This window comes from Brassica rapa, chromosome A08 (assembly GCF_000309985.2).
Source record: "Brassica rapa cultivar Chiifu-401-42 chromosome A08, CAAS_Brap_v3.01, whole genome shotgun sequence".
NCBI lineage: Eukaryota > Viridiplantae > Streptophyta > Magnoliopsida > Brassicales > Brassicaceae > Brassica > Brassica rapa.
In genome coordinates this window covers 11,705,778-12,248,547 of record NC_024802.2, presented here as the reverse complement: position 1 = coordinate 12,248,547, position 542,770 = coordinate 11,705,778, and the positions used below count along the sequence as shown (strand labels likewise).

General features: G+C 34.6%; 70 protein-coding genes, 8 long non-coding RNA genes, 4 other non-coding genes and 6 pseudogenes across 116 annotated transcripts; 49 read left to right on the top strand and 39 right to left on the bottom strand.

The window, feature by feature from the left end:
• The first annotated feature begins 4,570 nt into the window (after positions 1-4,570).
• On the top strand, positions 4,571-10,822 carry LOC103834229 (protein DETOXIFICATION 39-like). The gene is made up of 8 exons (XM_009110288.3): positions 4,571-7,543; positions 8,632-9,263; positions 9,421-9,477; positions 9,566-9,804; positions 9,889-10,007; positions 10,095-10,181; positions 10,307-10,368; positions 10,455-10,822. Coding segments are annotated over exons 1-8 (1,524 nt in total). The 5' UTR covers positions 4,571-7,216; the 3' UTR covers positions 10,456-10,822.
• Positions 10,823-11,060: 238 nt separating this feature from the next.
• LOC103834228 lies at positions 11,061-14,904 on the top strand. The gene is made up of 2 exons (XM_009110287.3): positions 11,061-13,358; positions 13,915-14,904. The coding sequence occupies exon 2, from the start codon at positions 13,916-13,918 to the stop codon at positions 14,735-14,737; it is 822 nt and encodes a 273-aa protein (XP_009108535.1). The 5' UTR covers positions 11,061-13,358; position 13,915; the 3' UTR covers positions 14,738-14,904.
• Positions 14,905-15,156: 252 nt separating this feature from the next.
• LOC103834227 (15.4 kDa class V heat shock protein) lies at positions 15,157-16,671 on the top strand. The gene is made up of 2 exons (XM_009110286.3): positions 15,157-16,128; positions 16,216-16,671. The coding sequence occupies exons 1-2, from the start codon at positions 15,987-15,989 to the stop codon at positions 16,479-16,481; spliced, it is 408 nt and encodes a 135-aa protein (XP_009108534.1). The 5' UTR covers positions 15,157-15,986; the 3' UTR covers positions 16,482-16,671.
• Positions 16,672-17,761: 1,090 nt separating this feature from the next.
• On the bottom strand, positions 17,762-20,433 carry LOC103834225. The gene is made up of 4 exons (XM_009110285.3): positions 20,289-20,433; positions 20,006-20,098; positions 19,618-19,806; positions 17,762-18,209 (listed from the first exon to the last, which is right to left on the bottom strand). Coding segments are annotated over exons 1-4 (465 nt in total). The 5' UTR covers positions 20,290-20,433; the 3' UTR covers positions 17,762-18,027.
• Positions 20,434-22,058: 1,625 nt separating this feature from the next.
• Positions 22,059-23,230, top strand: LOC103834224. Its single transcript, XR_626446.3, has 3 exons — positions 22,059-22,324; positions 22,408-22,447; positions 22,788-23,230. It is a non-coding gene; the product is annotated as an uncharacterized LOC103834224 (long non-coding RNA).
• A 6,706-nt stretch (positions 23,231-29,936) lies between these two features.
• On the top strand, positions 29,937-32,806 carry LOC117127386. Its single transcript, XM_033277539.1, has 4 exons — positions 29,937-31,114; positions 31,185-31,728; positions 31,805-31,904; positions 31,971-32,806. Exons 1-4 carry the CDS (start codon positions 30,070-30,072, stop codon positions 32,649-32,651), a joined length of 2,370 nt encoding a protein of 789 aa, XP_033133430.1. The 5' UTR covers positions 29,937-30,069; the 3' UTR covers positions 32,652-32,806.
• Positions 32,807-35,512: 2,706 nt separating this feature from the next.
• Positions 35,513-38,683, top strand: LOC103834221 (peptide methionine sulfoxide reductase B9). The gene is made up of 3 exons (XM_009110283.2): positions 35,513-37,587; positions 37,835-37,991; positions 38,107-38,683. Exons 1-3 carry the CDS (start codon positions 37,469-37,471, stop codon positions 38,263-38,265), a joined length of 435 nt encoding a protein of 144 aa, XP_009108531.1. The 5' UTR covers positions 35,513-37,468; the 3' UTR covers positions 38,266-38,683.
• Positions 38,684-43,982: 5,299 nt separating this feature from the next.
• On the bottom strand, positions 43,983-44,089 carry LOC117127634. The gene has a single exon (XR_004450654.1). It is a non-coding gene; the product is annotated as a small nucleolar RNA R71 (small nucleolar RNA).
• A 5,582-nt stretch (positions 44,090-49,671) lies between these two features.
• Positions 49,672-51,774, top strand: LOC103834220 (derlin-2.1). The gene is made up of 6 exons (XM_009110282.3): positions 49,672-49,894; positions 49,999-50,098; positions 50,775-50,989; positions 51,069-51,152; positions 51,242-51,295; positions 51,381-51,774. Exons 1-6 carry the CDS (start codon positions 49,796-49,798, stop codon positions 51,561-51,563), a joined length of 735 nt encoding a protein of 244 aa, XP_009108530.1. The 5' UTR covers positions 49,672-49,795; the 3' UTR covers positions 51,564-51,774.
• On the bottom strand, positions 51,530-53,701 carry LOC103834346 (annotated as a pseudogene).
• Positions 53,702-53,980: 279 nt separating this feature from the next.
• Positions 53,981-61,764, bottom strand: LOC103834218 (homeobox-leucine zipper protein MERISTEM L1). Of its 4 annotated transcripts, none has more exons than XM_009110281.3 (11): positions 61,508-61,764; positions 59,788-60,087; positions 59,584-59,701; positions 57,132-57,788; positions 56,938-57,039; positions 56,567-56,767; positions 56,304-56,478; positions 55,895-56,166; positions 54,983-55,078; positions 54,501-54,903; positions 53,981-54,402 (listed from the first exon to the last, which is right to left on the bottom strand). In XM_009110281.3, exons 2-10 carry the CDS (start codon positions 60,018-60,020, stop codon positions 54,511-54,513), a joined length of 2,247 nt encoding a protein of 748 aa, XP_009108529.2. In that variant the 5' UTR covers positions 60,021-60,087; positions 61,508-61,764; the 3' UTR covers positions 53,981-54,402; positions 54,501-54,510. The 4 variants fall into 4 exon arrangements, with proteins under 4 accessions (XP_009108529.2, XP_018509149.2, XP_033133883.1 ...); XM_018653633.2 differs by having other exon boundaries at positions 59,788-60,156; positions 61,508-61,761; XM_033277992.1 differs by having other exon boundaries at positions 59,788-60,079; positions 61,508-61,761.
• A 1,259-nt stretch (positions 61,765-63,023) lies between these two features.
• On the top strand, positions 63,024-74,717 carry LOC103834217 (DNA-directed RNA polymerase II subunit 2). 2 transcript variants are annotated; one of them, XM_033277988.1, is made up of 27 exons: positions 63,024-66,475; positions 66,831-67,052; positions 67,149-67,433; positions 67,512-67,709; positions 67,821-67,885; positions 67,980-68,066; positions 68,144-68,264; positions 68,369-68,398; positions 70,593-70,607; positions 70,699-70,836; positions 70,956-71,028; positions 71,201-71,277; positions 71,358-71,465; positions 71,551-71,667; positions 71,759-71,914; positions 71,992-72,096; positions 72,185-72,310; positions 72,414-72,491; positions 72,592-72,687; positions 72,767-72,882; positions 72,953-73,022; positions 73,102-73,155; positions 73,266-73,409; positions 73,512-73,811; positions 73,891-74,313; positions 74,400-74,509; positions 74,549-74,717. In XM_033277988.1, the coding sequence occupies exons 1-26, from the start codon at positions 66,242-66,244 to the stop codon at positions 74,493-74,495; spliced, it is 3,534 nt and encodes a 1,177-aa protein (XP_033133879.1). In that variant the 5' UTR covers positions 63,024-66,241; the 3' UTR covers positions 74,496-74,509; positions 74,549-74,717. The 2 variants fall into 2 exon arrangements, with proteins under 2 accessions (XP_033133879.1, XP_009108527.2); XM_009110279.3 differs by having other exon boundaries at positions 74,400-74,701.
• LOC103834216 (B3 domain-containing protein REM9) lies at positions 68,507-70,193 on the top strand. 2 transcript variants are annotated; one of them, XM_033277993.1, is made up of 3 exons: positions 68,507-68,734; positions 69,114-69,539; positions 69,610-70,180. In XM_033277993.1, exons 2-3 carry the CDS (start codon positions 69,114-69,116, stop codon positions 69,940-69,942), a joined length of 759 nt encoding a protein of 252 aa, XP_033133884.1. In that variant the 5' UTR covers positions 68,507-68,734; the 3' UTR covers positions 69,943-70,180. The 2 variants fall into 2 exon arrangements, with proteins under 2 accessions (XP_033133884.1, XP_033133885.1); XM_033277994.1 differs by lacking the exon at positions 68,507-68,734 and having other exon boundaries at positions 69,055-69,539; positions 69,610-69,904; positions 69,996-70,193.
• On the bottom strand, positions 68,650-69,384 carry LOC117127478. The gene is made up of 2 exons (XR_004450539.1): positions 69,299-69,384; positions 68,650-69,193 (listed from the first exon to the last, which is right to left on the bottom strand). It is a non-coding gene; the product is annotated as an uncharacterized LOC117127478 (long non-coding RNA).
• A 608-nt stretch (positions 74,718-75,325) lies between the features above and the next one.
• On the bottom strand, positions 75,326-77,902 carry LOC103834215 (probable 3-hydroxyisobutyrate dehydrogenase, mitochondrial). 2 transcript variants are annotated; one of them, XM_009110277.3, is made up of 10 exons: positions 77,548-77,673; positions 77,339-77,427; positions 77,129-77,243; positions 76,769-76,919; positions 76,530-76,612; positions 76,316-76,411; positions 76,094-76,236; positions 75,925-76,009; positions 75,734-75,813; positions 75,326-75,652 (listed from the first exon to the last, which is right to left on the bottom strand). In XM_009110277.3, the coding sequence occupies exons 1-10, from the start codon at positions 77,671-77,673 to the stop codon at positions 75,565-75,567; spliced, it is 1,056 nt and encodes a 351-aa protein (XP_009108525.1). In that variant the 3' UTR covers positions 75,326-75,564. The 2 variants fall into 2 exon arrangements, with proteins under 2 accessions (XP_009108525.1, XP_018509161.1); XM_018653645.2 differs by having other exon boundaries at positions 75,406-75,652; positions 76,530-76,627; positions 77,548-77,902.
• A 612-nt stretch (positions 77,903-78,514) lies between these two features.
• On the top strand, positions 78,515-83,197 carry LOC103834213 (LRR receptor-like serine/threonine-protein kinase GHR1). 3 transcript variants are annotated; one of them, XM_033277990.1, is made up of 5 exons: positions 78,515-78,801; positions 78,932-78,988; positions 79,124-80,226; positions 80,314-81,828; positions 82,387-83,197. In XM_033277990.1, exons 3-5 carry the CDS (start codon positions 79,176-79,178, stop codon positions 82,971-82,973), a joined length of 3,153 nt encoding a protein of 1,050 aa, XP_033133881.1. In that variant the 5' UTR covers positions 78,515-78,801; positions 78,932-78,988; positions 79,124-79,175; the 3' UTR covers positions 82,974-83,197. The 3 variants fall into 3 exon arrangements, with proteins under 3 accessions (XP_033133881.1, XP_033133880.1, XP_009108522.1); XM_033277989.1 differs by having other exon boundaries at positions 78,517-78,801; positions 78,913-78,988; XM_009110274.3 differs by having other exon boundaries at positions 78,518-78,801; positions 78,913-78,988; positions 79,097-80,226.
• A 722-nt stretch (positions 83,198-83,919) lies between these two features.
• Positions 83,920-86,545, top strand: LOC103834212 (riboflavin biosynthesis protein PYRD, chloroplastic). Its single transcript, XM_009110273.2, has 2 exons — positions 83,920-85,037; positions 85,533-86,545. The coding sequence occupies exons 1-2, from the start codon at positions 84,666-84,668 to the stop codon at positions 86,433-86,435; spliced, it is 1,275 nt and encodes a 424-aa protein (XP_009108521.1). The 5' UTR covers positions 83,920-84,665; the 3' UTR covers positions 86,436-86,545.
• Positions 86,546-89,068: 2,523 nt separating this feature from the next.
• Positions 89,069-93,635, top strand: LOC117127477. Its single transcript, XM_033277986.1, has 2 exons — positions 89,069-89,367; positions 89,461-93,635. The coding sequence occupies exon 2, from the start codon at positions 91,779-91,781 to the stop codon at positions 93,582-93,584; it is 1,806 nt and encodes a 601-aa protein (XP_033133877.1). The 5' UTR covers positions 89,069-89,367; positions 89,461-91,778; the 3' UTR covers positions 93,585-93,635.
• LOC103834211 (transcription factor bHLH162) lies at positions 89,317-90,259 on the top strand. The gene is made up of 3 exons (XM_009110272.3): positions 89,317-89,367; positions 89,461-89,823; positions 90,185-90,259. Exons 1-3 carry the CDS (start codon positions 89,317-89,319, stop codon positions 90,257-90,259), a joined length of 489 nt encoding a protein of 162 aa, XP_009108520.1.
• A 3,818-nt stretch (positions 93,636-97,453) lies between the features above and the next one.
• Positions 97,454-98,088, top strand: LOC117127514 (alpha carbonic anhydrase 4-like). The gene is made up of 4 exons (XM_033278071.1): positions 97,454-97,549; positions 97,636-97,794; positions 97,877-97,930; positions 98,014-98,088. Exons 1-4 carry the CDS (start codon positions 97,454-97,456, stop codon positions 98,086-98,088), a joined length of 384 nt encoding a protein of 127 aa, XP_033133962.1.
• A 5,034-nt stretch (positions 98,089-103,122) lies between these two features.
• Positions 103,123-103,757, bottom strand: LOC117127438. The gene is made up of 2 exons (XR_004450450.1): positions 103,668-103,757; positions 103,123-103,509 (listed from the first exon to the last, which is right to left on the bottom strand). It is a non-coding gene; the product is annotated as an uncharacterized LOC117127438 (long non-coding RNA).
• Positions 103,758-108,273: 4,516 nt separating this feature from the next.
• LOC103848743 (late embryogenesis abundant protein 2) lies at positions 108,274-109,681 on the top strand. Its single transcript, XM_009125578.3, has 2 exons — positions 108,274-108,510; positions 108,918-109,681. The coding sequence occupies exons 1-2, from the start codon at positions 108,361-108,363 to the stop codon at positions 109,497-109,499; spliced, it is 732 nt and encodes a 243-aa protein (XP_009123826.2). The 5' UTR covers positions 108,274-108,360; the 3' UTR covers positions 109,500-109,681.
• A 1,759-nt stretch (positions 109,682-111,440) lies between these two features.
• Positions 111,441-112,941, bottom strand: LOC103848744. Its single transcript, XM_009125580.2, has 2 exons — positions 112,221-112,941; positions 111,441-112,126 (listed from the first exon to the last, which is right to left on the bottom strand). The coding sequence occupies exons 1-2, from the start codon at positions 112,939-112,941 to the stop codon at positions 111,441-111,443; spliced, it is 1,407 nt and encodes a 468-aa protein (XP_009123828.2).
• A 1,762-nt stretch (positions 112,942-114,703) lies between these two features.
• Positions 114,704-118,688, top strand: LOC103848745 (dof zinc finger protein DOF4.4). The gene is made up of 2 exons (XM_033277681.1): positions 114,704-114,736; positions 115,035-118,688. Exon 2 carries the CDS (start codon positions 116,018-116,020, stop codon positions 116,807-116,809), a length of 792 nt encoding a protein of 263 aa, XP_033133572.1. The 5' UTR covers positions 114,704-114,736; positions 115,035-116,017; the 3' UTR covers positions 116,810-118,688.
• Positions 118,689-129,366: 10,678 nt separating this feature from the next.
• Positions 129,367-134,121, top strand: LOC103834345 (annotated as a pseudogene).
• A 236-nt stretch (positions 134,122-134,357) lies between these two features.
• LOC103834210 lies at positions 134,358-137,434 on the top strand (annotated as a pseudogene).
• A 4,806-nt stretch (positions 137,435-142,240) lies between these two features.
• Positions 142,241-149,404, top strand: LOC117127396 (dof zinc finger protein DOF4.3-like). Its single transcript, XM_033277592.1, has one exon. It carries the CDS (start codon positions 146,767-146,769, stop codon positions 147,556-147,558), a length of 792 nt encoding a protein of 263 aa, XP_033133483.1. The 5' UTR covers positions 142,241-146,766; the 3' UTR covers positions 147,559-149,404.
• Positions 149,405-162,166: 12,762 nt separating this feature from the next.
• Positions 162,167-163,596, bottom strand: LOC117127094. The gene is made up of 2 exons (XR_004449840.1): positions 163,147-163,596; positions 162,167-162,524 (listed from the first exon to the last, which is right to left on the bottom strand). It is a non-coding gene; the product is annotated as an uncharacterized LOC117127094 (long non-coding RNA).
• A 5,216-nt stretch (positions 163,597-168,812) lies between these two features.
• On the top strand, positions 168,813-169,577 carry LOC103834342 (dof zinc finger protein DOF4.4-like). The gene has a single exon (XM_018653647.2). The coding sequence runs from the start codon at positions 168,813-168,815 to the stop codon at positions 169,575-169,577; it is 765 nt and encodes a 254-aa protein (XP_018509163.1).
• A 1,906-nt stretch (positions 169,578-171,483) lies between these two features.
• LOC103834209 (protein BREAST CANCER SUSCEPTIBILITY 1 homolog) lies at positions 171,484-176,085 on the top strand. The gene is made up of 14 exons (XM_009110270.3): positions 171,484-171,780; positions 171,916-171,969; positions 172,073-172,143; positions 172,222-172,332; positions 172,588-173,039; positions 173,333-173,443; positions 173,546-174,277; positions 174,359-174,459; positions 174,543-174,729; positions 174,809-174,906; positions 175,000-175,126; positions 175,225-175,390; positions 175,468-175,586; positions 175,672-176,085. The coding sequence occupies exons 1-14, from the start codon at positions 171,719-171,721 to the stop codon at positions 175,975-175,977; spliced, it is 2,697 nt and encodes an 898-aa protein (XP_009108518.1). The 5' UTR covers positions 171,484-171,718; the 3' UTR covers positions 175,978-176,085.
• A 3,816-nt stretch (positions 176,086-179,901) lies between these two features.
• LOC103834208 (adrenodoxin-like protein 2, mitochondrial) lies at positions 179,902-181,945 on the bottom strand. Of its 2 annotated transcripts, none has more exons than XM_009110269.3 (8): positions 181,773-181,945; positions 181,560-181,637; positions 181,355-181,422; positions 180,822-180,922; positions 180,634-180,740; positions 180,481-180,530; positions 180,314-180,396; positions 179,902-180,214 (listed from the first exon to the last, which is right to left on the bottom strand). In XM_009110269.3, the coding sequence occupies exons 2-8, from the start codon at positions 181,603-181,605 to the stop codon at positions 180,100-180,102; spliced, it is 570 nt and encodes a 189-aa protein (XP_009108517.1). In that variant the 5' UTR covers positions 181,606-181,637; positions 181,773-181,945; the 3' UTR covers positions 179,902-180,099. The 2 variants fall into 2 exon arrangements, with proteins under 2 accessions (XP_009108517.1, XP_009108515.1); XM_009110267.2 differs by having other exon boundaries at positions 180,822-180,934; positions 181,773-181,944.
• A 1,144-nt stretch (positions 181,946-183,089) lies between these two features.
• Positions 183,090-189,658, bottom strand: LOC103834207 (DNA damage-binding protein 1b). Its single transcript, XM_009110266.3, has 19 exons — positions 189,407-189,658; positions 189,055-189,103; positions 188,845-188,904; positions 188,670-188,761; positions 188,298-188,349; positions 188,114-188,176; positions 187,925-187,974; positions 187,655-187,730; positions 187,235-187,444; positions 187,029-187,135; positions 186,816-186,924; positions 186,411-186,611; positions 186,107-186,322; positions 185,654-185,764; positions 185,194-185,469; positions 184,836-185,110; positions 184,393-184,741; positions 184,014-184,298; positions 183,090-183,916 (listed from the first exon to the last, which is right to left on the bottom strand). The coding sequence occupies exons 1-19, from the start codon at positions 189,508-189,510 to the stop codon at positions 183,335-183,337; spliced, it is 3,267 nt and encodes a 1,088-aa protein (XP_009108514.1). The 5' UTR covers positions 189,511-189,658; the 3' UTR covers positions 183,090-183,334.
• Positions 189,659-189,727: 69 nt separating this feature from the next.
• Positions 189,728-190,968, top strand: LOC103834206. The gene is made up of 3 exons (XM_009110265.3): positions 189,728-189,931; positions 190,262-190,423; positions 190,687-190,968. Exons 2-3 carry the CDS (start codon positions 190,265-190,267, stop codon positions 190,732-190,734), a joined length of 207 nt encoding a protein of 68 aa, XP_009108513.1. The 5' UTR covers positions 189,728-189,931; positions 190,262-190,264; the 3' UTR covers positions 190,735-190,968.
• A 185-nt stretch (positions 190,969-191,153) lies between these two features.
• Positions 191,154-192,758, top strand: LOC103834203 (protein BUD31 homolog 1). Of its 2 annotated transcripts, none has more exons than XM_009110262.3 (4): positions 191,154-191,315; positions 191,523-191,620; positions 191,693-191,880; positions 192,410-192,758. In XM_009110262.3, exons 2-4 carry the CDS (start codon positions 191,527-191,529, stop codon positions 192,563-192,565), a joined length of 438 nt encoding a protein of 145 aa, XP_009108510.1. In that variant the 5' UTR covers positions 191,154-191,315; positions 191,523-191,526; the 3' UTR covers positions 192,566-192,758. The 2 variants fall into 2 exon arrangements, with proteins under 2 accessions (XP_009108510.1, XP_009108511.1); XM_009110263.3 differs by having other exon boundaries at positions 191,174-191,315; positions 191,518-191,620.
• Positions 192,759-193,906: 1,148 nt separating this feature from the next.
• On the top strand, positions 193,907-200,283 carry LOC103834202 (cationic amino acid transporter 1-like). The gene is made up of 3 exons (XM_009110261.3): positions 193,907-196,413; positions 197,841-198,503; positions 198,906-200,283. The coding sequence occupies exons 1-3, from the start codon at positions 196,005-196,007 to the stop codon at positions 199,625-199,627; spliced, it is 1,794 nt and encodes a 597-aa protein (XP_009108509.1). The 5' UTR covers positions 193,907-196,004; the 3' UTR covers positions 199,628-200,283.
• On the top strand, positions 200,283-204,912 carry LOC103834201 (annotated as a pseudogene).
• A 111-nt stretch (positions 204,913-205,023) lies between these two features.
• Positions 205,024-207,655, top strand: LOC103834200 (ADP-ribosylation factor GTPase-activating protein AGD12). Of its 2 annotated transcripts, none has more exons than XM_009110260.3 (9): positions 205,024-205,163; positions 205,611-205,672; positions 205,855-205,936; positions 206,038-206,113; positions 206,310-206,473; positions 206,558-206,699; positions 206,781-206,903; positions 206,987-207,082; positions 207,160-207,655. In XM_009110260.3, the coding sequence occupies exons 2-9, from the start codon at positions 205,648-205,650 to the stop codon at positions 207,439-207,441; spliced, it is 990 nt and encodes a 329-aa protein (XP_009108508.1). In that variant the 5' UTR covers positions 205,024-205,163; positions 205,611-205,647; the 3' UTR covers positions 207,442-207,655. The 2 variants fall into 2 exon arrangements, with proteins under 2 accessions (XP_009108508.1, XP_009108507.1); XM_009110259.3 differs by lacking the exon at positions 205,024-205,163 and adding an exon at positions 205,189-205,339.
• A 168-nt stretch (positions 207,656-207,823) lies between these two features.
• LOC103834199 (COX assembly mitochondrial protein 2 homolog) lies at positions 207,824-209,112 on the top strand. The gene is made up of 4 exons (XM_009110257.2): positions 207,824-207,929; positions 208,107-208,182; positions 208,532-208,636; positions 208,736-209,112. The coding sequence occupies exons 2-4, from the start codon at positions 208,138-208,140 to the stop codon at positions 208,826-208,828; spliced, it is 243 nt and encodes an 80-aa protein (XP_009108505.1). The 5' UTR covers positions 207,824-207,929; positions 208,107-208,137; the 3' UTR covers positions 208,829-209,112.
• A 15,389-nt stretch (positions 209,113-224,501) lies between these two features.
• On the top strand, positions 224,502-231,571 carry LOC103834198 (gibberellin 2-beta-dioxygenase 8-like). The gene is made up of 3 exons (XM_009110255.3): positions 224,502-227,238; positions 230,622-230,943; positions 231,145-231,571. Exons 1-3 carry the CDS (start codon positions 226,784-226,786, stop codon positions 231,382-231,384), a joined length of 1,017 nt encoding a protein of 338 aa, XP_009108503.2. The 5' UTR covers positions 224,502-226,783; the 3' UTR covers positions 231,385-231,571.
• A 1,474-nt stretch (positions 231,572-233,045) lies between these two features.
• On the bottom strand, positions 233,046-243,307 carry LOC103834197. The gene is made up of 4 exons (XM_033277409.1): positions 243,127-243,307; positions 241,093-241,207; positions 239,670-239,925; positions 233,046-239,242 (listed from the first exon to the last, which is right to left on the bottom strand). The coding sequence occupies exons 1-4, from the start codon at positions 243,262-243,264 to the stop codon at positions 239,161-239,163; spliced, it is 591 nt and encodes a 196-aa protein (XP_033133300.1). The 5' UTR covers positions 243,265-243,307; the 3' UTR covers positions 233,046-239,160.
• Positions 243,308-259,194: 15,887 nt separating this feature from the next.
• On the bottom strand, positions 259,195-268,916 carry LOC103834195 (transcription factor MYB102-like). The gene is made up of 3 exons (XM_009110252.3): positions 263,701-268,916; positions 263,469-263,598; positions 259,195-263,385 (listed from the first exon to the last, which is right to left on the bottom strand). Exons 1-3 carry the CDS (start codon positions 263,831-263,833, stop codon positions 262,617-262,619), a joined length of 1,032 nt encoding a protein of 343 aa, XP_009108500.1. The 5' UTR covers positions 263,834-268,916; the 3' UTR covers positions 259,195-262,616.
• A 769-nt stretch (positions 268,917-269,685) lies between these two features.
• Positions 269,686-276,472, bottom strand: LOC103834194. Of its 5 annotated transcripts, none has more exons than XR_004450355.1 (4): positions 270,811-276,472; positions 270,531-270,729; positions 270,180-270,310; positions 269,686-270,093 (listed from the first exon to the last, which is right to left on the bottom strand). It is a non-coding gene; the product is annotated as an uncharacterized LOC103834194 (long non-coding RNA). The 5 variants fall into 5 exon arrangements; XR_004450353.1 differs by having other exon boundaries at positions 270,176-270,310; positions 270,968-276,471; XR_004450354.1 differs by having other exon boundaries at positions 270,176-270,310; positions 270,531-270,723; positions 270,968-276,471.
• A 9,725-nt stretch (positions 276,473-286,197) lies between these two features.
• On the top strand, positions 286,198-288,725 carry LOC103834193 (vesicle-associated protein 4-2). 2 transcript variants are annotated; one of them, XM_033278151.1, is made up of 7 exons: positions 286,198-286,783; positions 287,307-287,377; positions 287,457-287,538; positions 287,638-287,756; positions 288,014-288,091; positions 288,188-288,307; positions 288,385-288,725. In XM_033278151.1, the coding sequence occupies exons 1-7, from the start codon at positions 286,480-286,482 to the stop codon at positions 288,481-288,483; spliced, it is 873 nt and encodes a 290-aa protein (XP_033134042.1). In that variant the 5' UTR covers positions 286,198-286,479; the 3' UTR covers positions 288,484-288,725. The 2 variants fall into 2 exon arrangements, with proteins under 2 accessions (XP_033134042.1, XP_009108498.1); XM_009110250.3 differs by having other exon boundaries at positions 286,210-286,783; positions 288,424-288,725.
• Positions 288,726-290,069: 1,344 nt separating this feature from the next.
• On the bottom strand, positions 290,070-290,732 carry LOC103834192. The gene is made up of 2 exons (XR_004450567.1): positions 290,652-290,732; positions 290,070-290,524 (listed from the first exon to the last, which is right to left on the bottom strand). It is a non-coding gene; the product is annotated as an uncharacterized LOC103834192 (long non-coding RNA).
• Positions 290,733-290,873: 141 nt separating this feature from the next.
• LOC103834191 (sphingosine kinase 2) lies at positions 290,874-293,813 on the top strand. Its single transcript, XM_009110249.3, has 10 exons — positions 290,874-291,426; positions 291,552-291,674; positions 291,750-291,850; positions 292,002-292,074; positions 292,275-292,361; positions 292,448-292,525; positions 292,622-292,692; positions 292,874-293,131; positions 293,215-293,337; positions 293,434-293,813. Exons 1-10 carry the CDS (start codon positions 291,105-291,107, stop codon positions 293,626-293,628), a joined length of 1,431 nt encoding a protein of 476 aa, XP_009108497.1. The 5' UTR covers positions 290,874-291,104; the 3' UTR covers positions 293,629-293,813.
• A 157-nt stretch (positions 293,814-293,970) lies between these two features.
• Positions 293,971-295,476, bottom strand: LOC103834189 (vacuolar protein sorting-associated protein 28 homolog 1). 6 transcript variants are annotated; one of them, XM_033278152.1, is made up of 3 exons: positions 295,322-295,476; positions 295,097-295,227; positions 293,971-294,838 (listed from the first exon to the last, which is right to left on the bottom strand). In XM_033278152.1, the coding sequence occupies exon 3, from the start codon at positions 294,774-294,776 to the stop codon at positions 294,147-294,149; it is 630 nt and encodes a 209-aa protein (XP_033134043.1). In that variant the 5' UTR covers positions 294,777-294,838; positions 295,097-295,227; positions 295,322-295,476; the 3' UTR covers positions 293,971-294,146. The 6 variants fall into 6 exon arrangements, with proteins under 6 accessions (XP_033134043.1, XP_033134044.1, XP_009108495.1 ...); XM_033278153.1 differs by having other exon boundaries at positions 295,097-295,183; positions 295,322-295,453; XM_009110247.3 differs by having other exon boundaries at positions 295,097-295,175; positions 295,322-295,439.
• A 5,651-nt stretch (positions 295,477-301,127) lies between these two features.
• Positions 301,128-303,064, bottom strand: LOC103834188 (transmembrane protein 184 homolog DDB_G0279555). The gene is made up of 5 exons (XM_009110245.3): positions 302,828-303,064; positions 302,195-302,469; positions 301,987-302,109; positions 301,606-301,896; positions 301,128-301,524 (listed from the first exon to the last, which is right to left on the bottom strand). The coding sequence occupies exons 2-5, from the start codon at positions 302,459-302,461 to the stop codon at positions 301,321-301,323; spliced, it is 885 nt and encodes a 294-aa protein (XP_009108493.1). The 5' UTR covers positions 302,462-302,469; positions 302,828-303,064; the 3' UTR covers positions 301,128-301,320.
• Positions 303,065-303,282: 218 nt separating this feature from the next.
• Positions 303,283-306,377, top strand: LOC103834186 (endonuclease 3-like). The gene is given in 12 exon segments (XM_009110243.3): positions 303,283-303,804; positions 303,908-304,032; positions 304,218-304,282; positions 304,373-304,553; positions 304,643-304,738; positions 304,835-304,890; positions 305,000-305,083; positions 305,260-305,352; positions 305,443-305,510; positions 305,589-305,662; positions 306,024-306,076; positions 306,078-306,377. Coding segments are annotated over 11 exon segments (963 nt in total). The 5' UTR covers positions 303,283-303,804; position 303,908; the 3' UTR covers positions 306,147-306,377.
• Positions 306,378-309,392: 3,015 nt separating this feature from the next.
• On the bottom strand, positions 309,393-309,499 carry LOC117127627. The gene has a single exon (XR_004450647.1). It is a non-coding gene; the product is annotated as a small nucleolar RNA R71 (small nucleolar RNA).
• Positions 309,500-314,274: 4,775 nt separating this feature from the next.
• Positions 314,275-319,791, top strand: LOC103834187 (endonuclease 3-like). The gene is made up of 7 exons (XM_033278156.1): positions 314,275-317,502; positions 317,803-318,026; positions 318,058-318,146; positions 318,236-318,291; positions 318,483-318,566; positions 318,644-318,736; positions 318,895-319,791. The coding sequence occupies exons 1-7, from the start codon at positions 317,389-317,391 to the stop codon at positions 318,964-318,966; spliced, it is 732 nt and encodes a 243-aa protein (XP_033134047.1). The 5' UTR covers positions 314,275-317,388; the 3' UTR covers positions 318,967-319,791.
• Positions 319,792-324,244: 4,453 nt separating this feature from the next.
• LOC103834185 (protein LOL2) lies at positions 324,245-327,382 on the top strand. 2 transcript variants are annotated; one of them, XM_009110242.2, is made up of 4 exons: positions 325,994-326,241; positions 326,321-326,428; positions 326,808-326,917; positions 327,179-327,382. In XM_009110242.2, exons 1-4 carry the CDS (start codon positions 326,076-326,078, stop codon positions 327,245-327,247), a joined length of 453 nt encoding a protein of 150 aa, XP_009108490.1. In that variant the 5' UTR covers positions 325,994-326,075; the 3' UTR covers positions 327,248-327,382. The 2 variants fall into 2 exon arrangements, 1 of the variants encoding a protein (XP_009108490.1); XR_004450564.1 differs by lacking the exon at positions 327,179-327,382 and having other exon boundaries at positions 324,245-326,241.
• Positions 327,383-331,697: 4,315 nt separating this feature from the next.
• Positions 331,698-332,510, top strand: LOC103834184 (ATP-dependent RNA helicase A). The gene has a single exon (XM_009110241.3). The coding sequence runs from the start codon at positions 331,812-331,814 to the stop codon at positions 332,271-332,273; it is 462 nt and encodes a 153-aa protein (XP_009108489.1). The 5' UTR covers positions 331,698-331,811; the 3' UTR covers positions 332,274-332,510.
• Positions 332,511-332,833: 323 nt separating this feature from the next.
• LOC103834183 (splicing factor 3B subunit 2) lies at positions 332,834-337,586 on the bottom strand. Its single transcript, XM_009110240.3, has 17 exons — positions 337,315-337,586; positions 337,107-337,214; positions 336,905-337,033; positions 336,743-336,805; positions 336,167-336,274; positions 335,589-335,666; positions 335,128-335,220; positions 334,952-335,038; positions 334,742-334,843; positions 334,540-334,659; positions 334,377-334,439; positions 334,072-334,217; positions 333,894-333,975; positions 333,646-333,750; positions 333,352-333,443; positions 333,193-333,262; positions 332,834-333,106 (listed from the first exon to the last, which is right to left on the bottom strand). Exons 1-17 carry the CDS (start codon positions 337,537-337,539, stop codon positions 333,047-333,049), a joined length of 1,731 nt encoding a protein of 576 aa, XP_009108488.1. The 5' UTR covers positions 337,540-337,586; the 3' UTR covers positions 332,834-333,046.
• Positions 337,587-341,243: 3,657 nt separating this feature from the next.
• On the top strand, positions 341,244-348,609 carry LOC103834180 (RNA polymerase II C-terminal domain phosphatase-like 1). Its single transcript, XM_009110239.3, has 13 exons — positions 341,244-344,661; positions 344,794-345,270; positions 345,352-345,562; positions 345,646-345,803; positions 345,973-346,040; positions 346,152-346,257; positions 346,364-346,441; positions 346,572-347,105; positions 347,186-347,228; positions 347,296-347,414; positions 347,511-347,564; positions 347,673-347,769; positions 347,878-348,609. Exons 1-13 carry the CDS (start codon positions 344,353-344,355, stop codon positions 348,165-348,167), a joined length of 2,544 nt encoding a protein of 847 aa, XP_009108487.1. The 5' UTR covers positions 341,244-344,352; the 3' UTR covers positions 348,168-348,609.
• A 36-nt stretch (positions 348,610-348,645) lies between these two features.
• LOC103834179 lies at positions 348,646-355,685 on the bottom strand (annotated as a pseudogene). The gene is made up of 2 exons (XR_626430.3): positions 352,115-355,685; positions 348,646-351,978 (listed from the first exon to the last, which is right to left on the bottom strand). The product of XR_626430.3 is annotated as a protein NRT1/ PTR FAMILY 7.2-like (transcript).
• A 1,925-nt stretch (positions 355,686-357,610) lies between these two features.
• LOC117127313 lies at positions 357,611-361,941 on the bottom strand. Its single transcript, XR_004450246.1, has 2 exons — positions 360,315-361,941; positions 357,611-359,011 (listed from the first exon to the last, which is right to left on the bottom strand). It is a non-coding gene; the product is annotated as an uncharacterized LOC117127313 (long non-coding RNA).
• LOC103834178 (gibberellin 3-beta-dioxygenase 3) lies at positions 361,896-369,668 on the top strand. Its single transcript, XM_009110238.3, has 3 exons — positions 361,896-362,417; positions 362,775-363,034; positions 363,630-369,668. The coding sequence occupies exons 1-3, from the start codon at positions 361,951-361,953 to the stop codon at positions 363,953-363,955; spliced, it is 1,053 nt and encodes a 350-aa protein (XP_009108486.1). The 5' UTR covers positions 361,896-361,950; the 3' UTR covers positions 363,956-369,668.
• LOC103834338 lies at positions 366,953-369,761 on the top strand (annotated as a pseudogene).
• TRNAV-CAC lies at positions 368,484-368,557 on the bottom strand. Its single transcript has one exon. It is a non-coding gene; the product is annotated as a tRNA-Val (tRNA).
• On the bottom strand, positions 369,462-377,270 carry LOC103834177 (DNA-directed RNA polymerase II subunit 2-like). 4 transcript variants are annotated; one of them, XM_033277315.1, is made up of 25 exons: positions 375,391-377,267; positions 374,898-375,119; positions 374,506-374,790; positions 374,230-374,427; positions 374,055-374,119; positions 373,873-373,956; positions 373,677-373,797; positions 373,528-373,572; positions 373,298-373,435; positions 373,100-373,172; positions 372,914-372,990; positions 372,723-372,830; positions 372,530-372,646; positions 372,278-372,433; positions 372,095-372,199; positions 371,889-372,014; positions 371,708-371,785; positions 371,512-371,607; positions 371,315-371,430; positions 371,166-371,235; positions 371,033-371,086; positions 370,779-370,922; positions 370,380-370,679; positions 369,879-370,301; positions 369,684-369,791 (listed from the first exon to the last, which is right to left on the bottom strand). In XM_033277315.1, exons 1-25 carry the CDS (start codon positions 375,652-375,654, stop codon positions 369,684-369,686), a joined length of 3,573 nt encoding a protein of 1,190 aa, XP_033133206.1. In that variant the 5' UTR covers positions 375,655-377,267. The 4 variants fall into 4 exon arrangements, with proteins under 4 accessions (XP_033133204.1, XP_033133202.1, XP_033133206.1 ...); XM_033277313.1 differs by having other exon boundaries at positions 369,462-369,791; positions 372,095-372,433; positions 375,391-377,266; XM_033277314.1 differs by having other exon boundaries at positions 373,677-373,956; positions 375,391-377,270.
• A 9,010-nt stretch (positions 377,271-386,280) lies between these two features.
• Positions 386,281-388,726, bottom strand: LOC103834176 (tubulin beta-9 chain). Its single transcript, XM_009110237.3, has 3 exons — positions 388,237-388,726; positions 387,298-387,567; positions 386,281-387,218 (listed from the first exon to the last, which is right to left on the bottom strand). Exons 1-3 carry the CDS (start codon positions 388,628-388,630, stop codon positions 386,542-386,544), a joined length of 1,341 nt encoding a protein of 446 aa, XP_009108485.1. The 5' UTR covers positions 388,631-388,726; the 3' UTR covers positions 386,281-386,541.
• A 2,401-nt stretch (positions 388,727-391,127) lies between these two features.
• LOC103834175 (auxilin-related protein 2) lies at positions 391,128-395,098 on the bottom strand. Of its 2 annotated transcripts, none has more exons than XM_009110236.3 (8): positions 394,421-395,098; positions 392,845-394,267; positions 392,617-392,761; positions 392,430-392,524; positions 392,279-392,344; positions 391,977-392,066; positions 391,705-391,881; positions 391,128-391,581 (listed from the first exon to the last, which is right to left on the bottom strand). In XM_009110236.3, exons 1-8 carry the CDS (start codon positions 394,888-394,890, stop codon positions 391,543-391,545), a joined length of 2,505 nt encoding a protein of 834 aa, XP_009108484.1. In that variant the 5' UTR covers positions 394,891-395,098; the 3' UTR covers positions 391,128-391,542. The 2 variants fall into 2 exon arrangements, with proteins under 2 accessions (XP_009108484.1, XP_009108483.1); XM_009110235.3 differs by having other exon boundaries at positions 392,430-392,530; positions 394,421-395,095.
• Positions 395,099-397,510: 2,412 nt separating this feature from the next.
• Positions 397,511-401,774, top strand: LOC103834174. Its single transcript, XM_009110234.3, has one exon. It carries the CDS (start codon positions 398,247-398,249, stop codon positions 399,339-399,341), a length of 1,095 nt encoding a protein of 364 aa, XP_009108482.1. The 5' UTR covers positions 397,511-398,246; the 3' UTR covers positions 399,342-401,774.
• Positions 401,775-408,113: 6,339 nt separating this feature from the next.
• Positions 408,114-410,114, bottom strand: LOC103834173 (berberine bridge enzyme-like 19). Its single transcript, XM_009110232.3, has one exon. The coding sequence runs from the start codon at positions 409,874-409,876 to the stop codon at positions 408,281-408,283; it is 1,596 nt and encodes a 531-aa protein (XP_009108480.1). The 5' UTR covers positions 409,877-410,114; the 3' UTR covers positions 408,114-408,280.
• An 11,680-nt stretch (positions 410,115-421,794) lies between these two features.
• Positions 421,795-422,564, top strand: LOC103834172 (calcium-binding protein CML42). Its single transcript, XM_009110231.3, has one exon. The coding sequence runs from the start codon at positions 421,849-421,851 to the stop codon at positions 422,401-422,403; it is 555 nt and encodes a 184-aa protein (XP_009108479.1). The 5' UTR covers positions 421,795-421,848; the 3' UTR covers positions 422,404-422,564.
• Positions 422,565-422,799: 235 nt separating this feature from the next.
• On the top strand, positions 422,800-429,155 carry LOC103834170 (probable UDP-arabinose 4-epimerase 3). 3 transcript variants are annotated; one of them, XM_009110229.3, is made up of 9 exons: positions 422,800-424,394; positions 424,939-425,014; positions 425,116-425,240; positions 425,335-425,448; positions 425,533-425,640; positions 425,718-425,809; positions 425,906-426,047; positions 426,125-426,219; positions 426,292-429,155. In XM_009110229.3, exons 2-9 carry the CDS (start codon positions 424,957-424,959, stop codon positions 426,791-426,793), a joined length of 1,236 nt encoding a protein of 411 aa, XP_009108477.1. In that variant the 5' UTR covers positions 422,800-424,394; positions 424,939-424,956; the 3' UTR covers positions 426,794-429,155. The 3 variants fall into 3 exon arrangements, with proteins under 3 accessions (XP_009108477.1, XP_009108478.1, XP_033132461.1); XM_009110230.3 differs by having other exon boundaries at positions 424,933-425,014; XM_033276570.1 differs by having other exon boundaries at positions 422,800-425,014.
• A 4,062-nt stretch (positions 429,156-433,217) lies between these two features.
• On the top strand, positions 433,218-436,425 carry LOC103834169 (probable LRR receptor-like serine/threonine-protein kinase At4g20450). The gene is made up of 6 exons (XM_033276571.1): positions 433,218-433,687; positions 433,771-433,915; positions 434,021-434,092; positions 435,844-435,915; positions 435,993-436,070; positions 436,148-436,425. Exons 1-6 carry the CDS (start codon positions 433,270-433,272, stop codon positions 436,371-436,373), a joined length of 1,011 nt encoding a protein of 336 aa, XP_033132462.1. The 5' UTR covers positions 433,218-433,269; the 3' UTR covers positions 436,374-436,425.
• A 48-nt stretch (positions 436,426-436,473) lies between these two features.
• Positions 436,474-439,541, top strand: LOC117127163 (probable LRR receptor-like serine/threonine-protein kinase At4g20450). The gene is made up of 5 exons (XM_033276574.1): positions 436,474-436,566; positions 437,088-437,214; positions 437,316-437,381; positions 438,611-438,800; positions 438,890-439,541. The coding sequence occupies exons 1-5, from the start codon at positions 436,474-436,476 to the stop codon at positions 439,296-439,298; spliced, it is 885 nt and encodes a 294-aa protein (XP_033132465.1). The 3' UTR covers positions 439,299-439,541.
• Positions 439,542-439,875: 334 nt separating this feature from the next.
• LOC103834168 (small nuclear ribonucleoprotein-associated protein B') lies at positions 439,876-441,400 on the top strand. 2 transcript variants are annotated; one of them, XM_033276573.1, is made up of 2 exons: positions 439,876-440,775; positions 441,101-441,400. In XM_033276573.1, the coding sequence occupies exon 1, from the start codon at positions 440,020-440,022 to the stop codon at positions 440,773-440,775; it is 756 nt and encodes a 251-aa protein (XP_033132464.1). In that variant the 5' UTR covers positions 439,876-440,019; the 3' UTR covers positions 441,101-441,400. The 2 variants fall into 2 exon arrangements, with proteins under 2 accessions (XP_033132464.1, XP_033132463.1); XM_033276572.1 differs by having other exon boundaries at positions 439,876-440,779.
• Positions 441,401-441,545: 145 nt separating this feature from the next.
• Positions 441,546-442,569, bottom strand: LOC103834167. The gene has a single exon (XM_009110227.3). It carries the CDS (start codon positions 442,140-442,142, stop codon positions 441,741-441,743), a length of 402 nt encoding a protein of 133 aa, XP_009108475.1. The 5' UTR covers positions 442,143-442,569; the 3' UTR covers positions 441,546-441,740.
• A 4,006-nt stretch (positions 442,570-446,575) lies between these two features.
• LOC103834166 (putative terpenoid synthase 7) lies at positions 446,576-448,777 on the bottom strand. Its single transcript, XM_009110226.3, has 5 exons — positions 448,426-448,777; positions 448,103-448,324; positions 447,893-448,037; positions 447,160-447,405; positions 446,576-447,069 (listed from the first exon to the last, which is right to left on the bottom strand). Exons 1-5 carry the CDS (start codon positions 448,734-448,736, stop codon positions 446,776-446,778), a joined length of 1,218 nt encoding a protein of 405 aa, XP_009108474.1. The 5' UTR covers positions 448,737-448,777; the 3' UTR covers positions 446,576-446,775.
• An 18,374-nt stretch (positions 448,778-467,151) lies between these two features.
• LOC117127513 lies at positions 467,152-468,873 on the bottom strand. The gene is made up of 4 exons (XM_033278070.1): positions 467,650-468,873; positions 467,515-467,530; positions 467,341-467,468; positions 467,152-467,274 (listed from the first exon to the last, which is right to left on the bottom strand). The coding sequence occupies exons 1-4, from the start codon at positions 468,871-468,873 to the stop codon at positions 467,152-467,154; spliced, it is 1,491 nt and encodes a 496-aa protein (XP_033133961.1).
• On the bottom strand, positions 468,818-471,847 carry LOC103834162 (agamous-like MADS-box protein AGL53). The gene has a single exon (XM_033278148.1). The coding sequence runs from the start codon at positions 469,964-469,966 to the stop codon at positions 469,337-469,339; it is 630 nt and encodes a 209-aa protein (XP_033134039.1). The 5' UTR covers positions 469,967-471,847; the 3' UTR covers positions 468,818-469,336.
• A 241-nt stretch (positions 471,848-472,088) lies between these two features.
• LOC103834160 (CASP-like protein 1B2) lies at positions 472,089-473,390 on the bottom strand. The gene is made up of 4 exons (XM_009110221.3): positions 473,225-473,390; positions 472,886-473,142; positions 472,673-472,796; positions 472,089-472,584 (listed from the first exon to the last, which is right to left on the bottom strand). Exons 2-4 carry the CDS (start codon positions 473,098-473,100, stop codon positions 472,324-472,326), a joined length of 600 nt encoding a protein of 199 aa, XP_009108469.1. The 5' UTR covers positions 473,101-473,142; positions 473,225-473,390; the 3' UTR covers positions 472,089-472,323.
• Positions 473,370-475,428, bottom strand: LOC103834161 (protein LSD1). Of its 4 annotated transcripts, none has more exons than XM_018653463.2 (5): positions 474,487-475,428; positions 474,120-474,322; positions 473,955-474,020; positions 473,788-473,862; positions 473,370-473,711 (listed from the first exon to the last, which is right to left on the bottom strand). In XM_018653463.2, the coding sequence occupies exons 1-5, from the start codon at positions 474,695-474,697 to the stop codon at positions 473,670-473,672; spliced, it is 597 nt and encodes a 198-aa protein (XP_018508979.2). In that variant the 5' UTR covers positions 474,698-475,428; the 3' UTR covers positions 473,370-473,669. The 4 variants fall into 4 exon arrangements, with proteins under 4 accessions (XP_018508979.2, XP_033134040.1, XP_009108471.1 ...); XM_033278149.1 differs by having other exon boundaries at positions 473,955-474,017; XM_009110223.3 differs by having other exon boundaries at positions 473,955-474,017; positions 474,120-474,326; positions 474,487-474,627.
• Positions 475,429-475,665: 237 nt separating this feature from the next.
• LOC103834159 (vacuolar protein sorting-associated protein 2 homolog 2) lies at positions 475,666-478,159 on the top strand. The gene is made up of 11 exons (XM_009110219.3): positions 475,666-475,922; positions 476,188-476,232; positions 476,553-476,587; positions 476,692-476,742; positions 476,919-477,023; positions 477,123-477,194; positions 477,279-477,350; positions 477,447-477,527; positions 477,631-477,666; positions 477,753-477,832; positions 477,917-478,159. Exons 1-11 carry the CDS (start codon positions 475,889-475,891, stop codon positions 477,975-477,977), a joined length of 672 nt encoding a protein of 223 aa, XP_009108467.1. The 5' UTR covers positions 475,666-475,888; the 3' UTR covers positions 477,978-478,159.
• Positions 478,160-478,885: 726 nt separating this feature from the next.
• Positions 478,886-480,575, bottom strand: LOC103834158 (elongation factor Tu, chloroplastic-like). The gene has a single exon (XM_033278146.1). The coding sequence runs from the start codon at positions 480,474-480,476 to the stop codon at positions 479,058-479,060; it is 1,419 nt and encodes a 472-aa protein (XP_033134037.1). The 5' UTR covers positions 480,477-480,575; the 3' UTR covers positions 478,886-479,057.
• A 674-nt stretch (positions 480,576-481,249) lies between these two features.
• LOC103834157 lies at positions 481,250-484,822 on the bottom strand. Of its 2 annotated transcripts, none has more exons than XM_009110218.3 (5): positions 484,503-484,822; positions 483,588-484,055; positions 482,348-482,762; positions 482,173-482,250; positions 481,250-481,623 (listed from the first exon to the last, which is right to left on the bottom strand). In XM_009110218.3, exons 1-5 carry the CDS (start codon positions 484,508-484,510, stop codon positions 481,570-481,572), a joined length of 1,023 nt encoding a protein of 340 aa, XP_009108466.1. In that variant the 5' UTR covers positions 484,511-484,822; the 3' UTR covers positions 481,250-481,569. The 2 variants fall into 2 exon arrangements, with proteins under 2 accessions (XP_009108466.1, XP_009108465.1); XM_009110217.3 differs by having other exon boundaries at positions 481,250-481,626; positions 484,503-484,820.
• On the top strand, positions 483,893-484,486 carry LOC103834156. The gene is made up of 2 exons (XR_626426.3): positions 483,893-484,104; positions 484,222-484,486. It is a non-coding gene; the product is annotated as an uncharacterized LOC103834156 (long non-coding RNA).
• Positions 484,823-491,996: 7,174 nt separating the features above from the next.
• LOC103834155 (leucine-rich repeat receptor-like serine/threonine-protein kinase BAM3) lies at positions 491,997-496,075 on the bottom strand. Its single transcript, XM_009110216.2, has 2 exons — positions 492,910-496,075; positions 491,997-492,468 (listed from the first exon to the last, which is right to left on the bottom strand). The coding sequence occupies exons 1-2, from the start codon at positions 495,566-495,568 to the stop codon at positions 492,140-492,142; spliced, it is 2,988 nt and encodes a 995-aa protein (XP_009108464.1). The 5' UTR covers positions 495,569-496,075; the 3' UTR covers positions 491,997-492,139.
• Positions 496,076-499,959: 3,884 nt separating this feature from the next.
• Positions 499,960-503,671, top strand: LOC117127512. The gene is made up of 10 exons (XM_033278069.1): positions 499,960-500,555; positions 500,650-500,728; positions 500,775-500,876; positions 501,000-501,734; positions 501,829-501,933; positions 502,127-502,231; positions 502,520-502,821; positions 502,907-502,988; positions 503,056-503,251; positions 503,319-503,671. The coding sequence occupies exons 1-10, from the start codon at positions 499,960-499,962 to the stop codon at positions 503,669-503,671; spliced, it is 2,655 nt and encodes an 884-aa protein (XP_033133960.1).
• Positions 503,672-513,151: 9,480 nt separating this feature from the next.
• On the bottom strand, positions 513,152-515,269 carry LOC103834333. Its single transcript, XM_009110405.1, has 6 exons — positions 515,087-515,269; positions 514,884-514,946; positions 514,412-514,537; positions 514,040-514,350; positions 513,849-513,930; positions 513,152-513,769 (listed from the first exon to the last, which is right to left on the bottom strand). Exons 1-6 carry the CDS (start codon positions 515,267-515,269, stop codon positions 513,152-513,154), a joined length of 1,383 nt encoding a protein of 460 aa, XP_009108653.1.
• Positions 515,270-515,317: 48 nt separating this feature from the next.
• On the bottom strand, positions 515,318-516,662 carry LOC103834332. Its single transcript, XM_009110404.2, has 2 exons — positions 515,748-516,662; positions 515,318-515,656 (listed from the first exon to the last, which is right to left on the bottom strand). The coding sequence occupies exons 1-2, from the start codon at positions 516,660-516,662 to the stop codon at positions 515,318-515,320; spliced, it is 1,254 nt and encodes a 417-aa protein (XP_009108652.2).
• Positions 516,663-519,431: 2,769 nt separating this feature from the next.
• On the top strand, positions 519,432-521,076 carry LOC103834154. The gene has a single exon (XM_009110215.3). It carries the CDS (start codon positions 519,492-519,494, stop codon positions 520,653-520,655), a length of 1,164 nt encoding a protein of 387 aa, XP_009108463.1. The 5' UTR covers positions 519,432-519,491; the 3' UTR covers positions 520,656-521,076.
• A 3,581-nt stretch (positions 521,077-524,657) lies between these two features.
• LOC103834153 (galactan beta-1,4-galactosyltransferase GALS3) lies at positions 524,658-526,991 on the bottom strand. Its single transcript, XM_009110214.3, has 2 exons — positions 525,532-526,991; positions 524,658-525,187 (listed from the first exon to the last, which is right to left on the bottom strand). Exons 1-2 carry the CDS (start codon positions 526,671-526,673, stop codon positions 524,842-524,844), a joined length of 1,488 nt encoding a protein of 495 aa, XP_009108462.2. The 5' UTR covers positions 526,674-526,991; the 3' UTR covers positions 524,658-524,841.
• A 3,245-nt stretch (positions 526,992-530,236) lies between these two features.
• Positions 530,237-531,493, top strand: LOC103834152. Its single transcript, XM_009110213.3, has 3 exons — positions 530,237-530,487; positions 530,571-530,708; positions 531,272-531,493. The coding sequence occupies exons 1-3, from the start codon at positions 530,397-530,399 to the stop codon at positions 531,286-531,288; spliced, it is 246 nt and encodes an 81-aa protein (XP_009108461.1). The 5' UTR covers positions 530,237-530,396; the 3' UTR covers positions 531,289-531,493.
• A 228-nt stretch (positions 531,494-531,721) lies between these two features.
• LOC103834151 (protein PLASTID TRANSCRIPTIONALLY ACTIVE 14) lies at positions 531,722-534,374 on the bottom strand. The gene is made up of 12 exons (XM_009110212.3): positions 534,208-534,374; positions 533,960-534,118; positions 533,744-533,881; positions 533,540-533,665; positions 533,326-533,454; positions 533,161-533,250; positions 532,944-533,094; positions 532,761-532,870; positions 532,622-532,693; positions 532,430-532,535; positions 532,153-532,347; positions 531,722-532,047 (listed from the first exon to the last, which is right to left on the bottom strand). The coding sequence occupies exons 1-12, from the start codon at positions 534,262-534,264 to the stop codon at positions 531,926-531,928; spliced, it is 1,455 nt and encodes a 484-aa protein (XP_009108460.2). The 5' UTR covers positions 534,265-534,374; the 3' UTR covers positions 531,722-531,925.
• Positions 534,375-534,392: 18 nt separating this feature from the next.
• Positions 534,393-534,466, top strand: TRNAT-AGU. Its single transcript has one exon. It is a non-coding gene; the product is annotated as a tRNA-Thr (tRNA).
• The last annotated feature ends 8,304 nt before the right edge of the window (positions 534,467-542,770 follow it).

The following is a 542,770-nucleotide window of genomic DNA, read 5'->3' as shown; positions in this document are numbered from 1 at the left end:
TACTTGTAAGGATATTGACATCAATGTCGTTTTTCCACAGGAGAGCCAGACCTCCAGAACCCGGGGAGGTGGGCGTAACTAGAAAAAGCCCTTCATAGTTCAGGGGTTGGAGCTTAGTCAATACCATATCGTCTTGATTCTTTGTCTCCGAGAGAAAAAAGATGTCGGGGGAACATTTTTTAGTAAGTTCCTTGAGCCTTTGGACTGTTGTGGGGTTCCCTAAAACCTTAAACCTAGTTGAGTCACAGCTCGATAACAAAAGACGAAAACTGCACGAAAATGTTTTGATTTGATTTCGGACTGAACCTTATGAAAGGCTGCTACGTACCCCTTTCGAAGATCAAGTCGAACATAGTTCGATTGAAAAAGTAGAACAAGAGATCGAACTGCGTAAGCGAGTTCGTCTAGTAATCAAGTGCCAGTCATAGAAATAGAACATGTCGAGAATAATGCCTAAAAGTTTCTAAGTGTAGAGAGTTCTAAGAGTAAAAAGAATTATCACTCTATATCTTCGACCTCGACATCTTTATATATTCCTCTAGAGGCGGTCTGCTCTTTCCCTTTCTGCCCTCGGTCGAGTTTATCACTTCGTGGAAATATTCCATTTTTCTTCGATCTTTGTATTTATCTTCGGAAACTTCACATTTATCCTCCGAACTTGACATTTATCTTCTCTTGCATAACAAAAGATAAACCGTCCTAACGATTGGGCTTTATTTCGTATAAAATCATTAGTGGGCTCTTAGCCGCATTTTGGCTCTTTCGGGCCGTTTTCCGACTTAGGCGTTTTTACGATTTTATAAAAAGAGTGCTTTCAAAATGATGTCGATTCCGAAGAATATTCAAATTCCTCTTATAGCGTAGGCAATTCGAGGTGTTAAGCTAACATTTGTCGTTTTATACGATCAATCCGAGTGTTATTCGAAAGAACGAGTTCTTACAGTTTTTAAATCGTAAAGTTCCAACGGTGACTCCGATCGAGATGAAACAAGAGCATGTTCGATCTAATCCCGAAGGGGGAGCTACGATGATGGAACGAAGGCAGGTTGATTGATCCAACTCGCCCGACGGCTTGCTCGATCCAACTCGCCCGTTCGGCGAGTTGGACTGATCCAACTCGCCGAACGGGCGAGTTGGTCGATGTTATCCGGTCCAACTCGCCCCTTCGGCGTGCTGGACGATGGGTGTTTCGCTGTCCGGGATCCGTTGTCCGAAGCTTTGAGTAACCTTTCTCGAAGACTTATTATGTGAATCATTTTCGGAATAGTTACAAAACTCGATTTAGGTGTTCCCGCTTCTCTTTTCTTTTTGAAATTTATCTCTCTTTTTCAAAGAGGACATTTCCGGAGAAATTTCCGATGTTGATTCCGCTGAACCGATTTTGACCCCAACAATATTATTGCTCAGAAGAAAGAAAATTACTTAAGAAATCACAACTTAAATAATATTGTAGATTGATATTAAAATAGATAGGAATATAATTGTTTTAAAGGCAACTTACCAAAAGTAGAATAAAATCCTTTAAAAGGAAATATTCATACTATCACTTGCTTAACCTTAGATATATGGTCTTTTCGTATATTATGATTGTATTGGACTTTTGTTTGATACCGCAAACTTGGGGAGGATCGAACAGATATCATAATGAGATCAATCATACTAAAACAGTGGATTTCGTAACTAAATGAGAACTTTTGCTTTATACTTTGAGATCTAGAGTACTAGAGTGTCTACGCATTTTGAAGAGATTAGTATAATCATTCAAAGGTATTTAACCTTTATTACTCACAAAATTATTGTTTCTTATACGCCATCACTTAGCAAACAAGTATGTATATACCTAGTATTGAAATCTTGAGCTATGTACTTTCCATTCTAACAATAGTATGTATTTTCACAATCTTTCTTTTGTTTGGCATTTAACCAAACACCTTCTGCGCATTCAATAAAACCTTAAAGGATAAAAACTTATTTTTCTAATTATGCATCCCTATCAACCCGATCACAATTTATTTCATTTAACTTTCAGTAACATACCTACGAATCTAGACCAGCTAATATCTTTTCAAAACATGTTTGATAAAAAAGTTCATCTGTATCAGATAGATCGAGTATGCATTTTCTTCACAAAATGGCTGAATCTGATCCAGAATAGATTTTATAATGCAACTGGGTAGAAGTGTGCTAAAAGTTGATGGGCTTTTGATAATACGTAGATCAAACATCTAATCTCTGAACTTTGATACCACGTTAAAGATCTCAAAATAAGAGTAAATTATTACTCTGACCTCCATTCAAATGCAGAAAAGAAACAAATTACTTATTAAAAATCATCAAAATGAAAATAATTTTAGATTGGTACTACTCAGAGAATATTTAGGAGGTGTTATTGGTTTATATATTTTGATTGATTTAGAAATCCATATAATATTTATAAATCCAAGTAAAATATGCAAATCTCGAGGTTTTTCTTCAGATTTGAGTCTTTGTATTTTTAACTAAAAAATCCAAACAAATCCATTCAAATTCATTATAAAATCAAATATATTAGTAAATCCGTACGATTGAATAACACTTGTTTTGATACAGAATTTATGAATCATTAAACCAATAACACATGATTTTAATACAGATTTGAAAATCACAGAACCAATAACACTAGATTTAGTTCGGATTTTCAAATCCATTAAAATACAACAACCAATCTTATATATTAAAACAGAAGTCACGACTTTGATTTATGTGTGTTTTTTTCAAAACTAGACCTAATGGACTTATTCCTATAAAGTCATGTTACATTTCATCTATAATCTTATCATTTAAATTTTAGACTTATCAGAAATTTTTGTTGGGCTATCAATAATTCGATTTAAACAATAGATGATCCATTGAATTTATAGATAGTGTAAATTAAATAGATATAATTTAATGTAGTAATACAATACATCCATATGTTAATTATTTAAATATTTGTCGATGTTAACTTTTAAAATTATAAAGATTTTTTTTTAAATAACAAAAATCATATTATCTAACAATGATTAATCTTTAGTACCTTAAACCAATAAAAAAAATTTAAAACTATATAGTTTATTTTAAAAATTAAACAAAAAATAAATGTTTAATTATTTACTCGATAATATAAATCTATGAATCGAAAAATTTAATTTTTTAAAAAACTTTCTAAATTTGTGAAATGTTACAATATCTTTGAATATAACAATAAAACAATATTTTACTAATATTTATATATATAGTTACAATATTAATAATGAAATAATAATTCAAAAATATATATATAGAAGAAGATACAAATACATGTGAAAGTTTGAAACAATATATTCAATAAAATAAATATACCGTAAACTTATTATATTTTAAAAATTGATAGACACATATATATTATAATATATATACCAATTTAGAATTAAAAATAAAATGTTTATATAAAAATAAATGAAAACAAAAATCTGCGCGGTTGCGCAGATCGAAATCTAGTAACTCTTACTTAATATAACCTTTGATACCACGTTAAAGATACCATGACAACTCCCTAAAGTTATAATAACTCGCAAAAATTATAATAAAAATCTCTAAAAGAGACATTTATACCATTATCAATTGCTTCTAAGTTCTAAGTTCTAACCTTAGGACACATGGACTTTCTTCATATACATTGAACTTGTATTGGACTTAACTATCTAATAGTACTATAGTTTTTGGTAAAACTAATAATACTATATATAGTTGCCCACCCGTAGTAAATTAAATTGAACAACAGACCGAAACAATTTCTTATTCTTAAAAACTAGGATTACTTTAGTTCGGTTTTAAGCAGCGCTATACCACACTATACAGTAAACCAATTCCCAAATTCCAAATCGAAAGCCTGAGATATGGATTCTTAGGATCCTTTCGTAATTATATTAACCAGAAATAGCTTATTAATTTATGGAAATAAGGACTAAGGATAATTTCGTCCATTGAAAAAATATTTCTTGGAAGGTTATCTCACACAACGTGAAAATTATCATTTATATATTAAAGGAGAAGCATTGTAATAAATGCATTCACACTATAATAGACACGTGGCAATCTCACAATGATTTGATAATAAATATGCTAACGCGTTCACACTATAATCATAAATATATTCACACTATATATTTTGTATTTTTAAATATAAAACCCGCATGCATGGCTCCAATAAAACTTTGGATTTTTCGGTTCGAATCAAAACAAATAAAGAATCAAAAGCTAAACTGTATATATATATATATATATATATATATATATAGTGCTTTTATTGTTTACGGATAAAGTTGGGCAAAATAGTTAAGGGATTTTGATTCGATTCGTTATCCTTTTTGATTGAACCAAAAATATGGATATCCGTAACTATACGAAGCAAATCAGATACTAAAATACAATATCAAACCAAAAAAAAAACAAATCACAAATACCAATTTTTTTAGAAACATATATCTAATTCGATCTTTTATATGCATATATATACATATATGTACAGTATTATATATATATATGTTATATATATATATATATATTATAATTTATATAAGTTTTACAATATTTTTATGAATTAAATTAATTATTATTAGGTATTAAAATTTTTAAAAGTTAAATAATATTTTATTTTTGTAATAAAATGTTATTATTAAATTTTTCAGTTTTATTTACGAATCAAATCGGATATTCTTTAAAATTTTAAATCATTTCGGATATCACAGTCACTGATCCAGTGGCAAAAGATTGAATCAATATGAATGCCTCCAAATATTCGGATATTCGATTTGTGCCCACGTCTATTTATGAATATAATTTATTTTCTTTATATGAAAAAAATTCACTAATGTCAAGGCCGTTTTAATTTTTAATTTTTAATTAATTTTAATTTTATCTTTCATGTATTATTTTAAATAAAAATATCATTTAATATTAATTAACAATATCTTTATATATTTGTCAACTATTTTTATATACTTTTACATACACATAAATGTGCACCTTGACGTGAACACCTTGCAACTAAGTATTTACCACAACTGAAGTATCTATTTTATTTTTTGGAAGTTGGAATATATATTGTTTTTCTTAATGCTTCTTTCACTACCGACCAAATTGTAGTGAAATAATTTGTCTTAATAATTTTTTTTTTCTTGAACTATTATCCGTTTACAAACTATGATATGAAGCCTTGGTTCGACATGACGACTATCTAAAATTGATAACATGAAAAAAATAATAGTAATGTTTGGTTTTAACCGAAAAAACTAAAAAATCAAAATTCTAACCGAATAAACCAAAATATGTATTAATTTAAAATAATAGTTATATTTTAGCAGATTAAAAACCAAAAACTAACTTAAAACTGAACCGATATCCAGATTAAACATATTTAATATGTTTTTATTAAAAAATAACGAAACTAATAATCACATTCCGCGTAAGGCGCGGGTTATTACCTAGTTTTGTATTATTTGACAAGTTGATCAACAGCTCAACCACAGTCTTTCTTTTAACTTGTTAATTTTGGTCCGTCGTCAGTGTGCCACCTACGACTTTGTCGAACATGACACATATACACATTATATGCTATATTTGCTATATTTTTGTAAGACTTTTTTAAAATGTTAAGTTTCATATTATTGTTGAGATTTCTGACCAAAAACGAAGAAGCACAGAGAGACCAAGATCTACAAAGATAAACAAACAACAAAAAGGCCATAAAACCGATCAATAAAACCAAGAGAAAGAACACTTATTGGTGGGGAAAATACAAAATTATAAAGAGTCACTTAGCTCGATTACCAAATGTAACTTCCAAACTCGCAATAATTTTGGTCAAAAAAAAAAACTCGCAGTTACCAACAGCAATCCAAAACTAACGCTCAAGACCTTATTAGATCAAGCAGCACATACCACATTTTTTTAATACACAACTGTGATTAAAAATTATACAAAAATAAAATAATCAAGGATGAAATTCTCTTTAAAAAATCAGTTGTAAACTACAGACGGCTTTGCGAGATGATACAAAGAGCAAAAGATGAGATCAGATCGGAGCTACTGGAGAAGCCGTTTCTGACCCTCAATTCCAAGCTCGGTTGTAGTTATATGCTGAAAATAATGTATATTAAGCCATACAATTTTGAAGATCTAATACACATATTTTGTTTAGCTATGCATGAAACTGGTCGTGGCTGTCATATCAAGCGATTTGGTGTGTAACCTTCAAGCGAATCTTGAAATTATAATTTATGCGACTATGCTATTTTGAAATTGTTAAACTATATCAAAAATATTTGTGTGATGGTTTCAAAATTACTATTATAGTTTCTAAATATGTAGTGATCAGATCTAACTTTTTATATAAGAAAATATATACTTCTTATAAATACGTATGTATACTACTGATCACTATTGAGAGCACACATGACAAAGAAACAACAATTATCAAAGTGACACTGAAAATATATACTCCCTAAGTTTCATAAAAAATGTCAAATGTCACTTTAACATTTTTCACATAGATTAAAAAATGATTAAAATGCATTTAAGTTTTATTAATTACACATATTAAACCAATAATATTCAAGATAAATGAAATTATTTATAAAATTAATGTATTTGTAATTAATATTGAACAGAAAGTTGCAAATGACAATTTTGTAACAAACAAATGTTAAATTAACACTTAACATGAAACAAAACAGAAAGAGTATAGTTTTAAAACTCGTTTTCCGTGTAACTTTGTTTTTAGCGCCAACTTAATTAATTATCAAGATCTGATCTCTGCTTTTAATTAGATCAATATATATATATATATATATATTAAACATTTTTTTGTTAAATTAATAATCATGTTTTTCCCGTTTTGTGTTACATTCTATAGGTTAATTTAAAATAATTTCATCATGATTTTGTTTTATATGAAAAAATTGGCAACATCTTTTGTACTGTCCCGTGAACCCACCGGGCAGTTTCATATCGCTATCTTCACTTTTGCTCTCTAAAACTTCATTATTTGTTTTTATAGGCACAAATAGATTTGTTTTCTTATTTTCATTTTGATTATTTTAAAACCCCACATCTGCGACCAAGTCCCTCCTCAGTCTTTATATAAACATCTCTTCTCTCGACAACTTGGTATCAAATTACAAGTTAAAAAAATAAAATTAAAACCTAAAAATAACATATGGGTGTGTCAAGTGATACGGTGGAGAAATCCGATCTTCAGCGACCGTTAGTGGATCCGACAAACTCGGATCCAAAACCACCCAAAGATGTCGGACTCGAGAGCGTTTTAACGGATAGTAGCCTTTCGTGTCGGAGGCGCGTGTACTTAGGCGCGTGCATAGAGTTGAAGGTACTCTTCAGGTTGGCACTTCCGGCGATACTTGTCTATCTAGTCAACAGCGGAATGAGTATCTCCGCTCGTATATTCTCCGGACATCTCGGCGGTCAAGAACTCGCCGCCGCATCCCTCGGAAACAGCTGCTTTTTTCTCGTCTACGGCCTCATGGTACGTTTTTACGCTTCACTAAACGGTGAACGATATAATTAAATGAGTAAAACTTTTTGGTAAAAGGTTATTCCATTTACACTGCACTGCACTACATGACTATGACTAGAACTTTTTTTATTGTCAAGAGTTGTTAAGAAAGTGATCTAGAGCGAGTTGTAGAAGCAAACACTTTCGCAGCTAGGTATTTTAATACGAGTATAATTATGTTTTTCTTCCATAATACGGTCAACGGACACAAGTCGCTTAGCTGACAAGTTAAGATAAAAAATTATCCTCGTTTAGCGCGTTTACAATAAATTAATAATATACACTAAACATTAAATTCTATAGAGCTGACTACAATAATTGATATTTAATTTCTTCGATACCCCGAAATTTAGAGATAAATTGATATAATGCTAATCATACCTAACATTAAACACACACACACACACACATATATATATATATATGAAAACTAGTATTCATATCATTTTTAAAGTAAAATTAGTATTCTTCTAATTCCTCAGTGTTCATAGGGATCAAAACTTATATATGCAGCTACTTTAATAAGTATACGTTTTCCAACAATCTAACCAAATTTAAAAAGTGTCCTAAGCTGATTTTGTTCATATCAGTGTTCTAAATATAGAACTTGACATGTAATTAATACAGTACTATTTAAAAACTAATAATCAAAGACTCCCTTAGTTTGATGTTTTGAGAAGGTTTTGTTGTTTCATAAATATTGTCTTTTTATTATTTCTATTTATAATTAAACAAATTATTTTTAAATTATATTATAGCAGTACTTATATGTGCATTGAGGTAAAACATCATGTAATATAAAATAGATGGAGTACTTCAAAACACTTGCAAGTAACTCAGAAGTCAAATAATTTATACTGAGAAAGTATTCAAATAATAACTACTCTTTTGTAACATGTCCAAGTTTAAATTTTTATTACTTTTACAAAGATAAATCAAGTATCAATTATATCTAAAATATCAAGTACATAGCCTGTGTCTTTCCTTACATTCTATCATTTTTATTTATAAAAAAAAATTATATATTCAATTAATTTTATTTTTTGGCTTCATTTCAGTTAGGCATGGGCAGTGCAGTCGAGACACTATGTGGACAAGCATATGGAGCCCAACGGTACGATATGCTTGGGATCTATCTCCAACGAGCAACAATTGTCCTCGCTTTAGTGGGTTTGCCCATGACAGTGCTATACACCTTCTCATACCCGATCCTACTCATATTAGGCGAACCCAAATCAGTGTCTTACAAGGCTTCTTTGTACATCGCTGGACTCCTCCCTCAAATCTTCGCCTACGCCGTCAACTTTACGGCCCAAAAATTCCTCCAGGCCCAAAGTGTGGTGATTCCCAGCGCGTACATCTCAGGCGCCGCCCTTCTCCTCCAAATCTTGCTGACGTGGTTTGCCGTTAACGTAATGGGCATGGGCCTTATTGGAATCGCTTGTGTTCTTACAGTCTCATGGTGGGTGATGGTTGTGGCCCAGACTTTGTATATAACGTGTAATGAAAGGTTTAAACACACGTGGACTGGACTTAACTCGAGATCGTTCCAAGGTCTTTGGAGTTTCTTTAAACTCTCTGTTGGGTCTGCTGTTATGATCTGTCTGGAAATGTGGTACTCACAGATTCTTGTTCTTCTCGCTGGTTTGCTTGAGGAGCCTGCTCTCTCTCTAGATTGTCTCTCCATCTGGTAAGTCCATGATCTTGGTGTGCATGATTGTGGCAGACCTCACATATCTAATAATATGACTTATAACTTCTAAGAGATGCATGTATATGTGGGGTCTTTTAAATTATAAGATAAATAACCTATAACTTAAATCTAAAACTCTCGTTCCTTTTTGTAGTATGGCAGTTTCAGCATTGTCCTTCATGGTTTCTGTCGGCTTCAATGCGGCTGCAAGGTTACTATTTATTCCTTTTATTATTTTCAAATTATTAGAAAACATTGTTGAATCACAAACTGAAGAAAATTTATATGTGACATTACAGTATACGAACAAGTAATGAGCTCGGAGCAGGGAATCCAAAATCAGCTTTGTTCTCTACATGGACGGCGACTTTTGTTTCCTTCGTGATCTCCGTTGGGGAGGCGCTCATCCTAATGGCGTCACGTGATTACATCAGCTACATCTTCACGTCGGACGCTGACGTGGCTAAGGCCGTCTCTGACCTCTGCCCTTATCTTGCTGTCACAGTCATTCTCAACGGAATCCAACCCGTCTTGTCCGGTATACTGACTTAAAACCGGAGAAACCCCCTATTTAACTTAACCGAACCGGGCTAATAAATATCGATTTGGTATTTGTTTGCAGGAGTGGCAGTAGGATGTGGATGGCAGACCTTCGTAGCATATGTAAATGTTGGTTGTTACTATGTTGTTGGTATTCCCATTGGTTGTGTTCTCGGTTTCACTTTCAATTTGCAAGCCAAGGTTCGTTTTTAATTTTGTTTCCCTGTATAATATATGCTCTTATGATCTGTCTCTCTATATATAAATGAAATGCGAATTTGATGATAGGGAATATGGACCGGGATGATTGGAGGTACCCTCATGCAAACTCTCATCTTACTTTACGTCACGTATAGAACAGATTGGGATAAAGAAGTAAGTATTACATGAAAGCAAGTCATGTCATATTGATTTAAATTGTATATTATAAGCTAAATTTGGTTTAAAGGTGTGTACAACGGTACATGTTATTAAGATTTTTATTATTATACAACTTTTAGGTAGAAAAGGCGAAGAAACGATTGGATATGTGGGACGACAAGAAGGATGCTGTCCAAAACTAGTAAGGGATTTAGACAAATAATATATCTTTTTCAGGAATAGCTAAGATTTAATTTTGATAATGTAATAAATATACTAAAAATGCAGGTTATATAGTAAGTCCGAAGGAGTGGAAGGCAAAAAAAAAAAAAGAAAAAGAATAGCAAGTGTGTGGTCTGTGGAGGTGGTTTGATGAAAAGAAGATCCTTCTTTTTAAAAGATTTTAGAAGTTGTAGAATAGAATAAAACTATTCACAAGTCTTTGGGAAAACATTGTTGGCTAATTTGATGGATGGTTTCCTCAATCTGTTAAAGTTTGTTTTCAAATTGTCTGTTAGTACTTCATGATCGTTCGGAAGTATTTATTCAGGAATTCATACACAATACTAGATCATCTATAATGGAGATGTTTGATAAGAGATTTAACATCTGAATGACTACAATTAACATGTTGCATAATAAAATTTGATAATATAGATTATTGGTGTTCTAAATATTTAACATATTGATAAGGATGAAATAGGAACCACCAACACCACATGTCATATTTTGAAGATTTTTGACATTTTTATTTTATCCTAATTATTTAAATTCAATTATCTAATTATAGATTAAATAATTTTATTTTTATATGAAAATTTATTATCTTCCTAATATCTGTAAATAAATATAAGATTTGTTCATTTTGAACATGAAAAATAATTATTAATTAGTAATTATGGTGTCAAATTTACTAAACAAAACTTTTTTTTGGTTATTTCCTAAATAAGCCCAAACTTAATGTATTTTGAATTATTAGGTGGAAGAAATAAAAATGATTGGAAGTATTAAAAGATAGAAAAAGATGTTTAAATTTAAAAATGTTGTAGATAGTCATAGTAGTGATATGGCCCGTCATATTTGATAACTTAAATAATTTGTTAAGAGCATTTACGTCGGTAAGTCTCTTAACATTGGTTTCTTGAAATTATTATATTTATAGTTTGATTCTGTAATTTAATTAATTATTTAATAACAGGTGTACCAATTAAAAAGAAGTAAATGCTCAAGTAGTCTCTCAAATTGTTTTGATGATTCTTTTAGGAAGAATCATTTATCAACTTTTCTACATTTTCCCTCTTCTTAAATATTACTTAATTATTTAATTTTGTTGAGAAACTCTAATATCAATGCTGATGCCCTAAGTTCATATAAACAATAGTGTATTTATAAAATGCTTACAAACTCCACATCTTATCATTAAAGGTAGAGTTAACCACTATACCATAACCAGTTTTATGTAACAAATAATAGTTTTTGGTGCCTGAAAGTCTGAAACATCAATTTTATGATCTTCAGCCTAAAATCGATTCTGATGCACACATAGGTAAACTAACTAGAGATCAGTAGGGTCACGGTTGTACAGTTTCTTTTTACTAAAAAGTAGGACTATTTTAGTTTTTTTTTTTTTTTTACCTTCAATTCATATTAGGTTCACTAAATTTGTTTAACAATCACAAAACTTAAGAATTAGTAGTATTAGAAGGGTGTATTTTTTTTTTTGAAAGACTTAGAAGGGTGTATATGATCATGCATTAATGAAGTTTTAAAACGTATAACAAATATATATACCTCTATTTGATATAACACTAATTATGTTGCGAACGAAATTCAGATAGCAATAACACACTATATTTTGAGTTGAAAGTTCTATACCACAGCAGCCCTTTGATAAAGCGTCGTGAAGAATCTTCATTTATTTCTTATTCTTAAAAATAGTTTTTGTTTTTGTGTGTGTTGGGTTTGAATCGTTGCAACCCGTAACTGATGTCAGTTTCTAATGTTTCTAATGTAGGATTTTGATATTATCATTTTCGCTTTTTTGTTTCTAATAGGATTTTAGAAACTTAATAAGAAAAAAGTTCATTTATATAATAATGTTAACACCATATATAACTTATATGAATTCTTAGATAAAAAATAAATGAATAAGTATATAGAAAAATGAAATGGAATATATCAAATTATAAAGAACTTTAATTAAATTATGTAGTATTTTTATTTTATTTTATTTTTGAAAAAAAGTTGAACAACATTTATAATGAGACGGTTGAAGTGCTATTAAACCTACTAAAATGCTGCTTAGATAATGTGACATCCAATTTAAATGATATCTAGAATCTAATCATTTTTTGAGAAAACGATAATTAGTTATTCTTTTTAAAAAATATGTTTTTGCTAAGATCTATCATTATTTTTTAATTGGACGACAATTTACTGATATTTCAAGAATAAATAAAAATGCGTTTTTAGTATAAACTAATGATTAATAGTGCTATATTAATTAGAAAATTTAATTTTATATCTAGTCAATAATATGCCTAAAGTATAAACTTTGGATATTTATTTAATTTTTGTCAACGATTACAGTCTCTAACCTGTAATATATATAAGATAGTGAAAATTACTTTTTTTTGTGGTAAACTATAAAATCAAAACTAAGAAAAACATAAATGGTCCTTTATTGATGAGAAAAACCGAATTAATTGATTTGTAGTCGATTTTCCAACCAAATTATAAAATTGTAATTTTTTGAAAGTAATAAAATATTAAAATATCATTTTCTTTAGTACAATCATAAAAGTAGTGAGATGATTTTTGGCATCAAAAGAAAAGATATTATGAACTCGGAAAAAAGAAAAGATATTAGGAACCAATCAAATTAAATAGAGATTTTTTGTCTGAAAAAAATAAACAAAATATAAAAGTACAAAAAGCCCAATAAAAGCCCACATTAAGTTGCTTATATATCGGAAGGAGAAGGTACGAAACCAAACGCCACAGAAACCGCAAGAGAGCAAAACTTAAAAGAGAAGAAGAAGAAGAAGCAACGTGAGGAGGTAGCCGAAGAAGAATAATCAAAATACACTCAAATGCTTGCATTTGTCATCTTATTTTGAGAAAACATATAATTCTCCAACCTTCCGGCTTTCGAACCACTATTTCGTTTGGTTCACGTCGCTTGGTCAAGAGGTAACATAAAACACTAATAGTTTCTCTCCTGTAATTCCAAAATACGTATTTTCGTGTAGGATATTTTTTTACCTTTGATTTATACTTTCTCCATTATCTGAATCAAAGTTCTGATTTTTAGATTCAGATTTATCATTTAATAAAATTATTTTGATTAGTTTTCACTATTTATTTGGAAATAATAATCTAATATTTTTTTGTTTGGTAAAATAATCTGATATATTACCTAGTCTAATTTATTCAGAGTTTATACAGAGGTTGATATTCTGAGTTGAAAGAGTTCATTGTTCTTCTTCTCTTGATCCTAAGGGTTTCTACTAAGTTCTCATTTGGTATAGTACATGTTCCATAATTCCGTAGAAGTTACATGTAAAAATAGATTGAATTAAAGTTAAAAAAAGGAAATTAGATTGAAACTGTATGAAGCCCTAGAATGTTATGTATATTTATTTATTTTTGCTCAAATTTATACAGATTTATTTTTTGATAAAACATGTAATTGTGATTTGCTATATATTTATTAATCTCATGTTCTTGTATTTGTTGTGCTCTGTAGAATGAATCCGTTTAACCTAGCCTCCACAATCTCACCTCCTCCTGTTGCTAATCATCTCTCGGCGAAGCGAAAGAGAGGCCGTCCACGTAAAGATGCAACCATGACTCGACAAAAAAGATCTCCAGGGAGTCCAAAGGAGGATGTTAATCTGGTTGGTAAGACGGTGTCTGGTGTGGTCGAAAGATCTTGCGAGGCGGGGTTCATCATCAATGTTAAGGTGAAAGACAGTGACACGAGACTGCGAGGTTTTGTGTTCTCACGGGGGAAAGTCGTTCCTGTGACTCCAGAAAACGACGTGGCTCCTCATGTCAAAATGATCGTAAGAGAAGAGATCAAGAATCAGACTGAATATCGTGATCAATCTTGTCCTCCTAACGATCAGACAATGAAAGATGCTGTCACTGACTTGGAGACTGAATGTGCTAGAGCTTTGATTCTACTGCCACATGGAATAAATGGAGAGGACCCCAAGGAAGTTATGGAAGAAAGAGAAGCTGCTGCTACTCGTTTGGTGGAGTTTTCTCAAACTCCAGAAACGACCATAGTGAATCCTCAACAGAACCTTGTCTTGGCACGGAAAGAGACCAACGAGCATCAGAATTCTCCTGGTGAGGCTCGTGGGTTTGATCTAATGGCGGAGGAACCGGTTCATCCGGTAAAGGAAGTACCGCAGGAGCTTCAGCTAGAACTTGGGAACAAGACAATATGGAGGGGAGACAACAACAAAAATGGCACCGCAATGGAGATAGATCCTGAAAGCTCTGTGCCTAGGAATGGCTTTATAGAGAAGTTGTTAAAAGGAAAGGAAAAGGTCGACTGTTAGTGCAGTAGTTTAAAACCTCTTTCTATTCGGTTGTTTTATATTTCAGACTCTCCAATATATTTCTTCTCTCTTTTGTTTTCAGTACTTTGTATTTTCAGACTTCAGTGTTTGTACTTTGTTGTAAAACCATTTCTTCTTCTGGTTATAAAAACACTTGTTTCTTTTAAGTTTAAGGTTAGTCCCACAAACCATTTTTTTTAAAACACTCTAATCTTTTTTCAAAGGAAAAAAAAAACACTCTACTCTTAACCGTTTTGACCGTCAAATTATACCCTGCCTTCTTCTAGAATTCAATTTTATCTGAATAGAGAGCTACACAAAAAATAACGTTGGATGAAGCATAAGATAACTAAACACGATGATGTTGAAGAAATCGAAGGTATGATGTTCTAGACCTAGAACTTTATCCTTTTAAAAGAAGGTTTAGATGACAAAGAAGAAGATCACAGATATAAAAACAGCTTCTGTGCTAACGGCGAATTTGTATAGTGTTTAAAACCCATGTATCATCACTAGTTTAAACCTCGTTTTCAAAAGATGCAGATGTGGTAGAGTGGCTAAAACCCACCAGCACATGCTTACTGATCTATAACTTCCTACTGATTTAAAAAAAAACATTTGATAAACCACTAAACTCCACAGAAATTGCGTGTAAATTAATCAGTTAAATTGAGGTACTTGAGTAAGATTAACACTGAGATGGGTCCTGCAGTTTCTTTCTTCTGTACCCTCCCGTCTTTGAAAATTTTGAGTTTAATAAATATATAAAATATCTAGTCTATCTGCAACTTGCGAGGTTGAACCAAATGAGTGGCTAAAAAATATTTGAATGCAAAACAAAATTTTAATTATTATTGACAAGTTGTAATACTAACCACTAAAATAATACTAGAAAGATACTAAAATAATTACTTTTAAGAAACCATGTTTTAGTGGTCAAATGGTCAGTGACTCTAATACTTTTATTATCCAATCAAATGCGCCCTATCAAAACTTCATAGTACAAGCATTTTAGCAAGTATTTATTTTCCAAAAATATATATAAAAAAATCACACTTCACTTCAGTCGACAAACTATTGCTTTTCTCTCTTTCTAATAATATCGTTTTTTCAGTGTTTTTATTTAATTTTCCTTTATGGTCGACTTTTCAAGGCAGACAACAAGTTGCTCAACTAGTTCAAGTGGTGGCATCTATTTAGTATAAATAGGAACTAAAATTCAAAACTAACCAATTCACAAGAAAAGTAAATGGACTCTCAGACAATTCAACCGACACTATGGGAATGTGTTCAATCTTCTCAGTCTCTAAGTGACAACCAAACTCCTCAACAGAATCGTATCCGTTGGTCTCAGTCTCCAGATTCTCACACTTTCTCTGTTGATCTTCCTGGTAATAACAACCTACAGTATATTCATTACAAACTTTGCATATTTATTATTTTTGCACATGTGTTGTGTTTTTCTTTTTCTTAATTAGGTTTGAGGAAAGAAGATATAAAAGTGGAGATCGAAGATTCAATATACTTAATCATACGAACGAAAACGACAGAGATATCGCCGGTTAGAAGTTTAAAGAGGAAATTCCGGTTACCGGAATCGATAGATATGATCGGAATAACAGCTAATTATGAAGACGGTGTGTTGACTGTGATTGTACCAAAGAGGGTTTTGCGAAGGAGAAGTTTCTTCATTGATCCTTCTGATGTTCCCCAAAGTCTTCACGTTCTTGCCAGAGCTGCTTAAAACAAGCTTTGTTTTTCCTTTTAATCTTTGCTTTTCAAAGTCTGTTTTTTACTAGTATACTCTTTTTATTGCTACTTAACCGTTATGTGCAGTTTTATATATCAATAAAAATCCTAAGTTTGTTACATGTAATACATAGAATACATATATTGGTTTAATGTTATTAGACTCGGTCTATCTTTCATTTTGATTTACTATTTCAGTACTTGTATTCACACTCTCATTTACATTTAATGAAGCTTTTCGAATTAGATCTAAACGAGTTTGCTAGATCTGAAAACATGATAATTAATGTTCTGATCCCCTATTGGTCATGTAAACACAAACACATAATTGCTTTTGAAACGTTTGAGGCCTAATATCATGTTGGTGAACACTCAAACAGCATAACAATGGCAAAGTTTGTTTTATGAAGTTAGTTAGGGAAAAGAATGGGACCAAATCCAACCTCCATTTCATTCATTCTTTAACCTAGTTGTGAGGCTTACTTACCAGTGAATACAAAGTGACTGTCTGCTTAACGCATATTTTGAGCTATATCAAAAGCCGTGCCTTAGCCGGTTATTGAGACAGACGGATGAAATACTAGTCTTAAACATCCAATTTTTAAGAGAGTAGTATACATAAACTATATTGCTTACAAGTTACTGAGAACAAAATTCATTAATTTAATACTAAATTATTTATAACCTCCAAAGTTTTAGGACTGACCATGGATAATGCCCATCTACAACACAGAGAATGATCATGATCAGCTTGGAGACTGGTGGGTTTCCAGAATAAACAAAAGAGAGTGTAAATACCGCATTTGAGTCATAACAATAGGTGAAGTTTCTCATAGGATGTAGATGGTGTGATATCTAGTTCTTGGTGCAGCTTGTTGAACTTCAAATTAAACTAGTTGCAGCAAGTTTTTGGATTGGAGACTGATACCAGTACCAGTATATACTTGTTCAGGAACCAATACTATAATTGAAAATCATATAGCAAACGATCAGATAGAGAAAATTATGAATATTTTGCAGTTAAAACTTCACCTTTTTATCACATAAATAAGCTTGGAATTAAAATCTGGTCAACACACCCATAAATAGATCTAAGAAGCAGTTGGCTCTAAGAAGCAGCTAATCCCTATTAATGTTTTAAGTGTTAGAACCAAATGCACAGTCTAGAAACAGAGAAGATGAATAAGAGGATGATCGATAAACCCTCCGAAATTTTGTGTTCGAGAATGACGCGAGTAGTGTAAGATAGAATTGAGCACTAGATTTGGAGGCAAATAACGGAAATAATGAAATTTATATTGAACAATCAGCCAATGTTTTGTCATTATACATTCCGGAATAAAATGTCAAAAATGTGAAATGAAAATGTCGTGAAATGATGAAGATCAAAACTAGCGTGAATAAGTGGTATACCATTCATTTTTCCAAATATATAGTTTCATCTCTTTTTTTCTGATAAAAGGTTTATATAGTTTCATCTCATGAGGCCATTATTTATGGAATCATGAACGAAACTATAAGATCATCAATAAACAAGTTAATCATTTGTGATCCTTCAAACTGGTTCCCGATTTCGTAGCTACTGGGCGATGCGAAAACTTCACATTGGTAACAATATTCTTACGCTGCGAAGCTCTTTTTGAGACATGACCGTTACTCTTTAAACCCGTCTTAGCTTTATTCTCTTCGCTTTTGTTAATGCTTCCGATCAATGCATCATTATCTGAAGAAGAAAATTTCAAAGCAAAAGTCATTTTTTCCCATATTGAGTCCATGAGTATAATAAATATCCATGTACACAAAGAATTATTAGGAGATCCCTTGAGTATATTTTCTTGTAATTATCTATGAAAGTTAGCATTTATCTACATGGTAAGACTCTTATAATCCTTTAGACTTTATACTGATTTTGAAAAAAATGATGACATAACTTAAACCTAATTATGATATGGACATTAATATTTAATGATGATTTATATTTTCGGTAAGTGTTTAAAATATGGTAATAACTCATAGATCATCACTAATATAACAATAAATAATATAATAGTAAAAATAGAAATATGTTTATAATTTTGGAAATATTATTTAATTCTATTTTTTATAATTATATATTTTTTCTTGGTAAAACAAATCTTCGAAATATTATGGAAAATTGCCACAAATACCACATTCATAGTACCAGTTTTTATGTCTACACTAATCACTTTTATCCTCATTTTAATAAAATGTAAAAAACACGTATACTCCTATGATTAACTAATCTAGACACAAGATTTAGAGTTGAGAGGTAGGGTAGGGTTTTAGGATTCTAATAAGTATATAAATAAATACTTAAAAACTATAAAAAATAGTTCCAAATATAATTTCGATTTTCAAAATGAAAATTTGAAAAAATATAAAAAAAAATTTGGAAAACAAATTTAAAAAAAAAATTTATAAAAAAAGTTCGAATTTGAAAAAGTATACTTCAAAAACGTAAATGATTTTTTATTTTTATTTAATTAAATAATTATTTATTATATATATAGAGAACAAGGGTATAAAAGTCTTTTGTCACTTAATGAAGAATATATTTTTGAAAATATCTCTTTAGTAGCGGTAAAGATGAAAAATTGTAACATAAAAGTGGTAAACATGAAATTTCTCCATATATTATGCAGTTTTTTAAAAAATTGTACTTTTCTAGTTCCAACAATATTAGTTTCTTTTTAATATCTACAAATTTTAGAAATATTATTCAGTTTTACGTTTTGATAATTATACCTAAGAATTTTTAATATTATTGAATTTGATTTAATATACTTTTACCAAAAGAAATATATAAATTTTGTTCCCAATATTATAATTTTAAATTTATACATATATATTATTAAATTTAAATACCAAAATATTTATTTTATATTAATTTTTAAATATAATTAAGCGAAAATTTAAAATTAAATTTTGTAAACAGATAAGAAAATTTTATTTTTAAATATACTTTAAATTTTAAAACTTTTATTTCTGCATTTGGTGCAGAAAAACATATAGTATATATGCAATAACTTGTTGATCAAGTTTAATTATTGTTTATTTTTGTAAATAAGCCTACTGCATGCCTAATGATATGCTTTTCTACAATTACATACCAGGACTTGATACAACAGCGCGTGGGCGTAAAACCGGGCTGGTTTTGGGTTTTTGTATCGGTTCGATTTCAGCTCCTCTGATATGCTTTTTCATGTCCTTGGATTGACATTCAGACATGAGGACACTTGGAATGTAAATCTTAGGAATCTTCGCCACAATTATATGCAAATCTTCTTCTTGCTTATTCTCTGTCCAGATGGAAAAGAATAGTTTGGATTTGGTAATTTCTAGGGATGAAACTACCGAATCAATAAATCTATCGAATAGAACTAACCAAGTCAATGTTTCTAAACATTAAAGTAGATAACCTAGTCAATCCTAATCATCTAGCTCAAAAACTTATAGAAAGTCAAACTTAGAGGAGAAAAAAAGGCAGACAGAAATTACCAGAGGCACGAGATTGGAGATAGTTAGAGTTCAGACAAGAACCACTTTGGTTGCAGTTAAAAGTTTTGTCTTTTGCTTTAACTCTCGGATACACTATGAAATTCCAAGAAAAAAGGGGGGAAATTAAGTAAAATAATCTGAATTTAATTGGCTTAGCGGATTTGAATTCATCAATAAATATTGAAAAAAAAAACTGAATCGAAATCGATGGGCGAAAAGAAACGATGAAACATAGAAAAGGTTTTTATCAAAAAAACATAGAAAAAGTTTCGAGCAAACCCACTTGCTAGTTTTTGTTCTGATTGATCGTTCTGCGCAATGGCTTAAGGTTGGAGAAAGAGGAATACCAATTAAATTGATACTGTATTATCCTTTTTTTGGTGTGGTTATGAAGTTCAAACTCTTCATGCTTCTGTTTTAAATACGACTCGTTGTCGTCAACTTTTGAAATACGACTCTTTTCTCACCAGCCGTTGCTTTTTTCTTCCATGTTCTTTTTCCTTTTGTCAGGTTCCATGTGAATTTAAGTTGGAATCTTTAATATTACGCAATGTTTTCCAGTTTCGTTATATCTTTTTCATAATCCACAATATTTTATACAGAAGAACAGAAAACATTTGTAAAATAAAATGATATATGTTTTTTTAAAGGGATTTCCCCTAAACATGCAAAATAAACAATATAAAGAAATGCCCTCCGGGGTCATATAGTGTAGAAAGTAATTTGAAGGGCTTCAGCATCGATAGAGTTTCTCATACATTTTATATTAATATATAAAATAAAAAGTAGACTAATTAAAAGCTAGCAGATAAGAAAAAGTTTCTCGGACAAAAAAAACATATGAAAAAGAAAGAGAAATGGCGGTTTGATGATACTGCATGTGTTCATCGGATTGATCATCTGGATTGATCATCAGATTGACAGAGTTATGTTATCTGTGTAGTTTCATTGAATTGAGAGTGTCTCATAATGCTAAATATGTTTCTATGTTGTTAATGGATACGATGATGCACACTTTTTTGTTGATCAATTTATTGAACAATATGTTCTTTTGATGCAAACAAGTATATATATTGAACTCACAGTGAGTCATTGAGCATGTATTTGCTTCAATATTTCTCATGAAAATTGATGGCATTTTAGTTTAGCAAGCGTTTGTGGAATAAAACCTGTTACCTGATTAATCGTTAGTACAATTGGGAGATACATTTTTTAGAAAGATAAGAGGTACACCAGAATTTTCCAACTTTTCACTTCTCCATTAAAACTATGTTTATGTTGTATCTTGTCGTCTTAGTTACTATTACCTACTTAGGAGATGTCTTAGTTCAGATTTCTCTGCGAGACATGAAAATGCTTCTTATTCTTGTCTATCACTTATAATGAGCAGCTCTAATGATCTACGCTTGAGTACTCTTTGCAATCTGAAGATTTAATCTAAGCATTTTTACATTAATTTGCATATTTTTTTCTTTTTTGATATTCAAAACTTAAACTTCTTAGCATTACATCATTAATGAACCTTTAGTCAAACTATTAAATTTAAAAAAGTTTCTTAGACATCTTAGTATTTAATACTATTTATGCGTAAATTTGTGCTCATGGCTCTCTCCTAGACATATAATAGACACATTTACACTAACGTCTTTCTTTTATAACAAAAAAGTCATTCAATAACTCACATGTCACATTAAAGTCAAAATGCAGTTTGGGTACGTAATTCGATTTGGTCCATATATATGATTAAATATCGTTAACATTGTACATCTACAAATATATGAAAGTATGTTAATATACAAAATCTTCTATTTTATATTTAGTAATTACATATATTTTATTACATTTACATTTTATGCTTTTTGGTAGATGAAAAAACTTTAAAATAGATCATTTCAAGACCTACGCGCAAGGGCAGACTATTCAACAATATGAATTGATAAAAAATATTAGTTTAAAGGGAAATTTGGACTCATGTCCATTATATATGAAAAATTAAGTATCTATACATATCAACTCAGATGCTATGATATAATATATAATGTTATGAAATGTGACGAAATTAGCTTCACCTGCGCGTAGGAAGGCAAAAAATGTGTCTTTTTTTTTCGCAGCCAAACAAAAAATCAGTTTCACTTACAACCCTCTCGCATGCGAAGAGCAAGATCGTCTCCACTATTGCGAATCACAGTTGAAAAAGGAAAACGTCGGCGAGTTAACATGGGTGACAGCGGCCGAAGTTGGATAATCAAAAGTAAGATTACGGTGGACTATTCACGGTAACGGCGGCGCGATCTCATATCCAAAAAGGAATGAATCAAGGTAAATAATGTTTGATTTATAAGGTATTTAGTGCAATTCAAACCTGTTTTACAACAATTAATCGGAACCAGTTTCGTTTGCAGATCTTATTGGAAGGGGTAACTGCCAAAGTTACAAAAGAAGGTATTGTTACTCAATTATTTTTGTTTTAAATTTTATTTAAGATTTTAATCTTTGGTTCATGTAAAACGAGCCTCGTCGAAGTAAGTTTATGACCATACATCTTCTTTGTGAACATAAGTTTCTGGGTTCGTGGATTGGGGGAGAACTTGATGGATGATGGGAAACATGAGACTATACTGTGTGATGCATGTAAATAGTATAGATTACCATTGGTATTTGTAATAGTTCAACTGGTTTAGTGTCCTTGGATCTATATACCTTTGGACTTGCATGCTTGTTATGAATTATGTGAATGCTAATGTCTATGTCTGTGTTTTGGGTGTTTGTTTCACAACACAAGTTTCTGGGCCCGTGCGGGAGGAGGGGGAGATAAACTGATGTATGATGCAACCGAGGTGTCTATACTATATAATAAATGTAAATAGTATAGGAAAAGAGGAGAAACTGGTTAACATACATGAGGGTTACCTCTTGTGGCAATGCTTATGCAACAGAGAGCCTAAATCAGTACGCCTCACTCACAAATGAGTCACTTGCAGTTGCAGCCATATCGACGTTCACCCCGGCCAACTCCCATAGTGACATGTAGGATGAAACCCTGATGTTGTTCTTTATCTACTCATATACTACTTATATTGACTTGTTGGATGGAACCCCTATGTTTTCTGTGTACTTTTACAATATTTACTTGCACGCCGTATCTAATTTCAGGTTTCTTATGTATTCTATGCAACACATATGTACTATTGTAGTGTCATCTATATAGCAATTATTACAACACACTTTGATGGAATTCAACATCATCCTTAAAATGACAGTTATGTTTGTTAACCTTCTGCACTTGTACCCAACTTGTTGGAAGAGCTAAACTGCAAAGAAGTATGCATGGAATTAGAACGACATGGGTTAATTTAGACTATACTTTATAATGTATGTTATAGTATAGTCTGTCACATGGCAGCATACCCTAACTAAAGCTTATGTACAGTTTGTTTATACTAGCTTCCAATAATTGACATCCCCTTAAGTGCATCAATTTTATCCGATGTTTCTTCTGGCATAGAACAACACATTCTCGCAACATATACAACCTATCCGTGATATATGCTTCTACAAAACATATGGAGATATGTTGGGTTGTTTATACAACCTATCCATGATATATACTATATAATATATACTATAGTATAGTTTGTCATACGTTGGAATAAGCATAGTTAAGTGTGTGTATACGTTTTGTCTAAAGTAGCTTCCAACAATTTCGTAGTCCTTAATTTCACCACTTTTATCATGTCCTTCTCTCTTTTGACAACACATTCTCGCAACTATTACAGCTCGTGTGTAATACCTTGTAGGGTAAAACATTTTCAATATGGGAAGCGCTAAGTATGGTTATCGTTTCAAACTATACTACATATGTTGTATAGTATAGAACAATTTGACACAAATTCTCATATCCTTGGTTAAGTGTATACATGTTTCATATAGAGTAGAATCGAGAGCATTTTAAGTTCACAAGTTGTAGCGTGTTTTTCTTTTGCAATAAGTGTAGAACTTGTGCCAGACTGTACTATACTATACTATACTACGCAATGTATAGTAGTCTGAAACGGTAACCATGCTTAATGATGAAACATCTAATGTTCGTTGGAAGGTTGTGATTTTACTACGCTTATTTCTTCTTCTTCATACATTGTTATTCATTGTGTTGTCTATTTTGCCATAAAGCAGAAAAAAACCAACTATTAATACTCAATATAATGAATAAGAGCCAAACAAATGTGCACATGTATTTTAACTTCCATAATCATCTCACGTGCACGCGCTAGAAAGGAGAAAACGGGAAAAGTTGGGCTCTAATTGTCCCATCCGTTTGGTGTTACTGTAGCATGGAATATTCTTCTTTTTTTGTCTCTTATGAATATTCAGCTAATTCACCCTAGTTTAAATGATCACAAATACTTCTTTTTGGAACGCAAAATGATCACAAGAACAAAATACAAAATTTGAGATATATCCCCAATTGTGCTGATTCATTCACATGCCGATAATATTTTACGCATGGTCTATTTACAGAAGACCGTTTGCCCTGAATTAGTTTAAAAAAGGGAACCGAACATGCTATGAAATTGATTCTACCACTGATAAAATAACGAGTAAAATGGTAAAATAAGACACATTCAATTTTCAATTTTCCCAATAAGATTTTTTTTTTTTTTTTGTCTTTTTGTCTATATTGGACACGTTTTGCCGCTTATAAACAAAAATAGTTTTGATGTATATTAGAAACATAAGTAATAATATATTTTTTGTCAGCACATAAGTAATAATATTTGTATGGTCTTTTTCTCATAAGTAATAATATTTGTATGGTCATTCAATGTGTTTTACTATGATATATATATGTAGGCCTGGGCGTTCAGTGGTCCGTTCAGTTTCGGTCCGGATGATTAGGATTTTTGGATTTTTGGTATTATGATCATAAGTACTATTCGGCTTTTACCAATTATCAGATCAAGTTCGGTTCGGTTCTTTCCGGGTTCGGTTCGGATCGGATTTAACTAATGTTTAAAATCGTACAAAAATATATTTTTAAAAATCTCGAAAATTGACCATAAATCCGGGTTCAATCCCTCCTAAACCCCATTTTACAGTTCAGTTTTTTTTCTTAAGCTATATATTGAACCCCCTTAAAACTAATGCTGGGTCCGCCACTGTTACGAACCATGGTCTCCTGACGACGCTCTGAGCACGGAGATTCTCAGCACGAACCCAAAAGAGACTGATAACATTAATCCTTAGCAAGAACTCAGCATAAACCAACAAAGCATCATGAAGCAAACCCAATGAATTCCTAGAGCAGTGCATACCTTTATCCGTGCAATAGCTCGCCCGACACAAAACTAAAAGACACTAGAAAGCAGGCTGAAGAATCAACAGCAACACATCACTAATGCAGCTCTGTCAAGCACAAGGTCGATCAAAACACAGCCACTGGAGGAGTCAAGTGACACAATCTAGAGATGGAATACTGGGTTTCACACAGGGATCCACCAAGACACAAACAAACCATAGAAAAAAATGGAAAGTCGAAGCCTCGCTGTGTGCCCATTATGAGAACCAGAATCAAGACTGACCCAACAATATTCTAGTCAAGACGAAGACAAACCGCAAGCTAAGGCAAAGATAGATTAAACCCAAACTAAACCAATCACGATATCAATTCATAGGGAGAGCAGAGGAAGTGCAGTGTGACCGGAGAAGGTAAAGACGAAGCAGATGGAACGCAGAAGCAGCCACAGCCATATATGACTTTATGACACCGCCAAGCACCAGAGATGCACACGACATTTCCAAGACAAGAAGACCGACACCCGTCGACCATTCAGACCTTGAGGCGCGCTGACGCGGCAAGACCAATGCCAAAACTCTTTGAGAGATGACATAATGAAACTCCTCCGACGATGCACCAAGCAGAGGAGTATCTCAAACGCCACCGCTCGACCTCGCCGGAGCCACAACTAACGGGATAAATCAAAATTAGGATCTAAGATTGAAAACTGAGGTATAAACGACCTCAAACCCTAATAATCGGCTGGCTGATTTACATTATTCGAGGAAGCCATGCCGGAATTGTAACGGCCCGGTTCCTAGCCCATAAATTTCTTTAGGAATATGGGCTTCTCTACGGCCCATTTGGCAAAGACCTAGGGTTTTCCCTTCCTCTTTCCTATAAAAAGGAGATGCAGTCTCCCTTTTTGCCTCACCCAGAAATTGAAGCGAAGCTCTGCAGAGAATTCCCGGAGACCAGAAACCCTAGCCGTCGAGCTCTCTCCCCTTCTCTCCTGCGCCACCTCTTTCTCCTCTCTCTCTCTCTCCCGCGCGTCGCTCTCTCTCTCTCTCTCCTCGCCGTCACCCTCTCTCTCTCCTCGCCGTCGCACGCTCTCTCTCTCTCACTCTCGCCGGTGCCGTGTAGTGGTGGTGGTGACCAGATCTCAATCTCCTCTCCCTTGCCTCTTGTTCCAGATCCAGATCTAGGCTAAGGTGGAGTGTCTCGAACCCAACCTTCTCTCATGATTCTGTATACTCCTTTATGTTGGAGTTAGGTTGTTTAGACCCTGTTTGAGAGTTAGGTTGATAGAACATGATAATTGCTAGGATGATAGATGAATGGATCATGATGCATAAGAACCCTCATAATGATAAATGGGACTTGATGAACTGAATTGAGTTGTGGTAGTGATGATTGATTGGTGAATGATGCTTGTATGTTTGGATGTGTAGTCCCATGTGTTGTTGTGATTAAAGCTAGGGTGCTAGAGAGAAATGAATGCAAAGTTATATAGATGAGCATTGATTGTTAATGTTATTGTAAGTAGAATTTGAGTGCGATGTGTATTGTGTGTGACACCGATAACGGGTGGCGTCTAGTGGATGAGTCCAAGTACAAGTCTAAATGAAAAGGGAAAGTAAATGAAAATGAGAAGGGATAAGTGAAAGTGATAAGTATGTGAAAGGATAAGTGAAAGTATACAAGAATAATGATAAGGTTAAGCATGGGTGGGAAAGCATATAGAGTCTAAGGAAAGTATGTGTGGCAGTAGTTCACGCTAGGTATCCATAGGAGATGTGGCCAATCCACAAGAATATGGAAGCACCCATAGGAGATGTGGCCAATCCACAAGAATATGGGGTAGAAGCCTAGTTGGGCTACCCACTGATGATAAGGACGTATTGAAGGACGTGCATTGTAGGGTCTTTAGCTCATGGTCGGGTAACGGGGAGTTAAAGGTGTCATAAGATGAGTCGGTCAAGTCTAGGATTTGACGTGTGTGGCAATGAGTGAGATCATTGTATTGATTGATCACTAGGTTGTTAGAAATGTATGGAATTAAATGTGGAAATTACAGATGACGATATGAACTGATAAACATGCATTAACTGATTGTAGTGGCTAGTCAGTCATAGTTCCCGCATAGAGTAGTATAGAGTGTCATGCGGGCAGGCTGGTCTAGAGCCACTTGACTGAGTAATTTGTTGCTCACTCCTCCATTTCCATTTTCCTGTGCGCAGGACTGTAAGTAGAAGTATATGGATGTGGGTGTGACGGTATTTCAAAGAAGGTTATGCGCCCGTTGACTCTCGAAACCAGTAACGGGACACGTAGGGTTGTCTAAATGAGTAGACACGTGTCCATAACGCCCCTTCGATAACCCCGGTCGGACGCCGGGGGATCGGGCTGTTACAGGAATGCCAAAAGCAAGAGTCCCTTGTTAGCAGTGGGCCCCATGAGCATGACACCGGGGAAGTAAGGTCGTGAGAGATCCAGAGCATAAGGCAGAGTGGACAAGTGGAGGAAGAGAGAAATAGAGAGCAAAAGCCAAAAGAGGAAATGGAGAAGAGAGACGTTTTTAATGTCAGTGCACCGAACACTGGAGCAAAAGAAAACATGTATAAACATGTATGCAACTTTTGTTTATGAGAGAAAACAAAATTAAACACTACAAGAAAACGTAGCAGTAACAACGGCATTTTACGAGGAAATTATTTCCTCGTAAATTTACATTAGCTTTACAACGCAATTACGACGCGACATGACTTCGTCGTAAACTCGATGGTAATTTACGACGAAATGTATTCGTCGTAAAGTTAATGTAAGTTTACGACGAAAGTACGTGGAATGCAAAATAGTTGTAAACGTTACATCGACATTACAACGAATCATGTTACCGTTACATAAAGGTGAAAACGTGTATTGAAAGTGCTTTAACTTACCTAAGTTCGTTGTAAACGCGTTGTAAATTTTCCATGTAAAATCCATGTAAAACTTACCATATTTCTCTATATATATGTCATTTCCCACAACTCTCTTCCTCACAACACACAACTCTCTTCCTCACAACACACAACTCTCTTCTTCTCGAACCACCAATTACTATTTCGAAGATAACGATAACGAACATGAGTCATTCGTCTGTCTGCCAATTCAGTAGAGCGATAAGGAGAAAATGGAGGGAAGTGAAGTTGGTTTATACTTGAGTGAAACCTCCGACCATCGTCAAAGGTTCCTCTCAAGTACAAACCAGCTGCACTTCCGTCCACTTTCTCCTTGTCGTTCCACTGAATTGGCAGACAGACGAACGACACAGGTTCCTTATCGTTGTTTTAGAAATAGTAATTGGTGGGGTAACAACGCAATTACGACGAAACCAAATTTCGTCGTAAACGCCATGTAATATTACGACGTAAGTACGTCGAAAATGAAATTTTACATCGATATTACAACGAATCATGTTACCGTTATATTTAGGTGAAAAACTTATCGAGTTTCGTTGTAAAGTCGTTGTAAAAAAACTATGTAAAATCCATGTAAACTTTCCCTTGTAAAATCGTTGTTATATTTCAACTACCCAACTCGAAAATTTCTCTATATATATGTCATTTCCCACAACTCTCTTCCTCACAACACACAACTCTCTTCCTCACAAGACACAAACGGAAAAAAAAAAAATTTAAAAAAAAATAGTAGAAAAAATGGTCGGTGGCGGTAGTATTTACGAGTTACGAAGTTGGATGTATTTGCACAAAGATTCCGACGGGAGAGTGACGAATGCATTTCTGAACGGGCTAGAGACATTCATGCACCAGGCGGGCTGTACACCGATCACGCAGGAAAGCGGTAAGATGTTCTGCCCCTGTTCAAAATGCAAAAATTCGAAATTTGCACGTAGTGAAACTGTATGGAATCATTTAGTAAACAGAGGATTTACACCACATATTACATTTGGTATCAACATGGAGAGGGTTATGGGGGAAATGAAGCTAGTAGTAGTAATGCTAATTTTGAGGATGCTCATCATAATGAAGAACCGAATCATGTGCATAATGAATATAATTATCATCAAGAGGAGCAGATGGTAGATCATGATAGGGTTCAAGATATGATTAGTGATGCATTTTTAGAAACAACTACAACAATAGCAGATGGAACTGGAAATGTAGAAGAACCTAATTTGGATGCAAAAAGATTTTATGAAATGCTAGATGCTGCAAATCAACCAATCTACACTGGTTGTAGAGAAGGTCTCTCTAAATTGTCTCTAGCAGCTAGGATGATGAATATTAAAACGGATCATAATTTACCTGAGAATTGCATGGATGCATGGGCGGAGTTGTTTAAAGAGTATTTGCCAGAAGACAACGTGTCTGCTGAATCTTATTATGAGATTCAGAAATTGGTTTATAGTCTTGGGTTACCCTCGGAGATGATTGATGTTTGCATCGACAACTGCATGATCTACTGGAAGGAAGATGACAAGTTAGAAGAGTGTCGATTCTGCAAAAAACCACGATTCAAACCGCAAGGCCGTGGGAGGAATAGGGTACCGTACCAAAGGATGTGGTACCTACCAATTACAGACAGATTGAAAAGATTATATCAATCTGAGAGGACTGCTGCGTCGATGAGGTGGCATGCCGAACATGTCCAGAGAGATGGTGAGGTTGCACATCCATCAGACGCAAGAGCGTGGAAACATTTCAACAAGGTACACGGAGATTTTGCTACAAATATTCGGAATGTCTATCTTGGGTTATGCACCGATGGATTTAGTCCATTTGGAATGTCTGGTAGACAATATTCTTTGTGGCCAGTCATTCTTACGCCGTATAATTTACCGCCGGATATGTGCATGGAACAAGAATTTCTATTTTTGACCATATTAATCCCAGGGCCGAAGCATCCAAAACGGTCTCTTGATGTTTTTCTTCAACCGTTGATAGAAGAGCTAAAGCAATTGTGGTCAGAAGGGGTGAGGACGTACGATTGTTCCTTGAAAACCAATTTTACGATGCGAGCAGTTCTGATGTGGACGATAAGTGATTTCCCTGCTTATGGGATGTTGTCTGGCTGGACAACACATGGAAGATTATCTTGTCCGTATTGTCTTGGATCCACGGATGCTTTTCAACTGAAGAATGGTAGGAAGAGTTGTTGGTTTGATTGTCATCGTCGGTTTCTTCCACTTGCCCATCCGTACAGAAGAAACAAGACATTGTTTCGACACAAAAAAATTGTCAGAGACAGTCCTCCTCCATATCTCACCGGCCAGCAGATCGAAGCGGACATTGATTATTACGGAGCTCAGGAAACAGTTAAGGTTGGAGGAAATTGGCATGTTCCTGGAAATATGCCTGATGGGTATGGTGTATCTCACAATTGGCATAAGAAGAGTATATTTTGGGAGCTACCGTATTGGAAGGATCTTCTCTTACGCCACAATCTGGATGTCATGCATATCGAGAAGAACTTTTTTGAGAACATCATGAATACATTACTTAACGTCCCTGGGAAGACAAAAGATAACAAAAAGTCAAGGATGGACTTACCTGATATTTGCTCAAGAAGTGAGTTACATATCAAGAGCAATGGAAACGTTCCTGTTCCCATCTTCCGGTTGTCATCAGCAGCGAAAACAACCTTGTTTGACTGGGTTGCATCGGAAGTTAAGTTTCCTGATGGTTATGTTTCAAATATGTCAAGATGTATTGAACGAGGTCAAAAGTTCTCCGGAATGAAAAGTCATGATTGTCATGTGTTTATGCAACGACTGCTTCCATTTGCTTTTGCCGAGCTCCTTCCAGCAAATGTCCACGAAGCACTTGCAGGTAATTATAAATTTATATATATACCTATGTTACGAAATGTTATTAATTTGATTCCTTTTAAAATATACAGCCATCGGAGCATTTTTCAGAGATCTTAGCACACGTACGTTCAAAGAAGAAGTCATCGAACAACTTCATCAGAACATTCCGATCATATTGTGCAACCTGGAGAAGATATTTCCTCCTTCATTTTTTGACGTCATGGAGCATCTAGTTGTCCACCTACCGTATGAAGCATTGCTTCGTGGACCTGTTCACAACGGATGGATGTATCCGTATGAGCGACAGATGAAACATTTGAAGGGGAAAGCAAGAAATCTTGCAAAGGTAGAAGGTTCAATAGTTGCAGGGAGTTTGACAGCCGAAACATCTAACTTCACATCATACTACTTTGCTCCAACTGTTCGTACGAGAAAAAGAGTTCCTAGAAGATATGATGATGGTGGAGTACCGACATCATATCCAATTGATGGTGTTCCTGACATTTTCTGCGAAATTGGACGGTTTGGTGGTAAAACGAAAGAAGTATGGTGGTCATGTGAAGAAGATAAACATAGTGCCCACACTTATATTCTGCTCAACTGCGAGGATGCAATGACCCGTTACTTTGAAAGGTAAATTTTTTTGTGAATGTTAATTATATGAATTGAAGTTAATTATGTATGATTTGATTATTTGTTCAATTTGCAGGATGTTTGTATCTCAAGTTGAAGAAGCAATACCAGGAATATCTGCAACTGATGTGGATACACGTAAAGATAAGCACTTTGTCAAGTGGTTAAAATCACAGGTAATATATCTCATACTATTATATTAATTAAGTAAGTGTTTAAGAATATATATATGTTTTTTGCAGGTTGATTATGACGATCCTTATTATCCCGTATGGTTTCATGAATTGGTTCAAGGTCCAGTTGCAAAGGTCACCACATCACCTATGTATTTCACACGAGGATTTACCTTTCACACATACGAGTATGGGAGACATCGGGCAACGAGTAACTACGGAATATGTGTGAAAGGTGAAACAGACTTTTACGGGATATTGCAGGAGATTATTGAAGTGGAATTTCCGGGGTTATTGAAGCTAAAATGCGTCCTCTTCAAATGTGAATGGTTCGATCCTGTTGTGAACCGAGGGATTCGGTATAACAAATTTGGTGTTGTGGATGTCAATTTTGGGAGAAGATACAACAAATTTGAGCCTTTCATTTTAGCTTCACAAGCCGAGCAAGTTAGCTTCCTTCCTTATCCTCGGCTTCGAACTTCCGGGATAAACTGGGTAACTGCTATCAAAGTTACACCTCGTGGACGCATTGTCGTTGGAGAAGAACCGCCCTTGCAAGAAGAAGACGCTATCACTGAAGTTGAGGTACCAGAACAACCAACTGATGAAATCCTTTTGATCGACCCGCAAAACTTTCAATATGAAGATATTCCCGAAGATGCGACAGATGAAGCACGTGAAGACGAGTTCGAGAGAAGCGACGATGATGATTGTAATGATAGTGATGAGAACGAAAACGATTTAGAGTGATGTAATATATGTATCAAATGTTGGATTTCTCTATTGTAACATTTTCTAAAAGAAAGAGTAAGAAGTAGTATGATATAAGATATGATGTTAGATGATATGTCACTTTGGGGTTTAGGGATTTCATTCTCGGTGTTTAGGGTTAAGCGTCGTAATTTCGTCGTAAATGGAAAAACGCGGGCCTGGTAATTTCGTCGTAACTCGAAAAACACGGGCCTGGTAATTTCGTCGTAAATTAAAAAACACGGGCCTGGTAAATTCGTCGTAAATGGAAAAACGCGGGCCTGGTAATTTCGTCGTAAATTTACGTCGATTTTACGACGAATCCTAATCTATATAAGGGGACGCCGAGAGCGAGGCTGCCTCGCTCATTCCTCCCAAATTCCTTTGCTCTCTCTAAGGTAAACTCTCTCTCTCTCTCTCTTTTTTTTTTTTTAAATTAGTTTAGGTGATTAGTTAGGTAACGGAATTAGTTTAGGTGATTAGTTAGGTAATTAGTTTAGGTGATTAGTTAGGTAACGGAATAATATTTTTATTATGTCGTAACTGATAAAATTTATTTTAATTTTTTTTAGATGGCTCCTAGAAGAAAATCCAGAGCACCTAGTTATAGAGATTTGTTTGGCGACGATGGTTCCGGTACATCTTCTTCCGGTCCATCGTCTTCTGGTCCATCATCCTCCACCGCAGTTCCAGACTCTCAGCCTTCTCAGAGAGTTGCTTGGAGTCCTCCTCCACCGCAGATGCCTCCACCGCAAATGCCTCCACCGCATATGCCTCCACCTCCTCCTCCAGCGGCTGCACCTGAGCCTGTCCCAGAAGGTGCAGTTCATCCGGATTTGCGTGTGCCTTCATATGCCCCATTCGCGAGATATACGGTAGAGGATTTGCTTGCCCAGCCCGGACGAGAGGGTTTGGATGTTCTAGACCCCGATAGACCCCGAGGAACTTATTGGTAAGTTATTAATTTTTATTACATAAAAATTTAAAATATTTTTATTTTCTAACGGTTAAATTGTTTTCCTTTCAGGTTTGGGGCTAATAACCGTGTTGGCCGGAGCGTTTCGAAAACGATTAAGGGTTACTACGACGGGGCATATCCGAACTGGAGCAAGACTCCAAATCACGTTAAGATCACGTGGTTTAAAATGTTTGCGGTAAGATTTTTAAATTTAATTAAATTTTAACTTTTAAATATGTATATATTTTTTAAATATTATTATTAATTGTAATTTTTTCAAATTTTTTGTGTTTCAGCAAAAGTGGCATTGGTCTTTGGGAATCACCGAGATGGTGAAGGCGGAATTCGTTGCAAAAGCAAAGATCCGCCTCTGCAACACAGTCTCCGATTGGAAGGACAAGTGGGAGCTCGACGGGTATGAGGGAAAGCCCACTGAGCTCACGACGGATGTGTGGGATGGCCTCATCGCCTATTGGAAGCACCCGTCTTCGATCAAAAAGGCCAATTCGTGCTCGGCTTCTCGAAGAACGAAGGATAAAGATGGTAATTTGCCCATGCTTCACAGAACCGGCCAAAAACCACATGCAGGCATCCGTCTAGACGTTGTAAGTTTTGTTTTTAAATATTTATTTTAAAATATTCAATTAATATAACTTTTAATATTTTTTTTTTGTAGTTGGAGAAGACGGGAGTCTTACCATCTCTGTCTGACCTATTCAAGATGACTCACGCCACATCCGACGGAGTTTTTGTGGATCCTGCATCAGAGAAACTCGCTCAAGCAGTGGCTACTCGGATTGAAGAACGGGAGACGCAACTAACTCAGGAGTCTCCCGATGGATTACCCGTCACATTGTCCACCGAAGAAGCCGACCGAATCTTCGAAGAGGTAGTACAACTAAAATTTTTTTTTTCATTATTTTTAATAACTATATTAATATATGTTTTAATTTTATAGCTGGCTCCTAGAAAGAAGGGCCGAATAGTCGGTATAGGCTCCGTTAACCAAGTTGCAAGGGCAACTTCGTCATACACTTCGAGACGGGATGAAGAGACTTCTCAGATGAAAGCTCGAATGGATAGCCAGCAGGTTCGTTTAGACTCTCTTGAGGATTTGCTAGACGTGATGGCCGTGGGAAACCCGGTTATGCAGAGAATGTTGAGTCAGAGACGAGCCGCTCTTGGGTTGCCAGTACGAGATCCCCAAGAGTCCGATCCAACCCGTCAACAGCCGAGCAACCCCACCGACTACTTCGATGATATGTAGTTTTTTTAATATTTTCGGTTTGTATTATGAATTTAAATATTATGACTTTTAAATGCTTTTTTATAAATGTTTTTTATTTTCATATTTCGTTTTAAAATTAAAATTATTTAAAATTCAGAATTTTAAATAAATTCAAATTTATATATATATATATTTGAGGTTAAAAATAATATTCAAAATATATTATAAAACGAAACGTCGATGTAGGCTCGACGTAAACATTTACAACTGATTACCGTCGAAAATAATTACGAGTCTTTTACATCGAAGATTTTACGTGGTCTTTACATCGAAATGTTACGTGGAGTTTACATCGAAATATTTACGAGGGTGTTACAACGAAAATGTTTACGTGTGCTTTACATCGAATCCATTACGTGGAGTTTACCACGAAATTTTACGTGTCGTTTACGACGAATCTCTGCCCTGCGCTTTACGAGGAATATATTTCGTCGTAAACTTAACAAGTCATTTACGACGAAACGTCGGTTACGACGGGCGTTTTACGACGAAACGTGTTTCGCGGTTCATTCGTCGTAACACCCCGTTTACGACGAAGTTACAACGTATATTGCCCTCGTAAAAAATATGTTTTCTTGTAATGAAAGAGAGAAAAATCTGTTCCGAATTCTTTTTATAAGCTCGAAAATATGTTAGACGTTATAAGTAATTAAATGGAATTATATACAATAAAAGTTCATGCATACTGAAAACAGAGCTAAATATTAAAAAGTTCAAAAATAATAAGAACACTATGTGATAATCCGCGTAAGGCGCAGAGTGAAATATCTAAAATAGTTACTTGTTTGCATTTTAAAATTAAATATGTATTTGCAATTTTTTATTTTTTCTCTCTCTATGTATAAGAATATTTTTAAAATTTAGTAAAACATAGCAAGGACACGAATTTTGTAGTTTACTCGTGTATATAATAGAATTTGTTTGTTTGTAGTGAATGCAATTTTAGTATTGAACATATATATAATAATTAAAATATTAGGTTAGATTTCTATAACTATGGGGTGATTGGTTGGGTTGTAACAAGTGACTTTAGCTTTAATTTTTATCTACAGTTTTAAAAACCATCAATCATGCTTTATATTAGTTTTTAAAACTACAACAAAAAAATTAAAGTTACAGCCAAAAAACAGAAAAACTAGTTATAAAAATCTTATTTTCTAAAGTCCCATATTTTATACTATAGAAAATTTTAAAGTTATATCTCTTAAAGCTAAATCAAAAAATTCTACACACTAATTTTAAAGTAAATTTTCTACAGTTACAGCTCAACTAATTTTAGAGTTAGATATAAAGTATAGAAGAATTTTATTTTATATTATTATGGTTTGTGGCTAATTTGGGTCATTTTTATCTAGACAATTATATCTAAATAAAATATTCATAAATAAGTAGAATTTATAATGTATTTCCTATATTTATAAGTTACAATTCACAACATTACTTTTTGTCATCGGTTCGCGTCAATTAGTTACTAAAATTTAGTCTCTCTATCGTATCAAATTGAAACTCTGTCTTCCAGTCACCAATTTGTTACAGTTGCAACCGTAAACTTAGTCACAATTATGTCACGGTCGTTACTTAATATAGTTTTGTCACAGTTATGTCACTAATTGTGACAAAAAATTGTTACGCCACAATTCGTCACAATATTGTGACAAACTAGCTACTAATATGTGACATAAAACTTTAGAAACAAAATCGTTTGTAATATGTCACAAATTTGTTACGGTTAACTCTAGTCATAAAATTTCGTCAAAATTACGGGTAACTTCGAATTCAGCTATTCTGTACTATTTCCACGTCACTAATTAATCAGAGTTCAGTATAATCAGAAGAAATAATGGTGTATCTAGCGTTGTAAAAAACAAAATTAATGATCTATCTAGTTATAAAAGGGAAAATAATGTATTATATTATGATTGGAGCGTTCACGTGATTCATGCAACAAGGACTGCGATCAACTGTATATTACTGATTAAAGTCTACAAATGTTTAATGTTTTGCATGAATAAAATATATGAATTAACTAAACTAGCTACGAGAATCCAAACACAATTTTTAAACTACTCAAAGAAACGAATTAACTATCTAGTCCATCAAGTAGTTAACAAAATTAATGACTATGAATTTGAATAAATTTGTAATAGTATATCATGCAAAATTACTATTCATCTTCTTACTGTTCATTTGCTAAATGTGGTTTGTTTACCAGAAAATCAAAAAGTGGTAAGACTTCGATCAAGCATTTTATGCCTGCGTGCACCTAGCATTTTGAACAGTAGTTTTGATTTTAACTAGTTTACTTAATATTCTAGTTCCTTTCTGTCAGTTAGATCTATCTACCTATACGTATGAGTTGTGACCTAGTTGTTTTATGTTATCTTTTCTTAGCTGTTTATTTTTAGGAATATTCTAGTCTCTTTTGGACCCAGAATAAGAAAATATTTTCTGTATATATACCCCCAACCCCGTTGTTGTTCTTCTACTCACTCACAAATCAATTCTTCATTTTCTCAGAAGACATCAGAACACAAGACCATCTCTCTGTCGCCTTAAAAGCCTCTTCTTACCATGGCAACGACAGCAACATCGGCGGCTCCATCACCTGGATCTGTTCAGAAACACGATGAGGAGTGGCGTGCGGTTCTGTCTCCTGAACAATTTAGAGTTCTCAGGGAAAAGGGAACAGAGTAAGCAAGCTCTACAAATTTTTAGCTGAAGTTATATTTTCATTGCATGTTTTTTAAAAACTACTATGATTACCATAATGTTCTAGTGGTCTCGGTACTAGTCTGAGTTTTGATCCAAGACTTATCAGACGAACAAATAGTCACTAGCTATACCATGTTATTAATTAGGTGTCCGGCTCAATAATACTACCAAGTATTATTTTTTTCTGAGACGGTCCCTCCTGTTAATGTAATGATTTTGATTTAGAGCCCGATTCAAAGGAGAATATACAAAACTGTTCGAGGAAGGAACCTATGCGTGTGCTGGCTGTGCGACTCCTCTTTATAAGTCCACCACCAAGTTCGACTCTGGTTGTGGTTGGCCTGCCTTCTTCGACGCTATTCCCGGTGCCATTATACAAACTGTATGTAACTTATTAATTAATATGGTCTTATGATTCTGCATCTATGTTGCATATATGTATAAAGAAGCTAGATCTGTTGATAACAAAAAAAAATATTTGCTTATATATCTATCAGCTGGAGCCAGATGGGAAAAGAGTTGAGATCACATGCGCAAAATGCGATGGACATTTAGGTCATGTTTTCAAAGGAGAAGGATTCCCCACGGCTACCGATGAGCGTCACTGCGTCAACAGTGTTTCTCTTAAGTTTAATTCTTCCGAAACTTCCTCCTAATAAATCGATATATATCCATTTATTGTTTGGACCAATTCTTCTCCTAGAAGAGAATAAAAAAATCGAGTCAAGTCGTTTAACGAACAACTTATGCAAGATGGAACAAAAAATGTGGGATTAGAAAGTCATAGCTTCAGGTATAAATATTGATGAATTCAGATGATCCGAGCAAGAAGAAAGAGCAACTAAGGGAACCCAAGAGAGCAGCGTAGAGAAGTTAATTAGTGTAATTTATCGTGTGTTGAGATTCAAGTCTTGTTCTTAGTTTTTTTACTCTAGTTTCTGTATTGTACCTAAACACAAGAGTGACCAAGTTAAAGTTTGTGTAATCCTTTGGTAATAAATTTTTGTGTCGTTAGTTTCTATCTTGTCTCAAATCTCATAAATTCTAAACATTAGTTTTGATTAGTTTTTACTTTTAATTGGCGCTTATGGTCCAACAGTGATTAACTTGGCAGCGAAACTCAATACGGTAAAGTGAAACTATTTGAGTTTGAATCTCAGCCATTGAAAAATTAAAATTTTGGTATTATGAGAGACAGCAGACCGACACATGAACCGAAAATGTAGACTGCTAACATGTGGCTAATCGGGATCCATTTCGGTGAAGATGAAGATACTTCTGTATAATTAAAAAAAAAGAAATTTGTAGTCACTAAAATTTAAATTAAATTAAATTTAAAACTTACTATATTAAATACATTTTTAGGTTTAACTTTCCCTTGCCGACACTAATGATGAATCTTTTTGGTTAAAACCAAATGGTAATACAATATTAATATAAACCACTAAGATAACTGTCATGGTCACAGCTACAACAAAGTTGGAATTTATGCTTTCAAATATCATCGATTTTTCTCTTATAGAACGAAGGTGCTTAATAATAACCTCAAACTCAAAATTACTATATTTTGCATACCGATACTAAAATTGCTTAAATAACAAGTTTTGCAACTTTAGACGGGTTTTTTGCAGTGTTAAATTGATTTTAGACGATCAGTTGAAATTATGTCCAATATATATTTCATCTAAACATTTATTTGAGTCATTTCACGCATATAGCTCTTATTATATACTAGATCCTTCTTCTTCTTACTGGTAATAATACGAGTATGTATACGTCTTGGTTTTATTCTTTTTGACTTGGTAAACTATAGTTATTTTTTTTAGAATTATAGTTAGAATTAATAAAACACTATTCTCTCTCTTACAGAAAATTATTCTATCATCATTTGCCTTTCCAACATCGATTTTCACAGAAAAAATCGTGAAAAGATTTATTTCTTCTTTTTTCTTCTATTTTCTGTTTTCCAGTCAATCATATCTTTAAGACGGTCTTTTTCTCTTCCCGATAGCTATTGGAATACCTAGAATAGTGGCAATATGAGTATCTAGCCAAATACACACAGTTTCCTCAAAATACGTTTTATTAGGAATCACTTAAACAAACTTCAGAGTCTTGTTTAATTAGATTTTTGTGACTACACACACCCGTGTATAACAATTGATCAATCCCTAACTACCCAAACGTAAGAAGGATAACTCTAATTGCTGCCCTTACAGTTAGTAAAAACCAAAACCTTAATACCCTAGTCTCCTGACTCTATCTCTCGCCGTCACCACTTTTTCTTTAGATTAGTGCACATTTTATATCAATCATTTCCAGAATCTTTTTTTTTATCTTCCTTCCATATCTTCCGCTAACCATAATAACTGCGAAGATTGCGATCTTTGGTACTTTGAGTTACCAAACCGGATCCAGGTCCTTGATGGTTCACCCGAAACTAATAAACTTATCTTCAACCATCCAAACCGGTCTTTACTTTGGTCAAATCCTTGAGTCTACAATTTTTTCCTTTTTGTCTGCACGAGTCACCTCATTTTTGAACCTACACAGAAATCAAACTTAGTCCAAACTAACTACAACTACATGCACATTAGCACTAATCAACATCATCAGTAAACGAAATACTTCAGCCATGCATTGGTCAAACTACATAAAACTGAAACCCAAAAAAATTCATGACATATAAACCAAACTCAGGATGCAAGACATAAGCAGGAGAAAAACACAACGCACGAATTGATAAAGAATAACCAAAATTTAAACACACTTCTCCCCCATAGTATGTCCCCCAGAATGAGTGATCCATCAGACAAAAATCACCCATAAGCATTCCCTAAATGAACGACTTCGCTTGGAAACTTCCAGAGAGATTTCGGACCTCCCACAAACTAATCATCATCTATCAAATTACGAATGTCCTGCTGATACGCCAAGACCTGATGAATAAGATTGGAAGAATCAATATATGAGGTGTCATTGAAATCAATGTCATTTTAAAAAATAGACCTAATGAACATATTTCTAGAAAGTCATGTTACATTTAATTTCTAATCTTATCATTTAAATTTTGGGCCTACCAGAAACTTTTATTGGACTATCAATAATTGAATTTAAACAATAGATGATCCATTGAATTTATAGATAGTATAAATTAAATAGATATAATTTAATGTTGTAATACTATACCTCCATATGTTAAATATCTAAATATTTATCGATGTTAACCTTTAAAATTATATATAAAGATTTTTTTTTAAATAACAAAAATCATATTATGTAACAATGATTAATATTTACTACCTTAAACCAATGAAAACAAATTTTAAACTATATAGTTTACTTTAAAAATTAAACAAAAACTAAAATTTTAATTATTTACTTGATAATATAAATCTATGAAGCGAAAAGTTTAATTTTCTAAAAAACTTTCTAAATTTATTAAATGTTACAATATCTTTGAATATGACAATAAAAAAATATTTTACTAATCTTTATATATATATAGTTACGATTTTAATAATGAAATAATAATCTAAAAATATATATATGGAAGAAGATATAAGTACATGTGAAAGTTTGAAACAATCTATTCAATGAAAAAAATATACCGTAAACTTATTATGTTTTAAAAATTGATAGACGCATATATATTCTTATATATACCAATTTATAATTGAAAACAAAATATTTATATAAAAACAAATGAAAACAAAAATCTGTGCGGTTGCGCGGATTGAGATCTGCTCCCTTTGTTCCTAAATATATGATGTTTAGAATAGTTTTCATGTTCCAATATGTGGGATGTTCTCATATTTATAGGTAACTTTAAGTTTATCAAAAACTGTGTAACCAATCAAATTTAATAGTTCTATTTTGTAATTGGTTGAATAGTTTTTAATTCAAAAATTTAGTGATATTTTTTAGATAAAAAGTAACTTTGTTAATAAGTGTGTTTTACCTAAAAAATCTTATATTTAGGAACTAATCTGAACCTGACATAAATACTAATGGATATTCTTTTATGATATTTCGGGTTATGGGTTTCTCGCCTTCCAAAACCTCAACAGACGGACCTCGGCGGTGTTGCCGTGTTGGAGCATCGCCCGACTCTCAGATCAGCAAGGAGCATGTAAGAAGTGGTCATATCCTTGCTATGAAAATATTTGCTTTTCGAAATAGTTTGAATTGAACTCAACATCGAGAGACATTTATAAGTGAAACTTCAACCAGTTACTGGAAAAACGAAAAGGTATATTGATATCTTGCATATTTACATTGTCCTATCCATTTATTCATGTGCATTTTCATCATATAGATTAGGATTTAGCCATGTCTAGGTTGCATTTTGCATACATATGTCTCTATCAGGTATTTGAGTACCACATGGAGTTTCTGGAGACATTTGGGTGCATTTGGAGCTCAAAGGAGGTGGTTAGAGTGGTCTTTGGACGAGCACTGCCTGGAGCGACTTCTCGGAGCGACTACATGAGGTCGCTGTGCACCACATCCCGGAGCGACTCATCCAGAGCGACTGCACGAAGTCGCTCGCGTTTTCACATCCGGAGACACACATATTTGACCCTGGAGCGACCTTCCAGAGCGACGTGCTGAAGTCGCTCCCGATGTTCAGAGCGACCTGCTGGAGTGACACACCAAGGTCACTCGCGTTTGTGCCGTCGGAGACACTAAAAGTGGCTCTGGAGCGACTTGCTGGAGCGACACCTGCAAGTCGCTCCGCGTTATTTTGCTGCCGAAAATTACAATTTCTCGGGGACCTTTTTGCAATTTGAAGGCACGTTTTGCACTTCTAAAAACCTATGTTTTAATACTTTGTAAGCCACCAGAGACAGATTATCTTTTGATCTATTGAGAAATACATAAAAACTCTCTTGAGAAGTTCATCTCTTGGATTTTGATTGTTATGTTCTTGTGTTATTGTTGATTTCTTATCTATTTCTCTACATGATTAATCTGAAATCCAATATGGGTTTAAGAGGAATCATGGAGATTAGTGAGTAATCACCTTTTGAATTCATGGGTTAGGGAGATTAAGGGTGATTAGGTTAGAGCTAGGATGTTTTAGTATAGATCATTCGTATTTCCTTGCTAGTAGAGTAATCATAATGCATCTTCTGAGTTGGCCACTCAGTTGTTGATCCTTAGGCATTTCTCACCCGAAAGGTGTTCGATGAAATGCCCGAGACAACTCTCCTAGGCTTTTAGTATACTTTGCCAAAGACATTTGTTGTTAAAGGTGCTAAGATAGCTAATAGACTTGTTAGTAATGATTGCTTTCATATTATTCAACCAAAGACATTTGATGTTTGAGATATGTTAGCAAATGAGCATTCATCTAGACATAGAGCTTGCTTAGAATTGTGTCTAGGCTTAAGGTCGATAGTTTGATCGATCATTTGCCATCCTTAGTTCGATACTTGATCACCCAAGGTCTAATCCCTATGCCCATGAGTTCTCTTTTCCCTTAGTCAAGAAAGTATCATTCTGTTATTGCTTTTTAGTTTTAGTCATAGTTTAAAACCCATCTAAATCATTGGTTGCACTTAGATTAAGTGAGTACTTGCATTCTCGGTGCTTTGATATCCCTCAGAACTGGTTCGACAATCTTTTATACTACAACATTTGTCTTAGGAGCCTTGAAAACTCCTAACATCAAATTGGCCATTGCCAAATTCTGAGTAGATTTCAACATTGAGATTTAGTCACTTGCTTGAGACTAAGTCATTTTTATTTTCTTTTGTTACTGATTCTTCTTCACCTCCCTTTAATCTACAGGTGTATGCACTTGAGGAGCAGGGGTCCATCAAACCTAGTTCCAAGAGCTGCAGATATCAGAGCTTTAGAGAGAGAGTGTGCTAGAAAGAGAAGAGAAGAAGAGCAACAGGCTCAATTGCAGAGATTGCACACTGATATGGGAGACATACATCAGCATGATGCATGCGTAAATGGCGCTAATAACAATGCTCCAGCTAACCAACAGCGAGCAGCTCGACCCATTGGCACTAATGACCGTCCCAACATTCATAGTCATAGATTGGGAATCCGAGCACCAGCTGTAGCAGCCAACAACTTTGAGATCAAATCAGGACTCCTCAATGTGATTGAGAACAACAAGTATCATGGCTTGGCTCTAGAGGATCCATTTGATCACTTGGACAGGTTCGACAGCTACTGTGGGTTGTCAAAAACCATTGGTGTGTCCGAAGATGCCTTTAAACTCAAGCTATTCCCTTTCTCTTTGGGGGATAAGACACGTCAGTGGGAGAAGTCTCTACCCAGTGACTCCATCACCATTTGGGATGACTGCAAGAAAGCATTCTTGGAGAAGTTCTTCTCTACTTCAAGAACTGCTAAGCTGAGAAACGAGATTTCCAGCTTTCAACAGAAGAACTTGGAAGGCTTCAGTGAAGCCTGGGAGAGATTCAAGGGCTACCAAGCTCAATGCCCACACCATGGCTATTCTAAGGAGAGCTTGCTGAGCACATTCTACCGTGGTGCTCTTCCTAAGTACAGAGCCAGACTGGATACAGCTACCAATGGGTTCTTCTTGGGGAGAACTGAGGAGGATGCAGAAGAGCTGGTTGACAACATGGTAAAGAGTGATGCAGTCTACAGTGGAGACCACGACAGAGGCAGTAGAACAGATGATAAGCAGACGAGGAAAGAGATCAAAGCTTTGGAAGACAAGATCGACCTACTCATTGCTGAAAAAGCAACCGAAGAGCAGCTGAAGTTTGTTGGTAACTCCAAGCAGGAAGATCCACTTGCTGTCAATGAGGTTGAGGGTTTGGAAGGTCAAGAGGAGTTGTGTTTTATCAACAACAATGGTAGCTGGTACAAAAGGAGCCCAATTTTCAGTACAACAACTACCAACAGAAATTCTATCCCAACAACCAACAGAGTGGTTATCCGCCTAGAAACAACCAGCAAGGCAGCTATCAGCCTCAGCAAAACCCCTTGTCTGGTTCCTCTGCTCCTCAAGAGAGCAGCACTGATACCTTACTGAAACAAATCTTGGAGTCTCAGACTAGAAGTGAGAAGCATGTTGGTTATGAGTTGAAGAACCTTCATTCCAAGATTGATGGGAGCTACAATGAGCTCAACAACAAATTCTCACACCTTGCTTCTACAGTCAAGAATTTAGAGAATCAGTTTGCTTCCATGAACACTCACCAGAATCGCCAGCAAGGATCTCTACCTGGAAAATCTGACCCAAATCCCAAGGAAGCCAAAGCTATCACCCTTCGGAGTGGTAAGCAGTTACCTCCTAGAACCCTCACCAAGGATGCTGAGAAACTAGGTGAGGGGGTTGCCATCAACATAGATGATGAAGTGGTGATTGTTGATGAGAAGATCAATGACGAGATCTTGGAGAAGATAGTGGAAGCCAAAGGTAAAGGAAAGGTTGGGGAAGAGAAGAAGACAGTAAAGGATGGTGAGGCTGTTACTCCAGCAAGTGAAAGTTCTTTTGTTCCTCTTCCTTATGAACCCAAACTTCCATTCCCTAGTAGATTCAAGAAGCAGCTGCTAGAGAAGTACAAGGCTCTGTTTGAGAAGCAAATGAGTGAAGCTCAGGTTGCAATGCCCATCATCGATGCTTTCATGTTGATTCCTCAATACAGCAAGTTCCTGAAAGATGTTGTAGCTGCAAAGAAGAAGGAGATGGAAGGCATGATGATTCTTACCCATGAGTGCAGTGCCATCATCCAGAGGCTTGATGTTCCAGAGAAGTTAGAGGATCCAGGAAGCTTCACACTACCTTGTGCTCTTGGACCTATGGTATTTGAGAAATGTCTCTGCGATTTGGGAGCTAGTGTCAGCTTGATGCCTTTGTCTGTTGCAAAGAAGCTTGGATTCACTCAGTACAAGAAGTGTAGACTCTCTCTGGTGTTAGCTGATCGTTCAGTGAAGTATCCTGTGGGCATCTTAGAGGACCTCCCTGTGAAGATTGGAAGGTATGCGATACCTACAGATTTTGTGGTGCTTGAGATGGGTGAGGAGGCTCAAGACCCATTGATTCTAGGAAGGCCATTCTTAGCTACAGCAGGAGCTATTGTTAATGTGAAGGAAGGCACGATTGATCTCCATTTGGGTAAAGAGAACATCCTCCACTTTGACATCAAGGAGAAAATGAGGAAACCAACTGTGTTCGGGCAAGCCTTCTACATTGAAGAGATGGCCACTCCTGCTGATGAGCACCTTGAAGAGTTACCACCTGAGGACGACGAGGAGGGAGCATCTCCCTCTACTCATTCCCCATAGAAGGTAACCCACCACACTCCCTTGTATATACCATTTTATTTTTGCATATTAGTCTTCTTTTCGGTATCTCTCTCTCTACTTGACAACACAGAGACTGTGTAACTCAAGTTTGGGGGAGGTACCAAGCAGAGGCGGACCCACGTTGGATAAAGGGGTTGCACCTGCCACAGGTTAAAATTATATATCAGCAAGTCTATACCACGTAACTGAAAAATACATAGCTCAATTGGTGTGTTTATTTCCTTTCTGACCCCCCTTTAACTGAGTCACCTGGGTTCAAACTCCCTCAATTAATTGTTTTCCCTTTTATTTTAGTTTTAATCTGGGCCAAGCCCAATTATGACACTCCTTAAAACTTATCTTGGGTCCGCCACTGGTACCAAGTATTTGATCATGTTTGCTTTAATGTTGTTTCATTGAGTCATGCATTGCATACCTATTTGCATAGATAAAAAAAAAAAATCAATCATTTAGTTTGCATCATTTGCATTTTTAGGAGAGTCTAGAGCATATAGGTTGCATTCACTTGCATTGGGAGCAATGATTTTGAATGTCTTGTAAAGAACACTACGTTGCACCTGAGTAGCTTTTGCACCTCTCAAAAAGACTTGTATGTTTCGAGCCTTGAAAACTCTTCCTGAAACTTGTTGATTACTGAAACTCAGTCTTTGAAGCCAACTACGACCTTATTTGAACTGAACGAACTTAATGCTTCTTGCTCATGGTCCCTTGTGTACTGAGTCATGGCTATACACACTTGAGTTGTCATATCTTTTATACCAATCTTTTTTGACAAACTCTAGTGGTAGACCACTCCCAAAACCTTTTCCTCCTTTTAAGCTTTCATTGTTTGATGAGTGAGGCCTTTTTCGGAAAGTTTTACATGTGCATAATGTTGAGAGTATCGGGAACGACAATGCTTGATCTTCATTCTTGCTAGATTGGGCACTCTATTGTCTAGCTATAGGTGGGGGGTGAGTGTTGTGATTATGATTTGGGAGAAATGAAAAAGGAATAGAATAGACTCTTTGTGCTTAAGTGAATTGTTTTATTGGGATCAGTAGAGAAGCCTCTAGCTCAAGTTTTGAAAAATCTTGGCCCCCAGCCTAAAAAAAAATAAAATAAAATAAAATAAAGAAAAAAGAAAAACGAAAAAAAAAAAAGGGGGCTAGCAAAGTTGTTAAGAACTAAGATGTTTTGAGGTTGTGAAAAATCCCTTGTAGATTTCAAAGAGAAAGAGTTGATGTTCTTAGGATCTTTTGGTGAGAGATGTGAGTTGGGTTTGACATTGGGAAATGATTGTGTGATTTGTATGTTTGGGAAAAGGGTAGAACAATGGAGATTGAGCATTGTATGCATGAGTTGGTCCCTTTCTTAGATATATTATGTGCAATGTCAAGGCTACTTGTTTTGAGAGTAAACCACTTTAAAAGATCATGGATTTTAAACCTCTTGACTCACTAGAATAAAAGCCTTCTCTTTACTCAACCAAATGATTCGGACCAATTGACCATTTGCAAGAATTCACCTGATGTTTTATGCTTAATGAATATGATAGTTGGTTGATTTGAATGTGTGGATGCTTGATGATGAGTGTAAGGGCAAAAAGAGTTGAGATAGGCCTAGAGAAGCTAGAGTGTAATAAGAGAGTGTTCTAGTTGTGTTTGCTAGTTGTATTTCTTTTGGCTATGAGCTCCCACCTTCAAACCTCTCTCCCTATGAGTTCTAGAAAGTTCACTTGAGGACAAGTAAAAGAACAAGTTTGGGGGAGTTGATATCTTTCATATTTACATTGTCTTATCCATTTATTCATGTGCATTTTCATCATATAGATTAGGATTTAGCCATGTCTAGGTTGCATTTTGCATACATATGTCTCTATCAGGTATTTGAGTACCAGATGGAGTTTCTGGAGACATTTGGGTGCATTTGGAGCTCAAAGGAGGTGATTAGAGTGGTCTTTGAACGAGCACTGCTTGGAGCGACTTCTCGGAGCGACTACATGAGGTCGCTGTGCACCACATCCCGGAGCGACTCATCCAGAGCGACTGCACGAAGTCGCTCGCGTTTTCACATCCGGAGACACACATATTTGACCCTGGAGCGACCTTCCAGAGCGACGTGCTGAAGTCGCTCCCGATGTTCAGAGCGACCTGCTGGAGTGACACACCAAGGTCGCTCGCGTTTGTGCCGTCGGAGACACTAAAAGTGGCTCTGGAGCGACTTGCTGGAGCGACACCTGCAAGTCGCTCCGCGTTATTTTGCTGCCGAAAATTACAATTTCTCGGGGACCTTTTTGCAATTTGAAGGCACGTTTTGCACTTCTAAAAACCTATGTTTTAATACTTTGTAAGCCACCAGAGACAGATTATCTTTTGATCTATTGAGAAATACATAAAAACTCTCTTGAGAAGTTCATCTCTTGGATTTTGATTGTTATGTTCTTGTGTTATTGTTGATTTCTTATCTATTTCTCTACATGATTAATCTGAAATCCAATATGGGTTTAAGAGGAATCATGGAGATTAGTGAGTAATCACCTTTTGAATTCATGGGTTAGGGAGATTAAGGGTGATTAGGTTAGAGCTAGGATGTTTTAGTATAGATCATTCGTATTTCCTTGCTAGTAGAGTAATCATAATGCATCTTCTGAGTTGGCCACTCAGTTGTTGATCCTTAGGCATTTCTCACCCGAAAGGTGTTCGATGAAATGCCCGAGACAACTCTCCTAGGCTTTTAGTATACTTTGCCAAAGACATTTGTTGTTAAAGGTGCTAAGATAGCTAATATACTTGTTAGTAATGATTGCTTTCATATTATTCAACCAAAGACATTTGATGTTTGAGATATGTTAGCAAATGAGCATTCATCTAGACATAGAGCTTGCTTAGAATTGTGTCTAGGCTTAAGGTCGATAGTTTGATCGATCATTTGCCATCCTTAGTTCGATACTTGATCACCCAAGGTCTAATCCCTATGCCCATGAGTTCTCTTTTCCCTTAGTCAAGAAAGTATCATTCTGTTATTGCTTTTTAGTTTTAGTCATAGTTTAAAACCCATCTAAATCATTGGTTGCACTTAGATTAAGTGAGTACTTGCATTCTCGGTGCTTTGATATCCCTCAGAACTGGTTCGACAATCTTTTATACTACAACATTTGTCTTACGAGCCTTGAAAACTCCTAACATCAAATTGGCGCTGTTGCCAAATTCTGAGTAGATTTCAACATTGAGATTTAGTCACTTGCTTGAGACTAAGTCATTTTTATTTTCTTTTGTTACTGATTCTTCTTCACCTCCCTTTAATCTACAGGTGTATGCACTTGAGAAGCAGGGGTCCATCAAACCTAGTTCCAAGAGCTGCAAATTTTGGGCCTTACCTATTAATTTAAATAAAAACCTGTCCAGCCCACAAACAATCATTTCCGGAACAAACAGAAGGAAAATCGCAGAGAGTGTAAAACGATAACATGTGTCGGAAATTACCACACCCTTCTTGAGGACGTGGCATAATGAGGAGAGAGCATATCCTGTTTTATTGTATAAGATAGAGGGAGTAGTATTTTATTGCAACTGTTCCAGAAAGTTGGTAATCTCGCTGCTTTATGTTATTCAGTGCCAACATCATGCCGTTTAACGAAGATAAAAAAACACCGAGACGTTTTACTATTTGTCTTTTGCCTCGTAGAACGTAGCGTCAGCAAAGTACTCATGATTGGTCCGTGTAAACCACGCGCTCTCTTATTCGTGGAACTATTGTCACTTCAGACGGATAAATACCAAGTTTTTTTATTTGTTCTTCTCCACATTCATCATCCGTGCGGGAAAAAGAAAAAAAACTTTAATCGCGCTGGTTTTTGAATCCAATCTCAATTAGGTATTTTGATTATCTGTTTCTCAAATTATGGCTCAGGCGGTGGAAGAATGGTATAAGCAGATGCCGATTATAACAAGGTCGTATCTCACGGCGGCTGTTGTCACCACCGTCGGATGTTCCCTCGAGGTATCTGATTAAGTTTTTATTCTCTTGAATCGAATTGATCCCACCTTTCTTAATGAAAATGTAGTTGATTGGGATTGAAATATAGGTTTAAATTGTTTTGGCAGATAATATCACCGTATAATCTGTACCTGAATCCAACCCTTGTGGTGAAGCAGTATCAGTTATGGCGCCTCGTTACAAATTTTCTTTATTTCCGTAATATGGGTAATTTATTTATCTCTTGTGTTGGATCTTACATTGTTTTATTTGTATGCTTTAGACTAGTTTTTTTATTTGCTTTTCAAATGAAATTGGTACCTGAAGTCTATTATTTTTTTGAAAGTTTTAATCTTTCGCAATTTAATAATGTATATGATCACACTTGTCTTAATAATGTGATCAAGTTTTAGCCTATGAGTCGAACTGAATTTGTATTTACAGAGTAAATGATGTTGTGTTGAATAATGTTTTGTTAATCAAGTTAATAACAATCAGAATTGTTAGGGTCAAAATAGGCAATTTCCCCGCTTATTTCTAAGCTATGACTTGTATGGATTCATTTCGTTGTAGGGGATGATTGATAAGTGCCGTAGCTTTATATTTTTTGATGTAGAATTTAATCTGTAGATTTATTTGATGTACCTTTCTTTGCTGTAGATTTCTAAAGCACTAATTTTTTGCTCTAGAAATAAAGCTCTCTACAGTCATATTTTGATTCTCCAGAGATTTTTTTGCTGTGAGTTTTTTAAGGAAAGCAAAGCTCGATTGGTTGACATATATATAGCTGTAGACTAAATTTTAGCTGTATAGAGCATCTACAGCCCCAACCAATCATCCCCGTAATTTATCTTTATAAATAAACTTTTGACTTATTTTCTGAACTATCAATCTTCTTTGGCAGATTTGGACTTCTTGTTCCATATGTTTTTTCTAGCTAGATACTGCAAGCTCCTTGAAGAAAACTCCTTTAGGGGAAAGACTGCTGATTTTCTTTACATGCTCTTGTTCGGTGCAACTGTTTTAACCGGGATTGTTCTCATTGGTGGAACCATACCTTATTTGTCAGTCTCACTCTCCCAAATCATTTTCCTCAGCAACTCTTTGACTTTCATGATGGTAACTTCTGTCTCTTCTTTAATGGTTTAAAAATCCATCTCGGGATCTTCCGTTTTGACGTGTTTCATCTATACTGCAGGTTTATGTATGGAGCAAACAGAACCCTTACGTCCACATGAGTTTCCTTGGCCTTTTCACTTTTACAGCTGCGTATTTACCATGGGTGAGTTGAACTTTTTCACTTTCTTCTTGTACTGCTCTAACCAGAGAGATAGTTTGAATCATATCTTACGCTAAGTTCTGAAAATGCAGGTACTTCTTGGATTCTCCGTCCTTGTTGGTGCAAGTCCCTGGGGTGATTTACTGGTAAGCACTTTCTTGCCTCGATTCCATCCATTTCTTCTTCCCTCCTTACCCTCATCCTTACTCTTAAGCTTTGTCCTATATGCAGGGAATGATAGCAGGTCATGCGTATTACTTCTTGGCCTTTGTGTATCCACGAATGACGGATAGACGTCCCTTGAAAACCCCATCTTTCCTCAAAGCCCTATTCGCCGATGAGCCTGTGGTGATTGCACGGCCTGAAGATGTGAGGTTTGCTCCTGCCCCTTTTGATGAAATCCACCAAGACTGAGTCTTCATCCTCCACACAGCACAGTTTAAGTTAAGGGCACCATAGTGTACACATTCATTTACTCTTGATTGTGGATAATGTGGAATTTTTTGTTAGTTTTTTCCCTTGTCCGACTTACATTTATGTGTTTACCCCTTTGTGCATATATGAACGCATATTTTGTACAAAATCTCCAAAAATTCAAGTTTATAATAGTCAGTTCATTAAATCATTAGACAATGTCGCACTCTTTGGTTTACCTACACAACAGGAAAACAAGGCAGTGCTCAAACAAAACCAGGTAAAGCAAACTTGATAATGTCTGAAAGAATCTGGTTCCTTTTGAATTTTTAATTTATACGTAGAAACGATTCCTCTCTTCGTCATTCTCATCTGTGGCACCATCACTGTCTTCTTCTATTTTAAAGTCTTCATCATCATCTTCTCGGCTCCATCTCTATCTTTCAAACCAGTGTTTAGAACCACAGTCCCTCCCTGAGAACTCTCATTATCCTTTCTTAGTTTCTCCATTTCCTTTCCCCTTCTCTCTTCTTCCAACTGCTCCTTCTCCGCCTTTCTCTTGTCAAGATCAGCTCTGAAGAACAAAAACACACAAATCATAAGCATGAAACTTGCTGACAGATGGTAGTCAAAGAGAAGAGTGTATGATTACTTGTAAGTTTCCATGTATTCCTCAGCACTTGCTTCAATGGCTTTAAAGAAATCATCCATTCCAGCACCAGTGATTGCAGAAACACCAACAGATCTTATATTCCGGTAGAACTCGTACAGCGAAAGAGAGAGGCTGTTAGCTAAGGTCGACGTGTACGAGTTATCAGACTATATCTCCGCTTGAAAGACCTCGAAATCTTCCATCCACTGCATAAAACCAGTTTCAGTACCATCAAATAGGTTCAATATTTATAAAACAGTTGAAGAAGGATAACCTCTAACGCAAACTTGTGGTCTGCCACATCGGTTTTGTTGAAAGCCAAGACAAGAGGCAACCGGGTCTTGTAGAGAATACTACAAGCGTAGAGCATGTTGCTCATAAAAGTGATTGGGGTTGTAGAACGTGGAGTATCAACCACGTAAGTGACAACAGTTGGGAAAGTTGAAGCAAAAGCTTCGGTGATTATAGCACCAGAAGCAGACCATGTAAAGATTTCAATCTGACCAGGAGTATCCACTAGGACATAATCAAGCTGGTCTGCACGTTTCTCAATCACAGAGACAACCTAGAACAAAAGACAGAACAATATAAAAGACCGAGAGAACACAAACATGAGTCATTTTTACCTCATCGAATCTAGTAGCAAACAAGTTGAGTGACGTCATAATGCCACCATTAGGCCCCAAGTTATACTGCTTCATAACTTCCTTGTACTTGACGGTGTCTCTTACATCGATGTTGGCACCAAAGGGTAGAGACGTAACAGCAGGGTCAAGGTTCAACACATACCCACGCTTGTTTGAATCAAATGTATGGCAGACCAAACGTTGGAGGAAGCTAGTTTTCCCGCTGCCTACACATAACAAATTATCTCACATCAGCACTAAACCCACAACATAGTGAGTTTTTTTCAAGAACATTTATTATAGTCAAAACAGTGTGTACCAGCCATTCCAACAACAATGATAATGACAGGCTTCTTCTTGAAGTTGGAAGAGCTTCCAGTACTTACACGAAGGTTGTCCAATGAGTCGACCAGCTTGTGACTCTCTTCCACACAGTTCTTTACAAGACAAACAATAACAAAACTTCATTTCACTCTTTGTTTCTGCAGTAACTTAAAGTCTCTTATATCAGAATCCTCTTTAAATCATCTAACATGTTTTCCACTGAATGTATTATTATGTATAAGAATCTGAGAATGAATCGCCAGTAGAGTGACAGACGTGAACCCCATTACCTCTTCACCAGAAGATTCCATGGGATCATCCATCAGTTATGAAACGAGAGAGGAATAGACCTGCGCCAAAACAGAGTTAGGGCTTTGATTTGAGTTAAAGTCGAACAACATAATAGAGATATACCCAATACATAAAACAGCTTCTTACTTGTAACAAAGCACGTATATCACAAATGATTGCAACATCGTTGCATTGTTGTCCTCCGTAAATGGACACTTCGTACATCATGGTAGCCAAAGTTGCCACTGTTATCTTCAATAAGTGGACAAGCCAAAATGATCTCTTTTTGTTATAATTTTTTTAGCATTTATATACTTCTAAGGTTTTCGATGCTTGTTGTGTTAAGTTAATAATAACAGATTTTTTTTATTATAATTATATTTTTGAATTGCTATTGGCTGAAACTAAGTCATAGAAAATTATTTAGCTTAAGAAGATTATACATTTATATAGTTGAAAATTGCTTATTTTAAAAATATATGTAAAAATTATTATCTCTGATAAATATGGAAGTAATAAAGATAAGTTTCAAAAAAAAAAAGTGATAAACACAGTTTCATCGTCAATATTATAGTACCAAAGTGGCTTGATAACAAAGAGTACAAGGATACACTTAAAAAGTAGACTAGACGCAATACGCAAAATGCGAAGATGTCCACTAGTGGAAGATAAAATAGTCACATAGTAAATGCAAACGCAAACGCAAAATCGCCTGAAGCACAACAAACCTTTTTTTGTTCCCAGCAGAAGTCAATACCCGAACCTCAATTTACCCTTTCTCAGGCCTCTTTTTGCCCCACCCGCAAACAAACGCGCAATGAGATTTAAACGCGAGAAGGTGCGTTCTTGACTTCCTTTGGAGACTCTCAAAAGATTATTGAAACAAGAAACAAATATCACCACGAAAAAACTCCTACACCTTCCTTTGCTTTCTCCTCTCTTACTTCTGCAGAAATATAAACCAAAACATTTGTTAAAGATCTCGCTTTAATGGATCAAGAAGATGTGACTATCTGAATAATAACCATATAGAGCATTGCCTACCTGAAAAACTTCAAGCTCCGTCACATGCCAAGGCATCTTTGATCCGCTGTACAGTGCATTTGATGAGACTGTTGACTGTAGCCACTGAGCCTAGAGATAGTTTAGCCGTTGGAACAGAGTCAACAAGTATCTGAAACGCTACAGTGAGTAGTGAGCCGCAGTTACTTGCTGTGGAAGTAACCACTTCTCCTTCAGCTACGACACTAGCATTCCCTCCTCTTGTAGAGCCATCAGGCAGTATAGCGAACCCGGATGGTAACAAAGCGACGTAATCTGGATCACCTCCGCTCAGGACAACGTTCATAGCCATCATGTCGACTGGTGCGTATATCACGTAGGATCCTGATGCGTCCGTACAGCTTTCTTGTAAGATCAACATGTTGCTCTCTCCTGAGTTCGAGCTCTGAACAAAACCAAACAAAAAGCTTGTTTAAAACAAACATAGCGTAAAACATCAAAGCCTTCGTAAGAAAGATTCGTACATTGACTCGGAGCAAGGAGACAGAGTTCCCAGGGTCCCGACCATTTGCGATATGAGCCATTTCTTCAACCAAGCCTCCGTTTGAAAGTATATCCCACTGCAAAATCAAACCCACATTTAGGCCTGAGGTTCAGATATTCAGGTCTGTAAAACCAAACCGATTGGTTCCAAACCTTTTGGGTGGGTAAGAGTTTCAAACCCGTAAATACTATAGAATTGGTTCTTTTCAGTTTCAAATCAGTTTGGTTTTTAATTTTAAAACCAGAAAAACATCCAAAAGAATTTTTAATATGGTTTGGTTCGGGTATTTTCTACTCAAAAATCCAAAATAGTACTATCCGAAATGCTGAAAACAAAAAGAATACCCAAAAGACTTTTTAAAAATTAAAAAAAATCATGAAAAAAACAAAAAACGATATCAAAATACAATAGTATAGCCGAAAACTAATAATACATTGTACCCAAAATAACATACAATACCCAAATTTTCAAATCATTCGGCCGAACCAATACCCACGGAGAATATCATAATAGTGCTTTGGAACCATCTGATATTATGATTATACTGAAAACCGAACCAAACTGGGTTATTTCGGGTCAGTTCCGGCCTAGTTTTCGGTTCTGGTTATTTGTGTTCTAAGGGCATAATTAACCCCGGTCTCTTAATCGAGATTTTTAACTTATGATTTAACATTTTTTTGTCTTTTATTTTTTACACTTTTCCATTAAAAGACAGCTCTTATATCTATTTAAGAGATTCTTATCTTTTCTTAATTAAAATCTAAAAAAAAATGAAAAACCATCTCTTAGCCGAAGTCAAAAACCTCAGTTAAGAAACTGGAATTAATCATGGTTTAAGCCTGCCCAAATTATTTCTCGGTAAAGAAAGTTAAAAAAAAAGTATCTTCTTTACCTGGCTTCTAGAGTTTTCGTCTCTGAGAAAATCGAACACTCGTTTAAGTCCCATTGGTATCCAAAACGAAGTAGCGGCGCTCAAGACGATACCCGGAGGCCTTCCCGGATCATCCATGCTCTTTCTGGTCATGACCCTAACGTCGTCGGATCCTGTGGCAGCAAGTGTCGACCATGCGTGCGCAGTCGACGCGCCCACTCCGCTACAGAAGCTCATCACCATCCTCTCCGCTAGTTTCAGCATGCTCTTCCTCCCCTCAGGACTCGTTATCACTTATTCATAATTACCACAAAAATAAAAGGACCGTATACGTAAATACTCCTTTCTCAATTTAATCCAAAAATTTATGAATTTATCAATATAGCCCTTAAATGATCTTATTTGATGTGTGTAATACATTATTACGTACCGGAAAGATCACCGGTTGGAATGTTGCTGGCCATGGAGCTGGCGAGCCGCTCACATTGGCGGTCAAGTGTAGCCACCCAACGTTTCGCACCAAAAGCTAAACCGGTATTAACCAACGGTTTATACATGGTATGAACCGATATATCATCGACCTCCGTATGTTCTACCCAAGTCACCTTCAACAATCACAAAAACCCATCACCCCATCAACTCATTTCTTTTCAAATTCTCGACCACACATTGATATATATACTTTAAAGTTACCTTGGAATAGCCATTCTGCAATTCTTGAATCACACAACCAGAGGGTCTTCTTCTGCTTCTAGTGATCGGACTCGGTCGTAGGCTGTCCAAAGACACATCAACAACCGCCCAAGTAGTGTCACTATGCTGCTTGCAGTACCTAACAAAGTAGTTCTCACGTGTTGGGACAAGCGGTGATGGGACTTGAAACTCTGCTGTCAGCTTTGCGTACAAGAAAATAAAGACCAAACACACAAGGGATATTGATTAATACATGATTTAGAATAATAGACTAATAGCTTGTAGAGTAAGTAATCTTTTAGGTCTTATACCACTTTCAGAATAATAGAATAATAACTTGTGAAGCAAGAAATCTTTTAAAAGTCTCATACCACTTGTAGCGCCCCGTTGTAGTTTCCAGCAACGCCCGTAGAGAGAACGTCTAACGTCAATGCTCTCGATACAATCCCGCAGAACACACTAGACCATTGATTCTATACAGAGAGAGGAGAGAGAGAGAGATTATGTCAGCTAAATGTTACAAACTTTCTTAAACTTTGAGAAGATAAGGAAACAGATTTGATACCACATCCATAAGAATCTCAACGAGGTTGATTTGATTCATGATAACAACCGTTGACTCTCTAGAAGCTTCTGATCTCAAACCGATAGGTTTAGGTCCAATTCCTCTAGGGAACGTTCGAAAATACTCATCTTCATTGAGAATCTCACCCGAACTATCGCTTGAAACCCACAAGGGATCACCGGTTTGAGCCATTCTCACAAGCTCTTCCATGGCTGCAACCGCTAACTCAACAATCATAGGCTTATCTGACTCACATGGGATCGAAACCGACCTCATTATGTCGTTTGTTCCATATATGTCTCCTACAAACCCTGTCTGGCTACTGTTATTGTTCCCAAAGCTCCCAACTTCAAGATCAAGCGAGCGCGTGGGAATGTGTGTTGACGTTGTGAGCTGAGAGAAAGGCGAGGAATGAGGCAACATTGGCTTCCCTACGTACTTAGCAGCTATAAAAGAGATTCTATCGATTTCTTCATGTAGACGTGCGTTTTCAATCCTTAAATGCTGTTCGTCGAACGACATTTCTCCTATAGCAGCAGGACCACCACAGTTTGGGCATGTTGCGTTGCTTAGAGCATCCTTGTACCTATTGTTCTCTGCTCTGAGCTTGTCGTTGTCTGACTTCAGAATCGAGTTCTCGTGCCTCTCATGTTGTGCCTATAAATATCACAACTTTCTCTTCTTTAGGTTTGGTCTCATGAAGAGTATAGAGCAAGTAAAATGGATAATTATACCTATAATAACCAAATAAATTCCTTAATAGATAACCTACACTATGCAATTAGCAAACTACAATATGTGTTTAAAGAAGGCTTCATATGCTGTTGGAATGAAAACATCAAGTTCATTGATTAACATTAGTGAAGATTCGAGAACAGTTCTGTAAGTGTTTAAGAAACTAGAAAGATTGAGCTCAAAGAGCTTTATTTAAACAGAAATGAAGATAGCTTATTAAAGCTTTATTGAACAAGAAAGTAAAGAAGAGAAGAAGCTTTAGCTTTGTCACCAAGAACACAAAAACTTAAATTGATATTTCATTAAGGAGAAGTGAGGCTGCCTTTCACGGCAGCAAAGTTGCTTTGTCACAACACATTACAATCCTATTTATACTACTAACTCACTTGCAAAGGAACCCTAACACACATGGGTTTATAACATAGAAATGGGCTTGTTGGTATTGTCTTGGGCTTGTCTTGTGTACTCTAATACTCCCCCGCAAACTTAGCGTCGGATGAAAGCAAGATGCTGAGTTTGAACCTCAAATGCAGATGGCTTGGTGGAATAAGTAGTGGAAGCATGATCACATGAAGCTATAGGTGTAATCTTCAATTCATCACATAGAAGAGATTGTTGGTCTATACTTGGAGAGTATCGCATGGCTTCACTCAGAGGTTTCTCTTGAACTTGGAGAGCTTAGTCGATCTCACTCAGAGGTACAATGTGACCTTTCTTTCTCACAAAGAGTCCGGGTTCTTTTCTGACCCGTGTAACTCATCAAACTTGTCTGATAACAAAAATGGACCTTCCCACAACAACTTTGATCTTTCCCACTATCTATCTTCCATCCATAACTAACTAGACTCTGCATATGACCTTCTGCTTTTCGTTTGGCATTCTATCGAACAACTTGTGTGCACTCATCATACTCTTGAAAATCAGCAGAAACTTGATCTAAAACTAACCCAAACGACAACATAATTCATCACAGCTTCTGAATTCCAGACCACTAAACCAAACCAGCATTATCCTATCAAACTATAACTTAACGACAGTTCTCTAAGTTCTGTTCTGTCTTAGAGCAAGGAAATTACCTTGATTTTTTTTTTTTCACGTGAGAAGCATGATGGCTTCATGAATAAAGGCTGAAATCTGGAGGTTTAGACTTGGCTCCAAATCCAACGGTTGTGGTGAGAAGCAGAACCAGTTGAGAAGATGCTTTGTATGCCGTGATTGATGGTCTGTGAAGAGAGAGAAACGGTAGCTTCACGTGAGGAGAAAGCTGTGGTGAGCTCAAGAGATTAAAAACCCAGAAGTTCCATGAACCGACTGAAGCTCTGATACCATGTAAGTGTTTAAGAAACTAGAAAGATTGAGCTCAAAGAGCTTTATTTAAACAGAAATGAAGATAGCTTATTAAAGCTTTATTGAACAAGAAAGTAAAGAAGAGAAGAAGCTTTAGCTTTGTCACCAAGAACACAAAAACTTAAATTGATATTTCATTAAGGAGAAGTGAGGCTGCCTTTCACGGCAGCAAAGTTGCTTTGTCACAACACATTACAATCCTATTTATACTACTAACTCACTTGCAAAGGAACCCTAACACACATGGGTTTATAACATAGAAATGGGCTTGTTGGTATTGTCTTGGGCTTGTCTTGTGTACTCTAATAAGTTCATGTTTAATAAATGAACATAATGAGTCAATAATCAAAGTTATAGCCTAAGTATGTACCTTCATTTGAGTGCGTTTGTTTTGGAACCAAAACTTGATTTGAAGAGGTTCTAAATTTAGCTCTCGGCTCAGCTCTTTTCTTTGCTTATCATCAGGATGAGGACATTCCTTAAAGAAACTAAAATTTCGAAACCAAACAACAAACATTAACCTTAAATCCCAAAACAGTAAAAAAATTTAACACTTATGGGAGGTGTTACTTACGACTCAAGCTCTTGAATCTGACGTTGCGTGTGACGATGGTAACGTTTCTTTTTGTTGGGACGCTGATCAGGATCTTGAAGCTCTTCTTCTAAAGGATTATCCAGGGTGACTTCTGCACCAGACTTAGTCTCAAAGTCGTCTTCTCGGCTCCCGGTAAGACCCAAATCATTGTCAGAGCTTTTTGTCATATCGAACATATGATGATGAGACTCGAACATGTTTGGATGATACATGATGATGATGATGATTGATCCCTATATCGGTTCTGTAGTTCTTATAGCTTTTGATTTCCCTTCAAATCTACAAGATGATTATCCAAATCATTTTCGTTGATATAAAAATCGATTTTCTACTCTGAAGTATCTCCCACTGTCCAAATCAAAGGTCAAATGATCATGTTTATATATACGAGTCAAAGTAGAAACGGAAGATGAATCTTGGTATTATGTAAAGTAATCCTCTAGATATTATGAAACTATACATACCTTATATATACTTATATGGTCTTTTTCACATCCCACAAGTAACCGAAAAGTTAAAATATTAGTCTATTATCTATTTTCATGGTTATTTATATATCTTAGTGAGCATATCCATTCATCTTATCGAAAAGGGTATGAATATAAATGCACTCACTACGTGACATTACCTCGTTGCATATAAAAAAAAATCTCGGGAATTCAAGTTAAACAAATGGGATACGAATACTCGGTGAATATTTAAATATAATGTTGAACACTATAAGAATATAGAGAAATTGTTCTAAAAAAATATATAGAGAAATAAAGTAAACACTACTTAGGATAATATTCTAAGAAATATTGTTTTCAAGAAAATTCTAGCACATCATATCCATTAGAATATACATACACATACACAAAGTAGACGATCCATAAATATATATAAACAACTGTGGCATAATTAATCTTGAAAGTCACAAACAACATTTGATCTACATGGAAAACGAATGAAGACACGATCTAGGAAACCCTAACTTTCAATTATCTTACACAAATAAAAAACGATAACTTATGTGCGTTTACTTACTTCTTTTTACGTTTTTGAGCAAATTCAAAATCGATATGGTTGAGCCAAACTTGAATTGATGTAAAACAAAATGAAACCCTACATACAGATCTACTTTTTTGAAAGTGTTGTGTTGGTTTGGATTGAAGTTAATGATCTTTTGTCTCACTCTCTTTAATTTCTCTCTCTTTTCTCTACTAAAAGCTAGCGAGATAGAGAAATCCACAGGCTACTGAAACAAGAAAATGACGTCTTTGTGTAAGAAAAAGAAGACATTTTTCGTTTAATTGACCTTATCTTAATGTAACAAAGTAAAAAAAAATGAACCACTTACAGTAAAAACGAAAAGTAATTATAAAAGGTAAATTTAGAAAACAATAATAATTAAAAGAAAAATGTGTACATAACTACATATGTATATGAGTTGACACTAAGTCAATGGCCTTTTTAGCACAACTAGACTATAGTACTCAGTAAAATTCGTCTAACTCAAACCCCTTTACATGTTTATAACTACGCACAAAGAGATAAGTCAAATAAAACAAGTCTACAAAGAGGTTAATACAGAGCTTGAAAAGACTAAAAACAAAAGGGATCTGGTTAGCATGAACAAACATGCTATACAGTAATACAGATCTCATTCCGCAGAGAAACAAAGAACAATCGCATATATATATATAGAGAGATATCTAACCTTTGGACACACAATGAAACCCTAGCTCGGGGCCTTTTCTAGTCTCTTGGTTCTCTTATTTTTATCTGACCAAAGTCTTTTGGTTCTCTTCTTGTGGCGAAAGAGCGATATATGTGGAGGTCTGACAAATCAAAAGGGCACCGATTTATAGCCCAGTCAAGACATATATGTTGTTAGAGGATCCTCTCTTTAAACCAGCAAAAGGAGAATTTTGTTGTTAAAGAAAAAATAGGAGGAACTAAGGAGAGGAGGAAGAAGAAAAAGATGTGGCAGCAGGAAAAGGAGTTATTGCGAAGTGCATAGAGATGGTGCCTTGCATTTATGATTATTGAAAGATCCATTAATGCTTTTAGTGAGAGAAATTCATACCACTACTTATATAAATTTCTAGAGAGAGACTTTCAGGTCATCAATTTCTTAAATAAGTTTTTTTTTTTAAATTCACTCTTTCTCGTTGACCTCACGGATTCTTGTAAGGTAAGAAAAACAATACAGGAGTAACGAAACTTAAAAAAAAAAATTGCCATTTCAAGGTTATTATATGTGTACTTTATAGTTTAATTTTCCTATGTGTACTCTATATCAGATTAACAAGCATTTGTATTTATGTGTTAAGCTTTTTCTGATGATTGTGTTATGCATATTGCACATGAATAACATATATGTCCAAGAACCTATATGTACATATATGCAAGCCTTTAGTCAAAAAAAAACTAAATGGACATATAGCTTTGTATGGTTTACACACACTATAATTTATGTCAGCCAATAATGCATTTCGAGATTCTGATTCCTTGAATATACTTTTATATGCGATTCTCTATAAATTAGGATAATTTTTGAGTTGATTAAATTTATGCGAAAACCTATAGGTGTAGTGACGAGATTACGTGGTAAAGAAATAATATTGTACGATTACATTCGCAGGTCTTACTTACATTGTCACTATATTATATACCAAATAGTTTTACTATAATTCCATCATTTGGCAGTTTGGCTGATGTAAAATTGAATGTCTCATGTTAACAGATAAATTGCTGTAACTAAAAATAATAATATGCATATAATGTGTATTTTGTACCAAATTACAAGAGATGAGATAACTTTGTGCTTTTGGAGCTATTTTCAATGAACATTTACGAAAATTCCAAGAATAATAGTAACTAAAATGAATTAAAAAGGTGTATTTAATGGTAGTTTGGATAAATTGTTTTAATAAGAATTGGCCAGTCGATTGACTCATGTAGTTGGGGAGATATATCCTTGTGGACCATGGTCCAAGAAACAGCTCATGCATTAAGATTTACATCACATACATATACATAAACTGACAAAGTAGCTATGCAAAACATACATATTTGTTAGACCAAAAAAATAAAAAAAATACATATTTGTACAGTTATATGCATGTGTTAAACTAATTTCGTGTACGCATATGCAAAATACATATCAACATACGCGTGTAGTAATTTATGCAAAATACTTATTTATGACCACTTTAATGTGATCTACCTCATTCATCCAATGGAGTACATATTTCAATATCTATCATGTTATAAAATAACTTACAATTTTATAGTATCGAAAAATTTAAATAAAAGCGAACTTTTATACCTGCAGAAAGAAAATAACACTGATAAATGATAAATATACGAAAGAAAGAGTTTATTATAAAGAGGGAGAAGAGAGATGAGGTGCGAGTTACAAATGATCGAAATCGATCGTTTATATAAAAGTAAAAAGTAGAAGTTACTATGCGTGCACAGTGACAGTGGACTCCACATGATTTACATTCACGTAACTTTCGTCAAATTTGGTGCGTATAATATTGACGTTATATTTTCTCACGTTTGTAACACTCCTCCTTGAAGACCAGTGTCATTGTGGCCTCGTTAAAAACATTTCTAGGAAAACCCAATGGAAAAAACCGTAGTTAGGTAAAAAGAGTACAACCACGTAAGCTCCCTCTCGAATTAGGAGTTATAAATCATTTTGATGACGCATTCCAATGTTATGGACATGTTTTCTAAATACAGAGGTAGGAAGTGATTTTGTGAAGAGGTTGGCTGCATTATCGCATGATCGGACATATGTTACTTTAATCTCTTTCTTCTTCTCGAGCTCTTGAGTGTATGAAAAGAACTTCAGATGTATATGTTTCGTTCTATCAATTTTGATATATCCTTCTTTCGTTTAAGCAACACATGTTGCATTATCTTCATATATAATAGTTGGCTTTGTATTTCCGTCAATCCCACTGCTTGAACAGATGTGTCGGCTTATTGATCTTAGCCAAACACACTCTCTACTTGCTTCATGGAGTGCGATGATTTCAACATGATTTGAAGAGGTGGCTACGAGCGTTTGTTTCTGAGAACGCCAAGATATAGCAGTGCCTCCAATCGTGAAAATGTATCCTGTTTGCGATCGGGCTTTGTGTGAATCTGAAAGATATCCTGCATCTGCGAAACCAACCATTTGACCTTTTGAACTTTTAGGATAAAACAAGCCTAAATCAATGGTCCCTTGGAGGTAACGAAAACTATGTTTAATCCCATTCCAATGTCTTCGAGTTGGAAATGAGTTGAATCTTGCCAAAAGATTTACAACAATTGATATCATGTCGTGTACAATTTGCAAGGTACATTAGCGCTCCAATTGCACTTAGATATGGTACTTCCGGACTAAGTATCTCTTCTTTCTCCTCAGGTGGTCGAAATGGATCACTTTCAATATTAAGTGACCCAACGACCATCGGGGTGCTAAGAGGAGTTGATTTATCCATGTTAAATCGTTTCAACACTCTTTTAATGTATGTAGACTGATGCACAAATATACTATTTTATGAATGTTCTATTTGTAGGCCAAGACAATATTGTGTCTGTCCAAGATCTTTCATCTCAAATTCTCCTTTGAGATAGTCTGTTGCCTTTTGTATTTCCTTTTGAGTTTCGATAATGTTAAGATCATCAACATATATTGCGATTATTACAAATCCGGATATTGTTTTCTTGATGAAAACACATGGGCATATAGGATCATTCATATATCCTTCTTTGGTTAAATGATCACTGAGACGATTATACCATGTACGTCCAGATTGCTTTAACTCATATAATGATCTTTGCAATTTTATTGCACATAGTTCTTTAGGTTTGGAACTTAATGCTTATGGCATTTTAAATCCATCAGGAACTTTCATGTATCAGTATCTAATTATCCATATAGATAAGCTGTAACAACATCTATGAGACGCATCTCTAGATTTTTGTCAGCTGCTAGACTCATCGGGAATCTAAACGTGATTGCATCCATAATTGGAGAACACGTTTCTTCATAATCGATTCTAGGTCTTTGAGAAAAATCTTGAGCCACTAGACGAGCTTTGTATCTGGTAATCTCATTTTTTCTCATTTTGCTTTATAATGCATAGATACATTAATCTCTTTTCTAAATTTAAATAAGAGGATGGTTATAGAATCCTCTTATTTAGAAAATTAAACAACCATTTGATCAAGTGCAAAGACACATTTCCTTTTTGAGAACCTGTAGTTTCTAACATGTTCCATGATTTGGGTGCTGGAGCACTAATCGTCGTGTCTCCAAAGATGATATCGAAGAAGCTTCCAAAGCCCTTAATGATGTATGTTGGTATGTGCCCAATCTAAGTAATTAAATCGCACTGAGGAGAGTACTTATATTGCGTTGCCAAGATTGTTTATTTCATTTGGCTATGGTTGTAGTTTTTATTTCATTGATCGTTTTTAATAACGAAGTTCTTCTATTGATTCTCTAGAGTTGTATAATTGTCAAGTTACCACTATGCATCCGACGATGCAAAAAACAATATATCAATATTTAGTTCATTAACATGAGTTATGAACTAATAAGTTCACAAGGTCCATTCCATGGGACGAGACCCACTAATATACTCTCACATTACATGAATTATTAGAAGACAGAAACATGGGACAATGACTTGTGAGTTTGCTACTCTGAACATTAATACACCTTGTAACCACAGACTGCGATACATGCGTGAAAGCATTCATGAAATTTTTGAAACAGAGGATATGCTAAACGAGTTAGATACGGTACAATTCAGTCTATAGAAAGAATGGATACCTCAGAGTAGCTCTATTGTCGGTCTTCTACGACATAATCTTTGTCGCATATCTCATTACAATCTGATACACCTATAAAGATGCACACTATGACACTATCACACCAATTCATTAAGTTGGAAATTAAACCTGAAAAAGAGAATTAAAATCTTGATACATAATGCTCTTTAAAATTAAGAAAAATATAGAAATATAAATTACTACGTGTAAAGAAAACAAACAAAAATCATTATTTTAATATGTCCAAAATGTAATTTTATAGTTAAACTAAGTTAGTAATTAAAAAGACAAAATAAAAATTATTAACAGTTAAAAGATCATATTATATGCTAAGAAAAATATAATTTTAAGTTATGACGATTAAATTATTGGATGTTCTTTTTAAAAATTATTAACAGTTAAATTATTGGGTGTTCTTTTTATATTTCAGTCATTTAACATATAGCTTATAATCGAACCGGTCGGCTACTGAATCGAACCGGTTATTACAATAAACAAGCAAACCGACTCTACCTCCGAGGTCCTTTATAAGCCACTTAAACTCACAAGTCCCTCTCATTCTACGCGTCTCATCCATTCGTCGCGCTCTCTCTCTCTGCTTTGTTTAAAGATGGAGAACACACAGGACCAGCCTTACATTGATCACGACGAGGAGATTACACCGGAGGACGCATGGACCGTCATCTCAGCCTACTTCGAAGAGAAAGGTCTCGTTCGTCAGCAGCTCGATTCGTTCGATCAGTTTATTCAGAACACTATGCAAGAAATCGTCGATGAGTCGTCTGATATCGAGATCCGATCTGCATCCCAGCACAATCCTGGCCACCAATCCGATTTCGCCGAGGTTCTCTAGCTGCTACGGTTTTGAATTTTTGTTGTAACTAGTGTTTGCCTTATAGAGTAACTGATCATCATTGATGCTCAAATCAGGTTTAACAATAAGTAACTGTGTGTGTTGGTATCTTATTTGCTGCACCTCTGCGTGTGACTATTTTTCCTGCAAGCTATGTAATAAGTCTTTGCCATTCTCGAGTATCTGATCACTTTTGTATTCTATGCTTGAGCTCTTCGTGTTCTCAAGGTGTATTTTTTTAAAAAAGGATCTTAGAGTGTCTTTCAGTATTTTTTTGAAGCGCAGATCATTTTTGGCACTAGGAGAATGTGTTTTAGAAATTGATGAAAATTTAATTTTCTTGCAGACAATCTACAATATTAGTTTTGGACAGATTTATCTGAGTAAACCCATGATGACGGAGTCTGATGGAGAGATGGCCACCTTGTTCCCTAAGGCTGCAAGGTTGAGAAACCTCACCTACTCGGCTCCTTTGTGTGTCGATGTTAGCAAGAGAGTTACTAAGAAAGGGCATGATGGTGTGGAAGTTACGGAGACTCAGGATTTTACCCAAGTTTTCATTGGAAAGGTCCGTCAACTTTGTTTTTGTGCAAGATTATTTAAGCGGCTTCTGCTATACGGTTCTGATAGTAGCAATGTTTTCTTCTCGTTTGGTTTTTACTAGGTTCCCATCATGCTCCGGTCTACTTACTGTACCTTAAACGGGAATTCGGAGAAAGATTTGACAGAGCTTGGAGAATGTCCGTTTGATCAGGGCGGATACTTCATTATTAATGGCAGTGAAAAGGTTCTGATTGCTCAAGAGAAGATGAGTTCGAACCATGTTTATGTCTTCAAGAAGAGACAGCCGAATAAGTATTTGTATGTCGCTGAAGTCCGTTCCATGGCGGAAGACCAAAATAAACCTCCGAGCACAATGTTTGTGCGTATGCTCTCTGGCTCGAAAGGGGTAAGAGAAAGCTAAATACTATTTAGCTCTATTTTAGTTTGTTTAAATTCTAAAATAATGTTAAATGGATGCATGCAGGGTTCATCTGGACAGTTTATTCGATGTACTCTTCCATATATCAAGAAAGAAATTCCTATTATCATAGTATTTCGTGCGTTGGGATTTGTTGCCGATAAGGACATATTGGAACGTATATGCTATGAGTTTGGAGATACTCAGATGATGGAGTTGCTCAGGCCTTCCTTGGAAGAAGCTTTTGTGATTCAAAGTCAGCAGGTAAACCATTGATCCTACGTACATTTGGTTAATGATATTGTTTATTCTGGCGCTTCTGTTGTTGGGAGAATTTGAACCTGCAGTCAGCTGATGATTTTCTTATTGCTTCAGGTTGCCCTTGACTATATTGGAAAACGTGGTGCGCCTGTTGGTACACCCAAGGAAAAGAGGATAAAGTATTATATATATATTCTAAAACCAATTAAGTTGCGCATTATGATCTAACATATCAACTATTGAGATGCTCACAATGGAGATTTGCGAACGCAGGTATGCGAAAGATATCCTTCGGAAAGAAATGCTTCCTCATGAAGGAGTTGGGGAATCTTGTGAGTCGCATAAAGCTTACGTTTTTGGGTACGTATTCAACTCACTCGTGCTCTTTGAGATTTCATAGGCGTCTGTGTTTATCATATTATGCAATAACGCTTAAGGTATATCATAAACCGACTGCTGCGTTGTGCACTTGGCCGAAAGCCAGAGGATGATAGGGATCACTATGGTAACAAAAGGCTGGATCTTGCTGGTCCTTTACTTGGAGGGCTGTTTAGAATGGTTTGTTACCAGTCCCACAATCATGCATTATTAAAAAAAAGTTAAAGAAGTTAAGTATCATTTTAGTTTATCTCTTACTGACTAAGCATCTTCTTTAAATGCAGCTTTTCAGAAAGCTGACGAGGGACGTGAGATCTTAGACCATGCGCATTGAGGTATCATGCGGGGTTCACGGGCTCGAGTTCATAGGCCCAATTGATTAAAAACACATAAAAAAAGGGTTTGTTTCGCCGAACCGGGCCTTACGGGTGAACTCGTAAGGGGCGGGTTCACGCCACGTGTCCTCCTCTCAGTGGCTTCTCCTTTCCGCGTTGGCGAGAGAGAAAGAAGGGTCTCGGCGTCTTGATTCATTTCTCTCATCTCCGTAAAAGCTAGGGTTTTTTTCTCTCTGAGGCGATTCTCTGTGCGACCTCCATCTCCGGCGGTATTCTCCAGCAAATCCACTCTGGTTTCTCTTCTCCACCTCTTAGGTGAGTATTGAGTTGAACGGTAGAATTCTCCACCTCCTCTCCATCTTTTTGTGTTTCGGTTTTAAATCGATTTGGGGATTTTTTGTTTGAGGGTTTCAAAATCGATAGAGGGTTTTCGATTAATTGATGTAAATCGGCATGCTCGTTTCATTAGGGTTAGTTTCTGTGAAATTTCAAATCGATAGAGGGGTTTAGAGGTTATATTCACTTCAGTTAGTAACTAAGTAGTGGCTCGTAGTAATGACCAAAGCGTAAACTCGTTGGTTCTTGGTTAGATTTCTAGTCGGAATAGAGTCGTTGTTACCTTGGCCATACGATTGGAACATGTCTTTCTCATCTTCTTTGTTTCTTACATGTAATTGGAACTCGATTGTTGCAGATGGAAACTCCCCGAGAACCTCATTTCTTCAAGCCTCTTCTTCCTGGTTTTCACAGTGGCGTGGCAATACCACTTGACTTCTACTCAAAACACATACAAGGGGCTGAGATCAATAAACCATGGAAGCTAAGATCGGACGCTTCGGATCAAATTTGGGAGGTGATCCGAGAAGGCAGGACACTCACCAAAGGTTGGAAAGAGTTCACCGAAGCACATGATCTTCGAATCGGTGACATTGTCATCTTCAAACACGAAGGAGACATGGTCTTTCATGTGACACCTTTTGGTCCTAGCTGTTGTGACATTCAGTATACACATCCTCACATCGTTAAGGAAGAAGCCGACGCGGATGATGCTCCTACTTTCTCATACGACTACTGCTTCTTGGCTGAGGTTACTGCTACAAATCAAAAGGACGACAAAATGGTGAGTAAAATTTAGTTATTTATTTGTTTCTAGTACTGCTTCTTGGCTGATGTTATGTATGTGTTTGTAGTTTCTTCCTGTGGAAGCTATGAGGTGTGGTGCTTTGAACCAACAATGCAAAGAGGTCAAACTTGTCAACAAGGAGGGAAAGTCATGGACTGCGCGCTTCGGATTTAGCGAATCAGACGGCGCATATTACATCAACAGAGGGTGGAGAAAGTTCTGTCGTGATAACAGATGCACCATCGGAGATTTGTTTGTGTTCAACGTGGTTGGAGACGGGACGACAACTCCATTACTGTGTGTATGTCCGGAAAGGAAGGAGTGTACTGAACTACTGATCAAGCACTTCAGCAGAATCGATGGTAAGTCTTCTCATTTGACTTGTTTGTGTTGTCTATAACTTCAATGTTACTACTTTGCTTCTGCGTTAACTTGTGTTCTCTTCTTCTACAGGTAGCATTGCTTCTACCTCACGAAATTAGATGGCTCTTTTGCGGTCTTTCCTCTCTATCATCTGAACTTGTTTCTTTTTGTTTCATTAGCAACTTATCAACTTATGTATTTCGGTTTGTAAAACTTGAATGGTTTTTCTATGTGAACTTTTATCCTAAGTTAAACATTCTCGAACTTAATTGCTTTGTTGAATGCGTAGACTGATCATCGAACAAAATGTTTCTATGAATTGAATTTAAGTTAAGAAACAACATAAACTCCAAAACTCTAACATACCTTTTCTACATCTGAAAACACATACCAAAATATTAAAACATATCTCAAAACCAAAACTTAAACTCCAAAACTAAAACATAGGTTGAATAAAATGTTTTCATAAATTTTATAATATATTTTAATATTGTATTCATGTATTCTGAATAATCTTAAATTTTTTTTAAAAATTAAAAAATATTATTATTTTATTCCTATGAACTCCTTCTTCAGGTTCACTAATGCAGAAAACAACAAATTCGGGTTCATAACTGTTCATGGACCCACAAAAAAATATTAAAAAATTTTGGTGAACCCCTAAGTGGGGTTCACCAATGCTCATGCTCTTATGTTCAGAAGGTCTCTTAATAGTTGCTCGTTCTTAAACACAGGACTTCAATTCTAGTTTGTTAGTCTGTGTATGGAACTCTGATTCATGTCGCTTTAACAGTGCGTTGACAATGGCAAAGAAGTCAATCTTCTGTTTGCCATTAACGCTAAAACAATTACCTCTGGCCTGAAATACGCTCTTGCTACTGGGAACTGGGGCCAGGCAAACGCTACTGGCACAAGAGCTGGAGTCTCTCAGGTTAGGATTTGTTTCTTCTCTTTTCCAGCTCAAATAATTTCTTGTTACCTTTGCAAGTTTCGGTCTATTTATGGTTCATTGCATGATTTACATGGTTCTCAAGTCTTTACTTTTACCAGGTTCTAAATCGGTTAACATATGCCTCCACTTTGTCACATCTGAGGCGTCTCAATTCTCCTATTGGGCGTGAAGGTAAAGCCTTGTTTTTTTTCAGGCATTTCTACTTTGTCTCAGCTTATCTGCTAGTGCAGTTGGTGTAGTGTATTTTAGTCAGGGTTCATTTTATTATCCACATCCTTGCAACTTAGGTTCACCTGTAGTTCTGGTTTTTATACTTGAATGTTAATGAATTTTTATATGCCAGGAAAATTGTCAAAACCAAGACAACTGCACAACTCACAGTGGGGCATGATGTGCCCTGCTGAAACACCTGAAGGACAGGTATAGTTGTTGCATTTACATAAATAAAAATGTTTTGGGTCTCATTTAGTTCATTGCTTACTGTGGATTTGCTTTGCCAGGCTTGTGGTCTAGTGAAAAACTTGGCGCTCATGGTCTACGTTACAGTTGGGTCAGCTGCTTCTCCCATCTTGGCAATTTTGTCAGATTTGGGAACTGAGAATCTTGAGGTCTGTAGAACTAAACAGTCAGTTTCTTACTCAATCTCTGCCACTTCGTTTCATGTGTTTACTCAAGATCTTGACTTGATTGTAGGAAAGCTCTCCATCAGTTATACCCAAAGCTACAAAAATATTTGTTAATGGAGAGTGGGTTGGAATTCATCGAGATCCTGACATGTTGGTGAAAACGTTGAGACTTTTGAGGAGAAGCGTAAGCGTGCACTTTCTTTCACGTTTCCAAATATTTTAGTCAATAAATTGCTACTTTTGTACAAGTGATATACTTAAGTTTCCTCTTGCAGAATGGCATTAACACTGAAGTTAGCGTTGTTAGAGATATTCGTCTGAAAGAGCTCCGGATATACACTGACTATGGTCGCTGTAGTCGTCCCTTGTTTATTGTGGATAATCAGAGACTCTTAATAAAGAAGAATGATATATACGCTCTGCAACAAAGGGTAAAGTTATATTCTTCTGTTCTCAAAGTACGTTTTGTTATAACTTCAGTGTACCAATACTCGTTTTCATAAGCCAGGTAAGTGCAGAAGAAGATGGTTGGCATCAACTACTTGCAAATGGGTATATAGAATACATAGACACAGAGGAAGAGGAGACTACTATGATATCTATGACTATCAATGTGAGTATTTGAATATTTGAAGATGTGAATAAATGCACTTTTGGGGGCACTCATTAGCACTGGAAACTCACTCTTAATTTCGTTTCAGGATTTGGTTCATTCTAGGCTCTGTCCCGACGAGGCATATTCTGACACTTACACACACTGTGAGATTCACCCTTCTTTGATATTGGGCGTGTGTGCTTCAATCATACCATTTCCTGACCATAATCAGGTTTCGCTCTCTTTAATTTACCTATCTATGAGAAGCAATTTAGGTATGTTAAAAGTCAAATTTATGCTAACTACCAAGCAATTAATGCATTTTGATGAATTAGTCACCCCGTAATACATACCAATCTGCTATGGGAAAGCAAGCAATGGGAATATATGTCACCAACTACCAATTCCGCATGGTATGTGATCTAGGCTCTTAATTTGTGGTCTCTTTCTGCCATCTCTTGTTATAACACTACAATGCTTTAATGATACTAATGTAATTGTTCTGTCAATCAGGATACCTTAGCTTATGTTCTATATTACCCCCAAAAGCCTCTGGTCACCACAAGAGCTATGGAGCATCTTCACTTTAGGCAACTTCCCGCAGGAATTGTGAGTTATTTTGCTTTAAGTCTTTCAGAATCCAACTTTTACTCTTCTCTCAAATGTGTTTTTTTTTCTTCTTGTGTAGAATGCTATTGTTGCCATTTCTTGCTATTCTGGATATAATCAAGAAGATTCTGTCATTATGAACCAGTCTTCAATAGATCGTGGTTTCTTTCGATCCTTGTTCTTTCGGTCTTACAGGTGAGTATACTTGTGCACATTTGCTTTAGGTCTTTCCACTTTATTTATACTGCAATGTTTCTCCTGGCAGAGACGAGGAGAAAAAAATGGGAACCCTTATCAAAGAAGACTTTGGGCGCCCAGACAGAGGAAATACACTGGTAAGACACTTGCGGTTCATATATTCTGTGGTGCTCTTTTGTTAGTGGAGTTTATTAACACTTAGAAATTCTGCTGCAGGGTATGCGACATGGTTCGTATGAGAAACTGGATGATGATGGTCTTGCACCTCCTGTAAGTCAATGATTTATTGTTCCTTTAATGGTTATATATCTGATATGATTAGGAGATTAGTGCTAGAAAGCGTATCATATAATTTTTTTAAAATATCTTTTGTGGTATAGGGTACTAGAGTTTCAGGTGAAGATGTAATCATTGGGAAAACCACTCCAATATCTCAAGACGAGGCTCAAGGACAAACATCACGATACACCAGACGTGATCACAGTTTAAGCTTGCGTCATAGTGAATCTGGCATGGTGGATCAGGTAACTTCAGAAACGATGAATCTGATGATAATATTGTATTTAAACGTAGAGCTGGGGTTCTGGAAGTTCTCTAATTTTTTTTTACTTGTGAACTTCTTGTAGGTGTTATTGACCACAAATGCAGATGGTTTGAAGTTCGTGAAAGTGAGGGTTAGGTCCGTTCGTATTCCTCAAATTGGAGACAAATTCAGCAGTAGACATGGTCAGAAGGGAACTGTTGGCATGACATACACACAAGACGACATGCCTTGGACGATTGAAGGTGTTACTCCTGATATAATCGTGAATCCACATGCTATCCCGTCTCGGATGACAATTGGACAGCTCATTGAGTGTATCATGGGAAAAGTGGCAGCTCAGATGGGTAAAGAAGGAGACGCCACTCCCTTTACAGATGTCACGGTAACTTTCATTTTATTCCTTGGCTCCTTGTTTAGTTGTGACTTGGGTATAAATCTGACACATTGTGATGTGTCTCTAGGTGGACAACATAAGCAAAGCTCTCCATGATTGTGGGTACCAAATGCGTGGATTTGAGAGAATGTACAATGGTCACACAGGCAGACCACTCCCAGCGATGATATTCATTGGACCAACCTATTACCAAAGGTTGAAGCATATGGTTGATGACAAGATCCACTCTCGTGGACGAGGTCCTGTGCAAATCTTAACAAGACAACCGGCTGAAGGACGATCCCGTGACGGTGGACTGCGTTTTGGAGAAATGGAGCGAGACTGCATGATTGCTCATGGTGCTGCTAGCTTTTTGAAAGAGAGGCTGTTTGATCAGAGCGATGCGTATAGGGTACATGTGTGTGAAACCTGTGGGCTCATCGCCATTGCAAACCTGAAGAATAATACTTTTGAATGCAGAGGTTGCAAGAACACAACAGATATTGTTCAGGTAAGGTTTCAAAATTGTGTGTTTTTTTTAAATCTCGTTAATGCTCATTTGTGTGATGGCATGTTATGTACTAATCTCTTTGACAGGTTCACATACCATATGCTTGCAAATTACTGTTTCAAGAGCTTATGTCAATGGCGATTGCGCCACGGATGCTTACTAAAGACGTGAAGTCAGCTTAAGGCAGGAAGTGACGAGCTTCCTTTTTCTCTTTGGCTCTCGTATCTCTGTGACAAAACTATAACTCAAACTTGTGTATCGTTCATTTGGTTTCTGAAACTAGAAACTAGAGAGGTATATGTTTACCAAAAAAAAAAAAACTAGAGAGGTATATGATACTGTAGAAATTATTATATTCAATTGTCAATGAATCCATGACTTCACCTAACCGCTTTTTGTCATCATCATTTACTCCTAAGCACGCTAAGGTATAAGCTCAGCAATATTCTTATTGAGCCTCAAGTCTCTGTTCCGGCAATGCTAAGCTCTTCTTTCTTAAAGTCCAAGAAAGGCTTTACAAACAAGCAAAGCTATAGTAATGCTTCACAACCTTCGAATTGCATTAAAACACAATACCAAAAGAAAAGCCTAATGAACATTCATCATTAGTGATTAGCTGAAACAAAGTACCAATAGAGTCTAACGAACATTCGTGGCTGCAAAGTGAAGCTTAATCCTGCTCCAAGGACTAGATAGCATTATTCAGTATTATGAAATATGACAGTCAACTAAAAGCTCAAAACAGTGAATTCAAGTCCCCACCACTGAAACAATCTTCTCTATATTCTTTGATTGTATCTAGCTTCTGCTTGGCTCCTCTATGTCTCCTCATCACCGTCACGAATGGAGGTGGAGCAACCTCTGACACAAACCTTGCTAGACGTGCAAGGGTGTCTGAAAAAGTCCCTTCTATCATGATACTCCGTTGATATCATCAACTTAATACTCTGTTCCAAATTTATATTTATTTATTTAATGATTTTTAATTATGAAGATTGTGGAAATATTGTAATTCAGGAAACTATTGATTGAGTAGTGTGTTGTTCAAGGCTTTGACTTTGAGCCCAATGGTCATGTTCAGAGTCCAGCGTCTAAGACAAGTCCCCAAACTAATTACATTTCAAATCGTTTTAGTAACATCACAATCCTTCCAAGATTTAATTCCCTCTCAGCAATGAAAATAAACAATGTAAATGCACAAAGAAACCTTTGGATCCTTATTATTTTGCAGGGTCATTTGTAAAGATTGTCTCAGACTTCATCTTTGCCATTGTAGAAGTATCTAAAAACACATGAAAAGTCCTTTGTCTCATGCCCATCCTCACACATCTTCTTGTAACTGCAAAAACAATACCAAACGCTGAAGAGATATGCACATAATCTTCATTAAAAAAGAGTACTGCTCTTGAAAAGTACTCACATTTCTTGTGCTTTGGATATCAATGCGCTTTTGTGTCCAACTTCTTCAGCTGAGGCTGCTGCTAAGTTTAAGTCTTTAGCCTGCATTTTGAAATACCCAAATAGACATGAAAGACTTGTGTGACAAAAAGAAATGTGCTTTAGCGAGATTTTGGGACCAACAACACACTAAGGACTTGGTAAGAAACTGACCATAAGTTTGGAGGCAAAACCGCCGTTGTAATCTCTTGAAGAGGGCACACCTTCCATTACTCCTGGAACTGGATTATATTTGTCGCTGCGGTTTTAAGCATATAGGAATGGAGTCAAGAGTTTGAAGGGCAGGTATTAAAAATTTGAAGACGCTATTTCATTTACTGACCTACTCCAACATCGGCCACTAGATGTGTTCAATACTTCAGTTAAAGTGGTGGCAGATAGTCCAAGTGACTGACCAAGAGCTAAAGCTTCTGAAGTACCCAGCATACTCACAGCCATTGCCAAATTGTTACATATCTTTGCAGCCTAAGTTTGAGAACAAAAACAGGTTATGTAATGATGAATGCAGAAGAGCTTCTCAGTCTATATCTAAGAGTGAGCTTACAGATCCATTTCCTGAACCGCCACAGTAGATGGAAGTTCTGCCCATTGACTCAAGTATTGGTCTTGCGGCTAAGTAAGCATCTTTCGGACCTCCAACCTACAAAACATTTGACATTGTCGCTCATATAGGTACTAAGATGGATTTTATGTTATATATATAGTTAAGAGCATCTAGGAAGGATGTGATTGAGATGATAAGAGAGTAGACAACATACCATGAAAGTAAGTGTAGCAGCTTCTGCAGCAAGAACACCTCCTGAGACAGGAGCATCCAACATGACAGGCTTTTCCCAGTTATCTGCATCAAAGCATGCTTGAAAGCTGAAACTATGTAAAATGAAACACTCTCTAAAAAATGGTTCAAAAATGATGTCATGAACTATTAGAAAAGTTTTTTAATGGTCAAACACATTATAAGAATAAAACTTTTGTTCAAATCATATCCATGTTTTACCTCTCTTGTCTTTTAAATTACAATTAGAAACAGCAAGAGAGATTTTCCGGGTGGTTTGAGGATCAATAGTGGATGAGTCTATCAACAAAGCAGGTCTTATAGCGTTGTCTCCATGAAGCAACCCATTTGTTCCTGTGTACACATCCATCACCTACATAAATTACAAATATTCTTCATCAAATCAAGAGGACAACATCTCTAAAGATATGTTCTTCCAAGTTTCAACCATCTAATAACCATCCCCAGCATCAGGTGGTAAACCAAACACAAAAAAAAACTGTAATCTCATAGACTAATTATTACCCAGCAATGCCATCTGATCACACAAGAGTGTACTTTTCCTAAAAAGTAACAACTTACGTGAGATGAAGAAGGCAACATGGTAATCACAACTTGGCTATCCTGAGCAACTTGGTAAGGAGTTTCTCTAGCGGAGACTCCCATGTCAGTGAACATCTTCATAACATCACGGTTTCTTTGAAACCAAACACAAGTGTATATGAGCAACAAAAAAAAGAAGTTAATCAACGTTTAATCCCAAATAAGAAAATGGATAAAGGATGTTGTTACATGTCATGAACGGTAACGTTAAATCCAGCTTTAACTAGATTATTCACCATTCTTGATCCCATGTTTCCAAGTCCTATGAAACCAACATTCTGTAAAAAAAAAACAGAGCACAATTGGCACCAACAATTATAAAAGTTAAGAAAATCTGGAAAGTAGCAAACTTTTTCAAAACCTCTGAGGCAGAGAGAAAAACTATAAACAAGAATAACCTGGAATTGAGTTGAATGCTGTGATGATGACGAAGAGAACCGGTGACACCTTGAAAACGACCCGAGGACGAAACTGGTTTTGAGTTTGGATATAGAGAGTAAGGCTTGCGCTCTACGAATCGCCATCCGTGAAATTGAATCACTTCAGACCAAAAAGAGCAGTTAGCGAAATCGACATGTGAGTGAGTCTCTGACGGAACTATCTGTCTGTATCCGTAGTCTTATGATCTGATCAATGAGTCATCAAATTTGGTTTTTTGAATTCTTACCCCCTTAATTCTTAGTTTCTTGTGAAAATCGACATCTACTTTCAATTTTATCAGTAAAACCCACAACAATTGTCTTTTCCTGTTTGTTGACTAGGCGTCAACCATGTAGGGCCCACATCCCTTCTACATTTTATCGCTAATAAATGTACGACTGATCGAAATATTAATACCTCTTTTTCTGAATTGTCGCAATAAATTCGTAAATAATGTATTTCAAATTCTTCTATTCACTTAAATTTATTTCAAACTCTCTCGGTAAGTTTTGATACTGCCCTGCGCACAATTCGTAGCTTATTTTCCCAATGTGGTCTCACACTCTGCGCAAGTAAATGACATTTTAACCCTCACTAAAAGCAGAATAGAACAAAAAATCATATATGGGATAAAACCCTTTCGCGTCCACTCACTCAGTTAAAAGCTTTGTAGATTCCTTTGGCGGGTAAATCCCTAATTTTTACATTATTTATTAGAAAAAAAACGAATATTTCTCCCGCGGCTCTTTCGTCTTTTACATCTGAAAAGCCTATGGAAAAAGTAAATTTAAAACTTTATTATTGTTTCTTTTCTCGTCAATCAATGAATTATTATAATCTTTTTCTATTTCCTTTTGAGTTTTTTTCTTCTGCTATTTTTCCCCTTCACACGCCTCAAGAGTACCCATTTACACTCTTTACCGAGTCCTTGTCGTTCGTCACTGTCGTACATGAAAACTTGCAGTTTTTCTATCATCACTTTTTTTTTGTTTTCGCCTTCTCTGTTTGGTTCTTAATACTCTTACAGTGTGACATTCAAAGGGTAACCCACAAAGATTCTCACTGGCTCTCAGTCAACTATGCTCAAAACCATATCCAGCACTCCTTAGTAGCAGTGCATGAGCTTAGGAAACTAATTGACTCTGCTTCCATTCCAAGTCTTTGTCTTCCTTCTTCTTCATCTCTCTCGTCATTGTTTTGCAGTGAAAGGTTTCTAATTTATTTTCATTCGGGTAAGATAAAAATCATTCCTTTATCTCTTTATCTCTTTGCTTTTGGGGTTAGATCTTGAAATGGGACCCAATATTGAATAGCCCATTTGTTCATTTATTGTTTCCTTTCAGCTGATTCCCTTCACTACACGGTTGTCTCTTCTCACTCAATAGCATTTGCATTTTGAATGATTGGTGCTTGAAGCAGGTGAGGTTCCTTCGTATTGATGTTTTTTTTTTTTTCAAAATTTTGAACTTTTGCTAGCTACTTTGATGGGTATTTAAACTAACTTTGGCTCATTAATTTTCCTGTCAGATTTACTAAAGTTCCATGACTGTTCAGTGAGCTGGAAAAGTTGTTGGCTTTCTACAAAAAAGGTTGTAGCTTTGTGAGGATGATGAATCTCTCGAGGCTTCTGTTACTATCCATGTTTGTCCTGTCCGCAATGGGGCAGCTTCCTTCACAGGACATCATGGCACTGCTTGAATTCAAGAAAGGCATCAAGCATGACCCAACCGGCTTTGTCCTCAACTCCTGGAACGGTGAGTCCATCGACTTCAACGGCTGTCCTTCTTCTTGGAACGGTATTGCCTGCAACGGTGCCAACGTGGCTGCTGTTGTTTTGGATAATTTGAGCTTGTCTGCAGATGCTGATCTCAGTGTGTTCTCCAACTTGACAATGCTTGTCAAACTCTCCATGGCTAACAACTCAATCTCCGGTGTCTTACCGAGTAATCTAGGCAGTTTCAAAAGCCTCCAGTTCCTGGATTTGTCTGATAACCTCTTGTCTTCCTCGCTGCCTAAAGAGTTTGGTAGATCAGTGAGCTTGAAGAATCTCTCTTTAGCTGGTAACAACTTCTCTGGTGAGGTTCCTGAGTCTCTGGGAGGTTTGGTATCGCTTCAGTCTTTGGATATGAGTCGCAACTCCTTCTCTGGACCTTTGCCAAAGTCCTTGACAACGCTGAACGATCTGCTCTACTTGAACCTCTCTTCTAATGGATTCACAGGGAAAATCCCAAGGGGCTTTGATCTAGTTCCGAGTCTTCAGGTTCTTGATTTGCATGGTAACTCATTTGATGGTAATCTTGACGGCGAGTTCTTCCTTTCAACGAATGCGAGCTATGTTGATCTCAGTGGAAACAGACTGGTGACAGCGTCTGGGAAGCTGTTACCTGGTGTTTCTGAGAGCATCAAGCACTTGAACCTCAGTCACAATCTTCTTGAAGGTTCGCTGACTAGTGGGTTTCAGTTGTTTCAGAACTTAAAAGTCTTGGATCTTAGCTACAACCAGTTGTCAGGAGAGTTACCAGGTTTTAATTATGTCTATGATCTTCAAGTACTCAAGCTTAGCAACAACAGATTCTCAGGCTCCCTTCCTAATAATTTGTTGAAAGGAGACTCCTTGGATTTAACAACACTGGATTTAAGTGGGAACAATCTCTCAGGTATGCTCTTAGCTTAGTTGTTATATGATAATGGTGGCACCAAAAACACTAGAGGTTATGTTTATCTGTTTTGTGTTTGTGTTGCAGGGCCAATAAGTGCTATCATGTCAACAACTCTTCACACCCTTGACCTTTCGTCAAACTCACTGACCGGGGAGCTTCCTCTCTTGACCGGGAGATGCGTCTTACTCGATCTCTCAAACAACCAGTTTGAAGGAAACCTGACAAGATGGTCAAAATGGGAGAACGTTGAGTACCTTGACCTCAGCCAGAACCGTTTCACTGGTTCCTTCCCAGACGTAGCTCCTCAGCTTCTTCGAGCAAATCATCTTAACCTTTCCCACAACAAGCTCACAGGCTCACTACCAGAACGGATTCCTAACCATTATCCCAAACTCGGTGTTCTAGATATAAGTTCCAACAGCTTGGATGGGCCACTCCCGAGTACGTTACTGTCCATGCCCACTTTGGAGGAGGTCCATCTTCAGAACAATGGCATGAGTGGTAACATCGGACCTTTGCCTTCTTCTTCTGGTTCCAGAATCCGTCTCCTTGATCTTTCTCACAACCGGTTTGATGGTGATCTACCTTCTGCATTCGGATCTTTGAACAAACTTCAAGTGCTGAATCTCGCAGCGAATAACTTGTCTGGATCTTTGCCTAGCTCCATGAATGAAATGGTCTCTCTAAGCTCATTAGACCTATCACAGAATCATTTCACTGGACCACTCCCAAGCAACTTATCCAGCAGCCTTGTGGCTTTGAATGTGTCTTACAATGATCTGTCAGGGACAGTGCCGGAGAATCTGAAGAACTTCCCTCCGCCTTCCTTTTATCCTGGGAACAGCAAGCTAATCTTGCCTGCTGGATCAACAAGTGCATCAGAAGTTTCCAAGGGGAAACCAATGAACTTACTAATCAAGATTGTCATAATAGTTTCCTGCGCCATTGCTCTTATTATTCTCATCCTTGTGGCTATCCTTCTGTTTTGCATCTGCAAATCAAGAAGACGCGAAGAGCATAGCATCACTGGTAAAGATATTAACAGGCGGGATCAAACAATCCCTTCGGGCAGTGGAGTTGTCTCTGCTGAGGAACTAGTTGCTTCGAGAAAAGGCTCTTCATCAGGAATCCTCAGTCCAGATGAGAAGCTAGCTGTTGCGACTGGCTTCTCTCCTTCAAAGACAAGTAACTTATCTTGGTCACCTGGCTCAGGAGACTCACTCCCAGCTGATCAGCAACTAGCACGGCTTGATGTTAGGTCACCAGATAGACTCGTGGGAGAGCTGCAGTTTCTGGATGAGTCGATCAAACTGACTCCAGAGGAATTGTCGAGAGCACCGGCTGAAGTTCTTGGAAGAAGTAGCCACGGGACTTCTTACAGGGCAACGCTTGATAATGGAGTGTTTTTAACCGTGAAATGGCTAAGAGAAGGCGTGGCAAAGCAGAGAAAAGAGTTTGCTAAAGAAGTGAAGAAGTTTGCTAACATTAGGCATCCTAATGTGGTTACTCTAAGAGGATACTACTGGGGACCCACGCAACATGAGAAGCTTATTCTTTCAGATTATATATCACCTGGAAGCGTCGCTAGCTTCCTTTACGGTAAGGCTCCTTTCATTAGACTTTTCTATCACTATATTTAGGCATGAGCATTTGGGGTATAGGTTCGGTTTTATTTGTTCTAGAATATATAGTCTCTCCGGGTATTTAGGAAATTCGTGGTTCGGTTATTTTGGTATTTGGTTTGGTTTGTGTAAGTTTGTAACAAAATTAAGAACCAACTAATATTTAAGATAATTTTGAGTCCAATTCGGTTCTGGTTTGGTTCCGAATTTTTTGGTTAATTCGGGTTGGAGTTTTTGGATAAAAATTCAGATAATTTGGGTAATGTTAAATAATATTTTCTAAAATACCTGATTATTTTAAAACTAAAAGTAGTTAATATTTATAAGTATATAAACTATGTTATAGAAATTCGGGTACCTATTCGGTTTGGTTCGGTTTGATTTCGTTTTTTATGCTGGAGATATAGGTTCTGGTCTGACAATTGATAGGATCCAAACCCAAACCAAATCTTGTTTTTGGTCCGGTCGGTTCTGGATAAATGTCTCATGCCTAACTATATTCATCAAGCTTACGGTTCTTGTTTTGATTTTTCAGATCGACCAGGCAGGAAAGGCCCTCCTTTAGCATGGATCCAACGTTTGAAAATTGCGGTTGATGTAGCACGTGGTCTAAACTATCTCCATTTCGACAGAGCTGTTCCACACGGTAACCTCAAGGCAACAAACATTCTCTTAGAAGGAGAAGAGCTAAACGCACGCGTTTCAGATTACTGCCTCCACCGTCTCATGACACAAGCAGGCACAGTTGAACAGATCCTAGACGCAGGCATCCTCGGTTACCGAGCTCCTGAGCTGGCAGCTTCAAGGAAACCGCTGCCTTCTTTCAAAGCAGATGTATATGCATTTGGTGTGATACTTCTTGAGATCCTAACGGGAAGATGTGCAGGAGATGTGATCACAGGTGAACAAGAAGGTGTTGATTTAACTGATTGGGTTAGGTTACGTGTTGCTGAAGGGCGTGGTGCGGAATGCTTTGACTCGGTGTTGGCACAGGAGATGGGAAGTGATCCTGTTACGGAGAAAGGGACTAAAGAAGTTCTTGGGGTTGCTTTGAGGTGTATAAGACCTGTTTCTGAGAGACCTGGTATTAAGACCATTTATGAAGACCTGTCTTCAATTTAGGAACAATGTTCTTCTCTCTCTTGTTCTGTTTTTGTTTTTTTAGGTTCAGGTCTCATTGGAGTTGCATGCTTTTGTTTCTGGAGAAGCATGTTCTTGATTTAAGGTTGTATTGTGTTGTGTCTTCTTCTGTTGTTTTCTTTTGTAACATTTTTCTCTGTAAAAAGACGAAATACGCTCATGTCTCATGAGTGAATGAAAGTTTATGGAAGTTGTTAAATCATGTCCTTGATCGAAACCGGTTCATTTACAGATGAAATAGCCTATTAAACCGGGTAGCTAGTAAACCAATTGGAACAATCCGGTTCGGTTTCAGATATAGCCAATGGTTACTCGCATGACACAAAAAAAATTGAGTAATGAGTATCTTTGTCTTTTTTGGATTCTTTGATATTTAGAAAATATTTTCACTACTTTTGATTTTTTTTTTTTTACAGATTTTGAAATAAATTTTTGCGATTTTGATTATATTTGATTTGTAGATATGTTTTCGGAGTTTTTGAGAGAAAAATTCTGATAGGTCTGGGCATTTTAAGCTCGATCCGAAAACCCGAACTGAAACAGATAAAAAAAAAACGATTTGAAGTCCAACCGAAAATTTACAAGTATTTTTTTAGGTCTATATTTTTTTTACCCGAAAAAACCGGAACCAAAAAGAACTGGAACCGAAAGGAACCAATCCGAATAGACTAGACCCGAAAAAAACCGACCCAGATAGACCCAAACCCAAAAAAACCGACCCGAATAGACCCAACCCATAAAAACCGATTTGTATCCGACTTAAAAACATGTATATCCAAAACAATGATTTTTTGTTTTATATATATTATTTTATGTTTTAGTTGAATTATCTTTTGTTAACAATATTTGTTATTATTTTGTAACATTTTTAAGTAATATGAAGTTTTAAAATATAAAATTCAGAGTTTTGAAATGTTTTATTTTAATTATTAATAGTTTTATTTAAGTTATTTTTTGTAAAAAATAGATATATACATATATGATAAATATCGATTAAATTTGATGGAGTTGGGTATGTCATGTCTTTTTGTGATCCTAAATATCCGAATCTGATCCGGATCCGAAAAATTACGGATATTTTATGGATATTTTAATTATAGACCTGAACAAACCCAGACTCAAGAAGAACCGACTCGTACCCGAACCGAAAATTTTTAAGTACCTATTAAATCTAAATGTTTAGAATCCGAAAGACCCGGATCCGAAAGCCGGCCCGAACCTGATCCGAAGACTTGAACGCTGATGCCTAATTTCTGAAATGAATCAAATTAAAATATTTGACAAAAAAAAAGAAACAAATTAAAATATTTAAATTCTTAATATTAAGAACCGAAGTGACCCGAAAAAAAATCAAATCCAAAACTTTCAAAAGTGTCTAACCAACAAATGACCCGAAATCGATCGGGTTTTTACCAAACCAACCAAATCAAATAGCATACTAAACCAGTGGACATTGCCGGTTTTCCGGTTAGACATAACCGGTTCATTGAATTAAAAGCCCCAATCTTCTCATCGTCGTCCTCGACGTCTCCTCTCTCCCGCCGCTGCTGTACTGCTGTACATTTCCAGGCTCGAATCTTAAATCCACTCGTCGTCGAGGTTCCACTTGACTTGAGATTGTTGTTAACTTGGGTGAAGAAGAAAAGCCAATCAAATTTTGAAACGGTGCTTCCGATGCAGATCGCATGCCTCCCAATTCCGATTTCATCAATCACTCCCCGAACCTCAATTCCAGCTTCACCAGTATCCTCAAACCATCGCTACATTTTCAACCCCGCTTCGTTTCAGAACCCAAAACACTCTTTCTTCACCCTCTCTCTCAAAAGATCACATAGATCACGAACTGGTTTCAAAGCTCCTGTCTTGGCTGCCATGAGAAGCGAAGAAGCTATTGATGATGCGTTTTATATGAGGAGATGCGTGGAACTGGCGAAGAGAGCAACTGGGTGCACTAGTCCTAATCCTCTGGTTGGTTGTGTCATTGTCAAAGACGGCAAGATTGTTGGGGAAGGGTTTCATCCCAAAGCTGGTCAGCCTCATGCCGAGGTAACAACAAAAGTTGCAGTCTTTCCTTGATGGGTTTCTTCTGGAAATGAGAAGACTTTATGTATTGTTTCTTGAGCTTCTGTTGCATTGTGGAATGAGTTTGATTCTTGGTGAAATTTGTTATGTGTTTGCTGTCTAGATGTGGGAGACTTAGGTGAGAATGTCACTGTTTATGTTAGCTTAGATTAGAACCATGTAAATGGAGATTAGTCGAAACTAATGAGTTTGATTCTCGGTGAAAGTTGTTCTTAGCATTGTTTGGTGTTCGCTGTGAAACTGCTTTTGTTTGCTAAGAACCATGTAAAATGGAAATTAGTAGATATTAATGAGTTTGGTTAATGGTAAAAATTGTTCTTGGCATTGTTAAGGGTTTGCTCTCTTTGAGATGCGGGACACTTTGTTGAGAATGACACTGCTTATGTTAGCTCTATGATCCTGTAATTGGAGATTAGTAGATGTTAATGATTTTGATTTTTTTGTGAAAGTTGTTCTTAGGTGTTTGCTCTTCGAGATGCTGGAGACTTAGCTGAGAATGCCACTGCTTACGTTAGCTTAGAACCCTGTAATCACTATGGGAGAACGCCGCCTTGCACAGAAGCATTGATCAAAGCCAAGGTGAAAAGAGTTGTAGTTGGGATGGTTGATCCGAATCCAATCGTTTCTTCTTCGGGTATCACTCGTTTGACAGATGCTGGGATTGATGTCACTGTTGGTGTTGAAGAAGACTTGTGCAAGAAGATGAATGAAGGATTCATCCATCGAATGTTAACAGGAAAGCCGTTTCTCGCTCTCAGGTATTCTATGTCTGTCAATGGTTGTTTTCTGGACAAGATCGGTGAAGGAGCTTCCGATACTGGTGGATACTACTCAAAGCTATTGCAAGAATACGACGCAGTAATACTTTCTTCCTCGTTATCTGATAAACTCTCGAGCATTTCCTCACAAGAAGAAGCTAATGTTTCGATCCAGCCTATTCAAATCATAGTAGCTAGCAACGCACAACAGTCTCCTATACTTGCTTCTTCCAACATGGTGGAAGATTCGGCTCTAAAAGTTGTAGTCTTCACCAAAGAGGACATGGTTGCAGAGTCCGGGGTCGAAACAGTTGTATTAGAAAGTATAAACTTGGCTTCCATCTTGGATTACTGTTATCGCCGTGGACTTTGCAGTGTCTTGTTGGATTTGAGGGGAGACATCAAAGACCTTGAAGTGCTTCTTAGAGATGGATTTGAGCAGAAGCTGTTGCAGAAGATAGTGGTTGAGGTTTTGCCTGAATGGTGCGTGAAAGATGATGAGAGACAGGTAACGTTGTCGATGGACTGGTTAGAGTCAAAAGCTGTGGAAGATCTGCAGCCTAAGCAACTAGGTGGAAGCGTTTTGCTGGAGTGTTATCTTTGAAGTTTTGATGCTTGAATGTGTAAGTTGTTGAGCTTCATTTTTTTGAAACCTTTTGTGTTATTAACTGGATTAATAAAATATTTTAAAATATTACTGTCATTTTTGCTTAATGTTTTTTATTCCTAAGAGCATCATCATCAATTGAGTACCTAAAAATATCTTATAACTTTATAATATTAATAATAAAAAGTTACCAGTAATATTTCAGAGTTTGCGAAATTATTTATGAATCATCTTACATAATTTTTTATAATCTCTCAAATGAGAGAAGTTCCTAGTTCTTACTCTTCTTCATCTCTCCTACTTTTTAAATTTCTATTTATTATTTTTTTGTCAAGGTATTTTCTATAATTTTTTTATTGTTCTATAATTATTTTAGAACTTTACTGAGAAACAAGATCAAACTAGAAGTCATCCATAAAAATGCTCTCACTCACTCACACATACCAAATAAATTCAATAGTGTAAATCCTGAATAAATTCAAGAAAATTTTAGTCATATTTGGTATTGCAACTAGTTTCATAAAAGGGTTTATTTGCTAAATAGCCAAAAAAAAAAGGGAAATTAGATTTTTAGAAAGAGAGTAGAGAGATAGGAAGAGAAAGTAGGAGAGAGGGGGTGTTTTTAGTTAGTTAATGAATTTTGTTTTTTTTTGTGTCTACTGGGTACAATTACCCTTCATAAAAGGTGTGAAAACTCCAAAACGTGGTTTGTTTTTCAAGAAACGGATTAACGGAGTTTGTTACGTTATAACATTTTTCACATCAAGAAGAAGTGTGATTCGACCACCATGTATGGCCGACAGGTAATAGGTATCCTAATGTAATTGGCTGCTAAAAGTAAAAAAACATGTGCTCATTTTAAGGATGTACAACTACATTATACTGGGAAGTACCATCAATAAAAAACGATTGTTGATGATGTCGATTGCATTTGCTTAATGAATTCGAAGCGAACATTGGAAAAGTATTCTACATTTTGGACGAAGTCAAAAACTAATTGACAAGAAACATTTTGTCAAGCATTAGATTTTTGCGTTGAAACCGACATATCTACATATGCTCAAAGAAAAGAAAATACTAAACCAGTTTTGATTTGACAACCCTAAATTTCAATTTAAGAGTTATATAACTGCATAAATTTGAAGATTTGTAAAATCTTCATAATAAAAAAGGTCAACAACCACATTATCTTTCTTTTGTGTCCTCATTATTAGTATTTTTAATTTTTAAATCAAACATATGGTATTTTTAAGAATTTTTCGCTGAGTACCTCAAGTCTTGAAAAATATTTAAAAATAAAAAAGGAAGAAAGAGAAACAAAAAATGAAGAGAGAAGAAGAAGAACGTACCTGCGCGAAGAAACGTTTCTTTTTGTTTGAAGGGATTGATATCCACTTGTCATTATCTAATTGGATTATTTTGATACAATTTTTCTTAAAGCATTAAAATTTAATTATAAAACCAAATATGCTAAAATATTGTTACAATAACATGTAGAGACTATGGTTGAGAGACTTAACCACTAATGTTGCTCTAAGCATCCGACATAAAATAGCAGCCTAGTAGGCTGTATGTACATAACAAAACAAAAAGAAGAGAAACACTCGACAAAGATTAACTTACAAATTGGTGATGGGAACAAAAGATTATGAGCATGTCTCTATGTCGATTATGTTCTAGTGGTTCAATAACATCCACCTAGTTGCCTGAGCGAAATAATTGACCATACTATTCCCACCAATCTCCATTTCATAAACAATTTTCTTGTATCCTTCTTCTTTTTTACATATTGAAACAATTTAAAATGTTTTTCCAATGATGGTATTCAGATAAAAAATGAAAATTAGTTATAGCGTCTGACTTCATAGGTTGTCAAACATGAACTACGTATTTAGATACGAAGTTATGCATGAGTTTTGTCAACTTTTGGTTTCTACAAATAAATATATAATAATAATGAAGAATTTTTTTTATATAAGTAAGCAAGTAAATGTAAGTACGATTAATTCAACTGACTAGAGGAACCTGGGATTAGGAACTTCTATAGGCTAAGATTTCAAAGTAAACTCAGGACTTGAGCACATCCCCTTGTAACATCTCAATGGGACTCTGTTTTTCAGAGCTTCACTATTTAAAAAACGGTTATATATGGTGTATAATGTATATATTACATATATAATTTATATTGATATATTAAAACTATTAATAAAAAAAATATAATTATTCATATGTAATTTTTGTTTTAGTTATATATGTGTATAATACACTTTAATTAATTAAATTTATGTTTTTATTATCATCTTATTTAGATGTATTTTTAATATAAAATATGATTATGTTAATTTTAAATGAACTAAAAATTAACTAATGTTTTTTTTTTGAAACTCAAAGTAGATTTTGTCCAAAGTGGAAAAATTAACTAATGTTGTTAGTTACGTCGGTGTAGATTGGCATATAACTTTTCTGAAAAAAAAAACACATTATTGGCATATGTATATGAATAACTAAAAATATTTACTATAACAAATCCGTTATCAAAAAAAGAGAGTCAAGAATCATATTTACTTTTTTTTTTCTTGTCTTGTTTCATTATCTTTTTATATTTTGTCGGTATATACCATACCCTTCGTCCTTTACAAACCTTTTTTTCACTAAACCGTTACAATTAGCACAAACTAATTATCCTTATGTAGAGCTAATAATGTGACTTAAACCAACTCACTCCTTTTTTTATATTAATGTGGTTGTTATTGAGTTCCATGGTTTATGACACTTCAAGAAGAAGAAGAAAAACAGGAGTGTGGATAAGAGGCATTCAAACACAAGCCAATCAAGACCTTCAGATCTCAAAATAACTGAGAAAAATAGAAGGATTCAGATGGAAGATCTTTACTTAGAACTGAACTCTCTTCTTCCTCAAACTTCTAGGGTTTCTTCTTCTTCTTCTTTTTCCTCTGATATGCATATATAATATGTGGTTTCATGTCTAATATATAAAACCTTTTTGCTGCTTATTGTTTAGGAGCTACCTCTACCTGATCAGCTAGATGAAGCTGCAAACTACATCAAGGAGCTACAAGTGAGCGTGGAGAAAAATAGAGAAAGGAAGAGGAAGCTTGTTACGACTGCAGCTTTGGAAAAATTGAATTCCACAGGATCTTCATCCATGTCCTCGAGTGTTGATGTCTCCGTGCCTAAACGGTTGCCAAGGATCGAGATTCAAGAAACCGGTCCGATTTTTCACATCTCCCTTGTGACAAGCTTGGAACATAAGTTTATGTTCCATGAGATCATTCGTGTTCTCACTGAGGAATTAGGAGCTGGGCTCACTCATGCTGGATACTCAATTGTTGATGATGCCGTCTTCCACATTTTTGATTGCAAGGTATATAAATCAAATAAAAAATTTATCGATCTTGAGATAAAACTTTGTTACTATTACAGTATTACCATGTTAAAGTTAGGTTTAATCCATACAGTATTCAGGCAATGTGAATAAGATTAAAGTTAGGTCACTGAACTAATATATACAACTTGGTAAAAACACACGTTTTATTCATTAGAAACCGATTGACAAGTGGTTGCATATTATATTTTATTTTGAGTGATAAGTAGATGCACTCAAAATGCAAGAATTGGTCCCCAACTAATTGTAAGTTGTTTTACTAGATGATTCTTGGTGATACGTATAGAGATATCTTTGATCTTTTTGGGTGCTAATTAATTTAGTTATAATATACGTGTAGGTGGAAGATTGTGATTTTGGAGCTACGAGTAGAATTTCTGAGAATCTCAAGAAACTTGTGAACAGTGTCAACTAATAGTCTCCCTAATGTGTACCCTTTTACAGCTTTTTCTGTTTTTGTTCTAATTTATTGTTCCTTTTGTTGAATTTATCTTGTAATGTGAAAATGATGTTTCATATGATGATATGAGCATACTATATATATTTTATATGATATGTGTACAATTTACATTTAGTCTGGCAGTTATAAAGATTGGTTAAAACGACTTAGCATATGAGATCTGTAACTTTTTTTTTTGAATATATGTTAAATTTATTCAAAAGAAAATAGTTTTTTTACAACAAGTGCATCATTTTTTTTAAAGTTGGCACACTTTCAACATTGTTTATAAAGAACTCAAAGGAAAATCATCTAGTGGCAAACCACCGGGATAAGCTTCCAGCATAGTTTTGATTTTATATTTAGTTTGGCAGTTAAAAGTTCTGTATTTCCGGCATTGAGCAATGAGCATATTCTCTTATGCACGAGTTTAAATTATATTTTTGTCTTCTCTGTCAAAAATATTTACATCGATTTACTATTGAAACCGATATTAGAAAACTCTAACCAAATGGATCCAGTGTACTGTCTTTTATTTATTTTTACAAATCACAGCAGATTATTAACTAATAATCCGAACAACTGTAAAAACCATAAAACAGAAGAAAAAAAAACAGCAAAACGAGCCATGCAGGCCTCTTTATAAACAGCTTCTCTCTAAACCCTTGAAACATACTCAAGAACATAATAAGCACTAAGCAAGATCAAATCACATAAGAAAGAACACAAATGGATCCGAACGCAAAAACAATTATCTCTTTCGCATTGTTTTTCCTCTATTTATCTTTCTCTAATATTTCCCTCGCTCGTGGCGCTGAAGTCGGTACGTTTATTTACTTTTGCAAAATCATGTTTACATTTGTATCAAAACTCAATACTTATATATATATGATATTACTTTGGAAACAGACGATGAAACTCCATTTACGTACGAGCGGAATCCAGAGAAAGGACCAGAGGGATGGGGAAAAATAAACCCTCATTGGAAAACTTGCAACACCGGAAAATTCCAATCTCCGATCGATCTCACTAACGCAAGAGTTAGTATTATTCGTGATGAAGCATGGAGAAGACAATACAAACCAGCCCCGGCTGTAATTGTGAACAGAGGACATGACGTTATGGTACATTTTGTTTAGCTGTAAATTATCATTACATTACGCATATGCATGGTGATATAATTCTAACAGTAATCAAAAATGATGATATAATAAAAGGTATCGTGGAAAGGAGATGCTGGGAAAATAACAATACGTCGAACTGAGTATAAATTGGTGCAATGTCATTGGCATTCACCGTCAGAGCATACCGTCAACGGAACTCGGTTTGTGTTTTCTTGTCTTAAGAAATAATATAAGAATTAATTAATAAAAGAGTTACGTTGAGAAAGAAGCCTTTGACTTTTTCTCTCGACCGTACAAAGCGATTCAAAACGCGATCTTCTTCCTTTGCCCTTCTCCGGCGCCGTTCTCGGCGTCGGAACCCTCCAGCCCTCATGGCTAAAAATAAAAACTCAAAAAAGCCTCCTACCAAGCCATATCCCACTGGATCTGGCTCTTCTCACTCTGTTCTTAAACAACCCACGCCTGAGATTCCCTTGGCCGTGTACAGTGAAATCCGAACAAAGCAAGCAGATCTAAGCCTCTCCTCTGCTCCTCCTGGTCCGATTTCCCCATCTGAGCCTTCGATGCCTGCCTCGGTAGCCATTGCAGCCTCAACACCGAAACTCAATGAAACCCTAACCTCAGCTACAGTCGCAAGTGCTCCACAAGCCTCCGTACCTGAGCAAACAAACAACCCTTCTCCATCGATCCAAATGGGCCTCATCGAGAAGGTTCAGCCACCTACAGCGACTCTCAACGGTCCGTCTAGAAAGTCACTCCCCGCAACAAGCTCCTCAACAGACCTTGACCCGGCGAGTAAATGGAGACATTTCGTTAGCAAGACCTCCTCTAAAATGGAGCCTGAGCAGACACCTTTCACCCTTGAATCAGGAGAAGCATGCGTCAAAATTCCCAACTCAGTCATTGAACGGAATAAGAAAGCTTGGGACTCCTTCATTCTCGGACAATTCTACGAGGAACCTCCTGCTAAAGGAGCCGTCCACGCAATTGTAAACGGAATTTGGAGCAGACAAAAGCGCGACATCTCTGTTTCGAAAATGGATGGACACGCTTTTCTATTTAGAGTCCCCTGTCCAAATGCTAGAAGGAAAATTCTCAGTCAATGCCTTTGGCAAGTAGAAGGACAAACGATGCTTGTGGCGAAGTGGGCTCCAGGTCCTCTCCAAGAGAAACCCGAGCTATCAATGGTCCCGGTTTGGCTGGATTTCACTGGAGTACCACTGCAATTCTTCAACCGAGACGCCTTGAAGGAAATAGCTGGACTGGTCGGACATCCTATTTGTCTCCACTCCGCAACTGAAAACCTCACTAACCTTGAGGTCGCCCGAGTGTATACTGTTATAGATCCCCGAAAGCCACTGCCGGAAGGGGTCAATGCTCAGTTCGAATCAGGTGAGATTCATAGGATCACAGTTTCCTCGCCTTGGCTCCCATCCTTATGTTCCTTCTGTAAAAAGGTGGGCCACACTATATCCCGCTGCAAATCTGCTCCCACTACTTGTACAATTTGCAACTCTGTCAAGCACGACACTGCTCTTTGTCCTCGCAACAGACCAAAGCAGCGCGAAGGAAAGGCACCGGTAAAAAGCCTGCTCTCAATCTCTTCCCAGCGCCAATCTCAGAAACAAATCTACAGGCGCAAGGAGGTTGAAGCACCTGCAATATCACCGCATCTTGCGGTCCCTATTGACTCTCCCCAGGATGCAGTAGTGGAAAATCCCTCGCTCTTAATTTCAGAAAATCGATTACCTGCTTCACAGACTATTAAGGAAGGGCAACCTCAACTCAAACCAACCTTCGCTGAGATCTCGGCCACCCCAGCAAGGAAAAGTGATCTCAACAGTCAAATCTCGCTGCCTATTCGTTCACCAATGCCGATAATCTCTACCTCCAAAGCAGTCACGGATACTCCATCCAGTTCAACTGTTGCCTTTGACTATGATGTTTCTAAAGGAGGTCTCATCGTTGATCTAAGTCCTCACTTTGTCCCTTCATCGGCGGCTCCTTCTGAGGACGAGTCTTATTCGAGTCAGCAGGGTTTTTCAACTCCAGAATCTTTATCTGAAGGGGAAGATAACCCGGATGATGAAAATGATCAGTTCATCCAGGTTATGACCAAACGCATGCGCCGTCAGTTGCTTGCGAGAGCTCGGGGTAGAGGCCCCTTATCCCTCTAATTTTCATCTTTTTATGGATATTTTTTGTTGGAACATAAGAGGTTTCAATGATCCTGTAAAGCGGAGAGGTTTTCGGAAATGGTATAAAGAAAATAAGCCGGTTTTTGGTGGTCTCGTTGAGACGCACGTCTGTCCTGAAAGAGCTGCTTCTTTGGTTGCTCGGTCTTTTCCGGGATGGTCTTCTGTAAATAACTATGAATTCTCGGATTTAGGAAAAATTTGGGTCGTGTGGCACCCCTCCGTTCAAGTCACACTAATCTCCAAGTCTCTTCAGGTCATCACCTGTGCGGTCAAACTTCCATTTCAGCCTTCTGAGATGGTTATCTCAATTGTCTATGGTTCGAACTTCAGGGAAGATAGAAGGAGCCTCTGGTCTGAGCTGATTAGTACATCGTCGACGGTCTCCTCTCATCCTTGGACATGCCTGGGTGATTTCAATGAAATCTTATGGCCAGACGAACACTCAGCTGGTAATGATTATCTCTCTACCTCAGGTATGCGAGAGTTCAATGACTGTGTCAACGCATGCCTTCTCTCTGATCTGCCGTACTTTGGGAACACTCATACTTGGTCTAATAGCCAAGGAAGCACTCTGGTAGCCAAAAAGCTTGATCGTATTCTTGTAAATGATAGATGGCTCCTCCAATTTCAGGATTCAGTGGGGGTGTTTGGAGATCCTGGTATCTCAGATCATAGTCCATGCTGCATCTACATGGACTCATTTTCTCCAAAGCAGAAGAAACCTTTCAAGTTCTTCTCAATGCTCAACAGCCACCCAGAGTTTGCAGAGGTCTTACATCAGTGTTGGAACTCTCTCCCGTTTTCTGGCTCTAGAATGTTCCTGGTGTCCAAGAAACTAAAGGAAATTAAGAGTATCATCAGGGCTTTTAGTAAGGAGAACTTCTCTGAAATTGAAAAGCGTGTGGCTGAGTCCTTTTCAGAACTCCAATCTTGCCAACACGCCCTCCTTGCTTCTCCATCTCCATCTCTAGCAGCCCTGGAAAGAACAGCTCACAGAAAATGGATAATGCTAGCAAAGGCTGAAGAGTCTTTCCTTAGACAGAGAGCCCGTATTCAGTGGCTAGCTGAGGGAGACTGTAACTCGGCATTCTTCTACCGTGCTATTAAATCTCGCTCTGCTCAAAACTTTATTCACATGTTACTGGATTCAAGCGATAGGGTTATTGATGATCTTCAGGGTATCAAAGATCACATCTTGGGTTTCTATCAAAACCTTCTAGGAGGACAAATCCAACCCACTTCCTCGTCTCCAGACTTGATAGGAGACCTGGTCCCGTACAGATGTTCGTCGGAAGCATCGGCTACTCTATTGGCTCGGGTCACACCAGCTGATATTAAAGATGCCTTCTTCTCTCTGCCTAAAAACAAGTCACCTGGCCCTGACGGCTACCCTGCTGAGTTCTTTACTGCAAATTGGAACGCTGTGGGTGCTGACATGGTGGCTGCTGTGCAAGAGTTCTTTGAATCTGGAAAAATTCTAAGGCAGTGGAACTCTACAGCTGTAACCTTGATTCGTAAAAAGCCGAATGCTTCAAAAATAACAGAATTCAGGCCCATTTCTTGCTGCAACACTGTGTACAAGGTTATTTCTAAACTGTTAGCAAATCGCCTCAAGCAGATTCTGCCTTCTATCATCTCAAACTCGCAGTCGGCTTTCATCCCCGGAAGATCTCTTGCTGAAAATGTCCTGCTAGCCACCGAGTTAGTTGCCGGCTACAATTGGAAAACAATATCAAAAAGGGCAATGCTTAAGGTTGATCTTCAAAAGGCATTCGATACAGTAAACTGGGAATTTGTGCTTAACACTTTACAGGCCCTCAACTTTCCGAGGAGCTTTACAAACCTTATCAAGCAGTGCTTAACCACTACCAGTTTCTCAATAGCCATTAATGGGGAGCTATGTGGCTACTTCAAAGGAACACGAGGCTTGAGGCAAGGAGACCCTCTCTCTCCTTACCTCTTTGTTCTAGTAATGGAGGTCTTCTGCTGTATGCTGAATGGAAGTTACTCGGCAGGTCTTATCGGTTACCATCCCAAGGCAGAGCACCCACAGGTAACTCACTTAGCCTTTGCCGATGATATCATGGTCTTCTTTGATGGCACAAAGGATTCCCTCGAAAACATTGCCAAAACTCTTCAGGAATTCACCAGGTGGTCTGGCCTTTCTATGAATCGCTCCAAAACTGATCTCTTCACGGGTGGCTTGAACCTGGATGAAACTAATGACTTAGCTAGCCTCGGTTTCAATCTTGGTTCATTCCCTATCCGCTATTTGGGCCTTCCCTTGATGCATAGAAAGCTCAGAATAGTTGATTACAGGCCTCTCTTAGACAGACTCCGCTCCTACTTCACCTCATGGACTTCTAGAGCTTTGTCTTATGCAGGCCGCCTGCAGATGCTGAAATCAGTCATTTACGGTCTCCTGAACTTTTGGTTTACAGCATTCATATTGCCTAAGGGATGCATCGCGCAGATCCAGTCTCTCTGCTCTCGCTTCCTCTGGTCAGGAGATGTAACGAAGAGATGTGTTCCTAAAGTATCTTGGGAAGTCACATGCTTGCCTAAGAAAGAAGGAGGACTTGGGTTAAGGAACCTCACTGTTTGGAACCGAACTCTGTGTCTTCGCCTAATCTGGGCTTTATTCTGCAGCTCTGAATCTTTATGGGCATCTTGGACTAAAGAGAACAGAATCCAGGATAAAGTTTTTTGGGAAATTGAGCCCGCTGATCACTTCTCTTGGACCTGGAAAACAATCCTGGCACTTCGACATGAAGCCTCTTCGTTACTAAAGTGCAGACTGGGTAATGGTAAGCAAGCAAGCTTTTGGCACGACTCTTGGACCCCTTTTGGGCCTCTGGTTAAATACATTGGCCAGCAAGGTCCACGAGAGTTAGGGATCCCCTCAGACGCTTCTATTGCATCGGTTCTAACTCATGAGGGCTGGAATATGCGACATGCTCGCTCTGATAGAGCAATGGTCCTGCAAATCCACCTCTCCTCGGTTAGGATCCCTCAGCTATCTGATCCCGACGATGAATATTATTGGTGTGTAAATGATGTGGAACTGGATAAATTCTCCACGAAGCACACTTGGGAGTTTCTCCGGCCTCGAGGACCTGTTCAGGACTGGACTGCTACTGTCTGGTTCAAGGGATCGGTGCCGCGTCACGCCTTTCACTTCTGGGTTACTCAACTTGACAGGCTGCCTACCAGAACCCGCTTAGCTTCTTGGGGACTACCAATAGACCAATCTTGCTGTCTGTGTGGTAATGCGCTGGAAAACAGAGATCATCTATTCCTAAGATGTGAGGTCAGTCAATATCTCTGGTCTATGATAACTAGGAGACTAGGATACAGGACTTTCACTTTCCACACATGGACAGCCTTCATAGCTTGGCTGGGGTCTAACCACTCCTCCCATTCAACCACCTTGCGTCGCATTGCGGCCCAAGCAACAATTTACATCCTCTGGTATGAGCGCAATAACCGGCTCCACAACAGCATTTCATCATCACCAGCGGTCCTGTTCAAACTGCTTGACAGACTCATCAAAGACACCATTCTCGCTCGTCGAAACATGAAGTCTTTTAACGGGCTTCTAAGGCGCTGGCTTGCCTTCTCCTAAGAACTCTGTGTCCTTCCCATGTCGTTTATGTTTATTTCAGATCAGGTCTTCATCATGTTTTTCTCTTTTTTGCCATGATGCTCTCCTGTAAGCTTTAACCCTTTGTAACGCACAATCTGCTCATTCTTGCAATGAAATTCAAATTCTTAGCAAAAAAAAAAAATATAAGAATTAATCTCATAATTTACACCAACTTTAATTTTAAATGTGTTACAGTTATGACATGGAGCTTCACATGGTTCACACGAGTGCTGGAGGCAAAACCGCAGTGATTGGAGTTCTTTATAAATTAGGCAAACCTAATGAATTCCTCACAAGGGTACGTATAATATCAATGTTTATTTATATGAAAGATTGTGTATTTATGACATTTTTTATTTTTTTTTATTTTTAATTTAAATTCAGCTACTAGATGGAATAAAAACAGTGGGAAAAGAAGAGAGGGATCTAGGGATCGTGGATCCAAGAACTATTAGATTTCAAACCAAAAAATTCTATAGATACATTGGCTCTCTTACTGTTCCTCCATGCACTGAAGGTGTTATTTGGACCGTTGTCAAAAGGGTATTTATCTTTTGTTTTATTGATTACTATCTTTATTCTTAACAAAATGCAATGTTGCTAATTAAACAAATTGTATATATAGGTGAACACGATATCAATGGAACAAATTGCAGCTCTGAGGAGTGCCGTTGACGATGTAAGTACTCTAAATTGCTGATGTTATTTCATTAGCTGATATTGATAATACCTATTACTAATCATGTTATAACCTGAATATAGGGTTATGAGACGAATTCAAGACCGGTTCAAGAAAGAAATGGAAGATCGGTCTGGTTCTACGATCCAAATGTTTGAATTATTGAGTTGAATTGTTTTGTAATGTCGAGAATCGAGATTGATTGAGTTTAAATAAAAGATAACAATGATTTGGATCACTTCATTTATTTTATCTTATCTTTTAAAATTTTTGGTGGAACTGATAATATTTTAAAAAGGAAAACAAACAGCAAATAAAAAATACAAATGATTAAATTAACCAGATTTCAATCATCTTTCATATATTATCAAGTGTTTGAGGCTTTGAGCCAATCTCGTCCAAAGGGGTCTATTAGGAACAATATTTGTATGATTGGGATATTTGTATAAAACAATACAAAACAATATCTAATCTATTAAAACGGAAGTATATTTTGTACTTAGCTCTCAGTTTTCTTCAAAAATTACATTTTTATGCCACTCTAATTAAAACTCTTATCATTTTAAATGCATTCAATAATCTCCATTTAATTAAGTTGACAATCTGGTCCGTTACGAAGCCCATATTATCGGCTGTTTGGGATATTTGTACAAAACAATACAAAATAATATCTAATCTATTAAAACGGAAGTATATTATGTACTTAGCTCTGAGTTTTCTTCAAAAATTACATTTTTATGTCACTCTAATTAAAACTCTTATCATTTTAAATGCATTCAATAATCTCCATTTAATTAAGTTGACAATCTGGTCCGTTACGAAGCCCATAATATTGACTGTTTGGTTACAAAATAAAAGTTCAGATTTGTTTGGGCTTTTAATAACTGTATGTCCTAGATGATAAATAATATTTATATTATTCAAAACCAAACCAATAAATAATATAATCACTGGTTTAATTCAAAACCAAACCGAAGAAACGATAGATCTTTAGTTTGTGAAAAAATGAAATTGGTAACTAAGATAAGTTAATGTAATTTTATTAACCAATATAGTGGTAGATTATTTCTTTAACATTTGGTATATCTTATATATTAAAACAGAAGTCACAACCTTGATTCATGTGTGATTTTTTTAAAAATGAACCTAATGGACCTATTCATAGAAATTCATACTATATTTTAAGGGACATTTGCTAAAACCAACCCAAATATTCAAGTCAAATGTAAAAGTATACCCCACTTTCAGTCAAATGCAAAATCAACCTAAATGAGTAGTGAAAGTACTATTTAACCCTTATGACCAAACAAAAAACAGAAATGTATTTTACGTTTCTATCCTTTGGAAGTCTACACGTAATAAAAGAAGTCTACATATATATAGACTTCCTACGAAGTCTACTTTATATACTTGTTTTGTAGTCTACACTCTAATTTGATCTAATAATTTAATTTTAAAAATGTATAAAAATAATTATTGTGATATTTTTAACTAATCATCAATATAATGGATAATATGAAGTAAATAAATTAAAATTTCATATAATCGAACAATTTTGAAGAATATATACTAATTTGGTTATCATGTGTTAGACTATGTTCATAGTTTACAAACAAAAGGTTCTAACATGTTATGTCTTTTAGTAGTTGATTTCAAAGGGTTAGATTTTAGATTTTGTTTTTTTTTTGTTTTATTAACTTAAATCTGCATATTAATGTTTATTAGTTTATATTTTGTATAAATGAGACTTTTTGATTATCAAGCAAAACATTTAGGGTTTGAGATTTGTGGTTTAGGGTTTCGTAGACCTACAATAAAGTCTATTTATCTGAAGACATCTTTTTCAGTCTATATTTTTCAATTTGTTCTACAAAAAATCATTATATTTAAACTAAGTTAAGTTTCTTACGAATAAAAAAGTGAAATCATATACTATAACTATTAAAAAATAAAAAAATAAATTTAATAAATCATATATTAAAATTATTAAAATAATAAAGAATAAACAACAATAATTAAATTATTATAGTAGACTTCCAAAAAGGTCTACTATGTTAAGGTAAGATCTACTCCAAAATTTTAATTTTAGTAGACTTCAAACGAAGTCTACAGTATCGTAAATTTTAACCTAGTTACATTTTTGTCTCCCTATATAAACAAAATTTATACAATCTCTCTCTAAAGTGGCTGCACAAGTTTTTAAAACTCTCTCCCTTCTCTCTAAAACTTTCTCTCTTCTCTCTAAAATTCTCTCAATTGTTTCTAAATCTCTCTCATTATCTTCTTTCTCTCTAAAATTTTCTCAAGTCTTTCTCACAATATTATCTTGTCATTTTAGATATTATGATTCATGGTTTTCATCTTCTCCTTTAAAAAATGTAAGTTTTAGATCTATAGATTTTAAATGTGTATTTTTATGTTTATTTCTCACAATATTATCTTTTTTTGGTAGGTATTATCACTCATGGATTTCATCATCTCCTCTAAAAATGTAAGTTTTAGATTAATAGATTTAAAATATGTATTTACATGTTTATATTCAAATAAATTTATAGATCAAGCTCTCTACATTAATTTGCTACTAGTTTACCTTATAAATTCTATTATGTAAAGTATTTTCAGATTTAAAATTATTTTCACATTTCAAAATATATAAATTTTTTCAGATCTGAAAATTATTAGGCAGTGTAGACTTCTAAAGAAGTTTATTAAAGCTTGCAGACTTCATATGAAGTTTACTAAACCACAAAGTTTAAGGAGACTTCATTGGAAGTCTACAAAAATATGACTTTAATTTTTTTTTCTATGTTTTTTAATAATTTTATCTTATTTTGCAGGTATTTTCTTCCATAGTTGTTTTCTTCTCCTCCTAGAAATGTAAGGTTTACATCTATAGATTTAAAATATGTGTTCTAGTATTTATATTCAAATAAAGTTACATATTAAAATTCATATTAATATGTCTTTAATTTATAACTATTTTGTCTATTAAATCATATTTTTAAAAGTTTTTTAGATTTAAACTTATTTCATATTTTTAATGTATTTATTTTCCAGATCTATTTTTTTTTATAGAGTAGACTTCATTTGAAATCTACTTAAAACTTACGGCTGGTAGACTTCAAATGAAGTCTACTACCCTTGACTTTTAAGCATATTTCATTAGAAGTTTACTCAAATATGATTTTAGTTTTTATCTTATTTTTCATAATTTTATTTTATTTTGCATGTATTCTCTTCCAATGTTTTCAAATCATCTTCCCAAAAATGTAAGCTTTCCATATATTCATTATAAGATATTTTGTGTTAATAATGAACTAAATTTATAGATTCATACATTATCTTTTTGCTTTGTTACAAGGATGACAAAAAACCATTTTTGAAATACTTTCTAGAACAAAGTATTTTCAAATTTTCTAAATGCACACTTTTAGATATGAAAATTTTCCATTATTGTAGACTTCAACTAAAGTCTACTAAACAATAACTTTACGTAGACTTAAGAAAAAGTCTACTAAAATATGATTTTATTTTTTATCTTATGTTTTTCTCATAACTCTATCTTATTTTGCAGGTACTTTTTCCAAGACTTTATTTGAAGCATCAAGATTATGAAAAATCAAACATACTCAAGAATACTTTTTAATATATTGTTCTGTAATAACTTTCATAATAAAATATTAATTTTTAAATAATTTTTTAATGCATAATCTATAAACATTGTATTCATTTTTAGTTGTTTTCACTTGTATGATATTATTAATTTTTTGTTAGATATCAATTTTTTCACAAGATCTAACCAACCAAACAAGTAAAACCACCATAAGCTAAAATAATAACTAACACACATGTGAGAAGAAGAAAATCTATACAAAATTTTCCCAAAAATTTTTAAGAATAACACTAATCAAAACAATTTGCAATAAGTATCAAGTGTATAATTATAACACATTAAATTGTGAAATTCATCCAAGACCATTAAAATTTTACTAACAAACACTGTAAAATAACTAAATCATGAAAAAATATGATGAATAATACACAAATACACTTTTAATAGAATTTACGACGTAGACTTCAACTGCAGTCTACATTTGTAGATTTACAAAAACGTCTACACTTATTATCTAACATATAGTCAATCCAAAAAAATTTAGTGTATTTGGCGCAGACTTGATACACAAAGGCGTACAAAGTGTGTCTTAGATAACTCGATCAAGTTCCGTACTTGTCGATTATTCGTGACAGGCATAAGAGGAGTATTTTCCTATTCGGAGTCATTTGTTTTAAATGATGTTTGGTAAGAAATAGGTTAGCACCATCTTCTCAATTTTGTTGTCCAGATCATAATTTTCTTGTGTCATTTCAAGAAGTTTACTATGTGTACAGCCATCATGCATAATGAACATTCTTCAACCTTTCCGATTCTTCATCCTTTTCGAATATTTTGTCATCTAAAATGTCTTTGGCCCATGCTTCACACTCGCTCTAAGTTTCCAACCACATCCTTGAACACGACACTTAGCCACATACAGAGTTTTCGTTGTCTTATATGCTGAGAATGTAAATTTATATTCCACAGTCACCGACTTCAGCTTTGAAACAAGCTCAGCCTTACTAGCAAAACTATAAACGAAGACTTACAAATACGTCTACAATTATTAGCTAACAACATTGTCAAATCAAATGAATTATACCTTCATAATTATAAAAAAAATTCTTTTCAAAATCACTCAAACCCATTATGATTAACTAACACACACTGTCAAACAAAAAATCTAGAAAAAATTTAATAAATAATACACAAATTCACATTTTTATAGATTTTTCTATGCAAACTTAATATTCAGTCTCTGAAGATGTAGACGTTCTTTTCAGTTTACAGACGTAGACTGTCAAATAGGTCTACTCTTTGGGTTGGTTTTTGCAATTGACCATTTTACGGGTTGCTTTCTATAGTTGAATAAAAGTTGTGATTTTGTACATGTAGACTTTCTTTTCGGTATACAATTTAAAAATGTTACTTTTTGTAATTGACCAGAATTCATCCAAGATTTGACTTTCAGAACTAGACTTCATATGCAGTCTACATGTTTGAATTTTTTTGAAAGAGGTTAGTTTTGCAATTGACCAAGTTTGACTTCAAATCAGTAGATTGAAATGAACGTCTACGGGTGTGTAGACTTCTTGTGAAGTCTACTCTCAAATCCGACGGGTTGGTTTTGTATTTGACCAAAATAAAAAAGTAGACTTTATACGCAGTCTACATTTTTTTTTTAAGATAAGAAGACTGCATATGAAGTCTACAATTTAATAAATTTTTGATTGCTTTTTAAACTTTTTGGTCAAACACAAAACTAACCTATTCCACGAAGTCAAAGTTTTGGTCAAATGCAAAACTGACCTTTTATAGACTTCGGTGGCAGTCTACATTCTGTAGAGTTCCGTTGAAGTCTATTTTGAAAAGTCAAAAGTTCGGTCAAATGAAAAACTAACCTCTTTTAGGTAAACGTCTTATTAAGTCTACCGAAAGTTTTATTTTTGTTGTCAAAGGTAAAGACGGAGACTACTGGGGAAGTCTGCGTTAGAAAAAAAATTTGTCTGGTCAATTGCAAAACTAACCCGTGCGTTGACAAATAGACTGCATCGTAAGTCTCCACGGAGGCGTAGACATACAAAACAGTCTACCATCGCGACACAGATCTGAAAAAAGAACGAAAACCATGTAAATAGTTACCTTTTCATGTGTAAAGCTCGTTTCCAACCTTTTCAACCGTCCAAACTCCAAATATGAGCAAAAAGAAGCATCTTTAACGATTCACTAATGAAAAAACTCGAAAATATGAAGTTTGTGATTATGAAAATGATAGTTATGAGAGTTTTTTAGATGGAAATGTAGAGGAAATGAGAGGAAATGAAGTTTTTTGGGTTAGAATGAGAAAAAAAGTGGTTGAAAATTGAATTCTAGAGCTTTAGAGCTCAAAAATGGTGGTTCATGGTGGTTGGAAAAATTGATGATGATGGCATTTTTGTAAATAAGAAGAAATGGTTAGGGTGTATTTGGTTTTTTGTTAATTTCGAAATTAATAAAAAAACAAATAAAAATGGTAATTTTGTGAATAATTCAAAAACATAAGGATAGTATGGAAATTTTATTGATGAATAGTATGAACAAAAAAAAAGGGGTTGGTTTTGGATTTGACTTGAAAATATGGGTTGTTTTTGAAAAACACCCATATTTTAATTCAGACTAATAATAAATATAATTTTTAAAATATTTTAATCATAGTATCTTTTGATATCTTTTCATTTTAAATATAAATATATATATTTTAAAATTCTAACAAATCTGTTTAAAAAGATTTTTACAAGATCTTCAATTTTTAAATTATATTTAAATATTTTCACTAATTTCGAAATTAGTTTAAAATATTATTATACATTAATATATTCAGTTATATAAAATGAAAAAATAAAAAAAATCTATAATATTTTAGTTATTATATAATCATAATCAATCATATTAAATTAAAATTATTATATTGAGGTAAATATAATAAAATTGTATTAAATTTATATATTTATATATTTTATTTTTGTAATTATAAAATATTTATATTCAAAAATAAAATCTAATATGTTGGTAAGATGGGTTAACATTATCAAACTATATAATACATGTATAAAAATTAACATGTATTTCTTTAAAGTTAATAATATAAAATCTTTGTAACTACTTTAATCATAATATATTTTCATTTTAAATATAATATATATTTATATATTATATTTTAAAAATTCTAATAAATCTGTGTAATATTTAAACAGTAACTTAATGTACTTTAAGTTATCCTTTAGAAATGAAAATAAATAAATTATATCCTATTTTATCTACTTTTATAGTCATGATCATGTTAAAATATAATTATTATACTAAAATAAATATGGTAAAATTATATTCAATTGATAAATTTATAAATTTTATTTTCATAAATATAAACTATTTATTTAAAATATAATATGATGATAGAATGAATTAAAATTAACAAACTATATAATACATGCCTAAAAATTAACATATCTTACACTTTTATATATACAATAATAAATTATCTAAAATGAATAAGCACAAAAATATTGGTAAAAAAAAATCCAGTTTTGAAATACGGATCAGAATTTAGCATAAATTAAATACAAAATATTTTTTAAATATATTTTTTCATGAATATATTAATTTGCTTAATAACTAAATGCAAATACAATAAGATAAATATATAATAAGAAGTGGCAAATACATAAGGTTTAAACAATTAATTAATTATAACATGTAAATTATAAAATTATTGTATTTGAAATAGTTATATAAATATTTAAGTATATGATTAACATTAAAAATATATACCACTTATGTTCTAAAACAATAATTTATGTATAAAAAAGTGAAAACAAACACCCGTGCGATTGCACGGGTCAAAATCTAGTTGTTTTTAATTTTGAAGAGCAACATTCAGTCGCACAAATAAATTAGTGATATCAATTAACTAAAAAAATCTTCATATTCTGTATTTCCTACTTGCAAAACACATTTTCCTTATTTAATAATGTATATTCTGTTTTAATAATGTAAAATAAAAAAGGAATAGATAATTCATCATTTAAAAACAGTATTTGGTTAGATTTTGCTAGTATATCACAACTAACCAAATCATTTCTTAGTTTTTCCAATCGACAATAAATATGAAATTAATAGATAAGATGTAGATTCAGGTGGCCAATGTTATTAAATATCAAATTACATTTCAGATACAAATATTTATGTAAACTTCACTTTTTGTAAAATTTATATTTGATTTTTCAATTTATGTGGTATAAAAATAACTGCATATATATCATATAAAATACATATTCCCTCCATTTTAATGTAGATGATGTTTTAGAAGGATTATTTTGTTTCAATTTACACGATCTTTTGAAATTTTAAGGTTAACTTTAATTTATTGGAAACTGTTCGACCAATTAAATTTTATAGTTTTTATAATTTGTTAACTGATTTTAAAATTATATCTTTAATTTTTTTAATGTAATTTTCTTTAAATAAATACAGTCTTTTTAAAAACAAATTATGTTCACACTGTATATTAATACATAGTTAGATGTTGTAAAAGAAAAATATATACCACAATGCAATTAAAAAATGGTCTGAATAATAAACTAAATTAACACAAATGAAACCGTTTAATTGTTGTGTTTTGAAATATATTTATAATTATCGGGGAAATAATATATCAGAAACAAAAAACGTGTGCGGACATGTAATATTAAACAAATATTAGATTTTGATTTCTATTTTTCAGATAGGAAATTTCTTTACATAGTAGATGGTTGATATGTTAATAACATTCTTTTTGATAGATTAATAAATTTGAAATATCATCAAAAATATCTCGTGTCATTTGAGTATGTGTATTACATCCTTGACTCCATAATAGATGCTGTAGTGGGAATAGGCTGCGAGTCTACTAATGTGGATAAAGTGTTGAAAGAGTTAGGTGTAGCAGTGGGGTTCTCCTGATGCACAAGAGAAGAAGAGTATAAAGTCGCATACAATGGGTTTTCAGTATCATCTCTGTCAACAAAGATGGTGTCGTTTTGGACTTCAAAGTTGTTAGGTTAGCTTCACTGAAAACAAAAGATAATATCTTGTGTCGTTTGAGTATGTGTATTTATTCCTCTGAGACAAGGGTTTGGACTTCAAAGATCGTTCACTGCTCTACTCTAGTCTCCAGCATCCGTGTTAAGACTCTGAACGGTACGGTCTACTTTAACCGTCGACTTGAACCTAACGTACTTGTCTCTCATGATTTCTATTCTGAATCGGATCATTCCCGGGTTGTACCTTTCCCAGAACCTTTGAATCACAACAACTCCAACGACGTCTTGACAACATCATCAAGAGGTTTTTTCATGTATATCAGTAGATTATTAGCTCAAAAGGGTGAAAATATTTTCAAGATTTGGAGATTGAACAATGATGAATCTTGGCAGCTTTTGTGGGAGATGCCTATCACTGGTTACTATTTCTTACCCGTGACAATGCATCCATTTGATAGTGATATTGTTTATCTATGGTGTTATTCTAGCTGTCGTCTGGTACCATTTAACTTGCGGACGCAAAAGGAGAGAATACTCAGAGATGATGAGAATCAGTATTATTTTATGAATCGGTCTATTATTAATGAGAATAGGGGTGATACATGGAGACCAAGATGGTTAATGCAGTCCGTGCTTCCACGGTGGATGGAATCGGTGCCTTGTCTTCCCCAAGTTGAGATGATAGATACAACTTCACTACCTTCTTCATTTCCGACAAGAAAGAGGAACAGAGATAACAACGATGTCTTTTAGATTCAAAATGTATTCGGTATGTTTTTTGAGGTTTCCTTCTTCTGTATACAACTCAGGAGAGAGCTTACAAATAAAGGGTACTAAAGAAACTATTCTTAATCTTCGATGATGTACAGTCTTTTGTGCTAATTAACTGATAAAATGCTAACTATAAGAGTAGACATTATCTCTGGGTTAAGATTGAAGTAATCACATTGCAATGTACAATAAAGGCATGAACAGATGAGACAACACGGGAAACATCTTTCTCATGTACCTCTGTCTCTCTCAACATATCGCATAAAATCTGTTAGTGAATGCTTTCTCTATTCTCTGCTTCCTGTAATTTGACCAAATACATAATGTGAGTATATATTGTTGAAATGGTCACAATATTCCCAAGCATGTCTAATATACCCACTAGACTAAAAGTATATATATTTCTTTTGATATGTCTTATCCGCTTATTTGGTTGACCTAGAAAAACACACTTAGCGTTACTGAGTGGACTAACCCAAAAAATTTCTATACTACACCATTTGAAAAACCCAAATCTAAAATAATCAAGTAGCGATAATTTAGTTTCTACCGATAACTGAACTCATGACTAGCGTCTGTTAAGCGCTAAAAAGAATTGCTAGTAAGCTACCGTTACTTGGTTATAAAAAGAACAGGCCACCTTATTACATCAAACATTACTAATCAGTCTGAAACACAACCATATTTCTACACGTGTGGACATATTTCATACCATCCAATTTACACCGTTAATTTTGTTGTTTTCCTAGTGGTTATCAATAGCATCCTCAAAGATGATACGTTTCATTGCAGTGATCAACTATCCGGCCAAACAAGCTAAAACTCGTTATATCTAAACACGTGTCGTCACTTACTCACGTGTCACATACTTAACCTGCCAGGTTCTGCTGTCGGCTCCATAAGCTGCAACGTATTACAGAACCGACCATTTAAAGACCCCTTGCAAAAAGGAGAAGAAAAGAGACCTCGATCGAATTGATATTATCACATCTTTCTTTGTTGATTTGATGAAAATGGCATCCATGCAACTCGCTAGAGCTACTCTTTTTAGCCTCTCAAAAGCTTTCCCTATAGTTCGATCTCCCTTAACTCTGGCTGCTTCTTCGACCCGGAAAGTCTCTCGCGTGTGCTTTGCCTCCTCCGTTAGCCATTCCGAGGTTATTTGTACAACTTTGCTTACAATTTTCTTAGATATTTATATGATTGCTACGTCAAAGTACTTTATCATACGAGATCAGGTGAAAAGCTTCGATTCGATTAGGGCTGGTTTTTAGGTGATAGGTCCAACAATCCCTAACCAAATAACAAAGCCTAATTTAAAACCCCAAGTATATATTTCTACATACAATAGAAAGTTACATCGATATATATTACATACAAATATGTTTGAACATGCCTAGCTATAGTAACATGTCATACTGTTGTACTCGTAGATCTTAGTTAGGATGCGATTTAAAGAAACTTAAGTACGTGGTTCTGAGAGTTACGTGTTGGAAAAGTCTACCCCTACGTGAAACTAGATCTTGTTAAAAATGGAGTTCTTATGTGTGTGTTTTGTTTTAAGGGTAGAGATCCGGTAGAGAATGCTAGAGACTCAAGGGCAGATGTACCTTACGGTTCAAAGAAATGGAGGGAGAATACCGAAGAAAACTATGCTCAAGGAGCTAAAGACAAAGCTAATGAAGGAGCGAGCAAAGCAGCTGATAAAGCTTACGAGACCAAAGAGCAGGCGAAAGGCACAGCCTACGAAGCAAAGGAGAAGGCTAAAGACTACGCGGAACTGACAAAAGACAAAGTAAACGAAGGGGCGTATAAGGCAGCGGAGAAAGCAGAAGATACAAAAGAAAGAGCCAAGGAGAAAGCAGAGGATACAATGGACAGTGCAAAAGCAAAGGCTCGAGATGCTAAAGAAAAGGTTAAAAAGTATGGAGAAGAGACTAAGGAGAAAGCAGAAGGGTTTAAGGAGACCGTGAAGGGCAAGGCGGAAGAGCTTGGAGAGAAGACGAAGGAGACGGTGAAAGGAGCTTTGGAGAATACAAAAGACACTGCACGGACTGTGACTGAAGCTGTGGTTGGGCCTGAAGAGGACGCGGATAAGGCACGAGCTGATATCGATAAAGGTGTTGAAGATTTAACTAAAAACTAGCCTTCGCGCGGATGTCATATTTTGATAAAAATAAATAATTTATATACACTCTAATACTATATATATAATATTTACTATATTACATATATGTTTTATATGACATGTCTACACATAAAATTCTTATTGTTTATACGTTGTAATTTTAAGTGTCCCTATAATAAATTATTTTAGTTTTTTGTTTATATGAATTAGTGCTTTTAAAATCGTACCGATCCGGTGGTCGGTCCAAGTTCGACCATGAACCGGTTATGTAGCTTGGTTGGATCTAATCATTGGTTTGATCATGAGTCATATTGGATTTCAAAGTTATTGAATTTAATAAAAAATATTAAAAAACTTTCAAAGTTCTATAAACCAACCATATGAACAAAAAATAGTTTAAGTTTATAGTGTTTTATATTTTATATTTATATATAATTTAATTATGTATCATATTTACTATTTTATTTTTTGAACCGTGGTCCAAATAAATATTCGGTTCGGCTTCCGGTCCGGTTTTAAAAACATTGATATGTATGTATTTGTACATTGTAAAAATTTGGAATATAAATTACAATAATATATAGGAACATATATATATATATAACACATTATATATTATATCTTATAATGGTGAAGCTCTTATTTTTTTCATATAATTTCACTATTATAAATCCATTTTGGTATATATATATATTAGTTTAATTCACTGAGGTTCAATTAACATATTAATATATCATATTAATAAAATCATTTATAAATAAATAAATTGGCCAGTGTATACATTAGAATAAGCATATTAACATAAGCTTACAGATTAAATGGCTAAGGTAATTTTAAAAAAGTAAATAAATGGGCCACGATTTTGTATTTTTTATAACTAAACTCATCTGCAAATCTAACTAATTTTTTTCTGGACCATTCATCTTCCCATCGACCTTGAATTAATTATAACAACTGAATATATGTTTTGAAAGATTTCACAATATTCTCTTACTGTTAAAGGAATATATAATAGTATATTTGTGAATTAGGTAAGTAAAACGTGATTTGCAAGGATAAATATTGGTCATTTAATAGGAGTAAAATCTGTGGTAACATTATTTGTTTTGTTAGCTAAATTGGACGTGATGTGCAAGGTGGTTTGTTAGAGAATATACGGATGATGCTGATTGTTATCTGTTTAATCATGCTAATTGGTTAAAAATAGAAAAGGTTTATAAAATATTATTGATTTAATTGTGCAACGGATTTATTAGTTTAGATTTGGTGGACCAAAATTATCTTTGAATATTATCCATTTTGACTCATTTAAATAAATTTTCAAAATTATATATCAAAAAGTTTTTAATCACAAAGGGTTGTAAATATAAGAACAACCGATCGAAAAACTAATATAACAATAATTATGAACGAAAACATGCAATCATACTTAGACAACAAAAATATATTACGAAACGGTTTTTGATGTGGTAGATTATATAAAATTGTTACAAAGAAGTATGAAATTGAAATCTTGATTACTTGTATGTGATTCTGTAGAATATACCAAACCGATAAATTAATGGCATTGAAACACGCATACAATTGAGATATAAATTATATAATTGAATTTTAGATAGATATGGTATGATTCTGTAGACAAAACAATACCGATAATTAATTGGTAATATAAAACGGTATAGCTGGTTTGCAAAGAGAACTAAAATCTCGCTAGAAAATTATAATACACAAAACGTTTGTCCCGGTTTAGAAAATAAATCAAAACTTTGTGTTTTAAAAGCAGTGGCATAAGGATGTAATATTTGTGGAAAACTCAGGGTTATTTCTAAAACGTACTCCTGTTTTAATAGATTAGAAGCGGAGAAAAAAAGATGATGTGTCTTTTTTTTTTGTAACACCAATACTTTCATTAAATTAAAAGGCCTCAGGCCCAAACGATGTCTGAACAGAAAATAAAACTTAAGAAGCTGAAAGACATAATTTAGCTAAGCGGTCGGCATCTTCGTTGAAAGAACGCGAGATGTGTGTGAACGAAATCTCGACAAACGCAGAAGAGATTTGTTGAATATCATTGATGATACCAAAGATCTCCTTCGCCTGCGCGTCGTTGTTGATTGCTCTAACGAGCGTTGAGTTGTCAGAGAGCATCCGGAGCTTTGGGAGCTCGAGCTTTACTGCGTCGATTAATCCAGCACGGAGCGCCAGCGCTTCCGCTACTAGAGGTGAGGGCACGAAGTTTTGGGTCCTCGATTCTTGGTGGATCATTCTTCCTGAAGGCTTATTGATGATCCATGCGAGGCCAGCTCTCCTTGATTGAGCATCGTAGGCTGCGTCCGATTTGCACGTCGGAGTATCACCGGTGGCGCTTCTGAACTGATGCTTCCTCTTTGGATGGGGTAAGACGTTCGTTGATTGTGTCTGATGAGCTTGTGCATTAATCCATTCCCTTGCCAGTCTTATCGCCTTGGTTGCTACTTCTGTCGGAGTAAAGGTTCGCTTTTCAAACAAGAGCGTGTTACGAGCTGTCCACAAGGCCCAACACACCCATGGTAGAATGGTTGAGGAGACTCCCGAGAGTGGGAGGCATATTTGTCTCCTGAACGCAATCACAGCCTTCTTGAAGTCGACCTCTGTAGCTAGGTGAACTACTTGTCGTAAAGGGATTAGTTTCCAGACTTCCTTAGCAAAAGGGCAATTGAAGAAGGTATGCATTGTAGATTCTACTCCTTTGCATCTTACACAGAGCGCCTCTGATTGAATTCCTCTTCGTTGCAGTAGTTCTGGCTTCTTGTATGATGGACCACATAAAGAGCTTCATCTTTGGCGAGCACTTGGCGTTCCATATATCTTTCACCCACTCAAACGCATCAGGTATAGGTTCTTGTATACATTGTCCTTTCATAGCTGCTGTATAGTAACCTGACTTTGCTGTGTACTTGCCTGTTTGTAGTGGTTGCCACACATAGATGTCTTCCGTGGCTTGGCTCCCTGGGTGGATCATTTGGATTTCCTCTGCCACAAGGGGTAACAGCTCTTCTATTCTCTTCTTGTTCCATTTCATGTCTGAGGTTAGAAGGTCTGAAACCGTAAGATCCATAGCCGCTTCAGGGATAGGTCCAAATGGTTTGAGGTTCTGTTCCAGTGATATCCATGAATCTTTCCACACCTTGGTAGTTAAGCCGTTCCCTATTGCTTTACCCACATTCTCTCTTAGTAGTTCTCTGCCATGTAGTATGCTTCGCCATCCATGAGAGCAAACCGTAGGGACTGTGACCTCCATGAAATTTTTGTTGTGGCAGTACTTGCCTAGTAACACTCTCGCTAGTAGACAGGTTGGGTTGGTTAAGATCCTCCATGCTTGTTTAGCCAGTAGAGCTTGATTAAATAATTGGATATCCCTCAATCCCAAACCCCCACCTGCTTTTGGTTTTGTGAGTTTGTCCCAAGCCACCCAGCACATCTTTTTGGTTCCATCAGCTGTGTCCCACCAGAAACGAGTTAGAACTGACTAAAAGATGATGTGTCTTGTTTGTGAAAATAAATAAATAAGAGCTGACATCGATAAAGAGGACGCGGATAAGGCACGATGCTTCATGTCTTGTGTGAAAATAAATAAATAAGATAAATTTATGGTTATGGCCACAACTTTAAAAAGCAGTTGTGGCTAGAATATTATTCCAGTTTTATCTCTGTTTTACTCATTAATTATCAAAATCAAAAATATAGTAAATAAATTGATAAATTCTTTCTAATATGTGTAAAACAGAGAGTATTTTTTATTTATTTTTAAATTAAGGCTATGACTTATTTAATATATTTATTTATGAAGTATTAAATTAAGCTATAAAATGTAATTTTATTGACACAATAAAATTAAAATAAATAAAATAATAATTAAATATATAGATAATCTTATAAAAATATGTAAGAAATCATCAAATATATTATGGAATCGTAATTCACGTTTATTACTGTTAATGATGGTTGTTGACTGTTTTTACATTTTGACTTCTCGTATCTGCAAACCATTTAATTTTATAAAATTACATGAGTAAATTATGGCGCGAACCCCTTCAAATATAAACACTTTTGAGTTTCTGTTCTCCCCTCTTAATTTAAACACTTGGAGATCTATCATTTTCCATTACTATAGAGGGAAAAACTGTTAAATCCCTAGAAAATGATATGGAGGAGGTGCTTTGTGGTTGTGAAAATTGGTTACTTGTTGATGTGTTTGGTTACTTGGTCTTGAAGATAAACTACTCGATATAGAATCCCTTTGCTATGAGTTTCTTGCTCTTTTTTATTTTACAAGTCTTATCGTTTGATTTGTTATCTCTGGTAAAAATGCACTTAATGTCACATAACTAAATTTTTAAAAGGTTACCACGCTAACACACTGGCTAATCTAAATTTAGAATGTTGTTTGACTAATTATGAAAGTAACCAAATCATCTGTTACCAAAAAAATATGTAAATTGATTGGACCGAAACTCAAATTCAAACTTCCCACGTAATAATAAAGAGTTTTTTGCAAATATGACTCAAAACTTGAAGTCAAGAACAAACTAATCCATGTTTTTTTGGAACTTTAACTTGCTTTTTTCACTCCCAAAGTTCAAATTATTTACGAAAATGCCATCATTTTTTTTTAAATGCATATTTTACTCTATCATCCTCATCTTCCTCAAGTATTCACAATATTGTCATTGCCATCAATATACCAACCACCATGAACAACCAATTTGAAGCTCTTACCTAAAAATCGATTTACACTCTTTCTTTCTCAATCCTTATGAACCAAAAACAACATCTCTTTACTTTCTCTCCATATTCATCAAAAGAAAAAACCAAAGATTTTGATTCTAAAATTTTTATGGTTCATAGAGCCATTGAAGCTTACGATTCTTGGTGGGTAACTTTTCTTTAAGATTCTGGGTGCTTGGAGAAGATTTTTGTGTGCTAAACAAGTTATCTCACTGGTTGAAACTATGAAATCAGTTTTTTTTTCAGATATGTTCGTCCAGTCGACTTTCGGGTAAGTCGTCTGGCTGTAGACGACTTACATAGAAGTCTTCTTGTCAATGCAGAGGTTAATTTTGCAATTGACTTTTAAATGTGTTTTTTTAGACGACTTACATGGAAGTCGTCTGTCTTTGTTTGTTTGTTAGAAGTCGTCTAGGGAAAATGGGTGAGGCTCAACTCTGTTTTGGGTAAACTCTCTTGGCTCCAACACGGTAATGTTGAAGCGGAAAGTTCATGCCTGAGCTCAGTTATTGCCTTCATGGAATCCATCGTTAAGCTCAATCCTCTTTCAGTCAGTGTGAAGCCACAAATGGTAGGATCACAAGGATATACTTTCCTCCTTGGTGCAATCTTTGGAGGTTTTCCAAAATGTTCAAGCATAGCTCACCATCAAAGTTCAACTCCAACAAGAGCAAATACCAAGGGTTTCTATTATTCAGTTGGAGTCTATCAAAGCTTGAAGATTGTAGTCCCTTAGCACTTTTCTTAATAAAGGCTAGCCAAAACTCCTCATGCCGGGCCAATGAGAGACCTCTTTCCACCATCATCTGCTTTGTTGGAGTGATAACTTCCATTAAAATCCCTCTTCGTGAGAAGGACTCTGTGTTTGGCTATGTAGTCAATGAACTTTGTCGATATCCTGACCGTTTGATGCCTTATGTTATGGTTCGTTTGGGACAGGAAGGCACAACGATACTCATTCCCATGAGAATCGAGGTTGCGGAGCACTCAACGTCACGATATACGGTGACTATTTCCGTTGAAGAGCTTGAAGGACGACGTAATCTGTTTAGGAGCTTACTAGTTTGTGGCACCTTTGAACTTTCTTTCGACTTGTTGTCAGGCTTGTCAAAGCTTGTGTCGCTATCTTTCTATTGTCTTGTATTAAATGTATTCAGTAGGATCGCACATTTACTGTTGGATGTTGCTTTTATCTTTGTAATCGGCTAAGGTTTATGAATGAAATATGTTGTGTTAAAAAAATAAAAGATATTGTTGTTTACTAATGCTCACCATTTGAAACAATCTGGGCTATACATTTTCTTTAAATAAATGTATATATATATATATATAATTATTTTATTTACACGCGTCCTCCTCTGATACTATGTTTCATAATGAACACCTATAACTTATGATTTTTTTCTTAAATTAGCATCACACTCTCAATATCTCTATCTAGATTTGTTTATATGTATTATTTGACTCATTTAATCATTATCTTCTTAAATCTCCATTTTTCATATACATCCAATAATTAAAACTTAAGAGTAAAAGAACCTTGGTTTTTTACTAAGCTTAGCCTAATGTTCTGATGTGAGGATAGATCTTCAGATTTTACTAATACATCATTTTTAACACGTTGCCGATAATCTCACTTTCTTAGACCCAAACTTATCTTTCCTTTTCTTCAGTTTCCAGTTCTCAAGAGCCTATATAAAAAGACACCCTCACAACACCAAAATAATCATACCAACAACAAGAAAACTAATTAGTAGCTCTTATGAAAAATGGATTACTCTAGTGTTCTTGCTGAACGAGGCAATGAAGTGAACCAAGAGAAGCCTCCACCGCGAGTGTGTCCAAGGTGCAACTCAACCAACACCAAGTTTTGTTACTACAACAACCATAGTATGTCTCAACCACGCTACAAGTGCAAGGAATGTCGCCGAAACTGGACTCATGGTGGAGTGCTAAGGAACATACCGATTGGTGGAAGTGGCCGTAAAAAGAAGAGTACAACGATAGATCAACCTTTTGTTTCTCAGGCAGTTTCAGCTGAGATCCAACAAGTTAGTCGTCGTCGCCAACCTTTCTTACATGCTCAAGAAACCAACCAGTTTGTTGAATCTTTTGGTGGTTCTTCTTATGGCTTTGATGTTGATAACCATGTCGGTTCTTTTCCTGAAATTCGCGGCGATGGGGTGCTTCCATTTCAAAGTTTTCCACCAATGGATCGCTCTTATTTCCATGATGGATTGTTTCAACAAGATTACTACAGCGTTGAGTCCAATGATTTGATTGGTAATCATTTGAATAACCAATCAATTGGTAATCATTTGATTAACACATCAATTGGTAGTTATAATGTTGTGAGCTCTAATCATAACAGTTACGTTAAACAAAAGCATCAAGACAAGTGGAACCAGAGTTTAAACAATACTATGAACATGAATCATAATGCCAGTACCAGTGGAAGCAGAGAATGGTGGGACACTGATCACATGAACAAGTACAAAGGCAACATCAAAAACAACTGTGTGTATGAGTCCTCTTACCATTTGGAGAAGCATGGTCCTTGAATCTTAGCCTTATTATCCATTTTCCTTTTCTGTTTTTATTTTTAAGTGATGAAAGCTTCTACCGTTGTTTCCCAAAATTCAGACATAAGTTGCTTATCGGATTTTTTCCCCTATCTTTAATTATATGAATATCTCTGTGGATCAGTCCGTTAATTATTTTTCCTACTGCCAATGCACTTTTCTGGTTATAAGTAGGATCTTGAGCCAAATTATATACTAGTTCTTTATATTTTTAGCTAACATGTACAACAAATTACGTCCAAGATAAACCCCACAAATGCAATAATCTCGATACAACATAAGTTTTTTCGTTGATAAATGATTTGTACACCGCAAGTTAAGCTCATGAACATGAATCATAACGCCAGCACCAGTGGAAGTAGAGTATCTTTGGAGACTGATCACATGAACAAGAACAATGGCAACATCAAAAACAACTGTATCTGCGTCTTTTTACCATTTGGAGAAGCATGGTCCTTAAATCTTAGCCGTATTACCCATGTTCCTTTTATGTTTTTGTGCGTTTTGAAGTGATGAAAGATTCCGTCGTTGTTTCCCAAAAATTTAGACATAAGTTGCTTGTCTGTTTTTTTCCCCATATGTATAAGAATATGAATATGATAAGTCCGTTAATTATGCTGGAATATTCATTTTTTTTCTGGTTATAACTTCTAAGTAGGATCTTGAGCCAAACCATAAATCTAGTTCTTTAGATTTTTATCTAACATGGAAAATAGATTACGTCCAAGATAAACCAACAAGTGCAATAATCTCGATACAACATTTTTTTTTTTATAAATGATTAGTACAACAACACAAGTTACAACTCATGCATGCAACTTGATATTTTTTTTTGAAAATTTGGATACTCGTAGAACTTGTAGTTTTTGTGTTTTGACGACTTAATGCATTCACTGAGATTATACTTAAAAACTAGAGAGTATCAAACATCCCGACCATAACACACCAGCGACAAAACTATTAACGCATGGATGCAGCCTGTGAGTACACACACTCTGAAATTTAGCCTATGGGAGACAGAACTATTACACTGCACATTACCAATCTCCTAATCAGATGATATGCCTGTGGAGTAATTTGGTGAAAGGATGAGCAAAACAATTGGCACTAGTCCGGAGATTACAGACTTGACAATCCTGAAACCTCCTTTTATAGTTATGCTCTGCTTTGGTGCTAATTGTTTGTACACACTTGCACAATCAGGATCGGGATAATACTCTATAGTTGTACCTTGGTGTCGATTGATAATATTAGGAAGTTAATCTCAGAAAGAGTCAAAGAGATCTAATCATCTAAGAAACTTTTTTTTTTGAAACACAACTTTCATTTAACTCAAACTTGAAGACTACAATGACAAGAGGGAATTAAACATTCTCTTAAAAACAAACCATAAACTACAACAGCAAAAGCAATTAAACATAATAAGTCTTCATATGAAGTTGACAGCAAATTCGAGACATGGCTTGAATGCGTCGATAAAGCATTTCCAGAAAAGTCGGATCGCTGAGATTTAGTCACAAGTGACGTTGAGAGACAACCCTCACCAACAAGAAAAACCGAAGTAATCTTGATTGCACCTTCTGGCCCCGTACAGACCGCTACGCAAGGAAACAAACCGGTGAGTAAGCTGAAACAATAACTCGGAAAAGGATCAGAAAGAACATATCTGTTCATAGAATGGAGGCATGATTGTAAGATTCTGTCCTCGGCCAAGGAGGATGATGAAAACGATAACAGATCCGGTGAGTCCACCGAAAACTGCTTCCTAACTGAGTGATATTGCAATAAGCTCAGAATAAAGACTTCAATGAATCCATCGAAGCTCTTTAAATTAACCAGAGAAACCAAAACCGAAATTGATTGGCTCACAATGTGTTGCAGGTTTCTAGATTTTAATAGATTGATAACTGGGCTGGCAGCTTCAGCCAAAGTATTGGGCCAGGCCCATGAAGATTTGAATTATTGGTAAGGGACGTTGTGGATCTGGAGTACGAGTCGGAAGCGGTGAGGAGATCCCCGGCTGAAAGACAAAGAGCAGTGGTTGGTTGGTATTTGCAGAGCTCACCGGAACAAGCTAGATGGCCATCGAGACAAGTCAGAGGAGGAGACTGTTCTTCACCATAACAGGTTTTGTCGGACTTTCAAGCAAGACTGGAGAGAATATAACTTAACCACGTGGAGAAGGTGAGAGTATTAAGCAGACAACACAACCTTATCAAGCTTTGAAGAAATAGATCTGGTCGCCGGAATAGAATCCCATCTACACCGGTCGCCGGATTAACGCAAGATGTTAGGAGAAGGTGTGGCTGCGGTCGTTTACGGTGTGGGTCTTCAGCCAGGCGCTTCATCGCTGAAGTTGAGTTAAATAGGTTTATAGATATGAAGAGCTGATGAGAGCAGACATGGAGGATGAAAAAATGGAGAGAGGTATGTCTGAAACAATTATCCAGGAGTCCCCGGAGAAGAGGTCCACTCTGATGAACTCCGACCAACAGTACGAGACCACATAGATCTCTACCGGTAGCGTTGACAGTAGATCCAGAGCAGTAAAGTTGAAAGAAACTATAAGAGATACATGACATAAGTGAATTAAAGATAGAGTCGTGGCTAAGAAAGACTGGCAGAGGCGACGCCGGTGGTGCAGGAGGAGAACTCGATAACTGTGCCCGAGAGAAAAGCCAAATGATAATAACGAAGAGTCCATCTAAGAAACTTTTATTAAAAGTATTTGAACATTTAACAAGGAAGGCATTGACAAGCCTACTTAGGTCAATGTAATACTAATATGCCGGTCCATATGTTTAGCTTGCTCATGTGTTGATTCTCTAAACAGTTCCTAGCTTCTACTCGGAAGAGATCTTTACTTAATGCTGAATTGTCTTCTTTCTTGATACATGTCCATAGAGATAAGAGTTTGGTTGTTATTATACAAATTACAGAGTCATGACTTGCTCATAATCCTGAGCAGCATTGAATAAACTAAAAACTAAAAATTGCTTAGTGAACTTATTTGGATCAGAAATCCTCTAGGAGATTTGGGCATAGAAACAACAACACCAATCATAATGCATTGTTATAATCAGACGGCTATTCATATAGCATCAAACTCAGTGTTTCATGAGAGGACAAAACACATTGAGGTGTATTATTACAAGGTGAGACAAGATGTGGAACAACTGATCATATTGCCTTGCTATACAAGGAGTGAAGATCAACTTGCTGATATCTTCACCAAAGGAGCAAGCACCAAAGTTTATGAGTCCATCCATCCAAGATTGGGACTCATGGACATGCTGAGATCATAATCCTCTCAGCCATGAAAGCATCTATTAGAGTATAGAACCGTTAATCAAATTGTTGGTTTAGTGATTGGTTTAGTCTGGTTTAGTATTCGATGTTAACCAGTACATAAGCTCACTATATAAACCTCATTGTAACGACTTTTATCATTTTATCCAAAATAGAAAGTTTGTTATGACTTCATCTTCTTCCTCGATTCATGAACTCTAACATGGTATCAGAGCGTTGAGGATCAAACCTCAACCGATCTGTTTCCTTTCTTGCTTTCGTTGACCTCGATTGATCGTTGATTCTCACGATCGATCTTTCTTCAGCTCGTGATCGAATCTCTGGTTATTCCGCCAAGTTTCGAGTCAAATCACGACGTTAAGCTTCGACAATGGTGATCGCGCGAAGATCTACTCGTCGCGGGGCTAGACAGGCTTCATCGGCGACTCGTCGAGCTCCTATTCCGGAATCATCAGCTCGGTCGTCTCCTGAACCTCCGATCGTCGCAGCGATTTCACCAGACAGCATTCACTCACCGTATTATCTTACCAATAGCGATAATCCATGTCTTTCTATCATTTCTGAGGAGTTAGATGGATCGAACTTTGATAACTGGAGTATTTCTATGAAAATTGCTTTAGATGCTAAGAATAAATTGTCATTCATTGATGGATCCATTGCGAGACCACCTGAAACGCATCAGCAATACCGTATCTGGTCACGATGTAGTTCTATGGTCAAGTCTTGGATTCTTAATACAGTTTCTAAGCAGATCTACAAGAGCATCCTTCGTTTCAATGATGCTCAGGAGATATGGAAAGATCTGACAACTCGTTTCCATATCACAAACCTTCCGAGATCATATCAACTCTCTCAACAGATATGGTCTTTACAGCAAGGTTCAATGGATCTTGCTACATACTACACGACTCTGAAGACTCTTTGGGATGAGCTTGATGGGGCTAATTGTGTAACTACTTGTAGAAACTGTGATTGTTGCAAAGCTACGGACGCTAAGGCAGAGCATGCTAAGATCATTAAGTTCTTGGCTGGATTGAATGAGTCTTATTCTGTGATCCGCAGTCAGATCACTATGAAGAAGAACATTCCGGAGCTTTCAGAGATCTATAATCTCCTTGATCAGGACTTTAATCAGCGGAACATTAGTCCTCTTCAGAATGCGACTGCGTTTCAGGTATCAGCTCCTGCCCCACCAATGATTAATGCTGCTCAGTCTGTAGTCCCTGTGAAACATAACAGGCCAGTTTGTGCACACTGTGGCTACAATGGTCATACTGTGGATACTTGCTACAAGATCCATGGTTATCCTACTGGTTTTAAACACAAAGTGAAACAACAGGCAGACAAGAATATCTCCAACAACAAACCAAATGGTTATGTGAAACCAATGGTTGCTCAAGTGGGATTTGTTGATTCTGTGTCTAATGTTGTTAATAATCTCACCAAAGACCAGATAGAAGGAGTCATTGCCTACTTCAACTCTCAATTGAAGACTCAGCCGGGTCAAGTTAACTGCTACAACTTCAGGAGGAACGATCACAGCTTTGCCTGGTATGGCTTTTTCCTCCTCTACATTGTGTTTTGTGGGTATGTTGAGAGCAACAAGAAACGCTCTGAACTCTGGCTCATGGATTATCGACAGTGGGGCTACACATCATGTTGCTCATGACAAAGAGCTCTTTGTTAGTCTCACTGACAATATTGATACATCTGTGACCTTACCAACCGGTTTAGGAGTTAAGATTGCAGGCATTGGGACAATCCGTCTTACTGACTCTATGTTATTACAGAATGTTCTGAATCTTCCCGACTTTAGACTTAATCTGTTGAGTGTAAGCCAGCTCACAAAAGATTTGGGATATAGAGTTAGCTTTGATCCTGATTCTTGTCTGATACAGGATCCTATCAAGGGATTGATGATTGGGAAGGGTGAGCAGATTTCAAACTTGTACGTGATGGACACAGTGGATATGGAGGGATCAGCTACTCTACAACAACCGTTTGCTTTATGTGCTAATGTTGTTATTGATGCTCATTTGTGGCACAATCGTTTAGGCCATCCATCTATGTTAAAAACAAACTCTATCATTAATGTTCTTGGTCTGAAACAATGAAATAAAGAAGCATTTCACTGTCCTATTTGTCCACTTGCTAAACAGAAACGTCTTCCTTACCAGCCTAAAAACCATCTCAGTAACAATGCGTTTGATCTACTACACATTGATACATGGGGGCCTTTCTCTGTTTCAACTGTCGAAGGATATCGTTACTTCCTCACAATTGTTGATGATCACACGAGAGTGACATGGGTTTATCTTCTCAGAACAAAAGATGAGGTTTTGACAGTGTTTCCGGAGTTTATTCAGATGGTTGAGACTCAGTACAAGGCAGTGGTGAAAGCAGTAAGGTCAGATAACGCTCCAGAATTAAAATTTGTGGAGTTCTATAAGAAGAAAGGCATTGTTTCTTATCATTCATGCCCTGAGACACCAGAGCAAAACTCTGTAATGGAGAGGAAACATCAACACATTATGAATGTTGCGCGTGCTTTGATGTTTCAGTCTCAGGTAGAAATGGAGTTTTGGGGAGACTGTGTGCTTACTGCCGTGTTCATTATCAATAGGCTACCTTCACCACTTCTTAAAGACAAGTGTCCTTATGAGCTTCTTACTTCTAAAAAGGTTGATTATGATGGACTGAAGGTATTTGGATGTCTGGCTTATTGTTCTACTTCGTCAAAGAGTCGGAACAAGTTTCAGCCTCGTTCAAAGCCATGTCTTTTTCTTGGTTATCCTGCAGGCTACAAGGCCGGTTATAAGCTTCTGGATTTGGATTCTCATCAAATTCATATTTCTCGAAATGTGACATTCCATGAAGATATATTCCCCCATGCCAAGGATACTCCAGCTTCTTATGAAGACATGTTCTCTTTTACACAAAATGATTCTTCGAGTACTGCTGATTCATCAACTCATGATGATGGTTTACCTGTGACTGAAGCATCTACTTCTTCACCTGAGAAGGTACCATCTGTAACTGATGATCACGTTACTCGTGAAAACAGAGCTCAAGGTAAAAGAATTTCTAAACTTCATGCTCATCTTCAGGACTATTATTGTAATGTTGCAGAGAGTGATACTAAAATCCCTTATCCTCTCTCGGCTTACATGTCTTATGATAGTCTATCAGATGATTACAAAGCTTACATTTGCGCTATAGCTTTGATTCCCGAGCCAACTAGTTTCACCCAAGCCAAAAGATTTGATGAATGGCTACAGGCAATGAATGAAGAACTTATTGCTCTGGAAAGTACTGGTACATGGACTGTCTGTTCATTACCATCAGGAAAACATGCCATCGGATGTAAATGGGTCTATAAGATAAAGATCAATCCGGATGGTACTATTGAGAGATATAAAGCTCGTTTGGTGGCAAAAGGTTATACACAAGAAGAAGGTATTGACTTTGAAGAAACCTTCTCACCAGTGGCCAAGATGACAACTGTTAAGATTCTCCTAGCAGTGGCTGCGGCAAAACAGTGGAGTCTTACTCAGTTAGACATCTCTAACGCCTTCTTAAAAGGTGATTTGGATGAGGAGATCTATATGACCGTACCTCCAGGATATACACCAAAGGAGGGGGAAATTTTACCACCAAATGCGGTTTGTAAACTTCAGAAATCTAGACAATGGTTCTTGAAGTTTAGTGGGACACTTCTTCAACTTGGTTTTCAGAAATCAAATTCTGATCATACTCTTTTCATTCGCCGCAAAGGAGGAGTCTACACTGCTGTCTTGGTTTACGTTGATGACATTATTATTGCAAGCAATGATGATAATGATGTTACTCAACTGAAAGGAGCGCTCAGTGACGCTTTCAAACTTTGTGATCTTGGTCAGCTCAAGTATTTTCTTGGTCTGGAGATTGCACGATCCAGTAGAGGTATTTCTATTTGTCAAAGGAAATATACTCTGAATCTCTTGGAAGATACAGGTCTTTTGGCATGTAAACCTTTCCTTATACCGATGGACCCTGCTGCTAAGCTCTGTATGCATTCAAAGGAACCTCTTATGGATGATCCAGCAGCTTACAGGAGACTTGTTGGTCGACTAATGTATCTGACTATCACACGGCCGGATATTACCTTTGCTGTGAACAAGCTTTGTCAGTTTATATCAGCTCCTAAGCAGTCACACTATCAAGCTGCTCTCAAAGTTCTACTTTACTTAAAGGGAACCGTTGGTCTTGGACTCTTCTATTCCATTGAATCAGACTTGGTACTCAAAACATTCACTGATGCTGATTGGACTTCTTGTCTTGATTCACGAAGATCAACTTCTGGCTATTGTATGTTTCTTGGTAATGCTATGATCTCTTGGAAATCAAAGAAGCAGCAAACTGTTTCTCATTCGTCTGCGGAATCAGAATACAGAGCCATGGAGTATGGTTCGTGAGAAGTTATCTGGTTACGTAATGTCTTGACTGAGCTTGATTCTCCTCAGCGTGGTCCGGTTGCGTTCTATTGTGATTCAACGGCTGCTATCCATATTGCTAGTAACCCGGTTTTTCATGAACGCACCAAACACATTGAGCTGGATTATCATCAAGTCAAAGAACGTGTGGTTACAGGTTTCATCAAACTTCTACATGTGAGAACCAATAATCAAATTGCGGATATCTTCACCAAAGCTCTGTTTTCTCCTCAGTTATATTCCTTGGTGGGCAAGATGGCTTTAAAGTCCATATATTTGCCATCTTGAGGGGGAATATTAGAGTATAGAACCGTTAATCAAATTGTTGGTTTAGTGATTGGTTTAGTCTGGTTTAGTATTCGATGTTAACCAGTACATAAGCTCACTATATAAACCTCATTGTAACGACTTTTATCATTTTATCCAAAATAGAAAGTTTGTTATGACTTCATCTTCTTCCTCGATTCATGAACTCTAACAGCATCTACTCTTTTTCCTTAGTGTGTTTTTGTTCCACTGGATTTTGCACACTAAGTTTTTAATGAGGGATGTCTTCATGGTTTCCAAGCTTGACCAAACCTTATGGTTAAACTTGAGGAGGAATATTGACATGAAAACTTGAATGAAGAAGAAAGATGAAGAATAGAGAAGTTGGGCAACACTACAAGAAAACACAAGTTTTACGAGGGCAGTTTTCCTCGTGATTTCGTCGTAAAAGCAGTGTTACGAGGAATTAGCGAGGAAACCCGTTTCGTCGTTATACGTTTGTCGTAACGCATATATCCTCGCTAATTCGTCGTAGCGTAGCGAGGAAATAATTTCGTCGTAAAAGCGAAGAAGAATATTTCGTCGTAAAGACCACGTAAAGCTTCCACGTAAGGACGTCGCTAAATTTCCTCGTAAATACCTCGAAAGCCATTCCTCGTTAAAGCCACGTAAATAACTCGAAAGTAAATACTCGTAAAGTAAACGTAAATATCTTGATAGCTTTCCTCGTAAAGACCACGTGAATTTTCCACGTCATTTCCTTGTAAACATTTCCTCGTAAAAACCTCGTTAAGCTTCCACGTAAAGAAGTCGCAAAATAGCTACGAAATTACTTCGTTTCGTTATTTTACAGAAATAAAAAAAATTATAATTAAAAAAATTATTTAAATTATTAATAAAATTAAAATTCTAAAAAAATCAAAACCAAAATATTTTATATATAAATAAGTTTTGAATTCATAATACAAGAACCGAAATTAAAAAGAACTAAGGGTCGTTAATCGCCCGGTAGAATTCATCACTCCTCGCCGTTACATCCGCCTCGGCATGTGAGTCGTCGGTTGGTGACTACCTGGCTCACCGAACATCTCTCTGTAATGGGCAGTAAGTCTACCTTTTCGAACCTGAGAAAAAAATTTAATTTTTTAAATTTCCGTCAACAGTATATTTTCCAACATTATCCACCTAATCAACACTAAATAACATAAGATCCGTAAACTTATCTAAATTCCCTATACTAACCGCCTAATCTACCTAAACTAACCAAATTAGAGAGGAATTAGAGAGGCTTACCATTGCAACGAAACAGGGAGGAAGTGGAGAGGAAGTAGAGAGGAAAGAAAGAGTGAGCGCTCGGGGTGTATATATAAGATTACATTCCGTCGCAAATTCCTCGTAATTTTACGACGAATTACAGAGGCCCGTGTTTTTTTTTACGACGAAACAGCGAGAGATTACAAAGGCCCGCGTTTTATTATACGAGGAAGTTACGAGGAATTACAAAGGCCCGTGTTTTTTAGGTACGAGGACGTTACGACGATTTTGCTTACGTGGAATTACCGAGGAAAGCTTCCCTATAAATATACCCGTAACTCTCCTTCTCAACCCACACCCAAACTCCCAAATCACACCCTATCTCACTTCATACTCTCAAATCCAATCCTATTCAAATTATAAAAATTTGAAAAAAAAGGAAGAGAAGAAGATATTGGAATTTATGTTGGTGAGACTTAAGTAATATAATTGCTGGAAGTCTTGCCACATGTAAATCCAGTATATTTCTTCTTCTTTTTTTTTTTCTAGTTTTTACGGTACGAGGTGTTTACGACGATTTTGGTTACGAGGTGTTTACGACGATTCCGTCCTACGTGGAATTAAAGTGGGCCGCGTTCATCATTTACTTTACGTGGTATTTACGACGAATCTCTCCTACGTGGTATTTACGACGAATCTGTCCTACGTGGTATTTACGACGAATCTGTCCTACGTGGTATTTACGACGAATCTGTCCTACGTGGTATTTACGACGAATCTGTCCTACGTGGTATTTACGAGGAATTCGTCGTAAGTTCGACGTTAACATACGAGGAATTAACGAGTATTCCATTTAAATCCCTAAAACCCGAAACCCCAAACCCCAAACCCCATATTCCTTATCTTCTACTTCATATATTCCAAACCCTATCTTTATTTTCATTCCAAACCACAATTACTTATTTTCATTCACTCAGAGAGTCTTACGTGGAATTAGCGTGCCCCGCTTTCTTTATTTTTTTTTTAATTTCGTCGTAAACTCCTCGTGGCCTTACGACAACCTTACGACGATTTTGGCTTGCGTGGAATTAGCGTGCCCCGCTTTCTTTATTTTTTTTTAATTTCGTCGTAAACTCCTCGTGGCCTTACGACAACCTTACGACGATTTTGGCTTACGAGGAATTAACGAGTATTACGTATAAATCCCTAAAATCCGAAACCCCAAACCCCATCTTCCTTATCTTCTACTTCATATATTCCAAACCCCAAACCCATCTACCCTTGAACCTCAATCTATTCTTTCACCTCAAACCCTATTTATAAAATATTCCAAACCCCAAACCACAAGTCCATATTCATAATTAAAATAAACTTTCACATTACCTTATTCATAAATCAAACTCCCACATTATCTTATTCATAAAACAAACTACATAAAATCAAATACATCAATCGGATACATCAACATTCTCGTCATCACTAGAAACATCATTATTTTCATTAAACTCGTCTTTAACAGCTTCGTCTTTGGCATCGTCGGTAAGATCTTCGTACTCGTGATTATGCGGATCAATGAGAAGGATGTCATCAATTTCTTGTTCAGGTTCCTCGACTTCATTTATCTGTTCTTCTTGCAATGGTGGTTCTTCTCCACTGATAATTCGTCCTCGAGGTGTAACTTTGATCACAGCTAACCAATTTATACCCGAATCTCTCATTCGAGGGTATGGAAGGAAGCTAACTTGGTCTGCTTGTGAAGCTAAGATGAAAGGCTCGAATTTGTTGTACCTTCGTCCACCGTTGACATCAACTACACCGAATTTGTTAGACCGAACACCTCTGTGACGACGGAATCGAACCATTCACATTGGAAGAGGACGCATTTCAGCTTCAATATCCCTGGAAATTCGACTTCAATAATCTCCGTCAAGATCCCGTAGAAATCTATTTCCCCTTTCACACATATTCCATAGTTACTGGTCGTCCGCTGTCTACCATACTCATATGTGTGAAAAGTATAGCCTCGTGTGAAATTACGACGAAAATTAATTGGATGGCCAAAAAAAACGTGAGCTACCTACCAAGTTGGTGGATTCAAAATTTCCTCGTTAAGTACACGTAAAGTATTTCGTCGTAAAGAACTCGCGAAGTTTACGTGGTATTTACAAGGAAATAGTGTTTCCTCGTAAAAGCCACGTCAATTTACATCGTCTTTACGACGAAATTGTTTTGTCGTTACCTTACGACGAAATAACGATGCTTCTCTTTTTCCACGTACTTTCCTCGTAAAATCAACGTACTTTTACGAGGATTATTTTTCCTCGTTAATTATCCTCGTTAAACTTACGTTTTCTTGTAGTGCAAGTAAAAGAGATTACAGGACATTGATACCATTCAGTGGATGTTATGCGATGGATGCCATTTGGTGGATACAATTCGGTGGATGCTATGCGATGGATGACATTTGGTGGATAAAAAGCTGGGAAAGCTAAGCTTCTTGATAAGTGTGACCCATTCGAATTTGAATTCTTACACCTGCAAATATAGCTGTTAGAACAGAATGCACTCTATATATGTACCAGTGTGTGTTTATGTGTTTTTCTCTTTCTTGTTTATTTTTAAAGAGAATGCACTCTATATAGTTCTCCTTCTGTTCTCTTTCACTATGTTCTTCACTCAGTTCTTCACTATGTTCTTGATTTTCTTACATTTTTGTCTTCTATGTCAAAAATATTTACATCGATTTACTATTGAAACCGATATTAGAAAACTCTAACCAAATGGATCCAGTGAACTGTCTTTTATTTATTTTTACAAATCACAGCAGATTATTAACTAATAATCCGAACAACTGTAAAAACCATAAAACAGAAGAAAAAAAAAAACAGCAAAACGAGCCATGCAGGCCTCTTTATAAACAGCTTCTCTCTAAACCCTTGAAACATACTCAAGAACATAATAAGCACTAAGCAAGATCAAATCACATAAGAAAGAACATAAATGGATCCGAACGCAAAAACAATTATCTCTTTCGCATTGTTTTTCCTCTATTTATCTTTCTCTAATATTTCCCTCGCTCGTGGCGCTGAAGTGGGTACGTTTATTTACTTTTGCAAAATCATGTTTACACTTGTATCAAAACTCAATACTTATATATATATATGATGTTACTTTGGAAACAGACGATGAAACTCCATTTACGTACGAGCGGAATCCAGAGAAAGGACCAGAGGGATGGGGAAAAATAAACCCTCATTGGAAAACTTGCAACACCGGAAAATTCCATCTCCGATCGATCTCACTAACGCAAGAGTTAGTATTATTCGTGATGAAGCATGGAGAAGACAATACAAACCAGCCCCGGCTGTAATTGTGAACAGAGGACATGACGTTATGGTACATTTGTTTAGCTGTAAATTATCATTACATTACGCATATGCATGGTGATATAATTCTAACAGTAATCAATAATGATGATATAATAAAAGGTATCGTGGAAAGGAGATGCTGGGAAAATAACAATACGTCGAACTGAGTATAAATTGGTGCAATGTCATTGGCATTCACCGTCAGAGCATACCGTCAACGGAACTCGGTTTGTGTTTTCTTGTCTTAAGAAATAATATAAGAATTAATCTCATAATTTACACCAATTTTAATTTTAAATGTGTTACAGTTATGACATGGAGCTTCACATGGTTCACACGAGTGCTGGAGGCAAAACCGCAGTGATTGGAGTTCTTTATAAATTAGGCAAACCTAATGAATTCCTCACAAGGGTACGTATAATATCAATGTTTATTTATATGAAAGATTGTGTATTTATGACATTTTTTAATTTGAAAATTTTTTAATTTAAATTCAGCTACTAGATGGAATCAAAACAGTGGGAAAAGAAGAGAGGGATCTAGGGATCGTGGAACCAAGAACTATTAGATTTCAAACCAAAAAATTCTACAGATACATTGGCTCTCTTACTGTTCCTCCATGCACTGAAGGTGTTATTTGGACCGTTGTCAAAAGGGTATATATCTTTTGTTTTATTGATTACTATCTTTATTCTTAACAAAATGCAATGTTGGTAATTAAACAAATTGTATATATAGGTGAACACAATATCAATGGAACAAATTGCAGCGCTGAGGAGTGCCGTTGACGATGTAAGTACTCTAACTTGCTAATGTTATTTCATTAGCTGATATTGATATTACCTATTACTAATCATGTTATAACCTGAATATAGGGTTATGAGACGAATTCAAGACCGGTTCAAGAAAGAAATGGAAGATCGGTCTGGTTCTACGATCCAAATGTTTGAATTATTGAGTTGAATTGTTTTGTAATGTCGAGAATCGACAGATTGATTGAGTTTAAATACAAGATAACAATGATTTGGATCACTTCATTTATTTTATCTTATCTTTTTAAAATTTTGGTGGAACTGATAATAATTTTAAAAGAAAAACAAACAGCAAACATAAAAAATACAAATGATTAAATTAACCAGATTTCAATCATTTTTCATATATTATCAAGTGTTTGAGGCTTTGAGCCAATCTCGTCCAAAGGGGTCTATTAGGAACAATATTTGTATCATTGGGGTATTTGTACAAAACAATACAAAACAATATTTTTCTTTATTTCTCATATATGATTTAGTAAATAGAAAAATCATTTAATCCCAAAACCATAAAACCTAATCGTAGATGTTCAATGGAAACCTTAACAAGCACCATACAACTCCCAGAGGATACTAGCAGAGATTCTAGTAAGGTTACCCGTGAGAAGCATCTCTCGATTCAAATCCGTTAGCAAAACATGGAAATCAACACCGAGTCCGTGTATTTTCGACGTCTATTCGTGTCTCTCCCGCTTGGTCGCTAATATCATGCGAAGGAAAAGAACTTATAGGGTTCCATGGATGCAAGACATGGGATCTTCCCAAGTCTCTAGCTTCTTACATCCCACTGTCTCTTCAATACTATACGGCTTCTTCCAACAGTTTGGTTTTGCTTGAAAGACATTGTTCTGATTATTATAGCTGCTACGTGGGCAATCCAGTTTTACAACAATCAAAATCCCTCCGACAGATGTTAACTCTCATTGGTTGGTTTAGTGACTCGTGTAGACAAGGATGGTGTCGTTTTGGACTTCAAAGTTGTTAGGTAAGCTTCACTGAAAACAAAAGATAATATCTCGTGTCGTTTGAGTATGTGTATTTATTCCTCTGAGACAGCGGTTTGGACTTCAAAGATCGTTCACTGCTCTACTCTAGTCTCCAGCATCCGTGTTAAGACTCTGAACGGTACGGTCTACTTTAACCGTCGTCTTGAACCTAACATACTTGTCTCTCATGATTTCTATTCTGAATCGGATCATTCCCGGGTTGTACCTTTCCCAGAACATTTGAATCACAACAACTGCAACGACGTCTTGACAACATCAAGAGTTTTTTTCATGTATATCAGTAGATTATTAGCTCAAAAGGGTGAAAATATTTTCAAGATTTGGAGATTGAACAATTATGAATCTTGGCAGCTTTCGTGGGAGATGCCATGGTTACTATTTTTACCCGTGTCAATGCATCCGTTTGATAGTGATATTGTTTATCTATGGTGTTATTCTAGCTGTCGTCTGGTACAATTTAACTTGCGGACGCAAAAGGAGAGAATACTCAGAGATGATGAGAATCAGGATTATTTTATGAATCGGTCTATTATTAATAAGAATAGGGGTGATACATGGAGACCAAGATGGTTAATGCAGTCCGTGCTTCCACGGTGGATGGAATCGGTGCCTTGTCTTCCCAAGTTGAGATGATAGATACAAATTCACTACCTTCATTTCCAAAAAGAAAGAGGAACCGAGATAACAACGATGTCTTTTAGATTCACAATTCAGTATGGTTTTTGAGGGTTCCTTCTTCTGTATACAACTCAGGAGAGAGCTTGCAAATAAAGGCTACTAAACAAACAATTATTAATCTTCGATGATGTACAATATTTTGTGCTAATTAACTGGTAAAATGCTAACTGTAAGAGTAGACATTATCTCTGGGTTAAGATTGAAGTAATCACATTGCAATGTACAATAAAGGCATGAACAGATGAGACAACACAGGAAACATCTTTCTCATGTGCCTCTCTCTCTCTCTCTCTCTCTCTCTCTCTCTCTCTCTCTCTCTCTCTCTCAATATATCTCATAAAGTCTGTTACTGAATGCTTTCTCTACTCTCTTCTTCCTGTAATTTGACCAGATACATAATGTGAGTATATATCACTGAAATGGTCACAATATTCCCAAGCATGTCTAATATACTCACTTGACTAAAAGTATATATTTTCTTTTGATATGTCTTATCGGTTGATTCACCCGCGAAAAACGTATTGAGTGGACTAACCGAAAAAGTTCTACACTACATCATTTGAAAAGCCCAAACCTAAAATAATCAAGTAGGGTAATTTAGTTTCTACCGGTAAGTATGTACTCATGACTGAGCTCCAAAAAACAATTACCAGTAAGCTACCACGACTTAGTTATAAAAAGAACAGGCCACCTTGTTACATCAAACATTACTAATCAGTCTGAAACACAACCATATTTCCACACTCTGGACATACAATCTACACTGTTAATTCTGTTGTTTTCCTAGTGGTTATCACTATCATCCTCAACAGTGTCGTGCGAAGCATTTTAAAAGCTTAAGGCGAACAATTTTTTTCTTAAAAAGGTTAATATTAATAGTTTAAATTTAGTTCAAAAATATATTTAATCATAAGTAAGATTTAAATGATAAGATTATCTACTAATAATAGCAATCCCAATTAATTCCAAAGATTGTGAATTTCACTTATGTTGAAAGGTTATGTATTTTCTAAAAAATGTCAAAAATGTTGTGTCTTTTCTAAAAATTCAATATTGGAAGGTTGTGTCTTTTCTAAATATTATTTAAATAGTTGTATATTTTTTTAACTGAATTGTGAAAAGATGCATCTGTTAGTTTTCAATTTTAGAATTTTGTATTTATTTTTATTATTTTCATCATGAAAAGGTGCATCTAATAGTTTACAAACATTGATATGAAAGGTTCTATCAATTACTTGTGTCTTTTCAATATCTATATATATAGTGTATTGTAGACATTTTCCTATAACTCAGTTATTTTTTCTATTTCTTGAACCAGTACATATTGTATTTTCCATTTATCAAATGAGTAAACGTTCGGTAAATGTAAATCAAAACTTCAATAATTTATATTTAATTTTTAGTAGAATATATTTTCCTTCAAAAGTGCCAAAAGTGTCTATAAGAGGGGCTTATTATATTGATAATTTGAGAGTTTTGAAGGGATTTAAGAATCCCCTAATTTAAAAGAGATTTGAGATTCGAACAAAGTTTTAGGAAGAGAATTAGAAGAGATTTTAGGAAATCTCAAGGTTTTTGAAAAAAGTTAACACGTCACTTTTAGTTTTAGTTTGAAAGTATCTATAAGAAAAAACTACTCTGGAAACTGTTGTATGAGATGATTAACCAACATATGTGCACTACCATTCACGATCAGAATCTCAATAGAATTATTAATGATACAAGTTATGTTACAAGTGATGGATTTTTGTCTTCACGATCTTCTTTCGATCCACCACTTTTTTATCTGATTTTATTTGCAATCAGATTCCAGTTTTTTGAAACTGTTTTTTTTTTGTCAAATAAGTGAGTTCATATAAAAAGAGAAAGATTTGTAAGTTACACAATGTTGTAGCTATTAAGGATTTCCTTGGCAAAAAAAAGATAATAAAAGGAAAGCCCATAGTTGAATGAAAAATAGTTAGAGAAGTCATTCATGTCGTAACCAAATTTGATGAGATACATGAATGGTATCCTCTTTCTTTTGCCTAGGATGATGTCACCTACAGTCATGTCAATAATTTTGAAGACCATTGTTGTTAGCGCTTGTTTCTTTTGGTCTAAATATTACAAATTCTAGCATGTGTAGCAATGCGCGTAAGGGTTTGGGAGCATGAGTCCCTCAATGAAAGCTAATCAGAGAAAGCATTCCAGATTTCTCAGAGACCTATGATGAGAATCCCAACGTTTGTAACCTATCCTTTGAAGAACCAAATCCCATATTTCCCAGAGACGTAAATTGGAGACGATAATTAGCGATTTAAGTGAACCATTGCAAGTGTATGGAGAACAGTTACAACTTCTTAAATGAAAAATTGCAATTGTTGGTGAATGTAATTATAGTGATGAACCATTGCATTTGTTGGTAGTTGTAGTCTTTTGGTGATAAATCATTGCAATTTTGGTGTGAACCAACCATTGCAACCCTTAATCCTCTATATAAAGAGTTATGGACACTGACAAATCATATCAATCACAAATAGACTAGAAAAATGGGAGATTCATAGTAAAAAGATCATCAAAAGTAATGATATGCTATTATGTGTCTTTTTCATTTAAAATATCTTTTTAGTGATATGTTTTTGGTTATTTTCTCACTTTCAATTATATTATACATTTTTAAAATCTATGGAAAGTTTATGGATATGTTTTTCTCTCTTTTGTGACACATAAACTTCTTTGAAAAAAATAAGATACTTTATATAAAATCATAAATTATACAAAGTGGCAAATATTTTTTAAAATAAAAGTAGTTAACAATAATAACTTAAAACATGCATACAAATTTCAATATGTGTGCATTTACAAATTGATTATATTCTTTTAGTTGCGGTCTATTTTTCATGTAACAATTGGAATATTTTATTAGTATAATTCTCAATTTTATCTCTATTTGATCAAATTTTATGTTATTTTACATGCAAAAGATGAATTTATTCAAGGATTTTTCTGTTGAATAGATGCATCCTTTAAAAATACTTAAAATGTTGTAAAAATGTATCCTTTCAGAAAATTAATATTTTTATATTTAAATTATATTTCAGATAAAAGTTGATCTGTTTATATGGGTGTATCTTTGCCTTTTGATTAAATGAATTGAAATATGTTTTAGACTCATTGATAAAGACATATTTAAAATAAATAGATTTGCATATATTAACATATTATAAAAACATAAAATTTGAAAGATGATGGAATTATGTTTTAAAAATCATATTTTTTTGTTCACACCTTTTGAAAACGATACAAATGGAAATAAATAAATATATATTAATTATGAAATATTTGATACAAAACAACTTGGACATAAATAATGTAAATACTTTAAAGACTCAACATGATTGAATATATATTTTAGGACCAAAATAAGTTGAATAATTTTTTATAGATTTCTAATATTTTCTATTACAATATGTAAATATTTATTTTTATAAAATGAGTTCCCGTGTGACATCACACGGGTTCCTTACCTAGTTTTACATAAATGTTATTTCATTAATTTTAAAAGCTAATTATGAAATGAAAACTATGGTGTAAAAAGCAAAGATTAAAGCATACCTTAAAACTAATTATTAATTTAGTTATAACATAATAAAATTAGTTAAGAGTACATATATACTATAACTAAAATGAAGACTGAACTTATGTTGAAACCTTATTATTGAGATTTATAGTGGTTGATTATAAAAATTTACTACAATTAGAGGCCGCTAAAATTTTAGATTATGTTGGGGTGTATGGCCAATGCTTTTTTAATCATGCTATAGGCACGGCTCTGATCCTCACAGATGATACGTTTCATCGCAGTGATCAACTATCTGGCCAAACAAGCTAAAACTCGTTATATCTAAACACGTGTCGTCACTCCCTCACGTGTCACATACTTAACCTGCCAGGTTCTGCTGTCGGCTCCATAAGCTGCAACGTATTACAGAACCGACCATTTAAAGACCCCTTGCAAAAAGGAGAAGAAAAGAGACCTCGATCGAATTGATATTATCACATCTTTCTTTGTTGATTTGATGAAAATGGCATCCATGCAACTCGCTAGAGCTACTCTTTTTAGCCTCTCAAAAGCTTTCCCTATAGTTCGATCTCCCTTAACTCTGGCTGCATGCTTCTTCGACCCGGAAAGTCTCTCGCGTGTGCTTTGCCTCCTCCGTTAGCCATTCCGAGGTTATTTGTACAACTTTGCTTACAATTTTCTTAGATATTTATATGATTGCTACGTCAAAGTACCTTATCATGCGAGATCATGTGAAAAGCTTCGATTCGATTAGGGCTGGTTTTTAGGTGATAGGTCCAACAATCCCTAACCAAATAACAAAGCCTAATTTAAAACCCCAAGTATATATTTCTACGTACAATAGAAAGTTACATACATTGATATATATTACATACAAATATGTTTGAACATGCCTAGCTATAGTAACATGTCATACTGTTGTACTCATAGATCCTAGTTAGGATGCGATTTAAAGAAACTTAAGTACGTGGTTCTGAGAGTTACGTGTTGGAAAAGTCTACCCCTACGTGAAACTAGATCTTGTTAAAAATGGAGTTCTTATGTGTGTGTTTTGTTTTAAGGGTAGAGATCCGGTAGAGAATGCTAGAGACTCAAGGGCAGATGTACCTTACGGTTCAAAGAAATGGAGGGAGAATACCGAAGAAAACTATGCTCAAGGAGCTAAAGACAAAGCTAATGAAGGAGCGAGCAAAGCAGCTGATAAAGCTTACGAGACCAAAGAGCAGGCTAAAGGCACAGCCTACGAAGCAAAGGAGAAGGCTAAAGACTACGCGGAACTGACAAAAGACAAAGTAAACGAAGGGGCGTATAAGGCAGCGGATAAAGCAGAAGATACAAAAGAAAGAGCCAAGGAGAAAGCAGAGGATACAATGGACAGTGCAAAAGCAAAGGCTCGAGATGCTAAAGAAAAGGTTAAAGAGTATGGAGAAGAGACTAAGGAGAAAGCAGAGGGGTTTAAAGAGACCGTGAAGGGCAAGGCGGAAGAGCTTGGAGAGAAGACGAAGGAGACGGTGAAAGGAGCTTGGGAGAATACAAAAGACAGTGCACGGACTGTGACTGAAGCTGTGGTTGGGCCTGAAGAGGACGCGGATGAGGCACGAGCTGATATCGATAAAGGTGTTGAAGATTTAACTAAAAAAGCGGAGAAAAAAGATGAGAAGGATCGAAAAGAGGATGAGTTCATAACGTTTAACTAATGAGAGAGATAGGATCTGTCCTATATGTGTTTGCTTTCATGCATTGCTCTATTTCAGCTTTATTCTCTGTTGCTAAGCTATGCTTCATGTCTTGTTTGTGAAAATAAATAAATAAGATAAATTTATGGTTATGGCCACAACTTTAAAAAGCAGTTGTGTCTAGAATATTATTCCAGTTTTATCTCTGTTTTACTCATTAATGATCAAAATCAAAAATATAGTACATAAATTGATAAATTCTTTCTAATATGTGTAAAACAGAGAGTATTTTTTATTTATTTTTAAATTAAGGCTATGACTTATTTAATATATTTATTTTTGAAGTATAAATTAAGCTATAAAATATAATTTTATTGACACAATAAAATTAAAATAAATAAAATAATAATTAAATATATAGATAATCTTTTAAAAATATGTAAGAAATCATCAAATGTATTATGGAATCGTAATTCACGTTTATTACTGTTAATGATGGTTGTTGACCGTTTTTACATTTTGACTTCTCGTATCTGCAAACCATTTAATTTGATAAAATTTCATGAGTAAATTATGGCGCGACCCCTTCAAATATAAACACTTTTGAGTTTCTGTTCTCCCCTCTTAATTTAAACACTTGGAGATCTATCATTTTCCATTACTATAGAGGGAAAAACTGTTAAATCCCTAGAAAATGATATGGAGGAGGTGCTTTGTGGTTGTGAAAATTGGTTACTTGTTGATGTGTTTGGTTACTTGGTCTTGAAGATAAACTACTCGATATAGAATCCCTTTGCTATGAGTCTCTTGCTCTTTTTTATTTTACAAGTCTTATCGTTTGATTTGTTATCTCTGGTAAAAATGCACTTAATGTTACATAACTAATTTTTTAAAAGTTTACCACGCTCACACACTGGCTAATCTAAATTTAGAATGTTGTTTGACTAAGTATGAAAGTAACCAAATCATCTGTTACCAAGAAAACATGTAAATTGATCGGACCGAAAATCAAATTCAAACTTCCCACGTAATAAAGGGTTTTTTGTAAATATGACTCAAATTTTGAAGTCAAGCACAAAACTAACCCATATTTTTTTGAAACTTTAATTTTCCTTTTTCACCCTCAAAATTCAGATTATTCACGAAAATACCATTATTTTTTTTTTTTTGAAAATGCATATTTTACTCTATCATTTTCATCTTCCTCAAGTATTCACAATATTGTCATTGCCATCAACACACCAACCACCATGAACAACCAATTTGAAGCTCTTAATGTACCTACAAATCGATTTACACTCTTTCTTTCTCAATCCTTATGAACCAAAAACATATCTTTACTTTCTCTCCATATTCATCAAAAAGAAAAACCAAAGATTTTGATTCTAAAATTTTTATGGTTCATAGAGCCATTGAAGCTTACGATTCTTGGTGGGTAACTTTTGTTTGAGATTCTGGGTACTTGGAGAAGATTTTTGTGTGCTAAACAAGTTATCTCACTGGTTGAAATTTTGAAATCAGTTTTTTTTTTTCATATATGTTCGTCCAGACGACTTCCGGGTAAGTTGTCTGGCTGTAGACGACTTACATGGAAGTCTTATGGTCAATGCAGATGTTAATTTTGTAATTGACTTTTAAATGTGTTTTTCTAGACGACTTACATGGAAGTCGTCTGTCTTTGTTTGTTTGTTAGAAGTCGTCTAGGGAAAATGGGTGAGGCTCAACTCTGTTTTGGGTAAACTCTCTTGGCTCCAACACGGTAATGTGGAAGCGGAAAGTTCATGCCTGAGCTCAGTTATTGCCTTCATGGAATCCATCGTTAAGCTCAATCCTCTTTCAGTCAGTGTGAAGCCACAAATGGTAGGATCACAAGGATATGCTTTCCTCCTTGGTGCAATCTTTGGAGGTTTTCCAAAATGTTCAAGCATAGCTCACCATCAAAGTTCAACTCTAACAAGAGCAAATACCAAGGGATTTCTATTATTCAGTTGGAGTCTATCAAAGCTTGAAGATTGTAGTCCCTTAGCACTTCTCTTAATAAAGGCTAGCCAAAATTCCTCATGCCGGGCCAATGAGAGACCTCTTTCCACCATCATCCGCTTTGTTGGAGTGACAACTTCCATTAAAATCCCTCTTCGTGAGGACTCTGTGTTTGGCTATGTAGTCAATGAACTTTGTCGATATCTTGACCGTTTGATGCCTTATGTGATGGTTCGTTTGGGACCGGAAGGCACGACGATACTCATTCCCATGAGAATCGAGGTTACGGAGCACTCAACCTCACGATATACGGTGACTATTTCCGTTGAAGAACTTGAAGGACGATGTAATCTCTTTAGGAGCTTACTAGTTTGTGGCACCTTTGAACTTTCTTTCGACTTGTTATCCGGCTTGTCAAAGCTTGTGTCGCTATCTTTCTATTATCTTGTATTAAATGTATTCAGTACGATCGCAAATCTACTGTTGGATGTTGCTTTTATCTTTGTAATCGGCTAAGGTTTATGAATGAAATATGTTGTGTTAAAAAAAATAAAAGATATTGTTATTTACTAATGCTCACCATTTGAAACAATCTGGGCTATACATTTTCTTTAAATATATGTATATATATAATTATTTTATTTACACGCGTCCTCCTCTGATACTATGTTTCATAATGAACACCTATAATTTATGATTTTTTTTTCTTAAATTACCATCACACTCTCAATATCTCTATCTAGATTTGTTTATATGTACTAGATCATTTCTCCGCGCTACGCGCGGATAATATATTTAAATTTGTTATATTTATCATTTTTATTTCTATGTAAATTTTTGTATATTAAATTATATATAACTAATTTTTAAATTTGATTTTTTTTATATTATTAGTTTGAAGTAAGTATTTCTACAATATGTAACACAATTAACTAATAAAATATGAAGAATCAAGTCCGACATTTTAAAGTTATGTAAAAAAAAATATAATTATGTATAGAACATAAATTATCTTAGTTTAAAACATCGGAATCTCATCTCAAATAAATTCACGAAAAGAAAAAGTACTCCAATAACCTACTTAAAATATAAAACCCCCTTTTCAAAAAGAAAGTGTACTTAATAATATTTTTTTTATGTGTAATAGTTGAAAACTGACAATTGAATATCGATCTAGAATATTATTTTAATATATCTAATGGTAAAATACTAATTGTAATAAACAAATTTTGATTTTTTTAATACTACATGAATTAGAAGTCTTTAAAATATATAATCTATTTTATTAACATAATCTATTTTTTATTCATTTATTATTTTTACGTTACAAAATATTGCTTTAGTTTTATTTGTATATTTTTTTTTTAATAATTTAGTTTCTTTTTAAGTATTTTAAAATTATCAAGAATATAATATATTTAAAATTATTTATTTAAATATATCCAAATATGATGTCTCATTTTTATGTGTGTTTGCGTTGAGCATATTAAATTTGTAGTTTGTATATTTAATAACACTTTGTGGCGTGTTGTTCTATGGTTTTAATAAATGTGTTGTCATTTCATTTTTATTACTACTAACATGATGTTTTAGTGATCAGTGATAATGTATTTTTAATGTTATGTTTTATATTTTATCGTATATTTTCTAACTCTTTATGTTGGCACTTTTTTGGAATCATTTTAATTAGATAATATGTTTAAAGATGTAAATAAAACTGTGTATGTTGTGAATTTAGACTTTTTAGTGTAGCTAAGCACTATCAATTATGGAAATTATATTATGATTTTATTTTACTAAATTTTTCTTTTATTGTATATTTTTTGTTTTATTTTTTTATTTTTAAAATTTTATTACCTTATTCTTTAATTGTAGATAATTGCTATTTCTAATTTTTGTTTCATATACCTTAAAAGTCTTCGGTTGATTTTTGATTGTTTTCTTTCTTCAATTACAATGTACAGTTCAACCGTTTTTTTTTTGAGATCAAACTACTAATATCATTAGATAGAAAAGCTTAATCTCCAAGAATGGAGTGAATATTTGTGCTAGAGAAAACTGATTTAGCCACTAATATAGTGAGATATTATAATATTAGAAGGTATTAAAACTCTTCTATGTTGGATATAATTAAGTTGTTGTCAATTGATTATATATTTGTGATAATTGGAAATACATCTTTATGTATTCTTTACATCATCTTTCATTGATTTACGGTTCGACCATTTTTAATATACTGAAAGTAACATAATATTAAATGTTGATTATCTCCTTCCAATTAGGAATGCACAGAATCAGAGAAATTTAAGGTGATACCACTTTACAAATTTGTCCTCATATCTATATAAAGTTAGTCTATATGTTTCAAAATGTAATCAGTTTTAATTAAAATCTATAATATTTAAAAGTTATTACTTTAGAAAACTGTCATTTAATATATAAATTTAATCAATTACACAATAATTTACATAATTTAATTGGCCACACAATATCAATAAATATAAAGTTACATTGAAATATAAAAACAATCTATATAGTGAAACAAAAAAATACTTTTAAACCATTATATTATAAAACAAAAGAAATATTCAAATTATATTGAAACATTAGAATAGTAAGAATTAGAAAAGCTGAAATTTCAACGTCGATCATTTACGTCGGTCATGCCTTAGACCATCTCCAATGTATTCCTCTATTTTTTTCTCTAAAATAGAGAAATTTCATAATAGAGATGGATTTGTCTCCGATGTATTTTTCTATTTTCTATCCTAAAAAGAAATATTCTTGATATATTCTTTTCTAAGTTTACAAATAATATATTTTATTTGTGAAAGTTGAAACCAGCCCAATTTCTTTTAGTATTTTATAAAATTATGATATTATTTACACTAAATATTTCTTTACAAACTATTATGTAAATAAAAAATATAATTATATTTATATAAATAATATATTTCACTAAAAATATATTTTCGGTTATAATTGCTTAAGTAAAAAGTTAAAGGATCATTTTGTAAAAAAAAATAGAGGAGGTGACATGTCAAAAAATATAGTTTCTCATTGGACGATTATTTTCGCCTACGTGGACACTCTATCTGAGACTTATTTCCTCCAGTTTTAATTAAAATCTGTAATATTTAAGAGTTATTACTTTAGAAAACTGTGATTTAATATATAAATTTAATCAATTACACAGTAATTTACTTAATTTAATTGTCCAAACAATATCCAATTAATAAAGTTACATTGAAATATAAAAAAAATTATATAGTGAAACAAAAAATAAATTTCCATATCTACGAAAATTCTACATCAGAAAAGGAAGGTAGTATAATTCCTTGAATCGAGATTTTTAAACACAAACATCCAAAATATAATCAAGGTATGACAATGTTTTACTTAAGAATTGAGTTATTGGTATATCAAAAAATTTGAGAAATAATGAATTATTAAACAAAATAATTCAAACTTTTAACATTTGAAAGATAATGAAATATATGAAGTCATAACTCAACTATTTTAATAGTAAAATTTGGGCTACGCAAAATATCCAAACCCAAAGATCCGACTTAAATCAACCCGAAAATCAGGCTTTCGAACTCGATCAGATATGTGATAAATAACCGAATGGGTCTTAAATTGATGTATCTGAAGATCTGGAACCCAATCTGGTCTAAACCAAGAATCAAATGAGTAACCGAAGATATCCAAAATTTATATATATATCTAAAAATATTTGTTACAATTGTACATATAAGTATTTTAATAATTTAATTTAAAATCATAAGTTAATTATATTATTTAATTTCAATATTTTGTGTGTTTTCGGTTAAAATAGGATAGCGTGAATAAAAATGCTCAAAAAGTGTATATAATGAATTTTTTTGGTTATTATTGGTACATTTGGATAGTTTGGATACAAAATACTTGAACTAAATTGGGTAATATGGTTACTTTTAGTACAAATATCTGAACATGTTTAAAATACATTGCTAATTTGGTTATTTTCAGGGTAAAAAACATTTTGTAATTTTGTATAACATTTAATATATTTTAATTTTGTTAAATTATTTATTTTTTACTTCTATGTCAATTTTTATCGTTTTACATTGTATTCAAATTAATTCTAAATTTTAAATAAATAAATTTTATAATATAATAGCTGAATTTATTTGATTGGAAATTGTTTTTTTTAGTTAAACTGAAATGAATATTTTTCTTTTCTTTTCTTTTTAGAAAGTCTCGATCTCACCGTGGAGCTTCGAGTTACGATTTCAGAACCTTGTAGCCAGAGATTACTCAGAAGAAGCATATGACAATGGTTCCATCAAGGTTTTGCCGATGAGTATCTCAACTCGATCTCACCGGAGAATCTTGTTCTTTTAATGTAAAGAACACATACAAAGAAGAAAAGTTGGATTGTATTAGCTTTACTAAGTTTAACACTGATACGTTTGGTATTTGGCACAATAGCAGCACAGAAAGTCATCTGACACTGTAGGAGAACTGACCAATTCCCAATTGTTGATATCTTCAGAGGTCCATGAGCTTTCATAAATGACTGCAGGACGTCATCGAGAAGCCAACTTGATTTGTCATGTGCGATTCCAATTATGTGGAAGATACATTCAACTCCGACCAACAACTCCCATCTGAGCAACTGGCAGAAGCTTAGTAGACGGCTGAACAACTTCACAACCTTAGCCAGAAGGCTTTTCAGCGCTAGTGGCGGGTTACGGGTATATCACGTCTAACAAAGGAAAACCCATCCCTATCATCTTCTTCAAGGTTACTGCCCCTTTAATCTAAATAAGATGAAGAAAATGAACATCTAAGAATGTACATATCCTGCAGGAGTACGTATCAGTGTACCAGTTACATGCCCCAAACTTATGGAGAGTTTTCCCATGTACGATTTTAGAGACAATGATGGTTCTTGAAGTACTCCTTCTCGAGTGTGGTTGGATATCAGGTGGAAGGTCGAGGACGTCAAGTCCTTTTCTACACGCCAGATCACACACAGTTTGTGTTCTATTGTGCCTGCACACAGTTACACCAATTCGTTACAAACAGTGAAAGTCACTGACACATGGCTTTTAGAAATGGTCACTGAAACATCAAAAAATACAGGGTATTGATGCCGTTTCTGGATATGATTTGGGATGATGCTTATACCAGTCTTATAAAAAAAATCGCTTTAAACATGAGTCCTGCTTTAGTTTCCATTTGCTAATCAACTGCAATTGTTCATTATATGGTTAACTGAACAGTTTATATGGTGCAGAGATACAAAGTAAGAGAAATAAAAAAAATTTGATGAATGCTGACCTTACAGATTTTTAAGCTGAGACCAGTTGCCAATACACTCTGAGATGGTTCCCTAGAAGTGATTGTCACTTACCCTTCTGCAGTTGAAAACACAAAAACAGTTTAGGACTATTAAATTTACCTTCTTGGACTACTTATAGGTTTTCTTGACGACCTCGTTGTTAACTGAGGTGAGAATTCATAAGTTTCAAAGAATTTCATACTACAGAAAAAAAAGTATACATAAAAGTCAGGAAGAATTCAACATGAAAACTTAAAAGTTAAAACCCAGAAAAGGTTTAGCTCAAACTTATATTACAACTCTAAAAATTACTCCACTGCATCCAATCAAGAAAAATATTCAAATTTACACACACAGAATTAATATTCTTATGAGGGCTAATATTGATCTCACGGTAGACGGAACTGTACTTGATTCTGACTATGGTCATCCGTGTTGTTTTGGGAGCTCTGACATGATCGGAACACGGGTTATGCTTCAAAACCAACAATCGTTCTGATCTTATATCCATGCCTAACTCCCTGCTTAAATAGAAAGGTGATTATGTGAATGAAAAACAATGCTATGATTTTGCTGTTTTTTAAGAATTAAGCTAACATCAATGAAAGGGTTCAAAAAAAAAAAAGCTAACATCAATGGATCACGCAAAAAGAATCGAAGGAACTATTTTGAGCAGAGTAAAATAATGAATATGAAGAGAGTAGACACAAACCTTGATTGTTATAATACAGGACGATGGGAGACCTTCCCGTGGAGACAAAAGACTTTCGTGGATTAAGCAGTAGGTACTTGTAAATGGTTATTCTCAAAAGTGTGTTACAGGATCCGACTAAACTATCATATGAAGTAGAACAATCTGGTCGTTGTGCCATCAATACGCCTCAAGCCTCAACTTAATCACTATCAAAGTCTACATAAATCAAGTATATAGTTTTTTTTTTGATCAATTAAGTATTTAGTTTCTACATTAAAACCAGAGAGGAAGGTAAAACCTGGTTACAACTTACATTAGGACGGCACTGGCTTCTTTGGATACCGATGGTGATGAAGGTGGAACCAATAGGATTTTGAGTTTCCAGACTGTGTTTCACCTCAGTTCCATTTTGGTGAAGCCATCTCGCTGTTAGAAAATCTTGAAGGATTTAACGGTGATGAATCTGATGTAATGGAAGATCAAGAACCCAAAGAATGAGAACTTAACGATTAGGATAAACACGTAGTTTGGAGCTCATGGAGACCAGTTGCAGAAGTCTGGAAAGTTGGATGATGACTTTCTGTTATCCTTGGCTTTTGAAGATGGGAGTTTGCTGATTTCTTCATGATCAGTGTTTGGTTGATGACAGAGATTTAGCGCTGGAAATACAAACCCAAAAATCAACTCGACAGGTTCAATCATCAGTCGATTCAAAATAAATAGAATCACTCAAAAAAAAAATATCAGATCCAATCAATCTTTAAACTACAGCTTAATTTGGTTTTGACCTAAAAACCCAATATCCAAATACACAGAGAGCTTGCATATATATTATAAAACAAATTTAGAGGGGGAGAGATGAGAGCCACCTTGATCCAGAGTTGATGACATTGGCATGACCGGGGAAATATAGATTCTACGTTGTAGTTCTTCTTCTCCTCAGCAAAATTGGATGTGAAGAGGTAGATTATATAGTGATTGCACTAAATGATAAAGCTTTATGAGTCACAATTTTAATGTTACAGAGGAGAAGAGGTGAAACGGTTGGGATTTCTTCGAGGAAAAGGAGGAAGACGAAGTCGTCGAACTAATTTTTGATGTGTGAGGAACATATGACATGGCACAATACAACTCTATGATTGGTCTGAATTATTAATCTGACGTGGATCCCTTCTCCATTGAGAATATCTGGCTTTTAGTATAGTATAGATTATTTGACTCATTTAATCATTATCTTCTTAAATCTCCATTTTTCATATACATCCAATAATTAAAACTTAAGAGTAAAAGAACCTTGGTTTTTTTACTAAGCTTAGCCTAATGTTCTGATGTGAGGATAGATCTTCAGATTTTACTAATACATCATTTTTAACATGTTGCCCATAATCTCACTTTCTTAAACCCAAACTTATCTTTTTTTTTCTTCAGTTTCCAGTTCTCAAGAGTCTATATAAGAAGACACCCTCACAACACCAAAATAATCATACCAACAACAAAAAAAACTAATTAGTAGCTCTTGAGAAAAATGGATTACTCTAGTGTTCTTGCTGAAGGAGGCAATGAAGTGAACCAAGAGAAGCCTCCACCGCGAGTGTGTCCAAGGTGCAACTCAACCAACACCAAGTTTTGTTACTACAACAACCATAGTGTGTCTCAACCACGCTACAAGTGCAAGGAATGTCGCCGAAACTGGACTCATGGTGGAGCGCTAAGGAACATACCGATTGGTGGAAGTGGCCGTAAAAAGAAGAGTACAATGATAGATCAACCTTTTGTTTCTCAGGCAGTTTCTGCTGAGATCCAACAAGTTAGTCGTCGTCGCCAACCTTTCTTACATGCTCAAAAAACCAACCAGTTTGTTGAATATTTTGGTGGTTCTTCTTATGGCTTTGATGTTGATAACCATGTCGGTTCTTTTCCTAAAATTTGCGGCGATGGGGTGCTTCCATTTCAAAGTTTTCCACCAATGGATCGCTCTTATTTCCATGATGGATTGTTTCAACAAGATTACTACAACGTTGAGTCCAATGATTTGATTGGTAATCATTTGAATAACCAATCAATTGGTAATCATTTGATTAACACATCAATTGGTAGTTATAATGTTGTGAGCTCTAATCATAACAGTTACATTAATCAAGAGCATCGAGACAAGTGGAACCAGAGCTTAAACAATACTATGAACATGAATCATAATGCCAGCACCAGTGGAAGCAGAGAATGGTGGGACACTGATCACATGAACAATTACAACGGCAACATAAAGAAAAACTGTGTGTATGAGTCCTCTTACCATTTGGAGAAGCATGGTCCTTGAATCTTAGCCTTATTATCCATTTTCCCTTTCTGTTTTTATTTTTAAGTGATGAAAGCTTCTACCGTTGTTTCCCAAAATTCAGACATAAGTTGCTTGTCGGATTTTCCCCCCTATCTATAATTATATGAATATCTCTATGGATCAGTCCGTTAATTATATTGCCTACTGCCAATGCACTTTTCTGGTTATAAGTAGGATCTTGAGCCAAAAATATATACTAGTTCTTTATATTTTTAGCTAACATGTACAACAAATTACGTCCAAGATAAACCCCACAAATGCAATAATCTCGATACAACATAAGTTTTTTCGTTGATAAATGATTTGTACAACACAAGTTAAGCTCATGAACATGAATCATAACGCCAGCACCAGTGGAAGTAGAGTATCTTTGGAGACTGATCACATGAACAAGAACAATGGCAACATCAAAAACAACTGTGTATGCGTCCTTTTGGAGAAGCATGGTCCATAAATATTAGCCGTATTACCCATGTTCCTTTTATGTTTTTGTGCGTTTTGAAGTGATGAAAGATTCTGTTGTTGTTTCCCAAAAATTCAGACATAAGTTGCTTGTCTGTTTTTTTTCCCGTATAATTATGCTGGAATATTCATTTTTTTCTGGTTATAACTTATAAGTAGGATCTTGAGCCAAACCATAAATCTAATTCTTTAGATTTTTATCTAACATGGAAAATAGATCACGTCCAAGATAAACCAACAAGTGCAATAATCTCGATACAATATCATTTTTTTTTATAAATGATTAGTACAACACAAGTTACAACTCATGCATGCAATTTAATATTTTTTTGAAAATTTGGATACTCGTAGAACTTGTAGTTTTTGTGTTTTGACGACTTAATGCATTCACTGAGAGTCTGAGATTATACTTCAAAACTAGAGAGTATCAAACATCCCGACCATAACACACCAACGACAAAACTATTAACGCATGGATGCAGCCTGTGAGTACACACACTCTGAAATTTAGCCTATGGGAGACAGAACTATTACACTGCACATTACCAATCTCCTAATCAGATGATATGCCTGTGGAGTAATTTGGTGAAAGGATGAGCAAAACAATTGGCACTAGTCCGGAGATTACAGACTTGACAATCCTGAAACCTCCTTTTATAGTTATGCTCTGCTTTGGTGCTAATTGTTTGTACACACTTGCACAATCAGGATCGGGATAATACTCTATAGTTGTACCTTGGTGTCGATTGATAATATTAGGAAGTTAATCTCAGAAAGAGTCAAAGAGATCTAATCATCTAAGAAACTTTTTTTTTTGAAACACAACTTTCATTTAACTCAAACTTGAAGACTACAATGACAAGAGGGAATTAAACATTCTCTTAAAAACAAACCATAAACTACAACAGCAAAAGCAATTAAACATAATAAGTCTTCATATGAAGTTGACAGCAAATTCGAGACATGGCTTGAATGCGTCGATAAAGCATTTCCAGAAAAGTCGGATCGCTGAGATTTAGTCACAAGTGACGTTGAGAGACAACCCTCACCAACAAGAAAAACCGAAGTAATCTTGATTGCACCTTCTGGCCCCGTACAGACCGCTACGCAAGGAAACAAACCGGTGAGTAAGCTGAAACAATAACTCGGAAAAGGATCAGAAAGAACATATCTGTTCATAGAATGGAGGCATGATTGTAAGATTCTGTCCTCGGCCAAGGAGGATGATGAAAACGATAACAGATCCGGTGAGTCCACCGAAAACTGCTTCCTAACTGAGTGATATTGCAATAAGCTCAGAATAAAGACTTCAATGAATCCATCGAAGCTCTTTAAATTAACCAGAGAAACCAAAACCGAAATTGATTGGCTCACAATGTGTTGCAGGTTTCTAGATTTTAATAGATTGATAACTGGGCTGGCAGCTTCAGCCAAAGTATTGGGCCAGGCCCATGAAGATTTGAATTATTGGTAAGGGACGTTGTGGATCTGGAGTACGAGTCGGAAGCGGTGAGGAGATCCCCGGCTGAAAGACAAAGAGCAGTGGTTGGTTGGTATTTGCAGAGCTCACCGGAACAAGCTAGATGGCCATCGAGACAAGTCAGAGGAGGAGACTGTTCTTCACCATAACAGGTTTTGTCGGACTTTCAAGCAAGACTGGAGAGAATATAACTTAACCACGTGGAGAAGGTGAGAGTATTAAGCAGACAACACAACCTTATCAAGCTTTGAAGAAATAGATCTGGTCGCCGGAATAGAATCCCATCTACACCGGTCGCCGGATTAACGCAAGATGTTAGGAGAAGGTGTGGCTGCGGTCGTTTACGGTGTGGGTCTTCAGCCAGGCGCTTCATCGCTGAAGTTGAGTTAAATAGGTTTATAGATATGAAGAGCTGATGAGAGCAGACATGGAGGATGAAAAAATGGAGAGAGGTATGTCTGAAACAATTATCCAGGAGTCCCCGGAGAAGAGGTCCACTCTGATGAACTCCGACCAACAGTACGAGACCACATAGATCTCTACCGGTAGCGTTGACAGTAGATCCAGAGCAGTAAAGTTGAAAGAAACTATAAGAGATACATGACATAAGTGAATTAAAGATAGAGTCGTGGCTAAGAAAGACTGGCAGAGGCGACGCCGGTGGTGCAGGAGGAGAACTCGATAACTGTGCCCGAGAGAAAAGCCAAATGATAATAACGAAGAGTCCATCTAAGAAACTTTTATTAAAAGTATTTGAACATTTAACAAGGAAGGCATTGACAAGCCTACTTAGGTCAATGTAATACTAATATGCCGGTCCATATGTTTAGCTTGCTCATGTGTTGATTCTCTAAACAGTTCCTAGCTTCTACTCGGAAGAGATCTTTACTTAATGCTGAATTGTCTTCTTTCTTGATACATGTCCATAGAGATAAGAGTTTGGTTGTTATTATACAAATTACAGAGTCATGACTTGCTCATAATCCTGAGCAGCATTGAATAAACTAAAAACTAAAAATTGCTTAGTGAACTTATTTGGATCAGAAATCCTCTAGGAGATTTGGGCATAGAAACAACAACACCAATCATAATGCATTGTTATAATCAGACGGCTATTCATATAGCATCAAACTCAGTGTTTCATGAGAGGACAAAACACATTGAGGTGTATTATTACAAGGTGAGACAAGATGTGGAACAACTGATCATATTGCCTTGCTATACAAGGAGTGAAGATCAACTTGCTGATATCTTCACCAAAGGAGCAAGCACCAAAGTTTATGAGTCCATCCATCCAAGATTGGGACTCATGGACATGCTGAGATCATAATCCTCTCAGCCATGAAAGCATCTATTAGAGTATAGAACCGTTAATCAAATTGTTGGTTTAGTGATTGGTTTAGTCTGGTTTAGTATTCGATGTTAACCAGTACATAAGCTCACTATATAAACCTCATTGTAACGACTTTTATCATTTTATCCAAAATAGAAAGTTTGTTATGACTTCATCTTCTTCCTCGATTCATGAACTCTAACATGGTATCAGAGCGTTGAGGATCAAACCTCAACCGATCCGTTTCCTTTCTTGCTTTCGTTGACCTCGATTGATCGTTGATTCTCACGATCGATCTTTCTTCAGCTCGTGATCGAATCTCTGGTTATTCCGCCAAGTTTCGAGTCAAATCACGACGTTAAGCTTCGACAATGGTGATCGCGCGAAGATCTACTCGTCGCGGGGCTAGACAGGCTTCATCGGCGACTCGTCGAGCTCCTATTCCGGAATCATCAGCTCGGTCGTCTCCTGAACCTCCGATCGTCGCAGCGATTTCACCAGACAGCATTCACTCACCGTATTATCTTACCAATAGCGATAATCCATGTCTTTCTATCATTTCTGAGGAGTTAGATGGATCGAACTTTGATAACTGGAGTATTTCTATGAAAATTGCTTTAGATGCTAAGAATAAATTGTCATTCATTGATGGATCCATTGCGAGACCACCTGAAACGCATCCGCAATACCGTATCTGGTCACGATGTAATTCTATGGCCAAGTCTTGGATTCTTAATACAGTTTCTAAGCAGATCTACAAGAGCATCCTTCGTTTCAATGATGCTGAGGAGATATGGAAAGATCTGACAACTCGTTTCCATATCACAAACCTTCCGAGATCATATCAACTCTCTCAACAGATATGGTCTTTACAGCAAGGTTCAATGGATCTTGCTACATACTACACGACTCTGAAGACTCTTTGGGATGAGCTTGATGGGGCTAATTGTGTAACTACTTGTAGAAACTGTGATTGTTGCAAAGCTACGGACGCTAAGGCAGAGCATGCTAAGATCATTAAGTTCTTGGCTGGATTGAATGAGTCTTATTCTGTGATCCGCAGTCAGATCACTATGAAGAAGAACATTCCGGAGCTTTCAGAGATCTATAATCTCCTTGATCAGGACTTTAATCAGCGGAACATTAGTCCTCTTCAGAATGCGACTGCGTTTCAGGTATCAGCTCCTGCCCCACCAATGATTAATGCTGCTCAGTCTGTAGTCCCTGTGAAACATAACAGGCCAGTTTGTGCACACTGTGGCTACAATGGTCATACTGTGGATACTTGCTACAAGATCCATGGTTATCCTACTGGTTTTAAACACAAAGTGAAACAACAGGCAGACAAGAATATCTCCAACAACAAACCAAATGGTTATGTGAAACCAATGGTTGCTCAAGTGGGATTTGTTGATTCTGTGTCTAATGTTGTTAATAATCTCACCAAAGACCAGATAGAAGGAGTCATTGCCTACTTCAACTCTCAATTGAAGACTCAGCCGGGTCAAGTTAACTGCTACAACTTCAGGAGGAACGATCACAGCTTTGCCTGGTATGGCTTTTTCCTCCTCTACATTGTGTTTTGTGGGTATGTTGAGAGCAACAAGAAACGCTCTGAACTCTGGCTCATGGATTATCGACAGTGGGGCTACACATCATGTTGCTCATGACAAAGAGCTCTTTGTTAGTCTCACTGACAATATTGATACATCTGTGACCTTACCAACCGGTTTAGGAGTTAAGATTGCAGGCATTGGGACAATCCGTCTTACTGACTCTATGTTATTACAGAATGTTCTGAATCTTCCCGACTTTAGACTTAATCTGTTGAGTGTAAGCCAGCTCACAAAAGATTTGGGATATAGAGTTAGCTTTGATCCTGATTCTTGTCTGATACAGGATCCTATCAAGGGATTGATGATTGGGAAGGGTGAGCAGATTTCAAACTTGTACGTGATGGACACAGTGGATATGGAGGGATCAGCTACTCTACAACAACCGTTTGCTTTATGTGCTAATGTTGTTATTGATGCTCATTTGTGGCACAATCGTTTAGGCCATCCATCTATGTTAAAAACAAACTCTATCATTAATGTTCTTGGTCTGAAACAAAGAAATAAAGAAGCATTTCACTGTCCTATTTGTCCACTTGCTAAACAGAAACGTCTTCCTTACCAGCCTAAAAACCATCTCAGTAACAATGCGTTTGATCTACTACACATTGATACATGGGGGCCTTTCTCTGTTTCAACTGTCGAAGGATATCGTTACTTCCTCAGAATTGTTGATGATCACACGAGAGTGACATGGGTTTATCTTCTCAGAACAAAAGATGAGGTTTTGACAGTGTTTCCGGAGTTTATTCAGATGGTTGAGACTCAGTACAAGGCAGTGGTGAAAGCAGTAAGGTCAGATAACGCTCCAGAATTAAAATTTGTGGAGTTCTATAAGAAGAAAGGCATTGTTTCTTATCATTCATGCCCTGAGACACCAGAGCAAAACTCTGTAATGGAGAGGAAACATCAACACATTATGAATGTTGCGCGTGCTTTGATGTTTCAGTCTCAGGTAGAAATGGAGTTTTGGGGAGACTGTGTGCTTACTGCCGTGTTCATTATCAATAGGCTACCTTCACCACTTCTTAAAGACAAGTGTCCTTATGAGCTTCTTACTTCTAAAAAGGTTGATTATGATGGACTGAAGGTATTTGGATGTCTGGCTTATTGTTCTACTTCGTCAAAGAGTCGGAACAAGTTTCAGCCTCGTTCAAAGCCATGTCTTTTTCTTGGTTATCCTGCAGGCTACAAGGCCGGTTATAAGCTTCTGGATTTGGATTCTCATCAAATTCATATTTCTCGAAATGTGACATTCCATGAAGATATATTCCCCCATGCCAAGGATACTCCAGCTTCTTATGAAGACATGTTCTCTTTTACACAAAATGATTCTTCGAGTACTGCTGATTCATCAACTCATGATGATGGTTTACCTGTGACTGAAGCATCTACTTCTTCACCTGAGAAGGTACCATCTGTAACTGATGATCACGTTACTCGTGAAAACAGAGCTCAAGGTAAAAGAATTTCTAAACTTCATGCTCATCTTCAGGACTATTATTGTAATGTTGCAGAGAGTGATACTAAAATCCCTTATCCTCTCTCGGCTTACATGTCTTATGATAGTCTATCAGATGATTACAAAGCTTACATTTGCGCTATAGCTTTGATTCCCGAGCCAACTAGTTTCACCCAAGCCAAAAGATTTGATGAATGGCTACAGGCAATGAATGAAGAACTTATTGCTCTGGAAAGTACTGGTACATGGACTGTCTGTTCATTACCATCAGGAAAACATGCCATCGGATGTAAATGGGTCTATAAGATAAAGATCAATCCGGATGGTACTATTGAGAGATATAAAGCTCGTTTGGTGGCAAAAGGTTATACACAAGAAGAAGGTATTGACTTTGAAGAAACCTTCTCACCAGTGGCCAAGATGACAACTGTTAAGACTCTCCTAGCAGTGGCTGCGGCAAAACAGTGGAGTCTTACTCAGTTAGACATCTCTAACGCCTTCTTAAAAGGTGATTTGGATGAGGAGATCTATATGACCGTACCTCCAGGATATACACCAAAGGAGGGGGAAATTTTACCACCAAATGCGGTTTGTAAACTTCAGAAATCTAGACAATGGTTCTTGAAGTTTAGTGGGACACTTCTTCAACTTGGTTTTTAGAAATCAAATTCTGATCATACTCTTTTCATTCGCCGCAAAGGAGGAGTCTACACTGCTGTCTTGGTTTACGTTGATGACATTATTATTGCAAGCAATGATGATAATGATGTTACTCAACTGAAAGGAGCGCTCAGTGACGCTTTCAAACTTCGTGATCTTGGTCAGCTCAAGTATTTTCTTGGTCTGGAGATTGCACGATCCAGTAGAGGTATTTCTATTTGTCAAAGGAAACATACTCTGAATCTCTTGGAAGATACAGGTCTTTTGGCATGTAAACCTTTCCTTATACCGATGGACCCTGCTGCTAAGCTCTGTATGCATTCAAAGGAACCTCTTATGGATGATCCAGCAGCTTACAGGAGACTTGTTGGTCGACTAATGTATCTGACTATCACACGGCCGGATATTACCTTCGCTGTGAACAAGCTTTGTCAGTTTATATCAGCTCCTAAGCAGTCACACTATCAAGCTGCTCTCAAAGTTCTACTTTACTTAAAGGGAACCGTTGGTCTTGGACTCTTCTATTCCATTGAATCAGACTTGGTACTCAAAACATTCACTGATGCTGATTGGACTTCTTGTCTTGATTCACGAAGATCAACTTCTGGCTATTGTATGTTTCTTGGTAATGCTATGATCTCTTGGAAATCAAAGAAGCAGCAAACTGTTTCTCATTCGTCTGCGGAATCAGAATACAGAGCCATGGAGTATGGTTCGTGAGAAGTTATCTGGTTACGTAATGTCTTGACTGAGCTTGATTCTCCTCAGCGTGGTCCGGTTGCGTTCTATTGTGATTCAACGGCTGCTATCCATATTGCTAGTAACCCGGTTTTTCATGAACGCACCAAACACATTGAGCTGGATTATCATCAAGTCAGAGAACGTGTGGTTAAAGGTTTCATCAAACTTCTACATGTGAGAACCAATAATCAAATTGCGGATATCTTCACCAAAGCTCTGTTTTCTCCTCAGTTATATTCCTTGGTGGGCAAGATGGCTTTAAAGTCCATATATTTGCCATCTTGAGGGAGAATATTAGAGTATAGAACCGTTAATCAAATTGTTGGTTTAGTGATTGGTTTAGTCTGGTTTAGTATTCGATGTTAACCAGTACATAAGCTCACTATATAAACCTCATTGTAACGACTTTTATCATTTTATCCAAAATAGAAAGTTTGTTATGACTTCATCTTCTTCCTCGATTCATGAACTCTAACAGCATCTACTCTTTTTCCTTAGTGTGTTTTTGTTCCACTGGATTTTGCACACTAAGTTTTTAATGAGGGATGTCTTCATGGTTTCCAAACTTGACCAAACCTTATGGTTAAACTTGAGGGGGAATATTGACATGAAAACTTGAATGAAGAAGAAAGATGAAGAATAGAGAAGTTGGGCAAGTAAAAGAGATTACAGGACATTGATACCATTCAGTGGATGTTATGCGATGGATGCCATTTGGTGGATACAATTCGGTGGATGCTATGCGATGGATGACATTTGGTGGATAAAAAGCTGGGAAAGCTAAGCTTCTTGATAAGTGTGACCCATTCGAATTTGAATTCTTACACCTGCAAATATAGCTGTTAGAACAGAATGCACTCTATATATGTACCAGTGTGTGTTTATGTGTTTTTCTCTTTCTTGTTTATTTTTAAAGAGAATGCACTCTATATAGTTCTCCTTCTGTTCTCTTTCACTATGTTCTTCACTCAGTTCTTCACTATGTTCTTGATTTTCTTACATTTTTGTCTTCTATGTCAAAAATATTTACATCGATTTACTATTGAAACCGATATTAGAAAACTCTAACCAAATGGATCCAGTGAACTGTCTTTTATTTATTTTTACAAATCACAGCAGATTATTAACTAATAATCCGAACAACTGTAAAAACCATAAAACAGAAGAAAAAAAAAACAGCAAAACGAGCCATGCAGGCCTCTTTATAAACAGCTTCTCTCTAAACCCTTGAAACATACTCAAGAACATAATAAGCACTAAGCAAGATCAAATCACATAAGAAAGAACACAAATGGATCCGAACGCAAAAACAATTATCTCTTTCGCATTGTTTTTCCTCTATTTATCTTTCTCTAATATTTCCCTCGCTCGTGGCGCTGAAGTGGGTACGTTTATTTACTTTTGCAAAATCATGTTTACACTTGTATCAAAACTCAATACTTATATATATATATGATGTTACTTTGGAAACAGACGATGAAACTCCATTTACGTACGAGCGGAATCCAGAGAAAGGACCAGAGGGATGGGGAAAAATAAACCCTCATTGGAAAACTTGCAACACCGGAAAATTCCATCTCCGATCGATCTCACTAACGCAAGAGTTAGTATTATTCGTGATGAAGCATGGAGAAGACAATACAAACCAGCCCCGGCTGTAATTGTGAACAGAGGACATGACGTTATGGTACATTTGTTTAGCTGTAAATTATCATTACATTACGCATATGCATGGTGATATAATTCTAACAGTAATCAATAATGATGATATAATAAAAGGTATCGTGGAAAGGAGATGCTGGGAAAATAACAATACGTCGAACTGAGTATAAATTGGTGCAATGTCATTGGCATTCACCGTCAGAGCATACCGTCAACGGAACTCGGTTTGTATTTTCTTGTCTTAAGAAATAATATAAGAATTAATCTCATAATTTACACCAACTTTAATTTTAAATGTGTTACAGTTATGACATGGAGCTTCACATGGTTCACACGAGTGCTGGAGGCAAAACCGCAGTGATTGGAGTTCTTTATAAATTAGGCAAACCTAATGAATTCCTCACAAGGGTACGTATAATATCAATGTTTATTTATATGAAAGATTGTGTATTTATGACATTTTTAATTTTTTTTATTTTTAATTTAAATTCAGCTACTAGATGGAATAAAAACAGTGGGAAAAGAAGAGAGGGATCTAGGGATCGTGGATCCAAGAACTATTAGATTTCAAACAAAAAAATTCTATAGATACATTGGCTCTCTTACTGTTCCTCCATGCACTGAAGGTGTTATTTGGACCGTTGTCAAAAGGGTTTTATCTTTTGTTTTATTGATTACTATCTTTATTCTTAACAAAATGCAATGTTGCTAATTAAACAAATTGTATATATAGGTGAACACGATATCAATGGAACAAATTGCAGCTCTGAGGAGTGCCGTTGACGATGTAAGTACTCTAAATTGCTGATGTTATTTCATTAGCTGATATTGATAATACCTATTACTAATCATGTTAGACCATCTCCAATGTATTTCTCTATTTTTACCTCTAAAATAGAGGAACTCTATAATAGAGATGGGTTTTACTCCAATGTATTTCTCTAAAATAGAGATCTCTACATATAGAGCAAAATATAGAGGAATGCTATTTCTTCCTCTATAAATAGAGGAAAAAATAGCAATCTTTATTTTAGAGGCAAAAATAGAGATGGGTTGGAGTGATTTTGCCTCTAAATGCTATTATAGAGGTAGAAATAGAGGTGGGTTGGAGATGCTCTAACCTGAATATAGGGGTATGAGACGAATTCAAGACCGGTTCAAGAAAGAAATGGAAGATCGGTCTGGTTCTACGATCCAAATGTTTGAATTATTGAGTTGAATTGTTTTGTAATGTCGAGAATCGAGATTGATTGAGTTTAAATAAAAGATAACAATGATTTGGATCACTTCATTTATTTTATCTTATCGTTTTAAAATTGGGAAAATTGTTTTCTTAGAGCAAAAAAAATGATAACTATGTCCTTTTAGACTAATATCTATTTTGTGTCAGTTTTCTCTATAATACCCTTTAATATTTTTGAAAATAAATTTAATAAATAGTTTTACAAACAATTTTTTTTGAAAAAATGGTAACTATTGATAAAATACCTATATGAACTTAGTGATATTTTTTTTAGTTCTAAAAATGTTTAAATCATAAATTTCAGATTATATTCTACATAAAGTAGAAATGGCATTATACGAAGTAGAAAATGAAATCCACTTTTTTCATTGAATCTACAATGTTTAGAATATGTGATCTACGTAAATAAGAGTATTCTAAAAATATTTAGAATACACATTCCGCGCTTAACCTATCGATCTAAAATCTTTAGAAATTAAAATCTACACATTAGTATAAATCTAAAATACGTAAAAACCGACTTCTACAGGTTTACTGTAAATCTAAAACATGGAGAAATCAAAATCTACACATTACTATAATTCTAAAAACCTGTAGAAACTGATTTCTACAGACTAGTTGTATTTTACGGATAAGAAATCAGTTTCTAAAAATATGGAAACAAAATATTTGGGAATATTTTGAAAAAAAAAATCAATTTTAAAAAAAAACAAAAAAAACAAATTCATTATTTATTATATTTAAAAATTACAATTTTAAGGGCATTATTGCCATTTTGAAAATAATTAGTCTAATGGGACATAAAGTATATGAGATTAGTCTAAATGGACATAGTTATCATTTTTTTGCTCTAAAAAACAATTTTTCCCTTAAAAGTTTGGTGGACCCGAGAATATTTTTTTTTAAACTAGATTTTAACCCGATCCGCACATCCGTGCGGATATTTTTTCATTTTATAAATATATTTGATATTATTACAAATGTTTTAAATATATAATTTCTATTTTTGTATTATGTATTGTGTAGCTCTATAATATTATTGTGTATATTTTTTATTCGGCATTATTAATATATAGTGATGTGTTTAATACATTTTATTTTGTTATTATTTTTATTTCTTATTAATATATTTACATGTTTGGTACAGTAAAATAACAATATGAAATAATCAAATAGATAACCTCCTTCAAAATATGTTTTTTTTAATTTATACATTTTCCTGTAATACATTTTTAAAATTTATTTATATTATAGAAATGAAATATGTTTAAGATAATTTTTATTTACATGTGTTTCTAAAATATACTTTAATATATATTATTTTTGTATTTTCAGGATATATATGTAAGAACACTGTATCGTTTAAATAATATAGCACTATTATTTTACATAGTAGCATATATCAAATTATTTTAGTAAATTTTATTTATATATGATATTTTTGGATGTTATGATATTAAGTTTTCTTTTCATTTTTAATTAAGATTTCAAAATATTAGATTGCCTTAATTTTTACAACACATATAGTTTATTTATTCGTGGTCATTTCAAAAAAGTTATTCTTTATTATCTATGGTTTTATCTTTTGTAAAATTTGAAATATTATCATTTCGAGTTTGAATATTTATTTTCAAAACCTTATATTTTGTCAAGAAAACTTTAAAAAATTGCACTACTATTTTTAAGTTTGGAAGATTGCATGAATTTTGAATATGTTTTTGTTACTACTTTAATATATTACTAGGTTAAGATCCGCGCCTTGCGCGGAATGAACATTATATATATAAATTATTTTATATATTATATGTTTATAGCATATTATGAAATAATAAATATATATTGAATAATTAAAAAGTCATTATCTACTACTTATATAATTAAATTAGTGCGAACATATAAATAAATTTAATAAATCGAAAAATATTTTTTCTATTTGATATGATATATAATTAAATTTAAATGATAGTAACATATATATGGTATATGTTAATATTAATATTTATTAAATGATGCTTTTTGCTCATATTATTTTTTATCATTTGTATCTGTTATAGCAAAAAGTCTAAATTAGTGATAACAAAATTTTTACTGTGGGAATAATGGTTTAAGTAATTTATAATATTTTAAAAAATTAAGTTGTCAATATTTTTTCAAATTTTTTATCAAAAAAATGTTCAAAGTAAATTTTAAAATTACGATATTTATGTATTTTTATATGGCATATAGTTTAATTTAAAATGATACATATATTTATATATCTTTTATTTTTGATATTTATTAAATGAGACTTTCAACTTATATTATTTTTCAATTATTTGTATCATGTCATAACAAAAATTTTAAATCATAGATCACAAAATTTGAATGTGAAACTTTTGACAGTATTAGTACTTTATACTCGTTTTTAAAAATTCAAAATATAATATATAAATTATTTTTTTAATTTTTATTATATGGTTACTATGATTGTTTAATTATTTTAATAGCTTAAAATTAAACAAATATAATTATAATACACACTTATTTTTATCAAATCTTTATTATTCAAAATCATTAATTGTCATATATACTTTAGTCACATTAGGCAATTCCGTAATCTTATTTAAGAAAATAATGAATCACATTAATAATGTATTTATTGTGGTATAATAAAAAGTTTATTATATATTTAAATGGACCAACTTATTTCTCTAAGGATTCTAAGAATCATTCTAGTGATGACACGTAGCTACAAAAAAATGTTGCAATGCTTCTCAAATAATATGTAGGGTATTTTATAAAAACAAATTGAATTCTTGGTAATATTGCCTAAATTTTTCTCAGCAGATTTTGTTATAATTAAAAAAATTATAATTATAATTTGATTTGTCATTTATATTTTAAATGAATTACTAAAATTTCATAGTTTTCTAATTACATATTTTTTAAATAGTATATGAACTAAAGGTTATTATATAATATTATACTTTTTATATAAAATTTTTAAGCAATATCATTTTGAGAATTTCAAAAATAAATAAAAAGATAATATATAGTTGTAGATATAAAATTTTAACCTATGTTGATAAAATTATTTTTGTATAAATATATTATATAATTTATGAACCCATTTTAATGATGAGTGAGAAATTTTTTTAATGAAAAAAAATTAAATTATTAAATTTGTTAATTTACACATTTAATATATTTTTTTCATATTTAATTCACATATCACTTCTATTTTTATATAATACCTAATAGAATTATAGAATTTATAAAAAGTATATAATTTTTATTTTCTTTTTTCATAATAAAATTTTAGTTAACATTGATTTATTACATTATTATATTAATAATTACAAATTAATTAATATGTTATTTTATTTAAAAAATTAAATTTTTAAGTAAGATTTTGTTAGATTTTTTCTCAACAGATTTTGTTATAATTAAAAAACAATTTAAATTTATAGTTGGTTTATTATTAATGTAAATAATCAAATATGTCATATTAACTAATTCTTTAAGTAGTCCTACTATGACTCGTTAATAGTAGATAAAAGTAGGACCCTAAATTAATAGATGAGATAAACATCAAACAAAAAAAAATACAAATGATTAAGGTTGTGATTGGGAAACAACGTAGCATAACCTAGAGGAAAATATACGGAGTAAATCACAGGTACTCTAAGTTACTCCGGCTAGAAGAAGTGAGAAAATGTACCCACTAACTCAGAAAAGACAAAACAACAATGATTATTCCAAGCGAGAAAGAGAGTAAATATTTTTTCTTTCTTTTTCACCTGATTGGTTAAAACTTAAAAGTAAAGGGAACTAGAGTAATTTTTTTTATCCCACCATTTTACTCCATGAGTGCTAAACAGTCAGACCCTAAATTAACCAGATTCCAATCATTTTTCATATATTATCAAGTGTTTGAGGCTTTGAGCCAATCTCGTCCAAAAGGGTCTATTATAAGAACAATATTTGTATGATTGGGGTATGTGACTATGTGTACAAAACAATATTTTTCTTTATTTCTAATATATATACGCTTTAATAAATAGAAAAATCATTTAATCCCAAAACCGTAAAACCTAATCGTAGATGTTCAATGGAAACCTTAACAAGCACCATACAACTCCCAGAGGCGATACTAGCAGAGATTCTAGGTATGTAATTCAAATTTTTATTTAGTTTAGGATTGTTTTGGCACGTTAATATAGTTTGGGTATGTATTTTTTATGGCTTCGTAGTGCGGACATGAATAAGCCGTTTTCCCGCTCATCAACTCATGCAAACAAAGTGACAACCTGCACACAGAAACAAGACAAAAATGGTCAAGAGCAGCAAAACAGAAATAGGGAGCTGGCCTCCGTAAAAGCAAAAGACACCTCAACACCAGCTCAGCAAATCACAACGGGAAACAGATTTGCATCTTAGAGGATGAGGATGCTGAGTTCTAAATTATTCGAAATAAGTATTTGAAACCCAAATAAGTACATAAAATACTCAATTACATGTTTAGTTTGATATGATATTTTAAAATAAGTATTTAAAATTTACAAAAAGTATGTATTTGATTTACAAAAAGTATATCAAATACTTAATTTGATGCTTATTGAGATATTATATCTAAACTACTCGAACTGAAATAACCCAAATTTAAAATAAGCATGACTAACGAATGTGTTTTAACATGTGTTACAAATTAAGTTCAAACCCAAAATATTATTAACCTAATCCAATCTGTCATAAAAATAATACATGAATGAGATCTATGAGACTAAATTCGAAACTTGAAAATTCAAACCAAACATGAATGAGTATCTGAATGTCTATGCCTACGTAAGACTTTTCAATTGACACAATTTGTATCCATTTCGAATATGATCAATTCTAGACATATGTTTTATGATGTAGTTAATTTCTCACACATACACACCCTTTCATCCTTTCTCAAAACAAAACTACTGATGAAATTTTTATTTAGATGTTTTGTAAGTTTCATTGATAGGTTATTCATTTGATACTAAATATTTTTTGTTGAGTCTCTTGTCATCTTGGTGTTTAGCATTGCTATCTATGTATATATATGAAACATTTCCTTGAGCATATCTTTTAAAAATAAATTCTTATAAACACTTACAAACGCACTCACTCACACAAATTGTATTTTCCCTCTTAATAAAGCACTAACACTTACGAAAGCACGTACTCACACAGATTGTATTTTCCCTCTAAATAAGCTCATTACTACTAGAGATTTAGCTTTAAGGGTTTTGTCGAGTTCAGAGATTTAGTTTTAAGGGTTTTGTCGAGTTCAAAAGATATTTCGAAAAATAGGCTTTCGATATTATTTTTGACTACTTATTTTTTTGTAGTATGTATTACTAATATTATCAACCAAAATTTTCTTAACATTTGTATCTAGTTAAAGATGAAATTTTTGTGAAGATTTTATATGGAAAAAAATTTAACTTTTGTCCCAATGGAAGGGCGCGTGAGCATACACACTCACGCATGCTCTTTTTCATAATAAACACTTAAATGTATAGTTCATTTGCCTTAAATTGGCATTATACTTTCAATTTCCCGGGATTTTGTTTATGTTTACCACTTTGACCCATTTAATTGTATCTTCTTGATTCTCTTATTTTCATATACATCCAAGATTAAGAGTATGCTAGCCATGCTTTTTGGCTAAGCTTAACCTAAGGTTTATTGAGTGAATATAGATCTTTAGATTATTAATACACAATTTCTGACACGTTTGCACATGATCTCAGTCTCTTTTTTGGTATGATATCTCAGTCTCTTAAAAACAAAATGTATATCTTCTTCAATTTCCACGCCCCCAAAAACCTATATAAGACCCCCCACCCTCTCTAGCAACACTAACAACAACAAAACCAAGTATAGCTCTTGAGAGAAATGAATACCTCGCATGTTTTCGTGAGTGCAAATCATCAAGTGAATGGAGAGAAGCCTCCACCGCGAATATGTCCAAGGTGTAACTCAGACAATACCAAGTTCTGTTATTACACCAACTCTAGTTTGTCTCAGCCGCGCTACATCTGCAAGAATTGCCTTCGATTGTGGACTCATGGTAAGGCTTTAAGGAACATACCAATTGGTAGTGGTGGCCGTAAAACCAAGCGAATCTGAAGTTCTAAGAGTGTGCATTGTTGTTTCCCTAAAGTTTCAGACATAAATTGCGTATCTTGTCTTTTTGTAATATAAATAAATAATCATCACCAATTAGTAGTGTCTTATGTCTTTCATAACTGATAAATAAGATAATCTATGTGTTATCAAATGTTCATGAATTGCTCTGTTTTAGTCTATTCTCTGTTTTTAAATTATGCCCAATCACATAATGTGTCTTATAGTCTTGTGTCTTTCATAACTGATGAGTAAGATATTTATGTGTTTTCAAATGTTCATGTATTGCTCTGCTTTAGTCTATTCTCTGTTTTCAAAGTACGCCTAATCACATAATGTGAGATGCATTAGTGCACAACTATGGTAAATCTATGGTAAATCACCGTTATGTTGTGGCGCCCACCCTTCAAATTCTTATAAGTAATGTAGTATTTTGTTTTCTCTTGTTCGTTTACAATAGAGTTTTGAGTTTCTGTTCTTCCCTATTAGGTTTGTCATGACAATGGAGGAAATTTTAATACATCCCTTAAGTGACAATGGATGTGTCTTTCTTAACAATCTAATTTCTAAAAGGTGTTTTAAAATAGGTTGCTCAATATCGAGACTTTCTTCTCCTACCTACATAGTAGTCCACATGAGTATATAGTTGAATTTTAGAAGCGCTATAGTCTACTGATTAAGGTTTAAAAGTTTCTATACACAGATCTGAAGTTCAAATTCCAAATAGTTGATCATAATATGTAATAGAGTTAGAAATTATATAATGATGTAATGTGTTCCCCATTTCAAAAAAAAAAAAAGAATATTGTTGAACTAAAAATATAATCAAGTTATTGGCAAAAAAAAAGGCCACTTTATAGTAGGAATGAGGAAAATTCTGTAAATTTTGATTTGAAAGTCAGCCGTTTCGATTCGAAATATTTTGATATTTCTAACTCTACGAAATAAAGCAAATTATAATAGAAAATATCCTTAAAAATAAAATAAATCACAAATACTTACCGTTATGTGAATATATATACATGCATTTAATAAATTATATATATTATTCAATTATTTTATCTATATAATTTGTTCACCATTTTTATTTATTAAATTTATTATTTAATTATCAGAGTTTTAAAATAAATAACATTTTTAAATTAATATTTTTATTTATATTAATTTTTTATTTTCTTAGTTTTATTTTATAGATAAAATTTTTGATTAAAATTCCGAAAGAATTTAGCCTTTTTGGTAGGCTGAGCAATAAATCCGAATCCGAAGAACCGAATTGAACCTGATTCGAAAAACTAGTATTGAACCCGGACCCAAACTAAAATTTATTAAATATCTGAATGGGTTCAAAATTTTGGTTTTTAGACAACCGAATCCGACCCGAACCGAAGTATTTTGGGTACTCAAATGTATCCGAATTTATATACCTAAATATATTAATTATTTTTAGATTTATTGTATATTAATATCATCTAAAATATATAAGATACTTTTAAGTTGTCCAAAATACTTGAAATATATACAAATAGTCAAAAGTATAATGTATAAAGTAGGTAAAGTATACTCAAAACACCAAAAATTCTTAAAATATCTATTGATTCTCTATCCAAATATTCAAACCAAACAAATTTATATATTAAGTTTAGGTATTTTGACATATATCATTCAAATTTATACTTCCTCTGTTTCTGAAAAATGGCATAGTTTAGGTATTTCTGAATAAGTGTCACTATGACATTTTTCACACAGATTAAGAAAATGCTGAAATATATGTAAGTTTTTATTAATTATACCTCTATGACCAATAGTATTTGAGATAAATAAAATTATTTATAAAATTAATGCAGTTTACAATTAATTTTCAGCTGAAAGTAAGTATAATTTGCATTGGAATTGTAAAGGGTCACCTATTATGAAACAGAGGAAGTATGTAATATATATATTTTTTATATTTTGAGAAATGTAAAGTAGATAATGAATTTTTAAATTTTAAAAATAATTTAAATGGGTTACCGGAACTCGAACTGAATCCGCAAAGATCGAAACCGAACCCAAACCAAAATTTAGAAATATCCAAATGGGGCTAAAATCTTTAACCCAAAAAACTGAAACCCGAATAAATCCGAACCGAACCCGAATGGGTACCCGAACGCCCACCCCTACTTTTTGGACCGTCATTTAATGAGATGATCGAGCCACTTTTCGGACATATTAATAGGTCAGGGAATAAGCCTATTCTGATACTATGTTAAATTTGAGTTTATCATAGATTTCCAACTTAAAACATTTAAGCAGTAAATAGATTAACTCAAATCCGTTATATACTAGATTTCTAGTTAAGTTTTTTTCATATTTCCGAATGTAGGATCTTTATCTCCAAAGGCTGTGGGACCGATATAAATCGAAAGTTAATGATCTAAACGAAACACATTGTATCACATATGCTTCTAAAAACTGTGCCACCCTAGTATATATGAAAAAAATTCCATGAAATCTAAAACTATTTCTTTTATTGGTGACCGATTTCTAAAAGGTCTGATATATTTTAAGTGCTGTATGATTTTTATCTTTCAGTGATCAGTTGTATTATTATGGCTATACATATGTGAATTTGCGAAATCCTGTTTTATATACGATGTTGTTTTGCAGTTACGTTTACACACATTACATACAAAACAATAGATATCGAGCACAGAACCCAAATTCCAAAGTACTCAAATTTCTGATCCAGATTATAATTATTGATTTCCGACGTATCTACCCTTTTGTTCTTCTAAACCAGACACAAATAATGAGATCAAACACTTCCAACCCTGATCATATACCAGCTAATATACATACACACAGAGTCGACCCTAACTTAAAAAAATGTATTTCAAATTTACTGATCTTTTTTAGATTTTTTTTCTTGCATTGACATTTCTAAAGAAGTTACTCAACTAGATTTGATTTTTGCGCCAGAATATGTACTAACATTGTGGTGGTAAGGCAAAAGTAGCGATGTCGGAAAATAGTCAAATGCAGTATTGGTTGGAGTTACTGGTTTTGCCTTATCAGATTGTGCACCCAGTACCGGCCCTGGGTACAAGCCAAAGAAGCATTGGCTTCCGGCCCTGTTCAGAATATGTAAATTTTCGGCCATCAATTTTTCAAAGTCTCCGGTAGAGCAGTTGGTTTAAAGTTATAATTTGTATGTCTGGAGTTACTGGTTCAAAGTCAGCCAACTACTTTCATCAATTTTTATTATGTAATAGGTCCTAAATTGTTTTGGGCTTCCAGTCCACAATTATTCCAGACCGGGCCTGTGTGCACCTTGTGAGTGTGAAACAGTGCACCTTGTGAGAGTGAAACACTTGTGATTGCAATAGGAGCAGCGACATTAGAAGCAAAATATCTGTTAACTGGAGTATCAATGACTAAACCAGCGGCAGTGTGGCAAGCACTAGGCGCAGATATTTATGAAACCTCCGCAGTTTTCACTTGATCATTTATAAACAAAGTCACTTTGATATAATATTGTCTCCTTGGTCTTGAATTTGTTATCAAACACAAGAACTCACACACATTATTTTCCTCTCTTAGAGCATCATTAACCCCACCTTTTAAGTGGGTTCTTAGGAGGTGGGTCCCACAACTTTATTAAAAACCACATCTTCCTTCTCTTCTGCAAGAGGCAAGTTTGGTGAGTTCTTATGGTATTTGCGGACCCCACTAACACGTGATGGCCCGCGATTGGTTAATAAAAGAAAAAAAATGTTAAAAACCCCAAATGAGGGTTTTAGGGTTAATGGTGCTCTTAATATAAATCTATTAAATTATTACTAATTTTAACTGTTTATGTGTTTTGTCTATTCAAATTTATTTTTTTATCATTAATATATATTTCTATGGTCATATTTATATTTTTTTGTTAGATATTGTTATTTACTAAACCCTATTAATGTTCACCATTTGTAATAATTTAGGCTATGCATTTTCATTAAATATATGTATATATATAATTATTTTATGCACACGCGTCCTCCTCTGACACTTTGTTTGATAATAAACACCTATAATTTATGATTCTTTTTTTCTTAAATTAGCATCACACTCTCAATATCTCTATCTAGATTTTGTTTTTGTATTATTTGACTAATTTAATCATTATCTTCTTAGATCTCCATTTTTCATATACATCCAATAATTAAAACTTAAGAGTAAAAGAGCCTTGGTTTTTGACTAAGCTTAGCCTAATGTTATGGTGTGGGGTTAGATCTTCAGATTTTACTAATACATCATTTTTTAACACGTTGCTCATAATCTCACTTTCTTAAACCCAAACATATCTTTATTTTTCTTCAGTTTCTAGTTCTCAAGAGTCTATATAAGAAGACACCCTCACAACACCAAAATAATCATACCAACAACAAGAAAACTAATTAGTAGCTCTTGAGAAAATGGATTACTCTAGTGTTTTTGCTGAAAGAGGCAATGAAGTGAACCAAGAGAAGCCTCCACCGCGAGTGTGTCCAAGGTGCAACTCAACCAACACCAAGTTTTGTTACTACAACAACCATAGTGTGTCTCAACCACGCTACAAGTGCAAGGAATGTCGCCGAAACTGGACTCATGGTGGAGCGCTAAGGAACATACCGATTGGTGGAAGTGGCCATAAAAAGAAGAGTACAACGATAGATCAACCTTTTGTTTCTCAGGCAGTTTCTGCTGAGATCCAACAAGTTAGTCGTCATCGCCAACCTTTCTTACATGCTCAAGAAACCAACCAGTTTGTTGAATCTTTTGGTGGTTCTTCTTCTGGTTTTGATGTTGATAACCATATCGGTTCTTTTCCTGAAATTAGTGGCGATGGGGTGCTTCCATTTCAAAGTTTTCCACCAATGGATCGCTCTTATTTCCATGATGGATTGTTTCAACAAGATTACTACAACGCTGAGTCCAATGATTTGATTGGTAATCATTTGATTAACCAATCAATTGGTAGTTATAATGTTGTGAGCTCTAATCATAACAGTTACATTAATCAAGAGGATCGAGACAAGTGGAACCAGAGTTTAAACAATACTATGAACATGAATCATAATGCCAGTACCAGTGGAAGCAGAGAATGGTGGGACACTGATCACAAGAACAAGTACAAAGGCAAAATCAAAAACAACTGTGTGTATGAGTCCTCTTACCATTTGGAGAAGCATGGTCCTTGAATCTTAGCCTTATTATCCATTTTTCTTTTCTGTTTTTGTTTTTAAGTGATGAAAGCTTCTATCGTTGTTTCGCTAAGATTCAGACATAAGTTGCTTGTATGATTCTTTTCCTATCTATATTTATATAAATAAATATCTATATTGATAAGTCCGTTAATTATTTTGCAAACTGCCAATGCACTTTTCTGGTTTTATAAATAGGACCTTGAGCCAACCATACACTAGTTCTTTATATTTTTAACTAACATGTACAACAAATTACGTCCAAGATAAACCCCACAAATGCAATAATCTTGATACAACATAAGTTCTTTTTCTTGATAAATGATTTGTACAACACAAGTTAAAAACTCATGCATGCAACTTGATATTTTATTTTTTTGAAAATTTGGATACTCATAGAACTTGTAGTTTTTGTGTTTTGACGACTTAATGCATTCACTGAGATTATAAAAACTAGAGAGTATGAAACATCCCGACGATAAGACTCAAACGAAACAAACAAAATTAAAAGGATCGTGAGAGTCAACAACCATGACGATAAATATATTGTTTCTCAGGATTCAAAACAAAAGCTTAGGGTCGTCTGACCCTATCTCATAAACTTTCATCCCCATTTCTTACTGCCATGAACAAAAAAGTATCTTTACTGAAATTTTGGTATGACCTTGAGGTAATTATTATTTTTTGATACTGTCGTGACAGCCGTTGAAGATGGAAGATGTGAGCATGGGATTATACTCTATAGTTGCACATTGAGGTCCATTGATAATATTAGGATGTTAATCTCAGAAAGAGTCAAAGAGATCTAAGAAACTTTTATTAAAAGTCTCTAATCATTTAACAAGGAAGGCATTGACAAGCCAAGGTCAGTGATCTGCTAGTCTTTATGTTTAGCTTGAGCTGTGATTTGCTTGATCATGTGTGGATTCTCTGAACAGTTCCTAGCTTCTACTCGGAAGAGATCTTCAGGTAATGCTGAATTGTCTTCTTTCTTGCCACATGTCCATAGAGATAAAAGTATGGTTATTAATATACAGATTACACCTGCTCAGAATCCTGAGCAGCATTCATGAGTGGCTGAATAAACTATAAAACATAACAATCTTAAGAAGCGCGTGGCAAATAAATTGGAATGCAGAAAACTGAAAAACCCATATTGCTTATAGAAACAAAACAATAATGTAGCTGTAGCGGACTGATCTTTTCATGATCAAAATGGGTTTAGAGCTATGTGCTTGTTTTTGGTTTTTATGTACCACCGTGTTTAATACTCAGGCCAAAATCTCATGGCCGTGAAGTTCTGATACACTGTGAGAATCTATCCAAAGATGAGCAAAGAGACAGACACAGATAAAATTGCATGCATAGCAAATACAATAAAGATGTCACCTTTTTGAGTGTGGGAAGTAGAAACAGAGCTTAACATGAAACAAAAACCATTCACACTTAGAGAAGAATCTTACTGTCAACAAGACAGTCTTGATTTAAAGGTTGCATCTTTCTTCGAACAGAGAGTAGCGGCGGCTGTAGAAGTTGTCTTCCGGAGATAATTGAATTACGAGTGTAATTGACGACAATGCCCTCACGAAACAGAATCTCTTGAAGAAACTTTAGCTTTTGTTTTTCAATCCGCCATGGCTTCTCAACCTCCGACGCCGAACTTGGCAAACACCTCATTTTTCTTCTGCCTCGTTGATGTTTGATCATAACTCTCTCTGCTTCATTTTTTTTAATGCTAATTGTGGAGATGGTATCTAGTGTGCCTCAATAGCAATCGGTTCTCTTGTTGTGACTGAACCAACAACCTTTGTGGGAGTAATTTGTTATTCTAGCAAGTACATGTGGGGGTCAACATACAGCTGCACAAAAAAAAATAATGGGTTCAAATCTCAAAAACTAATAAAATTGAAGGTTGGAAAAGAAAAAAACATATCAGAGTTATTATTGGCGGGGAGTGAAAACATTTGAAGTAAATAAAAATTGGCGGCTTTGGCTTTCTCACGGAACGTTCTAAATTAGCTTACAAGGGAAGCTCTTTGAAGGATACGCTTCTTCACCATCTCTCTCTCTCTATAATATATACCCAGAAAGAGAGAGAGAGAGAGAGACTCGCTTCAGTGCTTAATCTATAAGAGAAGATGGGAGACGACGGCGCAACTCACCTGGAGAAGATGGGAAGAGAACTCAAGTGCCCTATCTGGTTATCTCCTTCCCTCTCTCTCTATCTGCTTATCATTTTGTTTTCCTCTTTTTCAATTGGATTAGTTTGTTTTGGATTCATATTGATTTACCATCGAATTTGAATTACCCTTTTGTTTTCTTTTTGTGGTGGCAGCTTGAGTCTATTTAATTCCGCAGTTTCGCTTACCTGCAACCATGTCTTTTGCAAGTAACAACACTCCTCCTCCTTTTTGTTTTTTTTTTCTTTCTTTCTTTTGATATATAGCATGTATTAATCAAACTTGTTTTCTTCTTTTTTTTTTTGATTTCAGTGCATGTATAGTGAAATCCATGAAAGTCGATGCTACTTGTCCTGTTTGTAAAGTCCCTTTCCATCGTAGAGGTACTTTCACTTGCTTTTTAATTGATCTTAGACTCAGCTTGTCATACCTAACTTTTGATAATTATGCAATTTTGTAAGAGATTCGAGGAGCTCCTCATATGGATAGCTTGGTGAGCATTTACAAGAACATGGAAGTTGCTTCTGGTGTCCCCATGTTTGTTAGCCAGACTAAACCATCATCACCATCAGGTACTTTATTAGAATCGATGCTTTACCATTTTGATTATCTTGAATGAAAACAAGGGTCATTTACTTACCTATATTTAGTAACTGGACGTAATCATTTCAGTGGGTTTTTATTTATTTTCCCTAAGTTGGGTTATAAGAAAGTTTTTAAAAATGAGTTAAGTTCCTCGTGAGTGCTTGTTTTATCTCTCGGATCTTATATGAATGGAGAGGTGAATACATCTTTTTTAATGTGTGTTCTGTGATTTGTGTTTACAGAAAAACAAAAGCATGTGGGAGATGGTTCCATTGAGAAGGGAAATGGCAAGAAACGTCAGGGATCTAGTAAGGGCCGAACATCCAAGAAGAGAGGGTCTAGAAAAACCAAGGAGACAGATGTTGATTCCTCTGGGCCTATTGTTATGAAACCTTCATCCCAAACCAATAAACGGGTGCAGCTGTCGCAGAATCACTCTTCCCAAAGTTTAACAAAATCTACAGAATCAGCTGAGAAACTCAAGGACTACACTGATAGAACTGTGATTCGTTTGAATGAGCACCCAAGTCATGATAAAGAAGAGAATCTAGCACCTTTGTTTTGGTTGAGAGATGAAGTTGATGGGGAGAGCTCAAGCCAGCGAACAGAAAGTGACCAGCTTTTAGATGTGACACCTGTTGATGTTCCTTCTTTCAGTGATTTGAAGGACTCAGATCATGACACCCCATCCAAAGTAAGTACTTGAAACCCCAATATCTTATTCCAGTGATATCGTCCAGTATTTATATTGTGAAATATTGTTAAGTGATATTTAGACATGCTACAACACTTGCCCTGAGTTGTTAGAGTAATTGTTTGACTCATCTTAGTTATGCAGTAGAGGTTTTCTTTTACTCATAATGATTACTGCAACCTCAAGCTATTTGATGCATATCTACTACTCGTAAAAACCCTGATACATCCAATATTCAAAAAATCATCATGGAATCCTTTGATCTAACTTCTTTCTTATGGTGAGTGTTTCAGGCAGTCGAGCAAGAAAAGCCCAATCCAGGAGACATGTTTGACAGTGAAATGTTTGAATGGACTCAAAGGCCTTGTTCTCCAGAGATTCTACCTAGTCCTGTGAAGGCCAAGGTAACGGAACTTCTTTACTCTGATACAGACAGATGTTCTCCTTCTTTGTTAGCTTCTTCATGTTGGTTGAAATTAACTGAAAATATCCAAATTATTTTGCAGCCACTAGGTAAAGGTGAGATTGATCTTCCCCAAAGGAAACTATCTAAAGATGCATCATCAAATCAAAAACGCAAAGCAGGAAGTGCAAGAAAGAAAGTTGCTAAAGTACGTATTGGGGTTTCCAAGGAGGACCACATTGCATCGTCTGCGGGAGAAAATATTGGTGAGAAACAAGAGACTAGTGGAACTTCTGGCAAATCTACCAGGAAAGATGAAAATGTGAAAGCTAAACGGGCTACAAGAAACAAGGGACAGACTTCAGAAGTTCAGTCTGGTGTTAAAAAATCTGTGGAAGCAGAGGGAAAGCAAGGGAGAAAGAAGAAAAGATCTAGCGTTAAAGTGTCTGCAGAGCACCCGGTTGCTGTATCTAATGAGCTCTCAGTTGGAACAGAGAACGTTGGTAAGGGGGATCAGGAACCTGAAAAACAAAGTCCTGCAGAGAAACCCTCTCTGAAAAAGAGAAGAAAATCTCAAACGGGTGATCTCTCTGGGAGAAGTGAAAAGAAGACTTCAGAAAAGAGATCAAAACTTGATTCCTGTGCAACCCCAAGCAGAGTTACACAATCCCGTGGCAAGAAAATCCTTAGTGATGAGTTGAATCAAGCGGGTGATAGACAAGATTCAACTAACAAAAAGCCCTCACTTGGAGGTAGTGTACATTTGCGACGATGTTCTGGACCACCAACAAATAAATTCACTTGTGCATTCTGTCAGTCCTCAGACGAAACAGAGGTAAGCAAGCTTCACTATCTTACATTGGAGTCCTAAATGTACCCCGTTAGTTGATTCTGAATTGGAATGTGTAACTGACAGGCTTCAGGAAAAATGTCTCACTACCACAAAGGTGAACCTGTCTCTGCAGATTTTAGTGGAGGGTCTAACGTCATACATGTTCACAAAAATTGTGCTGAATGGTAAGATATCTGGTTATAGTTTTAACTCATGCCTTTTGAATAATTTAAACTACATGAGCATGAAACTATATTGCATTTTCCAGGGCTCCAAATGTATACTTCAACAGACGTACAGCAGTCAACCTTGATGTGGAGCTGACAAGAAGCCAGAGAATAACTTGCAGTTGCTGTGGGCTTAAAGGGGCAGCACTTGGTTGTTACAATGAGAGTTGCAAGAATAGTTTTCACGTTACGTGTGCAAAACTGATACCAGAATGCAGATGGGACGATGTAAGTGTTGCATAGGTTATGTAAAAACTCGGTATCATAGTCCTTTATTCCGTTTTTAACATTTTTTATTTTCAAACAGAAAAACTTTGTAATGCTATGCCCTTTGGATGCATCCTCTAAGTTGCCTTGTGAAGAGGCTAGTCCAAAAGGAAGAAAACGCAAGCGTGCTCCTGAAGGGTAAGGTTATTTTTATTTTATTAATGAGGATTATAAGGTGATTCTAATTTGTGAAATTATAATGTTGACAATAACTTTATCTATCTTCTCTAGACCATTGCAAGCTCAGACTAATCAAGTATCTGAAAAATCTGACATCAGTGAGCTCCAAAGAAAGCCTTTTCACGGATTACCCAAGAAAATGGTTCTATGCTGTTCAGGACTTACAGATGAAGAGAATGTATGGAACAAATATATATATATATACATACATACCCTTTTGCTTTATCAAGCCTCTCCACGTTAGAACTTAAACCGCATTGATGGCTTTGCTTGCAGAGTGTGATTTCGGAATTTGCTGAACTGTCTGGAGTTACAGTCTCGAGAAAATGGGAGCGAAGAGTTACACACGTCATTGCATCGATCAATGAAAATGGAGCCTGCAAAAGGACACTCAAATTCATGATGGGGATCTTGGAGGGGAAATGGATTCTGAGCATTGATTGTAAGTATTATCAGCAAAGAAACATGTATGTTTGTGATACACAAATCAACAAGATGTCTGTATATATTTTCTTGCAGGGATCAAGGCCTGTATGAAAAACGGAGAATGTGTAAGCGAGGAGCCATATGAGATTTCCATTGATGTTCATGGAACACGACAAGGACCTTATATTGGAAGACAAAGAGCTTTAAACAAGGTTTGCTTCTTCCCTCTGTGATTCTCTGTATGTTACAACATACTTGTAAAAGTATCATCTAATGGTTTGATTCTACATTGTGCAGGAACCAAAACTTTTTAACGGACTAAAGTTTTACATGATGGGAGACTTCGAGCTTGCTTACAAAGGGTATCTTCAAGATATGATTGTGGCAGCAGGAGGAACAATCCTGTGCAGGCGGCCCGTTTGTAATGACGATAATGAAGCTTCCACGATCGTTGTATTTAATACTGAGCCAAGCAAGAAGAAAACTCTGACGGAAAGAAGATCCGATGCTGAGGCCTTGGCTAGATCTGTTAATGCAAGAGCTGCAAGTAGTTCATGGGTCTTGGATTCTATTGCAGGTTGCCAAGCTCTAGACTTGATGTAAATTTGTGAAACCATCTCTGGATGTTTTACTTGTTTTTGGTTTTGTCAGTATGACTTATGGAGACTTGTGTTAATAATTTTCTTTAACGTTTTTTTTTTTTAACGCTGATTTATTATGATCTTACAATTATGATATAGGAAAGATTACATAGACGATTCGACAACCGACAATACTACCTGTCTTATGAAGACCTACGTCTAACTGCATCATCTGAGCCGTCCTATGAAGATCCACGCCTGACGAGATTTTACTTGCACCATGTTGAAGATCTCTTGCAAGCCTTTCCTCTGTAGTCTGCATAATTGTTTAATAAACCGTTCTCTCCGGGACTTGAAACCTGGATTTCCTGTAATCTGCAATAAATTGCATAGTCTGGGATTCGAACCCCAGATCTGGGTGTAGAAGCCTTTAAACCTTAACCAGTAGGCTACGGTGCTTCCACATTTCTTTAACGTTTTAATTATGAAGAGTGAATATATCAATCCTACTATATAAAAGGAGCTATTTTTGGAGATTCTAAGGGATGCCACATGGGCATAAATATTCCTCACTAATCAATTTGCCACGTCATCTTAATATTGGGACCGGAGCTTTTATCGTTTCCCACCAACTCAGGCTTAATGCCTTATAATTTAGAGTTAAGTGATCTAATTATTTGGGCCCATTTAAACAAAAACCCTTTCTTCTCTTTGCACCTCAATCATCCGAGCTCTGCAACCAAAGACGTAACGATCCCCTTTCCCTTCACTGGAAAATAATGATTCCGTAGCTACGACATTCAATAACCTAAACTCACTAATTACACTACCTGATCTTCATTGCAGCTTTCATTGATCAAGAGAATTGATATTTCCTTTGTTAGATATAGTAGAGGTTCGTGTATTTATGATATATATGTCATTTGTAGGTATTGCTAAACACAGTCGTGGACATGCTTCTCTCCCTCTAGCTGTAAAGACATTAAAGTTTCCATCAGCAAGTGGCCACGTAACCAAGTAATCTCCTTCTTTTTCAAGCATTGAGTATAGTAAGTGCAACAAAGTGTTTAGAGTGTGTGTGTGTTACTGATGCTATCAAACACAAGATAACTCAGACTCTATTTCCGTTGAATTACACAGTTATATCAAAATCTGGTGATGCACAATTAGATCTACTTATCTTGGATATAATATATAAGGTAATACGAATTATCCTTGTGCATTAAGTATGATTTGTTTACGTTTACTTTATTCTGATGCTTTCACATTCTCTCTTTTATCCTTCCTGCAGACAGGATCTCACAACAATCACTTTATATTTCTCGCAGGTTAGCTTACTTTGAAGGTGTGTTTAATATTATTTCTTTTAAATGTAAGTGTGACAATAAAAAGAGAAGTGATTATAATTGTCTTAGAATTTTGATATATTATAGATTACATTGAATAGTTTTATTCGATACAACATAATATGTATTTTATTAAGGGATTTTTAAACATATATAGATGACACATAATTAAAAATACATAATCAATCTAGCCAACCAAAAAAAATATGTATGGCTGATAAAATGACTTACACTTTGGTTCAGTTTATTCTTAGAAAATATAAATTAATATTTGTGTTGATATATAACTAGAGAAGATGTTACACGCCATATTAAAATTTATTGTATTGTTATCTGCACTTTTTAAATATGTTACAATAACAACCATGTAAAAAAACTTCCAAACGGGAAACAAAGAAATATAATAATATATATCTACTCAAACTTAGAAAATAAACATCAATAACAAAAATACACTAAAATACTAATAATGTAAATTTATAATAGGAAAATAGATTTATTTTTTATTTTTTTAGATTGTCACCAGTTGCCAAAAAAAAAAAAAAGATTGTCACCCCATATGAAACTTTTAAAATCAGATACATCATCATAACTTTTAAAGATTTATTAACTTTCCTACATTTTTATTTACAAAAATAGGATTATAAACACATTAGCCCCGTTTCTATAACCGCATAGGAAAATGGTCATATGCATATGAGAAAGAAACTGTGTCAACAATAAAAACATAACAAAAATAGATAATAATAATAATCAAAATGAAAAATTCACAAATATATTACACCATAAATGAAAACCAAAGCACTTTAAAATATTAAAAAATATCAAAAATTAAATTAAAATTTTTTTACTCACCATCGCGAAGCAACTTATGTATGATTTTTTTCCTCTTACCATCTCGAAAAACCAATGGATTTTGGAATCAGATTTTTTAGAGACTTTTTAAACATCATATATTAGAACTACATTTTAATTTTAATTTTACGAAGAGTCTAAATTCTTATGTAAATAATTTCACACTTCACACAAATTAAAGCATATAACAATTTCATGCTAAAAATTTAAGAAAATATAAAGACTTCATGCAACTTTCATAACATAAATACTTTTACGTACAAATGAAAATACTATTACGTAGAAATTAAAAAAATATTTAACATTTTATTCAAAAAAATTAAGAAGATATAACACTTCATGCAAGTGCATTGTTAAATATGAACACTTTCATAACATAAATATTTTTACGTATAAATGAAACAAATGCATGCACGTATTTAATAATTAATATTGCCATTTTCCTTTCTTTTTCTGTTATATGACATATTCTTTTTTTTTTTAAAGAAAATGCTTGGTTAAATAAAATTGAACAACTAGAAAAATAAATATTTACAATAAATAAGTATCATCTCATATTGGTAACCGTTATTGTTAATATGGTTACGAAAAATTGCAAAACCCTTCAAAACGTATTTATATGAAAATTTTGCTCAAACAAAATGATCAATTATACACATACTACCTTAGTTGGGATTTTAAATATATAAAATATGTATCAAAATAACTTATATAAATGGTTTCCCAATATTAAAATAGGAAAACAAAAGATTCTAATTAGCCGAAACAAAGGAGTATTGGATACATATGAAAACCTAAGGGATTGATTGGTAGGGACCGTAGATTTAGATTTCTTGCTTTAAAAATTAAGTTGTAAATTTTACAGCTTTAGTTTTAGATTTTATTGATATAAAATTATTTCAAAGATCCAAAAGCACTAAATATAAAACTTTGTGTTTAATTTCATTATTTTAAGTTCACTAACAAAAATATGTTAGTGGTCTTTTCAACTCAAAATCAGAAAATTTAATAAATTTACAATTTGATTTTAGAATAAAACATAATATATATTTATTAATACAATTTAAAGTAAACTTCCAAAAAATATAAGTATTTTTTGATTAATAAAATTAAAATATTTCTTCGATCAATAAAAAAATATTTTATTATAAAATAGTTTTAATGTAAACTATCCGCCCGTAGGGCGGACCAACCACTAGTAAGTTTATAATATTAACTCAATCTTAAGCGTCTGATCTCTTCACTACCTGATGAAACACTATATTATCAATGTCTTCTACAACATCTCCATTAAATCAACACCATAGCTTTATGCAGAGGAGATGTCAAACCAAATCAAGATGATATCAGTTGCATAACAACCGCCGCAAAGCACAATATAGAGCGTGACGGACAAGAAAGGTTTCAGTAAGGGTTTAGGTGTACTATTGGATTCATCAAGGGGAAAAACATTGAGGCTTATGAGAGCGATGTTAAGTTAGCAGCAGGAGTGAAAAGAACGATCTCTACGCTTTGGCTCTGTTTATATCAGATAGTAGAATCAGATCTTTGCTAGGTCTCTTACTTGTTGTGATGGATAGGAAGGTGGATTATTCCAAGTTGCTATTCTAGGTTTTAAAATTATCTATTTGTAGGCTATTTAAGAACAGAAACAACCTCTTTCTGCTCATATTAATGGCCTCGGAAGAAGTGATCAAGGTATAACAAGTTACCTAATTAAAAGAGAAGATGGAAGAAGACAACTCTGAAAGTAAGTTTATGAAGCTTATTGTAGTTTTATAATGCTTGATAACTGTGAAATCTCACCTTCTGAATTACAAACTCCTTAAGGTTTTATCATGTATTATGGTATTTTCGGATAATAAACAAAAGTGTAACTAACTCTCAGCTCAACTCACTGAAAACAAAAGAATAGTCTGGTGTGAGAGACTTTGAAATTGGCTTTAGTGAGGTTTTGGAACAAACCCATCAACTGCGAAATTCCTGGTGGCTGAAGGAATGGCTAAGCGTATTCCATCTATCTCTGGCTTTGCTATCACTTGACATCCCAACCTCGACCTATACACAATTTTCATATGAAACATATCAACAACATTACTCCAAAGAAACCAAGTGAGACCTTTTCAAGCGTAACAGAGAAAGAGAGGGGAAACTCACGTTTCTGTTAAGGCGAAAGCAAGATCCAGCATATCGTTCTCTTCATCTGTTGGTTCTTCCAGTTTGTTGTAGTACTCCGTGTCCTAATTTTAAATTCAGTTTTTAACTATTTGGTGAAAACACACTTGATGATCAATCTATTGCAAGAAAGAGAGAGTTAGTTTTACCATAACAATCACATGGCACGTCGAACACGCCAGAGAACATTCACACGCCCCTGAATAATTAGATAAAAACAACCTTATTACTATCTTGGTTTAAGCAAAAAAAAAGTATATCATCAGACCCAAAAGAAAGAATGAAATGGAAGAAAGGGGTGCCTTCGAGTTCTATATCGTTTTCATGGGCAGCTTCAAGGATGTTCATTCCAACTGGGACCTTGATATGATTCTCCTCTCCATCTTTATCAACAAAGATAACGTTTATCCTGTATACAATTCTCAGTGTCAACAATCTGTTGTTCTTGTCAAGAGTTTGAATGTTTTATAAGATAAATCTGAAAACTTACTTTTCTGTTTCTTCACCGCTTTTCTCAGAGGAAGTGCTGAAGGACGTACACAGATTATGATTATTTGAGAAAAAGGCTTGCTGAAAAGTCCTAGTTTGCGTCTGTGTTACAGCCTTGTCAAAAAAAAAAGGAAGAAAGAGCAGAGATATCAAATCAAGATAAAAAGAGAAAATATGAATCAAAAATCTCTAAGCTAGTTCACTTACAGGCAAAAGAGACATATCAAAAGCACTTTGGTTAGCTCTTTGAGCCAAAACCATTACCTTTTAATTCTTCTCTAATGATTTTAATTAGCTATAATCAATTTCATAGGATCCACCCTTTTCAGATTTAGCTAGAGTACAAAACTAAAATCAGTTTCAACAAAGCTTTTAGATAGGCTAATTAATAATGAATCCAGATTTTAATCAGAGCAGACTGGCCACATTTCTATCTTAAAGATATCGAGTTTGGGAAAGAGATTGTCTAATCAATGAACCATGTAAAGAGTGTAATAAGCATTCATAAACTGAGAACAAAGGTCAGAGACTAACCGAAGAATGCAGATATTGGCCATAAGATCTCTGTAGAATCCTACTCCCACATACTGAGAAATGCCTCTCTGCCCCCACAAAACATAAACGATGGAGTTAAATTACAGAAGACAACATATGAGCTTTTGCTTACACCACCAAATGCAAAAAAGAACAAATCCAAATCAACAATTGCAAATAAAGAACCAAAGATAAATGAAATAACCTTTGGTAATGCGAAAACCCAATCTTGAGAGCCTATGGAAGAGCATGATGATCTTGGCGCCGCCAAATGTTTCTCTACCTAAAAACTCGAAAGCAATTCAAAATGAGTGCAAGAAGAGGAAGAAGAAGCCAAGACACTATACATCTCGTAAGGGCTCGACGGAACAGAACATAATAACACACAGAGAAAGCTAAGGGTAAAAAAGGTTATTACTTTTTTTTTAAAATCAGATTCGACGATGGAGGAAGGCTAAGAAGAGGATTTAGGGTTCGTTGACACAAAAGGACAACCTCCTCCTCTGTCTCAACTTCCACCTTCCCTTCTGGTTTTACTCCTTTTTCCGACTTATGTTTCTCTAAACCGGCTCAGACCAGTCAAAACCGAACCACTTCTACATTTCAAAAAGGTTAATAATACTTGTAGAGATTTTTTTTTTTTTTTTTTTGTCAACTTTCTATTTCATTTATAAGCCCAATAGGCTATAGTACAAGTGATACAGGCTTTTAGTACATAAGGTCCAACAAGATACATATTAAATTAGAAATTTAAAGCTCATATAACCTAATCGAATCCAACTCGCCACGTTTAACACTTCAGAGGTTTTATTTCGACACGTGTACCATTGCGTGTCTATCATGCACGAGAGAGTTCCGCCGCCGAGTGCTTCACCAGGAAGCTTCGATCATGGCTTTGCTGGAATCGATCGTCAGACCCTCTCATCCATTCATCATCTTTTGCCCGAATCAACTTGTGAATCCTTTCTTTTTTCGCCGTTGATTCCAAGACGCCTTCACTCAATCACCGGATCTGAAGCACAACAACCAAGCTTCATAGGACCAAGAAAACAGATTCTTTGTCGAAACACTATCCGACGATAGCTTCAACTCTGCTGATTCTGTACTCAGCCAACAACGCTTAGTCAAGACAACCTAATTTTCTATTCTTCAAGGATACTTTGCCTAACTCATATCTAGAAGCAAAGATTGATTCCAATTGAAATAGAAAATTAAGGATATCCAGTAAAGGAGGATAACTCCATGAAATCAACCGGAATTTCAATCTGGAGCATAAGAAAGGAGACATGGATTTTATTTAGATTCAACCCAAGCCAGAGAAAGATAAGAGTGATAGACAGCTCTGAAACTGGTTGAATTATACACTTCAAAATCGCCTAACGATAAAGGAATTCGCCAAAGCGAAACTTAAGATCGATCATAGATCGAAGGTATATACAAACAAAAACAAAAAAAGGAATGGTAACCGGCGGCAAGGGCCACCGGCCACCGGATTCAACTTTGTTTATTAACTCTGTCTCTAGAGAGAAGTTAGAGAAAACTTAGAGAGAGAAGAGAGTTTTTCGACTATTTGTTTCCCTTTCTTTACTTGTCGAGATTTAAAGGGGGAATTTCTCATATTTAAGCATAAAACAGAATAAAATCAAATAATTAAATTATTTACTTGGTTTTTAAATATTATTTTCAAATACTAATTTATATATTCGAATTTCTTTTCTCGAATTTTTTGTCCAAGTGATCAAACTTTTTGGTGTAGATCGGTTAAATACGAATATAAATTTTCCCGGTTGAATTCAATTCGGATAGACCAAGTTGTAAGTCTTCTATAACCAAAACAAAAACGGCACTCTCGCCTTTCTTCTGTGAAACTACTCTCACGTTTTCACAGAGAATAACTCTTTAGACCCCCCCCCCCAAAAAAAAAAAAAGTTGAAAAACAAACCAAGGAGGACAGAGTACAGAGAAAAGCTATGGATCTGCTCAGTGAAGCCTAGTGAGTTCCTCAACTCTCTTACACAACTCTTCCACTTGAACATCCATTTCTTTAGATATCTCCTCCATCTTCCTCCTGCTCATATCCATGAACGATTCTATCAAATCCCCATCCAAGAAACTCCTCGCATCTGCACTTCTTTTCTCGTTCTTGAACGATCTCCACTGCTCATGGCTCAACCCGCCAACTCCTTTAATCACTTTCCTCATACTCGTCTGCAGTTTCTCCAGAAACGCATACTGTTCTTGCGGTAGCGAAGCCATCACTCCGATCACACCGTTGACAGTGCCAAAGATCATAGTCGGTATCTGACTAGTTTCTGAATCAGGCAGCCTCATGACCAGAGATCCATGGCGGAATCTGTTCACAAATTCCCCAATGTGATACTCACCGACCACTTCCATACGGCATCGTTCTTCATCTGTAGCAGCTTCACTGTGCCTCTTTACTGTGAATAGGTTGTAGCAATTGTCAGCACCAAGGTAGGTGTCATCATCCAGTATCCCAACTGCCGTCATCCAGCTTGCATTGTAGTCTCGAGCTATCTCCTCTATCGCACCTTCCTCGTGCTTTAAAACAGACACACGCAGTCCACGTAAGTTCTACGATTTGACATTTATTAACAAGAAGATGCAGACAACAGTTTTGTATCAAAATCTGTTTTACCTTGTAGATCAATAGGGAGATTGATTTCATGAGGTCACCAACGACGATGAAGTCTCCACGGGTCTGAACGTAAAGAGCTAGTATGTGACCGTGGTGTCCACATTCAGACTGGAGCTCCCGAGTTCCATCATCCCGCAACGTCCATTTATACAACTGAATTTTCTGATTAATAGCAGCTAGAAGTTTTCCATTGAAGGCATTAAGAGAATAAACAGATCCTTTAGTTTCCTTCTCTGCTACCAGCTGCAGCTTTCCTTCTTCAACTACAAACACAAGTATCCTTCCCTACAATCACAGAACAAAAGAAAACAAAAACTGAAAAAAGAATTGGAAAAAATAAAGTCTTAACACAAACAAATACAGAGAGTCATGTATATACCTTGGTTGGTTCATTTTCCTCAGGCAAAACATATGAAGTACCGACACAATAGTAAACGTTTTTGTCGTCGGTAAAAGAGCAGCTCAGTATGGAGCAACCGTATTCAAAGGCATCCAAAGGGTAAGTTGCCAAGAATTCGAAATCTCGGTCATCCAACAGACGGACAAAATGCATCTCAGATTCTTCTCCACTCGGTTGGTTTCTCAAACTGCAGATAGCAAATGTTCGCGTTTGTTCCTGATGGCAGATACGGCGAGCGTGCTCTCCAATGGGAATAGTGCGTATGTGAAGCTTCTGAATCTCATCGATGGTACCAATAGTAAGTTCCCCTTCTCTAGCAATCGCTAAGCTGTGCCCATGGAAGAGAAGAAGAACCAAATTTCAACACAACATACTTTAGCCCCAAAGGAAAAAAAAGAAGAGAGATTTAGAAATTAGTTTACCTGTCTGGAAAAGCACCAGAGTTGAAGGGGCACATGTGACTAACTTCTTTCAGATTCACGTTGCTGTATATCAGCTTCTTGTTGTTGCTATATATAACAGACGGTCTATCTGATGCAGCAAATACATGCGTTGCACTTTTAGATGAAAAAGTACGCAGAGTTATAGGCTGAGTTCCAAGCGATACTTTTTTCCGATCTCTCAACTCCCCAGTACGTGTATCCAACTGGAAGTTTAATAGATGACCATCTCCAAGAGCACACAGCAAGTAAGATATCTGCCACAAAATGAAATACCATTTGTTATCTAGTATGGCAACAAAAGGCTGCATTAATAATAAGATGGTGAAGAAAACCATACCCCTTCGAATGCACAAAGAAGAACAGATCGGGGAATTATCTCTCCTCCTAGTTGCTCCTTAGTGATAAGAGTCAAGTCCGGCAGCACAAAAATCCTTACACTTATATCTGTCCACATCCCCACCGCAGCTAGCTGACTGTAATTAGGATTGTCCCCAGTGGGGTTTATATCAAGACAAGACACCTCGTACTCCAACTGGGCATGTTTGACTTCCGTCAATGTCCCATCTCCAATTTCTATATAGACCAAATGCCCACCTCCAGTCGCCAAAAGAACCTAACATGTATATCAATCCAAATCACTTTGCATGTCTAGAAACGAGAAAGATACTGAAGCTACAAAGAAACAAAATCCATGAATAGTACAAAAATACTCCTAGAATTCTTCTCTCTCGGGAACAAGTTTTAAACAGAGCAGCTACAATTAAATCCCACTATAAATATTCTTAAGAAAGACGGACCTGGCTAGCGTTTGCGGTTGCAACATTAACAGTGAATCCAGCTGGGGCATCCCATTTATTCCGCAATTGTCTAGTTGTAGAACTGACTAGCCTCACAGAATTTGAAGTTATCTGATTAAGAAAAGACAGTAGTTAGTGCTTCCTCGGGTAAAAGATAGGAGATAAAACTGTAGCAAACAAAAAAAACATGTTCAAAGAAAAATAACATCGATAAGAAACTATGTCAGAAGGACATCTAAATTTGATTCGATTTGAAAGACCCAAAAGACCTAAAAATTGACAACAGATTTAACTACACGTAGATAACACATTGAAATGCAGTGAAACGCAAAGAAAACAAACCATATGTCAATAAACCTACATATTGAACTTCGGCAAATAATTTCCTGCTTTGTGAGATAAAACTACAGGCAGAGGGATAGAAACTAACGAATGAGCACTGGAAAAACATACCTGTACAAGTTGGTTGTAGACAGCATCATGACAAAATAAAGTCTGGACTTGAGACAAGAAACCCTCAATCTCTGTGTCTTCCAGTTCATCCTCTATGTTCATGGCTAAGATACGAGTTTCACTGATAAAACTAACTACAAGGAACGTATCAAAGGCTTCATCAATTGAAGATTTCAGCGACCACATTCCTTTGATACCTGGAAGTTCCACGGACGCCTGTAATACAACAAAGTCTTATTATAAAATGAAAGAATTACTCATACATGACTCGGAGTCAAAAAGACATTGCTGATAAACATCTAACCTGTTCATTTATTCCTATCCCATTACGAACTATGCGAAGAGAACCATCCTTGTATGCTCCAGAGCAAGTTACAACCTGACCTTGCCCCTGTCTCTCAAGGTCAACTACACAAAAGTCGACAATAGGCCCCAAGTTGACATACTGTTCTATAATTTCTACATATGAACCGTTTGCATCCGGCTGCATGTTTAACTTTATAAGCTGCAATTTAAACATGAAAACATTCAGATGCTTCATACTTTATATTTATACTAGAAATCATAGAAGATTAGAGTCTAACACAAATAACTAGGAAAGTGGTAACCAAATTTTTTTTTACCAATTTTTTTATCCTATAATATACATTATCCAAGAAAAATAAATATAAAAGATTTTGTAATGGGAACCGTATTCAATCCTAGGTACCTGTGAATCTCCATAGCTTGAACCGATAAAGACGACAGCATTGTCAAGATAGGAGATGGTAGATGCAATCGATGTTTCACCCAAAAGCTCAATTTTGAGGCCAGTGACCCTAGAGAAAAATAAAGTCAGAACATCCACAATTTTGATTTTACTGCGAAAGACAGAAACCCACATTATCCTTCATTTCGACAGAGCTTTGTAATATCAACTCACTTTTCTTTCTCGTGGGTTATAACAAGGAGGTGGATCAGTCCGGCGTGATCACCAAGAAGATACCTAGAGCCATCAACATCAACTCTTCCATATGCCTTTGTGATGGACTGGACAGTTAAATTGAAGTTTTGAAAATCAAGGGATGCTCACTGAAAAGTTATGCAAATGTTTATAGGAGCATATGGCATGATGTCAGGAAAACTTACAGATCTTATTGGTATAGCTTTGAGTGCATTGGCACTACAATACACAATTGTTTCTTCTCCAATAATAAGGACCCCGCACAGAGGTGAAGGGACAGGGATCAATAGGTCAGCGCCATTGTCAAGATTGTTCTGTGACCATGGTCCTTCGACAAAGTCTTTCTCCTTCTGAGAAACTTCATATGTTTTTACATGACGAGCATCTTTGTTGTCCTGTAATCGCAAGAATTAATTAGTTCACCCAGATAAGCCCTAGACTACATTATACTGCATTGGAAAATTAAACCAAGTTGAGAGAAAAGATAATATTCATTTCTAAAAAACTACAATACACATATAGGAAAATAGCAGCGGTAATTTGCTTGCAGAAGAACAACTATATAGAATTCACAAAAATAAATAACCATAGCAAATTCATTTAACCTGATAAAGTACTGCGATTGTTGGCTTTGCGCATCCGTACAGAAACTTGATATCCAGGACCTGCAACTCCTCCAACCTGAAATTTAGGCAATATTAGGTTCAGTGTTGTGGTTCTCGAAATAACCACATCTGCAAGAAACGAAGAGTATCGATCGAGTGTATTAATAAAACAGAATCCGATGCATGGAAACCAGAGTTCACTAGAACAAACACGACGTAGACGACTAACCAACATAAGAAAAAGAGCTGTCCTTTATTGAAAAGGCGTACCTTATGTTATACGCTTCCTTGAGCTGTCCTTTATTGTCAAATGGAACCACCTAACCAAGTAACCAAATAAAACAGAACAAACCTTTATATAGTGTCCAAGTCAATTGATTAATGAAAGTTCAGTAACATGACATCGACAGCTAACGAGTACAACATGCGTCAAATTTCTTCTAGAGGTCAATAACATACCTTAAACAAGCCGTCATACAGATGGAGACCAATGAATCTGCAATCGGGATCAATTATACCAATCTGCAAAATCAGTGTAAAGTGAGAGAACTCAGGAATGCCACATAAGTCAGCACTGACACGACTAAAGAATGAAAATCAAACAACTATGATAGATACAGTGCAAAACTACTGAAATCAATACTTGGCCATTGTCGGTCTGTCTGCCTATACGATCAGAGACATCCCCCATTGCCCTACATAATGTTGAAAACAATATTTAGAATCAGCAGTGCAGGAATCTAGTCAAGTAACATCTATCTTAGCACCAGACCGGAGAAGTTTTTTTCAAGGCTTTGTATATACAACAAAGTATGAGTAAGTTAATGACCAACAGTAGCTGAGATCCTATAGCTTATTCAGAATAAGTAGGAACCTCATAAGCTTTTAAGTTGTTTCCAAAAAATACAACATGAACCATGATGTGGTCTGTACCTTTCCAACACCAAATTTGGAGAAATAAGAATACAGAAAGCACATAAACAAGAAGAGCTATAAAACTTGATCTCCTTTTTACCTTGTAATAAGCTCGGAGGAATCAGAATCCCATTGAAGAACACAGAATTTATATCCCTCAGTTGCAATGAACAAAAAATCTTGTGTTTCACCCTGCAAAAGATGAAGTAGTTATCATTTAAAACTGTCACTTACTCGTGATTATCCCAGACTGATATCAAGAAAACTATACTTACATGGGGACGGAACAATTCCAAAGTAGCAATTCTCCCATATAGAGGAACATCCAGTATAGCCTGCAAAAGTAACATATGGAGATTTTCTGGAATAAGACTTAGAGTAACAATAACGTTTCATATTTCCACTCTAAGTTCCAAGTAACAGAACATTTATAAAGCTGATCAATCGGAAAACAAAACCATTGGAACAAAAGATGTGTGAAGTACCTGAAGTCCCTGTGGAGTAAGCAGATGGATCTCGATTCGAGTGCATTTCCTGAGAAATGTTAAACACTGCTATCATACTACAGACCCATAAGAAGATAGCTTATAAAACAATTAACAGAACTCTATGCAAACAAAACTTGAAATAAGAAATCAATAGCATCAAGGTGCCTTCTTTAACATGAAAACAAGCCTAGATCAGTCACTGATAGATCAACAAATGAATCGATTGTGTACATCTCTCACATAAACAACAATCCACCACATTAAAACCCTAATAATCAGACTCTACAGAAATCGACGAGCTTCCTTATAAACCCTAAAAGCACAATTGCGCAGAGAAGGAGTTACGTACGCGACGATGAGATTCAGCTCCTGGGGACTGGTGAAGTTTCCGACGCAAGAGTGAGTGACAGAGGTGGGTTTCTGAGCCGTGACGACGTAGTTCCATACGCTCATCTTCTTCTTCGTTCGTTCGTTTCGGAAACTAGGGTTTCGCTTTCTACGCGACGCACGCGGAAATAAACACTTCCCGCCTCTGTTATTATTATTATAGAGGAGCGTCGAGGAAGAAAGCGAGAGAGAGAAGAGACGATGCAATGCAAGAGAGGAGGCGGCGCCTTAAGAAGAATGGCCGGTTCGGAGCAGAGACTTGAAAATTAGAAGGACGGTTCGGTTTAGTTTTCGATAACCGTAATTGATATTTTGATTTCGGATCGATTTGGGCCTTGACAGGCCCAAATGCTAACACTTACTAAACCCAACCCTAAGAAGACGATTTGTTCTCTTCTTCCTTCGTCGTCGTCGTCGTTCTCCTCCATCTGCGCTGCGATCTCTCTCTCCCTCAGATTCCCTTATCTTGTCGATTACTTTCTCTGAGGTAATCCTCTAATCTTCTCTTATATCAATCGTGATTTCGAATCGTAAAGGGTTTGAATCGATCTCAATATCGAAAATTGAAACCTAGATTAATCTGGATGATTCCATTGAAGCTTTATCGTAGCCTTTTGATTAGAAACATTATGGATCGAGTTGATGTCACAGTAAATATTGGATATATGCTCGTTATCAGTTTAGCCTTTTTGATGAAAAGCTTAAAGCTGTTTTTGATTTGAGTACTACTTTTATCAAATGGTTTTGTTTTAATAAATGCGTTATTAATTCATAAGTTGTTCATAATGGTTATTTTTTGGTGTGGAATTAATTGCAGATAATGTTGACGGAAACACCATTTAGGCCAAGAGAGAAGCTTCTGGAGAAGCAGAGGTTGTTCCAGAGCATCCAGAGGCACACTTACCTTAAAGGACCAATGGACAAGGTCACCTCCGTTGCCATCCCTCTTGCCTTGGCTGCATCTGCTCTCTACATGATTGTAAGTTTACTCTCTTATCATTTCCTTGTTAATTTTTTTGAATTATGTATTCATTCTTGCCCATGTTTTCGCTGAATCTGTTCTTCCTTAGTGTTTTTTTCTTATGGCTGAAAGTTGAATACATATCACACTTTAAAGCTTGCTACTTTTAGTCGCTTGTTTTTGCTTTAATCCGAATGCCCTAAATGGTTATTGTCTCAGCTTTCTTAAGTCTGAAGCATGTTCACGATCTAACTATGGAAGATTTGTGTGGATGAATACAGGGAACTGGAATCTACAACATGTCCAACGGAATCGGGAAGAAGGAATAAGCAAACACAGCTTCTTCTTTTCTTTTTTCTCTTTACCTTTTTTAAAAAAATATTGTGGAGGGTTCTCTATGGATCCAGTAGCTGCTGCCATATCTCAGACTAATGGTTGTTGCAGCTGTGTTATATTCCCGTTTTGCCAAATAATAATTTGCAGACAATGTCGAAAGCTGAAACATGTTTTGATGATTAAAAGTTCTAATGTTATTTGTTAATGACAAGTTTGATTCTTTTCTTCTTTGTTCTCTCACTTGTTGCGTCGTACTTGCAACACACAAAAAAGAGTTCCGCCGGCATACTTTCTGGCGCAGTCGCTTCAGGTGGTTAACCACTTTAGGTTCAATTTTAGTCGAAGACCAACCTGTCTTTTTCCAATTGAATTTAAAGATATGTCACTAAAGAAAACACACGTGTATTAAATTCCTAAGACCGGCCCAGATGGGTTAAACACTCTTTACTCCGGATCCAACCCAAACCTAAAAGAGGCCTTCTCTACTGGGAGAAGATCTTCTTTCATCATCGTCCTCCTGAGCCGCCATCTCTCCTCCTCCAAACTCCTCTCTCTCGATTACTTTCTCCAAAAGGTAAAGCTTCTTCGATTTACCTCTTGCTTAGCATCCTTGCACTCTTATTACTTCGTTTCTAAACCCTAAAGTTTCCAACTTTTAGAATATCCGTGTGGATCTCAAATCACAGAGATTGATAAACCCTAATTGCTCCCTTTCTTTGCTACTGAATCTTGATTGACAAGTTTCTAGCTTTGATGTATGTTTCCTCTGTCCAAAGTGTAGGACAATGCCGAAGATTAAGACTAACAGAGTCAAGTACCCAGAAGGTTGGGAGTTGATCGAGCCTACTCTCCGTGAGCTTGACGCCAAGATGAGAGAAGGTTTGTTGACATCTAGCTTTTTGCTTACCTTTTTGGTTCTTCTCTTAACTAGTTACTTCTTCTTTGGTGCAGCTGAGATGGATGAACATGATGGCAAGAGAAAGTGTGAAGCTTTGTGGCCAATCTTCAAACTTTCTCATCAGAGGAGTCGCTATGTTTATGACCTTTATTACCGCAGAGAGGAGATATCTAAAGAGCTCTATGAGTTCTGCTTGGACCAGGGCTACGCAGACCGCAGCCTCATTGCCAAGTGGAAAAAGGTGCCTCTTCTTTATTTAAACTTCTGTTTTGTCTGCTCCCCTTGTAGTTAGTTTAATTACTTGTGTGGTTTGGAGTTTCCTATACTAGTTTTTTTCTGCATAGGACATTGAATTGAAAATAAATGTTTGATTAGTTTATAGAGGGCCTAGTATCGTTGTACTGCACAATGGCATCTAGTGTCTTGGTAAATGCATTTGTTTGGAACAATCTTTCAGAAAGAGTTCTAGAATTGAGATTGTTGTTTTGTTTGGTAGGGTACAAAGCTTCTGGCAATTATGCTTTGACTTGAGTAGATGTTATCTCTGTTTGTTGAAACTACCACTTTGCTAAAATTTATCTCTGTTTCTCCTGAATGCCTCTGACACTTCCCCAGTTTTTATGATGGTTTCTCTTGAGTCTTTGCTTTTAGTTCTGATTCGTGTTCTGTTTGTATGTTGTATGTACAATCCGTACATTGATCTAGATTTTACACTTGTTTTCGTTACTGACAAGGATTTGTTACTAAACTATCTGCTTTGTGAATTGCAGTCAGGATACGAGCGTCTATGCTGCTTGCGCTGCATACAGCCGAGAGACCACAACTATGGAACAACATGTGTATGCCGTGTTCCCAAACACTTGCGTGAAGAGAAAGTTGTTGAATGCGTTCACTGCGGTTGTCAAGGATGCGCCAGTGGCGATTGATCTCCACATATGTTTTCTTCACGATTCCTCACTGTTGCTGTATTCTATATCTTGTCAAATCTGAATTGTGTACCCTTAAAAACCCTTAAGAAACTCCCTTTCAGAACCTCTACGTGTTAACTCTACGTTGTTGAAACTAGAAAGGCGTTCCCGGTTTGGTATATAAATGAATTGAGAGAATGATTTTCGGTTAGATTTGTGTTTAAGTGTTTATCAGTGTTCTAAAAACCGGTGTAGGCCGTTTAGTTGGCAAATCGTCTAGTCGGCAAATTGGGTATGAACGAAATAGTTGTTTTCAAACCGATTTATCAGTGTAGTGAATGGGCTAAATGGAAGAGTTAAGACTTTTCTACTGAGATAGTGCTTTCAAGCTGTTGCTTATGCTATTTGGCAGGAGAGAAACAAAAGAAGAGTTGGAGAACCTTATCAACTATCTTCTTGCCTGATCGTAAAGCTGGATAAATTGGTAAGGAACAGAATCACCTCACTTAGAAGAAGAGATGGGGGAAAGCATGAGAAGACTATGAAGATTTGGTTTAGTAGAAGATAATGGAGCTAAAGTAGTTTTTTTTGCTTATCTTTTTCATTAAAAGGTTTGTAGAAATGATGCAGTGAAACCCTCTAAAAAGGTTTTTTTTTATTTGAATAAAATTTAACATTCTTTCAAAAAAAAAAAACACACTATTTTAGTGCAATACTATAATTTCACACCAAATTTGGTATGACACTATTCAGCACACTAAAACAATATTCACCCACATTAAAACGCTATTCACTTAATTTATTAAAAAAATGGATAATTAAATAAATGACAAATAAAACTATAAATACATATAATATTATGAAATAGCTTTTAGTGTGAAATTTGATGTTATGGTTGGAGAAGAACTTTTTTTTAGTGCTGAAATTACACTAAAATAGTGTGATTTTGACACTATAATAGTATTATGGGTTAGAAATGCTCTGGACATAGTTATATTTGGGATTGGACCATACACGTCCAGAAAACGAAAATGTCCGGTGACTAGCACGACATGGACGACTAATTTGACACCCCTACTAAGCTCTTGTTTCTACATATCAGATAGTTTAAAACTTACGTTATTCTTTTTTTTTTTGATTAACTGTACTTTTATAAACAAGGAACCAGAGTTTAACAAGAAGTATCAAAAGATCAACCCAAAAGCCTCAAACAGATGAGGAGACTAATATGGGTAACGCAGTACCCCAATATTAACCAGTTACGAGAAAGCAATATCATGTCAAAAAGTTTCTTTGAGCCAAAAAGGATAACTTCTGGCCACATAAGAATGCAACCTAGCTCCAAAAGAAGCACTTTGAGCAATGAGCTTTGCACTTTGATTAGTATCAGATACCTCAGAATACAACTTACGTTATTCTATTTATTCACATAACACACATAACGCATGATCATTTATTGTTAATTTTATTAATATTTTATTGAATGAACGAAACAAAACTAAACAAGTGATCACAATTCTTGGACTTCGTATAATATGAAGCGGAGGTTGAAGCAGATATGAAAAAAATGAAATACGAATCTCGTGACGTATGTCGTAGTCGAATCCTAGTAGAAAATCTGTCCATAATTTTTAAAATTATTTACGAATGTCGTTACTTTATTTGGATTTTTTAAAATTAATTCGCCTTCTATATTTATAACCTACTCCCCATCTGTATCATTTTAAGTGGTTTTTGAAGTTTTTGCACATGTATTAAAAAAATACAAATTTCTATATAATTTATCTTGGTTACATAAAAATATCAATAAATGAAATTAATTCAACCAATAAAAAAAAGTTCAGTATTTTGTAGTTGGTCATAAAGTTCAAATGATATTAAATTCTACATATAATAATAAAAACATCAGTTATTTTGAAACAATTTTTTTTCCTAAACAACATTTAGAGTGATATGGAGTATCATTTTAAAATAGTTTTTGACCCGTAATTAATTCGCTTACCATATTTATAACTAATCATATTTATAACCAATTTCACACCATATTTATAACCGACCATATTTATTATATAAGATCGTTATTTAAAAAGAAACAAATCTAGTCATCTTTTATTATACATGATTCCTGAGAAATTGCCACTTATACCATTTTCATGGTGCCACTTTCATGTTTACACTAATCATTTTTACCATCACTTTTAATAAAGGGTAAAAAACATTTATACCCCTTTAACTAACATTGACCAAAAAAATCAATGATTAACTACTAAACTTAAAACCTAAACTCTAAACCCTAAACTATCAACTATAGACCATGAAATATCAATTCTAAACCCTAAATCCTAAAACATCAAATCTAAACCTTAAACTCAAAAACATCAATTCTATACCCTAAACCATAAACCTTCAATTCTAAACACTGAAACATCAACTCTACACCCTAAATTCTAAACCTTCAATTCTAAACCCTAAAACATCAACTTTAGACCCTAAAACTAAATCCTAAACCCTAAAACATCAAATCTTTACCCTAAACCCTAAACCCTATATTATTCCGAAATTCAAACTCTAAACCCTAAAACATCAAATCTAAACCCTAAAACCATAATTTTTTTTGAAATTCAAACTCAACCGTAAAACCCTAAATTTTAGGGTTTAGGGTTTAGAATTGATGTTTTAGGGTGTAGGGTTGATTTTTAGGGTTTAGGGTTTACTTTTTAGGGTTTAGGGTTTAGAGTTGAGGTTTTAGGGTTTAGGGTTTAGAATTGATGTTTTAGGGTTTATGTTTAATTTTGAGGGTTTAGGGTTTCGATTTGAGGTTTAGGGCATAGATTTGATGTATAGGGTTTATGGTTTAGATTTGAAGTTTAGAGGTTTAGATTTGATTTTAGGGTTTAGAATTTAGGGTTTAGGGTTTAATGTTGATGGTTTATAGTTTAGAGTTGATTTTAGTATTTTATTATAAATATAAAAAACAAGGGTATAAAAATCTTTTACCTTTTAATGAAAAGTGTATTTTTAAAAATATACATTTGTTTGTGGTAAAGATGAAAAGTGATACTACCAAAGTGGTATAATTGAAATTCCCCCCCATGATTCCTTTTCGTTTTTTTTTTTCTAAATGGCCAAAGAATGCGGCTACAAACCAACAACTTATGATCATATGACAAAAACTCATGGGTAATTTTGTAAGGTTTCCATATTAAATATCAGTCACGTATTTCTAGCTATTTACGTAAAAACTGTTAACAATAAATTACACAAAATTGGTCAAATAAGAACAATGACTATAAGTATGGCGGACTTTAAGATCCACTGTGTATCCATTTCAGTTTCAGCTCTCTTTCTGTATTTTTTCTTTCCTCATTCACTCCAGATTCAAAAAGAAAAAACAGTTTAAGAGTCTGAATCTTACATAAAATATTTTTTCTTTCTTTCTTTCCACCGAAATAAGAAAATGGGATCAGAAAACGGTGACGATGGGCTTCGCCGGAGAGGTTGTTCATGCACGAAAGATGATTTTCTCCCGGAGGAATCGTTCAAAAGCATGGGGAATTACTTTAAAGCTCTTAAAGAGACACCGAGTCGGTTCGTAGACCGTTTACTGACTCGGTCACAAGACTCGGTGGAGATTCATGATATGAAGGCACGTAGTGGTCACGAAATGAAGAAAACGTTAACGTGGTGGGATCTGATGTGGTTCGGGGTCGGTGCAGTCATCGGCTCGGGAATATTCGTTCTTACCGGACAAGAAGCACGTGACAGTGCTGGTCCCGCTGTTGTGGTGTCCTTTGTAGTCTCAGGTGTCTCGGCTATGCTCTCCGTGTTTTGTTACACCGAGTTCGCCGTGGAGATTCCTGTCGCAGGTAACAAAATATTATGTTTCTTAGTATAATATTATTATTCTACATATAGTGTCATAACTAGAGAATAATATTAGGATTACGTATAATACGCAGTAATTACTTATTTCCTTGATAAATTATTTTCTTGGTTTTGACAATTTTTTGTCCTTTTTGGCAAGTTGTTTCCTTCTTTGGTGTAAATTAGGTTTGTCCCACTCTATTGGAAGTCCAATCACCATACTTAACTCTAAGACCGATCAAATATGGTGTAAACTTTTCTTGATAACCTGGTTTATCCCAGCCGAGGTCCAGACCGGAGAAGCCACTTTTAACACAACGAGTGATAATATTTATGTTTCACTTTTTGTGAACCAAATCATCAAAAATTTAGAAGATTAGATGGTAAAACTTAGGTTGTGCACCCATACTGACTCTGGTTTGAGGCTTTCTTTTGTCTTTCTTTCTTTTTTATTAATTGTGCACCCACTAGATAAAATTTCTATTCGCCCATGGACTCCGGACTAATCTGCCAGCCCACCGATGACGGACAAATCATGGTTGCTTTATGTGGGAATTAGAGATACATACCGTCTAGCAACAGGATGGGTAATTTGGGGTAGATTTTGAGTCCGGGCGCTTAGACCATCCGCATTGAAGAATCAACATTAGAGTTCACACGATTTTTGAGGCAAAAAAATATTAAAATAATCAAATTTTAATGAACCCGGCTCGTGCAGATTCGCTGGAGTGATACCGTTTCGTTACTGTTCCGCGGGCTCCACGACACGTGGCGGCCCGCGATAGATTCTTTTATATTTTTTTTTTTCAAAGTCAAACAAAAAAAAAATTAAAATAATAAAAAAAAAACATTGGAAATCGGGAATTGCAAGGTTCGCTGCTGCTCATGCTCTTAGTACCTTTCCAAACTAGCTGTACCACCCGACATACCCGCATGATTTATGTACATGTCGATAGAGTCCCAACTCCCAAATGTATACAATATGCTTCTTATAATACTTGAAATGCATAATAATTAATAGTTACTTGTCATATAACTGTTTAGATTTAAGCTTTTAGATGATAAACACTAGCTAATAGGGACTTCCAACAAAATGGGGCAAACCTAAATTTGCTAGAGTTGATAGATATTTGTTGTCTGGCAAAGGTCGTGTGCCGTTTGACCATAAAAAAAGAAGAATTGTTTGGCTGAAAAAGAAACGAATTGTTCATATAGATTTCTGTAAATAATAGTATAATTTTTGGTATCTACCGTATTTAAAGACGACTTAATTTACATGCAAAACAAATTGTTCACTTAGAAGACTTAATTTACATGCAAACAAATAATTCTGTATTTGTTAAATGATTTGAAAAGGAAAGCCAAGAACGTAACAATATAAGACGTGACGTCATATTTTCACAACTTCACGTCTTCACATTGTGTTTAGGTGGTTCTTTTGCCTACTTGAGAGTGGAGCTAGGCGACTTCATGGCTTTCATCGCCGCTGGAAATATAATCCTCCAGTACATAGTCGGTGGAGCTGCCGTGGCTCGGTCATGGACCTCTTACTTCGCCACTCTCTTAAACCATAAACCTGACGACTTCCGAATAGTAGCTAACAGTCTCCACGAAGACTATAACCACTTAGATCCAATCTCCGTTGGCGTTTGCGCGATCATTTGCGTTTTAGCCGCTATTGGCACAAAAGGCTCATCAGTCTTTAACTACATCGCTTCCATCATCCATATGCTTGTGATTCTCTTTATAGTCATAGCAGGATTTATTAGAGCTGATTTCAAAAACTACTCCGACTTCGCTCCCTTTGGAGCTAGAGGAGTGTTTAAGTCTGCTTCGGTTCTTTTCTTTGCTTATATTGGATTCGATGCGGTTTCAACCATGGCTGAGGAGACTAAGAATCCTGGGAGAGACATTCCCATTGGTCTTGTTGGATCGATGGTTCTTACTACGGTTTGTTATTGTCTCATGGCGGCTGCGTTGTGTCTTATGCAACCGTATGGGATGATTGATCCTGATGCGCCGTTTTCTGTCGCGTTCTCTGCGGTTGGATGGGATTGGGCTAAGTACCTGGTTGCCTTTGGTGCTCTTAAAGGTATGACAACATTTTTGGTGTCCAATATTTTATATTTGGTTGTGCTTGTCTTATAGTGTTTACAGTAGCATGCGACAGTTGGAGTTGGTAATTCATCAAATTTTGGTTTCGGTTAGATTTAATTTAATTTAGTTTAAATTTTAGATAACTTTTTTTAAATTTAATTTGGTTTAAGTTTAAAACTTTGGATAATTTTAGTTATTTCCGTTAATTCGATTAATTTAGTTCAAAATTTTGATTAGCTCAGTTCGGATCAAAATACCAATCCTAGTTTATAATTTCATTTTTAAAACTCATAGACTTGAAGGCTAAAGAAAAATACAATGAATTTTAAAAATGAAATTAAAAAGTTTATATTATCCAACTAAACACCCTTATATTCATAATCTTTGAATTTTGCAGGTATGACGACCGTATTATTAGTTGGAGCCATCGGTCAAGCAAGGTACATGACGCACATAGCCCGAGCACACATGATGCCACCATGGCTAGCTCATGTCAACGCAAAGACCGGAACACCCATTAACGCGACAGTGATTATGCTGACCGCGACAGCTCTCATCGCATTCTTCACAAAATTAGGAATCCTAGCCGATCTCTTATCCGTGTCCACACTTTTCATCTTCATGCTCGTCGCGGTGGCTCTCCTCGTTAGGAGATATTACGTCACCGGAGAAACATCTTCCAGTGACCGGACCAAGTTCTTAGTGTTCTTAGGTTTGATTCTTGCATCCTCTGCTGCGACTGCTGTCTATTGGGCCTTGGAAAAGGACAGTTGGATTGGTTATTGCGTTACGGTTCCTATATGGTTCTTGTCTACCGCTGGGATGAAGTTTCTTGTGGCACAAGCTAGGGCTCCAAAACTTTGGGGTGTTCCTTTGGTTCCGTGGTTGCCTTCTGCTTCCATAGCTATTAATATCTTTCTTCTTGGTTCGATCGATGCGAAATCGTACATCAGGTTTGCGATCTGGACTGGTGTTCTTCTTGTTTACTACTTTTTGTTTGGGTTGCACGCAACTTACGATACTGCGAAGGAGACACTAAAGGAGAAGATGGCGTTGCAGAATGCTGAAGAAGGTAGTGTTGCTGCGGAGAGTTCTGGTGCTGTAACTTCAGATCACTAGCTAGCTTGTTTTAATAATTGTGACAAAAATTTGATAGAATTTTTAGTAATTGGATTTGAATAGGAGAAGAATTTTTTCTTTAGAATTAATGGATTGGCCCAACATCTTCCAGGGACCGGACCATATTCATAAACCACCTTTGAGTTAGTGGTAATAAAAAGATTCTGTAGAAATAGATATTTTGTGATCCAAGAACACAAGCTCGATTACATGACCAAAGAATCAGATTCAATAGGTCGACGACAAATATAGTAACTTGATTAAGGAAAAAAAAATTAGAAGCCAAGAGGTCAATAGAAAGATTCTAGCCACAAGTCAGTCTTGGATTCTCTCAAGACTAGACTTCATGAGTTCTCAAACTATGATGTTCCTTGGAGAACGTGGTCTGCTTTGTTGCTTTAGGACTCTTGCCATTACATTCTACAGTAGGCCTGTAGATAACCGATAACCAAAAACCAAACTGAAACCAAACCGAATAAACTGAAGTAGATCTAGACAAGTTCATGTGCATTGCATTATTACGCAGAAGGCTGATATGAAGTAAATAACATAAGAAAGTAGTTTAACCTTATCCTGAACTTGACTGTAGTTAACTGAAAGGTGGGGTATATCGGTCTTTACAAACATATAAACAGATGAAAAGCAAACTTAACCACAATATAAGTGGAGGGTAGTTAAGTTTAAACGCGAGGGTAAATCGGTCTTATCAGTTACTGTCGTCAAGCTCCACACTTTCTTCCTCTCGCTAGATCGAAAGTCTGATTTAAAGTCAGCGACTTGTGAGAATGTTGTTGAAGTTCTTGCGTCGCCTTCTTCTACTTTGAAAGATGCGTTCTTTGCTTTGAGCGTTAATGGGATTCTGAGATGCAAATCTGGAGAAGATGTTCCTAAGGTAAACAATTGTCTTTTACCCTTTAAGCGGTTAGAGTAACTTCATCTGTTCTCTCTCTTTTCCTCTTTTGAAGGACATTGTCTCCAAACTTCAAGCTGGAGTTAAAGATGCTAAGTTGTTGCTTGACTTCTACTATTCTATCAGAGACTTGGTGCTTGTTAAGGTAATACTAATTAATTAGACTTGTGGTGGATATCTTGACTTCTCTTTTTTTCTATAATCTTCTAAGAGATTTTGTTAGTTTGGAAGTATGTAATTTTGTTCTATTCAAGTCTATTTGCTTTCTCTTCCTGTTTTCCTCTTTGGTTGGCTTCAGGCTTGACCTCGCCTTTCCATAAATGCAGGAGCAATTTTCTGGAACTGATCTCAGTCTTGGTGATGCCGAAGCCATTTTCCGTTCCATTAAGGTTTGTACTTGTTTAGCTTACCCAATTTGTTGTTTGCGCTGACATGTTGGCGTTATTCAGATACTATATTACATACTACTAAGATTATTTTTCGAGTAATATTTGTCTAAAGTAGTAAATTTGTATCAGGCTCTTAGCCAGAGTGATGGAAGATGGCGATACAGCTCCAACAATCCGGAATCAAGCTCCTTTGCTGCTGCTGGTAAGGATTTCATATCGGATTAACGATGATGAGCCTTGTAGATTATTTTCCCTTCCTTTCTTGCGTTCAACTTGTTCACTTCTTTTGCTCTGTTATTTTACATTCTTAACCTAAGGTTTTCTTTTCTCTCCAGGCTTAGCCTACGAAACTCTTGATGGAGTGATTTCGTTAGCACCGTCAGAGATTGATCAATCATTGGTAAGCGAGATCTTTTGGTGCACTATATTACTGATTTTCTGAGGATATATTTTGGCATCACTGGGATAATTTGGTTTAGTGTTGATTTACTTTTGCTTCTGGAACCACTTAGTAACTAATATACTAAATTCTGTTTTGATAATTTTGATTCCAAGTCTTTTAGCTATAGGAAAGATTATGTATGTGTACCTGACTTTTTTTAATCTTGCTATGCCTTTTTGCCATTTTATCTGGTTGTCTGGTAGATATTACTTGGTCATGTTATGATATGATCATTCTTGTTTGTCATCTTGTAGATTCAGACATTGAAGACGAGTATCCTGAAGCGTTTTGACAGTATCCAAAAATATGGTATGTAGTACACTACTTGCTATACTATGTATATGTTCTCCAGTCACTTCATATTTTTTCAGTTTAGATTTGCATTTCTAGGATTGATGATTTTTTTTTGGCCTTTTAGATGATGGAACATTTTACTTCGATGGAAGTGAAGGCCCGATTTCAACAACTGCATCAGTAATTAGAGGGCTCACGTCATTTGCAGCTTCAGAATCCACAGGATTGAACGTATGCAATATGCATATTTCTCTGTATCCTGTATTCTGTCAGATGTGTTGATAATTCACCTTCGCATTCGCATTCTCTCATGCAGCTTGCAGGTGATAACATAGTTGGTTTGGCCAAGTTCTTTCTTGGTGTTGGAATTCCTGGTGATGCCAAAGATTTCTTCAACCAAATAGATGCACTAGCTTGTTTGGAAGACAACAGGCAATGCTACTTTCATGCCCCATCTATGCAATTCTCTTTGGTTTATTTTAGTACACATCTTAGTATCTTAGACGAAAATTCAGTAATCTTGAGTTGAGTGATACTAGGACAGTAAGACTTACTGTTACTTCCGTCTTTCATGTAAAATACTCTGAAGGGCTTGCGGCCATCCTAGAATTTTGAACAAAATGATAGCCGCAGAAATGATATCTGTAGAGAAGAGTAGAAGCTTAAAAGCATAAACACTAACGAAATTTCAAGCAGTTGCTCATTGATTATGCTCTCGCCAAAAATTTGTCATTCTATGGGAGAAATAATATGTTTTATGGTCGTTCTCTATGATTTCAGGTTCGCTGTTCCACTCATCTTGTCTCTTCCATCTACTGTCATTTCAGTGACAAAGAAAGAGCCTCTGAAGGTATCCCATCAAAACTTTCATCAAGATGTGACTGATTGAGATGTTATATTCTTTTTAGCACCTGTTTTTCCTTCTTATGGGTTCATACAACTCTCTTCAGAGTTCTGGGTGTGGTACTTGTAGCAAGGAAAATCTTCTTACCTTTGCATTTCCTGGCTATTATGACGTGTCCTGTTGAATAGTGGTTTTCTTAAGTCTAGATTTTTGGGCTATACCGGTTGGATTATAGTTGGAAGAGATTGCTCTCTTATAGAATTGCATGCTATTTGTAGAGATCTCGTATATTCGATAATGATTCAATGTAGTGGACCCTTCGTTATATATTTTTAATTTGATTCTCTTTATCTGGAACCAGGTTAAAGTTAGCACTGTACTCGGTTCTAAGGCACCAGCTCTTATTGTGAAGCTCGCAGCACAAGCTCTAAGTTCTGGATCAAAGGGATCTTCTGTAATTAACAACCAGGTAAATAATGTAGCCTCTCTGACGGTTCGAACTCGCATTAGTAAATGTTCCTTATTCCGTGCTTTAAGGCGGTATACATGCTTCCATTGCATTTTTGGGGGTACAGGAGATAAAGTTTGACGCTGATAGTGCAACGTACTTTCTGGACTCCTTTCCCAAGAACTTTGATGTTGGAAAGTATACATTTGTATTTGAGGTATTGCTCTTGTTGGTATCTATTACACAGACTTCATAATGTATACAATGTATTTTAAGAATATAATAAGCTTCGTTTTCTGTAGATTTTGCTAGATGAGTCGGCACATGAAAAAGTATACATAACCGAAGCTCAAACAAAAGTGCCTATAGCCGCCACAGGAGCTACTTGACAGTGACGTTGGGAGCGTTGAATCTCAGAAAAAGTATGTCAGCTGTGTCTTTGTACCATTTGTTGCTTACAAAACATATATCTGTTTTTCAACTTTCTTTTTGTGTTTATCATCATTTTGTTTCTTGATTCTCTTTTGCAACTATTGTAGGCTAGATTTAAGTAAAGATGGAGCAGTATCGTTATCAGCTAACCATCTCCAAAAGCTACGCCTGTCATACCAGTTAAATACTCCACTTGGCCATGTGTTTAAGCCACACCAGGTTTTGTTCATTCCCGATTCTGCTTTATTACAAAAGGTTTTGCTCTGTGTTCATTTTCTTGACTTGCTTACTTCCGTGTAGGCATTTCTCAAGCTGAAACATGAGTCACAGGTCGAGCATATCTTTCTCGTGAAAACTTCTGGAAAGAAGTCTGAATTAGTTCTAGTTAAGTTCCTTAAACTACACTTCGAATTTCTTTTCAGAATAAAATCTTTGACCAATATTCATATTGCTAGCGTCAAGTGTGGTGAAAGAAATGAAGTTCTAAAAACAATATTAATGATTGATGTTTATTGTTCCCTTCAGGATTTTCTTGGATTGGTTGAGAAGCTCTACTACCTGTCTGGTAAGTATGAGATCCAGCTAACTATTGGAGATGCTTCAATGGTAAGTACTGTTACTCCAATGCAGTTGTTTTACGCTCAGAAATATGAACAGTTTTATTTTTCCAGGAGAACTCTTTGTTGAGTAATATTGGCCACATCGAACTAGATCTACCAGAACGTCCAGAGAAGGCGGCTCAGCCTCCTGTACAGCCTACTGATCCTTACTCAAGATATGGGCCAAAGGCTGAGATATCACACATCTTCCGAGTTCCAGAAAAGCTTCCGGCCAAGCAGCTTTCACTAGTTTTCTTGGGTCTTATAGTTCTCCCATTCATCGCCTTCCTGATTGGGGTCAGTCTTCTTTCGCTTGTAAATATATTCAGAACACACAAATTCGAAAAGAACATCATTGCATTTGTTTCCCAACTCATATACACTTTTGTTTATGTTTCAGCTTACACGGTTGGGAGTGAACATAAAGAGCTTCCCATCATCGGTTGGAGCTGCAACATCTGCTTTACTTTTCCATGGCGGCATTGGAGCTGTTCTGCTTCTCTACGTGCTTTTCTGGCTGAAGGCAAGTTTGTCAAAACTTTTTCTTGTTTGTAAGGACACCATTGCATCAAAAAAATCTAGTGCCCTTTTTTGTTCTCCTTTGCATTCTATACAGTTGGATCTGTTCACAACTCTCAAGGCACTTTCTTTGTTGGGAATGTTTCTGTTGTTCGTGGGACACAGTACACTCTCTCACCTCGCATCAGCATCGAACAAGTTGAAATCTGCTTGAAGAATATATATTCACTATGATGGATCCTGTTTGGATCATGCGTCTCCATGGAGCAGCTTTTTTTTTGTTAGTTTTGTAGCGTTGCTTATATAGATTACGGTGATAGACAATTCGAAAGGATATTAGAGTTTGCTTACACTCTCAGTTTAAGTTACAGTTTAAGTTATCAAGAAGAGTTGCTTTCGGTTGAACCATATTTGCCAAAAAGCCAGTCAACGACAACTACAAGGAAATAATATAAGTAATTGGTATTTGACCCCTCACATGGCACCGTTACAAGCTTAACCCAACTTTACAGTTCGAATCATAAATGAGAATAAAATAAAATAAAATAAAAAAGTAAAAAGAGAGAATTTTGTAGACAATCATTATTATTTTTGTTCATCTGAAAAGTTTGTGTAAGAACATCATCTCTTCCTGTCTCTCTCTCTCTCTCCTCTCATTGGTAAGAAGAACGTTATCAATCCAATCTATAATCTCCTTTGTTCCAATTCCTTGCATGTTCTTCTTATTCTTTGCATACATTTTCTTATCTTTCTCCATCGATTTTATGTATATCGTCAAGTTTGAGTTTCATTCTTTCTGTATCGTGGGTTCTTCGTTGAAATGGTTTCAGGAATGGTTAAATATCAAAAAACTTTCGGATTTATTTTTCATCTCAATGAATTTTTAATATCTAGTTTGTGAATTCTGTAATGGATACGAATAATCTACATTCTGGGTTTATCTCTTTCTTGCATCTGGTATTGAAAAACGATATGTTCTTTGGTCATTCTGTGGTCGTGGTTTCCCCCAAAAAAAAAAGATGTTTTTTGTTTTGATATTTGCAAATCAGAGTTTGATAATGTAACACATTATTGTGCGTGATGCGTGTTTCATTTGTTCTGTATAGGACTCTGTTTGATGGTTGCTATCTTTCAAGAAGAGCAATGAGTCATTCTGCAGCAAGCTCAGGTAACTGCTCTGCTTTACTTTCCTAATCATTGCTCTCTTAATGAAGATTACTATTTACCTGTTAATATAATCATTATATAATGTTTATAGTACTGCCTTGAATTTTCACAAAAAAATATATTATGTGGTGTTTATAGGACTTTTTCATTGGTTGTAACTCATTCACCTTGTTGCTTTCACAGGTAAAAGGAGAATAAGAGATCTCTTAACTCAATCTGATAACCGAGTCTGCGCTGATTGTGGCGCTCCAGATCCTAAGTGGGCGTAAGTCATCTCTGTTATAACTCTCCCTCATATGTTATCTATAACATTTAACTCTCTAACAATTAGCAATGTAACCGCATCTCGATAATTAATTACTACAGTTCAGCAAACATCGGAGTGTTCATATGCTTAAAATGTTGCGGCGTGCACAGAAGCCTTGGCACTCATGTTTCAAAGGTGATGATGACTCTTTCCTTCTCCTTCTAAGATGCTTACAAAATGTTCTTGTGGAGATGTTACTTTCATTATGGAAATAACTAACATAACCGTTGTAATACAGCTTTTTCTTTTTTTTAATCATATATTTTGCGTCACTAGTTCTTGAAAAGAATCCTTTTGCAAGTTTATTAATAGTATGAGAAGGTGTGTCCAGGTCTTATCTGTGACATTGGACGAATGGTCAGATGAGGAAGTCGATTCCATGATCGAAATTGGAGGAAACGCCTCTGCTAATTCGATCTACGAGGCGTTCATACCTGATGGTTCCTCTAAGCCTGGACCTGATGCTAGTCATGACCACCGTATGAGGTTTATCAGGTAAGGTTTAATGTTTATACCAAATACCCTTTTAATATTTTTAGTGGTATTAATATTCATAACTCTCAAAATCTTAATTATCAGGTCAAAATATGAGTTCCAAGAGTTTCTGAAACCAAGCTTGCGTATCACATCAGGGAAGACCTCTAGCTCATCATATCGTTCATCAAGTCTTTCTTCAAATATCATCGATAGCTTTCGCACAACTTCATCATCCCAAAAGCCGGTAAAAGCTTCTTTTTTCTGAATCAGATAAAGACTCAATGGAACTTGAACATTGTGACTAATGGTGTTTAAACAACGGCAGCAACTTGAAGGCATGGTTGAGTTTATTGGATCGTTGAAGGTGACTCTTAAAAAGGGTACCAACTTAGCCATCCGAGACATGATGACAAGCGATCCTTATGTTGTGTTGACTCTAGGACAACAGGTAAGTTGTGTCTTTAATTAATATATGTTATTACCGTTATTCTAGTGTGATTGGATGGTTGATCTTGTTCATCCTATTACTAGACTGCACAATCAACTGTAATGAAAAGCAACTTAAACCCGGTTTGGAATGAGGAACTCATGCTCTCTGTTCCTCATGACTATGGCTCAGTGAAGCTGGTAAAAAAGCTTAACATCCAAAATCAGTTTCTACTTTTAATTAAATCTTTAACTTAAGTTCTCTGGCAATTTTGCAGCAAGTGTTTGATTATGATACATTTTCTGCTGATGACATAATGGGAGAAGCTGAGATTGATATCCAACCTCTGATCACATCTGCAATGGCTTTTGGAGACCCTGAGATGTTTGGAGATATGCAAATTGGGAAATGGCTGAAATCGAACGACAATGCTCTTATAGAGGATAGCATCATCAACATTGCAGATGGGAAAGTGAAGCAAGAGGTTCAAATCAAGCTTCAGAACGTTGAATCTGGTGAGTTAGAACTAGAACTGGAGTGGCTGCCTCTTGAGCAATGATAAAATAAACAGTTTTATTATAGGCTCATTAAATCTATGTATGGAGATCATTCTAATTCTGGAAACTTCAATCTTGGAAACCCTCTTTGGTGTTTTTCAAAAGAAATTATGAGAGCCATTTGTATAACTCAAATAGGTTATATGTTTTACTAGCTCAATATTTTTTTTGTCAACTGATATATTTTACTGTGAAAGGAAAATACAGTTCTATTCATTTCTTATTCGATACGTAGCATCAAAAAATCCATCAATGGGTAGGTTTCGTAGGGTAAAAGCTAAGATAGCTGATTCATCCAAAAATATATGAAACGCTGCGTTTTGAACTAACAGAGAAGGCCCATTAGCTCAAAAAGTTCAAACTGGCCCATTAACCTGAAAACTTTGACCCGGCTCTCTTCTCGTGACTTCATCGTCCCCATTTCAGTGATCCTGAGGTCTCTACTGCTTAAAATCCTTTCCCTCTCAGGTGATAGATACCAAATCACAAGGTAATTAACGTGTTCCATTCTCTGTGTGTGGTTCGTCTTCTATTAGGTCATTCTTTTTTTGCCACGCCTTGATTTTCCATTGTCTAGCTCTGGTTCTCCTGTTACTTTCTTTATGTGTGTTTAGCAGAGAGGTGAAAGATCTGATTTTTTAAATAAATACCGTTGCATTTAAATCAGATTCAGAGTTTTTGGTTACAGAAGTAAAACGATGCATCCTCCACTTACCCCACATAGACATCCTCTGTGTCTTGAGGTCAGTTTATCCATCTCCTATTTGGTTTCTGAAACCTGTCTTAGTCTCTAATCTCTGCGTGTGACTGCCTCTTAATAGGATCCTAGTTTGTGTACCAATCATATGTATTAGAACATTGTGTAACAACCCGCCCCATGTGAGGGGTTAGGGTCGGTGCCCTGTAGGGCTGTGAGCCTGGGTCTGCGGGACGGGTTGTCACACATTGTTCAAAGGAGACATGCCATTTTGTAAATCTTGCAATCCGATTAAAATTGAGTGGCGTCTAGGACATATGTTTTGCCAATGTTTTTTAGTCATAAGAAGATCTCGTTACTACATTCCTCTGTATGGTGTCTTACTTGTTTTCTAGATAATTGAGGAGTTCCAAAAGTGTCATTTAGAGCATCCCATTGGTAAATTCTTCGGGGAGTGTACAGAGCTGAAAGTAAAGCTTGATCGGTGTTTCCGCCAAGAGGTATGTTTATTCATAGCCAAGTGAGTGCGTTATGCAGCTTAATGTTTGCGGTTTGATTACACTTTGCCTTAAGAGATATCTTTTACAATTTTATTGCAGAAAGCTGTGAAGCGGAAGGTAAATTTCGAACGAAGCAAGAAGCTTCAAGAAAGGCTCAAAACTATAAGGAAAGAAGAAACTGCGGAGACTTGAACATATGTTTATTTTGAAAAGAAACACGTTTATGATGGATCCAGGAGGAAGAGTTTGATTACAACACTCTTTGTCTAGTAAATGAGCGAAAAACATGGGTTTATACATCTATTGATTAGGGATTTAAAATGAGTTGGTTATAGGAGTGTAGAAAGCTAATTAGCTTGGTCTGCAACGATTATGTGACTGCAGGTTAATTAAATGCTGTAAATAAGATATCTTGGTCTACAAGATTTTTTTTGTAAGAACAAAATTTTCACACGTTAGGAAAATTTGTGACTTCATTCGGTCCGCTCTGAAACATGTTTATAAAACGATCCAGGAAGATGGTATTATGAATCTATTGAGTAGGAATAAGGTTTTAAAATGAAACGAAATGAGGCGGTTATTGGTGTGTATGGCAACAAACAAGTAGCTTCATTTAATTGTGGCTACAAAAAAAAAAATCACATTTGAATTCCGAAGTTCCCTAACATAACTGGATTTCTCAATCTTCTCTTTGATGTCTAGGACAGTTTCAGAGACTGCTGAGTCTGGGATACCAGTATACCACACATCTCTAAAATGAAAAAAAGTCATTCGATAAGACTTCATTTATGTTACTTGTCCTGCAAGAGACAGCGAAAACTTGACCTCGGAATTGAAGGACTGCATTCAATAAAAAATATGATTCAAAATGTTAGAAGCTCTGTTCTGTTTTTTATTTTATTTTGGTATCATTAACGGTGCGTTACAAACGATAGAAGCGAGTTAGTGTTTTCTTGTTTCTCATAACTCAGGTTAGCTGGATCATAGAGTGTGCATGGTCGTTTGGTATAAACATACGGGCTGAAGCTCAGAGCCAACCGGCCCAACAGGAATGTGTTTGTTTCCAGCGGTAGAACCAGGGAACACTTGATTTTGGATAAAGATTTAATGTTTCGTTAAATGGTCACTATGGGAGATTGTGATAATAATGGACACTATTAATGAACATAATAACATTACGATTTAGTTTATGGTTTTGAGACAAAACCAGTGAATCAGTTTGTTAGTTTTCTGTTACACTACTGTCTGGTGGCACGTGGTCTCGTATATTTTTCCAGAGAACTTTCTTCCAGAAGTCATCATCAGAAGAAGCTAATCAATTGGCTGATCAATTTATTTCACAAGTTCCAAGGAAAAATACATTTTAATAGGAAACCAACAATGGACATTGACAAGACGAAAACACACAGAAATGGACACTGTTTTATGCAAAATATTTATGCATCGGGAAAAAAAATGCATGTGATTAAGGAAGTCACCACGTATGAGCCGACAAAGGTTTCAGAGGTAATGGTTATTTTGTTGGATGTAATTCTAATCATCACATGCTTTGTTTTTCTTTTATTAGTTTTTATTGTCTATGATTTGTTGGACCAATTCAAGACCAGAAACCACCTCCTTATGTTCAGTCACTTTTGTCAATGTATCACCAAAATTAAATTGATGCTAGCGAAGAAGTTAAGTGTTGAGGTTCTTATTACATTTACACATAACCTAGTTTAATGATTATACATCACTAAAACTGTGAGATATAATAGTGTTTTCTCCTGATATTCATCAGCAACACTGATCAAGTTATCTGAATCCAGATCACTTGCATCATGTCCATACAACGACACTTACAGCATCATCATCGTTGAAAAACTGTTCTATTTCTCTATTAATTAAGATTTTATTTATATAGAATTATTTTAAATAAACTAGATTAGTAGTCATTAAACAATTGGTCTTTTACAGTTTTGGATGAGTTTTTGAGAAGAGAAACGATTATTTTATCTCTCCTTTTATTCATTTTATTTTTAATATTTTTATCATGAAAAACTGTACCACCACGGACACTCCAGTAAAGATGGTTTTGGACATGCAAGAAGCAACAACTAATTCAACCTTGGTTACAAGTAGAATTTCGCTTTAAATGCTCCATTGTCATTTGTAAATTTTATGCTTGTAAGTTGCAACCGAATCAAATTTTCTTTAATGTAAATATGTTTTTGTTGATAAAATATAAATTGTGAATGAAATTTTACCTGCTCAATAAACATGAAAATTAATTTATGAAAATAAATTTTGAAAACAAATCAAGTAGAATTTTGCTTTAAATGCTCTATTGTCATTTGTAAACTTTATGATTGTAACTTGCAACCAAATCCAATTTTCTTTAATGTAAATATGTTTCTGTTGATATAATATAAATTGTGTATGAAATTTTACCTGCTCGATAAACATGAAAACTAATTTATGAAAATAATATAAATGAGCATCTATATTATTAAAGTTGAAGTACACATTGATATTGTTTGGCAATATAGATAGTAGTTTAAAAAAATAGTATTGTTTGGAAACATGTATAACAGTAAATTAGGAAAAAAAATAATGGGCTTATACAACTAAAAAAATTAGAAGTCCATTACATTATATTAAAAAGTAATGAGTCTATGTTACTTGATATATATATATATATATATTCAAATCAAAATAATAATTTAAAATTGATTTATATCAAAAATTCATTCAAAAATATACATATATTCAAAATTTAATTTTTACTAACATATTTTCTAATAACTATTATAAAAACATTTTCAATATATATAAGAAAAATACAATACAAAGCTCAATTTCAAACACCAACTTAAATTTTGGTTTTTATATTTCACATTAAATTTAAAATATAATATATGTGATTATTTATATAATTGTACGTATAAAATATTATTAATTATAAAAAAACTTATTTGATGGTACGTATAAAATACGATTAATTATATGATAACACATATTTTGTAACATATATATAATAGTGATTAGGGGTGGGCGTTCGGATTTGTTTTCGGGTGTTTTTGGGATTTCGTGTTCAGTTCAGATCTTTGAAGATTTGGTTCGAATTTGGATAACCAATTTAAATAGGTTTGGTTTAAATATTTGGATAGATGATAATTACTTCAGTTCGGATCGGATTAGATTTCAGTTCTTTAAATACCAAAATTTTGAATAATTCGGATATTTAATCAATTCCGGTTCGGATTAAGTACTACTTATTCGGATTGGGATCAGTTCAATTCTTCGAATTGGAATTTTTTGCCCAACCCTAAATAGTGACATAAAAATCAAATAACATCATGTTTTTTAAAAAAAAATACATCCGCACGGACGTACGGATCAAAATCTAGTTCATGTTTTAAATGGATTGTTCGGTAGACAACGTACTAATCCGGCCAAGATATTAAATTTTCCTTATATGTTTATTCACATAAGATTATTGAGCAGGTGTGATGTGGCCTCTAATCTGTGTATATTAATGAACCAAGTATCCTCCATATGCCCGAGGCACGTTTGCAATGTATGTGTCACTTCTTATGTCTTTTCAGTTTTTGTAGTTCACGTCGAATTTGCCAAATCGATCAAAGACTAATTACGGCGTAGACTTTTGAATTGTCCAAAGTGTAAATCATGTCCTTATGATATGATATTTCTTATGCGTCACTTATCCAGAATATAATAAAGCATCTTCTCTATTAAAATACAATTACCATTTTTATCTACCATAAAAAAATCATATTAGCTTTATTAAGTTCATTTCATTAATTATATTTATTTAATTATTTATATTAATCTATTAAATATATAAAGATATTAATAATAAATCAATTTTAACTGTAAATTAAATTTTATCTTTAGTTTTAACAAAATATTGAGAAAAATCTAACAAAATCTTTTTAAAAATTTAAAATATTTTGTTTGAATTAATACCATTGATTAATTTTGTAATTAATAATATATACTATTATACATTAATTTAAATAAAATTTTATTATAAAACAAAATAAAATAAAAGTGTATGCTATTTTTCAAATTTTATAATTATATTATATATCATCTTTATTAAAAAAAAATACCATAAAAATTCATACTAGGTCTATTTCATCAATTACATCTATTTGATTATTTAAGTTAATATATTTAATATATAACATTTCTAAAAAATCTTATAAATTATATAGATATTAATAAATAAATTTTAACTGTAAATTTAAATTTTACTTTTACTTATAACAAAATATGCTGGACAAAATCTAACAAAACCTTAATAAAATTTTAAAATATTTTTAAATTAATGCAGCGATTGATTTCATAATTAATAATATAGTATTATTATAATCTATTTACTTATAAAATCCAACAATATACTAAAATAAACAACATAGAAATATAAATTATGCTAAGAAAATATCAGTTCTATAGTAACTAAATAAAATTTTAAAATGTTTTGTATTCAGTCTGTAAAAATTAGAAAAAAATGAAGGAGATTCTCAATTTGTTTATTTCATACTATGAATTTATTTTACCAAACTCGAAAATATATTAATATATAATAACAATTAATAATAAAGTAAAATGTATAAAACAAATCATTATACATTAATAATATCGAATAAGAAACATAACCAATAACATTATAGATTTACACAATATATAACATTAAAATATAAATTATATTTTTGAAAATTTTGCGATAATATCTGTGATATATTTATAAAATGAAAATCTACCCGCACGGATGTGCGGGTGAAAAATCTAGTTCATCTTAATCTTTAGATTGTTATTCAAGATGTGAAAAGTGTGATAACTTAGTGACTATATAAGAAACTGGTTATATATTGTTTTAGCTTTAATCCCTTTTATAGAAAAATTTTTTCGTTGTTGTGATGTTTGTATTTTGAACTGTGAATTGTTATGATGTTATCTCAAACTGTTTAATCCCAACTGTTTAATCTCTAACCAACGAAAATATACGACCTTCACCTCCTAATATTAAAAAAGATCCATTAAGATTTAATGGCGTATAATCTGTCCGTTCTTACCCTATAATACATCATATACTGTAGTTGTATAGCGTAGGCCTGTGCATAAAATCTATAATCTGAAATCCGAATCAAACCCGAACCAAAAAATCCGATTCATACTTGGTCCGAAATATAAAAAAATACCCGAATGGATCTTGTAAGGTGGTACAAAATATATCCGAACTTGAAGTGTTATTAACCGAACCCGAAAAACCAAAAAAACCAAAAAATCCGAAAAGATATCCGAAGAAACCATTCTGAATGTCCAAAGTAATATACAATATAATTATACGAAACATGAATATATACTTCAAATATTCAATTTCATATTTATTTTGATATGGTATCTAACAATAAGTATTTAAAATTTAAACAACTACTTTAAATACTTAATTATATATGCATAAGTATATATTTCTTATGTTTTGATTTTAAATTTTATTTCGGGTATATCCGAACTGATCCGATATAACCCGAATCCGAATGATATATGATTACTTTATGGGTTCTATGATGTGATACAAAACTGGTCCGAATCCGATGTGTTATATCCAAACTCGGCCCATACTTGCAAATTTACTAGAATTGGATCTAGGAGGTATTATAAAAAAGAACCAAAATCCGAAATCCGATCCGAACGCCAACGGGTACCCGAATACCCATGCCTATTATAGCACATGAGACATCGGACCGTAATTTTTATCAGACACCCATGGCGGGTATATATGTAAGATTTTTAGAAATTAATAATGTCAAAATTATAATATTTTATAAATATATGACTTATTAATTTAAAATGTTTTATTTTATCTTTAATTATTTTTGTTTAATGGCTTTTTTAGTTTTTAATTGTAGCTTTCATTTCTTTTGATTAGATTATTTAACTTAAGATACAAATTCTAGGATATATATTAGATTTAATTCAACAAAATAACTTCATGAAATAAAAATGTTAAAATACAATATTTCTGATACTTTGAAATTGTAGATATGTTAATTAGTTTATAATTTAATTAAAGAGAAATATCTTTGGATTGCACTAAAAAACTCTTGTCATAAATTTAGATTCTAATGATCAAAATGACCAAAATATTTCATTAAAGAGGTAAATATACACTTATACCTCCAAAGTTAACTAATCCAAACCTTAGGGTTTAAAGTCTTTTTTTGTCATCAACAAATATAGACTCATACTAACGTAATTGTTTTATTAATGTATCGGATATTAATTTATGGTATATACTAGTTTTCTTCACTAAAGATACTTTTCGTAGTGTTGTTATTTTGTCACGTTACATGTCGATTAATTGTGAATTACACATATCATCTCTTGTTTTATAAAGAGGTAAAAAATTCGACCTTTTCGTTTTAATTCGATCGCCAGTCATACATACTTCAGGTATCTGATTTTCTCCATCTTTTTTTTTTAATATTCGCGTTATCTTTTTTTTTGTAACTATTAATATTCGCGTTATCTTAATAGGTTAAATTGCTAACGTCAATCGTAGTTCAAGCTAACTACATTTTGATTTGTTCGAAATTCTTAGTTGTCAATAGTCGCTCACACTGTCACACATTTTGTTTCTAATAACATATTTTGCTGTCAGTACAAAAATAAGTATATCATGCTTCTTATATCTTCCTGTAAATGCTCATGTTGAGTGATGACTAACGAGTTGTAGAATCAATACCCTGTTGCTCCGATATCTTAAATGAGATTCTAAACAAAATAAAAATAGTATTTTAGTAGAATTTAGTAATTTGATTAATTTTTAGTGTTCAAAAAGGAATTAAGTAGTCTACTAAGTGACAAGTGTTTTTGTGGGTTACTAGAAAATATCTTAAAGCTTCTCTTTTAAAAAAATTTTCGTAATCTTTTTCTAATTCTTACATTTTTCTTTTTATTAATTACTTAGATACTCTCTAAGTATATACTATCCAAGTATCTACTGATACATGTGTTCTTACAAACAACAATCAAGAAACTTTTGTACAATGATCTCAATATCTCATGATAGTATTTTATTTTATTAAATGATTATACGATATGACAAGAGTCCCACAACTGGGAGATTCCGTTAGGTTATCTCCAACCCCACTATATTTTCTCCTCTAAAATAGAGTTTAGAGCAAAAATATTCCAATAGTACTCTATTTTCTACTCTATAATAGTGTAAACCTATTTTTTACTTCATATATAGAGTAACTTTTTTATTTTTTTGTTCATTACTCTATTTTCACTCTAAAATAAAGTATCATTGGAGGAACATCCAACTCTATTATAGAGTTACTCTACATTAGAAAAAAAAATTGAGTAAACTATTGGAGATAGTCTTAATACTTAATATACAGACATATATATATATATATATGTATTGTGCTTTTTTTTTGTAACTTGTATTGTACTATTTTCCATTTTGATAATGATATCTTGACGGCCCTTAAGAAATAAACTCAAAATCGAATCATGGATTAAGGCCTCGATAGGAACAGCTGATGATAAAGCAATAACATTATGCTATAGAAACAGTATGTTGCAGAAGCTGTATGATCTAATTAATTTTTTTAATAAAGTGATTGGTAGAGTAGTAGCAATATACAATTTAAAAATTATCATAAAATTAGTATGTAATATATTTGTTTTAATATAACATATTAAATTATAATATATATATATATTATAATATATTTGTTATTAAAATAATGAATCTTACTTAATTATATAAATTAAATTAAATTTTAAATGTGAAATATTATTATTTGTAATTTTTTTTAAAAAATATATAATATATTATTGGATATAAAAATATTTTTGGATATTATTAAATAAAATAAATTAATTGTATATAATTTATATAAATTATCATTATTATTTATTGATAGAGTAATAAATGATTCATATATAATATTATCATAAAAAATTAATATATGATATATAATTTATTTATTCTAAATTATATAGATATGTTTATTTTATAATATGTAAATATATATTATTTATGTTTTTTTATTAAAATAATGAATGATATGTGTAATTATATAGATTACATTATATTTTAAATGTGAAATATTTTTATTTTTTAAAAGTTAAAATTATTTAATCATAACTTTTATTTTTTTAAATTTTTTAAATTATAAATTGTTTTTATATTATTAAATAAAAATAAATAAATTATACATCATTATTTTTAAATTTTTTATATATTTTAAGTGCTTTTACGATAAATATTGATTGGATAATAACGAGCATAATGATTATGCTAATGCTCTGCCAATCAACCCCTAAACCGACAAAATGAGTAACATTCTTGATGAAATATAAAATCATTTGGTTATTGTTCCTCCAAGTCTCTTCATTCAGCCCTCAGTATGCTCACACAATAGATAAGAAGTATTGTCAATTTATCATCAAGTGCTACATTTGTAATAATTAATGATGTTTTTGTTTAGAAAATGTAAAAAATTAATGATTTTTTTAATTTGTGTGCATCAATCTAAAAAGATTTATATTAAAAAACGGAGGGAGTATATAATTAGGAGAGACGTACACTGAACAAATAAAATGGGCTATGAGTGATTTTACCAAAATAAATTGTTTGTTTAAAATGATATATAAATATAAACCTTAATTATCCTTGATTTTATTATCTTGATTTTAATGTTAGATTCTGGTTCATTCATTTCGATTATCTTAATGTCCGTCAAAATAAGTGTCCTTACACCTATTTATTATAAGTTTTTCTAAAATGACCTAAAATTTGAAGTTAAATATAAAATTTGACTTTTTTTATCAATTAAATTTTGTCATTTTCTTTCAATATAATCTTTAAAGCATCTCCAATATACCATTGATATTCTCAAGACACACACACATATATATATATATGTAAATATTAATATTTAATTACAGATTTCTTAATTAAATACTAATATATATTGAGAACCTAGTGGTAAAACCCTAGCGAGACGATTGGTTGGAAGGAGGATAAACCCGGACTGGCATGATATGCTAAGGTATATTCAAGCAGGCACGTCCAATGAGATGGATATGATTCTCATTCGTCTAGTGTTCCAGGCTGTCGTGTACCATATTTGGCGAGAACGGAATACACGAAGGCACCAACAAGGTCATCAGGGAACTGAGCAAATGATCAAAACAATTAACAGAGGTATCAAGAATCGGATTAGCTCTCTTGGTAACAAGGCAGGTCACAAGTTCAATGGACTTCTTAGGAGATGGTTTGAAGTCTTTGATTAGAAATTTACAAATTTAGCTAGTATAAAGTTTTATTCTTTTATATGTTTAAGTTCCAATTTACAGCTAGCCTATTCTTTGTAAATGGCATTTTCTGATTGACCAATAAATTGAAAATTTCATCAAAAAGAAAAACCCTCCATTGAGATTGCTCTTTCCTTGCACTTCCTTGGTATTGTTCCTTTGGAGTGGTTGCTTGTTGGCCCTGTGCAGATGGTCTCTTTGAGTCTTATAAATTTTGTCTCTTTAGAGATTAGCCTCTTTAATGTTTAATGTTAGTATCAATGTAGTTGTATTTGTTTCACAACAAAACATTTTGTAAATGTCTCGTTTTCGTTTTGAATTGTTTTCCGTTAAAATCGTTTGATATATAACTTTTTGACTTAGATTATATAATATTAATATAGGTTTATCGATTTTTCTCGTATCTAATTGTTTTACTTAGATTATATAATATTAATATAGGTTGCCATATTCAGGTAAAAGTCGGGACTTGTTGGGAGTATGGGTGGGCGTTTGGGTACACATTCAGAGTCGGTTCGGGTCTATTCGGATTTTGGGTTTTGGGATCAAATATTTTATTTCTATTCGGGTATTTCTAAATTTCGGTTTGTATTCGGTTCAGAATTTTGCGGGTTCGGTTCGAGTTTGGATAATCCATTTAAATTATTTTTAAAAATTTTAAATTCATTATATACTTTAAATTTTTCAAACTCTATAAAAAAAAATACATACATATAAATTTGAATAACATATGTCAAAATACCTAAACTTAACAGATAATTAATTTGGTCTAGTTTAAATATTTTAGGAAAAAAATCAATAGATATTTCAAGTATTTTTGGTGTTTTGAGTATTTTTAAACTATTCTAAGCATTTAATTTTGAATAATGGTATATAATTTCAAGTATTTGGACAACTTAAAAGTATATTATATATTTAGAATGTTTATAAATAATACATTAAATCTAAAAGTAATTAATATATTTAGGTATATAATTTTTTTTGGATACATTCGGATATCAAAAATACTTCGGTTCGGGTCGGGTTCGGATTCGGTTCTCTAGATACCAAAATTTTAAACCCGTTCGGATATTTAATCAATTTCGGTTTAGATTTAGTACTGTTTTTTTGGATCGGGTTCGGTTTGGTTTTCGAATTCAAGTTTTTTGTCCAGCCCTAGTTGGGAGATTAGCCGATTATAACATAAACGCCAAGTAGATGTTTTCTGTATGTCACCTTTTTATGGCTTTTTCTTGTTGGGACCTATGGTTTAAAGTTTATAACTTTCACCGTCATAAAAAAATAATTCGAGTGCTACAATTTCCTTCCATTTCCACGTTATGTTTATTTTAAATAGAAACGATTTTTACTAAGGTTTTACAAAACCAAAAATATAAATTTTCCCTGCCTGTAGGCTTTAAATATAAAAGTAGTTAATGTTAACAAAAAGTCGCGTTCGAGTTCTAAAAGAATTCGTTTTCAGAGTCGATGAGTGATAAAAACTTGAGCGACCATGCACATAAATGGGCTTAAATATAAAAAGTAGTGGAGCCCACATGCAAGATTCTATGGATTACATCAGCATTATCATTTGCAAACGATTGGAATGGTTGATCAATTTATGTTTCAGACAACTCATTTGATTTCAGCCACATTCATATTTAACAAACTATTAGAAAGTGATACTGCAGGGAAAAAAAAGATCAACTGGCTCTTGTCTTAAAAAACATGCAATATACAACACGTAATATACGATTTAAAACTTCTTGAACTAAAAAAAACATGCAATATACAACACGTAATATATAACATAGAACATGCGATCCTACTAATGGGAGACGGATCAACTGAACATGATCATGCTAATCATGTTATACTTTCATTAATCAGTGGTTTTAAAGAGATAATTATAACTTCAATAATAAAACATTAAGAAAATAGATTATTCAATATTAAACAGATGTTATTCCACAAAAGTAAAAAAATATTTTATACTACTGTAAAATAAAAATATTTTATAATACTGCAAACTAAAAAAAATATTTTGTACTACTGTGAAATAAATTAAAGTTATAGCGCATAATTTATTTAGTTAAGGTATACCAAATTATATCAAAATCGTAATTTGGTGCTATAGCGTGAGTTCGTAATAAATACAAATATTGCTATAAAAAATATGAAATTATGCCAAGTTACAAAAAAATGAAATTAGGGAATAGTTTTATTTTTATTATTTGCTCATTCGAATAGGACCTCTTACCAGTATACCTTAATTTTTTTAAGTCAACTGAAAGATACATAATAGTGGTTGTGATGTAACTCTATACAGCATATTATACATACTGTTGTATATAATGTCCGTAAACTGTTATTATAGGATTAGGATAAACCACAAAAACACAGTTTAACTGAAAATGATATGTGGACCAGATTGATATGTGGACTAATTAATCTGTAAAGTGCCTTCCTAGGCTTACTTAAATTATCACTTTCTTCACCTATCCCATAGCCACGCCTCCTTTTCGATCTGAATGGATGCAAGCAACGAATTGTCTAAAGCCTTTTATAGCATGATACGAATTGCAGAACAAGAAAAAAGATGCAATTAATGAAAATATCTTATTTTTGTAAATAAATAGAAAAATAAGAAAAGTAAAACGAATAAAAATTAGGACTTATTTGTCAAATAACCAAAAAATAGAAATTAAATTTGTAGAAAAATGATAGAGAGATATGAAAAAAAAAGTAAGAGAGGAAATGCTTTTGGGTAGTTAATGAATTTGTGTTTTTAATTATGGGTTAATTTACCAAATAGCCAATTTTGGAGGTAAAATGAAGAATATAGCTATGATTTTGATATTATTAAGTCACTGACAATTTTTCCAAGTTTCATCCGGTTTTTTTCTTTTTTTATAACAAGTTGTAGGTGAAAAAAGAATGATGACATTGATGGTGAAAAATATGTGAACCTAAAAAATCAAAACTGTATTTGGTAAGAAAATCAGTGGTGCTCAACAATGGAGGATAGATGGTGGTGGTTACCGCAACGGATGTGAAAACTATGGTGGTAGTGGTTATGGAGAATGAAGCGGTCGTAGACACATGAAAAATGTGATCTTTCATGATAGAGATTACTATGGTTGTGGTGGTGCTCGTGGTGATTACTGACATAATTAAAGTGGTTGAAGAAAGAGACATTATAAATAGAATAGAACATATCAAATAGTCTAGTACATATTGTTCAAATTTTGAAATGTATATGATTGCAAGGAAAGATGTAATAATTACTCCAACGTTAACTCAAACCTTCCATAAACTAAACCCAAAACACTAACCTCTAAACCCTAAAAGGAAATATAAACCCTAACCTAAATATCAAAATATGCACATAGTACATAATATAAAACAATATTAAAATAGAATAGTACATATTGTTCAAATTCTGAAATGTCTATGATTACATGGAAGAAGGTAATGTTTACCCCAACATCAACTCAAACCTCTCATAAACTAAACCTAAAACACTAATCATTAAACCCTAAAAGAAAATATAAACCATAACCCAATATCAAGGGTATGGAACAAACTGAATGGTATGGAATAACTAAATAGAATAGTATTACGGATTTTGTGGCGCTGATCATTGCGGATGTGTGGTAGGGTGGTGGTTATGGAGAAAACAGTTGTCCTGGTTATACAAGAATCGGTATTCGTGGATATAAAATAGGCGATGGTTTTCCATAACAGAGGTGGTGTGAAGATTCTGCGAAGAATGATAGTAACAGAGTATGTGATAATAATTAGGGAAGAAGAAGCTTATAGTTTACCAGAAGAAAAATAAAACAAAAAAGAAATAGATAATTAAGAAGGGTATAGTATATATTGTAGGAATGTTAGAGGCTTTTTATTTTTTGGTTATATTCTTAATTATTAATTGTTTGGTAGCTACTGAGTGCAATTTCCCTTTAGTTATTAAATCTAGTTTTCCTAAAAACTAAACATACGACCATATTTTCGGCATGGTCAAGCAAAACACAAATCAAAATAAGGAACCAAAATAAAAAAAAAAAAAGAGCAGAAAACAAATCAGTGCAGTGGAATAAATATTGGATGATGATGTTAAATAATAAATGTATATTATTATAAAATTATTAATTTGTTAAACATTTAAACAAGTTATATACTGGTTTGGTTAAGAATATCTTAATAATTAAAGATTAATGTGAAATGTTTTCTATAATATTTTTTGGTAGGAACTGTTACCTATATGTTTTTTGTTTATAAGATTATATTTTACTTTTTAATTTTTAGTCACAATAATAATAAAAAATTACAATTCAAATAAATTCAATTATGGTTCTGACTGGTATATCATATTAGAGTAAAATAGATTAAGGGAAATTGTCAAAAATACTATATTTATAATATTACTTTTTATGTTTACACTAACCATTTTTATCCTCAGTTTTAGACTTAGGGTTTAGAACTTTAAATTTGAAGGGTGGTATAGAGTTTTTGGAATGTGAAATTTAAGATTTTGATAAATATATAAATAAATACTTATAATATATAAAAATATATAAAAAATATGTTTTAAAAAAATAGTTTTAAAAATAATTTTCGATTTTGAAAAAGAAATTTTGAAAAACAAATTCAATTTTTTATTTAAATAACTATTTATTATATATATTGAACAATGATATAAGAGTTTTTTTATCACTTAATAAATAAAGTATTTTGAAAATATCTCTTTAATGATGATAAACATGAATAGTGATATCAAGAAAGCGGAAACATGAAACTTCCCCTAAAATAAAAGGGCAACAATGTGTTTTTTTTTTTGCTATAATACGCTCATATTCATACACATAAATAAAAACATTTACACTGGTGGGAAGGAAACATTATTTTTTGTCTTTCTGTGGTTTTTAGAACAATTTTTTTTCCTTCTTATTTTCTTAGAGTAAAAGTTTTCCTCCGGAATCAACATTTTCTCTCATTTATTTCTTCTTTCTTTTCCCTTACTTTTTCAAGGTAGTGCAGATAAATAATTAGGTAAGGAAAAATAAAGTACATATATATAAACTATGTTACCGTTAATATACATGAGAACGCAAACTAAAAGTCGTTGTGTTTCTTTTTCTTGGACTCCAAGCTTCTCCTGCTTCCATAAATTTATCTTTATTTGTTTAATTTCAGCTTTTGGATTACTGCATACTGAATTAAACAGTGCATAATAATGTTTTAAAATTAATTGGTCTATCCAATGACGTATAGATTAATCTTTTGATTAGTAGAAAAAAAAAACAGTACCACATAGAAGGGAGTGAAAACATGAGAAACAAAGGACGGTGTCCAGACAAGCAAATATTCAAACCTTTGAATATGAAACAACATCATGTTCTCTAAGACAGCCCCAACTTACTTTATTCTAATAATACCAAACTAGGTGATAACCCGCGCTTTGCGCGGAGTAAAATTATTAATTTTAATATTTATAAGATAAGAAGATATTAGATCTGTTTAGTGTGGACATCGATTTGGTTTTAGGTTGGATTTTTTTAGATTTAACTCTTTTAAAATATAACAACCATTCGGAAGCTGTATTTATTTTGGTTTGTTCAATTAAACTGATTTTTTCGTTTTTCTTTCTTTCAGTGATAGATATGTAGTTGGAATATATATCGATTATTGCAAACTTTATGTAAAAAACTTGATATCTTACCTGATACAATCAGTTAGATTTAATGCGATCATCTTCATTTTTTAAATAAATATATAATAAATATCTTAAGCAATCATTAATTGAAAGATACATTATTCTTTTATAGAATTCGGTGTAGAAAATCCTCCATCGAAAATTCATAGGCTTCAGTATATGAGTGTTTCAAACTTATTATATTATCAATAGCTAATAAATAAGGACCACATACTATAAGTTATAAAAAATAGAAAATTCAAAGTTTTTATTAAGTGATCAGAAAAATTCACCAGCATCATCGTAAATATTGTCAAAATTTTAAAATAATTTTGATTATTATTTAAGTCAACCTCAGAGTGGTATTGCCGGCTTTTGTATCTTTTAATGTGACCATGTTGACATTAACAACCATTATAAACGTTAGCATGTTCTTACTTCTTAAAGCTTATCCAAAAACCTTCTTTCTCATTATGTTAAAAGGACTTACCGGATCGATGGGTCAGTGGATCGACCGCGGGTGAATCTTGGGTTAATAAATGAATTAATTTTATTATATAATATTATATTAGCTATGAAAATAAAAATATAAAAACTATAGTTTGATATTTTCTAAATGTATTTAAAACATAAAATAAAAGTTTGGATATGTATATATTTTATGTTTAAAAGGTATTTAGAAAATACTTAACTTTAGTTTTGATATTTTTATTTTCATTTTACCTACAAAATATCAAAAAATAGTTTAGACTACTTAAAATTTTCTGTAACAAAGTAAAAGTTATGACATCTAAAAAAATTTAAGATATAAAAATCATAAATATTTATATTTCTAATTTGAATAATAAATTAAACTTCAAATTTAAAATAAACTCAAAGTGAAAGATCATTGTAATAAATTGTCAATAACGGAAATAAACTAACACCAAATCACATCAACTAATTTTGGTTCTCTCTACCATCGTTCACTTCATTTTCTTCAGGTGACATAATGAAATCTTCATCAAAATCTAAAAATCACAAATATAAAACTGAAAAGGGAAAACCTTACTTTTTTTTTGTCAGCACCTAACTTCTTAATTTGAAACTTAGAATATATTTCGGGCAGCACACTACGATAACAGAAAGTTACATTTCGGCCAGCACACTACGATATACGTATATTGCCATAAACAGATTATATTAGTTGATTATCATATATTTTTTGCCTTGGCCAGCAACCAACGAATTGGTTATATTCGCAGATTTCAATTGATTTTCCAACTCGGAACCAACCGGTTCGGTTCATTATTACAATTAAAATCGCTATAGCTACAATATCTACGTTATGTTAAACTCTTTCTTATACAGAGTTCTCACGTAACAAACTAATGGGACGTTGAATATAGTACAACAAATCCCTTATAAGAGAAAAGGAAAAGACGTCATCAGCTTCTCCGTTATGTCCTCTTGAGTAACAGATAAATGGATTTCTCTTCTTGGGACGTCGTCATCTTATCTTTCGATCACTCCTATTGGGATTCTCCATACTCCTCTATAGTCTTTATATCGCAAGCATGCACATAGATTGACACATTGAAGAACAAAGTTATGTGAGAAGAAGAAGTCACGTTGAAGAACAATATTAGAGAGAGTGATGATACTCTTTATAGTTCATTTAATCTCATAGTATGTGCATTCTTCTCACGAGTGTAAGTATCACTATGGCCAAGGTTTATGACCTTATATCATGATGCGTCATGTAATTGGTAGACAGAGTAATCGCCGTCGAGCACATTATAGCATCAATAACCCCGCGGATATCATGATGCATCATGTCTTCAATGTGTTATGCAGTGGGGAGCTTCGCAATGTGTCATGCAGTGGGGAGCTTCAATGTATTATGCAGTGGGGAGCCGTCAAACACATTATATCATGGTGCTTCATGTCTTTGCGCAGCCCTCCGAAGAACGACACACTGTAACCGTCCAGCGATTTCGCAGAACGTCTCAAATCAGACGTTGGAGAAGTTATCCACCTAAACCCCAGCGATGTGCACGGACGCACCACGACCGACGATGGTCTTCAAAGTGTTACTCAAGAGGACAGAATGGAGTTCATGATGTCGTGTGTCGTTGGAACATGATACAGATTTTTCTCGTCTTCAAAGTGTTCCTGATGCGTTCTTCTTTCAGATGAATGGTCATGTCTCGTCTGAAGATGAGAGAGCGGCTCGTCTTCAACCCCGGCGTGTCTAAACGTTCCGAGCTTCGGGGTCACTTGGTCGTCGTTTCCTAAGTCGGTCTCCACGTAGAACTTTGAAGGTTTCTTTGAAAACCTTACGTTTGAAGTAATAGTGCTTAAGAATGAAGAAGATAAAACTCCCCGCTTTGCGATTCCCGTTAGAAGTCTAAAACATTACTTGGTTACTTTTTTTGTAGAATAAGGAAACTCTTTAAGAATTCGCTTATAGAGGAAGCAAATAAGGAAACTTATTTGTGAGAGTGTCTCTCCAATAGACACGTGTCCAATTTGGTGTGAAAGCATTAACTCCAATGCTCCTCTTTTAATATATAAGGGATTTATTAATCCCCATTATCGTATCTTGTCCACCATATGTATACAAATGTAAACATTATACCCATATCGTATTTTTCTGAGATTTTTCCTTTAATTACTGTCAACTTAAACATCTCATACATACCGATATTTGACAGAAAATTGTAATCTCAAGAGTATTTAAAAAAAAATTGTTAAGTAACTATCCACTTTCTAACTATTATTAATTATTTGCTACCAAAAATCATCATACTCGTTAGACGTAGCAACATAATGTGCTTACTATTCACACGTCCAAATGTCTATTCGTTAACGGATATCAACTCATGTAAAGTGAGTAATTAACAAGGTCATCAATGGGCGGCAAACAAATTTTCCTTTTTTACATTCATTTTTATCAACATGGTCTATATACTAAAAATCAAAATATGAAAATTGAACTCGTACACATATATATATGCAGATAGGTGAGCGTGTATATAAATATAAGAATTGTGTCTCTCACCACAACACGTATTTTGATAATTTTCACTTCCCATAATTCTCTCTACCTCTCACTCTTCTTCGTAGATCTCTCTTAGTTGATTCTCATGGATCCACCATTCAACGAAACATACAAAACCCTTTTGTATAAACAGATCAAAAACACAGAAAACAGTGTCCCGCAAACACCTTTTAGCTTCCATGTCACTGCTGTCGTTGAAGAGGTGGAGCTCCCATTGATTGACGTTAGCCGTCTGATCAATGGAGCCAAGAAGGAGAGGGAGAAGTGTAAGCAAGACATTGCTAGCGCTTCTAGGGAGTGGGGATTTTTCCAAGTGATCAACCATGGAATATCAATGGATGTGTTGGAGAAGATGAGACAAGAGCAAATTAGGGTTTTTAGAGAACCATTTGACAAGAAAAGCAAGTCGGAGAAGTTTTCCACCGGGAGTTACCGGTGGGGAACGCCGTCAGCCACTTGTGTACGGCAGCTTTCTTGGTCAGAGGCATTTCATGTTCCCATGACAGATATTTCTGACAACAAGTACTTTACTACGCTCAGGTACACAAATATTGTGTTATTAATTAACTTTTATTGTTAATTTACATACTTCTAAAATTTTAATATTCAGATTGTTTTAAAATTTATTTGGAGGACATTTTCCAATAAGGAAATGTTGATAACTTTCCACTTAATCTTAATTTTTACTAACTTAAAATTTAGCTACCTTCTAATAACATATCATCATCACCTAGATTTATTCAATATTTGGCGGTTTTGAAGCATATAATAGAGTGTTCTCATTTCTATTTAATTACTATTTAGTCCACATACATAAAAGAAAATCCTAAAAAGTTTTTGAGGCTGGGTCAAAGATATATTCTCCATCTCTCATGTGTGTCTCTGTTTCCCATTTTTAATACTATTTTTGAATGTTTAATTTATAGATAGCAAGTTGGCATGTGAAAATATAATGAATAAATAAATATTAATACTTCCAAACAAAAAAATGATAGAAAATATTATGACTTCAGAACATGTACTCAGAGCATAGTTACGTAATTAATTTAAACCTAGCTAGTTCTAATGTTGGTTTTATTCTTTGGCTCCTATCATATGCTAAAGAATTTCGTCAAGCACTTCAAACATGAAATATTCTGTAAATGTAAATGAGCTAGCATTGTTAGTTTCGGGAAATAAACTTCTTCGAATTATTCTGCACCAGTTGCGGCACATTATGATTCTGTATACGCTAACCTATTCTTGGGATTAATAACGAAGAACCATTAACCAATTCGTGGTTGAAAAAACCCCATCAATCAACTCATTAGAAAACAGATAGTGGAATAGCCTTTATAATAAAATACAAATATTACACATTCGACATGCGTTTACATCTGAAAGTTTTCAAACTTTTAACATGCATGCCTACATAGATCTGAATAAAAATTACCAATAATATATACACATGTTATGAATCTACAATACATAAACTGTTTTCATCAATAGTAAAACATTTGTGTGAACCTAAAATACTTTACATTTAGTATATATACCTTGGTTATCTAACATATATTTTGTTCAAGTAGGATAATTTTCCTTTTCCCGTCAATGTGGATTAATTAATCTTCTTAATTTTCTTCTTATGTGATGTTTGATTATGAAGAAATACTTTTTAAAATGTGTTCAGAACCTCTATAATCTTGTTGAAAAAAAAAAACTCTATAAAAGCTTAGGTACGTTCATTATAACACATAGTACACTTTGACAATATAGATTCCAGTACTATATGGTCACGAGATAAATGTCTCTTAAGAAAAGACGACTAATGGAATTATGGAAGGAAAGAAGAAGTACTTGAACATGCCAGGCTATATATATATATACACAATACACGCATAGATTATCTTGTTATGAGCGCGTATGAATATGTGCGCTGGAATCTGTACATGTACTAGTATTCTCACGCATGTGGTTGTCATACACATCTTATGCAGTTTTAGCTTATGTGTGTGTGACCACATCCCCTTGCCACCACCTTTCATATAGTTGGCATTTCATGATAAGTCACTATTAGTTGCAATTTGACTAAATTCTAAAAGTTATGTATAATATATCTTAATCCAATAAAAAAAAAGCCAAGTTACAAAAAAAGAAGTTATTTTCTCTTCGAAAAACGAATACTTTGGGGGAACTCGAAACACTATTCCATGACATTTTAATAGATGTCGTAATCCAATAAACTGTATATAGAACACAGGATTTTAAGGTACATTCATCCAGGATTAGTCTAAATTAGAATTCCCGAGTTCGTTTGCCGTTTCAACAAAAACAAACTGATTGCCGAAGCCAAAACAAATGATCATTTTCTATAAAAGTTCGATTAGACATTAGAGTCCGATACTTTGTTTAAGAAGTTTTATGGTTGCTTTTTTCTAGTGCTTCTATTATACACACTTGAAACCTCTATATCCAGATATCTTTTTATTTTTTTTAAAATTAGATGATCCTCAATCTTAACAATGACGTCGAAACAGAAACGATCATTCATCTTTTCCAACAAAACAAAAGAATATATATGTACAGTACAAACTCTCTAAATTAATATGAACTTTAGTCTTGAATATTTGATCAGTTCAAAATATGAGACAATATATAAAATAATAAATTTTCGAAAATCCTATCCAAATATATGGTCACATTAAACTAATAAATGATACTTACAAAGTTTATAAAAGATATATATTTTTTTAATTATTTGTTTGTATTTAGAGTGAAATTTATCTCAATATTTTTTTACAAATTAAAATTACTTTAATATTATTTTGTCAAATCAGCTGCAAAACACATTACATATATGTTATACACCAAATTATCATATAAGAATAATATGAAAGTCAAATTTAAATTTTATGTAAACTTGTTTTATTTTACAATAAACAAATTTTAGTTATACTCCTATTATATAAAAGTTAATAACTTTATAAAATAATAAAATATTGTAGTTCTAACATAATTAATTTATCAGAGATTTTACTGTATATAGCTAGTGGCCAACAAATCCAGCCGGTTAAGTGAATAGAGTTCATCATTCTAGTGGCCAAAGATGGTCACTCTATACATGCATATGTAATGTATCCGAAAAGAGAAATGATATAATAGACCCGAAATTTGCAAAGGATCTCATGTTCCTGACAGATAGGAGATATACCTATCATAGAAAACCAATGGGTTAGACACGTACACGTACCTCTCCTCTCAGCCTATTAAACATTTTTCTTTTCTTTTTTCCCTTTTCTTCTCGTCTTGTTTCAGTCTATCTCCCCTGTTTTAGGACCCTTCTATTATAACTAACATGCATGTCTTACTTATAAACTGCATCATGAATCTCTTCCATGTTTGTTACATGCACCTGCGATATTATATACGCCACACCAATAGCAACAATTTTCATTGTGCTTGATAAACTGCCAAATGCCTGTGTTGCGTCTTCATGGTATTCCCATAAGATTAGAAAGATATAAAAAATAGCATATCTTTTGCTTAAATATGTGACACAAATAAAAAATAACCTTAAGTGTTTCTTTTGTTAGGTGAATTTTGTATCTTCACAAAAAAATCAGCAAATCCAAATAATTTCCACAATTTTCTACCAAATCAAATAATTACCGTGAAATAATTATTTATAGTATATCATTCTACCATTAAATAATAATAATAATAATATTTTACATTTTCTTATCATAACTTCAATTCATGGTTTACTAAAAAAAATCTTAGCAATTCTACGTTAAAACAAATGAACAATTCATGGCTTGGATTAAACAAAAGGAACAAGAAAGGTTCATGGCTTTCGCAATTATTTCACCTAATTTATTTAACATGATTTATTTGTCTCTATAATAAATTAACCTTAGTTATAATATGTACATTTTATATCGCAGCTCAACAATGGAAAAATTTGCTTCAGAATCCGAGGCTCTGGCATATTCGTTGGCAGAGGTCCTTGCAGAGAAATCAGGACGGAAATCAAGTTTCTTCAAAAAAACCTGTGTGAGAAACACATGTTATCTAAGGATGAACCGTTATCCACCATGTCCGAACCCATCGGAGGTGTATGGTTTGATGCCACACACGGACAGTGATTTCCTCACAATCTTGTATCAAGACCAAGTCGGAGGACTCCAACTCATCAAAGACAATAGATGGATCGCCGTTAAACCTAACCCTCGTGCTCTCATTATCAATATTGGTGACTTATTTCAGGTATTTAAGCATGGTGAAGAGTTTTTAATCACGTTTAGTTAGGTTTAGGTTCGGACCGTTCGGTTTAGGAGATACGGAAGCCTAATTGAAAGTGGATTTCTTATGTATATAGCTTTGATGTCATTGTGGATCCATCCGCATCCATCATTAAGGCAGTGTATTAAAATGTTTTTAAGATTCTATATATGTGTTTTTTGCTAGGCATGGAGTAATGGCATGTACAAAAGTGTGGAACATCGTGTGATGACGAATCCAACGGTGGAGAGATTCTCAACGGCGTATTTTCTATGTCCATCATACGACGCCGTTATAGAGTGTTCAGGTGATTGTCCTGCTTATAGAAATTTCAGCTTCGGAGAATTCAGACAGCAAGTTCAAGAAGATGTTAAGAAGCTTGGTTATAAAGTTGGCCTCCCTAGGTTCATTAATGATATCTACTAATTTATACACCCAGCTTTAATGTATTATTTATATGCTTTGATTTTTTTTCATATAAGTTTTAGTTGAATTCTCTTAATAAATGTTGTATTCTAGGTAAACTGGTAATCTACATTCAGTCAAAATCAATTGTAAAATCAATTACGTTAAAACGGAGCTTTGGGTTGATTGTAATTTAAAAAATACTAGATCTCGACCCGCACAACCGTGCGGGTTTTATTTTATATACTAAATCATTTTAGTTTATAAGACAAAATTTATTAATAAATTAATATAGTTTAATATTATATGTATTATCTAACTATATTATACCTAGTTTATATGATTTATGAAATTATTATTATAAAAAAAAATTAAATTTTGTATTCTTGGAACAAATTTTGTTTTGAAAACATAATTACGTAACAGTACTATTTTACATATTTTTTATTTCTAAATTTGAAGTATATATAAAATTTAAATCAAATTGGACCTACTGTTAAAAACTAAATCAAATTGGCAATAGATAAAAAAATTTGGGATACTATTAAAAACATCAAATTTTTAACACTATAATATATTGTGCCTGTAAAATATTACGGTGCAATTAGTTAGTCTGTAATTCAGATTTGGTGTATATAATTTGTTTTATAAACGCAGTATACATATGGTGATTAATTAAATTCATTTGATATAGTGTTTGTCGTTAAGGAGTTAGTCGAAATTTAATTTATATTGCATGTTCAGAATAATAACAATAGGATAATGTATTGGTCCACATACTGGTTTGATAATGGTTTACATTCTGGCTATCTATAAATTGATTTTACATTTAATAAAGATTAAAAATTGGTCATGTTTACCATTCCGGTTTTGTAGGAGTTATGGTTATATTAGTTGTGATATATAATTAAACCATGTTATTATTAATTAATGAATGATAACTGATATGGGTTCATTTAAAAAAAAAATTACACATGAATCAAGGTTGTGACTTTTATTTTAATATATAAGATATATTATATTTAAAACAAAAATATATTTTGATTAAAGTAGTTACAAAGATTTTATATTATTAACTTTAAAGAAATACATGTTAATTTTTATACATGTATTGAATAATTTGATATTGTTAACCCATCTTACCAACATATTAGATTTTATTTTTGAACATAAATATTTTATAATTACGAAAATAAAATATATAAATATATAAATTTAATACAATTTTATTATATTTATCTCAATATAATAATTTTATTTTAATATGATTGATTATGATTATATAATAAATAAAATATTATAGATTTTTTATTTTTAATTTTATATAACTGAATACATTAATATATAATATTTTAAACTAATTCGAAATTAGCGAAAATATTTAAATATAATTTCGAAAATGAAGATCTTGAAAAAATCTTTTTAAACAGATTTGTTAGAATTTTAAAGTAAATATATTTATATTTAAAATGAAAAGATATCAAAAGATATTATGATTAAAATATTTTAAAAATTCTATTTATTATTAGTCTGAACTAAAATGTAATATAAATTTCTATGAATAGGTCCATTTTTAAAAAAATCACACATGAATCAATGTTGTGACTTCTGTTTTAATATATAAGATTACTCTCTCTTTTCAAAATAAATGAAGTTTTAGATAATTATTTTTTATTCCAAACTATATGACATTTTCAAATTTTATTGCAAATTTTATTAATTTTGTATGTTATATGACTCTTTATATTCTCTATTTTTTTTTATTGGTTGATTTATGATTAAGTGTATATAATTAGTGATATTTTTATTGAAAAATATTTAAAAAAGTAAATATTTTTTAATTTGTATGTGTAAATAAAACGACATTTAAAATAAAATATAGGGAATATTAATCTGATATAAAAGTTCAACAGAAGTCCAAATTCTTATTTAAGTGGTTGGTTAAGGTTTGGCCAGTTTGAGTCTTGTTGAAGAAAAAATATATCTCAAGAAGAAAAAATCGTATTAAACGTTCCGTAAGACTAAATATTGTTTTGATACTACAAAATATTTGATGAAGAAAAATAAATTGAATTGTTTTGTTTTGAAGAAGTGACAGAAAGAGCAATCGAGTAAACTGCGGCAGTGGTTCTGAGGCTTTACGATGAGAGACAAAGCAATAGAGCCCATTTATACATTTTATAATAACCATATATTATGTATGGGTCAAGCTAATGTCCATAGAAATATATTTGCTAGCCCAGGCTGAAAGAGAATTGAATCAGTATCTTGTTTCTCCACAAAACTATAGAGAAATAGAACAAATTATGTGATAAATGAAAGTTTCAACTAATTAACTATCAAATTAATAACTATAAACTTATAAACTCATAACAATTGGATATGTAACAGGTGTATTACTTTTTATGGTCTACAATTCATATATGCATACTGTTGGGTTTAAATTCGGATACTATGACATAATGGACACCAATGCAAATTCGTAAAATATACATTTGTCTGTAGTATAGTAACTCTATTCAGGTTTTCCATTCAATGATATGCAATGTATCATATCTAATATGATGAAACAGTAAATTATTTAAATATTAGATGTGCATGCTAGTAATATGAAGTAGTTCGAGCAGTCTGGTTAGTCAAGAAAAGTTGGTTGTGGCTTGACCAATGACAAAATTATAGAATCTTAATCACTTTAATAAGAAATTATTCTCTTATTAATCACTCAAAGCTAATAGAAATAACACTTCCAATATTTCCTAATCCTTTTAGATAAACATAACAAGTTAGGATTAAGACAACTTGTGTTTCAAGCTAACTCCAAGCTTAAACCAACATTCTTCCCCTTGAGCTTGATTTTATTTTCACACATGACTTGGACTCCAACAAGTTCCCTCATCTCCTTGAATCGAACTCAGCTAAGCGACTTTGTAAGTATATCAGCTCTTTGTTCAGTTCCCGGAACATGCTCTACTTTAACTTGATTATTCTCAACACATTCTCGTATAAAGTGAAACCTCATGTGGATGTGTTTACTTCGTCCATGGAAAACAAGATTTTTAGTGAGTGCAATCGCTGATTTGTTATCAATCGTAATCTCGTATGATCACCTTCTCGCAAACATCTCCTACGACTTCACTTAAGAGCTCCTAGAGCCAAATTGCTTGCTTTGCAGCTTCAGTAGCAGCCATAATCTCCGCTTCACATGATGGTAAAGCCATGATCTCTTGTTTTTCAGAACATCAAGTTATATATAGAACTATCACCAAGATAGAAGACATGTCCGGTCGTACTCTTGCCATCATCAAAATCAACATTGTGAGAACTATCACTAAAGCTTATCAATCTTTGACGTTCAGATCGTCCACAACGTAGGCCAAAAGAAGTAGTACTGCGAAAGTACCTCAGAACTTGCTTACCTCAGAACTTGCTTCAAGGCTGCTCCGTGAGACTTTTTAGGCTCTTGCATATACCTACTAAGCGCACCAGCACTGAAAGATAGATCAGGTCTTGTATGTAATAGATATCGAAGACACCCAACACTCCTCCTGTACTCTCTCTCTCAACGGGTGAAGCCAAGATCCTTCAAGATTCGATTGAGTTAACATTCCAAGACCTCGGTGCCTGTCTCAAGCCGTAGAGAGCTTTGGTGTAACTTATAGACTTTATCTTCTTTGCCGTTGATCATAAACCCTTCGGGCTGAGTAATGTAAACCTCTTCTTTTAACTCTCCATGTAATAAGGCCGTTTTTATGTTCAGATGGTGGATAGGCCATCCTTTAGATGCCAAAATTGTGATGATCATTGTAATAGTCTCGACACGAGCTACTGTGCGAAGACTTCATCATAATCAATACCATGCCGTTGAACGTACCCCTTCGCCACTTGACGTGATTTGTATTTGCTTATGCTTCCATATGTGTTCCTCTTTATTTTGAATACCCACTTAAGTCCAGTAGGCTTAACACCTTTTGGTGGATCAGCTAAGATCTAAGTGTTATTCTTCTCGATCGAGTTTAGCTCTTCTTTACATGCATCCACCCAAATCTTTAGGTCTTTAGCCTCATTGTAGTCCCACAGTTCGTTGTTAACGATCATCAAGAGTGTTTCACACTCCACTTCAGCCAAGAGGATGTACTCGTCCAAGTATGAAGGCTTTGTGCTCACTCTATTTGATCTTCTTAAGTTAGGTCGTGGTGAGTCATCTCCATATTCTTCGTCATCATCATCATCTTCATTGGTCACTTCTTCTTCATCGTCTTCATTCTCACTATCATCCTGAGTTTTAGAGTAATCATCAGTACCCTTTAAAGGTATTAGATCGATTTCAAACGAACTCTGCTTTGGTTTTGTTCCATCTTTATCGTTCCAGTGCCATTGCTTTTCTTCTTTGAAGTATACGTCGCGGCTCACCACTATCTTCTTGTTCGAAGGATCAAACTGTCTATATGCCTTCGAACCAGGCTCAGTCCCAAAATGCACCAGGATTTTTGATCGATCATCAAGCTTCTTTCTACATGCGATCTTTGTTCTTGCATAACAGACGCATCTGAAGACCTTAAGATGATCGATGTTTGGTTTCTTGTGTCGCAAAGCTTCGTACGGTGTCTGTCCAAGGAAAGATCTTGTAGCGAATATCTTGAGTAGATAGGTGGCATGCCTGGCCGCTTCTCCCAACAACGTATTTGGTACGGTCATGTGTTTCAACAAATTTCTGGTCATCTCAAGTAAAATACGATTTTGTCGTTCGACAATTCCGTTTTGCTGTGGAGAATTCGGAGCTGTCATATTTCTGTTCATCCCATTCGCCTTGTAGTAGCTATCAAACTCATCAGACGTGAACTCTCCTCCTCTGTCTGATCGAAACGTTTTCACTGTCACCCATATTTCTTGTTCTGCAAGCCTTTTGAATGCTTTGAATTTGCTTAAGCCTCACTCTTCTCCTTAAGTAACACGGTCCACATGTATCTTGAGAAGTCGTCAATTAACACAAACACGTAGCGCTTCTTTCCAGGTGTGGTAGGAGTTATAGGCCCACAAAGGTCTCCATGAACAAGTTCAAGAGGATGTGCAGCTCTATATGAGGTAACTTGTCGGAATGATTTCTGTGTTTGCTTCCCAAGCAAGCACGATACACATGTTTCCTTCTTGATAACTATATCAGGTATGCGACCACCAGCTCCTTGCTTATCATTGCCTTTATTGTCTCAGTACTAATGTGTCCAAGCCTTACATGCCATCTCGATGATTCAGTAGTTGTTGCAATTTGTAAACATTTGATAATCTCTGCTTGCAGGCTCACTTTATACCAATGGTTCTTTGATCTTGAGGTCTTAATCATTAGATACCATGTTCGATCAAAGAGAATGAGTACATCATTCTTCATACTTACCTTGCATCCAAATTTGGTAGCTTGTCCTAAGCTCACAATGTTGCTCTGTAATCTAGGTATGTAGTAGACATTGCTCAACGTTTTCTTCTCTCCTCCATCTAAGATGAACCTTATTGAGCTTTTTCCTTTGATATCAATACGGGAATCTTATCCGGATCGTACCTTCCTTGTAACTTCTTCCTCAAGTTTATAGAAAAACTTTCGGTTTCCACTCATGTGATTGCTTGTTCCATTGTCAAAGTACCACACATTCTCCATGTCTCCTTTGATCTCAAAGTCACTCGGTTTCACCTTCTTCTCATTAAGTTACACCACTTCGTGCATCATTAATTTATATGCTTCTTGTGTATCTTCTTCCTTCTTCTCAACAGTTTCTTGTAATTTAAGCAATTTGTTGGGGCAATCAGATGCATAATGTCCGAGTTTATCATAGTTGAAGCATCTAATGTGACTCTTATCTCTGTTTCCAAGCTTCCTTTTGTGCAAAGAATCCTCCTACATGTCCTCGGCCTCTTCCTCCTTTCCAGTTGCCTCGTACACCACGTCCTCTTCCTATATTTGCATAGCTCTCTTGCTGGGATTCACTAGCATACATCAGTTTTTCATGATCACCATGATGTTTTGATTCTTCCTCGCTTATTCTCTCCTCATACGCCTTTAATCTTCCGATTAATCTTCAAAACTAGTTGTATTAAGATCGAAAACTTGTTCAAAAGATGCACCCATGTGTATGTAATTTTTCCTTGGCAAACTTTTCAAGAATTTCTTGACAAAATTTGGCTCTTCTATGTTTTCTCCTTGAGAAGCTGATTTTGACGAGATTTCAGTTAGCTTGCCGATGAAGGTATCGATGCTATCTTCTTCCTTCAACTTGAGCTTATCAAAATCTGCCATTCATATTTGTAGTCGTGCCTCTCGTACTCTTTAGGCTCCAACGTGGCGAACTTGAATCGCGTCCCAGACGGATTTGGCTGTGTCGAGGTTTCCCACTTACAGCGTCAATGCCTCCGGTATAGATTGAAAGATTAAGACGATAACCATATTATTCTTCTCTTCATGCTTACTGCCAAGGTCAATGGTTTCTCAAACTTTGTTAACCTTGAGGGTGATTTTCATCCTCATAGCTCAAACAGTGTAGTTTGAAGAAGTTAGCATTGGAAACTTGATGGACGAAGGTCCCGCTTCTTTGTTGCTTGTCTCGGTTTCATCTTTCACATCAGCCATGGTCGTCTTCTCGGTAAGGTCGGTTACTCACGATTTAGCTTTCAATAGTTAGTTCTGATACCAATTATAGAATCTCAATCACTTTAACAAGAAGTTCTTCTCTTATTAATCACTCAAAGTTTTAGCAAAATAATTTCAAAGCCAAAGCCAATCACTCACACAATTTGTGTGATTGATTCAACAACATATCCATCAATATATATAAAAATAGATAACTTCTAATCCTAATAGAAATAACACTTCCAATATTTCCTAATCCCTTTAGATAAACATAACAAGTTAGGATTAGGATACCTTGTGTTTCAAGCTAACTCCAAGCTTAAACCAATAAAAATTACAGCAACTAAAATAACTAAGTGGTTAAAGTATATATAAATAGTCTTTTTCTCTTTAAAAGTCTGATTATTTTTACCATATCAGCTGTGATCAACAACTGCAAATATCTGTACTATCCATCGCCCTCCCCATTTATTACCGTAAAATCCACACCTTAACTTGTATAGGAGTTTTGTACTTGATTGGCAGCATTTCAACATCAAACTTTTTGAAACCACGTTTTAGCTTTGGTTGTTATCACCAAAATTGAAAATGTTTTATATAATGTATATACTTTATGTTTAATCTGGTCTAAGAAAGGGAAATGTTACTTTATGTTTCAAATACTTAAAGACACCTAATATGGTATAGCTTACGTGAATAGCATGCGGAGACTCTTTAAATGCTCCACGCTTGTGTAGGTTCTATTTGTTAAAGATGGTCCATACATTACCATTCAATTCTAACACGGCTCGAAATTTCTATAAGTGAACCCAAACCGAAACTTAAAAAGCTCATGCCAACTGATATACATATACATAAAAAGAAATACACCAAAACTGAAAAACACATACTAAATAAAATTTAAAAACAAAGAAAAGGAAAAGAAGAGAAGATTCTCTGTCTTTGTCACAATGCTCATAAACTCTTGTCTTAAAGCTTTCTTTTCCAATCTTCTTAAATGGTCTCGTGCGTGCGGCGTGCCCACTCCCCATGCACTTTCTGTGTCTTGCTATCTTTTTTTTTTCATTTTTATTATAAAATATAACAAAATATATATTGTCACAACATTACGCTCTTCGTTTTTATAAATATAGGTCGGTGAGATTATCGCATGCTCTATAGCCACAAACTGAGGACGGTCACTATTAGTCTAGAGGCATATCTCCTGGATTAGACTTGCTGATCGAGAGAGTAAATATGATTAACAAGATTGATCCCATGCTTGACCTGTCACAAAAATTTAACATTCCATCAATATTTGATATTCGTCCAAAACAACTTTACTTATTTAATTGTGTAAGATACTCCCATTTTGAGTAGCATATTCGTACATGACATAGTAATATATATATATATATATATATATATATATATATATATATGTGTGTGTCTGTGTGTGTGTATGTGTGTGTTAAATTAACTCAAACGTTTAAACTCAATGAATGGCTAAAATGAATTACTACTAGAATTGAACCATATGCAATCCGAAAATTTGAAACTAAATATACTGTTACAGATACTTTTTTTCTCGTAAATAACTATAGATGTTTGCATTTTGAGTTATATACTTTATTTTAAAACATTTTGTATTCCACAAGTTTATATATCTAGTTATATATGTAAATATATTATAAGGGAGTGATATAATACTTACAAAGTTGCACAGAAGAGGAGGATTTTCTTGGGATTTAGCATCCAAGAAGTGTGAGAGCGTTTAAAACTCGACTTTCTTGCAAAACCAAATCGTCTTTCTTTATTTTGATCGGAGATCATATTTCCAGCGGTGGCGGCAGATGTAGTAATGGTTATCTGATGAAGCGGCGAGGATGGAACAGCGGTGTTTGCAGTTGTAACCGTGCCTGCATGATCAATGGGCCCAACAGTGCTCGGCTTTTCCGGCGCGCTTGACCCTACAACTCATCAAATGACATACCACAAGCTTTAATTAATACAACAGTTAATAATGATTCTTTTTCATTATTTGACTGGACGAAATAAATTGAATCATAACGTATTTATTAGTAATTTGTATGCCTAATTTAATAGTGGTATGAGTGAGTATGCAGTTCATGAGAATAAAAGGTTGGAATATTGGGTTCTTTGTGGTCTGCTTAAAGCTATATGTAGCTAACACAAATACATTCAAAACGAGAAACCAAGAAAAGTTGTTCCTTATATGTATGTGTGTATGTATTGATGTGTTACATAGTTTTTTTTTGTTTTGACGTCGAACGGCCATTCTAGCTTGAGGTAGTCTGAGTAACAAGACCGAAACAGAACAACTAATAAAAAGCAGCTCTTTACGAAAGGTCCTAGCAGTCTTAGCTAAAAAATCCAAAAACTGATTGTGCATTCATTACACATGGGTGATTTTGAAGTGCGGAAAACAAATCTGTAACGTCTCTATCTTATCAAACACATATACGTCAAAAATATTTAGTAAGATGCATGTCAACAAAATATTATCCTTATAAAAGGAACCTCGTTACGGTCTATAGCTAAAAACGCATGGGCTTATTACATACCTAAATTACACCTAACACTTCGTCACTTTTACACTCAGAAGGACAAATATATGTATTCAGCTTTATTCAGATTATGCAACCGAGTCCTTTTGCATCAGAGATAAAAAAGAACTAAAAAGAAAAAACATGTCGTGAAGATAAACATATGAGAATATCTATCCGCATAAAATAAATAATAATTCGAATTCTAAAATCAATAAAAAGGCCTAAATCACACCTAACACTTCGTCACTTTTACACTCAGAAGGAAAATATATGTATTCAGCTTTATTCAGATTATGCAACCGAGTCCTTTTGCATCAGAGATTAAAAAGAACAAAAGAGAAAAAAACATGTCGTGAAGATAAACATATGAGAATATCTATCCGCATAAAATAATAATAATTCGAATAGTAAAATCAATTAAAAGGCCGAGATACATTTGTTTCCATCCATATACGTTAATTTAATTGTTTGCTTTGTTGAAGAATGAAATCTAATCAATGTATCAATAAATCAAGAATATGACATAGATTAAAAGTTTTACATTTTGAAGAATCATTTAAATTTTACCTCTAAGTGGAATCTGAGGAAACGAGGTCTCTTTGTCATTACTATTTGAGTCACCATGAAGTTTCCTTTCGTTGTTGTTTCTTGAAGACCCTTTCCTTGAAACACTTCTATGCAGCTTTAGAAAAAAAGACAAATTATCTTATCAATAATTCAGTTAGATTATAATATAATATTCAATTATAAAGTTTCATAGGATCGATCACTAGGGAAAAATAAATAAATTAAAATAGGCTTCATGCCAAATGCATGCCAATTACCAGATAAATCCGTGGGATGATTTACTTTCGGTTTTGTTGCTCCTTGCGGTGGTTGCAGGTTTGGCTTCTCCACAGAGTCTCACCGGTCTCTGGTCTTGGTGGAGTCGTTCGCCTGCGGCGGTGGTCTTTGTTTTGCTTTGCGGTGTCATGGAGTGAACGGAGTCTAGTCTCCGCAGTCAGGTGAACTCCGGTGGTTTCCTCTAACACGGAGACGAGTCATGGGTCAGGTTATGCAGGAGGAGTTGGTAACTTGGCTCAGTGGCCTGGCTCGTGTGGGTTCGTGAGCTTCTTAAAGGGTTGTCGTCTATGGCTTCTCCGCGGCTGTTCGCTGCCCACATCACTTCGAATATCCCTGCTTTGTCTCTCTCCACAACCTTCGGGGTCGACGGCAGTCTGGCTTCTCAGAGGTGTCTCTTGGTTTGTCATGTTTGCTCCTCTCCATTTGTCTGGAGATTAGCTTCTCTTGTCTCATGCTACTGTCGTACGGTTCTCGTGTGGCAGCAAGTATTGTGAGGCTGAGGACCCGTCCTTAGTCTCGGAGTCAATGCTTGGCGATATCACTCATCCCAGTGCCTAAGCTGTTCATTTGCTCAGCTTTGGTAGTGTGATTAGCTAGTTTGTGCAGGTGCAGAGACTGTTTGGTCAGAGTTCAGTGACAATTTCAACCCGTTCTTTGGCCGTTTGGTGTTTAGGGGCGCTGTACATTGTACTATGTGTTCTCTGCTCGTCTCCGGTCTAATAAATGCTCGATTTAGTTGAGGCGGGTGTGCTTGGCCGCTACTGTTGTTGTCTGTTCGTGTAGGCAGGTGCTATGAAGCCCTCGGCAAGCTGTTCTCAGATGGGTCATTATCTTTAAGAGCGGATCATCGGGAAAGCCAAAATTACCGGGTTCCGGCTCTCGGTTGAACTTGTCTTATCTTTTTGCGGCAAGCACGTGGTGTGGATTTGGTCGAGCCTCTGGATAGCGGCCATGGTTTGTTGTGCCTGCCCCTGTTGATGCTAGATAGAGTTGTGTTTAGTTTTTAATTTCGTTTACTCTGATTCTTGTTATCCTTTGTAATTCTGTCAAAAACGTAAAATCTGGTAATAATATCTTTACATTTTTACCAAAAAAAAAAAAAAAAATCCGTGGGACGATAATAGTTGCAAGTCAACTTCCGTTTAGGGTTTCTTTTTTATTTCATTTATTTACTTGGACAAATAGTAAATGGGAAAAAAATGAATCAACTTCACAAGAATAGTTATGAAGGTTATGGGCGAATCTTCCATGATTCTCACGAACATTCAACACCAAAAGACAAAACATAAAAACACAGAATAAAATATAAAATAATGAAATAAAATTGATAATTTCTGGTATTTTCTTTTGAAAAAGGCTTCCAATTTAAACCACGAAGTTCTCAAAGAACTTTTAACGAAAGAAAATAAATGGATTAGCCACAGGTACCGCCACAACTAGAATCGGTCATTGACATAGATAAGTAAAATATTAACCTATAATTCCCAAATTTTTAGAAATAATTCATATATATATACATTCTTAAATTATATAAAAAAAATTTTGGGTTAAATTGTGTATAACCCTCTAAAATTTCAGAACTGCTTTGACCACGACCTCTATTGTCGTTTTTTCTTTTGACCATAGTCCATTCCATGGCTTGCACTTTCTTTGATGGCTTGATAATTTTTTATATTTTCGACAAAACGCAGTGATTAACAAACTAACAAAGCATGGTTACTTAAAATAAAGTGGATTTGTTTTAAAAAAAAAACTTACGGGACTAGAAGAAAAGAAGTCTGTGTGCAGAACAGGAGAGAAACTCTCAACATCGATCGTCACAAACCCATCTGGTTTGACGGGTTTTTGAAATCCGGATCCAGTTTCCTGAACCGGAATTGCTCCACCGATTTCCATCTATCTTAGGTTGGAACTGTTGCAAACTGCAGAAAATTGCAGGTTTTCTTCATGCTTCTCTTGTTCTGTTTTTGGTCTTGTTCAAAGAAAAGAAAACAGAGGAATGTTTGTGTGTAGAACGTATGAGTAAGAGGTAGTAGAAGATAGAGAGAGATGAAGTAGGGAACTGATTTCTTAGTTGCTTCTATTACACAACATGGCTATTACATATTTATACAGAGAACAGAACTCTCTGGATCTTTCTACATTTATCTTTATTATTAATTTATTACTTTTTTTTTCATGTTTTATTTGTGTGGTTTAAGAACAAATAGGCATTATTCAACACTCCCTCTTGCCTTTTTGTTCCTCAAACCAAGTTGACCACGAAACCTTTCAAAAGGCTGTCCTCCCAATGCCTTAGTGAGTGTATCAGCCAGCTGCTCTTCACTCTTGCAATATTCCAGCTTGATGTCTCCATTTTTCACAGATTCTCTAACAAAGTGATACTTGATTTGAATGTGCTTGGTTCTTCTATGCTGGACTGGATTTTTCCCAATTGCAATGGCTGATTGACTGTCACAGTAGATAGGAACTCCCTCTTGAGTGTTGAACTTCAAATCTTCAAGCAAGCGCCTTAGCCATATTGCTTGATTTGTTGCTGCACACAAAGCCATGTATTCTGCCTCAGCGGTGGATTGAGCGATAGTGTCTTGCTTGCTGGTTTTCCATGAGAATATTGCAGACCCAATACTAAAGCAATATCCAGTTGTTGACTTTAGATCTTCTTTGCATCCTCCCCAATCACTATCTGAATATCCAACAAGTTTTGGCTCCTTGACTGCAGAAAACATCAATCCTATATCAGCTGTCCCTTTGATGTATCTGAGAACTCTCTTTGCCTCCTTGAAATGCTTGGCTTTAGGTTCCTTCAGATACCTAGACAAATAAGATGCAGAGAACATCAGATCAGGTCGCGTAGCTGTTAGATACAGCAGACCTCCCACAAGGCTCCTAAAAGTTTTAGAATCAGCAAGTTCTTCTTCTTCATCTTGAATCTTGCCTTGAGGTGCCAATGGTGTTCTCATAATCTTGCATTCTTTCATGTTGAACTTCTCCAGCAGCTTCTTTGCATAGCATTCTTGGGATAGAAAAATTCCTTCTTCACTCTGCACAATCTCCATTCCCAAGAAATAGTTCAACAGTCCTAGATCAGACATCTCAAATTCATTCTTCATTGCCATCTTGAAATCATCCACCATTTTCTTATCGTCTCCAGTGACAATAAGATCGTCCACATAGATGCACACCACCAAAATCTTTCCATGAGTTTCTTTTGTGTATAAGGCATGATCATTGTCGCTTCTCTTAAAGTTTTCTCGCAAGAAAAACTCATCAATTCTGCTGTACCATGTTCTAGGCGCCTGCTTTAAACCATAAAGAGCTTTGTGTAGACGAAGAACATAGTCGCCCTTTCCTTCTTCTTCAAACCAAGGTGGTTGCTCAGCATATATCTCTTCTTCTAGCTTTCCATTTAGAAAAGCAGACTTAACATCAAGTTGAAATAATTTCCATTTTCTTTGAGCAGCAACAGCAAGAAGTAATCTGATAGTTTCATGTCTTGAAACTGGGGCAAAAGTCTCCAAATAATCGACTCCATACTGCTGAGTAAACCCCTTAGCCACTAACCTTGCTTTGTGCTTCACAACATCTCCTTTTGCATTTTTTTGAGCCTGAATATCCACTTGACTTCCACCACATTTTTGTCTGCAGGTCTTTTAACCAATTGCCATGTCTGGTTCTTCTCGATCATGTGTATTTCTTCTTCCATAGCATGTCTCCACTCAGTATGCTTTACAGCTTCTTCGAATGTTGCTGGTTCTTCAAAACTCAAGTAACATCCTTCACATACTTCAGCAGATTCAACATCAACGTGTGGAGCAGTACGTAAGATATCATTCATTGATCTGGTTCTTCTATTTGGCTGGCTTGAACTGCTTTCTGGACTGTCAGGATCCAGATTAAAGGGCACCGGCTGAATGATTCTTCTTCCTCTGGATTCACCATCGCTAGAACTTGAATCACCAACCCTTAGATCTTCTTGTCTACAATCTGGTTCTAGAGATACAACAGATTGTTTGTTCACTTCTTTTTGCTTCCAGTCCCATTTGCTTCCTTCATCAAATATCACATCTCTTGAAACGTCTATCTTGTCTTGCTCCAGCAAATAGACTCGGTAGCCTTTAGTTTGAGAGCTGTAGCCAACAAAGATTGATTTCTTAGACTTGTCATCCCACTTCTTTCTCTTTTCATCTGGTATGTGTACATAACATACACACCCAAACACCTTTAAATGATTCATTGATGGTTTTGTTCCATTCCAAGCTTCAAGCGGCGTCTTGTTCTCAAGTGCTTTGGTTGGAATTCTGTTCTGAATGTAAGCTGCTGTATGGACAGCTTCTGCCCAGAACTTCATTGGTAAGTCTTTAGCTTTGATCATGGCCCTTGCCATCTCCACTAGGCTTCTGTTTCTTCTTTCTGAGACACCATTTTGTTGTGGAGAATATGCTGCTGTTAACTGCCTTTCAATGCCATGATCTTCCAAAAACTTTGTAAATTCTCCAGAGAGATATTCAGATCCTCTATCTGATCTAATCTTCTTTATCTTGCAGCTAGCTTGATTTTCGACAAGGTTTTTGAACTTCTTGAAGGTTTGAAAGACTTCTGATTTTGACTTCAAGAAATAAACCCAGACCATCCTTGTTGCATCATCAATGAATGTGAGGAAATATCGGCTCCCTATGATTGATAAACTCTGCATTGGTCCACACACATCACTGTGAATCAACTCCAGTTTCTTTGTTGCTCTTGTCTCTGATTCTTTTGGAAATGAATCACGACTATGTTTGCTTAGAATACAGCTCTCGCAACCTTCCTTCTCCACCACGAACTTGGGAAGATTCAGAACCATATCCATTGACTGCAAGATCTTCAGATTTGAGTAACCAGTGTGCCCAAGCCTTTGATGCCATAATTCTGCAGCTTCATTTTTTGCTACCATTGCTGTTTCAGGGCTTGAGGACCACTTGATGGGAAAGCTCTTGTTCATCATCTCCACTTCAGCTATCTTTCTTCCAGCACCATCATGTATGATGCAACATCTTTTCTTAAAGGTGACTTGATATCCATTTTCAATCATCTGAGGGACACTTAACAGATTCTTTGCAAGTGTTGGCACAAGAAAAACATCTCGAATGATTCTCTTGCCTTTCTTTGTCATGACTTCAACGTCTCCTTTTCCTTTGGTCATCAACACAGCTCCATTACCAACTCTTATTGGAACTTTGATGTTTGTGTTGATTCTGGAAAACACCTTTTCGTTTGGAGTCATGTGATTAGTGCACCCACTATCAATGAGCCATAAGTTCTCTTCAAATGACTCTTGATCATCCTGTCTTGCGGTGAACAAGTGATTATCTTCTGCTTCTTCTTGTTGATGAGACACTTGTGCTTGTTCTGGTTTCTTGCTTCTGCATTCTCTTGAAAAGTGACCAGGCTTTCCACAGTTGTAGCATTCACTTCTACCTTTGTTTTTGTTGAAGTCTTGCTTATTTCTTCCATTCTTTAGATAGCAGACATCTTCATTGTGATTGTCTTTCTTGCAGAAGCTACACCACTTCTTCCCTTTTCCTTTATAGCTTGTCTTCCATGAGCTTGTCTTGCCACTGTCTCTGACTTTCAAGCTTCTAAAACGTGCATGGAATGCACCTTCACCATTTTCTTCATCTTCAGGGAAGAACTTCTTTTCATGAGCTTCCAAAGATCCCACCAACTCAGCAAATGTTACTGTCTTGAGATCTTTAGTTTCTTCCATCAGTGATGACAACGGAGCATAGCTCTTGGGCATGGATGCTAAGATCTTAACTACCATATCAAAGTTTGATCTACCTTCTCCTAGAGCTCTCATTTGATTAGCTACAGCCTGGATTCTTTCAGAATAAGGCTTAACCTTTTCTCCTTCCTTCATTTTCAGATTCTCAAAATCTCTTCTCAAGGCTTGTAGTCTAACCATCTTAACTTTTTCATTACCTTGATAGGAATGTTCAAGTAGCTCCCATGCTTGCTTGGCTGAGGTTGCAGAAAGAATTTTGTCAAAGACAACATCAGCTACAGCAAGTTGAATGAGTTGTAGAGCCGCTGTGTCTTTCGCCTTACGGGATCGCCAGTCTCCAAGCTCTTTTGCATAGTCAGCTCCAGACATTTCCGGTGATCTAGATGGTGGTTCAGGAAGTCCTTCTTCAACTATTTCCCAAAGCTCTCTGTTCATCAGAGTTGTCTTCATCCTAGCTGCCCAGAATTCATAGTTATTTCCTTCAAAGACAGCTACAAGTTGTGAAGATTGCAGGTTTGACGCCATGTGTTTTTGTTCTTCTTGTTCTCCTTCTTTTCTTCTTGTTCTTTTGATTTTCTAGTTCTGTCTTGTTCTCTTCTTCTTCAGACTTGTTCAAGCTTCTTCAGTCTTGTTCAGGAAGGCTCCAGAGATCAGCAGGAGCTCTGATACCATGTTGCAAACTGCAGAAAATTGCAGGTTTTCTTCATGCTTCTCTTGTTCTGTTTTTGGTCTTGTTCAAAGAAAAGAAAACAGAGGAATGTTTGTGTGTAGAACGTATGAGTGAGAGGTAGTAGAAGATAGAGAGAGATGAAGTAGGGAACTGATTTCTTAGTTGCTTCTATTACACAACATGGCTATTACATATTTATACAGAGAACAGAACTCTCTGGATCTTTCTACATTTATTTTTATTATTAATTTATTACTTTTTTTTTTTCATGTTTTATTTGTGTGGTTTAAGAACAAATAGGCATTATTCAACAGGAACAAAACCATAGAGAAAAAAAACGATACATCATGTTCATGAAGAAAAAGAAGATAAAATTCATTTGTTTGAAATTATTCTCGTAACTACATAAGATAAATAAGGAAAAAAATGGAACCAACTTACTCTGGAATTCAAACAGGAGATTAAGACAGAGTCGAACGTCTTTACTGTGATCACTGGTATGCTCTGTTTGACGATGAAGAAAGGTAACAGAGGTTTTTGGTTGGAGACAAAAAGGTGAGAGAGATTCTGAGGAATGCCGAAACTGAAAGAGAGGAGACGCTTTTACTTTTATTTATATGGCGATTTTCTTATAAATGGTTGGTGCCCTTTTTGTTTATTTATTTCGCAAAGGTAGTGTTTGTAGTTGTCACACGCACGAGAGATAAGAGATATATAAGCTTTGACCGGTGACATGTAGTATTAGACTTGAGTTACAATAAAAATTACAAATTGATGTAATTTGCAGTAAAAACTATGTGGTAAAAACTATAGATTTATGTGGTGACTTCGCAATAAAAATAGGGAAATTAGAGCCTATAGCAGCGGAAAAAACGGTAATTGGTAGAGTAGCTATTTTACCTAATACACCAATATACTATGCATCTTTTATATAATAATACAACTATGCCCTCTAACACAACCGGTAAAACCTGTAAACAAAAAAATACTAATGTAATAATACTTACCTAACACACATACATCGTGGCCTTTGGAGAATCCTGAGTTGTTTCTTTCCCATTTTTGATCCACATAGTAACCACCAAAACCATTTTTGGAGTAGCTTTGCCTAGGAGATGCCCATCTGCAACGGCTCGCTTGGCTACTGACGGAAAGCTTTGCGCATCTGAAATCTATGGAGTCGCCGACAACGTAAACGGCACCGCCGCAAGGTTCGTCAACACTTCCTTCAATCGCCTTAATCTCTTCGGTTTACAAAGCGGTTACATGTACTATTCCCATGGATGTCGTCAGTTACACATATCTTTCTTGCTGTGAATGTTCTTGAATTGATCGGAGAAGATGAACAGTTTTTGTAACATTGTATTCTATACTATTTTATGCGTATGGAATAGAAATGTAAAACAATATGTATTATGAATGTTTTATTCATGTTATGTAATGTGAAATAGTATGTTACTATACTTGTTTGTCATGTATCGTTCCATTTGATGATTAATAAAGAAAGTGTTATTTTGTTCACCAATATGTATTATACTATGTATTTTGTTCCATTCTATTTGGGTTTAGGATTTATACTTGAGTTTAGGGTTTAGTGATTAAGTTTTAGGGTTTAATATTTGAAAAGTATGGTTGAGGTTTGATAGTGCCCCTATCGTGTATCGTTTCATTTGATGATTAATAAAGAAAGTGCTATTCTGTTCACCAATATGTACTATACTAGGTATTTTGTTCTATTCCATTTGGGTTTAGGGTTTATATTTGGATTTAGGGTTTATATTTATGTAAGAGTTTAGTGATTAGAGTTTAAAGTTTAGTATTTATAAGGTGAGAAAGTATGGTTAGGGTCAACATTAATTTTTTCTTTGCAATTATAGATATTCCATAAATTCACTAATATGTGCTATGTTATTTTCTTTGTTCCATTTTATATGGATTTTTGGTTTATATTTGAGTTTATGGTTTATATTTGGATTTATGGTTTACTGATTAGAATTTAGGATTTAGTATTTAAGGGTCGTGGTAAGATTGGTATTTGGATATAATTAGTATTTAGGGGTTGTAGCTGGGGTTGTAATCATATACTACTTCGGTGATGTAGAATAGAATTCTCGGTGCATATGTATGTGGTTAATAAATGTATACGTGGATGACTCCACCAAAAGAAAGACATCATCTACTCTCTCTCACTTGTAACTGGAAACCTTTTAAGCTATGGGGCAGAACCGGATAAAATGGGACATAAATATCTGACATTTAATTATGTCAAAATCATTGTTACTTACTTAATTTACCTCCCAAATATGACTATTACACAAATAAACCCATAAAAATATGAGTTACTATTTTTTATATAAGGCTTATGATCTGGTAGAGTGGAGTTTTCTTGAAGCTATTATGAAGAAATTGTGTTTCCATTCAATTTGTATTTCTTGGATAATGTCTTGTGTTACATCAGTGACTTATTATTCGGTCTTGGTTAATGGAGCACTTTTTGGAGAGATCAAGCCATCAAGGGAGATAAAGCAAGGTGATACTCTATCTCCGTATCTATTTCTCCTTTGTGTTGAGGCTCTGAGTCAGATGATTGATCAAGCTCAAACAGCTAATAAGTTTCAGGGTATGAAGCTAGCAAGACACTGTCCAATGGTTTCTCATCTGCTTTTTTGCTGATGATTCATTATTCTTCGGTCAAGCTAATGAGGAGAATGCATCATGTATGGCTAATATCTTAGATACATATGAAAAACATCTAGTCAGAAGGTTAATCTGCTAAAATCTTATATTATTTTTAGTATGCGAGTGACTCATCATAAGAAGCTGCGTATTCAAAACATTCTGAATATTCATACCATTGGCGGAGGAGGGAAGTACCTTGGTCTTCCTGAGCAATTTGGGAGAAGTAAAGTTAAGGATTTTGATGGAATCGTTCAGAATATCAAGTCTGTTACTTCAAGCTGGCACAATCAGTTTTTATCGCAAGCTGGTAAGGAAGTTTTGATCAAATCAGTTCTTCAAGCTAAACCGGTGTACCCAATGAGTTGTTTTCTTCTTCCAAAAACTACTTGTGATGAGATAAATGCAGTGCTATCTGAATTATGGTGGGGAAAAGTGCTATCTGAGTTCTGGTGGGGAAAGGGTGAAGAAAGAAGGAAGATTTCATGGGTATTTTGGAAGAAGTTATGTCTACCAAAGAAGGAAGGATGTATGGGTTTTCGAGATTTATATAGCTTTAATAAAGCATTGCTTGCTAAACAAGCTTGGAAATCGTGGCAGAACCCTAACTCTCTTACCAGTAGAATATATAAAGGAAGATACCATTATTCGTTGACTTTCTTACACTCTTCGAATCCTAAGCATGCCTCTTACGGCTATAAGTCTATTCAAGTAGGAAAGGAAATACTTCAACAGGGTCTTCATGTTAAGATAGGTGATGGAAAGAACACTAATGTTTGGCTTGATCATTGGATACCAGTAATTCTTCCTCACAAAGCAGTACATGTTAACTACAGTCGAAACATGAGAGTTGAAGAGCTCATTGATAAAGATACTTTTTCTTGGAACATTCCGTAATTAGAACAATTTCTTCAGCCTTTGGATGTAGCAGAAGTATTAAAGATTAAGTTGTCTAGATTCGCTCCTGAAGATAAGTTAATCTGGCCTTTCACGAATGATATGAGATATACAGTCAAGTCGGGCTATTGGACAGCTACCCATTATTATCATGAGGGAGAGGAAATTACTCGACCTGAAGGCTCTTTGGTTATTAAACCTAATATTTGGCGCCTCAATATCTTACCAAAGATCAAATAATTCTTATGGAGGGTTGTCTCTAGGGCTCTTCCTACTTATACTAAGTTGTGTATGAGAGGAATCAATATTGATCCTACATGCCAGAGATGTTGTCAAGAAGACGAGACAGTTAATCATGTGTTGTTTCTCTGTCCGCATGCATCAGTTGTGTGGAGATGTTCTGGTATCCTTCCTTCTCAGGTTTTCAGGTTAAATTTTAGGATAATTTTACGATATTATTTGGATTTATGAAATCATTGCCGGAGTATGAGAATAGTAGAATGTTGGCTTTCTGGAATCTTTGGATAATATGGAAGTCAAGGAATGAATTCATTTTCAACAAGAGGTACGTCCATCCTATTGAAGATGTTCGACCAGCTGTTGATGCTAATATGGAATGGCATCAAAATGTTATTCATGTTAACTCAGGGATTAGAAGACAACATGTTAAATCATCTAAGTGGAATCCCCCACCAAGAGATTGGATCAAATGTAATTATTATTATAGTTCTTGTTCTGGAAATAATTTGGTTGGAGTTGGTTGGATTCTAAGGGATGATAAAGGAAGTTTCTTGGGAGCGGGATGCATTCAAGTACAAAATATGCAAACATCTTTAGAAGGTGAGGTTTTGGGTTTCCTCGTGGCTCTTCAGAAAATTTGGATCAGGGGATGGCGTAAGGTGTGGTTTGAAAGTGATAACCATGAGTTGTGTTCAATTATTAACAAAGTGAAGGAACATGTGGATTTGGGGAATCTTCTATGTGATATTCGCCATTGGATGCATCTTCTTCCGGAAAGCTCATTGGATTATGTGAATCGAGAAAGAAATCAAGATGTCGATGGTATTGCTAGAGAAGTTGTCCATCAAAGTAGTTCTACTATGTATTTTCATATTCTTCCTGTTTGGTTGATTAATTTTTTGTATCATCCTTTTACGATTTAAGTTAATAAAGCTTTTGTGGTTAAAAAATAATTGCAGTATATATTATTTTAAATATAAATAATATTTTAATAAAAATATTTTTTTAAATACATAAATTAAAATTTACTAAGGATGTTGATATATATAAAGATCCGTACATATACAAATAATTTATGTACATGAAATTTTGTTACCCAACAACGTTAAAAGTTAAAATTATTTGAAAATTTTAATTGACTATTTAAGTGAAACTTATACAAATATTTTATTTACATAACATTTTAATAACCAGAGAAAATTAACAACTAAAATTATAGAATATTTTAACTAATTAAAATGAAAATATGATTTTAGAAAAGCTTTGGTTAACAAGTATATAACCATATTGTATTAATTAATATAAACTAAAGGTACACGGCCACATGATTATGTATTGTAAATTGTTAAAATTTTAATATTCAAAAAACAGACTTGAGTTAATTCACAAACCCAAAATTTTCCTTACCTCAAATCTTAATACATAAGATTTTTGTTGATGTAGATTTAAGATTTGAGTTATCATTTTTATAAAGGCTATAACTCAAAATTGTAACTCAACCATAATCAATTATAACTCAAACACAACTTCAAAATCTTAAAACTAATTCATCACTGGTAACATTTCTGATCTATATGCTTAACTTAACTTCTCTTCTACAAAGGGCAATTGCCTAAGCTGATGAGTTTCCAGAAGAGAGGCTGTAGAAGCCATAAGCTTTGGGTGTTAGTGAGGAGAGAGAGGAGACAAGACTGTTGAGATTTTTGGCAAAAGTTTTATTGGCCGTGAAACTGCCTTGAACTGGATCAAACTCATAGGTATCTGCCTCACCTAAGGCGTGAAACGGAACAAACGTTAGCATACAAGTAAGGAAAAAGAAGATAAGTCTGACTTGTTCCATGGAAGCTTTGAAGCTTTTTTCTTTTTCTGTAATCTAAGCGAAACCCTATAACGTAATGAGTCTAGATATGGTAAAAGTCAACCTAATTTGACGTTGGAATCATGAAAAAGTGTTCTTTGAACCATTTTAGAATCAGACAATAGAAAGAACACAACGTGATGATTAACTACAATAGTAAAAAAAAAGTTATTCAGCGACTTAGGTCAACCGTCATTTAAAAAAGAAGTGTTTATTTCTCACTACACTTTCTTCTGAAGTACCAATGTGAACTGAGAAAAGCTGACACTTTGAATAGCTTTCAAACCAGCTAATAATAATAACATTAATAGTAGACAAAGTATGACCTAGACCATCATGAATCTTACTTCCCTGATTAACATTTAACTTCTCAAGACAAGTGTCAGTGTGTGTACTTAACCAAAAAATTAACTGCATGTCTTCCATGGTTCATATGTATACCCTAGTTTGGACAAAACTGTGGCCAATGCATTAGAAATTACCTGCAATTGGAACTTCACCAGCTTCTTCATCTAGAAACCTGCAAAAAGTCAATAATCAGAAACCACCAAGATGTTACATATTTTCAGCGCATTAACATCCATGGATGTATTGGTTTGATAAATTTTCACTCACAGGATAACGAAGGCATGTACTTTTAGTAAAGAAAGATCATATAACTTGCTGTTCCTGGTCCCATGGTCCTAAAGCAGCCGTTGCAAAAAAAAAAAGTCCTAAAGGAGCCGTGTTGAATTTTTTAACCTCAAGAACCAAGAGTTGTACTTGTAAACTTCTTCTTTTGAAACCTTGTTCCTAGTTCATTCCAAGCCATAGGTGTATGTATATGACTAAGCCTCTCTATAGGTCCGCAAAACTTATTGAATCTAGTGAGATTATTCCCAAACAGAACTATTCTCTAAAGCAATTCTTATTTTAGATGAGACCAGCAGTTCTGAAGATAGAGCGAGCTTCGTCGTCGACTCTGCAACGAAACTTCGTTTGGTATGAGTCTCGCACATCTTCTTCTCTTTCAAAGCCCCTCTCTTTCACCGCCATTGCTTCCCGTCGGAGTCGTTGCAACGAAGCTCAACCTCCTCCTCCCTCGTCCACGAAAATTCTCTTTCTCTGATTTTCTGATGAGAAATAACAGTGGGCTTAAACTTCTGTTTGTAATGGGCTTTTGTTACGGTTTAATAAAGATTACTCATAGTTTGTTGTTTTTTGGCGCCAAATTGTTCGGTATTTTCAAACTTAAATAATGGTTCATCTGTACGTTCTACTTTGTTGGCATGGCAGCTTCGACGGCCTTGGACTTGGATGAGTTTCATTATCCTCAAACACTGCAACAAGATCAGTGTAGAGTGTAGACAATGGATGTACACTACTACAAGAAACATGACTTGGTGTATCATTTATAGATTTTGTTAATATCATTTTTTGATTGACAAGAATGAATTTACATCAACAATATAAGTGACTCCGGAAATGATGACTCTAATACTTTATAACAGTTGTAGCGAATGATGCAATTACTTTCATCATTTATCGTAACTGATGTGAATATACATCATTTATAGGTTTCACACTTTTTAATCAAAATATACATACATTCTCTGTATTGAAAAAGAAAACCATGAACGATGTGAATACTACGTGGCCACTCTTGAAAACGAATAAGTTATTTTAAACAAAAAAAAATAAAAAAATCAATATAGACTCACTTTTAATCCTAGGATCGTGAGAAGCAATCTGATGGTAGACGCTATTTGCTTCTCAGGCGGTGGGTTTGTCGAGAGCAACACTTTGCTAAATTTCACTTCTCAATTTGGCGGAGAAAACAAAACAGTATTACTTATTACTGATACTACATTTATATATTTTAGTTAAATTGATGCTGATGAAAATGAGCAAATATTTCAGTAATGTAATTGATGCAAATTAATATACTTGCGTTGGTTATTTATAAGTGATGTAACTTAATTGTGACTTGTGTCATTTTTATTTCAAGTGATGTTAATCAAGTTACGATTAACATCATTTACTGTAACCGATGTAAAATCACTTATTTAGTGTCATTTTAATATAAATGATGAGTCTGTTATTTTTCTGACACCTTATAAGTGATGCTATCTATCTCTTTTCTTGTAGTGGTATGATTTGAAGGACATATTATCTTACTTACATGTAGATTAATGTTATTATTTGATAACTAAGAAAACCATAATCTTTACTTAAATACCAAATGACATGTGTATATATATATACCCACAATTTATTTAGTTCATTGCAGACCACCAATTTATTTATCCTGCCAGCCATATTACTAACTCTTTCACTTTTCCCTTTTGACAACAACTTTTATTTCTTTTTAAACCAACGAAAACTTATATTTATGTTCATATCTGATAACTAGCGAACCACCAAATAAAACTCATACTGTTGATTTAAAAAAAACTTATACAAGTCTCGTGAATCTACAAGTACTCTGTCAATTCACACTGAAAAATGAAAGAGATCATTGTGTAGTGTATAGCGGAACTTGAATTTGGTATAAAACCACATCATAGTTGACCACTACACACCATTACTTAGTCTGGATAATTGTTCTAATGCAGTCCCATAGATACCATACTTTTAACAAACTCAAAGTCACATTGTTTTAAATCAAGTATGAAAACATACGGAGGCCTAAGCTATGTGTGCAAAAGACATATATCCACTTTAGAGGTGCTTATCTTAACTTCTGAAATTGACTTTATCCGGATTCGGTTTCCCCTATGGACGGCTGGGACTTTTTGTGTCCATGTGTGACTAAATGGGTTTATAAACTTTACTTTCTAAAAAGTAAATTGTTATTTTCTTTTATAAAGGTTTTGAACTTGAGGTTTTCTTCTTTTGCTTTTCTTGTAAGAAAACCATTTTCCAAAATTTTAATTAATATTTATGGGCTAACCATGATTGGATAAAGTTTTTTTTATTTGACTTTAGAAGGTCTTCGTTCAGTATTGATTGCAGAACATAGGCAAGCATTTGTCATACAGGTTTCTCAACCCATCACAATAATTAAGTATATATACTATATACGCCCTACGTGATAGCATCTTTTGCACATATTGGTATGTTTTCAAGTATTTTCAAATGCTTCTAGATAATAAACTAATAATAAACTAACTTAACTTCAATATAGTTAGCTGTGGGTAAAGGCTAAATTAGGTACTATTTTATTAAAATTTAATTCATTAATTTGAAAATTGTATGATGTCATTATATATCATATAAGGTCTCCCAGTTTTTTTTTAAGTTTTATATATCTGTCTATATACTCCTTCGTAATGACTCCGTTTTCTTTGTTTCATTTATAATTTTTTCCCTTTTCTATAATGTATGTTTTCCTTTGTATAATTAGTTTGGGCGGGAAAATGGACACATCATATTGATGTATAAATGACGTATGGAAATACGTGGCCATTATATCAGCAAAAACATGTGATTATAGAAGCTTCTGGCCGTACGGACGACAATAATTAACTACTATCAAAGAGTTCACTTTAAGCGACAGCAGTTTAATAGTATTAGAGCAGGATTAGTGCAGGTCTTTTAATGAAATTGAGAATTAAAGTGTATTCACAAGAAGCCGTTGTTCTTCCTTCTCCTTCTCATGTTTTTCCTTCTCATGTTCTTACTTCTCCTTCTCATGTTCAAAATATTCATCTAAATCTAATCTAAAAACAATTTCTATTTTGTAAACAACTTTTTTTTAATAACCCTTAATTAATAGACTAGCATTGGAGCATAAAATTTAGGTGTCTTTTAACTAAAGTTTTTAACTACATTTTATTAATTAAATAATCATTAAGAGATCCTAAGGGGGTTCCTTGGTTAATCTTACTCTTGCCCTTCTTCTCTTTAGTGGAGTAATGCCTTTTTTCTTAACAACAAGTGGAGTAATACCTAAACCAATATATACCACCGTAAAAACCTAAAATAACCCAATTACTACATATAAAAAAACATTTATTATTAGAATAACCGAATAATGTTTTTGAATGAAACAGAAACATTTTTTTGTCTTCGGCACATGTCCCCTATATATTAATTGAGGAACATTTGAAAAGATGTAACCTTAAGTTTGTAATAATTAAAAAAAATCTTGATGAGTTGTCACGTAATTAGAATGCTAATTTTGCTTACGTGGCGGATTGAGAATCAATTAAAAATTTTGTTAGTCCAAAACTAAATTGCTAGGGAATATTATATTATATAGTATGTATATTATAGATCATTCATTTATCAAATTGAAAGTATTATATATTCTTTCCTTAAATAAAACCTACGAAATTACCTAATGTGATCAATATATATATATATATATATACGAAAATTAATGATTTTAAACAATAAAGATTTACTAACAATATGTATGCTTTCTCTCATTTTTGTTTAATTATTTATTATTAAAATAAATAACACAATTACATTAATCATATAATAAAACTTTTTGTATACATATTTTGTATTTTGAATTTTTTTAAACGAGTATAAATTATTAAAACTGTTAAAAGTTTCACATAAACTTTTGTGATCAAGATTTAATTTTTTTCTATAATAAGATATAATGACTATAAAGTTATATGAATAAATAATTTTACTTTAGTAGGTGTTTATGTTAATATATATATTGTTTAAATTAAACTATACATCATATGAAAATATATACTTATATTTTGATATGCGTTAAACATATATTGAAAAGTTAATATTTTAATTTTGAAATCTTCATTTTTTTTTAAAAAAAAATTATAAATTATTGAAAACACAAAACATTAAACATTAAACATTAAAAAAAATCGTTCGTGTAAAATTTTGATACACAAATATGCAAATAATCATAAAATCATATGAGTAGAAACCTCATTTAATAAATATACATATTAAAAGTATACTATATATCTATGTTAATATCATTTAAATTTAATTATATACCATATATGATAGATAAGATTGATTATTTTGATTTATTTACCCTAAAATAATAGCGAATAAACAAGAGTGGTCGTTTGATTTATATACGCACGCCAATTTATTACATAATAGTAAATGATTTCTTAGTTATTTAATATATAATTATTATTTTATTATTTTATAATATGTAGAAAAACATAAAATAAGTAATAAATATAAAATATTTATTATCTTAAACCTAAGTATGTATCTCTTTAATAATTTTAAATCTTAAACATTTTCTAAATCTCAGGTCAAAACAAAATAACAAAATGAAAATAAACTTAAAAATCAATATTTATATCAAACAATAACCAAAATGAAAAAAAAAACAACACAAAAATGAGAAAAATATTGAAGATATATAGGATTGGCACATGGACGTAAACTTCTCATAACCATAATTAACTTTTAAATTGCTAAATCATGATATAAAACTTTGCTGCCATAGTTTCATTGTTACCAAATAACAGGCTTGAGATTCTTGGCCAAAACGTTAGGTTTCTTATGCGATAAGTGGTTTTTTGACCTAATTTTTTTTTAAAAATGGGATCAGCTCATCAATAAACAAATTATGTAATTAACAAAAAAAATTGAAAACTTTTTTAAGGGCCAAAAATATTTATTCGATCAAGAATATGATTTTATTTTTTCATACAATATTTCTTAAATAATTTTTCTATAAATTCACTTTGCGTAAGGCGCAGATCTTATCCTAGTAGCTTTAGTATTAACCTATTGGCTATTGTCTAGAAAACTTAGGTGAAAAATAACAAATTGAATTTAGGAGGGAATTAAATTAGGTAAGCCCTTTGAACGTCCAAATTTGACTATAAGTTTTTGTTTTTAGTGGTCAAGTGGCTGGCTACATATAAACACAACACATCCCCACGAAAGAAAAACCACGTTTTGTTGTTTGCCATGAGCATGTAAAACAAAACTCACCTTTTTGCTTTGGATCTTAAATTCATATACGCAACCGCCCAAATTTTGCTTAATTACAATAATTTGTAGACTTTGTCTGATTGTTTGTTTTGGTCAATAGATTGCTTTGATATATACTCCACGGCCTTATCTAAGTGAAATGTTAAACGAAGCAACAAACAAAAAGAAAAAAAAGTTAACCTTGAAAACTAGAACTTGGTAATGATCTTAGTTAAGTTCTAACCATTTTTGCAGACAACTTAAAACGTCGTTTAATCTGGTTTATATAAAGACATCTAGCCTATAATTTCCATCTTACAAAGGGATAATTATAAACTGCAAAGTATTTCTTTAACACGTGCTGTTTAGATTTATGTACTTTTAACACACAAACAAAAAACTTAAGACTTTGCTTTATAACTACGAAAGTGGATTACCAAAGAAAAAACTATAAAAGTGATCAGAAAATCATTAGGGTCTCTACAAGAAGAACAGAATCGCCAAAAAGTCATCGTCAAATATACAGCAAAAAATAGTTGACAAAGATAAATGTATACCTTTTGGAGAGTCCACTGAAAAACAATACATATGAAAACACGTTCATATGTCAAAATCACAACACAGCATTTATTCAGATCACAAAGTATCATTGTTATTTTACTTTTTTCTAAAAAATTACAAGAAAGAAACAAAGTGCTTAGGGACAAATTAAATGGACAATCCAGCAGTCAAGAAATAACACACAACACATAAGTATGTTCCACGTCTGCTCTATGTTAAATGGTGACTGATACCTACGCGTGTAAAGCGATTACAAAAAAAAACTTAAACCGTGATTTCAATAATAAGGAGGCTTTCCTTTTTGACTTAATTACATGCCAGTTCATCGTCATTCGTCACTGTTTTGACACGTATCGTGAGATCACTATATACTTTCTGTAATCCCATGAAACAGTAGTTAATGACTCCTTTAACTTCTACACGTAATACAAAAGATGACTGACATCTTATGCATGTGCACTGCACGCGGCCGGCGACTCTCGCCGGTTTCGGGTTTGAGTGGGTCTCTCTTCTACATGTATTACAAAAATGCAATATTTTTAAATCCGATCCAGACACCGAACTGGATGACTTCTTGAGTCACCGGATCATTGTGTCGATTGTAGGTAAACCGCAGATTGATAAATGCGTTAATTTTACTACATAATATTACTTTAGTTATAAAAATAAAAATATAGAAAGTAAGGCTAAGTATTTTCTAAATGTTTTTAAACATAAAATAATAGTTTGGATATGTATATATTTTATATTTAAAAAATATTTAGAAAATACTTAACTTTAGTTTTTATATTTTTATTTTCATTTGACATACAGAATATCAAAAATAGTTTAGACTATTAATTTTTTTTTGTAACAAATTAAGAATTATGATATCTAATTTTTTTATCAACACTTAAAGTTCATAAATTTTTAAATGTTTAATGTGAATAATAAATTAAACTTTGAATCCAAAATAAACCAAAAGTAAAACATCAATGTAATAAACTGTAAAAATTATATACTGGATCAACCAATGGTTCAACCAGTATCGGGTTCCGGGTTTTAGTGGATTTTAAATATTGGTTTTTTTACAAAATTCAAACCGGATTTATATTGGGTCACTGGATTTACAAGTTCAACGGGTTCGGATCGAGTTTCAAAACACTGCAAAAAAATGTGTAGTAGCTTATATAGTTCTATTTATGATTCCTTATTAAAAAATAAATTACAGCTCATACACAAATTGACAATCCAGCAGTCAGGAAATAACAGCTCATATGATTCCTAGTAATATATAAACTATGTGTTCTTATTTTCCAGACTTCTCAATTACTCATTTATTTATAATAATTAGGTAACACTGTTGTAAAATTTTGTTTTTCTTTCTTAAAATGTTTTAAGAAAAATTAAATAAGCTAATATACATATTTCACTATCATTCTAAGTGTTTGTGTTGTGTGTGTTTTTATAAATTTGAACTTCAAAAAACGAATATTTAAATGCTTGGATCCGCTTGTAAGTGGTATTGCCACATTACAATATTTTTAGCACAAAATTTCACTCTAACTCTAATTAAAATTTTGAAAAAAAAAATTGTGAATCGTTGACAAACAAAAGCGTATGCAAATAAATTAATCTTTACATATTAGATTTTATGAACGAAAACTCAAATTATAATTATGATAATTTTCTTTAATTATAAAAAGTTATATGTCATTACAAATTACTAGCAGCCTCCGGTGACACTTAATTAGCCCCATAGAGATGATACAAAAGGAAATGCCTCTAGAATCACTAATTAATTAATTTGAAATATTACCAATTTGTAACTAATGAAAAGCAGTACTTCATCCGTTTTAATTTAATTGGCGCTTTAGGTTTCTACACACAAATTAAAAAATATTTAATTTTGTAAAATTTTTAATAGAAAAATATCATTACCTATACAAATAACCATATTTCAACTAATAAAAAAATTAATAAGAGATTAAGGTTAGAAACACACAAATTAAGAAAATACTTAATTTTGTATATATCACTACCTATACACATAACTATATTTCAACCAATAAAAAATTAAAAAAAATTAAGGTTAATAATTTTTTTCTTGAAACTTTAAAATAACGCTTATTTTGTGATAATTTTTTTAGAACGATAAATAGTTTGAAACAGAGGGAAGGAGTATTAATGAAGAATCTTGCTGGGAATATATGTGGTGGATTTATGATCACAGAAAAATAAATAATAAATTTTGACAGGGTATATGGTATCATTTGGACTACATTTGTTTGGGCTCTTACGTTTCCATTAATACCTTTAGGGAACATGACATAAGTCAATGATTTTAATTTAGAAGGAGTATTTATTATATGTCTATGTCAGGAAATTTTAGCACCTCATATCAATTATATCATTGATTCAAATATAATATTGACAGGACTCAGGAGACTACAATGCATATTTAGAAGTGAAGCCGACCAAAAATGAATATTTAAATAAATAGTGGATATCAATTATGGAAATTCCATTACTAAAAATAGTATTAATATAATCTCTACAGAATAAAAAAAAACAAGAACAAATAGTATTTTACATGTAAACAAATTTCAATATAAAAACTCTTAAAATTACAAAGTACCTGAAACAATAATAAAAAAAACCATATATCCTAATGGATTTTATTTAGTTTCTTGAAATCATAAAATAAAACCATCGACGTCCAAGAAATTGGGAATATCAAATTTCATGAGATTATTGCAATAATTTTCCATTTCATCTTCAGTGCTACAACTGCTACTGTTGATGTAAGCCATGGCACTGGAGTTTAACATACTTGGACTCGAGGATGGCGTGTTCAAGACCGAATCAGCAAAATTGAAGCTCTGATCTAAATAAGAATGGTCTAATACAAAACTAGAGCTTGCATAGTCGTTGAACGGCTGAATATTGCAATCTTGGACCGACGTACTCGAGTTTGAAGCAAACGTATGTTCTCCGTGATGATCCATATCGTTAAAGTGAGCTTCGTTGGGGAATGGTGGCAAGCAATACTGGAGTTCTTGATGGTCGGTCTGGTATTGATTTACTCCTATTTGGTTAACATCATGATGATAAGCCGTGTGGTTATCATGGATTTTGGATTCATGATCCATCACGAAGTTTTGGTTGTGGTTTTGAGAGAAGAGAGAGGTAGCGAGCTTGAGTATTTCGGGGTTAATCAATGGTTGTTGTTGTTGATGCTGACGATGAGCATCCATCATGAGTCTTGACATCTTCAAATGATCTGAAGAAGAATTGTGTAGAGATGATGCTAAGATGGATGAGACGTCGAGGAGATCGAGTCGCGGACTGTGAGTCACTGGATCGATCCCCATTCTAAGTAGTTTCTTTCTTATATGTGTATTCCAGAAGTTCTTGATTTCGTTATCTGTTCTTCCAGGCAGACGCGCCGCAATAGCAGACCACCTATAAAAATGCAAACACATAAGAATCTTGAAATAGTTCAAAGAAAATATATATTGCCAGGACAAAAACAACACTATACTCACTTGTTTCCTAAAAAGCTATGAAGATGAATAATTGTTTCTTCTTCTTCAAAGGAGAATCTTCCTCGCTTTATATCTGGTCGGAGATAGTTAGTCCACCTTAATCGGCAACTCTTGCCACATCTCTGCAAACCTAAAATATTAAAGTGAAGAAACAAATTTAATTATCGAAACTTAACATCATTACTCAAAAGTCAAAACATGATTAAAAAAAATTGTAAATTAAGAGACGTACCAGCATTTTTAGGAAGGGTTCTCCAGTTACCATATCCATGTTTCTGGATATAGTCAAGGAGCTTCTGGTCTTCTTCGGACGTCCACGGCCCTTTCTTGAGCCCGTTCTTCTCGCAACAAGGTGATCTTCCCATATGATTTTGTCTTGAATCTTGATGATTAATTATTAATCACAAAATTGGTCAACAGGCTTTAACAATAATTAGCTAATCAGAGAGCTTTAAGGAAATTAATAGAGGAGAGAGAGACAAAGGTCATAGGGTCCGTAAGGGGACGTACAAAGTATTTATAAGGGATTGAAGAAGAGGGGAATTCAAAATGGTTCGGTGCCGTCCTCTGTTTCCCGATTGGTATACGTGTCCTTTTTATTTAAAACGAAATTATAAACTATCTTTTATCTATTTATTATGCTTTTTGTTATTTTTTACATTTGTGGTCTTCATATCAGAAGTAGACAAGTACACATGCCTTTCTATTGGCTTTTCTTTTGAATTTGAGTTTGTTTTTATGCTTACATGTTATTTACAAAATGGTACAGGACATTTATCATAATAGAATTTTACGATATATTATTTGGAAACTTGTAAAAGTCTAGATGAAAAGCACATGCATACAGTTAAAATTTAAAAATAAATTGTTGTGTTTCGCTCTACATGTATAATCTCCATATGATATTTGATTTTCGTTTGGGGATATTTTTATGAAAATCTAAAAAACAAATTCTTAAAAAACTGTAAATAAACACTATAAGCAAATTCAAACTCGGCCCAAAAGAACATGTTAACATGTTACAAAAAGGGATTGTGAAATATTCTTCTTGAAAACATATATTATCATGTTTTTCCTCTTGATTTTATATATTTGAACTTACTAAACCTTTGATGGAACGGTGATCAGCAGTTTGTTATTTAAAATTATTATAAAAGTGTCATTAAGCTTAATTATAAGCAATTTTTTGTTATATAGTTTTTTTGAATGAAAATTCTTGTTATATTGAAACTTTGATAACTCGTAAAGTCGCTGCAACGTTGAAATTATGCAGTTTTGTTGTTACTATTCATCATGATCGCAATTTTAATAGTATACTAATACGTATGAGTTAACCCTGTACGAAAGAAATTATGCAGGGTTAACCCATACGTATTAGTATACTATTAAGAAAGGAAAATTGCAATTTTATGGTACTTTCACATGCAATATAAGGAAGTAGTTAGTTCACAGCTTTGTTAACGCATAGGTGTATTGTTGTTATAACTTTATTAGTTAGATAAAATATAAATAATGATCTTATGAATTTATTTTTTAATAAATTATGATAATGAAAGTAACACAATCAAAAAGGTGAAAAATTGAGTAGAGAGCGTCGCTCTCCAAGTTTTGTGAGAAGGTATCACATTAGCTGTTGCCAACATGAAGATACCACGTTCGTTCATCCCTCTCAACTTCAACTCAGTCTCATATCATGTTTTTTTCTCATTTGGACTAATTTTTCCACTTTTACAAAGGTAGTTAATAATAACAAGAACAACATACATACACGTCGCAGATTACAATTAACTTACACGCCCCAACTCTTTGCGGATCGAGATATATATATACTATGTATGATACTTAGTAGCTCTCTTTAACCTCACATTAGTAGCTATATACTATGGTATTTTGAATATAAAAAATATAGATATAACAAAGTATGTTATTACTCAATTAATTTTCTTGTATGTTTTAAATCAAATCATAAAGAGTAAGGTCTTCTGTTTTTAACGAATGGGCGACGGAAAAATGGAGAAGCCTTCGCTCAGGCGTCTAAACAGCCGGCTCCAGGACTCTCCTTCTCTGAGGCGCGTAAACAGCCGGCTCCAGGAAAATACGATTGATTCACTTTGCAAGGAAGCTCACGTGGCTGTCAAAAAAGAAGAAGCTCAGGTGCTGAATCAAGGGTAATATCGTCATTCACTTCAGCTAAATAAAATAAACTATTGGTACATTTTGCATGGCATGATGTGAGGACCATTGGCTGCTAGTATGAACCACTAGTTAACCGACTCGTGTTCACTCTTTTATTGTCATACAAATTTTGATTTTCTGGATGTTGAATTTCATGTGCCAAATATGAATATAGAAAAACCAGCACAGCACACAACGACAATTGTATTGGGGACGTAGTTAAAATACAAATAGACGTTGTGTTTTCTTTCATATTATCTTACCAAAGAAAGCATAAAAATAAAAAAAAGTATTTTTTTTTGTAACTGAGATAAAAAAGTATTCCACTCTATAAATAATACATACGCATAGATTAATTATTTATCATAACCTTCAAATAATTATGAACAGCAGTAGATTTGTGAATATTTAATTCGCATTGAGGGAATAGTCTTATCACTTTCAAATATATATTATTGAGTACATGCCACGGATTACTAAATCTAATGCAAGCATCATAAAATGATATAATTACTCATCTTATTCTTATCGATCCAAATGATTTGGAACATCACACATATACTAAAATATAGTTAACTCTTTCATAATCATTTCTTTCGGAGGTCTCATAAGCGACATAACCTATGTTTAGTGATTATTTAAAGAAATTGAATTTAATAACGTAAAAGACCCCGTAGTATTAATTAGGGTTTTGTCTCGGCGTTTGAGATTGAAGAATCTATCGGGTCTAACTACGAATGAAATCGTTATAACTTAAAAGGTGCGAGATTATGCCATTGAACGAAAGAATAAATAAGTAATTCTAAATAAAAATTAAGAATAAGGTTTAGGTGTTAATGCTATATTAGGCTATAATCTGTCGAAATCTAGCTATGGCGTTGCTTGCGCTGTTGCGCATGATGGATAATTTGCCACAATGAGAAGCCACGTGTATATACAGTTGACCAAATCACGTTACTTTGATTAACGTTTTGACAAATGAATCAATCGATTAATTATATACATATATATGGTCCGGCGGTCCACATGGTTACACAATATTAAAGCGCTTCCGTTCATGATATCTCATATCAAAATTCTCAAAAATAAAATGCTAACTGAGATATTTTCAAGTTTTGAATACGTATATATTAATTTATTATTATTATTATTATTATTACTAGGTTCTTTTTCCGCGCTACGCGCGGATTATTTATCTTTAAGTTTATTTTCAATTTTATTGCTATGTAAATTATTTTGTTCCATTTTCTGTATTTAATTTTATTTTTATTATCTAATAGTTTAAAAATATTTATATTCTTCTAATGTATTTATCATTGTATCACACAATTAAAAATTAAGAACTTCCTTTTCTACCAATTTAAAACTATGATAAACTATGTGACCAAAATTATTTTTAATTTGGTATTGATAAGTTATTTTACTTATATGTATTTTAATTATTATATTATAAGAAAATGACAAATTTTCCCATTTCAACAAAGATTTAAAAATTGTTTTGCAACTTAGTATTTACTGGTTTTATTAGTATGTGTCTTTATTAATGTTTTGATTAAATATCTTTAATAGTTAGTAGTATATTTAAATTATGTTGTTTTTTTGGCTATTCAAATTTAATTATCTTTCATAACTGTTTACATTGTTTTGTTCATTGTTAACCAAAAAAGATATGAGCATAAATTTTCTAAATATTTTTATAATTATTTTATTCCTGTAAATGTAAAGTCGGATAAATGCATAAAATTGAATTCTATTTATCTTAAATCTTAAAATACATTGGACTCAAATCTAAGAAGCATAGAAAATATGTTTTCCAGTTAAAATTATTGAAGTTTTAGATTTTACAGCTTGCCTCGGCACAGACCCTAATCATTCCCACAATATTCTATAATTGTATCAGTTTAAGTTCTTATATATCTTAAAACTGTTATAAAACATGGTAATTTGTAAAACTCACTAATTTACTGATGTCCAAGACTTTTAATAATATAACATTCTAAATAAGTGGTAGAATGGTATAATCCATTCGACTTCTAATACAAAATCAAAGGAATACTATTTTTTCGTTTTTTCTCTAACGCTTTATAGTTGTGCACACATATTAAAAAAAATATAATTTAATATATTTTCTAAAAAATAACATTTAACCGTAATTCATTTAACATAAAAATAATATGTAAAATATAAAATGTTACATAGCATAAAAGAACAAAATTTTAAATTGCAAAATAGAAATGACTTGTAATCTAAAACAAACAAAATACTTCAAAACATCATCTATTTAAAAGAGAGAGTGTATGATAGAGTTTTTTTTTACATTTGTGGATATATACTATCTTACATATGTGTATATATATTATTGTTTATTATGCAAATTTAAAAATATTACATAGAGGATTTTATATCCGACAATGCTACTTATAATTTATGAAAGTTCATGTCTCTCCACTAATCTACATAATTTGTATTTTTCTTCTTGGATATGAAATTTGACTTATGGTGTAAAATTATAAATGAACCAGTACTATTTACCACATGATAAAACCACTTCCATGATAACATTATCCAATAATGATCTTAGTTACATCCTTTTGTCGTAATGCAAGCCACTTCAAATATGTCACATTTATATACTCTATTTGTGATATAGTTTATTATTTTCTTGTACAATTTTGTGGTTTATGTTTTAGGTTTGCATTTGCAAGGGATGTATATAATAATGATTTTCGTCTTTTAGAAAGTTTTAGGTGAGGAAAAAATATATGTGATAGGATATATTTTGCTTGTGTACAATAGTTGTTTCTGTTGTATAAAAAATAATTTTATGATATTATATACTCTCTCTGTTTCAGAAAGATCCATATTCTAGAAAAAAAATTGTTTCAAAAAAATACATTTTTTTTACTTTTTCAATGTATTATTTAATGAAAAATTGTAAATTTTAAATACGTTAATGGTGTTTATTGGATTTTTATTGGCTAAAGATTATAGAAAATTGTTATTTACAAAAAACAATGCATTTACAATCAAATTTTAATGTGTGTTTTTAATATATGTGAAAAATCTAAAATATGTATCTCTTTGAAACGGATGAAGTAATTATCTTAATATGGTTTTGAAGTAAAGAAGAGATCACTTCCATAAGAAACCGCAGAGAAAAGAAGAATGCTTGGTCTTTGAATTATTTTATAAAACTATTTTTATGTACTGTTCTTCAATAATGAAATTAAATAAGTTTTCTAAACGGAACATTATATCACAGAACTCTGTATTTGTAATATTTTGTAATTGATTTTAAACTGATTAAAAAAAGCTATTTTTACAACTTTTTAGAATTTTTTTATCTTACATTCCTAACAAATTTAGATCACCAATTAAGTCCTAGTAGCAAACCAGCTTTAGAGCCCTTCAGTCAGGCCACAATCACCCTTTGTCTTAACTCTTAAGTGATAGCAGAAAATTACGTATCTTCTTATCTATCTGGCCGTGTAATGTTGTTGTTGAGCGTGGTGCTTTTCCATGCTGACATGCATTCTTCTCTCTCAATAAATTATGTATTGTAGCTTGAAATCCATGTCAAAACAGATATGTGTGGGCTCTTGCGTGTAATTGCTTTACACTTGTCCAGCCGATCACAAATTGATTGCCAAGTAAACCTTTTATTAGCTTTTTCCATATCTCTATAGTGTAGGTGAATGAAAAATAGATGTTCCTTAAACTCCGAAGAACCTTTGCAAAGAATGAATTTTATAGTTGTTACAGACAACTCAGCCTTTGGTGATGTAATACGAAGGTTGTACCACGTTTTCTTGTCGTTGAAAATTGGTTTGTAAACATTGTCCTTGTACTTCAATAGTTTAAAGTTCATGAAAATACCCATACCCTTTTATCTTAACATTGATACAACAAATAATAGAGACAAAATGGATTGGAGATTTCCGTGCAAGTGAACCTGATGGTCAAAGATATTATTAGTGTGAGAGGATCAAACCATGTAACTATAAACTGATTGTATCATTCTTCAAAAATCTGAGACAGTCTCTGAATAATATTCTGAAATTGAATACTATTATTATAAATGCACCATTGAGAATCCAGAGACCAAAAATTTGTTGCTTTTCATGATCGTACCTCAACGTCAGGAAAGTCGCAGCGACATTATCAAGTTGATAAAAAGTAGCAAATAAGCAAATCAAAAGTATGACTTTATTGTGCGAAGAATTTGAAATCGGACTACTTAAACTAAGATGTGTAGATTCTGCTGACATGTAGGATATTGCTCTCAAGTGGGTCCTCCACACCTGCTCCTTTAAAAGAAGAACCTACTACGATACTGACCTATGCTGGCGAATTAACATTTGACACCATTACTGGTTCTATTTTCTGGACATCTCCATACTTTGAAGAACTTTTGAAGCAATTACCGCAAGTGTTAACATAACCTGTGGACCTGTGGTGAATAATGTGTGTCATGTTTGAGTAGGCAGTTATGATGAAAGTGTAACTAACAGACTATTATCTGAGCATCTTACTTACTGAAGAAGCATTGATCATCACCGGTTTCATTGTCAAACTCTGCAAACATATAAACCTGAGCACGAATCAAGTAATAAGAGATGATTTTTCCACCATGGCATTCATTTTGTTGAGTTAACAACCACTGAGGCCTGTGAAAGCAACATGATAGTTGCTCAAAAAGAAAAAGAAACTCTAATCAAACGTAAAGTTTATACCTTGTAAGAGTCATGTCATAGCACACTTTGGCATAGTTAATTTGATATAGTCTAAAGGCTTGCTTTGTCAGCAAGAACCAAATCAAATTCAACTTCACATATATGACTGATATAACATTATCATAGACAAAAGGTGAAAGAAGGAAGCGGAAACCTCAATTTAGATTTCAGTGACACGTTTGATATGAGCAACAGATTATGTTGTTTATAGCCCCTCGTCGGAGAACTTGACAGGAGGTGCAGGCGCCCGTTACACAAACAAACCCAGACCACCACCACCACCGCCAAGTGATGACCTTCCTTCTTCGGCCACCAAGATTTCCTTTCGCCGCCATTAAAGGCCTGAGCTGCGGCTTTGGAAAAAAAAAATTATACTGAGAGAAATTTCTATTGATATTGAAATGTGAAGATGATTTCCAAGGGAGGAGCCTAACTTTTTTATAGGTGGAGATTCAATGCTTGGAAGAGTCATTGAATGAGTGATCGTTTTTCAGTGGATCGAAATAGTTAATGACGATGAATCAATGCAAGTTTTAACGCCTAAGAGAAGATGAATCGAGAGCCAAACAACGCTAAACCTCATAGACATACCGATTACTGACGACGATTAATTTCTCTGAGATTTTCGGAACCTTCACTGCCGTTAAGCCTAAACAGAATTCAGTGAAGATTTAAACATGAAACTTGGTTACTCCGTAACTGGTTACTCTTCGATTGTTTGGAAGAAGACGAATCAACGCTTTTAAAACTCAGGCCGGGGGTCGAATGGCGGAGATGAAGAGAAGAGGAGCTCAACCCTAATATGGGCTGACTTCACTTTTGCAGATTGCTTGCTAGATAATATAACTTAATGTAACTCAATTTTTTCCTCTCCTTCCTGAACACACTTGCATAACCCAATATCGACAGACATCAGAAACAAACAATAATAATTGACAGAACAATTTTGTATATACAAATGCAATCAAAAATCAAATCATATAATCAATATAAATCACAAAGTATTGTATACTTCATGGTTATAGCGTGATATCTTTCTGTGGAGATTTCCGTTTTTTTCTGGATTTAGGTTTAAATGTAGAGATTTATATAAGAGGAGAATGAAGGGGAGATGGAACGAAACCATGAAGAAAGGATTAAAGAGCATCATTGATTGATCAGGAATGGGGTCTGTAACGACGATTTGAGGAATTGGAGGTGTAGAAGATGAAGTGGAAAGCGTCGTTTTAATTGATGCTTAGGAGATTTTGGCAGCTAGGTTTTATAAGGGTTATGGGCCATGATTTAATTTAATTTCACGGGAGGCCCAGTTACTCTAAGTTGTTGTGATGTGGTAAAATACTGTCCTTTGATTGGTCTGAATATAAAATCTGACGTGGACAGCTTGAGCATTGAGAATATTTTCCTTTTAGTTATTGTATGATATTTGCTTATGAGTTATTATTTATCTTTTGAGAAAAGTTATTATTTTTTGTCTATATTATATTATCTTCATTATATATTTTCTATAAGATATCATGGATGGAAGTGCTCTTATAAATGCAACAAAATATCACAATTATCACATTCTTAAGCATTCTTAATCAAATTTGTGGTCAACTTTTGAAATTCCCCTCATTTTTAAGTACCATTAATTTCAGAAAACAATTTCAGTTATAATGTGGTTCGTCTTTCTTGCGATTTATCCAAACACAAACGTACTCACCGTTAATTTCGAGTATAGGCAATAAACTATAGATTGTAATTCCCGTATATATTCATTTTCTTATTATGTTTAACAGATTGTTCGTATAGACAAAAGACTCTGAACCCTAAACAGTTGAGAGGAGCAGAGTCAGCAGATAATGACCAAAAAATCCATTTATCTATACATAAAAAACGGGATACATTTGTGTATACATTATACATACAAAATGATATAATTTGATACGAAATCGCAATGGTTGTGCAGTTGATGTGGCCACTTAAGGCACTTACGTAAGACTTTCTTTTTATTGAAAAAGCACTTACGTAAGACTTCCATGCATATTATAGTTAATATACGTCTTATAATAATCAATGTTTCTTGTAGTGTACCTATTATTATTTTATTTTATTTTGAAAAAATAGATTATTATTTTGTTTTTTAATATAACACAATTGGCCAGTTTTTAAAAAAAAAAAAAAAAAAATTTGGCCAGTTTTGGGATTTGTTCGTTAATATCATAATAGAGTTGATGGCTACCTTGACAATATTAAAAATTATCATATGAAATCTCGAGGAAAGACAGCAACAGACTCGAGAACTCTCTCGAAACTGAAAAGATTCGTATGCATTTAAACTTTTCACGATTATTTGATCAAAAACCTCAGCGCTATATATAACTAAATACTGCCAAAATACAAAACCATTCATATTTGACGTAGTTTAATTAACTTAATGCATGATACAAGAGCCTCCGTGATTTGGAGTTGATAATATATATACACTTATTGCAATCTATATTCATGAATTATATATGAGTTTGTATTTGATATTCTACTCTCCTCGTCTCAGCATACATCCAATTCAGTCTTCGTATACCATAAATCAAAGCTCTTATATCTCGGAGTTCTTCTCCATGATTGATAACCTTAACCAATTCCGAGCAATTCACTGTCGTCAAACCACACATATTTTAACCATTTGCTTGTACATTTGATCAGATTTATGTGATCTGAATATTAAATTATATGGTTCCCCGCAAAAATGTTGATTTTGTGTTTACTAAAAAACGGTACTTTATTCAATAAAGGCCCATTTTTTCAAACGCCTAAACCTAAAGTCCAAAATATTAAAAGGCCCAAAATACATAAATCATTATTCACCACTAAAGTATTCCAGCGCAGGCAACAAACACAATGGATAACTGTTATATATCCTCATCTTCCAACTCATCGAGAACGAAAAGCAAAGAGAGATTGGTGTCACTATGAACACTGCCAGTATCGTCACCTAACGGTCATCTTAAATCATCAGATGGACAAGAAATTAGTGGTGGAAGGTCCTTTAGTCCACTGGTATGATAAAAGGTTCGTTAACGTTGTTACATAAGCAGTGGCGGACCCAGCCTCTCTTTTTAGGGGTGTCAAATGTTTTAGTTTCAGCCCAATATAAAATACTTTTTATAAAAATAAGAAAAAAATGGTATCTAGGGGGTTTGAACTCGGGAATGGGGGTTCAAGAAAGCAGGCTTTGTACCAACTGAGCTACATTATCTTTGTATACAATGAATAAAACTCACTAATATTATATTTAACCTGTTGCAGGTGCAACCCCTTCCTAACACGTGGGTCCGCCTCTGTACATAAGGAAGTTTGTATTTAGAATCTCAAAAGAATGAATTATGCAGATTAATAGAAAAAATATTACAAAAAAAATTCAGCATGGTGTAAGGAATATAGCCAAATGTGAATTTTATAAGACATTTTTTTTACAGCGAACGGCTATTCTATTACTCAAACTTGAGATGGTCTGGGTTACCAGACCGGAATAGAACGGTTTAATAGTGCAATCAGACATAAATCATTTATATAATCACTACAAGAAATATGTACATTCTTAATGCGGAAAATATGCTATCGTAGATGTTTTATAGTGAATTCATAAATGCTATATTATAGACAGCCATCGTAGGTATCCCCTCTATGATAACACTTTTTTGACGCTGCAGGTGCTCTGTTAATCCTGCTACTTAATTTTCTTTGCCTAGTGTATGGGTTTTGTTTGGCACCTACTGGTGTTGTTGTCTTTCTATTATTTATGGCTTTCCTATAAACAAGTTTCGGTTGAACACGTTGGCTTCGGCCTTAATTTGATTTCAATGACAAAAAAATGTACATATGCGATAGCAATATTTTGGATGATGTTATTAAGTTAACTACGATTCATATTTCGTGCTATAGGTCTTTCTATAATAGCAATTATATATTAATGTGTATGTAACATACAATGGAATTAAATATAAATTAATATTAAAATTAAAATACAAATAAATCCAAATTTAAAATTAAATTAAATTATATTTGTTAATTAAAACCAATTTACAAATAAAATTAGTTTTGCAAAACTAAACTAGAATTAAAGAAACTAAGAAAACCAGATCACATTAAACCAAAAACTAATTAACCAAACCCTAATTAACTCTAATTCTGCAGTAGTGTTTAGTTTTTGTTTTCGAAAAACCACTTTTTAGCCAATCAAGTTTGAAGAAATAGATTCTCTATAATTTAGGAAAACTGGTTTTTGAAACAAATTGTTACTTTCTAAAGAAAAACCAGAAACCTCTTTTTTCAAGTTTCTACAATAACATCACGTTAGTTTTTCATCTTTTAACTTTTTAAAAAATATATATTTTTATTTTCTTAATCAGTATTTAACAAAATGAAATTTATATAAGAAAAATTTCTCGTACATGTAAACTATAGCAGCAGTTCTCCAATTCGTAACCCTAGCCCTCACCGTAATCACCGATTCGTAACCCTAGCCCTCGCCGAATCCACCTGTCGAACTCCTCTAGTTCTGCTCGGCCTTCGATTCAGCATATCAATTAAATCCCCAATCTAATTAAAATGATGAAAGGGAAAGCTTGGAAAAAGGTCACAAAAAGGGTTATTCTAAACGAGATAAGAGATAAGGGTATAGTTTTGTCTTTATTGTTGAAGAGTGTTTGGAAACCTAAATTAAGTAGTTCTAGGTTAACTTTTTGCCTCTGATTTAAAAAAAAACTAGATTCTAACCCGCGCTTAGCGCGGGATTTCATTTATTTTAAATTTATGTAAAATAAGTTTTATAAATAATTTTACATTTTCCATTAAATTTGGAGTTTATTTTTGGTCTGTTGAAATATATGGTTCAGTTGATTATTTTGGAATTTTGTTTTTGTTTTGGGGGGGGAGGAGGGAGGGGGGGAGAAGAGGTGTATTCAATTGAGATTTGACAAATTCACTATTATTCAAATATGAATTAAAAAAGATATTTAAAATCTAGTGTTATTGAACTTGACATTTTATGAAGTACTCTGAAATCCAGTGCTATTAATAATATTCTAAGTTGTATAGTTTTAAATTTTTCAAGTGATTTTAAAGTGTTTTGGAAGAATTTATTAGTTAAAAAATTAAAATTCAAATCTCATGGTTTTAGTTGATATTCTAGGATGATTAAACAAAAATCACTTTAATCCATGCAATTCATTAAAATCATCTAAAACCTTATTAAAGATCAAACATATTTTGCAAGAGACCCTTCAATACTTTGAATAACTGAACATTGTTATGTGATCTTCTAATATCTTAATATAGCGATACTTTAACACTGAGAAAACATTGTGTTGTCTTTTAACCATTTTTATTTTTCTAAAGATAGCTAAGAAAAGTAGTAGAAATGATATGTTTTTCTAGATCTAATCAAAGTTTCCACTGTCTCTCTCTTCCTTACAACCATTGGATATGAAATTATTTTGTAAGCAAAAGCGTTTTTTAAGCCATCTTTTAAATGCACAAGAGTGATTTCATTAAAGAAATATTAGAGGTATATTTATAGTATAATGAATTAGATTAAATCGTTGAGTACCAAAAAGTTTGAAGATTAGCTAATTGCACTGAAGCTATCTTACATGGAAACGGAAGCGGGTACGTGGAAGCGGAAGCGTATGGAAGCGCAGAAGCGAGATTTTTAAAAAAATTAAGAAGCGGATACGTGTTGGAAACGTATCCATATATATATATATATATATATGAATATATATACATATGTAAGATTATTTTTTAAAATCTAAAACTAAAAATTATATGATTTAAATTTAAAATAAAGCATTTATTTTTATAATAATTTTCAAATGACTTCATATTTAAACTGTGAAAATACACATAAATTAAATTAAATAAATAATATTATATTTTTTCAATTCCTTATAATTAATTGACATAATATATTTGAATATATGATCTATCTTTAATAAAAACCTCAATGCATAAAGATAATTTATAGTATTAGTTTTAATATTTGTATATTTCTATTCTCTCTATTCAATACTATTAAAATTTGGATTATATATAAATTAAAAACTATAATTTTATATTTTTATTGATATAAGACATTGTTTTTTTTTTAAATGGAAGCGTGATTCCAAAATGGAATCGTAAGCTTCCAATGTGTTTTTAAAGAGAATATTTTAGAAGCGTTTTGGAAGCGAGATTCCGTAAGCTTCCACAAGGTTCCGATTCCGATTCCGGTTCCGAAGCGGGAAGCGGACGTCCGATGAAGCTTCCGTGCAACGTAGCACTGAAGTCGGATATTATCTTCAAAATTGTTAGTTAAAAAAAACATATATACATAATATCAAAATTTGTGAGAAAGTCAAAGATTTCAGTTAATATTGTATCATATATTTACGCACATATATTTGCTTTAAGTGTAAAAAATCCTATTTGGTTCCTATATAAATATTTAGGATGAACTCGTTTAAGTAAATCAGTAATAGAAAAAATAAAAAAATCAAGACGGTATAGTATATACACTTTACTTATCATATTTTGTGGCTACTACTATCTTTTTCGAATTGAACGTAGATGATTTGTTGGGTTAGAAAGAATAATTGATGATCATATAATAAATTCAAACATATAGACACAATATAACACTATTCATAATTTCTTGCAATTTTGGAAACTCATATTAAACCGGATTGGTTTGGTTGGTGCTAACTATTTGACAATTTTTCTGGATCAAGAAAAGAAAATGAAAAATGGCTTAGCTTCTTCAACTTTTGTTTAATATGGTTATCAAAATATGATACAGGTAACTGATTCAGCAATGATAGGATAAAAAATATTCATGTTCTTTAAGTGATGATGATGTTGGTAAGAGAAAAGAATCAAGGGTCAATCAACTTAAAGCCAAGTTTCATATACACGAAAAAGAGGTCCAATGAGAGTTATTCTACAGCTAATCTAATTCTATATAGCACTCGGTCTAATTTTATTTTAATTTTGAATTAATAGGTTGGTTTACTTATAATAGATTACACGTTGATTTAGTTTAAGTTGTCCAGTTTTATTATCATAGTAGCGTGTTATATGTTATATATAACTAATAACTCTAAATGGTCCATAAATTAAGTAGCTTACTAACAAACTTGAAAGAGTCTAAAATTTAAATGACAACTTTAATAGTAGATAAATTTAGGACTCTATTTTAATAGAGTACTAGATTTTGATCCGCGCTTTCAAAGCGCGGGATCATTTTCGAAACATTCCAAGTTTATTTCATATAAATTTGTATTTTAATTGTATCTACACTTAGATATTACAAATGGAACATTATATTCAGTGTTTTGAAACCCGACCCGATCCGCAGTAAAATTGGTAAATTCGGTGGCTCATATGTAATTCATTTTAGTTTTAAAAAAAAACTGTTATTTAAAAATTCTTTAAAACCCGTAACAACCGCTAAAACCCGAGATCTGGTTATCGGTTGAGCTGGTAGATGACCCAATATATATTTCGGTTTGATTTATTATTATATTTAGAGTATTATAATATATATTCATGAATGTTCAGATGAATAGTGAATATATTATGAAAGTGATATTCCAATTTAAATACAATTTTAGTCCAACTAAAATTTCATCTTGTTAATGGATCAATATTTGAGAGGATGCATACTAAAAATGAAATAGATTTGAGTATCAATAATGTGTATACGTCTATTAAAAATTAATGATTTACATTTGCAAAAAAAATTGTTTATTTATTTAGTTAGTTTACTTTTGTTATTCACATGTTATTAGATACTTTTTGATTTTTTTTGTCTATGGCTTATTTTAAATTTAAAAGCTAATTTCATTATTCGCATTAGAAATATAAATATTTATTATTTTATTTTGATATATATTTTTATTATATTTAGTTCTTAATTTTTATAATTTATATATATATATATAATTATATTTTTAAATAATTAAAATATTAACCCTTACTCTCTGGCATCGATTCATGTTAATGTAATGTTTTATGATATATTTTTGTTAATATTTTTTTCAATAAGTTTATATTTGATATATATGTTACATGTCTCTTTCAGTAATCCGTAAAAAATACATTCATAAACCTATCAACAGTAACATGTTTCATCGTATAATTACTATTAATATTTATTTTAACATATATATATTTAATACTCTTAACTATAAAATTATATTTTTATGTATTTGGTGAGGGTTTTGAACAATTTGTTTTTTTTTGCATTTGGATTAATATATAGTTGTATATATACAAATGAATAGATATATATATATATATAAGTATTTATTACATTAATAACTAAAATATAATTGAATAGTTATTTAAATTTCGAATTAATATAAATTAAATTCATTAGTTTAAAAGATAACAGATTAGTTAGTTAGTTCCTTAATTTTAGGTATGATGTATATTTAATAATTAAATTAGATATGAATAGAAATAATATGAAATATAATTAAATATAATGGTCTAACCTAGACTATTTGTAAGTAGATAAAAATTGCTTCTGTTTTAATAGTATTGATATTTAAAAAAAATCAACCAATATGATTAAGAGAAATTTTCTAAGAAACTCTGTATGATTGCCACCTATTGAGAAGTCATTAAAGTGACTTATATAGGAGGATAGATACATTATATTGTAAAATACTCCCTCCGTTTCATATTGTAAGTAGTTTTAGGGAAATTTTTTTGTTTCAAAATGTAAGTAGTTTTCATATTTCTAGGTAACTTTTACATTTATTGAGTATAGTGTGACCAATCAAATTAAATAAACTTATTTTTGATTGGTTAAGTTATATCTAACCTATTTAATATACAATACTTTTTAAAACATAATAATTTTCTTAATCTTTGTGCTTTTAGCCAAAACTACTTACATTATAAAACGGAGGGAGTAGTATTGTAATTTTTATGAGATTATCCTTGTAATAAATCTTTTAGACGTTGTTTTCGAAGTGATTTGTACATGTGTCATCACTACAATCACTCTAAAAATGACGACATACAAACAAAAAGTGACATAGATCTTTATTAATTATGACATGGCAGAATATTAATTATAACATAATTCAATTATAGAGAAAATAATATAAAGTAATAAGTATATAATCATTATCATAATCATAAAACACAAGAAATTTTAAATATTACATGTGATTTATTATAAACTTGCAAAAGAACAAATTAATAACACAGGAAAACTAAAATATTCATTTCTTTATTGAAATTTTATATATTTTCAGTGTTTTAAATAAGAATTGTAAATGGTAAGAATGTATTTATTTATTATATTTAAATTTTATGAATAAATTATTTTGTATACTGCTCATGTTTATGATTTTATTAAATATAATATATACATGGTATTATAATATATGTTTAAGATATAAAATAATAAAATATAGATAACATATGTAAATAGTCTTATAGTATTATTTATTCTGCAAATTAAACTTCTATGCAACTAATTCTGTTTTATAGCTACAAAGTTTTATCTACTTCTACAAAAAAATATATTTTAAATATATATTATTGCTTTTAAATAATTATATCATTCATTTTAAATAATATCATATATATTATTTACCAATTGGTTGTTTGTTTAATTTTATAATCACTATAAGAAATAATTGATGACACAAATTATTTTTTTAAAAAAAAGAGATATCTATTGCTCAATATAATACGAAAATAAAAGATGTATAAAAAATTATTATTCAGAAAAACAAAATTAATCTCAATTAAAAATGATTACTTTATATTTTTAAAATTGAATAAAAATAATTAAATAAAAATAAATATAATAAAATATATTTTTAAGAGTTATTATGTCTGCGAACTTAATTAAAAATATCTAGTCTAGTCTATTCTATTAAAGCACATGTATGACCCATTGATAAAAGTTGGATCCAACAATTAATGGCAACACTACATGTATCCATCATTTTCGAACATAACCACCCCTTTATATAATTTTCCAACTTAACCACTATTCTTTAATAGCTTTAGTTTATCCTTCACACGCCTAACAAACTAAAGTAACCTCCACATCATAATCACAGCGACAAATAGGGAACCTCTATTTATATCTAATTTTTTTTCTTTTACAATTTTTTTCTTACTAATCCTGACCATTATTTACTATCAGTTAAATTAGCAACTAATATACTTTTTTGGACTTTACCACCATATTATCGATAGCTAAATAATATGTAACCTTAATACCATAGTTAATAATCGATTGTATCTTAATATATGGAGCATATCTATTTTTTTAATTATTTATCCAATAAAACAAGAACATTCCAGGAATCAAATCAATTATTCTAAAATCAATTTCAAAATTTGGTCATCTAACTCCTTAATCCCGTAAAATATGCCCTCATATTTTGCAACAATTTTTTTAACCAAAAACTTTTTCCTTCTCCACAGTCATTTCTACGCCATCCTCTTATAAATATTGAAAGAACAGGAAACAAACTATTTCAAACAGTTACAAAATCCATTAAAATTGGGCCATAGATTTTGATTTACATAACCCATTTATAATTTCTATACAAATTATTATGTGTAATAATGATGTAATTATAATTATATACAAAATTAAGTAATTCCAATTTATGAAAAAAATTACAGTTATTTAATCTGTCTATTTAATTACTGTTTAACTAGATGATGACCCGCACACTTGTGCGGACTAATATATATCCAAATAAATCAAATTTTAACATAATTTTTAATTTTAATTTGATTTATTTAATTAATTTCAAATAGTAAATTAAGTAGAAGATATAAGGGTTTTTAGTAATTAAACCCCTCAACTAAAGATTAATTGTAAAATAAACCCTCAACTAAAAATCTTATGAAATAAACCCTCAACTTTAATTACGTTAACATATGTTATCCTCCATTTAAGAAACCGTGACAGAGAGATCCAGGTTAACTAAATGTGTACGGCACAAGTGTATAGTTATGGAAACCGTGACAAATAGGATAACATATGTTAACATATTTACAAACATGTGTTTCAAAAAAAAAAAAACAAACACAGAAACATATAAATTATATTAGGTAAAAAATTTTAAAACAAAAAATATACCCGCCCTCTCGAGGACGGGTCAATATCTAGTCTTATATATTAAAACAGAAGTCACAACCTTCATTCATGTGTGATTTTTTAAGAAAATGGACATTCACTAGAAATTAATCATCATTCATTTATTATTAATAATATGGTTTAATAATATATCATTCCTAATATAACATCAACTCATATAAAACTGGATTGGTTAACAAACCCACATTTGATTTCTTAATAAATTATACATAGTGAAAATGTAAACCATCCTCTACTTGCTATGACGAATCAAACACCAATTGAAAAACTCATCTTTTCCCCAGATTATCCATCCAATATTCGAGAAGGGTTTTTAAAGTTCTTCAAATCTTCTCGATCGTAGAGCAGATAATTGAGGATTGCAAATTTGGTCGGTTTTGGGTCAGACCCGGATTGCGATGATTAACCTCTCCCTCTCCTCGACTGAGAAGAGCTCTCATTATCGATCATGGTTCACGAGAAAGTAGGTGTTTTTCATCAAATACAGTACATTCCTCAGGGGTTAATTCCAACGACTCAATTATTTTGGGCTCGCCAAATTCGACTTCTGGAAAATTAAGAGCTTCGTGGGGTTTATGTAGCATGGAACCGTCACTCATGCTTTGATTCCTGCTTCGGAAACATTTGGAATCGCAACGGAACCGCAATTCTTTAAAACGAAAGATCGGAACCGTATATTTTGATATGGAAGCGGATTGTTTATTAATAGAAGGCATGTTCTGTATTTTCTTAATCAAGATCTAAAATGTGAGCTCAACAAAAAGCAGGAAGATGACTTTGTGGGATTTGTCCACGTATTTTAATTTTTTATAGGTTTTAAATTTCCTTTCTCCTTTTTTTTTTTGTCGAACAAATTTTTTTTCTTTTGGTCCAATATTTTAGTTATGCATGTAAGCACAGTTTGACTTTATCTTATATATTAAAACAGAAGTCACAACCTTGATTCATGTGTGATTTTTTTTTAAATGGACCCTTGCTAGAAATCAATTATCATTCATTTATTACTAATAATATGAATTAATAATATATCATTTCTAATATAACATCGACTCCTAAAAACCTGGATTGGTTAACAAACTCACATTGATTCATGTGCGATATTTTTATTTGGATCATCATTTAAATTTTTTATTAAATGTATTTTCTTAATGCTAATATAAAATCTTTTAACTACTTAAATCATAATATAATTTGATATCTTTTCATTTAAAATATAAATATAAATATATTTTTTAACAAATGTTTGAAAAACGTTATAAAAATATCTTAATTATCAAAAATTGTATATAAATAGTTTCACTAATTTTGTAATTAGTAATGAAATTAATGTTATTATACATTAGTATATATATACTCAGTTATCTTTTATAAATGAAAAAAATTATATCAAATTTTACTATTTTATAGTTATATCTATCATTTTATAATAAAACATTTTATTTAACTAAATATGATAAAATTATTTTTAAACTGATAAATTAATATATTTTATTTTCACAAACATTAAAAATTTATGCTAGAAATAGAATATGTTGGTAGAACGGGTTAACATTAGTAAATTAGATAATTCATGTATAAAATTAACTTATCTTAAAACTTTTTTTTATATATATATAGTTATTATCTTAAATGAATAAACATAAAAAAATTATTGATAAAGGAAATCTAGCGCTTTGAATTACGGATCAAGATCATAATAATTGAATAAAAATTAATTTTAAAATATATATAATAAAAATACCAAATATATGTGATGATTTGAAATAATCAATTAACTTACAACATGAAAATTATCAAATTGTTATATTTAAAATGATTATATAAATATATTCTAATTATGTAAAACATATATAAAAATGAAAATTAATACCCGCACGGTTGTGCGGGTCCAAATCTAGTTTAGTTTAAAATCCAAAACTAAATTTAGTTTACAAGATATCCATAGCCAAATATTGTGGTTGTTGAAATTGAAACTTTATACCTTTAATATATTATGTGGCGGCCGCCAAAAATAAATAAATTATGTGGCGGTCACACTATCTATCTTCATACATAAGCAGCAAATATCTAAATATAAGACACATTTTTAAATTAAGTTCTATGATCCTAAACAATATATTTAACTGTGGAATAACCTTTTGATATATGATTTGCATCACATCGATCAGTTACCAATTTTATTTTAAAGGAAAACCAAGAGAGCGGACTATTCCTAGTAGGTAGGAGCTTAAGCCAAGAACACTTCTTATCCTTTTTTCTCTTTATTTTATGCATAAATGTACTAATCTCGTTGTTTACAAGAATGGGGAAAAATTTATTGTATCATTGTGTTTCATATTGCTAGAGAAATAGTATTTTCTTATATGAAGTGAAAGTCAGAGCAATTTAGAAAGATTTTAAAATATATTAGATATGTACGAAAATATGACGGGTCCCGAGATTTACGGGACCTTACACAATTTATTAAATATTTGATCTAAATTTTTTTTTCATAAATTTGGGGACTTAAAAAAAATTTTGCATCCTATTTCGGTGTATTTTTTTTAAAAAAAATTAAGAGCCTAAGGACAATGTTTCATGGCTTGATCCATGACCGGTTCTACTGTGGGACAACGAATAAATGCAGCAAAATAATTCTTAGTTTTAGATATAAGAGCTATTTGAATCATGCTAGGAAATGAGACATTAAAAAAATGTTTAGCATTGCGACAAAATGAGGCATGTAGATGTATTTAGAATTACCGAAGAAGATATGTGGTTCGAAAATGATTTCTTTGCACACGGTCAAATTAATGGACGTGCTAAATAATGGACAACAAGATTCTTATCTAATGGAGGAAACAATATCCAAATAAACTAAAATTATATGGCTCAAACAATATTAATATACGTAATATTGTATTTTCTACTATCACACAAAGTTATTGAAGAAAACTAATGAATGTGGTTTCAAACTTCTTGGTAGAGTTTAGAATAAAACAATAGAAGCCTTTGTTGGATTGAATGAGATAAAATATGTATCTCCAAAATTTCAGGAGATTGTGTTTGAAATATGTCCATAATTTCAATTCATCCTTTCTTGCGAAACAATTGTAAAGACTCATTCATTTCCTCTCGTTACTAGTTGCTAAAGTCCTAGGGGAATATATATATACTAAATTAAGACCCGCGTCATGCACAAGATGAATATTATATATATAAGTTATTTTATATATTATATTTTTTAACATATTATGAAATAATAATATATATTTAATAATTAAAAATTCAGTAACTATTATTTATACAATTAAATTGGTGCGAATATATAAATAAATTTTATAATCTAAAAAAATATTTTGTCTATTTGATATGGTATATTATTAAACTTAAGTGATAGTAACATATATATAGTATATTTTAATATTAATATCTATTAAATGATGCTTTCTACATATATATTTTTTGATCATTTGTATTTGTTATAACAAAAATTTTAAATTACTGATATTAAAATTTCATTGTGGAATTAATAGTTGAAGTAATTTATATTATTTTTTAAAAAATTAAAATGATATATATATTAAAATGATATATATATATATATATATATATATTTTATCAAAAAGTTTCTTTTTCAAAATATATTTCAAAATTAGAATAGTTATGTAGTTTTATATGGTATATAGTTTAATTTAAAATGATATATATATTTATATATCCTTTAATTTTAATACTTATTAAATGAGACTTTCAACTTATATGATTTTGTAATCATTTGTATCATGTCATAACAAAAATTTTAAACCATGGATCTCAAAATTTGAATGTGAAACTTTTAACAATTTTAGTAATTTATACTCATTGAAAAAAAATTAAAATATAACATATACAGAAAAATCTAATTTTTATTATATGGTTAATATGGTTGTTTAATTTATTTTAATAGTTTAAAATTAAACAAATATAATATAAGAAACACTTATTTTTATCGAATCTTTATTATTCAAAATCATTCATTGTCATATATACTTTAGCTACATTAGATAATTCCGTAATTTTATTTAAGAAAAAATAATGAAACACATTAATAATGTATTTATGGTTAGTTTAATAAAAATTTATTATATATTTAGATGAACTAATATATTTTTCTAAAAATTCTAAAAATCATTCTATTGATGACATGTGGTTACACAAAAATGTTGTAATGCTTCTCAATTAATATAAATGATAACATTATGGACTGATCATAAATTCTCTAGAATCCGGCCCCGATCACTACTCCTGATAAACAACCCAGCCAAAAGTTTCCCGAACCTTAACTTAACCGGAGGTTAAGAGTAAACATGTATGCAAGAAAGTTTTTGATCTTGCCTGAAGAACAATGAGTGTCCCATCATCGAACGCTATAGATTTCAAGAAAAAAACAACAAATCATATATACCCCCGGCCGATCATTGACCATAGTTGAGTTAGATTGCCTAATAAGATAAATATGTCATCAATCCCCAGCCGTACGATATATGTACTGTGCATCATATCAAACGTATTCAACAATGCTGAATATTATCCATGACTAAAAAAATACATAAAAAAATGAAAATAGTTTGAATTTATCTGGAAGCGACGAAAAAGACTTGAAAGCGAACATTAAAAAAAAAGACTTTGTAAGAGAATCAATACGCCGATTAATCTCAATCGCCTTTTAATCAACCTCCACTTTCCGATTCGATGTTCTTCCGTCCGCGCTAATCAAAACACCCAACAAACAAACAAACACATATACAATGCATTGTTAAATCCGGACGTGAAATCAATTAATTAAATCCACTTTCTCTCTCCCTCTCGCGTCCGATCTCCTTCTCTCTCTCCTCTCTCTCTCTCCTCCAACAAACAAACAACACATCTCTCTCTCTCTCTCTCTCTCTCTCGCCGTTTCTTCGCCGCGAATCGACCTCCGATGACTATGACGACGGAGGAGAAACCAGCATCCGACGGCCGAGGCTGGGGTATCTTCAAAATCCCGTTTCGAAACTCTCACGGAAACGCCTCTAGTGCCGCCACGTCACCGTTTCCGTCAGGAGCTTCTTCCTCTTCTTCTCATCTCCATCACCATCATCATGGCTACAACGGACCTCACGGTGATGGATCGGGTCAAAACCAGCACCCGACTCCTTCGCCTTCGGTATCGTCCGTCGCTAAGTCGCTTCTGCCTGTAAAACGCAGATTGAAGCTTGATCCGTCGGAGAAACTCTATTTCCCTTGTGAGTTTGTTCCAGTCTCATCTTCATCGGAAATCGTGGGGGTTGTTTCTGATACTAACCAAAACTTCGATCTGATTTTAAATCTAACTATCTAATTTTGGATCGATTTGTAAATAAATAAATATGATATTGACTTAACGGAGAAAGAAAAAGTTTTTAACTTTGGATTTGTTCATTTTCTTGTCGCATGGCTCTGAAACTTTGGAGACTAGACGTTGACCTGAGTTTACTTGAATGAACTAATCTTAGAGGTAGCAGACTGATACGGTGCGTTTTGAATCAAAAGTTTTGATTTTTAATTGATCCCTAACACTCTAAAAGATGACATTTTTTCAGCATTTCAAAGTTGGGAAGACTTTGGTATATATATATGTAGGTCATTATTGTTTTGTGATTATATCAAAGTGGTTGATTCTTTGCTTTATTGTTTGTGTTTTAGAAGTTAAGAGGCGTCGGTTGTTTTTATCTTCATTTAACTGAAGAGTACTGAACTAGATTGTTGTTTAATTTTTGGTGTGTGAAGATGAGCCTGGGAAGCAAGTGAGGAGCGCTATTAAGATTAAAAACACCAGCAAATCACATGTAGCGTTTAAGGTTTGTTTTTAAGTATCTAAGCGTTTTTGATTATCAGAGTGTTTTTTGCGTTTTGAATGTGCTTACTACTCGTTTTCAGTTTCAAACAACTGAGCCGAAGAGTTGCTTCATGCGTCCACCAGGTGCTATTCTTGCTCCTGGAGAGACTATTATCGCCACTGGTAATTGATGCTTTTATTATTCTTCTTATACTATTTTAGAGAAATGGGTCTAGTAGATTTGTGCATATGACTGTTTTTCTCCCTTGTTGAAATGTACAGTGTTCAAATTTGTTGAGCCTCCTGAGAATAACGAAAAGCCAGTGGATCAAAGGAGCAGGGTTAAGTTTAAAATCATGAGCCTGAAGGTTAAAGGTCCAATGGACTATGTACCTGAGCTGGTATGTTGATCTTTTGAGCTCTTGTTTGAAAATTAGAAAACGTTAGTAACAACATGTCAGTATCCAAGTGGAACATATGATATTTTAGTTCATCTCTAAAACATAACAAGTAGAGATTTCCAGTTACTTTCTCTAGGCAGACATTTAAAGCAAGCATGTGTGCTGTTGTTTGTCATCTTCTTACATTTCTGACGCTCCATTGAATCTTCTTTCCATTTTAAAGAAATAGCGATTGTTTTTGTTTCTGTTTTCTACAGTTTGATGAGCAGAAGGAAGATGTGTCTAAGGAGCAAATATTGCGTGTTATCTTCCTGGATCCAGAACGTCCCAACCCTGTGAGTATAAGCTTATGTAAATGCTTCTGTAACATACTAAACTTTTTCTCTTGGTCTCTCTCTCTCTCTAATTACATATGTGATAAATGAAAAAAGGCACTGGAGAAACTGAAGCGTCAGCTAGCTGAAGCGGATGCAGCAGTGGAGGCAAGAAAGAAACCACCAGAGGAAACAGGTCCAAAGATGATTGGAGAAGGACTTGTGATTGATGAATGGGTGAGTCACATTTGCTACATCTTAAGAATCTTTCTCTCTATTATCTCTTTCCATTAGATGATTTTGATATTCTGAAGTTGTTGTTGTGGTCTCTCCTCTCTGAAAACAAAACACAGAAGGAGCGACGAGAGAGATATCTTGCACAGCAACAAGGCGAAGGAGTTGACTCTGTCTAAGAACTAAAAGGTCATTCTCAAGAAGTAAAACGAGTGTGTGCTTGTGAAGAAAGAAGAAGAGACCAAGATATTGAATTTTCTCTGCTAACTTCAACATTCATAATGCAATCTAAGGATCATGTTGGTATAATAGACAAACTTTTTCATGTAAAAAAAAAATTGTAAACGTGGTGGGGTTTGATAAAGAATTGTTCATGTTAAGACTTGAATCAACCCGGTTGATTTAGTTTTAACCGAATCTCCTTTGCTTGAATCGTTTGATTTTGTCCACCCGGTCTTTGGTACAATTCGTACCGGTCAATAGGATCAGTAACTCGGTCAGGACACAACAGTATCTAATTCAAATGTTCGGTAGGACCAGGGTTGCGAACCAGGAATCTTTACCTGTGCACCTTATCAACCCTTCCTCTTTATTTCTGCTCTGTTACTTGTGTATGATCTCTAGGTGAGCAATTCCTTGAAAAAGCTCTCGTCTTGTGTTCTTATTGATCTCGATGGCACCTTAATCAACACATGCATACATCAATACTTTGCTACAGTTTTATTATCGTAACTTCAATATTCAACTGATTTCTTTTTCTTGAGGAAGTATATGTGTAAATATGGGAGGCAATGGGATGGAAGAGCGAGCACTTAAGATAGTAGGGAAGACTCCATTAGAAGCAGCGACTACCATTGTTGAAGATTATGAACTTCCCTGTGGTGTTGATGAAAACAATTCGGATGTTTGTCATCTTCTTTTGTTTCTCTTGTTCTTGAAATTTCTTGTTCTTCCAGGTGCAAACAGGTTGATTCGACATTTGAAAGGTCGTGGAATGTCATGCCTATGGCATTGGCTTCTAATTCTTCAAGGGCTAATATTGAGTCCAAAATCTCTTATCATGAAGGTATGCAACACATTTTATGAAATGTTCACTCAATTAAGGAAAATCTTGTATTTTCTTTTATATAAAAAAAAATTGAATTTATTAGTATTTAAAGTTTTGATCTATCGATTAAAAAATATAAAAAAATTATATAATTATTTCTTATTTATTTTTTATTTTATGATGTTTTAAACAAACCGATGTTTAATGTATTGTACCATGTTAAAATTCAAATAAATTCCACAACTAAAAACTTGAGTATAAATTAGTCTTTCCAGTGGAATTAGTTTAATTGCAGACTGGTTTAAATATGCAAAAGAAATTATTACAAAATTCTAAAAGATTATTAATTTATGTTATGAAATTTTTAAAAGATTATTAGATTTTCCAGTGGCATTAGTTTGATTACAGACTGGTTTTATTTTTTTATTTATTCAATAAAAAAAAATTATTTCGCATTTTAAATATGGTGTTAAACACATGTATGTAATATTAATCTGCTGCAGATCAATCATGCCTTTTAAAAAATCTACCGCTATGATTTTACTGCCAAAATTTTAGAGTAATAAAATTTAAAGCTACATCAAAAAATTTACATTTATAATTTTACAGCAAAAAATTTAAAGTTACAGTATTTACCAATCAGACCCATAAATCTGTGAAAACAAGAGGAATTTCAATGAAAAAGAGTGATTTAGTACAAAGTTTATCTAGTTGTTCTAATTAAAAACACCAGGAGCTTGATTTTAGAGTTCATTGGATCCCAAAACTAAAGATTTTTATGTCATGTTAAAGATTTAAGTATGGAAATCACATTAAAATGTGTATGTGTGCTACATCTTTTTTTTTTTGGTTGGATCATACAAATAAAGGATTATTTTTTATTCTTTTTAAACAAGAGCTCAATGGTGTTAAGATAATAAAATATGTTAGGTGTTTTCTTCCTCTTCAGTGACATTATGGTGACGATAACTGCTTGCATTTGCAACTCCAAATTGTTATGTTCATCACAAGTATTATCTTGGGATGTCACGTAGAAATTCCAGAGAAATGCACAATTTTCATCAGCTATATGACTACAAAGAGAATAATAGAAAGATTTCATTTAAAATTATTTCACAATGTATGTAGCCAATTGAGATTATAAGCAAAATATACCTTTTAACTCAAATCGTCTATTACCGGAGGATATAGCAGCCATTGGAAGATAGGAGTGGAAAGAAAAAGCATTGAACAAATATGCATTAAGTTAGGATCTCATCAAGAGCTAGTGAATTTACTCAACAACATAATGGAAGCTACCTGAAGCAGCTTGATATCCAGAGACCCAGTTTCCTGTTTGAAAATCATACACGTGAATGATGTTGGTCAACATAGTCTACATATATATATATATATATGATATTCTTCTAGCTACACCTTCTGGCTTAATTATCTTAGATTTTTTACAGCTCCAAGAGGAGGGTGTACATCTAGAAAGAAGACTTGATAGATGACTAATCTCTTGAATCAGTAAAACGGTGACGTTTTGGTGGTTACGACTTTGTACAAGTCGTCCTCTTTGTACACTTGTATCGTAACTAAAGATCGTTACGCCACGTCATCTCATCCATTCGCTTAATACAGCGCGTGACTGTCACCTCCCATCTGATCAGACAAAAGTAGTCACAAAGTCAATTTTGTTGTTCTTAACTCACCTGCGAAGCTAACAAAGAATCTCTCTCTCTCTCTTTCTCACGGAGAACTGTTTGTGTTATGGCTCCGGCGGAGGTAATAGTCGTCGACCTAGTCTTAATAGACGGCGAACTCGGGATGGTGAAGTTGACCGCCAACGGAGTTTTAGAAGCGATCGAGTACGGCGAACCCAGCCGTTATTGGACGGTGAAGAAAGACGTTCTTGGTTTTGTCGTGGAAGGTAAATATATTAGAATAAAAACAGTGGTGGAGAGAGAGGAAGGTATCTGTTGCGGAGAGTTTGGTGGAGATTACTCCAGAAAAGACTTCGTCTTTGAGCCTTTCTCTGAAGATGCTAAGAATAGATTCTGCTTCAAGCTCCGTCACTACCTTGACTCTCTCGGTTAGTCCTTTCTTGCCACCCTTTTATAGTAGCTAGGGTTTAAGAAAAAAAAGGAAACTTGTGTAACACGGTGATGAAGAAACTCTCAGAATGCTAAAATGGGAAAGCCTTTGTTGAAATTGTAGGTCGGCCTAAGAGATTGCTTGTGTTTGTGAACCCTTTTGGCGGGAAGAAATCCGCTATAAAGATATTTGAAAAGGAAGTGAAGCCATTGTTTGAAGATGCTGACATTCAACTTGATGTTCAAGGTTCCTGATTTCTTCCCCCCTCTGTTTCCAGAACTCTTCTCTATGAAACTAACAATTGAAATGGTGATTTTCTAGAAACAAAGTATCAGTTGCATGCAAAGGAAATGGTTAGGTCCATGGATGTATCAAAGTATGATGGTATTGTTTGTGTCAGTGGCGACGGTGTCCTTGTTGAGGTAAGTGATATGCTTTCATTTTAAAAGTGATTCTGCTCTTAGAGAAAGCAATCCCTTGTCTGTTGTGTTTGCTTAGATCTGATTCTGAGGTTATTTGATTATTTTCTTAATGATCTCTGATTTTTTACAAGTGTGTCTTAATTTTAAATAGGTTGTAAATGGACTGCTTCAAAGATCAGACTGGCAAACTGTCTTCAAATTGCCAATTGGAGTGATCCCTGCAGGTTTGTGGTCTGGTCTATGAGGAACCCTTAAGAACTTTGCTTTTTTTTTTTGTGTTCTTATTAAATAGTAATTTTTATGTGAATGGGGTTGGATGCTATATGTTAAGATGCATTCTAGGGATCTAAAAATACATTTCTAAATATCCTTTTTAGTTTTTTTTTTCCCTGTTTGTATGCTTCAATGTAATTCTTGGATCCAGGAACTGGTAATGGCATGATAAAGTCATTGTTGGATGCGGTTGGGCTTCAGTGCTGTGCAAATAGTGCTACTATCTCTATTATCCGAGGTCCAGCTCCGTGCTATTGCCTCCTTCAAAAACATCCTTTCATTCTTATGAAACAGCTTACTGTCAACATGATTTGGTATTGGCAGGGCATACACGTTCTTTAGATGTGGCAACTATCTCACAAGGAAATACCAAATTCTTCAGCGTCTTGATGCTTGCTTGGGGTATGAAAGTATATTTTGCTAATGAAAATAGTGCCTGAGCTTGGTAGATAGATTATACCGTTGGTTGTGTTGAGATTAATGCTGATTTGTTTTCAGGTTTAGTGGCTGATATAGACATAGAGTCAGAGAAGTTCAGATGGATGGGTAGTGCTCGCATGGACTTCTATGTATGTTTAGTTGAAAACACTGACGATCTTTTGCATTGCAAGTCTTAAAACTGTGCATGTAGTCAGTATGTTGAAATATATCCATAATTAGTTGCTTGTGGATTATCTGATTTTGCTCAGCTGTTGTCTTATTCAACTAAAGATAATATTCAATGCTCTCCTGACTGGCTTGTATCTGTAGGCCATTCAAAGGATAATAAGTTTAAGACAATACAATGGTCGAGTTTTGTTTCTACCGGCTCCTGGGTTTGAAAGCTATGGGCAGCCAACCAGTTACCGTCTACACAAAGAGCCACCTGTTAAGGTGCTCGGATACCAAGGACCTGATACTAAATTTGAAGATGTTGAATGGAGAGAAATCAAAGGCCCTTTTGTTTCAGTATGGCTTCATAATGTTCCCTGGGGTGCTGAGAACAATTTGGTTGCTCCTGCAGCAAAGGTCAGTTTTACACATTTTGTGACATTTACTTCCAAAAAAAACATCAAATGATTTCGTTCTTATATATGGTATTTGATGAGCAGTTTTCTGATGGCTTCCTGGATTTAATTGTCGTGAAAAACTGCCCTAAGCTAGCTTTGCTATCACTAATGACACAGATAAGTGAAGGAACACATGTTCAATCACCATATGTTGCATATCTAAAGGTTTGCCATCTGAAACCATGAATCCATATGTCCTTTGTGAATCTGCATCTTGTGGTCTAGCTAAAAGCTTGTAATTAATTTACTGTATATAAAAAGGTGAAGGCATTTGCACTTGAACCGGGGGCACTCGTAGACGAACCAGACAAGGAAGGAATCATAGATGCAGATGGAGAGGTGTTGGCAAGAGGAAGACGAACGTATAAATGCGAGCAAATTGCTTTGATGTCTTACGACAAGCTTCAAATTACAGTTGATCAAGGTTTAGCTACTCTCTTCTCTCCTGAGTACTGATAAATATTACAACACTACACGTGAGATGAAGACACATTCACACATCATATTTCATAAAAACTGATTGACGTTTTAATTGTATAATAGTCTCTTATTGTAAATGGTGTTCCCTTGTGGTTGTAATTTAATTGTTTCACATGTACAGATGCATTATTTGGAAATGAGAATCACACTTGTTTTGTGTTTTTTTCACATTATTAATCGTAAAGATTTTTTTTTTTTTTTTTTTAAATTTTCTGAGAGAGATTCTGATTCTTTTTTGGCTTCAATCAACCAAGCTTATCAAAGGCAGTTAAATATACTTTATGGATGAATGCTGACTAATTACCTTTTCTAAGTTCATAGCTAACCAAAACAAGGTAAGAATTTAGATTCATACAATAATCTGGCATGTCATTACACAACAAAAGAAAGGCCTGTTTCTGTCTACACAACATTCATATCCAGAGAGTGCAGCAGCAAATAGATTACCCAAGTAGCCCCTTAACAAAAGTAACAGAGGAACACACACACACAATTTAGTTACCGGCACTAGGCAAAGCAGCCATGAAGGAGTTGTAGGAAGACTCAAGGTCAAAGTGAAGCTGCCTCGCCTGCTGCTCAGTGAGCTCATCAGAAGCCCCCATCTTAGACAGCCTCACAAGCCACTCTTTCATCTTCACCTTCCCTTCAAAATCCGGCGCCAAAATACTCAGCTTACTAAGCGAAGCCGAGAGATCAGACAGCAACGGATACACCTGGTCTACAGCCACCATATTAAGCTTCAACGAATCCATCGAAGTGATAAAATTCTGCACACACTCAGCCACAACGGAAGCAGAGCTGGAAGTAGACGCCACCGCAGCAGCACGATGCTCCACGGTAGCAGGAACGCCGGAGGTCACGAGGCGGTAGACAGCAGCTGAGCAGTCCATCTTGTAGGTCTCGGCGAACCTCTCGATGTTGGGGACAAGGTCCTTGAGGGATGCGGAGAGGGTCTTGAAGTGGACGATGAGTTTTTGACACTCGGTGTCGTAGTCGGAAGGGGAGATGAGGTCGCGGATGTAGGCCTTCTCGAGCTTCTCGGTGGCTTTGATGATGGCGTAGAGCTCGGAGAAGTTCTCGTACGTTTCGCGCTCGCGCTTGTCGTTCCATAGCTTGACCTCCATCTTTTACTTGTGGAGAAGGGGATGGGACACGCGCTATGAAGTAAAAGAAAGCTTCCCTCTCGCTGTATTGGAATCGATAAATAGCAAGTTGGTAAATAAAGGTAGGATCTTTGTAAAGTGAAAAGATAAGGAAAAGGTTAGCAGACAATCTCAAGAACAAGCGAAACTATATAGAGACCACAAGAAATTGACGTGAGCCAGAGAGTAGCATGGTTTTGTAATTGTGATGCGTCATAAGCAAAGAAGAGAGAAAACCCAATCAATCTTTACCCTAAAGTTCCCAACTTTTTCGTCTGGTGGAGAGAGAGAGAGAGACTTACAGGAAGCAAGTTGGGAGATTTGGATTGTGGAACTACTCGAGAGAGAGGTTGCGTGTGAGAAGAGGGGCTCTTAATGATACTATTGAATTATTTATTGTTTGGATCAACGAATCAATCAGCATGGATTTTCGCTCACACAGCAAAAACATAGTAATAATAATAATTGATGAGTGAAATTCGATTAAACCCTAAATCGGAATTTGAATTAGGAAAGCTGATGATGACCTTTGAGGCGTTGACAAAATAGAGAGGATTGTCAGAGAGGATCGCTGGAGCAGAGAGGCACCATTAGTGAACGCTATGATGATGATCTCTTTAATTGTCAGGTTTTCGACAAATAAAGAAGAAGTATCCGTGTTGTTATTGTCTTTTGTCCTTTCTCACCCCTTGCCCTGTTTTACCTGCGCCTTTTTCTTTTTTTTTACCTTCTCTTTTTCCCCATACCTCATTTACTATTTTCACAAACCAATTAAAAAAATATTTTTATATACATATAACTACAGTCAAAATTCAGTAAAATAATAATACTGATATTATGATATTTTATTTGACCAAAAAAAAATATATATATTATGATATTTTATTAATTTACGAAGTTACTATTTTATAAATTTTCTAAATTTTATAACATATATTTTGAAATAGCACCAGATATTGATCTCGAAGGCCACGATTTAGAATCAGTTTTATCTTATGATAGTGACGACAACGATGCTATTTGTGGTTACTCAGATTATGACAACTCTTCTGACTCATCTGCCGAAGAAGAAAATGATTGCTGCTTCAAAATTACAAAAATACCGCGACATGACGACATACAAACTCCTCATCTACCAGTGATGATTTTCGACCCATCTGGTCAAGAAGACCCGGTTCGCACCATTGCATTCATAGACACCGGAGCCCACACAACGATCATTAATCCCAAGATTCTTTCTCCGTCGATGTGGCTACCTCATCAGCAAGAATTTCGAGTCGCTAACTCAGGTTCACTGACAATAAAGCTCAAGTGAAAACCTATCAGAATCGAGCTTTTCCCCGGTTGTCATATTACTACGGAAGTCCTTGGCTCTACGACACCTGGAAAAGATCTAATACTGGGATGGGATTCATATTATGCCTTCAAGAAAAAATTCGATATCTCTATCGAACCCCACAGATTAAAATGGAAAAGTCTCTTCAAAGCATTCACGTCAATTCCACGACTTTTCGCAATTGAAGGATTAATCTCTCAAGAATTTACAAAGATCAAGGAGAAGTTGACAGAGGTTTCTTGTGCAGACTCTCATACAGAATTCCTCCAAAAATGCAATAACCCGCTGTGGTTAAACTCGGAGTTCTTTGTTTCTTTGCCATTCAAAGAAAATATACAAACCACCCCAACTAAAGCAAGTCATGCAGGAATGCCACCAACCCTACTACAACAAGCGAATGAAGAATGCGACCAGCTAGTACAACAAGGAGTAGTCTCTGCAACCAACTCGCCATGGGCATGCAAAGCTTTTTACGTTAATAATCGTGCAGAGCAAGCAAGAGGGAAGCTAATACTAGTTATCGACTACAAACCGCTGAATCAATATCTACAAGACATCAAATTTCTGCTACCAAACAAAATGACGCTTCTTCAACATCTTCAAGGGGCAACTATTTTCTCAAAAATTGATCTTAAGTTGGGATTCTGGCAACTTGGCGTTCATCCTGAAGAAAGATACAAAACTGTGTTCTGTCTTCCTAATCGTCATCTGCAGTGGAACGTCTTACCTTTCGGACTCAAGACCGCACCATCATTATTCCAGCAAGCGATGCTTCGTATATTCAAGCCTCTACTTCATACAGCCTTAATTTATATTGATGACATAATGCTGTTCTCGTCTACCGAAACCGAGCACATTCAGCTTTTTCAGCAATTTCAAAGCATTGTCATTCAATATGGAATCATGCTTTCGGCCCGTAAAATGGTCATTTTCCAGCCCAAAATCGACTTCCTTGGAATGCAAATCACAGATGGCAACTTTACGCCTCGGGCCCATCTGGCTACAACGCTTTTAGATTTTCCTGACGAAAATCTCACAAAGCCACAAGTCCAACAATTCCTCGGTGTAATCAATTATGTTAGCGACTTTATCCCGCAACTTTCGCAACTGACAAAACCGCTACAGAAAATGCTGACGAAGAATCCACCACAATGGACAAACCGACAAACTGAAGCTGTCAGAAGCCTGAAAATAGAGGTACAGAAGCTACCGCCTTTAAAGATTTCCTCCATTGGAACACGCATTTTACAGACTGACGCGAGTTACAAATATTGGGGATCCATTTTATTCGAAGAAATAAATGGAAAACGTCAAATCTGCGGATATAAAAGTGGACACTTTAAAGATTCCGAAATGCATTATCACTCTACTTTCAAAGAAATACTGGCCGTCAAAAAAGCCATCGAGAAGTTCGAGTTCCATCTGATAGGACACCGATTTCGCATCGAAATGGACATGTCATCCTTCCCGAAGATGTTACAATTCAAACAAAAGATGGTCCCACATCAGCAATTATTACGATGGAGCGAATGGTTCTCAAAGTATGATTTCGAATCCGTCTATTTAAAGGGCTCAAAGAATACTCTCGCAGATATGCTCAGTAGAAGTCCAGTAAAAGAAATACAAATAATGGAGACTTCCATAAAAAGCTACTATGACTTCGCCTCAAACATACCCGACGACGCTCATTCGCTTATCGACAAAGAAACCCTACAGGAGCACCTCCGCAACAAGATTTTCTTCTATCAATCCATCATCATGTCAAGATACGGATCCCATAATCATCTTATTTCACCTATGGGAATTCACCCGGACTACCCGTTCGCTCATCTCTACAGACCAGATTTCAACTTCAACGACAACAAGGAGTCAGACCAGATTTCAACTTCAACGACAACAAGCCATTTGAAGACTTTCAAACTCATGCGTTCCGCCTCAACAGTGCCACACAATCATTTCCCATTCCCTTCGTCCCGAACTGGTTCTATTACCCAATAGACTACCAAATGAGTCTCGACGAAGATCTGCAATTTTACTTGGATAAGAGTGACGAACCACAAGTGGTTAAACGTGCGCAGAAGAAAGAGAAACGTAACTCTGAGTCCCAAGAATGCCCGCCAGAATACTTTCAAGACGCCCAGCTCCCAGACGACTCTATGAACATCGATGAGGTTGGAAGAATGTTCAACATTGATATCAATGACGACTCACAGCAGCCTCAGGAGAAAGAGCCAGAGAATGTGTACGAATATCCAGGAGATGTGTTCAAATGTCCAGATGATCACTACAGATGTTGTGAGAAACACATCATCGAGTTCGAAATGGACCACTAAGCAAGTCGTCTGCAATGTTTAATTATGTAAGATAAGTGTGTTTTATTATGTAAAATAAGTATAATGAATAATGATGTAAGCGATGATGTAATCGCTGAGGTAAGCGCTTATGTCAGCGCCATATCTTGTATTATAAATATGTGTGTACCCCCTTTGTGAAATATCATCTAATAATTTCATAAAAACCTCTCTCTATATTTTCTCTCTCCAATGTTCTTCTAAATTCCCAAGTTCTCCAGAACTTATCTCATCTTTGATAAGCTTTGATTTCTATCTTCAATCGCAAGTCCCGATTTTGTCTGTTGCATTAATTAAAGCATAAGCGGTTCTGTCAATACGACACTGTCAACACGATCTTCGTGGGGAGGTAATTTTTTAACGGTGGTTGAGCTAGGCTAGAGTAGTGCCCAGATTGCTCCCAATACTTAGAAATTACCATACCCTCGTTTGTCAACAAGACTTTGTCAACACGACGGTCCGTTTATATACTATGGACGGAAAACCTACGGGCGGATAGCTTAGCACAGAATGCTAGTAAACAACCGTCTTTCGTCGTTCATATAAATGCAGAGTTACCAATTTAGTTTACATGGTCAATATGAGTCTGTAAATGTTTGCTGTAAAAAAAAAAAAGAGAAAATTAGAAAAATGAGACATTTTGAACTTTTATTTGTCACAATAAGACTTCTGATATTTTGGGCAATTCTGGACATATTTTACTCTTATTTTATGGGAAAAATAGTAAACTGAATTTTAAAAATGTTAAAAAATATAAAAATTATTGGAAACGTAAGTATGACAATATATATGTTTAAAAGTTTTTTTTTAAACTGGAATCATATTTTATTTTATCTTCTAGCTACACTTAGAATCATAAAAGTTTTTTTTTAAATTGGAATCATATTAGATAATACTTAGTCTAGAAATCGGATACTAAGTTTTATACATAGATATATCTTGGGTATACAACGTAAACAAACATTTCTTGTATATTCTAACAAATCTAGAATTTGTTATGTTATAATCAAGAAAGATGTCTTCAGTCTACCTACAGTTTGATAACAACATATAGCCACAACTCAACGATATACCCTGGCTAGATTACGTGCCATAACATGTTCTGTCTTTTACGTTATATGACGCCTATAAGAAGAATATGTTTCTCACCTACTCTACTTTGTTCTGCGTAGGTAGTATACATATTCTAAATCCGTAAAATCAGTTAAAGATATTTCCTAAATCTAAACTAAATTTACCCTAAATCTTGCAAAGAATATTTTCTCTCACATTTTTCTCTCAAAGAACTTGCAGTGACTAAGACATGCTTCAATGAGATCAAAAGAGATAAAAGCAGCTAAAACCAAAAGTATTTGAAGTTGAAAGAGTTGTCTTTTCGCCATCTACTTTTCTAAGTTGATAAAGAAGCTAAAACTAAGAGTATTTGAAGTACTCAAATTCTAAGTGTATTATTTTTTGTGTGTTTTCTGTTTTGGTATCCTCCAAGTGAAAGAGTACATTAAGATTGAACCCTCTTAATGACAATATCGAATATAATGTTATTTAGGGATTTGTTTAGGGTTTACGGTTTGTTTAAGGTTTAGGAATTTGTTTAGGGTTTCTTTAGGGTTTGTTAATGGTTTATTGCATAAGACTATGGGTTTGGGGGTTTGTTTAGGGTGTAGTGATTCTGACCAAAAACTACAAAGAGTACTTAAATATTCTTTTGCAAAAACTAACAACATACTTAAACATTCTCGAGTTTGTTACAAAAACATTCTTGATCTGTCTCCCTTGATAGAGACTGAGACGTTTGTAGCTCATACTGTGATTCTGAAGATTCATGAGAGACAGTACCACCTGGGGCTTCTTACTTTAACTCTGACTAGTCTGTGAGAGCCTCACCAATTGTGAAGACCAATAATGGCCGAGACAGCATCTAGATAAAGATGTACACAGTAATTGAGACTCAAAGTCACATTAGTGGAGGCTCTTGTTCCTTCTTCTTCCTGTCTCACAATCCATTAGTAAAGCTTCTCCTGTAAAACAAGAAGAAGAAGTCAAATTCATTGGAAAAATTTAAATGTCAAATTCACATGAAAATGTGACAAAAACAAGAACGCTGAAACATTCTGAAACGCAGCCACCAAAGGGGAAACTGTGGGATACATGATTCGAGTTGTTCATATACCACTAAACATAACTACAGTAGACAGTTTAGATATCAAAGGACACAATTTCGTATCAATAAGACTGCGTAGCTTCAAAGATCAGAACATAAGACCCTAATGAATGAAGTCGCTCCTATTTCTATCTAATTTTTCAAATAACTTGGCCTGAGTAACAACAAAAATAAGCAGTTTGAGATCAAAAGAAGAAGACTCGAAATCGCCATTGAAGGGGAAGAAGGAGATCGGCGGAGAAGAAGATAGGTTAATCCGATGTCTTTACCTTTTTTTTTATTTTATCGTGTATTTTATATATATTTTTTCTTTATGTTTTTACCTTTTTTAATATTAAATCAATTATTATTAATTCATATTAATTGGTTAATTTTAAGGGTATAATAGTATTAACAGAAATCTAGATCCTATTTTCCTAAATAATCTTCTGAAAATCTTATTGAGACAAACCTAAGTTGAGAATGTCCTATTTTTTCAATTTTCCCAAAAAAAAAATCATCTTGTAGTATTATATCTCAACATTATTGTATCTTTGCACAAAAGTTCTAAGTCTCCACACACTATATGCTACAAAGAAGAATGGCATCACCATAAAAGCAAAAGCTTTGAGATTTAATATCTCCTCAACATACCATTACAAATCAAATCACCACGGATTTGCTACAAAATGGCGAAGATCATTCTGTCTTTTTATCGAGCTTCTTCTTGGTCTCCCCGCTATAAGGACCAACATGATAAGCATGCTTCTGAACCGCAGCAAAGATAACCATCTCCACACATACCAACACATTCTGAATAGCTTCCTGGATTTGTTCCACCTCCAACCAGAAATGGTGTGATTTGATCACTCCCATTGCCACCAGAATGTCTAGTGCTATTCCCTGCCGTTTCGTAACCAAATGAATTTATAAAAAATCCTAAGATGAGCTTCTTGCCTTTGAGTGATTATGCAAACGTTTTACCTGCCAGAAGCAAAAGAAGACGATTCCTTTGATGCAGAGGAACTTTGCGAGTGGGTTATGAGGAGCAAGCTCCTTAGCAAACACGTGGTAGAAGATCACAAGTGAATACAAGGCCAGAGAAACCGAGACATTGAGAACGATAGTGAATGTCCAGCTCAACCAAGACGGATAAAACCCGACTATTTGTAAAGCAATCATCAAGATAGAGCACACGGGTCTGATGACCACAAACTGCCAAGTCCAGTATTTTAAGAGTTTCAGAGTGCGATGATCCAGACGGACTACATGAGGCTGTCAAAGCAATAAACACACAGCAATTTATTTAGTTTAAAGAGGCATATAGATTTACAAGTGACCCTTTAAAGATATATAGATACAAACCTGGAAGAGAGTCATAGGGAAAGAATGGTGAATCTCTCTGCCTTTGATTCCATCAGGCACAATGTTTTTGCTGATGGATATGTTCAAGTAACTATACATCAACGCCAAGAACTTCGCAATGACCTAAAATACCAAACCAAGAACAAGTAAGAACCTCTATATAACGTTGAAGACTAACCAAAAATAAAGCAATAAAGGGAATACTCACGAGAGCTTCGTAGCATTCTTTGATGGATTCAAGAAAGAGGAAGAAGGTTTCGCTTCCTTTGACATCTAACAAACCAACAAAGGAAACAACAGCGTAGATAGGAGCCATGAGAACAATGACGAGTATCGCCTTCTGTTCCTTGGGGTTCTTCCAGTGAAAGAGATGCTGAGACACAAGCTGTATCGTCAAATGGAGCGTGATCAAGACAGAGAACGCTGAGCAGTAAAAAGTGATCTGTGGAGGCTTCAGCTTCGTTAGGTCCATCATTGTGTTCCCTGCACAAACACTTTAGCATCAAGAAGCCACAGAGTATGCTATGCACAAGAATTATAATCAAGCATACATCTCAATCTTCACAACAGCAATGAAAGCAAGCTAAGTAGCATAAAGAGAAAGACAAAAAGCTCAAAACTTTTTGACTGATTGAAAAAAACACGTGAATCAGAATCGGTGAACGCTGTAAACCCAATCAGACCCATTAATCTGAAAGGACGATTTTTCGATTTTTTTTGTTTGTTCTTAATTTTCCTATAAAAGTGTGATTTAGAAGCTAAAGAAGCAATGAGATGTCTGTGAATCTGATCAAAGCTAAACATAAGAGCTAACCAGAGAGAGAGAGAGAGAAGAACTAACCGGAGAAAAGAAGAAGAAGAGCGATGACAACTGTGTGAGAGGCGTAAGTAGAATCAGATCTCTCCTCTTCTTGAGGAGAAGAAGATTGATGGAACCGCGAGTGGGTCCTACTGATGAGGTTATAATTATTATAATAATGCCACGTGAGTCGCCACGATTTGCATAAACAAGTCGGCACTGATCATCCACCTGTGCCTCTGTGAGTCGTTCACACGATCTTCGATTTGTTGGATAAAGAAAGAAGTCGTTATGATTAAAATATTTCATTAAGGAAATGCTTCGAGAGAACGTTTGATTCCATGTGGCACAAGGTTTTGTTGCTGATAGATAAGTTCAAGTTCAAGTAATTACACATCAATGTCAAGAGTTTCACAAATAGAATTCGAACACGACTCTTTTCCAGGCTTGTGGTTCATTAAACTTTTTTTTTTGGACTAAGCCTAAAACATAGGCACTTGAAACTGAAATCAAACGGTTTGTTACTTGTTTTGCTCTTCAAAATTTCGTATTGCTGGTAAAATTATAGTTGGAATAGTGAAATATACATTTGCTAGAAGCAACGAGATAGCATGCAACGTGAATAACATTTGCAATAATGGTGTTTTTTAGTCCCATCTATCACTGTATCACCCCATCTTTATTAGCAACAGTAATGATTTTTCATCCTTTAGTCTTTTGTAGATAAGATTTTCACAGATATTGTCCCTTTTCTAGTTAAATTCCCAACTTTTTTTTCATTAATTTAAGTAAATATTATGTTTTCTAGACAGTTCGACGTACTTAAAAAGCTAGCTATTTATGAATAGTGGTTGGGAAAAAACAAAGTGCAACGATATCTGCGTGCGAGTGTCATTTGAATATCTTATTTTTTAGTTTCCCAACGGTTAAGTATTTACATACTCTGGCATATATATATATGTATGATATCTCCATCAATGAGAGTAAAGAAAATCAAACAAAAGAAGACTTTGTGAGAGGTAAGAAACTCCTTGTGCTTGTACATACTACACTAAAACCTCTTCTTCTGTGTCTCTAGATTTGAAACGAAAACGTTCAGAATGGGTTTTCTTTTTTTGTCAGAATGGGTTTAACTTTGAGAATGTGGGTTGCAAGTCTGCTCCTCCTTACACATCTTCTTCATGGAGCTCTCTGTTGGGGAGACGATGGTCATTATGCTGCAGTTGAAGGGGTTGCACCTGCAACAGGTTAAATATAATATTAGTGAGTTTTATTCATTGTATACAAAGATAATGTAGCTCAGTGGGTACAAAGCCTGCTTTCTTGAACCCCCATTCCCGAGTTCAAACCCCCTAGATACCATTTTTTTCTTATTTTTATAAAAAGTATTTTATATTGGGCTGAAACTAAAACATTTGACACCCCTAAAAAGAGAGGCTGGGTCCGCCACTGTGTTGGGGAGACGATGGTCATTATGCTGTCTGCAAAATAGCTCAGGTGAAACAGAATGATCTCTGTGATTATATATAGATCTGAGAACTATAGTGAACCGTTTTATTAATATGGGGAGAGAAACAAACTTTGTAGGGATATTTTGAGGAAGAAACTGTAGTTGCAGTGAAGAAACTTCTGCCAGCGTATGCAGATGGTGAACTAGCAGCTGTTTGCTCATGGCCTGATGAAATCAAACGCCTCCCTCAGTGGAAATGGACTGCAGCTTTGCATTTTGCTGATACACCTGATGACAAATGCTACTATGACTATTCTCGTTGGTTTCTTTTTCTTGCAAATGTTAATTCATATGTTTCTGTTTGACATTGGCAATAAATTGTAAGATTCTTGTCTTTTTATGTGAAGGGGACTGCCCTAATGACTGGTGTGTGACAGGAGCAATCTTCAATTACACAAACCAACTGATGTCAGCTTCTAAAGACTCACAGAGTATTGTCCACTGTGAGTGAGAATTTTAGTGTTATGTTTCAGTTTATACATGTGTCATATAGGTTACATGGAATTTACTGTTACTACTTTTTTTTTTGCACTTTGCAGATAACTTGACAGAAGCTCTCATGTTCTTATCACATTATATGGGAGATGTCCATCAGGTTAATCAATTGAGGCTACTCTATTCACATTGCACCTGTGATTAGTGTAAAGTAGTAACTGCACAGAGTATGGCTAGTCCCTAATGTGGATTTTGGTTTCTGTTCACAGCCCTTGCATGAAGGTTTTCTTGGAGATCTAGGTGGTAACAAAGTAAAAGTCAACTGGTACAATCAAGAAACTAATTTGCACCGTGTAAGTGTTTTCTTGTCAATCATCTTGATGCTAACACATTATATATTTCATGTTTGTTCGTGAGTCTTGGAAGCGAAAGGATCTAAACTTTGGATGTTGCAAAGATCGAAAATAGTATATGCTATAATCTTCTAATGATCCTAATCCTATATAAAAGCATCACTTTGATTTTGAAGGTTTGGGATGACATGATAATTGAGTCTGCTCTAGAGAAATATTACAATTCAAGCCTTTCAGTCATGATTCATGCCCTTCAAGACAAACTCAAGGTACGGTCTTACATTGCCTCGTTCTAAGCAGTTCCAAGATAAAACTTACCTCACAGTGATTGTTTGTCTTTAACTGCCGTCTTAACATAGTACGGATGGTCAAATGATGTTTGGTCGTGGGGGTCATGTCAACTTAACCAAACAGCCTGCCCAAATCCGTAGGCATCCCTATTTTTAGCTGTCATATTCTTTCTAGATCATTGTTAATGGTTATTCTGTGTTTTTGGTGTTGTCAGATATGCCTCTGAAAGCATTGATCTTGCCTGCAAGTATGCTTACAGAAACGCTACCGCAGGGACTACTTTAGGAGGTATACTTACTCTCTGAGCATTGAAAAGATCTTTCATATAATCTTGCTCAGAACCGTCTTTTAACATGTACAAGTGATCGAACAAGATCCAAATCTAAAAACAAAAAAATTAAGAATTTTTTTAGATAAATACATAAATGAATTAGGTTCTAGAATTTTATATAAATCCGGTGCTTATGATTTCAAAAGAACATTATACATGTATAGATGGAGTTATTTTATTTTGTTAAACTACATTATTAATTTGTTAAATATTCTGTTAATATTTTTTGAACAGAACTTAGAAATAATTTAAGACCGCTGATGTTAGCTTTCTAATATGCAATGATGTTCTGATTTTATCCCAAATTTCTTTCCGAAGATTACTACTTCCTCTCTCGGCTGCCCGTTGTAGAGAAGAGAATTGCACAAGGCAGGCGGGATTCGCTTGGCAGCGACTCTAAACCGAATCTTTTCTGTGAAACCGAAGCTCGCTACCGCATGAAACTAAGACCGATTAGGCCTTATTGTCTTTTCATAAGCATGCACGTCTCCTAGCTCAGAGCCTCTCATGTAATGGTAGTATTAAAGTTATGTTATGCGTGCTACTGTTCTGAGTTTCAATTATAATAATTAGTAACCTAAGCTCTCATGTAATGATAGTTAAGGTTATGTTATCCGCTGCTATTGTTCTGAGCTTTAAAAGATATCAAACGAAAATATCCTCATTTACGTAGAATAAGAAAATAGTAGAAGCAAATGCTATATTGCTATTAGCATGCATCAAGTAACTTGCAAAAAACTGCATATTTCAGTGAAGTACAAACCTTGAACACAAGTTGTGATGGTGGTATATAGATATAGATAGGTATCTGCAGTCTAACATCGAAAAGATGAAGAAACAGAGCCAAGGCAACTTGCCGAACACCAAATCAATATTTGGGATTTAATCTGGTTTCATCTACAAACATTATGTTGCTTCTTCACCTAAGTGTTGCTAGTTATTAGATGGTTATCCCCGGTTTATGATTATGGTTAAGAATTGGTTTAGTGGTATTAGATGGTTATCCTCGGTTTATGATTATGGTTAAGAGTTGGTTTTAGTTTCCCTTAGCTAACCAACATATATATATTGAACCATGTAACAACCTTTGTTTTTCAAGAAGTTTATTTCATTTCATTCAATACTAGTCATATATATGATAAATGTGATTCTAGTTTTCACAATCTTTATGAATTTTAGGAGCAGATTCTTTATGCAAAAAAAGTTCAACTCAATTGCTAATGTCACACTCTTGTCTTCTTAAGATACCAAGTTCAAAATCAGTTAGTTGTAAAAAAAGTTGGACATCCGGCCTTGATCTTCGTCAAATATTAAGTATTTGCTAATGACTATTCTTCAGTTTGTTGGATCCAAAATATGGTATGCCTTTGATATCTTGCATATTTGCATTGTTTTATCCATTCATCCATGAGCATTTTCATCATATAGATTAGGATTCAGACATGTTTAAGTTGCATTTTGCATACATGAGTCTCTATTAGGTACTGGAGTACCACATGAGGTTATTTGGAGCTCAAAAGAGGTGAAAAGGTGACCATTGGACGAACCGAGCATGGGAGCGACCTCCCGGAGCGACATCACGAAGTCGTTGTGTCCCACTTCTCAGAGCGACCTTCCTAAAGCGACGCCATGAAGTCGCTCGCGTTCTCATTACTCCGAACAGTCTTAGATGACCCTGGAGCGACCTCTCAGAGCGACCTACCAAGGTCGCTCCCGATCCAGAGCGACCCGTTGGAGCGACTGCACAAAGTCGCTCGCGTTTTCACGTCCGGAGCGACACCACCAAGTCGCTCTGACCTCCCTATTGGAGCGACCTTACCAGAGCGACAGGGAGAAGTCGCTCGCGGTTTCATCACTCGGAGACGCGAGAACGAGCCCGGAGCGACCTCCCGGAGCGACACCACGAAGTCGCTCGCATCTCACACCCCTCTCGGAGCGACCTCCCAAAGCGACACCCCGAGGTCGCTCGCGTCTCTATGGCGAGACGACACGAAGCGAAGCCTGGAGCGACCTCTCAGAGCGACCCACTGAGGTCGCTCCCGAAGGCCGGAGCGACTTGCCGGAGCGACATGCCGAGGTCGCTCCGCGCCTATTATCTGCTCGATTTCTATTTTACTTAAGGGCCTTTTGGTCATTTCATTATGCATGTTTTACATTTCTAAAACCTATGTTTTAAACATCTTTTGTAGCCACCAGAGGCAGATTATCTTTTATCTTTTGATCTATTGAGAAATACACAAGAACTCTCTTGAGAAGTTCATCTCTTGGGTTTTGATTTGTTATGTTCTTGTGTTGATTTCTTATCTATTTCTTTACATGATTAATCTGAAATCCAATATGGGTTTAAGAGGAATCATGGAGATTAGTGAGTAATCACCTTTGGAATTCATGGGTTAGGGAGATTAAGGGTGATTAGGTTAGAGCTAGGATGTTTTAGTGTAGATCATTCATATTTCCTTGCTAGTAGAGTAATCATAATGCATCTTCTGAGTTGGCCACTCAGTTGTTGATCCTTAGGCATTTCTCACCCGAAAGGTGTTCGATGAAATGCCCGAGACAACTCTCCTAGGCTTTTAGTATACTTTGCCAAAGACATTTGTTGTTAAAGGTGCTAAGATAGCTAATAGACTTGTTAGTAATGATTGCTTTCATATTATTCAACCAAAGACATTTGATGTTTGAGATATGTTAGCAAATGAGCATTCATCTAGACATAGAGCTTGCTTAGAATTGTGTCTAGGCTTAAGGTTGATAGTTTGATTGATCATTTGCCATCCTTAGTTCGATACTTGATCACCCAAGGTCTAATCCCTATGCCCATGAGTTCTCTTTTCCCTTAGTCAAGAAAGTATCATTCTGTTATTGCTTTCTAGTATTAGTAGTAGTTTAAAACTCATCTAAATCATTGGTTGCACTTAGATTAAGTGAGTACTTGCATTCTCAGTGCTTTGATATCCCTCAGAACTGGTTCGACAATCTTTTATACTACAACATTTGTCTTAGGAGCCTTGAAAACTCCTAACATCAAATTGGCGTCGTTGCCAAATTCTGAGTAGATTTGAACATTGAGATTTAGTCACTTGCTTGAGACTAAGTCATTTTTATTTTCTTTTGTTACTGATTCTCTTTCTTCACCTCCCTTTAATCTACAGGTGTATGAACTTGAGGAGCAGGGGTCCATCAAACCTAGTTCCAATAGCTGCAGACATCAGAGCTTTAGAGAGAGAGTGTGCTAGAAATAGAAGAGAAGAAGAGCAACAGGCTCACTTGCAGAGATTGAGTACTGATATGGGAGACATACCTCAAAACCAACAGCGAGCAGCTCGACCCATTGGCACTTACGACCGCCCCAACATTCATGGTCATAGATTGGGAATCCGAGCACCCGCTGTGGCAGCCAACAACTTTGAGATCAAATCAGGACTCCTCAACGTGATCGAGAACAACAAGTATCATGGCTTGGCTCTAGAGGATCCATTTGATCACTTGGACAGGTTCGACAGCTACTGTGGGTTGTCAAAAACCAATGGTGTGTCCGAAGATGCCTTAAAGCTCAAGCTATTCCCTTTCTCTTTGGGGGATAAGGCACGTCAGTGGGAGAAGTCTCTACCCAGTGACTCCATCACCACTTGGGATGACTGCAAGAAAGCATTCTTGGAGAAGTTCTTCTCTACTTCAAGAACTGCTAAGCTGAGAAACGAGATTTCCAGCTTTCAACAGAAGAACTTGGAAGGCTTCAGTGAAGCCTGGGAGAGATTCAAGGGCTACCAAGCTCAATGCCCACACCATGGCTTTTCTAAGGAGAGCTTGCTGAGCACATTCTACCGTGGTGCTCTTCCTAAGTACAGAGCCAGACTGGATACAGCTAGCAATGGGTTCTTCTTGGGAGAACTGAGGAGGATGCAGAAGAGCTGGTTGACAACATGGTAAAGAGTGATGCAGTCTACAGTGGAGACCACGACAGAGGCAGTAGAACAGATGATAAGCAGACGAGGAAAGAGATCAAAGCTTTGGAAGACAAGATCGACCTACTCATTGCTGAAAAAGCCACCCAAGAGCAGCTGAAGTTTGTTGGTAACTCCAAGCAGGAAGATCCACTTGCTGTCAATGAGGTTGAGGGTTTGGAAGGTCAAGAGGAGTTGTGTTTCATTAACAACAATGGTAGCTGGTACAAAAAGGAGCCCAACTTTCAGTACAACAACTACCAACAGAAATCCTATCCCAACAACCAACAGAGTGGTTATCCGCCTAGAAACAACCAGCAAGGCAGCTATCAGCCTCAGCAAAACCCCTCGTCTGGTTCCTCTGCTCCTCAAGAGAGCAGCACTGATACCTTACTGAAACAAATCTTGGAGTCTCAGACTAGAAGTGAGAAGCAAGTTGGTTATGAGTTGAAGAACCTTCATTCCAAGATTGATGGGAGCTACAATGAGCTCAACAACAAATTCTCACACCTTGCTTCTACAGTCAGGAATTTAGAGAATCAATTTGCTTCCATGAACACTCACCAGAATCGCCAGCAAGGATCTCTACCTGGAAAGTCTGACCAAAATCCCAAGGAGGCCAAAGCTATCACCCTTAGGAGTGGTAAGCAGTTACCTCCTAGAACCCTCACCAAGGATGCTGAGAAACTAGGTGAGGGGGTTGCCATCAACATAGATGATGAAGTGGTGATTGTTGATGAGAAGATCAATGACGAGATCTTGGAGAAGATAGTGGAAGCCAAAGGTAAAGGAAAGGTTGGGGAAGAGAAGAAGACAGTAAAGGATGGTGAAGTTGTTACTCCAGCAAGTGAAAGTTCTTTTGTTCCTCCTCCATATGAACCCAAACTTCCATTCCCTGGTAGATTCAAGAAGCAGCTGCTAGAGAAGTACAAGGCTCTGTTTGAGAAGCAAATGAGTGAAGCTCAGGTTGCAATGCCCATCATCGATGCTTTCATGTTGATTCCTCAATACAACAAGTTCCTGAAAGATGTTGTAGCTGCAAAGAAGAAGGAGATGGAAGGCATGATGATTCTTACCCATGAGTGCAATGCCATCATCCAGAGGCTTGATGTTCCAGAGAAATTAGAGGATCCAGGAAGCTTCACACTACCTTGTGCTCTTGGACCTATGCTATTTGAGAAAAGTCTTTGCGATTTGGGAGCTAGTGTCAGCTTGATGCCTTTGTCTGTTGCAAAGAAGCTCGGATTCACTCAGTACAAGAAGTGTAGACTCTCTCTGGTGTTAGCTGATCGTTCAGTGAAGTACCCTGTGGGCATCTTAGAGGACCTCCCTGTGAAGATTGGAAGGTATGAGATACCTACAGATTTTGTGGTGCTTGAGATGGGTGAGGAGGCTCAAGATCCATTGATTCTAGGAAGGCCATTCTTAGCTACAGCAGGAGCTATTGTTAATGTGAAGGAGGGCACGATTGATCTCCATTTGGGTAAAGAGAACATCCTCCACTTTGACATCAAGGGGAAAATGAGGAAACCAACTGTGTTCGGGCAAACCTTCTACATTGAAGAGATGGGCACTCCTGCTGATGAGCACCTTGAAGAGTTACCACCTGAGGACGACGAGGAGGGAGCATCTCCCTCTACTCATTCCCTATAGAAGATAACCCACCACACTCCCTTGTATATACCATTTCATTTTTGCATATTAGTCTTCTTTTCGGTATCTCTCTCTACTTGACGACACAGAGACTGTGTAACTCAAGTTTGGGGGAGGTACCAAGTATTTGATCATGTTTGCTTTGATGTTGTTTCATTGAGTCATGCATGGCATACCTATTTGCATAGATAAAAAAAAAAAAATCAATCATTTAGTTTGCATCATTTGCATTTTTAGGAGAGTCTATAGCATATAGGTTGCATTCACTTGCATTGGGAGCAATGATTTTGAATGCCTTGTAAAGAACACTACGTTGCACTTGACTAGCTTTTGCACCTCTCAAAAAGACTTGTATGTTTCGAGCCTTGAAAACTCTTCCTGAAACTTGTTGATTGCTGAAACTCAGTCTTTGAAGCCAACTACAACCTTATTTGAACTGAACGAACTTAATGCTTCTTGCTCATGGTCCCTTGTGTACTGAGTCATGGCTATACACACTTGAGTTGTCACATCTTTTATACCAATCTTTTTTGACAAACTCTAGTGGTAGACCACTCCCAAAACCTTTTCCTCCTTTTAAGCTTTCATTGTTTGATGAGTGAGGCCTTTTTCGGAAAGTCTTACATGTGCATAATGTTGAGAGTATCGGGAACGACAATGCTTGATCTTCATTCTTGCTAGATTGGACACTTTATTGTCTAGCTATAGGTGGGGGTGAGTGTTGTGATTATGATTTGGGAGAAATGAAAAAGAAAAAGAATAGACTCTTTGTGCTTAAGTGAATTGTTTTATTGGGACCAGTATAGAAGCCTCTAGCTCAAGTTTTGAAAAGTCTTGGCCCCCAGCCTAAAAAAAAAAAAAAAAAAAAAAAGAGAAAAAGAAAAACGAAAAAAAAAAGAAAAAAAAAAGAGAAAAAGAAAGAAAAGGGGGCTAGCAAAGTTGTTAGGAGCTAAGAAATGTTTTGAGGTTGTGAAAAAATCCCTTGTAGATTTCAAAGAGAAGGAGTTAAAGTTCTTAGGATCTTTTGGTGAGAGATGTGAGTTGGGTTTGACATTGGGAAATGATTGTGTGATTTGTATGTTTGAGAAAAGGGTAGAACAATGGAGATTGAGCATTGTATGCATGAGTTGGTCCCTTTCTTAGATATATTATGTGCAATGTCAAGGCTACTTGTTTTGAGAGTAAACCACCTTAAAGATCATATGTTTTGAACCTCTTGAATCACTTGAATAAAAGCCTTCCCTTACCCAACCAAATGACTTGGACCAATTGACCATTTGCAAGAATTCACCTGATGTTTTGTGCTTAATGAATGTGAGAGTTGGTTGATTTGAATGTGTGGATGCTTGATGATGAGTGTAAGAACAAAAAGAGTTAAGATAGGCCTAGAGAAGCTAGAGTGTAATAAGAGAGTGTGCTAGTTGTGTTTCTTTTGGCTATGTGCTCCCTCCTTCAACCTCTCTCCCTATGAGTTCTAGAAAGTTCACTTGTGGACAAGTAAAAGAACAAGTTTGGGGGAGTTGATATCTTGCATATTTGCATTGTTTTATCCATTCATCCATGAGCATTTTCATCATATAGATTAGGATTCAGACATGTTTAGGTTGCATTTTGCATACATGAGTCTCTATTAGGTACTGGAGTACCACATGAAGTTATTTGGAGCTCAAAAGAGGTGAAAAGGTGACCATTGGACGAACCGAGCATGGGAGCGACCTCCCGGAGCGACATCACGAAGTCGCTGTGTCCCACTTCTCAGAGCGACCTTCCTAAAGCGACGCCATGAAGTCGCTCGCGTTCTCATTACTCCGAACAGTCTTAGATAACCTTGGAGCGACCTCTCAGAGCGACCTACCAAGGTCGCTCCCGATCCAGAGCGACCCGTTGGAGCGACTGCACAAAGTCGCTTGCGTTTTCACGTCCGGAGCGACACCACCAAGTCGCTCTGACCTCCCTATTGGAGCGACCTTACCAGAGCGACAGGGAGAAGTCGCTCGCGGTTTCATCACTCGGAGACGCGAGAACGAGCCCGGAGCGACCTCCCGGAGCGACACCACGAAGTCGCTCGCATCTCACACCCCTCTCGGAGTGACCTCCCAAAGCGACACCCCGAGGTCGCTCGCGTCTCTATGGCGAGACGACACGAAGCGAAGCCTGGAGCGACCTCTCAGAGCGACCCACTGAGGTCGCTCCCGAAGGCCGGAGCGACTTGCCGGAGCGACATGCCGAGGTCGCTCCGCGCCTATTATCTGCTCGATTTCTATTTTACTTAAGGGCCTTTTGGTCATTTCATTATGCACGTTTTACATTTCTAAAACCTATGTTTTAAACATCTTTTGTAGCCACCAGAGGCAGATTATCTTTTATCTTTTGATCTATTGAGAAATACACAAGAACTCTCTTGAGAAGTTCATCTCTTGGGTTTTGATTTGTTATGTTCTTGTGTTGATTTCTTATCTATTTCTTTACATGATTAATCTGAAATCCAATATGGGTTTAAGAGGAATCATGGAGATTAGTGAGTAATCACCTTTGGAATTCATGGGTTAGGGAGATTAAGGGTGATTAGGTTATAGCTAGGATGTTTTAGTGTAGATCATTCATATTTCCTTGCTAGTAGAGTAATCATAATGCATCTTCTGAGTTGGCCACTCAGTTGTTGATCCTTAGGCATTTCTCACCCGAAAGGTGTTCGATGAAATGCCCGAGACAACTCTCCTAGGCTTTTAGTATACTTTGCCAAAGACATTTGTTGTTAAAGGTACTAAGATAGCTAATAGACTTGTTAGTAATGATTGCTTTCATATTATTCAACCAAAGACATTTGATGTTTGAGATATGTTAGCAAATGAGCATTCATCTAGACATAGAGCTTGCTTAGAATTGTGTCTAGGCTTAAGGTTGATAGTTTGATTGATCATTTGCCATCCTTAGTTCGATACTTGATCACCCAAGGTCTAATCCCTATGCCCATGAGTTCTCTTTTCCCTTAGTCAAGAAAGTATCATTCTGTTATTGCTTTCTAGTATTAGTAGTAGTTTAAAACTCATCTAAATCATTGGTTGCACTTAGATTAAGTGAGTACTTGCATTCTCAGTGCTTTGATATCCCTCAGAACTGGTTCGACAATCTTTTATACTACAACATTTGTCTTAGGAGCCTTGAAAACTCCTAACATCAGCCTTTGAAACGGGTTCGGTTCCGAGGTGAACCAGCATCCTTGATATGTCATCTAACTTATTCCTTCCAACTGTGTCTGTTCTTGTGTACCCGATACACCCAAAGACCCGAAGATGTCCAAGATTAGGTTTTCTTTCTCGCAAAACTTCGTATGGAGTTTGTGTAGGAGCTAGTGACCTCGTTGCTACTCTATTAATTATATAGGTAACATGCCTTACAGCTTCTGAGGATAGATAGTTTGGCATACTCATATGTTTTAGAATGCTTCTAGTCATCTCTAGCAATGGTTTACTGCATCTCTCAACTACTTCGTTTTGCTGTGGCGAATATGGTGCAGTAAAATGTCTCTTAATACCATTTTTCTCACAGAAACGATGAAACTCATTAGATGTGAACTCTCCTCCTCTGTCTGTCCGGAATGTTTTAATACTAGCTCTTGTTTCTTGCTCAGTTTGCGCCTTGGATATCTTGAACTTGTCAAACGCTTCATTCTTTTCCTATAATAAGATAGTCCACATGTAGCGAGAGTAATCATCAATGATTACAAACACATATCTATTTTGTGCTAGTGAAGAAGATGTGAACGGTCCGCAAAGGTCTCCATGTACTAACTCACGAGGTTGTGTGGCTTGGTATGTGCTTGTTTGAGGAAATCTTTGTCGTGTTTTTTTCCTCGTAGACAAGATGCAAAAGTTTCTTTCTCCATTGTCATTTTCGGTAAGCCAACTACTGGTTTATTGTTAGCCATTAACTTCATGGTCTCGACATTAACGTGTCCCAATCATGAATGCCATTTATTTTCCTCGTTTGAACCTATCAGTTGTAAGCACTTGATCCTCTCCACTTCTATGATCCCCCTATATAATTGATTCTTGGATCTATTTGTCTTCACTACTAGGTATCCGTTTCGATCCTATAAAATTTGATGATCATTCTTCATATGAACCTCACACCCTGCTTCCCTGACTTGTCTCAAACTTATGATATTGCTTTTTAAGCTTGGAATAAAGTACACATTGTTAAGGACTTTTCTATCGCCATTTTTGAGTAAGAAACGTACTGAGCCTTTTCCTTTTATTTCTATATGTATGTCATCGCCAAATTTCACCATTCCCTTAATTGTTTCATCAAGATCGAAGAAAAATAGACGATATCCACTCATATGGTTGCTGGCTCTGTTGTCAAGATACCACAAGTAGGTTGAGTCTTGATCAATATCAAACGAGCTTGTCTTTACCTTCTGCCCATTTAAGTATACAATTTCATGCAGCACCAGATTGTCAGCCTCTTGTGTATCATCATCCTTCTTCTCTACCGTTTCTTGAAATTTAAGTAACTTGCCAGGACAGTTCGACATATAATGCCTTAGCTTATCACACCGATAACATGTCACTTTAGAATCGTCTTGATCTTGTCTGTACCACGATCCATAACAACCACGACCTCTACCTCTCTTATACAATCGGGCACGTTGTCCTCTTTCTCTTCCTCTGTTTCCTCCATAGCGTAAAATCTGTGTTTGCATACATGAGCTTTCGTTGATCATCAGGTTCTTCTTCACCATTTTTTTCTCATATGCTTTTAATCTCTCAACAATATCCTCAAAACTGGTAATATTAAGGCCAAGGACTGCTCAAGTGCTACAATAATATGTATGTATTTTTTTAACAAGTTTTGGTTCATCAATGATTTCACCAAATGCAATTGATTTCAATGAGATTTCTGAAAGCTTTCCCACAAACATATCAATCGTATCAAACTCTTTCATCTTGATCATATCAAATTCAGCCATCAAAGTTTGCAGTCTTGCCGCCTTTACCCTATCAGCTCCAACGTGCATTGCTTTTGTGGCTTCCCACACAGCTTTTGCGGTATCAAGATCTCCAAGTTGTAAAATTAAAGCTTTAGGTATAGATTGGAACAATAAGGCAATCGCCATGTTGCTCTTGTTCTCGTCTTTAGTTCCAAGTTCTATAGCTTCTCATACCTTGTTTACCTTGAGTGCAACTTTCATGCGTATGACCTATACTGTGTAATTAGCATAATCTAGCATGAGACACTTGATAGAAGATGGTCCGATCTCCTTTGGTTTGGTTATACCTTCATCTTTCTTGTCGTCACTCATGATGTATTGGTTATCACGATCCTTCTCTTTTTCTTGAACCTGGCTCTGATATCAAATATTAAATCTCGATCTTAAGAACAAAGTTAAGAACTCACTAATAAAAATAACCTTCTTATTAATCTCCTAAGAAAACTCATTTAAAACTTTAAGTTCTCAATCACTCATAAACACTTATGTTATGTTGCATCTCCATATATATAAAATATAAATCCTAAAACCACTTGACACATCTATATAATTAATGTTTAGATAACTCTTAAACATTATAAACTTTCCTATTTCCTAATCCATAACTCGGTAAGAAATAGATAACTTACTCCTTAATTTATTTCAAGCTTAATCCAACGTATACATGTAAGGAAGTCAACGAGAGAGCAAGCCATGTGAAGCGTACCTCCCTCGTTTTGGCTACTAACCCATTCTTTATTACCTACAATCATATGATTTTCATATTCAAATTGATTAATTTTTCTAAAAAATATTATCTTTGATGGACAGTTGGACGTACTTACAAAAATTATTAGTTATGAATAATAAAAGTGCAACGTTATTAGCGTGCGAGTGTCATTTGATAACCCTTACTTTGAATTTTCGATCAGTTAAATATTTACAAACTCTGCATATATATACGATATATCCCCATCAATGAAAAGTATAGAGTAAAGAAAACCAATCAAAAGGCTTTGGTACGGTAAGAAACTCCTTGTTCTCTTCTACCTCTTCTTCTTCTGTCTTTTTAGTTTTCAAATATAGATAGAATTTTTGTTTTCTTTTTGCCAAGATGGGTTTATCGTTGAGAACGTGGGTGGCAAGTATACTCCTCCTTACACATCTCGTCCATGGAGCTCTTGGTTGGGGAGTCGATGGTCATTACGCTGTCTGCAAAATAGCTCAGGTGAAATTTGTTTACAACTACAAGAATGATCTATGTGATTGTATAGATATGAGAAAGCTTTAGTAACTCCTTTGTTTTTACGGTATCTAGAGCCGGTTATGGCCATAGCGAGATGAAAAATTCATCTATGGCTTTCCCAAAATATTAATGGCTAATATGTATATGTATATAGTTTGACCTCCAAATGATGAAAAATATAGGTTTAGTAATTTTCTCAAACTCTATGAATTTTAGGACCGGCCCTGACGGTATCTTCATGTGTCATATGTGATAATGCCAAGTTTTTTCCAATCCTTGTAGAGCTATTTTGAGGAAAAAACTCTAGTTGCAGTGAAGAAAATTCTGCCTGCATATGCAAATGGTGAACTAGCAGCTGTTTGCTCATGGCCTGATGAGATCAAACGCCGCCCTGAGTGGAGCTGGACTTACGCTTTGCATTTTGTTAACACACCTGATAACGAATGCAACTATGAGTATTCTCGTGTTTTTCTGTTCTTGCAAATATTCATTCGCGTTTCTGTTTGACATTGGCAATAAAATGTTTATTCTTCTTGTCTTTTTATGTGAAGGGGACTGCCATAATGACAAGTGCGTGACAGGAGCAATCTTCAATTACACAAGCCAATTAATGTTTCAATTCCACTGTGAGTTAGACTTTTAGTATTAGGCACATACGTGATATAGGTTACATGGAGCATCACAGTTTGACTATTCTCTTTTTATTTGTTTGCAGATAACTTGACAGAAGCTCTCATGTTCGTATCACACTTTATGGGAGATATCCATCAGGTTTCTCAATCTCTTTATCAAATTCAAGTTATATGCAATTGCGTCTGCTGACTCTACTCTGTGCACATTGGACCTGTAATTAGTGTAAAGTAGTACAGAGCCGGTCATGTGATATTTTGGGGGTTATAGATTAATTTATAAAGAATAATGGCTAGTCCTTAATGTGGATTGATTTTGGTTTCCGTTCACAGCCCTTGCATGAAGGTTTTGTTGGAGATCAAGGTGGTAACAAAATCAAACTCAATTGGTACGAACAAGAAACTAATTTGCACCGTGTAAGTGTTTTCTTGTCGATCTTCTTCATGCTACATTAAAATAATCATATATAAAAAGAATCACTTTGATTGTGAAGGTGTGGGATAACAAGATAATTGAGTCTGCTCAAGAGAAATACTACAATTCAAGCCTTTCAGTCATGATTCATTCCCTTCAACACAAACTCAAGGTACGGTCTTACTTTATTTTCTCAGTTTAAGAGCTTTACCAAGTTTTAAGCAGATCCAAGATAAAACTTAACTCACAATGATTGTTTTTCTTAACATGATTACCAAAAATAAATAAAAATATATATGATGTTTGTTTTTAACTGCTGGCTTAACGTAGTACGCCTGGTCAAATGATGTTCCGTCATGGGAGTCATGTCCACCTCACGAAACAGCGTGCCCAAATCCGTAAGCATCCCTATCTCTAAAAGGGGGTACATAGCAAAGCAATTATAGTTTTGTTTTAGCTGCCATATCTTTCTTTCTTTTCTAGATCACCATGCATTAATGTTTATTATGTGTGTTCTTGGTGTTGTCAGATATGCTTCTGAAAGCATTGACCTTGCCTGTAAGTATGCTTACAAGGACGCTGCCCCAGGGACTACACTAGGAGGTATACTAACTCTCTGAGCATTAGAAAAGATGATTCACTATGAAACAAGATCATCTTAGCGTTTCTAATATGCAATGATGTTCTGATTTCTCTCACATTTTCTGCAGATGACTACTTCCTCTCTCGGCTGCCCATTGTAGAGAAGAGAATTGCACAAGGCGGGATTCGCTTGGCAGCGACTCTAAACCGAATCTTTTCTCCCAAACCGAGTCTCGCTGCCGCATGAAATTAAGACTCTCATTAAGGCTATGTGATGATTGCTATTGTTCTGAATTTTTATTTTAATAATTAGTAACCTAAACTATCATGTATTAGCTAAGGTTATGTTATAGCTTCTATTGTTCTGAATTTTTATTTTAATAATAAGTAGTACTAACCTAAACTATAATGTATTAGCTAAGGTTATGTTATAGCAGGCTATTGTTCTGCTATTGTTCTGAGTTTAAAATACGTAGTAACCTAAACTCAGGCTATTGTTCTGAGTTTAAAACTATATCAAACGGTAAACGAAAATATCTACATTTACATAGAACAAGAGGATAATAGAAGCAAATGCAATTAGCATGCATCAAGTAACTTGCAAATAACTGCATATTATACTGAAGCTGCAAACCTTGATCACAAGTTGTGATGGTGATATACAGATAGATATCTGGAGTCTAACATCGAAAAGAAGAGAAGGAAACAGAGCCAAAGTCAACTTGCCAAACACCAAAATCAGTATAGATTCGTTGGAAAAAATCGGCAAGTCATCCTTGGCTCAACTTCATTCTCTATTCTTCCATGCAAGACCCTCTGATACACCAAGAGACTCTCATAATCATCATCCATCCTTTTTTGTTCTCTCTAACTCACTCTCTTAATTATCTTGTGATGTCAAAACACTTACTCGTGGTGAAGGTATTTATAGGAACATGTAGAGGGAAATGTGTGGTTTAACTTAATTGAAATATAAAGTTTTCTCATGCATGGTTTTAGACCTGTTAGTGCATGCAAGCAAGAAAACGAATGGCATGTTGACCACAACCGTATATTGAAGAATATAATTACTCTAAAAGATTGGCTGACCTTGTATTATCAAATTATTCGAATTCCAATTTTATGTGAATAATTAATATTCGTACTAACACTACTCCAAAGGTATCGTATATATAGTCTGCGACATTAAAATCTACGTGTCGCATGTTTCTTAGGATTGGAATCATAGTTTTGTGGTTGATCGACAAAAAGGAAGTACAATACAGAGATTCTTTATAATGTGTATACTTTATTTTCCAAAAAATTGCCAAGAATATAGATATAATCGGGTAAAATGGAATATAAACATATATAAAAAATCTGGGATTGTCCTTTGAGTTGAGAATATATTATTTGCAGGCTCATCACATTACGAAAGGAGCACTAAGTTCTGTTTACCATTATAATTTATATTTGTGTTATGATCCCCAATCTGATATTCAACCCATAATTGTTTTTTAGAATGGGGCTTTTACTTTTATTTTAGATTTAATTTTGCTTTAGTAAATTGAAATATGTTGTAAAATTTATCAATATATGTTATTATGTATATGTAATTATTTAATTTTATTATTTATAAAATATTTAATAAATGTATTAAGTTATTTTATATTTATTAATTGGTTCAGTAATTTATTTATGAATTGTAAATATATAAATGTTATTGAAATGTTATTTCATTATCTATAAATCAAAAATTAAATATACTTAATTTAATTATGGATTTTTTATTATTTAAAATTAAATATTCAAAGAAATACTTTTAACATGCAATCTTAGAAAGGGATATTATCTCTTATGATATCTTATTTTGAAAATATTCAAATAAATATGCTAAGCTATGACGTATATTTAATAATAACTAAATTAAATAAATGTAATAGTCCTTTTTTTTTGTCACAACTGCAATTCATTCATAATTAACTTAGTTTGGTGGGGGCATTAAATCGTCCACAACCACCTCTTGTTCAAACAACAACAAAGCATTCTTAGCAAGTCTATCAGCCTCACTATTCCTCTCTCTCGGAATCCATTCAAAAGCCACCCGATCGAATTCGCTGGCTAGTATCAAGATGTCTTCAACAACTCCGTATAGCTCCAGTGGCGAGTCTCTCTTATTAATAGCAGAGATAAGTTGCGCTGAATCTGATTCAAACCGCACTTCCTTGATCTCTTGGAGTCGACATGTTGTCACCGCTTCCTTAAGAGCCAGTCCTTCCGCCACAATGACCGAGTAGATATCCCTCATACCTTTCTTTCGCAAATTCCTCTGTTCTCGGTTCATCAGAATTCACCCGAGTCCCGCAGTCATTGTTGTAGCAGACCAAGCCGCATCCGATCTAGCTATAGTATCTGTTTCCAGGGAAGGTGGTTTGGAGGCGCGGAGGTGGATAGTACCATCCTTATCCTGTGCCATAGACCATTCTCTTGCTGCACAAATCGCTTGCGAGAGGGTGTCAGCAGGAGCCCCTGCAAAATTTTCAAAGACATACTTGTTGCGAGCTTTCCATAACGACCAAAATATCCAGGGGATCAGAGGGGTGGAAATTATTCCGGTAGGCGGGAGGCATTGCTTCAGGTGCAACTCATCCCAATCTGCTCTCAAATCTGTCAATCCGCTCACTTCAAAATTACCAACGAATGGAGATAGTTTCCAAACCTCTCTCGCAAACGGGCAGTGAAACAAGAGATGATTGATAGATTCTGAGCTCCCGCACCGCTTACATTTAGGGTCGACATTTATGTGCCGAGCTAGGAGTCTTTCTCCCACAGGCAGAATGCCTTTCAGACTTTTCCAAGTAAACATCTTTACTTTGGGTGCTAACTTCAGGTTCCAAACTGTTATTTTCCAATCAAACTCAGGCGTGGTTTCGTCCTCTAGGATCTCTTCTGTAACGTCCGCAATGGCCACATGGTAGCCTGACTTGACCGAGTAGACGCCTGTCCTAGTTCCAAGCCATTTTAGTGCGTCGGGGGCGCCTTTGGTACTTGGTTGGAGTCTTAAAATTTTGTCTTCTTCGAATGGCAAAACCCTCTGGATCATGCCCCTGTTCCATTCTCCAGTCTCCTCCTGAATTAGCTCTTTAACAGTTAGGTTAGCGGTCTCTCGAGTAGCTGGACCCATGGGTCGACATGGGGAGTCTAGACTTAACCACGGCTCATTCCATATGCTGATAGAGGCACCATCTCCTACCACCCATCCAAGATTTTTGATCAGTAGGTCTATACCTACTAGGATGCTGTGCCAACCATGGGATGCCGAGATTGGCTGGCTGCACTTCAGGAGGTCTCCATCCGGACAGTATTTGCTCAACAAAATTCTTCCCAGCAAGCAGTCTGGGTTTTCCAATAATCGCCAACTGATTTTTGCGAGATAGGCGTCATTGAAGGTCTGTACATCCCTAATGCCCAGTCCTCCATTGCATTTAGATAGTGTCATCTTTTCCCAGGCAATCCAGGCCATTTTCCGTTTCCCGGTTCGGTCATCCCACCAGAATCGTTTTAGAGCGGATTGGATGCGGTTACACAGCGAAATAGGCAGTTTAAAACAAGTCATGGAGTAAGATGGAATAGGTGAAAGCACACTTTGCAGCATCACCATCTTTCCCGCTGATGACAAATACCTATTAGACCAGCCGCTTGCCTTCTGTTTTATGCAGTCTACGATGGAGGAGAACAGATCTCTCTTCTTCCGCCCAAAGAGTTCCGGGAGACCGAGATATTTACCAACACCGCCTTCTTTCAAAATTTGCAGCTCCGAGTGGATCATCTGTTTTAGGGCTGCCGGTGCCTTGCGAGAGAAGGTAATGGATGACTTTTCTGCGTTTATTAGCTGGCCAGAAGCTTCCTCGTACCTTTTCAGGATCGCTTTGAGTGTGATCGCCGCCTCCTTGTCCGCTTTTAGGAAGAACATAGTGTCATCCGCAAATAGAAGGTGGTTTATACGGGGACTCCCCCTTGCAACTCTGATTCCTTGGATCCGTCCTTCCTCTTGTGCTTTGTTACATAGACCCGAGAGTACTTCACTACACAGTATAAATATGTAGGGTGAGAGGGGATCGCCTTGACGAATCCCTCGGCTCGGTATAACCTTTCCTCTAGGCGAACCGTTAATGAGCAAGGAGTATGTAACTGATGAGATACACTGCATGATTAAACCAATCCAAAGGTGGTGAAATCCGAGTCTCTCAAGCACAGCGGAGATGAAATCCCATTCAAGGCGATCATAAGCTTTACTCATATCGGTCTTTACCGCCATCGCAACTCTTTTCTCAGCTCGGGACGTCTTCAGGGTGTGTAAAACTTCATGAGTAATGAGCACATTGTCTCCTATCACTCTTCCCAGGACAAAGGCCGACTGATTTTCGGAAATGATCTTGTCAAGTAGAGGTTGTAGGCGCTTTTGGAGAATCTTTGAGTAGATCTTGTAGTACACATTGCACAGCGCGATAGGCCTATACTCCGATACTCGCTGAGGATTTGTAATCTTAGGGATCAACCGCACGTGGGTGTCATTGATACCTTTGGGGAGGTTCCCGGACCTGAACGCAAGCTGTATTTCCGTGACTAGGTCTGAGCCTATCTCGCTCCAGTTAGTGTGGTAGAAACTTGCAGAAAATCCGTCTGGCCCACGAGAAATTCATAGTTGGACTATTACATTTCAGACGGATTTTCTGAAATGTAATAGTCCAACTATGAATTTTAAGTAACAAATTTAGTCTTTCTGATTTAGACATTAAATAAAAATTAAATTTTTCTTTTACAAAAGTTAACAGAAATCACTAAAAAATCTTGGTCTTGACAGTGCTTATTTTTCAAAATAGCATAACTGTGTTTTAGTAAATATATTTTAATATGTATTAAGTTGGTTAATGTCGCTATAGATAATAAGAAAACAAAAAAAAAGAATCTTTTGGAATTTATTTGTTAAAAAAAAAGAATTTATTTTCCTTGATATGAATAAACAGACTTGAAGATTATTTTTTGATAAGTACAGACTTGAAGATTTCCTTCTTTTTTTCTTCCAGATTCCTAGTTCGAGTAGGATCCTTAGCTATATATTCATATACAATGATGTATGCCCCTCTTGATCAATTAATTACACACGAGATACAATGTTGACAAGCCATGGCTCGAGATTGGATCTCCTACTGTTGAAAAAACGATTGAGTGTGAAATTTCTGCTACCTGACGATGTTATAGAGCTAATACTAGAGAGACTTCCGGTGATGTCTTTGCTGAGATTCAAGTCCGTATCCAAGAAGTGGAAATCCACAGTAGAGGACCGTCGTTTTCAGGAAAGGCAGTTGCTCTGTCGTAAGCAATCACGAGGTCCAGATTTCCTTTTCATGTCCCTTCGTGATGATGATCAGATCATAAAGCATGCTCCAATAATTTTTTATAGGTCAGAAATAGTTTATAATATGTGGTTCCGTTCTTTGTGCTGGTCGATATGCCACGGTAGTTGTGACAGTCTAGTATGCCTCTATGACATGCGTGTCGGTGTAGTAGTGGCCAATCCCGCCACTAGATGGTATCAAACTTTTCCTCTTGCAAGAATACAACACTATATGTCTAGACACGGAGTGTCTGTCTCCCCAAGTCCTAAGCTTGGATTCGGTAAAGTCAAACTTAACGGCACGTACAAGCCGGTTTTCTTATATAATTCGTTTGGGTTTGGCCTAGACAATGTTACCACTTGTGAGGTTTTCGATGTTAGCACTAATGCTTGGAGGTACGTTCACCCTGCTTCTCTTTATCGGATCAACGCTTACAATAATCCAGTACTGTTCTTTGATGGATCGCTTTATTGGTTAACGGAGCTTGAAGAAAATGTATTATCATTCGATCTTCACAATCAAACTTTTCAAGTAATCTGCAAAGCTCCCATTGCCCATGTGTGTGATCCTTCTAGCGTCTCCATGTGCATCCTTGATAATAGCTTGTTTGTATCTGAGAATAACTGGTCCACCTTAGAGATATGGTCGTTGGATTGTTCAGGCGGCAACACCAAGACATGGAAGAAAATGTGTTCGGTGGATCTAATCAAAAGAGGCTCTTTCTTCAGGGAATGCGCACTCTTACCAATAGCAATCTTGGACAAGACTAAGTTATTACTTGGTGGTCATGAATGCACACATCAACTGGTGATGCATGTTCTTCATACCATAAATGATGAAATACTCTACAGATCTAAGAAACCCATAGATTCTTTTTGTTATATCCAAAGTTTGTTTTCAGCTTTATCAAACTAATTTTCTCTTTCTAATCTAACGCTTTAATGTGACCCTGATCTTCTCCCCTTTGGCTTATTATATGTTTATTACACATTCCTAGTAGTAATGTTTAAAAGTATGTTTATATCACTGTATCATACATGCATTTTAACATCCATTGATAATTTAAAAGACATGTTCACATTTGCTTATGTAACTATGACTTTTTACGTTGTAACTTATAGCATGAACAAGTTTAGTGCATGCTTGTGCAACTAGCTAAGTACCAATTTGATGGATAGTAGTCATGATCATGTGAACGTTGAATCATTCACCAATGCAAGTAATATTACTTTGTTTTTGTTTATTTTAAGCTAATTAATTTCCAAATTGAATATATATAATTGTAATTGTAATTTTGTAACTTTGAGTCTCTTAATTGTAATTTCATAGCAACTGAAAGTATTGAAAATCGTCGTATCATAAATCAATTCAACTCCGGTTTTCTTGCTCAATTCTGCTTTTAATTCAGGTTCGGTCCGGTTATAAATCGAACCGAAAACCAAAGAGGAATAGATCTGGTGTCCGGTTTTAGTGTACCGGAACCAATGTCACATTCCGGTTTGTTTAGTCTTCATCATCAGTGGTGAGTTCTCTCATCTTTGCAAGAGAGTGATGATCGCCGAAGCCGAGACCAAAGACACGATGGAAGAGATACAAACGCAGAAGAAAGAAGAGGAAGAGGATGAGGAAGAAGGTCCTCCTCCGGGATGGGAATCTACAGTTCTTCCTCCTCCTCCTACTCCGATCTCCGCCGTCACCACCGCCGCCGAAATTTCCGGTATTTTGAATGAGTCTGTGTTTAGAGGGTCCGTGAATGATTAAAGATGTCAGCTTTTTATTGTTTTGAGGGGTTGTAGAGATGGCGCAAATGGTGTGTGGATCTTGCAGGCGTTTACTTTCGTATCCCCGAGGAACCAAACACGTCAAGTGTTCTTGCTGTCAGACTGTTAATCTCGTTCTTGAAGGTTACTGCTTCCTTTGTCTCTTTAATTCATTAACTGTGGAATCTTGATGAATGTTCTTGCTGGTTTCGATTCTTTATTCGTCATCATTGCTGCTTAAATCCTTTATCTCTTATGTAAAGTTCTGAGCTTGGTATGGTAGATTCATTCAAAGTGGTGAAATAAGAATGATGTTTGGGTCTCTAGTCCATTATAATTGCTCTCTTATTGACCATTTACCTGATCTTTGATTCTTTATTTGGTTAGTCTTACTTCTCTGGGTTCGAATGTGTGATCACTACTCCACTACTCCGTTACAGTTACTTCAGTAATATCTCCTTAATTGATGAAAATATCCTTCTCTTAGTTGGTTTATAATCAATGGCTCATTCTTTGTGTACAGCTTACCAGGTTGGTCAGGTGAAGTGTAGCAATTGCGAACTTCTCTTGATGTATCCTTATGGAGCTCCATCTGTCAGATGTTCCTCCTGCAAATCTGTCACAGACATCAGAGTATGTTTTATGTTCCTCTTGCAAGCATGTTTACTTGTTTTTGCTTATGGTTTCATCAATCACTGATAAAGCTATAAGCTGGATCTGTTTTGATCTCTTAAGAAACCTTATACCGATCCTTTTTTGTGTTTTCATCATGTCTACAAATGTCCAATTGTGTCTGCTCGAGTCCTACTAATTGTGAACTGACAATTCTTTGAAAGAGTCTTCTTATACATTTAAAGTAATTTTTACTTTTATTTTTCATATGTAAAATTTCAGGAAGACAACAAACGACCTCCATGGTCTGTGCTGCAAGGACCGCTCAAAACTTTCAGCAGTGTCCGGTGAGGAGACTAAGCTTAAACCGTTTTTTTTTGGGCCAAATGTGAATCAGTTTAATGACAAAACTTGTCATAATGTTAAAAGGATAAATGAAACAAATGTCATCTTCAATAATAATCATTAGATTACCATTCTTTCAAATACTCTGTTCACCTGCTCATTTACTCTATATAGATCACAGCTCAACTATAAATATATTGATGGGGTCCTCTTAGGCCTAATGACCTATGTCCTCTACAGAGAGACAAGAAAGGCTGTATGGTGAACTAAATTGTCAACAAAACCAATTTAATGGTGGAGTCTAATTAATCAACCCTAAAATTTAATGTAACCTTGGACAAAACATTGTTTTATTAATCTGACATCTGCATATATTTTTGAGCAAGACGGACGATATAGTTGTGCTAAATTAATGAGTGGGCCTTATGGAATAGAACAATGTTATAACGCCACAAGTTAGTTTTCCTTTGATGAAATAATCATTAGCAAAAGAATAAAAAGAAAACCCTCTTTTCGTGCAACAAGAAAATCCTCTTTTTTAATGGAATACTAGATTTTGATCCGCGCTTAGAAAGCGCGGATTTATTTTTGAAAGTAAATAAAATTTTAATATGTGATTCAATATAAGATAGTGTATATGTCTAGAAAAATTTGTCCAGAACTGAAGAACCGAAACCAAACCAAATTCATATTTTCACTTTAATGGACATATTTTTTTGTCTTTAAGATCATACTCATATCAGAAATAGAAGAAGACAGTTAATAAATATGGTGGTAGAAGACGAAAGTGGCCGTTAGCAATGTTAATGTGTATCAAATTCTAATATAGAGTTTTTTTTTTTTTACTATTTCTAATATAGAGTTATGTTGAGGAAATTGTATGATAGTAGTTTTCAAAAAAAAAAAAAATTATATGCTAGTGGGGATAAGGGCTCCGCATAATACGCGTTGTAAGTCGATGAATATAGGTTTTTCATGAACATTACGTATGTTTTCAATTTAGCGTTTGTATATATGAGAGGTAAGGGTTCCCACGTTAAGTATCAAGCGTTGTTAGTCTATATATGCCAAATGACCATTATACCATTAATGAAGGGTATTTGCTTCTGTGAAAACACAATGGCAATTTAAGTAATATTCCACGGTATATTAAGGTTAATTGTTAGCAATGATCCTAAATTAATAATATTGATCACCCAACTATCAGTAGACTAAAATTGAATTTTGTTTCACCCAACTTTAGGTAGATTTTGTAAGCTATCGTGAAAACATCTGTTAAAAAACAATTGCTAACTCTACAATCACTTTTTTGGTGAAGTAATCATTAATTTTGAAAATTATATTTCATTTGCCATTTGTCAACAATAGTTTACCGTCTCATAGATTTTTCATTTGTTCTTGATTTTTCTTAGCTGAAAAACAAATATCTTTCGTTTCGATGTATTTTTTTTGGTAGACAGATCTTTTTATTTTATCTTTTGGCTTGGTTATACATTTTTGTGTAGTTTTGTTAGTGGTCTTTCTTCGTTTCGTCTAGTTGTCTCTTGTAAACATGCCATTAGTTTTAAATCTTGTCAACATTTTTCTTTTTTTTTATATTAAATCTAGAAACAAACTAACTACATCGAAACGAAACAAACCGAGTTTTTTGTCTTGGTTATATTTAATCTAGAATCTCGTTTAGTTCTGGGCTTATTATTCGAAACCCGAAAACCAAACCAAAACCAAACCGAAAAAACTAAGACCGAAATCGGACCGGAAATTACAAAACGCGAATGGTTCCTATATTTCCAAACCCAAAAATCCGAAACCAAACCGGTACTGAATCGAGAACCAAACTTATACCCGAATATTTTGAATATATTAAAAATATTAATTTTTTTTAGTTTTAGTATATATAAAATATAATTTATAAATAAGAAAAATCTAAAAAAATCTGAATTACCCGAATATTTTTTGTTTTCTCTGGGTTTAACTCGAATTTTTGGGATTTTTTAGGACTTTAGACCCAAATCAAACCCGAAGTATTTATAATACGGCTCCACTTCAGGTTTATAAAATAATAGAAACCCAACCCGAACCTGACATTACCCAAACCAATCTGAAAAATGTCTGGTTTCTAAACGGTTCCTAAACATCCCAATCCAAATAACCCGAAAAATGAATAAACCGAACCGATCCAAACCAAAAAATTTGAATTTCCATGACTAATTTCGTTATATAAATAAATCTAGTTTATGAAATTTCAGGATTTTCTCCGAAACAAAATAACTATTAAATTTATTTTGGGTTGAAAATTTTGAGCTATGTTAACTTGAAGATGTGTGCTTAGATGTTGAGCTAGAATTTAGTTTCAGACTTAAGTTTCAAAAAATTAAACATTAATCGTTGATTGTCCAGGTATAGGTCCTAACTTCTCTTTTTGAGTTTACGTTCATGAAAATTTCTAGTTTTATCTCCATCTTATAAATTCAATCTTATATGTTACTATTCCATCTATTTCTAAAAAATCATTGTTTTGCAAGAAAAAAAACTTTTATTCTTAAAAGATACATTTTCAACATTTTATGAATTAATAATGGTAAATACTAATTTTTTAAAATAATAATTATATTTATTAAATTACTATAGGTTGGAAATTATTGAAAATGGTTAATAATAGTATGTTTATTACCAAATTTCATTGTGTTTTTAATATGTAGGAACATACAAAATATTTATCTTTAGAAAGGAAGTATTAAATTAATATTAATATATGGAAACAGAAAAAATGAGTATCACCCAAAGACTAAACTTGAATTTTGTTTTACCAAACTTTTGGTAAATTTCAAACGTGTTTCTTACTCCCTAAGTTCTTTTATAAGTGATGTTTTAGCATTTTGATTTTGTTTCAAAATATTAGTTGTTTCTAAAAATTTAGGCAAATGATAATAAAAAGTGACTGTTCATCTAAACTATTAAAAGTGAAGTACAAATGGAAATTAGCCCTTAATTATATTTGTTAATTACAAGTTGTGCCATTGGTTTTTACTTAAATAATCAAATTAAGGGAATATTCGTAATATATTACCAACTTAAATGCAAGCCAATGAATGCTAAACATTTAAACGCTATTTTAACCTCACCAGTCACCACCACATTATATATGGGTCGTTCCCATTTAGTTAAATTTCACGTGAGTTATAAAATTATATTGCTAACTATTCAGTTAGTATACTTTTTGCATATATTATCGTCCACTTTGACATTTTTTACATGTCAACTGAACATTATCTTTTAAACTCTATTGAACATTATATATTCTGTATTTTTTTTATACATACCTATAGTACACAATAGAACTTTCCTATTTTTAAGTGTTTATTACATTTTACATTTATTTTTTCACTCTTACTAATTACTTCACTAATTTATATAATTATAAAAATTTAAAATCATTTATTTTACGTGTTAACATAATAATTTTACAAGTTTGAATGAAACTGCTTCATTCATGACAAAAATTCAAACATGTTAACAAATAGTTTTCATTTGTTACAGATATGGATATTCAAATATACATACTTATACTTATCAGTTTTCTGGGTATCAGATTTTAAAATTAAACTCCGTTTAAATATTATAAATTTACGGCTGAGGTTTAAGTCAAATTCTTCCGGATCCGATTAGGTTTGTAGGAACCTAAAAATATTTCAATAACCTATATATATATATTTAATATATTATTAAATAATTTATAAAAGATAAAATAATCTCGCACGGGTGTACGGGGTCAAGTTCTAGCTAATCCTTATATCATGATATGTTGTAATAATGGTCTTGAGTGAGTTTTCTTCAAAAAAAAAAGGTCTTGGGTAAATTAAGTATATACAAATGTTAGAATAGATATTGTATTAGTCTCCTAAATTTGTGTGAAAATCTGTATAATGTCACTTAAAAGAACAAAGGGAATATGTATGAACATGCAAAAACATGAAACATAGAAAGTTTTAAATTAAAGTCAGTTCTCGCAAATAATTTTCTTAAGTTTTTGTTACCAAAACCTTTTAAAAAGTAAAATGATCATAACAGTATTTTTTATTTTGAAATTTTTGAATATCAATTTTTTATTTTTTTTAATTCGAAATTATTTTTATAAAAAAACTAGATTAGTTAACCTAGAGTATAAATATATATTTACCATTTAATAAAAAAACTAAAAATTGATACCCTAGGAATTTCTTATAAATTAATATTAACATATAGAAACAAACGAACAAAAAAAAAGAGTTTCCTCCGACTTTTGGTAGTTTTTTTATCTCTACTAGTTTATCGTGAAAACATCTGTCAAAAATGCCCTCCAAAATTTAAACTTAATTTAAACGTTCTGTCCATCTTTAGTTAACCACATGCTTCAATTAAATGTGGCCAAGTGGGGAAAATATATCTGTACAGTCCCTCAACAAGTTACGGAAGTGATGGAGACAGACACAAGAGACTTTCTAGTGAAGTGCGGGCATTAAAGTGATCTTCACACGCTAAACTCCACGACTCAATGCCTTAACTGTATTACATATCTTCCTCCTATTTAATGCTCTTATCTATTTATATTCAATCCAACTTTCTCACCAAACCCACTTTAACCAAGATAACAAACATGTTTACAAAACCGATCATTTTAGCTTCCCTTCTCCTCATCGTCTTCGTCTCTGCAACTCACTCAGCTCGTCACAAGAGCGGAAACGATGGTTCAGGATTCGGAGGTGTACCTGGATTTGACGGAATACCCGGATTCGGAAACGGGTTCCCGGGGACCGGAGTGGGCGGTGGATACGGCGGAGGGTACGGTGGTCCGAGCGGTGGGTTTGGAAAGGGAGGTGTGGTGAGGCCAACGGTGACTTGTAGAGTGAAAGGTCCTTGTAACGGCAAGAAGCTGAGGTGTCCGGCTAAGTGTTTCAGCTCTTTTAGCCGCTCAGGGAAAGGATACGGCGGTGGAGGAGGAGGTGGTGGATGCACTATGGATTGTAAGAAGAAATGTATTGCTTATTGTTAAAATAAGAAAGATCACATCTTTTATAATATGTAGTCATTACAATGATTATATATTGCCTATGTTGTAGTTGATGATCGTAAGGAACCTTTTGTCTGGATTCGGTTGTAGTAGCTTTTATATGCATGATATATGGTTTGTGATGATGAATAAATGAGGAAACTTGGCGGTTTTCTCAATCTGTGTTTGTTATATGAGAGAGGTCACGAGTTTTCTTACGATTTGACCTTATTATAATGATTTTGGTCGCATTGAGATTTCCAACGAATTACATAAGAACAAAGACCATTACCATTGCTCAATGTTATAGTTTTAAGGTTGTTTGTTATGGCTTCATCATGATCTTCGTAGACAGGGATTGTAACATCATGAACACCATCAGTACATGTTACGGTTCCAAATTAAGTAACCAGTGTTGCCTTTATGGTTCAGTTTAGCTCCCCAATGTCAAAAAGAAAGAAACAAACAATGTCATTATGATCTATGGACGATCCCTACTTTTAGTTTCTTTCAGTTTTATTAGACTTTTTGTTATGCAAGTTTTTTCAGGCTTTGGCTTTGAATTTGTCTAAAGTAGTAGTATTTTTTTCTGAACTTCAGGAAACACATTACAAGTCTAGAATCCACAGCATTTAGGTTCTTAAAACTCAAGGTTTTCTACCTCAGCTCTTCTCTCAACGTTACGTAAAGCAAACACATTCTCAGGAAAATAAATATCTCTCAGGTCTAGAATCCAGAGTTCATGGTGGTTCTTCCATGAATAAGAAGCAGCTTCCTCAAAACTTGAAATCCTTCTTTTTCTTGCCTTCCTTATCACGCTTCCTTTTCTTCGAATTCTGTAACCATTCCACCAAGTTATATTATATACACAGACTAAAAGAAAAGGTTAATCAATAGTATATATCGAAAGTCATTTAATTACCTCAGCAACCATGTCACTGAAGTCCTCTGGCTTATTGCGTAGTTTCTCCTCTTCTCTTGCTTCCTCATACCTTCCAAAATCACACGATGCAAAGTTTAGAACACTATTATTCATCTTATAAAGTCATATGTCGAGTTTACAATAAAAACAAGTATTTACTTGGCAGGCAACACATTCTCCAGGGCGTCCAACTCTTCTGGCTGTAAGCTGACGTCCACACGATCTGTCTTTTGTCCTTTCAGCAAATCAACCTGATCATAATAGACACAAATTGCATAAATTAGCTACTTGTCATAAAGCTAACACCAAAGCATCAGATATACAACATAACTAAATGTTACTGGCAATTCTCTAAACACACACAAGACTCGGAGATTACTAAACTTAAACGACATTTTGACCAAAATCAACAGTGAATTGCTATCAAATAAGTATTTGGAATCGATTGCTTACCCTTTTGGCTCCCGGCTTGTCTTGAGTACCAGTTTTAATAACGTATGTGTGTGTGGGTGCCAGCAAAGTTCCAGGAGCAACACTCTCTCCCTTTTCTTCAAGTACCTTCACAAATAAATAAATAACAAGCATTAAGGAACCAACCAAAAAAGCGTTAACTGTGAAATATCCTTGACATCAAAATAAGAGAATATCCACCGAAAGGTGGTTGATAAAGTGAACCTATCAATCAAAAGTAGATTTCCCACCTGATATAGAGCCCTATCGGGTTCCTTTCTCTGCTCCTTACGAAGTTCAATTGCATCCGGAGTCTCAATGCCAGTGGGAGTGCTGAAAAAGGGGGGAAAATCATTCAGTTTCATACTTCTGTTATATGATAAGCAAACAAAATACAAATACACCACATCGTTTAAGGTAAAACAATACCTTGACATCGTATCAACCGATTCCATGCCGTCTTCTAGTTCCTCTTCATCCATCTCCTCTTCTTGTTCCTCTTCTTCCTCCTCCTCCTCTTCTTCTTCTTCCTCCTCCAAATCACCCCAGTGCTTGCTCTTATCAATAGGCTCATCCTAATATCACGATAAAAACAACCCATCAATAAGTACCACAAAATTTGAAGATTTTGAATTAGTTCAATAGGAAGCTTAGGTGTTCCACTTATGCTGGCTTCCTTCCACGTATAAATATAGAGTTTTAAAACAGAACAGAGGGATGTTAAAAAAAGCTACCTCATAGTTAGGCTGATCTTGCTGCTGGACGCCAAAGACATCTCCATACAATGGACGCCCAAACTAAATAACACAAACCATGGGCAGCAACAAAAATGTGTTAGTGAATGGCATGGAAAAGTAAATTAAAAGAAGGATCCAGATAAATAAAAAACAAAGTTACCTCATCAACTGGAGGTTTTCCCCAGCCACCCGCATGATAACCAAAGCTAGCTCCTTGTGGAATAGGAGCATTAAGACCAGGAATTTTAAGATGTGGGTACGAAGGGGGAGGTCCATATCTCTGTCGGAGAAGGAGGTTTCAGAAAAAAAATCAATTACATTTCAATCAGAATAATCACAAAGACAAGTCACAGAAAACTTACCTGCATATTAATTAGCCACGGGGGAGGTGCGCCTTCACCCATACCAAGAGCTTCTTTTAAGCCATGCGACAATGTCCCTGGTTTCGTTTCCCTCAGTTTTACCTATTTCCCAAATGAGTGCAATTAGATTCATGTACACAACGCAATAAACACAAGTAGCAAGTAGTGTAATAAATCATAATAGAGGTAAAATATGTCACGAGGAAATACCTCAAATTCTTTCCCTTCAAAATATAAATCCCCAAGAGCTGACAGCTTAGGCTTTGTTTGGTATTTGAAAAATGCATCATGGAGAACCTGAGATACGAAGGTATATCTTCCCTTATCAGTTAAAGAACATACATCAACATATGCAGACTAAACACGAGTAGTTATAGAGGCAAAACCTGGTAGTCAATGTCCATCTTCCCCATCTTTGGTTGCATTCGCTCCCGTTGCTTCTGCTTCAACTTTTTACCGTCTTCTTTCTCAATGTAAGCCTGCACAAGAACCAATAAAAATTAGCTATAGCTAGTAGAAGCATTTAGCGACTTCCACCTAAACAAATCCAACAAAAAATGATAGAGAATAACTTAGATTTTGAAATTTTTATACGGCAACAAATAAGAACGACTAGATTGTATAACTGAGACTGAGAAGAAAGAGAATTCGTCAAAAGCACAGAAGAAATGGCCATTCGCATCCAGAAATCTAGCGGAGTGGGTAAAAAAGTGAAGCCACTGCCTAGACAAAAGCTTAAGTTTCATATTCATTTTTATATATGCAAAGTAGAAGGGAAATAGGGAGATGTTTAAAATCGTTATAATGCAGATCAATAAAAGAGTAAAATCACGCGGTGATAAGATACCTGTCTAATTTTTTGAATTCCGGTTGCAGCAATGAAATCAGGAAGATGAAATGGCGCCTTCTCTATACCACGCTTTCCCTGCAAAATTGAAGCCACACTTAGACGCCACCAACTAAAGAAAGAGAGAGCAAGCAATATAATAATAGCATTCAACGCAAAGAAACGTGACTGAATCCTAATAGTACTAAAAGCCAGATGCATCTAACAGGAAGATCACTAAAATGCCCACGAAAACAGAAAGTTAAGTTTCAGACAGGGAAAATCCCACCCAATTGATAAACAAAACGCTTTCCCAGAGAATTATCAAACGTCTCCAAAACATAAACACCTAATATTTCATGCATAGAAAAAAAAAAATCAAGAGTCCTCTTCAGTTACACCTACAAGTCCAGGCTCCATGGTTATCACTTATCACAGACGTTCTCCTGCAAGAGGCACATATATATGTATAAGGAAACTTAATTTGCATGACGAGTGCTATCCCTGTTGATATACATACAATTCCCCTATGTGCCACACCCACAAATCACAGAAACATATAACTAGCTACAGAAACCATTACTTAAAATATCACAAACCTGCAAATATTTTCTCTTCTGGGACCAATGTCTTGGAACAGGAACTGTATTCCGATACGACTTTAAGAACACCAACAACTTTGGGTCTGCTGAAGTAGCGTCCCAGACCTGAAAACATTAACACAGAAGTTAGAAATAAATAAGCATCCAAAACAGCTATAGAGGGATACACAAAGAACATGATTTTCCCTAAGAAAGATATGGGATGCCATGCAACTGAGACCATAACATGTAAACATTAAATTCTAAGCTATTAGAGGATAATCATAACAAAAATGTACAAGGTGTAGAGCATTACTACAAGATTATAGAATGTAGATCGGCGACGGTATAGTATACAAAAAAACTGACTCACGCATCCTATCAACAGTAAATATATATTTCAATGACGAAACAGCAGAGTATGAATGCAAAGTCATGAATAAAGCAAATTTGAGATGTTACTAAGAATGAGAGACGAAGACACAAGAGGTTTATAATGCATGCTAAAGGATAGCAAAACCAGCACTAGGCGGGTACCAACAACAGAGAGAAGAAAAGATAGGAAAAAGCTTCAAAATATAAATGCATCCTTACCTCAACAACATCAGGCCTAGCGGACACCTGCTTCAGCTCAGCAATCTTCATCCTCCGTTCAAGCTGAGAAAACAAACAAAAAAATCAGGATTTTAGAAATCTTACAAAACATGCGCCTATCAAGATAAGATCAAGAAACTAACTAGAGAGTAAAGATTAGACCTTTTTCTGCTTGTTAGAGATACCCTTTTCTTTTTGTTCATTGCCCTGATCTTCCTCGTCTTCTGAATCTGAATTAACCTTCTTTTTCACATCTTTATTCTCCTCAGATTCATCCTTCTTAGCGTCGTCCTAGTAAAACAATCACGGTTCATTAAAAATCTAAGCACTGACGAGCTAAAAAGCCAAAAGAAAAGAGTCCTACCTCAGAGGCAACAAGTTCCTTGAAACTGAACTTCTCAAAGATTTGCTTAAACTCATCGCTAAAACCATCCTCGAGTTCAGGCTGCTCTGGAACATACTCAATCTCAACCTGCTCAGATACAAACAAAGATCAGCAAAAAAAAATCACAAACCCTAGAAAATCTCCAATCCCATGAAACGAGTGGGGGGAAAGTTAACACGAAGCCTACCTGTGGCTGCGGATCTGCGTTCTCCTTGGAATCAGAAGCACCAGAAACGTCCGCTTCTTCTGCATCGGCACGAGATGCTTTGTTGTTCTTCTTCTGCTTCCGCCTGCGGCGGCGACGGTCGCTCTCACGCGATTTCTTCGAGGAAGGGATAACGTTACCGTTGGAAGCGTCTCCGTTCGGAACGACGCTGTTAACGTGCGGGACGGTGGTTGATTCGACGGTCATGTTCGGCGATGGCGGCGATGCAAAGTGAGAGAGAACTCTGGAGAAGAGAAGATATTTATTTATCTGCGATTCTATTTTCGGATCGGTTTGGTACAGTTCGGTTAATTAGTAAGTCGGTTCCGGTTCGTTGGACTTAATTTGATTATTGTTTGGATCGGATTAGCTTTTCTTGCAATTTGAAGAAGTCAAGGCAACGAATGGGCCCATCGGCCCATCACATCTTACTTGTTTATCGAAATTCTGTTTGTTATTTTTTCTTTTTAACAGTGATGTTCTGCAGCCGGTAGTCGCTCTTACGATCTTTCCGCAACCCGAAGTCACCGCTGACCCGAAGCCAGTCAGCGCTAATACTTTTAAGTGGCGTAAAGCACTCCGTAGCCACATAGAGTTTAGGGGCGAATCAAACCCAGGGACGCGCAGCCAAACAGCTTGACGCTTAACTCTACTGGGTACATGTTTGTTATCCCTTGCCATTTAAACTTTTAATTTTACTTTTGTTCAGAAAAGATTCGATTTTGATTACTGAATAATACAAATGAGTTAAGTTTTGTTTTCATTTTGTGGTCTTTATATATTAAGATAATACAAATGAGTTAAGTTTTGTTAGTACGTATTAAAAATCTAGTTCGAATCTAATGTCGCCAGTGATGTTTATCGTATGTTTTTTTTAAGTGTACATGTTCACTTTCATTTATCTGAAAATTTGATACAATATTACTGAATTTTGTAAAATAAATAATAATCTAAATATACTCCATAAATATATAGTGCCTATTTATACAGCAGAAAATTAGAATGTAACGGTTATTTTTTTGTCAACTTGTATTTATTAATATAATCAAATTGTATACGGCCAATACAAATAATCTACCAACCATATAGGTGGTGTATGAAATATTAAAACATTATTTTTCTCGTTTGTGATACGTTTAGAAAGAACATCCGCTGCCATATTCCGTTTTCTATTAACAGTTCCCATCGAATAATTAGTTAACAAGGACATCCAACGGCAAATATCATATAAGATATCATATTACCTAATTGAATATGCTCTAATACCACAGTGTTGATGATTCGATCAAGTGATCTGAACTATCACCTTCAAACCATATCTGTCTCTATCCATTAATCCAAACATGTTGCAGAACATGAAGAAACGTAAGCGCTTCTGCTTGTAAAGGAGACATTACGTTTACTAGTTTGATCATTCCTGATTTCAGAAACACTGCACATTCTTCTCGGACAATCCATCCAATCCCAACAGTATATTCTTTATGTCTGTTACTACTATCAAAGTTCCATTTTAATCAATTTGCAGGCGGAGATTCCCACTGTGACCACCTAACAAGACGTGGAGCATTTAATTTCGCTGATACAAAATTACTATTCTATTCATCATTTTCGTCAAGTGCACGTCGAGCATCTTCCATAGGATGTAAATTTCATTTAGCAAATAAAACCTTGTTTCCGGATTTCCAAATATACCAAATCACCCATAAAGAAAGTTTGCAGATTTGAGTAGCAGTATCTTGCCTTTTAAGAAGAGTGAATAAGGTAGCAATGTTCTGTTCCAACTCAGCAGATTGAATGTCATCTAGCAGATGACCAGAGCATTTCCAAGTTGCAAGAGCATGAGGACACAGAAAAAGAACATGATTAATGGTTTCTTCATTCATACAACACCTCTCACATATTTATTAATTAGGGTAAACCCGTCGTGGGAGGGGGGGGGCGAGTACATAAATTAATAACACAAATTATTATAAACTTTTATTTTACTTTTAACTAAAAATACCATTAAGGTTCATAATTGTTTACAATAATTTTATCTACGTATTTTAAAATTTATTTTAGAAATTATTGTTTTTCTCCTTTCTTCTAAGTAAATAATTTTTTGGTCGTCTCCCCATAATATTTTTCCATTGTGTTTTTGCATTCGTGTTTCAAGATGATTATTATTTTAAGTTCATGTAATCCACTTTTGAAAACCTAGACATCTTTGGACTGGTAACCGTTCTCAAGATTTGACGGAATATGTGTTGGGATATCCATTTTGCTTACCACTCTTGTGATTTAACGTACAAAGGATTATTTTGGATCCTAGACTAACCAAAATTACATGAGAGCTCTGTGGATGTTCATTATCGTTCTTTATCCAAGAGACTGTTTAAGTTTTGATAAATAACCAATTCTATGGCAGAATTATTTTAAACTTAAAGAGGTATTTGTTTCCTAATGCAGGGACTTCTTGGTGAGTTTTTGTATCAAATTTAAAGATCCAAGGTTGGAGGTGTATCAAGTATAATGGTGGTATGTATACCAATGGACTTCTCGAGACATTATCATTATATATTCTTTATGGTGCTCTTAAAAGAAATTAACATTTTCTGGTGATCTTTTTGTAGTTGATTGATAAGTCTCTATCTACATCTCCAGTCCTATCTATACTTTGTAGATCATATCATCAATGTAGATGCTTCACAAATCACAATAATCAACCTTATATTGAACTCCACTAAATTTTCTGATTCATATAATTCCTTTGCATGGCAGAATATCTTGACAGTGAATAATAGCTCCACCAACTTTCAAGACGAAGACAAAAGACATGAGAACCTTCTACAGTCACATTTTTGATTACCTCTCTTTATCCCTCCAAAACACATAACCAGGTGATTACATGTCCTTACTGCCATAGCCTGAGTTTCAAAGACTTTTTCGATCTTCATATTTGAGTCGTTGATTTCTTTTCTCCGACCCAAGCAATCTACAACGCTCTTGGATGAAAATCATGTTGTTTTTTGTGTGTGGATTTGAGCTATCTTGCAAGCAAATTCGCTTCCACTGCCATTGATATCATAATCTAGAAAAATTGAATCTTTGTACTTAGAAAAAGGAAAAAAAAACAGACTTTTAAGAATGATAGTTCACGTTTGTAGCCATGTTCATGATTTTACTCTCTTTTAGTCTCTTCATATCTCCATATGATGAAACTTCTTTAAGCTCTGCATCAGACTCGTGTTTCCTCTTTTTCACTTCACTCTCTTCGTCTTCTTCTTGTTGTTGTTGTTCTTCTTCTTTGATTTTGAGTAGAGTATCTCAGATAATGTGGGTGGCATAGCTAATTGCCTAATTCCTCCCTGAATTCACAAAACGCAATGTATCATCAATCATGGAAGAATGAACAATCATGATCTTAGATTGTATTAATGGATGCTCAAAATACCTGAAGAGCATTGTCTAGTTTATTGGAAAGCAGAGACAAAATATGAGAAACCGAGTCAAACTCTTTAAGTAAAAGAGCCAATCATTGATGGAGTAGACTTTAAAGAAGTTTTAGTAATCATGATCAAACTTCCACTGTCCTGTTGAAACAAAGATGATTTAATAAACCAATTTTCTTAACAGAAAAAAAAACTATGGTTTCTCTTGATAAGCTTCTACTTATCAATATTAAAAGAGAAACCCCCATTTTCTCCATGATAAGACATACACGATCGAAAACAATCTGTAGTACTATTCATAAAAAGATCCTGTAAAGAGGAAAGAGAAATACAAAAAATCAATTTTTTGATAAACACAAATCAAAATGAAGTGGAGAGTTTATTATTCAATCTGTGCCAGTATAAGTTTGATAATCTGAAGTTTATAAGCCATCATATGTTACAAAACTACGATGATTATGGCTTAAAGAACGGAATAACCTTAGCTTTGACGAGGAGCATGTATACACCCAACATCTCGTTACAGAGTTTCAGGTTTCTTGCTTCCCAAAATCTGAACAGACACACTTCCACGGTGGAAAAAGAACGATCGGCAAGTAATACATATGAGTTACCCCTTATACTAAAGAAGTTTCCATTGTTATAAGGAATTGAGAAGATGGTTTTGAGATGAGGAAGACTAATATTTTTATACTGACCCAAAGAAGAAAAGCTCGCATTCAAGGCTACATCGTGGTTGATGGATTTAAGAAGGGATTTAAAGCGATTCACTGGGAGCGGTTCGGTTGATGAAGAAGAAGTTCAGAGGATGGGATCGAACAAAGAGCAGAGATGAGGAATAGCCTTTTATGCGACGCGTAAAGAGAGAATTATGGTTAACTTCTATCGGGCTAGCCGGCTGGATATTTCATCCAAACATAAGGTCCAAACTTCATAACGAAGCCCACATCAATTGGATATTAAATTAAATGAAACGGTGAGTTTTTACAAATTGGGCAGGTGCCGCGCTGTGAGCATCCAAATTGATGACGTGACAGCTTCACATGAGAAAAAATCTTTTCTTTATATAATAAAATATTGATTAACGTCTATTTATACAAGTAACGGCTATTTATACAAATATGTAACGGCTATTTATACAAATATGTAACGGCTATTTAAAATCTTTATTGTTATATATAGAAACAAATTATGTATTATATAAAACCATGTAAATGTTTTCTATGCATGAACAGTTTTATGAAAACTATTAATGTTTTTCTGTCAACATAATTTTTTTATTCAGTAATATCCAAATACATGGTTCCCAGTCGAAAGCCTGGGCAAATAGGAAAAATACACCAATTTTGTGAAATCAGTAAAAAAAGCTATAAATGTGTTTTTTGTTGGTCAAATAAGCTATTAATGTGTTAACAACCCAAAAGAGCAATGGATAAGTGAAGAACACAAACATCTTTTAAATTAAATTATTCTTTTCATGAAATTTTAAGAACCATTTTTGTGATGACACGTGTTTAGAGATTTAGTTGACCAAACATATTTCTCTAGAGATTTTAAGAAGCATTTTAGTGATGCCACGTGTCATAGCTAAAATGTTGTAATGCTTATCTTTTAATATATATAGGGGATATATATATATTAATCTGAATATCTATTAAATGTTATTTTTACACATATGATTTTTTGATCATTTGTATTTTATTATAACAAAAAATTTAATCTATAGATCATAAAATTTTCATTGTGAGTCTTTTAACATTTTTTGTAATTTATAGTCGTTTTAAAAAATTCAAAATATAACATATACGAAAAATCTAAAATTTTATTATATGGTTAATATGGTTGTTTAATTTATTTTAATAATATAACATTAAAAACAATGGAAGATATGTAAATTGTTATCAAATCTTCATTATTAAAAGCATTACTTGTGTATATTTTATTCACTTTTGGTAATTCTATAGCTTTTATTCAAGAAAAGAAGGAAAAATAATAATTGTAGATTGTTAATTAATTCCATGGTTAGTTTAGTGAGAAGTATATTTTATGTTTAGTTGACCAACATAATTTTCTAGAGACTTTAAGAAACATTCTAGTGATGACATGTGTCATTGCTAAAATGTTGTAATATTTCTTTTTAATATATATGGGATTTTGTAAAATAAATAATAATTGTAGATTGTTGATTAATTTTATGGTTAGTTTAATGATAAGTATATAATATATGTTTAGTGGACCAACATATTTCTTTAGAGACTTTAAAAATCATTCTACTGATGATACATGTCATAGATAAAATGTTGTAATGCTTCTTTTTTTAATATATAGGAGATTTTGTAAAATAAATAATAATCTAGATATATTCCATAAATATGTAGTGCCTATTTATATAACAGAAAACTGAATGTAACGGCTATTTATACAATATGTAACGGCTATTTAATAGAATAGCCGTTCGTTGTTAAAAAACGGCTATTTAAATTTCTTTTTTTTTGTTATATATAGAAACAAATACTGTATTATACAAAATAATGTACATGTTTTTTATGCACGAAACCTTGTAATATCCAAATACATGGTTCCGAGTAGAAAGCTTGGGCAAGTAGTAAAAATAGACCAATTTTGTGAAGCAGTAAGAAAACTATTATTAATGCGTTAACAACCTAAAGCAGCAATGCACATGTGAAGAACACAAACATCTTCTTTTAGGTTTCGAATGTTTACGACCGCACCGCCCCGCAGTTAACAGTAACAAAAAATCTATACATATGCCACATATCTATATGTTTTTATAACTGTTAAAACCGTACCGCAGTTGAACCGCTTGTTCCGCACCGCTCAAACCGCTTGTTCCGCACCGCTCAAACCGCAGTTACCATTCGGAGCATTAAACTAAACTATTCTTTTCATGAAATAAATGATGTGAATCTTGATTTTACAATCTGAAGTTTAACATCGGGTACGGTATCAAAAACGAGTATAAATAAAATAATTAGGCGGATCTGAGTTTGAGACGAAAAACTATTTCAGGGATTGTCAGTTATTAAAAATAGAAATATATTAAAAATAAATAAATAAAAAACAAATGGTTAAGGGAAGGGGACCTTTGGTGTTTCCTTTAAAACCCCGATGAAGGGATTAGCTAATTTCTATTCACAATCTAAAACACTTTGGTAATCTCTCTCTGGATCTTAGGGTTTCTCCTCTTGCAGCAATATTGGCCGCTTCTAGTTTTAGAACTAAAGAAAACTATCTTCGCCCAATTCAACAAAAAAAAAAAAAAACTAAAGATTCATCATCATTCATCGGAGAAGATGAAGAATTAGGCTTTTCTTTTTATTTTGTTGATTCATCATCATCGGTAATTACAGATCTGACAAATTCTTAATCGTAAAACCAAAACAAAAAACAGTAAAGATTCATCCTTTTCATCTACCCATCTATCAAAACGTTTCCTTTCTCGGATCCAATTCACCAATCAATCAAGCAATAGAGACACAACGACCAAAAAAGTAAAGATTTTTTATCAAACGAATTTGACTTTTGACAACAGACATATCCATTTGATCTGCAAGGACAAGGCAAAGTTATGTATAATAACAGTAATAGAGTCCAAGTGTATCTTGAAGATGGAAGATTTGGGGAAATGCAGATTTGCCCTCCAAGGGAATCACATCAAGAAGACCAAGTGATGAAGCAGAGGAGAGTGATGGAGAAAGTGACGATGGGAATGGGTATCAGAATCAGCCGTTTTTCTCAACCTAGCGAGAGATGCCCTCCTCTTGCAGTGCTTGCTACTGTTTCATCTTGTGGCCTTTGTTTCAAGTTGGAAGCTTCACCTTCTCCTCCTCAGGAGCAGCTCAGCCTCCTCTACTCGTCCTGCCTTAGGGGCAACAAGGTAATACTATTACTTTATGGAACATCTTAGGCTTGTGTTGGGTCATCATTTAGCTTCAGGTCTTGTGTTGTTTAATGTCCATGTATGTTTACTAGCATATGAAGACATAGCTTGACTTGTTGGTTCTTGCAGACGGCAGTAATGTCTCTAGGTGAGGAAGAGCTCCATTTGGTAGCCATGTATGCTGAAAACATCAACAACGACCGTCCTTGCTTCTGGGCATTTACAGTAGCTCCTGGGATTTATGATTCATGTCTTGTCATGCTGAATCTTAGATGTCTAGGTATTGTCTTTGATCTTGATGAAACCCTTGTGGTGGCCAACACCACGCGCACGTTTGAGGATAAGATTGAGGGGTTGCAGCGGAGGATAAACAACGAGGGGGACCCTCAACGCATTGCGGCTATGGTTGCTGAGATGAAGCGTTATCAAGATGACAGGAATCTGTTGAAGCAGTATATTGAAAGTGACCAGGTTATTGATAATGGGGAGGTGGTTAAAGTGCAATCAGAACTTGTTCCTGCCTTGTCTGAGAACCATCAGCCTCTTGTCCGTCCACTGATAAGGCTGCCAGAGAAGAATATTATCCTGACTCGCATTAATCCCATGGTAGGCAAATATTGAAGTTAGTATATGTATGTGTGTTTTCCTTGAAATTTTGACTGATTCAGTTGCAATCTGTACGCACAGATTCGTGATACAAGTGTTCTTGTGAGGATGAGGCCTTCATGGGAGGAACTTCGAAGCTATTTGACAGCGAAAGGGCGCAAGCGTTTTGAAGTATATGTTTGCACAATGGCTGAGAGAGACTACGCCTTAGAGATGTGGAGGCTCCTTGATCCAGAAGGGAATTTGATCAACGCAAGTGACTTGCTAGCTCGCATTGTTTGTGTAAAATCTGGTACATTTTTTTGTTACTAACTTATTCCTGCTTATTGGTGATCATGGTATGACTTCTTACAAGCTTGTAATTAACCACGACAGGTTTTAAAAAATCATTGGTCAACGTGTTTCCTGATGCAACCTGCCATCCTAAGATGGCAATGGTAATTGATGATCGGCTGAAAGTTTGGGAAGAGAAGGATCAGCCAAGGGTGTACGTGGTTCCTGCATTTGTTCCCTACTATTCTCCACAAGCTGAAGTAAGTATAGTTTGGTTACTTTGGTAGTAATCGGATATATGAAAATTGCAGAAGCATGTGAATCTGGGTCGTTGTGGGGCTTGGTTTGAGCCCAATTTGCATCAGAAGTCATAGTCTTGAATCTTTTAAATGAATGGTGTTAAATATATCTCATTTTCCTTTTCTGTAGGCTGCTGCTACACCGGTACTGTGTGTTACCAGAAATGTTGCTTGCCGTGTCAGAGGTGGATTTTTCAGGTAAGACGTACATTTTGATAATAGATATTTGTTTCCATGACATCTCTACTAGATCAAGGATGCTTCCTTGGTACATTCTGACGGTGAAAGAGTGTTTGAACTTGGTAATAGGGATTTTGATGATAGTCTGCTACAAAGGATTGCTGAAATATCTTATGAGAATGATGTTGAGGATATTCCATCTCCACCTGATGTCAGCCATTACTTAGTGCCTGAGGTTAGTCGTGGTTCTTGTTAATGGCTTGTGTCACTTCTATGCTACACTGTAGATTTTACTCTCTCTATAAACGGCCTCTCAGTAGCTAATCCTCTTTTCAATGTAGGACGAAACATCTGGTTTGAATGAGAACAAAGATCCACTTTCCTTGGACGGGATGGCTGAAGTTGAGAGAAGACTGAAGGTAATTACATTCTTAGCGTCTGTTGTTACAAAGTTACTGTGGTGGTCCATTAATGATACCATCTGCAGTAAACATTGCTTCTTGTTCTGTTCAATGATGAGAGTTAAATACATCTTTCCTTTTTATTCAGGAGGCAATTTCAGTTGTCCTTCCGGCTGCTAATATAGATCCAAGGATAGCTGCTCCCGTTCAGTACCCTATGGCTTCTGTTTCTGTTTCCGCTCCAGTGCCAGTAGCAGTACCTGTCGTGCAACAAGCACCACAACCATCAGCGATGGCCTTTCCAAGTATCCAGTTTCAACAACCTATATCAATAGCTAAACTCTTGGTTCCTTCAGAACCAAGCTTGCAGAGTTCTCCTGCTAGAGAGGAAGGCGAGGTACCTGAATCAGAGTTAGATCCAGATACTAGGAGGAGGCTCCTCATATTGCAGCATGGACAAGATAGTAGAGATGCTGCTCCAAGTGAACCTCCGTTTCCTCAGAGACCTCCAGTTCAAGCTCCACCTCCACAGGCGCAGCCAAGAAATGGTTGGTTTCCTGTTGAGGACATGGATCCAGCTACTCTTCGCCGAACTGTCTCCAAAGAATATCCAGTGGATTCTGAAAGGCCACGCCATCAATCTGACAGGATGCCTCATGAGAATCGTAGACTACCAAAGGAGGTACAACTAATCTTATTCTACCAATGGTTTTAGTCGTCACTTTTGTTGGTGTTTAGTACTCACTGACATATTATTTGCAGTTACGTCCAAACAACAATCTACCAGGCTCTCATCCTTTCTATGGTAAGCCATTCTTCTTTGTATCATCTGGTTCCGAGGATAAATTACTGACTTGAGATGTACTCTATAGGGGAAGAGGCATCTTGGAATCAATCTTCTTCTAGGATCAGTGATATTGGACGAAGTGTCTCAGCAACAGAGAATCCAGCTGAAGCTCTACATGAGATTGCTATTAAATGTGGAACTAAGGTGTGTGGATCATCATCATCATGTTACTTGATTACACATTGATTCCATTTCGTGACTTGATTTATAGTTTTATAATATATTCCATGACATTTGTAGGTGGACTACAGACCGGGGTTGGTTGCTAGTACAGATTTGCGGTTCTCTGTTGAGGTACTTAATAGCTCTGAGTAATCATTGAGATCCTTTCTTCCCTTAGATGAGTGTTTTGTTGATTATGTCAAATGGTTCATGTAATCTATGTATGCTTTTCTTTTGCAGGCTTGGTTCTCTGGTAAAAAAGTCGGAGAAGGGATTGGCAAATCGAGACGAGAAGCCCTGCAAAAGGCTGCTGAACTTTCTCTCCAGAACTTAGCTGGTAAGACGTTCTTTCGCGTTTTAAACTTTGTCTGCTGAGAGACTTGTTGGGACTTGTGATCTCTGAGTGGATGTTAATAGGCTGATTCATTTCACATTTGTTCTGCAGATATATATTTGTCTGTTGCAAATGGTGACGCAGGGCCAAGCCACAGGGATGCTATTGCTAGCCCCTTGGCTAATGGCAATATGATTATGGGAGGAAATGCAAATACGTTTGATAATCTGCCATTTGCCAGAGATGAAACAGCGATGGCAGTTCCTTCTAGATCAATGCTTCCTTTGCATAAGCGACAAGGATCTCCACGATCGTTCGGTGGGATGTCAAACAAGCGTCTAAAGCCAGACTTTCAAAGGTCGTCGATGCAACGGATGCCATCTTCAGGAAGATATTCTTAACCAAAATCACGTCATGAACAAAGCACATTCTCTATTGCTAAAGCGCCACCAGCTACGACGACAAATTCTTTGACAAGTTCCCTTCACAAAAACGATGTACCAGACGAAGGGAGAGAGAGAGAGAAGAGAGGTTTTGCTGTCGTCTCTTGTATTATAACATGTGTGAAAAATCAAGATTTTTGTATAATCTATCAGAAAGAATCGAACCAACAGCTGGAGGGACACCGAGTAGTACTACACAGACAAGGCCTAAAGCATACACGTTTTGGCTTCTTCTCAGGCTGTAACTTACTCGGTAGAAGTCAGTAAAGCTAGTTTAATTGTTTCCCTTAAAGCTTTTCTGCAGTTTTACAACAGTTTATGTTTCCATTCAGACAAAAAGATGTTGATTTTATAAATGTAATTTTTACCGTGTTATTATCAACTGTTTGAGCTTCCCTGATTCAATATTTTATGAGAAAAAAAGTTACAATAACTGTGAGTGGAATCATCAACTGTCTTTATTTAGAATCATTAACAAAACTTTGCACACAAGTAGCCCAAAAGAATAGCACAACACCAGTTTATTCGACAGAACTAGCTCAGGTTTGGACATTTACTGTCCAGAGCTTCACAGCAAAAATTTTGGCTTCTGGACTCAGACTTCCTCTTCAGCCATGGACTCAGAGAAACTTGATTCAGACTTGATATATATACTTATACCATTTCGCGCAAACCAGGTAAACCACAAAATCAGTTGCGGTTAGAATCTGTCCAAGTGCCCTTTGTTGAGATTCCCAGGGATCCAACCAAGAAAATCTTCTCTTGTAGAGATCTTCATGACGATGGACACCAGCAGACTACTAACGTAGTTCCCTAGCGATATTGAAGCCATACACAGCGCGCTTGCAAAGCTCTTTAACCCTGTTGGAGCGTGGCTGTTGAAGAACTCAAGCTGACCAACGTACATGAACACTTCTGATGCACCTAATCATCATGTACTGAAGTACTTGCCAGAAAATGCTCAATGAGCTCGAGTTTGAAACCGACTCCTTGTGTTTCAGTCTGTATATCTCCACTGTTCCTGCTGATATCATCGCCATTACCGCGATCACGAGACATGTCCCCATTCTCTGAAGCTCGGTGAGACCTTTGTTGGATTCTGTTTTGTTAAGCATAACTAGTGTCTTGATCTCTTTTTCTGCTTTCAAACAGTATCTACAATAACTATAATTACGCAAACTCATACATAATGACTGACAAGCTTGCATGTGATGCCCGAACTCAGTATTCTACTATGGTTTATGTTGAGTTTTTTTTCAATGAATTCGCTTTCGGGTTCGGAGTGATAATATAATAGTATAGCTATTGTTGGAAACGATAGTTAAATAAATAAGCTTAATTACTTATAAAAAAACAAAATAAGCCTAATTAGCAGATTGGTTAACGTTGATATTGCAACATGTCAACATATACATTTCTCCATTTGGGCGTGCATCTTTGTTTTTAACTTCGACTAGGTGATAATCCAGGCGCCCTGCGCAGGATAAATTAACTAAAATAAATTATAATGAATAGGTATTAATTAGAAATGTAAAAATCATACTCATAATATTATATGTTATATAATAAACGACAGAAAGAAATTGTGTATATGTCTATATAAGTAAGCTACATTTCTTTTTAACTTGTGTTATTTATTGTGTGTAATTGAAGTATAGATCATGAAAGTGAATCCATAAGAATAAACAAAGACTTATATAAAATTAGTTATGAATTAAAGCAAAAATGAAACACAGGCAAAATAATTTGCTTTCATAATATAAATTATGGATATAAGATAAAACGAAACATAGGAAATAGAATAATAAAATATGAAAGGAACAAACTATAAAAGAACAAATAAATAGATGAGTCATTTAGCTTAATAACCATAAAACAAGGGGTAATTAGGTGATCATGCAAAAACTTTGTGTAATTGGGTAACTGGTTATCATTAACAGCTGATATTACGTTATTGACCTCAGAGGAATATTGTTTGAGGATAGCCTTCTCGATTATCAGCTTTGTAGGTAGGTAGGGAGGTCAGCTTGTTCAGATTTTGTGTCAGAGTTTTGTCGGGTAGATATTTTATTGAGAAAAAACAGTTAACGCTTTGAAGTTGAAATATATTTGATTTAAATTGGTGCGTGTGATTATCGGAGTGGAGCTTGGCCATGGCAAGACGGAGCAAATCGGAGGAGTAATGCAGCGAATCAGTGGAGCTCGGTCGTGTGACTATCGGAGCTTGTCCGTGCGACTATCAGAGCTTGGTTGTGGCCGGATGGAGCAAATCAATGGATGTTATGGCCGTGTTGTCCGTTTTATAGTGAAAGGCGTCGAGTTATAAGCGACTCAATGCAACTCGTTTAATGAAACTAAAATCCAAATTATTTCAAATATAACTTATATCTATAAAGTCTAAATCAAAATGAAAAGAAACATGATGAAAAGCGTGAAAGATCTGAAAAAAAAAGAGATAGCCATTTTTGACCCATAAAAGTTGCAGGTTGCAAGAGAAGAAGATGGTACTGAAATTACCATTCTGCCATCTATTAAAAGAAAAATGAAAACTAAACTAAAAAGCACATGGCAGAGCTCGAAACCTGGTTTCTTGAAAATGGAAAGAGTCACCTACCATCTAAGCCAGTGCATATTGTTAATGTTAGTAACTCTCTAGTAAGTTAATAACAAAATATAGAGACCGTTCAAAATGAAAGAAATGGTTTTTAGATTACTGGGACTCTCGGCGAATGTACGGATCAAAGTATTGTTAACAAGGCATTTTATATGAATCCAGATATGTAACTACATGTACATTTACGATTTTTTTTTGGCGGAGTACTAACCGGATCATTCGAAACAATAAACTGGATTTTTTATTCTTTGAAAAATAAACCGGATAATTTAAAAAGATAAAAACAGATAATTCAGCAATAATCCGGATTATAACGATAAAATCCAGAAAATAGTTCTCTATGTTTTTAAGCGGTAATCTGGATTATAGCGGTTATATAAGTAAAGCGATAATCCTGATTATAATGGTAATAGCCAAAAAATAGTTTTCCATATTTGTAAAGTGAATAGGAATGAACCGGATAATACATTATGGCACCAAGTCAAGTTATTAGTCGAGATTTGAATTCAGATACCTACAAGTAAAACTAGTATTTTTATAGTATTTCGGATACACAATAAATGGGAACATATATGCAAGTGTCAGCTCTACCTGCAGACCTAGGAGTTGGGTTAGTCTCGGAATATTGAGCTTTCAATAGTATCGACGTAATTACTCTAAAATGTATATTGCAAACTCTCCTATACACATTTTAATATACATAACATGCATACACCTTTGGATAATGTGTACTATAACCGGATATTACTTATACATAACATGTATACAATTTGTATCCTGTTTTAGTTTCTGAAATCTGGCTATTTATCAGGTTATATAAGTAATTTCAGAAGGATTAAAACCAGATATTAACAATAGTATCTCGATATCTGGGAAATGGGAGTATAAACTCAATGATAACTGGATAACAACGACACATCCACTTAGTTATTAGGATATGATATTAAATATGCTAAGCGGAAACAATTGTCATACACAATCACCAAACCACAATTTTCATGTTTTTCCCTTGTGTGTCCTTCTCTAATTTTCGAGGCATCTGTGTAAGCTGTTCAATCTTGATAAAAAAGTTGAGCTCTATTTGATGAGTCATATCTAGCTTGAGAGCCCTTCAAAAGGTTCGGTCCTTTTATCTTTCCCAATCATATAGAAATTCTGCTGGCCAAAACCACAAAAGGTTCAGACTTTAGCAAATATATGAATTCACAAGAACAACTCAACCATGTTGAAAAACAGTCTTAATTTGCAAAAAAAAGAAAAACATTATTAATCTGAACAAAGTAAAACATACCAACTCACACGATAACCCAGCTGAAAAACGTTAAGGTGAAGATGCTTCTTAGCAAACTCTGCAGCTAAACAACCACCATGCCCATCATAAATCGGAAAAGAGCACACCTACAATAAATATAGATACAAACTGTAAATCTTTTTTCAGATCTGTCTTTAAAATAAGTGAATCTGGGAGAGAGAACCTGAGGAAAAAACATGAGAGGAGATCGAGTAGCACAAGGGTCTGAGGAAGAGATAGACCCATGATCCGCTTGACGGTGAGGCTGTGTATTTGATGGCGGTGAGGAGGTGGCAATTATCGAGATGGGACTTGACGGAGTCTATGGTTTCTTCTTTTTAGAAACGAAACATGGCGGATCTGATGATAGGGAGATGAATGTAGTTTGGGGAGTTGAATCTAAAACTTGATTTGTAGAGGATAATACGAATAGATCTTGAAGAACATTTTTTTTGTTTAAGGATCTTGAAGAAGATAAGAAAATAAATTTATCCAGGGAGAGAGAAAACAGTTGAGATAGAATTATTTCAAAATTCAATATATGTTTAGTTTTAGATGTCAAGTGGTGGCGTGAAGTAGGGTTCAGTAGAGTAATAATTAAAATTCATAGCATGTGTATCTGCAGAAGCTCAGTGTATCAGACTCGCCTGGGAGCTAGTGTAAGGGCAATGCTGGGATTATGAAAGTGTAACAGTGTCGTATCCGTTCGCCTAATATTATTTTGTTTTATGGTCATGAGACGCAATTACTCTAAATAGAAAACTAAAAAAATCACAATTACTGTGAAAAGTGTATTCAGAACTCTTCGCTTGTAGTCATATTAAGAGTAATAAGAAAGGATATCAGCTTACGAAACTAAACACAATTATTTAACAAAATCAGTAAACGAAAGGTATTACTTCATTCAGAAAGCATCGATTTCTGGAACATAATTGAGCTCAAAGACAATTTTAGAAAAACCATCAATCTTAGTAACGTTCTTCAGTCGACCTTATCAATGAGAGACAAAATAATATTAGCAAAATATTCAGATAAAATCAGCTCTAACACTTTTGATTTAAAATAAGTACAATACATTACCTACTCTCCAATTAATTTGCCAAAACTGTAAAACACAGAGTACAACGTTTGCATTTGTCGAATTCCATAAATCTTGGAAAACGTGGTGTTCCATAAACGACACACTTAACGTTATTGTAATCAATGAAAAGCATAATATTTCAGCACAGATGATAGAATAAAAAATCAGTGTGTTCGTAGATTAATCTCGTATCCATTAAGTTAAGCAGTGTATATCAATTATCCGGATATCATTATTGTTAGTTGGGTTTTCCGATAAGTAGTTGGTTATCCCTATAAACTCAAACCCGAAGATTATTCAAGTGGTTAATGCAGGTTCTTCAAAATTATTTAATGGTTGGTTATTTATGTTAGTGGTCGGCTAACTAAAATTATTATCCGGACATTATTGTTAGTTGGATTTTTCTATAAGTAGTTGATTATCAGTATTGACTCAAATCTGTAAATTATTCTTGTAAGTTAAGTAGTATATATCAGTTACCCGATATTCGTTATTATTAGTTACAATTCTCGATCCTTTAGTCATGTATGCTGCAAATCGATCAGATGTGGTGACTGATTCACCTCTCTCGACCCCAAATGCAACCTCTTGAGCATGTGGACACTGAGGCGGCCTGGCCCCGGTTCTGGCAACTCTGCAAAGCTTACTAGACGAGATGGCATCGAGCAACGATGAGGAAGTCTGGTGGTCCCGTGTTGGCGCAGTCATGGAGGAGTTCAAGCTTCGAGAAGATGAGTTATAGAGTACCATGGATCTTCCACTCTTATCATTGTGAATCCCATAACGCTTTAAGGTCCCCAACCTCTGAGAAAAGCTCATACAACAAAATCCCAGCTCAAAATTAGAAAAGACCTACTAAGATAAATTTCAAAGCCACCATCTTTCCTCATATTGAATTTTGAACCTTGATATCATCGTTGTAGACACTATAATATAAGTTAAAAATGAAGATCTAATATGAGATCCGCCACGCCAACGTCCGAAAAGAAAACATAACGCTGATTAAAATTCACAAAACCCACAAAAGAAACAAACAAAAATATGAGATTTCAAACGAAATCGAATGAAATAGAAAAAAAAAACATTTACTTTTTTTTTCTGTCAAAGAACGAACTAAAGACGAATAAAACAAGCTGATAAATTTATGGATTTTTCTGAAGGAGAAATATTAAATTTCTCGTAGGAAATAAATTTAGTAGAGAATAGAGAGAAAGAAAAAATTACACCTAGACCTACTTTTCTACTCTTTCTTTAAGTTTACACATACTTTAGACATGTAGTGTACTTTCTAACGGTGTATTGACTAACAAGTCCTTCCATTTTACCTAACTAAAAACAATCTCATCCATTACAAATCTTCTCTTCTTCTCACTGTCAATAATATTTTTTTTTTCCTGCAAAAAATCTAAAAACTAAAGAAATAAAAAATGTGTTTATGTCGGTGTTCTAGATTATCAATTTTTTTTAAAAAAAATCTAGAAGTCTCTCTTGACTAAAGCAAAGAGTCATTCTTCCCTTAACAGAGTTTGTGTATCTACTCCAGTGGATTTCGCTCTCTCCGACGGTATGCACAGTGTCTCTGACGGTTGTTGGATGCGACTTGTACTAGATCCGTCTGCGGTGGAAATGTTGCAGGTTAGAAGACGACGGTCTTATGGTGTTCCGGCGAGCCGTATGTAGAGCAATCTCTGGAGAGGTTGGCATTTAGAGTTTGATGGTGAATGGTGGCAATAATTTCCATCGAGATCTGTGGAGGGGGAGGAACTTAGCTTTGGATTATCCCCTCTGGAGTAGATCTAAAAAGTTGGAACGAGTTGTTGCGATAATGTGTGCTCACATCCATGACTATGTTATGCAGTTTATTGGTTTTTGCCGCATCCACAAACACGATTGTGGACGGATGAATTATTTTGTGAATATGAGGCTTGTATACAAGATCATTCGACATCCACCAAAGTTACTCAGACACTACATAATACATAACTTCAGACTCTCCACACATACCAAAAACACATAACTTGATATATATACATATAGATATAAACAAATTTTATTTTATAGATACATATATATATATTTATATATTAAATATGAAATATTGATTATAAGATATGGGGGTGTAAATATTTTAACTAAATAAAAATGTTTTTTTTTATAACACATGGGAAACTAAAACTAACTAATGATAAATAAAGTAACTAGCTTAGCGAATAAGGCCCGGTTTGTTTGTACATCTGGAAGATGCATCCAGATGGTCCATTTAGATGTCTTATCCAAATGTTCTATATGGGTGTTGTTTGTTTCTTCATTTCGTTCATGCATCCAGATGAATCATCTGAATGCAACTATGTTCGTTTGCTTTTCATTTTTTAACTTTCATCTGCATCCAGGTGGACTTGTTAATAAAATGACTAAAATATAATTTTTTTACGTTTCGGCAGCGTTTTTACGGTTTTGGCCGAAGATATTTTTGCGGTTTTTGAGAAAATATGTGTTTTCGCGGAAAAGTGCATTTTTATGGTTTTGGCGGAAAAATACGTTTTATGGGTTTGGCGGAAAAATACGTTTTTGCGGTTTGGACGGAAAAGTGTGTTTTGATGTTTTAGCGGGAAAAGTGTTTTTTGACGGGAAAAGTTTTTTTCATGATTTTGCGGGAAAAGTTTTTTTATCGCGATTTTGGCGGGAAAAGCATTTTTGCGGTTTTGGCGGGAAAATACATTTTTCCGGTTTTGGCGGGAAATACATTTTTCCGATTTTGGCGGAAAATGAGTTTTTCCGGTTTTGGCGGGAAATTTTCATTTTCCGGTTTTGGCGGTAAAATTACGTTTTTCAGTTTTGGCGGGAAAATTCTGTTTTCGGTTTTGGCGAGAAAAATTCATTTTCCCGGTTTTGGTGGGAAAATTGCGTTTTCTGGTTTTGGCGACAAAATGTATAGCAAAAATATGTATATGCAAAAAATAGAATTTACAGTTTGAAAATAATATTTTGATTTTAAAAGGTCATTTTTGTCATTTATAATGCACAAAACGAACATCAATTTGCATCTTCACCCAGATGGATTACCTGGGTGAGCAAACGAACATGGCCTAAAACATAATCACGTTACTGAGAGGAGAATTTGGACATGTAAAATTCATAAAGCAAGGAAGAAGTCCTCAGGCGAGAAGTATGTAAAGTCGTTAAAAACCAAGAAAAAGTAACTCCAGCCGTAAACTACTTAGAGAGAAAAATGTCTATAGACAAGAACAAGAAAAAAAAAAGGTTCGTTAAGGAATGATAGGGGCAACGTAGCCATTATTGAAAGTGAATAGTTGAAGTTCCATATTTGCAAATTACGGGATTAGTGGTGTATAAGGAGTGCAAATTCTCAATTGTAAAGTTGAACTAGAGATTGACCCGCGCATCCGCCCGAGTATTGGTTCTTATATTTTATACATTGATGTTTGTTTTTCATAATTAGTTTTATATATTTTAGATGTGTCGTAATATAACTAATTTTATTCAAAAGATCTGGATCGAATGAGTAATATGGTTATTTTTGGTACAAATATCTGAACCTGTTTCACATACATTTGTTAGTTAGATATTTTTAGGTTCTTCTACATCATAACCTATCCAGACCAAGAAGGACCCAACTCAACATATAAATTTATAATATTCAAGCGGAGCCTAATTTAAAAAAAAAATATACCCGAAAAGAATAACACATACCTAAATAGATATCAATTGTTCATGCCTAACTGATTATATTAACTAATAAAAGTGACTATTTCTATGTGTTTGGCTAAATTAAGTTAAATAGAAAAAATATTTTATTTAGTAAAATAATTATATGGAGTGAAAAATTAAGTGACAATAAATGTAATACACTTTTATTATTTTGATTTAAGTTATTATTTTATTTAAAAAACATGTATTCGAATTATGTTTTTGACTATTTAATTTTCCACCGATTGATACAAAAAAGAAAGTTTTAGTAAAACAAACTAAATTGAACGTTTAACCAAATGTAAAACCCATTTATTTTACATTTTTGATTTTATAATTGACACAAAGTTAATTTTGATTAACTAATAAATAAAAATTTGCACTATTATTATTATGGTAATATAATTAATGATGTGATGTATTGTTAAAGTAATATAATTAATGAAATTGTTAAACTGAGTAAAATATAGAAATATAATTAATGTAATTATATTAATAAATTTATTAAAAGGACAATATACTTTTTATATTACTATCCATATTTTCAAACAATACTCATTTATTCATGTTTCTAAATATTATAAAAAATACTTCAGTTTTAATAACATAGATGCTTCTGAATTTTTGTAAAAAGGTATGATACTGAAAACCGAAAACATGATATTCCGTATTCTTTTTTTCTTTTTCTTGCCAACAACAACTCTGTGTTCATTTATATTTATTTATTTTGGTAAAAGCTTATAATTATAGATTTTGTAGTTATAGTGTTAACAAAGAAGTTTATTTCTATTCATAATGTAAAACTATACTTTATGTTTATTCAGATGTATAATTGAACTAGATGATGTCAAAAAAAAATTGAACTAGATAAATTTCTGTTTTTTTTTTGAGCAACGATAAATTTATGTTTAGCTAAAACAATAAGACCATCTTAAAACTTTGAAAGTACTGCTAGAGCGTAGACCATCCAATCCCATATCAATGGTATCTACTATCTAGCCCGTTGTATCCCCCTGTCTACCTAAAGCCACCGCTTACGATAAAAAAAATTACATTGGTCATAGAGCGCTTTGCATCCATACTGAGCCGATACAGCTTTTTACGAACATTACTAGCTAGCTCGTACTAAATTAATAGAGCTGTCCATTTTTAATTTGTATTGTTTTGTAAAAGTGAAAATAATTGTCTAAACATGGTCGACAACTAGAAGACGAAACTAAGGAAATGTACATGCATGGAACAAAGATGGAAACAGAACGAAAACACGACAAAAAAGAATTAAGACAAGATGAGAAAAAGAACAAAAGGACAAAAGAAAGACACACGTGTATGTTAGAGTTGTGTATGGTTGAATTGTAAAGAAAGCACCTGAGCTGTTTAGACAAGACTCATGGAGAGAACAACTTTAAATGCTTTTCCATTAATTATCAAGAACCCAATATTTTCTATAAGGCATATATCTTCATAATACAAAGTCAACTTCGCATGCATGATGATGCATCAAAACTATAAAAAATGCAAACATATCATATGTACTATGTATTACTAGTAAATGTATTTTAATTGTGAATTGTGTGATTAAAACTTCCATTATTAGTTATTACCATCCGCTATGTTTTGTGACTATTGACGAATAACTGAGTCACGCTTCCTGCTTTCCATCGCATTTTTGCATACTTTGCGATATTTTTTTAATGAAAAATAATCATTTTGAATATTTTTTTTTTGGTAATAATCATTTTGAATATATTTAGACGAATAGTATTTATTTGTGACTGAATGTAGTTGTTTACGTCAGCATGCTAACGAAATATCTACTTTATTAAAACAGAAGTACACTTATAGAATAATCCTAAAAGTTACATAATATTTACAGTCAAATGCCATTGAGAATTAAATTAGTTTTACATTAAAAATGATTGTCTTTTCCACTTATTCATTGTTTTCCTAAAATAACTCAAACTAACCACAAAAAAAGGAAACATATTATTAATAAACTCAAACAAACTACATATTTTTAATTAAATGAACAAACATAAATAATTCCTCTGCAATATCGACACCCTAACATTGCTTATTATATAAATCTCATCCTTAGCTTACGTAACCTGCACGAACATCAAATTATATAAGTAATTAAACTAAGAAAAATTAACAATGATTCTCACACGAATTGAACAATTTCAGTTCACTTAATTTCACGGTGGTGTTTGTAGCATATTTGTAACCACTTTATTATATTGAAATATTCCACTGACTTCCATATGTCCAAATAATTAATAATCATTATCTATCTTATTAAAATCTAATATTTTTGAATTGAAAATCTTTTTCCCTAACAATCTTCGGAAAAAAAAATAGAAATATTTGCAGAATTTACTAATTTGTTTCTAAATAAGATTTCCCCTTCAATTTCGGAACAAGGAATATATATATATATATATATATAATTTGATCCATAACTACTAAACAATAAACATAATATTCGAATTTCAACAACATATTCTGCATACTAATGCAAACAAGAGATGCCTTACGAGGGTGGTTAAGATATTTCCTCAACTTTAGCGTTTTGTATTGCGTTAAAAAAATTGACCCACACACTTGCGGAACAAGCATAAAATCTAATCATTTCCTATTTCAAATCATAACCATTAAGATTTTACCATAATTTCAAAAACAAGAAACATAATCAACAAAATATTATTTTCATTTATTTCACCTAATATGCCTTGCAAAATAAGCAAAGATATTTATTCTCAACTAGGGTATTGTCTCTCTACTATATATTCTATCTGAGTACAAACTCATTCTACACATTCTTTTACGACTTACTTCACAAAAAAATCATGTCTGCTAACAAAAGATTTCATTTGATCAGCGATCTTAAACCCTTTAAGGAAGTGTGGCATGTTCAAGTAAAACTGATTCACTCATGGATACAAAACCCACATTACGCTGATGAAACATTAGAAATAGTTTTAGCTGATCAAACTGTTAGTTCTACTCTTTGTATTTTTTTTGAATTTTAGTAAAGTAGATCAGGATGAATAAGTGATGATCTAAGATAAATAACAGGTAAAACATTAGAAATACCACGGTGTGATCAAATTATGTTACAGCAATATTTGTATTATGTGATGTATTTTTGTCATCATTTGTATAAAAATTTGATACATTATATAAGGTGTGAAAATTTTTAATTGCATTACGTAAACAGAAAAATACACCCGCCCGGTCGGGCGGGTCCAGATCTATCTACTTTATTAAAACAGAAATACACTTATAGAATAACCCTAAAAGTTACATAATATTTACAGTCAAATGCCATTGAGAATTAAATTAGTTTTACATTAAAAATGATTGTCTTTTCCACTTATTCATTGTTTTCCTAAAATAACTCAAACTAACCACAAAAAAAGGAAACATATTATTAATAAACTCAAACAAACTACATATTTTTAATTAAATGAACAAACATAAATAATTCCTCTGCAATATCGACACCCTAACATTGCTTATTATATAAATCTCATCCTTAGCTTACGTAACCTGCACGAACATCAAATTATATAAGTAATTAAACTAAGAAAAATTAACAATGATTCTCACACGAGTTGAACAATTTCAGTTCACTTAATTTCACGGTGGTGTTTGTAGCATATTTGTAACCACTTTATTATATTGAAATATTCCACTGACTTCCATATGTCCAAATAATTAATAATCATTATCTATCTTATTAAAATCTAATATTTTTGAATTGAAAATCTTTTTCCCTAACAATCTTCGGAAAAAAAAAATAGAAATATTTGCAGAATTTACTAATTTGTTTCTAAATAAGATTTCCCCTTCAATTTCGGAACAAGGAATATATATATATATATATATATATATATATATATATATAATTTGATCCATAACTACTAAACAATAAACATAATATTCGAATTTCAACAACATATTCTGCATACTAATGCAAACAAGAGATGCCTTACGAGGGTGGTTAAGATATTTCCTCAACTTTAGCGTTTTGTATTGCGTTAAAAAAATTGACCCACACACTTGCGGAACAAGCATAAAATCTAATCATTTCCTATTTCAAATCATAACCATTAAGATTTTACCATAATTTCAAAAACAAGAAACATAATCAACAAAATATTATTTTCATTTATTTCACCTAATATGCCTTGCAAAATAAGCAAAGATATTTATTCTCAACTAGGGTATTGTCTCTCTACTATATATTCTATCTGAGTACAAACTCATTCTACACATTCTTTTACGACTTACTTCACAAAAAAATCATGTCTGCTAACAAAAGATTTCATTTGATCAGCGATCTTAAACCCTTTAAGGAAGTGTGGCATGTTCAAGTAAAACTGATTCACTCATGGATACAAAACCCACATTACGCTGATGAAACATTAGAAATAGTTTTAGCTGATCAAACTGTTAGTTCTAATCTTTGTATTTTTTTTTGAATTTTAGTAAAGTAGATCAGGATGAATAAGTGATGATCTAAGATAAATAACAGGTAAAACATTAGAAATACCACGGTGTGATCAAATTATGTTACAGCAATATTTGTATTATGTGATGTATTTTTGTCATCATTTGTATAAAAATTTGATACATTATATAAAGTGTGAAAATTTTTAATTGCATTACGTAAACAGAAAAATACACCCGCCCGGTCGGGCGGGTCCAGATCTAGTATGATCTTTAATTCATCTTCGTAGGAGCTACATTTTGAATTAAAAAACATACTACAAGATCCATACATAGAGTTAATGCATGCCTTTCGATATTTACTTTTCCTAGACGACAAAATATATCCTTTATTTCATCTTAATCATATTTATAATATACATAAATATGTAGAGAAAGAAAAATAGCCAAAATTAAATAACATCTTACAAATATGTGCACATATAACTCTCTGAAACTCTATATATTGCGCTACAGCTAGCTACAATGTTCATATCCATTACAAGCTTCAAAAGAAATAAAGAACAAAAAAAAAAAATACAAAGATAATATCATGAGTTCCGTAGCACAGCTATTCAAGAACAACCCCGTGAACCATGACCGCATCATCCCACTAGACTTCACCAACACCAAAACCTTACCGGACTCTCATGTTTGGTCTAAACCTGAGCTCGAACCCGAACCCATGACCCGACCCATTCCAGTCATCAGCATATCCAGCCCTGAGAAAGTGCTACTAAGACATGCCTGTGAGGAATGGGGTGTGTTTCATATCACAGACCATGGGGTCCCACTCTCGTTACTCCACAACGTTGAGTGCCAAATGAAAAGGCTTTTCTCTTTACCCATGCATCGTAAGATCCTAGCTGTTCGATCACCGGACGAGTCAACTGGTTACGGTGTGGTTCGGATCTCAATGTTTTATGATAAGCTTATGTGGTCTGAGGGATTCTCCGTTATGGATTCCTCTCTTCGGCGTCACGCTACACTCATATGGCCCGATGATCATGCCGAGTTCTGGTATATATTTTTGGCTCAATTATATTTACCAATAACATTATAATGGTACTTTGGCTCTAATAACACAGCATAAACACATATTTTCTCAAAGGATAAAATCTTTGGACGAATCTTAAGACTATTTTATCAACAAAAACATGATTAGTTTTGAAAAATATAACTGAGAAACACTAATGTAGGAAATTATGCTATATGTTTTATTGAAAGTTGTTTTGCCCAAATCCAATATGATATTATCATAAGTTAGTAAATTTTTGGGTCCTAATTCCGGCGATATCATATCTAATACTCAACTTCAGTTTACATAATTACAAAGTTTCTTTTTAACATCTTGTATATGGTTTCTTGAAAATGCAGCAATGTGATAGAAGAGTATCAGAAGGAAATGGCAAATTTGAGTCACAGACTAGTAAGCATGGTGATGGGTTCGTTAGGACTAACACACAAAGAATTGAGATGGCTTGTACCAAACATAACTGGTTCAAGAACCGACTCGAGCCAATCTTTTCTGCAGTTGAACTCCTATCCGGTCTGCCCTGACCCTGATCTAGCCATGGGTTTAGCCCCTCACACTGACTCTTCCCTACTAACCATCCTTTATCAAGGCAACATTCCAGGTCAGTGATTATACATAGGAGATTACCAAATTTCAGTTGTAGTTGTATTTATCGAATGTTTACTCTCACGTCGATCTGGCACCCATATATTCTTGATTTTAACAAAATTATAAAGTATATACTTGAGATTCCGCTCCTACGGTTCCTCTATATATATATATATTAAATTAAATTCCATTTTTTTAAGAACATCCCAAATGAAAGAAGGTAGATAGAATATATTTAGAGGGAATGGGTTAATAATTTCACTGTTATTTAGTATTGAGTCAAATTTATAAAAGGAAAAGTTTAAATATTGATTTAAAAATACATACTATAGTAACTAGTGATCAATAATTCTTCTGGAAACCGGATAATGTTACTTATTTTGACTATAATTTCTTTTTTAGCAAATTCTTAAATGGTCACAGTTGATTATTCATATCTAGTAATTTTGAAAACCAAATAAAACAATTGTTATAAAATGCATGTATAACATAATTTTGTAAGTGACTAATAAGTGGAAGCGATCGAATCGCATATATTACAAAATGTATACGTCCATTCCAAAATAACATAAAACTGTACGTTGTGCAACATGGATTGCATTGTTCAGGTTTAGAGATTCAAAACCTACAGGCAGAAAAGTCGAGATGGATTGGAGTGGAGCCAGTAGAAGGAGGTCTTGTTGTCATAATGGGAGATTTGTCTCATATCATATCCAATGGACGGTTCAAAAGTACGATGCACCGTGCGGTGGTGAACAAGACGCACCACCGTGTCTCAGCCGCATATTTTTCAGGCCCACCCAAGAACCTTCAGATCGGTCCGTTGACTGCCGACACGGACCATCCTCCTCTCTACCGCCGTTTGACATGGGAAGAGTACCTTGCAGCCAAAGCAACACACTTTAACAAAGCCTTGAGTTTATTTCGTTGCTGAAACATAAAATAAAAGTAACGTCTACTTTGGTTATTGTTTAATTTACGTCGTTACATTTGTAAGAGTATTCTATGTGTTTCCTATTTTATGTCAAAGTTTCTACAAACATATGTTGAAGAGTTTTGTATTAAGTATTGTATTTACTGTAAAGCTCAATGTTGGGTTTCATCTTTCGATTTTTGTTAATGAACAAGGAGGTTTGTACCCCCAACCGCCTTCGTTAACGGGCTTCCACATGCGAATCTCATCCGGCCGATAATCGATTCGTTAATTTTTGGGAGGTTTGAAAAACTTATTTACTAACCTTGCAATTATCATGTCTTCTTATGTGGTTTGATTAATATTGTGAATTATTTCTTGATAGGTCATTCATTATTTTACTATTCCAATTCCAATTTAAATACAACTTCCAAGTCTTTTTTCTAGATAGTGACCAAAAAAGAGACTTTAATGATATATATAATCAAATCAATTTTTATAAGTCTATCTACATACACGAAGATATATACTAAAAATAGAGATGTTACAGTTTGAGTAATTGAAATCATTTGGCCAACATTAAAAGAAATAAAATCAAATTATACCAAAAAAGTTTACGTAGAAAAGGGGGTGGGTTGACTTGCTTGACTAGTGAACCATAATAAAACTCATAAAAGAGTGGTATACATAGGGAAACCGCACGCACGGATTCTCTGGTACCGTCGGCTTAGAGGTAGTGCACACAGTGCATTTGCACAGGGTCTTGTTTTTTTAAAAAAAAATTCTTAAGGAAATTAGGGCCCTGTTTTGTTAGAATGTATAAATATTAGGGTCTTAGTTGTGAAAGTAACAATGATATACCTAAAATTATTAGAAAAATTTAACTCAGCATAGGGTCCATTTAATATTTAAGCCGGGCCTGCGTCCAGTGACCCTGAAACGCTTCTTTCAACGTCCTTCTTCCTCTTCAATGTGTTTAGCAATTCGGACAGGCTCTTGCTGCTTCGTTTTATGGTGGAAACATCATCTTTCGATTGCTTCCTCATGCTTATGATTTGTACATAAGTCACAGCTAAGTAAAGATTCATTCATGCCATGAAAATCAGTCTAGATAGTGTTCTTGACAACATAAGATTCTGGTGCTTGTGGTATCACATATAAGGTTGTTACACTGTCTCGTTGAAGCAAAACTCATATCACATTCATCATTACACTGTCTCGTAAGGTTTTTTTTTTTTTTGGCAATCACATAAAGTAAGAAGCAGAAAAACAATCAAGAGCTCTTGGTCTAGTGGTAATGGAACTCCAGCTGGATTGCTCGCCCAGGGTTCGAGTCATCTTGGCTACCTTCCCGCCTATAACCGTGCCCGGATGGAAGGTCTCGTGGGGATTAGTCAGTCTGGACTTACTGCCTGGGATCCCCCATGGACATTAAAAAAAAAGCAGAAAAACTCATTAGCAGGGACTTCTTGTAGTGAGAATCGCCCTGGCTTCTTCATTGGTTACAGTATTGTCTTCTTTCATGCTCTGCAACAGAGTATCAAAGTTGTTCAACCCGGGTCTCCATTTTCTCTTTCCCACTTCTATACCTAAAGACGTTTTCATACACTTGAAAGCGTTATCTTAAGGACCCTTTTCCACATAAGCAGTAAGCCACAAGCCCTCCAAGAATCTTGAAACTGTAGTTATCATGAGCAACGTTCTCTTCCTTCACCTTATCCAGAACACCAGGAACTTCTCACCTATCTTCGTGTAGAGGCACATGACTTTGTTGCAAGTAAGAGAGGAAGAAGGGAAACCCATATCTCTTTCATATTATGAAAATGCAAGAGACTTTCTCAACGTTCTGTTGCCTAACGTAGCAGTTTCTTAACGTTCTGCTGCTTAACCCTCAAACACGAACCCCTTTGTGTGTACTTCATTGTGGTTCTCGGTCTATAAATAAACTCAATGATAAACATCTACTTGAACATCTAGTCTGTACAAAAGGATCTGTCTTCTGAAATACCCTAACCAGGCGTGGAGAAAGGAAACTATATCAAAGAAGTAAGAGCTTCGTGGAGTGCTCAAATAGTTGACAAAGTACATGCGTTACACACGAGTTTGTTTTTTCTTTCTTCATCTCTCACTCAAATGGATTGTGTTCATGTGAGAACCTTCCTCTGTTTCAAACCTGAATGTTTGGTTGATTTGTTCTTGTATATTGTGAGGGAGAACAAATTAACCAACCATAGTCCACTGCTTGAACTTTATGAGATGACTTTATTGGTCTTCCTCCTCGTGTCATTAAGCATATGTTTTAACAATAAACTCTTATGATGTGCCAATATAAACTCTAATGAAGGCAAGGCACACACTTACACGCATTGTATTTTCTCTTAACAAAGCACTATTACATCATTAATCAAATTTATCACAACAAATTAATCACTATTAGTAAGTCCCTACTAAAGTTAATTTATAAGTGTTTTGTCGATTTCGAAAAATAGGTATTCGATATTATTGTTTAACTACTTATTTTCTTTATATTAGGTAATTATCAACTAAACATTTGTATGGATTTAAGTATAATAATCTTATGAAGATTTTATATGAAAAAAAAAAACATATCTTCTGCCCCAATGAACGTGCATGTGAGCATACAGGCACATTGTCTCTTTTTATAATAAACACTTGCCTTAAGGTGGCATTATATTCTTAATATCCCTAGATTTTGTTTGTGTTTATACCACTTGACTCATTTAATGATATCTTCTTGATTCTATAATTTTCATATACATCCAACAGTTAAGAGTAAGAGAACCTTGGTTTTGACTAAGCTTAGCCTAAGGTTTATTGTGTGTAGATAGGTCTCCAGAATTCTTTAATGCAAAATCTCTGACACGTTATCCTCACAATCTCAGTCTGTTAAAGAAAAAATGAATCTCTTCTTCAGTTTCCACGCCCCAGGAACCTGTATAACACCCACTCCCCAACACTAAAAATCATCATAGCAACACCACCACCAATAAAACCAAGTATAGCTTTTGAGAGAAATGAATAACTCGCATATTTTGGTGAGGAGAAACCGTCAAGTGAATAGAGAGAAGCCTCCACCACGAATATGTCCAAGGTGTAACTCAGACAACATCAGGTTCTGTTACTACAACAACTATAGCGTGTCTTAGCCGCGCTACACCTGCAAGAATTGTCGTCGATTATGGACTCATGGTGGGACTTTAAGGAACATATCGGCTGGTGGCAGCAGAATAGATCAAACATCTGTTGCTCAGGTGGTTCCTGTTGAGACCCAACAGGTTAATCATCATCAGCCTTTCTTACATGGTCAAGAGACTAATGATTTTCTTGGATCTATTGGTGGTTCTTCTTCTTCTGCTGCTGTTGTAGGGAACCATTTCGGTTCTTTGCCTGAGACGCATGGTGATATGGTGTTTCCATTTCGAAGTTATCCACCAATGAATCGCCCTGTGTTCAATGATGGGTCGTTTCCGCAAGGATATTACCATGTTGGACATGTTAATAATCATAACAGTTACCGCGTAAATCAAGAGGATCCAAACAAGCCAAGACAGCGCTTCAACAACACCATGAGCATGAATCATAATACCAGCACCAGTGGAAGCTGAGGATAATAAGGCACTGATCACATGATCAAGAACAAGAATAACAAAGTCAGAAACAAGTTGGTGTTTACATCCTCTTATCATGTGGTCCTTGCAGGGCCGGCTCAACACTGATAGGGACCCTAGGGCAAAAAAATTTTTTTAACTCTCTAAAATTTATATAAAAATAATGTTTAAAATATTTTAAAATTTAATCAATAATATTTTGTATATTTTGTAATGAAAATAAAACTATATACATATCAAATAATTTTGGGCCCTTTTCAATTTTATTTATTATATTTACAATTTTTTTTTATATATAAAAATATAGATTTATAAAAAATTGGGCCCCTTATTTATCATTACACGGGGGGACACGGGCTCGGACCCGGGGCGATCGCACCGCTTGTCCCCCCTTGTAAGCCGGCCCTGGGTCCTTGAATCATACCCGTTTTATCTTTTATTTATTAAGCTAATAATGTTTCAGTTTTTTTTTTTTGAATAAAGTGTTTCAGTTTTTTTTGTTTATGTTTTCTGTTGGGTCTTTTTGTAATTGATTTCTAAAAGTTTGCATCTTTGTTCACCTAAAGTTTCAGACATAAGTTGCTTGTCAGGTCTTTTTGTAATATAAACAAATTATTAATTATCACCAGTTCGTTGTGTCTTGTGTCTTTCATAATCATAACTGATAAATAAGATATTTATGTGCTCCCAGAGTTCATGTTTTGCTATGTTTTAGTCTATTCTCTGTTTTTAAATTACGCGTAATCGCATAATGTGAGATGCATTAGCGTACAATTATCGTAAATCTAAGATTTTGTCTAAAATATTTAGCTTGTACTTCTACTACCAATCTGTTGAAGATTTGTTGTTCCAGGGTCACAAAATTATAATTAAGCACTCTGTGGTTCGGCAAGAGTTCTCTTTTACCATAAAAAAGAAGATGTCTGAGCCCGGGTTCGAACCGGGGACCTCTAGTGTGTGAGACTAGCGTGATAACCGACTACACCACCCAGACTTTGTTGGACACAAAGTTTTGACGATTGAACTCTTAGTTTGGAAACCATTTTCTTAAATATGCTAACAAAATAACCGTTATATGTGGCGCTAACCCCTTTCAAATTCTTATGGGTACTGTAGTACTTTCTTTTCTCTTGTTCGTTTACAATGTCCAAATATAGAGTTTTGAGTCCTGTTCGTCCCTATTATCATACATGTCAATGGATGAATATTTGATAATTATAAAGTGATTATTGAGGTGTGTTTTATTTTGAAAAAGATCAGATTTCTAATATATGTTTTAGAATAGCTTACTCGATACATAAGCTTTTTTTTTTATCCTAAATAGTAGTCCTCATGAATATATAGTTATGAACTACAAATATAGTACAAATACATCAACTTATTGGTAAGAAGTTGTATTGGCAACCAACCCCCTGGCACGTTTAGCAAGTTTTGTATCAGAGGCTGATCCATTTTGTGACGATGACGAGGAGACATAGAGTAGCGAAGCAGAAGCTAGACAGAATCAAAGAAGAAGAGAATGTTTCAGTGGTGGGAACTTGTGACCATGAATTCACTGTTTTGAGCTTTTAGTTGACTGTGTATCATATTTAATGATAATGAAGAATGTTATCTAGTCCTTGAGCAGGATTAAGCTTCACTTTGCAGTGAGGAATGTTTGTTAGGCTTTATTGGTACTTTGTTTCAGCTAACCACTATGATGAATGTTCTTTTTTTTTTTTTTTTTTTTTGAAACACACTATGATGAATGTTCATTAGGCTTTTCTTTTGGTATTGTGTTTTAATGTAATTCGAAGGTTGTCTCATAAAGGGAACATAGACTTAAGGCAGAAAGCACATTGCTGAGCTCATGCCTTAGCGTTGTTCTTACGAGTGAATGGTGATGACAGAAAGAGGTTTGGTCAAGTCACGGATTCACTGACAAGTTAATATAATAATAACTTCTAAAGTATTATCATATACGTCTCTAGTTTTTTTTTTGGTAAACATATACCTCTCTAGAAATATACCTCAATAGTTTCTAGTTTCTAGTTCAGAATTAATACCAAATAAACGATACACAAGTTTGAATTGTAGTTTTATCACAAAGATACGAGAGCCAAAGAGTACAAGAAATCTCCTCACTTCCTGCCTTTAGCTGATTTCAGGTCTTTAGTAAGCATCCGTGGCGCAATCGCCATTGACATAAGCTCTTGAAACAGTAATTTGCAAGCATATGGTATGTGAACCTGTCAAAGATTAGTACATAACATGCCATCACACAAATGAGCATTAACGAGATTTAAAAAGAAAACACAATTTTGAAACCAGCTTACCTGAACAATATCTGTTGTGTTCTTGCAACCTTTGCATTCAAAAGTATTATTCTTCAGGTTTGCAATGGCGATGAGCCCACAGGTTTCACACACATGTACCCTATACGCATCGCTCTGATCAAACAGCCTCTCTTTCAAAAAGCTAGCAGCACCATGAGCAATCATGCAGTCTCGCTCCATTTCTCCAAAACGCAGTCCACCGTCACGGGATCGTCCTTCAGCCGGTTGTCTTGTTAAGATTTGCACAGGACCTCGTCCACGAGAGTGGATCTTGTCATCAACCATATGCTTCAACCTTTGGTAATAGGTTGGTCCAATGAATATCATCGCTGGGAGTGGTCTGCCTGTGTGACCATTGTACATTCTCTCAAATCCACGCATTTGGTACCCACATTCATGGAGAGCTTTGCTTATGTTGTCCACCTAGAGACACATCACAATGTGTCAGATTTATACCCAAGTCACAACTAAACAAGGAGCCAAGGAAAAAATGCAAGTTACCGTGACATCTGTAAAGGGAGTGGCGTCTCCTTCTTTACCCATCTGAGCTGCCACTTTTCCCATGATGCACTCAATGAGCTGTCCAATTGTCATCCGAGACGGGATAGCGTGTGGATTCACGATTATATCAGGAGTAACGCCTTCAATCGTCCAAGGCATGTCGTCTTGTGTGTATGTCATGCCAACAGTTCCCTTCTGACCATGTCTACTGCTGAATTTGTCTCCAATTTGAGGAATACGAACGGACCTAACCCTCACTTTCACGAACTTCAAACCATCTGCATTTGTGGTCAATAACACCTACAAGAAGTTCACAAGTAAAAAAAAATTAGAGAACTTCCAGAACCCCAGCTCCACGTTTAAATAAAATAGTATCAGATTCATCATTTCTGAAGTTACCTGATCCACCATGCCAGATTCACTATGACGCAAGCTTAAACTGTGATCACGTCTGGTGTATCGTGATGTTTTTCCTTGAGCCTCGTCTTGAGATATTGGAGTGGTTTTCCCAATGATTACATCTTCACCTGAAACTCTAGTACCCTATACCACAAAAGATATTTTAAAAAAATTATATGATACGCTTTCTAGCACTAATCTCCTAATCATATCAGATATATAACCATTAAAGGAACAATAAATCATTTACTTACAGGAGGTGCGAGACCATCATCATCCAGTTTCTCATAAGAACCATGTCGCATACCCTGCAGCAGAATTTCTTAGTGTTCAACTCCTCCACTAACAAAAGAGCACCACAGAAAATATGAACCGCAAGTGTCTTACCAGTGTGTTTCCTCTGTCTGGGCGCCCAAAGTTTTCTTTGATAAGGGTTCCCATTTTTCTCTCCTCGTCTCTGCCAGGAGAAATATTGCAGTATAAATTAAATGGAAAGACCTAAAGCAAATGTCCACAAGTATATATAGTATACTCACCTGTAAGACCGGAAGAACAAGGATCGAAAGAAACCACGATCTATTGAAGACTGGTTCATAATGACAGAATCTTCTTGATTATATCCAGAATAGCAAGAAATGGCAACAATAGCATTCTACACAAGAATAAGAAAAAAAAACACATTTGTGAGAAGAGTAAAAGCTGGATTCTGAAAGACTTAAAGCAAAAAACTCACAATTCCTGCTGGAAGTTGCCTAAAGTGAAGATGCTCCATAGCTCTTGTGGTGACCAGCGGCTTTTGAGGGTAATATAGAACATAGGCTAAGGTATCCTGGTTGACAGAACAATGATATTAGTATCATTAATGCATTGTAGTGTTATAACAAGAGATGGCAGAAAGAGACCACAAATTAAGAGCCTAGATCACATACCATGCGGAATTGGTAGTTGGTGACATATATTCCCATTGCTTGCTTTCCCATAGCAGATTGGTATGTATTACGGGGTGACTAATTCATCAAAATGCATTAATTGCTTGGTAGTTAGCATAAATTTGACTTTTAACATACCTAAATTGCTTCTCATAGATAGGTAAATTAAAGAGAGCGAAACCTGATTATGGTCGGGAAATGGTATGATTGAAGCACACACGCCCAATATCAAAGAAGGGTGAATCTCACAATGTGTGTAAGTGTCAGAATATGCCTCGTCGGGACGGAGCCTAGCTTGAACCAGATCCTGAAACGAAATTAAGAATGAGTTTTCTGTGCCAATGAATGCCCCCAAAAGTGCATTTATTCACATTTTCAAATACTCACATTGATAGTCATGGATATCATAGTAGTCTCCTCTTCCTCTGTGTCTACATATTCTATAAACCCCTTTACAAGTAGATGATGCCAACCATCTTCTTCTGCACTTTCCTGCGTTATGAAAACGAGTATTGGTACACTGAAGTTACAACAAAACGTACTTTGAGAACGAAAGACTATAAACTTTACCCTTTGTTGCAGAGAGTATATATCTTTCTTCTTTATTAAGAGCCTCTGATTATCCACAATAAACAAGGGACGACTACAGCGACCATAGTCAGTGTATATCCTGAGCTCTTTCAGACGAATATCTCTAACAACGCTGACTTCAGTGTTAATATCATTCTGCAAGAGGAAACTTAATACATATCACTTGCACAACAGTAGCATTTTATTTGACTAAAAATATTTGAAAAGGGGAAAGAAACTGCACGCGCTTACCCTTCTTCTCAAAAGTCTCAACGTTCTAACCAACATGTCAGGAATTCGATGAATTCCAACCCACTTTCCATTGACAAAGATTTTTGTAGCTTGGGGTATATCTGCTGGGGATATTTCCTACAATCAAAGTTAAGACCTTGAGTAAACACATGAAACAAAGTGGCAAAGAAACTGACTATGTAGTGCTACAGACCTCGAGAGTCTCAAGTCCCCATTCTTCCAAAAATATCAAGATGGGATAAGCAGCTGACCCAACTGTAACGTAGACCATGAGCGCCAAGTTTTTCACTAGACCACAAGCCTGGCAAAGCAAATCCACAGTCAGCAAAGGAACTAAATGAAACCCCAAAACATTTCTATTTATGTAAATGCAACAAACTATACCTGTCCTTCAGGTGTTTCAGCAGGGCACATCATACCCCATTGTGAGTTGTGCAGTTGTCTTGGTTTTGCCAATTTTCCTGGCATATAAGACTCGATTAACAATCAAGTGGATAGTAAAATGAAACCCTGACTAAAATACACTACACCAACTGCACATAGAAATTCCGAAAAAGAACAAGGCTTTACCTTCACGCCCAATAGGAGAATTGAGACGCCTCAGATGTGACAAAGTGGAGGCATATGTTAACCGATTTAGAACCTGGTAAAAGTAAAGACTTGAGAATCAAGCAATAAACCATAATGGACCAAAACTGTAAACCTAATAAACATATATCAAAATATTATTTGGGATGAAAACAAAAAAAAACAAAGAAATATCGTAACCTGAGAGACTCCAGCTCTTGTGCCAGCAGCGTTTGCCTGGCCCCAGTTCCCAGTAGCAAGAGCATATTTCAAGCCAGAGGTAATTGTTTTAGCCTTAATGGCAAAGTGAAGATTGACTTCTTTGCCATTGTCAACGCACTGTTATAGCGACATGAATGAGACTTCCAAACACAGAATAAAAAACTAGAATTAAAGTCCTCGGGTTAAGAAAGAGTAAATATGTAACAGACCTTCTGAACATAAGATCTCACGTCCCTCGTTAGCTTTCTGAAAAGCTACATTAAAGAAGATTTTAAGTCAGTAAGAGATCAACTAAAATGATACTTAAAAGTTCTTTAATTTTTTTTAATTAATGCATGATTGTGGGACGGTTACAAACCATTCTAAACAGCCCTCCAAGTAAAGGACCAGCAAGATCCAGCCTTCTGTTACCATAATGATCCCTATCATCTTCTGGATTTCGGCCAAGTGCACAACGCAGCAGCCGGTGTATGATAAGCCTGAGGGTTATTGCATAATATGAGAAACACAAAGCACTATGAAACTCAAAGAACACGAGTGAGCTGAATACGTACCCGAAGTAGTAAGCTTTCGGCGTCTCAAACTCCCCGACTCCTATATGAGGAAACATTTCTTTCTGAAGGATATCTCTCGCATACCTGCAATGATAATATTGCAAACCTCCAGTATCAACATCTCAATAGTTGATATCATAGATCATATTGCGCAACTTAATTGGTTTTAGAATATATAATACTTTATTCTCTTTTCCTTGGATGTACCAACAGGCGCACCACGTTTTCCAATATAGTCAAGGGCAACCTGAAGGAATATGAAAATCATCAACTGACTGCAGGATCAAATTCTCCCAACAACAGAAGAGCCAGAATAAACATAATATTAACCAAATGTACGTAGGATCAATGGTTTACCTGCTGACTTTGAATCACAAAAGCTTCTTCCAAGGAAGGCCTGAGCAACTCCATCATCTGAGTATCTCCAAACTCATAGCATATACGTTCCAATATGTCCTTATCGGCAACAAATCCCAATGCACGAAATACTATGATAATAGGAATTTCTTTCTTGATATATGGAAGAGTACATCGAATAAACTGTCCAGATGAACCCTGCATCCATCCATTTAACATTATTTTAGAATTTAAACAAACTAAAATAGAGCTAAATAGTATTTAGCTTTCTCTTACCCCTTTCGAGCCAGAGAGCATACGCACAAACATTGTGCTCGGAGGTTTATTTTGGTCTTCCGCCATGGAACGGACTTCAGCGACATACAAATACTTATTCGGCTGTCTCTTCTTGAACACATAAACATGGTTCGAACTCATCTTCTCTTGAGCAATCAGAACCTTTTCACTGCCATTAATAATGAAGTATCCGCCCTGATCAAACGGACATTCTCCAAGCTCTGTCAAATCCTTCTCCGAATTCTGATGCAAGGTACAGTAAGTAGACCGAAGCATGATGGGAACCTACAGCAAAAAAAAAAAAAAAAAGAAGAAAAACATATCTACAGTCAGAACCGTATAGCAGAAGCCGCTTATATAATCTTGCAAAAAAAAAAACAAAGTTCACGGACCTTTCCGATGAAAACTTTGGTAAAATCCTGTGTCTCCGTAATTTCCTCCCCATCATGCCCTTTCATAATAACGGTCTTGCAAACGTCGACATACAAAGGAGCCGAGTAGGTGAGGTTTCTCAACCTTGCAGCCTTGGGGAACAAGGTGGCAGTCTCTCCATCAGACTCCGTTATCGTGGGCTTACTCAGATAAATCTGTCCAAAACTAATATTGTAGTTTCTCTGCAAGAAAATAAAGTTTCATCAATACCAAAACACATCTTCCTAGTGCCAAAAATGATCTGAGCTTCACACCCCCAACATCTCAATAGTAGAAACCCTAGAAAAGAGAAAACCTAGCTACATAACCTTGGGGAAACCCTAATCGCAACAAGCTAACTTACTCGAGAAGGCAAACCCTAACTGCAACGAAACAGTACACACAAACGCAATAGCTCAGCACATGACTTCAATTTCACAGTAGAAAAAAAAAACACTATAGAAGCTAGAGAACCTCGGCGAAATCAGGTTGGTGGCCAGGATTGTGCTGGGACTCGGCTCGGATCTCAACATCAGACGACTCGTCGACGATTTCTTGCATAGTGTTCTGAATAAACTCATCGAAAGAATCGAGCTGCTGACGAACGAGACCTTTTTCTTCGAAGTAGGCTGAGATGACGGTCCATGCGTCCTCCTGTGTAATCTCCTCATCGTCGTCCTCTTGTGTAATCTCCTTATCGTCGGCATCAATGTAAGTTTGGTTCTGTTTGTAGTCCATCTTTGATCTCCTAAGAAGAGAGCAGAGAGAGATAGAGAGCCAGGGAGGAGACGTTGAGAATAAGAGCGTCTTGTGTGTTTTGAGAGGTTTATAAGATATTTTAGAGGGAGAGTTGGCTTGCTTGTTTATCCGGTTCGATTCGATAACCGGTTTATCAGAGATATTTCATATATAATTTACATTTTTGGGGTTTTGTTGTTTTCTTTATTCTTCTATATTTCAATTTTCTGGATTTCTTTCTTTATAATTGTATGCTCTAGATTTAGTTATATATATTAAGGATTATTTACCAAATGATTGTTTTAAGTATCATCATCACAATCATTCTAACAAAACAAAAATAAAATGAGAAATAAATCTTATGTAATTATGACATGACTTTAAGTTAAAATGATATAAAATTTCAACTACATAAATTTAAATATAAGTTAAAAAATATACTAATACCATTACCAATATATGTCAATAAACTTAAAATTTTTTTAAATGATATAGCTGAAAATGTGACAATTTTCACATCAATTTAAAATAATTTTTTGTATTTAAATTTATATTTCCTATATTAGTCACATATGTATGAAAATATATTTTAAAAATACGATTTGGAATAAATAAAAATAATTTTGTTTGTTGAGAATAAGAGCGTCTTGTGTGTTTTGAGAGGTTTATAAAAGATCTTAGAGGGAGAGTCGGGTTGCTTGTTTATCCGGTTCGATTCGATAACCGGTTTATCGGGGATATTTCATATATATTTTACATTTTTGGGGTTTTGGTGTTTTCTTTATTCTTCTATATTTCAATTTTCTGGATTTCTTTCTTTATAATTGTATGCTCTAGATTTAGTTATATATATTAAGGATTATTTACCAAATGATTGTTTTAAGTATCATCATATCACAATCATTCTAACAAAACAAATAAAATGAGAAATAAATCTTATGTAATTATGATATGACTTTAAGTTAAAATGATATAAAATTTCAACTACATAAATTTACATATAAGTTAACAAATATACTAATACCATTACCAATATATGTCAATAAACTTTAATTCTTTTTTTAAAAATGATATAGCTGAAAATGTGACAATTTTCACATCAATTTAAAATAAAATTTTGTATTTAAATTTATATTTCCTATATTAGTCACATATGTATGAAAATATATTTAAAAATACGATTTGGAATAAATAAAAATAATTTTCTAGTAAAAATAAATTGTGCACACAACTAAACTATAACTAATTAATAACCAGTATTAATCAAAAACCCTTAAATTTATTCTATAAATCCAACTAATTTAAAAATCTATAATACAATCTTTTCATACTTACTATACTTTTTTGAATTTGACATAAATACTAGATAATTATTTCAGGAAAATAATATTCTTCCTCTCGCACAACCCATTTTTCTAGTTTCTCTTTTTACTTTTTAGTGTTTATTTTGCATAATTAATTATGATACGAATGTATTGGACCCTAATCTAGCATCGAAGTCGGGGATTGAAAAATTGAGACAGAAAACGATTAAGGGCCTGACTGGTTTAAACGCAGCGGTTGTGGTTGCGGTTGCGGTTGCGGAAGTTTGTGGATGCGGGCGGTTGCGGTTTCTAGCGATTTTAAGAGATTTGTACGACTCGTACTGTGGTTAAAAATTAGTTCGTTTGCGGGTGACTTATGACTGGTTAACTACCTAATGCGGTAACAATCAAATAATAAATTAACAATATTTACATTTAATATAATTATAAAAATATCAAAAATCATAAAGTTATAATAAATATAAAATTTATATTTAGAAAGTTATAATTTTAATTTTTGAAAATTTATTAAAATTGTTTTTATTATAAAATTTTATAATATTAATTAAAATATAATAAAATATATATTTTAATATTTTCATAATTTCAATTTTAATTTTTTTATTAAATATTTTTACTTTTGTATAAATATTGTTTTTAAAAAAAGAAAAAAAAATTTACCTTCCCGCAACTGCAAACGCTAGCTGGAAACAGCTTTTGAATTTATGAGATTCAGAGCGGTTTGAAGCGGTTTAGAGCGATTTGAGTGATTGTTGCAAATCGCCGACAACCGTTACCAACCGCAAAAGCTGCGTTTGCGGGTGGTAGCGGGAAAATCAGTCGCCCCTTAAATGAGTGACGTATAGGAGATCTTCACGGTAAATGTTAACCAGGTCTCAAAGGAACAGATTCTGAAAACTACGCAAACAAGCGAGGCAAATGGAGGAAGAGATATCAGAAACAACAAAGGTATTTTTTTTTTATGAAATATCTATATTATTAAAGTTGAAGTACACATTGAGATTGTTTGGCAATATGAATAGTAGTTAAAAAAATAGTACTGTTTGGAAACATGGATAGTAGTAAGTTAGGAAAAATAATAATGGGCTTATGCTACTAAAAATTGGAAGCTCATTACATTATATTAAAAAGTAATGGGTCTATGTTATTTGATATATAATATATTCAAATCAAAATAATAATTTAAAATTGATTTATATCAAAAATTCATTCAAAAAAAAAAATATATATATATATATATATATTCGAAATTTGATTTTTACTAACATATTTTCTAACAACTATTATAAAAATATTTTCAATATATATAAGAAAAATACAATACAAAGCCCAATTTCAAACACCAACTTAAATTATGGTTTTTATATTTCACATTAAATTTTAAAATATAATATATGTGATTATATATATGATTGTACGTATAAAATATAATTAATTATAAAAAATAACTTATTTGATGGTACGTATAAAATACGATTAATTATATGATAACACATATTTTGTAACCTATGATGACACATATAGGATATATATGTAATAGTGATTAGGGGTGGGCGTTCGGGTTCATTTTTGGGTCTTTTTGGGATTTCGTGTTCAGTTCAGATCTTTGAGAATTTGGTTCGGATTTGGATAACCAATTTAAACAGGTTCAGTTTAAATATTTGGATAGAGAATTAATAATAATTTAAGTATTTTTGGAGTTTTGAGTATATCTTAACTATTTAAGATATTTATGTTTGATTATCTGTATATATTTTCAAACATTTAAGCGAACTTAAAAGTTTACATCATATATATAAGTATTTAAGCGAACTTAGAAATTTACATCATATTTTCAAGTATTTAAGCGAACTTAAAAGTTTACATCATATATTTAAGTATTTACGTTTGATTATTTGTATATATTTACATCATATATATTATGGATGTTTTTATATATATTAAATCTAAAAATAATTAATTTATATAAGTATATAAATCTATTTTGGATATCCAAAATACTTCGGTTCGGATCGGGTTAGATTTCAGTTCTTCAAATACCAAAATTTTGAATAATTCAGATATTTAATCAATTCCGGTTCAGATTTAGTACTACTTATTGGGATCGGTTCAATTCTTTGAATTCGAGTTTTTTGATCAACCGTAAATAGTGACATAAAAATTAAATAGTATCATATTTTTTTTAAAAAATACATCTGCATGGGCGTGCGGATCAAAATCTAGTTAAATTTATTGATCGTGACGAAAGAATAGTTATTTACAAAGAGATCCTAAAAAGATCAGGACGAGAAAATGGATATACTTACCCGAATACATACATCCAAACATTAAGATATTCCAAACAAATCGACTTTGTTTTATTCATTTCTCTTAAGCTTAGTTTTGATTCTTGTGTACACAATTGATCTTGTAATCGGATATTCATCATTATAATTTTCGTCAACTAAAACTTGTTTTACATCGTTCCTTGTTCTAAGGAGTTTGTGTCTAGAATTATTTATTCTCTAATCAATTACAAACAAATACTCTCAATATATATTTAGTTTATGTTTTAGGATCTATGTAGAGATGATTAGTATAATATCATAAAATTTGAAGTTATTCTTTGATGATTGACCAATCAAATAAAAAATTTCTTTGGTTGTCCAAATAAGTGAATTATTAAATAAATTTTTTTAATAACATTTAGTTTTTGGTTAAAGGATCTGTTTCTCGGGTACTCAAATTATTTTTTTCAGAAAAGTGAACTTTTGTTTTGATCTAACAAACTAGGGCTCAGTGTTTAAAGGGAAAAAGAAGAAGAAGATAATAGATAGTAGATATATGTATGGGAAGTTTTGCATCAGACACGGAATACAAGTTTTCCGAAGAGAACATGGAACTTCAGGCTTCTTCTTATATATGTATAGTGAATCTTGTATCCTTTCGAGCTCTTCAGAAATTCAATGTAGGGGAGGAAGTCAACTGAGGGGTCTCGAACAAGTTTGATGGATTGGGATTATCAGATGACCAGGCACGAATGTCTCCGAGAGCATCTTGGTGTGCCGCGCAATGTCATCTCCTGAACCAACCAATATATATGTATAAATAACAGAGAAAAAGAGTGGCAAAAGAGAGTTTATGGGGACAATCTTATCCACCTGCTGGAAAAAGGGACTGAACTGAACTCCGGCCTCGAAGTTATGACTTTCATCAACGCCATAAGCCATGATGTCAACCTGACCATGATGACCAGCATCAGAGTTTTAGATCAACGGGACCGAGTCTATTTGTTGAAAGATAAAGGTTTGTTTTTATAGCATTCCCATGTGAGACAGATTAGGGTTTACATCTGAATCAAAGTCTAATATACTCTTCAGACTGAAAAAAAAAAATCTCATATACTCTCCTTTATTTTAATTTTTCTTTATTTAAAAATTGACAAAATTAACAAAAGATCAAAAACAAAGGCCAACCCTAATTTAAAAAAAAAACACAAATTATTTCAGTCGGCTTGAATTTGATGGTTCATAGTTTATTTGATGTAATTGTTAGTATGGGATGAAATTCATGGTATAAAACACATACATAAATTGTATCATTTTTCCGTATACTCTTCTTAAAGTGTTGACTCTTCTTAGAAAGTTAGGTGGTAAAGATGAATAATAGTATAATACTATGAAAATGGTAAAAATGAAATTTCCTATTTTGCTTTTGGTTCTTGCTCTAATATTTAAGAGCCCAACTCCCCGAGAAACAAGAGGATTTGATTCTGGGAAAATCATCTTAGTTGATAACTGTCTTGACCAAAAAAAAGTGTCCCTTCGAATTGCTGCACCGCCGGCTAGATAACTTAATCTGAGTAATTCAATACATTACTCATAAATGTTTTCTATACTATGATTTGATTATTGATGAAAATATGGCTGCTACCCACAGGAGCACCATAATTTCTTAGCATGAGTATTCAATAAATATATGTGTTGATTATGTTTAAAAGCCTAATTTAAACTTGTGTATCTCAAAACTATAAATTGCTTGAAAGATTGTCTTATAAAGTCTCGTCTATTTCAGTCCTAACCGGAACCGACTTCTCAAAATGAAAAGAGAAAGTTGAGTTCGTAGTAAGAGTACTATACTTGAATTTGACACTCCGCAATAATGAGTCAAATTCACTATTGGTGTATAGTACTTAGGATGAAAATAATTTCCATAAAGCATGGTGGAAATTGAATAGACTGAGAATTACGATCTTAAGATTACAATAATTAAAAACATTAAAACTTCCCTTATGACAGCTGAAAATGCTAAAAATATCTTAAATAAGAACGGTTTAAGACTGCAACCAAATCCCTAGTTAGAAAACTTATGGCAAATCTTGAAACCATAAAAGAATAAAGACATAAGGTCTATGCATGAATATTGCGTTGAAATGGCCTATCTTTCGGCTTGTCCGTAAAGGTATTACAGTTGTCTATTATGTTCAAGGAGTTAGACCTAAGTAAGTCATAAAAGACCACCACCCATAATGGATATCAAGTAAATGAGAAGGAAAAGGCAAAGAAAGATGACAGATGAAAAAGTCTGAACTCTTTCAGAAAGATTGCGATAAAAGAAGAAAATAGTTCAAAAATGTAACATTTTAAGTTCCGTAAGGGTTTTCGAATCTATTCTTATAATATTTCTTCTAAAAATTGGTGGTGGATAATGGTTATAATGTACATGTAATTAATTCCGTGCATGGTTTATTTATGATCAAAACCATAATTTCAAGTGTAAACTAAGTACTTATGGGAATTAGAACGAAGTGATAGTTGAAGCTATTGGCATTCTTCATTATGAATATTGGATTTTGTTTGGATTCTTTCCAAATATTATATGTTCCATATATTTTCCATAAGTTTTAGTTTTATTAAGAAAACTTGATGACTGGGGTTTTAAATCGACTTAAAGAGATGGTTGTTTTAATTTGTTCTTGAACCCTAATTGATTCGGTTCAAGAATAATAGTTGATGGCCAGTATTAGGTAACATTGGCCCATCAATCTTTTAAAACACATCTAATTCTGCACATTAAAGGAAAACTAAAGCATAGAACATGTATTAATGATAAGTATCTCTTGTGGCATAAAAGAGGTTATTATATTTCTACTAAAAGAATTTAAAGGTTGGTAAAAGATGGAACTATTGTGAATCTTGATTTTGCCAACAAATATGTATAAATTGCATTAATGATAAGAAAAATATACATATTAAGAAATGAGCCACAAGACATGCAAAGCTTCTTGAAATTATACATACAAATATTTGTAGACTTTTTGACGTTTTATCTTTTGGAGATGAAAAGAATTCAATTACCTTTATTGATGATTATTCAAATAATTTTTATGTATATCTATTGCATGAAAGTCTCAATTTTGGATACATTACTAGTATTCATAATTAGAGAAGCAATAAGATATAAAAGTGAAAATCATGAGGTCATATAAAGGTAATGAATTTATGGCAAGTATGATAAAAAAGAGACAATGTCTCGTACATTTTGCCAAATTTCTCCAAATATTAAGAATTATATTAGTACACAGCCTGATTTTCGATGGCATAATGGTATATCTGAAAGGCATAAATGTACCTTATGAAAATGGTTAGGTTTATAATGAGTTAATGAAAGCTTACATATATCCTTGTGGATGGATGCATTATGTACTGCATTCTATATCTTGAATAAGTTTACCAGTAAAGCAGTTCTCAAGACTCCTTTTGAACTGCGTAAAGGCTGCTGACCTAGTATGGGACATCTCAAAGTATGACGATGTCTAATTAAGCAAGAATATATAATCCACATGAAAAGAAATAAGATTTCAGAACGATCAGTGGTTTCTTTATAGGTTACCCTGAGAACTCTAAAGGATATAAGTTAAATTGTCCAAACCATAGTACGTGATAGTAGAAACCAATAATGTCAGATTTTATAAGAATGACAGCATTAGTGGGAGTCATAAAGTTAAATAAGTGGTCATTCAAGAAAATAGGATGAATAACATGTTATCCTAAGTTATGAATGGTGGAAATTCTCATGTTGTTGTAAGTTTAACAATGAGTAAAACCCAATGAATGACCATATACTCCATGAAGAAAAGGTTGCCAATAATGATTAAGTACATGATGTTAAAAAGGAACAAGCATTAAGAAGATCTACTTGTATGAGTTGATTTGCTATTTCCAATAGGTACTTTATCAAGTAGAATCTGTAGAATTGAATATTAAATATTTGGTTTCTTATTCACAGCCATAAAAGACGTTAATTCCGAGAAATGAATTAATGCCATGAAGGATAAAGTAAACTCGATGGCTGAAAATGAATTATGGGACGTTGTTCAATTACCTTAAGAACATACTAGTCGAGTGTGGATCTATAAGACCAAACTCGATTATAATGGAAATATTGAACGACATAAAACCCGACTTGTAGCCAAAGGTTTCAATAGAAAGGAAGGCATCGATTAGACGGAGTCTTTTCCTCATGAGTCTATAAAATACTCCATAAGAATTATCATGGCTTTGGTAGCTCAGTACGATCTTGAGTTCTATTACGGATGAAATAATTTCCTTTTCTTAATGGTGACTTACAAAAGTCTGTATGTGTCAACCTATAGGCTTCATAATTGAAGCGCAGAGGAAGACATGGTTTACAAACTAAAGAAGCCAATTTATTAACTGAAACAAACCTTGAGAAATGGTATTTAAAATTTGATGAAACCATTACGAAATTTGGCAAATAGAATATCATAGATCCATGCATATACGTCAAGATCAGTGCGATTAAGTTCATATATTTGTTATGTATGTTGATGATATTTTATTGGCCAGAAGTGATCTTGGTCTATTAAATGAGACCAAAAATTATATCTCTTAAGATTTTGCAATGAAAGATATGGGCGAGGCAACTTTTGTGATTGGGATTAAAAAATTTCGTGACATATCACTTGGAAGTTTTAAGGTTGTTTCATAATGCATATATTGACAAAGTTCTTGAGAGATATGGCATGATAATGTGTTCTTCTAGTATTATTCCTATGCAGAAAGATGATAAGTTTAATCTTAAGCAATGTCTGCATAGTGAAACTTAAAGAATAAAAAGTTGAAAATAAATTTTGAGATATCTAAAGGAAACAAGAAATCACTTGCTCACATATAAGAAATCAACACACCCACGGGTGGTTGGATTTTCAAACTCAGATTTTAATGGATATAATAATTCTAAGCATTACAATTTTAGCAATATGTATCTCATCAAACGAGATACCTTATTAAGGAAAGGCTTATAATTGTAATTGCCTTAAACGCCCAAAAAGGCTGAGTGTGTGGCAATTTATGAGACTTTTATAAAATTAATTATGATTGCAATATTATCTTTGAGTTTGAGACTGTAAGTGTTTGACTCTTTATGTAATAGTAAAATATGCAATCATATTTTTAAGTAAGACATGATATCCTAAAGGATCCAAGTATATGGACATTAAGATTGATATATGTCATAAAAGTAAGATTTCAAAAGATAAAAGTTTGTCATTATGCATATATGCACTAAACTTATGGTCACAAACATATTTACGAAAGCTTTACATCCAAAGATATTAAAGAACATCTAGAAATTATGGATCTAATGGATAGCTATTAAAGTTGTTTGATTATGTATAGCATATATTTTGACAATGTATATGCGCTCTTAACGACTTTTGAATCTTTTGCATTTCGTTTCCAATGTGCACACCAATTATTTGTGGTTGGATTTATGATAACGGAATAAGTCTTTATATAAGACATAAAAGGGATCATTATGATAACTCCTATTTATGGTTTAACTATGATAGTAAGCAATGTAGTAGTGCATGGAAGGAATCATGTTGCAAAATAATATGTGTCCGCCGTGACTCTTATTGTTTGCTAGATTAGCTTAAGACGATTATGATGACCAAATAAAAGCAAATGTTTAACAAATAAAGTCGACCTTATGATTTTCAATAAGAAATCTTAAGAGATTATAGTAACGACCAAGTGGGAGAATGTAAGAAATATATATGTCTATGTAAGACATACTTATGTTTAGGAATGTATATTTCTTTCTCATGATGTGGTCTTATGTTAATCTTTTTCTTATTGAAATTGTTAAACCATATTGGTACTTGGTAACCAATAAAATTGGTAAATAAAGGAGTTTATTTCCTAATGTTTTAACTAAAGTATAAGTGGCAAATGTTTTAGAAGAGAAGAGTGACTTGAAAGACAAGTCTAATGGAAGATACTTAAGAGACAAGTTCAATGTATGAACCAAATGTTCTAAAACACTCACACTTGTCTTCTCTAATGAAATGATTCACCTTAAGTAAAACATTTGTCACTTACTCTACTTTGATGAATGGTTGAGATAAAAGGATAAAACTTGCCAAAGAAGAAAGAAAGTTTTGATGAGGAAGTAATTAAAACTTGATGAGGAAGCTAGGTCCCTCTCTCCACCTATAAATAAATGTCTTTGCTCCATCCTAAAGCATCACAACCAAACTAAGAGAAACACATAAAGAAAGATTGTAGGCAAGGGGAGAGAAGATCTAACTCTAACTTAAAGATCAAGAAATCATCAACCATGATCAAAACCGTTCAAGAAGATTTCCGAAACCATGAATCGAGTATTCCGCAAAACCTTCTTATAAATCTATTATGTGATTAGTTTAGATGTTAAAGATCTTAGGATTCCATGTAAAATCATGTTTACATTGTTACCAAATAGGCAAATACGGAGTTTGATTACTGTTTGATCTTGTGAGTCTCTCCTTATATGGAATGAACAGAGAGAGCTTTGCGTCTGGAACCAGACAAGAACAAATTGATGCGATGCGTCGAATTTCAGAAGCTCAGATTCTGATTATTGATGTGAGAGATTCTTCTGCAGAGATCGACAGTGGCGATGTACCATTCTCAAAGTCTTATGACAGAGAGCCGTTGAGATGTTCGAAAAATCTAGAGGATAGTTTTTCAGCTAAGTTCAACCCGGGATGTTCATTTTGCAAATGGAATAACGAAGGAAAACAAAGCTCCTGGAAACGTATACATGAACTACTCTCATCCTTCTTCTCCAGCATTAGACAAAACTCTGCAGGTCTATTTACATAACCGAGGAAGCAAATGGTATCAGAGACAAGAGATGTATGAAGAAGAGACAAGAGGCGCAGGTTGAAAGCTATTGTTTTAAGAAACCTGCATGATTCATGATTGTATGAAGAGTGGACATAGCTGAAGAAAAAGAAAGATTATGGAGGCAGAGGTTTAGAATCTTACAGTTTGAACCAGTTTTTTGGTCAAAGAAATTGTACAGGCTTGACACTTAAACATACACAAAACAAAGAAGTATAGGCAATATATGGAATTACACTCCAGAACAAATCTTGGTTCAATAACAAAACACAGGCAGAAAAAAGAGAGAAGGTTCAATTCAAGGAACAAACATAAAAAAAGTAGAGTGCCACTTACATCATGTGTGAAGGAAGCCTTACAAAAGTAGTATAGTAATAATCAACCATGTCTTCTTAAGCTTCTTCCTCATACTCTTCTTCGTCCTCCTCATACTCTTCTTCACCGACTGTAGCATCCTGATATTGCTGGTACTCTGCAACAAGATCGTTCATGTTACTCTCAGCTTCCGTGAACTCCATCTCGTCCATCCCTTCTCCCGTGTACCAATGCAAGAAAGCCTTCCTCCTGAACATAGCAGTGAACTGTTCACTCACACGCCTGAACATCTCCTGGATCGAAGTCGAGTTTCCTATGAAAGTCGACGCCATTTTCAAACCCGTGGGAGCTATATCGCAGACGCTTGATTTCACGTTGTTCGGAATCCACTCGACGAAGTACGATGAGTTCTTGTTCTGGACGTTCATCATCTGTTCATCAACCTCTTTAGTGCTCATCTTCCCACGGAACAGAGCGGAAGCTGTCAAGTAACGGCCGTGGCGTGGGTCAGCTGCGCACATCATGTTTTTGGCGTCCCACATCTGTTGGGTTAGCTCAGGGACGGTCAAGGCGCTGTACTGCTGTGACCCTCTTGATGTCAACGGTGCGAAACCAACCATGAAGAAGTGGAGCCTTGGGAAAGGGATGAGATTGACAGCGAGTTTTCTAAGGTCGGAGTTTAGTTGACCAGGGAAACGGAGACAGCATGTGACACCGCTCATGGTAGCTGAGATGAGATGGTTAAGGTCACCAACTACAGAAAACCAACAAGCAATAACAATGTCAGTGCTTTCAAAGTACTCAACAAATGAGAATTAATGAAATGGGCTTACATGTAGGATTAGAAAGCTTCAAGGTACGGAAACAGATATCGTAGAGAGCTTCGTTATCCAAAACCATACACTCGTCAGCATTCTCAACAAGCTGGTGAACGGAGAGTGTAGCGTTGTATGGCTCAACGACGGTGTCTGAGACCTTAGGAGAAGGGAAGACCGAGAAGGTCATCATCATACGGTCAGGATATTCCTCTCTTATCTTAGAGATAAGAAGAGTTCCCATGCCGGAGCCAGTTCCTCCTCCCAAAGAGTGACACACTTGAAAACCTGTTCCAAGAAATTAGAATATGCATCAGAGAATGGCGAATCATAAGGAGGTGATAAATCCAGGCTTTACTTGTGGTAGCAAATTCAGATTTTAGGCATGTGCATTTTAACCGAAAACCAAACCAAATCAAACCAGAAACCGAATGTTCTTATTTTTATTTGAAAATTTGAAAAAAAAAACCGAATAGTTAAACAAATATCTAAAAAGAAAAATATATCTACAAATTTTAATTATATTTAATTTGAAACAGCCATATAACCAAAATACTATTTATAAACCAAATTATAGGAAAAACGAACTACTTAACTATTAATCGGAATCGATAATTTATCCAAATTACCTAATATTTAAGCTGAAAAATCTGACCGAAACCTAAATTAGACCCAATTTTTAGGATATTAGCAAAACCGCAACCCAAACCGAACCGGAAAACAGAACTAACCTCACCGAATTTCAAAAATTGCTTAGATGGTTCCTATATCTTTATATCGGAAAACCGAGAAAATCAAACTGAAACCAAACCAAAACCAATTTGCTTAAGGCTATTACAAACAATACGAAAATGAAACTAGAGGGAAAACGACGTCGTATCCAACAGCAGATCAAGATTCAAGTGAATACGAGAGAAGGTAAACCAAAAACCTAGAAAAACGACGACGTATTCAAACCTTGAAGACAATCACAGTTCTCAGCCTCCTTCCTGACAACATCAAGCACCGAGTCAATCAACTCAGCTCCCTCCGTATAATGCCCTTTCGCCCAGTTGTTCCCGGCGCCAGACTGCCCGAACACGAAGTTATCGGGCCTGAAAATCTGCCCGAACGGCCCGGATCTGAGAGAGTCCATCGTCCCAGGCTCAAGATCCATGAGCACGGCGCGTGGCACGTACTTGCCTCCGCTCGCTTCGTTGTAATACACATTGATCCTCTCCAGCTGTAGATCTGAGTCGCCGCAGTACTGACCGGTGGGGTCGATGGCGTGCTCGCCGCAGATGACTTCCCAGAACTTGGCACCGATCTGGTTTCCGCATTGGCCTCCTTGGATATGAAGGATCTCTCTCATTTTTCCTGCTCGAGAGATAGGGATCGCCCACTCCCTCCCTTCTCTTGATTAGGTGTTTGTTTGATTGATTGATTGAGGGGTATTAAAACAAAAATAGGTAGTTTTCGGCTATTTATAGTTTACCTTCTTTTTTTTTGTTTTGAGTTTCTCCAGTAAATTTCAAATACGGTCCTTTAGGTTTTTTGTTTTCTTAATAATACCCTGATATTTTAGATTTGGTTACTTTATCTGCTGTATGACAGCGAATCAAACAAACAAATGTCTTTCCATGGATATTTTGTTATTAGCATAGAACTAAAAGGACTCATGAAAGGATATAAGTATAAAAGGTAAGACAGTTTTTTTCTAGTTATTTGGGATTAAATCCTTTTTCCTCGGGTGTTGAAATTGAAGACCGAAAGATTCGATTTTGGCGTCATTAGTGGATTTTCCTTTGTTGTTTCGGGATAATTAATCTTTTTACACCATTTTTAGGTATGTACTTATTTAGCAAATCCACAGTAATAATCAAGATTAGCTGATAATAGAAACTCGGAATAAATGTAGATTTTTCGAGTATGAATACAACACCAGCTTGGAAAATAGAAGGTTTAGAATAGTTGATACATATGCATATATTTCAGTTATAAAATAATTACATGTTTTTGCTAATATCATCAAAGAGTTTTTTTATATCACCAAAGAGTTGTCAGAACGGTTTTTAAATTTGTCATTAGTTTTTTTTTTTTTAAACGCTCAGTTTCATTTGAAATAGACCGACCATGATGGGTCAAAGAATACATAGTTTCAAAAAAAAAAAAACATAGTTTCAGAAAACATCAAAAATAAATAGAGCTGAAAAGAAATAAAGATACCAGTAGGCATCTCACCTATATAGGCTTAAACGCTTAAACGTGAAAACAAAAGGAACAGGGAAGGATTCCACAATAAAATGTTGAACATTAAAATAGATACAACCGATTATAAGGTAAATTTTGCTCAAATGGTTTACTGTATAATAGAATTACTCTATTATAGTTACTCTATTTTTGTGGAAATTATAGAGGAAAAAATAGGTATGAGTTGGAGATGCATTTAATGCGTAAGACCATCTCCAATAGCTTACTCTATTTTATACTATAAAATAGAATAACTCTATAATAGAGTTTGAATTTGATCCAATAATATTTTATTTTAGAGTAGAAAATAGAGTGATAAACAAAAAAAAAAAATTACTCTATATTTAAAATAAACTTATTTTTCACTCTATTATAAAGTGAGAAATAGAGTATAATTTAAGTATTTTATACTCTAAATTCTATTATATAGTGAAAATAGAGTTGGATTAGAGATGCTCTCATAAACTAATTATTACATAGGATTCATAGGACTGGTCCAACGTCGCAAGAACCTAAATATTACTAAAATAATGTAAATTTCATATATGTAAAGACTTTCACAAATAAATAAAAATTGGTTTTCTGTGACAATCAATGCACAATTATAAGAAAACATAAAGGATAAAAACTAATGTTTTTAAACCCGACCCGGACACTGAACCGGACGATGTACCGGGTTATTGGGTCATTGGTTTGACCGCAGGTGAACCGCGGGTTGATAAATGAATTAATTTTATTATATAATAATATATCAGCTATGTAAATAAAAATATAGAAACTAAAGTTTAATATTTTCTAAATGTTTTTAAAACATAAAACAATAGTTTGGATATGTATATATTTTATGTTTAAAAATATTTAGAAACTTAACTTTAGTTTTTATATTTTTATTTTCATTTGACATACAAAATATCAAAAAAATAGTTTAGACTATTTAAAATTTTCCCTAACAACGTAAGAGTTATGACATCTAAAATAAATCCAAACATAAAATTTATAAATATTTAAATATTTAGATGCCTAATGTGAATAATAAATTAAACTACAAATACAAAATAAACCAAAAGTAAAAGATCATTGTAATAAATTGTCAATAACGGAAATAAACTAACACCAAATCACGTCAAATAATTTTGGTTCTCTCTACCATCGTTCACTTTATTTTCTTTAGGTAACATAATGAAATCTTCATCAAAATCTAAAAACACAAATATAAAACTTAAAAAAGAAAACCTAACTTTTTTTTGTCAGTACCTAACTTTTTAATTGGAAACTTAGAATATAAAACATAATCTAAAAACATAATTAAAAACTAAAAAAGAAGAAGTAAAAAGTTATTTATTGGTTCGACCGATGGTTCAACCGGTACCGGTACCGGATTTCGGGTTTTACCGAGTTTTTGCGGATTTTTCCGGGTTTCTAAATATTGGGTTTTTCACAAAACCCAAACCGAATTTTTTCTGGATCACCGGGTTTATCGGTTCAACCGCGGATCCGAGTCGGATTTCAAAACTAAAAAAAAATTAAACAGGTTCATAAATACCCATAATGGGTTCGGGATAGGAGAGTCCCAGAAAACAAATCGACCCACAAAATCGTCCAACCCGCCAAGCCTGAAAAACCTTAACCGATGTATTAGAGAAAGCTGTACGCACCACCGATTGTGAAACTGGTGATGACAAAAATACGTTTACACAAACAAGCCAAACTGCTATAAGTTCGGCTCCATGCCATAATTACTTGGAACAACAATACAACTTTCGCAGGTATTGTGTTTTGATACAAGGAATCAACATCAATCCATTTGGCACACACTCATAAAAAGGAAGCGAATCAATAAGGATAAGGAAAATGGAAAAAAATTTAACAACAAAAAAATAGGACTGCCCAATTGCTGCGATGTCTATAGTGATGGGTAATACATAAGCTATCGACAGGTGTCTGGCACCAACTTGGGCAACACTTTTGGGATGTAATGAACATGCTTTCTTGCGGCACATGAAACAACAATATCACAAAACATAATCCCAGCTTTCAAAAGAGTTCTTCTGAGTTGAACTTGTTCCATGCTTCCTGTTTATTGTCATGAGAAAAAAAAAAAAAGAGAGATGAAGACACAATGATCTAACTGTATAATGAAGTTATGTTTTTGCTCGTGGCAGTGACTGATGGTGTATAAAACGGTGAATCACTTACCTTGAGCATGTCAAACACCTTCTCGGCAATGTATTTCTGCTGGAGATTAGCGCCTTTTTGCTGAACTTTGTCAGGGTGTATGCAGAGAGTGGCCTTCCTGTAAAATTTCTTGACAGAAGCAGCGGTAATTAAATCGGTCAATGAAACAGGCTGCCAACCACACTCTGGCCAAAGAACCTGCTCATTTTGCATCACGAGAGTGACTGTAAGATTCATAACATCAAAGGTACAAATGAGATCAAAACACAGAAACTGGACAATATGTGACATACATATTGTAAAGTCGAAAGCAAGGCACGCAAGTTTCCCTCCTTTCCCGCACCCCAACGTTTTATCTCAACATCCAAGGTCTCACCGATTCTCTGAAATCCATGATTAAGAATATGATAATTAAACAATCAAAACAAGATAGATCCTCTGAAACCCCATGATTGCAACTTGCAAGTGTCTCAGATCCTTGAGGATGGCACAATTTTTCTAACGCTATCTCAACAAGCCAGCAGTATTTGAGAAGAAGGAGAGTGAAGAAGAAACCACACGTAAAGAAAACAAACAGAATCTCAACGGAACTTACATTTTTCTCAGCTTGTTCTCTTTGTGCTCGAAGATCACGATCATTTTTCTCAGCAAGTGCTTGCGCCTGATTGAGAAACGAATTTTATGTCACAAAAAAAACTACTAGCTACAAAACCCATTAATGGAAACGATTCAAGACTGATACATACAGCTCGCTCCTGTGTCCTCTGGTGGCGTTCCAGCCGGGCACGTCGTCGCTCTTCAGTTTCTCCTTCAACATCTTGAAACCCACCAGACTGGGTTGCTGAAGCTTTACAAACAAGGAGGATTCAGTACATCACCAATGTAGAAGACGTTTAAAAAAAAACTTCAGAGGAACCTTAGAAAGTCCAATACCTCCAAATATTGAACTTAGATCATCAACAATGTTTGTTGCTGACGAGGTCTTCCTCAGGTTCTCAGCTGCTCCAGAGGGCACTCGCGAAGATGCTCTGCTAGATTCGAAAGACCCTCCCTTGTTCCATGTATCTTGGAAAGGATCCTGAAACACAACAAAAGTTATAAGAAGAAGACGAGTCCCATGAAAAGAACATAAAGCAGAAAGAAGTAGATATCAAATCTAACCAGAGGGTTGGTTCTCTGTCGTGGAGCGCTACTTGGTCTGGAAACCGAGTCAAAGAAGGAGTCAAGATCATTGTTATTCTCTTGCTGCTTAGCTTTAGCTTGCGCAGCTACCCTTGCACGTGCCTCAGCAGTTGCCCTTGCACGTGCCTCGGCAGCTGCCCTTTCAACAGCAGCTCGTTCTGCCTTAACCTTTGCTTCCTTCTCTCGTGCTACAGAAAGTTCCCTTTCTCTAGCTTCTGCTGCAGCTCTCTCAGCCTTTTCCCTAGCCCCTGCAGCTGCCCTTTCACGTGCTTCAGCATGAGCTCTTTGAACCGCTGCTCTTTCGGCGCGTTCTCGGGCATCTGTATTAGCCTTTCCAACAGCAGCTCTTTGAGCTTTCGCATGTGCCTCAGAGGCTGCTCTTTCACGTGCTTCCCTTGTAGCCCTCTCTACGGCTTGTCTAGCCAACAGCCTTTCCCTTTCTTTCTCAACTCTTTTCCGCTCTCTTTCTTCTCTCTCCCTTTCCTGGGCCTTTTCCATCTCTGCCTCCCTCTCTGCCCTTTCACGATCCAACCTCACTTGCTTTTCTCTAAGTTCCCTTTCCCGAGAATCATAACTGTCCACTGGATCGCCTTCCATACTTCTACTTGCCTTCAAATTGTCTTTCTCTCTCCTTTCCTTAGCCTGCCTGAACTTCGCTTCTGCTTTATCCATGGCATCCTTCATGGCAGCAGCTGATGCAACAGCAGTAGAGTAACCATCTGAATCTTCACCATTAGCAGCAGTGTGATTTTTGCCCATAGAAAAATCGTCAAGGTCATCCATTTGAGATGCTGCTGTAGGGCTATTTACAGAAGCTCTAGCTGAGGTACGAACATGTGAGTGAGGCTCGTTGGCCTTCTTTTTCATGGGACGTGTAGGTCTTGGTGGTGGAGGTCTGGAAGGTGGGGGAGCACTAGTAGGCAGCGTAAATAGAGGGATCTCAGATACAGTAAGCCAGACATCATCAGATAAGTCAAAACTCCCATCTGAATTGAGTGATTTGTTTTCATACGGTGGAGCAGTAGCATGAGGAACAGAAGTATTCTGCGGCTCCAAAACTTCATCGAAAGAAACTTTCTTACCATGGTAACTCCCAGTGTGGGAACTTTCCACCGGTGACTGAGAGCCACTGCCGTTGCCTGGTCTCAGGTGACTTTTGTCTCTACTACTCACATCTGGCCCTGATTTGCCAAGACTATCGAGAGGGTCAATATCAGCAAAAGAATGATCAGTCTTTCTGCTGTTGAAAAGACCAATATCATCCAAAGGATCAGAGTACCCTCCTGAGGGAGGAGGTTCTCTAGGGGTAGATGCAGACTCCAAGACCACAAATGGATCTTCTGCAAGATTGGAAGATGTCCTATACGGAGGTTTCTGAGAATGACTCGTTTCTGAAGTTGGCCTGCGCATAAAAAAAAGAAAAGAAAAGAAAAACAAAATGAATGACTACATTTACTATCAAAAGGTTCAACCTTTATATCTACAAGTTCGCTCTAAGTAGGTTAATGCTACAACTCACTGGAGAATAGCACATAAAAGAGGAACGAAACGCTACCGTTTAGCTGGAGGGGAGCTAGCGCGACCAAACCCAGGAATCAAGTCATCAAAAGCCGAGCTACCTCTCTCATCTCGTTTTTCACTCTCCGGCTTGCTCAGATTCCCAATCAGATCATCGAAAGGAGAGGAGTTGTTCTTCCTGTGCACCGAATGCGAGGAGAAAAGGTCATCAAACCTAGCCGATTGAGAGCCACCCGGCGGGGTTTTAAGCGATTCGAAGACGTCCTCCTCGTCGTACACAGGCTTGTCGTAGACAGGTTTGGGATCCTTGAACATCGCATCGTAGTCAAAATCAGAGGGCTTAGTCTGAGATCGCGAATCGCTGAAGAGGAGATCGTCGCCACCGCTTATATCGTCGAAGAGGGGCGATGAATCGGACTTGTTCCTCGCTGGGGACGACGAAGACGGCGCCATCGGAGCTGATTTTCCCTGCGGCTTCAAACCTAAAAGGCCTGAGAAATCGTCCATCGATTACTTGGAATTGGATTTTCACAACCCCAAATCGCAGATCCAACAGATTATCGTCGTCAGATCTGAGTATGATGGGTCTCTCTCTCCCAATATTAGAAATCGAAAATAACTCTCTCTCTCCTTTCCTTTCCTTCCCTTCTTCTTCTCCGACTCATACACGTTCTCTAGTCTCCATTATTTTCTTCTTTTTCCTACCTGGGTCCTACTTTTTTACATTCTTACAGTTTCGTCCACGGAATCCTGTAAACTCCCCAACTAGTCCCCTAAATGTTGACCGCAAAAACTGTGTTTACGAGTGAGTGAGTCGTAGCGGTTCATTTTTAGCATTTTAGAACAATCATAAAAGCATTGTACATTATTTTACACTGATCCAAATCTCTAAACATAAAAAGCTGGTTTCAGCTATAATTTGTGGTTGCGGACGGTCGCACGAGGACCAAGCTAAGGCCGAAGATCGAAGATGAAGGACCAAGCTAAGATCGAAGATGAAGCACCGGCCGGAAAAGGAGGGACTATCCCGACATCAGCAAGAGTATTGTGTCCATAAGAAATCTAAATTATCTCCATCATGATTGATAATCAATACTATTAAAAGGGAATGACTCTTAAAAAATCTACTTAAACAAAGTTGTTGGACCATTTCATTAGACTTAACTATTTATTTGATCTTAATTTATATTTCTCTAACTATATAAATACTTTACATAATTTAAATGAATTCATTTATTATTCTCTCATAATCTATTATATAATTGCTCTAACAATAAATCCCTATGAGTATATGATAGATTATTCAAACGTGATCATTACCACATATAATTCCATTAATAGTATAATTTTTTTAATGGTTTAGTTATGTTAATAGGTATATAATTTGTATTTTAAAAATTTAAGTACTCATTTGGTCCTTAGTTTGGTTTCTATTTTTCTTATGCTCGATTATTTATGAAATTCAGCTTAATTTTGAGTTTTTTTTTCTAGTTTGGTATGGTTCAGTGCACTCGGGTAAATGTATTCAAACCTATACATTATCTCTTATATAAGAAGAATTTATTTAATTTCAAAAATAAAACATTTTTGAACGCTAATTTTCATTAATTTCATGCGCGGATCAAAATCTAGTTCTAAGTATTTATAACTTTACATTTGTTCCATGCATTATATCTCTCTCCTTTTTGAACGCCAATTTTCATTAATTTCATCCATTCTAGCTCTCTCTCAATTTATTAATATTGCCTATTAAAATCAAGGAAAATTGCCACAAATAGCACATTCATAATATCACTTTTCATGTTTACACTAACCACTTTTACCCTCACTTTTAATGAAGGGTAAAAGACAATTATACCCTTAGGGTTAACTAATCTAGACTTAGGGTTTAGAGTTGAGGGGTGGGGTACAGTTTTTGGAATGTGAAATTTAGGATTTTAATAAATATATAAATAAATACTTAAAAAATATATAAAAAATTTTAAAAAATAATTTCAAACATAATTTTCGTTTTTCAAAAAGAATTTTGAAAAAAAAAATTTCAAATTTTTTTTTTATAAAAAAGTTCGAATTTGAAGAAGTATAATTTGAAATTTTTTTTTAATTTTTTTTTAATTTTTTTTTATATTTTTTTATTTTTTTTATTTAAATAATGATTTATTATATATATAATAACAAGGGCATAAAAGTTTTTTGCCACTTAATGAAGAAGGTATTTTTGAAAATGTCTCTTTAATGGTAGTAAAAATGAAAAGTGGTATCATAAAAATGGTAAACATGTAATTTTCCCTAAAATCAATTTATCATTTCCTAGTAAAATCCACACATGATCAACACTAAAGTGTTGTTCTTCAAAATTACAAGCACTAATCCATTTGCCGTAGGCTTGGGACTTATTATCCGAGATCCGGATTAGATTCGAGATCCGCTCCGGAAATAGGATAGCTGAGGTGTCCGGATCCGAATCCGGATATATAATAAAATTTTGGATCCGTCCAAACCGAATCCGAATCTGGATATCTTAATTTTTAGATTTGGATATCCGGATCCGTATTTTTAAAACACATTAATTTTTAAATTTCATTAATATTTATATGGGTAATTCTCATAAATATATCATTTTTAAGTTTTGTTCACAAAAATAGATCACAAGGAGGAAAGTGACCAAAATGTTTCATTTAATAGGTAAAAAGACCCTAATACCCTAGATATATAAAAAATTGAAAAAAATAAAAAAAACAATAAGAAAAACAAAAAAAAATTATATAGTTTTAGATTATATGTTTTCAAATTCGAATTGTTTTATAATTTTTTATGAATTTGTTTTTTTTTTCAAATTTTCTTTTTATAATTTGAATATACTTTTAGAAACTATTTTAAAAAATTTTATTTTCAAATTTTTAATATTTTTATTTTTTATTTTATAAAATTTTAGACCTCAATCCCAAATCTCCACCCCTTAACTCTAAACTCTAAGGTTTGGATTAGTTAACCCTAGGGGTATAAATGTATATTTACCTCTTTAATGAAACATTTTGGTCATTTTGATTTTTGGAGTCTATATTTGTGACCAAAACTTTTTTAGTGCTATCCTTGGGTATTTCCCTATTTATATTTGATATATTAATATTTATACATGAATTAATCTTATAATATTATATTTTAGGTTTTACAATATTATAGACATATATAAATATATTTATAAATCTTGTATAAATATTTAATTTATGTTTATATTAAAATAATTAGTATTTTTTAAAAAAAGTTATTGTTTTTTATTATTTTACGGATCCGGATATCCGTAGTTAATAGAATATCGAAACGGATATCCGGAAACCATGAATCCGAATATTAAATCCACGGATCCGGGTCCGGATACCCTAAATTTTTCGGATATCTGGATCGCCTACTTAAATTCACACCAGTCACAGCCGGTTTGAAAGGTTAAAAGTACGTCATTGGTTATTGATATCTTGATTTGAATCTAAGTTTGGGTTTTAATTGGTTCGGTTCAAATGCTAAATCTTAAAATCTACCTAGTACTGTGTGGTATACTGGTACAGTTGTACACTACATATATAGAGAAAAGAAATTAACTAAATGATTAATTTAAAAAGTACATATAAATAATTTAGTTAAGGCACGCGTCGTCCTGTAATGTCTTTATAGCGGTTTCCTCATTACTATATAGTTCGCCTTCTTCACTTTGTCCATTAATTGTCTCTCTCTGCCTTTTCTTTCTCCCATGTCTTCGTAAATGGTTTTGATCTTCCGACAACATCTTCGACAAACCCTTTTCTCTGGGTTCTGCGAAAGACGTTATTACAAATCTCTTTCCTTTCCGTGTCCTTGTCTTAATCGTCATGCCTTTGCCTTGGAAGAAATCGAAATCGGGTCGGATCTCCAGATTGGTATCGGACCTCCAGCAATCTCCCAAACACGGCGGATCTCTCTTCGTCGAGACTGGTTTCCCAACTTCTCTCATCCATCTCTTCGTTAAGAATCGCGATCGTCTCAAGAAATCCTCTTCAAAACGCAACAACAAAGCCCAGACACAAACCGCTCATACGACACGACCGCGTGTCTTGTCTCCGCCTCTTCCTCAGAAGCTTGATCCAGCGCCGGTTACAGAGGATCTCACGGCGAGTAAGATCGATGAAAGTTTGGTCAATGGCAGTGGTTCAACATCGGAGAATAGGCACGACGGGGACAACAACGACGGCGTCGGAAACGGCGGTAATCGCGGCGGAGGATGTTGCGTTTTAATGGTGGTTGTGCTCGCCTTGAGCACGAAAAAGGTTGCCGTGGGGATCACTATCTTAGCATTCGCCCTTCTCTTCCTCGAGCTAGCAGTGGCGCGTGTATTCACGCTCATCTATCCCTGCCCCGACGCGAAGCTCATAGGGAAGAAGAACGGTGAAGAAAGAAAGAACAAGAAGGTCTCTTTTGAAATCATCGAAAGCTTTCAAGACTCAAGAGATTGCATTGAGGAGATTCAATTTCGTCCTCCGGAGGAGGGAGATGTGGTGTTGACGAAGGAGAAGAGTAAAAGCGCGAAGCTTAAGTCCAAGATTGTGCCGAACAAGTTGAGGAGTTATATGAAGAAGAAGAAGAAAGATAAACAAGAAGCTGAAGGGGTAGAGGTAGATGATGAGTCTGTGACGGAAGTGTCAAGTTTTTATTCCGAGGATAGAATCGAGAGCCAAATATCTGAGAGAGATGAGACTGCTTCGAATCCTCCGAAGTTGCTGGAGAGCTGTGAAGAGGAGGAAGAATCTGGATCAAAAGGGGATCTAACTAAAGTGATTGTTCTGATAGTAATTTCTCTTGCTGGATTGTTTTGCGGGAAAGTCTTAGCCATTGCTCTGACATTGTCTTGGTGTCTGATTCTGAGATTTGTCTGCTGCAAATCTCAAACCAGCTCTCAACACATCAAAAATAAAATTTTGTTGTGTTAGTGGTGGCAGTGGTGGGTCCTACAGAACGCCGTGGGACGGTGTTGACGGTAGTGTGGTTGTTGGCACTTGGCACTTGGCAGTTCGAAGCTAAACAATTGTTTGCTTAAGAAACTGTGTAATTTTTTAACAGAGAATATTGTTATTAATATGATGGTCAAAATTGTTTTTTTACTGGGAAGCAAGTATTATCAAAAATTGGTATTTGCTAGCTTGTCGTTAATAATGAAAGGCAGAGCATTAAGGTTTGTGCCGACCTAAAAAACAAAGCACACTACCTGTGGAAGAGTTTTGTCAGTTTTTGTTTATTTTTTGTGATTGAGTTTTACAAGTTTATGTGACGACGATAGTGACGGAGACACGTGATGAAATGGCCAAGTTTACTTAGTGGCGTAGTGTGCGGATGTCTCCGTCAGTAATTAATCGTGTGGCTTTAGCATTTGTTTGGGGTTTTTCCCAGTTCCTTATTTTTTCATAACTTTTCTGATATGTATCCAATCATTCTACAAAGAAGAAGCTTGAAAAAAGAGAATGTACGAAACGTTAATAGTTATCTAAGTGATGTACAAATAAGCTATCACAAGTTTTTTGACTATACAGTTCTTTTTACTATACATGTATCAAACTAAAAAACAAAAGAAAAAAAAAACATGCGTTAAAACCTGCGTGACTATTCCAACTACTTTGTGAAAGACAAAAAGGTTTCGCAGTAAACAAGTAACAACATGCCAACATGTTGTAGTTAAAAAGTTTGCATAACGTATATATCCGTATAGAAAGAGAGATAATCGACGTATTATTTTTTTCAATAAAAATATCAACGTTTGAATTTAATTTTTTGTTTCTTGTATGTTCATGAACATTCTTTTCCAAAAGAAAATTTACATTTTAATATTTTTTCCATGTAATTTTAGTTCTAACTACTACGTACAAATTCTATAAATTAATAAAGTCGAGATTATCATATTTTATTAATTTATAGAGTTATTATTTATAAAACTTTCATTTCTTAGGTTTGTATAATTTGATGTATGTCTTAATGTAAAAAATAAGAGGAATGCTTAATTTTACGGTATTTACATTAATTAAATTTTATAGATATAAATTTGATGTTGTTACTTTTCAGTTATTTGGTGTATAGAAAATAGTTACATATGTCGATGCATTTTAGATGTAAAGTGAAAAAATCACGTAAAAGTATTTTGAGGTGTTTAAAAATTAAGGATAAACTCCACTATAAATAAAAATAAACTATGCAATATATATCTATATATTTATATAAACTTTATACACGTTAAATATTAATTTATGTTTACATTGAGACTATATATTTACATAAAGATTTTCAAAATTATTATCTAATTATTTTATCAATTTGTATTATATTATGCACTGACCCAATTCTAAATTTGTGAAATTTATTAATTTATTGTATTTATTAATTATTGAGTGTTAGTTTATAAAGTTTTACTGTATGTTCTTGGAAATGACAACTATGAGAGAAAAAATAGTTAAAAATAAGAGAGAAGTAGCACGACGGAGTTGTAAAACTCTCAAAATTGCAATATGACTTTGAAAATTTTTAATTGAAATAAAATGACAACTATGACTTCAAAATAATCAACTATGACTTGAATTTTTTAATTTTCTTAAATTATAGACAATTTAAAAAATTAGTTGAATATTTCTTTTAGTTTTAGAAAGTTTAAGATTAATTATTTGAACATGTCTATGCAATCCACAATCTCTATCATTAAGATTTGTGTACATGTCTATCAATTAATTTATGTATATACATAGACTTGTTACTTGAGTAGTTCCCAGTAAACGTGAAGGGCTAAACATATGTGTTAATGCGTGTGTGCATATTTTTTACACAAAAATATACACATCACACCTAAACTATTTTGGTAACCTCTCACCCCATTTCCTCGCATCTTCAAAACTAGTGTTGATCCCTCTGTTCGACTACATTCACTTTCCATCTCACCATATACTGTTTATTATCCAGATTCCCTCTCCTGTCTGGATATGCAGACTCAGTCTCTGATGCTTCAGTTATTTTCACACCCAATGGCTCTAAAATCATTAGTGGAGTTTCTTTCATGAGAAACTTTCTGGTTCATCAAATGAATCAATCTATTCCACCAAGAAACAGAGTTTGAAATGTAGATTTCACTCTTCTTTGTTTCCCTTCTTGAGTATTGTCAATTATGACTCTCATGAATAATTTTTCTGTCTAGCGTGGCATCGATGAATAAGCTTGTTCATGGTGGCTCCCATTGGATACTTACTTAGGAAACAAGTTACCTTCTCAGGAACCATATCAAGCTTGAACTACTTAGCAAGCTTAAGTCCATCTCTACGACTCTACCAAGACTACAATAACCAGATCAGAAATATCAAAAAGGAGAAACTTAAAAAAAAAAAAAAAAAGAAGAAGTCAAAATCAGATTTGAGTAGCTGTAAAGTTCCCATGTAACCAAATGAAATCAGTATGAAAGTTACCCAAACACGGTCTAAACTAGGTCAGAAACTAACTACTGGTCAAGTATCGTTTTAACTTTCACCACATAGTAAGATTCAGCAAAGAACATATCTGTATGTTTATTTCGTTTTAAGTTAAGATGACAACAGTGAACAACATCTGGCCGTGACCTCTCAGATTCCATAAAGTAACACACTTCCTAAAAGCAGATAACATGTCAAAGGTCATATTACATAAAATAACAATTGAAGTTTTTGAAGAGATACATATATCTTATCAGTTATCTAGAAGTACATAAATGTAGATGCTAAGATATCTAAACTACATAAAGACTAGATGCGAAAATATCTAAATCAGCTTCTCACTAACACTTCATTCATTGTGTTTCTGTCACAAAATCTTCAAACTTTTAAATTCTCGCAACTTCAGATAATTTAGATGTAGATACCATTAGCAACAATTAAGAACAAAACAAGGACAGTCTTAATATTCTAGAAGATATGTAAGTCTATAGTTGCAACTAGGGTGGCTCCTACGCCTCGTGTTCATCTCAGGCACCACCGTTCCATTTGGGTCTAAGAGCATGTTTATTGGAGTAGCTTAAGTAGGTTGCTTAGGATATTTTATAATTAAAAAAAAGAAAAAAGAAAAAAAAAGAGAAAGGGTGTTGCTTAATTAAGCATTAGAAAGATAGTTGCTTCTGTTGTTTTTCTTCTTTTGTTTCTATCTCTCTCTCTCTCTCTTTCTGTTTTTGTTCTCTCTGCTCCACTTAATTTTTTCTTCATTATAGCCCACTTAAGAGACTCTTAAAGGGTTTTAGCAATAAGAGCACAATTATTGCGGGTAAGTAGAAGGGTTTTTAGGTGGTGGACTCCATATTTTTAGTTAAAAACGGTGATAGAGAAGAGGAATTAAGGATCGACTTTGGTGAGATTTTTGTACTGTTTGCGGGCCTCGCCAATACATGGCGGCTCGCGATTGGTTCCCTTTTTAATTTTTTTTTAAATAAAAAAAAAGAAAAATTTAAGAAATCCAAAATACAGACCTAGCGATAATGATGGTCTAAACATGCTCTAAAAGTCAACACTGTGATTTATTAGACAATATCCCCTATATATTAATTGAGGAACATTTGAAAAGATGTAACCTCAATTTTGTATTAATTAAAAGAGGCTCCAATGCATAGGTGGCACTCAATTAGGTAGTCAATTACATTCAATTGAAAAATAAGTAGGTCCACATTCGATTTTTATATATTGTTAGATACATAAGTTTGCCAAACTATATGATATAATGATATGATATGCTATTTTCTTTCCTTAAATAAAACCTACGGAATTACCATAAATGACTAATATATATATGACAATTAATGATTTTAATAATAAAGATTTGATAACAATTTATATCTCCTCCATCATTTTTTGTTTAATTTTATATTATTAAAATAAATTAAACAATCAAATTAGCTATAAAAGTAAAATTTAGATTTTTTCGTATATGTTATATTTTGAATTTTTAAAAACGACAATAAATGACTAAAACTATTAAAATTATTAGGTTAAAAATTAATGATCAATGGTTTAACATTTTTATTATAAGAAGATACACATGATTTTAAAACCATATGAGTAAAAAATATCATTTAATAATAAAATAAAAATATATATATATAGATTAAACACTATATACCATAAGATTACATAAAATATTTTAATATTAAAACTTTCAATGAATTTTCAAGAACATTTATAAATTATAACTTATTAAAGATTTCAGATTGAAAATTCTGTTATTGATGATTTAAATATTTTGTTATAATACGATATGAATGATCATAGAACCGTATGATTATAAATTCTTATTTAATAAATAACTATATAAAATATATTATTCTTAGAAAAATAGGTTGGTCCATCTTAACTTATATTTCACTTTTTATTAAACTAACTATCGAATTGATAAATAACGTACCAAAAAATGTTTTGCACTTTCCTTAAATAAAAGCTACAAAATTACCTAATATGATTAATATATATGTGAAAATTAATTATTATGAATAATAAATATTTGATAACAATTTTTGTATCTTAGTTCTTTTTTAAAATTTTATATTATTAAAAGATATTAAAAAATCACATTAAATATATAATAAAAACATTTATATTTTTTTCTTATATGTTATATTTTGAATTTTTCAAAACGTCTATAAATTATTAGAAATTTGAAGATCCCCACTCTGAAAATTTTGTGATCAATAGATTATTTTTTTGTCATAATAAGTTAAAAATGATCATAAAATTGTATTAATATGAATTTTTATTTAATATTATAAGAAGATACACATGATTTAAAACCATATGAGTAAAAAATATCATTTAATAATAAAACACACATATATATATATAGATTAAACTATATACCATAAGATTACATAAGTATTTTAATATTAAAACTTTCAATGAATTTTCAAAAACATTTATAAATTATAAACTTATTAAAGATTTCACATTGAAAATTTTGTTATCGATGATTTAAATATTCAGTTGTAAAACTATATGAATGATCATAGAACTGTATGATTATAAATTTTCATTTAATAAATGACTATATAAAATATACTATTCTTAGAAAAATAGGTTGGTCTATCTTAACTTACATTATATTTTTTATTAAACTAACTATCGCATTGATAAATAATCTACCAAATGTTTTTTTGCACTTTCCTTAATTAGAAGATACGAAATTACCTAATATGATTAACGTATATATGAAAATTAATTATTATGAATAATAAATATTTGATAACAATTTTGGTATCTTAGTTCTTTTTTTTAATTTTATATTATTGAAAGATATTAAAAAATCACATTAAATATATAATAAAAACATTTATATTTTTTCTTATATGTTATATTTTGAAATTTTCAAAACGTCTATATATTATTAGAAATTTAAAGATTCCCACTCTGAAAATTTTGTGATCAATAGATTATTTTTTTGTTATAATAAGTTACAAATGATCATAAAATATAACGCATATGAATTTTTATTTAATAAATATTCAAACTAAATAATATATATATATATATACTAATGATTTAAAGCAACAAGATTGGCTGATCAATTTAGTCGTCCAGTTGAAATCTTTCAAAAGTATGTGAAAAACTAAAGTCAAAGTAAATATGGATTTAGAATAGTAGTTATATTTTATTAACCGAAATACCGAGAAAAAAAACAAACCGAACTGAAACCAACCCGATATCCGGATTGAACACCTCTAATCCAAATGAAGCGAAACTATTGTTTCATTCTCCAAAATATAATAAAAATAATAACTTAATCCCGCGCGAGGCGCGGCTCTTATCCTAGTTGCAAGTACAAGAAGGACACTTTCCGGAAACACCGTTAACTACTCCAAACCAAAAACTAAATGTCCACCATTTTCGCCATTAATTTCAAAGTAAATTAGCTAAAAATCAACAATGAACCTGTTTCGAATTTGATTTTAATCACCAGAAAAGTTACTTTTCTCTCGTATATACGACTAATCTAGGCAGACTCACGAAACAGTGTAACCATGCACATATCCAAAAACCTAAATTATATATTGCTTCATCAAAACGTTACACTGAAGTAAAACCAATCTTTATTATCAAATGATGTTATTGTAGAGTTCCATGAAACAGTGTAACCATGCACATATCCAAAAACCTACATTCTATATTGCTTCATCAAAACGTTACACTGAAGTAAAACCAATCTTTATTATCAAATGATGTTATTATAGAGTTCCATGAACAGAGTAACCATAAAATATACAATATCCAAAACATACATTCTATATTTCACCAAAGCGTGACACTAAAGTAAAACCAATCTTTATTATCAGATGATGTTATTGTAGAATTCCATGAAACAGAGTAACCATACAATATACAATATTCAAAAACATATCCCTTATATATTAATTGAGAAACATTTGAAAAGATGTAACCTCAATTTTGTATTAATTAAAAGAGACCCCAATGCATAGGTGGCACTCAATTAGGTAGTCAATTACATTCAATTGAAAAATAAGTAGGTCCACATTCGATTTTTATATATTGTTAGATACATAAGTTGGTCAAACTATATGATATAATGATATGATATGATATTTTCTTTCCTTAAATAAAACCTACGGAATTACCATAAATGACTAATATATATATGACAATTAATGAGTTTAATAATAAAGATTTGATAACAATGTATATCTCCTCCATCATTTTTTGTTTAATTTTATATTATTAAATAAATTAAACAATCAAATTAGCTATAAAAATAAAATTTAGATTTTTTCGTATATGTTATATTTTGAATTTTTAAAAACGACAATAAATGACTAAAACTATTAAAATTATTATGTTAAAAATTAATGATCAATGGTTTAATATTTTTATTATAAGAAGATACACATGATTTTAAAACCATGTGAGTAAAAAATATCATTTAATAATAAAATAAATAAATATATATATATATATATATATATATATATATATATATATATATTAAACACTATATACCATAAGATTACATAAATATTTTAATATTAAAACTTTCAATGAATTTTCAAGAACATTTATAAATTATAAACTTATTAAATATTTCAGATTGAAAATTTTGTTATCGATGATTTAAATATTTTGTTATAAAACGATACGAACGATCATAGAACCGTATGATTATAAATTATTATTTAATAAATAACTATACAAAATATACTATTCCTAGAAAAATAGGTTGGTCCATCTTAACTTATATTACACTTTTTATTAAACTAACTATCGAATTGATAAATAACGTACCAAAAAATGTTTTGCACTTTCCTTAAATAAAAGCTACGAAATTACCTAATATGATTAACGTATATGTGAAAATTAATTATTATGAATAATAAATATTTTATAACAATTTTTGTATCTTAGTTCTTTTTTAATTTTATATTATTAAAATATATTTAAAAATCACATTAAATATATAATAAAAACATTTATAATTTTTCTTATATGTTATATTTTGAATTTTTCAAAACGTCTATAAATTATTAGAAATTTGAAGATCCCCACTCTGAAAATTTTGTGATCAATAGATTTTTTTTTTGTTATAATAAGTTACAAATGATCATAAAATTGTATTAATATGAACTTTTATTTAATATTATAAGAATATACACATTATTTTAAAACCATATGAGTAAAAAATATCATTTAATAATAAAACATATATATTTATATATATATATAGATTATACTATATACCATAAGATTACATAAATATTTTAATATTAAAACTTTCAATGAATTTTCAAAAACATTTATAAATTATAAACTTATTAAAGATTTCACATTAAAAATTTTGTTATCGATGATTTAAATATTCAGTTATAAAATGATATGAATGATCATAGAACTGTATGATTATAAATTCTCATTTAATAAATGACTATATAAAATATACTATTCTTAGAAAAATAGGTTGGTCCATCTTGACTTACATTATATTTTTTATTAAACTAACTATCGAATTGATAAATAATCTACCAAAATTTTTTTTGCGCTTTCCTTAATTAGAAGCTACGAAATTACCTAATATGATTAACGTATATATGAAAATTAATTATTATGAATAATAAATATTTGATAACAATTTTGGTATCTTAGTTCTTTTTTTTTAATTTTATATTATTGAAAGACATTAAAAAATCACATTAAATAATAAAAACATTTATATTTTTTCTTATATGTTATATTTGAATTTTTCAAAACGTCTATATATTATTAGAAATTTGAATATTCCCACTCTGAAAATTTTGTGATCAATAGATTATTTTTTTGTTATAATAAGTTACAAATGATCATAAAATATAACGCATATGAATTTTTATTTAATAAATATTCAAACTAAATAATATATATATATATATATATAAACACTAATGATTTAAAGCAACAAGATTGGCTGATCAATTTAGTCATCCAGTTGAAATCTTTCAAAAGTATGTGAAAGATTAAAGTCAAAGTAAATATGGATTTAGAATAGTAGTTATATTTTACTAACCAAATACCGAAAAAAACCGAACCGAACCGAAACCAACCCGATATCCGGATTGAACATCCGTAATCCAAATGAAGTCAAACTATTGTTTCATTCTCCAAAATATAATAAAAATAATAACTTAATCCTGCGCAAGGCGCGGGTCTTATCCTAGTATTCTTTATAGCTTCACCAAAGCGTGACACTAAAGTAAAACCAATCTTTATTATCAAATGATATTATTGTAGAGTTCCATGAAACAGTGTAACCATACAACATACAATATCCAAACATACATTCTATATTTTGCTTCACCAAAGCATAACATTAAAGTAAACCAATCTTTACATCAAATGATAAATAGTATATCTTATTATGCCTTACTTGGCAAGGTAGGTATACTCTGTTCATTCCTGAAGAAATTTCCAGGGTCAACCGCGGTTTTAATCTTTACTAATCGATCAAAGTTCTTACCAAAATACATCCTTCCATACACCTCTCCTTCCTTGTAACTATTCGGCCCGTGATCGTTCACCCCGATGTCAACATCTCTGTAGTTCAAGTAAGCCCTTCTAGGGTTGTTGCTCACAAACTCGGTCATGAAACTGTGAAGCACTCTAGACTGATTCAAGAAGCCCTTCTCTATCTCCGGAGACGATTCCTGCCAGTTAACAGAGTACTGAATCTTGAAAAGCATCTTCCGGTGCGGTAACGGCGTCGCATCCTCCGCTATCTCCGCCATCTTCCCGCCGTAAGGATTGAAAACAAGTCCAACCTTCCCCAACTCGATCATCTTCTTGAACAGAGACTCAATCCCATCTCTAGGAATCACCGTCGCGACGTAATCCGACTTCCTCTTCAAGAACCTAGAGGAATCAAGATTCCGATCAAGAAACACTTTAGGATCAATCAGAGTTGCGTTGAGGCGATTGTCCCACCATAGAGCAGACTGAAACCAAGTCATCTCCGTACAGTTCTCCTTCTTTAACGCCAGCTCAGGAAGCTCCTTGCGAAGCAAGGAAACGACGTCGTCTGCTCTGCCTAAGAACAGAGCCACTGCGGTGGCTCTCACGGTCTGCACCTTGTTCCTCGTCACGGGTTGAAGCAGCATCCTCAAGAAGAGGTTCCGGTCGGTTCTCGGACCCACCGACTGCCATTTATGAACCATGTCGACGGCTCCGGACTCTATAAACTGCTCCACTCGGAAAACCGTCACGACCCGTGGTACTGGGACGAGTTTGACCTTGTAACCCAAAACGACGCCGAAGCTCCCTCCTCCTCCGCCGGAGATCGCCCAGAAAAGATCTTCACCCATCGACTTCCGGTCTAGAATCCGACCGTTGACGTCAACGATCTTCGCGTCGATCAGGTTATCCACTGACAAACCGAACTTCCTCAACATGTTGCCGTACCCGCCGCCGCTTAAGTGACCGCCGACGCCGACCGTCGGACAAACTCCGGCGGGGAAGCCATGGACTTTGCTTTTCTCCCAGATACGGTAATAAACCTCGCCGAGAGTGGCTCCGGCGGATATCCACGCCGTTTGGTCGGCGATATTGACGGTTACGTCGCGGAGGTTCGACAAGTCGAGGACGAAGAAGGGTTTGTCGGAGACGTACGAGAGACCGTCGTAGTCGTGGCCGCCGCTTCGGATCTTGAAGACGAAGTTTAGGGGCTTTGCGCAGAGGACGGCGGCGCTGACGTGGCTAGCGGAGCGAGGAGTGATGATGAGTGTGGGTTTGGGAGTGGAGGAAGTGTTGAATCTTGCATTGCGGATGTAGGCGCGGAGGACGGAGGAGTAAGAAGGGTTTGTCTGAGAAAAGACGTTTTGGGCTTGTGGGGTTTTGGTTCTGTCGGAGAAGCATTTGAGGAATGAGTTGTAGACAGGGTTCGAAGATTGAGAGAAAGAGGAGAGAGGTAAAGACAGGAAGAGGAGGAAGAAGACAAAGGTTGGTCGTGTCGTGAGCATTGTGTAATGGGAGATTCTTATTGGGTCTCGTGTTTGTCTTTGTTCAGTGCCAACTTATCCGGTTTATTTATAACCGTTTGAGGGGAGATGAGTTATGAAGATTTTGAAAGTACTTTGATTTTCTTTAAATTCGTTAAAACAAAAAGAGAAAAAGGTCATCAAAGTATTAAGTGATTTTTGTATTTTATATTATTTTTTTCTATAAATAAATTTTATTGTAAATTGCTTAAAATAGATTAATTTTGAAGTTTTTATACATTTAATTAGCTAACAATAATAAATTATACTTGAAAAACTATTTTAGAATTATATTTGTTTGCAGTTATTGAAAATACTTAATAATAAGAGATGATTATTTATTTATCAAAATTTAACATTTTATATTGTGTGTGGAAATTTTAAAATTGTTTCTTTAAAAACACACATAAAATACTTTTTAATAACTAGTAGAAGAAATATGAATCATTCTTTTTTGCGTTTAACGCGTTTTGGAAACAGGCTACAAGTGACAATAAAATATCGCATGAGACTTTTAATATATGATTCAAATGATAAAAAGTTTGAATCTTAAGTATTCGGAATTCATTATTAAGTCACCACCTCTAGGTTACTATACTATTATAATCCATAAAATAAATTTTAATTTATCGAACCAATTATTGATGGTATACTAATAAGATAGAGATAAGATAAGAATGTCGTTTGATTTTTTTTTTTGTCAGTAATCAAACGTCAATCAAATGAAATTTAAAAAATTTGGCTAAAACATTGACCACAGTGAACAAGATAATGATTTTGTAAACGCATGGATAAGCGGTTTAACTGCGGTGCGGTTCTGACAGTTATAAAAATATATAGATATATGGTATATATAGAGATTTTTGTTACTGTTAACTGCGGTGCGAAACGGATGTTACCATTGTCAAAGACGTTTCATAACCAAAAATAATAATAAAAAAGAGATGTGTGGAGTATTCTTTTTTTTTTTCGAAGTGTGGAGTATTCTATATTATGGAAACCCAGGCTTAATTTCTAAAGAGAAGTTTAGTTCACTGATAGACTCTCTCTCTCCATGTAATCAAATAGACTGTAAAACCTATATTATGGAAACCCAGGATTTTTGTTACTCTCTCTCTCTCTCTCTGTCTAAATATCTAAAAACAACGTGATTTAGTTTTACTTAATAAATGGATCAAATCTAAAATGGCTTCTAACCTATCTCCCTATCACTCGACTCAAGGACATGAATAAGAAATGGAGCTTTGTTTCATTTAATTTCTTTTTCTTAGCTGGCTTAAAAGTCAATGGTCAACGCCGGCAGTAGAATCCAATTGGGGGGTTTGTGCTGTGAAGGAATAAATAAAAGTTCAAAGAGAAGACTTTAGTTTACACCAGGTTATTGTTAGCTTAGATTTTTTTTTTTTTGTAGAAAATTAGCTTAGCATATAACACGAATTATTTTCATCGACTGAAATTACCAGTACCGTCCCAAAATAACACGAATTATTTTCTTGGAGTAATAGCTAGGCAGCGGCTCATTTGTGTGGTGTCGGTTTTGTCTCCTCCGGAGGAGTTGTGCGTTTACCAATCTATATTCTCTTCGGGTTTGTGGTTAAATGGGTGTAGACGGTCCTGGTGGAATGCAATGGAGGCGGTAATCTTCGGCGCAAACTACTGAACGACGGCATCGTCGGTCTTCGACTCTTCCTCGTACCGCTGGTGGTTTCTTTTATCAAGCTTGCTCTGGGTCTGTGGTTGGATTCTTCGCTTTAGTTCGTTATGGGTTGTCGGTTGGAAGCTGTAAGAACCGTAGTATTCAGGGTTTGAGGGCGCCCTTCTCTCGGTAGCTCGCGGCAACTAGTCGGTGATCTTATCTAGTTCTAGAGTTGTAAGGTCTGTCCGCGTCTCGCTATTACTCCGTTTGAATGCTTGCACTGCGTTGTTGTTTGGTGCGGCCCTTTGTTGCTGTCGGTAGTGTTCTTGTGTGGTGTTGTTGTTTATCTTTTCTGCTACTAGTCATCTATTGTAATTTCTGTCAAAAAATTGAAAACTGGTAATAATATTTTAACATTTTTACCAAAAAAAAAAAATTTGGGGTGGCCTACAGCATTAAAAAATTGTGTGGCCTATTATATTATATACCAATAATATATAATAATACACTAACACCAAATCAGTACAAAAGTGTACAAAATAATCAAATGGTTAAAATAAAAACTATATTGGACAAAAGGAGGATAGTTCTCCTAACTCAATTCAAACTTGTTAACCATTTGACCTAGCTAATATTTGATAATATGTGGCCTTAATTTGTCTTCTATATATTGGACAAAAGGAGGATCGAACTATGGTATCCTAACTCAATTCAAACTTGTTAACCATTTGACTTAGTTAATATTTGGTAATATGTGGCCTTAATTTTTCTTCTATATATTGCGGTCTAAAGCATGTGTTTTATTTGCCTTATGGCAGGGACGGGCCTGGAAATTACGACAGTTGAACTTGACTATGTAACGATAGGTATAAGGTAATGTTTTTTTAAAAATGGGATTTCTTTTGTTTCTTTTTTTTGAGAAGTTCATGCTTATTATTATTTTTTTTGTAAATGCTTATTCTCTCTTTTTTTTCTTTTTTTTTAACGTCAAAAGGTCATTCCACTACTCAAGCTTGAGGTGGTTTGGATAACCAAACCGGAATAAAACAACCAATAAAATATAACTCTCTATGGAAGAATATAGCAGTTTTAGATAAAAAGTCTGAAATATGATTTCACGTTCGTAGAACATGAATGATGTTGAAGTCCGGAAAGCATATATGTAGTGTCTCTATCCTTTCCAATTCCATCGTAAAGTTTGGCCAAGCATGAGGATCCTTTATCATTACAATCAACTCCTTACAGTCTGTCTCAAAGGTCTGACATGTTGAGTATTGAAGTATATTCTCCATTGCCCACCACAATGCTTCTACTTCCGAATGCAAGGCTGATTCTCAGTGTTGTTATCTTAAACCACTGTTTGTACCACTTCGTTCGCATCAAACCATATTTGGAATTCACTTTTTGCATGTCGAATTAGCTTCAAAAAATCTCTGTTTATCTCCTGAAAAGTTTGTCATTCCTAGTATTCCAAATATACCAGATTATCCAGGGGTAAAGATCTAGGTCTCGTTCTGGCTCAATAATATTGTTTTTCCTCTAGAATAGGTAATCCATATTTGTGTAGACGCTTGGCACTGAAAATATATATGAATTTGTTAGAATCGATGATAAGAACCACACTTGTAGATGCTTATTCTCTTTAAGTTGATACTTTTTGACAAAAATATATTAAAGACTCTCTAAAATCATTTCCATAATTTTGTTTTTCTTTATGTATATTTTTCCTTTCTAGCAACATAGAAATTCTTGTGAATGGAATTAGGAATTTTCATCAACCATCAAAATCAGAAACGAGCCGCATTAATTTGGTTTGACTATTACTCATTATCGCGCATGCGCGGTGCCGCGGTTTTTGTAACAATACAATTTTTATAGAGTGATAAAATGAATATGAGCCATTAATAGTAAAAGTACAGCAGTAAATCCAAGGGTCAGGAATTAAGACATATATATATCTTGTCCAATGTGTTCAGATTTAATCTTCGTCGTCGGATGGAAAGAAAGATGTGCGGCTGAAGTAGGTTCCCACCTATACTCTAGTTTAGTTAGTTAGATGCGTAGTTAATAATAGACTAGTTTAGTTAAGGAAAAAAGAAGCTTTTAGAATAAACTGTCTTGGTAGTAGAAACTAGTCCTGGGCGTCCGGTGTACCATTCGGATTCGGGTCGGGTGAAACGGGTTATCGGTTTTTCGGATGTGGGGATTGAAACACCATTCGGTATATTTGATTTTTCGGTACGGTATCGGTTCGGAACTCGTCGGTATCGGTTCGGATCGGAGGAGCATTGCAATATCCATGTAAATCCGAAGTATAAATGGATTCGGTTCGAGTTCGGTTAATTGTAACCAAAGTAACCGAAATTCAAAAAAAAAACCTGAAAGTACAAATGGATTCGGTTCGAGCTCGGTTAATTGTAACCAAAGTAACCGAAATTCAAAAAAAAAAAACCTGAAAGTACTACAATATAACTTAAGAATCCGAAAGTGAAAACAAGTGAACACACCAGAACATAAGAAAACAAAGGATCCCGAAAACAACCAAATTCGAACATACTCAAAGTTGTGAACACACCATAACATAAGCAAACAAAGGATCCCGGAAACAAATGCATAATAAAGTTCTAAAAAACAAGTGCAAATGAAAGTCTTCCTTGATCAAGTCTCTTAATCTCTTACTCCACGACTGCTGCATCTTCATTCTCTGCAAAATTAAAGTTACAAACAATGTTTAAACTGTACATTTTTATTGTAAGACATTAAAAAAATATATAGAACTAAGAACTAAGATTATTACCTCTTTCAAGCTTATCATCCTCTTCAAGATCAACAAGAACTTGTGCATTTGTAGGCGGTCGTGTCTCAATCTCAAGATCTTGTTTCATCCACTGCTCTGAACACATCAAAACCTCAACCATAAAATGAGTGAGACAGCTCCTATGTGGTTCGAGAATCCTACCACTAGTGCTAAAAGCACTCTCTGAAGCAACTGATGATACTTGCATTGCTAAAACATCCCTAGCAATCTCAGACAACACTGGAAATCTGCTTGAGTTTGTCCTCCACCAAGACAGCACATCAAATTCCATACCAATCAACAACTCTGGGTTTTCCACACTTTCTCTGAGGTAAGTCTCCAATTCATCCCTTTTCTCTCTAACCCCAATCTCGTTGAGCTTCTTCTTGTACCTCACATCAATTCTCCTATAACCAGCACAATCATCCACTAGCTCCATGTTGCAAGGCTGCTCCCGTGAAGACTGAGATTTGGTGGTAGGCTGAGATGATTGGTCATCCGGATCAAAACCATTCCCATGTCTTGCACTGTACTCTTTGAACAAACTTCTGAAGACACTTATCAAAGACTCGTACACCTCCTTGTACTCGACAATGTCTAGCCCATACAATTCCTCAAAGCACATCTTCGCAAGCTCCAACTTCTTGGTGGGATCAAAGACAGTGGCAACCATCAACATCTTGTTCATATTCTTGAGCCCATCCCAATACTTGTCAAACTTTTTGAACATTTCTGTTGCCTTCGAACTCAACTCAGGATCATAGTTCGTGATGAGTTCCATCAGATTTGCAGCAATGGTTACTATCTCACCACAACACTTATGCGCATTAAGAGAAGTTGAAGCTAAGACCACCAGTGTTGAGTTGTAAAATATGAGAAGAAACCGACACAATTTCTCAACTGCATCCCAATCCTTATGCTGAGGAGGACCAACCCTTTTAGAATCGTTCTCCAACGCACTGAAGTAGTCGTTGTACAACCTGTCTTCTACCTCCATCTTGTCAAATGCCACCTTGAATTTCAGAGCTGTTGACAACATCAGATACATTGAATTCCACCTTGTCTTGACATCCAGAGGCAAGCTTCCTCTTGTGATCTTACCCGAGTCAACCTTCAGCTCAAAAGACCTCAACCTATTTGTATGTGATCTAACATACGAGATACCATTACGGATAGCAGCTACAGTCTGATCTATTTCTGCCATTCCGTCCCTTACAATCAAGTTTATGATATGAGCACTACATCTCATGTGCAAAAACTCACCATCTAAGACAAGAGACTGATCAGACACTAATGCAAACGCAGTGTGAAACTTCCTTAACGCTGAACTATTAGCAGTAGCATTGTCAACGGTTATGCAAAAAACCTTACGAATTCCCCATTCTGCCAAGCAGTCTAGCAAAACAGTTGCAATTGTCTGACTTTTGTGATCCGTGATGTGTTTGAATCCTATGATCAGTTTCTTCAAGCGCCATAAAGCATCAATGTAATGCACCGTGATGACCATGTAACTAGCACCTACAAAGATAAATTAAACAATGTGAGTAAGTTGTACTTGTTAATCAATAAGAAATAGAAAGAATCAGTCACAAACCTGTTGTTTGTGAAACCCAAATATTTGTAGTGATGGATACACGTTGCTTATTGCATAAGAACCATCTTTTCAATGCCTCTTTCTTCTCCACATACATCTTTACGATGTCTTTAGTTAAAGTCCTTCTTGAATGAGGAGTGTACCCTAGCATTGCCTACAAAGATATAAGAAAGAGACATAAATCGTCAGACAAATATTGTAAAAGCAACAAACGATAAAGGTAAACACTCAAGTAAAACATACCTTTTTACAGAAATGCTTCCATCCCACACTATCAACAAATGCTAAAGGAAATTGTCCCAACAGAATCATCTCATTTGTTGCTTCTCGAAACACAGTTTCAGTGAGTTTACACGTCTTGAGCTTTCCATCCTCAGTGATACCTTTTTGTTTCTCTTTTTTGCTAGCTAACCACGCTTGATGGTTTTTGCAAATTTCAAGATGCTTCTTCAGGTTTGTGGTTCCTGATGTGGTGAGACACGAGTATTCCTTCTGGCAATAGTTGCATAAACATCTGTCTCTGTCCTCCTTAGTTCTTGTATAATGATCCCACACTTCTGATCTTGTTGGGAGGAGCCGCTTCACTTTAGATGGTTGAGACGTCACTTTAGATCGTTCAGAACTCTCGCCACATTCTTTCCTTTTGCCTCTGTTGCTATCCGGAGTTTGAAAGTTACTCTCATCATCGTTACGGGTTTCTCGATCAAGAGATGATGTCGAGTCCATCTGCTTCAACGAAATCAAGATGAACAAATCAGTTTCATATCAATTTAATCAATATAAGCAAATCAATTTAACCAATTTCAATGAAATCAATATGAAGAAATCAATTTAACAAATCAATTTAACAAATTAATTTAACCAATTTCAATTTCAAATTCAAACTATAACCAATTCTATACAAAGATTTAACATATTTAAAAAAAATATTGACATGCAATCGATCGGATTCGTAACAAGAAGAAGATAGAAAGAAGATGAACCTGTGATTGATTGCTGGAAAAATTTGATGGAGACGAATGGAGAGAATCAAGTTTATTTATAGTGACCATTTTGCTTTGATTTCTTGGTTTGATCGAGGAAGCTTTTGTGGGAACTAGGGTTCAAGCCGAAGAGAAGAGGAAACGATGAGATGTAATCGAGGAAAAGACAATATGGAACCGAGGAGTCGACATATGCCTATGTGCTTTGCATTAAAGTCGGTTATGTCCGGTTTTTGATTCGGATAACGGTTTAAAACCGAACCGGCCTGACCTCCGAACGATTGACAATAAAAAAACCAATAGTTTTTTTTTCTGAAAACCGTTACCGATCCGACACCGGTTTTTCGGTTCGGTTAGAGGTTTTGGTTAATTACGCCCAGGACTAGTAGAAACTGCTCTATTATGTTATAAAAAGCATAAAACTGTCTTTCAATGTAATATTTTCATTTTTATATACCGAATACAAATGTCTTTCTCACATGTATCATCGTTGTTGAATAGTTAACGTATTACAACTCATTTTAATTACTTTTAAAATTTCATATGCACAAAATAAAATTAAGTTTTGCGGCTGATACGGATCACCAAAACCGGATAGACAACATTGATTGTAAAATGACGAAAGAAGATTAGGTTTTCTGCTCTCGATTTGTTTACTATTGACTCTTCATAACTGATTTTATTTTTCTACCTCTATAAAATTGTGCTTTCATTCTCGTTTTTTGTTTCATTGATATGCGTTTTCTTTCTTTTTTTAAATTTTTTCTATGAATTCGGTGAATTACATAAGTGTCAATTTAAAAATATGGACATATGTAGAAGAAAAAAAAAACAAAACACATATCAACGAAAGAGAAAACGCATATAAATGTTTGTCTAGTATATATTAACCAGTTCGGTCTAAAAATCATCCAATTCTAGAACAACAAAACATATTACTTATTTTGTTAACATATGCTTTTGAGACTTAGTTACTTAAGAGTATACCGATAAAAATTGTATATAATATTTTACCATTCTAGTATATGTAAATTATGTACAAACTAAAAACTATTTTATTTATTAAATGATAAAACATAAAAATTATAACAAATATTTCAAATCTCTCATTCTTACAATTATAATAGCTAAATAGGGCATCAGGGAGAAACAAATATTAGACGAATGATCAAATCTCTAATTATTCAAACAAACTCAAAAGAAGGTGTTGAAATCTTGTCATGATATTTCATTAAAGGGTTTTTAGGAATAAAAATCAAGACTAAATTATTTAATCTGAATGAAATAATAGATATATAGTGCTTCAAATATTAAAAATCACTTCTGTTTGAAGAAGCGTATTTATGGGATTGTCAAGATCAAATAACATATTTAAAAAAATAATTTGTATACATAAAAGTATATGCATTAGAATAAGCACATAAATCAAAACTAATAACTTTTGTTAATTTACAATCATGTTTTTGATAAATAAATTAAAACATTTTTTTACTTTATATGGTATATAATTAAATTTAGTAATATTGACATAGATATATATATATATATAGTATATTTTAATATAAATATTTATTATTGATACTTCCTGCTCATATGATTGTATTAACATTTGTATATTTGCTGTAACAAAAAATTTAAATCGTTAATTACAAAAATTTAATGTGATATTTTTCAATACAAATTTCAAAATTAAAATACTAAGATCTCAATAAATTTTCACTGCAAATTTTGAAACTAACATATTTATATTTAGTATGTAATTTAATTTAAATGATATATAATATGAATATCTATTAATGAGACTTCATATTCATAAAATTTATGATCATTTGTATCTTACTTAAGCAAATTAAATTAAACCATTGATAACAAAAATTTTAATGTGAGACTCTTACAATTTTTAGTAATCTATAATCGTTTTTAAAAATTCAAAATATAATAAATAAGAAAATCTAATTTTTTTATTATATGCTTAATGTGATTGCTTAATTTATTTAATAATATAAAATTAAACAAAAAAGAAAGATGACCAAAATTGTTATCAAATATGTATTATTTATAATCATTAATTGTCATATATACATATATATATGTTAATCATATTAGGTAATTCCTTAGCTTTTATTTAAGGAAAGAATTGAAAATATTCTTTTGTACACTAATAATCAATTTGATAGTTAGTTTAATAAAAAGTATAATATATATTTATATAGACCAACTTATTTTTTAAGGATAAAAATCAGCCTAGTGATGATACGTGACTACGAAAATATGTTGTAATGCTCCATGATTAATATATAGGGGATTTACATTGTTAGTTGTAGTTTTGCAGATTCATTTACTTTTTTTCTTTGATGTTTATTTATGACTTTTAAATTTTCTTATGTTGAGAAAAAGACATCATATGTTTATAATTGGAAAGTTCTCACAAATACCACATTCATTGTACCATTTTTCATGTTTACACTAACCACTTTTACATTCACTTGTAATGAAGGTAAAATATACTTATACCCCTAGAGTTAACTAATCTAGATTTAGGGTTTAAAGTTGTGGGGTGAGGTATAATTTTTGGAATTTGAAATTTAGTATTTTAACAAATATATAAATAAATATTTTTAAAAATATAAAAAAGGTTTCAAACATAATTTTTGATTTTCAAAAAGAAATTTTGAAAAAAAAATTTATAAAAAAGTTCGAATTTGAAAAAGCATAATTCAATTTTTTTTATTTAATGAAGAATGTATTTTGAAAATGTTCCTTTAGTGGTGGTAAAAATGAAATGTGATGCCATGAAAACGGTAAACATAAAATTCCTCTTTATAATTTTAGAAGCTCAGATAGACAGAAATAAACTATTTTAAGCAGCACACTCTAATTATTCTGTTTTAAAGGAAAATTTTAGCTTGTTAGATAAGATTATGATGCTTGGACATAGAATGAAACATTGACACTATGCTTCAAAAATTTTAATAGGTAATATATATAAGTGATATGACCTCTAAATTATAAAATCACTATTGTTATCAATAATTCTGACAATTATGTACAGTTTCCAAAATATCACAACATCATCATATTTTGTTTGAGAATCTATGATATTTGGAATATATAATCACATATTGTATTATTAATTAATAATAACATAAAATGGTACAAGTACATCTTCCGTGGAGTATGTAGGAAAGTATCTCATCTTTAAAATAAATAAAAAATTAATTAAAAAATAAGAAAGAGAGTGTAATGAAGTTCTCAAATGAGAGTTCACCAGAAATTCATCAGAACTCCTAATGTCATATGTCCATTTATTGTCGGAATTGTATTTATATAGTAATATAAACTTGTTTTTTTTTTTTTTTTGGTAAAAATAATATTAACTTGTTGAGATACTTGTTTTGAGATACCAACCAATAATATGTTGCTCTAACCAATATGCAGATCATGTCCCATGTTTTTTTTTGTTGAACTTTTGATCATGTCCCATGTTCTAGATGAAACACGTCAAACATAAAACCCTGTAGAGTTAAGAAGTTTCAATTGAAGTAAATACAAAGAAATATGATAGAGCTGAATGATACGCTCCAATATGAAAATTGATAATATAAAGATAATAACCCAACAAATAATGATTTGATATTGTGATTGTTATGTGGTATTGCAAAAGTTGAAAATGAAAGGGTTCTTATTTTTGTGGCGTACACTGAGTACCGTAACTAACGTTGCATGCGTTCACGAATTCATTTAAGGATTACGTGTTTTTCTTCGTTTTCCGTTTACTTCTTCTAGGTCGAGAAGGCGAGAGTAACATTTTTTTGTTTGCATTCAAAAAGTTTTTTTATTAGTTTTAGACTTTTAGCCTGTTCTAAAACTATTATTTTGTGTTATACTTATAAATCATTTCAAACCAATGATCTTGAATTTTTCCAAAGGGAATTAAGGTATGTATTCTTTAAATGATTAAGCAATCTGACTCTAGAATATATTTTTTTCTAAAGAAAAACCTGCTCTCTCATTTTTATTTTAAAAAAACTATTTTTTTAATCTAAAAACTGATATGAAGACACTGTCGTGCGAAGAGTTTTAGGGGTCTAAGACAAGTTTTAAAAATAAACGTATTTACAATCGTAATGAAAATAATTTTCTAACATGATATATTATTTTCACCAAATACACAAGTCTAATACTGTAAAAGAATAAGTTTATAACGTAAATATGTTATATTATGTCATATAGAAAAAAATACATGAATTCAAAAAGTGAGTTAATTAATTTTTGTAGAAATGTTTTTTTTAAATAAGTCTAAACCACTAAATTAGAAATTATTTTAAATTTTGAGATCCTACAAACAGTTTTATTAATCGGATGTCTGAGGCGAGTGTTTTTTTCAATACACTATAGGCACGTCTCTGTATGAAGACAAAGGAATAATCAAATGAAAATCTTGAGACTATTGAGGAGAGATTCAGTCTTTCAAGGTGTTCATATTAAATCTGAACTGTATGCGGCATTGGTTTCTTGTCTCTAGATTGTCTTGTTTCTCTCTACAGTTTTGGTGTCTCGATATCTTTTTTTTATGATGTGAGAATTTGCAGATACGATAATGAAATTGAAATTGGAAGAAATGATATTCGTAAATGGGCTCTTATGAACTAACGATGTATTTAGCCTCATGGTTTGGTAGGCTAGCTCAACCCGATCCGGCTCATGCGAACGGGTCAAAAACTGGGAAGCTTCTTTTTATTTTCGCATTAATGTGAAGTGAACTAATGCTGTCCTTACGAAGTTTAATGTCCGAAGTTCGTACATGTCGGGACAGACACCGTCAATGCCGACAAAAACGGATCACTTCCCCATTTATTTCTCTTCTATAATTAGACTCCAATCGTTCTTTATCTCAGATTATAACTCCACAACGTAGAAGAAAGAACTGGAAAGAAGACGACAATGGCGAGCAACGGCGAGAAGAACAAGAAAGTTACGAGTAAATCTCCATCCTTCAGCCTACGAAGCCCAAGCTTGAACGCTCTTCGTCTCCAACGCATCTTCGACCTATTCGATCACAACGGCGACGGTTTCATCACCCTGGAGGAGCTAAGCCAAGCTCTCTCTCGTCTCGGCCTCAACGCTAATCTCTCCGACCTCAAATCCACCGTCGAGTCCTACATCCAGCCTGGAAACACCGGTCTCAACTTCGAAGACTTCTCCTCCCTCCACAAGACGCTTGACGATTGTTTCTTCGCCGGAGACGATGATCTTTCCTCGCCCGCCGCAGCCGATGAATCTGATCTCGCGGAGGCGTTTAAGGTGTTTGATGAGAATGGTGATGGATTCATCTGCGCTAGGGAGTTGCAGGCGGTTTTGAAGAAGCTAGGGTTGCCTGAAGGTGGAGAGATGGAGAGAGTGGAGAGGATGATCATTTCTGTTGACCGGAACAAGGATGGTCGCGTTGACTTTTTTGAATTCAAGAACATGATGCGCACCGTGAAACAAATTTCATGAATAAGTTTCTCTCTTCTCGATTTATTTTCATGCAACAAAATTTTCACAAGATTATTAATTAATTTGTTTTTTTTTGAATTATCTATGTAATATCATGTTTCAGATAGATTTATCTATGTAATGATCTTTAATAAAATGTCCATGTGGATTCTGTTTTCTTATTTAACATCTTTCAAAAAAGAAAAGAATAACTTAAATATGCAAGATCAACAGTTTACGTGCGTTAACTTATGACTTGAAATTTATGTATAATCTGAAATTATCAACTGCTATATTGCTATGAAGTCTATTATGTATGTAAAGAAAAGTCTTACATAATTAACTGTCTGGGATCTAATCGTTAGATGGTTAGGCAGTCGCTACACAAAAGAAACGTGATCATTCTCGATTATTTTTTTTCTTCCAATAGTATTTGATTACTAAACAGAAAAATAAAGATTGTAACAAATGGTTGCTTATAACATTCATTGCAATCGCATCATAACTAAACACCTCATTCATTTATTCCTGAAAGGGAAACAAACTCTTCTATGTATATAGAGTGTGGACATTCGACCAATGACATTGTTTTTTTGGGTCTTTTTTAAGTATAAACATTTATCTCCATGAGTTTCATTCTCATCCAGAACATGAATGAAAATAAAGTTTGTTTTCTAACGACATTCTCATGTTTCAATTGTGAAACTAATGTTCTCGAAAATCCGTCAGAGTTAGATATTAATTATGTCGTATTTTATATTGAAGATTTGTAATGAAACATGTTAATGTAAAAGTTTATTAATTTTGGTTAGCTTTAATAAAACTTTTTTTGCCAGATACACGAATTATACTCTAATATGGTGGAAATCATCCAAAATATTAGAATATATATGTCACTAACTACACCACGTTTTAATACATGCCACATATACGAAGTAACAATAAATATGGTGACAACAAAATCATATTCATGTTTAATTGACTTTAAGCTTAGCTAATGAGATCTTTGTAATATATTAAACTTAACTCCAATCAACTAAATCCGACCCGACCCAACTCCTTAACCCAACCCGTTTTCGATTAAACTTCAATGTTTTGTCCTAATCTAAAACTTTAGGGTTCATTTCAGAATCGATTTAGGGGTAATAGAGATTAGAGTGACCGAGTGAGAGAAAGGGAGGGAGTTGTCTCTAGAGACAGAGTGAGAGTCAATTTTACAGTTTATAAGGAGAAATGAGGTTAACCGAAGAAAGAGGATCAATCGAAGAAAGAGGGTCACAATGAGGTAATCAACAGTGATTCAGTGAACCTTCATGTTTTGCTTGATCTTCCACCCATTTCCATTTCTCTATCAATCTCTCTCCGTTCGAAATCCCCAATTTTTTTTGGCTTCGAACCCTAATTTTTTAATTCAGGGAAAAAGACTTATGTCTGGTCGGGTTTAAAATCTTGGGCCAGGTCGGCTTTGATTAGAAGGGGGTAAATTTTAAAATATTAATTATAGATTGATCCCATTAACTAAGTTTAAAATCAATTAAACTTGATTATGATGTTGTCAGTATATTAATTATTACTTCATATATTTGACATATATTAACATAAATTTGATGTAGTTATTGACATATTCGATATTTTTGGATGGTTTCCACCGTATTAGAATATACTTGGGTGCAGCTAGCAAAAAAAATTCCTTAAAAAAGTTTGGATAAGTTTGATATATTTATTAAAAACTCCTCTAACTTTGAGTTTTTTTCTGAAAAGATCTCTCTACAACAAGACTTAGTCAACATGTAGTAGTTGTGGTTTCATTTTGCATTGCATGATTCTTTCTTTCTTTCTCTTCTTCTTCCACCCGATTCTCCCTACTTTCTCTCTTACGCTCCTCCGTCCTCCTTCTTCTCTCTATCTCTCACTCCCTTCCTTAATAACGTTGGACATCTCGTCTTTTTCAGCCATCATTAATATCAATAATTCTTCTTCTTCCTCTCAATCCGTTTCTCACATATTCTCAGGTACTCTCTCTCTCAATCTCTGTCTCCATTATAACTATCGGATTCTGATCGAAATTGAGTTTAAAACGTTTCAATTATGGGTTTAATTCTGATCCGTAATTTCTGAGATGAGTTTTTTTTTTTTCATTTTACAACGAAACTCTGATCAAACACGATGACTTTTGTCAGAATCTTTGTATGTTTCTGTTCTGTCTTTGACAAACATGCTCTCTGTTCCTCTTTCCTGTTAACATTTAAATTAACATTATAACTAAACTTGTGACATCATAATTAAGTTAATCTTTATTTCCCATAAAATGTATTCAACTTTTGCCTGTCTTTATCTTTGTTTTTTCATTCTTTTCATTCAGGTCCCACTTGCAACAAAATATTATTTTTCTTCCCTCCTATGATCTGTTTATAAACTATTTTCTTTTTTTCTCCAACCAGCAATTTACAGCTGCATGAATTTCATATTTGCTGGCTATTGAGTTTTTTTTGTGGAGGCTTTTTTTTTGTCTCAATACCAAGAACATAACACTTTTGTGTGCTTTTTAAGCTACAGATTCTTCTGAATCTCAAAATGCTAAGTTTCTCTAGAACCAGAAGTCCAGGGAGAAATACAAGCCCTCTTGCAGGAGGTTGGTCTATAATCAAACTATCATTTTTTTTTACAATATGGAAAGAATTTCCGAAAAATGTATAGATAAACAATTTTTTCTTCCATTTTGTAACATTTCAGGGATGGATTATTTGGAACCCAAAAGAAAGAGCAATGTCATGGACAGGCTTATATTGATAGTTTCTCTTACAGCTTTATGCATTACAATGCTCAAGAACGCACCTAGTTTCACTTCACCAACCTCAGTAAGTAACTTCCACAATCCTATTTGCTAGATACATTTCTCCTGAATCTACTTCTTTGAATTGATTGGATATGTAATTTTGTTGTTCTTCACAGTTCTCTCTCAGCCAGGAAGGAGTGACACATGTATTAGTCACCGGTGGCGCTGGATATATCGGATCACATGCTGCACTTAGGCTGCTAAAGGATTCATACCGTGTAACCATTGTGGTATATTTTTTTTTCGTTATTGGCAAGTAGTAAAACTGCAATGCTTGGTTTTGTATAAACCTAATATCTCTGTCTCACAAACAGGACAATCTTTCTCGAGGAAATCTTGGCGCCGTCAAGGTTCTACAGGGATTGTTCCCAGAAGCCGGGAGGCTTCAATTCATTTATGCCGACTTAGGAGATGCCAAAGCTGTAATCCTTCACATTCCTAAGATTCTTTTGTATGAAGTATGGTTTTGTTTTCTAAGTTCTTAACCGAAACATTTCAGGTCGATAAAATCTTCTCAGAGAATGCGTTTGATGCTGTTATGCATTTTGCTGCGGTAGCTTATGTTGGAGAGAGCACTCTAGATCCTCTAAAGTACAACTTCTAGCCATGACTTGTGGTTCTTTGTGTCCTAATCTCATGTTAGGTTACTGAAAGAACATATATCTGTTTTCTTTTTTTGTTTTGTAGGTATTACCACAACATTACATCAAACACATTAGTAGTTCTTGAAGCTGTGGCTAGACATAAAGTGAAGAAGTTTATATATTCAAGCACATGTGCCACTTATGGAGAACCTGATAAAATGCCAATCGTTGAAGTTACTCCACAGGTACTTGAAAACAGTTTCAGAAACACTCTCATGGGCATGGATCATGTCTCATCAGATTTAACAATTATCGGTTTCAGGTCCCGATTAATCCTTATGGAAAAGCTAAGAAGATGGCTGAAGATATGATCCTTGATTTCTCTAAGAACTCTGACATGGCTGTCATGATCCTAAGGTCAGTGTTCCTGATTTGGAGCTGGTTTCATCAACTAACAATGTCTGATCATGATCTTTTTGACTTTCACAGATACTTTAACGTGATCGGTTCAGACCCGGAAGGTAGACTAGGAGAAGCTCCAAAGCCAGAGCTACGTGAACACGGACGCATATCAGGTGCTTGTTTTGATGCAGCTCGTGGTGTGATTCCAGGCCTTCAGGTCAAAGGAACAGACTATAAAACAGGAGATGGAACCTGTGTTCGTGACTACATTGACGTTACTGACCTCGTTGATGCTCACGTGAAGGCTCTTGAGAAGGCTAAGCCAAGAAATGTGGGAATCTACAATGTAGGTACTGGAAAAGGAAGATCAGTGAAGGAGTTTGTGGAAGCATGTAAGAAAGCGACAGGAGTAGATATACAAGTAGATTTTTTGCCTCGACGACCTGGAGATTACGCAGAGGTTTACAGTGATCCAGCAAAGATTCTGAGAGATCTTAATTGGTCTGCTCGTTTCACTAATCTTCAAGAAAGTCTTGAAGTTGCTTGGAAGTGGCAAAAGACTCATCCTCATGGATATGCGTCTTCCTAAAGAAAGACAAAAGAAAGAGTTTAATTTTTTTGGAGAGAATAGCTTATAGAAAGAAATTGATCTGTTTCAGACTTAAAGTTCAATAATTTATATATATTATTACAGTTTATGTAAGAGTTATTCAGTGACTTTATATAAAGAGATACACAGGTTTTAAAAAAGTTTTGCATTAAGTCAATATGTTTTTTAACTCCAAAATAGAGTCAACGATACTTTGTCAATGAATGGTTTTGTTTTGCGTGTCTCGTTGGATGATTAGTAAAAGTAAGTACCAAAAAATCAAAATGCCGACGTTTTTCACTCCTTATCTTTTTCTAGGTGAAGACAAACACGCCAACCCTTTGTTCTTCCATCTTCGAAGCCTTAGCTATATAGAATTCATCCATTTATTCACCTTTGAAACATGGTCATGTGTTGTTCAAAAAAAAAAAAAAAAAAAAAACATGGTCATGTAACCACAACTCTTTTTAGTACGGATACACTTCCAACAACTATCACTGATTGAGAATCAAGCAGCTGCATAATCAAGAACATGTGAGTTAGTTAAAGCATAGAGCTGACCCTCAGAGTAAAATTCATCAAACAAGCTCAATTTTTTTTTTGTTTCAACAAGCTCCAAAACTGAAATAGTAAATATTAAACGTAGGATGCCTGTTTGCACATATATAAATATGGGAGACGTGCTCGAAACTCCGAGAGGCATATATGAGAAAATTCTACAGCACCTACCTGGAGGGGCATCTTCTATCATTAAACTTTACCCAATTTGGCCTCTTCTTTTGCATATACAACAAACTTTTATTTATTCAATTAATGGGCGTCAACTTTCAAGTGACATTTGAAATTTTCAAAGCTGTTAAGCCTCATTGTACTTATGTTTATAAATAGCGTTTTCAGAAAATTGTTGTTTGTAGTTATCGTCACATATGAAAATGGAGAGTAATCACTGGCTTGCTTTATTGGCCCTAATAGCGATCTTTTTCATTTCTAACCTCGGTAATGTCCAGGGTCAAGAAGGTATTTTATGCTTCACGGTTATACAATCTTTTGCACATGTATTCCTTTTCATTGTTTTCTTTGAACGTAATCAAAGCTTTAACTTGTGACACAGAAAAATAGATCTTATATCAAAGCTTTAACTTATATTGAACGTAATCAAAGCTTTAACTTGTCACAAAAAAATAAAAATCAAAGCTTTAACTTATATTGCAAACTTTGTGTGGCTATATATATATTATCTGACTTGACATATTTGCACAAGATCTAGTTTTCATTATTATTTTTTGCATGACTTATACCAGGATTCATCAGCTTAGATTGTGGAATGCCCCATAACGAGTCTAGTTATACTGAAGAGTCTACGGGTTTAGTTTTTTCATCTGATGCTGATTTCATTCGCAGCGGAAAAGGTGGTAGAACCAAAAGTGAGGATCCTGATTCAGGCATCGCAAATACAAAGCCATATAAGTATCTTACGTATTTCCCTGAAGGAACACGAAACTGCTATAATCTGACTGTCATGCAGGGCACACATTATCTTATCAGAGCTGTGTTCGTATATGGAAATTATGATGCCTAAAACAAAAACCAAAATTTGATCTTTATCTTGGCCCTAACTTCTGGACAACTATAAATTTGCAAGATATATTTGGTAATGTCAACCGGATTTATGTGCCAGATGGTACTATAGAGGAGATTATCCACATGCCAAAGTCAAATTCTTTAGATATTTGCCTGGTTAAGACAGGAACAACGACGCCATTCATATCATCCTTGGAGCTACGTCCCCTCATAGATGATTCCTATACTACCAAAACGGGCTCCCTGAAGCTATTCTACCGCTGGTCTTTCAGCAACACTGATTCCATCGTACGGTAAGTCAACTCACCCTATCTTATTAAACAATCTAAAATGGTCATAATTTTTCAACACCCTAATTTTCACTTTTAACATTTCACATCATTTTTTCCTTTTCTTCCATCTAATAATTCAACTATCATATAATTTTTTCCATTTACAATAGTTTTGTTTAATAAAGTTCAAAACTTTAACCCCACTATTTTTATCTCATATTTTTATTCTGTGAACAATATATTAAAAATATATTTCAAGTTTAAAATTTCTTAAACTTAAATAAGTATAAATATTTTAATATTTTAGATTAAAAAAAAACAAATATAAAAATACAAATCACTATTAAACAAATAAAATTCTAAAAGTAATGAAAATGACGTTTTTTCTTCTATATCCAAAAAGAGACTAATTACTATGTATAGGTCATAAAATGATGAATTTTAGGATAATTTATGTTTTGGAAAAAATAGTTCACCACAAAATAGTTAAGCTTTAATAATTTAGAGGAAAAAAATCATACAAATTTTATCATCCGATAGAACATTGCACGTGGATCCTGTTTAAATATATCTTCGTTTCATATTTTTCATGTGTTACCTTTCGACCATTTTAGTTTCATTCAACGTGTTGAAAATATTCAACTCAATGTAATCCACCTATATTATTTTGTAGTTCATTGTATCACTTAACTGTGGAAAAAGTAATTCTTAGAGTTATCATAAATTAGTTATCATATTTTTTTAGAGTTCTCCCTAGGGTCGTGCATGTCATTAATGGGGCTCCATTCATTTTTTTTTTTGAAATTTTCTATTATTAGTAGTGAAAAGAAAATACAAAACAAAGTTATCCAGAAAAGGAAAAAGAAAGAGACAAAAAATACCTAACTCGTCGGTAGGTTAAGTTAAAGTCATTTTATTAGATCGGGAAAGAGGAATTGGTTACAAATCGGAAAGAGTAAACAGAAAAGTAAACCGGTGTTTGGAAAGATAGTCGGAAAAGTACAAGTCAGCGAGTAAAAAAGAAGTAAAAGTCCTAGTTTCTAGCCGCCAAATATGAGTCTCCATGTTCGGTCCCCTTTGTCCGTCTCTTCTGCCTTATATAGATAAGCCATACTTCTCCTTTTCCCTAGGTCGCTTTTTCCTGATGGGCCTAATCTTATATCTCGAACTCCTAAGCCGAGTTTCTGCATCGAGCTTACCGATGCTGACAAAAGCAATCTTAAGCCGATTGTTAGTACTTAGTCGGGAGTCGTCGGTCACAAGCCGATATCCTGAGCTGTCTTGATGGGCCGAACGTCATATTTAGTGGGCCTTGAGGAATGATGGAATCCATCTCCTACAATAGACATTTCTGGTGAGTTCATCGGGGGCTCTGTTCATTATTCATATTTCCAAAAAAAGTTCTGAATAAAATTTAATTATGTGTTACAATTTTGTTTTTGCTATCCTGATTTATTAAGGAGTGGCTACCATCATCCTTCCTTCTTTCTGTGAAAGGAGATGGCATTTCAGAATCATTATTGAGCTTGCTTCTTCTAACGTCGCACCTAGTTGCGACTATTATGAGTTGTTCGATTTTGTTGTGAAGACTCATTTGATACATTCAACTTCGTTTTCAATTCGCTGTTACTTTCTTCGGAAGACCTATCGATTTTACTGTTATTTGTTATTATATTTTTTCTTTCTTTCTTAAGACCTTGTGTACATATAATTTATTTTTATAATGATCGATAAATTTAACATTTCATAAAAAAATGATGTATAATTCTTCTTTTTTGTTTCTATGAGACAAGTTTTAGTTCTAATTAAAGTAAAATATATTGCAAAAAAAAGGAGTTAACATATTTTTTAGTTCCTACAAGCTTTTAAGGTTTTCCAAAATTAATTTCATCGCTTGTGTAAATCATAACAATTGAATGTTTATGCTACCTTTTCAGTAAAGTCATTAATATTTTTTGTCAACACATAATATTTTTACTAAATAATAAAATGAAAATTATTTTTGACATTTTGACACAGTGGTATAAAAATAAATATTTACTAATGAAATGATAATTTATATAAGTAACTAATTATGAAGATATGACTATTTTCAAGTAAATATGGACCTATCAATTCCTACCTTAGCCGGCCGGTAACCTGTATGACTGTATCCTATTCTGAAGTTCCTAGAATTCTTTTATTAGATGTAGCTCGTTAGTTCTTCAGCCTTTGGTTCTTCTATGCGTGCTCTTTTTATTAGGGGTACCTCATCGAGTTCATCAACCTTTGACTTTTCTGTATGTGGAACCGAAGGATGTTAATGTAATTGCTATAAAACTGTCTTGTTTTTGAGAGTTGTATGGTAACATGAGAAAAAGGAGTGTATCGACCTGTTAGGCAGGTTGATGTACCATTGCAGGGCAGATCCGGTTAGAGTTGAGCTAGCCGAAACCCTTGCTCATGATAGCTTTCCAGAATTCTTTCTGGATAGCTATAGTAAGCATATGTTGCTTGTATTGAGCCACATTATTATCCAGGTCACTGGTTCCATCATACATCTGTAAAGGGTGTGTCTGCATAGGGAATAAGGAGCACTTCTTCTAATTGGTGGGACTGACACCCGAAACTCTCGATGAACCGCTTCAAACTTCTTGGAGAATATTTGCTCCAAGTAGGATGTGGCTTCTGATTTCTTTGTTGCGGCTGCTTCATGCATCTCAACATCTGTTTTCGTGTCGGAATCCTCTTTTTCGGGATTACTTGGTTTAAACCAAGAGTATCGGTCTCATTTCTTGGTTCTCCATTTAGTGGTGGAGCCAGTCGAGGAGTGTTGTCCCTCCTAGCTGGAGTTTCTAAAAGTTGCATAGGAGTTTCTTGTGTATTGTGTTAAAAGCTGAGTTTTCCTCATGGATAACTAGATTATCGGCTTCGAACTGTGAAAGCTTTTCTGCGCTTTTCTCCAACAGCTTAAAGTGTTTTTCCATCTTATTTTTCGGGGCTTGGACCTCCAAGGTGAGGATGTGATTATCTGTAGAAATGTTGTTTTTCCGAGATGTGTACATCTCAGTGATTTATCTTCGCATGGCTGCGAGCTGGTATTGTAACTCAATTTTGGCTGGGGTGGCCGAAGTCTGCTCGTTATGCGAACTTTTTGTTATTGTCATGTAGTCTTAGTTATTCCCGTTCTTCAAACACAAAAATGTTAGGTTAAATTTGTGTATGCTTTTTGTGATACTATAAAAACAAGTAGTAAATAGTAAAAAAATAAGAATCAAGGATCAAATATTGTTTTCTACTAATCAAGAGAATTGGAACTACAACATATTGGTTCACAAACTCTAGTTCTAGCCGCCTAACTTTGTAATCGACGCCTTAATCGAAGCCTTGAATAGTTGATCTCTTGTTCTAGAGTTTGAGTTATACTTTTATAGATTATCCTTAGTCTAAATTAGGTTACATACTTTCACATTCTGAAATGCGAAAAGATCTCATTTTAATAGAATTTTCCAATTTATCCGAGGTAGAAAAAAACCTGTCCCGGAAAGTTAGAAATTATCGAGACAGAAAAGAGTTGCCGTCCTTTTCAAAAACATGATTAACGACGACTTGAATTAATGATTGGGCTTATTTGCTAAATAGCCAAAAAAATGAAATTAGATTTTTAGAGAGTAGAGAGAGATTGGAAGAGAAAGTAGGAGAGATAGAGTGTGTTTTTAGTTAGTTAGGGGGTGTATTCAACTGAGAGTTTTAGGTGATTTGTATTAAAATGACAAATCCATTGTTATTCAAACATGAATTTTAAATAATTATTTAAAAGTCATTGTTATTGAACTTATTATTTCGTGGAGTACTCTAAAATCCACTGTTATTGAAAATATTTTAAGTTGTGGAGTTTTAAAGTTTTCAATTGACTTTTGGGATGTTTAGGTGGAGTTTCTTAGTTAAAAAAAATAAAACCCAAATCCCATGGTTTTAGATTATATTCTAGAGTGGTTTAACAAAAATCACTTAAATCTCTGTAAATTATTGATATCATCTAAAACTCCATTAAAAGTCAAATCACCTCAAATGTTATATTGACTGCACCCCCTTTAGTTTTTTTTTGTCTATTAGGTGCAATTTCCCTTAATGATTTCAGACAACTTTTTTGAAATTAATGATTACAGACAACTATAATTAATTTTTTATAATCAATGAAAATATACCAGCCAAAATTAACAAAAAGTAGACCATACATGAAAATTTAAATTGAAAAGCTATCATTAATGACGTTTAACAACTTTTTATCCACTTTAATTATTCTAATCGTCTATCATTTTATTTCTATTTAAAATTTTATATTGTATTCAGATATTTAATCATTCATATATATATATATATATATATTCTATTTTATGATTTAATATTTTGGAATCAAAATTATAAGAAAAACAAATTATGAAAAAATAATTCGTTTTATAATCATATAATATATATCATTTTCAGTTATGTACGAACTTTGATTTATATTATTATTATTTTACCCAACTCACTTTTTTTTTATTGAGAACCAAACCCATTTACCAATAATAAATCGAATGTGTCAGGTATCCTGATGATGTCCATGATCGTCTTTGGCACTCAGACTTCTGGGAGGATGATATGACAGAAATAAACACCACCACCCCTGTAAATACTAAGAATGCCTTCGATCTGCCTCAAGCTATAATTTCAAAGGCTGCCGTAGCAAAAGGTGCAGGTAAGTCATGGAGCAGAGGCTGGTCAATGCAAAACCAGGACGACGTTCACGTGTACCTTCATTTTGCCGAGATCCAAGTCTTGAAGCCCAAGGATACGAGAGAGTTTAGTATTTTGTGGAACGACGCTACAATTAACTATAGCTACAGTCCTCCGGAGTTCATGGCTGACACTGTGCCTATCAGAACCTTAACTAAATGCGATGATTTGTGCTACTTAGAGCTTGTAAGAGGTAAGTCGTCAAGTCTTCCACCATCTATTAGTGCCATGGAGGTTTTCGGGGTACTCCAGCTTCCTCAGTCGGAAACAGATGAAAACGACGGTTTGTTCACTGTGCTCAATTTCTATGTGTATTCAAAGCTTTTTTTTTTTTGTGGTTCACGAGGTTAAACTTTATATACGCAGTCAGTGCATTCAAAAACATTCAAGCGACTTATAGATTACAGAAAACGAACTGGCAAGGAGATCCATGTGTACCTATAAATTACATGTGGACTGGTCTTAACTGCAGCAACGTGGTTCCGTCTGTTCCACCAAGAATCATTTCCATGTAAGATCGTGCGAAACGTACACTCAAGCATTCTTGTTTAAATTAATTAGTGTTTTGTTTTATGTATTTTATTTAGACCGTAAATATGTTCTGTTCTACACACAGAGACTTCTCTTCATATGGATTAAATGGGACCATAGCTAGTGACATACAATATCTTAGCCAGCTACAGAAATTGTAAGTCTCATATCCCATCTAAATTTACTTTTCAACGGGAAGAGTATTTGGTAAAAGACATTGTTTGGTAATATAATAAGAGTCAATTGCACCAAAAACCATAAAGAAGTTGATAATTAAGTAAATGCCTAATACAGTAAAACACGGAGATCTACAGATTACAGTGATTCAATGAGACGTAAATCTATCTTATTAAAACTCAAGTACAAATTAGATTTGTTTAGAAACATCGATATCAATATTTTTTTTAAAAAAAATTGTTTGAAAACATGGATTGCATTTTTAAAAAAAAATTGTTTGGAAAACATGGATTGCAGTTTAAAAAAAAGTTTGTTTGGAAATATGAATTACAGTTAAAAAAATAAATTTCTTTGGAAACATAGATTGCAGTTTTAAAAAAGATTTTTGTTTGGAAACATGGATAGCAGTATATTAAGAAAAAAAGTAATGAACTTATATTCTTAAGAAAAATTGAAAGTTCTTATATTATGAAAAACTATCTATCTGGTACCTATTCGGATTCGGTTCAGGTCAGTTTGGGTTTCGAATTTCCGGGATCAAAGATTTCAGCCCCATTCGAATATTTCTAAATTTCAGTTCAGGGTCGCTTCGGATTTTTGCGGGTTCAGTTCAAGTTCGGATAACCCATTTAAATTACTTTTTTTTTTTGACAACCCCATTTAAATTACTTTTAAAATTTTAAATTCATTATATACTTTAATTTTTCAAAAAAAATAAACAAAATAATATATTAAATATAAATTTGAATAACATATGTCATTTTCTTTTTTTGAACACAAAATAACATATGTCATGATACCTAAACTTAACATATAAATTAGTTTTGTTCAAATATTTGGATAGAGAATCAATATTTATTTTAAATATACCTGGTGTTTTAAGTATACTTTTATTATTTTAGATATTTACTATTGACTATTTGCATATATTTTCAAGTATTTAAACCAGTTTAAAAGTATACGTTTGGGTACTCAAAATACTTTGGTTCGGGTCAATTCAGTTTCGGTTCTCCAAAATTTTCTTTTTGAAAAAAATTGGATATTTAATCAATTTTACTTTTTGGTACTACTTTTTCGGATCGGAATCGGTTCGGTTCTTCAGATTCAGGTATTTTTCCTAGTCCTAATATTATTGATATGAAAAGCAAATATAAACATATTTTTTAAGAAATACACATGCGCGTCTGCGCGGATCAAAGTCTAGTTACCTTTAAAGCTCCTATACAGATCATGATTTGAAAAGAGCTAATTATAATATGGATGATTGATTGAAATATAATCATAATATTTTTACTGTAGAATGTGGTTTGTAGAGTTTTTGATGTAATCCGAATAATTAAATGAAAAAACTAGATTTCTACTATCATATTTTTCTATAACTTTAAAAATAAAGTTATAGTAAATAGAGCTGGTACAATCATTTTTTTTTTGGTGTAATTTCAATTATTAATACGAAGGGTAATTTTGTTATGAATATTATGTGATGTCCACAATAAAAAGTCCTAGATTTACTTGTCTACCAAGATTTATTTGTCCTCCAAATTCTACTTGATCTCTAAACTATTGTATTATATATATATGGTTCATTATCAATGGAATAAGATACACCAATTTCTCTCTTTCTCCTCTTTACTTATAAAACAAATTTTAATATTGTAGATACAAATTAAAGATAAAGAAGATCTTTCCATTTAACCAAATTACTCCAATATCATTTATTTGATGTTGTAGGGACCTGTCAAATAACCATTTGACTGGAAGAATCCCGGAATTTCTTGGCAAAATGAAGTTGTTGACAATCATGTAAGTTTAGCCTTGAAATAAAAAGAAATCATACAATGTGGATGCATATAATAATAATTTTTATATACATTTCACAGAAACTTGAGTGGAAACAATTTTAGCGGCTCAATTCCTCAAACCCTTCGTAACATGCAAAAGAATGGGTTAACCTTGATGTATGCTTCTTTTTCTCCCAAACAATATTTTCTATGGTGTAGTGTTTTAGTAACATCAGTTTTACAAAAAATAATAGACTAGACGGAAACCAAAACCTCTGTTTGGATTCATCTTGTGAAACTGAAGCTGGTGATGGAAATGGCAAAAAGAAATTGCTAGTACCCATTCTTGCAACAGCCGCTTCTGTTGGTTTAATTACAGCTGTGCTTCTTCTCATTATTCTCTTCTACAGGACTAAGAGATCGTCAAAAGGTATAAGCTCCTCGAGTACTATCAAGACTCCGAAACTTAGAATTTACTAATCTAGTATATGACGATTATTTAATTAATTTTTATTTCTCAGATCCACGGTCATCAATTGTGTCGAACAAGAGAAGCTTTACGTATGAAGAGGTCACGGTCATGACAAATAACTTTGAGAGAACTCTTGGCGAAGGAGGGTTTGGAGTTGTGTACCACGGTAACTTAAACGGTAACGAACAAGTAGCTGTTAAAGTGCTCTCTCAGTCCTCAGCTCAAGGCTATAAGCAATTTAAGGCTGAGGTATTTTCACCATAAGTAATCTTATTTAGAGATTTAAGAAAATGTATATATATGATTTACAGGGTTCCAAAAAAAAAGAGTATATATATGATATACGAATGTTTGGGTTATGTGTGGTTCAATAGGTAGACCTTCTTCTGAGAGTACATCACATAAATTTGGTAAGCCTTGTTGGTTATTGTGACGAAGGACAACACTTGGTCCTCATCTATGAGTACATGTCCATATAGTGAACATTGACTGGATTAAATAACATTGACTGGTTTTAATATGACATAATTTATATATATTTGTTAAAGTGCTCTCTCAGTCCTCAGCTCAAGGCTATAAGCAATTTAAGGCTGAGGTATTTTCACCATAAGTAATCTTATTTAGAGATTTAAGAAAATGTATATATATATGATTTACAGGGTTCCAAAAAAAAAGAGTATATATATGATATACGAATGTTTGGGTTATGTGTGGTTCAATAGGTAGACCTTCTTCTGAGAGTACATCACATAAATTTGGTAAGCCTTGTTGGTTATTGTGACGAAGGACAACACTTGGTCCTCATCTATGAGTACATGTCCAACGGAAACTTAAAACAACATCTATCCGGTAACATTGATTACTTCATTTTCACTTTGCGTCATGTTTTAACACGTTTTAACACACACACACACACACACACACACACACACACATCTTAATGACTACAGGAGAATATGCTACTACTCCTTTGAGTTGGGAAAATAGACTAAGAATTGCCGCAGACACAGCACAAGGTTCGTTCTAACTTTTCACTGCATATTGTGTGTGCATGTGTGTGTTTTAATATAATAAACCACTAGGTTAAGACCCGCGCATTACGCGGAATGAATATTATATATAAATTATTTTTAAGTATTATATTTTTTTTTACATATTATAAAATAATAAATACATATTGAATAATTAAAAATTTAGTAACTATTACGTATATAACTAAATTGGTACAAATACTTAAATAATTTTTTTTATCCAGACAAATATTTTTTTCTATTTTATATGTTATAAAATTAAGTTTAAATGATATTAACATAGATATATAGTACATTTTTAATATTTACATCGGTTAAAAAAATATTTTATACTCATATTATTTTTGATCGTTTGTATTTTTCTTATAACAAAATTTTTAAATCAATGATAACAATAAAAAATTTATGGGATGTTTAATAGTTTTAGTAATTTATAATTTTAAAAATATTCAATGCAAAGTTTAAAATCTAAATATTAAGTTGTCAATAATTGTTCAAAATGTTTATCAAAAAATTTCAAATAAAATTCGAAATTAAAATACTTATGTATTTTATATGCTATATAATTTATTTTTAAAAAATATTAATATGCATATATCTGATATTTATTAAATGAGACTTCCTACTTATGTAATTTCGTAATCATTTGTATCTTGTTATAATATAAATTTTAAACCATGGATCACAAAAATTTCAGTGTGAGAATTTTTAACAACTTTAATCATTTATATTCGTTTTTTAAAATTCAAAATATAACATATACGGCAAAATCTAAATTTTTATTATATAGTTAATGTGGTTATTTAATTTATTTTAAAATGAATTAAAATGATAGAGAATAGACTGATTTTTATCAAATCTTTATTATTCAAAATCATTAATTATCATATATACTTTAGCCACATTAGGTAATTCCGTGATTTTTATTTAAGGAAACAATGAAAAACATTTATGATTAATTTATGGTTAGTTTAATAAAAAAACTTATTATATATTTATATGGACCAACATATTTTTCTAAGGATTCTTAGAATGATTGTGGTGATGACATGTGGCTACAAAAATATGTTGTAGTCTTTCTCTTTTAATATATAGGGGATGAGTCGCCGATAGAGACTCATTGCATTTTTTCCATAACATTGGATTTTTTTTTTTGAGATGTTCTCTTCTCTTGTTGCTTTTTAGAGTAATCCTTTTAGAGTTACTGAAAATAGGATTGGAGTACTTACACATCGGATGCAAACCACCAATGATTCATAGAGATATCAAATCTACGAATATACTTCTTGATAAGAATTTTCAAGCTAAACTTGGCGATTTTGGACTTTCAAGATCTTTTCCAGTGGGTAGTGAAACTCATGTGTCAACCAACATTGCTGGATCGCCAGGTTATCTTGACCCTGAGTAAGTGGATTTATAACACAACGTATGAATTTAAATTATGTCTTATTTTTTCCCATCTGGTTATTTTTATATATTTATGTGTAATACAGATATTACAGAACAAACTGGCTGACAGAGAAGAGCGATGTCTTCAGTTTTGGAGTCGTATTACTGGAAATCATTACTAGCCAGCCCGTGATTGACCATACACGTGAAAAGTCTCACATAGGAGAATGGGTTGGATTTAGATTAACTAACGGAGATATCAAAAACATTGTGGATCCAAGTCTCATTGGGGATTATGACTCTAGTTCAGTTTGGAAGGCTCTTGAGCTAGCAATGTCATGCGTTAGTCCATCCTCGTCTGGAAGACCAAACATGTCCCAGGTTGCAAATGAACTAAAAGAGTGTCTCTTATCTGAAAACTCAAGGAAAGAAGGTAAACATGATGTGGACTCCAAAAGTTCTGTTGAACTGAGCACGAGCTTTGGGACTAAACACACTCCTGATGCACGCTAATTAATGCCAAGAGTCCCCCACAGTGTGTGTTTGAATAACAAAAACATCTCTTCCATCCGAAAGGAAAACAATTTCTTTTGATTTTCTTTTTATGTTCCGTGTATCATATTTGGTTTAATCGATCAAATACATTGACAAATACTTGAGAGGGATTTTTTTTTTCACTTTAAAGCTTTTTATAATTTTAAAAGAATGAATGTTATATGTACCTTTTTTAAAGAATATATAGAGTTTGAACTGTAAACTTTTTTTGTTAGCCTTGTAGATTTTTTATTCTGTAGTAAAATAAATATTTTTGGTGTAGGATTTTGGTTATAGATTTTAGAAGGTATAATTTGTCCAAAAAAAAAAGATTTTAGAAGGTATAAAGATTTATTCATAAATTTTAAAAAGCCAACGTATAGAAGAAATTTGTGGTTTGAAAAAAGATTTGGGTGTAGGAAGACTCTAAACCACTTCTAAACCATTTCCCAACCAATATATACCTTTTACAGCCCAGTCTAATATATAGGCCCATTGTTTAATATAAGCCCATAAATAAGTAAATAGTGTACCCTTATAAAACCATAGAAACTTCTTACTTTCCGATTCCCACGGCCAAACCAAAACCCCCAAATACTGGCTTCTCGATCTACTTCTGAAACCCTAATCTCGTTCTCTTCGTCTCGCCCGGCACACACTCGATTCGCCGGCCGCGCGTATTACTACTGAATCGACGACGATGTCGATGTCGAAGAGCTCCAAGATGCTCCAGTTCATAAACTACAGGATGCGAGTCACCATCCAAGACGGACGGCAGCTCGTCGGGAAATTCATGGCCTTCGACCGCCACATGAACCTCGTCCTCGGCGACTGCGAGGAGTTCCGCAAGCTTCCGCCAGGCAAAGGCAAGAAGATCAACGAAGAGAGAGAAGAGCGCCGCACGCTCGGCTTGGTCTTGCTCAGAGGCGAAGAAGTCATCTCCATGACGGTAGAAGGACCGCCTCCTCCCGAAGAGTCTCGCGCTAAGGCCGGATCAGCAGCGGCTCTTGCTGGGCCTGGATTGGGCCGTGCTGCTGGACGTGGAGTGCCTACAGGGCCGCTTGTCCAAGCTCAGCCTGGGCTTTCTGGGCCTGTTCGTGGAGTTGGTGGGCCTTCGCCGGGGATGATGCAGCCTCAGATCTCTAGGCCTCCGGTTATGAGACCTCCTGGGCAGATGCTTCCGCCGCCTCCTGCTTTTGGTGGTCAAGGTCCGCCGATGGGGAGAGGTCCTCCTCCTCCGGCTTATGGTGGTATGAGGCCGCAGTTTGGTGGACCGCCGCCTCCGTACGGGCAGAGGCCTATGGGTCCTCCTCCTGGTGGGATGATGATGAGAGGTCCTCCTCCACCTCCTCATGGGATGCAAGGTCCGCCTCCGCCTAGGCCTCCTCCTGGTGGTTTTGCTCCGCGTCCCGGCATGCAAGGGCCTCCGCCTCCTCAGCATAATCAGCAGCAGTGAGTAGGTTAGTAATGAGCTTTCTTTGCTTTGTATTGAGTTGCTTTATCTTCTTGTGTGTTTACTTAGGAACGATTCTATTAAACAACCTTGTTATAATCACAATTCTTATCTGCGCCTGGACAATTCTTTTCAATGTGAACATCTTTACTCTAGGGTTGTTACACATTGCTAAACCCTATCAAGTCTAAGCAGAAATTTGATCCCTTTTTAGAAACTACTCAGACGAAATTTCCAGTGACTTTGATTGCTATCCGTGATCACATCCGAGTTTTCTTGGGTTCTGACTACTAATCACCTCTTTGGTACTTGTTTGTGGATTTTTTAGGTAAAAGTTAAAACCTTGTTTAGAGAGCTGTGGATGTTGGGGGCAAACGCATTCAGCTTTTTGTGGATGAAGAAGAAACTTGTGGACGCATCAAGTGTGGACTACTCGGATTATCTTTTATGTCAGGCTTAAAGAGGACTGATCAAGTTTATTAGTAGCTGATAAATCGAATTCTTCAACTTTTATCCTCCCTAGATTTTGCGTTTACTTTTTGGTTCAGTGTTGTTTGTTTGGTCTGCATCTTAAACCCGACAAGTGGTTCCAAAGTAATGAGTCTAATGACACTCGGTTTGCCATCTATAACTGTCTCGTGGCTCAATAACATGCGACTATATCCAGACATTGATGGATATCTCAGTGCAAAGAAAAATAGCTCTATAGCCAGTTTTGGGACAATAACAGAGGACAGACACATTGTTCATATTACTGTCTGTCATAGTTAAAATTGTCTCAAAATGATGAAGAACCTGAGAAACCGGTATTACAGAGCTTGGTAGATAATATAAGCAGTATTCATTTCATTATCCATGTTAAATGTCATATAGCATTTATAGTACATGGTACATTAACATTCGATACAATATGTCATTAAACACAATATATAAGTTTGCAGCAGAGCATTTCTTGTCTTCATTTATCTTTATGCATTGCCTCCATCTCTATTTCCTTCGCTTGGTGAAGAAGGCACCTTCTCAGATTCCTCTTCCCCAGCTCCGGTCACCGGTGTTGCAGGAACAGAAGGATTTGCAGGCTTAACCATTGGGAAAGGCCAGCCGTAGAATGGGAATCTATACCTGAAGAAACCGGATATGGCAGAGTTTCTTGCAGACTCATCATCAATCTTGGCCATGGAGGATGATGAATCAACCTCGGTGGATTCAGAAACAAGCATTGCCGGAGGATCAATATGTCTTTTTGGAGTTTCTTGTGTTGAGGCTGATGCTGCTACAGCCACCACTTTGGGGCTAGAAGAGCATAGCACAAGTGGGGAAGTGAGGAAGGTGAGAAAACCTAGGCAGAGGAAGACTCTTGCGATTGACATTGTCGCTGACTTGTTTGATTTGTGATTATGTATGTTTGGTGATGATGGTTTTGGAGTCAATGGTGTTGTAATATATAGAGTGGGGATTGTAGAGGTAGGGATGAGTTAGGAGATTAATGGCGGATTTCTACTTGTTACCTAAATCTCAAGTTTCAAATGTCATGCTTATTCTCACGAGCTTGCTTGTTGATAGATATAAGTTGATTTTTATCATAAAGTTTATATTTTTCTTGGCAAAGTTGTTACCTTTCATCTAAATTATGAGAATTGTGAGAATTTCAAATACGTATAATATAACATTGATTTTTTAAAGGTTTTTTTTTGTTCTAAATTAGATGATGTTTTCAAAATCACTTGCTCATGTACGGATATTAATATTTACAAAGTAATTAAATCATAGTAATTGATTTATGTCATATTTCAATTTAAAATTATTTTGCAGTTTATATATATGATTATTTAAATAATATCATCTTATTATTTTATTTTTTTATCAACTGATTATTTTAGTTAGATATGTGATTTTTTTGTACTGAATATTTGGTTGGTTTAGTTATCATTTTATTATATATTAATTTATATTAGGTTATATATAATTTTCCAAATAAAGAAATATTTTATTGTTCAAAATAGATTAGAGATTTGATTAATTTTGTTAGTTAAATTTATTTTGGTTTATTAACTTATATTTTTAAATTATTTTAGTGAAATTAGCATTATTTTATATATGTTGTTTTTAGAAATAAATAAAGTTAATAAATATATAAAGTGAGGTCTAGTTACATAAAAATACAAGCATAATAATAATCGGTTGATAACTCACTGGCATTATATAAAATCTACAAAATATATCGATTAAATAATTTTTTGATAATTTAATATTATTACTTTTACGTTTCAAGTCATTTCAGAATTTTATGTATAAAATAATAAAATACTAATATACATAATAATATGTTGATATATTAGTTAGACGACTACCACCATAAAAAGGTCATGGAGTATTGAACTTTTATTTTTTAAAACTTTATACCAATCTGAGTGCTGAAAAATAAATTTAATCTTACAAATTTAAATACAAAATATTACATTTTATTTTTTAAAATGTATTTATATATGTGAAGAATATATTAAATTTGTGAATTTTATCAGAGGTATAACAGATATTATACCATTTTGACCAAACCATCTCCATTCGGATGGTTCAATTTGGTTATGCTTGATTTAAAAATTTAAAACAAATTTATAAAACTCATCCTATGAACTATTCAGATGACTTATAATTTAAAATCTAAATGATCAATAATCTCATTTCCATCCAGATAAGCCAATAAATAGCCTCAAAGACGAAAACGATAAGAAGTGATTCGAACCAAAAAACAAGAAAGAAAGAGCAAAAAAACATAAGCAGAGAGAAAAGATCGACGCCGACGAGTAACAGCTCCAGACGTCGAGCTGAAGCTCCACCATTGGTTTTATCGATAATCATGTTTAAGAGCTTTATGAACTTCTTTTCTTTGTAAAGTCTGGTTAGATAGGATGTTCTCAACCAGACTCTTCTACTTTTTGTTTGTTTTTATTTGTTTATTCTGAAATACTTAAAGTATTTGAGATGCTATTTTTTAGTTAAAATTTCATATATTTAAACCAAGTTTTAATCAGTAAAAATATTATTTTATCAAACAACGTCTCTATTTGATCGTTTTCTATCTTATTAAAACAGAAACTTTGTGTTGGACCTAATTTTTATTTTGTTAGTTACATCTTTCTATTTATAGTTAAACCTACATGAAATCACAATTATTCATGTTCTTATATTACTATCTATGTTTTGAACAATATACAAATTTCTTTATACTACTATCCATGTTTTAAAACAATACTACAATTAATTTTGTATCCAAATAATATAAATATTAGATCTCATTTTTTAAATAATTTTTACAATTTTCTTTCAAATTATTTAGATAAATTAAATAATTCAAAAATTTATAAATCAACAAAAATAAATAGAAATTATTATTACATGTTTAAATGCTACAAAAAACATTTTAATCAATAATAAATCAATTCAATTAACGGATTATTTTATTTATATTTCCTAAATAATGGTTGCATCATTTATTTAAGTAACATAATAAGTAAATAATAGCCATTACATAAAAAATTACATATATAAACATTATACATTGTACAATAAATATAATAACAAAAAATTATGAAAAAAATTTCAATATATATATTATCTAAAGAAAAATTGTTAACACTAATTGTCAACAACACATTTAAACCGATTATATTATAAACCAAATTATTAACAGGATAAATTGCACAAAAAAATTATACTAAACTTAATTAAGCTATATAAAAAGGAGTAATATGATCAAGACATATTTATAGCTCATAATTATTTTAAATCTATCATTTTCTTTATCAAAATTTGTAGAAACGTCATAATTTAATAAAATTGCAAAACACTGAACTATAAAATTTGGATTAAAAGGTGACAAATTATGAAACTATAACAATTTAAATTAAATTGGCCTACATATCGGTCATTCATCGCGTCAATCGGCTAGTCTCGGGTTTTAGTGATTTTTTAATAAGGATATTTTTAAAAACTTAAATTAAATTATCAGATCACCGGATCAACCGGTTTGGCCGCGGATTCGAGTCGAATTTAAAATCATTGATTTAAATGTAAAAATATATAAATACACAAAATTATTACAAATCAACAAATTATTTGTTAAGTTATTAGTGAAATTTTCATCATAAATTATTCTACTCTTGCAAAGCGTGGATCAAAATCTAGTTTGCTTGAGATAATACTATGCTTCTAGAATGAAGATGCTCTAAATGCTCTTAGATTTTGTTTACTTTATAAGAGAACTAGGTGATAATACACGTCCTACGTGGAGTGAAAGTCAAAATTTATACAATTATAATAGTTACTCTTTTTAAATGAAGCACGAATATTGCTTGTGTAAATCTTTATATTGCTTAAAGCACGTATAAATCTTGAATGGCAAATTATGTATATTATGTTTTTCATTTTGTTGTTTGTTTTTTTTGAATTACATACTCAGACTAATAATAATACGATATTTTTTAATGTGATAGAGAAGGGGAATGTGTGTTCACTGATCTTTCCAAAAAATTTTATTTACCATTTATCTGTTCAAAATCGTTTTGGTTTATCTTATTTAAATCACCTATATCTTAATATGTACGATCTATTAAAACAGAATCACAAAGGTGGATCCAACTTGATTCTAGGTAGAGTATCTTTTAAAAAACTATACTACATGTTTTCCTTAACCAATACTATTACTAGCTACTCACATTTAAACATATTCCTAACTATAGCTACAAAAATTTGCATTTTCTTCTGAAAAAATACGAACTTGCATATTTTACTAACTAAAGATTCTCAAATAACCAATTAGATTTACTTAATCTCTAATATTATTTTTCCTAAATCCTTTTAAAATATTTCTCAAAATCCGGTCAAAAATATTTACCACCAAATATTTAGTATATTTTAATATGAATATTTAATTGAAGTTTTCTAGTTTCTACTCATATGATTCTATTAACATTTGTACATTTTCAGTAAAAAAAAATTAAACCATTAATCAAAAAATTTCACGTAAAATTTTTAATATTTTTAGTAATTTATAATCGTTTTTAAAAATTCAATGCAATTTCAAGATTAAAATATTCAGGTCTCAAAACTTTTTCAATGCAAATTTTGAAATTAACGTATTTATTTATTTTATATGGTATATAATTTAATTTAAATAATTTTTAAAAATATATCAATATATACATATATATATATATATATATATATTTAATATGAATATCTATAAAATGATACTTCATATTCATGTTATTTTATTATCATTTGTATTTTTTTATAACAAAAAAGTACACAAATGTTTCATTGTAAGACTTTTAAAAATTTTAGTAATTTATAGCCGTTTTGTAAAATTCAAAATACAAAATATAAGAAAATAATATATAGTAAACAAAAATGATGGAGGATACAAAAACTATTATCAAATATTTATTATTCAAAATCATTAATTATGTAGCTTTTATTTAAGGAAAGAATGGAAAATGTTTTTTATGCACTTCTAATCAATTTGATATGACATGGTATCCAGCCAATCGTTTCATGAAACAAAATCTGAGAGTAGTTAGAGCATCTTCAATTCTAGAAGCATAGCATCACTTATATATTAATTAGGAAACATTACAACCGTTGAGATATTTCATGGAAAAATCATATATATACGAAATGCTTTTTGTCTTCAATTTTGAAAGGACAGCTATACCATGGATATATATAACTGAGATATGCACATATTTAAGTTTAAAGTACCTTTATACAGCATGTGACCCAAAAGCTACTTACCAAAAAAAAGAAGACCCAAAAGCTACTCAACATAACACTTACTTCAGTTATTTATATAGACTCGCAAACATTATGACAACATACATAAACAGTGTGGTTTCGAATTTAAAAGACATCATATTTAATTCAGTAGAAAACAAGAACATGACGTTGTACAAGAACAAATGCCAGACTTGTTAATCAAAGACGCAACAATACTTGTCAACGATTTCAAAGACGGATCTGATCGAGGAACAAAGAAGTCATATAGTCCTTGATTTTTCCTTCGGGATGGGTAAACCCTTCATCTACATTATAGGTGACGGTGATCATGCGTGCAAAATCAATGGCTACCTTAAGAACAAAACGTTCCACGTCAACTGTCGTCAAGAGCTCCTCATTTATTGTCTTATCGGCATCTGCAACAATTTTGTTAAGCTCCCTAATAGCTTCCTCTACGGGAACTCCATATTGCTTCATATAACAGGTGACCGCATTTGTGACATTTCCTCTACTCATGTCATCCTAATCAATACGCGTGTTAGTTGGATAGATATATAGAACAAAGGAAGAAGACATACAAGAGATGTGAATAAATTATTTACGCATTTGTACCTCATAACCGGTTATATCATTCCTAAGACGGCCTTTGATAGATAAACATTGAAAGAGCTTCGGTCTGACCTTTAGCCACTCGTAAGCTTCCTTAGCTATCTTTCCCTTAGTCATAAAAATACCCGCCAAAAGCGCATATGCTGTGAACTCTACCTCACCAACCTCCATGTACTCCTCAAAGCTAGGTACGTGAGCCACAAGTGCCCATTTTGCGAGATCAAAGTTGGCTTTCACAAGTTTGTCGACCTGTGCATGCACAAAATTGTAAACATGTCAATTTCAAAATGATTTGAAATACCCACTACCTTTTCTTTTTTTTTTTGGATCAGAAAATACCCACAACCTTTTTTCCTTATAATCCTGCGAGTTTAATAAATAACAAAATCCAAAGCTATGGTATAATATATTATGTATATACATATTTGTGCCCACTGCCCACCACTTAAATCATACTCAAAAATAAAATTTTTGATTGGTTACGACAAGAAATTATGTGTCTCCAACACAAACATCTTTATATTAGTGATGAATTATCTCCACTTTCAATATATTTTATTATATTATAACACGTCTAGTTGAGGTGAATGATTTAGGTGTTCACTGTGGCTCTGATATTACTGAAATAATAGGTATCTAACTAAGAGAAAAACAATTAACACTAATTAGTGAGGAATCCACGCTATTATGGGTTTCTAACATCTCCATTTTGGATGTGAGATATGCTAAAAGTTACCTCATCTTTAGTGGCATCGAAGCTGTATGAGCTTCCTTCTGTCTTACGTACTTCTCTTTCCAACTCTTCAAGAATGTTCAATGTAGAGTCCAACACGAATTTCAAGTAATCAGGTTGTTTATCCATGTCATGATCAGGAGCCCACCTATAAATCATCATCATCACCACTACTAGCACCATCATAATAATTATTATCTAAGAATTTGATACCTTTTCAAGCTGTTGGCGAGGATTTCAGCCTCAGGAAGGAATGCATATCTGTCGAATGTGTCATCTAGAATCTGTAAAGCGGTGAAGAACTGAGTCAACATCATCCTGGCACGTGAGAGTTGTGGCTCAATAAACACCGATAGCACAAAGAAATAATTTTCGACAATTCTGTCTCTGTAGTACGGTGGGAGGTTAGATGCATGCCCTAGCTCATTGTACCATCTTGCAGCCACATATATACATGTGTAGTTAGGATAACATATTCAGAAGAATCTTAAGTAAAGCCATATGTAGAAGTGCTAGTAGATGAGTAGATTACATACTTTGTAACGATTTTGAGTTCTTGAAGGTATTGGAGCTGTAGAAACTTCAAACTGATCTTAGCAAACTTGAGCACCATCTCATCATGGTCCTTTTCTTGTTCATAGAATGGGATAAATTCCAGTGGAACTAAAATCTCCATGTTCCAATGCTGAGATAGAATGAGAGCACTTTGTATACGCATTGACAGATGAGGCGGACACGTCCCACATGCAGCTATTGACTTCAAATGGCTCGATGTAAACATCAACGCCTCGTCCAGTATATTATCTTTCCTCGTCCTCAAATGCGCAGCTTCATACAAGCTCAACATACCCTTTAAGATTTCTAAACATCTTGAATAATAAATGAGATTAGAAAGAGATTTGAGAGGATTATTAAAGAGATTAGAGATTAGAGATTAATGAGATTTGGAAATGAGATTAAAGGCTAGAGAGAGAATTCAAAGATGACCAGAGACTTTTTATTATCTTGCTTAAATCTTAATGAAGAGATTATAAAGTTTATATAGAGAGGATACAAGGGTTTTAAGAGCTTGAGAAAGGCTGTCATGGGCTTCTTCCTTTCTGGGCCGAGTACTGTAGCAACAGTCTCAAGTCTAGTGCCTAACTTCTCAAGTCTGGTGCCTTAGCAACAGTCTCAAGTCTGGTGCCTAACTTCTCAAGTCTGGTGCCTTTGATATCCTTCTTTCATATAGCTTGATCTCTTCATCTCAACACTCCCCCTCAAGCTTGACCATGTGGAACAAGTCAAGCTTGGAAGCCATGAGATCTCCCTCATTAAAAACCTCACCAAAGAAAAACCCATTGGGACAAAACTTTGATGAGGGAAAAAGAGTAAAGACCTCATGGTAAGGGGTACTATTTCTCTTGCCAAGATCTATGAGTCCCAACCTGATATGGATGGACTCCATAGTCTTTTGCCGCGCAGCCTTAGTGAACACATCAGCCAACTGATCTTCACTCTTGGTGTAGCAAGGTAGAATCACTCCAAGACCAATCATTTGCCTCACCTTGTGGCAATCTACTTCAATGTGCTTGGTTCTCTCATGGAAGACTGAGTTGGAGGCTATGTGGATTGCTGCTTGGTTGTCACAATGCATGGTCATTGGTGTAGCTTGATCAATCTCCAAGTGCTTCAGGATCCCTTTGATCCACACCAACTCGTTGGTAAGCTTCAGCATGGCTCTATACTCAGCTTCTGCACTAGAACATGAAACCACCTTCTGCTTCTTACTCTTCCAAGTAACCAAGTTACCACCAATGAATGTGCAGTAGCCAGTAGTTGATCTCCTATCAGTCCTATCTCCTGCCCAATCTGCATCACAGTAGCCCACCACTTCAGTGCTTCTGTTGCAGCCCATCCACACTCCAAGATCTTGTGTTCCATTCAGGTACAAGAGCACTCTCTCCACCATGTGCCAGTGATGCTCCCTTGGAGCTTGCATATGCTGGCTCACCTGATTCACAGCAAAGCAAATATCAGGTCTAGTGATGGTCAAGTAGATGAGCTTACCCACTAGCTTTCTATAAAGCTTTGGATCATGAAAAGGCTTGCTATCTTCAAGCTCCCCCTCACGTGGCGCCTTGTACCCATCTTCCATGGGCATCTTGGCTGTCTTTCCTCCATAAGCACCTGCATCTTTCAAGAGATCAAGTGTATACTTCCTTTGAGAGATGAACAAACCTTCCTTGGCTCTACACAACTCAATGCCAAGAAAGTATTTCATCTCTCCCAAGTCTTTAATCTCAAAAACAGATTTGAGAAACTCCTTGGTAGCCTTGATACCATCATTATCACTACCAGTGATGATGATATCATCAACATACACAAGGAGAACAACAATACCCAAGGGAGAAGTGAGAGTGAAGAGAGTATGATCAAGCTCACTTTTGCGGAATCCTTTTCCATTCAAAGTAGTGCTCAGCTTGTGGTACCAAGCTCTAGGAGATTGCTTGAGACCATAGATAGCTTTCTTTAGTCTCAATACATTCCCTTTCTTCACCAGATGCTCAAGACCAGGTGGTGGATGCATGTAAACCTCATCTTCTAGCTCTCCTTGAAGAAAGGCATTCTTCACATCCATTTGCCAAAGATCCCACTCGAGATTCACAGCCAAAGAGAGCACAATCCTGATAGTATGGAGCTTAGCAACTGGAGCAAATGTATCAATGTAGTCCTCTCCATATGTTTGAGTGAAACCTCTTGCAACAAGCCTTGTCTTGCGCCTATCTATCTCTCCATTTGGAAGATACTTGATGGTGAAGATCCATCTACTAGAAACAGCTCTCTTCCCTTTTGGCAATGCACTCTCATACCATGTCTCATTCTTGATCATAGCATCACTTTCAGCCTTAACTGAATCTCTCCACTCTTGTATCAGCATTGCCTCTTCATAGCTTCTTGGAACATGACTCTGATCCAAGCTCACTTGAAATGCACAATGCTCTTCTGGATATTGAGCAAAAGAACACACAGCTTGAGAAGAATGTTCCACAGCCTGGGCATTGTAGTACACTCTCGTGTTTACCCATTTGGAAGGCTTCCTATTCCGTGTGCTCCTCCTCAACATGGGACCTTGTACAGGTTCTGGCTCTTCCACATTGTCCTCTTCTTGCGCATCATCTCCACTAGCCTCAGCTCCTCCTTGATGATTCACAGGCTCCACACCTTGATCACCACTAGCCTCAGCTTCTCCTTGATGATTCATAGGCTCCACACCTTGATCACCACTCTGATCATGAGAACTAGAACTCTCTTGACCACTTGAACTACTCTCTCCCATCCCTTGGTTAAGAGTCTCTGATTCATTCCCCCCCTCATGATCAAGAGTAGGAACATGAACTCCATCAGTAACTGGTGCACTCACTGGTGCACTTTCGTGACCTCCATTTGTTGTTGTAGTAGGCGCATCCCTTGGTGCACTACCACCTCCTTGGTTCACATTGATACCAAGATTCTCCAGTATAGTTCTCAAGACTGTTGCTCTATCTGAAGCCAAATCTTTCAGATCTTCTTGGTTCTTCTCTTCAAAATACCCTCTTTCCTCCACAAACTTCACTTCTCTAGAGATCATCACTCTCCTAGTGTCTTCATCATAGCACTTGTACCCTTTCTGGCTGGTAGAGTATCCAATAAACATAGCCTTGGAGCTCCTTGCTTCTAGCTTATTTCTCAACTCACCAGGAACCATTACATAGCATAAGCACCCAAAGACCTTGAGATGTGAGAGAACTGGCTTGTACTTGTTGAGCACCTCAAATGGCGACTTCCCTTGTAGCACAAGAGTAGGTGTCCTGTTGATCAAGTAGCAAGCAGTAACGACAGCATCACTCCAGAATCTCTTTGGGACATTGGCTTGAAACATCAAGGACCTAGCGACCTCCATCAAATGTCTGTTCTTCCTCTCAGCCACACCGTTTTGTTGAGGAGTGTATGGACAGCTAGTTTGGTGAAGAATCCCACTGCCAGATAGGTGTTGCTTGAATGCATTGCTTATGTACTCTCCTCCATTATCAGACCTGAAAACTTTAATCTTGGCATGATATTGGTTAATCACATAAGTTTGAAAGTTTCTAAATGCATCAAGCACCCTATCTTTGGTTGGAATTAAAGTTAACCAGGTGTATTTGGATTTTTCATCAATGAAAGTGACATAATACTTCTGATTTTCCCTAGATAAGCAGGGAGCTGTCCAAACATCCGAGTGAACAAGATCAAAGCAATTTTCATAAATAGTAGAAGAGTTTGGAAAAACAGTTTTACAATGCTTGCCTAAAATACAAGCTTCACAATCATTATTCTCAAAAGAAACACCTGGCAACATCAGTTTTAAAGCTTTATTATGAGGGTGTCCTAGTCTAGCATGCCACAATGCATTCTTGCTTAGACTAGTAGAAGCAGAAGAAAAGGAACAACTAAATTTTGAACTAGGAGCAGAGAAGCTCAAATTCTCTAGCACATAAAGATCTCCCTTGGTAACTCCACTTCCAAGCACCTTATGGCTTTCAATATCCTGAAATTTTACACTGTTAGGGCTGAAAATGACATTACAATTCAGATCAGTAGCACACTTCTTAACTGAAAGAAGATTAGAAGTAAAATCAGGCATATAAAGCGCTTTGGAATCTTTATCAAATAGCTTGAGCTCTCCTATTCCTTTAATAGGAATTTTAGCACCATTGGCTATCATCACATTACCATGAGCAGGTTCAATGTTGTTAATCAATCTAGTGTCACTTATCATGTGATGAGATGCACCAGAATCAACAATGAGAGGCTTATATGAACTAGATGTGGAGTTAGCTAGATGCGCTAGTATACTAGAGGGCTTATATGCATGGGCAGAATCATATGCATGATCAATCCTATCAAAGATACCCTTTCTAAGATGATTATACATGTCAAATGAGTCCTCTAGTAACCTATCAGTTCTAGCAATCATAGAAGCTCCATGAGAGTATGCAAGGGTGTTACCATGTTCCTTGAAGAGCTTGATGAGAACATCCAAGTCTGATCTCTTCAAGTATTCATCACCACTAGTGCTGCCTCTAGAACTAGGACCACCAGTATAAGCCACCAAAGACTTCCCATTATCCATCTCTCCAGCCTGTTCCTTGCTTGCACCACCACCACTACTCTCCACCATGTGAGCTTTGGCCTCTTTGAACTTGGCTGGCTTCAAATGAGGATGTAGGATCCAGCATTGGCTCTTCTTGTGGCCTTGCTTCTTGCAGTGATCACAACTCCCACCAAACTTCTCATACTTGCCATGGATGGCCTTGTTAGCTTGTGCAAGTTCTCCCTGATCTCCTTGAGCTTGCGCTGCTTGATTTGCCAAAGCTAGCTCCTTTCCCTTCTTGTTAAATAGCTCCATGTTCCCATATTCCTTTTGGATCCTAGCACACACCTCTTCTAGGTTAGGTAGAGTCTCATCTCTCAACATGTGCTGAATGAACCCTCCATATGCTGGATTCAAAGTGAGAAGCAGTCCAAAGACTTTATCCTGCTCCCTTCTCTTGTTAAGCTCCATTGGATCAATGGTATTTGGCCTCAACATCTCTAGTTCAGACCACAGTGCTCTGTACTTGCCCAAATGCTTCTCAAAGTCCATATCTTCTTGTACTAGACTATTGAGAGCTTGCTTCACCTCAAAGACCCTGTTGAGATTTGAGGTGTTTCCATAGATTTGCTTCAATGTATCCCAAAGTTCTTTAGCTGTATCACAGTAGCTATAAGCATCCATCAAGTTCTGATCCAAGGAGGCAAGAAGAGCATTAATCACCATACAATCAGCTTGTTGCCATTTATCATAGGCAGTCTCACTTTCGTCCTCTTCTTCCTCCTTTTCTTTGATCTCTTGCTTTGGAATCACACTGGATGTGAGATGTTTGAGCAATCCCTTGCCTCCAATAGCATTCCTGGCCATCCTAGACCACACAAGTTAGTTGTTTCCCTTGAACTTGGTAGCAATCTTCATGTAGACTCCACCACTATCTTCCATCTTTCAAAAAGCTTCAATCTTGACTCTAGTAACCCACTAGCTTGAAAAGACTTGAACTTTTTCACTTAGATCCTTAAGAACACCTCAAAGACCTCTCAGTTTGTACACAAAATCACCAATACACTTCAAAGACTTGACCTTTAAGCTTGAACACGGATCTGAGCTCTCCAAACCACCAAAGAAACCAGCTTTAGGCTAGTTCTTCAGTAAAAACACCAACAGAAACTTTCTTGAGATTTTCAAAGATCTAGCCTTGGATAATCTCAAGAACACTCAAGAACTCAAGAACATTCACCCAGGCTCTGATACCATAAGATTTCTAGACATCTTGAATAATAAATGAGATTAGAAAGAGATTTGAGAGGATTATTAAAGAGATTAGAGATTAGAGATTGGAGATTAATGAGATTTGGAAATGAGATTAAAGGCTAGAGAGAGAATTCAAAGATGACCAGAGACTTTTTATTATCTTGCTTAAATCTTAATGAAGAGATTATAAAGTTTATATAGAGAGGATACAAGGGTTTTAAGAGCTTGAGAAAGGCTGTCATGGGCTTCTTCCTTTCTGGGCCGAGTACTGTAGCAACAGTCTCAAGTCTGGTGCCTAACTTCTCAAGTCTGGTGCCTTAGCAACAGTCTCAAGTCTGGTGCCTAACTTCTCAAGTCTGGTGTCTTTGATATCCTTCTTTCATATAGCTTGATCTCTTCATCTCAACACCCTTGGCATCTCCGGTTAGAGAGTCTTTGAAGCTTCCAGTGTTCATTTTGAATCTTTTGAAAACATCTATTGACGAAGATGAATCAAGATGTCAAACATAATAATAAGAGACAACAAAAACTTGTATGAATATGACCAAAAGCCTTTTTAGAGACTTCTTTACCGAAAGATATGTTGTGACCGTATCTCCTGAAAACCCAGAAGATGATGGACACTGTGTACAAATCATCTTCACCATCCATCATCTCCTCTATCTTTTGGAAACTCTCTTGTAAAGTTTCGTAGATCTCGTCCTCAAAGTGAAATGCAAGGCCAAGGTTCACCAACAAATATATCATAAGGACTCCCTTCTTTGTCGAGTTGGTCCCTTGGGAAGACATGAGCATGTTCTTCACTTTCGGATTTAGTGCATCCATTTCTTTTCTAAGCGCATCCATTTCCTAAAAGTAACACATATATGTACGTATGCGTTGACAATTTATAAACATGTATATTTATTGTTGATTATGGAAGTGACTGAACTCTCGGTACACCAGCAGTAAACAATACATTCGTTGAAAATATGCAACAGATTGGTTCAATATCAAATGACTAATACCAAAAAAATTAAATCTAGACACTATGAGGATTGGCTATTTCAAGATTGACATTTTGGAGGTGCGGAAGCCAAAGACTTTGGTATATCTTTTATGATTAGAAAAATTGTTTTTGACTTTAGTAGATCAGGAAATTTTTCTAAAAAAATATCAAAATTTGAAACTGCATAAATAGGATCTAAAAAATGGTAGATTATTTTTCACATATTCAATATACAAATTTTAAAACATGTATTTATCTTATTCGAGTTTTCTCTAAGTTTTCTTGCTTTTGTTATTTTCGTTTGTTCACATAAACATGTATATATATGTATATATATATATATACGTGTGTGTGTCTGTGTGTGTATATATAGACTTACAGTGACATCGACAGAAACAGAGTGGAACCGATGAGTCCATGGAGAAGGTAGCAATTTCTCGAACTTTCGATGGCTTGTTTGCTCATCACAAGTCGGAGAAGTCATTGCTTTCAAACGAACATACTTTGAAGGCTTTGTGGGAAGTGACTTCAGCGGAATGCAAGAGAGTTTCTTTACAGGAAACAAGTTGTTAGGAGAAAGAAGAAAGAATTGAGATCCATGTGTCGGGCCCAAAACTGCTATGGTATTCATGTTCTAGCACGTTTGATACGGAATCCATTTCATCATCTAATTTATAAGCACTGAGTACTTGTTCAATCCACAACAAAGTCGTTGATTAGTTGTTTTTTCACACAAGATACTATATATATTAAATGTAAAAGAAGCTTTAAAAAGACAGTGGCGCATCTCTATAACATTATTTGAGAAGTCACTTTTTTAGGTGTCACGCTCACGTTAACTCTCATATTAGTTGATTACTATGATACTTTTAATAAAATAAAAAAGTACATTCAAATATTATTCTTTACTTTTTAAAAATTTTTAAATAAAAATATAAATAAAAAGGAAACATTTATAAAGTTTTAAAAATAATTTAAAAACGAAAAATATATGTATATATAATATGATTTCATAAAATAAGGAAAGTTCACAAAATAGTAATATTCCATTTAAAAGATATCTTTAAGTAACAAAAATATATACTTTTGAAGTAATAAAATACTTTTTTTTTATCTACATCTTCTTCGATGAAAAAATATATTTGTATATAATGTGATTTCATAAAAAAAAGTTCACACAAATGATCTTGATATTAGAAAAAGAAATATTTTTCTTTTAAAACATAATTTACACAATACAAATATATATTTTCAAAGTAACTGAATTTTTATATATATCTATATATTTTCTTAGATGATTACACAAAATAATTAAGTAACATACACATATATAGGTTTAATTGACAAAAAATATTTTATTATTATTATTATTGAAATATTTTTACATATAATTTGTTTACTATAATATCTTAAAATTACGGGAAAATAAATAAATTTTAGTTTACTTATATAATATAATTTATAAAATACAATCACATTTTTACTGCATATTTTAAGAGATATTGAAAAAACTAAAAATAAATTTTAGCAATAAACATAATAACAAATGAACATATTAGCAACTAATCCAACTTATATCTAATATCATAGATGTAACTACAATAAGAATGTATAATTTATTAGCAACTAACCCAACTTATATATAAAATCATAGATGTAACTACAATAAGAATGTATAATTTATTTATTTTGTTTATACAATAATAATTTATTTATTTTGTTTATATAATAATAATTTATTTATTTTGTTTATTTTATAAATTTAAATTATATGATGACTTAAAACATATTAACAAATGATAAATAAAATATTAACTCACTGTTACAATTTAGATCTTTTGTAAAATTTATATATATGCATGAGACTTTAGAATATTATCATTATATTAATTTATGTAATTTGGAATCATACATTTTAGTTTATTTTTTATTTCATTCTAATCACAATATATCTTAAATTATATATAATCTTAATAAAATATACTTATGTATTTAAGACAACAACCAACCTAAAATGCAAATAAGAAAATTAATCAAAAATTAATATATTTACAAAAAATAAATATTATAGTTGAATTCAAATAAATAGACAGAATCCAATATGTCCAAATGACAACTAAATTGACTGTAAAAACAACAAAACCAATTAGATAAATATTTAATTAAAGTAATATGATATGATTAGTATAAATTATAAATACAAATTATAAATTAATTTAAAATTTAAAATAAATTTCAATCAATTATTATATTATATTTATTTTATAAATATTTATGTCCGTGCATGAGCACAGAAATATATAATATGAATTACGTACGTCATATTGCACTACATATTCCTAATCAGGAACCTGAAAGAGAGTTTTACACGATCAGAGATTGTACATGTACCAAGGACACAAAATACAAAGGCGGATAGTCTAGCACGCAGTGTCAGAAAACAGCCGTCTTTCGTCGTCTACATGGATCAATGTCTCCCCGGGTGGTTTACAGAATCTATATGAGTCTGTAATGTTGTCGACAAAAAAAAAAAAAATTCCTAATTAGGTACACCGTGATTCATCTAGAAATGGTAACCAACCTTTTGTTAGTAGCTTCACTACCCAAAAAAACATAAACCCCCCCCCCCCCCCCCCCCCCCCCCCTTTTTTTGTCTAAACAATGGTAAACTTGATTCATACAAAATGGCTATAAATCTATAGGTAAACTTGACTCATGCACGCTCATTTATTTAATTTTTTTAGTTAAGGTAGATTAAGACGTACTGTGTTTGAAGTATTTTTCTTTAATTATGGGAGCAAACTATATTTTAGTTAAAAAAAATTTTGTTGACACAGCTACGAAAAATAATTGATAGGAATACAACTTGATCCTCTAAAATAAAATAATGGATGTAGTTATGCTTTCAAAAGCTATGTTTCATTAGACGTAGATACATGAGAACAAGTTTTGGAGCAGCTCCTAACCTTTAAATTTCTGAAAACATCAGCTCCGTCGTCTTCATTAGACGTAGGTATTAATGAACTCGTCGAAGTCTCCTGATCCTTTTATTAACATAGTATGATTGTGACGAATCCGTTTTCCAGTAAATTGATGCAACTTATCAAGAAAAGAAGCTTAATACACAAACACACATATATTCGTACAAGTGTTGATAGAGATGTTAGAACATTATCCCTTATATATTAATTGAGGAACAATTGAAAAGATGTAACCTCAATTTTGTATTAATTAAAAGAGGCCCCAATGCATAGGTGGCACTCAATTAGGTAGTCAATTACATTCAATTGAAAAATAAGTAGGTCCACATTCGATTTTTATATGTTGTTAGATACATAAGTTGGTCAAACTATATGATATAATGATATGATATGATATTTTCTTTCCTTAAATAAAACCTACGGAATTACCATAAATGACTAATATATATATGACAATTAATGAGTTTAATAATAAAGATTTGATAACAATGTATATCTCCTCCATCATTTTTTGTTTAATTTTATATTATTAAAATAAATTAAACAATCAAATTAGCTATAAAAATAAAATTTAGATTTTTTCGTATATGTTATATTTTGAATTTTTAAAAACGACAATAAATGACTAAAACTATTAAAATTATTATGTTAAAAATTAATGATCAATGGTTTAACATTTTTATTATAAGAAGATACACATGATTTTAAAACCATATGAGTAAAAAATATCATTTAATAATAAAATATATATATATATATATTAAACACTATATACCATAAGATTACATAAATATTTTAATATTAAAACTTTCAATGAATTTTCAAGAACATTTATAAATTATAAACTTATTAAAGATTTCAGATTGAAAATTTTGTTATCGATGATTTAAATATTTTGTTATAAAACGATATGAATGATCATAGAACCGTATGATTATAAATTCTTATTTAATAAATAACTATACAAAATATACTATTCCTAGAAAAATAGGTTGGTCCATCTTAACTTATATAACACTTTTTATTAAACTAACTATCGAATTGATAAATAACGTACCAAAAAATGTTTTGCACTTTCCTTAAATAAAAGCTACGAAATTACCTAATATGATTAACGTATATGTGAAAATTAATTATAATGAATAATAAATATTTGATAACAATTTTTGTATCTTAGTTCATTTTTTAATTTTATATTATTAAAATATATTTAAAAATCACATTAAATATTTAATAAAAACATTTATAATTTTTTTTATATGTTATATTTTGAATTTTTCAAAATGTCTATAAATTATTAGAAATTTGAAGATCCCCACTCTGAAAATTTTGTGATCAATAGATTATTTTTTTGTCATAATAAGTTACAAATGATCATAAAATTATATTAATATGAACTTTTATTTAATATTATAAGAAGATACACATTATTTTAAAACCATATGAGTAAAAAATATCATTTAATAATAAAACATATATATATATATATATATACATTATACTATATACCATAAGATTACATAAATATTTTAATATTAAAACTTTCAATGAATTTTCAAAAACATTTATAAATTATAAACTTATTAAAGATTTCACATTGAAAATTTTGTTATCGATGATTTAAATATTCAGTTATAAAATGATATGAATGATCATAGAACTGTATGATTATAAATTCTCATTTAATAAATGACTATATAAAATATACTATTCTTAGAAAAATAGGTTGGTCCATCTTGACTTACATTATATTTTGTATTAAACTAACTATCGAATTGATAAATAATCTACCAAAATTTTTTTTGCACTTTCCTTAATTAGAAGCTACGGAATTACCTAATATGATTAACGTATATATGAAAATTAATTATTATGAATAATAAATATTTGATAACAATTTTGGTATCTTAGTTCTTTTTTTTTAATTTTATATTATTGAAAGATATTAAAAAATTACATTAAATATATAATAAAAACATTTATATTTTTTCTTATATGTTATATTTGAATTTTTTAAAACGTCTATATATTATTAGAAATTTGAATATTCCCACTCTGAAAATTTTGTGATCAATAGATTATTTTTTTGTTATAATAAGTTACAAATGATCATAAAATATAACGCATATGAATTTTTATTTAATAAATATTCAAACTAAATAATATATATATATATATATATATATATAAACACTAATGATTTAAAACAACAAGATTGGCTGATCAATTTAGTCGTCCAGTTGAAATCTTTCAAAAGTATGTGAAAGACTAAAGTCAAAGTAAATATGGATTTAGAATAGTAGTTATATTTTAGTAACCAAATACCGAAAAAACTGAACCGAACCGAAACCAACCCGATATCCGGATTGAACACCCGTAATCCAAATGAAGCCAAACTAATGTTTCATTCTCCAAAATATAATAAAAATAATAACTTAATCCCGCGCAAGGCGCGGGTCTTATCCTAGTAATATTTTTATTTTGGGTTTATTACATGCAGAATAAAGCTGGAGATGGAAAGACAAATAGAGGGAAATTCGACAAACATCAATACCAGATGCCTCAACTAGATCATGGTTATCATCTCCAAGTGGTCCTACCTCGATTCTCCAGTCGAACCGGTTCACAAGGTTGGACACTGTGAGTCTGTGACCTCGACCATGGGTAATGCAAGCCCTATTCCAGGCCATTTCTTTTTCCCTAATCCAAAAGGAATGTACTTAAAATCATTTCCTTGAAAATACTTAAAATCATTTCCTTGAAAATCCATTAGTGAATCTAAATGCCTCGCTGACCTAAATTCATCTGCAGCTGGGCCCAAGTTGCAATATCTCGTTGGATCGCCCATACATTTACTTGTTCACCCGGCAACAAAGTCGTTGATTAAGGTTTTTTTTTCACACAAGATATTATATTAATGTAAAAGAAGCTTTAACAAGACAGTGGTACGCATATAATATGAATTAGGTACGTCATATAGCACTACTTACATATTCCTAATTAGGTCCCATTGATTAGTAAATTACAGCGTGATTCATCTAAAAATGGTACCCATCAACCTTTTGTATGATAATGGTAATATTATATGTTCATGTGATAAAGAAAAGGGATCATTTTTTATCGGTCAACAATTTGAATGTTAGTACTGTGCTCCTTAACTATTAGAGATCACTACCAAAAAAAAAAAAAAACTAAACTCCCATTTACTCCCTCTGTAATGTTTTACGAATTAGTTACGCGAATCATGGTTCATCACAAAATGGCTATTAATCTATAGAATTGGTAAACTTGACACATGCATACACGTTCAACGTCTTTTTATGGTTGTTTTCTTTAAAAGATATATATCAAGATGTATTGTGTTTGAAGTATTTTCTTTACGGGTGCAAACTTTGTTGATACGACTACGAAAACTAGCTGATAGGAGTACAAACTCAAATTCAGGCTCCTTTAAAGAAACGATTCCAACAACCGGTTAAATTGGTGCTATGATGTCTCTGACATCATTGCAGAAGATAAACAACTTAAAAACAGAAGCAAAAATTGCAAATCCAATTAGATTAATATGTAGATACAAAATAATGATCCCATCAAGAACAAAGTAGAAGAGTGAGATTAGTCTACATGGCAAGAGTAAAACACACTGTGAACTCAAAGGATTCACCAGCAAAGAGTAACAGACACAACAACACAGCTTGTTTTAGAAACTATACAAAAAGCTACTCATAATGTCATCCTTAACGTCCAATTTTCATATTAGTGGGGACCAATTAAATTGTCGAGATTTTCTTCTTCTTCCTATTATTTATCTCCTAGTCTTTAGAGATTCTTATCAGAAGATCACGCAACGATTCTTGTTCTTTTTCTTCTTCTGTTTTGGTGCCTGAAACACCATTTTTATCAGTTTATGGCTCAATCAAACACTGCCTTCACATACTGCAGAATCCCCAAAACATAGCAAAACTCAACTCTTTTACAAGAGGCTATGCAAACATACGGACCATGACGTGAGATTTTTATAATGCCTAGAACTACATTCAGTTACTTCAGTTCTTCTCCCTGCAGAATTCTTAACAACATTAGACCCTTTTCTTTTCATGAAGAACCTGGTACTCATGGTGAGACTAAGCGTTTGAAGACAATACCTGGTGTGTAGTAATTGGCACTGCACCAGGATGATCTATGAAGAATTGCTTGTCATCTCGAAGGTCTGCAAATACCAAACATATAACCATTAAAAATTCTGTTAAGAAAACTTAAAAACTCTCCTGGAGCCACAAGATTTTCAGGAACCGAACCAGAGAATATTCAATCAAAACAATAGCAAAGGTAAGTTTAATCAGGAAGAAGGTAGGATTCTCCTCAAGCCAAAATCCCCATTGAATGGCTTTAAAAGCTTAGGCGGAGAAGATCAGAGAATTAGAAAAATAATTAGGGTAAATGTGTTACCTTTTCTTGCTTTTTTACTTTTAAAAATAATATAATTTATAATTAAACTAAATTATGTATTTAATTGAAAAATTTAATTTGGTTAATCTGAGGGTATTATGGTATTAACATTAATATAAATCCTATTTCTCCGACTAACTAAGAAAAAATACTAGAGGGACAAACCTAGGTTGAAAGTGTCCCTTTTATCCAATTTTTCTATATATTTCTTAAAAAGCTAGGTTGAAATATAGCTTGGTTAGAATTTAATTTTTTTGAATTAATCATATTATTTGTATATTGAATTACAAACCAAAACTACTTTGGGTTCGGTTTAGAATTAGATCAGGTTAATTTTTTATTGTATTAAGCTTGGTTATGCAAAACAAAGAAATAAATAATATTGTTATGGTAGCTATATATAATATAGTTTTAGCTCATTAAAGATATTGGTTTATGTCAAAAAAATTTTGTCAGCATTGGTTTATGTTAATTAAAAGAAAAAGAGATATTAGGTTGATAGAATTAAACTGATAATTGGATAATAATTTGATGAATTATATTGATAGAAAACATATTTATAGTACATTTAAAATATATTATGTTGTTTGAGATATATATATATATATGAAAGCTTTTACATGGACCGATAAAGAAAACCTCTGCACTTATCAAAAACTAAAAAAAAATCAAATTGAAGACCCTAACAGGAAGGGATGTTATCTCTTACAGTTACAGTTACAGGTGATACAGTCAAGGAGAGTTTAAAGTGTCTACCCCCGTGATCATGGTTTGAGAGGTTCTCAAGTAAAGATTGATGATTGTTTAGGCTTTCATTATTGGTGCAAGATTAAATGAAAAGAAAAAAATCAATTCTGTGATACATGAAAATTTTTTTGATGCTATCATACTCTAAAGTTTAGCCAAAGGAGTAATGATTTTTATGAATTGTGAGAGCATATGTGGAACTTGAATGAATAATCAGTGATAAAAAGGAATACGAACTTGATTTCCAGAGATTTACACAAATGCAAAAACAAAATGAGTAAATACACAATTGATTATTAATCAGAAGCCATGCGTTGATCAGTAAGAGTTCCAATGTGGTGTCTGTGAGGATCTAAACGAGGTTGAAGTGCCTTAGCCAAAGTGCTCAGTCATGCACATAGATTGTTGTTGCACCCAAAGTTAAAGCCTTGTGTGTTGAGATTGTTGCTGCATCCAAAGTTGAACCCTTGTGCGTTCAGATTGTTTCCGTAACCAAAGTTATAATCTTGTGCCCCATGTGAAGCCGTAATGAGATTGTTGCTACACGGAGTCAGCCCTTGGTCAAAGCTTGAAGAAACCGAGTTGGGAAGTTGAGTAAACGTAGCGGTTTCATGGTTAAACAGAAACATTGAGAATTTACTCTGATGATTGGAGGAACCGGCAGGTGTTGACGCATCACCACTCATGAGAAGATTCGTTAATGATGATCCTATTTGTTGTTGATGATCAGAAACAAGATTATCAATTACCGGCTATTAAGAAAGTTGTAACAGAATGAAAAAATACTTTCTCAAATTAACAATGTACGTACAAGCTGAGTATTTATACATACATTGCATACGGTTTAGTAAAAGGAAGCTAAACCGATGACTTAACCAATGATTAAGCAAAAGGAAACTTAACCAATAGTCTAATTTAAACCCGGTTCTCTGTTACACCCCCCTCAAACCGAAGCTGTAGAAGGAGAGAAGATGTTTGAAATGGAGAATCGTCGAAGAAGAGAATGGAATGGCCCTGGATGAAGTGACTTCGTCAAGATATCAGCGTGCTGGTTACTAGAAGTCACATGAAAGAGACGCATGAAGCCATTCTTGATCTGATCACGGATAGTATGACAGTCGATCTCAACGTGTTTCGTACGTTCGTGAAACACAGGATTATGAGCAATATGAATGGCAGACTTGTTGTCACAGAAGAGTTTAGCAGAAGTGCAAACAGTCACCTTCAAGTCTTTAAGCAGCTGATGAAGCCAGAGTAACTCACATGTAGCAAGCGCCATACTACGGTACTCTGCTTCCGTACTGCTCCGACTAACAGTTTGCTGCTTTTTAGACTTCCAGTTGATCAATGACTTCCCAAGATAGACACAAAAGCCAGAGATCGAGCGTCTTGAATCAGGACATGTTGCCCAATCTGCATCAGCAAAGGCATTCAAGCAAATCTCAGAGTCAACAAAGTAGAAAAGACCCTGACCAGGATTAGACTTGAGATAACGTAATATCCGATGAGCCGCTTGAAGATGAACATCTGTTGGACATGACAGGAACTGGCTCAAGTAATTCACAGCAAAAGTGATGTCCGGACGCGTGATGGTAAGATAGAGGAGTCGTCCTATCAGCTCACGATATGGCTTAGCGGATGGTAACAAAGTTCCAGTATCCTTTCGAAGATGAACTGAAGGATCCATTGGAACAGAGACCGGCTTGCAAGCTAGCATTCCAGTAGAGGAGAGAATGTCTAACGCATACTTTCGTTGGCAAATTGATATACCAGTAGCATTTCTAGCAATCTCCAATCCCAAAAAGAACCGAGGAACTCCCATATCTTTTATCTCAAAAGCCTGATGTAAAGCTGTCTTCAGTGCGTTCAATGCTTCATCATTGTTAGACGCAATCAAGATATCATCAACGTAGACCAACAACGCAGTGAAGAAAGTAGAAGTCTTACACACAAACAAAGTGTTATCCACCGGAGATTGAGTAAATCCAGCACTTAAGACTACCTTGGAGAAACAATGATACCACTGTCTTGATGCCTGTTTGAGGCCGTATAAAGATTTCTGTAGTTTACACACTGGATTAGGAGGAAGAGGAACTCCATTCGAAGGCGTATAACCAAGTGGCAAGCTCATGTAAATTTCTTCATCCAGATCTCCATGTAAGAAAGCGTTGGTAACATCCATCTGCGTGAGTGTCCATCCAAAGCAAGCTGCCAAACTCAAAATCAATTTGACACTTGCAAGCTTAGCCACCGGAGAGAATGTTTCAATGTAGTCAATTCCCTCTTGTTGCGTGTATTCTTTAGCAACCAAGCGTGCCTTGTACTTCAATATAGTACCATCAGGATTATACTTGATGGTGAACACCCATTTGCAGCCTATCACATGCTTTCCTGGAGGAAGAGTCACAATGATCCACGTCTCTTTATGTTCCAAAGCAGTAACCTCAACCCCCATTGCATTATTCCAAACCTTATGTTTCACAGCCTCTTTAAAAGTGTGAGGTTCAGTCTCGATTGTGCAAGAAAGAGTAAAGTTTTCATACTGGGGATGAAGCTTAGAATATGTGAGAACAGAGGACAAAGGAAAAGGAATAGCAGTGTCAAAGGTTTCAGAAATATGTGAGGTAAGTGGTGATGGATTAAAAAGGAGATTACAATGATATTCAGAGAGCCAACCTGGTGCCTTGGCATTACGTTTTGGCCGAGTATTGACTAATGAAGTCTGTCCTGCATCAACTGTAACAGTCTCTTGTGGCAACGAGGCACTAGTAGACGATGTAGGATGCGGGGACAATGAATCAGGCAACAAAGTATCAGAAGAAGATCCTATATCTAATGCAACAGGTGTAGACAATGGTAGAATAGTTGGACCAAACAAATCATTCGTTGATGTATCATGTGAAACATTTGTAAAAGGAAAGGTTGTTTCATGAAATATGACATTCCGAGAAACACTAACGATGTTAGAATCCAAATCTAAAACCTTATATCCCTTATAACCAGTAGCATAGCCCAAGAAAACACAAGGATTTGCTCGAGGACTAAATTTATTTCTGTCCTTGAGATGAGTAGAGACGTAGCACAAACAACCAAAACTACGCAAAAAAGAAAAATCAGGTTGCTTTTTAAAAAGAATCTCATAAGGAGAAAATTTATCAAGCAGTAAGGATGGGGTTCGATTGATTAAGAAAACAGCAGTTAAGATGCATTCAGACCAATATGCAAGAGGAACATTAGATTGAAACAACAAAGCTCTTGCTACATTCAATAAATGTTGATGTTTTCTTTCAACTACAGAGTTTTGTTGTGGTGTATATGCACAAGAAAACTGATGAATGATTCCTTTAGATCGAAAAAGTTCAGTAAAAGCGAGTTCATGTGCATTGTCACTACGAACCTTTTTAACAACTGTGTTGAATTGAGTTTGTACATGAGTTAAAAAAGCGGGAAAGATATTTTTAACATCACTTTTATTCCTTAACATGTAGATCCAGGTTACACGAGTACAATCATCAACAATGGTAAGAAAATAACGAAAACCTTCGATAGATTCTACTGAAAAAGGACCCCAAATGTCTATATGTATAAGATCAAAAGGGTTTACAGACAATTTTGGATTGGAAACAAAAGGAAGACTACGCTGTTTTGCTAAAGGACAGATACTACAAGACGTAGACGTGACTTTAGACGACAAAGGAATACCAGGAATGTGATGCAATTTAGCAAAAGAAGGATGTCCTAGTCGCTGATGTCAGAGAGTTCCATCAATCAATGATCCACAGAAAGAATGTGAATTAGCATGAACAAGAGGCTCCAAAATGTAAAGACCATGCATAAGCGATCCTTTACCAATCGTCAAGTCCCGAATATGGTCCTGTATAAAGCAAGAATCATAATAGACATGAGTAGACAAATCTCGATTCTGCAATAAAGAACTAACACTCAGCAAATTGAACTTGAAACTATCAACATGTAAGACGTTTTGTAAAACGAGATGTTCTGAGATATGCACTGTCCCCGTGTGACTGATAGGTACACTAGTGCCATTGGGAAGAGAGACTGTCACACCTGAAACAGGACATACTTCACTAAACAAACTCAAGTCAGAACATACATGGCTTGTAGCACCACTGTCAACAATCCAACATCCAGAGGGTAATATTGAATAAAGGGTGGAAAGGCATTGATGTTGATAGGTAAAAATATGATTTTGAAAATGGAGGTTAGGAGAAGGAAACACAATCGAAACCTCACCAGCAGTAGAAGTAGAGGCCATGAAACCGTGTTCAGTAATAGTGCCTGTTGGTTGTTGAGATGATGGCTTGTCACTGATTCTTGTTTGAGCAATCAACTTATTCAACAAACTCTGAACTTGATCCGTTGTGAACTGGTTAAGATTCAGAGAAGGAGCTGCAACAGCATTGGCAGTCTGAGTTTGTTGAAATTGACTCTGTTGTGGGAACTGAGACTTAGGCTGAGTCTGTTGTTGCTGGCCACGTGAGTTGGATGATGAAGGCCGCTGATGCAACTTATGTCCAGGAGGGTAACCGTGGAGTTTGTAACACTTTTGTACTGTGTGTCCAGTACGTCCACAATGAGTACACACCGGCTTTGGAGGGTATCGATTGCCCTGGTAAGCCGCGGCATAAGCTGCATTATCAGTAAGTCCGTTATAGAAGCCAGACTCTGGATGATGAATAGCAGATTCGAGAGGACCAGAGCTTTGGAAGGCAACTGTATCCAGTTTTGTAGAAGGCTTGATAGTCTTCTGTCTCTCGTCCTGAGCCACCATGTTAAAGACATCTTCAATGTCAGGAATAGGCTTCAACATGAGGATGTGACGCCGTGTAGACTCATATGCTTCATTCAATCCCATAAGAAACTTCGTAACACGGCTCTTCTGATGCATCTTCTCCCATAAAGAAGCCGCATTGCACTCACAACGACCACAAGAACACACCGGAATCTCCACATAGTTCCTATACTCCTCCCACAAAGTAACAAGCTCGGTATAGTATGTGCTTATGTCCATTGATCCTTGTTGTATCGAACTCAAACGCTGCTCAATCTCATACACTCGAGGAGCATCGTCTTGCTTAAAGCGAGCCAATAAGTTCTTCCAAATGGTTTCAGCCGTTGACAAGAACAATAAGCTTTGACCAATCTTCTTAGAAACAGAATTCATAAGCCAGGTCGCCACCATATCGTTACATCTTGACCAAGAACCAGAATCACGATGATCAGGAGGAGGCCTCGGAATCGTTCCATCGATAAATCCTAGCTTGTTTCGAACATTCAACGCCATCCGCACAGATCGACGCCAAGAATGAAATTCCGAGCCTGATGATAAGCGATCTGTAACCAGAACCAAACCAGCATGATCAGACGAGTGAAGGTAGTACGGGTTCTCGTAAAGATCCGTGAGAGGACGAGCTTGATCGGAAGCTGGTTGTTGCTGACTCGGGGAGCTCATCGAATCAAGGTATGTTGAAAGCAATCAGCAAGATCAACAATCAAAATCAACAAGAACTCCAAACGAAGTGAAATCAGAAAGAATCAACCGCAAAACGCAATCACAAGCTCAGCATGATTCAGCGAGCAACAGAATCAAGAAAACGAGAGAGATTCGCGATACCAGTTCAATCAAATCGAGAAGAAAACGGAGACAGAGATCGATCGTTAGCTGACGAATCGAAACGCTCATCCTTGAATCGATTTGAAGAAGACGAAGATCGAGAATCAAATGCGGAAACTGAGTATGTGCTCTGATACCATATTAAGAAAGTTGTAACAGAATGAAAAAATACTTTCTCAAATTAACAATGTACGTACAAGCTGAGTATTTATACATACATTGCATACGGTTTAGTAAAAGGAAGCTAAACCGATGACTTAACCAATGATTAAGCAAAAGGAAACTTAACCAATAGTCTAATTTAAACCCGGTTCTCTGTTACCGGCGGACAAAAGTTCATCAATGGATCCTCCTCGTCTATTAGTGAAGAGGAGAAGTCATTGTGGGGGAAGAAGCCAGAAGAAGGCGCCGAAAAGTTGTGATTTTGTTCAGACATAGCAGCAAGACAACGGCTCTGATCTGGCTTGGTCTGATGATCCTGGGAGTAAAGAAGGTAACGAGCCCTGTCTTGTAATACAAGTAACTGATCTACTAGCGAACCCTTGAACTCTCCAACTTTCTTTGTGAACTTTTTGCGTTCCTCTGCGTCGGTAAGGGATCTCCTCTTCTCGTCAACGAGTTTCTTGTTATAGAACTGTGAAAGATTTGTGTTTTTCTTGATTTTTTCTCTGTCGCTTAATCTGTTATACCTCTCGAGAATGTCTTTGACTTGGCACTGATCTTCAGGGTACGTGTTGACGAGATTTCCTTCGCGATCGTAATGTATCACACAAATATCGTTGTCGCAGAGAATGGAAAGCTCTAACGCTTTCTTGAGAACGGTCTTCTCTCTTAACAACAAGAATGATTTCTTGAAACGGGTTTCGTTTCTGACAGAGAGCTTGTTGTTGTTCTTCATCTTTGTCGAAGTAGAAGAAGAAAGAGAATCCATGGCAAAAACAAAAAGCTTAGAGAGTTTTACAGAGAGAAGTGAATTGTGAGTGATTATTAGTAGCGTGACCAGAAGGTTTAGGGCTGCGTATATTTATAGATTTTGATGATCCTTGCTGATTTCCTTTTTTAACAATTAAATCAGTGTAATTTCCAATTTTCTTACTCGGTAATTTCCATTTTTCACTATTTCATATAGCCGTTGAAAGTTTATACCGTTGTTGTATACATGTTAATAATAAAATAATTAATTACATAAAGTTTTCTTTTCTTTCAGTCGTTAATCGGTGATATAGATAGAGATTTGCGAATCAGTGTTGCTTGGTGTTAGACTTGATTTGATTTCTCCACTCGGTTACTCGGTACACCCAATTTATTATTAATTGGTTTATTAAATTAATTAACTGCGATTTTTTTTTTCATTCTCATAAAATTAAGTTTCTCGGTTGTTACAATCATTGGATTTCTTTTATCCACTCTTCTGCTCTCTCCTTTCTATTTGCTTTTGTTATCTTATTTTTCAACTAGGTGCGAAAATAAGTGGGGCGGTATGATTTACGGGATATTGCTGGTGTTGTTTTAAGATTTGTGAAAATTAAAAAATAAAATTTATCGGAAATAAGACAACAAAATTGACCATAGCTTTTGACGATTAACTTAAGTTAAAGACATCTCCCAAAACGGAAGAAAATTTCTAAAAGTATAATTAAGGTAAAATATAGAGAATGTGAAAAATACCTAAACACGAAACAGAGAACGTGGAACAACGGAAAAGAGAAAGAGAAGAAGATGAATAAGCTTACGTCCGGTATATAAAATTAAATTAAATTTTAAGTAATTAAAAAGATACATATTGTAACAGTGTAGCACCAACTTATTTGGGGGTTCATATCAAGTAATCAACTCTGTATATATCCGTTGTTTGAATAAATACTCAAAGTTTCAAACTACTTGCATTACAAAATTATTTTATTTTTTCAAAATACACATTGTTTGGTAGTACTTGTTAGGGAGCTCAAAGACCATAGTAGCATATATTAAAGTTACGCTAATCTTCATCGCTAAGATCACACATTGTCTACATCCTCAACGTTAGGATACTCCAAGTAACACTTCTCCTCGTCTTCCTCGTCACGGGTTTCATCTTCATCTTGTAAACTCCAAGTAACCTTCTTCCAAAACGCAGCACTCCACTCCTCTTCCCTCTTCAGGCTTAGCGGCGGCCTGTGACAAAATTCAGCCGTTAGATTGAAACAGAGCTCTTATATTGGCTTTGTGGTTCATAAGAGTTTCAAGAGTGGTGAAACTGGAAGCATCGTGGCGAGTGGCTCTCCTTCTAAGGAGATCTGCCCCATGTGTGAAATAGTTTAACAAAACATAAAGATTGAAATAGTTTAACAAAAATAAAGTATTGTAATTTGTTTTTATATTAACCTTCTAGAATTTAAAAAGTTAAATAATGTTTTATTTTTGTAATAAAATGTTATTATTAAAATTTTCAATTATTTTTAAAATTTTATTTTATTTACGGATCAAATCGGATATTCTTTAAAATTCTAAAACATTTCGGATATCCGAGTCACCGAATATCTAGGTGGCTAAAGATCGAATCGACACGAATGCTTCTAAATACTCAGATATTCGATCTGTGCCCACCCCTATTTACGGATACAATTTTATTTTCTTTACATGAAAAAATGCCTAATGTCAAGGCCTTTTTTATTTTAAATTAATTTTAATTTTGCCTTTCATGTATTATTTTGAACAAAAATGTGATTTAATATTAATTAACAATATTTTTATATATTTGTCAACTATTTTTATATATATTTTACATACACATACATGTGCACCTTGATGTGGTCACCTTGTAACTAAGTATTCACCACAACTGATTGCATTAGTTGAAAACACAATTAGATTCACGTTTATGGTTTTGATTTTAGTTTGTGGTTGAGTTGATTGTAGTTTGTTGTTGAGTTGATTTTGAGTTCTATTTTGTTTGGTATCGGCTTTCTTTGTATTATGTTTTGATAATTTGTATTACAACTTACAAGCTCATCTAAATGTAGACAGTTTGTTAGAATTATATTTGGATAATAATGGAAGAGTGACTGAGAAAGTAAACTGTAATTTGTTAGAGTTTATTTGTTTTAAACGACCAAATGATACTCGAATGTGATAAAAAGAGAAATGAAAAGTCGTCTCTATATGAAAGTGACAAAACAGAGCAGTGCATAAGACAACATGATAGTTACTTGAGACTAGACAACATACAAAGTGAGACACGGACACATAAGTATGCATACATATTGTTGTACTTTTGATCGCGATGTTTAAGCGGACGGTGGCGAGTTACTACGGAGAAGCAACAGCCGCGGCGGTGGAGGTGGAGGATTTGTTAGAATAGATTGAGAGGCGGGAAATGGAGACGGCGGAGACGAGGAGCATAAGAATGACTCCGGAGAAAGCGGCGATGAGTGCTCCTCTGCCGTGATCGCAGTAAATGGAGAACCTGTCGCAGACTTTGTTCCACTTGGCGTGCTTGTTCCCGTTCTTCCCTAGCTCCGCTATGAACACCGCTGCGTTTGCAGCCGCAGATACCAGAGTTGCGTTTAGCTTTTGTACCAATCAATATACCAAGTCAATCACATTATTATTAAACCGGAATAAACCGGATTGGTTCAATCGAGAATGGTCATGTTACCATGTCAAGAATAGCTACGGAAAGGAGACGGAAACCTTTGCATTCCAGTTTCCGGCTGAAAATCTGAAGAGCTATCATCAACAAGTTGTGGAAGCTCACCATGGCATTAGCTATAACAAAGAACCTGTAACACATTTTTCCACCAAGAATCATAGTTAATAATAATAATAACAGTCAAAACACAGAGTTCTTAATAAGGTGTTCTGAACTTACACGAAAGCAGGTGTGTCCTGAAACTTAGCGGTTAGTGTGGCTTTGATAGGAACAGTTCCGATGGTGGCCACAACCAAGGTCTTTGTCTCTTTGTTCAAACCCATTACAATGGCTGCAGCTAAAGTGGCAATGAATGCAAGTATTCTCAGCGCCAAGAGTACTTTCCAGCTCTTTGTGGTCCCACCACCAGCAAACAGAATCTTTTCTCTAGGCATTGTTGATGCAGTGAGTGATCAGAGGAGGGAAGTGATATGAATCTGTGTGCCAAATATGAAAAGAAATATTTATATGGAAAGAGTTCTGTCTGATTTATCTAACTCTAATGTTTTTGGAGTGTACTGATTAGGTTTTGGTTGTTGTGAAAAGATTCCCAGGTTCCAGTGACTTGCGCTAAGAGCAGTCTTATCTAATCCACCAAAGCTAATATCAGTTTCTTGACATGTTAAAGTTTCATGAAGCAAAATCTTATATCACAGAAGAAACATATTTTCAAACCCAAATATTACTGTTTGGTTGGTGTATCAGATTATATTAATACATACATTAACAATGCCACAAATGGCCAATGGAGTGTACAAATCTACAAGTATAAGTGCCAGATCATTGGACAAAATGTAAAACCTTTGTGTGCATCAACTTTGATAAGAAAAAACCCCAAAAGAAAACTCAAACAAGTGATTCTCACTAAGCCTTTTCCTTGGGTTAAAAAGTTGTCAAGAGATATGTAATATGCAACAAACCAGAACGCTTGATATGATCTCTTTCAGATCACTCAATTCTTGGGTTATTTTTTGCATGTTGTCACTCCAACCACAACGTTGCTCACCTGCAATTTTGTGTGTGTTTGAATCACTTTGTCAAACCTTATTCTAAAGAAAAAAAGACTATATAGTAATACTCACCAACTTTCCACTCTCATTAACAGACATTGGGTTTTCTACAACGACGGTTTGTGTCTTAGACGGTGGTGTTGACTGCTGGAAAATTGGAAAACCAATGAACAGAGTAAGTAACTAGGTCCATAAAGAATGTACAGAATTATAACAAAATCATAAATTTGATAACTCACAGTGGACATTGTCCCGGGAGAGGCTGCTCCATTTGGCATGTTAGGCACCCTTCTATTGCCCATCTGCTGATGAAAAAAAAGATGAAAAAATCAGAAATCAAATGCTGGTACAAAGATCTTTATGAACTTAACTCAACCATGCAGAAATGAAACGAGTACACTCACATTAACGTTAGTAACGAACTGGCAAACAGCGCATTTAACAGATGATGCACCGTACGGATACATGAGTGTCGTCCGACAGTTCCCACAGTTGATATGCGCAAACTGATTGACAGTGTTGCATAAGGCACAACGAACGTTGGTAGCTCCTCTAGGATAGAGCAATGTGTTTCTACAGCCATGACACACGAGCTGGTCCTGCATCTCTGCCTGCCATCATCAATATAATCAAAATCGCAAATTGCTCACAGAAACCCGAATCCAATTCAAAGCCAGAAAACTTCTGCATCCATTATCAAATTGTAACGAACAAACACGACAGTCTTGAGATTGCAAAATTCAAGAAAAAACAAATGTTTCTTGATCGTACCCGATTGGAGAACATGGGAAGGGGCGATCGAACTCGAGAGCCAATCCAAATGGAGAAGTGGACAAATAGGTTTTCGATTTATCTCTCTTTTTTTTTTACGTAATTTTATGCTTTTTGTTTTTACCTGATACCGCAGTCTTAAATCGAAAAAAAACGTGTATTTAATTACCAAACTCTCACGGATTCTCCGTAACAAAAACCAACTTTCCATTAATCTAAATAAACCACAAACTTATACTCCTTTTGTTCCTTAAATTTATATATTCTAGATTTTTCACACATCTTAATAAAACACATTAAATTTGCATAGTTTTTTGTGTTTATTTTTTCCATAATTTTAAGCCAATAAAAATTTAACTAATACAATTAAATTTTTTGAAGTTTACAAATTAGTTAATAAAATATGCATTAAAAATATAAAAAATGGATCTTTTTGAAACAAAATTTTTCTTTAAAATATGTAATTTTAAGAAAGGAGAGAATCCTATTTATCAAGCCATATTAGATACACTTTTACCAATTTAATCTACCTACTCACCGTTAAATGTTAACGTGTTGCTTTAGAAACGTAACAGAAACCTAAAAATCCAAATTGTTACTTTCAATCCACTACCAACTGAAAATTTTGAACTCATGTTATTATTTTTAACTGGAAAATCGTTCTTATTATTTTATTTATTTTCCTACAAATCAGGGTATAGTTAGTAAATAAAACTCAGTTCCACTTTGAAAAAATTCAGAAAAGGAGTAATAATACATAGCACTATTTTTATAATATTTTTAATAGATTTACTACTTGATCTATTTTTTTTATATATCCACTGTTTTTTTTTTTTACCATTTTATGTATCCACTGTTATCAGATGATATACCCGGAATGAATATATGTATTTTTGTTCTATTTTAAAGACGATCAAATAACTAAAATTATTGAACGGTGATTGGCAAATTAAGTTGACCAAAAGTGTATTTAATATGGTTGAGTCAAATTGAATTTATGATTTATTTGGAATAGTGAAAAGTTTGTATTTGTTTGGGAGAATTTGTGAAAGTTTGGTATTTAAATACCCGTTTTATCGATTATAATCAGAACATAGCGATTTGCTTCTGCTAACTACTCGTTAAAAAAAGTTATATGACTTTTATCATAACTTGGATTCATTTTTATCAAAAGAAAAAAAAATGTGTAACGGGCAAGTTCCGTAGAGCCGTTGCGTTGATGACTAAAGAAAAATTTATACTAAGAAAAGAAAGAGAGGAGAAAATAAAGGTCACACCTTTTCCCCACTCTTGTCTCTCTCTCTCCGTAGATCAAGTTCACTTCCCTCTGGACCGTAACTAGGGTTTTGTCCCCATAAGCACAAGAATCACTGATTTGATTCAGAGAAGACAATCAATCACCATGAACATTTTCAAGAAGAAGACCACTCCCAAAGGTAAAACCTTTCATCTTTCCAATTGATCGCCTACTATTTTCGGCTTCGTAATTGTTTCTGCAAAAATGTCACATTTAATCCTCAAACCTGACGGTATGGAGTGAGATATCTTCTGGGTTTTAGAACAATCCTGCGAAAAATGCCACCTTTGAATCTACCAGATTCTGCTTTAATCTGTCGATGTAGTGTGAATGTGTGTTGTTGCTAAATTAGTAATTTAACTTGATTCAATACTTGCTTTTTGAAAATCATTTTCCTTATGCAGAGGCTCTCCGCACCAGCAAGAGAGAAATGGCTGTGGCTACACGAGGTATTATATTGTCTTCCTTCTCTGTTCAAAAAGTTTCCTTTGTGAGCAGATTATACCTTGCCACTTCAAAACATAGTGTAGCAAAGGGAAGTCTTAGAGCTGTCATGTTTTACATTTTTATAGACCTTGTTGTTGTGGAGAGCCTCTGAGGTGATCTTTGTCTTTATAGACAGACATGTTCTTGCTTCTTCCCTTACTTTGACTAGAGTAGTTTGCATTATATGATGCTAGCTGAGTTTGTTTCTTTTGGATTACTTCATAGTTTTATTCACTCTTTCTTAACATAGATTCGTCATTTCATTTAACCAATGTAATTGCAGGTATTGAACGTGAGATTACATCTCTTCAACTGGAGGTAAAAGGACTTCTTCTTTTTTTTTTGCTTTCGTCTTTGATTTTATTCTCTGCGATGCTGTTAGATTAGTAACTCTTGAGTGTTCCACCGAATATGGTCATTAGGAGAAGAGGCTTGTGGCAGAAATCAAGAAAACAGCTAAGACTGGGAATGAGGTATTGTCTTTATAGCAGGAATCATAACTTTTGGGTGCTTACTTTGTTAAAACTTGCAGAGGATTCAGTTGCTATATTCACAGTTTCTTTTCTACTGTTTACTATATAAACTTACTCAAGACTCTTCTCTTGTACATGACTAATCATTTTTTATGTTTGAAAACATTTTTTCATAGGCTGCCACAAAGATCTTAGCTCGACAGCTTGTTAGATTGAGGCAACAGATCACCAATCTGCAGGGAAGCCGAGCTCAAATTCGTGGTGTTACCACGCATACACAGGTTGGTTAGGTCACTTAGATCTCTCCACCCATTCATCTCCACATGCTTCAATACCATTATGAACTTACTGGATGATTCTTTCCTGGTTTTGATACATAGGCATTGTATGCAAGCACCTCAATCTCATCAGGAATGAAAGGTGCAACCACAGCTATGGTTGCAATGAACAAGGTACTGATCCAACTTTACTACTTTGATGGGTTCTCTAACTTCTTTTCAACTTATTTTCTGCTGTGTTGTTTCTCACACTTTCAGCAAATGGCACCAACGAAACAAGCTAAGGTGATCAAGGAATTTCAGAAGCAGTCTGCACAACTTGACATGACGGTAAACAATCTCTCTATTGCTTTATTAAGATGATGATATGTTTTTAAGTCCCTCAAAGATTAGCTGTGTCATGTCTTGTGTTTTGTGTGATTGCAGATAGAGATGATGTCAGAGGCAATTGATGAAACACTTGACAAAGACGAAGCTGAAGAAGAAACTGAAGATCTCACTAACCAGGTTTGTTCAGTCACAAGAATCAATACTCACACACCTCTCCTTAGTTTTCTCTAAGCTTCCTCTATTTTGCTCATTCCCTTTATATTGCCTTGTTCTTATACAGGTGCTCGATGAGATTGGTGTTGGTGTTGCATCTCAGGTTGGTTTTTTGTAAACAGTTAGTTGGGCTAAACTTTCATGGTGGCTTAAAAATTCATATCATGTTTCTTGATTCTTTGTAAACAGTTGTCTTCAGCTCCAAAGGGTCGGATTGCAACAAAGACCGCTGCTCCCAACACAGTCAGTAACAAGAGCGAGAACAATGAGTATGTACAATTCAAATTAGTTACTTTGATCTATAAAGATTCTTTGGGATAGCAAATTCATACATTCTTTAACTCTCCTTGCAGCTCAGGATCAACTGAAGTGGATGATCTAGAGAGGAGATTGGCTTCACTTCGACGTATCTGAGAGACATGAAACTTCCTATTTTGTAGCTATCATGCATCAAAAGAATCCTATTATAAGAAATATGTATAATATCTACTGATGCAGCAAGATCACAAGTTTAGATAAAACATATTTTGTAATACATATCATCAACTTGGCAAAAAAAAAAATCTCATCCAGACAACTTGTGCCGTTGACGTTAAAGTTGTCTTTTTGGCTCTTTCTCTATCTTCACGGGTCTAAATCAGATCCTCGAACCAATAGAGAGAAAGAGAGATAGAGATCAAACGAAGACAGAAAGAATTTATAAACAAGTCATCTTTGAAGGATCAAGTTGGAGGATGATGACACATGAGATTCGTGGTGTATAATACTTTATCATCCCACCACTTTTTGTAATACGAATCTTTCTTAAAATTTCATTAAAAATCTACTTAGACTAAACCCACCTCTAATCAGCCTTTATATATACATATACAAAAATAGAAAAACTAAGAGGTCAAATAAGATATTTGAGTAAAATGAGAAAGGTTTTTTCACTTTTGGGTTTTGTGTTCTTCCTGCTTCTTCTTCTTGGCAACAGTCTTGTTCTTGCTTCTAAACAAGAATCACTCCCAAGAGCTGGTTAGTGTTCCCTTATTATAATAAGCATATAGATGATAAAACTATATCATCCTCGTATGATGCATTACTTAACATAGAAGTTGTCTTCCACTCAAGCTAATAACAATGTCTTGTTAGGGAGGAGAATGATAAGTTATCAAACAGATGGTCAGATCGATACAGGCCCATCTTACAGTGGCAGAGGTGGTGGTCGCAATCCATGAGCTCCCTCCTTCCTCTTCTCGATCATCTCTTTCAAGTTATTTGCCATTATATTCACGTTTGTAATTCACAGGCACGTTAGAGATGATAATGTAATCTTTCCATTGTCTGAACAATTGTTTCAAACCAAGGTGACCGTAATCTTGTAGCTCAGACAACAACAATTCGAAACATCAAGAATTATATGACATTGATTTTGAATGTAAAAACTCAACAGAGTTCTGTGAAACAAAAACAAAAACAAAAAAACAAGTAGATAGAGATATGCTACAACAATCATTCGATGATAGACTGAATAACACCAGCACCAACAGTCTTCCCTCCTTCTCTAATAGCAAACCTCATCCCTTGCTCACAAGCCACAGGCACAATAAGCTCCACAACAATCTTCACCCTATCCCCAGGCATAACCATCTTCGACTCTTCATCTTTATCATTCATAATCTTGGTCACTTTCCCCGTGACATCAGTCGTCCTCATGTAAAACTGAGGCCTATACCCAGCGAAAAACGGAGAATGCCTCCCACCTTCTTCCTTCTTCAACACATACACAATCGCCTCAAACTTAGTATGCGGAGTAATACTCCCAGGCTTAGCCAACACCATCCCCCTCTGAATATCAGCCTTCTGAATACCCCTAAGCAACAACCCCACATTGTCACCAGCTAAGGCCTCATCCAGAATCTTCTGAAACATCTCAACACCAGTAACGGTATAGTTCCTAGTCTCTCTCAAACCAACTAAATCAACAGTCTCTCCAACCTTAACCGTCCCTCTCTCAACCCTCCCCGTGGCTACAGTCCCACGTCCGGTGATGGAAAACACATCTTCAACAGCTAACAAGAAAGGCAACTCAGTCTGTCTCTGAGGGATAGGGATGTAGCTATCAACGGCGTCCATGAGCTCGTAGATCTTATCCACCCACTTGTTATCACCACGCTTCACGTTAGGATTCTCCGTGAGCGTCTCCACAGCTAACAACGCGGATCCGGAGATAATCGGGATATCGTCGCCGTTGAACTCGTAAGAGGATAAAAGCTCACGCACCTCAAGCTCCACAAGCTCAAGCAGCTCCGAGTCGTCGACCTGATCCTCTTTGTTGAGGAAGACGACCATGTCCGGGACGCCGACCTGCTTAGCGAGAAGGATGTGCTCTTTGGTCTGCGGCATCGGTCCGTCGGCGCCGGAGACGACGAGGATGGCTCCGTCCATCTGCGCGGCTCCGGTGATCATGTTCTTGACGTAATCGGCGTGTCCGGGGCAGTCCACGTGGGCGTAGTGGCGGTTCTCGGTCTCGTACTCGACGGTGGCGGTGTTGATCGTGATTCCGCGGGCTCTCTCCTCGGGAGCGGCGTCGATCTCGTCGTACTTTTTGGCGACGCTGTTTCCCATGGAGGCGAGGGCCATGGTGAGGGCGGCGGTTAGGGTGGTTTTCCCGTGGTCCACGTGTCCGATTGTTCCGATGTTGACGTGAGGCTTTTTTCGCTCGAATTTGCCACGTGCCGCGCGTACGGTGAAGGAGCGGCGTGTGGACTGGGGAAGGGTGGTTAATGAGTGTGGAGGGAGGAAGGAGGAGAGGTTTAGGGTTTTGAGTTTGGTGGAGGTGGAAATGGCGGCGGGGGAGAGAGGGAGGGAAGGGGTGGAGTAGGAAGTGATGAGCCTAGAGGAACAAGCGGCGGGAGATGATATCGCCATGGAAGCGGAGGAGGAATCGAGAAGCTAGGGTTTGAATTTTGGTGAATTGTTGAAGAGGAAGAAGATAGAGTGAGACTTGTATGGTGTTATCTCTTCAGAATAATGAAGGGCTCATAGTTAATCCTATCCGTTTCAGTGCCCCAGAGGCACATCGCGTGCCGTTTGGATTTCCCACAGCCACAAATTGTGTCGTTGCATTTTCTTATAAGCACAAATCTTGTCGTTTTTGTTTCCCACAAGAACAAATGTGCCGTTAAGGTTTTCCTCAAGCAAATATCGTGCCATTTCAGTATCCCGCAAGCACAAGCCGTGTTCGTTTTTACAGCCATAAACGGCCAGTTAAATGAAACGGTATAACTGAAACAAGTTAAATAAACCAAACGTGACATGGCGATCAGATCACCGACAAACACAAACGTCACAGTTTGAGCTACATGATCTCCCGGAAATATAGCTGCAACGAAACGGTGAGATCTTCCATTTGTATTCCTTCACTGCCGCTTAATCAGAGGAAGCCTTTTTTTTTTTTTGGTCAACAATCAGAGGAAGCCTATAACTAAGCAACTCATTTAAACTGAGAGTAAAGCTTCAAAGAGGCTACTGAAGCATGTACATGAAGCAAGTTTGAATCAGAATCGAACAGCTTGATGCTTGACAACAACGTAAAGTCAATGAGATTCGAATCATTCATAAATAACCTTTGCCGTGATCAGAAATACTTTTCTTTAACTTGACACTGTTCTTTTTGGATTAATTATTCACGCATATAGGAATCTACAAAATTGATTTATCCAAGAAAGAAAAAACAAAATAAGTTTCAAAACAGAGACAATCGATTTTTTCATTTCATTGATTTTTGTCTAATAATTTTAAAAGGCTGAATTATGTTTATGTGGATGCATTCTCACCTTCTTTTATGGGTACTAACTACTAACAGAAACCAAAAAAAAAAATTAGGGTGTTACTTCTCGATGGCTCTCTCTCCACTGGGTTCCTGTTGGCACGAGCATGACAAGCAGGCCAAACGTACGTAGGTCCTCCTCAATTCTTTTATATTCTCAATCGAAAACCACAAGAAAAAAACAAGAAGAATTTACTCGGAGTCGGTGTCCAAATTCTCCAACCCTTTCAATCCTCTCCGTTTCGGCTGCTGCATATAATTAATCAAATAAAATAGTTTTCATTCCCCATAACCACACTTGAATCATTACATTTGCTTCAAAATTTGCCTGAGACTAGTGTTTTTAGTTGATCACATACACAAACAAAAAATCAAATAATTTTGACAAAAAACAGAGAAAAAACCCACTTGATTTTATTTTTATTACAAGTGGTTTCAAGTGTTACTTTGCAAACAACTTTTATAATTGTATTATTGACTCTTTTCCTTGAGAAAATGATAAAAGAAAAAAACAGTTCATTATTCTCTCCATTAGGTGGAATAGTAGTAGGTCCCATGTCTTGTTTATTTTCTTCATTTCATTTAATAATATAAATTATTTTAAAATTTAAATAAGGTCTATAATTCACCACCTTCTATGCCACTCATAAATTATTATTATGTAAAATATAAAAGACCTAAACCCATTCCATCTTGTGTTCTTCTATTCTAGTAACCTTTACTTATTTAAATCTATCTTGTCATTATCACAAAACTAAGGAACTAAAAAGAGTTAGTATTAGTAAAGTTAATTACCTTCTTCACATTTTTCTTCTCCCTAACTTCATAACGATTCTTGGTCAAATCAGATAACCACATCCCTGGGAAACAATACTGTCCACAAACACACAATTAACAACAAACTTTTATGATTTTTTAATGCTAGACAAAATTGAAGTATTTATTTCATTTTTAATAAATTAATATGTACCTGGAGGGATTTATCAATGTTCTTAGCTCGTTTCCTGGGTCGGTGAGGAAGCTTTGTGCCTTTCATAACCAAGAAATCTTCTTCCTTCTCTTTCCTAGACAAGGCAATGTAGATCCTTGGCCACTCTCTCGTTTCCACTTGCGTTGCTTTCTCTTTCTCTCCGTTGTTTTTGTTTGTCTCCAGCTCTGGATGAGCCTGAGCCGCTGATTCTGATCTGCTCACTCTTTGATGTTGTTGATCATGATTATGATCCAACCCGTTTTGTCTATGGTTCTGATGGTGATCTCTGACGCTAGATCTCTTCTCGATTTGGTCAGGAGACGGTGGAGATCGCTTTGAGCCGGCTGATCTGGACACCATACGGCTGTTGATGTTTCTTGATGGTGATCCGTTGGCTGATCGGTCTTCTAGATTCCTGGACATGATTATGATGATGAATAGCTTAAATCCACAGGTGATTTTGTTTCTTTAAAAATAAAGTTCCACCTTGGAAAGAGTTATATGAAATGAAGAAAGTTTTCTTAATATTATTATTTTGAAGAAAATTAGAAAAGGAAAACGAGTTCCACCCTTTACATATTTAAGAATCAGAATCAAAACGCAGAAAAAAACTAAAGATTTGTATCTTCTAGGGACCAAAATGAAAATACGAAGAAACTTAAAATCGATTAATATCGCGAGACGTGTTTGAAGATTGGGTCAAAGAAAGGAAAGCAAAATATTTTCTTGAAACAACAATCAAAGATTTAGATTGAAAAATCTTTATATATTTCAAACCAAAAGCTAAACAAGCGAAAAACCTAGAAACAGAGACTTGGGGAAAGACGAGACATAACATAACACTCGGCTTCTTTTGGTGTTACCAAGGGTATTAATGTAAATTCCTAAAAAGAGTTCTGGATCACTAACTTTAGCGAATGGGTTAGCAGAAGAACCATGAACCAAGCGTCTGGATCTCAAAAAAAAAACCTAAACTAAATAAATAAATTAAAAAAAATCATAAATCGAAAAATGAAAAACAAGAAACAGTATTTATGACATAAACATGGACGAACAAAAAGAAACATATGGGCAAGTCACGATTAGAGAAAATAACATTTACAGTAACAAAATCAAAAGAATTTTTAAGTAACAAATCTTAAAAAAAAAAAAAAAGACAAATCAAAGCTATTTTTACATTTAAAGTAAAAAATATATAAAAATAGGAAAATGCATGGGAGTGTGAAGATTTGGGCTAAACCTGGAAAGGAAAATTTCCTTGCCGCCGACGATACCGTTTCTATTGTTTGAGCTCCGACCAGAGAAAACCGGAGCAGGTGGTGGCATAGACGGATTTAGGGATCTTCTTGAGAGCTTGTTCGATTGAGTCTTACCTTGTCCAGAAGAAGACGAAGAATCATCGGCAGGTGTGGTGGTGGAGGATCGGATCTCGGCTCTGGAGATTCTCGATCGCTTCCGTTGTCCCCACTGCAACAGCACATCTCCTCCTCCGCCGCGGCTGGGAGTAGGATCATGTTGTTGGGTGGATCTGAACCGGAATCCTTCGGGGACTCCGTCTAGTGATGAGCTGATGGTGCATGATCCGCCGTTAAATCCTCTTCCGGCGGCGATCGAGGTCGTTGTGTCTTCGTTAGATGGTGATGGTCTCAAGTAGGGCTTGTTGGCTCCATTTGTAAGGGGAACACAATCTGGGCTTACTCTCTGATACCTAATTAAATAACAAAAACAATATCAGATCAAAATCACTAAACCAAAAGGTAGATTTTATTGGTGATATTTCGAAATGCGTCTGTGTTCTACGCAAGTTGTTTTAGGTGAACTTTCTTCAAATATATCTTCTGTATATATTTTTAATGGTGGCTAATCCAAATCAGACTCTATGAAGCTCGGAAATTTCAGAACAGTTTGGTTGTCGGATCAAAAAGAGATGGTAGAAAAATGAAAACGAAACTCGGAGAAGAAGATCAGGTTTGACATTAGAGCCATAAACAGGTTTGAATATCAAGCTTTTCAAATCAAACTCAGATCCATAGAAACCAATAGAAATCCAAAACAGTGGAAAACTCCGATGGTCAGCGTATCCCGAAAACGCACAAAGCCAAAATAAAAAAAGAAAAAAAAGAAAAACAGAGAGGATGATGAAGAAGAGAGAAACCTCATCATTATACCCCAAGTGAGGAACCGATTCGTTTTTTTTTTTTTGTAATGATAGTTTTTCTCGATTTCCGATCTGTGATTATTTTTTTCACAAATCCAGGATTCGTTCAATTTTCTCCACACCTAATGTCCTTCCATTTAACCAAGGACAAGCTAGAAACACAGCCTCCTCGTTCTTCTTCAACTTTCTCGTACAAAAGAATCAAAAGGAATATTTAAGAAATAGAATGAAAAAAAGACGAAGGTAAATTGTGGGAGGAAGAGAGATAGAAGAAACGGAGGCTCTGCGTTATCAGTGAGGGAGGAGGAAGAAGGAGAGAAAGAAAGATAGTCGTGGGTGCGTTATTGTGTCAAACACTTCTTTTATTCTTTTTTAATCTTTCCATCGAGTCCTTCAAGTTTCTGTACACTTCCAATTCACACCCCATACTTTCATCTCTGTGCGCTGATAGTCTGTCTATACCTTACGTTACAATATTAGGGCCATCATAAGGCCCACTAGACAGACTCTTACACAGTCAGCTAATGTGTGGTAAAAATACGTTTCCGTACCAATAGACCCATTTCTGATTGTCACGTTTTACAATAGCGTCGCCGAAACATATAAACTGAAATTCATCTTGTAAGATTCGTCTAAACGGAAAAACGGTATGGACTAAAAAAAAACGTGACAAAAAAGAGAAAAGTTTAAACCAAAATCGAATCACAACTTTCTAGTTAACCAAAATTAACCAAACAAACCAGTATTTTTAAACTTGAACCAATTACAACTTGTATTATTTGACTTCTTGCGTCGAAAAAAAAATAATTTACGGAAAATTTTGAAATCCGCTGAATAGAAATTGAGAAATAGTTTTCTAAACAATTAAATAAACTTTACGGAATGGCGGAATATAAATTATTTAAACATAAAATTTTAAATTTAATACGTTATTTAATCTATTAAAAATTAATAGCTATGAAACAACTAAATGCTATTATGATAAAAAACAATTAAATTTAATCAAAACATTTATTTTATCTTAATTATTTATCTTATTTAAATACATTATAATAATATATCAACATATACATTAAAATGAAGTTGTAGATTAATATTATTTATTCCATAATTATTTCTAATTAACTAATATTTAATTAATATCTTTAAATATATTATTTTCAATAAAAATATGAAAAAGTTAATTCCACATATAATCTACTAAAACCTTATTTTTCACCTAATGTGAATTATTTTGTATTGATTCCAGTCTTCCAGATGATATGAAACTGAAAACCAGAAACAAAATAGTAAACCAGATTAGCAGGACATAAAAGCCAAAACGATCTTAGGGACTAAAACAAGTTCTCTGTTCTGTCTAGCAGAAGAGGCGTGGAACTGATCTTTAAGGCACTTTGCCTTCGAGCTTTAGTCTCCAGTACGACTCTCTGATATGGCATGGTCTGATAGGTCCGGAGTCTTTTCTTTACCCCATAACCACTCGAGCTTCAAACAGAATTGTTCATTCAAGAGAGTGAGCTTTCTTACATATGTTAAAAAACTGAAACTTTACGCCATTCTTTACCTGTTTCCACGAGTTCACCAACAAACATCTTTTTTTTTTTGAATAAATGTAAAATTTTATTCAAGCAAAAGCCTTTTTTACATCAAGTGCTACTGTTTTCTTTTGTATTTACACAAAAATAAAAGAATTATCCAGCTCCTCCATTGCTTTCTTGTATCCCAAACCAAGTGATCAGAGCTTCATCAAGGTACTGCTGCCCCATCCCTTTCACTGAGAGCAACCTGAGTCTCATGGTCTTGTCCACAAACCTGACTAGACAGCCAATATCTTTCGGTTGTTCCCCATGCCTTCTAGCATTTCGCTCTGTCCATACAGTATGCATCGTCGCTTGCAAAGCATACCGAAATATAAAGGTCTTTGTTGGGTTGAGTCTCGGGTTAGACTGTAACACTTTAAGCACGTTCCAATCTGTGGTGAAGTCATCTTGCATAAGACCTTCAATCAGCTTTCTCCATATCTGTCCCGAGAACCGGCAGCCAAAGAACAGATGGCAAACAGATTCCTGATCTTCATTGCACAAGACACAACTCGTGTTGATTGCTATGTTCCAATGTTGCATTCTATCAGTAGTTTGTAGTCTGTCTCGCATAACTACCCAGAGGAGAAACGCATACTTTGGAGTCGAAAGAGGGAACCATACGCCATTACTCCATGAACAAGCTTGACGGTGGCTTCTTACCTGTTCCCATGTTTTTTTGTTGAAAACTTGGTTACATATTTTCCTTCAGTTTGCTTCCAAAGATGAATGTCGTCCTCCTGTGATGACCTGAGTCCAAGCAAAGTTATTTCCTCCTCAATCTCATTAAGAATGCTCAGCCGGTGCCTTCGACGTCGATGATTAGCCAATACTTCTGCAACAGTAGCATTATCACTAATGCCAAAATCGATAAGACCCCTATCTCCCAAGATATTTTTCAATTTTCCAAAGCGAGACCAGTTATCGTACCAGAACGATGAGCTCTCTCCATTTCTCACATCCACTTTTAGAAAACCGTTTGCAAGATCCCTTAGCTTGAGGAGCTTTCTCCACATCCAAGAGCCCATGCTACTGGTGTTTCTTATCGACCAAAATGACCCTTTTCGGATGAGGTAACAGTGTATCCATCTGACCCATAGTGAGGACTTGGTAGAGAACAATCTCCAAATGAGTTTCAGGCAATGTACTACATTAACTTCCTTCAGAGGCCTGATCCCCAATCCTCCTTCTGCCTTTGGTAGACATACCTCCTTCCAACTAACTTTGGCCTTTGTAGTTTTCAACTCTGGTCCAGACCACAGGAACGCAGAGCACAAGCGTTCTATCTCCTTCAAACAGCTCCCTGGCAGTCGAAAAGCAGACATCCAAAAATTTGCAAGGCTTGTGATTACTGAGTTAATCAGTTGCAGCCTGCCGGCACGCGATAGGAACCGTCCTGTCCACGAGCCCATTCTTTTCCTGATTTTTTCCACAAGCGGCAGGTAGTCAGTTGCCGTCATTCGTTTTGTGAGCAATGGGAGACCCAAGTACCGAACTGGTAGCCTTCCTGATGCAAAAGGGAATCTGTTCAGAATGTCGGTTTCAGTGTCCTCCGAGATGCCCGCAATGTAAAGAGTCGACTTCTCCAAGCTGATATTTAGACCTGACATTGCAGCGAAGTCTGTAAAAACTTGAAGCACACCTTCAATAGATCTTTTGGTTCCATCGGTAAACACCATTAAATCATCTGCAAAGCACAGATGTGTGAGTAGAATGTTTTTACATCTTGGGTGGTAGCCAAAGAGCTTCCTCTCCAGTGCTTTGTCAAGCATATGTGATAAGACGTTCATGCAGATCACGAAGAGGTATGGGGACAGTGCACAGCCTTGCCTCAGCCCTCTCTTACTCTGAAAGAAACCCGCGAGCTCCCCATTTACTTGTACTGAAAAAGAGGCAGTACAAACACATAGCTCAATCCATCGGATGAAATCATCAGGCATGTTTAAAGCTTTCAAAGTCTTCATAAGAAATGGCCAATGAACCGAGTCGAAAGCCTTTGCAATATCAATTTTCATGGCGCATCTGGATGAGATATCCTCCTTGTGATAATCCTTTACAATCTCTGTAGCTAAGAGCAGATTTTCTACCAGTAGACGGTCCCTTACAAACGCTGATTGGTTAGGAGAAATACACCGGGGGAGAGTGTTCTTCAATCTGTTCGCTATGATCTTGGATATCACTTTGTATAGGACGTTGCAGCAGGATATTGGTCTGTAATCTCTCATCTCTTGCGCTGAGTCCTTCTTTGGTAGAAGTGCCAGAATTGTTGCGTTGAGTCCCTTGGGTAAGAAGCCCTTACTGAAGAAGGATTGCACAGCGATCGTGAAGTCTTTCGCTATGATGCTCCATGAGGATTTGAAAAACTCAGTAGTGAAGCCATCTGGCCCGGGAGATTTATTGCTTGGCATCTTAAACACCACCTCCCTGATTTCTTCTTCGGTCACTGTTCTCGTGAGCATAGCTCGATCTTCTTCAGTGCATCGAAATGGCAATATTTCCTGCAGCTCGGTGACTGTTGTTTCCCTTATATCTGTCGGCTCCAAAGAAAGAAACTCACTAAAGAATCTTTCAGCCTCTGTTTTTATATCTTCCTGTGAGGTAACTACATTCCCATCAGGACATTTGATCTCCCGGATTGCATTCTGTGTCTCGCGAATCTTAGCTGCATTATGAAAGGCCCTGTTGTTACGATCACCAACCTGTAGCCAATGGAGCTTAGATCGTGGTTTGAGTAGTTTTTCCTCAATATCCGAGACTCTTTGCCACCTCTCTGCTGCCAATCTTTCGGCAGTAATATTTTCCTGAGTAGGATCCTCAAGTAATTTCTCTTGTTTAGTACAGAGATCCAAGTGCGCTTCCTTTACTTTTTTAGTAAGTGCTCCTAGCTTCTCTTTGCTTAAAGACCGAACCAAAGGTTTTAGAGCTTTAAGATACTTTGAGAAACGGAAAAGTGCAGATGTGGACTGAAACAGCGGCTGAGTGTCTTTCCAATAATCTGAGACCATCTGAAGAAACTCAGGCATGTCTGCAACCGCATTTGAAAACTTGAAAGGTCTACGCTTACCAACTGCCTCAGCCTTTAAGTGGAACCTCCCTCTGAGATGGTCAGAGCATCCTCCCGCTTCGAAGATACCATATGCTTGGGTTCTGCGGTCAAGCCATGCTTCATTTACCAAAATTCGATCTAGCTTTTTGCAGATGATGCCTTCATCTCTTTTGTTGCACCAAGTGAACTTCGGCCCCTGATATCCCAAGTCACTAAGACTACAATACTGGACTATATTATCAAAATCTCTCATGCCTGCCGTGGACATACCAACGCCCTGAAAGTTTGAATGCTCCTCTCCATCAAGAATTTCATTGAAATCTCCAGCAACAATCCATTCCTTGTTTCTGAACATAGCCGAGTCTTGATGAGCTTTAATGTCTTCCCATAGCTCTTTTCTTCTCTCTACTGTGTTTTCAGCATACACAAAGGAACATAGAAACTCTTCTGTATCTCCTTCCAATAGAACTGACACCGTGATGATCTGATCAGATTTAAACACCGGAGTTACTCTTACTTGATCATTCCATACAACCCAAATCCTTCCCTTCCTGCTAAACTCATAATTATTCACAAAAGACCAACCCTGGAAAACAGATGAAACAATGTGAGCAGACTTGCTCTCCTTGACTCTAGTCTCCAACAGGGCACCAAACTGCAGACCTTTGTTCTGTATCCAATTACGGACGACTGTTTGCTTCGAAACTTTGTTAAACCCCCTTACATTCCAGAAGAAACCTGTCATTGGGAAAGTTTTCGGTTGCTGTGTTTTCCCAGATGACCGGGGTTTTCTGTGTCTTTGCTAGGGACTATTCTGTGATTTGTTTTTGAACTTCTTGGTAAGGAGGGTCATAGGTTAGAGTTTCCACCAATTGCAGAGCCGGCAAAGCTCTGGTCTTCTCCTTGCCTCATTTCCATAACATTTCTTCCCTTGACGTTCTCAGTCTCAGATTTCTCATGCTCATGTTCTTGCACGTTTAGCTCAGCAGGTTTCTCTTGTGGTATGGCTCCTTCCGGAATGGTTGAACCATCATCTGCCTCATTTCCTTGTATAGCTTCCCCATTCTCAGTCTCAGATTTCTCGTGAACAGCTTCTTCCCCATGTAACTCAGGCTTCTCTTGTGACATTTCTGTTCCAGGGATTTGAACAGCATCTGTTGCAGTGCCTTCTTGACCTTCTTCTCTTGTCTCTTCTATCACTGTGTTTTCTCCAATCTTTTCCAAAGACAGAGGATCCTCCTTGTCTATCTCCTCTACTTCTTTGCGATACCACACGTAACGATTGTTATTGGCATACTGATCTTCTGACTCCCTGTAATAACTGCATCCAAGAAACACACAAAGCTAAGCGGTTCATGTTTTAACGCAACAGAAACATCATTTCGAGTGTCCTTACCTTCCTTATGTTTCCTTTTTGAAGTGCAGATATCCTGAAAGATTCATATCTGCTCATCTGATCTTCAGTGAACTGGGACAAAATGACCCTGTAGAGAATCTGCACAAACAATCAACCAATCATCACGCTCAGATTTTTTTAAAGCTGATTTAAAAAACATTAAGAAACACTCACTGCATCGTGGCCATCTTTGCAGGATCAGCAGTAGTTGGGTATTTAGTTAGCTCAGCTTCCATATTCTCTTCCTCCTCTTCTTCATCTTCATCTTTGCTCTTCGCTTCAGCAATAATGGATGAGGTTTTAGACTTCTTGTTTTGACGGCGAACACTTACATCTCTCTCACTCTCTTCCGGAGTCTGGTCGATTTCAACTAGACCGTCATCATTTCCGCCTCCTCCTACTCCGCCGTAGCTAACGGGAGATTCTTGCGGCGATTCCTCTTGCTCCTCCTCAATCGCTGCTTCAAACGGATCCTTAGAATGCTTCATTCCTTATAAAAATCGATTGACCGTTGGTGAGCTCCAAAAGTTTCTAGGCGGAGAGGAAGAAGATGCTTCAAACTTTGGTTTCTAACTTTTTCTACGGGAGTTGCTTTAGTCGGTTTAAATCTAGTCTATATGATGGATCCAAACCGGAAATCTGAACCGGGTGTTGTGTAACCGAACCAAATAGTTAAGAACCGTAATAATTTGATACTCCACCAGTCCAGTCCACAACCAAAGCAAATTATTGGACTTGTTCAAAATAGTCGTTCAAAAAAAAAAAAGGACTCGTTCAAAATAGACTGATAAATTTGAATAAAACATTAGCATCAGTCCACCTAATTTCTGGATTTGGAAATTTTTGGTCTTTTCAAAATAAATAATTCAAATGTTGGAACTGTAAGATATTCAAATTCCATTTCAGATACATTTCCAAATTTAATGATTAATATGAATATCACACTTTTATTTATTTTTTATTTTTTTTGCAAAAATCACACTTTTATTTTTGTAAAGAAGAAGAAACCTTTTAAACGAGTATACACTTTTTACACTTTTGTTCGAATGATAGAAATTTTGGGTATGTATGCATGTACTGATGAAACATCTCATAGAGAGAGATATATACCATGTTCATTTTTTAAAAATAGTTCTCTTTCTACACCGTTTTAAAAAAGCGCAAAAATAATACTACATGACGTTGTTTGAGATGTGAGATTACGAATTTTTATGCTACAATTTCTTGTGTTAACTTTTTCTAAAATGAATATTAGACTGCGTATTCGAAATAGATATAAAAACATGTAATCAAACTTATTAATTATGCATTTTAACACCCACAATTATCTTGATAAGCTTTCGTATTCGATGTAGGATAATATTGTTTTTTTTTGTCGATGATGTAGGATTATATAATCTCTCACATCTTTCGCAATTGTGTGAACTTCTTTAAAGTTCTGGATGGATGGATATATGGTATCACGGATATAATCCTAAACCCTTCCCCTCCTTCTCAACATTTATATAAACTCATATAACCACCAAACCTTCATTACATTTCTAAAAAAAACTCTATAACCACGTTATACATACACCACAACAAAAAAATATTTAACACACTCATACTGGATTTAGAAAGTATGCGGTTGTTTAGCTTGAGAAATCATCTGGACAACTTCTCTCATGGTCGGTCTCTCAACACTATGTTCTTGAACACATAGCATTGCCACGAAGAACAGCTCCATGGCTTCTCCCAATGGCACATTGCTCAATCTCTGGTCTATGATCTTTACCACACCTTGTTTGTTACAATTTGTCTGAATCTTTGACCATTGCACAATGTCAATTCCTTCTTCTCCAAACTTATCTACTGGTTTTCGACCTGTTATTAGCTCCAATAGCACTACTCCGAAGCTGTACACATCACTCTTCTCGTCTATTCTCAGTGTGTATGCGTATTCTGCATTGAAGAAATTGGATAAAACAGGTTAAAATGGACTGTACATGAGTTTTAGGTAGGAATGAGCATTTACCAAAACAAAATGACTATTCTAACACTCTAAAAAATCTGGTCAAATCACCTAGATACCATGTAGAATTAAGCTCAAAACGACCTAAATAAAATAATGGTTAAAAATAATTATTTAATAAATTATATAACTACATTTGTAGTTTTAGCACATTTTCCATTTAATATGCAAATTATGGATTTTGACTAACCATGTCAAACTGCCGTTCAAAAAAAAAAGACAAACTATGCCAAACTAAATAGATTTTGGCATGTATTATCCCAAACTAAATAAGCCAAAACATGAAACAAACCGAACGGAAACCTAAATGCCTAACCGTAAGTATTATTACGTGTAACGCAAGAAACAAGTGTTGGGAATCAGTTATGTACCTGGAGCGATGTATCCATACGAGCCTGCGACTGATGACATACACTCAGAAGCTCCATCATCTTGCATCATAAATTTAGCCAGCCCAAAATCAGCTACATGAGCTTCAAAGTCAGGACCCAACAATATGTTGTTTGATTTCACATCCCTGTGGATTATAAGCGGCGAACAATCATGGTGAAGATAACACAAACCCTTAGCCGCTTCCAACGCTATCTGCAACCGCGTTTCCCATTTCAAAAACACTCCAGCTTTCCCGTGCAACGCTTCTCCGAGACTACCGTTAGGCATATACTCGTAAACAAGGAGATTAACGTCTTTGTTTGAACAAAAAGCGAGCAACCTCACAATGTTTCTGTGTCTGATTCTACCTAATGTCTGAATCTCTGCTGATAAACCGTTGTCGTGAGATGATCCTTTTCTTATGGTTAAGAGCTTCTTGACCGCAACTTCTTCTCCGTTTGGCATTAAGCCTTTGTAGACAATCCCTGCACCGCCTTTACCGATCACGTTGTTCTCTTTGACGCATTCTACAATGTGTTCGCTTCTGAATCCAAGCTTCTGAAACCCTATTAGCTTCCATAGATTCGAGTTACTCCTTCTCATTCTCCGATTCTTGACCACAGCTAAAACGAAGAACAACAAGAAGAACCCTAGTAGGCCTAACCCGAATAACAGCTTGAACTTCGCGGAGATTTCGCCATTGGAATTTGCATTTCTCTGGTTAAGAATCTGAGATTCAGATTGGTTTTGGGAACCGTTGCAAGGGTTTGAAGAGTATCCACAGAGAAAAGGGTTTCCGAGGAATGACGTGTTGTTGAAGTAAACGAATTGCCCTAAAGTTGGCACTGAACCGGAGAAGTTGTTGTGTGAGAAATCTACTGATGTCAAGCTCTTCATGGATCCGAGTTCTACAGGGAGACTTTGGTTTAACGAATTCCAAGAAACATTCAGATAGTTTAAAATCCGAATTCGCGATATCTGAACCGGAATCTGACCTGAGATCTCGTTATGACTTAAATCCAAGTAGGTCAATGACTGACACTCACCAAACTCTGGAGGTAACTTGCCTGACAAGTTGTTTCTGCTCATGTCAATTGTGAGAAGACTCTTCAAACTTCCAATCTCACCAGGGATCTGCCCGGTGAACCGGTTCGAGCCAAGAAGAAGAATCTGAAGGCTTCTGAGGTTCCTGATTGAACTAGGGATCGGTCCGGTTAACCTATTGTTGGACAGATTGATCTGAGTGAGGCTCGATAAACCGGTGTTTCCGGCCTCTTCCTCCGCGATTTCTCCGGTCAAGAAGTTGTTTTGGAGCTCAAGAAGCGATACATTAGGCAAGTAAATCAAACCCTTTGGCAATGTACCTGTCAGGAAGTTCTGACCTAGACGGAACCTCCAGAGCGGCTCGCACTGGCCAAGATCTTCAGGGAGTGGACCAAACAAGAAGTTGTTGAAGAGAATGAGAATCTGAAGCCTTCTTCCGAAACAGAGTGTTTCAGGGATCAAACCTGTGAGTTTATTACTAGACAAATCAATCTCTACCAACTTCCCGTTCAATCCAAGCTTCGCAGGGATCTTCCCGGTGAAGTTGTTGTGCCAAAGCTTGAGAATTTGAAGAACAGGAAGGTGAGCTACGAACTCAGGGATCTCGCCGTGTAATCTGTTGAAGAAGAGGTTAAACAACTGAAGCTCTTGAAGTCCAGATAGCTCTAGAGGAATCTCTCCTTCTAGAAAGTTGTTGGAGAGGTCTAGAGTCTTGAGGCTTGTCATGTTCCCCAGCTCTCTAGGAACAGAACCTGTAAGCTCATTGGTTTGAAGAAACAGAATCTCCAAGTTCTTGAGGAACCCTAACTCTGCAGGAATTGATCCTTTTAAGCTGCAATTAGCTAAATCTAAATGAACAAGATTGATCAATCTCCCCAAATCCGCAGGTATACCGCCGTGGAAGTCGTTGTAGTAACCTAAGTATAGCTTTTCAAGAGTGGTGATGTTGCCTAACTCGTTAGGGATCCTCCCAATTAGGTCATTTCCAGATAAAGAAAGATACTTGAGACGCAAGAAACCTCCGTAGCTTACAGGGATCTCGCCGTTAAAGTAGTTTCCTCCGAGGTCTAAGTACTCTAGCTGAGTGAGTTTGGTTAGAGACAGAGGAAGTGATCCGGTGAAGTTGTTGTTGTAAGCATCAAGAGTCGTCAGCTGAGTCATTTCACCGAACTCGAGTGGCGCAAGCTCTCCTTCAAAGGCGTTGGTTGAGATGTTCAAGACTTCAAGGTTTGAGAGCTTGTGGATCTCTTTAGGAATCTTGCCGGAGAAACTGTTTGAAGCGACGGAGAGGAACACTAGAGAAGGGAGACGGGAGACTTCTGGAGAGAGAGTGCCGGAGATGTTGAGATTAGAGATGTCAAGACGAGTAATGGACTGATTCAAGTTGTCACAAGAAACACCAGTCCAAGAACAGAGAGAATTGAAATTTGGAACGGTCCATGAATCAAGAGAAGGATCGTAGGAATCAAAGCTTTGCTTTATAGAGAAAAGGACTTTGGCTTGTCTAACAAGTGAGAGGTTAAGAGATGAACTAGAAGAAGAACAGAGGATAGGAGAGAAGAGCAGAGAGATTGAAGACAAGACTAGGAAGAAAGTGAAGATCCTGTCTGCCATTGTAACATCAGAGAAGTTCAAAGAAGTGAAAGGGAAGAAGGGTCTTCCAAGAAATTGCAAAATCCTAGAGAAATCAATCAAAGGAGATTATCATCATTAGACGTCATGATGTTCTTACTGTTTTAAATATTTTTGGGGCTCACTATGTTCTGGAGTTGCTGCTTATAGTGAGTGGCATAATAAGTGAAGAGGGTACTCATAATTTCAAGCGTTCCGTTTTTTTATTTTCTGTATATATTAAAATGTGAAAAAACATAATTGTAGAATTTAAAAGAAAAGTGAAAAAGAAGTTGCAGTATCCAATGCATTCTTCGACTGTTGGATTGAGCTTTAATGTTTATATTTTTTTTGCTTTTGATAAAAGCAAAAGCAATATATATACTTTCACAAAAGATGAGAACACACATCATCGCTTTTTCTTTAATGGAGATCGGAGACAAGAATTTAGATATTAAAGATTAGTGCCTCTTGCCTTCTTTTTACCTTCTCTTTATCTTTTGATTTGATTTCTTTTTATTTTTACTAGATTTTTTAACCGCGCGTATAAGATATTATATGTATTTCTCAATTCTAAAAAATAATGTATAATATTGTATTATATTATTTAAAGAATATAAAATAAGACCACATAATATAAATATATTTTTTATATTTTCTTTGTGAAAATCATTATGTTGTTTGATTGTTGTACTTAATTCACATATTTGCATAGATATTTGTGATAGATGAATAACTATATTTTTATTATCAGTAAATAATATATATTTATTATATAATATAAGAAAAATGGAATTATTTACTTTTTAACAAACTTGTCTCATGTTGGGGACTCGGTTATAGACATATCATATTCGAATGAAACATTTTTACACTTATCAATCTTCTTAACAATCAAGAAACAAATCTGAATATCAAAACAATATCTCATACGATCTCTTTGTGGAATAACTGCTCTGAAGAAATTGAATTTATGCATCAAAAAGGACTGGAAATGGATGTGCATATGTGTTATCTAAGTCAGCTTTACAAAAAACTATTTATAGTTCATATATCATTTATGTCCATCCTATTTTTTTGTCCATCATTTCTTAAACATCTTGAAATAAGTAATGCTAATTAATAATAAACTTTTTACTCACAAAATAAAAATCAAATTTGTCTAATTATCGCTTAATTTGTCTAACTGATATATGTATTTCTCAATTCTAAAAAATAATGTATAATATTGTATTACATTATTTAAAGAATATAAAATATGACTTCATAACATAAATATATTTTTTAAATTTTCTTTGTGGAAATCATTATGTTGTTTGATTGTTGTACTTGATTCACATATTTGCATAGATATTTGTGATAGATGAATAACTATATTTTTATTATCAGTAAATAATATATATTGATTATATAATATAAGAAAAATAAAATTATTTACTTTTTAAACAAACTTGTCTCATGTTGGGGACTCAGTTATAGACATATCATATTCGAAAGAGACATTTTTACAGTTATCAATCTTCTTAACATTGAAAAAACAAATCTACATATCAAAACAATATCTCATACGATCTATTTGTGGAATAACTACTCTGAAGAAATTGAATTTAAGCATCAAAAAGGACTGGAAATGGATGTGCAGATATGTTATCTAAGTCTGCTTCACAAAGTACTATTCATAGTTCATATATCATTAATGTCCATCTTATTTTTTTGTCCACCATTTCTTAAACATCTTGAAATAACTGATGCTAATTAATAATAAATTTTTTGCTGGAAAAAAATCAAATTTGTCTAATTATCGCTTAAATATTTTATTAATATGGTCTAAGAAGCTTTTAAGTGATATCATAGTTTAATTTATTAGTTTTTTTTGTTAATTTTTAGAGGTTTTTGTATTTAAGATTTTTTTCCATATTAAGCTTCTATTTCTTTCACAGAATTGATATATATATATATATATATATATATATGTATATATATATATATATCATAAAAATTACCATCAAATCAGTTTTACTTATTCATTATTTTGTTTTAACGAAAATACACTTTTTAAATAATTTAATTTAAAATAAAATTATATATTAATTTGCTGTATTTTAACAATTTCATTGATTTAATTAATTTGCTTTGGTGGATAACATAAAAAGTTTTCATATGAATCGGGGAAAGCAAGCTTATGTTGTTATATTATATTTATTTTGTGTATATAGAATCTATATACAATGCTAGTGTAATAAAGAAAGAACATTATTTTTTTGTAACTTCAAAAAGATACATTATTACAATTTGAAATGAATCAAAATTGAATAAAATGGTAATTAAATATTTGTAAATCTAATTGTTTAGTTGGATTCTCATGAAAAAAAAAATCGATTGGTTAAACAAATGTTTCAAAATTTGTTGTGGTATTGTTTTGTCTATAAATTATAAAATTTATTGAATTAATATATTTAATTATTGCATCCTTAAATAATATTTTATTAAGACATTAGAAAAATATGTTTTGAGTTGTTTTGTCAAATTGTACAAAAATCTATGCTTTTTCATATTTGTAACTTCAAAAAGATACATTATGACAATTTGAAATTAATCAAAATTGAATAAAATGGTAATTAAATATTTGTAAATCTAATTTTTTTTATCTTGTTTAGTTGGATTCTCATGAAAAAAAATCGATAGGTTAAACAAATGTTTCAAAATTTGTTGTGTTATTGTTTTGTCTATAAATTACAAAATTTATTGAATTAATATATTTAATTATTACACCCTTAAATAATATTTTATTAAGACATTAGAGAAATATGTTTTGAGTTGTTTTGTCAAAATTTTACAAAAATCTATGCTTTTTCATATTTGTCACGAAAATTTATATGTTAAACTTACTTTTACAAAATTCTTAACTTTGTCACGAAAACAAAAATCTATGCTTTTTCATATTTGTCAACGTTCTCACACTTTCTAAGAATATATTAACTTAGCCACTTACTTTTTTTTTTTTACAAAACAAAGTATCGGAGTCTTGAAAGTTGAATTCATATTATTGTAAATGTACATAAAAGTTTGTGATTATATACTTAGTGGTTCTTTATATGTGTCCAAGAAAGTGTCAATGGCTTAGTGGTAACTGTCCTATATATATATCATACCAACCCGGGTTCGATTCTCACCTTCGCATTGTTTTTTTTATTTTTTACGAAAAATAAATGAGATGACATGGCAATTTCGGGTTCTCTGATTGGTTGATTTTTCTATCCTATGTGGACACCCTCTCCATGGCTTATATCCCCTTTTAGTATAGTATAGATTTTCAGTTATTAGGATTATTTGAATTAGGATATATATAGGTGATCAAAGTCACATTGTCCATTAGGTTTTAACAGAACAAATTCTTACGAACGTGTTGGATGAGATCCTAACGATAATGATTTTTTTTGAGTTTTAAGAACCAAACATTTAAACAAAAATTGTTGTCATCATCCAACACTAATCTTACCTTAGTTCGAAATCAAAATTATTATGACAAGTTGATTTTGGTATAACTATTTTAGCTTAATGTTTTGAAGATTAATACAAATTAATATATTAACTGAAATAATGGAATTTTATTTTAAAATTTATATTGTTTACGTGCTTAACATGCCCAACTATTCCATATAACTACTAGATGACCCAAAAAAACATGTCCAACCATTCCAATTAAGGTAAAAATCATATATACATATATAATATATAAACCACTTCTACGATACCGAACAATGAAAGGGATTTCCATAAACAGACAATATCATTGAAAAAAACACACACAAATATCACATGTTGCTAATATCAAATATTATTTTCATCTAAATTCTATCTGTCTTATCATTTTGTCGAACGAAGTGATCCTTTTTGCTTCTTCTTTTTTTTGGGTGTAAATGTTAAGAATCATTTTTGCTTTTAGTAAAGCATTAATCAATTGTTGTTTAGTTCGGGTGAAATCACCTGCTAACTACAAACCATATACTGTGAAATAAACATTATACCTTATGTCATTTTAATGTTTTATGTTCAATTAACTAAAATTAAAAAGAGAAATTGCACTAGATGTCAAAGTTATGGTAGGTAATTGGGTATATGGTACAGGGACTGTGCAAAATGAGGTAATGCCCAAAGTGTCCTTATATCCATAAGTTAATCCAAACCAACGCACACTGACACGTCAAAAGTAATAGATTGACGCGACAGTTTCCTATAGTAGAAGAACCAATAATGCAAACAACCTCGAGACTTCTGAAAACGCAAAAACCCAAAGAGGTTTGCGGTATTAAATTGTTCCATTATATTGTCTCTTCCGCCTAAACAATTATTGCAAAGTTCAGTCTGCAAAATCTCTCTTTTCCGAGTTCGTAATGGTCTCTGCAAGACTAGTAGATTTTCCAGAAGACATAGAAGATGAAACCGATGTGGAGTTACCTCAGATGATGTTCGCGGATGGAGAGGAACCAGTGGGCGTGAGGGTTCTGACTTACCAGTCCTCCCGATCAATCAGCTCCATCGTCAATTCTCTCAACGAAGATGAGATCCGATATCTGAGAGCTTCATCTTTCGGTAAATTATTGGAGATAGCAGAAAAACCGGCTTTTTCTGGTAGATTTGTTAGATATCTACTCTCGCGTCAACTTAAGGTGCAAAAAAAACATGAAGCGTGGTTTCGTTTTGCCGGTCACCCTATTAGGTTTTCCTTGCGTGAGTTCGCCATCGTCACAGGACTTCGTTGCGATCAACTTCCCAAAAAATCGCAGCTGAAGAAGAAAAAGAACATCAACGAAAAACCTTATTGGCCGCAGCTCTTTGGCAGTATGGAAGAAATGCGAGTTTCGAGGGTGGTGAAGATGCTTCGCAAAAATACCGTTACAGATCCAGATATCCGGATTAAATTGGCATGTCTTGCTTTAGTGTCGTCTGTGTTGCTGTCAACGAATATAAACATGAAAATGCTGAAGGAGTATGCAGAGCTTCTTGTAGACATCGAAGATTTTATGAGTTATCCATGGGGACGTCTTGCATTTGATATGCTGATGACAAGCATAAAAAAACAGAGATGAGATAGCGTTATCTCAGAATACCATCGCGTTAAAAGGTTTTGCCTTAGCTCTCCAGCTTGTAATTGTAGAAGCGGTACCGGCTTTGACAGAAGTGGTTCAAGATGCGTTGTCTTCTTCAGAATCGGAAAGTGAAGATGATGAAACAGAGTACCCATGTCTGCAAGGCGAAGAGGAAGACATTGAATCCGGCCCACGCCCGGGAAGTAGATAGAAAAGCTGAGGTAAGTTCATGTGGCTGGTATGAACATGTGTCGATGCTTTCATAACGAAAATGCCGTCCGTTACTATAAACCGTTTATATACCTGTAAAACTGAACTTAAGTGAATCATGGGATGTTATGTAGGTTGTTGTCAGCAGTATTATCCCCCAAGATCCTCACCGCCCAATCGATGAATCCGTTTTGATTTGGCCAGACGAGGTGTTTGATAAAAAAGTGGAAAACCTTGTGAAGCTTATTAATGAAAGTTATGTGTTTACGAAGGATATGTTCAAAGGAGGAGCTACTAATTCAGATGTTCAGAAGATGCGTGAAGCGTCAAAAAATGTTTGTAAGAAGAAGCAAACAAGACAGTTAGAAACACAGAGTCTTGACGCTGCCGAAGGACAACTTGCTTCGGTTGTGTTTTCACTTCTCCAACCGGAGATAAAACGGATTGATGGTAATGTCTCTTCTGGAATTGCGTCTATGAAGAAGTTAGCATCGTCGTCTCTCCACTACAAAGATTCCGTGATAGAGACTGTAGCGGGAATGATAAAAGATATGAAATCAGAAATTCTAGGATCCCTAGCGGCGGGTTATGCTCCTGTTGCCTCACATGGTCACCATAACAGCGTCTCAGCTGGCACTGTCTCTAAGACAGGTTTTACTAAACAACCGCAGCGTCTCGGCGACGCTGGTAAGGTTGATGTAGTTTTTGAGGGTCATCATATCAGCCCCTCAACTGGCAATGTTTCTATAGCTGGTTCTTCAAAACAACCAGAGGGGGTAGGGGAGGATGAGAATGCAAACACAATCGATAATGTGTTGGAAAATCTAAGCCATTACTCAACCCCTCCCGGATCACCACACATTGGCGCTGTAAGAGTCTCTGTAGTATATTTATAAATAGCAAAGTAATCCCATTTCGTTTGTGTATAACTGGGTAATTCCTTTAATTTGAATTCACTGTCAGGTTTCAAACGCCCTATGCGAGGAAGAAAATTTATCTATACCGACGCGGGCAACGCCGGGTGCACACTCCCACCAGCTAACTGTCCAACTACGTGAAGCTATCGACGTAAGCATTGACATAATGTAGCTATGCACCGTACCGTCGTATATCCGGTTATTAGTAGATAAGCCGGAGTATATAAATATTATCTAGCTAAATTTGCAACATGTTGATACGTATACATGTTGATACATATTATCTCCCTGTTGCCTTCTTTAATAAGTTATACTTTTAACATTCAAGTTGCGTTATTTGTCAGGGAACGGACACCAGCTCCAAACAAGATACATGTAACATTCCTCCAGTAGCTCCTCTTCCTCGTCCCAACAACCAAGGCAGTTTAGGATTCCGTCAATATTGTCCCGTAAGTACTGTGTTTTATAATTCAATATTAATTGCAATTATAACCATCAACTACATCCCGTTTGTAATGTAAGGTATCAAATGGGACGTCAAAACTACGGCAAGGTTACGGGTCGGCCTATGTTCCAGTCGGAGATAGTACACGTCGAAAGCGTAGTTTTTCGCTGCAAACCGCTTCCCCCCTCACCTGAGATCAGATGTATAAATATCTAACTTGTTACCGTAATACTGATTGGAAGTGTTAGATAATGTGATTTGATTTTAAACATCAGCTCTACTCTTTTTTCAGTCTGGTGAACCATCCTTCTCGTTGGGTCTGACTCAGGATAAGGCTGCATCAAGCCCTCATGAACAAGATCAGATGGTAGTGAATGAAAACGAAGTTGGTGTGGGGAGGCATAATGATACAGTTAACTCTCGAAAAAGCAAACGTATGCGGATAGTGCCACCGTATTTACTAACCGGTTACCAGTGCGAGAGTGCAATATTAAATATGGCCCGACAGGGACAACTTTGTGGGGGTAGCTACTACGAGATGTCCGTGATCCGTGAGAAGTATGTGCGGCTGTCCACGCTACTTAAGAAACCATGGTAACATCCTCTTTCTGAAGTCTGTATGCCATTAAAACTAGTCGAAAAACATGTTGATGCGTTATATATTTGAACGTCATGGCAGTGTTATAAATGTTGCGGGAATTTCGGTTACACAGAAAGACATTCTGGATATAGCGGACAGAAATCGTTTGTTACCTGGAAAGGCAAGTTATCACTTTAAATTGAATCATATATTTTTGAGGATGAATTTGGAAATTTTTTAAATTTCAGGTCGTAGATATTCTTATGCGTCTTGTTCGTTCCACCTTCGATAATCAAGTTATGGGTAAAGCTGACGTCAGTGCTGCATTTCTGGACAGTCGCTTTGCATATTTGTTGTGTAGGAACTACCCTAAATTCAAGATCCAGAAGAATAAGGCGGCTTTTCTATTCAGAAAGAGTCTCGTTGACGCTGTCATGAAAAGCTGTCATTGTTTCACTCCTGCAACGCGTTTCTACCTTCCATTCTGCATCGGAAAAAAAATACTGGATAGGCTTATGTTTGGATTTCAGTGAAGCTAAACTTTATGTTTTTGATTGCAACCCTGGTTTGAACGCCGACTCCGCAATTCTTAAAGACATCAAACCAATCGCAGAAATGTTTCCAAACCTGCTGAAACAATGTGGCGTCTCGGTTGCGGGTGTTGATACGCCCCTGGTCGTACAAAGGATCGAAGGCCTGGCGCATAACACAAACCCTGGTGATTCTGCAATAACTACATCAATTCTGATTCAAACACATTCCCTGTTTGGGATTGACCCCTGCCTTGCAATTACTCCATCAGTTATCGCCAATGAAGCACATAGAGCTGCTGTTATGGTCTACGAGTTCCATGCCAAGCTGTAGGTGCACTTTTTATTGTCTGTTTCTGAACATTGTGTTGTTTATCAAACCCGGATTTTATTTCCTTGTCGCACTCTGTTTTCAGTAATGAACTCTTGTATGTTATTGAAGCGTAAGTCTAATCTATGAGACTTTATTTAGGCTATTAATACTGCATTGTTTGAACAGGTTATGAGTTATGTATTTCAAACCGGTACACCCTTTGTGTATTTTTTTAATTCGTGTTAAATGTGGCAGGTAAACTTTTAGTTAGGTTATTATTTTTGTACATCACGTGGTTAAAGTCTTATATAAAAAATCCGGGAATCGGTTTCATTATGATGTTAATTAAAGCATTGAAACAGGTTATTTAAAGCATATATGGTAACCAAAATATTTTACATTGGATTTCTTCTTTCTTAGATAATATTACACAAGCTTTACATTGTTACAGCAACCCATACTTCATTGATATAGTTATATAAAACAACCGACCCGCTAGTAAGTGAAACCAAAAACAGATACCGGTTATCTTACAACCTTATAGATAGTCCATAAAGCATATCTTACAAACATACGACACCAGAAACTTCAAAAACCAACCACCAAATTATTGGCCGATGTAGGGACATAACCCATACTACTTATCTGAAACCATACTACCGGTCTTATACATCTACATAACCCATACTACTTATCTTCACCAAATCCGAATGTGTGGCCTTTTCTTCCCTCACTGTTCACCAGGGGGCTTTCCATCAACCAAATCATCTGCATCCAGATGCGAACCCTGTGCCACCACATCACTCGTTCCCGGGCCGTCACCATATATGTCATGTTGAGCCTTAACCTGTGTTGACGTTTCACCTGTGTAGTATTGGATACAAAATATACTGAACGGTTACGATCATAATATAACGCCGTATGATAATCACAAATATGAGTTTGTTGTAGCTTGTGTAGGTTATCATAGAAACATTAACTACCCTGGTTATATTGTTGAAAACTACATACCAATGTCAGAGATGGTTTTACAATGTCCGGAACCTGTCCCCAGTGTGGAGTTGTTAATCTGAGCTATGACGGTACCTCGGGTGTTGATCTCAGTGGACGACGCTGTTGGAGAAACTTCGAGAGGAAGTTGATACTGAGGGATTTCCTGGTCGCCAGATTCTTGAATGTTTAGATTTGTTGGTTGATAGCCAGTAAATTCAGATCCAGGAACCCCGTAAATCCTTTGTAGCTCCATAGCGTAACTGGAAGCCATTAAGCTCTCGTAATATCCGTGTCTCATCTCCCAGTAGCAAGCATCGTCGTAGGGACCATATCCAACCCTAACTCCACCGTACGTTGATGGTGCATAAGTATTTTGCAAGACAGAAACTGGAGAAATTACCGCTGTAATAGTGATAAAATTGGAAAATTAAATCCTGAATATTTTGTTATGTTTCCCCATATTTGAGGGTATTATTCAACCATAGTAAACCCACCATTCAAATTAAATTGATTGGCATCCGGTAGCGGGTTGTTAACGACGACATTATTGCCGCTGTAGGGACGATGTGATCAACCATTCGAGGGTCGACGTCCACATTCAGGTCAAGCGACTGTCTCGCTTTCTCAGCTTCCATGGAAAAGCGATACATAAGCATCAGTTTTTCCGGGTCGTTAAACTCTCTAACGACTTCTTCGCTGCACAGGAGGCGACCCCGACTCATAATTTCTGCATGTTGTATATCTATTAGTCTCTATTTCAACATGTTTAGTAATATAAAAAAAAATTAACAATGAAAAGTGGGTTTCATAGTTCGTACCATTTATCGTTGCGAGGTGTTGTTCCTCGCTTACACCTTCTCCAAGAAAACTGCGGCGCCCAATAGTAAAAGGACTCCTACATAGGTAGTGGTACTTTGCAACTTCTTCAGGACCAAACATAATACATAGTTTGGGCTCTGTATGCCACTCGTGGACGCTCATCACCATGTCGATGTCAGCGTTTGTGCGAATTGTGTGTGGTGGACTTGTTTCCCCAGCTGGTTCCATCATCCATTGCGGTAGCTGGAAGGTAACAAGTAGGGGAGTTTCTCGTTCGATATTGAAGAGCCCACGGACTTTTAGGTCTAGCGAACCATATTCTTCATTTCGCCTGAGAAGAATGGAGTGTGACCTAACCGTATTATCTTCGTCAAATCGCCACACACTTTGCTGGGTTTTTGACCACTCTCCTTTTGAGAGAAGAACTAGACGTGCCATCTGCCATCAGAGAAGAAAAACGAGATTTAGACTTTCTAAATGGGGTAAAGCATCAGCAAAAGAACTTTTATGTATAAGAACCCTAATTATTCTAACATTTCTCCTTATGTTTATAAATCGTTTTTTAAAAAAAAAACCAGGAAGTATACAGACTTACAGTTATGTCAGAGTTTCCTCCGGTTGCTTTTACTTTTTCCTGGTATCGATTCTTAAAGAGGTGTTGTAATTCAATGAAGCTGATGTATCTATTTATAGCAAACTACACTCTATGCGAACCGGTAATAATTTCGGTTCAAAAGTAAACCGGAGTATCTGTCAATTTCCCTACATTTAATGCTTGCAAGCTGTCTACCCCTAGGTCATCATTATTACGCTGGCTGACATGACAAAACAGATTTAGCTTTAATATATATATATATTATATTTCATCATTATCGAAAAAATCTCAATGTTAATCTTCTCCTGTAAGTAAAAACGTGGCTTAATACAGACCGTAACAAGGATGTCGACTATTACGGTTGCAGCTACTGTGGCACGTTGTATAAACGTGGCTTCATAGGGAAAGTAAGATTTATAATTTGTCATCATCGTTTTCTTTTCCTCGTTAAACCGCCATTATACCCCCCTAACCGGAGTCGTAACTAAAGAGGGCTGGCAATACACGTAAGACTACAAGTTCAAAATAAAAAAAAATAAACGTCAGACTACATTTTCATTTTCATTTGTAAGAGCAGACGCATTCTATTAGTTACTACTATATCATATAACATTCAGTTCTAAGGTTTTGTATGTGTTTAGTGAATACTTATATATGATAGGGAGTGTTAAACCATTTGATTTTTATTCCGGCTACAAGCATGTTACTAATGATTTCCTTCACGTCTTATGTTAATGTTTATCATGTTATGTGAGATTTATGGGTATTTAATAATATCACCATCGGTACATTATAAAATCCGGTTACATATTATAATTTCCTGGATAGTTTCGTATGTGTTCAACTGAGTGATTCTGAGTGTTTTTATCAAATAGGGGAGTTTCGTTAGTTTAAACTTAGTTAGAGTGTGCTTTAGATAAAATATAGTCCCCCTATTTTGTAAATAACTTTGTTCGACAAACATTCATTTGTTTCAAAAGTTAATTAACCGGTTTATCTAATAATATATCCGGTTATAATTGCCTTTTCCAAGTTCTTAGACAAAGTGTTGGACAACTATAGGATGCCTCAGAATCGGTAACCGTAATGTTCGTGCTATATCAGCATATACCCGTCAGATAATGGAAAGAAGAATTTATTTATATTACAAACTCGGGAATATTAATACATAATCCTGCCCCAACCCACAACATGGATGGTTTATACAGCAAACATCCACGCATCCACCAGACTTACATACACCTTCAACATCCGAGTCTCTAACTTTCCTATTAAGACAAGTGGGAGATTATATAGCCATTTTGCATGTCGCCCTGTTATGTCCAGGCCGTTTGCACCTGCCGCATAGTGTACGCTTCCTAGGGCCTCGTGTCTGAAGTTAAACATTTTTCACACGCATGAAAAGTTAGGGTCGTATAAATTAAAGGAATATCAACATAAAAATACCTGATATTCTCCTCTAGATAGAATCCTGTTTTTTTTGGGTCTACCAGGTGGTCTCCTGCTTGACGGCGGATTTATATCCTGCAGCTCGTTAGTACTGTCGTCTGAAAGGACCTCAATTCTTTCTTCTTCCCCAACCGGGTATATGATGCTCGCATAAGCTGTCTTGTACGTTTGCAAACTGTAACACTGCGCAACCAAAGAATCAACACGGACCTTGACACGCGTTGCAGCTGCAATGGCGTGGGTGCAAGGAATCATTAGCGCTTGGAATTCCTGGCATGTGCAACACTTATCGTTCAGATTGACGTGGAAACGTTCGCCCCCTTTGTCTCTCACTTCATATTCACCGTTTCGGATGCATGTCACCCCAAACACTCCACTTCTTTCAAAATTTGAAGTGACGATCTCCTGAACCCGAGGAGTTAGAAAATTTGAGCCTTTACCATTGATTTCCCGTCTGGTCGCAAACCAGTCCATAAGTTTTGCACGAATGTATTCAATGAGAGAAAGAATTAGATATTCACGGGCTTCACGCAACACCGAGTTCCATGTCTCAGCAACGTTGCTTGTCATAATGTTGTATCGATTTCCTTCGAAATGTGCTCTCGCCCAATGCTCGAAACCTATACCAATGAGGTACTCCGCACAAGATGCATTGACCTTCTTAATCTCGTTGAACGTAGTGTAAAACTCAGAAAGTTTATACGCACGTGCAGCTTTGCCAACAAGGTATCCGAGATGCTTGTCCTTAAAGTATGTCCTAACGTTTCGCTTCAGATGTAGGATGCATGCACAGTGACGTGCATGGGGATAAACCTGAGATGATAAGCTTTATTGTTAGTCGTTACATATAAGCGCCCCCAACATAGCAATGCGTAACATGGTTATAATACAATATAAACGTATTTGGAAACCATTTCCGGTTATATTACTAATATTTCCCGTATATTAACAAAATGCAACGATTCTATTTGCATTGTTACCATTTACCGATATTAGTAATAGTAAATTTAAAAATCACCTTTGCGATTCCATAGTATATTGAAGGATGTCTGTCTGAAACAAAAACTAAATCGCTTGTATCCGGTATGAACGAAGTAAGTTTTCGAAAAAACCATTCCCAAGCTTTATCATTTTCTCCATCCACAACCGCTACAGCCAAAGGAAATACTTGATAATTTCCGTCTTGGGCAGAAGCAGACAGCAGACACCCTGCGTACTTACCCCGCAAATGGGTTCCATCGACTATAACAACCTTTCTCATATGTTTATATCCCTCGATGCTAGCAGATAAAGCCATGAACATGTACTTGAAACGCGTGCCAAACCCCTCGGCATATTCAGTATGGACGTCTGTTATACTTCCAGGATTTGAACAAACCAGTTTGGTCAAGTACCCTGGCAGAAGATTGTAAGATGATCCACAAGACCCCTTTGCGTTCTCCAACGCAATTTCTCTAGACCTCCATGCTTTCCAGTAAGAAATGTGAACGTCGTGATCCCCTTGCATGGTCTGTCTTATGTCATTTGGTCGTGGACCCCCTCCCGTACCAGCAAACCTTGCTTTCATCATTCCTCCAATCACTGTATGTGTTGCTTGGGACTGGTAGCCACTACGGTCGTCAACGGTACAAGAATGATGGAGTGCAATTGTCCTAACTTCAAACATCTCTGTATTCCTCAGCATCACTGCATACACCCGCCAGTTGCATGTGGTACAAAAGCATCTGAGGATCATTCCGCTTGGTGACGATCTAGCGTTTCGAAATCGAAATTTTTTCCTTATTGCGTACAAAGCCATATGTTGCTTGAACTCTTCCCTATCTTTGAAGACCATTCCAACATATAAATCATCCGGTGTATGTGTCGTATTTCCTGCAAAGTCAGGCTGTAAGAGTTACTTTCATAATATAGTCGATAAAGGCGATCGATCTACATCTTTCTCCATAGCCCTTGGGCTGTGTCTCGATCTCCTACGTGCGAAATCAGAGGGACCTGTTTCTATGGAGATTCCCCTTGGTCTAATTCCACGCCTTATGACGAAAGGAGAGTCGGCGTGGCATCAAGTGAAGATTTAGGGAAGTATAGAAAAATTCCCTTCTGGGGTATTCCGAAGGTGTAACCTAGGCAACGAAAAGGGGCCCGATACTTCAACTAGAGGAGCGACCAGTTGGTTCACCAAACCCCGACCCAGCGTCACACGTTCTCCAGGTCCGAAGGGATCCAGTGCCCAACTACCGACTCCTCCCGGAATTTCGTTATCGGAGCCGAGCCTGGAACGGCCGTTAGTGGACACCCACTACTTTTCACCGGTTAGAGAGGCCCTCTTTAATACATTAAGAAAAGATGTTCACAGGGGCCAGAAAGACTCGGTCATAGGAACTTAGACCACCTATAGCGTTGATACGTTTCATTATGGGAGTTTTATTTGGTACTGAGTAATATATAATTTTGTTTGAATCTGACTGCTCTTTAAAGTCAAAACATTTAGAAGTAGGTACGACAATTAGGATTTGTAGATATCGTAAGCCACTTGACTTATTTACTCTCTTCAGTATTAATATAAAATTCATGACAAACACTAGTATATTCATACAAAAGTTTTCTGCTACCCACCATTGGATTCCACCTGTTGGAAAGAATTTTCTTCCTCAGTCAGATCAATGTTGATAGAATTTTCTTGTGTTGATCCGAGTACAAACCTTTCTGACCCTCTACTGAACATATTATCAACACCCGCTCCCCGATCAGTCTCTGCGTGAAAACCGCATTTACATATTTAGTGTTCAATATCAAATATTTTGTTAATGTTAACAAAGTAGAATTTGTATGAGTACACACAAAGTTTCCTTATAAATTCCTGCTCCCCGATCAGTCTCTTTGTGAAAACCGCATTTACATTTTTATTGTTCAAGATCAAATATTTTGTTAATGTAAAAAAACCATAATTTATATGTGTATTTTAAGTATTTTATACGAATATACTGATGCTTTATTGTAAGTAAGGGTACCTCCGCTGCTGCATCGTTGGTACCACCCATGTTCGTTAGACATACTGTTGTCGTTATAAACATCGTTATGAATGGGAAATTGATGATTTGTAAACGAATTTGGGGTGGAACCGGTAGTTGACTCTCCAACGTCAACGATGGAAGGTTGGTTTGGAGGGGTTATATGAGCATCTACGCGTAAATCAATTTATAGGGTCAATATATTTTCATGACAATGTTTACCAAATGGTATTGCTCATATCTACCTTCACAGTCAAGGTTGATGAAATAAGTACAATCTTCATCACATCCTGTTTCGCTTCTGTCATAATCTCTGAATTGCCGGGCGTCGTCGCTTTCGGTCTGTATGTATGAATTATTCGGAGTAACAGGTCGATGATATCGGTCCGGATTTATATGCAAATCTGCATGTATTAAGAGTTTAAATTAAATTCATTGTATACGGAAAATTTTAAAAATAACCGGGATTTAAAAAAGAATAACTGGATAAAAAAGTATCATATAAATTGCAACACATATGTCTCTCACAACCTTGTTCTTTTGGAAACTCCGTCGTCTTGACTGTTTCATTACGTTCAGTCATGTTGTTGCCCTCCCCCTCCTCATTACCTGGCTTTTTACAACAATCATTGGTACCATTGTTGTGCCAATCGAACATTGATCTTGCTTTCTCAATCTCTAGTGAAAATCGGTAGACAAGTACGAGGTTTTTCTCGTTGAACACATCTGCAAGTCCTGGTTCACTGAAGTCAAACTCGTCATCCCCCACCATATCTGCAGACCACACGCGTATTTGGACTGTTTAAAAATTGGTTTTAACATTAGTGACCTTGTAAGTTTTTACCGTCTCTCACCTAGAATTGCGGCAACGGTGTCTTCCTCTGTCATTCCATCGCTTAGAAACATTCTATAACCAATTGTGAAGGGCTCTCTTCTGAGGAATTGATACTTGGCAACATTTAGGGCTCCAAACGTCACACATAATTCGACTTCCTTGGTCCACTCTTGTAAAGTAAAAAGGAATCGAAGGTCCTGCTGAGTACGAACGTAGTTTGGTGCAGTTGTACATCCATATGGTGGCCGTAGCGATGGTGGAAGATGGTAGGACAAAACCATAGGTGTGTGTTCTCCAATCCCCATCTCTTCTCTTACAAGCGACATAACACCTGCAATTTTCTCGTTCTGATTGGATAATATATAGTGTTCCTCCTCGGATGGAGCATCTTCGAATCGCCATATCCCATCCGGACATTTTGTCCAATTGCCACTAATAACGCGGATCAGCTGACCCATCTGCGATAAATAAAGACGGAGATAAGCAAATTGAGCAAGGGTTGAAGATAGAAGTATAGAATTTATAGTGCATCATAACGGTCTCAGTATTTATTGCGGAATTTATTAAGTCATCCTAGAAAAGATATTTGGAAGACCATTATTACCAGGGTTATCTCCCTCAAGGTCGGAATTGTTATCAAACCTCGGCTTCACAGTAGCAAAATTATTGACGCTTTTCTATGCATTAACTGCAGATGTGTGGGTGATACAAGGGTGGAGGTGAGAACTATATAAAGAGATTAATGGATATGCACCGGCGATACATTGACAACGATGTACATCTATATCTTCTAGAATCGTTGCATTTATTACACCTATGCTACCTATAACCTGCCTATATTTTATACATTAATAAAATGTTAAAAAAAATTTAAAATTTAACATCCACAAACGGGGTATAAATATCTACAAACTCCATTATTGTTAGCTAACCGGGTATGTAATGAATTGTAAAGCTGGAGCGATTCAAACCTGTTCGGTTAAACTGTTACTTGATTACCTACAGCTAAGGTACCTATATGTTCCCTATATTCGTGACATTTGGTCTGACAGAGAATATTTAATAATGTTTAAATATTCCAAAAATATATCGTCCACAAACTGACTACAAATATCTACTACATACATTATTGGAATCTAACCGGTTATGCCCGGTTTGTCAAACCATTTTAACATTTGTTAAAACGTTACCATTTGTGTAATGATTGTTTATCAAGGACGGTAAGTATTTATATAGGATGGGATGTTATAAAAATCTTCACATACCGGGTTATAAACTTCTCCAACTTCATTCATGGAATATTGCGATTTTCTTACCCAAGAAATTTTAATTTTATATGAAGGAGATCACCGGAATTAAGAAGGTTTTAGCCGGGTATCATAAAATACTATTTATACATACCAATATAAACCCATACCGTTTATAGCTGGTTAATATACAATTTCGGTTTGTTATGTGGTGTATTATACTTTAAATTCCTCACATACCAACTGATTTTAAATGGTTTATCTTTCTACTATCCGGTTTCCCTACAGTGTTGGCATATTATCCAGTTTTTTCCTTGTCGGCATGCGAAATCCGATTTGTAATCTTTTACTGAAAATAAGTTTAAAATCGTCCCCGGTTAATCAGAAATAAAACGGCAAATAGAAGTTCAGTTCGAGATGTCATCTTCCTAACAGCATTATAACCGAGTTGCAATAGAAGCAGAGAACTAAAGAGTACTTAGACAAACATAAAGTAGACAATGAAAACACAAAACCGATGCAATAAACACATAGGTTTCTAATTGTGAGACTTCCCTAAAGCTTCTGGTGTAATTCATACACCATCACGACAATCCGCTTGGCTTCTCCCGTCAGATGGGTAGGCGTGATAGACTTGCAGCCGGCGATCCCAAACATCCCATGTGACTGCATCAACAAGATTGCAGTTAGGCCAGAGTGTGAGTGGATTTGGTTTTGATGTATCCCTGTGGGTCTATCGAACACCACCCAAAATTCACTAGCATTTGTCGGTTGCCATCCGTTGCGTTTCAGAAGTGCGGGTATCATCTGAGTAAAGGGTTGTAGCTTTATGGCCATCTCAGAATCAGACAGGACCGTTATATTGGAATCTAGGACGGTAAACTTCCACGCAGCACAGTCAAAACACACACCAATCCATTGTTTGTTGCCAAGATCATACGAAAAATAGTAATGCGTGAAAGGAGCGGTGGTTGAGTCATCACTAGCAAGATACTGCAGTAGATCTTTCGGAAAATTGTACGAATCTGGTGATTTTGAACGCTCGAACTTCTCATAGTGCTTCAACATCAACGCAACATATCTGGTGTCAAGAAACAGTGGGTTTCTGTCAGATCTTGAATTTACTTCCCTCTTGTATGTCGTACGAACAAACCTCACCAGTATGTCAATAACCTGAGTATAAAAACGTTTTGATCTTTTAAGTTATTTGAATGCGGGAACGTACTGGAAAAAATTGTAAACAAGGACTCACCCTTGCTGGGAGCGAACGGCTGAGTTCCGCAATAGCTGTTAAGTCCTTCGAAGTCACAGAGAGACCGGAGACGTTTATAACACTGTAATGAGGCAACACATAGATATAACAAACAAAGCCGTTAAAAAACCGTTTTCCTCTATTTAGTACTTTACATTATAATTTTAAAAATGGAATTTTGGGATACTTACAACGGGTTGCAAATTTTTTGACACAGCTTGGTATATTTTGACATTACAACAGCAATGTCGGAGTAAGAGGTCAACGGAGACGCAGGAGGTGGATAAACAGAAAGTAGCTCAGTCCCAGGGTTGGTTTCTATCACGTGTTCCGATGGGACTGTCTTTTGCCGCTTGCATTTGAGTGATGCCGGAGGTTGAATTGGGTCCTCATTTGAATCTTCCTCTCCATGCTCCGCACCGGTCTCAGTAATTTGTTCGTCTCTAGTCGCAGAGGGAGGGGGGTTTTGCTCTTCTCTGAGGCGAAGGGATGAAGAGTCAACCTGTAAATAGAGGACGTTATAACTCATCCATGACTACAACATGTACATAAGTCTACCATACCACAGTAACTGGAACGTTAATGGCGTGACTATTGATCGACCGAGTGGGAATATCGTGATTTGAGCCTTCAGAGACAGCTCTGCTTATCGGTCGTGGAATATTGTTGCCTTTATCAACGCCTCCTGACTGAAATGTAATCAGCAAAGCATGCACATATGAGATGATAACAAATTAATGGACTGTGCAGTTAATGAAACACAACAACATAGTATATTGAAATAGGCTTATAGGTGACGGATAGTTGAAGACATAAACAAAAGACGTGTAATTGTCTGGTATATAAAGAACATTTCAGTGTAAAATTTCCCAAATCCTACCAAAACCTTCCCAAAACTTGCAATTTTAAAGTTTTAGACAACATATAATTGGTGCGACTTGAATCAAGAAATTTAGAGAAAAACATTAACGCTATTTTGGTAGTTTCCATGTTTTGGTTGTTAGCTGATAAAGGGGAATCATGCAAGGATGGGACGTTGGGCTGCACACCAACAGGCGAAGCCGTATTTGCCGTACTCAATGTCCTGGCATCTGCTCCCTGCAAAATGTAATATTGGAAAAGCCTCAGCAAAAGAATATAAGTGCCGGTTATCTTATACAATTACCTGTTGTAAATACCAATAAACCGGTTATTCTAAATAAGTACCGGTTATGAATCAAGTAAGTTTGAAGACTTACTCGTTCTGCAGCATTGGCGTCACGGTGAGGGAGGTCGTCATCACCGTCTGGCTGTTGGTTGTTCGAATTAGAGACGTTGCCCCCTCTCCTTACTGTTGTCCCGTTTTCTTTGTTGTGGATTTCCATGACAGAGCGGATGACTTCTTCCTTGAACTTTTGAAGTTCATTTTTAATAGCCACCATTATCCTTGTCTCTAAGGATTCGACTTGCGCAGCTGTTTTATCGGACAACTAAACGGCGTTGGCAACATTTGCATCGACTCTCTCAACCTCGCTTTGCAGCATCGACAGCACAATTGCGGCAATACGCTTCTCCTCCTCCGTTTCTTTTTGTTTCACGGGTTTGGTTTTCCTCTTCCGCTTCCCCCCATCTGCGGGTATCACACGCATTCTTTCCACGTCAACTTTTGTAGCGCCTCCTTTGAACATCTCAGCGGTGAAAGAATAACCTTCGTTTACAAGCCTTAACAGATTGTCGACTTTCTGGTCCATGACCTCGTCTGCCCATTGAAGAGTATCAGCGAGTATGGGTCTATCCGGGTCCTCAGGGATTATGCTTCTAACTACAACCTGGAATAACCATATTAACAACTTTAACTACAACCTGGAGTGAACATATATTCAAAGTATGACCACAGAGGATAGGAAATAAGACACATACATCTTTTGTTTTGTCAAGTTCTCGCGCATGTCCGGGGCTCAGTGTTTTCTGTCTGTTCTTCTTTAGAATGAAATCATCTCCATCGTCGGAGCTGTCTGAGTCAGAAGATGAGTAACTTTCCATAACCACTTCCGTAAGAGTGGGTACAGCCTCAACCATAACCAGTTGCAGAGCCAAGGCAAAACCCTTCACAGCAATTGTATCCGTCGATAAGGAGACCTCGTTTCGTTGTTTTATACTTCCCATAAGCATTTCAAATGCTAGTCGACCCCACGGAAAGGAAAAGAACTCTTCCAAGTCTACCATTGCATCTGCATGCTCCTTAATCATCTTCATCTTCAAGTTAGTAGCCAGTAGAACCGAAGACACGATCGCCAGACATGCCAACTTAATCCTAACTTCTTTATCTGTTACCGTTTTTCTCCTCAGATTTTTCAATGCTGTTGTTACCCGAAGATCATCGCTTCTGCCAAATAACTCGGGCCAATAGGGTTTTGCCTTTCTCTTCAGCTTCGAATTGGTTTTGGATTTTTTAGGATACTCCCCGCAGTTTAGTCCCGTAACAATTGCGAACTCGCGTAGGGAAAACCTTATTGGTTTCCCAGCAAACCGAAACCAAGCCTCGTGTTTCTTCTCGACCTTTAGCTGCCGTGAAAGCATGAATCGAGCAAATCTTCCCGAAAAACTTGGTTTTTCGCTTATCTCCACGATCTTCCAAAAGGGGGACATCCGCAATGTCTGGATCTCATCGTCTTCGAGCGATTCAAGTATGTGATTAATGGATCTTGAGGACTGGTAAGTAAGAACTCTAACTCCAACCGGTTCTTCCCCCGCCGCAAACATCATCTCCGGTATAGAAATCATATCGTCGCCAGTTATGGGTTCTGGATGAACCAGTAATGGAGTTTCGTCCATTTTTCTACAGTTTCTGTTGTTTGAAAAAAATAAAACGGAGCGGAGAAGGAAAATGACCAGGGTCGCTGATGATGATAAGCTTAAATTAAAAATAAAACTTAAATTTTAAAAAATTTTGGACAGCAGACCGTCATTATTTCTCACGAAGCGTGCATGTAAACACTGACACGACGTCAATCAGACTCTCGGAGACGGTGCAATAGGGTTATAGGTGTATCCCGTTTTTTCACGGAGTAAATTATCACCAAGAAGCCCAATAACTTTTTGAGTAACCGGCCCACAAAAGGTCCAAAAATTTCCCAATTAGGTATTAGGGCCTAGATATTTACTTCCAGGTAACCGATTATTTATATTTACAAAATTATATATGCCGTGTCGATATGTGAGCCACTAAATTTACCAGACTATGAATTAATACCGGGTGAACAGAAGGGAAGTCCCAGAATCAGATCGGAGATGCAAGTGAAAGGAGAGGTACCGAAAAATGATTTTGAAACCTAGAGGTCTAAATCTTGTTGACCGGAAACTTTGTAGAATTTAATTGACAAAATACTCTGCAACTGCAGCATCCTGCCTATCAATTTGTAAAATATATCAAAACTCTTCTCTGTTCAATTATTAGAGCTACATCCGGTTGCAAAATCTTATATCATAGTTTTAAATTAATGTAGCCGGTTTCGCCTAGAGTATTGCGTTTTCGTTACAAATTATATTATTTTCGAGCAACCCCTGTAGCAGGTAACGAGGAAGGTGTGGCTAAAGGAGAAAATGGGCAACGCATGTAAAAAATGACATGGTTCGCTAATTATTAAAAAGTTTGCATAGTTCTGCAATTATCATCTTCAATTTTGATTTCTAGCTAAATAGGCCAAAATAAAAATATAATCCATCAGATTTAAGAGGCCTTGCAATGTCTTTGCCCAACACTAAAACTAGTACAACCCAAAGTAACTAGAATCTTTGGTAATTGTGCTGCTCTTTTTGTTTTATGTTGTTTTAGAAGAAATTAATTACTTCTCTGTACCCAATGTTTCAACAGCCAAATCTCCTCGAAATTTTCACACCATGAAACTGCAAAAAGATATATGTACATCATGCCAATCTACAATTATTATCTAATTATTTAGTAAACTTCCCTTTGCGATTATTTTTACCTTTTCTAAAACTATATTTCTAATTTTCTTTGAAAAAAGACCCATCGGATTTATATGATAAACTACATGACTAGTATGTTATACTTTGGGGTGTAGAAGATCTATTTCAAATACATTCACTATATTTTTAGCCATTGTTCACAGCCGCATAAAACTTAAAACAGTAAAAATGCTGGTCTTTCTCCATAAGGTTTGTGGATTAGTCTAAGCTTCAATTTAGTATTTTTCCGGTTTTCCAATAAAACAACATCTGAAATGAATTTTATCTATAAATTAACTCTCTTTTTTTGTAAGACAGACTTCATTAATAATTAAAATGGTTTCAGGTCCAGGTTCAACCCATGACAGAGTCCAAATACAAAGAAGAAGATAGGGAATGCTTGGCCAAACAATCGGCTTCCGCATTCATAGATCGATTAAACTGAGAGAAAACACAAGTGCAAATAAATGTATGGGCGATCCAACGAGATATTGCAATTTGGGGTCTAGACGCAGATGAATTTAGGCCAGAGAGGCATTTAGACTCACTATTGGACTTTCATGGAAATGATCAAAAGTACATTCCTTTTGGATCAGGGAGAAGAAAATGTCCTGGAATAGGGCTTGCATTAGCCATGGCCGAGGTCACATTGGCCAACCTTGTGAACCGGTTCGACTGGAGAATCGAGGTAGGACCACTTGGAGAACATAAGCATGATCTAGATGAAGCATCTAGTATTGATGTTTGTCGCAAGTTCCCTCTATTTGCATTTCCGTCTCTTCCTTTATTCTCCATGTAAGACTTTATAAACCCTAAAACAATAAAAATAGTCCAGTGTTTTTTGGGGGTAAAAAGACAAATATCTAGCCAACTGGTTAATGATACGATTTGATCAACCTGTATTGCATTTGCACATTAATGGTAATCAGAAAACATTGCAAATTTGGGGATAAATTTAGCGATAGATTACGTACATAATCTATAATATTTTAGAAAACTTTGAACTGCGGTCATTTTTATTTAGCGATCAGTCTACATACCGCTTCAGAAACAACACAATTCAATAAAGTTTGTTCAATAAGATTTATCAGTATAAATATATGGTGTATATTTTTGTCTTTGTTTCTATTAGAGATATATATCCTATATCAGAAATTCCAAGGGACATTAAGTAATATATAAAGGGTTATAACTAATCCACTAATCACTAATTAGTTTTAAGTTGAAAACTCATAATAAACCCGAATGTAATAGTTTCCCTCGAATGACCCATCAAAGGATGCTTATGCATAATCACAATTTTCATAGAAGCTGAAGACGATTTTCTTCATAATAAGTGTCTTTGTTCCTTGTCTTAATTAATGACTTATGGTCTTTACTGATGATGCACGTCCAAACACTTTGATTATATTATAATTATGTAGTTCGTGCAGGCAGATCTATCTTCTTGATCTTGGATATGTCCCCATCACACGTCAACTGTATTTGGACATTTTCATATTTTTAGAAAATGAAGTCAACAACACTTTAGGTTACATTACATTATTATACGTGCGAGTCATGACTACAAACTAAAGTAGTCACCAGACGTGCAACCCATTCTTCTCCGCATATAAGTATTCATCAATCTGTTTTGGTTGTCTATTTCAAATCAGTTCTCATTCATTTTCAGACCAACTTAAGAAAAATTAAAAAATGGCGACAGATGTTCTCAGCTTCAGGGACGATAGTAGTCAGGAGGATTGGCATGACTTTGAGGTTCTAGGCCGTGGGGACGAGCCAAAGATTCTGATCAAGAAGACAAGTATGCACTCCGACTCCGAGAGACGAATCTCTGTTGATCCTAAATCTCTATTGTCAAGGAACGGGAGCTTGGACATGATATCCTCAAGGCCTAAAGACATCGACGACGTGGCATTGTCTCAGCCGTTGGACTATCAAGATAAGACTAAGTTCATGAGTTGCAGCCTCCCAAACTCAGTAGCCATGTCACCTAGACATAGCACTAGTCATAACTGGAAGGACAGGACCACGGAACAAGTTCTTGACCTAATGCTCGTCCAAGATGCAGCCGCTGCGTTTCGAAGAAGCAAATCTTGCGGTGAAGGATGTGCTTGCCAGCCACCGCTCGATGTCGACATGATGGTGCACAAATCAAGAAATGGACATCATCATCACCATGACTTCTCTTCATCCAACGCCAAGACTCTCTCTCAGAAGAGTAGCGGAAACAACTCTTTCTTCTCAAAAACAGATTCTAACAAAAGCAATATCAATACCGCTAACGCGAAAAGCATCAACACGTTGGAAGACAGGTTCAAATGCAGCGCTTTGTGTCTCTACCTACCAGGTTTTAGCAAAGGTAAACCCATCAGATCATCTCGTAAAGGTGACTCCTCGTACACTAGAACCACCACAATGACTTCTACTCAATCAATGGCAAGAACCGTTTCCATTAGAGACACTACGGTGCTGTCCGCTCGAGCCTCACTAGAGCGGTTCGAGTGCGGTTCATGGACGTCTTCGGCTATGATTTACGAGGACAGTGCTGATCTCGGTGGACATTTTTTTGACTTGCCTTCTGAACTAATTAAAGGTGGTCCAGGCGGCAATGATCAAGATGATCCTGTTTCTGCGGCTTTCTTGTTCGACAAGGGACCTAATTTAGAGAAAGAGATCAAAGGGGTTTTGAAGACTTCTGGTTCGAAATCAAGAAGATCTATGGAGTCGCCACGACACGTTAGGTTCTCGACCTCGTCGCCGGTTTCTTATCCGACGTCTCCGACACATGCAATCACGCCACGGTTGCTACAAGCCACCGGGGGTTTTAGTGGTTTCATGGAAGCTCAAACCGTATGAATAATAAATGGAGAATTTTTAACAATTTATTTATTTATGTTAATAAACCACTGAAGTTAATCAAATTATTAACATTTCGAGTTAATTTTATACGTTTTGTATTGTAAAGAAACGAATAAACCCGGAAAAGTGAAAAGATTTGTTAGTATTTTATTTATGATCAAAGATTGCCTGGGCTTCCAAACACCAAAAATATCTATACTACTAGGTATTTTGCCCGCGATGCGGGCTTAAACATTTTCATAATTTTTAAAAGTTCTTTGTACACTATATTCATTATACTAAAATAAATCTTAAAATAAATTAATATTAAATTTTTAATTATGTAATTAAAAATTATTTGATTAATATGTAATTATGTAATTTATGTTTTTAACTTTTTACTAAAATACTTTTTCAGATAACAATACAATATATATATATATATATATAATCTTTTTTAATTATATTTTTTGATTTTGGATAATTCAATATTTTATTTTTAATTATATAATTACGAATTTTATTTGTTTAATATTAATTATATAATTCATGTTTTTAACTTTTTACTAAAAGACTTTTTCAGATAACAATACAATATATACATAAATTATCTCTTTTTAAAATTATATTTTCAGATTTTGGATAATTCTTACTATTATTAATTTTAATCAATTATCTAATCAAATAAATTAAAATATCGTTTTTATTTTTTTATTTAGTTATACATTTTATTCATTAAGGGTATAAACATTTTTAACCACTCTAACTTTTAACGTAAGAGCTCGATTCCAAATATATATATATATATAATCTTTTTTTTAATTATATTTTTCTATTTTGGATAATTCAATATTTTATCTTTAATTATATAATTATGAATTTTATTTGATATTTAGTTATATAATTCATTTTTTAACTTTTTACTAAAAGACTTTTTTTCAGATAACAATATAATATATACATAAATTATCTCTTTTTTAAATTATATTTTCAGATTTTGGATAATTATTACTATTATTAACTTTAATCAACTATCTAATCAAATAAATTAAAATTTCATTTTTATTTTTTAATTTAGTTATACATTTTATTCATTATATAATTACGAGTTTTATTTGATTAATATTTAGTTATATAATTCATGTTTTGACTTTTTACTAAAAGACTTTTTTCAGATAACAATACAATATATACAGAAATTATCTCTTTTTTAAATTATATTTTCAGATTTTGGATAATTCTTACTATTATTAATTTTAATCAATTATCTAATCTTTTTTTTTTACATAATCAATTATCTAATCAAATAAATTAAAATTTAGTTTTTATTTTTTAATTTAGTTATACATTTTATTCAGTAAGGGTATAAATGTTATTAACCACTCTAATTTTTAATGTGAGAGCTCGATTCCAAAAATTTACTTCGCAAATAATAGTATAGATTAAAAGGGAAAGAGTCCTAAAAAATCTACTACTGAAAGTTATTAGACCTATTAGTTAGACTAACACCACATAATTCAGCCTATATTTATGCCAAAATGATATTCCATACATCAGTATATAGTTTCCTTAATGTTACGAGAATAACAAACTTAACAATATTCTACATAAATATTTTATTATTATTTCACTTAATACAGAATAACTACGTAAAGAAATAATCATAACAAACAGATTTAATATTCAATGTATATAGTTTTTGGACTCTACATAGATAATCGAACATAATACAAACCATTTCGATGAATACCTTCGTAATACAAATTTAACAATATTCATTGTTCTAATTAAGTGATATGTTATTCATGTATTTCTTGAATTTTTTATGAAATATTATCACATTTTTAATATCTGAAATTGAAAACTATATCAATAACAAAAATAATTGGTTTTACAATAATGTAAATTGATAGTTATAACTATGATATATGCCAGGAAATTTCATTTTTAATCTAAAATTGACAGCTCGCGAGTTAATATCAATGTTTTCAAAATCGGACGGGATATTGACTTGGCATTGTAGCTGGGTCAATGGTCGGACCAAGTCAATGGTCAGACCGGTTTAATCAATTTAACCGGATTTAAAATTTAATTTAATTTTAAACTAAGTAACTATATAAATGTAAGTATAACTATAAAATAATTTTAATACAACTTTATATCAATGTTATATTCTAAAATGATATGAAAATAAAATGAAAAATTCAAAAACAAAACATGACAAAAACTAATTTATTTAGATAGGTGTTAGGAAACAATATGAACTTTTGATGAAATCTTATTAAAATTTTGAATTTTAATTTTATTTATTTCACTTGAATTTGAGAAAACCAGATTTTATTATCAAACTGGATTACAGATTTTAATGATTTAACTGGTTTTCGACCAGGTTTGCCGGTTTAACTCAAATCCAGTTTTTAGCACAATCCAGTGTGAGTCACGGTCTGACCTGGTATGACCTGTTCGATCGTACGACTTGGTCCGGTTTAAAAAATGGTTAGTACATTTCAATAATTAAAATATATATTTTTTAACATTGAATATCTTTACCGTTAAAAAAATATATATCATCTTTGAATCTATTTCGAACAAATCTAAAATATAATAAAACATTAAAAATCAATAATTATAATGTGAAACACAAAATAGTAGTACTTTTTAAATCAATTAAAGATATCAAAAATCCGCAGTTTTAAAGCGCGGATCAAAATCTAGTAAATATTCTTATATATCAATTTCAACCTTTCTCAGACCATCATGAAATATATCTACCAACCAAAAGTTGAGGAAGAAATCTAACGAAAGTTATTATCCTGTTAACCTATTTGAAAATGGATCGTTAAGAAAATAATTGTGGGTCCAAACGTAAATCTTGGAGATTTTTTTTTTTTGTCATCTGAGTTTTATTAAGTGGATCAAAGCCCAAGAGACTAAGCCCAACAACTATACAAAAGCCCAAACAGCAAACGGGCCAACGAAACAAAGAGAAAAGCCCAAACAGACGGACCAACCAAAGAAACAGCTATGGGCCGTAAGCCCATAGAGTAAACCGTCAAGGAGAGAGGGACACGTCACCCACCGCGTGTACGTTCGCCCGGCGATGCATACACACGTGTCAAGATGAAGGTCCGCTATCGTCCACCGGAAGCAAGGAGGCGGCGCATCAGAACTCCGCCGCTAGCGGAGATCATCGATGAAACAGCTGCTACAAGAGCTAGCTTCAAAGAAACCCAATCGCCAACCGGATCTACGCTTCAGAAAAATACAATTATCTACAATCGATCTATCCATCGCCGGCTTTCCAACTAAGGGAAAGAACAATCCGACTAGGAAAAAAAGAGAGACGATTGGATGGTGATAGCCAGAAGAAGAGTAGATCGACGTAAACGGGAAAAAACCCGGAGTAAGCCGCCGTCACATGAAGGAATATGCGACGCGGAGACAGAAACCGGCCGATCTTCGCCGGAGGAAAAGGCAAGAACGTCGGAGACAGAGTCCGGTCGGATGAAACCGAAACCGGAACAAAAAAGTAGATCTCTCTCACTCTCAAACGATCTTTACCTCTTTGAAAGATAGAAATTTGATAAGAGAAGAAAAATTGTCGAGAGAAAACTCTCTCTCTAGGAGAGGAGAGAGAACCCACTTTTCGAAACTAGTTTAAATCTTGGAGATTTAACACCACATGTAAGAAGAAAAAAAAGGTTCGTATGATTATTGAACACCTTACACCTGTAATCACGAAAAGTGGGCCCCCAATGTTCTCTCCCTAAGTGGGACCTGCACGTTAAGGTCCATTCGGTGGTCGTCAAGAAAAGCCTAAACGCACGTTCCTCACCTCCAAAAGTAAAAAGCTATCTTCTTTTGTCGATGATTAATACACAAACTATACAGTATTAATTTCGTTATTGCATCCTAATAACTTTATTCATCCGTTTAATCGTGTCGACAAACGACAGCGATATCCATCTTCGCAATTATTCTCACTAGTTTATATACTTAAAAGAGACATTTTCCTATCCATACACAAGATATACCAAGAGTTTATTTAAGCTGTACTATGAACATATGCCCAAGCTGTGATACAATATAATGAAAGAATACACAAAATAAAACAATAAAGTAAAACATCTGCCCCATCTTTGATTAAGTTCTAATAAATCTTTCTAAAGACGAATACAATCACTATCCATTTTTCTTTATATTCTCATTGCCGTGTCCTAAGCAACCGGTTACCGATCGTTCTCATCTCGAAAGTTTTCACAGCGAGGCCAACATTGCGGATCGTAGTGTCCAACACATAAGGATTGTTCTCGAAAACAACTCGAGAGTCGTTGAAAAGGTGACGGCAAGGCTCACGGCGCTGAGAGATGGAGCCGTGGTAGTGGAAGTAACGGATCTTGCTCTCAGCCTTGTGGTATGTCTTCCCTTGCAAGTTCTGAGACATGTGGACACCCGTTGCAAATACATTACTCGGCTGGACCGCATATTTGCGGTCACGTCTTGGTACCTTCTTGACGTCTCTATACGCCATTTTCTCAAACCCCCAGTTCCTGGAACATAACATAAATTAGCATTTAGACATCAAATCATGTGATGCGAAACATAAGCAACCGACATGAGAGACTAATAGGGAATGCACAAAGACTTTTGCAGGCCAAGTGTTGACAGAATCAGATGCCTACTTGTTCTGTGATCTTATTATATTCAAAAAGGGCCAATCAAATACTTGTGCTTTTATTATTCTAACGTTACTCAACACATGGGTTTTGGTTAAAGTGTCAATCATTAAACCGACAACATCACGAGAAACAAAAAAAAACCAGAGTCATCTAACAGCTTGTTCTGTCTGAACAATCGAAATCTAGTTACTAGTAACTTTTTAATCTGAACTAACCTGTAAGTTCTCGCCGGACCATCGCCGGAGTAACAAATCTTACTACTCATCGGCATCTGCTCAATAGTAAACTGAGAATATTCCTCCAAAGATTCCATCACCGACGAGATCGTCTCCTTCTCCGGAACATATATAAACTCGTCAACATCAAAGAAGAACATCCACTTCGCCGCGAACCTATACCTATGCAAGCAATCATTCACAACCATGAACTGATTATGATAATACCCGTCGAACCGCTCTTGCTCCCTAATATCATGCACGGTCACGCTCCCTTTCTCAATCCACGGCTTTAGAACCTCGAACACTTCGTCGTGGATCCCTCCGGCGTCGTGGAGCACGAAGTGCGACCGTTCTCCGAAGAACCTCACGTGGTAAGTGATCCATTCTCTGACTCGCTGCGGGCTTAGGTTCCCGTAGAGAGACGAGCCGCAGTATAAGTAGTCGTACTTCTTCTTTGGGGAGGTGTAGAGGGTCAAGTCGACGGAGTTTGGTGGTTCCGTTAGGACGGGGATGGAGTCGGTGAGGTTTAGCGATGGATCTCCGGTGGTGGCGTGGAGGATGAGGTTTCCGCCGACGGCGGTGGTTGATGGGAACGTGCAGTTGACGACGACGGTTGTGTAGATCCGTCCGTATCCCCAGTCGGTTAATAATTTAAACCCGGGTGTTGAAACCGGGTCCTGAGTCGGGTCGAGAGGGACCCACTCGCAGCGGTAGGAAGGGTGGCCGTACACGTGGAGGGGTTTGGATGATAAGCCGATAACGGCGAAAGTGTTTACGCCGCCTCTGTAAGCGCTCATCGAGACGAAGTTGTAAGACGCGGAGCCGTAGCCGGTGAACGTCCGTTTGATAACGCCGTTATCTAAAACTCTTTCTAGCTCCGTCGCCGTCTTCTTCTCGGGTAAGACTTCCGTTGTGGTTGTGGTGTTAACGGGAACGGCGGAGGAGAAGCGTGAGATGCAGAAGCGGAAGTCGGAGGCGGAGAGTGAGAATGAAGAAGGTATGAAAGGCAAGAGAGTGGCTAGAGTGAATATAACGAGTAACGCCATGGAGATGAGCTTGAGCTCGGTGGAGAAGTTCCATATGAGGCTGACGAGGAGCTTCTTCTCCTTAATAGGGTGTTGTTCTTTGTCTTTGACCATGGTGAGTGATGTTCTATTCTTCAGTACTGGATCTGACTCGAGAGGCAGAGAAGATGATGAATAAAAAGGAATACGAAGAAGAAGAAGTGAATAGATTCGTTCTCTCAGTGTCTCTGTCTTCGCTCTCTTTCAACAAGTCGGCGAGTCGAGTCGCTTTCTATTCTACACCATGTCTTTGTGTACACCTGTTCTTCTTTGTCTTGTTACCAGCGGCTGCATTTGTTTATATGTGTATGTATTATATATACTTTTTAATGAATTTTGGAAAAATGCAATTTCTATGATATTTCCCGGATTTACTAGTATTTTTATTTTAATAAGGGATGTTTTCTTTACTTTTTTTTTCCAATCTTTGATCTTAGTAAAAACATATAGAAGGAGAGGATTGATGAAAACAACTTACAAAAGGTTACTAAAACTAGATAAAATAATGAATCCATCATTAGATAAAATTAGATAAGATTACGCAAACATTCATATGCAGGGACATTTTTAGCTAACAGTTTTTTTACTGTTCTTTTTAAAGTATGAGTGTTTAATTCATGAACTTCACTTTCTTTTACTTAAAAAATAAATGAAAATTAATCAGAATATGGTATATTTTTGGTGTGTGGTTTAGTGTAATTTAAAACACTTTGTTTTTTAATAACAAATTACAGTCTAGTTATCTATATATATAAAGAAATGTTCGCCTCTCTCCCGTGAAGCCACGTCATCAAATTGTGCGTTATGGGAGTGACACGTGTCCCGTTTTATATTTGAAGCCAAAATATAACAAAAAGTTGAATAAATGAATGCAATCAAGGGTAATTGAACCCAGCACCTCCATCACTGGTAATTTCTCTTAGAACCACTAGGCTAAAGTCACTTTTTATAAGTATGTGGCCGCGAAACCAATTATAGATACATATGTCCATGTTATATTTTAGATTAAATATTTTCTCTTTTAAAAATATAGAAAATAATTTTTTTAGTCTACAAGCAAATGTTGTAGAGCAAGTATGCATTATACAAAATAATATATATTTAAAATCCATACGCAAAAACATAAAAATTGTTATAGGCCTCTTTCTGACACATGCACACTCCACTATGAATAAGAATTAAAAAAAAAAACAGTATTGTCATCAAACTTTATCACAAATCCACATTTGTACATCTATAATTATGAGTTGGACAATTAGTTAATTTGATACAATACCAAAGCAAGAATAATCGAAAAACAACTATACCACCGCATACTAATAAGTAACACATAACAGAACCAAATTCTTAAATATTAAAACAAATTTCAACTCGAGCATTTAGTGAATATCAAATTAACTAATATACCGCCCGTAGGGCGGACCGACCCTAGTAGTTTATAAAAAAACACATAGCCATGTTTACACTTTTACTTTTGACATTATTTTTTAATTCAAAACTTAAATTAGATTTAGCTCGGTCAATATTCATATAAGATTTGATGACATTATTTATATTTCCCAAAAGTATATATTTATGGTTCTCTCTTTCCTAATGCCGTATTATTTTGACTTGCAGACGTCACAAAAGATTGAAGGAATATAGATGTGAATATGGGCTGCAGCGCGTGGTTTGGACCCAAGGTCATATTATTAACAATAAATATTTTCTGCTACTTATTATTAGTGTCGTTTCTAGTTAGGCCCTGTTCGTTTGCTCACCCAGGTGATCCATCTGAGTGAAGATGCAAATTGATGTTTGTTTAGTGCATTATAATGCTACATCCAGATGGATCATCCAGCTGAATTCATCTCAAATTCTCACCCAAATGAAGGTGAGTCTTGATGGTGCATCTGGATGCAGATGCATCTAGTTCAGTCCAAAATAATAAATGACAAAAATGATTTTTTAAAATCAAAATATTATTTTCAAACCGTAAATTCTATTTTTTTTTTTGCATTTACATTTTTTCGCTATAACCAAAAAATGTATTTTCTCGCAAAACGGAAAAATACACTTTCCCGCCAAAACTGCAAGATGCATTTTTCTGCAAAAAAAAAACATAAAACATATATTTTCATTAAAACTCATTTTTCGGCTAAACCAGTAAAACCACACTTTTCGACCAAAACCCAAAAAACGCATATTCCCGCCAAAACTTCAAAAGCATTTTCCGGCCAAAACCGCAAAAAGCATTTTCCCGCCAAAACCGGAAACAACGCATTTTCTCGCCAAAACAAAAAAAAACGCATTTTCTCGCCAAAACCGAAAAAATGCATTTCCCGCCAAAACCGGAAAACGCATTTTCCCGCCAAAACCGAAAAATATATTTTCCCGCCAAAACCGGAAAAATGTATTTTACCGCCAAAACCGGAAAATGAAATTTTACCGCTAAAACCGGAAAAACGCATTTCCCGCCAAAACCGGAAAAACGCATTTTCCCGCCAAAACCGGAAAAACGTATTTTCCCGCCAAAACCGGAAAATTGTATTTTTCCCGCCAAAACCGGAAAAACGCATTTTCCCACCAAAACCGGAAAAGCGCATTTTCCCACCAAAACCGGAAAAATGTATTTTCCCGCCAAAACCAGAAAAATGTATTTTTCCGCCAAAACCGGAAAAATGTATTTTCCCGCCAAAACTGGAAAAAATGTATTTTTCCCGCCAAAACTTCAAAACACACTTTTTCCGTCTAACCCGCAAAAAACGTATTTTTCCGCCAAAACCATAAAAATGCACTTTATCGCGAAAAACACATATTTCCTCAAAAACCGCAAAAATATTTTCGGCCAAAACCGTAAAAATGCTATTTTTTTCTGCCGAAACGTAAAAAGTTATATTTTAGTCATTTTATTAACAAGTCCATCTAGATGGAGATGAAAGTTAAAAAATGACAAGCAAACGAACATAGTTGCATTCAGATGATTCATTTGGATGCATGGACGAAATGAAGAAACGAACGACACCCAGATGGAGCATCTGGATAAGACATCTAGATGAACCATCTGGATGCATCTTCCAGATGTACAAACGAACAGGGCCTTACCATTACTTTTTTTAGTTTACCATCATTACTTGTCTAGTTTTAGTATTTTTTGGCTTAAACCGGGGAAGTTAATTTAGTTAGCCATTTTGCAGGCTGACGTTTCAACTGAATTAAGAATAAGAAATACAAAACTCTACAAAAAGAAGGCATTGCGACGGCTTTCTTTTTACCGTAGTTTTTTAAAATATATGTTCAGAGCTACACCGTTTCCTTTACAGGGTACAAGATCTGTCTGTGGGAGGTAGGCAAGGCGATGGTTCCAGTAACCACCTGTCCGTTACGCCAGCGTGACCATTTGCTTGGCTTCTCTCCAACGTTTCAGTCGCCAAACGAGAAAGCTTCTCTGACCACATAAGATTAGAAAAAATCTTTTGTGACGACGACACTTTGTTGGATTTTCGGTTCAAAATATTTATGCTTTTTATTAAAATTATTACTTAGGTTAGGTATTAAAACTATTTCACTTATAAAAATATTTTCTAAAATTTTTGGTGCAGTTTTCAAAAAAAAAAACACAGTAGAATGTATATATATACACATATTCTTTTAAGTTTCAGGCCCTTGGGCTTCAATCTTCACAGATGCAGATAAGGCCCATTTGAACACAAAAGTAGCCTTTATGAACACCAAGTCAGATAAACACATCACACACACACAAACCAAGTCAGATAAAAAAAAATCACAAATCAACAAATTTCAGAAGAAGAAGAAAGTATGCCTCTGAGTGCGACGATGGTGGGAGCTTTGCTGGGTCTGGGTACCCAGATGTACTCCAACGCTCTCCGCAAGCTCCCTTACATGCGCCGTAAGTCAACGATTCCAAATCCAAATTTCGATTCCGATTGGATTATGTTTTTATTGAAAATGGGATGTTTGAAATTTGATTAGATCCGTGGGAGCATGTGGTGGGTATGGGACTTGGTGCTGTGTTCGCGAACCAGCTCGTGAAATGGGATGTTAAGCTTAAGGAAGATCTCGATGTCATGCTCGATAAGGCCAGAGCTGCCAATGAGCGCCGTTACTTTGGTATGTCTCTCTGTCTTTGTGGGTTTTTACTTGTTTCGTCTATTGTGTTTGGCAATGGATCTATTAGTATAATCACAGGGTTGTAACTTGTAACCCAAAACACATGAACATTAGGCTGAATCATTTCTGCTTTATGGTTTGATTCTTCTTTGTTAAGCTCAAAGGTTTAAGCTTTTCAAAAGTTAAGTCACGTAGGCTAGCTCTGTTTTGTAAGTTAGATAATTTGAGTAATATAATGTTTTGTATGCCCAAGCTCTCTCAATAAGAGTGGAAAGATTGATACTTTGGTTCTAAGATGAGATCAGTCTGCATTAATTGTGAGGAGTTTATACGCTTTCACTAACTCATGTTCAAACAACTTTTGACATATGTTAAGTGAAAGGACTTTCTTGTTAAAATCTCTAATTATTATTGATTGTGAGGGTCTTGTGGGAATTTGAGTTTGTTATATTTCTTGCTTTGTTGGATTAGTTTGTTTGCATACTCAGATTTTTGATCTTTTAAATTTCATGACTTTGGATATTCAATCTTTTCTTTTGTTTTTTTTTGTTGTTGTAATGCAGATGAAGATCGAGATTAGTTTTTGAGTGATCTTTGAAGTCTCCAGAAAATAAGTATCTTCCGCTGGAGTCAGTCATCTCAAGTGCTTCTTTTTGTTTGATTTTCTCTGTAAAAGCTTTTCATTTCCTTTTTCTTAGAGCTGGTTCTCTTTTGCTTTGACAATCTGAATCACATGGTTCTGCTTGCACCTGGCTAATAATTTCGAATCATAAACCTTTCAATGATTTTACGTTTCAGGTTTATAACTTGGCTCAAGTTGCATAAGAAAGCAATATGAATTGCTAGGAGCAGATATATAAATATATGTAAATGTGCAGGCAAAAGAAGATGAAGTATTTGTGGAAGTGCCCATTCAATACAAATGCAGATAAATGCAAAATTTCAGAGAAAAAAAAACAAGTTTGCGGTTTATAGCTTCTTGTAATCGGCTGTTCTATTGTTGAAGACATGGAGACCAAAAAGCAAAAGGTTATGATTTATGATCGCAATTGAAACAATCTAACACATTTAAACTAACTGTTTCATACAGATGCATAAGCTTACAATGAACAAAAAACAGTTCCATGGTGCAGTTTCTAAGTAGCTCAAAATGGATTGAGGACCAAGTACGGATCTCAGAGCTAAATCCGAAAGAGAGAATCGTTTTCAGTTTCGGATCAAAACAGTAACCGTTCTTGATAGATGTCAAGTGCCTTGATGATCTTTCCAATGAACATCTTCCTGTGCATTCTATACTTAACAGCTGTTGCAAACGTCGTCCTTGCTTCCAACATTGAATCTGTTCACAAAACCAAGGCAGAACGAAAGCTAAAGCATTGATCTATACGCTGTAAAGCATAATCATGGTACACATGTATATATCTTTAAAATGGTCATATCATACCTAGCAGTTTCTGATCTTGCTCTGAGGTTGTGGGATATTCCGCAAGCATCTTCTTACATTCATCTTGCAACTCTTTAACCGCTTTTCTCTCAGCACTTGGAATTGGAGGAAGATCTATGTCTGACCAAGTGGGCAGTGTTCTTGCTGCAGCTATAACTGCTCCATCAACAAAAGAATCATCACCTGATAACTCACCTGCCACAGTGTCCAACACAATAAGTAACTAACATTGCTCCTCATTTCTCCAATAGAGTGGGAACAAAGAAAACGAACTTACTATCATGGTAATAATCTTCTGGAAGACCAAAAATGTTGAAGACCGATAAAAAGGAATTCAAATGGATTCGAGAATCTCCAGAAAACGGTAGAGCATCCCATGGATTCTGCAGCAGAGACATACAACATTGCATAAACAAGAAAACTTAAAAAATGAAAACAAATGCGTTAACAGTAAAAAAAGAAGCATTACCACAGGAGTTGAGAACCCGTATCTTTCCATAAGTACGTTGTTATTCTGACCAGGCATGTAGTTAATCGTCATCTGCGAAAAATCATTATATTTGAGATAAAGCATTGAAGTGAAGGCTGGCATGCTTATTGGAACTTACCTCTTCTCCTTTCTTAATTGCCTGACCAGCATTTGACATGACCTCAAGGATACGGTCTTTGGGACGCCAATGTAGGAAACAGTTCGGTTCAAAGGAATGGTTTAGCATATCTGCAGAGGAGATGATTAAACCCGCTTAGAACTGTAAGATTGTAACACAATAATAATAATAATAACACTTTACCAGCATAAGGAATCATCATGTTCAAGTCTTGAACCAACGCACCGACCCTAGTTTTCATACTAATGCATCTTGTCTGCGCGATACTAACCGCCCATATAAACCTTTCTGCATCTTCAGCAAGCCTTTTGATCTTGAGAGGAACATCTGAATGCTGTTTTTTGAAATACAATTTTTGTCAATGAACAAAACATAAAACAGACAAACACAAATGATTTACCCAATTCTTTTCCCAAAATTCTAGGACTCGTTTATGTTGTTGTCTAATAGTTGAAACAAGATCAGGATTTTGTAGCTCCGCAAGGTCTTCCTATAGCAAACAAAAAAAAAACACAGAAGTAAGATATCACCAATGCATACAAACAATGATTAGACTCAATCAAACCTCAGTAGCTAGAAGCAAGTTGCTACACTCATCAGCAGCAGGCAGAAAATCTCCATAGAGTCTCCAGAAATGATCTTCTCGATCAAAAGAGAATAGCAGAAGACACGCTAACCTGAGATCCCAATCTTTCTGTAACCAAAACATTATGCAACATTGTTAACAAGGAGAAGACTTTGAGAACAAAGATGACAACTTTTAGACTAGTTATTATTACCTCAGGATCAGTTGAGTTGATGATATCGAAAATGGGATGACCAATAGGAACAATGTCAGGGAAAAACATCCAAGGGTGCTTCTGTCGGATTGTTATCATCAATTCATGAGGAATCTCCATTATCACCTGCCACAAGAACAAACATTTAAAAAAATGCAAGAACTTATAAAGTTGTGAACTTTAAAGGATACTAAGAAGACAGACTCTAGCACGACGGCGAGGTTCAATGTCTTTAGAAGCGTAGACACCAAAACCATCAGGGCCTTCCTTAAACTCAACTCCATAAGCTCTCACTCTTCTAACATATCCAATTTTGTAGAAATCCGGATCCGCTGGCTCCAGCTAAGTCAAGAACCAAAAGAGAAACTGTAAAGTCACAAACTTTTCGAACTCATATTAAGATAGTGTTTCATCCTTTACCTCGGACAAGGAGGATTCTTCAGAAGCAGGGGACTGAAACAGAGGGAAAGGTTGTGTCTCGAGAGAAGCAACTTTGATGGGTTTTACTATACTGGTTTGTCTCTCTCTTACGAAACTGCTTCTGGGTCTTGGTGCTGACACAGTTCCGCTGCAGAAACCCTTTGTCCGGACGGAAAATTATGAGGTACTTAGACAATTATTGAATAAAGACACGAGCAGAGTACATAGAGAGAGAGAGAATAAAGAACCTGAGGTTTGGAGATGAAGGTGTTGATCAGGTAGTGAAGAGAGACGGGAGAAGCCATTGTTCCTTCAACTGAAATGGGTTTACGAGAGTGAGGGGGGAGACAAAGATCGTTCGTTATCCTTTTGTTTTCAAGTGTTGATTCTGTGTAGATATGTTAAAGTCGGTTAATTTTATGAGTAAACAAAAGCTTTCATAGCTCAGTTGGTTAGAGCACCCGTTTAGTAAGCGGGAGGTCTTGAGTTCAACTCTCAATGAAAGCAAATTCCTTTTTCTTTTCTCTTTTCAGTTGCTTTGCATGTATCGACTTATAGTGGCTGAGACAGGCTATTATTCAGATTTGTGAAGCGATTATTAATCATACGCCAAATAACTAGTAGTAAAGGTTTGCAAGTAACTAGTAAATGGCTTACAATATTTTGGGTATGTAAAGATTTACCAAAGAAATTTAGCTGCAGAGATTCTTTTCTTAGGATCCTTACTGTGCATTTTTCATAACAAGGTCTTTAGCATTCTCAGATATAGAGGGCCATGGTTGGCAGGTCCAAGCTATATCCCAGTAAGCTTCACATGAACACACACTTATCAACTAACTAAACTGGCATAATTGGGAATCTGTTCTTTTTTCAGTGGAGCAGGATATGTTGCTCTTGTTGAGTATGCTTATTTAACTGGAAGACCTTTCAGGGTTTTCAGTTTGGACATAGGGAGATTGAATCCTGAAACATACAGACTCTTTGGAGAAACACTATGGTACTCAGATTGAGTACATGTTTCCTGGTGAATGTTGAGGTTCAAGCTTTGGTTAGTAACGTAACGGCTAGTGTCAATGGAACATCCATGGTGGGATATCTTCAAAAGTGAGAATGTTCTGAGCTTGGGCAGGCAAGGGGTTGGATCATTGTGCTTTATTCAGTTGGGGAGAGATGGCTGTGAAGGTTGCAAAATTTAGAGCTGATGGTGAACAAAAGGAGTTTTGCTAAAAGGGAGTTGCATCTTGGGAGTTTCCCTACAATACTTGTTTTCCCAAATAAGTATCCATCAGAGAAGAGATTCGTTGATTCTCTGACATCATTATTGAATCTTGTTCGGTAAAACCACACTAACTTACCGAGGGGAAAGAGGCAGTAAAAAGAAAAAGATTCAGTCTCGTTCCAGAATGCTAGAACAGATGAAGATCATGATATTCTCTTCTGAAGCTTTTTTAGCTTTTGTATAGTTGTGGTTAAAAGAGTTAACTATTTTCTTTTAATTTCTACAGAACTTTTCGTTTTGTAAATTTTTTTGCTTATGTGATGATCTTATGAACAATATAATTTAGAAGAGTGTACTCATAAAAGGCAAAGATTCTAAACATCAAAGCAGAGTTAAAAAGCAAGAGACAAGAAGTAAGGAATGTACATCTTATCCTCTTCCCTCTTCGTTTATGCCTTTTCGTTATAGAAACAGATATAAGTCATTGAAAGAACCAAAAATGTTCTCGATCTCCGCAGTACGTCATGTAGAGTAGCCCATCTTTCATCTTTGTGTTTTTCATAGATTGCAGACATCAATGCAGCTGTTAATAAAGCAAAAAGAGACCAGTGAGACCAAGTTTGGTGAAAATGAATCTTATATTATATGGTGTTGAGAGTTTAAGGCCCTTACCAGTTGGAGGCATTGATGTATTATTGACAAAGACTGCTATCTCAGCTCCAAGCTTGATTCTTTTGCGGACAACGTATTTAAACTGGCCAACGGTTAGGTCTGAAGGGACAAGATACCTAAAAGAAAAGTGATAGAAAAAATCTGTGTTAGATTAAGTACAATTTTCATGATAATTATATTACAGAGATTAAAGAGCTCAGTTTATTTAGTTACTAGTGGTTGGCCCGCCCTACGGACGGGGTAGTTTACGTTAAAACTATTGTATATGAAAATATATATTAATTTTATAAAAATTTCAAAATTTACTTTAAAATAAAATAATAAATATAATATTTTAAAAAATCAAATTGTGTTTATTAATATTTTTTTGTTTGAGTTGAAAAGACCTCTGCCATTTTTTGGTTATAGATTACAAAATTATGAAATTAAAAAATTAATAAAATGTAATGATTTATATTTCTATTTCACTTTGATATAGTTGAAGAAAATCTAAAGTAAGAATAACATTTTTTAAAAAAAATTCTAAGAGTATAAATATAATACTATTACAATTAATTATCGTCTCCCGATTATAAATTAATCCACTTCCAAGCTAAATCAATTGAAAATATAATGTAATGTAATAAAATTATAAAATGTTATATTTTAATGTAATATATAAATAGTTTCATTAATTTCACAAATAACAATTAATCTATATTATTTAACAACAAAATAATGTTTTAAAACAAACCAAACCAGAACCAAAGTGGACCCAATATTTATTAGTCAGTTTCTACTATTGTTGTCCAACCGGAACAAAAACATTAACAGACAAACTGAAATTCATAAATAGTCAGTTTCATTGTTCATTGTCTAAACACAACATGAAACACTTTGGTTGCCTCTATACCATTTGGTTTTCGGTTCAATTATGGTTTTTGTTGGTTTTCCGGTTCTAAAGATATAGGTTACCGTTCAGTTATTTATGAATTTCACTTTCACTATTTTGGTTTTTGTTCCAGTTTGGGATAACAATAGTAGAAACTGAATAATAGATTTTGGGTCCACTTTGATTCTGGTTTGTTTGTTTTTTCGGATAATTCTAGATAAATCGGGAAATTGGAGATCTTTGTATTTTTTAGATAAAATATCAGATAATTAAAAAAGATTCTACATTCTTTTGGGTTATTCAGATATTTTAGTTACTTTGGATAAAAAATATTTGATTTTTTCGAGTAGTTCGATTTATATGTAATATTTTTAGAATATTTGGTAATTTATAAACTAAATGTAATTAATATTTTTAGCATATGAAATGAAATTTAAATTTTCTGATTTGATTTTTTGATTCAATTCCGGTTTGGTTTTCGATTCTCGTTTATATACCTAGACCTAGTTGCTTTAAGCTTTTACACAAACACACAAAAGAGACTATTTGAAAATAAATATCTAGAAAGTATAACAATAATCTGTATGCAATGGGTATAAAAAAGAAATGCGGGCTTTCCTCCCTCATGAACTAACAATACTACAGTAACTTAAAGACTCTTCTTTTGGAATAGATGGATCTGGTCTCCCTCAAGTACTTCAAGCATTACCCAAAAGAGTAAACATCAGACTTCCCAGTCAATTGTTATCTTGTACTGGTCTGGATCAAGAAAATGAATCTTCCTATACCGTCGTACTCACACGTGTCTGGTCAAGATCTGGACGTCTTAAACAATCCAAATTCTGAAACTTTGTCCATGAAATTCTCATCGAAGAGAATGTTATCATACTTCATATCGCGGTGGATGATACCTCTTGTGGAATCTGTATGGATATAGTGCAGGCCTCTAGCTGCACCAAGACATATCTCAAGCTTCTGTCTCCAGCTCAACCTTGGGTGATCCAAGTCATGCACAATGGTCCTCTTATTGTTCTCACTGAGTCACTGCAATGCCCGATTAAAGAAACCAAATGCATGTGTATGAACTGGGACAACATTTCGATCACTGTCCTGAATTTATTGATGTAAAGCTATAGCTGGTTAGTATATGTATTTGAAAAAAACCATTACCTTCTGTGGTTGAAGATTCTTACGGTCCAATCAGATTGATTGCTTCTGGTGGTAGACCATATAATTAAAAAAGCCTACTTTCCTCGTTTGCCTTGTATCTCAAGGACCTCCTGCACTCAAAAACAGAGAACAGTTTGATTCAATTAATTTTTAACACATTGAGTCATTCGTTAATGCAAAAGTGGAACTTTTTGTGGAAGTAATTCTTGATTGTATTACTGATGAAGCGCTCAGGTGCTTAATTTCATTTTCCCCACGTCCCAAATTCTCGATACCACATCATCATCACACCTGAAAAAAGAGGAAACTTAAAAGATTAATATGTGCCTCCAAAAATTCATATAATTCAGAGACTCATGAAGAAACAAGACTTCAAAAGATGCTAGCCTTCTTTTGACACTAAACAGAGTTGGAGTGTTGTCAAGCAGTGGGTTTCTTTTGGGAAGTTCCTCTTCTTTGGCGTTTAGCTCTTCATTTGCTGCTGCTTTTCCTGGAAAAAATGTAAATAATAAATATTAAGATACAACTTTCATATGTCAATGTGTTTAGAAAATACGAACGTAGTCATTTTGTTATAATTGTAATCTGAAATCATCTCACAGACAAGAACACATACCTTCCTGAGCCTCTTTATTTATTTATCTGGTCTAGTTCAGCCATAAGAGATCCAGTCTCATCCTCATCATCGTCACTTTCTTTATATCTAAGAAAGACAACCAGATCGTAAGATAACTCAAAGGAAATTGCGAGTCTCAGTTGATATAAGTCATCAAAAACTCTCAAAAAGGAGAACACTGAAGCAATTGCATATTCCCAAACCAGGGCTCTGAGGAAAAGCATTAAATCTCAAGCAAAGAATCTTTAGAAGTTTAAAGCACAAAAGATGAACTGCAATAGGAAGGAAAGAATGGAAAATAGGTACCTATCATCATCAGAATCATCTTCAGAGTCCCTTTTAGAGCCTAAAAGCAGGATATCAAAGTTAGAATTTAGAAAACATATAATCAAACTACATGTATCCTGTGACATATAATCAAAGAAAAATTTTAATTTCTCTAACCTTCGAGTAATAGCTGATTCCCTCTCCTGTAGTAGCTTTCAACTAATGACAAAAAAAAACACATTAGTGAAACGAAGGAAGAATCTTTACAAAATCATATTGAAAAAGGCTTGAAATTTATCGTCTCACTCATCACAGTGAGATTTTTCTTTGGAAGAAAAGTTTCTCCTCTCACGCTCTTCAAGTCATCACGAAATTTCTTCTTCTATAGAACGTCAAGAACTGACCTCGGAGGTGTTTGAGCAACGGCCTGCTTTCAGATTTGCGAGAAGAACGTAGGAAGTCGACATAGTGGGCGGTGATGCTTGGCAGAGTATAATCTTTGAGAAATCTTAGCGGTGGAGCTGTTCATGGCATCTAACGGAGACATTTATAGTCTGAAGTCGTACCAAACTCAGACATGCATCGCTTACCTTCGTCGCCAATTAGAATAAATAAATGAGGCGGAGTGGGAGGAGAGGTATGATGGTGTTAAATGCTCATTTTAATGGTGGACTTAAAAAACGAATCTGTTACCCAGAGTTTTCATCGGATGGAAGGGAAGCGAAAGGATTAGGGCGTCTCAGTCGAGGATCATAAAAACTTAGTCAAACACGGGCCCATGCATCTGATACTTATAAAGACCAAATTAAAATAAAAACCCATTCACCGAGAGACGAAAATTTTAGGAGTCGAAGGTTTAGATGCCACGTGGCGTAAAACGCCCACCTCTAAAAAAGGACGTGGAGGGCTAAGGTGAGAGAAAAGTCTGTTTTATTATTATATATTCTTGTCAATGTCCGGAAGATCACTTTGTCCACCCTTTTCCATAATCACCTACAAGTTTCAGTTTCTAAATTAAAACACATTAATGATAAACTAAATTTAGATAAAAGAAAAAATATAATGCGTACAGGGATTCGGTCAGGGTACTTCTCTCTCATTCGAGTAGCTTCACCCATCCTTGCTTCTGTGCAACAAACAAAAAAAGGATTATAGTCACAAAGCAAAGCATCAAACAAACATAAGAACAAAGCTACCATTTGGTAAAGATTATGTAATCTAAAAGGGTTAAGAGACTATTTAGTCTTGCTTTAGGGCCTGACTGACTGGTGTAACTGCAGCGGTTGCGGGTGGGTTGCGGGCGTTTATGGATACGGACATTGCAATTTTAAATGTTATTAAGAGATTTGTGTGCGTTTGTGAGATAATTATGACTGGTTAACTACCAAATGTAGAAGTGATTTAATAATAAATTAATAATATTTATATATTTATTAAAAATAATATTATATTATTATAATAAATATCAAATTATATTAATCAAATTATACTATTAATTTTTTTAAAAAATTTGCCCTCCTCAAGCAAACAATAGCTACAACCAACTTTTAACTTTCATAGGTTTAGAGCTGTTTGAAACAGTTTGGAACGGTTTGAAACAGTTTGGACGGTTTGAGTGAGTGTTGCAAAACATCCACAACCGTTACCACCCGTAAGCGCAGCTTTTGCGGTTGATAAGAAGTAATATTAGAATCGAAAACACGAAACAAGTTTTGCCAAATTTAACTTTTAAATTTCATAGGTTTAGAGCTGTTTGAAACAGTTTGGAACGGTTTGAAACAGTTTGGACGGTTTGAGTGAGTGTTGCAAAACATCCACAACCGTTACCACCCGTAAGCGCAGCTTTTGCGGTTGATAAGAAGCAATATTAGAATCAAAAACACGAAACAAGTTTTGCCAAGACTTATGATCAGAATCAAAAACTAAAAAACTTTTTTTCTCTAATTAAAAGAGGGAGTCAGCTACGAATATGCAGCTAAAAGAAGAAAAGAAGATATGAGAGACTAACCGAGAGGACAAGAAAGCTTGAAGGAACTCTTAGCCATGGCGATTAGATTGGAGTCTGCAAACTTCAAGCAAGCAAAGATCATAATTTGAAAGTATAAACAGGGTCGATGATTCACTAAAAGAAGAACCCTAGAACAATAACCCTAACATATTGAGAAAGAAACATATCTAAAGAAGAAACTGTATACTATTTGTCGAAACTAGGGCTCGTTGATGAACAAGGGTTTGTAGTAGAAAAATATGTAAGTGGAAGCGGTTATGTGAGCAGGAAAACGAAATCTGTTAGGTCAAGAATTGTTGCTGCTCTCATACCATGAAATAGGAAAGTGTTATTGTTATTGATGTACTTATACAAGAGACTGAATCCTAAGTCTAAGGGGAATATGTATATGGATAAATACAAGGTATTAGTTGTTATTATCTTATACTAGAGATTTTACCGCGCTACGCGCGGTTTGGTTGTCTATAAAATTTATTAATTTTTTAATTGTAAACTTAAACATCAAGATTTAATTAACATTTATTTATTTTGATATAATTTTAACAAAGTAGAATGAATGTTTTGAAAGATTTATAAACTTTTGTTTAAAATATCATTAATTTATATTTTAATATATATTTTAGATGTAAACATAGTTTAAATTTAAATTAATATTGTAGGAATCATGTTTTAATATTTTCTATTATTTTTATGTATCATATATCTGTTTATACATCATCTGATTTTAATTTTAAACTATTATTTGAAGGATAGGTAAATAACCTTCATTTCATATACATACACACACATATATATATATATATATATATATATATTCTTAAATATGTAATCATTTTTGAAAACTTAAATATTTTTAAAGTTTGATGACCAATAAAAATGATTGAATAAATCATTAAACTTTAGAAACTAAAGTTTACTTTCAATACTAAAATTTGTTTGGTATTTATTATTTTGAAAATAAATATTTATTGTATGAAATGTGATATGTGTAGGAGATTTCAATATGTAAACAATGCCATATTTAATACTATATGAAAGTACTCTGGATAGATAAATGCATTTCACATATGCAGATATATTAGTCATTCGTATTGTGTCGAAATATATAACCTCGTAATATTGTTTGTATGTTAGAGTAGAAACATACTTCCATTATTATTTTAAACAACTCAAGATGGATTTGGAATAGCAGAAATCAAAATTAGAAATTTCCTAAAATTTGCATAACGTTCTGAAAATGCATTGATTGGTGATGCTTTAACTTAAACTAATCCTTACACAAACTTTTTGGTATAATATTATAATAATGATGTAAAAATATAATCATATATAGACTGGAGGTAATAGTTTTAAAAAAGTTATTTGTAATGCGTTTTACTGAGCGTAATCAAAAGCGACAAACATATTTTAATCTTTTTAGTGTAATAGTATATGATAATCTGTTTCAATAGTACACCCCCGCAAGCTACAAAGTTTCATTAATTATTTTCTTTAGTATATACAAAGTTTCTAAGTTTTGACAGAATTTTGGACATAAATGTTAATTTATTTTGATAGAAATTTATACTACATTTAGAGAAGAAATCAAAATTCTTTTTGAGATAATTTTTAGTTAAATACTTTACTGAATTTTAGTTTTAAATTTATAAATATGATTCTTTAAAGCTTTGAACGAATGTAAGATAATGTTTTCATTCAGGTAGTTAACGTTTTATGTTGTTTATCTGAAAATTATTATATGAAATAGTAGATATTTTTATGCGCTACACCTAACTTATATATTTTAATGCGCTACACCTAACTTATATATTTTAATTTGTTGCAAATATATTATATATTTTTTTTTGTTTATTTATTTATTTAATGTTCCTTTTTGTTTCTATTTTCTGTAACATTAACTTAATAATTTATTATATTCATTAGTGTTTTTGCATGTAAATGTTAATCAATACTATTAAAAAGGAAGGAGTCTAAAAAAATCTACCTAT

Excerpts from the sequence above, each read along its gene's own strand:
- LOC103834173 (XM_009110232.3), bottom strand. The coding sequence starts at position 409,876 with ATGCTCACGACACGACCAACCTTTGTCTTCTTCCTCCTCTTCCTGTCT.
- LOC103834172 (XM_009110231.3), top strand. The coding sequence starts at position 421,849 with ATGGCGAGCAACGGCGAGAAGAACAAGAAAGTTACGAGTAAATCTCCA.
- LOC103834155 (XM_009110216.2), bottom strand. The coding sequence starts at position 495,568 with ATGGCAGACAGGATCTTCACTTTCTTCCTAGTCTTGTCTTCAATCTCT. Across the intron at positions 492,469-492,909 it reads GTATGGATACATCGCTCCAG|AATACGCATACACACTGAGA; the intron begins GTACATAACTGA and ends TCTTCAATGCAG.
- LOC103834176 (XM_009110237.3), bottom strand. The coding sequence starts at position 388,630 with ATGAGAGAGATCCTTCATATCCAAGGAGGCCAATGCGGAAACCAGATC. Across the intron at positions 387,568-388,236 it reads GAACTGTGATTGTCTTCAAG|GTTTTCAAGTGTGTCACTCT; the intron begins GTTTGAATACGT and ends TTCTTGGAACAG. Across the intron at positions 387,219-387,297 it reads GAAGCTTTCTAATCCTACAT|TTGGTGACCTTAACCATCTC; the intron begins GTAAGCCCATTT and ends GGTTTTCTGTAG.
- LOC103848743 (XM_009125578.3), top strand. The coding sequence starts at position 108,361 with ATGAAAATGGCATCCATGCAACTCGCTAGAGCTACTCTTTTTAGCCTC. Across the intron at positions 108,511-108,917 it reads CCTCCGTTAGCCATTCCGAG|GGTAGAGATCCGGTAGAGAA; the intron begins GTTATTTGTACA and ends TTTTGTTTTAAG.
- LOC103834153 (XM_009110214.3), bottom strand. The coding sequence starts at position 526,673 with ATGGTCAAAGACAAAGAACAACACCCTATTAAGGAGAAGAAGCTCCTC. Across the intron at positions 525,188-525,531 it reads GGTCCGGCGAGAACTTACAG|GAACTGGGGGTTTGAGAAAA; the intron begins GTTAGTTCAGAT and ends GTTATGTTCCAG.
- LOC103834209 (XM_009110270.3), top strand. The coding sequence starts at position 171,719 with ATGGGAGACGACGGCGCAACTCACCTGGAGAAGATGGGAAGAGAACTC. Across the intron at positions 171,970-172,072 it reads TGCAACCATGTCTTTTGCAA|TGCATGTATAGTGAAATCCA; the intron begins GTAACAACACTC and ends TTTTGATTTCAG. Across the intron at positions 173,040-173,332 it reads ATCATGACACCCCATCCAAA|GCAGTCGAGCAAGAAAAGCC; the intron begins GTAAGTACTTGA and ends TGAGTGTTTCAG.
- LOC103834158 (XM_033278146.1), bottom strand. The coding sequence starts at position 480,476 with ATGGCGATATCATCTCCCGCCGCTTGTTCCTCTAGGCTCATCACTTCC.
- LOC103834162 (XM_033278148.1), bottom strand. The coding sequence starts at position 469,966 with ATGGATTCTCTTTCTTCTTCTACTTCGACAAAGATGAAGAACAACAAC.
- LOC103834160 (XM_009110221.3), bottom strand. The coding sequence starts at position 473,100 with ATGCCTAGAGAAAAGATTCTGTTTGCTGGTGGTGGGACCACAAAGAGC. Across the intron at positions 472,797-472,885 it reads CAGGACACACCTGCTTTCGT|GTTCTTTGTTATAGCTAATG; the intron begins GTAAGTTCAGAA and ends AATGTGTTACAG. Across the intron at positions 472,585-472,672 it reads CCGTAGCTATTCTTGACATG|CTAAACGCAACTCTGGTATC; the intron begins GTAACATGACCA and ends TTGGTACAAAAG.
- LOC117127513 (XM_033278070.1), bottom strand. The coding sequence starts at position 468,873 with ATGAGCTCCCCGAGTCAGCAACAACCAGCTTCCGATCAAGCTCGTCCT. Across the intron at positions 467,275-467,340 it reads TCAAGTTCAATTTGCTGAGT|GACCATATTCGGGACTTGAC; the intron begins GTTAGTTCTTTA and ends TGCTTTATACAG.
- LOC103834151 (XM_009110212.3), bottom strand. The coding sequence starts at position 534,264 with ATGGCTTCTCCCGTCTCTCTTCACTACCTGATCAACACCTTCATCTCC. Across the intron at positions 533,455-533,539 it reads TCAACTCAACTGATCCTGAG|AAAGATTGGGATCTCAGGTT; the intron begins GTAATAATAACT and ends TTTTGGTTACAG. Across the intron at positions 532,871-532,943 it reads CATGATGATTCCTTATGCTG|ATATGCTAAACCATTCCTTT; the intron begins GTAAAGTGTTAT and ends TCTCCTCTGCAG.
- LOC103834342 (XM_018653647.2), top strand. The coding sequence starts at position 168,813 with ATGGATTACTCTAGTGTTTTTGCTGAAAGAGGCAATGAAGTGAACCAA.
- LOC117127514 (XM_033278071.1), top strand. The coding sequence starts at position 97,454 with ATGGAGCTTCACATGGTTCACACGAGTGCTGGAGGCAAAACCGCAGTG. Across the intron at positions 97,795-97,876 it reads TTTGGACCGTTGTCAAAAGG|GTGAACACGATATCAATGGA; the intron begins GTATTTATCTTT and ends TTGTATATATAG. Across the intron at positions 97,931-98,013 it reads TGAGGAGTGCCGTTGACGAT|GGTTATGAGACGAATTCAAG; the intron begins GTAAGTACTCTA and ends ACCTGAATATAG.
- LOC103834187 (XM_033278156.1), top strand. The coding sequence starts at position 317,389 with ATGGGTTTATCGTTGAGAACGTGGGTGGCAAGTATACTCCTCCTTACA. Across the intron at positions 318,292-318,482 it reads TTATGGGAGATATCCATCAG|CCCTTGCATGAAGGTTTTGT; the intron begins GTTTCTCAATCT and ends TTCCGTTCACAG. Across the intron at positions 318,737-318,894 it reads CCCTTCAACACAAACTCAAG|TACGCCTGGTCAAATGATGT; the intron begins GTACGGTCTTAC and ends GGCTTAACGTAG.
- LOC117127512 (XM_033278069.1), top strand. The coding sequence starts at position 499,960 with ATGGTCTCTGCAAGACTAGTAGATTTTCCAGAAGACATAGAAGATGAA. Across the intron at positions 501,735-501,828 it reads GATCACCACACATTGGCGCT|GTTTCAAACGCCCTATGCGA; the intron begins GTAAGAGTCTCT and ends ATTCACTGTCAG. Across the intron at positions 502,989-503,055 it reads ATCGTTTGTTACCTGGAAAG|GTCGTAGATATTCTTATGCG; the intron begins GCAAGTTATCAC and ends TTTAAATTTCAG.
- LOC103834193 (XM_033278151.1), top strand. The coding sequence starts at position 286,480 with ATGACTATGACGACGGAGGAGAAACCAGCATCCGACGGCCGAGGCTGG. Across the intron at positions 286,784-287,306 it reads GGAGAAACTCTATTTCCCTT|ATGAGCCTGGGAAGCAAGTG; the intron begins GTGAGTTTGTTC and ends TGGTGTGTGAAG. Across the intron at positions 287,378-287,456 it reads AATCACATGTAGCGTTTAAG|TTTCAAACAACTGAGCCGAA; the intron begins GTTTGTTTTTAA and ends ACTCGTTTTCAG.
- LOC103834208 (XM_009110267.2), bottom strand. The coding sequence starts at position 181,605 with ATGCTCTTCCATAGGCTCTCAAGATTGGGTTTTCGCATTACCAAAG. Across the intron at positions 180,397-180,480 it reads CGTGCCATGTGATTGTTATG|GACACGGAGTACTACAACAA; the intron begins GTAAAACTAACT and ends ATTTAAAATTAG. Across the intron at positions 180,215-180,313 it reads GCTTTCGCCTTAACAGAAAC|GTCGAGGTTGGGATGTCAAG; the intron begins GTGAGTTTCCCC and ends AATTGTGTATAG.
- LOC103834199 (XM_009110257.2), top strand. The coding sequence starts at position 208,138 with ATGCATCCTCCACTTACCCCACATAGACATCCTCTGTGTCTTGAG. Across the intron at positions 208,183-208,531 it reads GACATCCTCTGTGTCTTGAG|ATAATTGAGGAGTTCCAAAA; the intron begins GTCAGTTTATCC and ends CTTGTTTTCTAG. Across the intron at positions 208,637-208,735 it reads ATCGGTGTTTCCGCCAAGAG|AAAGCTGTGAAGCGGAAGGT; the intron begins GTATGTTTATTC and ends ATTTTATTGCAG.
- LOC103834189 (XM_033278152.1), bottom strand. The coding sequence starts at position 294,776 with ATGGAGGTCAAGCTATGGAACGACAAGCGCGAGCGCGAAACGTACGAG.
- LOC103834167 (XM_009110227.3), bottom strand. The coding sequence starts at position 442,142 with ATGTCAATCGCAAGAGTCTTCCTCTGCCTAGGTTTTCTCACCTTCCTC.
- LOC103834207 (XM_009110266.3), bottom strand. The coding sequence starts at position 189,510 with ATGAGCGTATGGAACTACGTCGTCACGGCTCAGAAACCCACCTCTGTC. Across the intron at positions 189,104-189,406 it reads GAGCTGAATCTCATCGTCGC|GAAATGCACTCGAATCGAGA; the intron begins GTACGTAACTCC and ends AACATTTCTCAG. Across the intron at positions 188,762-188,844 it reads TGGAATTGTTCCGTCCCCAT|GGTGAAACACAAGATTTTTT; the intron begins GTAAGTATAGTT and ends CATCTTTTGCAG.
- LOC103834174 (XM_009110234.3), top strand. The coding sequence starts at position 398,247 with ATGCCTTTGCCTTGGAAGAAATCGAAATCGGGTCGGATCTCCAGATTG.
- LOC103834225 (XM_009110285.3), bottom strand. Across the intron at positions 19,807-20,005 it reads TCTCCAATCTCGTGCCTCTG|AGAATAAGCAAGAAGAAGAT; the intron begins GTAATTTCTGTC and ends CCATCTGGACAG. Across the intron at positions 18,210-19,617 it reads CGCTGTTGTATCAAGTCCTG|ATAATGATGCATTGATCGGA; the intron begins GTATGTAATTGT and ends TTTCTTCTTCAG.
- LOC103834188 (XM_009110245.3), bottom strand. The coding sequence starts at position 302,461 with ATGATGGACCTAACGAAGCTGAAGCCTCCACAGATCACTTTTTACTGC. Across the intron at positions 302,110-302,194 it reads AAGAATGCTACGAAGCTCTC|GTCATTGCGAAGTTCTTGGC; the intron begins GTGAGTATTCCC and ends TTGGTATTTTAG. Across the intron at positions 301,897-301,986 it reads TCCCTATGACTCTCTTCCAG|CCTCATGTAGTCCGTCTGGA; the intron begins GTTTGTATCTAT and ends TTGCTTTGACAG.
- LOC103834185 (XM_009110242.2), top strand. The coding sequence starts at position 326,076 with ATGATCGCCGAAGCCGAGACCAAAGACACGATGGAAGAGATACAAACG. Across the intron at positions 326,429-326,807 it reads TGTTAATCTCGTTCTTGAAG|CTTACCAGGTTGGTCAGGTG; the intron begins GTTACTGCTTCC and ends CTTTGTGTACAG. Across the intron at positions 326,918-327,178 it reads AATCTGTCACAGACATCAGA|GAAGACAACAAACGACCTCC; the intron begins GTATGTTTTATG and ends GTAAAATTTCAG.
- LOC103834228 (XM_009110287.3), top strand. The coding sequence starts at position 13,916 with ATGAATCCGTTTAACCTAGCCTCCACAATCTCACCTCCTCCTGTTGCT.
- LOC103834221 (XM_009110283.2), top strand. The coding sequence starts at position 37,469 with ATGGCAACGACAGCAACATCGGCGGCTCCATCACCTGGATCTGTTCAG. Across the intron at positions 37,588-37,834 it reads CTCAGGGAAAAGGGAACAGA|AGCCCGATTCAAAGGAGAAT; the intron begins GTAAGCAAGCTC and ends ATTTTGATTTAG. Across the intron at positions 37,992-38,106 it reads CCGGTGCCATTATACAAACT|CTGGAGCCAGATGGGAAAAG; the intron begins GTATGTAACTTA and ends TATATCTATCAG.
- LOC103834169 (XM_033276571.1), top strand. The coding sequence starts at position 433,270 with ATGACAGAAATAAACACCACCACCCCTGTAAATACTAAGAATGCCTTC. Across the intron at positions 433,688-433,770 it reads GGAAACAGATGAAAACGACG|TCAGTGCATTCAAAAACATT; the intron begins GTTTGTTCACTG and ends TTATATACGCAG. Across the intron at positions 435,916-435,992 it reads ATGAAGTTGTTGACAATCAT|AAACTTGAGTGGAAACAATT; the intron begins GTAAGTTTAGCC and ends TACATTTCACAG.
- LOC103834175 (XM_009110235.3), bottom strand. The coding sequence starts at position 394,890 with ATGGACGATTTCTCAGGCCTTTTAGGTTTGAAGCCGCAGGGAAAATCA. Across the intron at positions 394,268-394,420 it reads AGCTCCCCTCCAGCTAAACG|GCCAACTTCAGAAACGAGTC; the intron begins GTAGCGTTTCGT and ends TTTTATGCGCAG. Across the intron at positions 391,582-391,704 it reads AGGTGTTTGACATGCTCAAG|GAAGCATGGAACAAGTTCAA; the intron begins GTAAGTGATTCA and ends GACAATAAACAG.
- LOC103848745 (XM_033277681.1), top strand. The coding sequence starts at position 116,018 with ATGGATTACTCTAGTGTTCTTGCTGAACGAGGCAATGAAGTGAACCAA.
- LOC117127163 (XM_033276574.1), top strand. The coding sequence starts at position 436,474 with ATGACAAATAACTTTGAGAGAACTCTTGGCGAAGGAGGGTTTGGAGTT. Across the intron at positions 437,215-437,315 it reads CTTAAAACAACATCTATCCG|GAGAATATGCTACTACTCCT; the intron begins GTAACATTGATT and ends TAATGACTACAG. Across the intron at positions 437,382-438,610 it reads TGCCGCAGACACAGCACAAG|GATTGGAGTACTTACACATC; the intron begins GTTCGTTCTAAC and ends TACTGAAAATAG.
- LOC103834227 (XM_009110286.3), top strand. The coding sequence starts at position 15,987 with ATGGACTCTCAGACAATTCAACCGACACTATGGGAATGTGTTCAATCT. Across the intron at positions 16,129-16,215 it reads TTTCTCTGTTGATCTTCCTG|GTTTGAGGAAAGAAGATATA; the intron begins GTAATAACAACC and ends TTTCTTAATTAG.
- LOC103834197 (XM_033277409.1), bottom strand. The coding sequence starts at position 243,264 with ATGGAAATCGGTGGAGCAATTCCGGTTCAGGAAACTGGATCCGGATTT. Across the intron at positions 241,208-243,126 it reads ACTTCTTTTCTTCTAGTCCC|CTGCATAGAAGTGTTTCAAG; the intron begins GTAAGTTTTTTT and ends TTTTTTCTAAAG. Across the intron at positions 239,926-241,092 it reads TCCTCAGATTCCACTTAGAG|GGTCAAGCGCGCCGGAAAAG; the intron begins GTAAAATTTAAA and ends GATGAGTTGTAG.
- LOC103834212 (XM_009110273.2), top strand. The coding sequence starts at position 84,666 with ATGCAGATCGCATGCCTCCCAATTCCGATTTCATCAATCACTCCCCGA. Across the intron at positions 85,038-85,532 it reads CTGGTCAGCCTCATGCCGAG|GTGTTTGCTCTTCGAGATGC; the intron begins GTAACAACAAAA and ends AGTTGTTCTTAG.
- LOC103834218 (XM_009110281.3), bottom strand. The coding sequence starts at position 60,020 with ATGTATCATCCAAACATGTTCGAGTCTCATCATCATATGTTCGATATG. Across the intron at positions 56,479-56,566 it reads TGCAGAATGGCTATTCCAAG|GTGACTTGGGTAGAACATAC; the intron begins GTAACTTTAAAG and ends TGATTGTTGAAG. Across the intron at positions 56,167-56,303 it reads TCCAACCGGTGATCTTTCCG|TGATAACGAGTCCTGAGGGG; the intron begins GTACGTAATAAT and ends ATTATGAATAAG.
- LOC103834184 (XM_009110241.3), top strand. The coding sequence starts at position 331,812 with ATGCTCTTATCTATTTATATTCAATCCAACTTTCTCACCAAACCCACT.
- LOC117127477 (XM_033277986.1), top strand. The coding sequence starts at position 91,779 with ATGGCTAAAAATAAAAACTCAAAAAAGCCTCCTACCAAGCCATATCCC.
- LOC103834159 (XM_009110219.3), top strand. The coding sequence starts at position 475,889 with ATGAACATTTTCAAGAAGAAGACCACTCCCAAAG. Across the intron at positions 476,743-476,918 it reads CAGCTAAGACTGGGAATGAG|GCTGCCACAAAGATCTTAGC; the intron begins GTATTGTCTTTA and ends ATTTTTTCATAG. Across the intron at positions 477,528-477,630 it reads CTGAAGATCTCACTAACCAG|GTGCTCGATGAGATTGGTGT; the intron begins GTTTGTTCAGTC and ends GTTCTTATACAG.
- LOC103834211 (XM_009110272.3), top strand. The coding sequence starts at position 89,317 with ATGGAAGATCTTTACTTAGAACTGAACTCTCTTCTTCCTCAAACTTCT. Across the intron at positions 89,368-89,460 it reads TTCTTCCTCAAACTTCTAGG|GAGCTACCTCTACCTGATCA; the intron begins GTTTCTTCTTCT and ends CTTATTGTTTAG. Across the intron at positions 89,824-90,184 it reads TCCACATTTTTGATTGCAAG|GTGGAAGATTGTGATTTTGG; the intron begins GTATATAAATCA and ends ATATACGTGTAG.
- LOC103848744 (XM_009125580.2), bottom strand. The coding sequence starts at position 112,941 with ATGTGCTGGGTGGCTTGGGACAAACTCACAAAACCAAAAGCAGGTGGG. Across the intron at positions 112,127-112,220 it reads TTCAATCAGAGGCGCTCTGT|TTCACCTAGCTACAGAGGTC; the intron begins GTAAGATGCAAA and ends TACGACAAGTAG.
- LOC103834213 (XM_033277990.1), top strand. The coding sequence starts at position 79,176 with ATGATGAATCTCTCGAGGCTTCTGTTACTATCCATGTTTGTCCTGTCC. Across the intron at positions 80,227-80,313 it reads AAGTGGGAACAATCTCTCAG|GGCCAATAAGTGCTATCATG; the intron begins GTATGCTCTTAG and ends TTTGTGTTGCAG. Across the intron at positions 81,829-82,386 it reads CGTCGCTAGCTTCCTTTACG|ATCGACCAGGCAGGAAAGGC; the intron begins GTAAGGCTCCTT and ends TTGATTTTTCAG.
- LOC103834198 (XM_009110255.3), top strand. The coding sequence starts at position 226,784 with ATGGATCCACCATTCAACGAAACATACAAAACCCTTTTGTATAAACAG. Across the intron at positions 227,239-230,621 it reads AAGTACTTTACTACGCTCAG|CTCAACAATGGAAAAATTTG; the intron begins GTACACAAATAT and ends TTTATATCGCAG. Across the intron at positions 230,944-231,144 it reads ATATTGGTGACTTATTTCAG|GCATGGAGTAATGGCATGTA; the intron begins GTATTTAAGCAT and ends GTTTTTTGCTAG.
- LOC103834229 (XM_009110288.3), top strand. The coding sequence starts at position 7,217 with ATGGGTGTGTCAAGTGATACGGTGGAGAAATCCGATCTTCAGCGACCG. Across the intron at positions 9,478-9,565 it reads GGCTTCAATGCGGCTGCAAG|TATACGAACAAGTAATGAGC; the intron begins GTTACTATTTAT and ends GTGACATTACAG. Across the intron at positions 9,805-9,888 it reads AATCCAACCCGTCTTGTCCG|GAGTGGCAGTAGGATGTGGA; the intron begins GTATACTGACTT and ends ATTTGTTTGCAG.
- LOC117127396 (XM_033277592.1), top strand. The coding sequence starts at position 146,767 with ATGGATTACTCTAGTGTTCTTGCTGAAGGAGGCAATGAAGTGAACCAA.
- LOC103834195 (XM_009110252.3), bottom strand. The coding sequence starts at position 263,833 with ATGGGAAGATCACCTTGTTGCGAGAAGAACGGGCTCAAGAAAGGGCCG. Across the intron at positions 263,599-263,700 it reads AACCCTTCCTAAAAATGCTG|GTTTGCAGAGATGTGGCAAG; the intron begins GTACGTCTCTTA and ends TTAATATTTTAG. Across the intron at positions 263,386-263,468 it reads CATAGCTTTTTAGGAAACAA|GTGGTCTGCTATTGCGGCGC; the intron begins GTGAGTATAGTG and ends GCATTTTTATAG.
- LOC103834191 (XM_009110249.3), top strand. The coding sequence starts at position 291,105 with ATGGCTCCGGCGGAGGTAATAGTCGTCGACCTAGTCTTAATAGACGGC. Across the intron at positions 292,075-292,274 it reads AATTGGAGTGATCCCTGCAG|GAACTGGTAATGGCATGATA; the intron begins GTTTGTGGTCTG and ends TCTTGGATCCAG. Across the intron at positions 292,693-292,873 it reads GTGCTCGCATGGACTTCTAT|GCCATTCAAAGGATAATAAG; the intron begins GTATGTTTAGTT and ends TTGTATCTGTAG.
- LOC117127386 (XM_033277539.1), top strand. The coding sequence starts at position 30,070 with ATGTCTGGTAGACAATATTCTTTGTGGCCAGTCATTCTTACGCCGTAT. Across the intron at positions 31,115-31,184 it reads TGTCCACGAAGCACTTGCAG|CCATCGGAGCATTTTTCAGA; the intron begins GTAATTATAAAT and ends TAAAATATACAG. Across the intron at positions 31,905-31,970 it reads TCAAGTGGTTAAAATCACAG|GTTGATTATGACGATCCTTA; the intron begins GTAATATATCTC and ends TGTTTTTTGCAG.
- LOC103834333 (XM_009110405.1), bottom strand. The coding sequence starts at position 515,269 with ATGGTGGCTATTAAAAATGAACTTCAAAAGTTCAAGGAAGAAGTCATC. Across the intron at positions 514,947-515,086 it reads ACGCCAATGCTGCAGAACGA|GGAGCAGATGCCAGGACATT; the intron begins GTAAGTCTTCAA and ends TACATTTTGCAG. Across the intron at positions 514,538-514,883 it reads CTGTTGGTGTGCAGCCCAAC|TCAGGAGGCGTTGATAAAGG; the intron begins GTCCCATCCTTG and ends ATTACATTTCAG.
- LOC103834166 (XM_009110226.3), bottom strand. The coding sequence starts at position 448,736 with ATGTTGAGCTTGTATGAAGCTGCGCATTTGAGGACGAGGAAAGATAAT. Across the intron at positions 448,325-448,425 it reads GAACTCAAAATCGTTACAAA|ATGGTACAATGAGCTAGGGC; the intron begins GTATGTAATCTA and ends TGTGGCTGCAAG. Across the intron at positions 447,070-447,159 it reads ATGATATAACCGGTTATGAG|GATGACATGAGTAGAGGAAA; the intron begins GTACAAATGCGT and ends CGTATTGATTAG.
- LOC103834152 (XM_009110213.3), top strand. The coding sequence starts at position 530,397 with ATGCCTCTGAGTGCGACGATGGTGGGAGCTTTGCTGGGTCTGGGTACC. Across the intron at positions 530,488-530,570 it reads CAAGCTCCCTTACATGCGCC|ATCCGTGGGAGCATGTGGTG; the intron begins GTAAGTCAACGA and ends AAATTTGATTAG.
- LOC103834220 (XM_009110282.3), top strand. The coding sequence starts at position 49,796 with ATGGCTCAGGCGGTGGAAGAATGGTATAAGCAGATGCCGATTATAACA. Across the intron at positions 51,153-51,241 it reads CAGCTGCGTATTTACCATGG|GTACTTCTTGGATTCTCCGT; the intron begins GTGAGTTGAACT and ends CTGAAAATGCAG. Across the intron at positions 51,296-51,380 it reads GTCCCTGGGGTGATTTACTG|GGAATGATAGCAGGTCATGC; the intron begins GTAAGCACTTTC and ends TCCTATATGCAG.
- LOC103834206 (XM_009110265.3), top strand. The coding sequence starts at position 190,265 with ATGTTGACGGAAACACCATTTAGGCCAAGAGAGAAGCTTCTGGAGAAG. Across the intron at positions 190,424-190,686 it reads CATCTGCTCTCTACATGATT|GGAACTGGAATCTACAACAT; the intron begins GTAAGTTTACTC and ends GGATGAATACAG.
- LOC103834332 (XM_009110404.2), bottom strand. The coding sequence starts at position 516,662 with ATGGACGAAACTCCATTACTGGTTCATCCAGAACCCATAACTGGCGAC. Across the intron at positions 515,657-515,747 it reads AACTTGACAAAACAAAAGAT|GTTGTAGTTAGAAGCATAAT; the intron begins GTATGTGTCTTA and ends TGGTTATTCCAG.
- LOC103834183 (XM_009110240.3), bottom strand. The coding sequence starts at position 337,539 with ATGACCGTCGAATCAACCACCGTCCCGCACGTTAACAGCGTCGTTCCG. Across the intron at positions 335,667-336,166 it reads AGAAGAGAAAATATTTGCAG|GGAAAGCGTGGTATAGAGAA; the intron begins GTTTGTGATATT and ends TCAATTTTGCAG. Across the intron at positions 333,976-334,071 it reads TCGGTTGATACGATGTCAAG|CACTCCCACTGGCATTGAGA; the intron begins GTATTGTTTTAC and ends CCCCTTTTTCAG.
- LOC103834154 (XM_009110215.3), top strand. The coding sequence starts at position 519,492 with ATGGCGACAGATGTTCTCAGCTTCAGGGACGATAGTAGTCAGGAGGAT.
- LOC103834215 (XM_018653645.2), bottom strand. The coding sequence starts at position 77,673 with ATGGCGATTCGTAGAGCGCAAGCCTTACTCTCTATATCCAAACTCAAA. Across the intron at positions 77,428-77,547 it reads AGCATTCAACTCAATTCCAG|AATGTTGGTTTCATAGGACT; the intron begins GTTATTCTTGTT and ends TTTTTTTTACAG. Across the intron at positions 76,920-77,128 it reads TGTTGCCTTCTTCATCTCAC|GTGATGGATGTGTACACAGG; the intron begins GTAAGTTGTTAC and ends TAATTTATGTAG.
- LOC103834200 (XM_009110259.3), top strand. The coding sequence starts at position 205,218 with ATGTTCTTCTTATTCTTTGCATACATTTTCTTATCTTTCTCCATCGAT. Across the intron at positions 206,700-206,780 it reads CTTCATCATCCCAAAAGCCG|CAACTTGAAGGCATGGTTGA; the intron begins GTAAAAGCTTCT and ends AAACAACGGCAG. Across the intron at positions 206,904-206,986 it reads TGTTGACTCTAGGACAACAG|ACTGCACAATCAACTGTAAT; the intron begins GTAAGTTGTGTC and ends TCCTATTACTAG.
- LOC103834157 (XM_009110217.3), bottom strand. Across the intron at positions 482,763-483,587 it reads AAGGAAATTTTCCTTTCCAG|GAATCTAGAAGACCGATCAG; the intron begins GTTTAGCCCAAA and ends AATCATGTCCAG. Across the intron at positions 481,627-482,172 it reads AGAAGAAAAATGTGAAGAAG|CAGCCGAAACGGAGAGGATT; the intron begins GTAATTAACTTT and ends AATTATATGCAG.
- LOC103834203 (XM_009110262.3), top strand. The coding sequence starts at position 191,527 with ATGCCGAAGATTAAGACTAACAGAGTCAAGTACCCAGAAGGTTGGGAG. Across the intron at positions 191,621-191,692 it reads TGACGCCAAGATGAGAGAAG|CTGAGATGGATGAACATGAT; the intron begins GTTTGTTGACAT and ends TCTTTGGTGCAG. Across the intron at positions 191,881-192,409 it reads TCATTGCCAAGTGGAAAAAG|TCAGGATACGAGCGTCTATG; the intron begins GTGCCTCTTCTT and ends TGTGAATTGCAG.
- LOC103834170 (XM_009110229.3), top strand. The coding sequence starts at position 424,957 with ATGCTAAGTTTCTCTAGAACCAGAAGTCCAGGGAGAAATACAAGCCCT. Across the intron at positions 425,241-425,334 it reads GTTTCACTTCACCAACCTCA|TTCTCTCTCAGCCAGGAAGG; the intron begins GTAAGTAACTTC and ends TGTTCTTCACAG. Across the intron at positions 426,220-426,291 it reads ATGGCTGTCATGATCCTAAG|ATACTTTAACGTGATCGGTT; the intron begins GTCAGTGTTCCT and ends TGACTTTCACAG.
- LOC103834216 (XM_033277993.1), top strand. The coding sequence starts at position 69,114 with ATGGAAACTCCCCGAGAACCTCATTTCTTCAAGCCTCTTCTTCCTGGT. Across the intron at positions 69,540-69,609 it reads ATCAAAAGGACGACAAAATG|TTTCTTCCTGTGGAAGCTAT; the intron begins GTGAGTAAAATT and ends ATGTGTTTGTAG.
- LOC103834217 (XM_033277988.1), top strand. The coding sequence starts at position 66,242 with ATGGAGAACACACAGGACCAGCCTTACATTGATCACGACGAGGAGATT. Across the intron at positions 67,710-67,820 it reads TTGTGATTCAAAGTCAGCAG|GTTGCCCTTGACTATATTGG; the intron begins GTAAACCATTGA and ends TTATTGCTTCAG. Across the intron at positions 72,492-72,591 it reads CCAACTACCAATTCCGCATG|GATACCTTAGCTTATGTTCT; the intron begins GTATGTGATCTA and ends TCTGTCAATCAG.
- LOC103834168 (XM_033276573.1), top strand. The coding sequence starts at position 440,020 with ATGTCGATGTCGAAGAGCTCCAAGATGCTCCAGTTCATAAACTACAGG.
- LOC103834202 (XM_009110261.3), top strand. The coding sequence starts at position 196,005 with ATGGGATCAGAAAACGGTGACGATGGGCTTCGCCGGAGAGGTTGTTCA. Across the intron at positions 196,414-197,840 it reads CGTGGAGATTCCTGTCGCAG|GTGGTTCTTTTGCCTACTTG; the intron begins GTAACAAAATAT and ends CATTGTGTTTAG. Across the intron at positions 198,504-198,905 it reads TGCCTTTGGTGCTCTTAAAG|GTATGACGACCGTATTATTA; the intron begins GTATGACAACAT and ends TGAATTTTGCAG.
- LOC103834180 (XM_009110239.3), top strand. The coding sequence starts at position 344,353 with ATGTATAATAACAGTAATAGAGTCCAAGTGTATCTTGAAGATGGAAGA. Across the intron at positions 344,662-344,793 it reads CCTGCCTTAGGGGCAACAAG|ACGGCAGTAATGTCTCTAGG; the intron begins GTAATACTATTA and ends TGGTTCTTGCAG. Across the intron at positions 345,563-345,645 it reads CATTGTTTGTGTAAAATCTG|GTTTTAAAAAATCATTGGTC; the intron begins GTACATTTTTTT and ends TAACCACGACAG.
- LOC103834161 (XM_018653463.2), bottom strand. The coding sequence starts at position 474,697 with ATGGAAAGTTGGTTTTTGTTACGGAGAATCCGTGAGAGTTTGGTAATT. Across the intron at positions 474,021-474,119 it reads AGTTCGTTACTAACGTTAAT|CAGATGGGCAATAGAAGGGT; the intron begins GTGAGTGTACTC and ends TTTTTTCATCAG. Across the intron at positions 473,712-473,787 it reads TTAATGAGAGTGGAAAGTTG|GTGAGCAACGTTGTGGTTGG; the intron begins GTGAGTATTACT and ends ACAAAATTGCAG.
- LOC103834178 (XM_009110238.3), top strand. The coding sequence starts at position 361,951 with ATGAGTTCCGTAGCACAGCTATTCAAGAACAACCCCGTGAACCATGAC. Across the intron at positions 362,418-362,774 it reads GATGATCATGCCGAGTTCTG|CAATGTGATAGAAGAGTATC; the intron begins GTATATATTTTT and ends TTGAAAATGCAG. Across the intron at positions 363,035-363,629 it reads TTATCAAGGCAACATTCCAG|GTTTAGAGATTCAAAACCTA; the intron begins GTCAGTGATTAT and ends TGCATTGTTCAG.
- LOC103834177 (XM_033277311.1), bottom strand. The coding sequence starts at position 375,654 with ATGGACTACAAACAGAACCAAACTTACATTGATGCCGACGATAAGGAG. Across the intron at positions 373,173-373,297 it reads CAAGAGCTGGAGTCTCTCAG|GTTCTAAATCGGTTAACATA; the intron begins GTTACGATATTT and ends TACTTTTACCAG. Across the intron at positions 369,792-369,878 it reads ACACAACAGATATTGTTCAG|GTTCACATACCATATGCTTG; the intron begins GTAAGCTGGTTT and ends AATCTTTGACAG.